This window comes from Bemisia tabaci, chromosome 10 (genome assembly GCF_918797505.1).
Source record: "Bemisia tabaci chromosome 10, PGI_BMITA_v3".
Classification (NCBI taxonomy): Eukaryota; Metazoa; Arthropoda; class Insecta; order Hemiptera; family Aleyrodidae; genus Bemisia; species Bemisia tabaci.
In genome coordinates, this window is record NC_092802.1 from 39,787,883 (window position 1) to 40,285,942 (window position 498,060).

At 41.4% G+C, this 498,060-nt stretch overlaps 3 protein-coding genes across 8 annotated transcripts; 2 read left to right on the forward strand and 1 right to left on the reverse strand.

Moving 5' to 3' along the window:
* Window positions 1-13,137: 13,137 nt before the first annotated feature.
* On the reverse strand, window positions 13,138-27,551 carry LOC109036048 (uncharacterized). 5 transcript variants are annotated; one of them, XM_072304804.1, is made up of 10 exons: window positions 27,302-27,551; window positions 26,076-26,249; window positions 24,126-24,205; window positions 22,871-22,963; window positions 21,690-21,835; window positions 19,583-19,733; window positions 19,001-19,202; window positions 17,677-17,955; window positions 15,219-15,701; window positions 13,138-13,924 (listed from the first exon to the last, which is right to left on the reverse strand). In XM_072304804.1, exons 2-10 carry the CDS (start codon window positions 26,149-26,151, stop codon window positions 13,680-13,682), a joined length of 1,755 nt encoding a protein of 584 aa, XP_072160905.1. In that variant the 5' UTR covers window positions 26,152-26,249; window positions 27,302-27,551; the 3' UTR covers window positions 13,138-13,679. The 5 variants fall into 5 exon arrangements, with proteins under 5 accessions (XP_072160905.1, XP_018905507.2, XP_018905508.2 ...); XM_019049962.2 differs by having other exon boundaries at window positions 27,085-27,551; XM_019049963.2 differs by lacking the exon at window positions 26,076-26,249 and adding an exon at window positions 25,445-25,511 and having other exon boundaries at window positions 27,085-27,549.
* A 4,853-nt stretch (window positions 27,552-32,404) lies between these two features.
* Window positions 32,405-458,081, forward strand: orb2 (cytoplasmic polyadenylation element-binding protein orb2). 2 transcript variants are annotated; one of them, XM_019049956.2, is made up of 9 exons: window positions 32,405-33,506; window positions 277,563-277,671; window positions 388,981-389,034; window positions 409,176-409,235; window positions 438,407-438,589; window positions 440,909-441,232; window positions 443,726-443,907; window positions 445,540-445,650; window positions 447,078-458,081. In XM_019049956.2, the coding sequence occupies exons 1-9, from the start codon at window positions 32,565-32,567 to the stop codon at window positions 447,192-447,194; spliced, it is 2,082 nt and encodes a 693-aa protein (XP_018905501.1). In that variant the 5' UTR covers window positions 32,405-32,564; the 3' UTR covers window positions 447,195-458,081. The 2 variants fall into 2 exon arrangements, with proteins under 2 accessions (XP_018905501.1, XP_018905502.1); XM_019049957.2 differs by lacking the exon at window positions 409,176-409,235 and having other exon boundaries at window positions 32,408-33,506.
* LOC140225618 (uncharacterized) lies at window positions 354,719-359,737 on the forward strand. The gene is made up of 2 exons (XM_072305145.1): window positions 354,719-357,605; window positions 358,665-359,737. Exon 1 carries the CDS (start codon window positions 355,404-355,406, stop codon window positions 357,309-357,311), a length of 1,908 nt encoding a protein of 635 aa, XP_072161246.1. The 5' UTR covers window positions 354,719-355,403; the 3' UTR covers window positions 357,312-357,605; window positions 358,665-359,737.
* Window positions 458,082-498,060: the final 39,979 nt, after the last annotated feature.

Consider the following 498,060-nt stretch of genomic DNA (forward strand, 5'->3'; position numbering starts at 1 on the left):
TTTGTCGATCGATTCAAGGGTTTGTCGATCGATTTACGGTTGTCGATTGAATCAGTGTCGATCGATTCACGTTTTTATTTTTCGATCCATTCATGTCGATCGAATCGACACGGGTGTTTTTAAATTAACTGTCGATCGAATCGGTGTCGATTGATTCAGGTCGATCGATTCACGTTTTCATTTTTCGATTGATTCATGTCGATCGAGTCGACACTGGTTTTTTAATAATTTGTAGATCGATTCACGTTTTCATTTTTCGATCATACCCTCCAACAATTTTTACTGTGTTCGTTTCATATTCATCTGGTAAAAAAATAAATGAAAGTAAAACACAGAGAGCAAAACTAGTGTCTTATTCGAGAGAGTAATAAAAACGCAGTCAATCAATTTTCCTTGTGATTAAAATGCTGAAAATTATCTAACCGCATCTCTCGTCAATTCATAAAAGATACATACAAATGAGAAAGAAAAGCTGACGTGAAGCTTTTGAGGAGGGGAAAAAATCTGGCTTAAGAAAAAAGTTTAACAGTTAACAGTCTTTACAGTTTAGGAACTTTATTTTAGATTTTTAAAATTAAAAGTTTTTGATTTCAAAAATTTTATCTTTTGCATTTTAGAATTAAAATTTTTACTTTTTAAATTTTATAATTTTTATTTTTCAATTAGATTTTTATGTTAATGTTTTACATCATTTCTTCCATTTTTTCAGAATCAATAGATCAATAGTGTATATATACTATAAATATTGTAGTAGTAGGCATATAGTGAGTAGTATGGTAGGTAAATAAGTATATAGTAAGTACAGTAAGTAAGTAAGTAAGTAAGTAAGTATAGTATAAGTAGTAGTAAGTATATAGTTGCGGTAGTAATAATATATATGTATTATTGACCTATTGAGTATGAATAAATTGGAAAAATGATATGTAGCATTAAGATAAAAATAAAATTGAAAACCAAAAATTTTAAAATTTATAAAGTAAAAATTGAAATCTAAAATTTACAATATAAAAATTTGAAATTAAAAAATTAAAAAATAAATTTTTGAATTGTAGAGCATATACATTTTAAACTATAAATTTTCTTGCAGTAGAAGTTAAGAATAAGCTATTATACGCAGTGTACTCACGGATTAGAACCTGTAGTGTAAGCGACCACTACAACACAACACAACACCACACACAACACTACCGACTGACCGACTGACTGACTGACCCACTGACCTGCTCACCCATGAAATTACTTCGCTTGCTGAAACCAAACTGACTGAAATTTAGGGTTGGGTTTGCCCTTTTATAATCTCGTAAACTGCTGGCCTGAAGCCACCACAAACAATCCCACCCCCCCCCCCCCGGCTGACCCCTCTCGCAATTAGGATGTATTCCAGAAACTTCTTCCTTGTTTTCCAATGGCGGAAAATCCGAGCTTTGCGGGATTTCAGGAAGGGGTGTATTCCATCACTTTCGGATGCGGCCAGGCGGGGTCCTTTGTTTCACTGAGATGGATGATGGACCTTACGCGTCACTGTAATCAGGACATGGAAATCCCCTGTTTTGTTTCTTTGGCGGTCCGGTCAAGAAAGCTCCGGGCTGCAAAACAATGACAGAGGGGGGGGGGGGGGTCGTAAACAGGAAAAAGAACACGGAAATAAATTATTTCGGAGACAGATCCGTAACAGTGAAACTGCAAAAAATACTGAACAACAAAGAGAGAGAGGGGGGGCGGGGGGCAAAGTCCAGAGAAAGTCTCTAAGTGGATCAAATTTTGGAAAAAGAAACCATTGCAATTACAGTGTTGTAAAAAGATTGCTTCTTCATAATTATCAAAGAAATCTCCCAGAATAACAAATGGACTACATTTTGCAATTTGGAACTATAAATTCTAGCTCAGTTTAAAAACACTGCATGTGCCATTAGTTTCCCAATGCATATGAGTGTTTTTTCAGATGAGCCATTTATAGTTCCAAATTGCAAAATGCAGTCCAAATAATTCTGGCTTCTCACGAAACAATTGTTAATTTTGAAGGAAAATACTGAAGGTAAAGTTCTAACATTGTACATAGATTATAAGTAATTTTAAAAGTATAGAAGAAGGTGCACGATCTTGAAAACACTGTAATCGCGCTGGTTCTTTTTTGCTGAATGCGATCCAAGTGAATTGCGTAGTTCCACAAACAAAAGCGGTACGGGATGATAATATTAATATAATTTCTTGGTGAGGTATGGTATAAATATTTTTCTTCGAAATATTTAGATAGTTTTGATGAAATTGCGATTAAAATTCAGGACCACGACCACAAATTCCCCACGAAATTCTCGTTTTATCTCACGAATTTTGGCAACGTCCGAAGGCTCATAAGACGTTCTTTCGCAATTCAGAGTTCGGACTGACGGGATTTGAGTGTTGACTTCAAATATTTTTTCTGCCCCTTAATTTTTCTGGTTATCGATGAGAGGTATTCTCCAGCTGAGCCCGCTCTCCCTAGATCAGGGTGTCTACAGGTCCGGAAAACCCGGAGATTACTCTTTTTTTAGGGTGGCTCCAGTGGCGTGGCGTGCTTTGCGATATATCGATTGTTATGCCATTTAAACCTATGGAAAATGATCGATGAACAAGGTGTTCGCTACGAACACCTTAATAATCGATTCTTTACCATAGGTTTAAATGGCAGAACAATCGATACATCGCGATTCACGCCACGCCACCGCGTGGCTCGGAAGCACTCGTAATGCGTGGTTTTTAATGACAGCCTGGAAAGTATGCAATCTCTTGCGCACTAATTCTTTGTCTTGCATCAACGCACGTTTTACTTTCCTTCTCAAGCGTTAAAGTCTCCTAGTGATTCTGTCGTGCTAAGGGAGAACGCCGTGCGAGCATTCGAAACTTGCCAAATTTCCTCCAGTAAAATGTTCAATTTTGAGAAAAGTTATGAACATTTTTCCTTGAAATTTTCAGGAGCTTTAGGTGAAATTGCAATCGACATAATCTGAAAAATTGGGAGAAAAATATTCATAAGTTTACCAGGAAATTCGTGTTTTATAAATGAAAATTTGAACTAAATTGAAAACTACCGAGAGAACTGAGCACGAGGATACTTTTGGTTCATAGATTGATTAATTACTGAAGGAGATACGACAAAATGATTTAATCCGCTGGAATACATGTTTTGTAATAGAACATCAAGTTCAGCGAATATTGTACAACACAATGTCTAAAAGGTAGTAGCACTGAATATATTGGTATGTGGGGTGTAGCCAAGTGCTAGAGAAAATGTAACAATTTTATATAAAAAAAAAAGACACTTACATTTTATTAATAAACTTTGACCGAAACTTTTCGAAGCAAGCGCTTCATCGTCAGGGTCACAACACAAAGTATATATCGCGAGCAAATAGTAAAATCAGGCATTTTGTCAAATGCCTAGGCAAATAATCAAATCAATTAACATAGATTGAAATTTTGATTATTTTCCTAATTTTAGACAAAATATGTAATTGCTCCCGTAAGAAAAAATTATCAGTAAAAATTTGCATCACACAAAAGTATTTTAAATGATTTTTAGCTCCTGAGCAGCCACTTATCTTGAAATTTGCAGCATGTCATAAAAAACAGAATTTTTAGAATTTCAACGTTTAAAAATATGAGAAGCAATCGAAGAGGCATCGACAAAAAGAGTTCGTAGGTTTAACGAGATATTTTTCCCTAAAATATTGAAAACTCGTGAGATCTCCGCCATAAATTTACAAAATTTTGTAGACCTTCAAAATTTAACTATCTGCCCAGGCATTTGATAAAATGCCTGATTTTACTATTTGCCTGCGACATAAACATCACAAAGGCCATAGAGACTCCCTGCCATTCTCTACGTAATTTATTTAATACTATCTTAATTCTTTTTCTCCTTAGGCAGAATATTCTGTCTTTATTTCAAGCTAAGAAGTTCGTGTCTTTCTCATTTAAAAAAATTGAAAAAAAAATCATTAAACAAGAAGCGGGGAAAATTCCACACTCCGTCGATCCCAGGATTGCAGGCTCGCAGTGTGCACACCAATAGGCAACGAGGATATCGATCGCTCGACGTCGAGCTCAAAGGATCGAAACCCTGACCCTAGATTAGGGTGATTCGATGGACGCCATACTTTGTATCATAATGGCATGCGATATATCGCATCAATTGGTTCCATTTTTCCAGCTACTCGTCATTTTTCTCCAATTTTGAGATCGCAATTCTGTTGTCAAGAGACTAAAGCACTCACTTACCAATTCCAACAAAGAAACTCAACGTAATAAAGGCGTGGTGTTTTCAGAGAGAAAACATAGCATTCGATACTGATATCGAAACTGCACTCGACTGCGATATTTTCTCTCTAAAAAAACCACGCCTTTATTACGTTGAGTTTTTTGTTAAAATTCGTAAGTGAGTGCTTTAGTCTCCTGACAACAGAATTGCGGTCTCAAAATGGACCACTAGACAAGGTACGAATTTTAGCATTCTGATTCATGTTTCTTAGCTAAAATTTCACGTAAAACACGATACACACAACGAAAATTCACTCAATCAACTCCTTACGAAGATATTTAATGATTCTTGATGCGTAAATTCAAACCACCCGCTCATGAAAACTCAATGCTCTACGTGATTCACATCGTGCGCTAAAAGTTATCATGACAGTATCTGCGATTTAAAAATCTGGCAGCCTCGATTTTGACGCTTTGGCTCAGCTATAGCAAATTGCTCATAGTTTGAACACACATGGTAGGAAATGAACATTGCTCGATTAAGAAGCTTGCTGAAACCGCTGTAGTGCGCGATTTGACTCGCGTAGAGCTTTGAGTTTCTTGTGAGCGGGCAGTTCAAATTCCTCGTAACTAATGTGAAATAAAATCGTTGGAATCTTCGTTAGGAGTTGGTTTCAGTGATATTCGTTGCGCTAATCGTGTTCTCCGTGAAAATCTGGTTCAGAAACATGTATAAGATTGCTTAAATTCGTACCTTGTCTAGTGGTCCACGAGTAGCTGAAAAAATGAAACCAATTGATGCGATATATCGCATGCCGTTCTGACACAAAATATGGCGTCCATCGAATTACCTTAACTCCTAACCGTGGTAATAACGTTTTTTATCAATAAATTCAACCTTTCCGCCCATGAAAGAAAGAATAATTTACTTGCGTTAAATTGCACGCCAAACGTCACTATGGCAGTCTCAGTAATATGAAAATAGGGCAACCTCAATATTAACGCTCAGCTTAAGCCGTACACACTTTGAACAACACAAAGTGGGAAAGGAACAATGCTCGATTGAGTAGTCTGCTAAAGCCGTTGTAGTGCGCAATTTGACTCGCGCAGGGTTTTGTTTCTCTCGTGACCGGGCAATTCAAAATTCCCGTAATCAATGGACAATAAAAACGTTACGTATGGACGTTAGCTTAACTAGACGTTGATTTCAGTAGTTTTCGTTGCGCGAATTGTATTCTGCATACAATTCTGGTGAAGAATCATGTATCAGAGTTCTTAAATTCGTACCTTGTTCAATGGTCCATTCAATCTAAAGAAGCGAACATAGAGAAGTTCTTAGCTTTTCTTAGAAAAAATATTATATCAGGAGAAACTAGGCAACGTTGGAATGCTCATACGGCGTTGAAACACACCATGGGCTTTTTAGGCCCCATTGCTCGATGCCGCGAATATCCTGGCGGGAGTTCAGCCCGTATCAGACGATCAAAGTGTAGCTCTCAAAGTGGAGTCACGTGGGGTCACGTGACCCCAATGAGGCAATGAGAGGACCAATGGAGGGTCACGTGACCACACGTGACACCATTTTGAGAGCTCTACTTTGATCGTCTAATAAGGGCTTTCGAATAATCGCGCCAAACACAGTGTGGTCGGCGTCGATCTCATATCAGCGCCTGCAAGACTACAGGAATACTTCACGCATTGCGCCAAACAGTGCGGTCGGAGTCAAAGGCATATTAGCGCCTACAAGCCTGCATGAATACTTCTCGCATTGCACCAAACGCAATGCAAGAGTTATTTGCGATAACTATTCGACCACGGGTGTAGGCACATTGCCGCTAGCTGGATTGAAGGCGCATCGCACTGTGAAGATGACTCGACACTCGATTGCGCTCCCTTCCCCGGCGATGTTTAAACGATAAAGCGATTCTGAAACTTGACTCGCGTAAAATTAAATTTGGTTTAATACAAAGAGAACAGAACGAGCGATAATACAGCGTCGAAATGTTTTGTGCTTTTATTTTAAATCATTCTGGAGATTTCTAACAACTGCGTGCAGCTTTTTTTTTTTAAAAAAAAAAAAAATTGGTTAAAAATAAAACACGAGTATAGAGATGTGCAACATTGCAATCGCAGATAAGAACACTTTTTTCAGCGTGTAGGCGTCGATATTTGACTTCATTCACGACAGGCGTAACGAGATAACTATTCGACCATGCCGCCACGTGCTAAGGAAAAACGCCGTATGAGCATTCGAGAGTTGCCAAATTTCCTCCAATACAATGTTTATTTTTGAGAAAAGTCATGAATATTTTTCCGTGAAATTTTCAGATAATGTATATTAAATTGCTAACAAAATTATCTGAAAAATTGGAAGGAAAATATTCATGAGTTCACCAGGAAATTCGTGTTATATCCAAGGAAATTTAGCAACGCCGGAAGGTTCATACGGCGTTCTTCCTTTGCACGGCAGCATGGGTATAGACATATTCTGCCGTGCTAAGGAAAAACGCCGTATGAGCATTCAGGCGTTGCCGAATTTCCTCAGGCAAATCACTAATTTATAGGAACATTTTTCAATATTTTTCTACCAATTTCTCAGATAATTTTATTTGTAATTTGATCTTAAGTGTCTGCAATTTTCAAAGGAAAAAATGTATAATTTTCCTCAAAAATAAACATTTTATCGAAGGAAATTTGGTAACTATCGAATGCTCATACGGCGTTCTTCCTTAGCACGGCAGTATTGCTAGCCGGAAGAAAAGATTCTCACTGCAAAGATGACTCCACCGCGTTTCCCTTCCCTGTCTCAGGCGACGCTGAAGCCACCGTTAAAATAGGATTATGTGTCATCGTTCTTGACTTCCTGATCCGGATTTTACCACAAGTCAAGGGAAAATATGTACCCTCGTTGCAATGATTCAGAAACTCTAATGGTTTTTAATTGTATTTGGTCACATATACAAAGAAAATACAACGAATGAAAATATCGCCTAGAAATTTTCGACGCTTATATTTGCGATAATTTTGGAAACTGCAAGGATTCTCCTCAGAAAGACTGTGTCTACCTTTTTAAAAATGGTGTTTAAAAATAAAACATAAAACGTGGTGCAAAAAGTTGCGATCAGAGATAAATACGCTCTCTTTCGTGAGCACCCGTTGGCTTTTAAATTCATCCATCTCGTAAATATTTTTCTTCCGATGTTCCAGAAATCGTAGTCGCGAAGTCATCAACAAAACTATCTGAGTATTTCGAGGAAAAATATTCATAGCTTTTCTGCACAGCAAAAAAATAATCAATATTTTACAGGGGAAAATTCGGCAATGCTCAAATGTTCATACAGCGTTCTGCCTTTGAAACATTAATACATTTTACATACATTTTAACATTTTATTTGACTTTTTCTAGCGTGTAGGAACAGATAGATGTTTTTGATGTCTTTCTTTCCAAAAAAGTTTAACTCAACTTGATGATTCGCTCAAAAGTTAGAAGTATAGGTTTGGTCCCTGCTCCTCCCCTGTAGGCAGGCCTGTGTTGCCCCTAGAAAGATAGATCATACCTGAAAGAAGGCCAAATCTACTGAAAGATAACAAAAATACTGAAATGAGGAGGGAGCTAAAAAAGAGGAAATATTCATAAATGAACTACAATGCTTTGAAAGCAAACGCTGCTAATGCAGATTCTCTTATGTTTTTATTAACTATTGTGATGACCACCATTTACAATGGAGAAATAAGTCTCATTGGGATGGTCATCCTTCCTTCAGAGATAAACCCGATTCCATATAAGGCGTAATTTTATAACTTCACCACTTATACTCTTACATGGAATCAAGTATTATCACTGGAGGAGCGGTTGTAAGATATAATTGACGAAATACTCTGAAATTCACCCTTAAAGTGAAAATCCAAGTATTTGGACAATTATACCTGCTGAAATGCAGTGGGAGAGCAGAATCAGAAAACTGATTAAAAATAATTTAAAAATTTAAACATTCATGCTTTTTACGGTTTGTACGATCGGGATTATTTCAAGTTAAAAAGTACGAGAAGATTGGCGTTTTACAAATTTATTAATTAGAAAATTTTGAGAAAATTTTGAAAAAGGTGAAAATTAACGAATTTTGAAAAAATATTTAAATCGTCTAAAATGACAAGAATAAGAAAGGTCTTTCGACGATTCACCGAGATGTCCAGGGGTTCCATGTTCCAAAAGTCGTAAGTGTCCAGAGTCCAGAAAACAAGAGAGAGAGATGTGGTCGAGCCGAGACTCTCGACCAGAGTCCCCGTACTCGCTGAGCTGAGGCTCCTTGCAAGCCCACAGATCAAGTCGATAAAAAAAGAACGAAGTTTATCAAAAAATTAATGAGCGCAATTTAGATAAAGAGTTAAGCTCCTTATCTAAATATCTCACTATGTTTATCCTATCATTCAAATATTTGTAACTCATTGAAAACGTTTCAAGCACTGGCTGGCTTTAGTGTCTGGTCTCACCTAGAATCAATGGTTGTAATGGATTTTAAATTAAAATTCAGTGTTGCAAGAATCAAAATTTTATTAAATGAAAAACGAGAAAATGAAGGTAATCTCATTTTTTTTTTTGTACTTTCGAGAATAAAGTAACAAAAATTGTGCAACAGCCCCACTTTCACAAGACGTTGCACATTAAAGCATTTAACACAAAAAATAATACTAATAAATGACTGGATATTCAAAAGTAACAATTAGTTATTGTTCATAGAATCACAGCTTTGCAGATTAATTCAGTCTTGAAATTAAAAAGTCCATTTCGACGTACAAAAAAAATTGTAGAAATAAACACGCATCTCATGATATCTCACAGGAACAGAGATCAATAATGCAAAAACTATAGATGGTCGATCCTATGCTCTGCCTATGGTGAGTTATGTACTCTACTAGCAGAAAAAGTTAGGTTACAAGGATAGTGAATTTCCATGGTTGAGCATGACCCTCTTCTGTTTTTGTGCTTCTATCAAATTCAGAACATGACTATATAATAGAATTTTGAACGTTTAACATTACAAATCGTTTAATGTAAAAACGCCTGTAAGAACTCATGTTATTTTCAGGTTTGCAGTTTAGGACGAAGTAAGTTCCAACCCCCCCCCCCCCCCCCCCTTGAGGGCATATTAAACAATCGCTCTATGCTGGGTACGTTTTCTCATAGGGTATCAGTACCCCCAATCTATAGTCTTCACATCCTTGATCAAGACAAACAAAATGGGCATCTGTTCAAAGAACCAAGTTTTTAGGAGAATGGAAATAAATTCCAATCAGAACAAAAAAAAATCCAAAAATTTGAGCAAAAAAATATTTCAGGTACTACTTCCCGATCAGAATGATCAAAACTAGACTACATACTTAAACATTAATGGACAAGTTTTTTCAAGAATATTTTCTCTATGATTTGGACTGCATTTTGCAAAAAGGAACTATTTCTGGCTTATATATAAGAGGAATTACCTATACCCGTAAACTAATGGCATAGTTCCTTCATGTAAAATTTAGTACCATGGGACATTGATCATTTAAATGACTTCTGCCTCTGTTGCAAGCAACAGAAGGTCAGAATTTCCTTTGGAGTAGAAAAAAGATGCAAATTACTAATTTATAACATGCCTTTTTCTCCACATCATAATCATAGGACTTAGTGGTTGTTCTCATGACTGGATTTACAATAAAACTTCCAAAGGAGTGACAAAACTAACTTGCTAACTTAAAAAAGTGGCATTGCTCTCTGTCTGCATTTGTAGATTTAGAGGAAGCTGCTATTTAGAGCCTGATATTCATTGACACAAGGCGTCAGAAAAATCTCATCGATTTTGAGAGTTCAATTTAAAATTTGAAGTTGACTTTTCCAGAGATGGCTATCCCTGGTAGCACAGCTCGGATCGGTAAGGTTTTGAAAGCCAGCCGGATCGGTAGGTTTAGAACATTCCACTTGTGTCGAAACTGATTCATCTCGATGAAACATATTAGAAACATTTCAGAAATGTTTCAAGGACGCAAATACTTTGAAACATTTCATTGAAACATATCCAAAACATTTTGAAAATGTTTTCAAATTGGATACATTTAACACAACAGAAATGTTTTGAAAACCAATCCAAAACATTTTACAAAAGAAAAATTTGGAGGGGAAATGAAATGTTTTAAAAACATTTTGAAGACAAAGTTGCGAGTCATGTAAAATATTTCATCAGAGACAACATGTTTTGAACACAGTTTAAAAATATTTTCATTTCATCTTACAGAAACGTGAAAACAATGTTTTTAAAATGTGTTCAAAATATTTTCAAATTGTTCTACTATCACATTTTAAAAACGTTTTCAACACATCTCCAACATGTTCTCAGATACTTCTAATTTCGAAGTGTTTGGTGAAATGTTTTGGAAATATTCTGAAAATGTTTCAAATTAATCTACAGATTGTTTCAAGCAACTTTTCAAAGTACTGTCAGATACTTTTCCTGCACGGCTCAACGACACCTTCCTGGAACCTATCTGACACATTTTAGATATGTTTTCAATTATTAATAAATATTACTGATTGGTGTGGTATATCTCCAACTCATTTTCAAAACGTTTTAATTCTCTTTCCGATCAGCATCCTCAATTCATTTCAAAACGTTTTGAATATAAATCGAACCAGTGTCGCTGAAGTTTTAGAAAAATGTTTTCAACACATCTCCAACACGTTCTCAGAAACTTCCAATTTCGAAGTGTTTGGTGAAATGTTTTCGAAATATTTTGAAAATGTTTCGAATGCAATCTACAGCTTGTTTCAAGCAACTTCTCAAAGTGCTGTCAGATACTTTTCCTGCACGACTCAACAACACCTCCCAGCAACCTATCTGACACATTTTGGATTTGTTTTCAATTAAAAATAAATATAATGTCTTTGAAACCTTTTTGAATATTTTGTTCGAATTTATACGTCACTTAAAAATGTTTTTGACACGTTTTAGAAATGTTTCATTGAATAACATAGAAACATTTCTAGGACCTTTCTAAAACTTTTCCTACCTAGTTCAAACTGAATCCACCAGAGGGCGTTGAAGTTTAATTTTTCAATTTTACCAAATTTCAGCTTAATTTTTCGTCTCAAGCTATACTTTTTGGACATTTAATTATGTGGAGGTTATTAACACGGTTAATTCCTTGTATGAATCGAGTTCATCTCCATAAAAGCTCATAAGTTATGGATTATCTAGAATATTGAAACCGTACATCGTGCTTTGCGTATACTTTTCTAAAGTGAAGGTGTTCTAATCCCTCTGATAGGTTGATAATGATGAAGTGTAACGATTCAGCCCTCATGCATGGTTGGTATCAAGGGATGCCTGCTGTGATGGTTCTAATTCCACAGCGACATTAGTTAGAACAAATGTCTGAAAATTTTTGATACTTATAGCCTCGGTGCCGATACCTCTCTGAGATGTGTTGAAAAGGTATGAGAAACATCTATCGGACGTATCTGTGAAACGAAATTTAGGGGTGACATAGAGTTGTTTTAGAAACCTTCTCAAAACCGTCGGGACACATGATATGTTTTCAAGATGTTTCAACAAACCACTGAAAGGTTTTGAAAACATTTTTGAAACGTTTCGACGATACAAAGGAATGTCATGCCTCTCACCGAAATGTTTCAAGAATGTGTCAGATATATCTCTGCGACGAATTTGTGGTGCCGATAGGTATCTCACTGAGATGTGTTGTAAAGGTATGAGAAACATCTATCAGACGTATCTGTGAAACAAAATTTAGGGGTGACATAGAGTTGTTTTAGAAACCTTTTCAAAACCGTCTGGACACATGATATGTTTTCAAGATGTTTCATTGAAATGTTTTAAAGAAATTTTTTCGGATCAATGACACATTTTGAAAACATCTTCAATCTGACCTGTGCTACCAGGGAGAGTCCCTTTATACCCACAGTTAAGACAACTCACTTTTGGTTGGGCTGGAAGTGGCCTAAAAAAAAAAAATCCAATTCTGATTGGTTCTCGCTCATGGAGGCCGAAACAAGTGCACCAAGATGGCGGTACCTCGAATGTGAACAAGAATAATGAAAATATTACCTAATTGTGGTTTATCAAGAGTAAGTTGTTATTTCCATCGGTCCAAAATGAAAATAGATTAAGAAATTATTCACAAACCAAACTCATTCTCTTTTTAATTGATCAATTTGTTGATGTTGTTGTTTTTGTGTGACAGACATCGCAGGATTCCTGATCCTTATCCCTCAATATCGTTCGTTAGGGTGCACTCGTTTCGGCCTCCATGGCCAGCCAAGGCCGGCTGCCAGTCAGCTGATAATCAAGTTGTCTTAACTCTGGGTATAAAGGGACTCTAGAGATGGCATGGTTCTTGTAAAATTATGGTCACCATTTTGAGGAACATTTACAGCAGTAATATAATTAGAGATTCGAGTCTTAAAAATTGAGGGCATTGGTTCTCAAGAAAACTACCTTTTTGCTGCTGCTTCTGATATTGCTTTTTTAAACAAAAAATTTCACTCCCAATTTCTGATACCAGTTGTAAACCTCTTGGAAACCTCACTTAGAAAACGATTTACACAAAGGAAAATCAACTCCTGAAAGAGACATAAACTAGTATTTTTGACGCAGATCAAGTGGAAGTTATGATTACACATGCAAATGATGTCTTTGTATTTTTACATTTCACTAGTGTCAATTACAAACGCTTACATCTTTTTTAGGAGCTGATTTCCAGCTTTTGCATTGTGCAAATATGTAGTTTCTCTCAAGAAATTTTAGAAAAGAAAATATGTTGTGTAGTACGTGAATTCACATCTTATCTAAAGGCCCATTTTTGACCTCTTGGAAGATTGTTCAGTGCAATTTATAACTGTGGTGAAAATCGTATTTTCTATTTGTGTGGGGGGCTTTTCCCCAAACATCTTTTAAAATATGGTGTCCAGAATTCTTGACCATACTCATTCCTTCATTTATAGAAGTTCATTCCCTCATGGGAAACCAAAGTTTTCTCCCATATCCCTGGGAATCTTCTGGGGGCAAACTATATAAATCTTGAGTTTCAGATATGAATATCGATTTTCATCATCTTTCAACCAATTTGTTGACGCCTTTTCAAATTGTCGATGCTAAAAGAATTCTTGATACCTATATTATTTGGTCGATGAAAGCCTCTCTGTTATCTAATGATTTAAATATTCAAATATATCATTCAAGCAATAGAATAGAAAGAACAGAATACAAAGCAGTAGATTCTCAGTCTCTGGAAAAGATTCCCTGATTTTTCCTAAAAGTTTTCACTTTCTGATGATTCCAGGTTTTTCTTTGTCCCGACTTGGATCGCGCAGTCGACATTTCTCTCCAAAAAGACGAGATCCCTGGCTTTAAAACCTTCCAATTTTCCGTCAAATCTCCCAGGTTGAATCCCTAATTCCACGTTGGGTCCAAATAAAAAGGTTCCTGTGGCTGTCTCGGTCGCCAAGGTTGGTATCCTGGTCTTACGTAAGTGCGGTTCTGGAACCTGACACTGGGAGCTTGTTGCCTTGGATTCTGGAAGCGAATTCTTCCGAGGATGGAGTTTCCTCTAGGAAAAACGTATGGAACCACTCGTTTTTTTCCTCCACGCCAACATTTCGTCTTCTTCCAAGATTGGAATTTAGTCGAAAGGATGCCTGAAAAAAAAACCGGAAAAAATCTTGTGAGCGAAAAGAAAAAGACTTGCTTGGGAAGATATGTATCTCGACTGTGGTGTTTAAAAATTGCTACTTTTACTTACTCCTTTAAAAGGAAAACAAATTATCATAGCTTGAGAATCTTACAGAATAATCAGTCTCAAGCTAGTGCACGTACTTGATATTTTCAAACTTCTCCTTGTAGATATGACTCAAATAATGAGAATGTTTCTCGATTATTTTTCGATTCTTTTTCAAAGAATGCATGATAAATGAGAATGCCTGCGTTTTTCCATTTTTCATGGGATCAAATTTCAGCTGTAGAAAAGACTTACGAAGTTGTCTAAAATTTAACTCCATTTCAAACGAAAAAATGTTGCGCTGACAGATTTTGTGGTGCCACAAGAAACTTGTCTGCCATATGTTCTTCTACCCACATTTTTTGTATACTTCCGAGATGTAGTCATAATGTACGTTACATATTCACAGTTTCTAAAATTTCTTATTCCCTGACTTTTCTTGCTCATTCCCGACTCCAAATTTTCCAGAATTGCCAGAGTTTTCAGACCACCAGAATCTGATCTGGTATCTCGACCAAGCTTGCAATATTATTGTTGTTTGAAGAGAATTTTTTTGTAATTTTTGATCTTTTAAATTAAGTCGTATGTTAGTCATTAAACTTGGACGACAGCCATGTTTCAATGGATCAAAAGTGGTTGAAAGTTGAAACCATAGGTCGTTGCCTCATAGCTAGTGGCACACACTCAAACCGCCCCATCAATGTGTCAAGGTTAGGGGTTGTGATAAGCCAATCACAACACTTGACCTTGATTGACCTGCGTGACACTAGCTCTACAGAGAGAGAGAGGAAAAGATAAACTAACCATGTTGAATTTTGATCTCTGGATAAGGAAACAACAGTGAGACGAAAAATCAGGAAAAATTGCACACTGTTTGACACTCACCCAGTCTGTTGGATAGCCTGAAATAAGCAGCGCAGCCCCATTAATTTTAGGACCCATGTTTATGGGACAAAAATTCTCATTTTGACCTGCTGGCTGCTTAAATGTGGAACACCCTATGCACATCTCTTTATTTTATATTTTGTTACTTGATTTCAAACTTTATTTTACACCGCTCTTTACATTTTGCACTTCACTAAACTGACAGCTTTACCTCCAGGATTCCTGGTATGTTTTGTTATTTTTGTACACAAGATCTTCTGCTGATATAATAAAAATAAGTCAGTAAAAACATTAATAATTTGACAAAAAAATTGCAAATAGTGACTTACTAGGTGGTTGTTCTTCCTGAGGGAACTCCACAGGGAAATCTGACATTTGGCTATTTCTGCCGGGAAATTCTGAATTGTGTTCAGCACTGACATTACCTATTATCCCAGGAGGGCTTTCTGTTGATTGTAAAAGTGGTGTTGGGAGTAAAGGTCCTTTCCTCACAACTGGCAATGTCCCGGTGTGTGTTCCTGCAGGTGTTGGAGGCAGCCCCTGCTTTGCAAAGGCTCCTTTCTTAGGGGTCCGTTTTTTCTTTATAATTTTTTTCTTAGCAGAATTGACTAGCACACGCTTCGCCTGTCCTGCTTTCGCAGGACCAACTTTTGTTGAAGCTGCTGCTGTTGCAGAGGCTCCTTGTGCCACGGATGGTTTTGGGATTGGTTTCGCTCCTTTCGCTTTCTTTCGCTTCCTTTTCTCCTTTACCTTGGAGCTTGAGCATGGAGCTGACTTGACCTCTCCTGTTGTCACTGATGTAGTGGCCAATACTGCAAACATAATTAAAAAAATTAGTGAAATACTCTGCCTTTAAACGCGGATGACTTTAATTCAGAAGGTGGAATAGAGCCTCGTCTGAAATCAAAAGTAATTTAGGTAGTGTTCATTATCAGTAAGACAACAATGCTTTGCGAGGTAATCTTAGAAAATTATTATTTAACAATGCTCATACGATCATCCATGAAAAAAGGAATCCAAGCATGCAGGCAAATTCTGAAATTATGTAATATTTAAAGAAGCAGTGTAAAAAAATCAGAAATTGAGTTTGAGGCAAAAACCCTCTCTCCAGTGCCTGAAAAATAGTCTGCAAGCTATTTTGTTAATTTTTCTTCAGGAGCCAGGATGAAATCTCATACTTTTCTGATGACTCTGGGTTGCGATTAGGTCACATTGAAACTTTGAACACATGCATTTGGAAATGCAGTTTTTGAAAATGAAAATTTTGGACCGCATATCTCTTTGTTTGGTTTAACTTTTTCTGTACCAAAAAATTCGGAAAATACTTATTTAACCAAAATACTTGATTTCGAGCTTTTTGCCGCTGGGATTCATTATTTCGTGAAAAATCACATTCAATATTTTAGTACCATTTCATTGGTTTAATTCGATAACTGTCTGTCCCTTCAAAGATGAGAAATTCTGTTTAAAAACGCAGTTTCTAGGATGAATGAACAGAAATACTGCCTTACGAATGTCATACTGAATGACATTGTTTCGCAGGGAATGATGTATCAATTAATATCAAGTCATTCTATTTTTTTCATTTTATGATTGTCCGTAAAATGTTACTAATATTTTTACTGCTTGTATGATCTAATCTTAAGGAAGTTTTTGAATTTATTCCTTATTTTTAACGATAATTGCAAAAGGGTAAAATGTGAGCTCTGGATGAAAATTTATATTTTTTCCAACACACTGCAATTTTTCAAAAAGGACGTGAATCTGTTCCTGTCACAAAAAGCTAGAAATATCATGAGAATAAATGAAAAATCAGGCGACAATTCTGAGAAATTCTTTGAAAATCAAAAACTTGCCTGGATATTTTGGGAGAATTTAGACAATTTTTTGAAAAGCTGGGGTAATTTGAAGATCGCGGTAAAATTGTAAAGGTATTGTTCACAGCAGCCTGATTGTTGAAATTTTTTGTTTGTCGGGTGGATATGGATGACATCTAGGTTAAATGGCGAAGCTTGATTGGTCGGCTAAGTCTTATCATTGCTTTGTCGGGTGGAATGGACGACTTACTGTCGGAAACTTAAGAGGTGCCATTAGCTTGTCGTGAGTTCAACTCGATATAGGCACGACAAATCAGCGATAAGACATAGCCAACCAATCTTGCTCCGCCTTTTAACCTATGTCATCAATGTCGTCCTGACAAACAAAAAATTTCAAAAATCAGGCTGCAGAAGTGAGGGGGCTTACGGAACAACTGGAAGTGTTTTAAAAATGTCTATTCCATTAGGAAGATTTGAGAACTCCCACAAACTAGGAAACCTCCTTAATCTTTCAAAAAAAGTAAGAAAATTCTGAAAATTTCTAGGAAAATTTCAGAACTTTAAAAAGTTTGGAGGGTTCCATTAATGCTTAAAAAAGAGAATGAAAGTCTCATACTGCTGTGCTATAAGGAATAACGCTGTCAGACATTGTCAAGTTTTCTTCAATGAAAACTGAATTCACTAGAAAAATTGTGAATATTTTTTCCCAAAACTTTCAGACAATTTTGTGCACAATTTGATCCAAGTTCTCTTAAAATTTCAAGGAAAAATGTGCATAAATGTGATCAAAATTACATGTTTTATCAAGGGAAATTTGGCGACTCTCAAATGTTTACTCGGTGTTCTTCCTTAGCACAGAAGCATGGCTCCCGCACTTTTTTGGAGACTTCCTTAATTTTACAAGTAGCCTGGATTCTACTATTCCATATTTTCTGTACCCTAATTTCTTAGTAACAAATATTTTACGTACCATTTTGAATCTGATCTGAGGGTTGTGCTTGAGCTGAGGAAGGTTGTATTGGAGCTGAGGAGGGTTGTGCTGGAGCTGAGGACACGGCTACAGACAAATTTGAAGCCGGAGCTGAAGGGAGCTGTTTGTTAGGAGCCGTGTTCTCCAGTTCTTCCAATATCAAGTTGACATCGATGTATTTTTCGACATCGTGGTCCTGCTGCTTGAAGGGAAGATCGACAGCTTTTTCCAGTGAAATATTCCAGACGTTTCCTGGTAACGGTACATTCCATGATAAACCTGAGTGTAAGAAAAACAGAATGTAAAAAACACTGTTTGCCGATTGCCAGATGATACTTAGATTCCATTTTGTAAAAAGGAACCGAGAGCAATCCAGTGTCGCTAAGATTGCTTACCTTTTTTTACCTTGCAAATATAAACTGATCATCTAAACAAGTTTTATCACATCCAATGTATTATCAATTCAAGACAAAAATTACCTTCGTAAAATATTTTGCAAGATTTCAGTAATTTTATTGTAAACAATGTAAGCCACGCAATCCTAGCAACATTGGAATGCTCTTGGTTCCTTCTTAAAAAATGCGATCCACTTCATGAATTACATCAAGATCCTACAAATCCCAGCATCTCGTACTCAAGTTATATGCAGTTTGCTGAAAAAAGACCACTAGACATACTTTCCAACTAAGTATCACCATATGAGGACTTATCTGTAACAATAGCGGATGTGAAAAATTACCTTTTCGAAACACATTCAAAAGACTGTTTTGGCATCAAGAAAATTTTGAGAAAATACTTGAGATGTGATCTTTGAGATCTGTACATTATGCCAGAGCCAAACACATTAAATTTTTGTGTGAACAAAACAGTTTTTTAAGCGTGTTTCGAAAAGGTAATTTTCACATCCGCTACTGTTACAGATAAGTCCTCATATACGTTTTCGGATCAAAATTTTAACTGTGCATGATGAATACCTTAAAATTTTCCACATTCAACTCATAAATTAGGAGATAATGGCTTGTGTCCATCTTAATTCACACCTCCCGCTCGCAAAATACCAGGGTCTACTCGAGTCAAATGGAGCATTAAACTAAGTTCAGTTTACAGGATGATCAAAGAATAAGATTTTTTTGGGATTCTTGTGACGCCAAGGGGAATTTTCATTCAGAATACCGTGGCAGGCAATGTGTTCATGCTATCCCGCGCAAGAAGCTTATCTGCAGGAGAATTAAAAACCCTAAACTGCCTCAGCTTCGGGTGGTTTTTCGGTGTGCTTCATGTTTCTAGTGACGCATTTGGTAGACGTTGGTTGGTGGAGACTTACTGCAATGAGTCAAGATCAGGTTGGTTACATAGCGATCTATGACCGGCTGATAATGGATACCATCGTTGATTATGTGGTAAAGCTGCATGCGCAGATAATGATGAATGTCCAGGACATCGTGCCCATACAAGCCGACAATCTGCCTTGCAAAGTTGTTGGCCTCCAAGACATTGAATCTAACGTACGGTTTGAGGAATGAAATCTGCAAAAAGACAGCAGTGCAATAAAAGAGATGCAAAGAGTATTTGAATCGGTCATTCTCGAAAAAACTTATGCGCCAGAAATGAGAATTCGAAAATTACAGTAAAAAATGTTTTAATCCACCCGCTCTAAATCTTGGCAGTCAGGAAGCCTTAATTATTCATTCATCTTTCACTTTAAAGTCCACAATAAGTAGAAATGATTTCATTGCATTTATTATATTTCTAAATTTATAAAAACTATATACTTAAAATGGATTACCCTAATGTGGACAAATGGGATTGACATGCCGAATGCAGCTTTGAATGGATCAAAGGACGTTAGAAAAGTCGAGTAAAGCCAAAAATCGAGAATCATTGTTGTGTGGTGGGAGCAACTCACCTCAGTAGGGAGCAGCGAGCTACGAATGCTCGACAGGACTGGAGGTGCAGTCAACCACAGAAACATGCATTTTTGTTGAATGCTGGCAGAGACAAGTTGCATCAATTTCACCAAATTGCTCTTAAACATTTTGATGCCGTCCGGTCCCCATCTGAAAAAGTAAAAAAGGAATAATGATTACAGGTGTGACTTTCATTAGAATGGGCCATTTAACACGGTGAGGAATTATGCACTATACCACATGTTTTCGCATCAATATTTTACATGCAATCTTGACAACAACAAAATTGGCATACGGGAAAATTCTTTCATCATAAGAAATACCAAAATTTGATAAATGCTTGCTTTGACTCGAAGTGTGAATTACTGGTAGTCTTGAATATATAAATTTAAAAAAAAAAAAAAAAAAAAAAAAAAAAAAAACTTTTAATTTTTTAATAGGTAAAAAAAAGAATTTTGAAAGTTTTTTTTAAAATTGAATTTCACAAATCCTCAACTGTAATTCAAAACTAAATTCTTCATAAAAGTCTGATCATTATTGAATAAGTTATGCGACGTTTTGTAACGCAAGGAGTGATACAATTCTTCTGTGTGTTCAAAACTTTTAACAGGTTTTTCTGAAAACAACGTTTTGGAACCTTCGGGTACACTTTTGTCTCTCCATTTTTGGTTGTTGCAGTGTTTTCCGGTTTGTGTTCATACCATTAGTCTGCGTCAACTTCGATTCCATATTATTTGCAGAGGCTGTAGTGAAGTTGGGGGTATTCTCTGTCGTGTCTCTCGATATAGTTCTTTTGAGCTAGAATGGACCACTAGACAAGGTACGAATTTAAGCGATCTGATACATGTTTCTTAACCAGAATTTCACGTAAAAAACGATTCACACAACGAAAATTACTGAAACCAACTCCTAATGAAGATATTAACGTTTTTATTTCACATTGGTTACGAGGAATTTGAACTGCTTGCTCACAAGAAACTCAAAGCTCTACGTGAGTCAAATCGCGCACTACAACGGTTTCAGCAAACTTCTCAATCGAGCAATGTTCATTTTCCACCATGTGTTGTTCAAACTATTGGTAATTTGCTATAGCTGAGCCAAAGTGTCAAGATTGAGGTTGTCGGATTTTTTTATCGCAGAGACTGTCATGATAACGTTTAGCGCGCAATGTGAATCACGTAGAGCATTGAGTTTTTATGAGCGGGTGGTTTGAATTCACGCATAAAGTATCATTAAATATCTTCGTAAGGAGTTAATTTCGGTAATTTTCGTTGTGTGCATCGTGTTTTACGTAAAATTTTGGTTAAGAAGCATGTATCAGAATACTGAAATTCGTACCTTGTCTAGTGTTCCATTGGGCAATCTGATGTAATGTGCTCAATGGTTTCTTCGAACTGATGGCACATTATACAATTACTCTTCACAAGTTTCTTTTGGATTTTCCTCTCCCGGTACCTAGTGCTTAAGGCTTGATCTTGTGCCGTTACAATTAGGCTCTCTGTTTCTGCTTTTAGCACACCCTTACTGAGCCACATGGTTGAGATGTTACTCTCAATAGAGTCATCTTCTAGCATCAGTGGATACTGTCCGTGCATGCTCTTCCTTTTCCATTTGTTTCTGATGCTTCCGGAGATTTTCTCTTTGACTTTTTGCTTCCTGTTAAGGGTAGTTGTTAGTTCACCTGCTTCGAGATCTGTCCATTTCATTGGGTTGTTCGTGACCTCTGAGTCTTTGATCCATCCAGCTTATTATTATTATTGAAGGGCACTCATGGAATGCCTACCCAAAATCTCTGGTACACCTTTAGCTGCACTTTTAGAAATTGCGCCTGTCGCTCCAATTAATACTATTCTTTGTATTTCAATTGCCATGTTTTCTATTATTATTATTATCTTTTTGCATAGAACTATCCCAAACCAAACCCACATATGGTAATGCTTGAGCTAAAAGGAACTTTGTCCATAAGGTTTGCAAGCAACATAGTTCCTTTAGGTATGAGTGCGTCCACATAAATTAAACCAGCTTAATAAATACACTTTTTTTAAAGAAGCGCAAAGTAGACATGATTAGTTTGATAATTGCTATCAATTTCAAGAGCAGTCTTACCTGTTGATATCCCAAAGCGTAGAATTCATGACGATAATGTCAGGGTCGATGTGTCCATTCTTGATGTTGTTGAACAATTCAATGACCTTCTCAGAGTAACAGATGCTCGTAAATGAGTATTCCACCAAAATTGAGAAATCCTCCATCTGCAAAACAATTTCAAAGATAAATACAGAACTCTCAATGCTGCACCACTGGGCACTTGAAAAGAAAAGACAACGTAAAAGTGAAGTAATGGATTAATTTGAATGAACCACCAGACAGGGTAGCAGTGGGTACAACGCATGTTTTCTCGACAAAATTTCACGTAGAAGACTTTGATTACCTACATCAAAAACTAGCAAAATTAACTCTTACAATAGCAAAGATGTTCATAGTTTACATTATAAATAGTTCTTTCAAGCATTGAAATAAACCTATACATCAAACAAATAACTAGAGCTCCGTTCGACACACACTTCCTTCCTCTTCTGATACAAGGTACCTTTGATCTCATCAAACACAAGTTAGTGCACATGGAAATTCTTCCATCATAACATATATATATGAGTCGCTTTTACAGCGCTCTTTGGCGCTTTACGACGCCCAATCCCCACAAAGCTCGGTCTTCCCACAGGTCATCAGGGAGTTGACAATCTCTCATCTCATTCAACACCCCCTGTCGCCAACCTCTCACTGGGCGTCCCCTACGTCTCCTCCCAGGAGGAACCCAATCAAGCATGAGCATCCTTCCATCATAATACATACAAAAATTACTTTCGTGCTCAATTTAACTCAAGTAGAATCTGGTTTCTCTGTGAGTGCGGATTAATGCAGACCAGAACCGTTACTTCCTAGGTGAATGAGTTGGATTTGAGTTAAATTTGAAAAGTTGAGAAAATGTTGAAACACAGTGATAAAGATACCTGGTTTCATACTTTGGCTATCAATATATGCTAGTGTTTAATGTTTTAAGATCTTCATTTCTGATACTCAACCAATTTTCTGCAAAATTTTATGGCAAAAATTGGATGGATTTAACTGGAGTCAGTCTAACTGCATTAAATATGCCTAAGTTTCTTTCACACTTAAATTTTTTAACAGACAAATTCTTATTTTGACTTGAAATCAGGCATGAGTAGAAGACTGTAAATAGTAAATTACTTTTACAGATGAAATATAAATGATAATAAATACTGTACATTATGGAGATAAGACCGATCTTCAACATAGTCTCGACCTCGGTGCAAACGATCACCACGGATTTTCTCGTCACCGGCAAATGAGTCCTCCAACTGAAAAAAAAGGAAATACAAACATTGAGAAACTTGCACTAAATCATTTGGCTGGCACACGATTTCGTCTGTACGAAATTCCTCTTTAATTCATGAGATAAAAGATGAAAGTCCTTTTACTAAAAAAAAACTTACTGAAATGAGCTGATTGTTCACTTGGTTCCAGTTAGGTATCTTTAATTTCCTTGACAAGTGGAACTTTTGAATTGACTCAACAGAAAACGCTGAGATCTTACTTACAATTTAAAATTTGTCATTTCAATATGTCCACTCTAAAATTTTTTTAGTGTATACAAGCTTAACTTGTACACACATTAATTGTGCCAGATATTTTTTGTTCTGATGTAAGGGGTGTATGCAGCTAATTTTTGGAGCTTTTTTTCTGATCAAATTCTACATATCCTCAGCTGTAATTCAGGACCAATTTTTTTTTAAAAAAATCTGATAATTTTTGAATAAGTTATACAATGATCTGTGATGCATGGAGTAAAGCAATTCTTCTGTGCGTTAAAAACGTCCCACTGGTTTTTCTCAAAACTTCTTCTTTTTCTCTCTGAAGGGTGCAATTTTTTCAGGATCTACAGTCTCGATGTTTCAACATTTTACTTTGCTTTTTTCCTAACTTTTTTTCTCTGAGTCCAACAGCTGAGGGATTTTTCCTCAATTATTCTTCAAAAAAAAAAAAAAAAAAAAAATTGAAGGCCTCATTTGCTAGGTGCCTAACTGTTGTTTTATTGTTTTATTTTTTTTTTTTAAATTCATGAAAATTTCAATTCTTAGAAATTTTAAAAATCCTTTGTCTAAAGCTGAAAGAGTCTAGGAAATTAAAAATAATAATTTTTAAACATACATCCAGTATAACATGAGAAAAGTGTACCTTATCGTCAGTATATTTTACATGGTGAAAATAAGGACTGCTGACTCTCAATAAGTAAAATGTAAAAAACGACAAAACAATTTCCTGAAATTCTGAGACTGGCTCATCCTAAGCTAAACAAAAATAAACTGCAAAATGTGCATCATAAGAAACTAAAATTTTATGTAAAACTCAAGTTAAAATTTACTAAAATAGAGTGATGAAAAACCTTTAAAAAAAGCAAATTGGTGATAAAATACCTTACTTACTCTACATAAAGAACACAACAACTGTAAAATATATTACCTTCTTCTTTAGCAGTTCTTGAGGAACTAAAGATTGGAACTGGAGAAACCATACCAGGTCCTTGTATAGCGCCCGAATATCTGAAAGAGGAAGCATTGGTACTGTTATTAAACTTTGAATTGCAGCCATTAGAAAAAGGAGAAAGATGAATTCATAGCGGTCCATAATACTTCAGAGACTGTCGAATTTACCTGGCCAATATTGAAAATTTTTGACATCATGCATAAGGCCTGGATTTTTCAGAATCATCCGGATAATGTCAACATGACTCAATTTCTACTGGTAAAATATGCATGAAATAGGTGTGCGATTCTTTCAAAAATCGAAATAGCTACTGTAAACGCCACCAACATTTTTGACAATTATAAAATCATGAGAGTAGTGTGTAATGCATAACGCCTGAGGCTGGAAGCACTTTGAAGGGTTGTACCGCAAAGCAGTCAGGGGGTGTAGCCCCCTAATAAAGACAAAGCTCCTGAACAACAGCCTAACAAAGACATTCTAGTGGGAGATGAAAGAGTTTCTTTTCTCAAGAACCAATCTTAGAGCATTGTAGAGTTTACAGACAGAGATGGAGAATGAAAAACGAATGAATTTAGAATTGAGTAAGAAACAACTATCTTAAGAGCATAGTCGGACATAGCCCTCCCCTCCCCCCACAATTCAGCTCGGCCCCTTCCAAAGAATGTCAAGGACCCAAGCTACTAATTAGCTTTGAGGTAAAAGGCATAGGGAATGTAATAAATATGAGCTTAATCCTAATATGATCGATCAAAGATGTCAGAAGATGAAAATTTCTCGCAAAGAGAGCAGCTTCCTCCAAGTAAGGAACGTGGAATGTAGTTTGACTGTATCTGGGTGTGGTTTTTCGTGCATTTTAGCGCAATACTTGTTTTCATGAAAGTTAAATTACGATAAATTCAATTTAAACCCACCCTACGATATGATATTTTTAAAAACAAGTCCGCAAAATTTATGTCATCTGTAATATTTAATTCCGTTTCATTTGTCATTGAGAATGACTTACAATTGCTTTCAAGACGTTCCAATTTTCAAAAACTTCCCTGGGGAGACCCCCTAGACACCCCTCTGCAGCTGGGGGAGTCCCCCAGACCCTCCTTAGCCCAAGCTCTATATCCTCCTCTGCCCCCTCCCTCCAAAGAAAATTCCTGGTTCCGCCTGTGCTTAAGAGATAGGATAGATACAGCTGCCCCCAGAACCGAATAAGACAAAACAACCCTGTACCGAGGAGCTCTAGAAGATGTGCGTCAAAGAAAAAGAAATAAATAGGTAACAAACTAATTTTCGAAAGGACTAACTTCATCAGGCAAACTTGATAACAACAAGGTGCGCAGGCATCGGCATACCATCATTCCATTCAGTTCACTGGCTCCAGCAAAACGCAGCCAAAAGAGAAAGAGTTGAACGGCAGAAAACAAGCAAGTCAAAAAAACAAAATAAAAAATTGGAGGGAAAATGAAGCAGCACTCGAAGAATTGGAATAAAATGTAATTGAATTCAGTTAATTTCAATGGGGATAGTAGAAGCAGTTATGAGGGTCATAGCAACTTTTTAAGAGATGCAAACAACTATTAGAGCAAGGGCAGACTTTGAACTTCTTTCTTGTAGCAAGAGAAAAGGCATGAGGGTCGCAAAGGGCAAAAATTTGTCTCGCCCAAAGTTTCTGCAAGTGACGTGGGTGTTTTTCAACAGGAGAAGGTCTGCACTCAACTAAGTATAAGTTAATACTTTTTTTCTAGTTCCTTGTTGTTTCTCAATCAGGGCTGAGGGGTGATTTTTGCGAGGATTGACTTGTCTCACACTACAAAGAAGTATATCCAAACGGAACAACAATGCAGTAATGCAGTAGCATCAGACGTCTTTCAATAAGCAGTAATTCAATGCGGAAGTACGCCATTGAGGATGCATCAACCACGGACGAAAACTTACTTGAGTCACCAATGAACAGAACATTTTTGTTCTTCAACAGTCTATTCGCATCAGAATTCGTAAACATGTCAGCCATGACTTACGTTAAGGATTTTGCCAGTCAAGAAGTTAGATTCAAATTTCTTCGAGTTAAAATAGGTGTGCACGTATCGAGAGGAGGAGAACACTTTCTACCTGAAATATGAAGTTTACTCTAAAACCAATGATGCTGTGCCGAGCAAGAACGCTGTTTGAGCCTTCAAATGTTGGCAAATTTCCATTGATGAAGAGCTAATTCTTTGGCAAAACTGGAAGTTTTAATCTTCCAATTTTTAGGAGAGCATTATTTGCAATTTGATCTAGAGTATCATTTTTTCAAGAAAAAATATCTGAGAACTTCCTCGAAAATCAATATTTTGTCAGAGACATTTGGCAACATTCAAATGCTCAAATGACATTCTTCCCTACCAGAATGGCTCTTTTGGTTGGCCACTGTTAGAAATAGTCATATTTATACTGAATCTTCTTGTGAAGAGACTAAGTAGGTACTTAAGGTGTCATCAGCTAAGTTAGCACTTGTTTAGTCTGTTAATAATCGACTCCGATGCACTTGTCCAATAACGATCGAGAATTGACTGCGCTCATGATAGGACTGCGGTCAATACTGGATCACTTTTAGCCATTCGCCGAGTTATCGCTTGCAAGTGGAGTATAAACAAATGCCAACTTAGCTGACAACATCACTAACTGCTAGCAAGGGTTTACAAACAGATTGTGAGCATGGGAGCTGGCTCCAAAAAAGAAACCGAAGGTCTTGCATTAAATCACTCAGTTTGTAAATAAAGAGCATGAAAAATACGCCTTCTACTGCAAAAATCTGGGGGGGGGGGGAGGGGGGAATGAGTTGTTGAAATGGAGAGGCTGATTTGAAAAAGGAGGGACTTAAAACTTTCTGCATAGGTATCTGAAATCCACTTTGGTTTGTTAGTTGTTTAGAAACACTTGACATGGTAATTGGACTATGACTTACTGGAGCCACCGATGAAAATTATGTTCTTATCACGTAAAAGTTGTTGAGCATCCTCGCCAGAGAAAACGTCAGACATTCTTTCATCACTTTGTATGACACCAATTTTATCACTGCCAAATATTGAAGGATTAACTTCAGATTCCTCGATTTTAGGGGATCACATGGACCATCAATAAACTAGAGGCTCCTAAGCTACCGGACAATACTACACACTTACTTCAATTTCCCCGGTATACTTTGGGAAAAACCAACGACGGCACTCGTGAGAAAAGTGTTCCAATTTCTGAGAGATTGTTTATACATACAAAGATGGATGATAGATAAAGATCTCGAATTGCGCTTCACAGCAGGTGAAAATAGTGTGTAATAATTGATCGACTGATAAAAAAATGATTAGTATCAGTTTATCTTCCACTTCTTGAACTGATAACAGCGCGGCAAAACAACAATAATAATGATCCAAACACAAACATAACCTCAAACGCAACACTGCTGCCAGACTGCTGCGCTGCGAAGTTGCCAAACGGCAGGGTTGCAATGTTTCATGAAAAATAAAATCTTTAAATTTCATGTAAAATATTTCATGTTCAGAAAAATATGAAAGTGCAATCCAATTGTATCAAATTAATGTCAGTAATAAAAATTTGAAGCTGGTAAGTGAAAGCAAATGAAATCAGAACTAGAACGAGGGCCTCGCCAACCTAGATAAATTAAAAAGAACAAAAAAAATGTAGGTAACCTATTTTGATACAAATTTGTTTATTGTCTTTACCATAATATAAAAATGTTATTTTAAATTAAATATGTAAAACTGACTCATCCACACGAGTCAAACTCACGAATGAGTTAAGTTGATCTGAACTATTTTTGTACACTTGAAACCAGGGCCGGGTTTACCTACTTGCCGCCCATGGGCCGCCTGTATTTTTCCTTCCCCTGCTCATTCGTTAAGTGAACATGTCGGTGGGGGAGGGGTGTATTATGAGACGCGTTTACTCGTGTTGGGTTCATTTTTGGCGAAAGCCCAGTCAACACTAACAAAAGTTCACGGAACTTTACGCGAAAGTTGAGTACCGAAAACCCAACCCTGCCTGGACGACGCCTTCCATTTAAAACAAACGAACGCAAAAATTATGAAACAACAAACATAAATGTGGTTTAATAATTTTAACTTCCGCCGCTGCGCCGACCGTACTGTGTTTGGCGCAATGCGTGAAGTATTCATGCAGTCTTGTAGGCGCTATGCGTTTCAAGCCGACTGCTGCTGACTGCAGTGTGCTAAGCGTGTATGTGACTGCAATGCGTGAAGTATTCATGCAGTCTTGTAGGCGCTAATATTTGTTACATGCCGACCACCGCGCCGAGGGCTTCTCCTTTTCATCTCACGTCCGCGTCATCATTGCTCTCTGAGCCGCTCCGCTCAAGGTCAAAGTGCGTGTTTGGTTTCTCTCTTAACGCGACTAATTAAAGGTGTTGTCTCTTGTATCACCGAAAGACGACAAAATTAGAAGTTACATAATATACTATTCCCTCAGGAAATGAAAGATTTTGTCGCCTTTTCTCGTTTGTAATTTATTTTCTGAATCCGATTTTTCCTTCTGTTTTTTGGTACCTACATTCAAAAAGATTGCAAAATTTGTCGCCCCCTACATTTTGCTGCCATGGGCCGCGGCCCATTTGACCAGGGTCGGACTGGCTCGCATCTGAGGGCGTCGACCCTTGGCTGGTTAAAGGGGCGTAATGTGATATTTCCTGGTAAGGCATCCCCTACGTGGAGAGGGGTTCAGAAATTTTTGGCAAAGCAGCACAAAGTTTACGCTATTTTCAGGTTCAAAGTTTATTAATCGTACCTACACAGTAAAAATTGCAAAATAATTGAACGTATTGAAGTAACCGACCGACTTCTGAAGTTAAAGAAACCATGAAAAATTAAAGCCACTAGACGCATCCAAGCACCATTATTTCCAAAAAACCCGAGCCAGTGCTGCGAATTACACGAGCTCTAGGCGAGGGTCTACAAATCCATGATAAAAAAGAATCAGACAAGAACCTGAAAAAAGAAGAGAGAACGAGTATCAACACAGCCGAAGATAGGAAAGACGTACTCGGGCCTCTTTTTTAACTTTTCTTCCGAATCTGAGCGACGCCTAATTGACAGCATATAAACGAGCATTGAAAGCTCACGCTTCGCGTCATCGCGCCTTCAATTTTTCAGATGCAGCACGGACGTCCATCAAGTACGAATAGTTGTATCTCTGCGCCGTCGTTAACGATCATCCTTTCCCTCGCTGTATTTCCATACTGTGTTTGTTTCCGTTTGTCTTAATCGTAATTGTGCTTCAAGCACTACGTGAGTAACACAGCCGAAGGTAGGAGAGACGTGTTCGGGTCTCTTCTTTAACTCTTCTACCGAATTTGAGCGACACCTCATTGACAGCAAGCAGAGCAGTGAGAGCTCACGCTTCGCATCATCGCGCCTTCAATTTTTCAGATGCAGCACCGACGTCCATCAAGTACGAATAGTTGTATCTCTGCGCCGTCGTTAACGATCATCCTTTCCCTCCCTTTATTTCCATATTGTGTTTGTTTGCACTTGTCTTATTCGTAATGGTGCTTCAGACTAGTAGCATAGAGCAGAACATTACGAGTTCACGACTCACGCCATCGCTTTTTACATTTTTCATATGCAATGTGGACATCCATCTTGCGCGAATAGTTATATCGCGTTTACACTTTAGATGTCTCTTATTTTTGAATTTCGAGATAAATTAAAGTTAAGTTTGCCCGCTACATGCTATGGTATGTCCAAATCAATAGTCATTTTGAAAAGGAAGAAATATGTTTAAAGGTCTCTCAAGAGGTCTATAAAGGGCGCGTGCTTACGTCTAAAATTCGAACCGACCATCGCTTCTGAGGGAGTTACATATAGCGAATGAAGGAGGGTTATGATAAAGCGCCTGTATGTCAAAAAAAGGTGAAAGTTTCACAGAAAAGTGTTTACGCTTCAGAAAGTAGTTATTGGACCTCTGTTCACCACTACTATGCGTAAAAGCACCTTTCTTTACTTCCAGCTCTCTCCTCTTCCGTTCATTTAAGAAATTTTTCGCAGATATTCTTGATCGTAATTTTTTTTCTCTTCCTATTCTGCCAAGTGTCAGAGGAGCGCTTTTTCGGCTAGCCAAGGGGGCGTATCTGCCAATGGCAGATTGGCCTTACGGCCAGTCCGAGCCTGCATTTGACCATCCCCTTAATCCGGCCCTGCCTGAAATTGAAGAAAATAAATGAATTGAATCGAAAGATATTGAATAATATTTTTCGAAATTAAATGAAAGGCAGATAGTTTTTGCTTTTTGTTGTTTATTAGTGCGTGTTGCAGACCCAGCCCCTGCGAATATGTACTTCACTTTTCACAGGTTTCTGAAATTTCATGGAATATTTCACAGAAATTTCCACGCGTGCAACCCTGCCTAACGGATCATTTTGATTTACATGGATCCCATTTGGACATATTTATACTAAAAGGAACTAAGCGCCCATGTCAATTCCTTTTGACGATTTAGAGTGAGGATTTCGAATTAAATCAAATAGAACTAAGCACTGAGCGCCATCGAACATTGTGAGCATAGGACAAAAAAAAGCCTCACAGCAACGCGGGCCCGCCAATGACGTCACCGGCGCTTTATACCACTGCTTATGGGCAGACACCCAAAGGCGCTTAGTTCCTTTTAGCATAAATACGTCCATTTAGCAAAAAGGAACCAGCTCATTTACAGTGTTGTAAAAAAGTCGCTTCTTCATAATTATCTAAAAAAAAATCCCTAGAATAGCAAGCAGTTTTGGCTTTCCACCAAAAAATTGTTAATTTGAAAGGAAAATAAGTATTCTTGTAAATTTTAATACCGGATACATATTAAGTATTTTTAAAAGAAGAGAAGAAGTTGCATGATTTTGGAAACACTGTAATCGAGCTGGTTCCTTTTTGCTGAATACGATCCACATGGTCATTTTTTAAAGAGGGATTTAGCTCTATCTACAATTTGAAGCTGGTGAATTTAAACCTTTTCCACTTTGTTGAAATTAACCAGCCTTCGATTTGTTCACAAAAAGTGCACATACATAGTTGAAGTGGCACATCCGAGGTTCGAGAATAAGTCAACAAACTTTAAAACCTCCAAGTGTAGACGTCTGCTTAGCCCAGATTTTTCTTTGGGGGGGGGGGGGGGGGATCCTCCTAAAATTCGAGTCACGTGACCATTGGTAAAGTCGGAATTTATCTAGTGGGAAGGAAGGGGGATTAACATTTTTCCGCTCCCTAAAATTATAATTTCTTACAGTGAGCCGTTCGGAATGACTTTCAAATTTCTCTTTTAGACTTGCTAAGTAAACGTATGTTACTTTGTTGCAGTGCGGGAGCGAAGAGACTGCAAGGATGCAAAATGAAATTACATAAGTAGTGCTGAAATATGAAATATCAACGAATATTCTAGGACTATGGGCACAGCCTGTTATAATTAACTGAAAATTTGATGAGGGGCCTCATTTTTAGCCAATTAGACTCAAACTTTTTCCCCTCTTTTCAAATTATTTTTTTTTTTTTTTTTGAAGAAATGTTATTTAAAAAACGTAACTACATCAAGAACATTATTTCTTGTATTTATCTACATGATTTAAATAAAACTAAATTAATTTCATTAAATATGCAGAGTAACGTTAGAAAGTAAAATCACAGGAATTATAAAATTCTCTGTCTTTTTTTGAATTTTTTTTATTCTTCAAAATTAAGATTTAATTTTTTATAAGATGCATTTCAATGTTATTGAAATGAGTCCATTGCAGAGGTCAAAATATTTCATGGAATTTCATGGAATCTCATACTGTAATGTTTTATGAAATTTCACATCTCTGAGCCTTTGGCTGTTGAAATGGAAATGTGGAGACAGGGTTGCAATTTTTCATGAAAAAATTTCGAGTGAATAATTTCATGAAATATCAAAAATGTATGATAGGTATTGAAAGGTACTTTTCGAAATGAAACGCAAACAATTATGTTCTTGGCATTTTGGTGTTCTTATGTGGTGTCGCATAGCCAGCTCCTGAAAACTTGTGTCATATTTTGCTTATTTTTGTTAGCTTTGTGAAATGTTTTGAAATATTTTACTGGTAAATCTTCAATGTTTTCCATTTTTCGTTTTGGTCGTGAGGTGCAGCGCAGCCCTATGTGGCAACAGGGCTGTGGAGTCCATAGTAGGTGCTGCATTGGCGGGCGTTTTTGAAACTAATCATATGTTTTGCCAACACTAGCGCTCCTAGGCGGTGCCCATGGAAGTCACGGCTCAGAACTCACGAGTGAAGTGGCGAGTGGATTGCTAAAGTCGACGTTGGGTTGACGTAGGTACGTGGTACTGATAATAACCCAAGTCAACCCCCTGATAATAGAACAACGGTACAAGTGCGTTTTTTAAATTTAGTTTAATATTCTAATGGGGGATTACAAGTTCAGTGTCAATTCTAGTGTAGTGACTTCTGTGGATTTTCCTGTGAGTACGTCCAACTCCCTATTTTTCACCACTCCTACTTCAGTGCCGGACAGCTTAGCCAATTTCCAACACCCTTCAATTATGCAAGATGACTTAATCATCGAAAAATCGTCGCGCGTCATCAAAACCCAAAATGATGTGAACGAAGATTTATCCAAATCCAAAGACGACTGCATATCCTTAGTTAATATCGGGAACGGTACGAGTGATAAGCCTAACGATCAGAATCAAGTAGGAACTGTTGTTTCAGCACCGTTGCAATTACCAAGTGGCTTTGCTGTTTCCGAACCGGTTATCAATTCTACTAACTCTACGTCAGGTACTCTCTGGTCAGCTGCTCCAATCGAAGACACACTCATGCATAGCTTGAATGTGCCCGGTGTCAACGGCACCTTAACGTTTCAGAATTTTCCTCAGACGAATCCTAATACCCTCTACAATTCTAGTCTCGGTCCGCAGATCTCCGGACTGTCCCAGTCGCAGCAGCAGCAACGCCGTGCTATTACTGCTACTCATAATTTCCCGCATAATCTTTCGCGACATATGCAGCAGCAAAACCATCCTCAGAATCTGTTCATGGCCAATAAAAGTTATTCGACATGGTCGAATCCTCAGCAGAACACCACTTGGTCTACGATGACTCAGAGCCCTGCTAATATCACCAGTCTCTCGTCATGGAACCGCGGTCGCTCAGTCCCGAATTTGAATCCACTCCAACAGTTGGCTAACCGTAAGCCAAGCCCCACGTTCAGTCAGCACTCCGGTATGGTGATTTCGCCTAAGTTTCGTCGCAGTACTTCGTACCCTGGAAAAAATTTCCTCCCGCAAAACCCAGGCTTTGACGTGACAACCATCGATGAAAACCGGGATCTCCTTGCTTATCAGGTAAGAATTTTATCCACCTTTATATTTTGACCCTCATAAATTTAATTTTCATCATTTCCAGGCAGATTTTATGAGAGAAATGGAAGCTGTTGCCATAAACATTTCCTCTTGTTTTTTATTATTTTTAACCTTAGTTCGCCTGTAAGTAAGTAGCAATAACCAAATCAGTCACTCTCTAAAAAGCTCAAGCCCTAAAAATGAAAGTGTTTACTTGAAATAAAGCCAAAACTGTTTTAATTATTCTATCTTGAATAGTATAATTTAGACATGCATGAGAGGAGGGCACCTAAATATCAGGTAGTTGCGTTCTTAGAAATGTCTTATGACTTCAACTGGAGATGTAGGAAAAAACTATTCGGCATTTGAGCCCTGTTGCGAATGAGCTGACAGAAGTCAACATGTCTTCTCTCTTTAAGGCTAAAGGTACCCAAGTTCGCAGTGAAAAAGTCAGTATTTCTGCTCGTCCTTGTACTACAATATACTTACATGCATTCCTAAGTACTAACAAATTGCCAAAAACCTGAGTCTTGATTATTTAGTGCTCGAGCTTTGAGAATAACTGACTCTCATAGCAGTATACTTTTCTTTCCCAGCCATGCGACTAATTCGTAATACCTCTCATTGAGTCCAATGTGAAAGAGCCATTTGAATTCCACCAGAAAGGTGATTTTTTCAATCAGTCTGGATTATTTAAATGCGTGGTGGTGGTGTCGGGCATTAAAACTTGCATATCGATGGCTTAAGTGTGAAACTACATATCTCCGTTTGCGACTTTGCAGACTTCCTGTCATACTTTATTTTTTCCGGGCAAAACTGGTCGACGTAATTTCTTGAATACTTCCTCGATTTTTCTTTTATGTATGTTAGCAGAATATTCAGTTCAAACTTTAAGCTATCAAGTTTGGTTGTTTCTTCTCCAAAAAGCAATGTGAATATTCTGAACTACTCTCGCGTATGCTAGGAATATAAAAACTCGCCTTTTAAAATGGAGCCTTTCCGCAAAACGCACCGCGTTTAACAAAAAAGAACCAAACCATATCAGCTATTGCCAAATTTAACTGTTTTACAAGAGAACGTTTGTGCGGATACTGTTGAAAATTTTCAGAATTTTGCTTCTTACTAGGCAGAAAATTCACTGATTTTTTCACTAATATCCGCGCTGCCGTTTTCGAGTGAAAAATCTAATTGCCCAGTAAAATTTTGCAAAAGCTAATGCGGCTTGGTTCCTTTCTGCTTAACGCGGTCCACATTTCCCACCAATTTCAAAAGCGACAACCTGTTTCTTTTTATTTCCTTTTGACCTTTGACTGTAGAAAATGTAGGTATTCTTGATGCAGAATGGAGATAGATACTTGCCTAGACTTTTTTTTATTTATTATTGAATTATGTTCTCAAACTTTTGTTCAGTTCACTAGTTAGGAGAATTTGACAACCTCTTAACTCAATATCAATTTCATCGCCATTAAGATGGACTCGCTGTAGTTGAATCGGTCCATGACACAACCAAACATGTTCATTATCTGATGAACTCTAGAACAGATGGCTTCTTATTGACCGCGAAACTCATCAGAATACGGACCCATGTTAGGTTTAAACATCAACCGATTAAATTATCAAGATGGCCCGAAAAAAAAAATTCTCAAACTCCTGCAGGCGGCAGGCTCCAGCACAGAAGTCAGTTTTTCGTGGTTTTAAAATTTAACTTGCTGTCCTCTCTCCTTGAGACACCCTCACGATAAAACCAAACCAGGGTGGGTTGATTGAAAGAAAGACTGGAAAGATTTTGACATTTCAGTGAAATATTTCATGAAATTTCACGAGGCTGTGAGGTATTTTATATTTTTCAGGGGCCATAGTAAGCAATCTGCACTCAAACACACAAAAATAGAAAAAAGTGAAAGTCACAATTTTTATATTTTGCGAAACACGAAGAGGAACCGGTATTTTTCAATATCGTTCATTTCCTGAAATTTCAAGATTTTAATTTTCATGAAAAATATCCCCCCTGCTGAAACCCCGATAAATTTAGGGTTTTTCCGTCCCCCTCACATCAGCGCCTCTAAAAATCAGAAAATTAGCACCTCTACTTTTTCTCCAGTCGAATTGATCAGGAACACTGTCTCATTATCAGCTGGCTAGGTCTGTCAAGTGGTCAGTGCGTCTGACTCTAGATCAACAGGACCTGTGCTCGAATCCCGGTACAGTAGCAACCAATTTTCACGGAATTAACGAGTGGATCTGCGGAAATAGAGTCCCTCTTGTGCACCCTGTAAAAATGAATAATATCCTTTTTCCATGTTGGACATGAGATCAGATCGTCTATAATTATAGGGTTTGCCTCTAAGTTCGGATCTTATTTGACTGGGTCTACGAGTCGATTGAGATCGACTACTACTAGTAGACTCTACTAATTTTTAATGTGCAGGGTTGCTACAGTCAGGGAAAACGGGGAAATGTCAGGGAATTTTTAAAAGTCAGGGAAAACCGGGAAATAACAGGGAAAATTTGTTAACTCACCTTTATTTGCTTTCTAGAATGGGTTTGAGGTTTCGAACAGCAAATTTTGCCTGAAAACTATTTTCAATTTTGCCTTCTCAACCATCCATCACGTCTTCAATTGTCAGGGAATTCCACCAAAATGTGTCAGGGAAATGTCAGGGAACATCATTTTCTAAATTCTGTAGCAACCCTGTCTTACGTCAAAATTATCGATAACGTTTTTTTCCCCCTCAGACATTTTTGTTCAGCAGAGCTAGGTACCTATTTAATGCGCCTTCAATTTTGCAAGGTATGCCACCCGAGCTCCGACGACTCAAAATAGTGGTATGACCCAACAAAACCTAAGCCAGTCTTCTTAAACGGTGAATTCGTGCACCTTCATTTGATGGAAGCTTATATATTTTATGTCAGAGCGGTAATTGCTGTTGTTATTGCTCTTCTTCCTCCTCTTCTTCTTCTTTATCTGAAAGCCCCGCTCACAAGAAAAATGATAGTCTACTTGAATCAAATCGCGCACAACGATCTTGGCAGGCTTCTTAATCGATCAGTGTTCCTTTCTCACCCTGTGTCGTTCAAAGCACTATAAATGTACACCAGCTGAGCCGAAGTACTGCGATTGAGGTTTCCTTATTTTCATATCGGAGCGACTGTTACAGTAACGTATACTGCGCGATTTGTTACTAGTAGAAGTTTGTTTTTTCATGGGCAGGAGGTTCGAATGAACACATTGAAAAACGTTAAATAGCTCGGTTAGTTGCAGTAATTTTCGTTGCGCGAATCATGCTATGCGTAAAATTTTGGTTAGAAACGTACATCATGCTTCAAGTCATACCCCGTCTACTGGTGCATTGGTTCATGACAGCATGGCGGGCGTGGAGCTGAATCCGTGGCGTGCGTGCTTTGCGATAAATCGATTGATCTGCTGTTTAAATCTATGGAAATGGATCGTTTAACAGGGTGTTTGCAGTCCCTTAATAATCGATTCTTCTCTACGCCTTCTAATGGGGACGTATCGATTTATCGATAATCGATCGTTCACGCCTCGCCACCGGATCGGCAGTTCGGCACCGTTGCATTCTTGACCAAATTACAACTCTCGATTTAGACCTCGCACTTCACACCTCAGCTCGGCAATTCGAAATGTTTATGGCTTCTGGGCCAGACGCTCTACGGAGTGGTCAAATTTTTTGTCTGGATATATTAATAGTAATGCGTTTTAAAAAATTTTAAATTTTCCCCCTCGTAATACCTACCCCACAAGCCAAGCTGAGACTCCCACGGTCAGACCCCACTACAAAATTTTCCACTTTATAGATGATATAACATTATGTCGATCGTACGCAGAACACCAGGATGGCAAAATTTCATGAAAAATAAAATGGATGGCATTTTGCAAAAAGGAACCAGGAGCATTGCAATGATGCTAAGATTGTGCAAATTCATCCTTTGCAGTAAAATAACTGAAATCATAAAAAAAGATGAAATTTACATGGTAATTTTTGTCTTAGATTCACAGTTTTCAGCGAATAAAATAGAAACTGTCAATGGAAAATCAGGTTTTCTTTCAAGACAAAAGAAGTTGCACAATCTTTGCAACATTGCAATGCTCGTGGTTCCTTTTTGCAAAATGCAATCCAAATATTGAAATATCACGTGAAATATTTCACGAAAGACCAGAAATTTATAAAATATAGGTACCGGAAAATACCGGTTCCTTTTCATGTTTCATAAAATGTAACAATCGTGACTTTCTTCTAATTTTGTATATGTTTGAGTGCGGGTGGAATACTCTAGCCCCTGAAAAATGTGAAATATTTCACAGCCTCGTGAAATTTCATGAAATAGGTATTTCACTGAAATTTCCAATCTTTCATTTCTTTCTTACGTTTCATGCCACCCTGTCCAAAGCTGCAGTTCCCTCCCATGAGACCCGAGTCTGCGGGCCTTGGTTTGAAACTCAACACGTTTGAGATAGCACGACGATAGACGATGGACAATTCCTCTTTTTCGACTCGAAGTGGCGCGGCGTGCTTCGCGATAAATCGATTAATACGCCATTCAAATCCATGTAAATTGATCGATTATCAAGGTCTTCGCAATGAACACTAGAATAATCGATTCTTCACCATAGCTTCAAATAGGAAAATATCGATAGTGGATTAAGACGCCGGAGTCTTTAGAAGAGGCTGGCAGGAATTCCGGTGCGGTGTTGTTGTTTCATCGCCCGTGTTTACGATTTTCTGTTTTCATTTCCAAAGTGAAGTTATTTCCCCGACGCCCGACGCAAGCCCCGGCCGAGACAGGGGTCAACGGAATAGAGCAGCGCGACGACCTCCAGTCTCCAGTTCTGCCGTGCTAAGGAAGAACGCCGTATGAACCTTCAGGCGTTGCCAAATTTCCTCTAGCAAATCACAAATTTTCCAGGAAAAATTTGTGAATATTTTTCTGCCAATTTCTAAGATACTTTCGTTTGAAATTTGATCCAAAGTGTCTGAAAATTTCAAGGGAGAATATTCAAAAATTTCCTAAAAAATAAACATTTTAGTGAAGAAAATTTGGCAACTCTCGAACTCTCTACAAGTCCGGAATTTCCGGAAAGCTCGGAAATAGTACTGATTTTTTAAGGGCGGTCCGGAAGTACCGAAAAAGTGCGGAATTTCCGCAAGAAGGTCCGGATTTTTTTCATTTTTTGTCATTTTGGTCGCAATTTGAGCGAGAAATGCAAATGTTTGAAATTTTTCGAATTTCGTTAATTGACGGGACTAAAAAAGTACTGAATTTTTCTGTTGAAGAGGTACTGAATTTCTTGAGTATGTGCCGTAAAAGTACTGTAAAAGTACTGATTTTTATGCAGCCTATTTAAGTAGACACCCGTATTTCTAATTTTGTATTTTTAACCATCTGGCGTGTTTTCAATTGTCAGGGAATTTCACTAAAATGTGTCAGTGAATTCCGGGAAATGTCAGGGAATTTCATTTTGTAAATTCTGCGGCAACCTTAAGCAGGGTATTATGCTCGCATCGTTAAGTGTGGAAATCAAGCGCGCAACTATTCGAACTCCGGAGTGTGTATGTGGTATCACGCGATATTGAAGGGGAATCTTAATTTTTCGCCTGTTAAATTTTAAAACACTCCAGATCAAATCACGTGCTAACTAACTTTTCTAAAACTTCAGAAAAGACAAATTTCACAAATTTTACCGAAAATTCTTGATTGTTTTAAAGGAAAATTTGGCAACGTTTGAAGGGTCATACGGCGTTTTTCCTGAACGCGCCAGCATGAGGGTCTCAAGAGTCACTTGATCGACCTGCAGCGCGCGGCGACGCGACGCACAGTGGATCGAGTCAATCAGAGAGGTCGGACATGAAATTTTTTCTTAAAACTGCAAATTTTGATGTTCATTCCGTCACTTGATAAATTTTAAGGGGTGCCTCTCCAAGAAAATTTTCTCGAGGAAACCAATGGAACCACTTTTAGAACCTCGAAGTTTTGTTTAAACGGAGTTGTAAGCGTTTAAAGTCTCCAAATTGTGTCCGGCCTATCCCATTGACTTGATCCACCGTGCGACGGCCCGCTAATATACAGCGTGTTTGTACTGGGGACAGGGACAAGTGTTTGTATTTTTGTAGAAGGGTTGCCTCGCGAGCCACGGTTCTCACCCCCTCCCTCGACCACACCCCCTCGGTGCGAGGGGAGAGCGAGGGGGTATGACACGAATACCGCCGTGTCGAGGAGAAACGCCGTATGAGCCTTCAGGCGTGGTAAAATTTCCTTTCGATAAAATCCGAATTTTCCGGAAAAACTATGGATGTTTCTCGAACAATTTTTTACAGAGTTAAATTCACGATTGGATCTTAATTATCTGATGGTTACGAGGGAAAATATTGGTAATGGACCACTAGACAAGGTACGAATTTTAGCAATCTGATACATGTTTCTTAACCAAAATTTTACGTAGAACACGATACGCACAACGAAAATTACCAAAATCAACTCCTTACGAAGATATTCAATGATTCTTGATGCGTGAATTCAAACCACCCGCTCACGAAAACTCAATGCTCTGCGTGATTCACATCGCGCGCTAAACGTTATCATGACAGTCTCTGCGATATGAAAATCTGGCAACCTCAATCTTGACGCTTTGGCTGAGCTATAGCAAATTGCTTATAGTTTGAACAACACATGGTGGGAAATGAACATTGCTTGATTGAGAAGATTGCTGAAACCGTTGGAGTGCACGATTTGACTCACGTAGAGCTTTGAGTTTCTTGTGAGCGGGCAGTTCAAATTCCTCGTAACTAATGTGAAATAAAAACGTTGATATCTTCGTTAAGGGTTGGTTTCAGTCATTTTCGTTGCGCGAGTCGTGTTCTACGTGAAATTTTAGTTACGAAACATGTATCAGAATGCTGAAATTCGTACCTTGTCTAGTGGTCCATTGAAAGTAAATCTTTTATCGGAGGGCGTTTGGTAGCTCCCGAATGTTCATACGGCGTTTTTGTTTTGAATGGAAGAGTATCGGATCATCGGGGGCGGTTCGTTTAATGTTTTAACGGATCATCGGGGGCGGTTCGTTTAATGTTTTAACGGATCATCTGGTAGCTCCGAATGTTCATCACGGCGTTTCGTTTAATGGAAGGTAACGGATCATCGGGGGCGGTTCGTTTAATGTTTTAGCGCCGATGAATCAATAACGAATGAAAAATGTGTCGCCGCGCGCCTAAGCCGGCTCGGGAGTGACCCGGGTATTTCGATCGGCGATTAATCGATTAAGTTCCTTTTGATCTGAATGCGTCCAATTCGACTAAATTCTGCAAATAGGAACTACAATTTCGGCTCAATTTAGAAACTACGTATGCACCATTAGTTTTCCCATGTACATGTGTTTTTTTACGGTGAAGCCAGAAATTGTCGCTCTTAATTGCGAAACGAGGTCCAATTGTGTGTAACATTCACTCGTTGCGTGAAGTACCCATGCCGTGCCAAAAAAAAAGACGCAACACCCTTCAGACGTTGCCAAAGTTTCCTAAACGAACTCAGCATTTTTAGGGAACACATAGAGTGAGGGAAAGGACGCGGGTTGTTGACGGCGTAGAGATACAACTATTCGCACTTGATGGATGTCCGTGTTGCGTGCGCAAAATTGAAGGCGCGACGGCGTGAAGCGCAAACTTGCAGTGCTTCGCTCTGTGCCTCTAGTTAAGTGTTGTCCCTATTTGAGAGAACAGAAAAAAATGAGGCAGAACTATGCCTTTCCTACCTTATGTTGTCTTGCTGACGTATAGCTCTCAAAGTACCATCACAAATTAGAAAAATTGAAATTGCACAATATGGAAATAGAGCGAGGGAGAGGACGTAGACGCGCTAAGACGTTGACGGCGCTGAGATACAACTATTCGTACTTGATGGATGTCCGTGTTGCGTGCGCAAAATTGAAGGCGCGATGGCGTGAAGCGTAAACTTGCACTGATTCGCTCTGTGCTTCTAGTTAAGTGTTGTCCCTCACTGAAAAAAAAAAAAAAAAAAAAAAAAAAAAAAAAAAACACATTGGATCTAGAGATCCAGACTCCTAAAAACATCGACAAGAAAAAGTACTCTTGATTCAATCAGAATCTAGCTTAAATCAAGAACCAAGCCTCTTAATTTAAGCGGATTTCGTTTTGATTCAAGCAAAAATCCGATTGAATCAAGAGTATTTTTTCTTGTCAATGTTTTCAAGAGTCTAGGCTCTAGGTCCAATGTGTTTTTTTTTTCTTCTTCTTCTTCTTTTTTTTTTTTTTTTCTTTCCAGTAAGCATCTGTGAGAGTTTTTCCTCCAGTTTTTCCGAGGATTAACGTTCCAAAATTTCCTGCGATAAAATGTGGATTTTACTTCAAAGTAGTGGATGTTTTCTTCTCAATTGTTCCGTGAACTCTCTTTGCAATATGATGTAAAGGCTCTGAAAAATTTAGGGGGATTTTCTCAACCAGCATTCTAAAAAATTTATCGGGGGCGATTTTCCTTGAACTTAAAACTGGAAAAAAATGGAAGCAAGGGTATGTGTGTGTGTTGTGGTGACAAAGCTACTCGTCATTTTTCTCGAATTTTGAGATCACCATTCTGTTGTCAGCAAACTAAAAGTCCGGTTACACGATCAAATTGAGCCATCAAATTGGGCCTCTCATTGGTCGCATTCTCGCCTCAGGTCTTTTTCCACCAATCAGAGCTTCAGTTTGATGGCTCAATTTGATCGTGTAACTGAATCTTAAAGACTCGACTCACCAATTTTGACAAACAAATCCAACGTAATACAGGCGTGTTTTTTTAGAGGGAAAATATTGCATTCGAGTGCGGTTTCGTATCGAGTGCGATATTTTTCCTCTGAAAAAAACCACGCTTTTATTAAGTTAAATTTGTTTGTCAAAAATGGTAAGTGAATTCTTTAGTCTCCTGACAACAGAAATGCGATCTCAAAATACGAGAAAAATGACGAGTAGCTGCGAAAAATGGAACCAGTCGATGCTATGTATCGTGTATCGTACTGACACAAAATATGGCGTCCTTCGAACCACCTTAACGCTCTGATGCGCACACTTACAACTAATTCAAATGCAACTACCCTTTTTAGGAGCCATTTTGGGGCGAAAGAGCCCCTTCCCGAAAAAAGCGCAGACCTCTTAAAAGACAAAAAATTAAAAACTCGCTAAAAATTACTCTCTGGACTCAATTTATACTAACACGAAAGGGCTATGTCCCTTGACCGCTTTCCGGTCTACACTGGAAAAAAACACATTGTATCTAGAGTCCAGACTCCTAAAAACATCGACAAGAAGAAATACTCTTGTTTTAATCGGATTTTTGCTCAAATCAAGAACCAAGCCTCTTGATTTGAGCGGATTTCCTTTCGATTTAAGCTTAAATCTGATTGAATCAAGAGTATTTTTTCTTGTCAATGTTTTCAAGAGTCTGGACTCTAGATCCAGTGTGTTTTTTTTTCCATATAGAAGATGCGATGTATCGCGTGTCGTTCTGACACAAAATATGGCGTCCGTCGAATCGCCTCAAAAGCCGCGGAAAATTCCGGGAAGTTCATCACGTTTAAAATCCCCGGAAAGTTATGGAATATTAAAACCCAGGAAAACTCGTCACACTCCTAGCCAGGGAAAAAGCGCACGAAGCCAAAGAAAAGTCAGGGAATTGGAAAATGAAGAAATCCCACACACCCTGAATCCGACATCCATGGCGATGAACCCAAGCTTCCCCCTTTACGTCGCTCCACTGGCATAAGGGCGTATCTCTTTTCCCACATGAGCCCCCGAAAGCATTGATTTATACGTAAAACGCGGCTCACGTGGTAATCGAGATACACCCTTACATCGAAAGGGCGACGTTATGCAGGGACGAAAGCTCACCCAGCCGACGGTGGCCTAGTTCCGCCTGCGGTTCACGATTAATCGACTTACCTGCCATTCAAACCACTAAAATAATCGATTATCAGGGTGTGCCTCGATAATCGACCCTTCACCACGGCTTCAAATGGGAAAATATCGATACGTAGTCGATGACTCATCGTGCACGAGGCGTCTCGGAGCGCACCGAGGAAGAAGCGCCTATCTGCGTGGGGTAACAATGCGGAGTTACGTTGTTTTAAAATCCGTGATTTCCGCGGAGGGACGACAATGCCGCCCTGCATGCAACGCTCCCTCGCAACTTTCGCCCCAGCCACCCTTCCTTCTTCCGTTCATCGAACTTGGTTCTTTCGCGGTGCCCCTCCCCTCCTTTCCTCCTTCCGCCGACGTTTGTTTTTCTCCTTCCCTCGGACGATGAAACCGCGCAATTGCTCGCGGTGAGAGTCGGCGCTCGAGTGGTTGTTCGTTTTCCCGCCGGTCGAGGATTTTTCGGCAACCCTAAGATTACTTGCATCGAGCGGGGGTTTGGTCTCTCCGCGCCGTTTTGAGGGAAAACCTCACATCCACGGTGAAGTACCAGACCAAGTGGATTGCATTTTGCAAAAAAGAGCCACAAGCATTCCAATGTCGCTAAGATCGTGCAACTTTTTTCACCTTGCAAATAGTAACTGATCACCTAAAAAAGTTTTATCTTTACTCTCTATAAATTGTGAATTTATTACGAAAATCACCTTTGTAAATTTAATTTTTTTTCATGATCTCTGACATTTCTTTGGAGAGCAAATCAATATAATTTTTTCAAATTTTTTGTTTCTCCGCACAGAGAAGAAAAAACAAGGAAGTTTGTTCAATTCTAGCCACATTGGAATGATCTTGGTTCCTTTTTGCAAAATGCAATCCAAGTATCTCGGTTTGCCACGCTGTAGACTTCCTGTTATAAGTACTTTATTTTTTATAATGGGAAGCTACTCAAAGTTAATTCTTGAAAGTTCTTGGTCGTAGCGCTAGCTCTATAAGCGAGAGCTCCCGGGTTCGATTCCCGGCCAGGCGATGGTCTCAAAAAAATGGTTGCCTGAGACTGGTTGTAAGGATAAAGGGGGGACGGGATTTAAGCGCAAGGATTAGCCCTTGTGGGCTATTTGAAGTAGGGAAAAAAACTTCCCTGTTTTTTCTTCTCTGTGCGGAGAAACAAAAACTTTGAAGAAATTATATTGATTTGTTCTCCAAAGAAATGTAATCGGAGAGGAGATTTTTACACACCGCAAACAAGATATGGACGTATTTATGCTAAAAGGAACTATGTTCCACGCAAACCCTATGCACACAGTTCCTTTTAGAATAAACACGTCCACATGTGGTCTGGTAGTTTCACCGTCGATATGTGAGCTCCCGTGTTAGTGGTGATCTTTCAAAGTTGGCAACACTGTTTTCCCTCCATTTCAATGTATGTGAAACAATCGATTCCTGGCGAGGCAGCTTGCCTCATCTAAAATTGATATTTTTAATGGATTTTATTGGAGGAGAAACAGTGTTATCAGTGTAAACGATGTTTTTTGACTTCACTGGGAAAAAAAGTCGGTTGGGTCTAGAGTCCAGACTCTTAAAAACATTGACAAGAAAAAATACTCTTGATTCAATCGGACTTTTTGCCTGAATCAAAAGGAAATCCTCCTAAATCAAGAGGCTCGGCTCTTCGATTCAAGGAAAAATCTGATTGAATCGAAAGTATTTTTTCTTGTCAATATTATTAAGAGTCTGGACTCTAGATACAACCGACTTTTTCTAGTGTTGTAGAATACGCTCATGCAGTCCGGTGGAATGATTTTGGATGAGAACACCTAGATGAGAAGAGTAGGTACGGACCTGTCGAAGTATGGAGCTCCCAGGGCACAGAAGAGCAGCCTACATTCCAACGTGAAAAATTGCGGAAAAATCAGGGTTCTCCCCGTCAGGGAATACTGGGAAAACCGGGAATGGAGATGTTGCATGTGTGTGGAATTTGCGATTTGACTATTGTTTCTTATGTAAAAGTTGGCGAGAAACACGATGGTGCCACTGGTTTTCTCTGAAATCAACTCCCAAGCTCAAAAAAAGCTCTCAAGTTGAGGCCAAAATGGAGGGGATATCCCACGCTATCCTGAGAGTCCACCTCTACATCAAAACAGACTCTCCATGCAAAGATAGGGAGCAAATACATTAGCAGGGTTGCCGTGTTTTCAGTTGTGGAGTCTCCAAATTAAGTGGCAGCCCTGCTAATGTATTTGCTCCCTATCTATGCATGGAGAGTTCGTCTTGATGTAGAGGTCGACTTTCAGGATAGCGTGGGATATCCCCTTCATTTTGGCCTCAACTTGAGAACTTTTCTTGAGCTCGGGAGTTGATTTCAGAGAAAACCAGTGGGACCATCGTGTTTCTCGCGAATTTTTACATAAGAATCAGTAGTCAAATAGCAAACTCCTCACACATGCAACATCTCCACTGCGGCGCAAAAGCGCAAAGAAGACGTTTGCGCTTGTGGGTTTCTCTCATTTGCGCATATGAGACCCCAAAAGTTGCGCAAACGCACCCATTCACGGAGGTTAGAAGTCACTGTGGGAAATGAAGGATGTACCGCACATCTAGCAACAGCGTGATCGGAGAAGTATTGAATTTGAAGTCAGTTGGCGAACACTCCAATAACACACGTTAGGATAGGTACTTACAAGTCATGGAACAGTGAAGCCTCTTGCAAACCGACTTCACGTATATTCTACATTTCCTAAAAAGCGTTGGGTTAAGATACCATTTTGGCCTCAACTTGAGAGCTTTTTTTGAGCTTGGGAGTTGATTTCAGAGAGAACCAATGGCACTATCGTGTTTCTCGCGAACTTTTACATACGATTCAACAGTCAAATCGCAACTTCCTCACACATGCAACATCTCCATCGTCGGGGAAAACATGGAAATGTCAGGTTTGTCCGCATCGTCCTTATCGATCCCACACTGTGCGGCGACGGGGCCCCGACAACTGGTGCCCGGAAAAGCCCCGGAGCCGCGGTCCCGGCGCGAGTTTCCCGGCCTGCATACGTGTCCGCGGGAGACTCGCGTCGAGTGCCGTTTCGTTTCCGTTTCGACACGCTACACAACTCGGGTGCGTCCCGACGCGACGCGACGCGACGCACAACCGCGACCACTCGACGTCGCGCCGTGACGTCACCGTGTAGCTAATGACTCCCCCCCCCCCTCCCCAGCCCCCCCTCCCACTCATCCCGATCTAATCTAATTATTATTCGCTTGTTAACGCCACGCCGCCACTAGCGCCGCCACACAGTGGATCGAGTCAATAGGAGAGGTCGGACAAAATTTGGAAATTTTAAAAGCTCATAACTCTGTTTATACGAAACTTTGAGGTTCTGAAAGTGGTTCCATTGGTTTCTAAGTGCAATTTTCTATCAAGAGCACCCCTTAAAGTTAAAATTGGGATGAGATAAACGTAAAATTTCACAATTTTTGTCAAAAATTGCATGTCCGACTTCTTCCATTGACTCGATCCACTGTGCGCCACCACGACTGAGCGAGGCGCGAGAAATTTCGGCGAGGTGCGAGTTGTTGTCGTGCGTCGTGATGCTCAATGCGGGATCACCGTCGGGCTGACTACCTTTCAGCGGCGTGGCGTGCTTTGCGATTTATCGATTGAGTCGGTCATTTAAACCTATGGAAAAATATCGACAAACAGGGTGTTCGCAGCGAACACCTTAATAATCGATTCTTTACCATAGGTTCAAATGGCATAACAATCGATATATCGAAATTCACGCCACGCCACTGCTACTTTTTCCGCACAAAGTACATTTGTGGCAATTTTGCCGATCATCGTCGCCGCACAAAATCATTTTCGCACGAATAATTGGACCGCGTTCAACTGAAAGGAACCAAGCCACATCAGCTGTTGCCTGCTAACGGGCAATTCAATTTTTTACGAGAGAAAGTCTGTGTGGATCTCGTTGAAAATTTTAAGGAATTAGCTTCGGACTATGGAGAAAAACCACTCAAATTTGCACGAAAATCCGCGCAACCGTTTTCATGTGAAAAATTAAATTGCCTTGGCTTGGTTCCTTTCTGTTTAGCGCGGTCCAATTTTCTGTAGTATGTGACAAAGTCGACGAAAATATGAGGCATATTTAAGGAAAATGAGTGAACAAAGATTGAAAACTTACTCAGCAGTCTAACAGGGATCGTCAGGGTCCAGCCGCTGTGCGATGTTGTCAGATGTTTGAGATTGTGCGAAAATGATTGTGTGCGGCAACGATAATCGGAAAAATTAACACAAATTTAATTTGCGCGGAAAAGATACTCTGCCCGCCGTCGTGCTAGGGAGGAACGCCGTATGAGTCCTCAGATGTTGCCGGATTCCCTTCTCTAAAATTTGAGTTTTAGGAAGATCGGTGGGAATATTTCCTCTGATTTTTCAGCGGATTTTATTCGCGACAAGATTTCGGCCCTTACAGCTTTATTTTTATAGATTCGGATCCAGCTTATCCATAAATTTCATGCATAACTCACACTGGGAAAAAAAACACATTGGATCTAGAGTCCAGACTCTTAAAAACATCGACAAGGACAAATACTCTTCATGCAATCGGATTTTCACTTAAATCAAGAACCAAACCTCTTAATTTGAGCGGATTTCCTTTCGATTTAAGCTTAAATCTGATTGAATCAAGAGTACTTTTTCTTGTCAATGTTTCCAAGAGTCTGGACTCTAGATCCAATGTGTTTTTTTTTTCCAGTGCACCTCAAAAATGATAAAGTAAATAAAAAACATAAAATATACTAAAATAAATAATAAACGTAAAAATATTAAAAATAATAAAATAAATAAAAAGTATAAAAATATACAAAAATAATTAGATAAATAAAAAGTATAAAAATATACGGAAAATAAAAAAATAAATAAAAAGAATAAAAATAAAAACAAATTATCAGCCGGCCGTGTCCGTACTGTCCTCCGAGGGTATTGTTGTCTCCTCATTTTCGGGGCGAATTGGCGAGGCGGCCGGCGGGGGGGGGGGGGGGGGGGATTCGAAGGGAGCGATAACTCACGGATGTCGCTCGGCGGCGGCCGTAATCCATCATCCATCAATTCCCTTTATCGCTCCGACCGAATCGCGGGACGAGCTGCCCGAGTACCCCTTCGAGGGTTCGCGCTCCCTAATGTCAACACCCCCCCCCCCCCTCCCGACTCCAGCCCCCGCCCGATTTAATTTCGGCCACGTCACGGACCGGACGGACGAACGGCCATGATCGGGGAAAAATTAGACCCCCTCTAATTGACCTCGTTTGACCCGCCACTCGCGCAAACTCGATCGCTGTCCTATCGCAACCGTGAATTAAAAGCGTTTACACTATTTTAAATATCCCCTCATCGGGCCGGCCAGGTGGCCCCAGCGGTCAGCGCGTCTGACTCTCGACCAATTGGTCTCGGGCTCGAATCCCGGTGGTGGCGACAAATTTTCAAGACATTGACGAGTGGATCTGCAGGAACAGACTCCACTCGGCCTTGATCCCTGAAAATTTGAAAGCCTGGAGCATGGATGTGTACTAACCCTAACGATAACTCGATCCTCATTAAAGGTTGCAGAATCTTCAATTGGATTAAAAATGTGGCCTTGATCAGGGAATACCTGAAAAGTCACTGCAGGGCTGCCACAGTCAGGAAAACCGGAAAATATCAGGGAATTTTAAAAAGTCAGAGAAAAATTGGACCGCATTGAACAGAAAGGAACCAAGCAACATCAGCCAAATTTAACAGGGCAATTTAATTGTTTTACAAGAATACGTTTGAGCGGATTCCTTTGAAAATTTTAGGGAATTTGCTTCGTATTATGCAGAAACACCACTGAAAGCACAAAAATCCGCACAACCATTTTCATGTAAAAAATTAAATCGCCTAATTAAATGTGGCAAAGCTGATGTGGCTTAGTTCCTTTCTATTTAACGCAGTTGGGACTTTCATGCAACATTTTCTTTAATCCGAGTCAGTTGGATTAAGGTTTAAAGGAATCGAAGTAGGTATGATCGGTGCGCTTGACGATGTCCGTTTTGGCCAAGAGAGGCCCACCAATGAAACCGACACCAGAGTCCTCGTTAAAGATTATGACGTAAACTTTGACGTCAAAGTGACGTAGCACTTTGGAAGCGGAGTTGGAGTTGGCCGTGGGCAATCACGGTCCTATTCCCATGCAGTGGAGCACCCGTGGCTTATAATACTGCCGTGCTAAGGAAGAGCGAGCATGAGTCTTTAGTTGTTGCCAAATTCCCTTCACTACAAAGGACCACTGGATAAGAACCAGTGTTCGAAACTCACCTTCGAGTTTCAGGAGCCATGTGGCTCATCAAGCTTGATTTTTCAAGGGGGAGTTTGGATTGTCTTAGAACTTGTAAAAAATTGGACTTTTAAACGCGAATTTTTCGAAAATTAAGATCTAGAGAAAAATATGCTCAAGATTTTTACGTATCGAGATTACTTTTCTATATTCAACGCAATGATGCCTTGAAAATAGTCCCTTAATACTTAAGTCAAAATTGTAGACAATAGTTGTTTTTTTTACTTTAGACATTTTTGCTCATGCAGTAGTGCTACCTTTTTAATGCGCCTTCAATTTCACGAGGTATGCCACCGAGCTCCTACGAGTCGAAATGGTGGTATGACCCAACCGAACCTAAGTAGGTCCTGTCAAACGACTGATTCGTGTAGTTCACCGCTGACGGAAATCAGTATTTCTGTCGGAAGTTATAATCGTTATTCTTATTATTTTTCTTAATTTTTTATGGATCGAATTGATACTTTAAAATCAATCATTAATTTACAAAAATTAACACAATGGGCCTGTTGCAAACTTTTGCTAGAGCAAAAATAAGAGTTGTTTCTTATAGATAATGCCTCAAAAATCACGATGAGCGCATCGGCAAAGTCTGAAATGCACTCATAACTTCACAGTCTGCGTAAGAAATTTGCGGTTTTTTGAGCTTCCCGCTTCAAAAACGATACTACGACACAGGTGAACATTTTGTAAGAGGAGTCGCTCCATCGTCGGCAATAATCATCATGGCCGACGCCAATCCGCCGAAACACGTTTGATGGGACGAGATATAACACCTGAACTGGATTAGACCGGATGACAATCGGTGTGTTAACGTTCATATTTTCCACGCCCGAATTGATTGACCTTGAACTCTCCTCGAATCACGCACGGAACTGCGAGCAAGCGTCGGCCATGATGAATATCGCCGACGATGGAGCGACTCCTCTAACAAAATGTTCACCTGTGCCGTAGTATCGTTTTTGAAGCGGGAAGCTTAAAAAAACGCAAATTTCTCACGCAGATTGTGAAGTTATGAGTGCATTTCAGACTTTGCCGATGCGCTCATCGTGATTTTTGAGGCATTATCTACAAGAAACAACTCTTATTTTTGCTCTAGCAAAAGTTTGCAACAGGCCCATTCACCCGTATCTCACACTGGGCACGTCTTGGCAAACAAACCCTTCTTTTTAAGCTTTGAAACATTGGTCAATTTTACGGTTTTTCTTTTTCTATCTAAAATCAATATGGTATTTCATCTCTATATGAAAGGTCACATATACAACGTGCTGGATATTTTTCAACCATTGTTTCCGCTTGTGCTCTTACCAGGGTTACCGCAGTCAGGAAAAACTGGGAAATGTCAGGGAAAATTTGTTAAATCACCTTCATTTGCTTTCTAGAATGAGTTTCAGGTTTCGAACAACAAATGTTGCCTCAGAACTATTTTCAATTATGCTTTCTTAACTATCCGTCACATCTTCAATTGTCAGGGAATTCCACCATAATGTGTCGGGGAAATCAGGGAAAAGTCAGGGAATTTCATTCTCTAAATTCTGTGGCAACCCTGTCTTACGTCAAAATTGTCGATAACGTTTCCCCCCCCCCCCCCCCTTAGACATCTTTGCTCACCTATGTAATGCGCCTTCAATTTTGCAAGGTATGCCACCCGAGCTCCTACAAGTCAAAATAGTGGTATGACCCAACCGAACCTAAGCTCGTCTTCTTAAAAGGTGAATTCGTGCAACTTCATTTGATGGAAGCTTATATATTTTGTGTCGGAACGGTAATTGCTGTTGTTATTGCTCTTCTTCCTCCTCTTCTTCTTTATCTTCCTCTTTTTCTTGTTCTTCTTCTCTTTCTTCTCCTCCTTATTTGTTAATGGACCAAATTTTTACCTTTTAATGAACCACGAAATCAGAAAAAATTACACTGTTTACCTATGGATCAAACTGGGCACGTCGTGGCAAACGAACCGCTCATTTTGAGCTTTGAAACATTATTATGAAAAACAGTGCCTTAAACCTCTTCAACACTCATCCAGAGCCCCTGAGGTTATTATTGAAAACAAGTTTTTTACTCTTTAACTGAAAACCCCTGGAAATCATTCGTCGATCGAATCCGCACCCTCGGATTCACCATAGCCTCAATCAGTAGAGAGACGTGAATGTTTCGATCATCGATATTTCCCCCATCTGAACCCGCGGTAAAGAATCGAATATCGAGGTGTTCGTGGCGAATCGATCTTTTTCCATAGGTTTAAACGGCAGATCAATCGATGTATCGCAAAGCCCGCCACGGCCGGCAACTCAATCAGTGGCGCGGCGTGAACGATCGATTATCGATATTTTCCCATTTGAAGCTATGGTAAAGAATCGATCATTAAGGTGTTTGTTGCGAACACCCTGTATTTCGATTTTATTCCATATGTTTAAATGGCAGAGCAATCGATGTATCGCAAAGCACGCCACGGCCGGCAACTCAGTCCTCGACGTGCACTTGTCGTAAATCATCGGAGGATGTGTTCATTAACCCGTCCAGGGGCGGAGCGCCAACCCCCCCTTATCGATATGTTTCCATATGAAGCCATTACAAAGAATCGATCATTGAGGTGCACTCGATAATCGATCCTTCTCCACAGGTTTAAACGACCGATGAATCGATCCATCGCAAAGCATTGAACCTGTCCCCAGCCTCATGTAACAACAACCGACAACTCGCCCGATCCGCCCGCCAAGGCTCACGAGAGACGCTGCCAAATCATACCGAAAATCTTCTTTTTCATCGGGATTTAATCGTTAAAAATATGCCTTGTAATGATGTTTTGCAATTTTGGGGGCATGGAATGGACACTAAAGACGAATTTCAGCATACAGTTTTTCACAATCCGTGACACGATACGCATACGAAAAACTGATTGGCACATACGTTGTTTTTAAACCGGGACGGAATTTATAGGTCCAAATTGCAAAATGCAGTCCAATTCTTCTTTTTCATCGGGGATTCAACCGTTAAAAATATGCCCCGAAATGATGTTTTTGCAATTGGGGGGGGGGGGGGGGGCTATGGTAAATTGATAACGTGTCATATCACTCCAAAATTTTACGAGGATTCAGAAAATGGTGCCATACGTAGTGATACGAGCAGCCGTTCTCATGTTATGATTGGAAAACCGATTTTGGGGCACTAAACCCCACCCCCCCCCCCCCAAAAAAAAAAAAACCCCAATGCCGTCACGCTATCGATGAGGACCTTTTTGGGGGGACTCAGGGGGTCATAAGGACTCACTATGCCAAAAATAAGCTTGTTATTAATATTTTCCCTTAACTGGCCGAATTTTTCATACCACTCCTGGACTAAGAGGTTTTGGCCTCTTACGCCAGGGGTTTAAATAATCGGGAGAATAGGACGAGAGGGGACCTAACATGAGGGGGGGGAGGAGGGTAAAAGAGCCCTTAAGATTGCTTCATTTCGTGTACAGTTTACGGCGGCTAACAAAATTCACCCTCAAGAAAGTATTAATTTTCATGTTTTCGATCTGTTTCAGGTATGTCAGCTTTCTCTTTTACAAAATGTTCTTCCGCAATTTTGTCCTGTAGAAATTCGGTGAGTTAAACTTTACAAGATCACCTTCACTTGACATTTTTCTGTTATCCATTGAGATGCAGAGGTCCTAAGTGGACGTATTCTCGCTAAAATGCTCCATGTATACATCCACTAGAAACTCGAAAGAAACTGAGAACAAAAGTTCTGTATGCCTCATGCTGTCGTTTGCCTATAATCTTTTGTGAATAGTCCCTTCTAGCATGAAAGCGCCCAACTGACCTTCCCTATTGCTTTTATCTCGAATTCAGTTCCACTTTTTTGATCAATATTGCTAATATCCAGGTTTCAATGGACCACTAGACAGGTGTGAAATTCAGCATTCTGATACATGTTTCTCAGCCAAAATTTTACGTAGAATACGTTGCGCACAACGAAAATACCGAAATCAACTCCTTACGAAGATATTATTGATTCTTGATGCGTGAATTCAAACCACCCGCTCATGAAAACTCAATGCTCTACGTGATTCACATCGCGCGCTAAACGTTATCATGACAGTCTCTGCGATATTAAAATCTAGCAACCTCAATCTTGACGCTTTGGCTCAGTTATAGCAAATTGCTAATAGTTTGAACAACACATGGTGGGAAATGAACATTGCTCGATTGAGGAGCTTGCTGAAACCGTTGTAGTGGGCGATATGACTCACGTAGAGCTTTGAGTTTCTTGTGAGCGGGCAGTTCAAATTCCTCGTAACCAATGTGAAATAAAAACGTTAATATCTTCGTTAGGAGTTGGTTTCAGTAATTTTCGTTGTGTGAATGTTTTTCTACGTGAAATTCTGGTTAAGAAAGATGGATCAGATCGCTTAAATTCGTGCCTTGTCTAGTGGTCCATTCTCACTTTGGCCATGAGAATTAAAATGATGAATAATCGATTCTCGATCTTTCCTCATTTGAAGCCGCGGCAAGGATCCGATTGTTAAGTTGTCCGTTGCGAACACCCTGTTTATCGATCCTTTTCCATGGGTTCAAATGGCAGATCAATCGATACATCGCGAAGCACGCCACGGCACAACCTTCCGGGCGCGTAAACGTTTCAGCTTCAGCACCTCTCTCGGTCGGTCTATTTACGGAGGGCAACGTTGACAAACCGTCCGCGCCCCGGAAAATTAATCCAGGTAAAGTGATTAATTAATTCGAGTATTTTTCGAAGGATGCGACAACGGCGCCCTGTCTATTTATGTCGCTGCCGATACGAAACCAAAAAAAACCACGTGTCCAGGACTGCCGTGTTCGGCAAGAACCACACAACTCCGATAAAGTCAACGCATGCACATACGCGGTTCTTCCTCAACGGCAAAGAAATGAGCCCTCGCCAACCTTGCCCACAGGATTTTCACGACGGGAACTGCAGGAGTAACGTTAGCTCACCATGACGTCATTCTGGGAGTTTTCCATACACCGGCCTGAAAATTGAAAATTTTTGAAATTTTTTTCGGAAATGTGGGGTGGTTCCTTTCTGAGAAACTCAGTCCAGTTAATCGACAAATCCGTGAATCGGCCGATCGAGTTGGTGTCGGTCGAATTATGTTGATCGAATCGCATCGATCGGTTCGCGTTTTTATTTTTCCATCGATCGAATCGACACCGGTTTTTTAGTAATTCTTTGATCAAATGGAGACTTTGCACACAAAAATTGTATTGCTTCATCTGACAGTGCTTAATGAGCTGAGTTTCGCAGTATTTTTCATACTTTTTTTCTGACATGGGAAATTGGAGAAAAACAGATTTAGAAGTGAGAAAATGTGCCGCCTTATGACGTTATCTGGCGGCATTTTCCATTTAAACACATGTATTTTAGCAGATCAGGTTATTTTGTCATATCTTCTCCAATGATAACTGTCCAATTTAGAAACCAAGGATGTCCTAGCACTCAATTGGATTGCATTTTGCAAAAAACAGCTCGATTCCAGTGTTTTAAAAATGCTGCTCCTTCATAATTATCCACAAAATCTCTTAGAATAGCAAATAGTCTTTTCTCCCACCAAAAAATTGATATTTTAAAGGAAAATAATTGTGCAAATATAAATACTGTGCATATATTAAGTTTTGTTTGAAGAAAATAGAAGTTGTACGATTTTGAAACACTGTAATCGCGCTGGTTCCTTTTGCTGAATGCGATCCAATTTTCCTAGCAGTATCATTTAAAAGATGAAATTCACAAACTTTAAGACACCTGCAAATTCTCTATAACGTTGATCGGTTCACGTCGTTCGTCACATTTTAGTTTTCGATCGATTATTTCGTTCACTGGAAAAAAAACACATTGGATCTAGAGTCCAGACTCTTGAAAACATTGACAAGAAAAAGGACTCTTGATTCAATCAGATTTAAGCTTAAATCAAAAGGAAATCCGCTCAAATTAAGAGGCTTGGTTCTTGATTGAAGCTTAAATCTGATCGAATCAAGAGTATCTTTTCTTATCGATGTTTTTGAGAGTCTGGACTCTAGATCCAATGTTTTTTTTTCCAGTGTTCGATTCACGATTTCAGTCTTCGATCGATTTATGTCGATCGATTCCACACCCTCCATACAGGTACTCTACTTCGACGCGGCTTAAGACGGGATTTTTGGATGGCGTCGCGGCGCGGCGGTCGGAAAAACGACGCCGAGCTGAGACGCGTTCTTGGCTTCCTTCGTCGCCAGATTGTGCGGGAAATTCAGCACATTTTTCCATTTAACTCCATGACAAATATCCGTATCCTTTCTCGCAATCTGGCAACGTTGTTGGCTCCCGACGCCTCGGACGGGGCCGAAAATAGTCGCGGCGACCGCGGTGAGACTCGCCATTCACGCAGCCGCGTTACAGCCCCGTCCTCAGGAAGAACGCCGTATCGCCCTTTAGACGTTGCCAAATTTCCCTCCTTGAAATAGGAATTTTCAGGGGGATCTTTGGATATTTCCCTTCCAATTTTCCACAGACGTTGATTAACAGTCAGTTCTGAACGATCTGAAAATTTCAAGAGGAAATATTCGCAATTCTCCTTTAAAATAAACGTTGTATCGGAGGAAATTTGGCAACGCTTACATGTTCATAAGTCGTTTTTCCTCAGCACGCCTCTGGACGCTCGCGCTTGCGGCTGCCTTGAACTTCCGACGAATCCAGCGTTTACGTTCATTCCCTGTTATTCTCACAACTTCCCAGGTTTAGCCGATATCAAGGTACCTGCCATGATCCGACCCACTTTTATCGCGTACGAATTTTTCCTCTGTAGGGTTTAGAGTCCATGTCTACCGCTGGAGTCAGAGTTGCCACAGTCAGGGAATTTTAAAAAGTCAGTTAAAAAGACGAAAATGTCAGGCAGGGTGTCTACAAGTCCGGAATTTCCGGAAAGTCCGGATATAGTACTGCTTTTTTAAGGGCGGTCGGGAAGTGCTGAACAAGTGCGGAATTTTGCGAGAAGGTCCGGAATTTTTGTCATTTTTGTCGCAATTCGAGTGAGAAATTCAAATTTTTGAAAATTTTCGAATTTCGTCAATTGGAGGTACTGAAAAAGTACTGAATTTCTCTTATGAAGAGGTACTGAATTTCTCGGGAATGGACTGGAAAAGTACTGTAAAAGTACTGATTTTTGGCCAGCCTGTTTTAGTAGACACCCCGTAAGGGAAAATTTGTTAAATCACCTTCATTTGCTTTCTAGAATAGGTTAGAGGTTTCGAACAACTAATTTTGCGTGAAAAACATTTTCAATTATGCCTTCTTAACCATCCGCCACATCTTCAATTGCAAGGGAATTTCACCAAAATGTGTCAGGGAAATCAGGGAAATGTCAGGGAATATAATTTTGTAAATTCTGTGGCAACCCTGTCTTACGTCAAAATTGTCGATAATGTTTTTTCCCCCTTAGACATCTTTTCTCTGCAGAGCTACCTATATAATGCGCCTTCAATTTTGCAAGGTATGCCACCCGAGCTCCTACGAGTCAAAATAGTGGTATGACCCAACCAAACCTAAGCCGGTCTTCTTAAACGGTGAATTCGTGCAACTTCATTTGATGGAAGCTTACATATTTTGTGTCAGAGCGGTAATTGCTGTTCTTCCTCCTCTTATTCTTCTTTATCTTCTTCTTTTTCTGGTTCTTCTTCTCTTTCTCCTCTTCCTCATTTGTTAATGGACCAAATTCTTACTTTTTAATGACCACGAAGTCATAAAAAATTACACTGTTTACCTATACAGCAGATCAAACTGGGCACGTCGTGGCAAACGTGGCATTCTAGTACGCGAGGGTTGAATGAAAACTGCTCTTACGGAATGTTCACCTGCATGTACGGAAGTATCGTCTTCGAAGCGGAACTTGAAAAAACGCTGAATCTTACTCAGAATGTGAAGTTCGCAGGTATTTCAGACTTTCCGATGCGCTCATCGTGAATGGGTCAGTTGCGCTGCGGTCACAGAATCGTTTTTTGATGATTGTTTTTTGCAGATCCCCCGAAAATAATAAGATCTGTCCAAACGCCACGTTCAATATTAACCGAGATAAGGCTCATACGGCGTTTTCTCTTAGGACGGGAGCATGAGGCTTGGTAAATGATGTATGGAGGATGCCAGGCCATGCTGCCGGGATTAGGAAGAACGCCGCATAAACATTCAAGAGTTGCCTAATTTCCTTTGATAAAACATGTACGTTCGACAACATTCATGCGTATTTTTCCTTGAAATTTGCAGATATTTTAGATTAAATGGAGATGTTGCATGTGTGAGGAATTTGCGATTTGACTATTGATTCTTACGTAAAAGTTCGCGAGAAACACGATGGTGCCACTGGTTTTCTCTGAAATCAACTCCCAAGCTCAAGAAAAGCTCTCAGATTGAGGCCAAAATAGAGGGCATATCCCATGCTATCCTGAGAGTCCACGTCTACATCAAGACGAACTGTACATGCAAAGATAGGGAGTAAATACATTAGCAGTGATGCCGTGTTTTCAGTCGTGGAGTACCCAAATAAAGTGGCAGCCCCGTCAATGTATTTGCTCCCTATCTTTGCATGGAGAGTTCGTTTTGATGAAGAGGTGGACTCTCAGGGTAGCGTGGGATATCCCCTCCATTTCGGCCTCATTTCAGCTTTTTTCGGGCTTGGTACCTAGTTAATTTCAGAGAAAACCAGTGGCTTCATCGTGTTTCTCGCCAACATTTACATAAGAATCAGTAGTCAAATCGCAAATTCCTCACACATGCAACATCTCCATCGCGTACAAAATTGTCTGAAAATTTTGGGAAATTATATTCACAATTTTCTCAGTAAATTCGGTTTTTATCCGAGGCAACTTGGCAACATCTGGAGGCTCATAGGGCGTTTTTCCTTAGCACGGGAGCATGATGCGGATTCGTGGAACGTCGAGCGGTTGGCGTCGGGCGTCGGGTGTGCCTTGATGCGTCGTCGTCTGAGGCGTCCTCCCGCGCTTAGGTCGGCGTCGCACGTCGCGTCGATCGCGGGCCCAACTTTTACACCTGTCCAATTAGGTCGTTACCCCGACCGCGCCACGCTGCGCTTCCATATCCTTCCGGGTCTCCTAGTCCTCCTCCCCAGTGGCGTGGCGCGAATGATCCATTATCGATACTTCTCGTTTGAAGCTATCGTAAAGTATCGATTATTATGGTGTTCGTTGCGAACACCCTGTTTATCGATTATTTTCCATAGGTTTAAATGGTAGATCGATCGATATGTCGCAAAGCACGCCACGCCACTGCTCCTCCCGTCTGCCGCTTCAACTTTGGATCCCACTCCATTTCTCAAATTTTGTTTCCTTCAACTGACTCAGTGTTCGGCGCTCTGAAAAATCAAGAAAATCAGGAATTCGCGACGACCGGGAAATTTGAATTGGGGAAAGTCAGTGATGATTAGGAAATTTGCGACGACTGGGAAAAGTCCTAGAAAATCATGGAATTTGTGGGGAAAAGTCGGGGAAAATCAGGGAATTTGTGGGAAAAGACAGGGAAAATCAGGTAATTTGTGGGAAAAGGAAATTTAGGGAATTCGTGGAATAAGTCAGGGGTTATTAGAAAATTTGCGATGACTAGGAAAAGTCGCAGAAGATCAAGGAATGCGTGGGAAAAATCAGGAAAACCGAGGGAAAAGTTTGGGGAAATCAGGGAAACTGTGGGAAAAGTTGGGGAATATCAGGAAATTTGCGACGACCGTGAAAAGTCCTGGGAATAGCCAGGGAATTCCTGAAACATCTACTATTCAGTAAAACATATCACGGATCCCCCAACTGATTACGATTTCTAGTCATTTCAAGGTATGACACCTTTCAACCAGCTACTGAAAGCATTTTTCCATAGTGAAGTTTATCCCTAAACAAGGAAGTTCTGTCCTAAGTGTAACCGAAGGCAGCGTATTTGAAAAAACGGGGGAAATTTTGCTCGAGAGTCGAAAAATTTGGAGTCGGGGGAAAAGCAAAAATAACGAGGAAAAGTCAGAGAATTTGAAGATGAAAAAATTATGGCCACCCTGTTTTGAGCTGAGACTGTCGAGCCCAGCTGAGGGTATCGAGCTTATTCGTCGCGTGCGCGTCCGGTGCGGCGCACCCTGGTTAGAGTCAATCGGAGAATTTGGACAAAATTTGGAAACTGTAAAAGCTCATAATTCCATTATTACAGAATTTGGAAGTCTTAGAAGTGGTCTCATTGGTTTTCTCGTAAAATTTACTTCAGAAAACACCCCTCAAATCTTAAAATTTCATGAACTAAACAACTAAATTTCCATTTTTAGTAAAAAAATTCGTGTCCGACCTCTCCCACTGACTCGATCCATTGTGCGGCGTGGCGCCGTGAAAGAAAATTCGCCCGTGAAAATTTTCCAGGCTCGGAAAATTTGCATGGATTTGAATGGGGAACGGGCAGTGCGAAGCCGGGGCTTCCTGCCGAGCCTCGAAATTTACTTTCAGTCCCTCGTCGAGAGACAGCGGAAATTTTCGATATCATGGAAGTTCTGTCTCTCGCACAACATCAATTTAGGCTACTTGTGTAGAAATTATCAATTTCTTTTTTTGTTTGCCGTGAAGGTCTGTATTATACATAGTATGTCTTTTTTTAAAGCTTCTATAGTATAGTATAGGGAGTACGCCCCATAGCCGCTTCACGGTCCAACTCACCGAGGTGCTTCGAGCCACAGGCATTATGCGTTACGCGTTACTCATACTGCCGTGCTAAGGAAAAACGCCGTATGAGCCCTCAGGCGTTGCCAAATCTCCTTTTATAAATCACAATTTTCCTGATAAACTTATGAATATTATCCTTCCAATTTTTAAGATAATTTTGTTCACAATTTCACCCAAAATTCCTGAAAATTTCAAAGAAAAATATTCATATCTTTACCCGAAAATAAAAATTTCATCGAAAGAAATGTGGCAACTCTCGGATGTTCATACGGCGTTCTTCCTTAACACGGCAGTACGAGTCTTATGATATTAGGTTATCGAATAGTTGTGATATGATTTGCGGAAAGCTAACCGCACTTGAACCCCAAACTGGAAAAAAAACACATTGGTTCTAAAGTCAAGACTCTTGAAAACATTGACAAGAAAAAATGTTCTTGATTCAATCGGATTTTTGCTTGAATCAAAACTAAATCCGCTTAAATTATGAGGCTTGGTTCTTGATTTAAGGTAGATTCTGATTGAATCAAGAGTACTTTTTCTTGTCGATGTTTTTAAGAGTCTGGACTCTAGATCCAATGTGTTTTGGATCCAATGGAATCCAAAACACAATCCAGGAAATCTTTCCTGGATCCAATGTGTTTTTTTTCCCAGTGAAACATTTTATTGAAAGAAATTTGGCAACTCTCGAATGTTCATACGGCGTTCTCCCTTAGCACGGCAGTATGAGTCTTATGATATTACGTTATCGAGTAATTTATTGTGATATGATTTGCGGAAAGCTAACCGCTTTTGAACCTTAAGAGGGAAGCAAGAAGGCAACAGAGGCAGAAGGCTCGATGACTCGAGCATTTTCGGCATCCTTAAGAGAACTAGCAGAAGCCGAAAAACGAAGGAAACATTCAAGCCGTTTTAATATTCAAATATTCTCCGATACGTGTGTCGGGTGCCGGGGAAATGCCGGTTGTCGGTCTGCGGTATGCGCGGACGTGCGGTATGAAGTCACGCGACGCCGGCGCCTACTCCTGGATTCCGGAATCCGGGGGATCCGGGAACCGCAAGGGCGGTTAAGTAAACTCTTCAGGAGTTCTTTTCATTTTTCCCCGCCTTGTTGACGGTTCGGATGAACGCCGGGACTGCGCCTCCCTGAGAAATAAATCCAGTATCACAGTGGCGTGGCGTGCTTTGCGATGTATCGATTGATCTACCATTTAAAACTGTGGAAAAGGATCGATATACAGGGTGTTCGCAACGAACACTTCAATAATCGATTCTTTGCCATAGCTTCAAATAGGGAAATATCGATGATTGATCACTCACGCCACGCCACTGGAGTATCATGCCGAGTTTTCCCGGGGAAGTTGACTCATTTCGGCACCTTCCGGCCGAAGAATCACAAGAGCCATGCGATGTCTCAATATTCTGCCGCCATTTTCAGGGTGTCTACAAGTCCGGAATTTCCGGAAAGTCCGGAAATAGTTCTGATTTTGTAAGGCCGATCCGGAAGTACTGAAAAAGTGCGGAAATTTCGCCAAGAGTCCGGAATTTTTTTTCATTTTTGGGCATTTTTGTCGTAATTTGAGCGAGAAACTCAAATTTTTGAAACGTTTAGAATTTTGTCAAAGGGAGGTACTGAAGAAGTCCTGAATTTTTTGGGAATGTCCTGAAAAAGTACTGTGGAAGTACTGCTTTTTGGCCAACCTGTTTTAGTAGACACCCTGATTTTATTTTTTTTACAGAAAAATTGTTTGTTGAATCTGTTCGACAATTTTACGGAATTTTTTCGGCAGCACGAAGAAAATTCCGTGAATTTTTCAGACAGCTTTGTCGATCAATTTCACTGTAAAAAAAATGAAATGGCGGCGGAAGTTTTGAAACATCGCATGGCGCTTGTGATACTCTGGCCGGGAGGTGACGACTTCGTGGTCCATCGTGACTGCAGGGTGTTTACCGCCGGTGAAAAGCAGAAAAATCAAGAAAATCGGTCACGAATCAGAAAATTCTGAGCGCTTCAAGCATTTAATTCATTTCATTAAATATGTTAACTTCTTACCAAAACCCAGAAAAATCAGGAAATGCGACATTATCAGGAAAATATCAGACATAGATTTCAAAAATCGGGCTTTCCACTCAGTCGATTGTGCGACACGACAAAGCGGCGACATAGAGTCGACAGATCGTATTCGATACATCAAACGGGTGAGATCGTATCGGTATCGATTGGTTCCAAACGTAAACATAGCCTCAAAATTCGATTGAGTAATCTGACGGAACGGGGTTTTTGTGATGGATTTTTGATTCGTTTGAGTACTAATTGGTTAAAAGTAATAAAATTCCTACGAAATTTATCATTTTCAGCTTTTTTGACAAATATCATACAATTTTTGTTTGAGGTTATGTTCTATTGTTTTGAACCAAACGATACATCGAACCACTATCGAATACGATCCCAAAGACATAAAGACGGAGTGCTCGTATCTAAAAGCACGGGGAAAAAGTGAAGCCTGGTTTGGCGCTGGGTGCTTGTGTGAGTGTGTAAATGAGCGCGGGAATCCATGGCGGCAAACGGAAATTTGATTTGAACTTGTCCTCTTGAGTTTTCCACATTTCTTCTTCGAAACGTATTTTAAATGCCTAAAACGAATAAGAGAGTTGGGACTGCGTCCTATTATAATACACCTATTTTTGCTCGGTAACAGGCAGTAATCTCTGATAAAGTTAGTTTTTCTTCTGCTCATGGTGGTTCTGCAGGTTCAAACAGGCCGTTACAGTTCTAGATGACCGTTACTCCCAAATGAAATTAATCGGTCGACAACGGACCAAAGCTAACCTAAAGTTAAAAAAATATGAGTGGGTAAGTAAATTTGGGCAAAAATCAACCTAGAATACTTTGTTTCCGCAATTTTATTTAGTTCCCGCCTTACATTTGAATTTCAAACTTGTCCCAATTTCGCCGCCAATCCTCTAGCCAATAGTAGAGGTGCTTGAAAAGAAGCTTCATTTTGGGCGCTTCTGGGTACCAGATGCGCCCTTTCCAACCGTTCGACTCCCCCGATGTAACATGTACTATACTACATGCCCTTTTGCCTTATGGGTAATGACGCCATTCTGGTACACCCGGGAAAATTGGATTTTTTTCTGCATCTGGTATTCGTCAAAGTTTTCGTGAAATGTTTTGCTTTTAAGCATAACAATCTCGCACAGACGTATTACCTGGTTAAAGTATTTTAGAGCCTCCTTATGCTTTAAATACTTATATCCGAGGCAGTACTTTCAGATCGATTTGAAAATATTACGAACAGTCACGTGATCTCTTCAATTTAATGACGTATTACTGTGCTACTTTGTGATTGGTTCATTTTCTTGGCGCAGCATCGACACGTCAGCTGTTTGCGGCAGCTGAACCTTATGTGTTTCAGATGCCTCAATCTGATAAACTTCAGAGATCCACTATGAACTAAACTCTCGGGTCCCAGATCGAAGTTATTTTCTCGTGTACATCGAACCACTTTCGAAGCCCTCCGTCTTTATGTCTTGTACGATCCATATCATTTGGATAATCGGCCCGCAGTCGGACAACGCCGCGCGGCGGGAAATCTTAATTGTGAGCCGAGGAAAGGAAAACAGAGGGGAGGGCGGCCGGGGGACAAGTGAAGACATTCCGGTGGACATTTTTCAGGTCTTTTTGAATCATTACAAGTGTTCTGTCCGCCGCGCGGCGCGGCGTCCGCCCCGGGGTTACCATAGCGATGCCATGCCATGCTGCGCTCGTCGTCGCGATTTCTCTTATTCATCCCCTCGGAAAGCTGTGGGATGGGGAGCATTCCGGGAAGGGGGCTCCCTTTCATGAATCGAAAGAATCCTCCAATCCTCACTAGCCCTCGAACGTGCAAGGCTCCACTATCATCGGGAACTATCAGGGTGTCGACAAGTCCGGAAAGTCCGGGAAAAGTACTGATTTTTTAACGGCGGCCCGGAAGCACTGGAAAAGTGCAGGAATTCCACAAGAGGGTTCGGAATTTTTTCATTTTTTCGTCATTTTAGTCGAAATTTGAGCGAGGAATCCAAAGTTTTGAAAATTTTCGAATTTTGTCGAATGGTCCACTATCATCGGGAACTATCAGGGTGTCTACAAGTCCGGGAAAAGTACTGATTTTTTAACTGCGGCCCGGAAGTACTGAAAGTGTGCGGAAATTCCACATGAAGACTCGGAATTTTTTCATTTTTTCGTCATTTTTGTCGAAATTTGAGCGAGGAAGTCAAATTTTTGAAATTTGTCGAATTTTGTCGACTGGAGGTACTGAAAAATCATCGAATTTTTCTGTTGAGGAGGTACTGAATTTCTTGGAATCGTGCTAAAATAGTACTGTAAAAGCACTGATTTTTGGCCAGCCTATTTTACACTGGAAAAATAAACACATTGGATCTAGAGTACAGACTCTTGAAAACATTGACAAGAAAAAATACTCTTGACACAATCGGATTTTTGCCTAGAACAAAACGAAATCCGCTTAAATCAAGAGGCTTGGGTCTTGATTTAAGCTAGATTCTGATAGAATCAAGAGTACTTTTTCTTGTCGATGTTTTTAAGAGTCTGGGCTCTAGATCCAATGTGTGTTTTTTTCCAGTGTATTTTGAGTCGCAACACTCGTCAATCGCATCAAGTCCCGACTTTGAGCCACTTATCGTTGAAATGGATTCACTTTGAGTTTCCGTTTTGACGCCATTTTGACGAGTGTAGACAGCGTTATAGACATCATTATTTCGTTGAACGCTGGCCCCCGAATCTCACCGGTGACTGTTGAGAAGCTGGATTGAATTAAGCGTGTGGCACGCCGGAATCGCGGTCTGCCGGGTCGTTTCCAAGTTGGGACACGTTGAGCCGAGCCTCATGAAAGGGTCCCTCTGTTCTGCCCTTTTAATTCTTTATTTTAAACCAGGTTAAGGGTGTCTCTCGCCTTCTGAGGTGACTTAATTAAATTGGCCCTTTCGCTCTCACGAACCGGCGGTCCTCTGACATAAAAGCGGATCTCAATTTCAATGTGAGCCCTCTTCTCCGTATAACTCTATGCCTTCCACGACTCATGAGGACATACAGATACGCCAGAGGAGGGACGAAGGGAGGCATTAGAGCGGTGACAGTCGGCAGCTTGATGGAGGCGCGTTTCTGCTGAAAGGAAATATGTAAAAATTAATTGTATCAAAAGGAACTATGAAGCATATGCGTAAATACTGTGATAAGATAAGATAAGAGATTTTTTATTCAAAAAGTAAAACATAAAATGAAGAACAACATTAATCTGCCCAGAAAATTGGGATGCCCAATTATTCTGCCGGATCAGGCATAAAATTAAATTCAACTGCGGCCCGATTATTGAAACTATGTCAGCCCGACACGACAAGACATAGCCCTATCTCAACCATGCAATATATCGCAATTCGATGTCTTATCGGGCTGGTTTAAAATCGGCCCGCTGATAGTCTCCACTCAAACACGAAATTCATCAAATTTCAGACACCTGCAATTTCTTTTTTAACCCGCCGGGAAGTTACAGTAAAAGGCAAAATTTTGTGACAAAAAATTATTCAATCCATCATTATTTTCCCGCTTTTTTTTCGAACTTAAGGCTTTTTAAAATAAAAACTGTTTTACTCATGCACCTCAAATTTTCAGGTGATAGTATTTGAGAGTGGATTCTGTGAAAATATCGTCCCAAAGTACACAAGTTTTTCTGTTATGATACATTGTTTCCAAAAAGTTTAAAATGACGTCTACGGCGCGTTTTTGCGTTGCAAGGCAGAATTAGAGAAGCAAATAATCCATAATGAAGGGTCTGTTCTGTCCTTAGCGCATGGAATCTAAGTGTTTCAAAAGAGACTGGTTTTTACTTTGCTAACCGATTCGGGGTTTACGGTTTTTCTTCGAAACTTTTATTGCAAAGCGCGACGAAAGAACAATGGACGCCACCAGATATCGCTCGATACACTGAAATCTTTACGATTCTTCAAACGTTCAATGCAGCGGCACGTCTCAGAGAGGCTCCTCAAAAAAATCTACCGAAAATTCCTCCGCCGTTGCGTCGTATTTATCAGTGTATCGATGGCCAACTTGCTGAACTATGTACCTCTGCTTGCGACGTTGCAGACTTCCCGGCATATTTTTTTTTCCTCGGGAAGCTTGAGAACGTAATTTCTCGGAAACTTCCTTGATTCCTTTCTAATAGCAGAGCGCTCTTCATGATTTTCAAGGTATCAAGCCCTGTTTTTTTTTTTTTTTTCGAAAAAAATAAAATAAAATAAAAACGGCAATTTAATACACCGCAGTACAGGAGCGTGGTTTCACACCTTGGCCGTCAAAATACACTTCGAGCTCGGAGTTACCAGGGTTGCCACAGTCAGGGAATACCGGGAAATGTCAGGGAATTTTAATAAGTCAGGGAAAACCTAGGAATTTCAGAGAAAATGACGAAAATGTCAGAGAAAAATCGTTAGGTCACCATTATTTGCTTCCTAGAATGAGTTTGACGTTCCGAACAACAGATTTTGCCTGAAAACTATTTCTAATTATGTATTTTTAACTGTCTGGTAGTTCGACTGTCAGAAAATTTCACCAAAATGTGTCTGGGAAATAGGGAAATGTCAGGGAATTTCATTTCCTAAAGCCTGTGGCAACCCTGACTTACGTTTACCTCTTTTTTAAACTTCATCATACAAATAATACGCTGCCACTACGCTTCAAATAAAAACGGAAAGTTTGAAACACCGCAATTAAGAAGGTATATTATATAGCACTTATATCTATCGACGTGGTGTAAAAGAGATGCATCGATAAGGACCGTTTTCGAGCCCAACCTAGCTGAATTTCTTCAGTATTTCGATTTTTTCCTCATTGAAGACTTAATTTTTACGGAGTTCAAAGCGAATCTTGCTGCTTGTTGAAGTCTCAATGTATCTCAACGGTGAAGCTCCCAAATCACCTTCTCCGTTGCCGCGTTTCAAAATCTCCGCTTCCACAAAATTTTCCCATCATAGGAAAGAAAAATCAAGGAGATTTCAAAGACTTGACGTTGAATATAGCTCTCCATTTAAAAGATAAAGTATGACATACAGCCTGCAACGTCGCAAACTGAGATACATGGTTTGGTATTTTTCCATCGATCTGTAGTCTCTTGCATTCACTTACGCGAATGGTCGATTATCGATTTTTCCCCATTTGAAGCAATGGCGTTAAGAGTCGATTATTAAGGTGTTCGTTGCGAGCACCCTGATGATACTTCTCCCCAGGTTAAAATGGCAGATAAACTTATGTATAGCGAAGCATGTAACGATATTGACTCCAATCGATTTTTTTTAAATCGTGAAATGACTGAAGAGAAGGTATTTCGTCGTCTCGCATCAGAAAATTTGGCAATTACGCGTGGATTTATGAGCGGTGAACGCCCCATATGATTCATCGATTCTCGTTGGTGAATCGTCGCAGTTTAGCATTTCGAGTGTTCTTTCTCGAAGACTTGCCTCCATTTCTCAATCGGCCCAAAACTGTGCGGTCAAAGCAGAGACGTTTCCTTGCTCTAATCGGGACTTAACGACGTTGCGCGGCGGTGGCGTGGCGCGCTTCGCAATCTACCGATTGATCTACAATTTGAACCTATGGAAAATGATCAATAATCAGGGTGTTCGCAACGAGCACTTTATTTATCGATTCTTTACCATAGCTTCAAACGGGGAAATATCGATGATCGATCAGTCACCCCTCGCCACCGCGCGGAATTGATGGAGGTTTGAAGTTATTTGGACAGCGCTGAAAAATACTGTTATGTTTACGTACATTGAGAGCCTCGAGGAAACACCCACGTGCACTAACAAAAAAATTTCGGTCATGTGAACCGAAGTTCGGTAATGCAAGCCGAATAGTTAGGAGCATATGGAACCTCGAATTATTCGGTATACATTGGCGAGCTAGTTCGGTTGCCGAATTTTCCGATTGGTCGCACCGAACTTTTTGCGATTATTTTCAGCCAAATTGATTAAATTTAAGCGCGCTACTCGTTTTTTAGACTTAATTTTCATCGCGAAACATCAGAGTAGTGACTCTGAGTATCTGAAAATCGAGGTTCGACGGAATTAAGCCGCGCTGCGATCGGGTTCCCAAGCGGTCACCCCCCTTCCAACCCCTTGTCAACCTCGATCACAACATTATGAGGAACCATCCTCTTAAAGCGTTACGTAATTTATGGACAGCCTCTCAGTGTCAGTCCCTAAAAATAAATTTCAAATTTTAGAAACGTTTCAGAGCCTCGTGAAGCTCATGAAATTTCAATTCTGAAACGTGAAATTTCATTTTGGAGCCCGCGACTGAATGAGTCGGGACCCGGCACCAAGTTGTCTGTCGGAAAACCCGTGCTGCCGTGCTAAGGAAGAAGGCCGTATGAACCTCCGACAGTTGCCAAATTTCCCTCGATAAAATATGTATTTTTGAGAACATTCATGCATATTTTTCCTTGAAATTTTCAGATATTTTAGATTAAATTGCATACACAATTGCTCTGAAAATTTTGGAAAATAATATTCACAATTTTCCCAGTAAATTCGGTTTTTATCGGAGGAAACTTGGCAACGTTTGAAGGCTCATACGGGGTTCTTCCTCAGCACGGCAGCGTGTTTCTCCGTGCGGAGCCAGGCTCGTCCATCCATCATAACCTATAATTAGTCATCCAAAAATAAATCAAATATTTTTACGGCCGCAACACAACGTCCCGGAACGGATTTGCATTTGCTGGCCCCGTGGCCCGTGCTCTGCCGCGCTAAGGAAGAACGCCGTATGAGCCTTCAGACGTTGCCAAGTTTCCGTCGATAAAAACCGAAATTACCGGGGGAATTGTGAATATTTTTTTCCAAAATTTTCAGACTATTTTGTACGCGATTTGGACCGCGTTAAACAGAAAGGAACCAAGCCACATCAGCTATTGCCAAATTTAATCGGGCAATTTAATTTTTTACATGAAATCGGTCGTGCGGATTTTCGTGAAAATTTCAGTGAAAATTCTCCATGGTACGAAGCAAATTCCTTAAAATTTTCGAAGAAATCCGAACAAACGTTCTCTCGTAAAAAATTTAATTGCCCAGTTGAACTTGGCAATGGCTGGTGTGGCTTGGTTCCTTTCTGTTAAACTCGGTCCATTTAATCTAAAATATCTGAAGCTTTCAAAGATAAATGTGCGTGAATGTCGTCAAAAATACTTGTTTTATGAAGGGAAATTTGGCAACTGTCGAATGTTCATACGGCGTTCTTCCTTTAACACGGCAGCGTGGCGCGGTCATTCCTCCGCCTATTCGTGGGTCTCGCGCTGAACCTGCCCTCTAACATAAGGGCATATCTCGATTCCCGCGTGAGCCGCAGGAAGCATAAAGACATACGGAGAATAGGGCTCACGAGGAAATGAGGTACGCCCCACGTCGGAGGAACGACGAAAATTAAAGGATCTTTTGTAGATCCTACGGGATAAACTATTCGATGCACATAAATCCCTGTGAGTTAGTTATTGAATTTGATAGACAATAGACAAGAGGAAAGGGAAACTGGAGGGCACTATTCCGTAGTAGCTTGAATATGTGAAATTTCCAAAACGGAGGATTCTGAAACAATTCGCAAAATAGGCGTAACATATTCCAAAATGGAAAATGCCTATATGAAGTATTTTGCACAGAGAAATACGGGAAAAATATGAATTACGCCTCTTCAGCACTTTGATCGGATCTTTTTTACGTAAAATTCTTGAAATAGGTATGATTTTTAACGAGCCAAATGGATCATACGTTGTTTCTAAACTAAACCAGTTCCTAGTAGCAAAATGTAGTCCAATTTCGATGACGAAAGTGACAACATCGAACTTGAACCGAGACCAGGGTTGCCACAGAATTTAGAAAATGAAATTCCCTGACATTTCCCTGCTTTCCCTGACACATTTTGGCGAAATTCCCTTACAATTGAAGATGTGACGGATGGTTAAGACGGCATAATTGAAAATAAATTTCAGGCAAAATTTGTTGTTCGAAACCTTACCGAAAAAAAAGTGAAGTTGGTTTAACATTCTGAATGTATAAAAGGGTGCGACAACTCACAAAATGCTAAACTACCCGCTACGACAGTTAGTTTTACATCCTGACATTGCTGAAATTACTGCTGTAGGAGTTAATTCAGCATTTTGTAAGTTCTTGCACACTTTTTTTACATCCAGAATGTTAAATCAACTTCACTTTTTTTTCAGTGCTCCAACTCATTCTAGAAAACAAAAGAATCTGATTTGACAAATTTTCCCTGACATTTCCCGGTTTTCCCTGACTTTTTAAAATTTGCTGACATTTCCCAGTTTTCCCCGACTGTGGCAACCCTGCGAGACGATACTCGCGGGGAGAATTGAATAAACACAACTACGACGCCGGCGTCACCCCCTCGGCCCAGCGTTGCCGTTTTCGCGTGAAAATCCTTCACGTTAAACGGCTCTCGGGGTGGGAAATGGATGGGCGACGGCAACGCTGGCGTGCGACAGGCGGGGTGGTCAATTAGCTATGAAAACAGCTCCGCGCCATTAGTCGCGGCGATGAGGGATGGGGGTAGGTCGTCGATCGGGGATGACGGAATGCAGGAGGTGGGAGGGGGGGCAGCGGTGGGGTGGATGACGTCATTGACCGTGTCATCCTCTCAGCCGCGCACATTCGAAATAGGCACACAAGAAGATATGAATGAAATCCTCTTTTATTCGAACTAGGGAAACTTTTTACATCCCTGCTTTGATGAATATATTTTTGTGAAGAATCACTTTCGTCCGTATTTTAATCATTCATTCTCCTAAGATCGAGTTAGTGTTGCACGAGTTACAATATTTGACTCGAAGGCTGCATTTCCTTTTTGTTTCTGATTTTTTGTCATTGCTTGTTTCAGGTGAGTTTATAACTTTGAATAAGTTTTATCGTCAGCAACAACTGGCATTTCTCGAACTGCTCCAAGCGTAAGTTTTTGTCCTCCCTAGTTTTCATCTCAATGATCATTCATAAACGCTAGTAATTTGAGTTAGGTGAAAAACTCAGATTGTCCTTCAATTTTGCGTGATACCACATACCTACTCCGGAGTTCGAATAGTTGCGAGCTTGATTTCAAGATTTAAAGATGCGAGCACAATACCTGCACGCATAAACGCTAGTAATTCGAGACAGCGGCCCGATTATTGAAACTATGTCGGCCCGACACGACAAGACATAGCCCTATCTTAACCATGCAATATATCGCAATTCGATGTCTTATCGGGCTGCTTTAAACGTTCAATAATCGGCCTGCAGGTGGAAAACTCGGATTTTCCTTCAATTTTGCGTGATACCACATACCTGCTCCGGATTTCGAATAGTTGCGAGCTTGATTTCAAGATTTAAAGATGCGAGCACAATACCTGCACGCATAAACGCTAGTAATTTGAGGCAGGTGAAAAACTCAGATTTTCCTTCAACTCTGCGTGATACCACATACCTCCTCCAGAGATCGCGCTTGATTTCCACATTTGAAGATGCGAGCACAATATCTGCACCTATAATCGTCAGTACTTTGAGTCAGGTGAAAAATTCAGATTTTCCTTCAATTTTGCGTGATACCACATACTCACTCCGGAGTTCGAATAGTTGCGCGCTTGATTTCCACATTTAAAGATGCGAACACAATACCTGCACTCATAAAAATGCATTCGAAGGTGCAATCATACCGTAATTATTTCCTCAGCTTGGTGCGCCTTCAATTTTCGTGATACCTCGAGCACCACTCCGGAGTTAGTTTAGTTGCGTGACCTAACCAAACCCAGCACAGCGTGAATATAGCGCTATTCCTAAATAAACGTCAGTACCTACTTTGAGGATGGGGAAGCATCAAGATTTACCTTCATTTCGCGGGATACCTACCCATCCGCCCACTCAAACAAAATAGAGACAGGTTTTGATCCGGGAATGACGGACTGTGCGGTCAACGGCTTCGCAGTTTGTTTTCATTGTGGAGTGATCTATTGACTTGAATTTTCAGGCGAGGCCGAAACTCGCCCGTTTGGCGCGTTTGACCGGCCGTCGCTTCAGTTGTAGCGTCCCGTTTAAGCCGTCCCCCTCGAATGTCTCCCCGTCCCCTTTACGTCCCCCACTCCCCCCTCCCGTCCAGGTCGCGCCGCGTTCATTCAAGATTAGACGCACGATCGCCGGGATAAACAGGAGCACGCAACGTTGCCACTTCGAACTTGAACATGTAATATTTTCCCTCTCGATTATACTTGGAGGCATCAACATTTGATAACTAACCTCCAGTAGATCAGGGTTTCTACAAGTCCGGAATTCGCGGAAAGTCCGAGAATCAGGGTGTCTACAAGTCTGGAATACGCGGAAAGCCCGAGAATAGTACTGATTTTTTAAGGGCGGTCCGGAAGTACTGGAAAAGTGCGGAAATTCCGCAGAAGGTCCGGAATTGTTTTCATTTGTTATCATTTTTGTCGCAACTTGGGCGAGAAATTTAAATTTTTGGAATTTTGCGATTTTCGTCAATTGGAGGTAGGCGCTTAAAAAGTACTGAATATTCCTGTAGAGGAGGTACTGAATTTCTTGGAAAAGCCCTGTAAAATACTGATTTTTGGCCAGCTTGTTTTAGTAGACACTCTATTAACACAAGTGACATGTCTCGACGCCCTGGCCGGGATTCGAGCCTGGAACCTCTTGATCGGTAATCAGTTGCACGTATGTCAGATTAAAATATGTACAAAAGTAAAAAAGGAGGGCCTCAAAAAATCTCACCAAATGCCGAAAACTTTGTTAAAATTGATCAGAACTGACCTAATGTAGCCTATGTTAATGTTAGTTTATAAATATGGGGTGAGAAAAAAATCTTTCCCTCCCTGCCACCCCCAGAAAAAGGCACCCTTGCGTTTAGACTGGATCTGACACTTTCGCTACGGTGTCACACCGTGTATTTTTTAACAGTGTATAATTCTGCCGTGCAGAGGAAGAACGCCTTATGAACATTCGAGAGTTGCTAAATTTCTTCTCTGAAAATATGCTATTTTTGAAGAAAGTTATAGATATTTTTCCTTAAAATTTTCCGACTTTTTCGATCAAACTACGAATGAACTCCTGTGAAAAATTTGGAAAAAATATTCACAGATTTTTCTGAAAATTCGTGATTTGTAGAAGGAAATTTGGCATCGCCTGATGGCTCATACGGCGTTCCTCCTTAGCACACCGTGCCATTTACACGGAGACAAGTGGACCGTTCTCTGTTAAGATCATCCGATTGCGCTGTATTCTGTAATATCGAGCTCTGCTGGCAACGTCGCTTTCAAAAGAGAAACAAATGCAGACGGACGTCGCGGGTCGCGGCCGGGATACGACGTCGAATGCACGTCAACGTCGGCTGCGTCCGGAGACGATCTTTGCAGTGTTGCCACGTCGTTTCGGCATTTATTGCGTCGCATCTTGACCTAGCGAAGTATGGTACAAGTGATTAACGGCTCTCATTTGCCTCTATACTGTCGTGCTAAGAAAGAACGCCGTATGAACATTCGAGAGTTGCCAAATTTCCTTCGATAAAATGTTTATTTTTTAGTCAAGATATGTATATTTTCCCCTGAAATTTTCAGGGACCTTAGGTGAAATTGTGAGCCAAATTATCTGAAAATTGGGAGGAAAATATTTATTAGTTTACCAGTAAATTCGTGTTTTATCAAAGGAGATTTGGCAACGCCTGAAGGTTCATACGGCGTTCTTCCTTAGCACGGCAGTATAACGCAGGGGTGCAAATTGTTCTCGACCGCGCGGTGGCACGGTCGCGACCTAATTGTGAAATTGCCCTCATAGGCAGATCCAGCAATTTGACAACAACTCCTCAATTTAAACCTATGTTGAATAATCGATTTTGGCCGGAGCACCTGGCCTCTCCGGGAATCGATACATTTCCATAGGTTTAAATGTAGAAAAAACAATGTTGCCAATTTTCTGGATCCGCCAAAAGTTGCCCTAAAAATGCTGAGGCTGAGTTATTTTTTTTTATTTTTTTTTTAGGTTTCAGATTTTCAACTCTTGGGAAAATGCGACATTGACATACATTCTGAAATTACACAAAATTTTGATCAGCGCGTCGCGTGGACCTTTCTGCAAAAACCCAGCGCGTTGCCAAAAATTGCGGATGCTCAGAGCAATTTGCCACCTCCGATAATGAGCCGAATATAATGGTTTCTTATCTGCAAAATGTAATCTCTTGGTTACAGATAGATTAAATTTTGCATGAAGGAACTACCATTTCCAGATCAGCCATAAAAGCGCCTATCTATGCGGAGGATTATTACGTACAAATTACGTCTATAATATACTTCCTTACCGCAAAATGTGGTCTAAATGGTCAAAATTGGAGCTAGGTACTGAAAAAGTACTGAGTTTTCCTGTGGAGAAAGTACTGAATTTCTTGGGGATGTACTGAATTTCTTGGGAATGAACTGAATTCCTTGGGAATGTACTGAATCTCTTGGGAATGTACCGAAAAAGCATTGTAAAAGTACTGATTTTTCGCCAGCTTATTTTAGTAGGCACCCTGAAAAATTTTCAGACAATGTAGATATAACTGCGAACGAAATTCTCTGAAAAATTTTAAGGAAAATATTCACAAATTTCACCGATAATCGTGATCTGTTTTTGGAAAGGCAACGTCTGATGGTTCTTACGGCATTCTTCCATAGCAACGCAGCTAAGGTGTCGCGCTGTCGCCGCCCTGCTCCGAGCTAATGATGTAAAAATGGATGTATTTCTGTCAAACAGAACTATGTGCATTATGGCGTGAGCCCTGTTATGCACATATTCCTATGAATCTCAGGGCTCATGTCTTAATGCACATAGTTCCGTTTGATAGAAATACGTCCAAATGTGGGACGTCATCGCGTTTTCACCCTATCCCACTTCGGCGGGGGTGGCGAGATCCAGGAACCCTCCCCCTCCCCCTCTCTCTCTCTCCCGCCCCCTCGCCCTCGACATCCCTGGAAGGGGCCGACCCTGCCACGTGCGCCGAGCCGCTGAGCCCTAACTTCCTGCTTGGATTTCTTCCCCTCTCCTCTCTCCCTCCCGTTCGTGGCCTGCTACTCTTTCGCCGGCATGCCGTTGGGGGGGGGGGGGGGGAGTGTTTGCACGCGAGGGTGTTAACCTCAAAGTTGACTTCTCAACTCGAAATCCAGGTGGGCTGATCATTGAAATTGGTAGACAAAGCTATAGACGAAATAAAATAAAGAGGAAATGAAATCGAGGAATGAGAACGAAAACACACCAACTCGGAAATTTTTAAACGCTTAGTTCTCTGTCATCAAACATGTTGTATCGATTTCAACTTTGTGCTTTACAAAGTCTCTAAGTACTTGTCCTTTGGCACCAAAAAGGTTTTTCTTAAACTAACTTCTTCGCCCACTGCGCAGTTTTACGTGTTTCCTGAACAATTTCTTTTCCGAGTTAGTGTGTTTTCGAACTCACTGATTCAATTTTCGGATTGATTGAGTGATTGCATTTTACATCCCAAAAAAAAAAAAAAAGTTTTTAAACATTTTAATAATTTTTATATTTGTGACGTGCGTTTCCTCAACGCGATATGATTACGGTATACGCCCTGATGATGCGCTTAGGCGCGAAATGATCATTGGCATTATGGAATAAAGGTACAACTTTTTCCATCTTTTCTGCATCACCGGCAACATATATAATTTTTCTTCTTCTTAATTTTCAGAGGGCGTGCAACCTTTTTTTTTTTTAAGAGGAAAATCAATATTTTCGTAATTCAACCTTCGGACGATTTTATCACGCTGTCAGTGTATGGAATAGGGTCTCCCGGTCGAAAATGTAACAGACCGAATACCGAATGGCAGCACTGAATCATTGTTTCGCTCACCGCTTTGTTTGTCGGCGTCCAATCAAGCAGACTTACCAGCATCCACCCCCGTGTTTATTTACAGAGGCGAAATACCCCGAAGATCCATCTCTAACAGAGCTGAATAGTGTCATAATTACTTTGAGAGCAATGGAATTTCAATATCCAGTTGCCACGCCGCGCAACGATGATTGATGAACAACGTGTTGAACGGGGTTTGTTTACGGTCGATCAACCGGAGACCAGTTGGACTACATTTTGCAATTTGGAACTATAAATTCTGGCCCGGTTTAAAAACAACGTATGTGCCATTAGTTTCCCTATGCACATAAGTGTTTTTTCAGATGAGCCAGAATTTATAGTTCCAAATTGCAAAATCCAGTCCAGTTGTATTACCATGCTAAGGAAAAACAACGTATGAACTTTCGAAAGTTTTGAGCTTTTCTCCTCATAAAATTTTTATTTTTCAGGCGATCGTTGCATGAATATCGACGGTGAAACTCCTAGAGGACGCATCTCGTTTGCGATATCAATAAATCTCCGCTTTTGTTTTATTCGTTTTAAAAGAAGAACAAATGGACGTATTTGTATCAAACACTGGAAAAAAAACACATTGGATCTAGAGTCCAGACTCTTGAAAACATTGACAAGAAAAAATACTCTTGATTCAATCGGATTTTTGCTTGAATCAAAACGAAATCCGCTTAAATTAAGAGGCTTGCTTCTTGATTTAAGCTAGATTCTGATTGAATCAAGAGTACTTTTTCATGTCGATGTTTTCAAGAGTCTGGACTCTAGATCCAATGTGTTTTTTTCCAGTGTTTGATACAAATACGTCCATTTGTTCTTCTTTTAAAACGAATAAAACAAAAGCGGAGATTTATTGATATCGCAAACGAGATGCGTCTTCCGTACTTCCGTATATACCGAAGGGTTCGGGTCAGACATCTGAAGTATTTCCGGTTCATACCGAAGCACTTAGATATCTGACCCGAACTTCGGCAACTGGAAGTTTTCGGATGCGTGATCCGAAAACTTCAGAAATCCATATGACCTCAACTTCGGGTCTCAAGCACGAAGTTTTTTTCTCCGTGTGTAGAGTCTTTCTTGTCGGTTGCCCTTAGTCAGTCTACTTCTCACCTCCTTTTTCCATCGCAACCACCCGCTTCCACCACTAGGTTCGCCCCATTTCTCCCCTGTCTTTTATGTCTATACCACAATGTTTATCGATTTCAATAATCAGTCCGGGGCATCGCTTAGTTTGTCATGGCTTATTCGAGGGTGGGGTTGGCCCGTCGCGTCGCGCGGCCGTGTCAATCCGCAGGGAGCCCGAATCCACCTCATTTGCATGCACCGAGCCCCAACCCCAACGGCCTGCCCCTCCGTGTATGTAGGTCACCGCAAACCCGTCTTTATTATCTTCATGCATGGAAGTGGACATATAGGGTCAACAGGAGGGTAAACAATTTTCGAGGGCCCTTTCGATTTGATACTCTAGAATTGGATATTTCTTCCTTAGTTCGTCATTTTCTTCACGAAAGAATGGTTGGTTGGCAGATACGTTTATTTGGTGCTTTTAACATTTGAGCCACTAACACCTTAGAGGAGAGATCAAAATAGTGTAGCACAGAATTTTAAAATTTAAGAAATAGGGGTCACAAAAGGGTATAGTACACAAAATTAAAAGATAGGACAAGGAAAGAATGCATTAAATTTGGATCGAGATTAATTCGTTTGAAGAAGAGAGGGATTTCATGAGAAATACTTTGAAAGGATGGAATGGAGATCAGAAAGTGGAGGGAAAATTTTGGATCTTAATCGTTGATAGGTAAGGCAGGTATTAAAATATGTTTAACTGAGAGAGGGACATTACAAGAGAAGGAAGCCGGCCGTGGAAGCCGTACTCTCGGGCTATGCAGACATACCGTCTCTTCCGGGCTCAGAGGCCGAAAGTTCCGGGTGCAGCACACGGAGCCATCGAAGCTACGGCTCCATCACCCGGAACTCTCGGCCTCTGAGCCCGGAACGGACGGTATGTCTATATAGCCCGTTTCTGTTTTTTCAGTGCACCTGAAAAATGCGAAGAAAAACAACGGCGAATTTTTCCGGAAAATCGTATTTTATTCCATCGAAAGGAACTCGGCAACACGACAGTGCAGCGACGTGGCGCGCTTTGCGATGTATCGATTGACCTGCCGTTGAAACCTATGGAAAAGGATCGATAAACAGGGTGTTCGCAACGAACACATTAACACTCGATTCTTTACCGTAGCTTCAGATAGGGAAATATCGATAATCGATCATTCACGACTCGAATGTTGTTACTGCGTTTTTCCGTGACACGGGAGAACGTGGGAGTGAGGCTGGCCTGATGCCAACAAGGAAGCGGTGCATGTTGCCGTTGTCGTCGGCGCACAACGGGTCGTGTCAATAGGAAAGGTCGGACAAAATTTGGAAACTTTAAACGCTTATAACTACATTATATGGCCGTATGGGGACTGTTGTCACAGGTTTAGCAATCCTGCGGACCCCAGCTGGTAGCCCCTGCCATAAAGGGATAGTGGAGATGGTCGCCGGCCTCAGGGCGTATGAACCACCTGCTAGAAGGGCAGACAGGGCTCTGAGCTGAAGTGAAAGCACCTGTCTAGGAGAGGCAACTCCGAAATCAAACCCTGGTCCTCCAGGTTGGGGGTTGAGTCATCGGGCTGACTCCCCGGCACTTGTAAAAGCTTTTACTGTCAAAAGACCTAACGTAACAAGCCTCGGTACCACTGGAAACCAACGGACACGTTGACAAAAATTAAGGACCGAGTTTTGTGGCGTTTAGGCGTCGCAGAGCGCCGGAGAGCGCTGTGAGAGCGACTCTTATGTATGTATAAGTACGTTTATACAAAACTTTTGAGGTTCTACAAGTAGCTTCAATGGTTTTCTCGTGAAATTTTCTTCAAAAAGCACTCCTGAAAGTATGAAATGTGACGAAATAAACATCAAAATTTGTAGTTTTAGTCGAAAATGCCATTTCCGACCTCCCTTAATGACTCGATCCACTGTGCGGCGGTGGGGCTGTCTCCGTGAGTGAACAGGGGGGAGGAAGGTTGCTCTCTTCCACGGAAAATTGAAATAGGGGCTTTCCGCGACCGCCGCAGATCCAAAGACGCCGGCCGTAGTTTCCAAGGAGGGGCGGGGGAGGAGTTTTCCTATTAGCTCATCAGTCGATTAATCGAATTTTTGGACAAGCGAAAATACAGTAATCGATTCTTTATGGGTTTGAAATGGTATAACATGGTAGACCTAAGCGCATAGTTCGTTTCCCGGGAGGGTATGGATTCGATCCTTCGAGGATCTATCCTCGATTTCGATGAATCGATCGAAGAATAAAAACTTAAACCGATCGACAATAGTTCGCCAATAGTCAAACCCGTGAATCGGTCGACAATTCCGGAATCGATCGAATTTTGTCGATCGTTCACGTTTTTATTCTTCGATTCAATCATGTCGATCGAATCCGTACCCTCCCGTTTTTTCTTCTCCAAATTTGTGTCGATCCCTTCGCTGAACTGTGCTTAAGCTGGAAGTGTGTTTAGCAAATGGGTATATCACAAGAGTATAAATGCCCGCAGCAGTATCTGTAAACACCCAAGTGCCCATGGGATTTAATAGAATGTTAAGTGGCTTTTACCGACAGTACTTTCCGTTTCCGTCTGTGGCTAGGCATCCTCATATCATGTGAATTCTTAAACCAATTATAGCGCAGTTTTTAGACTGTTCCATAGCTAACTGTGAACAAAAACATTGAGCCCCTTCATTACTTTTTTTTTTTTTAAAAAAAAATTGAAGGGAATACCTCCTTTTTGTTCGATGCACTTTTTCTAGACGACGCTTTGCAGTATCTTGTGGTTCATTAGTTGTGTTCGTTGAGTCTCCAAGGCGCCAAATAATAATTGCGGAATCCGTCTGAAAAATGTAAGGTGCTCCCAACTAAATTAAATGTTAAGCGATAGTTTCTTTTTTTCTTCTTCTTCTTTTATTTTGCGCGGAGGAAATTACAATATTAGAAATTCAAGGGAAGCGGAGAAAAATCGTCGCTCCTCTGCCTAGGGGCCGTATCTCCTTTTTCACATGAGCCCTATTCTTCGTATAACTCTGCGTTCTCCGCGGTTCATGTGGAGATGGGAGATGCGTCAAGGGAAGATGAGAAAATGAAGGGAAAGGCTCAGCATTCGTTGATAAGACTAAAAAAAGTACCATCATTAGTAGCCGCGGTCTCTTTGTTTTTGCGGACGGAAGTGGGAGAGAGGAAAATGGGTTGAAACCGCTTTGCCAAATTAAGCGCGCCTACAATTGCGTTTTTTCAATTTGCTCGCTCTTTTAAACACGGTCGGTGATGCGTCATTAAGATGTTATCATCTCCACGAAGCGTATTTTGTCGGGAAAGGAAACTTTTCTGACTCGAGAAATTTTCGAAAAAAAAAAAAAAACTTCGCTCAAAATATATTGTGCGTCGTAAATTTGCGGATTCTTCTATTCAATCACAATGTAAATTTTCATTTTTTGTCACAGTTCGTTCAAGCGTTCCATTGGGCTGCTATCCATGATTTTTGAGGCTATCGACGCGAGATAGTCTCTAGTTGAGCCTGCTTCATTCACACTTTAGAAATATGACCCAGGTTTTTTTATAGAGATCGTATTCTATGCATCAAACGAGTGAGATTGTATCGACATCGAATGGTTCAAAACATAAACGCAGCCTCAAAAGTCAATTGAGTAATCTGACGGAACGGGTTTTTTGTGATAGATTTTTGATTCGTATGAGTACTAAATTGGCCAAAAGTAGTGATATTGCTACGAAATTTATCAATTTCAGCTTTTCTGACAAATATCCTAACATTTTGGTTTGAGGTTATGTTCAATTGTTTTCAACGAAACGATACATCGAACCACTATCGAATACGATCCATACGGATAGACCGAGAGGCTAAGCAGGATAACAGGCAATGAGCAAAATTTGAAATTCCCGCCACTTTTTATTGGCAGGAATTTCAAATTTGGCAGAAAATTGTACCAAATAAGGGATGCTGAATCTAAAAGCGCGAAACGTCCTCCAGGGGTTTGGCCGCGCACCCACCTTTGGGCATAGTCCCCTAGCACAATCTATCCTCCCTTAGAGTACGAAACGCAGGGATGCCGGAGGGACAGACGGAAATTAATTCGAGAAGGCGTCACATTTGGCAACTGCGATCGTCTGGTGCAGCTCAGATATTGTTGCCAGATAGTCCTCAAAAATCAGTTTTCCCCCATTTGAACGCATGTTAAATATCCGAATGCTATCGCGCAACTCGGCAAATTTAAGCTCGGGCGCGGTGCAGCATTAATTTACTTTTAATGGGCGCAACTGAAGGTGTCGAGGGTTGAAACGGGAGGGGCGGGGGTCGGGAAAAAATTACATCATTAATTCTGTCTGGCGCGATCCTATGATTCGCGAGCGTGAAAAATTTAAGGCTAGTTCCAAGACAGGTTTTCCGGTTCCGGAGCCGAGGCGGAAAAATCATCCCCCGCCCCCCGCCGTCCTCGCTGCGGTGCGGTTCTGCCCCCGCAGCCGGCTCTAGGTGGTCGCGTCCGCTCTCAACGCGTTTCCAAGCGAACATTCAACCCTTTGAAATATTAGCTCTGTTGTTTCCAAAACGATGGGAGCGGTAATGAAGCACGTAACGCACTTTTTCGGCATTTAACGCCCCCCCCCCCCCCGGCTCTCCTTGTAACGCTTCCTAACGTAACCCCGGATCTCCGTTGAATAATTGGACCGCGTTTCACTGGAAAAAAAACACATTGGATCTAGAGTCCAGACTCTTGAAAACATCTACAAGAAAAAATACTCTTGATTCGATCAGATTTAAGCTTAAATCAAGAACCAAGTCTCTTAATTTGAGCGGATTTCCTTTTGATTTAAGCTTAAATCTGATTGAATCAAGAGTACCTTTTCTTGTCAATGTTTTCAAGAGTCTGGACTCTAGATCCAATGTGTTTTTTTTCCAGTGTTAGCAGAAATGAACAAACATGCGTATTTTTCGTAAGAGTTTTTACCTTTTTTTTACCAATAGAGAAAGAAAGGGTTACGTATCGCTGGCTCTGACCCCCTCTCCACCCTTGCACTGGAAAAAAACACATTGAGTCCAGAGTCCAGACTCTTGAAAACATTGACAAGAAAAGATACTCCCGATTCAATCGAATTTTTGCTTGAATCAAAAGGAAATCCGCTTAAATTAAGAGGCTTCGTTCTTGATTTACGCTAGATTCTGATTGAATCAAGAGTACTTTTTCTTGTCGATGTTTTTAAGAGTCTGGACACTAGATCCAATGTGTTTTTTTCCTGTGTATCTTGTCAATTGTGTCCATTGGCAAACCGTAAATTATCGATTATCGATATTTTTCAGTGTATTTTCCGAAGAAAATACACTATTTTTCTTACTGTAAACGAAAGGTGAAGAATCTATTATTTAGGTACCTGATACTCGATCCTTTTTAGAACGTTTAAATGACAGATCAATCGATACATCCCCAAGCACGAACCGGAGTGGCAGAGCGTGAATTATTGGATATCGATACTATCCCATTTGCAGCTACGATAAAGAATCGATTATTGTAAAAAATACCCTGATGATCGACCTATTTCCATGGATTCAAATGACAGATGAGTCGATTCGTCGCGAAGCTCAACATGGAGTGACGATGCGTGAATAATCGGCTATCGATATCATCCCATTTGTAGCTATGATAAAGAATCGATTATTAAGGAATGCCCTGATGATCGACCCATGTCCATCGATTTAAATGGCGGATCAATCGATTCATCGAAAAGCAAGACACGTCGGTGGTCGGCTTAAAAGCTCCCGTCCTTATTATTCCGGACACAGATCATAACCTCCCACCCCGCTCTCCCGCAACTTTGTCGAGGGGCTCCAATTTGCTCACCATCTCCTCCCCCGTTACGGGAGGGTGGACCCCCTCCCCCCCGGTCCTCTTCAGCGTGTGGGATCGATGACCTTGTATCGGGTCCGTTCTTATTTTAATTCGATTGCGCGGCAGCGGCAGCCGCCCGTCGGAGCCGTCAAATTTTTTGACCCCTAGCGGCGTCATTTAAGGGGGGGGGGGGGTCGTCCCGCCCCCTGCGTTCCACCAGGCCTGGATCTAAAACAGGGAAAATGGACCAAATTTGCTGTAAACTTGATTTTTTTAAAATGGATTACAGCGCAGGAGAAGCTCTCACGCTGAAAAAAAAATATCGGTGTATTTACTAAGAAAAGAGTAAAATTACCAAGAATTCAGGGTTCTATTTGATCCCAGTTTTTTCTCGGTAAAATTACCATTTATGGAATTGGTAATTTTATCGAGCAATCTCGGTAAAATTATTGAACTTTCTCGGCAATTTTACTGGACCTCGGTAAAAACGGCAATATTTTTTATCGACTGTGGTAGAAGTACCGAGTTGAAATGGCAAAGTTACCGGGAATTGATTACCAATAAAAGTGGTATTCTTACCTGAAAAATACCGATTTTTAGGTGAGCTTACCAGTCTGTTTTGGTAAAATTACCAATTATTGGTAAAAAAAAGTGAGATGGTAAAAGTACCAACGGGCCTTGGTAAAAACGCCGAGAATTTTTTTTCAGTGCACGCAAATGGGAAAGAAACGAGCTCAATTTTTTCGTAAGAGGAGAGGCTTAAAGTTGGTGTCATGATTTTTCGACGAGTGCCCCCGCTCTTCCATAAAAAAGGAAAGGTCATTTGTCGCCCCCGCCGCGAAGGTTTTGACGACGAACTGAAAAAGAGAGTTTCGTGGATCCAAGGTCCAGACTCTTAAAAAACTTGACAAGAATTTATAAATACTCTTGATTCAATGGGAATTTTGCTAGGATCCAAAAGAAATCCCATCAGATAAGAGGATTTGATTACTCCCGATTCAAGCAATATTTGAATCAAGAGTACACCGGTAAAAAAACCTCTTGGTTCAAGAGTGCAGTTTCTTGTCGCCGGATTTAAGAGTCGATGGACGTGTCCGTTTGGCACGTGTCTGTTTAAGTTAATTCTGTGCGGTGACCATTTCGCCTTCAATTAAAAGGGTATACTTCCCGATCTTCTAGAGGCACGAATAGTTGCATATTCGCGCCTTATTCTGACGACCTTATTCTGAGCAGGCGCGAACATGCAACTATTCGTACCTCTAGGAGATCGGGAAGTATACCCTTCTAATTGAAGGCGAAATGGTCATCGTGCAGCATTAAATTAAATAGACACGTGCCAAACGGACACATCCATCATTCATAGATTGAAAAGTGTGCTTGAGGGATTACGTTGTCTAGTTTTCGAAAGAAGCAATGAAGTATGACAGGATGTCCGCAACATTGCAAATGGAGAAACGTGGTTTCGCTTTTTGGCTGTCGATATTGTAAACGACTAAACTTCATACCGTACCTTCACCACGATTTGCATCAGAACTCGAGGACGATGGGGCTCATGAGATTTTGGACTTACGCGCGTCTATTAGAAGTTGATTCAAACGAGGACCTTCCAAGAAACGCAAAATAAGTGGAGTTTTTGAAAAAACTGAAATGTTAGTAATTACAACTAAAACTGGTCTCAAAATATATTATAGGAAAAATTCACAACTGTAATTCAATTTTGAGCATCAAAAAATGAGTGTGAACTTTCTTTCCGCCTTAAGGATCCATGTAGTTTTGAAACATTAAGGGCGTATATTTAAAAAAAAAACTGTATTTATCCCACTGGTCCTCTACGCTCTTCAAATGAGCAAAAAAGGGCTCCTGCGGGCTAACTATTGGGACTGATAGACAAAGTGATAGAGAAGAAAGAAAAACTGAAAACAAAGTGATCCTATTGGTGGAAGCGGGTCGTTTAAACGGGCAAGGGAGGGAAGTAATAGGCCATCCAACCGAAACGTACGAGGAACCGCGTAGTTAGTCCCAATTTCTCCCTTAGTCCATAACAATCACCCGTTCCAACCAATAAGATTGCTCCATGTCCTCTCTGTCATCTTTGTCTATAGCTTTGTCTATCAATTTCAAGAATCAGTCAGCAGGTACCATCCCTGAAACACCCACCTTGCTGCTATTTCTAATCCTGCCGTAACATCCAGAGGGTCCTAACATCCAAACCAATACGCAATACGGCTGTAAATACACACCCTCGCAACAGGCTACCGAGCCCTTTGACTCCACTATACCTATGTTTAGGAACATATAGGAGTCGTTCCATTCAACCCTTTCACAATAGCAATATCCTTCACAGCCGACGCCTCCGCGCGTAAATCGCGATCGGGAGCACAATGTCAACCAAAGCGGATCTTCAGGCATCAACGCGAAGAAATCGTGAATGTAAACACGCTCAATTCTTAACAAATGGTTAGAATCTCATCCAAGCACATGGGTTTTGGCATATTGGTGTCGGCCATGTTAAATGTTGTGTAGTATCCTAGTGCACAGGGGTTGGATAGAACGAAGCCTCTTACGAAATGTTCACCTGTGCTATAGTATTGTTTTTGAAGCGGGAAGCTGAAAAAACGCAAATTTCTCACGCAGATTGTAAAGTTAGGACTGCATTCCAAACTTTGCCGATGCGCTCATCGTGATTTTTGAGAAATTAACTGATAGGAGAAAGTCTCATTTTTGCCGTATCAAAAGTTTACAACAGGCCCTTTGCCCTCTTTTAACCAGCTACTGAGTGTCTTTTCCTACACTTTGATTTTCGATCAAGGCAATTTTGTCCGAAGTTTAGCAAACGTCAGCATGTTTTTTTTTTCTCTTTCTCTTTTCCTTTTTTATTCTTTTTCTTTCTTAAATAATTTCTTAAAGAATCGGACAATTTTTGAGAAGTTAGGGAATATAATGATGAAGAATTTATGACAACCCTGAATTCAATATCCATTCAAGAATCCCCCTACAGGGGAATCGTGCTGCCGTGCGGAGGAAGAACGCCGTATGAACATCTGAGAGTTGCCAAATTTCTCCGGATAAAACATGTATTTTTAAGGAAAATCATGCTTATTTTTCCTTGAAATTCTCAGATATTTTAGATTGAATGGAAATTTTGCATGTTTGAGGAATTTGCGATTTCACTGTTGATTCTGATGTAAAAGTTCGCGAGAAACACGATGGTGCCACTGGTTTTCTCTGAAATCAACTCCCAAGCTCAAAAAAAGCTCTCGAGTTGAGGCCAAAATCGCTATCCTGAGAGTCCACCTCTACATCAAGACAAACTCTCCATGCGAAGGATAGGGAGCAAATTCATTAACAGGGCTGCCACTTTATTTGGGGACTCTAAAACTGAAAACACGGCAACCCTGTCAATGTATTTGCTCCCTATCTTTGCATGGAGAGTTTGTCTTGATGTAGAGGTGGACTCTCAGGATAGCGTGGGATATCCCCTCCATTTTGGCCTCAACTTGAGAGCTTTTTCCGAGCTTGGGAGTTGATTTCAGAAAAAACCAGTGGCACCATCGTGTTTCTCGCAAACTTTCACTCAAGAATCAACAGTCAAATCGCAAATTCCTCACACATGCAACATCTCCATTGTCTTAAATATTTAAGAAAAAATGTCAACAATTTTCCCAGTAAATTCGTTATTTATTGAAGGAGATACGGCAACGTCTGAAGGCTCATACGGCGTTCTTCCTAAGCACGGCAGCATGAACCATTCGCATCGTGGAAATCTTGAAAAAAATGTGTCGGAGCGGCAACGTGGCGCTCATCTTAAGACGCGTGCTGCCGAAACGAGCCCCCACAACAACACTGGCACGGCTCCCTCTCTCCAAAGCTCAGCCCCCCGCCCCCCCTCCTCGCCGGCAGAAATAAACTTTTAAGAATAATAAACGGGACGAATCCCGAAATGTGGACTCGCGCCCCCCGCCCCCCACCAGGGTATCCGGGAAGAAAGGAGCTCTGTTTACCCATTTTCGAGGACCCTCCTCCCTCAACCCTTCGTTTTACGAGCCTGTGTCCCCCTCACCGCGGTTGCCGGATTGTGCAGGATTGCCACAGCCAGGGAAAACCGGGAAATGTCAGGGAATTTTGAAAAATCAGGGAAAAGTCAGTGAAAATGACGAAAATGTCAGGGAAAATTTGTCATTTGTCATTTGTTTTTTGTCATTTCCTTGCTAGAATGGGTTTCAGGTTTCTAACTACAAATTTTGCCTGAATACCATTTTCAATTATGCTTTCGTAACCATCCGTCACATCTTCAACTGGCAGGGAATTCCACCAAAATGTGTCAGGGATTTCAGGGAAATTTTAGGGAATTTCATTTTCTAAATTCTGTGGCAACCCTGTCTTACGTGAAAATTGTCGATAACGTTTTTTCCCTCTTAGACATCTATGCTCGGCAGAGCTACTTATTTAATGCGCCTTCAATTTTGCAAGGTATGCCACCTGAGCTCCTACGAGTCAAAATAGTGGTATGGCCCAACCAAACCTAATCCGGTTTTCTTAAACGGTGAATTCGTGCAACTTCATTTGATGGAAGCTTATATATTTTGTGTCGGAGCGGTAATTGCTGTTGTTATTGCTCTTCTCCCTCCTCTTCTTCTTCTATTGTGCTCTCTTCACCATCCGTCACATTTTCAATTGTTATGGAATATTCACCCAAATGTGTCAGGGAAATCAGGGAAATGTCAGGGAATTTCATTTTCTAAATTCCATGGCAACCCTGATTGTGTACGTTTCGCGATCTTACCTATTAAACAGGGTGACACAGGATTAAGTACGAATATTGAAGGAGTCGACTCTTTGGGTCAAAAAAAGACGTTTCTGTGGTATAACTTTTCTCCAAAAACGCCTTCCTTGGGGCAACGGCCTTCCAAAGTTGGAGAAAGAAAATCGTCGCCTTATCTCTATGACAATGTTCATCAACCAATATTCATGACGATTGGGAACAGGAGGTAATGCTTAGCGCTCTTTTCATTCTTGGCCTCCCAAAAAAAGGAAAACTCATTTTTAGAGGGGGTTTTAAGGGTATCTAACCTAAAAGTGGCCAAAATTAATTTTTATAGCGACAAAAATTGATTTTTTGACGGCACGTTTAGATTCAGCGTTGAAAAAAATTGAGAAAACGTATCTTGCGTTTTTTCCCTATGACTCATTGTTTTCGAGATAAGAGGGTCTGTTGAAGCATATGCTATGCTAAATGGTCTCCGTGGCGATCACTTTTTCTCTTCATCTTAACCTAATATATATGAAAAAAAAAAGAAGCCCTGCTTGTGTGATTCTTCCAGTCATAATTTATCCTTAAAAAGGTATTATTAATAAAAATGTGTTGATTACCAATAATATTGTTGACCTTTTTTCTGAGCTCAACAGGGTCTAATAGGGGGATGATGAGGCCCCCCAGGAAAAGCGTTTTTGGACCGAAAATTATACTGCCAAAACGTCTTTTTTTGACCCAAAGAATCGACTCCTTCGATATTCGTACTTAAGTCACCCTGTCGAATATCTAGATTTTTCTCCGAGACTTGGCAAGAGTGCCCCTCACTCGTCATCTTTTACCTCTCCATTCATCCAGGGTTTTTTATCCCTTCTCCGCACTTTGACTCCTTCCCGCTTGTGCGGGCGCCTTCCCTTTTAATCTTGGTATCAGCGCCGCTACTTTCTCGCTGTGCTGTCGTTTTTCCCGGCTCAACTTTAGATTTTACCTTTTTTTCAAGCCGTCGAGCTTTGAATTTGGGCTACGTTTTACAATAAGGAACTCCAATTTGTTGCTCATTCTAAAAACAACTCATTAGTTTTCCTATGCAAATAGGTATTCGTATGTATGAGCGAAAAAGTGTAGCTTTACCAGTTGCAAAATGCAGTTCAGTGATCCTCTGCACTTCTGACAACGATTTGATGGTCGAATGATCAATCGATCATTTCTGGATTTCAAAAAATTTCTGGAGATTTTTGAAAATTTTATCACGATGTGGTACGCCAGGTATTTGTGTACACAGGTAGACATATGTATTAACGCTAAAAAAAACTAACACTAAGTGGACTAAATTTTGCAATTGGGGATTAATAGTACTAACCTTATTTCTAAGCTGCGCAAACATTTTTAGATTTCAATTGCAAAATGTAGCCCAAGTGTTAAATTAAATCAAAACAAACTACGTTGCATGTACATCCTACGCACGCAGCTCCTTTTGCTTTTATTCATGTTTAAATGGACGTATTTATATGCTAAAAGGAACTATGTGCGTAGGGTTTGCGTGTAACATAGTTCCTTTTAGTATAAATACGTCCAAATAGTTCTTTGCAGCATAAATACGTCCAATTTGACAAAGACAGATTTTAGTATTTCAGGTATTTTGGTTTAAAGGCTATTACAAGATTGATGTGCTTAACGATAGTGCATAATTCTCCGTTCTCTTTTTTTTGTTCCAGGTTTGTAAGCGTGAAGTAATTTTAACTAATACCGTGAGCTCGAGTGCGGTAAGTTGTGTGGTCTGTTATAGTTTCAACCCTCTCAACCCAATTCCAGTAGAAAATTCAGCCGCTTGGATCTAGAGTCCAGACTCTTGAAAATATTGACAAGAAAAATACTCTTGATTCAATCGGATTTTTGCTTGAATCAAAAGGATATTCGCTTAAATCAAAACGCTTGGCTCTTCGATTCAAGGAAAAATCTGATCGAATCAAGAGTACTTTTTCTTGTCAATGTTTTTAAAAGTCTGGACTCTACATCCAAGCAACTTTTTTTTCAGTGTTTCAGTGATTTAACCTAAAAGAGATCAGACGAATTTTGAAAGCAACTCGATTTCAAAAATCTGACACTTACTGCTCTCTTCGCTATCACGGCAGAACATATGGCAGGAGCATTATCGGAATTATCAGGGAGGCAAATTAACATGGGGACATGCGGTTGCGGATTCAGCGATAAGACTGGCATAAAAAAAACAGATTTCGGTCGAGTCCGCCGGGACACGAGAAGCAGGGAGCGTGGGTCGAAAGTGTCAACAGAACCTAACCTCGCCGAAAGGATCAAGTTACGTAGCCCGGCGCCGCCCCGCTCCTGAAGAAAAGCTCGAATTTTTTCGCCGCGGGACGAGAGGCGCACCACGCAAGCACTGCCGTGCCAGGGAAAAACGCCGAATGCAGGGTTGCCACAGTCAGGGAATACCAGGGAAACCGAGAAATGTCAGGGAATTATAAACATGGTGTCTGGTTTTTAAAAAACCGGGATTCATCAGAGAATGAAAATTTACCGGGAAAATCAGGGGATAATCAGGGAATCGGTTCCAGAAACCGGGAATCTCTTCTCCAACCACTCATGGATCATTTCGCGCGAATGTGCGCCAAAGAAACGGCTGTAAGATTAATTAAAATCGATATTCATATCTGAAACTGTGGAAAATAACCTTCTTTTCCCGAAGAAAATCCCGGGAAAGTGGGAGAAAACTTCGGTTTGTCATCAGGGAATGAGCTCCTGAGAATCAGGGAAACTCAGGGAAAAATCAGGGAATGAGCTTTACCAAGAAAACTAGACACCATGATTTTAAAAAAACTAGGGAAAACCGAGAAATTTAAAGCGGCAGATACAGGATACACTTGCGAGTTAGAAGCGCTTGTTAAACGTGAAACCCCACTAGGAAACCGGAATTTCGATCGCTCGACGTCAAGCTATCGAAATCTTCCTTTCCAATTGGTGCTTCACTTTCAAGAAGCGCTTCTGATTCGCAGGTGTATCTGGGTCTTCAGGGAAAATGACAGAAATGTCATGGTAAACCGGGAATTGTCAGGGAAAATGTCGAAAATGTTAGGGTAAACTGGGAAATGTCAGGGAAAATGACGAAAACGTCAGGAAAAATGTGTTAAATCACCTTTACTTGCTTTCTCGAATGGGTTTGAAGTTTCGAACAACAAATGCCTGAAAACTATTTTCAATTATGACTTCCTAACCACCTGTCACATCTTCAATTGTCAGGTATTTTCACCAAAATGTGTCTGGGAAATGTCAGGGAATTTCATTTTCTAAATTCTGCGGCAACTCTGTCTTAGGTCAAAATTGTCGATAACGTTTTTTCCCCCTTAGACATCTTTGCTCAGCAGAGCTACTTATTTAATGCGCCTTCAATTTTGCAAGGTATGCCACCCGAGCTCCTACGAGTCAAAATAGTGATATGACCCAACCAAACCTAAGCCGGTCTTCTTAGCATGGTTCGTGCGGCCTGAGAAAGTGATTTATTTTGAAATTAAAGTAGAAAGTGGTATCTTTATTTTGAAATTATTTTTCAAGGCCTTGACAGTGCTTGGTTTTTAGGGAGGGTGCTTGAAATGTGCTGGAAATTTACTCTTCCCTAATTTTCAATGGTGAATAGGGTGACATATGCGTTTTGGGAACAAACTTCCCAAACAACAGAGACGTGTTGATTTGTGGATGAAGCAAAGTTCTAAAAAAAAGTGCTCGATTTTTTAATATGGAGGCTGGACGAACCATGTATAATCATTTGAATTTTGCCAGATTTCCTCTCAGAAAATATTTATTTGCGATAAAAGTTGATGAATAACTTTCCTTTAAACTTTCAGGTATTTAAAATTCGAATTCAGAATTATTCTCAAATTCTTGGAACAGCGTTGCCACAGCCAGGGATAATGACGAACATGCGTCAAGGAAAATGTGTTAAATTACCTTTATTTACTTTGTAGAATGGGTTTGAGGTTTCCAACAACAAATATTGCTAGAAAAATATTTAAAATGTTGTCTTTTTAACCATCTGGCATATCTTCATCTGTCAGGGAATTTTGCCGGAATGTTTTAGGGAAATTCAGTTTCTAAATTCTGTGGCGATCCTGTGAATACTTTTCCATGAAACTTTCAGGTATTTCGGATGAGATTACTCTCGAAATTCCATGAAAAATCCCTGGAAATATATTGAAAAATTTCTCCCAAAATTCGTGATTAGTCGAAAGGATTTTGGCAACTTCTGAAAGCTCATGAAATTTTCATGAAACTTTCAGGTATTTCGGATGAGATTACTCTCGAAATTCCATGAAAAATCCCTGGAAAAATATGGAAAAATGTCTCCGGAAATTCGTGATTAGTCGAAAAGATTTTGGCAACTTCTGAAAGCTCATGAAATTTCCATGAAATTTTCAGGTTATTTCGGATGAGATTACTCTCGAAATTCCATGAAAAATCCCTGGAAAACTATTGAAAAATTTCTCCGAAAATTCGTGATTAGTCGAAAGGATTTTGGCAACGTCTAAAAGCTCATAAGTTGTCCGTTAGCACGGCAGGGTAGCTTGGTGGATGTCGTAGGGTGGCTCGATGTGGCAGCTCGCGCGCACTGAGGGGTTGATCCTGGAGCCGTTTACGATCCGAGCGGCCTCTTATCCTCTTTTCTGTCGGAGGTCAACGCTTCCCCCGCCTCGCGCTGGGCTTCCATTCGTCAAAGGATGACGAAAAGGGAGAATAGACAGCCGGATAATTGTTTGTTTTGCATCTTGTCTTCGTCCTCTTCCATGTTACAGGTACGGGAGACAGCCTCATCGCTTTTCCACCCCCGTCCGTAACCCCCCGCAGAAAGGCATCTCGGGGAACGAGTAGAGTTCCTTTCTACTGAGAGTAAAGACAACACGAATCCATTTTTGATTGGTCACCGTATTTCAGGCCTCCACAGTGTCACAAACGGGAATAAAGATTACATTTCCACCAATTGCAAATATTATAAATTGGAATGGACCGGGGAATAAGGGGCGCGGCAAGGAACAAACGAAATGAAAGAGGGTACGCAGGTAGGCATTTTGGAATGAGTTGACCGAAGAATGCGCGAAATGTTCAATTTGTGTATTCTTTATTCTGTTTGTGTTGTGACATCCATGAGCCGCGTCGTCTCAACTCTTAATATGAAGGGACTCCAGGTACCTCCAGTGTACGATCTTCGCTAAGAAAATCCCACGAAGATTTACGCGGGCAAAATGTGCAAGTCTTTAAGAAAATTCGTATGTTCTTAGGAGCTTTTTCGCAACGCTCGAACGTTGATACGACGTTCTTGCCATAGCACGGCAGAGCCAGGCATTCGCGGACAACTAACGAGGGACAAACGGTATGGGTGGGGGGGGGGGGGGGAGAACAGTAAGACGATAGGCGCGAAATGTAAATGAACGTATTCAAATCAAAATGAACTATATCGATTGTGAAATAAGCCCTGCCACGCATGTATTCTTACGGATCTCAGGGCTCATGTCCGAATGGATATGGTTTCTCTTGATTTGAATGCATCCAAACAACGTCGAGGGACAAAAGCTCATCAAGTCAAGTCGTCTCCGCGCTAATGAACTTCTTGTCGCTGTTTGCCGGCCGCGCCGCACAGTGGACCGAGTCAATAGAAGAGGTCAGACAAAATTCTGAAACTTTAAACGCTCATAATTCCGTTTCGTTAAGGTTCTAAAATTAGTTCCGTTGGTTTCCTTGTAAAATTTTCTCCGAGAAGCAACCATCGAAATTTAAAATGCGGCGAAATAAACATAAAAAGTTGCAGTTTTGATGGAAAATGTTATGTCCGGCCTCTCTGATTGACTCGATCCACTGTGCGGCGTTGCTTGACAGTTCGTCACTCCTCCGACGCGAGGACTTATCTGCTTCTTTGCATGAGCCCCAGAAAGCATGGGTGTATTTGTAAAACAAGGCTCACGTGGAAATGGAGATGTTGCATGTGCGAGGAATTTGCGATTTGACTGTTGATTCTTATGTAAAAGTTCGCGAGAAACACGATGGTGCCACTGGTTTCCTCTGATATCAACTCCCAAGCTCAAAAAAAGCTCTCAAGTTGAGGCCAAAATGGACGGGATATCCCACAATATCCTGAGTGTCCACCTCTACATCAAGACAAACTCTCCATGCAAAGGATAGGGAGCAAATACATTAACAGGGCTGCCGTGTTTGCAGTTCTGGAGTCCCCAATTAAAGTGGCAGCCCTGTCAATGTATTTGCTCCCTATCTTTGCATGGAGAGTTTGCCTTGATGTAGAGGTGGACTCTCAGGATAGCGTTGGATATCCCCTCCATTTTGGCCTTAACTTGAGAGCTTTTTTTGAGCTTGGGAGTTGATTTCAGAGAAAACCAGTGGTACCATCGTGTTTCTCTTGAACTTTTACACAAGAATCAACAGTCTAATCGCAAATTCCCCACACATGCAACATCTCTATTGAGGTATGCCTTCACGTCGCAGACGGGCGACGAATCCCGACCATCGAGTATTTTTGAAAACGTCCTACGAACCGCCACTCGGTGGATCGCGTCAATGGGAGAGGTCGGATGAAATTTGGAAACTTCAGTATTACAAGACGGTGAGGTCTTAAAAGTGGTACCATTGGTGTTATTGTAAAATGTTCTGCAGGAACCATCGCCCAGACTTTAAAATTTCTCGAAATAAACGTGTAAATTTGCGGTGTGGGTCAAAAATTTCATGTCCGACCTTTCACGTGAACTCGATTCATGTGCGCCAGTCGAGTCTTGTACGATTTGGCATCGAGGTGATCTTTTACAGGAGCGCGATGGCCACCAACGATGGACGTCGAGTGAGACTACAATTAGACGGTGTAAGTCCGAACCCTTTTTTAGTTTATAGCCGCAATCCTGGTTTAGTGATTTTGTGACTTACTTTCGACTAAAACTTCAAAGGAGGGTATCGAAAAGGGCCGATTTTGGTCCGCCTAGTTGAATTTCCTCGACTACACGATTCTTTGCTCATTGAGCGTCTATACTTTCTGGTATGCATCATGCTTTCGTCACACTCGGTCCAATACTCAGCCGTGCTAAGAAGCCCCGTATAAATCTTAAGGCGTTTCCTAATTTCCTTTGGTAATTCACGAATTTCCGAGAAATTTGTAAATATTTTTCTTGCAATTTTTTACATAATTTTGTTCGAAATTTGTACTGTAGTTCTTGAAAATGTATCGGAAAAATAATCATGTCTTTCTTCAAAAATAAACATTTTATCGAAGGATTTGGCAACTCTCGAATTTTCATACTGCACTGGAAAAAAAAGAAACACTTTGGATCTAGAGTTCGGACTCTTGAAAACATTGACAAGAAAAGATACTCTTGATTCAATCGGATTTTGGATTAGATCAAGAACCAAGCCTCTTAATTTGAGCGGATTTCCTTTTGATTTAAGCTTAAATCTGATTGAATCAAGAGTATTTTTCCTTTTCAATGTTTTCTAGAGTCTGGACTTTAGATCCAATGTGCTTTTTTTTTTTCCAGCGTGCGTTTTTCTTTAGCACGGTAGCACTGGACAACATGCCTGAAGTCAGTATGGGCCAGATAGCCAATGTCGGCAAAATTACGGATTTTTCGGCATTCGGCCGCAAACCCGCTAAACTCGCATATTTCGCCAAAATCAGCCTTCAGACATGCATGCCAGTATCAGACCTAAAAAGTGACCAAAATTGACTAAATCATGATTTACTCCATAATTTCTAGACCACCAATCGTCAACCCTCTGACGCAAGGGCGTATGTTAATTTCTACGTGAGCCCGGTTTTGCATATATGCCCATACTTTCTGAGGCTCATTTGCGGAATTAGAGATACGTCCTTACGCTAGAGTAGTCACACACTGAGCTCAAAATCGCCGAGTTGTGGAAATTCAGGGTGGGCCCGAAACGGCTCTCTTGTCGATATCCCTCCTTTGTATGATAATTTTGGCCAGCCATCGATTTTAAGGGTTGCCTTCGGAGGGTTTACGGGGAAACCAATTGAGCCACTTAAATCTTTTTGAAGCAAGGAAAATAAAAGCCTTGAAGTTCCACAACGTCCAACTCGCACCATCGACTCGCTCTATTGTGCGACACCGCGCCGGCCAGCCGAAGGTCCCCGATCAGCTGACATAGCTCACGGCCGCTGTCGCACTCGCGATTGTCACTTCAGTCTTGGAAAACTTCTTTTCTCCCATTTCAATAGTGGAAATCGGGCTTCATTTTGCCACTAGGGACTATAGTCTGTGGTTCAGTCTAGAAATAACATATCTACCCTTCATGCATTTATTTGTTTTTACGAATGGGCCCGAAATTGCAGCTCCTAATAGGCCTGTTGCAAACTTCAGCTAGAGAATAAGAGGTGCAATATCGCATCGAAAATGGCTCAAAAATCACGATGAGCGCATCAGGAAAGTCTACAATACACCCGTAACTTCATAATCTGCGTAAGAAATATGCATTTTTTAAGCTTCCCGCTTCTAAAAGGATACTACGGCACCGGTGAACATTTCGTAAGAGGTGTCGTTCCATCCAACTCGTGTGCACTAGGATCCTACACAATATTTACACGCCATGACGACACCTGACGAACTATGCCTGCGTGACCTTTTTACGTAATCATGACTGCCGCAATATATAAGCGAAAAGGATCGAAAAACGGGTATTTGCAGCGACCACATGGCTCCTGAAACTTGCAAAGGTCGAGTTCACGATCAAAGTGAGCCATTATGTGCCTCTACGTGGACTATGCTAGATCAGGTCGTTTTCCACCATCAGGCTTCAATTTGATATGCCAATGAATCGTAAGTGTCAGAACTGCGGAATGCAGTCCAATCGTCAGCAATCGAACAAGTCTAGAAGCACAACCATAGAATAATAGACACGTCAACAGAAGCGAAAGCCCGTAAGAACCATGTAACATTTGGTTCTCAGAGTCCAGTCCTTATTGAAACCAATTTCGAGTTCGACAAAAAAAGGGAAAAAAACAGTACATTTATTCGAATTTACAGTACTTCTTCGGTTTAACGATAAATCAAGTAAAAGCAAACTCTTTCAATCCTTTAAGCGATGTATTCGTATTATCGACCTCTCCAAACGTCGACTACGCAAACGTAACAGTATGATTGAAACAGACTCCTTTCGTTATGCTTGTTGACATGGAAAAGGCGGTGGACTTCGATCCATGTGACGTTGTCTCTTTTTTCTATGGCACACAATGCCACGCTGAGTAAATTTGAATTTTCATTCGACGTGACAACGGTGCCGCGTATGTGAACGGTGTATCGCGGACTAGGAGCCCGCGGCCGTGGCCTGCAGGAACGGAATGCCGCTCCGACCGGAAATGGTCAATTTCCCCCGCATGTCCCTCTGGAATATTTCGATTTTCGTAGCTCGAAGCGGCAACACGGCCGAGGGGGACCGGCGGCCACTCAATGCACAACGCCGATCCAGCCGAGCCCCGAAATTAACGCTTTCCGGCAAGCCAAGCGACGCACAGTAGATCCAACCAATCGAAAAGGTCGCATATGTGTTGGCTAACATTTCAAAGAGCTCTATGGTCTAGGGCTCCTGACGGCCACAACCTAAAAGCGCAAAGCCCATAAGTGCCCATAAGCCCATAAAAACGCACCTAAAAGCGAAAATGGTTTGCCAAGTACTTAGGTAGAATGCGCAAATTTCTGTAATGAATGAAACCCAAAACCGCAAATACGCCAATGGAGATGTTGCATGTGTGAGGGATTTGCGATTTGACTGTTGATTCTTATGTAAAAGTTCGCGAGAAACACGATGGTGCATGCCGCGATGGTGGTTTCCTCTGAAATCATCTCCCAAGCTCAAAAAAAGCTCTAAAAGTGAGGCCAAAATGGAGGGGATATCACACGCTATCCTGAGAGTCGACCTCTACATCAAGACGAACTCTTCATGCAAAGATAGGGAGCGAATACATTAGCAGTGATGCCGTGTTTTCAGTTTTAGAGTCCCCAAATAAAGTGACAGCCCTGTCCATGTATTTCCTCCCTATCTTTGCATGGAGAGTTTGTTTTGATGTAGAGGTGGACTCTCAGAATAGCGTGGGGTGTCCCCGGCCATTTCGGCGTCATTTTGAGAGCTTTTTTTGTGCTCGGGAGTTGATTTCAGAGAAAACCAGTGGCACCATCGTGCTTTTCGCGAACTTTTACATAAAAACCAGTAGTCAAATCGCAAATTCCTCACACATGCAACATCTTCATTTCTTTGCATTTGCGCTTTTGGGACTCGCCGCTCCTGACCCGCGCTGAGCGAGCGTATTTAGGAGAAACCGGCCTTGCTGACCAGTCCGTCGTAACTGAGTAATGTGCTAAAATATCACCGCATTTTCTCCGTGAGAATTTACGAGTTTGGCGATAGTCGGAGTGCAGAACGATGCGACGAGTTGATGAACCCGCAACCACAACCCACATGTCTTGCTTCTTATCAGCTGTCAGACGCGTTGAAAACCGCCATGTCCGCCGTCCCGTGGTCCGCTCCTCGCTTTTCACACGATGGATCCCTCGACCAAAGGGCGTAACTGCACCGAGACATGATCCCGGGATGGCATTGAAGTGCATTGAATACAGGGCTCATCGCAGAGCTTAGTTACGTCTTTTTGCTGCACAGGCAACAAATCGTTACATTCATCAACACGCAAATTGGATTGCATTTTGCAAGAAGGAACCAAGAGCATTCCAATGTTGCTAAGATTGAACAGCTTTTTTTACCTAGCTAAAATAAACTGATCGTCTAAATAAGTTCGATCCTTCTCTATACTATAAGCTCTCAAGCCTCCTAATTTTGCGAAACTGGTAACGCTTAGTTCCAGCGTTCTACCGGGCCGATTTTTATGATTTTTGCGGCTATCGACGGGCAATTGTCTCTAAATAAGCCAACTCTTTTCAGGTTTTCAAAATATGGCCTAGGTTTTTTTATATTAAGTGGTAAAGTTGCGAATTCTCCCATTTAAACAATGTAAATTTATATTCTTTGTCATAGTTCGTTTGAGCGTTCTACCGGGCCGATTTCTAAGTTTTTTGCGGTAATCGACGGGTAATTGGCCCTAGATGAGCCCGCTCTATTCAGATTTTGGAAATAGGACCCAGGTTTTTTTACAATCACGTTATAAAAGTGAGTGAATTTTCAGAATGCTCCGAGACTGCTACCGCTATGCGCGGGAGGATGCGCAGTGGTCGAGGAGGTTGCGCAGTAGCTGTGTAGCCTGCGCATCAGCTCTACACTTATCTACACAAGATTCGCCCCATCTGCCTCAGGTAGAGCGGTGGCCGAGTCGTCAAAGACGTCGGAAGCGTCCACCTTAAACATGGTGTGGGTTCGATCCCCGTCTCCCGAAACTCTTAATTATTACCTGATTATCAATGTTCGTTGTTTTACTGCAATATTTCATCAAGTAGTCATTCCAAAACGCGTCCTTTAGACTTCAAAAAAATAATTTTGTTTCTTTATTCATCAAAACCAAAAATTATTTCATTCTAAAAGTAAAGTATACCTTATATCGTAATTTTTTAGGGGAAAAATAAAACTAACACCGATAGGAGGGTAAAAATAGGGCCGCGAGGCGGCCCATTGATGGCGCGGAGCGCCTTCAGGGGGTTGGGCCGCGTAGCGGCCAGGGGGCGTAGCCCCCTAGTATTTTAATAACCCAATAAGTCGAGAATTACCTCAAAGATTTCAGTAATTCTATTGCCAAGGATGTAAGTTGCACAATCAACATTGGAACATTGGAATGCTCTTGGTTCCTTGCTTTTTGCAAAATGAGTCCAATTGGCACCACAATATTCCGCGGCAAAGTCTCGGCCGTGCGAGGAAGAACACTGTATGACCCATCAGGCGTTGCCAAATTTCTATTGGCGTGTCGTAAATTTTCAGGAATATTTGTAAATTTTTCTCCTCCGATTTATCAGAAGATTTCGTTCGTAATTTGTTCTAAATATTCTGAAAATTTCTAGGAAAAATATTCCTATGTCTCTCCACAAAAAAATGTTTTCCGAGTGGAAATTTAGCAACATTTAAACGCTCATACGGTGTTTTTACTCAGCGCGTCACTGCTCCAAGCCTTGCACTTCACTGTCAGTCGTGTAATGTAGAACGCGTTGCGTTCAACTCTGCTATCTCTTATCCAAGCGCTTCGTATTCTCAGGTGGTTCTTTCTAAAGAACTACCAGAAAAAAATTCATTCGTTTTGTCGATTCCGAAACCCCTTCTTAAAATAATTCACAGCTCGAAATTCAGGCAACGCCTGATGTTGTAAGGCTGATTTTGCTTAAATCCACTCAATGTGGTTTTTGTGGAGGGTACGGATTGGATCGACATGAATCGGTCGAAGTATGACAACGTGGATCGATCGACAAATTATTGAAAAACCGGTGTCGATTCGATTGTAAAACAAAAACGTGAATAGATCGACTCCGATTTGATTGACAATCAATTTAAAAAAAAAACCGGTATTAATCAGGGCCGGATTTACCTACTTGCCGCTCATGGGCCGCCTGTATTTTGCCGCCCCCTTCTCATTCGTTTTGAAACATCAATAAAAACCATCAAGTGAACGTGCCAGCGGGGGAGGGGTGCATAAGACGCGTTTACTCGTGTTGGACCCATTTTTTGGGAAAGCCCTGTCAACACTACTAGCAAAAGGTCACGGAACTTTTCGAAAGTCAAGTTTCGTAAACCTATCTCTCATGGACAAGGCCTTCCATTCATAAGAAATGAACGAACAAATTATGAAAGAACGAACACAAAATTTGGTTTAATGATTTCAACTCCGCCGCCGCGCCGACCGCACCGTGTTTGGCGCAATGCTTGAAGTATTCTCGCAGTCTTGCAGGCGCTATGCGTTTCACGCTGACCGCACTGTGTTTGGCGCAATGCGTGAAGTATTCATGCATTCTTGTAGGCGCTACCCGTTTCATGCTGACCACAATAACCGCACTGTGTTTGATGCAATGCGTGAAGTATTCGTGCAGTCTTGTAGGCGCTATACATGCCGATTGCCGCGCCGAGGGCTTCTCCTTTTCATCTCAAGTCCTCGTCATCATTTCTCCGTAAGTCGCGCCGCTCCAGGCCAAATTGTGTGTTTGGTTTCTCTCTTAAGTCGACTAATTAAAGGTGCTGTCTCTTGTAACACTGAAAGACGACAAAATTAGAAATTACTATGCTCTCAGGAAATGAGAGATTTTGTAGCCTTTTCTCGTTTGTAATTTTTTTTCTAAATCCGATTTTTTGTTATACCTACGTTTAAAAAAATTGCAAAATTTGCCGCCCCCTATAGATTTGCCGCCATGGGCCACGGCCCATGGCGGCAAACGGCAGGTCCAACGACAAACCCACAGGTCGATTGAAAAACCCGTGAATCGATCGACGAAGGCCGTAAGTCGATCGACAAGCCCGAGAATCGATTGACAAATCCGTGAGTCGATCGATAAACTCGTAAATGGATTGACAAAATCCGTGAATCGTTCGACAAAACCCGTGAGTTGATCGACAAACTCGTAATTCGATCGACAAACCCGCTATCACGTTATGGTTTTTCGATTGACAAACCCGTGAATCGATCGACAAACCCGAGAGTCGATCGACAAACGTGTGAGTCGATCGAATCACGTCGATAGGTTTACGTCATAGTTTTCGATCGAATCGACACCGGTTTTTTAATAATTTGTCGATCGAATCGGTGTCGATGCATTCACGTTTTCATTTTCCGATGGAGTCATGTCTACCGAATCCATAGAGCCGCCGTATTGGTACCTGAATCAAATATCCGCATCTTTCCGATAACTTCCCGGTCGCCGCAGACCACGGGTTTTTTTTACGAATTGAGATGACGCGTCGTTACTCTTTATATTCGGCTCGGATGATAGGGATCCCGTGCTCGCGCCTCATTCCGTTTGTCATTTCGTCGTCCCCCTAACGTAGGGCGTATCTCGATTTCCACGTGAACCCTGTTGTCCAAATAACTCCATGCTTTCCAGGGCTCATGTCGAACTCGAGATACGCCCTTACGTCAGAGGAGCGACGATTTTCGGGACTCCGCAGAGGATTCCCACCCCCTCCCCCCTCATTCCCTATCCCTCTGATACATTGGTGCCCCTTTGGAGACGCCTCCATGGCAGCCGGGGCGGATGTCTTCAATGAGACCCAGGATTTGACGCTTTGATCAACTTCCAGTTTTACGATCCTCCGTTGTCGCCCCGAATCCAATTGGACCAAATTTTGCAATGGACCTGTTGCAAACTTCATTTTGAGCGAAAAAACGAGTTTCTCTAACAGAAATGGCTCAAAATAGGGTTTCCGTACCGCCGTGCTAAGGAAGAACGCCGTATGACAGGAAGTCTGCGACGTCGCAAACTGAGTTATGTGATTGCCGACTTACACCGTCGAAATGTTTCATATGTTGTTTCTAAACAGAACCAGAGGTTTTCGTTCCTATTGGCAAAACGAAGCAGGATTTCCAATCTTAGAATGGTAAAATAAAAGTTTTCCTGGTGTGATGTAAGGAGCGTATTTCCGACTTCAGCGAGTTTCACACATTAGCGCGTTCCCCATAAGGATTTCCGAATAATGAAAGTTCTCGCTCAAAATGTAGGCTGGCCCAAAGACTTTTTCTCTTCGTTCTCGAAACGCAGGCATTCCAGGCGTGGGACGAAGTCGGTTTCGTTTCTGAGTTCTAGGAAATTCTTTGACTCTTCTCTGTCTTCTCCAAAGTTCTCACAAATCCCTTCATATTCCCCTACTCAGATTTCCCGGGCCGTTGACAACTATGTTATATCTCCCGTGATTTCTGACTCGGCTCCGAATGTTACAAGCCCTATTCCGAGAATGTCTGCAATTGCCGGTAGTTTAAAGCTTCGCGCGCCATGCCCCGAGAGCGAAATGACGTAATAAAGGAGTTACAGAATTACTGCGCAACAAGTTCGGATGTCAAACGAGACAACTTTTCCCATTTTCCGAAGAAAATCCTGTTAAATTTCGAGTGAACACCGGAGAATAGGTACGCGTCGACAGTTGAACAAACTTAAGGTGGGTAATGGAAGGCAGAAATTCGTCACTTGGCTGACATAAGGGCGTAACTACGCATTAAGATGAGCCTCGAAAGGCATTGACATTTATGGAAGACAGGGTTCATATAAGAGTGTAGTTACGCCCTTATTTCAAGTAGGCGACGAATTATGCCCAACTCCAAGTATCCAAATTTATAGAAGTCTAAATCTTCCGCACAAATTCGACGCTTCATCTCAGACGCGTTTCTACCTTGAGAAACGTGCCGTATTTATTCTTTGTCCCAAATAGACAATTCGAGCACGACATAGACAAAGAAGAAAAAGAGAAAATGGAAGAATTCTATTGGTTGTAACAGGAATTCCCGTGTTTCGACAGTGAAACTCACAAACCACGTATCTCGCTTTTTGACGCTGCAGACTTCCTGTCGTCCATTATTTTTAAACAGATAACTACTCAACGGCGATTCTCAAAAACTGCCGTGATTTTTCCTCTATGTGCGCAGGAAATTATGTGAAAACTTCAAGGTTTGATGTTGATTTGCTTGTTTTTAAAAAAGTAAAATTGGAGCGGAGGTTTTAAGACACCACAAACGAGATAACGTGGTATGGGAGTTTCACCGCCCATTTTCTGCCCATTTTGGTGCAAATATCCCGGAGATGTTACTACATTTGTGTATGAATTTTCGTAGTAAGAATTTTCATCACCTACTACCTTCGTCAATCATGCAAGCAACCTCGCTGCTGAAGCTCGGGTCAGACATCGAGGCACTTCGGTATGTATCGGAGTACTTAGATGTGTGACCCGAACCCATCGGTATATATCGAAGTACTTAAGATGGCTGACCCGAACTTCAGCAGTTGAACCTCAAGTTTTAGATACGTGATCCGAAAACTTCAGAGATCCATATGACCAACTTCGGGTCCAACGCACGAAGTTTTTTTCATTGTGCCTAAAAAGAAATAAAAAACTAATAATAATAAAAATTATCCTTAGCTTCCGCAATATTTAGGGCATGTCCGCAATTCGGTCGCGAGAACAATATGCGCCCCTGACAAGAATTTCGACCGAGGATCAAAATCTGAGACCGAAAATTTTTTTCTGAATAATTCTAAGCCTCCTGCGTGAAGAGCTCCACCAAACGAGAAGAAACAATTTCCATGGCAAAACGGGGAACCCGCCACAGGGACTCCTAGGAGATTGATATGCCGTCGTTTATATTTCGCCACAATTCCCAGGGATTTCCGCTGTGCAAGAAAAACCTCGGGAAAAATAGGCAGGGAGTAATATCATGGGCACACCATGTTTTCAACTCGGGCGCGGCGCGGGTGGCTCGAAGGGGGGGGGGGGGCGCTTGTCAGAAATTAATCTACAGGAAAGTGCGCTTGACATATTGCATACGAGACATTTTTTCCTGTTTTATTAATTCCATCAGCACTTTTTTTGTGTCTAAAATATCACCGCTTGGTGTCGCCTTTCAATCCATCGAGGAATGATTTTTCATGTCCATGAAGTTTTTCCTTCCGTTTTTTCTTCTCTTTCTTCCCCTCCCCTTCGTATTCATCTCTTCCTCTTTTCCTCTTTTTTCAGGGCACCCTCTAAACGAATTCACCGTATCTCTCAGGGTGTCCTCTCTACGGAAAAAGTACGGATAAAATGAAAAAAACAAAAAAAGCAGGATTTTGATAGATCGGTACGGAAACACGGTAAACGCACCAAGTTTTGCGTAAAGGCACGGAAGAACATGGTTTTAATCGCCGTGAAGAAAAAGCTTTTGCGATTATAATAATATTACGTTTCCACGAAAGCGTAGTTAAATTCGGCCCATTTTAGCTCATTCATCCAGTCTACCTAATCGCCGCTTCTCAAATTTGGATTTCTTCACCTCGTACTTATCTTTATCTACTCGGAGTTTAAAATAAGTGTCCGGTAAGGAAAACATGAACAAATTCAATAAAAACCCACAAATTCCCTGAAACTATGAAAATAATTTTTTTTTTTGGGAAGCATGGGAAAAGTAGACTGAAGGTAATGAAAAAGCGAAGATCTCAGATGATGGCATACCAGTAGACACCCTAATGTTGTAAGTTCTCGCACTGTAGCCGTGCAAGGTATGAAAAAACACATTTATTTTTCCTTCTAAGAGAGTTTCATGTTTCTGTCTTTTCTTTGTTGCAGGTATGTCGATTGACTTTTTGTTTTGGGTGTCTGCGATTTGGTAAGATAAATATAAGTTTCAGTTTCTTAACTTCCTCTTCGCGCTCTTTTCCTTGTTCTTCGTGTGATTTGGAGACATCTCTGCCCGAGTGAGAACCAATGATTTCATTTTTTCTTCAATGGACCACTAGACAAGGTACGAATTTTAGAATTCTGATACATTTATCTAAACCAAAATTTCACGTAGAACACGATTCGCGCAACAAAAATTACTGAAACCAACTCCTAACGAAGCCATTAACATTTTTATTTTACATTGGTTACGAGGAGTTTGAACTGCCCGCTCACAAGAAACTCAAAGCTCTACGTGAGTCAAATCGCGCACTATAACGGTTTCAGCAATCTTCTCAATCGAGCAATGTTCATTTTCCACCATGTGTTGTTCAAACTATAAACAACTTGCTATACCTAGCTGAGCCAAAGCGTCAAGATTGAGGTTGCCAGATTTTTATATCGCAGAGACTGTCATGATAACGTTTAGCGCGCGATGTGAGTCACGTAGAGCACTGAGTTGTCATGAGCGGGTGGTTTGAATTCACGCATCAAGAATCATGAAATATCTTCGTAAGGAGTTGATTTCGGTAATTTTCGTTGTGCGCATCGTGCTCACGTGAAATTTCGGTTGTGAAACGTGTATCAAAATGCTGAAAATCGTGCCTTGTCTACCGGTCTATTGGACGTACTGAAAAAGTATTGAATTTCTCTGTTGAGGAGGTACTGAATTTCTTGGGAATGTACCGAAAAAATACCGTAAAAGTACTGATTTTTGGCCAGCCTGTTTTAGTAGACACCCTGCGTCTGGAAAATGGGATTAAAAGTCTTCGCAAGTCTCCCAAAAAATCCGTGTTTAATCAAAGGAGGTTTGGCAACGTCGGGAGGCTCATGCGGCGTTCTTCCTTAACCAGTGCAGCGGTGCATTCATCCTTCATCGGGACGGTGCGATAAGTTTTCCGCCCTCGAATTCTCACCGACGTGGAGCAATTCAGCAGTTTCAGCGCGTTTCAGCCCGAGCCCGAGACTGAAACGGGCCAAGCTCGAGCCGTGGTTTTCCGGTCGCTTCCCCCCAACCCGCGATTCAGTGGCGAAGCGTGACTGATGGACTATCGATATCTCTCCATTTGAAGCTGTGGCAAAGAATCGATTTTTAAGAAGTTCGTTGCGAGCATCTTGTTTATCGATCCTTTTCCATAGGCTAAAATGGCAGATCAATCGATATATCGCGAAGCACGCTACGCCACTGCCGCGATTCACCCTTTAAACGTCAGCTCTGCCGGCTTCCGTCCCCTCCCATCTCCGAGTTTCTCATGCGGAGTTTGGAATATGGAAAGCATTGCTCCTTCCGAGGAGCGATTCCTCGCACAAATCAGAGTTTCATACGAATTCGGAAAATCTAGAAGAGTCTGGAATCTTTATCATAGCTTCAAAAATCAGAAAAAAGGCTAGAATTTCGCCCCAAGAATTTTGAAAAATTTGATGTCACTGAACAATTCAATCGACCCATTTAGCAAAATTATCAACACGTAAAAAAAACAGAGGCGGGGGTTGTTGGATGAAATGGACAATTCCGACTAATTGTGGTAGTACCCTAATGAATTAGGGTACTAACCCGAATTTTACGGTAATACCTTAATTAATTGGAAATTACCCTATCATCAACAGATTGGGGTATAGTACCATAATTTTAGGGGATTACCCCCAACACCTCTTTTTCCGTGTCAACGCAGATTTCTTTCTGGTTTTTTTTTTTTTTTTTTTTTTTTTTTTTTTCCCAAAAACTCTCAATGTAGGTAACCGACCACCAGTGAACCGATATTAAATCTCCAGCCTAGAAGAAAAAGATCCCTAGATTTTGATAAAAATCCCTAAATCCCGAGATTCGCTCAAATATTTCCAAAAAATCCCTAGATCTTGCAAAAACCGCCATCTTTCTCGCATGATTATGACGTCATTCGATATATCGACTTGCATCATTTAAATTTGTCGCTCTAAAGGCACGGGGCGATTTACAAAAGTGCTGGAGATATACAAACGAAGCGGCACCTACAAGACCTTGCAGCTAAAATACAAACGGAAGCATATTTTCTGTCGATTCAAAGCTGAAATTAAGGCTATTAAAGCAGTTTTTAACTTAAATTTACCTTGAAAAAAATATCCCTCGATTTCCTGGAAAATCCCCAGATCCCTAGAAATGCTGAAAAATCCCTAGACATCGGATCACTGCCGACGAGCCATACCCAATCAGAGGTGGATCCAGCAATTTGGCAACACTGGATTCTCACCATTTAAACCCATGTCAAATAATCGATTCTTGTCGGAGCACCTGGCTCCTCCAAGAATCGATATCGACGGTGAAAGTCGGCAATCACATAACTCGTTTGCGGTGTCTGAAAATCTCCGCCTCTACGTCATTTTTTAAAGGAAACAAATTGATATTATTTCTGAAGTTTTTGCAGAATTTCTTCGCATTGAGAAGAAAATCATGACAGTTTTAAAGATTTGCCGTTGAGTGGTTTTCCATTTAAAAAATAAAGTATGACAGGAAGTCTGCGACGTCGCAAACCGAGTTATGTGATTGCCGACTTTCACCGTCGATATTTGCATAGGTTTAAATGGAGAAAAACAATGTTGCCAATTTGCAGGATCCGCCAATGTATCCAATTATTTACGAATCAACACACCAGATCCGGTGACGTCATTTCCAGCCCTATCTCCGAGCCGCGGGTTCCCAAAATGGCGGAATTTTCTGCGACGGCCGCCAGCCGGTTTCCGTTGATGCCCCAGACGGAGCGCTTGAAGATAATTAAGTGCCGAAACAAGCTCCGTGCCAGGACACCAAGGAAAACTTTAATCCCCGACCGCGGCGTTGCCGTTTTCCCGGGAAATCCCCGAATTTCCTCGGGTTTTCCACGAAAACCCGCGACGAGAGACAACGTCCCGCGACCCGGAGGTCGGGGATCCGCCGCTCGGAGGAGGTTTACTCCATTTTTTATCCTCCTCGTCGGGTTTTTGTTTTCTTTGCCCAATTCATTTATCTTGCGTTCCAGACTTAATTCGTGTCTTTGTCAGCTTGTCACCCGGGAAAGGAGCTCGGTTTCCGCGCTCGAGGACACCGTTGCACGATCGTCGTCCGACAACAGGGTGTCTACAAGTCCGGAATTCCGGAAAGTCCGGAAAAGTACTGATTTTTTCAGGGCGGTCCGGAAGTACTTCCAAAGCGCGGAAATTCCGCAAAAGGTCCGGAATTTTTTTAGTTTTTTGTCATTTTTGTCGCAATTTGAGCGAGAAATTGAAATGTTTCGAATTTCGTCAGTTGGAGGTACTGAAAAAGTACTGAATTTTTTTTGGTAAGGAGGTACTGAATGTCTTGGGAATGTACTGAAAAAGTATTGAAGAAGTACTGATTTCTGGTCAGTCTGTTTTCGTAGACATCCTGCCTGGCGATTTTCGAACGGAGGCGGATCCAACAATTTGGCAATTTTCTGTGTGAAGAAAATTCTGTGACAATTTCAAAGAATAATGTTGATTTGTTCTCCTTCAAAAAATAAAAAATAAAAAGGGAGCGGAGATTTTGAAACACTGCAAATGAGGTACGCGGTTTGGGAGTCTCACCATCGATATACAGAATGCTTACATCGTACCTCGCTTCGATACATATCGATATTTCTCCATTTGAAGCTATAATAAAGAATCGATTATTAAGGTGTTCGTTGCGAACACCCTGATAATCGATCCTTTTCGACAGGTTTAATTGGCAGATCAATCGATTTATCGGAAATCACGCCACGCCACTGCATTAAACGTTTCCTTCGCGACGAGGACAATGCTCCGCGTGCGATCGGCTTCCCTTCTCGCGATAAGTTTCGCTGCCGTGCTAAGACTAAACGACGCATGAGCCTTCAGACGTTGCCATATCTCCTTCGATAAAAATCGAACTCCCCGGGAGAATTCTCAATATTTTCCGCCCAATTTTACGGACAATCTTGTTCGCAATGCAGTCCATAATATCTGAAAATTTCAAGGAAAAATATTCATAACTTTCCTCTAGAGTTAATATTTCGTTAGGGGAGATTTGGCAACGTCGAAAGGCTCATACTGCGTTTTTCCTGGGGACGGGAGTTCGGGAGAAGCGACAACTGCGGTGAACGGGCGTCCCCTTCACGTATCCAGTGTATAAATTACTCCCTCCGTTTCCCCTCCCCTCCTTCCCTTCCCCCCTCCTTCTCGTCTTCCCCTCCTCCTCGAGGCAGAGGCGATAAAACAACGGAAACCGTAAGCGGAGAAAAATGAAGAGACTTTTCCGAACCCTCGGCGGCCGAGTCCCCGGTTGAACTTTCGAGTGTTGCCGAATTTCCCCTGATAAAAAAATTATCTTGGGAGAAATTAGAGTACTTAGATACTGCCGTGCTAAGTGATGAACGTCGTATGAACATTCGAGAGTTGCCGAATTTCCCTCGATAAAATGTTTATTTTTCTGGAAAGTTACCCATATTTTTCATCAAAATTTTCAGAATTTCCAGGTAAAGTTGCGAACTAAATTATCTGAAAATCGGGAGGAAAATACTCGTAAATTTACCAGGAAATTTGCGTTTTATCAAAGGTGATTTAGCAACGCCTGATGGTTCTTACGGCGTTTTTCCTTAGCACGGTAGTATAGGGAGTGTACGGATATGTCGGTAATTTTGAGATTAGGTCATAGAACTCTGAGGGCCCAAGTGGCTGCCAACCTATGAATTCGAATTATACAGAGTGACTCATTATTACAATTGTTACGACTCGTCGTTCGTTAAGCACGTATTTGACTTAGTTTTTGCATAAACTTACTCATTTATCCAAAAGGACGCTCATTTATGAACATTCTTGGTCATGTCGTTTTGATATTGGAATCTAAGATTGGCAGTGACATTTTTTGTGTCAGAAGGTTGGCAGGCCTTTTCAGGCCCTGATAGCCCTGCAAATTTTGACGTGTTAGTACTCTTGTGTAGAGGTGCTGTAGGAAAAAGTGATGCATATGCATTCTTAAAATTTTCAGGTATTTTATTCCAAATTACGAAAAACCTTGTTTGAAAAAGGGGAATACAAATATTTACAACTTTCCCAATCAAGTCGTATTTTATCAAAAGGAGAGGTTTTTCCATAGCGCGGACGGCCGTACGTGTAACGTCCACCTAAAAGATTTGTATTTTTGAAAAAGTCTCCTTAAAAATTCTTGTTTTATCAAAGGAAACTTGGCAACGTCTAAAAGCTCGCGCGGCATTCTCGGTTCGCACGATTGAGCGAGACAGGCGCGCCGCTTTCTTGCCGGTAAGTCTCGATGCAACTATTCGAACGTCTGGGAAAGCAAATTGCCTACCCGCCGACATGGAAGGCGATTCTAGTGTCGACAATTCTCCGTGAAGCTACAGCAAAAAGGCGTTGGCCACCGCGCTGGCAGGAACGAATCGCAAAGAATAATGACTGTAGCGTGGCGCACTTCGCGATTTAGCGATTGATTACCCTTTAAGCGTACGGAAACGAATCGATAAACAGGGTGTTCGCAACAAATACCTTAATAATAGATTCTTTACCATAGCCTAAAATAGGGAAATATCGATAATCGATCATTCGATCCTCGCCATCGGATAATGATGCACTTTGAGATTTTTCGCCGTCCTGCGGGCCGATTATTGAAATTGATAGACAAAGCTATAAACAAAGAAGACATAGGGGGTATAAAGCAATCCTATTGGTTGTAATGGGTGGTTCTCATAGACTAAGAGGGAAAACGATAGACTAACTGTCGGGTCTCTCGTGGTTGCCGTTCGTTAGTCTATTACCTACCTCCTTTGTCCATTGCAACCACCCGCTTCTACCAATAGGATCCCTCCAAATCCTTTTTGTCTTCTTTGTCTATTGCTTTGTCTATCAATTTCAATAATCAGCCCGCTGGAGAGAATGGACGTGAAATCGTATTCCGCCCAACTACACCCAACTTTGCCCAATCGCTTTACTCCTTTTTAAGAAGTCCCCGATTTTCTTGAAAAAACATCCCTAAAAGACCCCGAAAGTTCCCAATGGACCACTAGACAAGGTTCAATATTCAGCATTCTGATACATGTTTCGTAACCAAAATTTTACGCACAACACGATGTGCGCAACGGAAATTACCGAAATTAACTCCTTCCGAAGATATTCAATAATTCTTGATACGTTAATTCAAACCACCCGCTCATCAAAACTCAATGCTCTGCGTGATTCACATCGTGCGCAAAACGTTATCATGACAGTCTCTGCGATATAATAATCTGGCAACCTCAATCTTGACGCTTTGGCTCAGCTATAGCAAATTGCTTATTGTTTGAACAACACATGGTGGGAAATAAACATTGTTCGATTGAGAAGCTTGCTGAAACCGTTGTAGTGAGCGATTTAACTCACGTAGAGCTTTGAGTTTCTTGGTAGCGGGCAGTTCAAATTCCTAGTAACCCATGTGAAATAAAAACGTTATTATCTTCGTTTGGAAATTGTTTCATTAGTTTTCGTTGCGCGAATCGTGCTCTACGTGAAATTCTGGTTCAGAAACGTGTATCTTAATCGTGTGCTTAAATTCGTGCCTTGTCTAGTGGTCCATTTTGGTTTTTCATAACTGGTAACAGGGGACACCCTGATAACTCAGATTATACCAAACTTTGAGGTTCCAAAAGTGGCTCCATCGGTTTTCCCGTGAAATTTTCTCCCACAAGTACTCTTTAAGTCTTCGAACGTCCCCATTTTTGATTTTTTATAACTGGTAGACATCCTGATATCCGCCTCCACCGTCCACCCCGACTTTTTTCTCCCGTTTTTCAACCCCCCCCCCGCCCCCTATCGACGATCTCTTATTTCCTCCGTTTTTCTTCAAGTCCGGAAGGAGGGGGGGGGGGGACGGAAAAAGTTGTCGGTGGGTGCGTGGCGTGGCGCTGCTCTGCGTTTGTTGGTTTTAGTTAGCTCCCGATCGGGCGAGTGTTGGTTTTGCGGGCATCTTGTTGCCTTAACACGGGGCTTAATTTAAGCGGACATGTTTGCCGCAAACACACCGACCGCACCGACCCGAGCCCCCCCCCCCCCCCCTCCACCCAATCGACTATTGATCGCTCAATCGCTGTCACCGGTCACCGCTCACCGTTCACCATCGCCACGTCAAGCTTTGAATGGACCAGTAGACGAGCTACATATTTAATCATTTTGATGCATGTTTTTCAACCAGAACTACACTTTGAACACATAATAACGCGGGTATGGACAAGTTGAAAATTCCCCATGAGCCTCTGCGGTGTCGCATGCTCGCATGACCCCGTGACGTGAACCGAGGGGCCCGTCCTGCCGTGCAAAGGAAGAATGCCGTGCGTCAACGACGAATTGAAAAAATTGCCACAAATGTACGTCGTGCGGAAAAGATATTCTGTCCATTTTTATTAGGAATTAATTTCGGTAATTTTAGGATTGCGAATCGTGTTTTACGTGAAATTTTAGTTAGGAAACGTGTATCGAAATGCTTCAACTCGAACCTTGTCTACCGATCCGCTCATTTTTCCATTTAATTGGACGTATTTCTATCAAACAGAACTATGTGCAGGTGAGAAAATGGGGTTTGCTCAAGGAAGCTGGATAAAAAAACAATTTAATCGTGGGCGTGATTCCTTTTGAAGAATTTGAAAAGCGGGATTTTAAATTTAGCACAGAGAACTATGTGCCAACTGAATGTGGATAGGGCTCATGAGTTACTACGAGGAGCCCCGACCATGGCATCCATCTCTGTTGACGTCACTGGCGCTTTATTATTCTCATCCACTCTTACGGCCAGAGAACTGACGAGCACACCCCATATTTTTCACGCCCACATAATTCTGTTTGATAGAAATACGTCCAATTCAGTGTAAAATGTAAAGGCTTTTTCGCACAATTTGGCAACTTTAGAATGTTGATACGGCGTTTTTCCTGAGATCGGGAGAGTGTGAGCGGCAAGCCTGGCGCAGCTGCGGCTGAGAGAATTCCGTTGATGGATAACACCGCGCTCAGATTTGAGCGGCTAATAACAAAGGCTCACTCTCGGAAATGCAACCCCCAAACCCCCTCACCCTCCCCCCACAACCCCCTAGCCCCCGCCCACCTTCGTCCTTATTCGCTAACGACAGCCGCGATAACCATAACCGTAAAATGAAGTGAATATCCCCGGCCGACGCGGCGGACAGTGCTGCCATTTTCCACGAAAAATTCGCCTACTTTACGTGGTGTCTCACGGGAAAATGTGTATAATTATACACTAACTGGCAGCTCTGGCGGCGGAGCGAGTTGTCGGACTTCCGACCCTGAAACTATGAGGAAATCGTGAATTTCCGCCTGAGGGTGGGTGATAATCGAAATTGATAGACAAAACGATCGACAAAGAGGACCAATGGAGAATGGTCCCTGGCAACGAATTGCAGGGTCGCCATAGTCAGGGAAAACCGGGAATTGTCAGGGAATATTAAAAAGTCAGGAAAAACCTCACTGAAAAACGAGATTGGTAGACTGTACCATTCCTTCACGCTGCATTTCACACAGCGTAAAGGAATGGTCAATTCTACCAATCGTCAAGTCAATTCTGCCAGAGGAATGGTTACCTGTTCCAGTATACATATACTAACGTTAACCTTTATGCTGGCAGAAGCTACAATAGGACGTATTTCTGCCAAACGGAAGTATGTGCATGAAGAGGAAGACATGAACCCTGAGACCTACAAGAATATATGCACAACAGGGCTCACGTCATAATGCACAAAGTTCCGTTCGGCAGAAATGCGTTCAGTAGAAATTCAACGTAGATTCGCGTCGGACGACGAACGCGGGAGTATAAAACGCCTTCATATGGTCGCGTATGCAATAGGCGACATTGGAGCACGAATAGTTGCTTCTATTCCCCTGCCGAACGATAACCATCAGGTGACGATCTTGTGATCAGTGCGAGTAAATACACTACATTTCGACCAGTGGCGTGGCGTGCTTTGCGATATATCGATTGATCGGCCATTTGAACCTATGGAAAAGTATCGATAAACAGGGTGCTCGCAGCGAACGCGTTAATAATCGATCATTCGCCACAGCTTCAGTGAACGATCTCTCTGTAAGAAATAAACTGGCGGCGGAAATTTTGAAACGTCGCATGGCGCTCGTGATATTTCGGCCGGAAGGTGACGAACTGGGGCTTGATCGTTGAATCGTCATCGAATCATCATCCCGATCGATAGATCCCTATCTTAGGAATGCTTTGTAGCGATCCAGGTTATTTGATATAGATTCAACACAGTGGCGAGGCGTGAATGATCGATTATCGATTTTTCCCCATCTGAAGCTATGGAAAACAATCGATTATTAAGGTGTTCGCTGCGAACACCCTGTTTATCGATACTTTTCCATAGGTTTAAACGGTAGATCAATCGATATATCGCACAGCACGCCAGGCCACTGATTCAACAATCGAACCGCAGAAGTGCAGAACAGGCAAGAGTCGGCAATGGCGTTTTAAATTACATTCATTCAGTTAACGGAGTCTGAGCTTCCCGCCGCCGCAGTCGAGCAGTTTTAACGAAAAGGCGTATCTCCATTTTCACCTGAGCCCTGAAACGCATGGAGTCGTGCGGACTATAGGCCTCAACCCAAAAAGCAGTTGAGTTCTCTCGTCGGAGGAAAGACGATTTATCGCGGTCATATTTTATTCAGCCCGAAATTAGGTTTCGCTCCGCAAACGACCTCTCTTTTCGAGCTTGTTATAAATATGACTGATGGGGAAGAAGGGGTGCGGGGGAGAGAAATCAGCGAGAGGTATCCGTATAGCGAAAGTGGTGGTGGTGGGGGGGGGGGGGGGTCGGACCTCGCGGATCCGTGCGAATAAGGACGAAACGCATCTGAGGAAACACTGCCGTGCTTAGGAAGAACGCCGTATGAACCTTCAGGTGTTGCCAAATTTCCCTTGTTAAAACACGAATTTCTTGGTCAACTTATGAATGTTTTTCTTCCAATTTTCCAGGTAAGTTTGCTCGCAATTCCACCGAAAAGCCCTGAAAATTTCATGGGAAAAATATTGATAAGTTTCCTCTGAAATGAACATTTTATCGAAGGAAATTTGGCGACACTCGAATGTTCATACGGCGTTCTTCCTTAGCACGGCAGGAAACCTCTCGACATTTTACCAAACCGTCATCCGGGAATTTTATTATCGGTTTTTCCGATTTTCACTGTCACCCATACCCTGGAACGCATGGTGTCTAGGACCGTGATAAACCAGGATTCATCGGTAAATGGAAAATTTCAGGGAAATTCAGGGGATCATCAGGGAATCTATTCCAGAAGCCGCTCTGGATTAGCCGAAGGACTGCGTTTAGCAGAATGGAACCAAGCCACATCAGCTATTGCCAAAAGAGGGAACTGAATTGTGGAGTAGAGTCACCATCTTGTTCGTTTACTCACTGCCGTGAGCGCACCGTATTACTTACGATATTTCTTGCGACCAAATAAAAACCTGCAGTCGAATGGCCACACTATAATCGACTCCGTTGATACAAAACGTTTAGGTTCTAAAAGTGGTTCCATTGGTTTCCCCGTGAAATTTTCTCCTCTATGTATCCTTTAAAATTTAAAATGTGACTAAAAAAACATCAAAATTTGCAGTTTTAGTCAAACATTTAATGTCCAGCCTTTCCGATTGACTCGATCCACTGTGCTGCCGTGCAACGCAAAAATGCCGTAAACTCCATTTTAAATTTCTTGGAAACAATTTATCATAGCAGAAAAACTTGTGTAATTTGGGACAATGTTTTTACATAATTATTTCTCAAATACTATCAAGAATGTAACATGGAACTTTGAGGTGCATAGGCAAAACAGTTTTTATTTTATTAAGTGTTAAGTTCCAAAAAAAGCGGGAAAATCTTGATGGATTTACGGCGTTATTGCTTAGCACGGCAGTGTGTGCCGGAGACTTTCTCCCCTTCTCATTTTAGTATCAGGATGATTCTCCCCAGGACGGAAGGTCCATGCGCATTTTGCTGAAAAGTGCATATTTTATTGCTTCACAGGGAAAAAAAACACATTGGATCTAGAGTCCAGACTCTTGAAAACATTGACAAGAAAAAGGACTCTTGATTCAATCAGATTTTTGCTTAAATCAAAAGGAAATCCGCTCAAATTAAGATGCTCGGTTCTTGATTTAAGCAAAAATCCGATTGAATCAAGAATATTTTTTCTTGTCGATGTTTTTAAGAGTCTGGGCTCCAGAGCCAATGAGTTTTTTTCCAGTGTTGTTTCGTTGCATTACAAATTATAAGTAATTGTCTTGAAAAAACTCCCCTATAAGTCCCTGAAAGGTCCCAATTTTGGATTTGTCATAACTGGTTGACACCCTGCTCTATCTATAGGTACTCAGGTCGGTGTGCGATGCCTCCTCTCTCGTACAGAGTATTTTGATGGGTCCGGTGAGCCGGCGAGAGGTTCGGTCGACGAAAAGTTTGGGAAGTCTTTGGAAGGGGCCGTCGGCGTCGGGCGTTGGGATTGGCGCCTCGGAAGCCGCGATCGAGCCCAAGCAAATAACTTTTAGACTTACTCGGCTAATGATTTATTCAAGACTCTGTCCGTCCTCGCAAGACTTGCAAGTTCTTCCATGCTTTCCCGGACCGCAAGTTCCGATGACGCCCCGAGAATCGAATGGCAAACGAACACGTACATCATCCGTCCTGGTGTTGTTGATTTTTTTTTTTTTTTCGATTTTCTGAAGATATCGATTTTTTGCACAAAAAATCAATAATAGAATCGATTTTCGCACGCGATTTGCAGCGAATCGCACGGAAAAAAAAACACATTGGATCTAGAGTCCAGACTCTTGAAAACATTGACAAGAAAAAAGACTCTTGATTCAATCGGAATTAAGCTTGAAGTCAAAAGGAAATTCGCTCAAGTTAAGAGGCTTGGTTCTTGATTTAAGCTGAATTCTGATTGAATCAAGAGTACTTTTTCTCGTCGATGTTTTTAAGAGTCTGGACTCTAGATCCAATGTGTTTTTTTCCAGTGCGAATTTTTACTCACAAATCGAAATTTTTGGATTTTTTACTCCTAAATCGGAATTTTGGATTTTTTACTTATAAATCGAATTTTTCCATTTTTCGATTTTATGCGAACACAAAATGTAATTGCTGAATAACTAAGGAAGCAACAAGCCTACATTATTCTTCAAAAGTAAAGGAAGCCATCGAAATTTCTCCAATTTAAGGGACAATGAAACTCAACGCTCTTAGTGAGGCGAGAATTTACGAAAAACAAACGGCGTGATACTCATCCTAAAAATCGATTTTTTATTCAGAGCTATTTTCTTGAAAATCGATTTTTGGGCCTTGATTTTATCTGCGAATAATCGATTTTTTTGGACAAAATCGACACTTTCGATTCAATCGATTTTTGGAACAAAATCAACAACACTAGTCCGTCCTCAAGCTTGCTGAAGGGCCGAATACATAGTCATCCTTGAACAACCTCTTTCATTTGGAGGCCGCATGTAGTTTAATTTTTATTTGAAGGAGTTTTAAGGGGATGTGTAGCCTTGCATTTTTTTAAAACTTCTGCAATGGACTTAAAATGTCACGAAACGCACTAAAACAGTAAAATCTTAATTTAAAAAAAAAAAAGATATCTTGAAAAATAAATATTATTTAAAAAAAATGTCATCTTCCGGAATTTCTCGATTAACTCGTGGATAATTGTTGCAGGTTGCATACGCAGCCTCTAACAAATCGTTGCATTTTGCATGAAAACTGACACTTCAGTTGTCAGCAAATTAAAATTTTATTTAGAATTTCTGTTTCTGATGCCCTCATCGCTATATCATTAGTGCAACTTTACCAATTATAAGTGTGAACGGTTGCTGCATCTCTCATGAAAAATAGAGCCATTATGATTATGATCTTTTGTAGAACTGGGGAAAGAAAAGATTGTACAAATGTCACATCAAGAAATTGCACCGTTCAACAGAAATCATCTGCCAAACAATGGGGCAACTGTTGGTCGATGCATACAGGTTGGTGTAGTTTTTGTCCAATACTTTCTCTGCCCAGCTCCAAAACTTTCACCGTACACTTTTCAGAATTTTGAACTCGTATAGGCATGTTTTTGCATTATCTATAATGTCAATATTGTCTTTTCTGTTGACAGGTGAGTCTTGTTGAGCGCAGTGGATGGCAGGTGACTCGTAAGTCATGCCTTCTCGGCTTTGCTTTGAAGACTTATTATCTAAAAATACAGTTTCTTTCAGTTTTCCTTCAGCGGTCCCCGCGAGCTCCCGAGCTCACAAGCAGCTTTCGCTGAGAAAGCCTTGATGTGGCAATGCAATCATCTCCACTTCCATAATCCCTCTGGACGCTCTTACATTGATGTCACATGAAAAATAATAGTTTTGTTTGGTTTTTTAAGTTTCGGGGAAGCTCATGGTGTCTAGGACCTGAAAAAACCAAAAACTAACGGGATTTATCAGGGAATGCAGCACATCCGGAAAAATCAGGGAAACGTCCAAGGCATTGATACTAAAAACCGGGAATTTCTTCTTTCTTCGCTCTGAAATCAAATTCTTCTTAAAATCGGTGATGTGTCTGAATTCCCCAGATTTCGGAAATTATGTTTTTCTTTTTTTCCCCACAAAAATCCAGAGGAACACAAATGAAAATCTTGAGTTTTCATCAGGGAATTTTTCCCTGGAAATCATGAAGAATCAGAGGATTGTCAGGCAATCAGGGTGTCTACAAAACCGGATTTTCCAGAAAGTCCTAAAATAGCACTGATTATTCAACGAAGGTCTGGAAGTACTGAAAAAGTGCGTAAAATTCGCAAGAAGGTCCGGAATTTTTTCATTTTTGTCACAATTTGAGCGAGAAATTCAAATTGTTCGAATTTCGTCAATTGGAGGCACTGAAAAAGTACTGAATTTTTCTGTCGAGGAGGTATTGAATTCCTTGGGATTGTACTGACAAAGTACTGTATAAGAACTGATTTTTGGCTAGCCTATTTTAGTAGACTCCCTGACAATGTAGAAAATCAACAATTCTACACACCGTGGGCAAGTTCGTCTTATTACAGAGAACTTATGTCCATTGTATCAATCAATAACACCAATATTCAAACCAAACTGTATTCAGAATAAGGTCCCGTATTTCCCCTATTTACTTTTTTTATGATGATAAACTAAAGGAAGGGCTGAAGAACTCAGTTTATTTTAGTTTTTCATCCTTACCAAATCAAATGGTTTCTTCAGGAAGCGCGGCAACCGCGTAATTTGATTTGATTTTGTAAATCTTCCTCTGGAGTTATCCTTGACATTATGCCTCATCCCTCAATATGTTTCTCTGAGCTACCTCGAAGCGACGGGTCTTAAATCTGTTGAAGAGAGATGGATTTAATGTCTTGGAGTATTAACTTAACCTACTGAGAAAATCGTGCTTGGTCAGTAAGCACTTAAGCAGCCCTTTATTCAACGATGGTGGTTTCCAATCAAATTGACATCCCATTTCACTCAAAGCAGAAATCCCTCCTCCATTGACCTTCGGACAGAGTGATTCTTGCTCGAAAAAAGATTAAAATTGCGTGAACAATGTCAAACTTCCTCACAAAAGCTTTGAAGTTCAGTTTAGGGAAAATGAGCTCTCGTTTTCAGATGCAGTTTTGAACGTTATATGGTCTTCCTCAATGTACAGGGAAACTTCCGTCAACATATTCCCCTTAAGGTGATTTGATGGACGCCATATTTTGTGTCAGAACGGCATGCGATATATCGCATTAATTGGCTCCATTTTTTCAGCTACTCGTCATTTTACTCCAATTTTGAGATCGCAGTTTTGTTGTCTGGAGACTAAAGCACTTCCTTACCAAATTTAACAAATAAATTCAACGTAATAAAGGCGTGGCTTTTTCAGAGAGAAAACATCGCATTCGACACTGATATCGAAACTGCACTCGAATGCAGATGTTGAATTTACGCTCCAAGAATAATAAACCACGCCCTTATGTAAGGATTGATTTCGGTAATTTTCGTTGTGCGCAACGTGTTTTACGTGAAATTCTGGTAGGCACATGAATCAGAATGCCGAATTGATCGTCATTGTCAGTGGACCTGAAAATAAGAGTAGCTGAAAAAATGAAAGCCAATTGATAGCTAAAGATTCTATTAAGAGCAAGATTTGATCAAAATCATCGGAAAGTCAATTCCCTTTAAGGGTGATCTTTGAAACCCCCTTCGTCGATTCCTGAGGCCAAACCTCGCGGCGACTACCTCTTCACTCGCAAAAACGCAATTGAGAGAATGTGACGAAGCGAGATACTCGCAGGTCTTTGAACCGTTGGAAGTGTAGACACGAAAAAATTCCCCTAATTAACGGTGGGACCGATTAGACGGTGGAGTCGGGTAGTTGGGACAGTCCTGGTATCCCCCCATTTCCCCTGGGAAAAGTGGCCGCCAGGTCGGCATTTCCTCGTTGCCATGTCTCGTCCTTTTCCGGAAGAAAAAACCTATCTGCATTTCAATGTTTCTGCATTCCCACTCGCTTATTTTATTTTCACCAGGAGACTCTCGGGTATTGTCAACAGGAAATTTCCCGGATTAGTCTTCTGGTGACACGCTGAAATCGACGGAAGACAGGATTGCACGGGTGAAATGAAAAATATGAAAATTTCCGTGAAATGTTTCACGAAATTGTGAAAAATATGAAACATATGAAACACATTTTCAGGGGCTGGGTATGCAACAAGCACAAAAAACACGAAAAAAGCAAAAACGAGTCGCTTTCATGTTATTATGCATTTAATCTCGAAAAATATGTTCATTTTTTTCATATTTTTCGGAAATTTCATGAAATATTTCACATGAAATTTCAAGATTTTATTTTTCATGAAAAATTGCAACCCTGACAGTGTGGCATGAAACGTAAAAAAAAAAAAAAAATGAAAGATTGAAAATTTCAGTGTAATATTTCATGAAATTTCACGAGGCTGTGAAATATTTCATATTTTTCAGGGGCCAGAGTGTACAACTCGCACTCAATCTCACAAAAGTAGAAGAAATTCGCAATTTTTACTGTTGCGAAACACGAAGAAGAACCGGTATTTTTCGATCTTTCATAAATTTCTGAAATTTCATAAAATATTTCACGTGAAATTCCAAGATTTTTTTTCATGAAATTTTGCCACCCTGCGTGGGGAGCGTGAGCATCGAACTCGACGTGAAACCCGATCCTTTTTTTTCGACCGTGTATCGGCCACAACGAGTGCTAACGATGGAACTGGAAGAGAGGTGGTACGCTAGTTCCTCGTTCATTCCGCAAAATTAACGCGCCTCAGAGATGTTAAGAGCGCACCCGCCATAAAGGTTCCATTCCGTGGCTTTTTACCGCCACTCCACTAACATAAGAGCGTATCTTGATTCCCGCGTGAGCCCTACGAAGCATTGATTCATACGAGAAACAGGTCTCACGTGGAATCTAATATACCCCCTTACGTCTGACGTAATTTCCAGACGAAGTGGGGAGGACGGCAACCCTTGCAAGCGCCTCGCTGGCTGCTAATTGGCTCCTCCACGCTTTTAATCGGTGAAAACTCGCAAGTCTCATCTCATATAAACCCCCGACTCCATACGAATGCATGCATCTCAGGGTTCATCGGATGGTTGGTTTAGCATCCTAGGCTTCGTTTAATTTATCACCGCGGGTAATAAAAGGAGCAATTGGTTTTGTTTTAAAAGTCAGGTTATCGGAAAATGATACCGGTCCGGTGATAACGACCTGTGGGCCGATTATTGAAATTTACAGACGAAGCTATAGACAAAGAAGACATAAGGAGTATAGGGCGATTCGATTGGTTGAAATGGGTGGTTCTTATAGACTAAGGGGGTGAATGATGGACCAACTAAGGGGTCTCTCGTGGGTTGCCGTTAGTTAGTCTATTACCTACGTCCTTTGTCCATTGCAACCACCCGCTTTCACCAACAGGATCCCTCCTTATCCTTTTTGTCTTCTTTGTCTATTGCTTTGTCTATCAATTTCAATAATCAGCCCGCCGAGGGATCTGCCCTGCGGGCTGATAATTGATGTTGATCGACGTAGCTATAGACAAATGGAAAACGGAGGAATCCTATTGGTGGAAGTGGGTGGTTGGAATGTACCAAGGAGTATAGACAAGGAGTGTGCAAATAGACTAACAACCCATTAGAGACCTCATGTCCTTAGTCCATAAACCACTCACTTCAACCAATAGGATCGCTCTGGTTTCTCGTCGTCTTTTTTGTCTATTACTAAGTTAATCGATTTCAAAAGTCAATTCTGTGTTAAGACGAAATGCAATGCAAGCACCTATACGCTGCCTGGTTTTTGCTGGTATGTATGCATATTCCGGAAAACTCGTGAATTATTCAAAATGCTTAACCACTACTTTTAAAGAAAAATTGCCCGCAAGTACAAGAAAATTTTCGAAATAAAATTTTTCTCACTTATTGGGATATGAAGCGTATTTCCCAAGATCAAAACGAAGTTCTGCGAAAGTATCTCAACGAACTCAACCGAGGAGGCCAAATCTACGATGGTAAACGGAAGCAGCGTATTTACCCTCATTGCTAACAAGGTATAGTTGAGACATCCGGTTATCATTCAGCAGGGGAATAGAAGCAACTATTCGTGCACCGATGTCGCCTATTGCATACGCGACCATTTGAAGGTGTTTTATACTCCCGCGTCCGTCTCCGTCCGTGGCACGCTGCATGCGGCGCGGCGTGGCGCCTACAAACCTAACAGGGATACTACACGCATTGCGCAATGCGTGAAGTATCTCTGTTAGGTTTGTAGGTGCTAATGCGCGACTGCAGGTCTCGCGCTAGCAATACGCCGCGCCGTCGGCTGTCGCAAATCTGATAGATGGAATTATAGAATCCGCAGATTTATACATTAAGCACGTATTGCTATTAAACATCTGAAAAACATAGTCGTCCGAATTGAACCGAACTTATGAAGGTTAAAAGGTTTTCGCTCATTAAGTAGAAACTTCGGCTCACTGGACCTAAGTTCAGTTACTAATGTCAATCGATGAAAACAATTCGCCCAACTGAGCTTTTTGATCTCCTAGCCGGAAAATGAGTTTTGAATTGGGTCTATCGTTTTATAATTGAAATTGATAGATGCAGCTATAGACAAAGAAGGCTGAGAGAAAATGTAGCGATCATTTTAAAGAAAACAGTTGGTAGGAATGGACAAAGGCGGTAAGTGATAGACTGATAGACTAACGAACGGCAACTCAGTATAAACCCTATAGTTAATCCTTCATTTTCCCCTTTAGTCTGTATAAGAACCACCCGTTTCAACCAATAGAATCGCTCCATTTTCCCTTTGACCTCCGTGTCGATCGCTTTGTCTATCCATTTCGCTTATCAGCCCCCAGGATTCTTCGTAAACTTGGCAGAACGACACTCGATGGGAAGAATTATTGGTGCGAACAGGTGGAATAGCGACGCCACCGCTAATTCGGTGCCAGAGACAGGCGGACGATAGCGACGGAACCGCCGCTGACAAATATCACTATCAACCTGCGTTTTTAAACTTGTTTCTTACTCGAACCGGGGAGAAAGACGTCATTTTGGCAGTGGACTACTCGGCATCTAATGGGCCCTGCCCGCCCCCTCCCCCACCACCCTTTTGGATGGTGAAGGGTTAATGGTACGAGGATTGGAAGGGGGGCAGGCGGGTGGTTGACCGTAAGAACCGATGCCAGGGTTGAGATTTCGTCACGTTGTCATAGAGTGCCTTTGTGGACAGAGTACGGCCACTGAGAGTAAACAATTTACGTGTTTGGTGTTACTTTGTGTTAGTTTTTTGGTTTAGATAAAGCCCAAGGACATGGTTGCTCAACGAAAGTCCGTGTTAAATCAACTCAAACCGTAGGTTACTCTGAGATGCATCACCCTGTATCGTCTCCAACGGCCACTCCACTCTGTCGTGCTAAGGAGCAACGCCGTATGAGCTTTCCAGAGTTTCCAAGTTTCCTCCGATGAAATGTTTACTTTTAGGGAGAGTTATTCATATTTTCTCTTAAAATTTTCAGTTTTATAGATCTGATTCTTTGAAGTGAATTTTGAAGTGCTTTGAAATTTTTATTTTTATGGAGAGTTACGAATATTTGCTCTTGAAATTTACAGACAATTTAGATCTGATTCTGGTTAAAACTCACTGAAAAATGTTCCCAGAATGGAGATTCGCTCACGAGAAAAACCAAGTCAGCTTGACAATCGTGCCCTGGTACGCTTTAGCAGTTTCCTCAACGAAAAAGGATTCCCTACCTCACTCTGAATTGTTCAAAGAGTAAACAACATGAAATGGCTGAGCCGAGGCGAGATTGCGGTTGTCGTACTTGTCTAAAAATGATGCGTCGTGAAAAACGCCTTCAAATAGGCTGGGCGGCAACCGGGATATCCGGAAAGGTGGTATAGTTGCTTGCTTGCGCCTTGGCCGAACTGAGTCGACGCCGATATGGAATAGCGTGTACGATCTTTCACCGAGTGAGCCTGACGCTTGAGCCACTAGTTTTCCAACGCAGATAGGTGCTTCTGTGGTGAGCCAGAGATAGTAATGGAGATGTTGCATGTGTGAGGAATTTGCGATTTGACTATTGATTCTTATGTAAAAGTTTGCGAGAAACACGATGGTGCCACTGGTTTTCTCTGAAATCAACTCCCAAGCTCAAAAAAGCTCTCAAGCTGAGGCCAAAATGGAGGGGATATCCCACGCTATCCTGAGAGTCCACCTCTACATCAAGACAAACTCTCCATGCAAAGATAGGGAGCAAATACATTAGCAGGGCTGCCATTTTGGGCTCAAACTGAAACCGCACCTGCTAATGTATTTGCTCTCTATCTTTGCATGGAGAGTTTGTCTTGATGTAGAGGTGGACTCTCAGGATAGCGTGGGATATCCCCTCCATTTTGGCCTCAACTTGAGAGCTTTTTTTGAGCTTGGGAGTTGATTTCAGAGAAAACCAGTGGCACCATCGTGTTTCTTGCAAACTTTTACATAAGAATCAATAGTCAAATCGCAAATTCCTCACACATGCAACATCTCCATTCCCTGGTAATTTACGTTTTATCACAGGAGATTTGGCAATGTCTGAAGGCTCTTACGGCGTTTTCCCTTAGCATAGCTTGTCAGCACAGGTGGAAGCGGGCGATGGCGATAGAGAAAGAAGACAAGTAATAGACTAACTTACGGCAACCCACGTGGGACTCAGTAGTTATATTCCATTATTTCCCCCTAGTTCCATAAAATCGTTCGTTTCAACCAGTAGGATCACTTAATTTTCCCTTTGTGTCCCCTATCTATCGCTGGTTTGAGTGGCTCCGATTTCCCTAAAAATTCGTATTTTAAACAGTGGGAACTAGGCAGCGTCTAAAGGCCTGCACTAGGTTTTTCCTTTGCACGACAGCCCCGACCGCGAATAGAGATGTTGCATGTGTGAGGGATTTGCGATTTGACCATTGATTCTTATGTAAAAGTTCGCGAGAAACACGATGGTGCCACTGGTTTTCTCTGAAATCAACTCCCAAGCTCAAAAAAAGCTCTCAATGTGAGGCCAAAATGGAGGGGATATCCCACGCTATCCTGAGAGTCCACCTCTACATCAAGACAAACTCTCCATGCAAAGATAGGGAGCAAATACATTAGCAGGGTGCCTTTATTTGGAGTCCCAAATAAAGTGGCAACCCTGCTAATGTATTTGCTCCCTATCTTTGCATGGAGAGTTTGTCTTGATGTAGAGGTGGACTCTCAGGATAGCGTGGGATATCCCCTCCATTTTGGCCTCACTTGAGAGCTTTTTTTGAGCTTGGGAGTTGATTTCAGAGAAAACCAGTGGCACCATCGTGTTTCTCGCGAACTTTTACATAAGAATCAATGGTCAAATCGCAAATTCCTCACACATGCAACATCTCCATCACCCTAGCTCAGCTCACTCGGAAATCGACAGATCATCGGTCGACTCGTTGCTAGGGCAGCAGCCTAGAGAATCAGTGCACACGTTTTCTCGCGAATTACTAGAACATGCAAATCGCAAACCTCACATGCTTCCATTACACCGAAATCCGCACAGGGCGTGAGGCGAGTAGATCCGGCCGCTTCTTAACTCGCCATCTCGAACTCAATTTAGCCCCCACCCCCGGCCGCCCCCCGTAATTTAACCCCCCTCCCGGCCCCCTCGCGACCGTCTTCGAGTCTCCCCTTCGGTGGATGAATTTTTCATATCTTAACGAGGAGGACTCGGCCGTGGATTTCTTTGTGATTTCCTTTTTCTTCCTCTCTTTCCGCCACCGTGTGTGACGTGACCGGTGCCGTTCGGCAACGGAACCTTCCATTCCGGAAAATATCTATCCGACGCGAAAGAAACTTCCATTCCTGGCAAACAATACTTCTTCCGTGATAGCCGAGAGAGCAGTAAGTGGCACATTTTTCGAAATCGAGTCTCCTTCAAAATTCGTCTAAACTATTTTAGATGAAATCACTGAAATAGCTAATGCAGCAAAATTCATCTTAATTGTACAGGGTGTCTACAAGTCCGGAAATAGTACTGATTTTGCAAGGACGGTCCGGAAGTACTGAAAAAGTGCGGAAATTCCGCAAAAAGGTCCGGAATTTTTTTTTAATTTTTTGTCATTTTTGTCGCAATTTAAAATTTTTGTTTCTAATTTCGTCAAATGGAGGTACTGAAAAGTACGGTTTTTTTCTGTTGGAAGAGGTACTGAATTTTTTGAGAATGTATTGGAAAAGTACTGTAAAAGTACTTCTTTTTGACCCGCCTGTTTAGTAGACACCCTGTTGTATCAAAATGAGACATATGAGTGAATCCGTGCGGATTCATGATTGCAAATAAAAATGTTTGAAAATTCAACAAAGATTAACTTGAAAAAAAACACATTGGATTTAGAGTCCAAACTCTTAAAAACATCGACAAGATAAAAAACTCTTGATTCAATCAGATTTAAGCTTAAATCAAAAGGAAATCCGCTCAAATTAAGCAGTTTTTGTTGTAAATCTGATTGAATCAAGAGTCCTTTTCTTGTCAATGTTTTCAAGAGCTGGACTCTAGATCCATGTGTAGTGCTTCATATTTTGAATTGCAACAAAGTGTACGTTTTACTTCCCCGAACAAATTCGGATTTTATCATGGAAAATTGGGCAACGCCTGAAGGTTCATACGGCGTTTTTCCTGAGGACGGCGGAAGTGGACTCCCTCTACATCGGCGATTCGAAACTTTTGTGCGGGAGCCGATCCCCGAATCGATGGTCGCCCACTACGGCTAATTTTGAAGAACCCACCTACGACGCAGACCTTTTCACCGCGAGGGGAGTCCCCCCCCCCCCCGCTCGAGCTTCCCTTCCACTCCCACGATACGTCAGCCTATTCTCAAAATGTATAAACATTTATCTCGGGGCCTGGAAACTTTTTTATCGGTCCGTTCACCCGAAAGGGATTCCCGATAGGACCAGTGGCGTGGCGTGCTTTGCGATACATCGATTGATCTGCCGTTTAAACCTATGGAAAAGATCGTTGGACAGGGTATTCGCAACGAAGATCTTAATAATCGATTCTTTACACAGCTACAAATAGGGAGCTATCGGTAATCGATCATTCATGCCTCGCCACTGATTCCCGATAGAACGTTTCGCGAAGTGCGAAAAAGTAAGGGCTCTCCCTTTGCTGTCCGTACTAAGGGAAAAACGGCTGGCGTTTTCCCTGCTTGTTTTTCGTGCTTGATGCACATTGTCTATCGGTCCATTTCTAAAGTACCACTGAAAATATTCGATACCGTCGTTTCTTGTCGACAAATTTTGCAGGATTGCTACAGTGAGGGAGAACCGGGAAATTTCAGGGAATTTTAGAGTCAGGGATAGCCTAGAAATGTCGGGGAAAATTGTTAAGTCACCTTTATTTCCTTCCTAGAATAGGTTTGACGTTTCGAACAACAAATTTTGCCTGGAACCTATTTCAAATCATGTCTTTTTAAGCATCTGGAATACCTCCAATTGTCAGGGAATGTCACCGAAATGTGTCTGGGAAATGTCAAGAAATTCCATTTTCTAAATTCTGTGGCAACCCCGAATCTGGTTTTTTTGAGATTTAACATGAAGTTAGTTTTTTTAGTTGAAGAAACATTGTTTTGGTAGCGTTTTTTAAACTTTAACCTAACGATAGCAAAACGACACTTTTCAAATTAAAAATAAATGTTTTTAAGTTAAATCTGCACGGATCAAACTTTTAAAAAAAAAAGAAAAAAAAATTTCGGCAAGTCAAAATTATATCTCAAGTGAAGCTTTTTTCAATGGAGTCTACAACCGCGTCTTGGAAGGTGCTTTGCATCTGTCCAGCGCGAGGAACTCGCGCAGTGGGTCGAGTCAATTAGAGAAGTCGGATACGAAATTCTCAACAAAAACTGCGAATTTTGATTTATATTTCGTCCAATTTCAAATTTCAAGGGCTGCTCTCAGAAGAAAATTTCACGAGGAAACCAATGAAGCCTATTTTAGAACCTCAAAGTTTTTTACGAACCGAGTTATAAGCGTTTAAAGTTTCCAATTTTTGTCCGAACTTTCCTATCGACTGGATCCACTGCGCGCTCGGCGCGGGCGGGAGTGTCAAAAAGAATTATGTATCCATAAAGGCGACCCCTGCGCCCCCCCCCCCCCCCCCGTAGCCCCCGATTTGTTTCCATCTGTCGGGAGCTTTTGCTTTTCTTCTCGCAGGAGTTTAATAATAAATGGAAGTGCCGCTCGCCGCTCCATCGCGGTCCGCTCCGGGGATCCCGCCGTCTCGTCGCTCCGCACCTCGATTCCCACGTGAGCCCTACGCTCCGTATAACTCCATACTTTCTGGGGGTCATGTGGAAATCGAGATGCGTCCTTTCGTCAGAAGAGCGGCCATTTGTCTCCGTTCGGTTCTGACCTCCCGCGAGTCGGCGCGGGGTCTCGCCTCGGCACTCTAGAGCACCCCCCCCCCCCGCCCCCAAAGCAGGGGTTGTTTGGTGCCCTGCCCCCGGGCCCGTCATCGGTGAACCCGCTTGTACCCCGCACGGACCCCCGGAAATGGTCCTCGTTGAGGGTCCAAAGTAAATATTTCAAAACGAGGCGACTTCGGACGCTTTTGCCGAAAGCCGGAACGCCCGAAGATGGTAAGTGAATAACCAGAGACGCTAAATAACCGGGTTGCCACAATCAGGGAAACTCGGGAAATGTCAGGGAATTTTAAAAAGTTAGGAAAAGAGGATTAAAATGTTCATTCTCAAGGCATTATTGAACGCATGTTTTAACGAACTAAACATTTCTTACACATTCTGATCAAAAATTGCGGGGGCCTCCCCAAACTAGGTATACCCACCCTCAGCAGATGAAGGGGGGGGGGGGGTTGAGCCGTAAGAAACGGCGAATGCCTCAAGGTCCCCATCGAAAAGTGGATTTGCCTGCAACGGGAGTTTTGACATGACTAATTGGTTTTATCGTCACTCGAGGGTAGGGCAGAAGCAGGAGCAACTTTAAAAGCTGCACCTCGGATTTTTGAGCCGTCTGCGAAGTCCAAAGCTTCGGGTTCACCGAGCAAAGTTAGACGGACGCTTTCATTCCACCCGGACCATTTATTTCCGGGCCATGCGCTCAGCGCAGTGCCCGGCCGGCATCTGTCATGACAAATCGTGGAGAATCATCTGGGGCTCCTTCATTCGTATCGAATACAGTTGTAGAATTTGAGAAAAAGTTGGCGATGCTGTAACCATCGTTTGACGAGGCTCATCTCACCGCCCGATGACCGCCAAACCTGCCGTGATAGCGGAGAGAGCAGTAAGTGCAAAAATGAAGTCTTGAGAAAACGGGCTTCGACGCCTCTGACCGGAAAATTTTATCGAAAGAAGCCTCCGTTCCTTGTCAACTGGAGATGTTGCATGTTTGAGGAATTTGCGATTTGACTGTTGATTCTCATGTAAAAGTTTGCGAGAAATACGATGTGGCCACTGGTTTTCTCTGAAATCAACTCCCAAGCTCAAAAAAAGCTCTCAAGTTGAGGCCAAAATAGAGGGGATATCCCACGCTATCCCGAGAATCCACCTCTACATCAAATACAAATACATTGACAGAGCTGCCACTTTATTTGGGGACTCTAAAACTGAAAACACGGCAACCCTGCTAATGTATTTGCTCCCTATCTTTGCATCGAGAGTTTTTCTTGATGTAGACGTGGACTCTTAGGATAGCGTGGGATATCCCCTCCATTTTGGCCTCAACTTGAAAGCTTTTTATGAGCTTGGGAGTTGATTTCAGTTGAAACCAGTGGGACCATCGTGTTTCTCGCGAACTTTTACAATAGAATCAACAGTCAAATCGCAAATTCCTCACACATGCAACATCTCCATTACTATCTCTGGCTCACCCACAGAAGCACCTATCTGCGTTTGAAAACTAATTGCTCAAGTGTCAGGCTTACTCGGTGAAAGATCGTACACGCAATTCCATATCGGCGTCGACTCAGTTCGGCCAAGGCGCAAGCAAGCAACTATACCACCTTTCCGGATATTCCGGTTGCCGCCCAGCCTATTTGAAGGCGTTTTTCACGATGACGCATCATTTTTAGAGAAGTACGACAACCGCAATCTCGCATCTCCATTGCCACTTATCGTCCGGTGGACTCCTTGGAATCGTTTCTATGTTTAAGAATCGACTGCCTTTTTCGACCGCTCTGGAGTAGGTATGTGATGTGGTATCTGCCAAAAATGAAGGAAAATCATAGCTTTCCACCTGTCTCCAATTACTGACGTTTATGAATGAAGGAATTATGCTCGCATCGTGAAATGCGGATATGAAGCGCGCAACCATTCGGACTCCAGATTGGTCTGTGTGCAGTAGCGTAGTTAGGTTTTAATTGTACATTTACATAGTACAGTGTTTTACAAGAACGAATGTAGTACATTTTTGTGGTGCATTTCTAGGAATACTCCTTTTTCTACATGTCTCTTACCCTCTTTCCTCTATTTATTCCCTGTATTTTGGGTTAAGAATATTTATTCGCAATCCAAGGTTCCCCTCTTCAACGACTCAGGGAAATCCAAAAATCCCGCCCCGCGTATCCGAGAACCGGGTGAAGAACTATTCTTCCGTGCTAAGGAAGAACGCCGCACGAACATTCGAAAGTTGCCAGATTTCCTTCGATAAAATGTTTATTTTTGCGGAACATTATGGATGTTGTTCCTTGAAATTTTCAGGAATTTCGTGTGAAATCGCGAACAAAATTATCTGAAAAATCGGAAGGAAAATATCCATCCTACCAGGAAATTCATGATTTATCAAAGGAAATTTGGCAACGCCTGAAGGTTCATACGGCGTTTTGCCTCAGAACGGCAGTATTTAAACCCTCCGGAGGGCGCGGGGGGGGGTCTCCCATTCATCCCCGCTCTGAGGGGTTGCCGGCCGTGGGGGGGGGGGGGGGGCTCGGATCACTGATGGAGACAAATGGGAGTTGATGCAGACTTGCGTCGGACTCCCCCCCCCCCCGCGGTAGGGCACCGCTACCCCCCTCCGGTTGCCCCTCGGAAGACGGCGAGGGGTTTTGATTGATGGTCCTGCGTAATTTTGAAATTAATTCCCGCGGAACAACCCACGAAATTAATTTTACGAAAATATTGATTCAACCCGTTTTGCCGGGGCCCGGGCTCGTGGACCGCGCGGAATCGTGGTTCGGCTAACGTAACGGCCTAACTGTGTTTGGGGATGATCCCTCCTTCCCGTATGACGTCTCGCTTTTCGAGGCTCACGTGGCCGTGGATAAACGATGGAACGTTTGGACCCCGAGCGGCTCCGGGGTCCGGGGTCTTCGGGCGTTGGAAATTGAGATGTCAGACTCAGCTCGGGGCCTTGGCGGGGGCGGAGGGTCCTCGATGTTGAAACCCAGTGGCTTCTTAGTAGCGATCCCTCGAGTGGACGCATTTCGCCGTTCCCCGGACGAAAGAACGTAAGTCCTAGAGTCCCTTTACACTGAGAGTCAAGACAACACCCCCTCATGGAGTCACAAACGGGAATAAAAATTACAGAAATTGAACGTTTTTCGTAATCTTTGATCGGCCCATTCTCAAATTCCTTTCCCCGTTCCTACTCTCATTCCGTTTGTTCCTTGCCGAACCCGGAATTCCCTGGTCCATTCCAGATTATACTCTTTGCAATCGGTGAAAATGTAATCTTTATTCCCGTTTGTGACACTGTGAAGACCTAAAATACGGGAACCAATCAGAAATGGATTCACATTGTCTTGACTCTCAGCATAAAGGGACTCTAGTAAGTCCATTTCAAGGTTGATAAATTGGAGTGCATTTTGGAAAAAGGAACCACAAGTATTCCAATGTCGCTAAGATCGTGCAACTTTTTTTGCTCTGAATATATAAATTAATCATTTAAGCAAGTTTGATCTTTAATCTCAATTAAATATAAATTCAAGATAAAAATTTCCATGTAAATTCAATTTTTTGCGTGATTCCAGTAATTTTATCGCAAAAAATGTAAGGTGCACGATCCTAGCAACATTGGATTGCCCTTGGTTCCTTTTCGCAAAATGCAATCCAATTGACTCAAACTATTTGATTTTCAAACAAGAATGTACCTGTGCAATTTTTGTTCGAAAACTTGTCTGATTTCTGTATGAGATCAGAGGAAGAATCATTTTGTACCTGTGCAATTTTTGTTCCGAAATTCGCTTTACTTCGGGACATCTTAAATCTTGTGTATCGAGTCAAATAAAAACATATTTTATTAATATTTTAAATTTTGTTCAAACTATATTTTATTCCTGGTAATTCTTTATTTAATGTAATTAATTGTTTTTTACACTATGAAAGAGTTTAATGTTTTTCTTTCGTGTTTGTTTCAGGTGCGTTGATTCACATTTTCGTATGTTTAATATTAGTGCTGAATGGTAAGATAAAAACGTCTAATCAATTTCCTTGAAAGAGTTACTCTTCGGTGAAGATCTGGATCAGATTCTTCTTGACTCGGGGGTGTCCACGCGAAATTTGGCAATCTTAATAAAGAATTTGCAGGTGTCTGAAATTTGATAAATTTCTTGTTTAAGGGGAAACTACTGAGTGAACTGAACACGAGGATTTCCTTGGTTCGTGAATCGAACAATTATTGTAGAAGATATGACAAAATTACCAAATCTGCTAAATAACATGTGCTTAAATGGGAAATGCCGCCAGATGACGTCAGAAGGCGGCAAATTATCTCACTTCTAACTAAATTTTTCTAAAATTTCTCATGTCAGAAAAAAATTATAAAAAAAAACTGTGAAAGCGGTTCTTTAAGCACTCTCAGATAAAGCAGTAAAATTATTTGCGTGCAAATTCTCCATTTGCTCGATCCCCCAATGCAACGCGGGTTCTTATTTTTCTTTCGCTTCACTGAAATAAAAAATCTCGGTGTATTTACTAAGAAAAGGGTAAAATTACCAAGAATTCAGGGTTCTATTTGATCCCAGTTTTTCTTGGTTAAATTACCACTTATGGAATTGGTATTTTTACCGAGAAATTTCCTTAAAATTATTGAACTTTCTCGGTAATTTTACTGGACCTTAGTAAAAACGCCAATATTTCTTATCGCCTGTGGTAGAATTACCGAGATAAAATGGCAAAGTTACCGAAAATTGATTACCAATAAAAGTGGTATTCTTACCTGAAAAAAAAAAAACAGTAAAAATACCGGTTTTCAGGTAATATTACCAGTCTGTCTTGGTAAAATTACCAATAATTGGTAAAAAAAAGTGAGATGGTAAAGGTACCAACGGACCTTGGTAAAAACGCCGAGAAGTTTTTTTCAGTGTGGATACTTTTTTTTCTCCAGATCCGTCGCAACGTGACACCAGCGAGCGTTGCCGTGGTGTCGGAGATGACACGGGCTTCTAAGTAGTCATATTTCACACCGGGGCTGGTCTTCAACCCCAGGGGCGCGGGGGTAAGGGTGGTTGGTGAGGGGGAGGATGCGCTAGATTAAACTGACGAGGGGCTGCGAGAACGAAAGGGTTAGGGGAGGGGGTGACGAAAGAGCGTAATGGCGAGGTAAACGGTGGGGGGTTCGGGTCGGGTTTGGGAAACAAAAGGGGGCTCGCTCGAGTCTACGCGAGATTTTTGTCCCCTCCGCCCAGTCGAGCGATAGCCCCCCCGGATGCCAGCTTTTTTACGCATTGTTCTTTGTTCGTTTGCATTTGGAGGATCTTCAAGTTGGGGACATCCTTGCAAGGGGCTAAAATGATTTGCCACTGGCAACAGAATGTATACACAATGTATTCAGAATATACACTTTAACTATTCTAATATCTACGTTACTAAAATTTCTATGTACAGATATTCTATAGTTCAAATGTTAATTTCCCCCAAACTGTGCGTACGAATGAGAAAAAAACACTAAGAAGTGGCCCGAATACTGTATGTAAAAAGGTGGAGAAATGGTGCTGGGTCTGCACCATTTTGCGGGGAAAACAAAGCCAAGAAGTTCCAAAAGTTATAATTAGAGTCAAAAATAAATTTACCCATTTTGATTTTTAAATTTATATTTGACTCTAATTATAATTTTTGGAACTTCTTGGGTTTGTTTTCCCCGCCAAATGGTGTGAACGCAGCAATATTTATCCACCTTGTTCTAATTTCTATGTACTGAAAGTGAATGAAAAAAAACGAAGAAGAAAAAGTTAAAAATACCCCTCATCATTGTATGATCATTGTCATTGTCGTAAACATACAAAAGTCTAAAGGAAGCTAAAACGCCTTCAATTGTGTGTATGCAATCAGGACAAGCGTGGAGTACGAATAGTGGTATCCAGAAATCTATGGTAATTTGACATGGCGCATGCAGTCCGGTAACCCCACCGCCCCGGCCCATTCCAGTTTATAATCTTTGCAATTGGTGAAACTATAATCTTTATTCCCGTTTGTGACACTGTGATGCCGCAATCACACGCTGAATGTGGGAGCTGAATATGGCTTGAATGTGGAAGTCATCGGCCTGATGCCTGAATTTTGCGCGTGACGCACAAAATTCAGCAACGATTCTCAGCGACCATCGGATAATGTCGGATTTGTCTGAACAATTCGAATAGATTTGATACACATCTAGATGAAAATAACTCGAATTAGTGAAATTTCAGCTGTTGAGCGGTGACTGTTGACTGCCAAATTCAGCGTGTGATTGCTGCATGAAGGCCTGAAATACGGGAACCAATCAGAAATAGATTCGCATTTTCTTTACTCTCAGTATGTAGGGACTCTAGTACTTTCCCGCTAAGAGTTAGGTTGTTTTTGACCGGAAGGATGGGACTCGAGTGCGGGGATGGGGGGGACGATGATTTTTTAGCGCGGCGATGCGATGGTGGCCGGTGGCGGTGCGGTGGTCTGGGGCGGCCGCTGCTCCCCGTCCTAATCAAGTGGCGGAAACAAAAAGCAAGTCAACTCCAACACTAATGACGCTAATCAAACTTTCCCGAGCTTCGCCTTCGCCGTCGCTGTCGCCGTCGCCGACTCAACTTTCCACTTTTCCCCTCGTCAAATGACTCGCCACACAGTGGAACAAACCAATAGGAGAGCTCGCACATGACATTTTTTACTCAAATTTCAAATTTTTAATTTCGTCCACTGGAAAAAAAGAACACATTGGATCTAGAGTCCAGACTCTTGAAAACATTGGCAAGAAAAAGGACTCATGAGTCAATCAGATTTAAGCTTAAATCAAAAGGAAATCCGCTCAAATTAAGAGGCTTGGTTCTTGATTTAAGCTAGATTCTGATTGAATCAATAGTGTTTTTTCTTTTCGATGTTTTTAAGAGTCTGGACTCCAGATCCAATGTGGTTTTTTTTTTTCCAGTGTGGACCACTAGACAAGATACGAATTTATGCATTCTCAGGGTGTCTGCAAGTCCGGAATTTCCAGAATATACGGAATCAATGCTGATTTTTTATGGGCGGACCGGAAGTACTGAAAAAGTGCGGAATTCCGCAAGAAGGTCCGAAATTTTGTCTTTTTTTTGTCATTTTTGTCGCGATTTGAGCGGAAAATTCAAATTTTTGAAATTTGCCGGATTTGGTCCACGAGGAGTACTGAAAAAATACTGAATTTTTCGGTTGAGAAGGTACTGAATCTCTTGGGAATGATGTACTGAAAAAGTACTGTAAAAGTACTGATTTTTGGCCAGCCTGTTTTAGTAGACACCCTGATTCCAATGAATGTTTCTTGACAAAAATTTCATGTAGAGCACGATTTGTGCAACGAAAATTATCGAAACCAATTCCCAACGAAGATATGAACGTCTTTGACCGCTTACAAGAAACTCAAAGATCTACGTGAGTCAAATCTCGCTGTATCTCGTCAAATCTCGGTTTCGGCAGGTTTCTCAATCGAGCACTGTTCATTTCCCACCCTAAGTTTTTCAAGCTATAAACAACTTGCTGTAGCTGAGCCAAAACGTCAAGATTGAAGTTGCCAGATTTTCATACCGCAGAGACTGTCATGGTCACGTTAGTGCGCGATGTGACTCACGTAGAGCATTGAGTTCTCATGAGCGGGAGGTTTGAATTCGCGCACTAAGAAATATTAAATATCTTCGTCAGGATTTGATTTCAGTGATTTTCATTGACGCATCGTGTTTTACGTGAAATTTTGGTTAAGAAATAAGCATCAGAATGCTTTAATTCTTACCTTGTCTAGTTTTCCAACTGTTCCATTTTGAAATAGTGTTACTGCAAGGAAATTTCACGAAAAAACCAATGAAACTACTCTTAAATTGTTTTGTTTCATATTTTCGAAAAGATAAGCTTTTAAGTTTCCAGATTCTGTCCGACTTTTCTAATTGACTCGGTCCAGTGTGCGCAGTTTGCGCACAGTGGATCGAGTCAGAAGGAAAGGTCGGACAAAATGTGGAAACTTTAAACGCTTATAACTCCGTTTATAACAAAATTTTGGGGTTCTAAAATGGTTTCATCGGTTTCCTCGTGAAATTTCCTATTTGAGGCACCCCTTGAAATTTAAAATACGATGAAATTAACTTAAAAATTTGCGGTTTTCGTCAAAAGTGTCCTGTCCGACCTCTTTAATTTACTTGATCCACTGTGCGGCGTATTGCCAGCGCGAGACCTGCAGTCGCGCACTGGCGCCTACAAACCTAACAGGGATACTTCACGCATTGCGCAAAACGTGCGCTGGCGCCTACAAACCTAACAGGGATACTTCACGCATTGCGCAATGCGTGTAGTATCCCTGTTAGGTTTGTAGGCGCCGCACCAACGCGCTGCTGGTCGCCCGCCGCGCCGCAGCGTGCCACGGCGCGGCGCCAAGACTGGACACCAGAGAACTCACGTTGCCTCCTGATACCTTGAAGCATCATGTCGCAGGGATCGAGAATAACCGAGAAGATCCGAGATTCACCTGGGAATGAAACATTTCTTCGAAAAAATTTGGATCTTGGGTAAAATGAAATGGCAGCACTGGTCAAAAGTTGACGCGGCAATGGTGAGCGACAGTGGTCGGGTCGTCTAGCTTAAGAACCGCTCATCGAAAATAATGAGTGAAGATGACTCCGGCGAATTCCTCGCACCCTCTTCTTTGGTCCGCTCGGCGAGGCTGCGCCGCACAGTGGTTCCAGTCAATCGGAGAGATCGGACATTGAATTTTTTTACTAAAACTCCAAATTATGATGTTTATTTCGTCACTTGTTCAATTTTAAGGGTACTTCTAGATGATAATTTTACTAGGAAACCAATGTCACGACTTTTGAAACCTCAAAATTTTGTATAAACGGAATTATATGGACCGCGTTAAGCAGAAAGAAACCAAGCCTAATCAGCAGTTGCCAAATGTAACTGGGCAGTTCACATTTTTACAAGAGAAATTTTGTGGAAATTTTTTAGAGAAACATCGCTCTCGCTATGATATCAGAAAATTCCCTGAAGATTTTGCGCTAAAACAATAAACACCGCTTTTATGACGTTGAAAATCAATTCGAAAAGGTCAAGTGAGCTGATGTGACTCAACTCCATTTTGGCTCAAAAGCGAGATACATGTGACTTTTAAAAACTGTACCAATGTTGTCCGATACATCGCCATCGACGTCGATCCAATATTATCTAATCCATTAAATCTTTAAGGGGTGGTTCTGAGAGAGAACATCACAAGGAAACCAATAAGGGTGTCTTTTTTACGGAAAAAGTATGGATACACTGAAAAAGCACGGATTTCGGAAGGTCGATACGGAAGTACGGAAAAGGTACGGAAATTCGAGATTTTCGTGATAAGCTCTAAAAAGTAGGCTTGGAGGTATGCGATTTCCATTTATTAAGTTCCCGGTTCGACTCCTCGTGTTTTTCGGTTTATTCCTTTGTCATTCCATCATTCCACTTTCCTCAATCCGAAATCAGTTAAAAATGCGTGTGAGGTGAGGAAAAAGTACACTGAAAAAAAAGAAGAAAAAAAAACCACTCATTGAATCTAGAGTCCAGACTCTTGAAAACATTGACGAGAAAAAATACTCGTGATTCAATCGGATTTTTGCTTCAATCAAAACGAAATCCGCTTAAATTAAGAGGCTTGGTTCTTGATTTAACTTAGACTCTGACTAAATCAAGAGCACTTTTACTTGTCGATGTTTTTAAGAGTTTGGACTCCAGATCCAATGTGTTTTTTTTCCAGTGTAAGGGAAAGGTAAGGGAAAAGCAAGGATTTTTAAGAATCGCCATAAAAATAGATTTTCGGGAAAGTAAGAATAAAACAAGGAAAAGGTACTGAACAAGTAAGAAATTTTGATGACAGAGTACCAATAGACACCCTGCAGCAATGGAACCACTTTTATAACCTCAAAGTTTAGTATGAACGGAGTCATAAGCTTTTAGAGTTTCCAAATTTTGTCCGACCTCTCCCATTGACTCGATCCACTGTGCGGGGGGGGGGGGGGGGGGCTTAAAAATAAATAACTGACCATTAGCCGTGGCCACTAACGCCTTCTCCCTCCAGAGCACTCTCCTCAAGCACCGCGGCCAAGGAGAAAAACTCGCTCCCAAGGAAAGAGCGATTATTCAAAAAAATTGTGTCCGCAACTTCTCGACGGAGACATCTACCACATTTCCCGTGTTCTTTTTTCTTTTGTCTTGATCTTCTCCCTTCGGAATATCCTGTGCAGACTCTTCGGACGGGGAAACTTCGCATGCGTGTCGCTTTGTCGACTCCTCCTTAAATGATGGCCTCAATTCGGCAAACTTTACGATGTTGTACAGGGAATTTCCCTCCGGTCCGTAGGGGCCGTCCATGAATGAACCCTGTTGAACAAGAACGTACCAAGTCCCATTTTGGACAAGACGACGGTGGAAGTAGTTTTGACATGAATCTATCCCTCGGATCAGCCACCAACGCGAGAGAAGGTTGTCCTCGCGAGGAAGGTGGCGATAGTGAGGGATAAATCCCTCGGATCGAGCCACCAATGCGACAGCGAGGGAGTAGAAAGGATGAAGGGCCAAGAATGTCACTCGTTGTAGCAGAAGACAAGATTTTTTACTGGTCGCTAGGGATACAGCTCGCAAAATCAAATGCATCTCAACGAGGAAAATCACGATGTCTACCGGTCCCCAGAAGTCCCCAATGGCTCCGATTATCCCCTATTTCGGAAGGGTGTCCTCGATATCCCCGAAGGTCCCCAATTTTCTTGTTTAGGTCCCCAAAAATGACAAAAATCGTCCTAGACACGGGCATTTTCAAATTTTCCTCCAGCCGCGGCGGCGCGGTATAACTAGGAATAAGAAAACTAAAGTGTAGCTTGGTTTTTCGTATGTTTTCATCGGTTTAAATTAGTAAAATTACTCACTCGTAAAATTAGTCGTGTAAAATACGCCTTTTTAACGCTCTAACTGGCGCCCTTTTTATTACTATTTCGGGGAAAAAAGTCCCCGATTTTCTCGAAAAAAAAAAACAAAAAAAACAACCCTATAAATCCCCGAAAATCCCGAATTTTGGTTTTTCATAACTTGTTTACACCCTGAATATCATAAAAGAAAAATTGATGGATTGACTCTGACTGAAACGATACCCCTCACTCCTCGCGCTCCGCTCTGCCACCTTTCTAGTGCTTTCCTCTACTTTTGCGCGCGTGCAGTGTGCACCTCCTGACCGTTCTGATTCGGCACTGCAATCGTCATCCAGCCAACTTGATCAATCGTTTCCGACCATGACCGATCCTGATCATGGAAACTTTCGCATCTCCTCACAATCCAACTAATTGTAATTTGTACTTTTTCTATCAAATAAAATCCAAGGAAAAATATTGCGGACGTGTAAGGGAGCGTTCATAAATTACGTAACGCAACCTTTCGACCTTCCTCTCAACTCGTAACGCTCCGTAACGCAACCCCGGACCCTTTATAATTATTGCGTAACGCATCCCTAACGTTGTGGGAAATCATAGAATATAAAAGTTTTGATCAGATAAAATTCAAAGTACTTAAATTGATAACGTGACAAATAATGCCCAAAAATTGAAGGAAAGTTAGAAGTCATTTAAATAATAAGGAAACAAATAATTTCTAAGAATTGAGATAAAGTTAGAAGTACATTTAATAATAATGCGACAAATATTGTCGAAGAATTGAGGATGATACTCTTTGGATTTTCTCTGTTTTCTGCGTTTAAGAGGGCTAAGTAACGCTGGCACTAGCCCCTCCCTTCTTTGTAAAACAGTGTAACGTAGGCCCATACTCCTGCTCTCGCACTACAGCGTTACATAATTTATGAACGCTCCCAAAACAGTCCATAAAACTTATCTTTTAACATTGAGTCTTGCAGAGGAATACATCTTCCATTTTTTCTTTCCTCTAGATTCTCACTTGATGAGATTCGGTGTGTTTTTGTTAAACTTACGCCTTCGGCCTTGTCGTGTGACCGAGACCTCATTACAAATGGACTGCATTTTGCAATTTGGAACTTTACATTCTGGCTCATCTGAAAAAAACACTCATGTGCATAGGGGAACTTATGGCACATACGTTGTTTTTAAACGGGGCGGGAATTTATAGTTCCTAATTGCTAAGTGCAGTCCAAATGACATGTAGAACTTTGGTAAAATTTTCGCACAGGAATATGAAAAATTCTCGGCGAGACCAATGTGCTGGTTACACGCTCAAATTCCCATCAAATTCCGATCAAATGGTGACTGGTGCGCACCATCTACCATCAAATTTTTGCAGGCCTGCAAAAATTTGATGGTAGATGATGGAACTGTATGGCTCATCCTTCATCTGATTTCCTCACAACCGTGCTTATTTCATGCTCATTTCAATCAACACGCTGTTTTAATTAATTTTACTCATCAATCTACATAACTCTCGACCGCCATCTTGGTCATTATTTTAATCGGAATTTGACGGAAATTTGAGCGTGTAACCAGGCCATAAGTTTTTCCATGTTCTCTGGAAACTTGACTTTTGGAGGTTTATTCACGCTCTTCTTCGAACAAATCGTTCAATTCAGCGGTGGGTTAGGTTTGACTGCGCACAGGACAGAAGGCTGGAAGTCTTCGCATCGGACGGAGATAAACCAAACTCATTTCAAGTAATCTGTTCGCCTGAGTGAGCTCTTCGAGGCGTTTTCTTCCAGAGAAATCTTGAAGAGAGCACTGGAGAGCGGAGGGACGCAAATGGCTTTTATCATCAATATTGCTCATCGAATCACTTGGTTGAGCATCCTTTCCCAAAAGTCTCTCACCGGCCTCTCAAAGCCCGATACCCGTCAAACGGACGAAAAAGGAAGACGTGTCCAGTCGGATAACATAAATCAAACATTTTGCGGATGAAAGGATCATTTTTGTCATTTGTTAAAGGACAAACTTAATGTAAATACTACCAACTGTTTCCGGTTCGACGCACGCGTCATGGAGACAGGAATGGCGGTGATTTTGCCATGCGTTAACTGTCACTATATGAAAGTCGTGTTCTCGTTATACAGTGTGTCCGAAAATTAAACGCGAATATGCTCACAATCTATTCTCGGGATCAAAGTAAGGTTTTTTTAAAGTTTTCTCGAAAAAATCCCCCCCTTCAGAATCATAGTCCCCTTACTTAAAACCCCCCTTTATTTGACTATGGTTTTTTGAGGCCAGAAATATGTTCAGCGCGTCAAAACATGTAAGTGCCAATTTTCATTCATAACTGCCGTCACAATCAGAATGAAGATGCTACTGTTTCTATGTGTCTCACGTCATACCGAGTCCGTCACAGATATTGAAAACATTCTCATGAAATCACAAAATTTTATGAAATTTTTCATCTCTGGTCTGTCATGTTATATGGATTACATTTCGCAATAAAGAACCACTATTTCTGGCCCATTTTAGAAACAACATACATGCCATTGTTTTCCCTATGCAGGTATGTGCTTTTATTGGAAAGCCAGAGATAGTGGTTCCTTATTGCAAAATGTAATCCATGTATTCGAAATAATCACTGACGAGCTTTCATCTTATTTGGGCCGAGTTATAAGCAGAGAGAAACCAAGCCATATCAGGTATTGCCTTCAATTTAACAACTTAATTTTTTACATGAAACGGTTGTGGGGATATTTGTGCAACTTTCAGTGAATTTTCTGCATAGCACGAAGCATATTTCTTGCATAGCATCTATCAGGATTTCTTTAAAATTTTTCCGGAATTTGCTTCGCACTGTGGAGAAAATCCTCTGAAATTTGCACAAAAATCCGCACAAACGTTCTCTTGTGAAACATCGAGTTTCCCAGTTAATTATTTTGGCAATAGCTTATGTGGCTCGGCTCCTTTCTACTGAACGCAATCCATTTTGGCTTGCAAACTAGCCGCTACGGGTTGATTCGCTCACCCTGAATTTCTTCCAAAATTTGGCAGCGTCGCAGTTGATTTCTGACGGATTTATTTAAGGATGGACGGATCGGCGTCGCGTCTGGTTGCATAAGAATAACACTTTCAGGGTCGGAGTGGGGGGGGGGGGGGGGTCCGAAGTGGTCAATCGTTGGGGGCTTCTGCTCCCATCGCCCATCTATCATCTTACCTCGGTGCAGCTTTCAACCCGTCTTCTTTCAGCGGCTGAAATTCAGCGATTGTTGCGATCCGCGTCCCTGAAACATTCATGTCTGAGTGTCTGTGACCACACCAGAGACGGGCTGAAAGTTATTTCAGCGGTGGGGCTTCATGAACGAAACAGTGGCGTGGCGTGATTCGATGTATATATAGATTTTTCCCCATTTGAAGCTATGGTAAAGAATCGATCATTAAGGTGTTCGCAGCGAACACCCTGTTTATCGACTCTTCCGATCACTTTTGCCAACCAAAATTTTAAGCTGACGTCTCGCTTTCTCTGGTTTGTTGCAGGTATGTGGTTTTCAACTTTAGATCTCAGAATCATTCGTCCTCTCTCGTTTCTCTTCTCAACTTTGGATTCGCTCATCAATTGGATGTATTTCTGCGAAACGGATCTATGTGCATTAAGAAATGAGCCTTGAGACGCATAGGAATATATGCATGACAGAGCTCACGTCACCATGTACATAGTTCCGTTTGGTAGAAATACGTCCAATTCGTATTGTAAAATAATATGGAGGTGAACTGCGATCAGTTCCAACAAGAGGTATATACCCTTTTCATATTTTTAGTAGGAGTAACTGGATATCTGGGCACAATAGATCGAGAGGTCGCAGTGCATGGGGCAACCCACCAGAAAAAGGAAAAAAAAAACTGGATATCTACACTGCCGCGCTAAGAAAGAACGCCGTATGAACATTCGAGAGTTGCCAAATTTCCCTTGATAAAACATTATTTTAGACGACACTCGTGCACATTAAAATGTCAGGGAAAATTTGTTAAATCCCCTTCATTTGCTTTCTAGAGTGGGTTTGAGATTTTGAACAAGAAATGCTGCTTGAAAACTATTTTCAATTATGGCTTCTTAACCATCCGTCGCATCTTCAATGGACCATTAGAAAAGGTACGAATTTAAGCAATCTGATACAAGTTTCTTAATCAAAATTTCACGTAAAACACGATTCGCACTGCGAAAATTACTGAAACCAACTCCTAACGAAGATGATAACGTTTTTATTTCACATTTGTAACGAGGAATTTCAACTCTCCGCTCACAAGAAACTCAAAGCTCTACGTGAGTCAAATCGCGCCTTACAACGGTTTCATCAAGCTTCTCAATCGAGCAATGTTCATCTCTCACCATGTGTTGTTCAAACTATTAGCAATGTGCTATAGCTGAGCCAAAGCGTCAAGACTGAGGTTGCCAGATTTTCATATCGCAGAGACCATCATGATAATTTTTAGCGCGCCATGTGAATCACGTAGAGAATTGAGTTTTAATGAGCGGGTGGTTTGAATTCACGCATCAGGAATCATTAAATATCTTTGTAAGGAGCTGATTTCGGTAATTTTTTTTTGTGCGCATCGTGTTTTGAGTGAAATTTTGATTAAGATACATGTATCAGAATGCTGCAAATTCGTACCTTGTCTACTGGTTTAGGGAATTTCACCAAAATGTGTCAGGGAAATGTCTGGGAAATTCATGTTCTAAATTCTATGGTAACCTTGCCTGTTCTACGTTAAGGAGCTGCACAAACTCACCCCTTCAACCCGACAACACTGTTGGTGCCGGCCGGAAAAGTTGTAGCTGGCAAGGAGGGAAGGCGAGGAGAGAAGGGAGTTGAAAAATTCGCGTCCAAAAACTTGGGTCATGAATCTAAATGCTGGATGTTCAACCAAAATTCAGTTTCCTCGCTCGCTCGCGCCGCACACCGCGAATCACCTGGAACTCGGGACGCTCCAGCCGCGGCTCAAAAGTTACCCAACTTTTATTTCCAACTTCCAACAATTGTGATTTATCGTCGGCTGCAGCGCCATGTAACCCTGCTTTCGCGCCGTGAGCGTTCCGGAATGGAAGTCTATCTCACCGGAGACACTCGGATTTACATAGAAACTCATCTGAAAACGGACGTTTCTAAGCTGCGGACCTGCTCTCGAAATTTGTAGACAAAGCTATAGACGAAGGAGACACAGTAACAGCGATCTCACCTTGTTGTGCTAAGGAAAAACGCCGTATGAACTTTTGGATGTTGCCAAATTTCAGAGCTGCCACGGTCAGGGAACACTGGAAAAAAAAAACACATTGGATCTGGAGTCCAGACTCTTGAAAACATTGACAAGAAAATGGACACTTGATTCAATCAGATTTAAGCTTAAATCTAAAGGAAATCCGCTCAAATTAAGAGGCTTGGTTCTTGATTTAAGCTTAAATCTGATTGAATCAAGAGTATTTTTTCTTGTCGATGTTTTTAAGAGTCTGGACTCTGGATCCAATGTGTTTTTTTCCAGTGAAAACCGAGAAATGTCAGGGAATATGATGAAAGTGTCGGGGGAAAATCCATTCAACTTTATTTTCTTTAAGAATGGGTTTGACGTATTGAACAACAAATTTTGCCTGAAAACTATTTCAAATTATGTCGCTTTTTAACCATCTGCCATCGTCAATTTTTAGAGAATTTTACTCGAGCGTGTCAGGGAAATCTGAGACGTGATTGGGAATCTCATCTTTCCGAATTCTGTGGCAATCCTGAAATTTTCCTCTCAAACTGTTTATTCTTGAGGAAAGTCTAGGGAAAAGGTTTCATTTAGAAGCACCCCTTAAAATTTAACTCGATCCACTTTGCGCTGCGCCCCTCGAGTGTCTCTTCAATAAAGACGCTTCGATCCTGTCGAACGGACTAAATTTCCCAACAAAAAATTGATGTTGTACGGTCATTTTTGAAACAACGCATGCGCTTTCAATTTCCTAATGCGGACAGGAGCTTCTACTTCTTAATCTACTCCTCTCTCTTTCTTTCCTTGCTTTGCTCACAACGGGAAACGGGAGTGATCCCATCGGTAGCAGTGGGTGGATGTTTTAGACTTTGGGGGTTTTTGTCGAACGGACTAAATTTTCCAATAAAAAATTGATGATGTACGATCATTTTTGGAACAACGTATGTGCTTTCAATTTCCTAATGCGGACAGGAGCTTCTACTTCTTGTTCTACCCCTATTTCTTCCTTTCCTTGTTTTTCTTCAACAGCAAAAGTTGTATAAACTTACGGGGAAAATGATTGACTTAACTATACGATCTCCTCTCCTTGGTTGCCGTTGGTTAGTCTATTACCTACTTTCTTTGTCCATCGCAACCACTTGCTTCAACCAGTATTGCCATGCTGTAGAAAACCTCTTATGAGCCTTCAGTGTTTGTCAAATTCTTTTTGACAGAACACAGATTCGCGGGGAAATTACTGCATTAATATTTTTCTCCCGATTTTTTAGAGAATCTTGTTTGTAATTTGGTTTAAAGTTTCTGACAATTTTACCGAAAATACGGGGGTACTAGAGGGTACTTCTAGATTTATGGGAAAATTTAGTCTGTTCGACAAAAACCCCGTAAGTCTACAACAACCACCCGTTTCAACCAATGGGATCGCTCCATTTTCCCGTTCGATGAAAAGCAAAGGAAGGAAGAAAGAGGAGTAGATCGAGAAGTAAAAGCTCCTGTCCGCCTTAGGAAATTAAAAGCACATACGTTGTTTCAAAAATGACCGCACAACATCAATTTTATATTGGGAAATTTAGTCCGTTCGACAGGAGCGAAGCGTCTTTATTGGAGGGACACTCGAGGGGCGCAGCGCACAGTGGATCGAGTTAAGAAGAGAGGTTGCACATGAAATTGTTGACAAAAACAACGAATTTTGATGTTTACTTCGTATATATATATATGAGTCGCTTTTATAGCGCTCTTTGGCGCTGTGCGACGCCTAATCGCCACAAAGCTCGGTCTTCCCACAGGTCATCAGGGAGTTGACAATCTCTTATCTCATTTAACACCCCCTGTCGCCAACCTCTCACTGGGCGTCCCCTACGTCTCCTCCCAGGAGGAACCCAATCAAGCATCTTTTTTGGCAGCCTCTCTTCCGTCATCCTATTGACATGACCATACCAAACAAGTTGTTTGGTCATGACGTCGAACACGATGTCATTTTCGACTTCCATTATCTGACGCACTCTATCATTACGGACCCGATCTCTCCTAGAAATTCCTGCTGACCTTCTCCAGAAATCCATCTCCGTTGCTCTTAGCATATCCTGTGTCCGTTTCTTCAGCTGCCAAACTTCACATCCGTATGTTAATATACTTTTGACTACAGCGTTGTATATCCTCCTCTTGTTATCTTTGGAAATCCGCTGATCCCAGAGGATTCCATTTAAAATCGCTATAGCCTTCCTTGCTAAGGTGTTCCTTTCCCTGATAGCTTGATCCGTCCTTCCATCCTGGGTCAACCGCACTCCCAAGTACTTAAAGTGCTCGCAGCCTTTGATCTGCTGCCCATCCTCCAACTCAATGCTTTGCTGATCACCGCCAAAAGTCATCTTCTCAGATTTGGATATGCTGACTTCCAGACCCCACTTCCGATACTCTTCTACTAGCTTGCGCATCATGTATTCCGCGTCATCTTGATCTTGAGCAACCACCACCTGGTCATCAGCAAAGCACAGAGTAAACAGAGTTTCGAGATCACCCAAGGGGACACCCATACCAGAGCATTTCTTTTTCCATTCTTTTAGCACGCACTCGAGATAAATTTTAAATAATGTTGGCGACAAACAACATCCCTGTTTTAAACCCTTAGTCACATAAAATCCCGCTGACAACCCCCCATGGCACTTAACTTTGGTAAAACTCCCTTTATAAAATCGCTTAACAGCGTCAATCAACCCCCCGTTAAAATTCGATTTTTCCAAGGCCTCCCAAAGTTTCACCAACGGCACGCTGTCATACGCCTTCTGGAGATCCACAAAAATTAAATGCAGTTCCTGAGCTACGGCCATTTTCTTCTCAATGACCTGGACAATAACAAAGAGGTGATCTATCGTAGACCTGCCAGCTCTAAAACCAGCCTGCTCCTCTGCTTCGTGATCCTGCCATTCGTCCTCGATCTTCGCTTTCAGTATCTTCCCGTACACTTTGCTTATTGTCCCGGTCACTGAGAGCCCCCGGTAGTTGTTACAGTCGTCCTTCCTTCCCTTCTTTTTGTAGATGGCCTTGATCCAAGACTCCTTCCACTCCCTTGGTACCTCGTCACCCCTGATGCATTGTTGCATCAGTTTTCTGAGGCACTCAAAGAGCTTGGCAGTCCCGTACTTGACCAACTCGACAGGAATCCCACCAGGACCCGGTGCTTTGTCATTAATTAGCTCTTTAACCGCTTTAATTATGTCACAAGTGTGGATCTCCAAGTTGTTCATTCTTCCGTTGTCCGTGCTGTTGTCTCGAAACTCTGGGCGCCTTTCCGTCAAAAGATCTTTAAAATGATCCTCCAGTTTTTTAAGTGATATCGGAGAAACGATGTCGCGCTTCATGTCTCTACGTAAACCTTTAATTAACTTCCAGCTCTCAGCACTTTTTCTCCCCCCTAGGTAGGTGTTAATTCTAGAACAGTTGCTTTCCCAAGCTTCATTCTTCTTCCGTGTTATGAGGCTCCTAACTTTAGACTGAGCTTTCCTGTAAGCAACTTTATCTTCAGTCTTTTTAGACGACAGAAATATAAGGTGTTTTTGCCTCTTAAGATTTATCTCGTCTTCAATTTCTTCATCCCACCAGTAAGGATGCTGGTATTTATTACTGGTTTTGTGAACACCTAGGGCTTCTTTCGCTGCAGAGTGGATACAATCTTTGATGAACTGATACTGCTCTTCCGTGGTACCCGAGAGTCCATCCCCCAGCTTCTCATCTAAGCGTTTCCGATACAGAGCCTTGACACTAGGGTGCTCCAAACTTTCGATGTTATACCATACTTCATGATTTTGCGTTCCCTGACTCTGCTGTTGCTCAGGCATTGGCTCTTTATCTTTAATCCCTTTAACGGGAAACGCTATATCTGCTCGGAGGAAATGATGATCACTGCCGCAAGAGAGTCCCCTGCACACTCTAACTTGCTGCAATTTCAACTTAGTAGTGTGCTTTACAATTACATAATCGATGATGGATTTCAATCCTCGCGTTGGCTGGACCCAGGTATACTTATGGATGTCTTTGTGTTGAAAAAAGCCATTCAAAATTTTCATCTCAGTTTGAGAACAAATTGAGATGAGCCGATCACCGTTATCATTAACAGCATCCTCCCCAAACGGTCCAACAACTTTACAGTTTACTCGTCGTCCCGTTCTGCTGTTCAAATCACCCATAAGAATGGCTTCCCTGCCAGCACCAACGTTCAGTATTTCATCATTCAGATCTTCGAAGAATTGGTCCTTACATGCGACAGTGGCATCATCATTTACACCGTATACTCCGAGCAGCGTGATCTTATGTCCGTACAGGTTAAGGTTCATTTTGATAATGCGCTGGTTGACGGCCTCCCAAGTGCCCACGAACTTACGTAGGCTTCTCCGCAAAAGTATTGCTACTCCTTGCTGAGCACGCTGATCTTTGGCTACGCCGCTGTAGAATAGATCATAGTCACCGTAATTCTCTGACCCGTGCCCTTTTTTCTTGGTCTCAGTAAGAACAGCGACATCCACTCCAAGTTTCTGAATCTCCGATATCACTTCCGGTAACTTATTTGAAATGCCTTGGACATTCCACGTCCCAAATACCATTGTCCGTTTTCTCAATTTTTGTCGACGTGTCCGTTTAGTTCTAGTGGTACCGAGGCTTGTATTGTTAGGTCGTTTAACAGTAAAACTTTTTACAAGTACCGGGGAGTTAGCCCGATGACTCAACCCCCAACCTGGAGGACCAGGGTTTGATTTCGGAGTTGCCTCTCCTAGACAGGTTGCTTTCACTTCAGCTCAGAGCCCTGTCTGCCCTTCTAGCAGGTGGTTCATACGCCCAGAGGCCGGTGACCATCTCCACTGCCCCCTTTGAGGCAGGGGCTACCAGCTGGGGTCCGCAGGATTGCTAAACCTGTGACAACAGTCCCCCATACGGGCAACTTCCGTTTACTTTACTTCGTCACTTGTTAAATTTTAAGGGGTATTTCTAGATGATAATTTTACTAGGAAACCAATGTTACGACTTTTGAAACCTCAAAATTTTGTATGAACGGAAAATTATATGGACAGCGTTAAGCAGAAAAAAACCAAGCCACATCAGCTGTTGCCAAATGTACCTGAGCAATTCAAATTTTTACAAGAGAACGTTGGTGCGAATTTTTTTGGAATTTGCTTCGCACCATGCAGAAAATTCCCTGAATTTTGCGAAAAAAATCTACTCAACCGTTTTCATGTGAAAAATTAAATCCGAACAGTTAAGTAGCTGAAGTGGCTTGGCTCTTTTTTGCTTAAAGCGGTCCATATGCTTTTCATTGGCAGATCCGGCAAATTGGCAACACTGGTTTTCCCCCATTTAAACCTATGGAAATGTATCGATTCTTGTGGGTACCAAGTGCTTCGACAACAATCGATTATTTAACATAGGTTTAAATTGAGGAAATCCGGTGTTGCCAAATTGCTGTATCCGCCTCTGATGCTTTTAAAGTCTCCAAGTGTTGTCCGACCTCCCCCATGGACTCGATCCATTGTGCGACGTCGCGGCGCAAAAATAAACCTGAACCCGTCGCGGGATCCATTAAGCGCGGATCCTTTGACGTTCAAATGGCGTTTCGGGGATTTAAAAAGCGGTGCCGGGTGAGGCGAGGCGTCCTCGGCCAAGATTGATCGTCCATGACGGATTCGTAAAAAACAGCCCCGTCACCCCGTCCCCGCAACACGTCGTGGAAAGGAAATATTCCGCCGCGCTGAGAAAGAACCACGTATGAACCTCCAGGCGTTGCCAAATTTCCTTCGGTGAATCATGAATTTTCGGGAAAATTTGTAAAAAAAATTATTTTAATTTTCCAGAAAATTTTGTTCCCAATTTTACCAGTTGCGTGGCGTGAATTGCGATATATCGATTGTTATGCCATTTAAACCTATGGAAAAGGATCGATTAACAGGGTTTCGCAGCGAACACCTTAATAATCGATTCTTTACCATAGGTTTAAATGGCATAACAATCGATACATTCCAATTCACGCCACGCCACTGAATTTTACCTAGAGTTCTTGAACATTTCTAGCCAAAATATTCTTAACTTTCCTAAAAAATAAACCAGGGTGTCTACAAGTCTGGAATTTCCGGAAAGTCCGGAAATAGTACTAATTTTTTAATGGCGGTCTGGAAGTACTGAAAAAGTGCCGAAATTCCGCAAAAAGGTCCGGAATTTTTCCATTTTTTGTCATTTTTGTCGCAGTCTCAGCGAGAAATTGAAATTTTCCGAATTTCGTCAATTGGAGGTACTAAAAAGTACCGAATTTTTCTGTTGAGCAGGTACTGAATTACTTGGGAATGTACTGAAAAAGTACTGTATAAGTACTGATTTCTGGTCAGTCTGTTTTCGTAGACACCCTGTTAACATTTCATCGAAGAAAATTTGGCATCTCTCGAATGCTCATACAGCGTTTTTCCTTAACACGGCAGTATTCATCTCGGTTTTCCACCAGGAGCCGCTCGTAAAATACGCAACGCTCCGGGGGAGGTGCAGGGTGTCTCGAAAGAAAAGGCTAATCGGGAAGATTTGCAATTTTATTGAAATATTTCATGAAATGGCACAACGCCGTGAAATATTTCGTATTTTTTCAGGGGGCAAGAGTGTGCTGGGGTATGAGAACAGGGTGGCAACATTTCACGAAAAGTAAAATTTCGAAATCACACATGAAATATTTCATGAAATTTCAGAAATTTATGAAAGATAACGGTTCCTTTTCATGTTTCGCAAAATGTAAAATTTGTGACTTTCTTCTACTTTAGTGTGTTTGAGTGCGAGTTGCATAATCTATCCCCAGAAAAATATGGAATATTTCACAGCTTGTGAAATTCTTTCTTTAAAAACTTCTAGCATTGAAATTATAAAATTTCTAATCGTAAGCGTAAGAGCCGTCTGCCGTTGCCAAATTTTATTTTAAAAAAAATATTTGGGAAAATTTGCAAGTATGTTTTTTTCGATTTTTCTAAATATTACGTTCGCACCTGAATCTAAAACATTAGAAAATTTACAGGGAAAAATATTCATAGCTTTCCTCAAAAATGAATACTTTTCGAGAAGAAATTTGACAACATTCGAATGCTCTTACGGCGTTTCTCCTTATCACGGCAGTGTTCTGGTCCGCGGATGACATAGATCGAACCGAAACAAAATGTGGCGAAGACCCGAGTCGCAATAACTTTTCGATGATCCTTAGACTTGAGGATGGGGAGCAAATATGTCGGAAGAGAAGGGTATCAGTGGGATGATGTCCCCGGGGGGGAGGGGAGGGGGGCTGCGTCTCGCGAGAAAAATCCGTTATGAATTTATATCGCTCGTCAAACTCAAACGTCCATCGTTTCAATACCTTCTTTACATCGCAATCTCGCCTAACCCCCCGCCCCCCGCCCCCGGGGGTCGGCACCGGAGAAAAGCGACACAAGCACAGAAGCCGCATTTGCATAAAAGGACAAGCGCCGACGAATCGGGGAACGGGGATCCGCGCCTCGTTGCCAAATCGTGCCGAATTCATTTTCGGCAATGAGGAATGGAGATGTTGCATGTGTGAGGAATTTTCGATTTGGCTGTTGATTCCTATGTAAAAGTTCGCGAGAAACACGATGGTGCCACTGGTTTTTTTCCGAAATCAACTCCCAAGCTCAAAACAAGCTCTCAAAATGAAGTCAACATGGAGAGGACATGAGCCGAAGCGAGATTGCGGTTGTCGTACTTGTCTAAAAATGATGCGTCGTGAAAAACGCCTTCAAATAGGCTGGGCGGCAACCGGGACATCTGGAAAGGTGGTATAGTTGCTTGATTGCGCCTTGGCCGAACTGAGTCGACGCCGATATGGAATAGTGTGTGCGATCTTTCACCGAGTGAGCCTTACGCTTGAGCCATTAGTTTTCCAACGCAGATATGTGATTCTGTGGGTGAGCCAGAGATAGACTCTTGAAAACATTGACAAGAAACATGACTCTTGATTCAATCAGATTTAAGCTTAAATCAAAAGGAAATCCGCTCAAATTAAGAGGCTTGGTTCTTGATTTAAGCTTAAATCTGATTGAATCAAGAGTCCTTTTTCTTATCAATGTTTTCAAGAGTCTGGACTCTAGATCCAATGTGTTTTTTTTTTCCCACTGAATTTTCATGTTAATTTCGTCACATTTTCTACTTCAAGGAGTGCTTCTTGAAGAAAATTTCACGAGGAAACCAATGAAACCAATTTTAGAACATCAAAGGCTTGTATACACGGAGTTGCAAACGTTTAAAGTTTCCGAATTTTATCCGATCCCCCCATTGACTCGATCCACCGTGCGGCGCTTCTCCTCGCAGCTCCAAGTCGGGAGCGTCCTCGGACCAACGGGCAGCGCGATAAAATATGTATTACTCGGCGATTGGCCGGTGCTCGAAGGCGCCGGGTGAGGGTGATGGGGGAGGGGGGGCTCGTTTTGCGGTGTCTTCTTTTCCTGGGCCGCCCTGCCCTGGCCGCCGAAAACAAACACGGATGCGAGAAGTCGTCGCCCTTTCAGCTTCAAGTCTTATACCGATTTCGACGTGAGCTTTTTTTCACATATGAATCCATGTACTCTAGGGCTCATGCGGGTAGCAAGATACGCCCTAATGTTCGAGATCGACGATGCGAGGGAGCTTTATGAAGCCCCAGCGGAGTCGGAGGAAATGAGTTTCGGGTCAGTTCGATCGTCTGACGTCATCGACGAGGCCGGGCAGATCAAACAAAAATCCCGGGGAAAAAGGGGAAAAGTCCGGAGGAAATTGAAAACCGGTCCGCGCGGCTGTCGCTCCACCGCGAGAAAGTTGTAAAAAGTATATCCGTCGTCAAAGGACATGGACATCGTCTGAAGGAATCTCATTGATTTGTGCGCGGGTCGAAATGGGATCTGAATGAATGAGGTATATTTGCGGTGGGAGTTTCGGAAAAACACCACGGGGCGGAGGGTTGCCGCAGTCTGGGAAAACTGGGAATCGTCAGGGAATTTTAAAACGTCAGGGAAAACCGGGAAATGTCAGGGAAAATGACGAAAATGTCAGAGAAAATTTGTTAAATCACCTTCATTTGCTTTCTAGAATGGGTTTGAGATTTTGAATAACGAATTTTGCCCGAAAACTTTTTTCAATTGTGTCGTCTTAACCATCCGTCACATCTCCAATTGTCAGGTAATTTCACCAAAGTTTGTCAGGGAAATTCGGGAAATGTCAGGGAATTTTAAAACGTCAGGGAAGACAGGGAAATGTCAGGGGAAATGACGAAAATGTAAAGGAAAATTTGTTAAATCACCTTCATCATTTGCTTTCTAGAATGGGTTTGAGATTTTGAACAATAAATGCCCGAAAACTATTTTCAATCGTGTCTTCTTAACCATCCGTCACATCTTCAATTGTCAGGAAATTCCACCATTTGTCGGGGAAATTCAGGAAATGTCAGATAATTTCATTTTCTAAATTCTGTGACAACCCTGGAATGAGGTATACTTTTGTGGTGGGAGTTTCGGGAAAAACACGACGGGTCGTATTCAATACGTTACCTATCTACGTAGAGTACGGCTCTTTGCGTGGCGAATGGTCTGGACATTTTTAACCGTGTTACATCGTTGTATGTGTTTTTTTAAGGTGGGTCTTGTCATCAGCATTTTGGAAGGGATTCGACAGTCTGACGATCAATTGATAATATCTGGATTTTTAATTTGCCTTCATCTTATGATTGAGAGGATAGGCAATATATCTACTCCGAAATTACAACAATTGGTCGGTCGTGAGATGAACTATAACAGCTCTTGTTCAGTACTTGGTTCAACTAATAATGTCTGGATCCATGAATTGCCTTCAATTGAGAGAATAGGCAACATGTCTACACCGAAGTTAAAATAGTTGCTCGGTCGTGAGATGAAGTAAGACCATTATTGGTTCAGTGGATAATGTCTGGATCCATGATTTGCCTTCAATTGAGAGGGTAGGCAACATGTCTACACCGAAGTTAAAATAGTTGCTCGGTCGTGAGTTGAACCATAACCGCTCTCGGGCAGAACTTGGTTTAATCGATAATGACTGGAGTCATGATTTGCCCTCAATTGAGAGAATAGGCATCATGCCTACACCGGAGTTAAAATAGTTGCCCGGTCGTGAGATGAATTGAGACAATTCTTGGTTCAATGGTTAATGTCTGGATGAATGATTAGCCTTCAATTGAGAGGATAGGCAATATGTCTACACTAGAGTTAAAATAGTCGCTCGGTCATGAGACAAACTATAACAACTCTTGTCTAGTACTTGATTCAGTTGATAATGTCTGGATTTATGATTAGCCTTCAAGTGAGAGAATAGGCAGCATGTCTACACCGGAGTTAAAATAGTTGTTCGGCCGTGATGAACTATAACACCTCTTAAGCAATCCTTGATTCAGTTAATAATGTCTGGGTTCATGATTTCCCCCAAATTGAGAGGATAGGCAATATGTCTACACGGGAGTTAAGTCGGTCCTTTTGGTCAATCTGATCAAAAAAAATGAACTCAAAATAACCCGAAGTAACCATTAACACGGAAATGATTGAGAGTGTACTATTTTTAAAACCCGGGCTTGATTTCTCGGAGCTGTTCTGCGGTCCTGCCAGTGGCGTTGCGTGAATTGCGATATTTCGATTGTCATGCCATTCAAACCTATGGTGAAGAATCGATTTTTAAGGCTTTCGATGCGAACACCCCGTTAATCGATCCTTTTCCATAGGTTTAAATGGCATAACAATCGATATATCGCAAAGCATGCCACGCCACTGGGTCCTGCATCCCTCGTTGCACGTTGCATGCTGTCAAGGTGAAGTTGATTTTCCAAGAATTGCGCAATTTCGTTCAACTCCAACTCGATCGTTTTGTTCCGCGAGGTTTCGTTTCCCCGATGGACTCGCTTTAGTTTCCCGGACAATATTTTCCGAGAAGCGGGGGACGGACGAGCACTGCCGCGCTTGAGAAAAACGCCGTATGAACTTTCGAGAGTTGCCAAATTTCCTCCATTAAATTTTTTTTTTAGCAGAGTTATGTCCATTTTCAGCAGGGTGTCTAGTGTACAGAAAATGTACGGATATACACTGAAAAAGAACGGATATCGGAAGGTCGGCACCAGTGGCGTGGCTTGCTTTGCGATGTATCGACTGATCTACAATTTAAACCTGCGGAAAGGATCGATATACAGGGTGTTCGCAACGAACACCTCAAGAATCGATTCTTTACCATAGCTTCAAATGGGGAAGTATCGATAATCGAGAATTCACGCCGCGCCACTTGTCGGTACGGATTTTCCGTGGAAAGGTACGGATTTTCGAGATTTTTGTGATGACCTCTGAAAGTAGTTCCGGGGATATGCAATTTCCTGACATAATTTACTTAACTAAATCCCGGTTCGATTCCTCGTGTTTTCCGGTTCATTCCTTCGTCATTCCATCATTCCACTTTTCCAATACGTACGGTTAATAATGCGTTTGGGGTAAGAAAACAGCAAGGAGAACCTAATGAAAAAGCAAGGATTTTTTAGAATTGTCGAAAAAAGGAATTTTCGGGGAAGTTAGGACAAAGCAAGGAAAAGGTACTGAAAAAGCAAGGAATTTGAATGAAAAAGTACCAGTAGGGACCCTGTTTTCCGCTGAAATTTTCAGGGAATTTTGATCTGATCGCTCGTGAGATGAACTTCAACAGCTCTTGCTCGGTACTTGGTTCAATTAATAATGTCTGGATCCATGATTTGCCTTCAATGGGCCTGTTGCAAACTTTTGCTAGAGCAAAAATAAGAGTTGTTTCTTATAGATAATGCCTCAAAAATCACGACGAGCGCATCGGCAAACTCTGAAATGCACTCATAACTTCACAATCTGCGTTAGAAATTTGCGGTTTTTTGAGCTTCCCGCTTCAAAAACGATACTACGGCATAGGTGAACATTTTGTTAGAGGAGTCGCTCCATCGTCGGCGATATTCATCATGGCCGACGCTTGCGCGCAGTTCCGCGCGTGATTCAAGGAGAGTTCAAGGTCAATCAATTCGGGCGTGGAAAATATGAACGTTAACACACCGATTGTTATCTGGTCTAATCCAGTTCAGGTGTTATCTCGTCCCATCAAACGTGTTTTGGCGGATTGGCGTCGGCTATGATGATTATTGCCGACGATGGAACGACTCCTCTTACAAAATGTTCACCTGTGCCGTAGTATCGTTTTTGAAGCGGGAAGCTCAAAAAACCGCAAATTTCTTACGCAGATTGTGAAGTTATGAGTGCATTTCAGACTTTGCCGATGCGCTCATCGTGATTTTTGAGGCATTATCTATAAGAAACAACTCTTAGTTTTTCTCTAGCAAAAGTTTGCAACAGGCCCATTGAGAGGGTAGGCGATACGTCTACACCGGAGTTAAAATAGTTGCTCGGTCGTGAGATGAACCATAACCGCTCTCGGGCAGTACTTGAAAAAGCAAGGAATTTTAATGACAAAGTACTATTAGGCATCCTGTTTTCTGTTACAATCTTCAGGGAATTTTGATCTTATCGCGATTCAAATTCTCCGAAAAATTGGAGGAAAAATATCCACAGATTCATCTAAAAATTCGGGGGGTTTGGCAACGTCTGAAGGATCATATGGCGTTTTTCCGCAGCGCGGACGAGCACGTGGAAAACTTTCCGGGATGAGGATCGGGAAAAGCGGACGGAGTGCCCAAGTCGCTTCCGATCAGCGAACACATTATTCCGGGACGGAGCCACCTATGTAGGGGATTACAGAATCCCGGGGTTTTCCGGGAAGTTCTCTCTCCGGGTTCTCGGAACCTTATCGAGAACACGTGGTCACGCGGGTTATTGTTGTCTTCCTCACGGCCAAGTAATGAACGCCGTTTAACAAGCGTCTTGTAACTAGGTACCTCCATCGATTTTATCGACGTACATAGCCTGGTTCCCTTCGGTGGCGTGGCGTGCTATGCGAAAGGCAGGCACGTAGCCGGGGGCTGGGGGGGTGGGGCTTGGGGGGCTCAAGTCCCACCCGAAAGCAAAAAAAAGGAGGAAAAAAGAGAAGGAAAGAGGAGACAGAGGATGAGAAAGAGCGGAAAAAGCAGAAGTTTGAGACCGTCGAAGATATTTATCTCTTTTGTCTTAAATGAAAATACCGTGTTCATTCCTAAAATTTTCGCGAGAAAAGCCTCAAAATGTGTCCAATTAGAGTTGAAATTTCCAAAATTTTCCAGCTTTGTTGAATGCAACAATTTGAAAGTATTTTGTGTTAAAGTAAGAAAAAAAGCGTAATTTTTCCGCATTTTATGAAAAATCTGTTACTAAAGCCTCGAAATGCGTCCAAATAGAGTTAAAATTTCAAACATTTTCAGGATCATTTGGAATGCACGTATGCATTTTTTGCTGAAAGTTCGGAAATGACACGTACTTTTTCTGCAGACATTGATGGAAAATCTGCGTCACGGAAGCCTCAAAATGCGTCTAATAAGATCACAAATTTTTCTTACAAAGAACAATTTCTCTTACGAAATGTCCACCTGTGCCGTAGTATCGTTTTTGAGGCGGGAAGCTCAAAAACCGCATATTTCTTTCGCAAGTTGTGAAATTAGGAGTCTACTTCAGACTTTTTCAACGCCCTCATCGTGGTTTTGAGTTGGCTATCTAAATGATGGTTTATTCGGGAGATCAAGAATCAGTTTTTTCGAGGGCTGATGAGCGTTGTCGAAGTATCCGATTTTCCGTTTTAATAGCAGCGGTTGAAAACCTGAGAAATAGTGCCGACATTAAGTCCCCTCCGTGGATGAAATGGACGTATTTCTACCAAACGGAACTATGTGCATTATGGCGTGAGCCCTGTTATGGATGTATTCTTATGGGTCTCAGGGCTCATGTCCTAATGCACACTGTTCCGTTCGGCAGAAATACGTCCGAATTTCCCGGTGCATGTTTTCAATTCTTGCTTTTACAACGGGATATTCTGTCGACGCCAACGAATTCGTGCAATTAATCCATTGACAGCGAGCAGTTTAATCCACGTCAGCGTTGGATTTCGACGCCGATACTCTCCACTCACCGGTGAGGTTCCTATCGCCCTCTCATCCCTACACAGGCACCCTCGCTCGAGGTTGTCAAAGCAGGTCCCAAATGGGCTTCATTTTGCAATGGGAACTACAATTTCTTTCTCTTATGTAAAATCTTTCATGTGCATAAGGAAACTGATTTCACATACGTTGTTTTCAAACTGAACCCCAAATTGTAGTTCCTTATTGCAAAATAGATTTAAAAAAAACTGCACTTCCTATGAGTTATTGAAGGCGAAATCCGAGCGGAACCAAAAATTTTAGTTGCTAATCGCAAAATGGACGTAATTCTATCAAACGGAACTATATACACTATGACGTGAGCCCTGTTATGCACATATTCTTATGGGTCTCAGGGCTCATGTCTTAATGCACATAGTTCCGTTTGGCAGAAATGCGTCCAAATGGAGTTTGAATAACTGCACTACTTCCGAGTTATTGAAGGCGGAATTCATTACTGTAAGCTCTATGAGCCCTCTTTTCATTTTTTATCACCTTTCGTCACACGGATCTACTGGGCCGATTTTCATTACCCTAGCACATGTCAATACTGCCGTCCCAAGGAAAAATGCCGTATATGAACATTTGTGTAAACACACGTAACTGTTTTTTTAGATGAGTCAGAATTTAAAGTTCCAAATTGCAAAATGCAGTCCATTTCGCGAACTCTGCAGGCCCTGAAAACTTAATGCTTTCCTGCTGAGCGAGTCTCAGAGACGCGGAGCACCCTCTGGGGTTGAATGGCGTAGCGGCCAGGGGGCGCACCCCCAAAAACTGTATACTTAACTTAGGGGTACCAGGCCTCCCGCACGTCAAAACAAAATTATCCGGAAAAATTCTCGATTTGCAAATCTTCCGGAAAAATTCTCGATCTGCAAATCTTCCGGTAAAATTATCGACTTGCAAATCTTCCGGGAAAATTCTCGACCTGCAAATCTTCCGGAAAAATTCTCGATTCGCAAATCTTCCGGTAGAATACCCCGGAAGGGAGAAATCTTCCTATTCCGGATAATTATCCGGAAAACGGGAGGCCTGAGGGGTAATCCTCTTATATTACAAGTCGAGAGATGAAGCCGCCACATGGCACCACCGCCAAAATCCCTAATTGCCTCAACCCCCCGCCCCTCTCCACCCACATCGGGTGACTGTCGGGGTTGGAATAAATCAGCCAGCGCGTAATTATTCATTAAGGCTCGCGAAACCGGAAAGGGTTGACGCAACGATTGAATCGAATAGCTCAGCTCCGGGCCCGGTTGCAAGTTGCCCGTCCAAGTCGACGCCCCACTCCCCCTCCTTCTCCTACCCCGGGTCGCCCTCATCCCCCAGTGCGATTCCGTATGAATGGCCCAAGCCGAAAATTGAGTTGCAGTATTGAATTTCGGGAAGGATTGGACCGAGCCCGGCGCACAGTGGATCGAGTTAATTAGAGAAGTCGGACATGAAATTTTTGACTGAAACCGCAAATTTTGATGTTTATTTCGTCACATTTTAAATTTCAAGGGGTGCCAATGGGAGAGAATTTAACGAGGAAACCAACGGAACCACTTTTAGAACCTCAAAATTTTAGATAAATGGAGTTATAAGCGTTTGAAGTTTCCAAATTTTGTCCCACCTCCCGCATTGACTCGATCCCCTGTGCGGGGCCTGCGGGCTGATTATTGAAATTGATAGATAAACCGTGAGACAACGAGAACAAAGAGATAAAGGAGCGAGCCTATTGGCTGAAACGGACGGGTGGTTGGAAAGGGGGTAGTTAACCAGGGTGTCTACCCGTCCCCAAAAGTCCTCGATGTCCCCGAAGGTCCCCAATTTTCTTGTTCTGGTCCCCAAAAAATGACAAAAATCATCTTCAAATTTTCCCGTCAGCTGCGGCGGCGCGGTACAACCAGGAATAGAATAATTGAAGTGAAGCTTGGTTTTTCGTATGTCTTCATCGCACGGAAAAAATTAAATTGCTGATTTAACAATTTAATTGCCAAAAAAAGTGACTGCAATGTTTCAGTGTAGATTTTACAACAAGAAAATGCTCCCAGTTAATTTTCCCAGTAAATTCGGTTTTTATCGGCGGAAACTTGACAACGTCTGAAGGCTCATACGGCGTTCTTTCTTAGCACGGCAGAACAGTCTTGGAATATTGAATTGAAGTGCAGAAAGAGAGGTTTCGAAACTTTCGACACGAACTGGCATCGCGGAGTTAGCGAAGATGGCCACCCCGGCGCGCAGCTCAAGTTGGAGTAATGGGCAAATATTTTGTGTAAACATTTTCCCAAGGTTCGTGGTCTCACATGAAAACGGGGGTCCAAGGGTGGGGGCGAGGGGGGCGGAGGGGCAGGGCGGCTACTTATCCCATCGAGAGCCGCCCTTTGTTCGACTTCGTATTCCATCCCTTTTCACCCACTTTTTTGCCTCCTTCAAATTCCTCACCAACCGCTGACAAATCTGATTTCCCGCTTGCCGTCCGTAAGTAGCGCGATATGACAGCATGTGGAGCTTTTCTCGCAGAATCGCTGAGGGCACCGTTTAAAACACGCAGCAGTTTGTCGTGTCGTGTGAACCTAAGAAAATTGTCCACGAATTCCCAGCGGAATACGATTTGCACAAGGAAAATTGAGGACTTTTTTGGTCAAAGAGCGTATGTGACTTGCAATGCTTCTAAGATCGTGAATTTTTTTACTGCGCTTGCGGCAGATGAAATTCATTCACAGTCAATTTACTTCTTTACAATAGTGAGGAAAAACTAAGAGCAAATTCAAGGAAAACTTCATAGCAGAACTGTTGAATGAGTGACTTAAAACTGAAGAACTACGATGCACAATCTTAACGGCATTGCACGTCTCATACTTCCTTCTACCGAAAAATACCTAAATTACTAAAAATGGCTCCTACTTGTGTTCTTGTGTAAGTGTTGGTTAATATAGAAATTGAAACGCAAACCAACCATTTGTAATGATATAGTTTGCGGTGAATTTAGCGTAGAAAACAACGGAGAGACTGGGAAATAAATAAAATTATGTGTTTTGGGGGAAATTTGGCAACGTTCAATTGCACCAATAGTATTATACCCTAGGACGGTAGGATCAACGATGGACGCGTATTGATATAGTAATTACAATACGCCTATTCGCGCTTTTGGATGCTTCTTTTGCCTACACAATCATATCAAGGCGAAATCGCATTGCGACCACATGAAGTGATGAAGTGCTTTCTCTCTTATTAAAGATAGAATATTCCTGCCCTCGTCAAAACCCCTATATTCGATGCCTTCTCTTACAAGGGTCGCTTTTCGTTTATCTTTGGTTGTGATTGTTTTTACGTTAAAATTCTCACGATTTTGACCAAAATTTTTTTCTCGTAGAGTTTCGGCAGCTTAAAACCAAAAATTGCATGATTGTCTGCAACATTATTTTCTTAAAAGTACAAATTACACCCATCATGTACCAACTAACAGGAATTTTCTGGGAAAGCTGCGAATATTTTTCTTCCCAATTTCACAGAATTTTATCCGAAACTCAACATGAATTACCTGAAAATTCCAAGTAACTCCTATTGACTCACCTCAAAATTAAATAAGTCAGGGCGGGAAATGTGGCACAAATCTTCCATCTAATGTCCGAACGGCGTTTCTCCCTAGCACGGTAGTATAATAACGTCCCTGCCGGGTTTCTGATGATTTGTCATCCCCAAATCCCCTGGGAACAACGGGAGTTCCTGTTGTCAAGAAAAGAAATCCCCTAAGGAACTCGTCGACTTGATAATGAACCTCATCCAGCAATTGGAAACTTAACTTTAAAACTGGCTCAGTTTAGAAAGAACGTATATACCATTTGAATCGGTGAGAACGAAAACACACCAACTCTGTAACTCGAAAATGCTTAATTTTCATTAAAGACAGTCAATTTTCACTGAAGTAATTGAAGTTAGCGCATCTGTTTCAGTTTGGACCTTTCGAGAGTCCTTTAGTACTTGTCTTTCGTATTAAAAAATATTTTTCTTAGATAACTTTTTCTTTTACCGTGCAGTTTTGTGTGTGTCTTAATTATTTTCATTTTTTCGAGTTGGTGTGTTTTCGTTCTCCCTGATTCGTTTAGGGTTGCTACAGTCAGGGAAAATCGGAAAATGTCATGGAATTATCTAAAGTCAGGAAAAACCTGGAAATGTCAAAGACAAGGATGAAAATGTCAGGGGAAAATTGTTAAGTCACCTTTATCTGCTTTCTAGAACGAGTTTGTCGTTTCGAACGACACATCTTACCCGAAAACTAGTTCTAATTATTTTTTTCCCCAACCACCTGGCATATCTCCAACCTATGGGAAATCTAACCAAAATGTGTCGGGTATATCAGGGAAATGTCTTGGAATGTCATTTTTTAAATTCTGTTGCAACCCTTTTAGAAACAACGTATGTACCAGTAGTTCCCCTACACTGGAAAAAAAAAAAAAAAAAAAAAAACACATTGGATCTAGAGTCCAGACTCTTAAAAACATCGACAAGAAAAAATACTCTTTATTCAATCAGATTTAAGCTTAAATAAAGAACCAAGCCTCTTAATTTGAGCGGATTTCCTTTCGATTTAAGTTTAAATCTGATCGAATCAAGAGTCCATTTTCTTGTCAATGTTTTCAAGAGTCTGGACTCTAGATCCAATGTGTTTTTTTTCCAGTGTATGCACGTAAGCGTTTTCACGGATGAGCTAGTACTTGTAGTTCCTAATTGCAAACTGCAGTCCGGAAAATCCGTGGAAAATCGAGTGAAAATAAAGGGAAATCCGGCACCGCGGTCATTCCTGGTGCTCGCCACATGAGCGTGCAATTTCGCTCCATTTCAAAACACTTCTCAAAATTGATTGATGATCCCTTTTTCCTGCGCGCCCTCCTCCCCCTCCCCGTGCCGCTCGCGGTTCCCTTTTCATGGCTCGTCCGCGATTTCTTTCGCGTCGTCGGCGGGGCTTGGAATTTCCTTCCCAGGATAAATACGCCCCCCCCCCACCCCCCGCGCGCTCCTTCCATCACCCGGGGTCCCCCGCAACCCCCCCCCCCTCTTTCGCGCTCCTATTTCGCCGAGGGATAATGACCGTCAATCCCTTCTTAGTCTGATTTTTAAGGAGGGTATTTAGCTAATGCGCCGCTTTCGTCCCTGAGAACTCGCGGCTGCGTATCGTTTCGCCGCTGACGTAAGGGTGTAGCTCAATGGAGATGTTGCGTTTGTGAGGAATTTGCGATTTGACTGTTGGTTCTTACGTAAAAGTTCGCGAGAAACACGATGGGGCCACTGGTGTTCTCTGAAATCAACTCCCAAGCTCAAAAAAAGCTCTCAAGTTGAGGCCAAAATGGTGGGGATATCCCACGCTATCCCGAGAGTCCACCTCTACATCAAGACAAATCCTCCATGCAAAGATTAGGGAGCAAATACATTGACAGGGCTGCCACTTTATTTGGGGACTCTAAAACTGAATACACGGCATCACTGCTAATGTATTTGCTCCCTATCTTTGCATGGAGAGTTTGTCTTGATGTAGAGGTGGACTCTCAGGATAGCGTAGGATACATCCCCTCCATTTTGGCCTCAACTTGAGAGCTTTTTTTGAGCTTGGGAGCTGATTTCAGAGGAGACCAGTGGCACCACCGTGTTTCTCGCGAACTTTTACCTAAGAGCCGAAAGTCAAATCGCTTTCTCACACATGCAACATCTCCATTTTCGGGTGAGCCCTGCTCTCCGTGTAACTCGATGCTGGCTGCGGCTCATGTTGATATAGGGATATGCCCTCACGGCAGGGAAGCGACGATAGGAAGAGGGATGTAGCAACCAAGAGTCAAGTTGAGATAACTTGAAAAAACTCCATTTTTTTACCGTGGGTCACTGAACCATGAACGAATTTTGACATTTTTCAACATGGAAATACAGTTCTGATTTTTGCATAAAATTACCCATCTGTGTAGAGAAAATAATGGCACACATGGCGTTCTTCCAATGAGCTAGAAATTGGAGTTTTCAGTTGAAAAATGCAGTCTAATTATTGCTCGGCGCGAACAGTAAGTTCAAAATTGCTCCTGACACGACTTCATTTTTAAAAAATGTTGACTATCCGGATATAACCAGATTGATAGTCGTATTTCATTTTGCAATGATAAACAACAATTTCTTGCCCACTTACCTATATAAACACCTATCTATGGAGGAAAACTACTAGTACATATGATGTTCTTTCTATGAGCCAAAAATTTAGTTCCGAATCGCAAAACGTAGTCCATTCGATCTATTTTCATAGGTTTAAGCGGCACACTGGAAAAAAAAACCACATTGGATCTAGAGTCCAGACTCTTGAAAACATTGACAAAAAAAAATACTCTTGATTCAATCGGATTTTTGCTTGAATCAAAACGAAATCCGCCTAAATTAAGAGGCTTGCTTCTTGATTTAAGCCAGATTCTGATTGAAGCAAGAGCACTTTTTCTTGTCAATGTTTTCAAGAGTCTGGACTCTAGATCCAATAAGTTTTTTTTTTTTTTTCCAGTGCAGGGCACGCCACTGATCCATCGGAATTACCTTCCCCCGCAGGGACCGCGGAGCTATCTCTTTCCAATCTTTTTAAACCTATCATTTCTCTCCATTTTTAATTTTACTCCCTCTTCGGCTGTTCCTGGGCGACGGATTACGCCCGAATTAAAAAGGTTATTTTTAAACGGCGTCCAACGGGGCCGTGAAACCGGAGCGTGTTTTTAAGAGACCGGATGATTAATGCTGGAAACACGATCGGGCCCTTGTTGAGGGATTTTCCGAGAACCCTTTTGTTCCAGCGGATCCGAGTAGGTGCCCCCTCCCCCCCCCCCCCCGAGTCCCCGCCCACCGCGGATCCTTCGCTTTATTAATGAGCCTGAAAAATTGAAGAAACGCAGCTATAATTCTCTCGGTTCTTCTCATGCATTACTTTGTTTACCCTAAACCGGAGCCGGAGACAATCTCTTCTAGAGACCCTACTTTGCTATCTTGCTTATGGTGCAAAAGTACACTGGAAAAAAACAAGTTGGATCTAGAGTCTCCCCCCTTGGAAGTTAATACGCAAGCCTCTTAATTTGAGAGGATCTCCTTTTGATTCAAGCTTAAATCTGATTGAATCAAGAGTCTTTTTTCTTGTCGATGTTTTTAAGAGTCTGGACTCTAGATCCAATGTGTTTCTTTTTTTTCCAGTGACTGTGAGTAAAGAAAATACGAATCCATTTCTGATCGGGTCCTGTATTTCAGGCCTTCATGCCGTAATTACACGCTGAATTTGGCAACTGAATGTGGCAGTCAACAGTCAGCGCACAACAGCTGAAATTTCACTATTTCGAGTTATTTTCATCCGAATGTGTATTAAATCTTCCGCTTTATTAATGAGCCTGAAAAATTGAAGAAACGCAGCTATAATTCTCTCGGTTTTTCTCATGCAGTACTTTGTTTACCCTAAACCGTAGCCAAAGACAATATTTTCCGGAGACCCTACTTTGCTATCTTGCTTATGGTGCAAAAGCACACTGGAAAAAAAAAAAAAACACATTGGATCTAGAGTCCAGACTCTTAGAAACATCGACAAGGAAAAATACTCATGATTCAATCGGATTTAAGCTTAAATCAAGAACCAAGCCTCTTAATTTGAGCGGATTTCCTTTTGATTTAAGCTTAAATCTAATTGAATCAAGAGTCCTTTTTCTTGTCAATGTTTTCAAGAGTCTGGACTCTAGATCCAATGGGTTTTTTTTTTCCAATGCAGGGTGTCTACATGTTTGGAATTTCCGGAAAGTCCAGAAGTAGTACTGATTTTTTAAGAGCGCTCCGGAAGTACTGAAAAAGTGCCGAAATTCCGTAAAACGGGTCGGAATTTTTTTCATTTTTTGTCTCTTTTGTCGTAATTTGAGCGAGAGATTCGAATGTTTAAAAATTTTCGAATTTCGTCAAATGGAGATACTGAAAAAGTACTGAAGTTTTCTGTTAAGGAGGTACTGAATTTCTTCGGAATGTACTGAAAAATTACTGTGAAAGTACTGAGTTTTGGCCAGCCTGTTTTAGTAGGCGCCCTGAATAGTTACCCTCGGAAGTTAATACTCAAATGGAGAATTTGCACACAAAAAAACCTTTATTGCTTCATCTGAAAGTGCCTATTGAGCTGAGTTCGCATTATTTTTCATCATTTTTTTCTGACATTGGAAATTGGAGAAAAATTGATTTAAACGTGAGAAATTGTGCCGCCTTATGACATCAACTGGCAGAATTTCCCATTTAAACACATGTACTTTAGCAGAATCGCTCAGTTTGTCATATTATCTCCTTTAATAAATGCTCAATTTATGAATTAAAGGTATCTTCGCTTTCAGTTCACTCAGTTTATTCCGCTCATCAAACACGAAATTCATCAAATTTCAGACCCTTGCAAATTCTTCCCAATGATAACTCATGACAAAAGCGTTGAGCTGTTGGTTCAGAAAAATTAACCCAGTTTTGATTCGGTTTCGGTTCGAAAAAATGCTACTTTAACCACTCCGTGGTTAAATTAGCTTACAATGGTAGTTAAGGTAGCATTTTTTTGTTGTAAAATCAACGTTGAAACATTGCAGTCACTTTTTTTAGCAATTGAATTGTTATATCGCAGCAATTTGATTTTTTCCATGTGCTTAACGCCATCCATTTGAGCTGTGGGTAGCCATATCGACTGTGGCACACCACCATTTTAAGCTCCATATCGGGACGGTCTCCGTATAGCGTTGGGCTATCAATCTCGGGAGGACAATAGGTGCTCGGGCCAATCAGACGTGGAGCAAGAAACAAATGGACGAAGCTGGGGTTGTCCTCGGTTACAAAGCCCGCGTTGAAGCATCCCTTGTCCCTTGCCCGTCCCAGGTCCCTATCCCGTTGGCATCGCATCGGCCAGGTGCCAGGTAGAGCGTCCAAGGGGCGAAGGGATCGTGGAGCGCGGTGGGGTGGATGGCCCTCGCCGCAAACTGGGCCATCCTTGTTTTTTCTCAGGTTAAAATGGCGTTGTATTCCGCCGTGCTGAGGAAAAACGCCGTATGAAGATTCGAGGATCGCCTAACTTCCTCCGATGAAATGTTTATTCTTGAGGAGAGTTATGAATATTTTCTCTTTCAGATAATTTACATTTAATTACTAAGAAAATCCTCCCAAAAATTGAACGGAAAATTCACTAGTTTCCCTGAAGATTCTTATTTAATCAAGGGGAATTTTGCAACTGACCAAGGTTCATACAGTGTTTTTCCTTAGCATGTTCAGACGCTGCTCAATTGGACCGCGTTTAAAAGAGAGGAATCAAGCTACATCAGCTATTGCCAATCGTATCCTAACTGGGCAATTCAATTTTTTACATTAGAAGGTTCGTGCGGATTTTTTTGAAGACTCTGAAGAATTTGCTTCGTACTATGCAGAAAATTCACTGACATTTGCGCAGAAATCCGTACAATCGTTTAGTTTTTATGTAAAAAATTAAGTTGCCCAATAAAATTTGTCATATCCTCTCCAATAATTGTTCAATGCATGAACCAAGGGTTTCCTCGTGTCCAGTTCACGCAGTAGTTTCCGCTTTGACACGAAATTCATCAAATTTCAGACACCTGCAAATTCTCTATTTGACAACTCTAGTATGTTCATACGGCGTTCTTTTCTAGAACGGGAGTGAAAATCGCAGTGCTGCCATTTTATTTTATCAAAAAATTCCGAATTTTTAAAAAATTCCGCGGAAAATATCGAAATACGCCCGAATTTAGTTCCAAAGTCTGTCAAATTTGATCAAAAAGTCCCTATAACTTTGATCAAATGAATGGTCAAACTGGCGAAAAACTGTAAATCTCAGTGAAATTCCGAAAATTGCTGAAAATTCCGGGGATTCCTAAGAATCCGGGAAAAGTTCCGATTATTTGAAAAGTTCCGGATTTCGGAATTAATTTCGGGAAATTGCAGCACTGGAAAAGCGTGACGGCGAGGCTATACAGGGAAAGTGGCGAATCAGGGAGGTTCACGGGTGGCCCGCTTTCAATAGGCCGCGGGGCTGTCACATCGTGCCGTGAAATGCGGATATTTTACCCCGAGTATGCCGCTTTTTGGCACGATTCGGCAAAGGTCGGCCGGAGCCATTGAAGCCGCGGAGGTAGCGATTAATCAAAGGCATCCGATCGAGGTTCGAATCTTTTCGGCTCAACTTCACACCTGATAGACAATGACTTCCCCGCGACCGCGGGCCCCTCGCCGGAAAACAACAGGAACCCGTGATTTTTCGCGCGTCGCGCCGCGGGTCCGCCATCGCCCCTTGTTCCCGGATTCCAAGGTTGCCAGGTTGTGCGAAATAATGTGTGTAGTTTAAATCTAGGGTTGCCACAGTCAGGGAAAACCGGGAAACGTCAGGGAATTCTAAAAAGTCAGGGGAAACCGGGAAGTGTCAGGGAAAATGACGAAAATGTCAGGGAAAATGTGTTAAATCACCTTCCTTTGCTTTCTAGAATGGGTTTGAGGTTTCGATCAACAAATTTTGCCTGAAAACTATTTTCAATTATGCCTTCTTAACCATCCGTCACATATTCAATTGTCAGGGAATTCCACTAACTGAAAAAAAAAGGTGCTTGGCTCAAGCATGACGATTCTTGAATTTGCCGCCAAGAATTTCTTTCATCTTGATTTAAGCTGGATTTTTCTTGATTCAAGGAAAATAAGGCTTGGTTCAAGCAAAAAAGTAGTTTATATTAAGCAACAAAATTCTTGATTTATAAGAAAAAATACTTCTTGGCGGCAAATTTTCGATTCTTTTTTTCCAGTGTAAGAGGTGTCAGGGAAATCACGGAAATGTCAGGGAATTTAATTTTCTGAATTGTGTGGCAACCCTGGTTTAAGGGGGAAAGTTTTGATTTTATAAGCGCACTATCTGGCAAGCATGCCAGATTTTGACCCATCCCCTCTCCGCCGCCACAAAAGCTCTGCCACGCGATATTGTTACTTCTCGTGCGATCGTTCAACCCATGATTGTGCCTCCAAACGCTGTACAGGAAGAAAAATTAACCAATTTATCGTCACCTTCCGGGCAAAGTATCACAAGCGCCATGCGACGTTTTAAAATTTCCACCGCCATTTTATTTTTTTACAGTGAAATTGTTCGATGAAGCTGCCCCAAAACACTGAATTTTATTCGTGCTGCCGATGAAATTCTGTGAACATTTCAAACAAATTCAACCAACACTTTCTCTGTAAAAAAATAAAATGACGGTGAAAATTCTGAAACGCCGCATGGCGCTTGCGATACTTTGGCCGGGAGGTGACGATGTGGGCCCGTTAGAGCAAAGAGCAAGAAAATGAGCTAGCGGTTCATCGGCATTTGGGAGAACGATTCGATAGTCGGAAGATTAATTGATAATTTCTGGGTTCATGGTTTGCCTTCATTTGAAAAGATAGGCAATATACCGACGCCGGAGTTAAAATAGTATCTCAGTTGTGAGAATAGCTACGACAGCTCATGTGCAGTACTCGGTTCAATCGGGTAAGCCTGAGTTTATGATTTGCCTTCAGTTGAGAGGATAGGCAGTACGCTTACACCGTAGTTAAAATAGTTTCTCGGTTGCAAGATGAACTATATCAGATCTTGTGCAGTGCTTGGTTCAATTGATAATGTCTGGATAGATGATTCGCCTTCAATTGAGAGGATAGGCAGTATGCTTACACCGGAGTTAGAATAGTTGCTTGATCGTGAGATGAACTATAACAGATCTTGTGCAGTACTTGGTTCAATTGATAATGCCTGGATTGATTATTCGCCTTCAAATGAGAGGATAGGCAATATGCTCACATTGGAGTTAAAATAGTTGCTTGGTCGTGACATCGAATCAAAGCCAGTGTTACCGGCGGTCTGGCAAACAGGGAAATTCAGAGAATTTGCGACGATCAGGAACAATCGGGGACTTCGTGGGTAAAGTCAGGGAATTTCTGACGTATCCATTAACTCACTAAAACATATTACTGATCTCCCAACTGTTTACCCTCATTGGTCATCTTAACAGCTTGTCATCTTTTAACCAGCTACTAAATGCTTTTTCCCATAATGTGATCTCTGAATAAGATACAATTGCCCAAAATCTAGCGGAAGTCAGCGTAAAAAAAATAATAAATAAAATTGGTCAAAATTCCCTTCGGAGGTCATGGAAAGTCAGGGAATTAAAAAATTTTGGAGTTAGGAAAAAACAAACAAAGTCAGAGGAAAGTCAGGGAATTTGAAGATGAAGAAATTATGGCAACCTTGAAAACTGTCCGAAAGTGAAAATACGACAATGCACAACTTCGGTTTGAAATGGGGGTTGCTCACCCTTCAAAAATTGACGAATCAACCCGTAATTTATGAAATCGCTCATGAGTAACACCATTTTCAATATGTTATTTTGAGTAAGGAGCCAAGGTGTTAAGTTCACCTTTACTTTATTTTAAAAAATTGTGTTTATAAAGCTGAGGCTTTTCGGCTTTTGGCCATCATGCAGAGCGTCAAGTATGTTTACCAATGTTATTTGTTTATTGTTTACCATTGTTATACATACTTGACACTCTGATGATGGCCAAAAGCCGAAAAGCTTCAGCTTTATAAACAAAATTTGTTTAAAATAAACTAAAAGTGAACATAACACCTTGGCTCCTTTCTCAAACCAACATATCCCGTATTTTGTCTCAGCTCGTCACCAGTCTTCCAAAATTTCCACCGAAAACTTAAATCCGGGACCGAACATTTTCTTTCGAATCACCCCATTCGGATACCAATTGGAATTGTCTCAGTGCAATACAATTTCCGGAATATTGCCGTGCTGAGGGAAAAGGCCGTATCAGCCTTCAGATGTTGCCAAATTTCCTTTGACAAAACAAGAATTTCCCGGTAAATTTATGAATTCTTTTCTTCAAATTTCCTACATAATTTTGCACGCAATTTCACCGAAAGTAACAAGGAGAAATATTCGTGACGTTCCTCAAAAATAAACATTTTATCGAAGGAAGATTGGCAACTCCCGAATGTTCATACGGCGTTCCTCCTTAGCACGACAGAATGTATTTTCTCCCGCAGACGGGGATCAAGCAAGCGACGCACAGTGAACTCGAGGAGCCAGTTTGAATTGAAAATCATTCTCTAATTTTTTGTCAGATTGTCTAGGGGAAGAAATCCTTTTAAGGATCGAGTCAATAGGAGAGGTCGAACAAAATTTGGACGTATTTCTGTCAAACGGAACTATGTGCATTATGACATGAGCCCTGTCATGCATATATTCTTATGGGTCTCAAGGCTCATATGTGTAATGCACACAGTTCCGTTTGACAGAAATACGTCCATTTAGAAACTTTAAAAGCTTATAACTCCGTTTATACCAAATTTTGAGGTTCTAAATGTAGTTTCATCGGTTTCCTCGTAAAATTTTATACTCCAGGCACCCCTGAAAATTTTAAATGTGACGAAGTAAACATCAAAATTTGCAGTTTTAGTCAAAAATTTCATGTTCGACCCTTCCAATTTATTCGATCCACTGTGCGGCACTTGCTCACGAGAACATCACGGCGAAATAGGGTTGTTCCAGGATTCAGGAATTGCCCCGGAAATAGGTGTCTGTGAAGTCGTTTCTAGCGAGACACGCGTTTCCCAGCTTTTAAAAGCTCAAAACAGCTTTTTGGACCGAAAAAAAGGTTGAAGCTATTACAAGAACGTTTCTTATCACTGGTCGTAAACGACCGGTAAACGTACGTTTACGTTTAGTAACGTAAAACGTAACGTTTTAGTATCGTATTTCTATCAAACGGGACTGTGTGTATTAAGACATGAGCCTTGAGGCCCATAATAACATATGAATAACAGAGCTCACGTCATAATACACTGGATAAAAAACACATTGGATCTAGAGTCCAGACTCTTAAAAACATCGACAAGAAAAAATACTCTTGTTTCAATCAGATTTAAGCTTAAATAAAGAGCCAAGCCTCTTAATTTGAGCGGATTTCCTTTTGATTTAAGCTTAAATCCGATTGAATCAAGAGTCCTTTATCTTGTCGATGTTTTCAAGAGTCTCGATTCTAGGTCCAATGTGTTTTTTTTTTTTTTTTTTTTTTTTTTTTTTTTTTTTTTTTTTTTTTTTTTTTTTCCAGTGTGCACATAGTTCCGATTAACTGGATCCACCGTGCGGCGGAGTAGGAGCTTGACCGCAGACAGAGGTCATTGGATAGCGTTCAAAGAGCCGGCTCGCTCGAGACTCGTCGTAACCGTCGACCGGGGAGGGGAGGGGGGCACTTCGGTCGTGGCAGGAGGAGGGGGGATCGTCGGTCGGGCCGGGTTGCAACGACTGCACGCAGTCTGGTATCGGGGCCCCGAGCCTAGTATAGGGGTTGCAGGTCGTCGGCGAAGCGGAGTGTGGAGTGGAGCGGCTGATACCTGGGCCGACTGCAACTCCCCGGCGCGGCGCGGCGCAGCGAGCGTGCAGCCAGCCCCGACACCCCCCCCTCCCCCCTCCCCCCGACCGACCCATGCGCGGTGCATTGATTTCCAGCCCGACCCAGACCCGGCACCCCCCTCCCTCCTCGCGCATCGAGCCCCGGCCGCTGGGGGGGGGGGGGGGCGCCGGCCCTCGACTCGGGAAACGATCCGCGTGTAGTCGGGATAACTACACTTAAACGGGCTGTTCGTGATACCTAATCTATGCCTCAGAAGTCCTCAAAAAGATAGTCTGATATAAGGCAGAAGCCCCGGTTACAGATACCCTTAAACAGATCACTGGAAAAAAAACATATCGGATCTAGAGTCCAGACTCTTGAAAACATTGACAAGAAAAAATACCCTTGATTCAATCGGATTTTTGCTTGAATCAAAACGAAAGCCGCTTAAATTAAGAGGCTTGGTTCTTGATTTAAGCTAGATTCTGATTGAATCAAGAGTACTTTTTCTTGTCGATGTTTTTAAGAGTCTTGACTCTAGATCCAATGTGTTTTTTTCCCCCCAGTGATGTTAACTTATTTTGGCTGTAACTTATGTCCAAATGTAGTCCATTTACCAAGTGGGTCAGTGTAGAGAACCTAAACATGGACAGAGTATGGCCATTATTATCTTTAAACAGGGAAGAATGAAACTGCTTCACGCAACAAACATCATTTTGCTCAGTCAAACTTTTTTTTCTTTTTTTTTTTTTTTGAGCTGGGCATGTATATTGAAACGAGCGTTTTAATTTCAACTGGACCGCTACTGTGATTACTCGACTTTCAGATGTTATGAAATTACTAAAAATTGAGATTTGCCGCGATGTAATATTTTTCCTTTGTCTGTTGCAGGTAATTTTTCATGACTGATTTCTGTCCTGCCATTCTGGTAGAAGTTGAGGAACGGTATGTAATGTCACTTAGCCGATATATTGAACTGTACTGCACTGTAAATGTACTGTGTATTGAAATTGATAGACAAGGAGATAAAAGGGAAAATGAAGTGATCCTATTGGTTGAACGGGTGGTCCACATAGACTAAGGGGGAACGTCAGTCTGACACGCAAAATGAAATTTCATATCCCTGAAATGTGAAATTTTTCCTCAAAGTTTCAAAATTTGTTTAGAGGTCGCGAATGCAAAATTTTTAAAATTTTTCGAATTTCGTCAAATGGAGGTACTGAAAAAGTACTGAATTTTTCTGTTGAAGAGGTACTGAATTTCTTGGGAATTTACCGGAAAAGTGTTGTAAAAGTACTGAATATAGGCCAGCCTGTTATCGTAGACATCCTGACCGTGTAAATTGTAATATTGTACGTATATAAGTATTTTTAATAGAGAAGGAGAAGTTGCACGGTTTTGAAAACACTGTATTTGCGCTGGTTCCTTTGTGCTAAATGCGACCCACTTTCTTCTCCAAAATTCAAAGAAGCAGTGGGGATTTTGTAACACCGCAACCTAGCTATACGCATGGATATCATAATGAGCAGGAGCCCCCGCACCGAAAGTTACCGGAGTTATATTCCCGGAATCGATGCGGTACCCGACGATCGATTCCCATCCAAGTGGCTGGAAGCTTTTTGACGTCCCGTTCCCTGCTTTTATTCCCGGACGGAGTGCATACTCCCGTGCAAAGGGAAAACACCGTATGAACATTCAAATTTTGCCAAATTTCCTTCCAGAAAACATCAACTTTTGAAGAAAGTTACGAATATTTATTCTTGAAATTTTCCGGCTTTTTAGATTGAATTCCAAACGAAATCCCCCGGAAAATCGGAGGAGAAATATCCAAGAATTTTCCTGGAAATTTGTTGTTTTTCGAGGGGAATTCGGCAACGCCTGATGGTTCATACGGCGTTGTTCCGCATGATGGTAGCATAGGTGTCTGGACGCATTGGGAATTCAAAGTATGGCAGCAGCGCCTACGGCGTCTCTAGTCTAGACTGCCTGTCTCAACAAGGCTTTTGTTTTGCCCGTCTTTTGCGCCGCCCGCCGCACCGCGCACCCTTCACGGATTTTTGCCCCCTTTTTCTGCACTTTTGCCCCCTTCATCCCCTTCGATGACACTGTCACAGTCTCGCTGTCGCCGGTCCCATTGTTTTCCAGGTATTAATTCTCAGCTCCCTTCCTTCCCTCTCGTCGGCACACGGTGGATCGAATCAATAGGAGAGGTCGGACAAAATTTGGATATTTTAAACGCTCATAACCTCGTTTAACGCTTGAACGTTCTAAAAATGGTTCCTTTGGTTCCGTCGTGAAATCTTCTGTAAGCACCCCTTGACATTTAAAATGTGACGTAATAAACATCAAAATTTGCAAAACATCAGGATTCCAGGTATTAATTCTCAGCCCCCTTCCTTCCCTCTTGCCGGCACACGGTGGATCGAATCAGTAGGAGAGCTTGGACTAAATTCGGAAATTTTAAACGCTTATAACTACTCCGTTTATACAAAATTTGAACGTTCTAAAAGTGGTCCTATTGGTTCCGTCGTGAAATTTCCTTCTGTAAGCACCCCTTGACATTTAAAATGTGACGAAATAAACATCACAATTTGCAAAACATCAGAATTCCAGGTATTAATTCTCAGCCCCCTTCCTTCCCTCTTCCCGGCACACGGTGGATCGAATCCATAGGAGAGCTCTGACAAAATTTGGAAATTTTAAACGCTTATAACTCCGTTTATACAAAACTTGAACGTTTTAAAAGTGGTTCCATTGGTTTCGTCGTGAAATTTTCTTTTAGAAGCACCCCTTGAAATTTAAAATGTGACGAAATAAACATCAAAATTTGCAGTTTTAGTCAAACATTTCATGTCCGACCCATCTAATTGACCCGATCCACTGTGCGGCACTTGCTCACGAGAACATTACGGCTAAATAGGGTTTTTCTAGGATCCAGGAATTGCCTCGGAAAAAGGTGTCTGCGAAGTCGTTTCTAGCGAGACACGCGTTTTCCAGCTTTTAAAAGTTCAAAACAGCTTTTTAGACTGAAAAAGAAGGTTAAAGTTATAATAAGAACGTTTCTTATCACTGGTCTGAAGCTTAGGAAAACATGTTTCCTCCGCCCAGTTGCTAAATTTCAAGAAATTGAGAATTTTAATAACTTCATCTGAGAGTGCTTGAAGAGCTGATTTAGCAGTATTTTTTATACTTGTTTTCTGATATGAAAAGTAGTATAAAAATATGCGTAATCGGTGCAAAAATGCATAGAGAAAAAAAGGAGGTGTTTGCATTTCGGGCATCTTGGAATTTTTTGATGATTTGATGACGTAGGTCGGTACAGCGGTACAGCGTGAGGAGGGGACGTCGCTGTACCGACCTACGTCATCAAATCATCAAAAAATTCCAAGATGCCCGAAATGCAAACACCTCCTTTTTTTTCTCTATGGCAAAAATTCACTGTTATGTGAAGTCATCTGGCGGCATTTGCCATTTAAACACATGTATTTTTGTAGAATAGATCATTTTGTCTTATCTCTTTCAATAATTATTTAATTTTTGAACCAAGGCAAGGGTATCCTCGGTTCAGTTCACTCAGCGGTTTTCATTGAAACGCAAAATTTATCAAATTTCAAACACCTGCAAATTTTTATCCTCAACGGAGAGGGACCAAAGTCAGGTTAAACTACAGGACGTCAGGGAAAAATAGCTAAATTCACAAAGTCAAAAATCTAGTTCAAAAGTTAGGTGAATGTGAATGAGGACCTTAATAATCGATTGTTTACGCTGTCTTCGAGCTTCAAGTGAGAGAACATTTATAGTCGATGATCTACGCTTTTAACTCTCATTTATGTACATTGGGTTTGTGTGCAACACTGTTTATGTGAAGTTCATACACGAATGATAAGAGGCCGGGACAGTATATATTTTCAAAGACCTTGCAATTGAAACTAGAATCTGATTTAATTTTGTAATAAGTAGCCACCATCTCTGGCTCACTTTTGAAACAACGTATTTGCCAATAATATAAAGGGTTGCTTTTACGAATCAGTCAGCAACAGCTATTCTTCATAGCAAAATGTATAATTATTCCCTACGCAATCGCGGCAACTTTGTCGCAAAACGTAGCTATCAAATCCATCAGGAAAGTCCCAGGATGAGATGTGAAAAAAAAATTGGGAGGAAAATGTTGTAAATAACTTTAACTTCGGGGAACATCAGGTTCACAGGCTCAAACGGTGAAACATCAGACCCGCTGTCCCGTATCCCGTATCGCGTCGACTCGTTTCGGCTAAGGCGCGAGCAAGCAACTATACCAGCTTTCCGGATGTCCCGGTTGCCGTCCAGCCTATTTTAAGGCGTTTCTCAACAGGCATCATTTTTAGACAAGTATCGAACTTCCCGTTTCGTTTAGCCGTTATGTTTGACTGATGCTCATTTACGATGCTTCAAAATCTTGTAGGTGGCTTTGCACAAGCCTTCATATTCTTTTTTTCCGTTCCGTTTTTTTAAGTGGAAAATAATTTTAAAAATGATTTTCCAAGATCCAATCGTCTGTGAATAAAATTTTTGAAAAACTTTTTCAATGGACCAATAGACAAGGTACAAATTCAAGTATATCATATTTTCTCTTCAAAATACCTCTGCAAATACGATTTGCACCACGAAATTTACCAAAAACCATTCCTTACAAAGGTATCAACGTTCTTTGATACATCAGTTGGACTGCATTTTGCAATTTGGAACTATAAATTCTGGCCCGGTGTAAAAACAACGTATGTGCCATTAGTTTCCCTATGCACATAAGTGTTTTTTCAGATGAGCCAGAATTTATAGGTCCAAATTGCAAAATGCAATCCAGTTATAACTCCTTACTCATAAAACAAGGCGTAGGTACCAATATATGGACGCTGCATAGCTCAAATAGGTAGTTTTGAGCAAAACGTTTAAACGTGAAGTAGAATTTAACTTATAAACGTGATTAAGTTCAATAGTTTCACGAAGAATGAATGAATCATGTCAAAGAACAGCGCACCATGGATGCATAAAGTGCACCGTAACAAAAAAAAACCATAAGCAATATTATCTAACAAAAATTGAGAAACGCAGAATCTCCTCTCGTCGCATAAAATGGCGGATCCGCCTATAAATGAAAACAGGGTCTTACCATTATACTGCCGTGCTTAGGAAAAACGCCGAATGAACATTCGAGAGTTGCCAAATTTCCTTCGATAAAATACGATTAATTGGGGAAATTGTGAATATTTTTCTTTCAATTTTTCAGACTATTTTGCTCGCTATTTTATCTAAAATATCTGAAAATTTCAAGGAAAAAATGCATTCATTTCGTCAAAAATACATGTTTTATCTGGGGAAATTTGGCAACTCTCGAATGCTCATACGGCGTTTTTCCTTAGCACGGCAGTATAGCATGTTACATTGTCAAGTCCTGAGTCGAGAAAATCTCCGGAAAGAGCGTCCGGCAGATGTTTTAATTTTTAAAAAGTAGTAATAGATAAGACTACGTGCGTAAAGTACGCTCATAATTTTCTTATGAAAGTGTAGTAAATTCTGAAGAAAGTACGGAAATGTAAACTTGTCTGCTACCTTCATACTAAATTAAAAAGATTGACCAATTTTTAGACCGCGCAATGAAGATTATAAGGTTTGATCTTGTGCACTATACTTTAACAGCGGGCTGATTATTGAAATTTTCTAGACAAAGCTATAGACAAAGAAGACGAAAGGAATTGCAGAGATCTCATAGGTTGAAACGGGAAACTTTGATGGACTAAAGGGGGAAATAATGGAGTAATTATAGTCTCTCATGGCTCGCTGTTAGTATGTTTCTTATCTCCTTTGTCCATTTCAACCATCCGCTTTCACCAATATGATCGCTCCATCCTCCCTTTTGTTTTCTTTGTCTATCACTTAGTCTATCATCAATAATCAGCCTGCTGCTACCTTGTCTAGTGAGCCATTTCTGCCAGTATTTCTCCGTCCATCCGGTCAACGTGTTATTACTATCTGTTTTTTTTTTCGTCTTCTTTTCCTTCTTACGTTTCTTGTCTTTTTTCTTCTTTTCTGTTGTAATTTTTTCCCCCCAATAAAACTAAAATGAAAAAAAAACAGTATTCCTTCGGAAAATTTCGTATTTCCTGAGTTAAAACGCGGCAACAATTAGACATCCTTACGGCATTTTTCCTCAGCATGGCAGAGTAGTGAGTGGGCTAAACGAACTCTGCGGATAGAAATCATAGCTGCTCCGACGTAAAGACGCATCTCGATTTCCACGTGAGCCCCGTTCTCCGTATAATGCAATGGTTTCCAGGGCTCATGTTGAAATCGATATGGGTCCTTTCGTCAGAGGAGCGACGAAATGTGGGGCGATAGGAGCTCAAAAGCTTAGGGCTCCCCGGTGGAACGGTGGAAGAGTAGAACGGTGAAAGGAGGAAAACCGCGGTGGGCATTATTGTTTCGGTTTCGGCGAATCCTGGAATCCTGGGAGGCTCCGACGCACAGTGAAATGAACTAATGGAAGAGGTCGCACATGAAATTTTTGGCCAAAATTTCAACAGGGTGTCTACCGGTCCCCAAAAGTCTCCAATGTCCCTAATGGAGATTCTGCATGTGTGAGGAATTTGCGATTTGACTTTTGATGCTTCTGTAAAAGTTCGCGAGAAACACGATGGTGCCACTGGTTTTCCCTGAATTCAACTCCCAAGCTCAAAAAAAGCTCTCAAGTTGAGGCCAAAATGGAGGGGATATCCCACGCTATCCTGAGAGTCCTCGTCTACATCAAGACAAACTCTTGATGCAAAGATAGGGAGCAAATACATTAGCAGGGATGCCGTGTTTTTAGTTTTAGCGTCCCCAAATAAAGTGCCAGCCCTGTCAATGTATTTGCTTTTAATCTTTGCATGGAGAGTTTGTCTTAATTTAGAGGTGGATTCTGAGCATAGCGTGGGATGTCCCCTCTATTTTGGCATCAACTTGAGAGCTTTTTTTGAGCTTAGGAGTTGATTTAAGAGAAAACCAGTGGCACCATCGTGTTTCTCGCGAACTTTTACATAATAATCATCAGTTAAAGCGCAAATTCCTCACACATGCAACATCTCCATTTTCTTGTTCAGGTCCTCAAAAAATGACAAAAATCGTCCTAAACACCGGCATTTTCAAATTTTTATCGGCGCGGTATAACCAGGAATAAAAAAACTGAAGTGTTGCTTGGTTATTCGTATGGTTTCATTGGTTCAACATGACATGTAAAATTAGTCACATAAATACGCCTTTTAAGGCTCTCACTAGCTCCCTGTCCCTTACTATTTCGGAGAAGAAAGTCCCCGATTTTATTGAAAAAACACCCCTGAAAGACCCCGAAAGTCCCCAATGTTGGTTTTATATAACTGGTGGACATCCTGTTAAATTTTTTAGGTTTCGTTTGTCACAAATCCCGAAAGGAGATTTCACCAAAAAACCAAATGAACCACCAGGGTGTCTACTAGTCTGAAATTTCCGGAAGGTCTGGAAATATTACTCATTTTTTAAGGGCGACCCGGAAATACCGAAAAAGTTCGAATATTCCGTAAGAAGGTCTGAAATTCTTTAATTTGTTTGTCGCAGTTTGAGCGAGATATTCGAATGTTTAAAATTTTTCGAATTTCGTCAAATGGAGGCACTGAACAAGTACTAAATTTTTCTGTTGAGGAGGTACTGAATTTCTTGGGAATATTTTGAAGAAGTACTGTGAAAGTACTGATTTTTGGCCAGCCTGTTTTAGTAGTCACTCTGAACCACCCTTAAACTCTTTTGTTCACTGGAAAAAAAACACATTGGATCTAGAGTCCAGACTCTTGAAAACATTGACAAGAAAAAGGACTCTTGATTCAATCAGATTTAAGCTTAAATCAAAAGGAAATTCGCTCAAATTAAGAGGCTTGGTTCTTGATTTAAACTTAAATCTGATCGAATCAAGAGTCCTTTTTCTTGTCAATGTATTCAAGAGTCTGGACCCTAGATTCAATGTGTTTTCTTCTCAGTGTTTCAAATTTTCGAAAATATAAGCGTTTAAAGTTTGAAGATTTCGTCCGACTTGGCCGGGAGACTCGGTCCAGTGTGCGACGGGGAGGTTTATCTGCTCGGCAGGCCACGGCCGGGGACGAGGCAGGCGCAGGGCGTCCCTCGGGACGGATCCGCGATCCCCGGATCCCTTGTTCGAATCAATTTTTTATCCCCTGACAGATTGACTCAACTCGACACCGTGTACAACTTACGAGCGCGCCCCGCTCTCCGGCTACCGGCTCCCGGATAATCAGTTCCTAAGTGAAAGTGCTCCTTTATCTCCTCACCGCAATCCGCCCTGTATCTAAACCCTGAATTAAGTACCCGGTTTTTTTTCGGGGGTGGGGAAGTGGGGGGCGGGTCGCACTGGTCTAGCAGCCGTATTGCGATTTTCCTAAAAATATGGCTCCTCGCAACTTCGTCCAAAATTTGATCCTCTTTATCTTCACTGGAAAAAAACACATTGGATGTAGAGTCCAGACTCTTGAAAACATTGAAGAAAAAATACTCTTGATTCAATCGGATTTTTGCTTGAATTAAAACGAAATTCGCTTAAATTAAGAGGCTTGGTTCTTAAGTTAAGCTAGATTCTGATTGAATCAAGAGTACTTTTTCTTTTCGATATTTTTAAGAGTCTGGACTCTAGATCCAATGTGTTTTTTTCCCAGTGTATGTTTGTTTGTTTTTTTTTTTCGAAGTTTTCGATCTTAAGCATGGTGTCTAGGACCGGAAATTACCGCAATTTGATCAAGGAATGAAAAATTTCAGGGAAAATAAGGAAAACATCAGGGAACAAGAAACTTCTTTAATCATTTTTAATACCAGACCAATTACATCATTGATCTCCGTCCGGCTGGCTCCGTTGAGCTGAAAACGCTTGAAGGCGCTGAGGAGATAACTATATCGACTCTCATGTGATGTAGTGAAGTATCACAGTATTTGAAGGCGTTTTAAATCGTGATACTTCTCAATCGCGTATGTTTGGACTTGTGGTCCTCAGATGTAGAGCAGAACCTTTTCATCTGAACTCGATGTAGATATGAGAAAAGCAACTCTATTCCAAATCCGCGTAACTGACAATGAGCCGAACTCCTCACTTTTTTTCCAGGATTATGACTGTAAAATTTCTGTCAGAACTTTTCGCTTAACCTAGAGTATCTCTGTGGGGGAGAGTACGAACCTGTCAAAGTATTGAGCTCTTATGGCCCAAAAGGGCAACCAATCTTCAAACACAAAAAATATTCCCATGCCAAAATTCAGTCAATATTCAACCAAAATGCCCAAGAATTTTTATTAATGAGCGTTTTTCCATGAAAAAATAAGCGAATTTATGCAAAAACTAAGTCTAAAACGTGCTTTGCAAACGACGGGTCTTAATAATTGCAATGATAAATCATTCTAGTCAATTTGAATTCATAGGCCCATAAGAGCAGCCAATGCAACCAACCTTCTGACACGAAAAACTCTAGAAAAAACCCGTTGCTCCTTAAACTCCAACATCAAGCAGAGATGGCCAAGAATAAATAAGCGTGGCAAAAATGAATTATTAATGTAAAAACTAACTCAAATACATGCTTTGCAAACGACGGGAGGTAACAGGTGTAGTGGTAAATCACTCTAGATAATTTGAATTCATAGGTTGGCTGCCTTTTTGGACCTGAATGCTCCTTGACCTAACTTCAATTGAGAATTTGCAGGTGTCTGAGATTTTGTAAATTTTCATCTTTAAAATGATACCACTAGGAAACCTGAGTACGAGGATATCCTTGGTTTTTAAATTGGACAATTACCATTGGAGGAAATGTGACAAAATAACCTAATCTGCTGAAATACATGTGTTCAAATGGAAAATGCCGCCAGATGACGTCCTACGGCGACACATTTTCTCACATTTAAATCTATTTCTCTCCGATTTCCCATGTCAGAAAAAATTATGAAAAGTACTACGAACTCAGCTCGTTAAGCACTCTCAGATGAAGCAACAAGATTCTTGTAAGCAAAAACTCTATTTGAACCGAAGTGCTCATACTAATCTTATATAGGCACTCTAGCTTAACGTAGAGTCCCTTTATACCCAGAGTTAAGACAACTCACTTTTGGTTGGGCAAGGGTTGGGCTGAAAGTGGCCTAAAAAAAATCCAATTCTGATTGGTTCTCGCTCATGGAGGCCAAAACGAGTGCACCAAGATGGCGGTACCTCGAATGTGAACGAGAATTAATGAAAATATTACCTAATTGTGGTTTATCAAGAGTAAACTGTCATTTCAATCGGTCCAAAATGAGAAAAGATGAAGAAATTATTCACAAACCAATCTCATTTTCTTTTTAATTGATCAATTTGTTGATGTTGATGTTTTTGTGTGACAGACATCGCAGGATTCCTGATCCTTATCCCTCAATATCGTTCGTTTGGGTGCACTCGTTTCGGCCTCCATGGCCAGCCAAGGCCGGCTGCCAGTCAGCTGATAATCGAGTTGTCTTAACTCTGGGTATAAAGGGACTCTAGTTTAACGTGAAAGGTGTAATTTTTAGTTAAAATTCAGAAATTTCCTGCTGAAACCGTTTTGCAAGAGTTGTTTTTCACTACGTGGATGTGTGGCTACGCTCCTTCGTGTGGGATACGATGGAGTTGGTGAGTTCACGGAGGGATATCCTTTCCAACCTCGCGAAAGCTCGAATGCAACCTTTTGAGTAGGACCTGGAGCAGGCGAGGTAAGGCACTTCCGCCTAGCGCGGCACCCTCGCGTCGCCCTGGCCCCGGGGGGAGGGGGGGGGGAGCAGCCGGGTTCGTGGTGGGGGAAGCGGTGGCGACATGCACCTTGGTTGCTGCATTTCTCGGCTCTCGCGCCGGGTTGCCATCCCTCAGCTGTAAGTCGCTCTCTTGACACTACCCCCTGGAGTATCTAGATGCGGAGCGTGCAGACATGTCGGTAATTTGGAGGTTAGGTCATGGAGCTTTTGAGGCCCAAAAGGTCGCCAACCCTACAGGGTGTCTACCGGTCCCCGATTATCCCCGATTTTGGAAGGGTGTCCCCGATATCCCTGAAAGTCCCCAATTTTCAGGTTCAGGCCCCCAAAAAATGACAAAAATCGTCCTAAACACCGGCATTTTCAAATTTTCCCGTCAGCCGCGGTGGCGCGGTGTAATCAGAAATAAAGAAAACTGAATTGTCATTAAATTGAACCTTCAAAATCACCGACACGTCCGTACCAGTGATCCCAAGTAAAATCTATACATAGCTGGGAAGAAGAAAAAAAATCCTTAGATGTCGATGAAAACCCCTGACCACCAGATTAGTTTAAAAAATCCTTAGTTTCGAAAAAAAACCGACATTATGATTGTAGAATCATGATGCTGGTCAATTTATCGGTTACCTTTCGTCGATTCGAAGCTATAACAGAGAATTTGCAGGTGCCTGAAATTTAATGAATTTCCTGACTAAGTGGAAACTACTGAGTGAACTGAACACGAGGATACCCTTGGTTCATGAATTGAACAATTAGATATGATAGAAGATATGATAAAAGGATCTCATCTGCTAAAACACATGTGCACTGGAAAAAAAAACACATTGGATCTAGAGTCCGGACTCTTTAAAACATCGACAAGGAGAAATACTCTTGATTCAATCGGATTTTTGCTTAAATCAAGAACCAAGCCTCTTAATTTGAGCGGATTTCCTTTTGATTTAAGCAAAAATCTGATTGAATCAAGAGTATTTATTCTTGTCAATGTTTTCAAGAGTCTGGACTCTAGATCCAATGTGTTTTTTTTTTTTTTTTTCCAGTGTGTTTGAATGGGAAATATCGCCAGATGACGTCACTAGGGGGTGCATTTTCTCACTTTTAAATCTATATGTATAATATTTCCATATCAGGAAAAAATATAAAAAATACTGTGAAATCAGCTCTTTAGGCACTTTTAGATGAAGAAGTAAAAAAATTGCTTGCAAATTCTCCATTGAGGGTTAAAATCCCTTAATTTTCTGTCAAATCCTCAGATCCCTACACATTCTGAAAAATCCCTCCCCTCTAATTACCGGTCCATACTCAGGCGCTACTCCGCGTTGAAAGGGACTCTAGCATGTTTTAAGGGGTGAACTCGTGGGGTTGTGGGGAAGAATGGCATCGCGGCCCTTTGCCCTCCCCCTCCCCCTGCCGGCCGGGGCCACGCCCCCTCCCCGCGTCGCCACTCCCGCGCAGCGTATTGATTTTATGCAGTTGGTCCCTGCCCCACCCCCCGCTCTCGGGCGCTTCATCCCCCGCCCCGCCCCCAGGCCGCGCCGGGGCGGCTAATGTCTGCTGCAACTGTGACTACCACTACAGAATAGATGTCTTCCTTTTCTTTACGAGTCTAACTCTGACCCACTTCCTCGAGCGGCGTTGCCAAATCGCGCGTCGCCCCTCCCCTCCCCTCCCTTCACACTCTCCCACCCTCTCCTCCTGCTGCACCGGTGAGCGGTGACGTTCGGTGATGTCCTGCGGTGGATGATGGAACTCGGCTCAGCGTTCCCTGTGCACGAATTCACAGAGCTGTACTGCCGTGATAAGGAAGAACGACGTATGATCATTCGAGAGTTGCCAGATATCCGTCGATAAAATGTTCAGTTAGGAAGGTCCCAGGATGATGTGTAAACAAATTTTGCGAAGAAAATGTTGTAAATAACTTTAACTGCGGTAAACATCAGGCTGACACGGTGAAATATCTGACTTGTTGTCCCGTATCTCGTATCGCGTCGACTCGTTTCGGCTAAGGCGCGAGCAAGCAACTATACCAGCTTTCCGGATGTCCCGGTTGCCGTCCAGCCTGTTCGAAGGCGTTTCTCAACATGCATCATTATTAGACAAGTATACATCCCGTTTCGTTTAGCCGTTATGTTTGACTGATGCTCATTTACGATGCTTCAAAATCTTGTAGGTGGCTTTGCACAAGCCTTCATATTCTTTTTTTCTCCCGCTCCGTTTTTTCAAGTGGAAAAAAATTTGATTTTAAAAATGATTTTCCAAGGACCAATCGTCTCTGGTTGGAAAAATGGTTGGAAAACTTTTTCAATGGACCAATAAACACGGTACGAATTCAACATTGTGCAGGATGATGGTAACCTTTTTGGGCTTAATTTCGTAATTCTATCCAAATTTAGTACTAGGGAAAGCTGGATGTTCTTAAATGTATTAAGTATTAACTTATAATAACGTTCAATAGCGGAAAGATGGATCATTAGGCTAATTTTATAGCATCGTATACTGGCAAAGACAAGAATGACACTGCACAATGTTCACACTATCTTTATCATGCTCATTTATTTTTATTATTTTGATTTCTTTATTTTCTTTTAATCTATGTAACAGTTAAGACGTATGAGTGTAGTCTGGATTTCATGCGAGTATGGGTTATGGAAGTTAAAGCTAAAAACAAAAATTAGACGTTAGTCAATTTCTAAGTTACTTTATTTGTAAAGAAAAGTTAATTTACACCTAGTAGGTGGTTGTAACATGTATTTGAAGAATAAAAAAAAAAAAAAAAAAAAAAAAAAAAAAAAACGAATTCAAGTGTTACAGTATGTGGCGTCTCACCAAAATTTCGCGGCAAATGCGATTTGCACCACGAAACCTACCGTAAGTCACCTGACAAAGGTATTAACGTTTTTTGATGCATCAGTTATACTGCCGTGCCAAGTAAAAACGCCGTGTGAACATTCTAGAGTTTCCAAATTTCCTTCACTAAAATGTTTATTTTGAATAAAGCTATGAACGTTTTTCCTTTTAATTTTCAAGAACTTAAGGTGAAATTGCGAACTAAATTAGCTGAAAAATTGGGAGGAAAATAATCATAAATTTATCAGAAAATTCGCGTCTTGTCAAAGGAAATTTGGCAACGCCTGAAGGTTTATACGGCGTTAATCGCTAGAACGGCAGTGTAGTACTGTCGCCGTAGCGAAGGGAGCCGTATATGTAGTAATGAAGTTTTAAGAAAATGGGCTCAATAGCAGAGGAGCGAAAAATATTATCTAAAGAAGCTTCTGTTCTTCAACAAATTGGCGCTAATCCTTCGAAATACTCTCAGAATTGCTAAGAGGATTAAAAATTGACGAATTTCAATTTCAACTAATAGGGTAGTGTGTTTAGGGAAGACAGCCGTAAGTGCTATCCTCTGCATTGTGGTTGCGTTTTGGACTCCTAACTTTAAAGGCGACGTAAAGTTTGAAGTTAGCGGTCACCGAAACTTTAATATCAAAAATCGGCAGTAAAGGGTGACATTTTACGTAAAAGCACTGCTCTCATCGACTCTCTGGCGGAAAAATGCTACAAACGGTTGTTTTGGCGGAAATGATGTCGTGTTTTGTGCACTTCCGGCTATCTCAAACATTTAGTTTTCATACAAATAAGACAAATTTTGCTGGTGTACCAGTAATTTCACCTAAAAATGATGAGACGAATTTTGAAGGAGACTAGTTTTCATAAATTTGAGAGAAACATTTCTCTTCGCTATCACGGCAGAGGAACGGACTCACGAAAAGTTAATATTTTCCGATTACCTTTGTGGACAACAACTGTATCCTTTCAGCGCAGGAAAGTCGTGCCCCTTTTAGATTGGTCTACGAATTTCACTTTTAGCTGTCCTTGTGGGCCATGATAGCTCCACTTATCGAATGTCCACAATCCCCCCTTATAGGTTTTCTACACATCACATGATCGAATTTAACTCAAATTCTTCCGCTTAACAGCCTGTTAGGGTTAGGCTGTCAGTAATAGGTCGACTTCTTTTAAAATAGGCACAAATAAGGTATGACTCGTTCACGTAAAGCCTTCCAATAACCGCCCGTAATTAATTTCTTTATCCGAGAGGCTTCGATCCTCGAAGCTGCATAAACGTCAGGGAACGAGCCCTGCAGCATTATAAAACGTGAGGGTTTTTGTTTTCTAAAAGTGCGAACGACAAAACAGAAAATCCCAGCCGGGAGATCAGGTGCCCCGCTCAATCGTCGCAGCAATCCGTTTTCGTTTTATTAATTAAAGCCGAGAAAAAAAATGTAGAAGAGGAGGGGGGGGGGGGAATGCAGTAAAATGCAGATCGTTGTGAAAGCGCTATCGAAAGCGATTCCGTGATTTGTACGACGGGAATGCACGTTATTGTTTTGGAAGCGGAGAATTAACTCGGTGGCCGCGGCGGGGAGATCACGCCAAGCACTGAAGCCTTTTGTTTCTGACGCTGCCCCTAATTAAATGCCCCTAAGCATCGAACCTTGTCGTCAAATCGGGCTACCCCACTCTGCCATGCTTACGAAAAACGCCGTATGAGTCGCCAGGCGTTGCCAAATTTCCTTCGACGAATCAGGACTTTTCGGAGACGTTTATCAGTATTTTCCGTCCGATTTTTCAGAGGGTTTCGCTCGTAATGGACCACTAGACAAGGTACGAATTTAAGCATTCTGATACATGTTTCTTAATCAGAATTTCAGGTAAAACACGATTCGCGCAACGAAAATTACTGAAACCAACTTTTAACGAAGATATTAACGTTTTTATTACACATTGGTTACGAGGAATTTGAACTGCCCGCTCACAAGAAACTCAAAGCTCTACGTGAGTCAAATCGCGCACTACAACGGTTTCAGCGGGCGTCTCAATCCAGCAATGTTCATTTCCCACCATGTGTTGTTCAAACTATAAGCAATTTGCTATAGCTGAGCCAAAGCGTCAAAATTGAGGTTGCCAGATTTTTAAATCGCAGATACTGTCATGATAACGTTTAGCGCGCGATGTGAATCACGTAGAGTATTGAGTTTTCATGAGCGGGTGGTTTGAATTTACGCATCAAGAATCATTAAATATCTTCGTAAGGAGTTGATTTCGGTAAATTTCGTTGTGCGTATCGTATTCTACGTGAAATTTTGGTCAAGAAACATGCAACAGAATGCTGAAATTCGTACCTTGTCTAGTGGTCCATTTGATCTAAATAGTGCCAAAATATCAGGGGAAAATATTCGTTATTGTCTTCAAAAATAAATATATTCCAATAGGAAATTTGGCAACATTTGGAGGATCATACGGAGTTCTTCCTTAGCACGGCAGCACTCGCGAAATACGATCTAGTATTCGTCGTCCCCCTGACGAAATAACGTAACTTCATTTCGAAGTTACGAAATTGGCTCAAACAGTTCAATATTTTACAAGACTATACCTGTGCAATTTTCGTCGAAAATTTGTGTGCATTTTGCATAAAATCAGGAGAAAAATCACTGAAATTTTCGGTTAGAAATGCTCAAAATCCTCTTGGTAAAAAGCAATTTGCTAGGGGAAATTTGACAACATCGAAATGTTGTTACGTTCTTTCGTGAGGGGAACGACGAATTGCGGACTAATTATTGAAATTGATGGACAAAGCCATAGTCAAAGAAGACAATTGGAAAATGAAGCGATCTTCTTGGTTGAAACGATGGTTGTTATAAACTACAGGAAAAAATGATAGACTAACTGTTGGTTCACCACAGCCTTCGTGTCAAATTACCATGGATTCCTAGATACCACTATGTGTGCTCCACGCCTGTCCTGATTGCATACACAAAATATTGAAGGCGTTTTAGCTTTCTTTAGGCTCCTGTATGAACAACGCGACAGTGCGTTGCTTAGTTATTAATATGGACTTCTCCATGAAACTGTTCCTGTTCAACGACTATTCGGATTGTATTAGTAAATAAATCGATGGACAAAGGAAACATGCCAAAATGGAGCGATCCTTTTGGTCGAAGTGGGCGGTTTGTATTGAATGAGGAGGGAAATGATGAACGAACGACATAGCCTCACGTGGATTGCGATAGCAAGTCCATTATTTACCTCTTTTGCCCGTTGCGACCACCAGCTTCCACCAATAGGATCGCTCCGTTTTTCCTCTGTCTTCTTTGTCTATCAATTTCAATCAACAGCCCACTGAATGCCAAAAGGGTCATTACAAAGTAAATTTTTAGTGGATCTTTCTTTGCCCTGTTCAACGATTCCAGGGTGTTATCATCGTCAGTAAAAACCGGAATTCATCAGGAAATTCGATGTCAGCCGGGAAATCGGCCATGGATCAGGAAATCCTGAGCTTTTTAAGCATTTTTCAAAGATCTGAGTCAATTCTTCGAATATTTCGATTTGCTAAATCATATGAGTGTGAATTTATTCATGTTAAAAGTTAGGTTTCAGATTAGATATCAGAACAAACCAAAATGAAATACTAGTAGACACTTTGGTTCATTCAGTCCAAAACTTGGAATCCCTTGGAAAGTTCGCGAAAGTCGTCAATTTTGATTTCAAAACTCTGGTTCGTCATGAAGCGTGCGCTGTCGTGCTTAGGAAAAACGCCGTACGAGCTTTCAGACGTTGCCAAATTTTCTTCGACAGATCACAGATTTGTAGGGAAATTTGTGAATATTTTTCTTAAGATTTTTCAGAGAGTTTTGATCGTAATTTGATCTGAGGCCTCTGAAAATTTCACGGAAAAATATTCATAACTTTCTTCGAAAATAAATATTCTCAAAGAGGAAATTTGGCAGCGTTTAAATGCTCTTACGGCGTTTTTCCTTAGGAAAGCAGTGCGGTCCGAGGTTGGTTTTTGCGAAGCGCGCGAAAAAAGGTGGTGGAGGGACGGTTCGTGCCCGGAGCCAGTTTAATTTTTCCCCTCGGAGTAACGCCAAGTAACGGCGAGTAATTGTATTGGACGTAACGCGGAGTAATTATACGGGAACTACCCCCGGCCGGGCTCCCCCCACCCCCGCCCCCGCCTGGGCATCACATCATCCGGCTCATAAATCTTGGGCCAAAACGGGCCGGATACCTGAAAATTACGGGCCGAGATTAATTATCCGACTCAAAAGCAAGACTCGCCTGCAAGGAGACCGGCTCATTGCTCAGCCTCACTGCACAATTGCACGCCCGGCGAGGTTGCCAGATTGTGCAATCTTTTTTATCATTCATTTATTTCCGCTCGAATTATTAGCATGCAGAGAAATGGACGTATTTTTATCAAACAGAACTGGGTGAAGAGGGAAAGATGGGGTGTGCTCTATGGTGCTCGGGCCGTAAGAATGAATGGGAAATCTGTATAGAGCGACCGTGCACTGGAAAGAAAAAAACACATCGGATCTAGAGTTCAAACTCTTAAAAACATCGACAAGAAAAAATGCTCTTGATTCAATCGGATTTTTGCTTAAATCAAGAACCAAGCCTCTTAATTTGAGCGGATTTCCTTTTGATTGAAGCAAAAATCTGATTGAATCAAGAGTTTTTTTTATTGCCAATGTTTTCAAGAGTCTGGACTCTAGATCCAATGTGTTTTTTTCCCAGTGTGACGTCAGCGGCAACGACGAGAGAAACTACGATCGGAAACGCGGTCTTTTCTTTAACGCATGAGCCAGTGTCCACAAGGCTCCGGTGGACAGGGCTCCCTGGCGAAGCGGTGCGTATCAACCGGACTTGAAGGCGCTGCGTAAGTGTAGGCTGTCCTTTAGAAGTTCTTTACGAATGAGACCTTTATCATTTCAATGCTAATTATTGCAATTTATCGAGTTATCACGCACGCCGCCTGAAAATTGGACGTATTTCTACCAAACGGAACCATGTGCAATAACAGGGCTCGAGTCATAAGGCACATAGTTTCGTTTGACAGAAACACATCCTATTGGTGGTGATAGCCGACTGCTTGCGACATGTATATGTATGTTCCGCGGAAAATGTTCACGTCCGAGTGTAGATTCGGCGTTTTTCCCCGACCTGGCAATTCATGCACGCGTACTTTCCTTCAAGCAAGTTCGTCGTAGCATGCTTTTTTGCAATAGTTTGACGCTATTGCGAAAAATTTACGACTCGACCAGTTTTTTTCCGTACTTGCAAGCAGACGGAATAGTTAAATCGAAGAGCGAGACATGACCCCCCTCGCGGGGCGAAGGAGAATTGTTCACGAGGGAGCTTTCTTGAAAATGTTTGATTTACAATCTGTAGACGTAACGGAAAACCGGATGAGGGGGGGATTGGAAACCATTCTCTTTCCGGCCCCCTCTCCCGTTCACTCCCGTGCTAAGGTAAAACGTTTTATGAACCTTCAGACGTTGCTACATTTTCTCCGATTCAAAATCAAATCCCAGGAAAAATTTTCGAACATTCTTTGGCAATTTCTCAGAGAATTTTGCTCGTAATTTTGCTTAAACTGTCTGAAAATTGCAATGAAAAATATGCATGACTTCTCTATTAAATAAATCCTTTTTTCGGGGAAATCTGGCCACGTTTGAATACTCATATTGCGTTCTTCCATCGGACGATGGTTCACAGGATTCGGATGAAGGGCCTCTCAGCTTCGACAGCTTTTACGGATAGGGTTTATTAGAGTACCTTTTTAGGTATAGAAAACTGTTCCAGCACAATATTTCTCAAGAGATAGTTTTATAATATCTCTGAAAACAATGAAGTGTTTCCAATTTGTCTCTTTCAAACGGGAAAAATTGGAAAAAATGAAAAAAGGTTTACATGAATTGGACGTATTTCTGTGAAACGGAACTAAGCACCAATTTGAGTTCCTTTTGAGGAGTTTAGAATCCCGGATAGCGCGTTCTATCAAACGGACCTAAGCGCCATGGAAAAGCATTGCAAGTATAGGACGGAATAAGCCGGACGCCCGATTCCGCCGCCAATCCAAGCCCCCCTCTACCTTCCTCACCCTATGGCGCTTAGGTCCGTTTGATAGAAATACGTCCAATTAGGATCGCCGAAGTCGTTTTCTAGAATTACTCAAAGATCTTTTTCAATCATTTCCTAACAAAATTGAACACTGGAAAAAAAACACATTGGATCTAGAGTCCAGACTCTTGAAAACATTGACAAGAAAAATACTCTTGATTCAATCAGATATAAGCTTAAATCAAGAGGAAATCCGCTCAAATTCAGAGGATTGGTTCTTGATTTAAGCTTAAATCTGATTTAATCAAGAGTATCTTTCTTGTCGATGTTTTTAAGAGTCTGAACTCTAGATCCAATGTGTTTTTTTTTTTTTTCTAGTGAAGATTAAAATGAAATTTTCCTAGATCAAATTGTTTTTCTGTGTGCTGTTAAGGAAGTGTCATGTCTGTACCACTCTTTGATTGGTTCACCAGTTACAGGTCTTTTGGTTCCTTGAACCTAATATAAATTAATTTGACTCGGAGGAAGCCATATTTTCCCAGGCAAAAATGAAAGACCACGTTTCGACCTTCAAATTATTTTAAAGGCGAAGTAGAATCAGGACCACATTCGAGATAGAATAATTCATTTTTCCCTGAAAATCTTTAACGTGACCCCGCGAGTTGCGTGTCTTTGAACTTTCGTCAGTTTCTTTGAACTTTCAACACGCACAACGAATCCATTACACCTTTCTCCTCATTTTTCTCCTCTCTCTCCTCCTTCATTTTCCTTACCTTCTTTTCTTCTCTCTTTTTTTCTGCTCCTCTCTCTCTACTACATTATCTTCAAGAAGTAGAATCAGGACCACATTCGAGATAGAATAATTCTTTTTCCCTGGAAAAACAAAAGAAACTGAAAATCTATAACGTGATTCCGCGAGTTGCGTATCTTTGAACTTTCGTCAGTTTCTTTGAACTTTCAACACGCACAACGAATCCATTACACCTTTCTCCTCATTTTTCTCCTCTCTCTCCTCCTGCATTTTCCTTACCCTCTTTTCTTCTCTCTTTTTTTTCTGCTCCTCTCTCTCTCTCTCTACTACTTTATCTTTCTCTTCCTCCTCTTCTCCAACAGATTAAATCTCGATCAATTGATAAATTATTTCTACGCAAAATCAATACGTCATTACAAAACTTCTAAATTTATATTTGAGAAAGGAGCATTTTAGCCCCAAAATCAAAATCGTATTGATGAAAAAGCTGAGATGCTCTAATTCATGTGTTCTGATATTTTATTTGTTAATCATCTGTGTTTTTTCTAGGCATATTATTATTTGTCTCCTGAAATATATTATACAAATCAATAAGATGAATGAATAAGTTATAGAAATCGTGAGAATGGTCAAAAACTATAAGTCAAAGATGTATTCATCGGAAAAAGGTGCTACCAGGGGTCATGAAACATCAAATAGACTGAAGTATCGACCCCTGTGTATTACTACCAAAACTAGCACCAATTTTGTCGGCGTTTAGCCGAGGGTAAAACCCTCGTTTCCACCGTCCACCACGAGGAGGAACCGACATCAGACGGCAACGCCCTGGTTCGCAACGACAAGTTCTGGGCGCACCCTCACTCACAACAGTGAACAATTCGCCAATGACCGAATGCAGGGAACTCCTCTACCACCGTGCGATCCAGCAGTGAGACAACAAACTCGTAGCTGGATACTCTCTACAGAGATAGAGATTGCTGAAACTTTGTCCGGCTTGTTCGGCCCAGGAGAACAGAATACCCTGAGCCACGAGGCCCCGGAACTCTCGTGAAGTATTCGGCTCGTCCTGCATCAAAACCTACTTCAATCTGCAACATCGCCCCAACCACCAGCCCGTTTGAGAGGTGTCCGACCCTCCGGTTCCGACTTTGCCTGGTCTAAAGTGTCCCGGGGGGGATGACGGCTTTAGACTTAATGCGCAAGCATCGGCAGATACCGGAGGTTGACCAGTACAGGATTGCCAGGCTTCGATCGGTCACCCCTGCATGTGGTCACTGGCGAATCGCGCAAAGTCGGTCACAGATCGGGATTTTCAGACCACTGTGTACCGGTTGATCCTTGCACCTCGCGGTTCAAGGATATGGCCTAACTACTATCAGTGGTCCTCTGAAGATCATCTTTCCCCTCATGTTCCTAAGGTTCCGCTTGATCTCTTCCGTAAGCCAGGGATATGGACTAACAACCGAGGTAATAACGTACCAAGGTTCCGCTTGATCCAAGGCTGCAATGGATATGGCCTAACATCCAAGGTGTGAACAGCCCTGCTGCGCGCGAAGCAGGGCACCGAGGAAGTGGTTGATCCATGCCCGAGCGTATTAGGGATATGGGCTAACAACCAAGGTAATAACGTACCAAGGATGCGCTTGATCCTACATAGCTCGTTACGATGTGTGAAGAGATATGGGCTAACAACCAGAGGCGAGGGAGGGTGCAGAATCACAACAGGTTTGCCGGCGTTTGGCACGGGTCAGAGACCCGCTCCAGGTCCACCACGAGGAGGCTCCGGCACCAGACCCTTTTCTCTCTCTTCTCACGTTTCCTCTCGCTTTTCCTCTCGATTTTCCTCTCGCTTTTCTTCTCGCTTTTCCTCTTGCTTTTCTTCTCGCTTTCCTTCTCGCTTTCCTTCTCGCTTTCCTTCTCAATTTTCTTCTCGCTTTCCTTCTCAATTTCCTTCTCAATTTCCTTCTCGCTTTCCTTCTCAATTTCCTTCTCGCGCTTTCCATCTCAATTTCCTTCTCGCCTTCCCTCTCACTGTTTTACTGTGTGCTTTCACTGTTTTATTCTCTTTTATGTTCTCTCTATTCTTCTCTTCTTCTTCTCCCATGTCTCTTCTTTTCTCTCCTCTCTTCTCTCTTCTCTCTTTTCTTCCTGTTCTTTCTCTTATCTTCTTCTCCTCTTTCTATTCTTCTCCCTCTCCTCAAACTTTGATTTTACCCTATACGAAGAGGTACTTTCACGGATGAGCCGTAAATAGTAGTTTTTTTATCGTAGAATATAATTTATTTGATCCCCAGGGAATCTAGTAGCCAGTAATAGACTTCTGACAGTGCTTCAGAAGACAAACGCATACTCCGTCACCGAGACAGAGAATTGACGAAGGAAGTGATTCGGTCACTTCATTCGAAGTAAGGAAAAGTCTCAAAATGGTGAGCAATAGAAAAATGTTGAACATCTTATTTATAATCAAGAATCTCATTCCTAGACAAAAGTCCTGAGGACAGAAGAACTCGCGATCCCAGTGGCGTGGCGTGAATTGCGATATATCGATTGTTATGCCATTTAAATCCATGGTAAAAAATCGATTATTAAGGTGTTCGCTACAAACACCCTGTTTATCGATCCTTTTCCATAGGTTTAAATGGCCGATATATCGCAAAGCACGCCACGCTACTGCACGAGCCGTCCATTTTTCATCATTTATTCCGGTAGAAATAACGTTGAATCAATAAGAAACTCAATGAAACACAACTACACCGAAACACACTCGTTCATCATATGTATGAACTGATATTAATCAAAATTAATCATTTATTGTCTCAAACTGTGCTTTTTGCTAAGTCCTGAAGACGGCTGAGGCCGAAAAGCTTCGACTATTAAGTTCCTGAATTTCAAGTTAACGTGAGTTAACAGTTTATTTTAACCCATAGCACTGGCTACCCAACAAACCAAAAATTACACAAAAACTACTACCATAATGTTGTAAATCAACACTTTCAATGCAAATTGTCATTGAAAGAGCAAAATTGATCAAGACGGATTATAAATATTAGTCGTAAAACAGTAACCTCAGGCGGAATTTTTTTCGTTTTGCAAAACAACCTCTAGTAAAGCAATAATGAAAGTTTTGGTGGTTCACTTGCCTCGGCACAGTAGACAGTAAAACTAAACTTAAGAGAGCTCATCGTTTCCCGCGTGAAAGAACGTAACGTCATTTCAATGTTGCCAAATGTCCCCTCGCAAATTTCATATTAAGTAGGAGGATCTTGAACTTTCCTAACTGGAAATTTCATTGATAATTTTCCCCGATATTTCATGCAAAATTAAAATAAAAATTACACAGGCACATTTTCATTAAATTGTTTTAAAATTTGTGCCTGAAAATTGCACAGGCATAACTTTGTAAAATAAATTAATTGTTGGAGTCAATTTGGTGACCTTGGAATGGAGTTACATTCCTTCGTACGGGAGACAAGTTTTACATTTAAACGTCTGGTCAGTTCTACTTATATGTGACAGACGAGGGTTAAATGGATTACATTTTGCAATTAGGAACTAAAATTTCTGGCTCATCCTTAAAAACACTTTCGTGAATCGGGAAACTAATGACTCATAAGTTATTTCTAAACTGAGTCAGAAATTATAGTTCCCAATTGCAAAATGTGGTCCAAATGAGTCTGGAGGCTATTGGAGCGGAGGAAAACTTATTATTCATGTGGAAGCTACCTTTCATAACAATGCACCGGGCCCCTTTTAGTAGTGACCAGATCTGTAAGAGGAGACCTATCTTTCTGGGGACAAAATTCCTTTACTCAGGAAATTTGATCCTAAATCTCAAAAACTGTCGTGAAGCTTAAAGACAAAAAAAAATCCTCGGTTGTAGAAAAATGTTGTTCATGTGTTAACAATTTTCTGCCGGAGGAGAAGCTCTTTTTACACAGATCCACACACAAATGGACTGCATTTTGCAATTGAGCACTAAAATTTGTGTCTCAAGTTTAGAAACAACGTAAGTACCCATAGTATCAAATGCACATAAGTGTTTTTATAGATGAGCCAGAAATTGTAGCTCCGAATTGCAAAATTTAGTTCAAATTAAGTAACGTTGACTCAGACCGCTCTCGGCGCTCTCTGCTCAATCTTCACCAGATTGAAGGCAAGAAGGAAGTAAAGCAGTCGATAACCTAACAAGGTTTCACAGTTAATTTCCACCACGACGCACTTGACCCCGACTCATCAAAAATTCTTCCAAAGACACGAGGCACTCTGGAAATTCATGAATGATCATCCAAAATTGTTACATATTGTTACTTTGCTCTATGATGACCCATGTCTCCAGTAAAAATCTTAGCTTGAGGATACGTCTGGTTTTAGAAATACAGCGTTGACAAGTTTCCATTTCTAAGCTTTAAAGATTATCGTATTATTAAGTATCTTACTTTCTGTAAACAACTGTCTTTGGATGTTTCATGATATTTTAAGACATTTTATCAACAGTCAGTGTACATTTTTCTAAAAAAATACGTTAATAATAATCAATTTTTCTACGTTAATGCTGTTAATTCTGTTGATACAACGTTGCAAACTTGACATCACGGACCTATAAAAATGCTCATTTTGTTCCGTTTTTGAATTAAAAAACGAACTTATTGACCACCTAAAGGTATGATAATGTGGTTTAGCTGAAATTCTATGATAAGATTATTCTTGTGTAAAAGTTTTACCGCGAGTGTAAGTATAGATTTAACGATACAGCGTTGCAAAGTTTATGTATATAAGCTATAAAAATGTTCTTATTTTTTTAAGTTCAGTGTTTGTCTGTTTTTTTTGTGGTTTTTTTTTCGTTTTTTTTTAATGAAATAAACCATTTAGGTTATCTGCAGATGTAAGATTGATTTGTAGTGATACAGCGTTGCCAAGCTTAAAATTTTGAACTCAACGAAATATGATTTTTTTTTTCAATTTTTTTTTTCCAGTTTAAAATAAAATCAATGGGTATCATCCCTCATATCAAGCCAAAATATCAAGGTCTGATGTCTGTTCCAAGTGACAATTGGTTTTTGCAATAATATTTTCGCCAAGTTTATTCACAATTCTCTCCAAGCAATAAATCATAGACGATTTTAAAATAAAGATGCTTCCAGTAGTTATTTGATTTTTCTTATTTTTTTATTTACATTGACATTTTTTTCTTTCAATTTTATATGACTTTCTACCGTACATTATTTTTCATTTTTTTTTATTTTTGTATTTTTTATAGTTTGTTATCTTCTTTCTTCAAAATATTTTATTCATGTGATGCTTCAGTATCAGTCCTGGGTTGCCTTCAAATCTATAGAAAACGCCTCAATATGATGCCAATTTTAAACTTTCACCCTCCAAAAGTCATATTTAAATAATTTTAATTTTCTCTCTTAAGAAGGCGTCTGGGTTCTTTATACATTAACGCAACAGTGATTTAAATATTCTATTTAGGTTTTAAATTATATTTTATTGTTTTGTTGGTGTATTTATTATTTTTCGTTCATTTAATTTACTTTGCTTTTTTTGTTTTGTTTCGTTTTTGTTTTTGTTTTCGTTTTGTTTTTTTTCTTTTCTTTTATTTCTTTAATATTTTCAAAATCTTCCATTCTTACGTTCAACATACTCAGTTTTTTAAGGCATAATGAATGTATCGTCTATATCAAGATTTATTTCTACTTAAAAAAAACCCAAACGCCTCCATATTCTATGTTAGTTTCTTCATTACACCTGAAAAAGGTTGAATTTGCAACTAAGTCTAGGCAGAATATTTCAGATCTTGAAAGCAACGCTGATGCTGAATCATCCATTGTATTCCAAAAATCCTCTGGAATTACACTTTAAAGTAAAATAACTATTGGAAGTATCCTTACTTTTAACTAATTTTATACAATCGAATGTTAAAAGAAAAGCAGATAAAATTTGCAACGATGTTATTTTAATGCAATTGTCACCCGGGATCAACATAAAGCCTCCACATTTCGCTTCACACTATTAACCATTAACTCATATTGTATCTTGTCTCCAATACAATAACAAGAAAAAGTAGACATTTTCATAGATGAAAGATGTAAACTTGGCAACGCTGTATCGCCCAAAATTATCGTAAACTGATTAAATCTATGCTATACGTCTAAACTTTGCAACGCTGCATTGCCTAAAATTATCGTATACTGATATAAATTTTACTGTGAGTCTCCGAGTATCTCTAATTGTATATTTTATGTCTCAAATACTGCTACATTATACAAAACTATAAAAAATGGGTATTTTTAAAGGGCAAGAATGTAATTTTTGCAACGTTGTACTGCTATTAACGGCTCATCCACAATTTGAAACTTTTACTACGGATTTTCTTATAATTTTTCAGTTACGCGTCATGTTTACTTGAAACTTACATTACTTGTTACTTACATTACTTTGAAATTGGCTTTTGGAAGAAATTCTTCAAAAATATGAAGATTTTTAAGACTCAAACATGCAAACTTTGCAACGCTGTAGCTCCAAAACCAATGGCGTGGCGTGAATTGCAATATATCGATTGTCATGCCATTTAAACCTATAAAAAAGGATCGATAGACAGGGTGTTCGCAGCGAACACCTTAATAATCGATTCTTTACCATAGCTTTAAATGGCATGAGAATCGATACATCGCAATTCACGCCACTGTCCAAAACCAAACGTATCCTCAAGCTAAAATTTTTACCGGAGGCTTGTCTCATCATAAGGTTTCATTTCGGTCACGTACGAATGAAATCCCCGGGTTTCAAAAAGGTCGCTCCTCTGACGTAAGGACTTATCTCACTTTTCACATGAACCCCAGAAAGCATGGATTTGAATGAGACCCAGGGCTCACGAGAAAATTGAGATTCGCCCTTTCGTCAGAGGAGCGACGAAACGGGGCCACTCATTGGGAGGCTTTTTAATCTATTTTCCTCCCTCAATTGGATTGCATTTTGCAATTTGGAAGTATAAATTCTGGCCCGGTTTAAAAAAACGCATGTGCCATTAGTATCCCTATGCACATAAGTGTTTTTTTTCAGATGAGCCAGAGTTTATAGTTCCAATTTGCAAAATGCAGTCCAATTCGTCGTTACCTTCCACGAAAGAACATAACTACATTTGGATTACATTTTGCAATAAGGAACCACCATTTCTGACTCTTCCATGAAACCACCGCTCTGCACAGGGAAACCAATGGCATATACGTTGTTTGTGAAATGAGCCAGAAATAGTGGTTCCTTTTTGCAAAATGTGGTCCATTTCATTGTTGCCAGATTTCGCCTCGTATATTTGAACTTGTAAAGGAAAATGTTAGGTATTAATTGTACATTTCACTGATTTTTCCGCTGATCTCATGAAAAACGAAAATAAATTTTGGATAAAGATTTCGCTTTCTCGTGTTTGTGAAAAATTGAATTCTTTGAATCAATTTGACAACCTTGGAATGGAGTTACGTTTCTTCGTCCGGGAAATGACAAAAAATGAAGCTGAATCCTTTCGTAGCGAATTCAGTGAATAGTTTATTCTGCAGAATCTTGGAAAAATAAGACAGTTTCAAGGCATTATGTTCCGTAGTTTTGCAGTATTACAGAAACAGAACATCAGGAAAAACTAAGCACCGTCAAATCGTCGCTCCTCTGACGTAAGGGCGTATCTAGATTTTTGCATGAGCCGTAGAAAGCATAGATACGGAGCTCAGGGGTCACGTAGAAATCAAGTTACGCCCTTACGTCAGAGGAGCGACGAAATGTAGTTAAGTTGATTCTACCTAAAATCGCCCGAATGATGACAGCGGCGATGATCAGCGTTGAGGAAGAATGAGGGACTTGTAGGACTAAGCGCGTAAGTGCAGTTTTTGCTACCTCGAGAAATATGTGTTTGAAGTTTTGAAATTACATGGATCCTTATGGCAGAAAGAAAGTTCAAACTGACTTTTTGAAGCTTAAAAATTGAAATTTGAGAGGGAATTTTTCACAAAATATGCACTAAGACTAGTTTTACTTGAAATCATTAAAATCTGAACTTTTTTCAAAACTGCACTTATGCGCCTTGTCCTCCAAGCCCCTCAAATATTTTAGCAGCCCATTTCAAAAATTGAAATTATTGACGGTAACCGATTCATCAGAAGTTGAGGTGATTAGATGAACGCCATATTTTGTGCCAGCACGACATGCGAAATATCGCGTCGATTGGTTTCATTTTTTCAGGTACTCGTCATTTTTCTCGAATTTTGAGATCTCAATTCTGTTGTCAGGAGACTAGAGCACTCGCTTACCAATTTTAACTATGAAATTCAACGTAATAAAGGCGTGGTTTTTTTAGGGAGAAAATATCGCATTCTAGTGCACTTTCGATATCAGTATCGAATGCGATGTTTTCTCTCTAAAAAAACCACGCCTTTGTTACGTTGAATTTCATTGTTGAAATTGGTAAGTAAGTGCTTTAGTCTCCTGACAACAGAATTGCGATCTCAAAATTGGAGTAAAATAACGAGTAGCTGAAAAAATCTGATGTGATATATCGCATGCCATTCTGACTCGAAATATGGCGTCAATCGAATCACCTTAAGTTGATTTTACCTAAAATCGCCTGAATGATGACAGCGGCGATGATCAGCGTTGAGGAAGAATGAGAGGCTTGTAGGACAAAGCGCGTAAGTGCAGTTTTTGCTACCTGGAGAAATGTGTGTTTGAAGTCTCGAAATTACATGGATCCTTATGGCGGAAAGAAAGTTCAAACTGACTTTTTGAAGCTTAAAAATTGAAATTTGAGAGGGAATTTTTCACAAAATATGCACTAAGACTAGTTTTACTTGAAATCATTATCGAGAAATATGTGTTTGAAGTCTCAAAATTACACAGATCCTTATGGCGGAAAGAAAGTTCAAACTGACTTTTTGAAGCTTAAAAATTGAAATTTGAGAGGGAATTTTTCACAAAATATGCACTAAGACTAGTTTTACTTGAAATCATTAAAATCTGAACTTTTTCAAAAACTGCACTTATGCGCCTTGTTCTCCAAGCCCCCTCAAATTTTTTAGCAGCCCATTTCAAAAATTGAAATTATTGACAGTAACCGATTCATTAGAAGTTGAGGTGATTCAATGAACGCCATATTTTGTGCCAGAACGACATGCGAAATATCGCGTCGATTGGTTTCATTTTTTCAGCTACTCGTCATTTTTCTCGAATTTTGAGATCGCAATTCTGTTGTCAGGAGACGAAAGAATTCACCTACCAAATTTTGACAAACAAATTCATCGTAATGAAGTCGTGGGTTTTTTTTTATGAGACAAAATATCCCATTCGAATGCAGTATTTTTCCTCTATTTTCCTCACGCCTTTAATACTTTGAATTTGTTCATCAAAATTGGTAAGTGAATTATTTAGTCTCCTGTCAATAGAATTGCGATCTCAAAATTCGAGAAAAATGACGAGTCGCCGGAAAAATGGAACTAATCGATGCTATATATCGCGTGCCGTTCTGTCACAAAATATGGCGTTCATCGAATCACCTTAATTTTCGAAATAGGAGGAAGCTTGAGAGATCTTACCGTGAAGAAGCGATGATCTGCAAGGTCAGGAACAGCTCTGATGCGGAGGGTGAAGATTTCCATCCTCCTTCATCCCCTTCTCGAATGTTGGCTGCAAAGAAAAAAATTAAACCCTTTTAGAGATAAATTCAACGTAACGCATTGTTGCACATTGTCTAGTATATGAAACAGCTTAACTAATAAATTGAAATAATGTTGAAAAATAATTGAATAAAACTGTTTTTTTTTTTACCACGAAATTACAATATTCTCACATAATGTATTCAATAATAATCAGTTTTCAACGATTAAACATTTTCATATCGACGACTTAAGGAGATTTGATGGATGCCATATTTAGTGTCAGAAAGGCATGCGATATATCGCATCCATTGGTTCCATTTTTTCAGCTACTCGTCATCCCTCTCCAATTTTGAGATCGCAATTCTGTTGTCAGGAGACTAAAGCACTCGCTTACCAATTTTAACAAAGAAATTCAACGTAATAAAGGCGTGGTTTTTTAGAGAGAAAATATCGCATTCAAGTGCAGTTTCGATATCAGTATCGAATGCGATGTTTTCTCTCTAAAAAAACCACGCCTTTAGTACGTTGAATTTCTTTGTTAAATTGGTAAGTGAGTGCTTTAGTCTCCTGACAACAGAATCGCGATCTCAAAATTGGAGAAAAATGACGAGTAGCTAAAAAAATGGAACCAATTGATGCGATATATCGCATGCCGTTCTGACACTAAGTATCGCGTTCATCGAATCACCTTAAGTGTAGAAACACGCGTTTCCGTCTGCTACTCAACAGATTTTCTGTCATACTTCATTTTTTCTCGGGGGAACTGGTTCTTTAAAACTTCCGTGATTTTTTTTCAACGTTTGCAGAATACTTTGTATAAACTTCAAGCTATGAAGTTTACTTGTTTCTCTTCGAAAAAATAAAATAAAGGTGGAAATTTTATGACACCACAATAGAAATGCATGATTTTCCACTTTGGCCATCGATTTATGAAGAAGTTAGGTACTTCGCAAATGCAAAAAATTGCAACACATTTTAATACGCTGAATACCTCGATAGCTCCACTGTTTGTGAAAAAAATCTCGAGAAAATCAAAAGATTATATATCGATGGCCGAAGTGCAAAACCACCTATCTCCGTCTGCGACGTCCCGGACCTCCTGTTACACTTTATTCTTTCTTAGTAAAACTAGTCAACTTATTCTTGAAAACTACTTCGATTTTTCCTCTGTTTTAGCAAAATATTCAAGGGAAAAAAAACACATTGGATCTAGAGTCCAGACTCTTAAAAAAACATCAAGAAGAAAAAGTATTCTTGATTCAATCAGAATCTAACTTAAATTAAAAACCTAGCCTCTTAATTTAAGCGGATTTTGTTTTGATTCAAGCAAAAATCCGATTGAATCAAGAGTATTTTTTCTTGTCAATGTTTTCAAGAGTCTTGACTCGAGATCCAGTGTGTTTTTTTTTCAGTGTTCTGTAAAGATATCAAGCCAAACAGTCGACTTAATTTTCCTCGAAAAATAAAATCGTAGCATAAAATTTACTGGAAATACGTGGTTTCACACTCAAGTCACCGATATTAAATGTAACCACACTTCTCTCGTAAAAAAAAGAAGAAGAAAAAACATTTTGTTGATGACATCAAGCGACTTACCGATTCAACGCTGAGGAATACACGTGAGCAAATTGACTTCCGCAACCTTCTATATTCATGAAATAATTCACAGAGAAAAATTTTAATAATAAAGCACCGAACGCAAAACTCAAGTACCGAACACGAAACCAAATTACCGAACACGAAACTATAGTACCGAACACGAAACTACACTGATGGTAATGCACTTAAATAACACGTGTATCACACGCGGTCCCGAGATGAATATATTTCCGCCGAGATGAATATATTTCCGATAAAATATACTTCCGATTTGATTATCCTCTACGCTCAAGTTCAACCCCTACGGCTGCACGACTTCGACTGACCAAGGTTCCAGAAGTTCCGAGCCCTCGAGGTCTCCAAAGTTTTCCTTGTTGTTCTCGAAAACAAAAGAGTGGCTTCGATTTCCAAAATATCCCTACTTTTCGGGTTTCCCAGGTGAAAGGTCAGTGCAAGCTCACAAAAGAAAATGTCTTCATTGAACTGAAAACTAATTGGATGTATTTCTATCAAACGGAACTATGTGCGTTAGGACATTAGCCCTTAGACCCATACGAATATGTCCATAACAGGGCTCACGTCATAATGCACGTAGTTTCGTTTGATAGAAATACGTCCAATTATTACAATAATTAATGAGGGTACCTGGATTTCCCGGATTAATTCATCTCTCACTTTTCACAACTTTCCTTTTTTTGCTGAAAAGTAGTGCGGGTTCGTCCATGAATTACAGAACCCATTTTTCCCGACCTTTGACCTCTCCTTCTCTCTTTGTCCTAGATGTCACTTACCTCACACACCCCCCCCCCCCCCCGAAAAATTTTTTTATTACAAGCGTGCCTCCCTCTTTTGCGTAGGTGTGGGTCGTCAGGAACCCTTGCCACGGGTGCATCACATATGAATTCAAGTGTTTAAATGACTCAAAAACAACATAAATCACATAGGAAAAATCTAGAATCCACCTCTTCAAGGCATTTCTTGATTGTAATCGGCTCGGCTTGAATTCTGCCGTGCTAAGGAAGAACGCTGCACGAAAATTCGAGAGTTGCCAATTTTCCCTTGATAAAGCATGTATTTTTTACGACATTTATGCTTATATTTCCTTTAAAATTTCAGATATTTACATTAAATTCCGTGCAAAATCGTCTGAAAATTTCATGGGAAAATATTCACAATTTTCCCGGTAAATGGTTCAGTTGCGTTGGTCACAAAATTGTAGTTTTATGCTTGAATGCTTGTGGGTTAGCTAAAAATAATAAGATCCGTCCAAACAGCAACTTTCTACCTTCAATATTAACAGCCCTTGAAAAGACAGGTTTTTGATGTCATCCATCGCGGTGGTGACACCCTTGGTTTTTTCACCTTGCTTTCATCCAAGTATCACGCTGAGTAACCAGTGCATCACTGACTGATAAAAGCGAGGTGGAAGAAACCAAGGGTGTCACCACCGCGGTGGATGACGTCAAAATCCGGCTTTTTAAAAGGCGATATCTCGGCTAATATTGAACGTAGAGAGTTTGGATGGTATTATTTTTAGCTGATCTACAAGAATCAAGCATCGAAACACGATTCTGTGACCATCGCAACTCTGCTGTGCTTAGGAAGAACGCCTTATGAACGGCGTTGCCAAATTTCTTACGGCAAATCACCAGTTTTCTGGAAAATTTGTAAAGATTTTCCTTCCGATTTTTCCGATAATTTTGTTCTCAACTCCACCTGCGGTTCCTGAAAATTTCAAGGAGATAGATTCATACCTTTCTTCAAAAATAACTATTTTCTGAGAGGAAATTTGACAACTCTCGAATGTTCATACGGCGTTTTTCCTTATTACGGCAGAACTGACCCAATCCAGTTTTTATCAGAAGAAACTTGGCAGCGTCTGAAGGCTCTTACGACGTTCTCCCTTAGCACGACAGAATTAGACACTAGGACTTGGATTCAATGTCCTATTGTCATGTTGCCTGGATTGTGCTTTGTGAAATCCTCCCGGACCCGAGCATCCGATGTGTCTCAATCAAGATGATCAGGATGCATTTCCCCGAAAGGGCAATTGCGCCGACACGAATCCTCGAATGCACGATGCCATGACCGCCTCGATGAAGAGATGCTTTTACCTATAGCCATTCGTCTCATCCTCATCTCGTACGCAGCATCCTGGGCTACCGCCTTGCCAGATCGTCATAGACGTCGACCGTCATTTCGTCGCTCCTTTGACGTATGGGCGTATAACAATTTCCGCATGAGTCTTGGAAGCATGGATTTGTATGGAAAATAAAGCTCACGTGGAAATTGAGATGTGTCTTTTCGTCGGAGGAGCGACGATTTGATGCGTGATAATGTCTTGATTCGTCGATCCTTTGATGGAGGGACGTAAGCTCGTTTCAAGGTTGGAAAATTGATCAAGGAATTCGATTTTTTATAGAATATGACCGGCAATGGCCTGATCATTGCAATTGATCGACAAAGTTAAAGATAAAGAAGACTAAGAAAAAATATAGCGATCCTATTGATTGAAACGGCCGATTATTGAAGACTGCGGTCCGCTGTCTAAGACAGGGAAAAAGTAGGATTCGCCAGGGAATGACAAAATGAACGTATTTCTACCAAACGGAACTATGTGCATTAAGACATGAGTCCTGAGACCCATAAGTGTATGCGCATTACATGGCTCACGGTATAAATTATTTACGATTGAAAATTGCTCATTTCGGAGCTCGAATTAATTGAAAGCCCAAGTTTCGTCCTCCATCTGGTAGTGATAACATAATCAATGATTAAAAACTCGAGACACCAGCCAAAATAAATTATATACTGTGGTATTTCATGTTAGTTTGAGGAAGGAGTCAAGGTGTTATGTTCACTTTTATTTTATTTAAAAAATAAATTTTTTTATAAAGCTCCGCAAATTTTTTTAAAATAAAATGAAAGCGAACATAACACCTTGGCTTTTTACTCAAACTAACATATTAAAAATGGTATTACTCATTGAACGATTTCATAAATACTACATGTATTTTGCACACACATTGTAACTACATTTATTTTGGCTCGTAGCTCGATTCTTGAAACATTGATATTGTCCACTGGAAAAAAACTCATTGGATCTAGAGTCCAGACTCTTGGAAACATTGTCAAGAAAAAGGACTCTTGACTCAATCAGATTTCAGCTTAAATCAAAAGGAAATCCGCTCAAATTAAGAGGCTTGGTTCTTGATTTAAGCTTAAATCCGATTGAATCAAGAGAATTTTTTCTTGTCGATGTTTTTAAGAGTCTGGACTGTAGATTCAATTTGTTTTTTTTTTCCAGTGTCTATTTATAGCTTAGCCAGCCAAATTTGGCTCTAAAATGTAGTGACAACCCTGTCCATTCCCTGTGAATCTGAATATCCTAGAAAGCGATCTAGCAAAGTATCATTGGAGTCGCTCGGCCTGCTGGGGGCGATAGTATCTTAGGCAAGGGACCAACGTTGAGGCGTGCCCCCACTCCCTCCCTCCCCCCACCTTATTCTCATGGGGTGAGAGGAAGGGGGGTTGACAGCCGTTACACAATGGGAGATGAATCAATACTGTGTATTAAGCTAATTACTCGCCTTTTCTGCGCCAGCTATTGCGCCGCCGCACGGTGGATCGAGTCAATAGGAGAGCTGGGACCACAATGGACCACTAGACAAGGTACGAATTTCAGCATTCTGATACATGTTTCGTAACTAAAATTTCACGTGGAACACGATGCGCACAACGATAATTACCGAAATCAACTCCTTACGAAGATATTTAATGATTCTTGATGCGTGAATTCAAACCACCCGCTCATGAAAACTCAATGCTCTACGTAATTCACAACGTGCGCTAAACGTTATATCATGACAGTCTCTGCGATATAAAAATCTGGCAACCTCAATCTTGACGCTTTGGCTCAGCTCTAGCACATTGCTGATAGTTTGAACAATACATGGTGGGAAATGAACATTGCTCGATTGAGAAGCTTGCAAAAACCGTTGTAGTGCGCGATTTGACTAACGTAGAGCTTTGAGTTTCTTGTGAGCGGGCAGTTCAAATTCCTCGTAACCAATGTAAAATAAAAACGTTAATATCTTCGTTAGGAGTTGGTTTCAGTAATTTTCGTTGTGTGAATCGTGTTCTACATGAAATTCTGGTTAGGAAACATGTATCAGATCGCTTACATTCGTACCTCGTCTAGTGGTCCATTGGAAACTTTAAACGCTTATAACTTCGTTCGTACGAAACTTTGAGGTTCTAAAAGTGGCTCCATTGGTTTTCTCGTAAAATTTTCTTCATGAAACACCCTTAAATTTTAAAATGTGACGAAAGGAACATCGAAATTTGCAGTTATACTCAAAAATTTCCAGTCCGACCTCTCTGCTTAACTCGATCCACTGTGCGGCGGCGCGAAGTTCTCAGTGGTTCATAAAACTGCTGCTGTTTGCTGCCGTGCTAAGGAAGAACGCCGTATGAGCCATCAGATGTTGCCAAATTGCCTTCGACAAATCACAAATTTTCAGGAGAATCCGGGAATATTTCTCTTCAGATTTTTTAGAGGATTTCGTTCGTAATTAAATCCAAAAATTCTGAAAATTTAATGATAAATATTCATAATTTCGTCTAAAATAAGTTTTGTCCAAGAGGAAATTTGGCTACGCGCGAATGCTCACACGGCGTTTTTCCATAGCATGGCAGTATACATCCATCTATATCTATGGCAGGCAAATAGTAAAATCAGGCTTTTAGTGAATTGCCTTGGCGGACAGTCAAATATTTCTACTTAGATTGAAATCCTGATTCTTTCCCTCATTTTCGACAAATTAATTCATTGCTCCCGTACGGAAGAATCCTCTGTAAATATATGCATCATACGATGGTATTTTCACGGAGAAAAAAATCTCGTGCGTGGGACCCGAAGTTTAGGTCATATGGATCTCTGAAGTTTTCATATTTAGCATCTTAACACTTTCGGTCCAGCTTTCGAGGTTCGGATCACACATCTGAAACTCCAGTTCTTACATCTGAAGTACTTCAGATGTGAGAACCAAAGTTTTTCGGATGTGAAAACCGAAGTACTTCAGATGTAGGATCTGAAGTTTCAGATGTGCATCCAAATCTCAGCAGCTGGACCTAAAGTGTTCAGACGCTCAATCCGAAAACTTCAGAGATCCATATGACCTAAACTTCGGGTCCCACGCACGAAGTTTTTCCCCCGTTTTAAACGATTTTTAGCTCCTCAACGAAATTTTATCTCGAAGTTTTCAGCGTATCATAAAATACAAAATGTTAAAAATTTTAACATTTGAATATATGAGATGCATTTGGTAGAGGGAGAAACGAGAAGAATTCGGAGATTTGATGAGTTATTTTCCCTCAAATATTGAAAACTCCGGAGCTCTTTGGTCTTGGCCGTAAATTTACGAAATGTTGTCTCTCGTCAAAATTTAACTACCCTCCTAGGCATTTGATAAAATGCCTGCGACTTATCCATTATGAATTTTCATCCTGAGTGAGGCAAAGTATAACCATGGTGTCTAGAACGGGGAAAACCGGGATTCATCAGGGAATGAAAATTTACACGGAAAATCAGGAAAAAATCAGGGAATCATCAGGGAATCTGCTCCAGAAACCGGGAATCTCTACCGCTTAGGGATCATTTGGACTGCATTTTGCAATTTGGAACTATAAATTCTGGCCCGGTTTAAAAACAACGTATTTGCCATTAATTTCCTAATGCGCATAAGTGTTTTTCCAGATGAGCCAGAATTTATGGTTCCAAATTGCAAAATGCAGTCCATTTCGTCTTCAAATTTGGCGGTCTAATCTGACCGAGTGTTATTATTGACTCCTTGAATTACCATTTGAAGCTTCAAATCATCAGAAGAATGGAGAAGCTTTCATTGACCAGAAAATATAAACATCAGGAACGCTATCAGAATTAAAATTTTGAATGTGCGCCAAAGAAATGGTTGAAGGATGAATTAAAATCGATATTCATGCATAGAACTCTGGAGAATTATATTCTTTTTCTCCAAAAAATCCCGGGGGAGTGAGAGAAAACTTCGGTTTCTCATCAGGGAATGAGCTCCTGAAAATCAGGGGAAATCAGGGAAAAATCAGGGAATGAGCCTGGTCAAAAATTCTGGACACCATGAGTATAACTCTTTTAGAATCAGTGTTAATTCCTGCAAGTTGGACACAGCGTTTTTGCTCCATTTAGACGTAAAGGCGCTTCCGTTGACGGACCAGGATTTTTCAAGAGGAAAACCCGGCGAAAACTTTGACGAGTTTATGAGAGAGATCATTATTTTTATTTTTATTTTTTTTCCGCCCGTGTTGAAACTGAGTCCGAAATTGAATTATATCTCCTCGGAGCGAGGCTGGCTCGCCGACTCGAGTGTCGGAATAATTTAATAAGTTTTTCGTGCGTTCCTTGGCCCGCGTTTAGTTTTCTAACTTGAGTTTCTTTCGTGTGTTCCAGGTATGTACACACGGCCACGGCTCCGCTGGAAATGAGTCGCTCCGGAAATTTGCTCCAAGTCGAGGGGGTGGACGTGCCCCTGCCGCGCGGTCGACGCAAACCGCGCGCCAGGTAATCAAATCAAGATTATTTATCCAGCGTTTCAACAGCCGAGCAAGGAGCGTCTGCCCAGATAGACGCCGCACGCACCGCTGCCAACTTCCCTCTCCTTCTCCTATACTGCCGTGCTAAGGAAGAACGCCGTATGAACCTTCAGGCGTTGCCAAATTTCACTCGATAAAACACGAATTTCCTCGTGAACTTAATAATATTTTTTATCAAAATTTTCCCCTAATTATCTTCGCAAATTCACCTAATATTCCTGAAAATTTCAAGAAAAAATATTAAAAAATTTCCACAAAAATTAGTATTTTATCGAAGGAGATTTGGCAACGTCTGAAGGTTCATACGGCGTTCTTCCTTAGCACGGCAGTATACTGATGCAGATTTCCAGTCGGCTCAATATTGACATCGATAAAACAGTTAGTTAGTTAGTTAGTTAGTTAGTTAGTTAGTTAATATATTTTAAGAAATTCAGCGTCACAGGCTATTAACGTCTTTACAGAGAATTTTGAAAATGGGTGTGTATACGAAAATTTAGATTTTAAATTAAGAGAGGCAGAGTTTCAGAAGTTTGGTAGTGACATTGGGTTCATCGCATGTTAGTGGGTTTGAACTCCTGTTGATTGTAGGTGAGCAGATCTGTGATTGGAGATCCCTGAGGGCAGTGCAGTCCATAATTACGTGTTTGACAGTTAGAGGTGATAAATTGCAGAAGTTACAGATGGGTTTATTTTCTACAAAGAGGACATCATAATTATAAGCTCCGAGACCTCCTGGATTTGCATACCTGGTAACTCTTAGTTCCAGCGTTCTACACGGCCGATTTTCTCGATTTTTGCGGCACTCAACAGGCAATTGTCTCTAGATAAGCTCGCCTTGTTCAGATTTTGAAAATATGACCCAGGTTTTTTTATATTACGCGGTAAAGTTGCGAATTCTCCCATTTAAACCATGTAAATTTTTATTTTTTGTCATTGTTCGATCGAGCGTTCTCCTGGGCCAATTTCCATAAATTTTTGCGGTTATCGACAGGTGACAGTCTCTAGATGAGCCCGCTGTAATCAGATTTTGAAAATATGACCTAGATTTTTTTATAATAGAGTATACCTGGGAGCTTAGAAAGGGGGCAAAATTTGAAATTCCCGTCCTTTTTCATTGGCGGGAATTTAAATTTTCCGGAAAATTGTTCTTAGCGAGAAATTGTGAATTCTGGTCTGTTAGTAGGGTAAGATAAGTGAAGCGAAGATATGCGCCTTTACCACAGACTATCCAAAAGTAACGAAACGCTTCGTTCCGTTGGTTCTGTTTCGTTTCAGTCTCGGCCTAAAGTTTGAAATAAATGGCGGTTTTCTTATATGATTCTGATTCGTCCAATCGCTCCCGGCCAGAGGAAGATTGGACAAATGAGAGTCAGGTTTGAAAATCTTATCATTTTTTTGGTCGTTTTTTGTTGAAGCGGGCCAGGAAAGGGCGAAGCAACCTTTGGGGGTTGGGCCGCGTAGCGGCCAGGGGGCACAGCCCCCTAGTACGAAATATGAAGCAATCCTATTGGTTTGGAACCGGTGGTTTTTACAGACTAAGGGAGAAAATGATGGACTAACTATCCAGGTTACATGATCTGAACCCTCAAAAATAGAAGCACCTCACAGCCTTGCAAAATTCATGAAATATTTTACTGCAAGGAGATAGAAAAGGGCTTTTTTCGGTGCAATCTGAAGTTCCTCAAGTCTACGATGTTTTGCTCATCGAAGGTCTATATTTTCAGAATTCATCAAGATTTGGTCATTTTCGGGGTTTTTTCGGGTCCAGGATTGGCATAAACAGGGGCTGAAGGCCGATTTTGGCGAAAAATGCGGGTTTCACGAGTTAACAGTCGAATGCCGAAAAGTCGGCATTTTTCGCCAAAATCGGCCTTCAGACCCTGTTTATGCCAAAATTGGAACCGACAGCGAGACCTACAGTCGCGCACTGGCGCCTACAAACCTAACAAAGATACTTCACGCATTGCGCAATGCGTGTAGTATCCCTGTTAGGTTTGTAGGCGCCGCGCAAATGCGCTGGTCGCCCGCCGCGCCGCGCCGCAGCGTGCCACGGCGGCGCACCGGATGCTTTTTCTCCTCCTCATTTCAGTATTAAGATGATTTTCCCCAGGACGATGGATCCAAAGTGTGGCGATCTCTTCTTCTACCGCTCAGGGTCCATATTATTGCATCTGAGCAGCCATTATTGATCTCATGAATGACATAATCGAGTCTTTAATGGAGTTGTTGCATGTGTTAGGGATTTGCGATTTGACTATTGATTCTTATGTAAAAATTCGCGTGAAACACGATGGTGCCGCTGGTTTTCTCTGAAATCAACTGCCAAGCTCAAAAAAAGCTCTCAAGTCGAGGCCAAAATGGAGGGGATACCCCGCGCTATTCTGAGAGTCCGCACCTCTACATCAAAATAAACTCTCCATGCAAAGATAGGGAGGAAATACATTGACAGGGCTGCCACCTTATTTGGGGACTTTTAAAACTGAAAACACGGCAACCCTGCTAATGTATTTGCTCCCTATCTTTGCATGGAGAGTTCGTCTTGATGTAGAGGTGGACTCTCAGGATAGCTCGGGATATCCCCTCCATTTTGGGCTCAACTTGAGAGCTTTTTTTGAGCTTGGGAACTGATTTCAGAGAAAACCAGTGGCACCATCGTGTTTCTCGCGAACATTTACATAAGAATCAACAGTCAAATCGCAAATTCCTCACGCATGCAACATCCCCAATCATCAGCATAAGAGAGGAGCTTTCACTGATCAAATAATATAAACATCAGGAACGCGCCTTTGGAATCAGGAATTTGGAAGTGTACCGCTAAATCGGCTGAAAGATGAAAACAATTGGTATTCATGCCTGGAACTACTGAGAGTTAAACAATTGGATTGCATTTTGCAATTTGGAACTATAGATTCTGACGCGGTTTAAAAATAACGTATGTGCCATTGGTTCCCCTATGCACATAAGTCTTTTTTCAGATGAGCCAGAATCTATAGTTCCAAATTGCAAAATGCAGTCCAATTGTCTCTAAGAAAATTCCAAGAAAGTGGGAGAAAACTTCGAATCCTCATCAGGGTAGGAGCTCCTGAGAATAAGGGAAAAATCTGGAATGAGCATGATTAAGAATTCTAGACACCAGGAATTAGGCTCAACCCCCAGACTGGGTCCTTGCTGATCACTCATTTCTGTGGTCTAATCATTGGTTTAACCAAGGGTTTCCTTGTATTATCTTTTTGAGGCCAGTCGGTTCTGTCTATCCCTACACATTGAAATCTATGTCACTTTCTGCCCCGTTTTCTTATGTTCTACTGAATGGATTCTTAAGAATTTGTTTGTTTGTTAATCAGGTCTAAATGTGTTCTTTCAGTTGACACGTAATTATTTTGATTTTCCACAAACTAAAATTTTGTGACATTTTTGAAATTTTCATTTTATTTTTAATGATTTTTTCTTTTCCAAATCTTCTAAAAACTCTATTTAACGGCATACCGGAACAATCATGTTTTAATTTGAAGAAGAAATTAGAGATTTCTAACAAAATTAAGTTTTTGAAAATCCAATCTGTAGATCCTGAGAAAAAGGGGCAAAAGTGTTCAAAACTTTGAAGTATCGCAAAATGAAAAAGAAGAAATGACCTTTTTTGAACTGACTTTGCTACATGAAAACAGCCGTTACTCCTCCAATAATCAGTGGAATTTAAAAAACTATAGCTTAAAATGATCCTGAGAATGTGTGTAATTAATTCGTTGTCTTCCTGACATAAGGGCGTAACTACACTCTGCAATGAACCCTGTCCTCCATACAATTCAATGCTTTTCCGGGCTCATCTCAATGTGTAGTTACGCCCTTATGTCAACCGAGCGACGAATTGGGATAAAAAATAGAAAATCGAATTTTGGAAAAGAAAATTCAGAACCGACTGCCCTTGAGGTTCTCCAAGAACCTGAAGCTGAAACGAGAGTTGCGAGGAGTTGAAGGGCGTTTTCACTGCAACCCGGCAACAGTGGAATCGCTCAATCATTCCACGCTTGTAACGTCAGTGTTCCCGAAGATAGGGCTTGGAAACATCGAAGGAAAGGCAGTTGCCTTTAAGTGCCGATGGATCATGTATGACTGACAACTTGAAAAGGCCCATGCTTCCTTCCAATCCTCCAAACAACATGTCAATTTTATCGCAATTTCAAAACAATCTCCTAAAAGTCCTCGCGATGTGGGAGAAACTCGTTCGCGGCAGTTGTCGAGGGCTCAGGTGAGAGCGGATGCTTGCAAAGAAATTAGCGGGAATTGAAAGTTATGCGAGAATATCGAGAGGGAAAAAAGGTAACGTGAACTCGGGTGGAAATGTAAACTTCGTGTCAAAAACAGTTGTTCACAAATTATACTGATGCAGGCAGAGTGTTGGTAACGTAGCCGAGGTGCGTGAAAAATCAGCATAAAGCTGATAATCTCAATAAAGATGTTGCATGTGTGAGGAATTTGTAATTTGACTATTGATTCTTATGTAAAAGTTTGCGAGAAACACGATGGTGCCACTGGTTTTATCTGAAATCAACTCCCAAGCCCAGAAAAAGCTCTCAAGTTGAGGCCAAAATGGAGGGGATATCCCACCCTACCCTGAGAGTCCACCTCTAGTCTACATCAAGACAAACTCTCCATGCAAAGATAGGGAGCAAATACATTAGCAGGGTTGCCATGTTTTCAGTTTTAAAGTCCCCAAATAAAGTGGCAGCCCTGTCCATGTATTTCCTCCCTATCTTTGCATGGAGAGTTTGCCTTGATGTAGAGGTGGACTCTCAGGATAGCGCGGGAAATCCCTCCATTTTGGCCTCAACTTGAGAGCTTTTTTTGAGCTTGGGAGTTCATTTCAGAGAAAACCAGTGGCACCATCGTGTTTCTCGCGAACTTTTACGTAAGAATCAATAGTCAAATCGCAAATTCCTCACACATGCAACATCTTCATACAGAGGGAGAAAATTCATATGAGCAAAATCTTCCCTCAAGTAGATGTAGTTGCCTTTTTGAATGGTCGTAACTATAGTGTTGCACCAAACAGCACATATCTTTGAGGGACAATTGTGCTCATTTGAGCTTTTTCCTCCTGCAATGAGACTTTCAGCTTTATGTTGATTTTTAACGCACGTTGACCACGTCACCAACTTTTCGTCTAAATGACTCGTGCGTCTACTGCAATCAGTTTGACTATTGTGCAGGCAATTGGACGTATTTCTACCAAACAGACCTATGTGGAGGTGAGAAATATGGGGTGTGCTCGTTAGTTCTCTGGCCGTAAGAGTGAATGGGAATAATAAAGCGCCAGTGACGTCAGCGGCAATGAAGGAGCCGGAGCGCGGCGGGGAGATCGTTGGAGGGAGTCTTTAACTCATGAGCCCTGTCCACAACACTCTCTTGCATCCTCGCGGCTCATGAGTTCCTCATTCAGTTGGCACATAGGTCTGTTTGATAGAATGCAATATCCCGCTTTTCCAATTCTTCAAAAGGAACCACGCCCACTTTTACATTGCTTCTTATGCAGCTTCCTAGAGCACACCCCATGTTTCTCACCTCCGCATAGGTCTGTTTGGTAGAAATACGTCCAATTAGCAATCGCCGGTAATTTGCAAGCGGTTCACTCGTTGTTTCAATAAATCGCAATAATGCGCATCGGCATATGCAATTTTTAAGGGTTATAATCTTCAAAAGTATGAGCTCGGCCTTAGGCGCCTTCACTTTTTGTGATACTCTACGCTTTGTCGCGATGTTAGTCTAGTTGACTGTCCGATCTCAACCCAACTAATGTCACGGAGTTCACCACACAATCATCTGTGTGTGTGTATTCCTGCCATGTTTTTAAGGATGGAAAAGTCTCTATTCATATTATAGGCAACATAATCAGCACTCTAATCTTGTTCTTTTATTTTTAAATTTTATGATTTTCCATGTTTATTCACCACTGGCTCGTAAATTCCCGGCGATTGCCAATTGCCTGCGACATTTGTACTGATGTTGTTTGGTTTTTGCCATTTCTGCATACAATTTTCAAAACGCTAACTTATTGAAAGCGCATTCGCCTATCGCACTTATTAAAGGCGGACTCGATAGGATAACGCAGACGCATATTCTGTGTATTGTTTAACGCAGACGTAAAGAGGAGAGATGGGAAACCTACTGGACGCAACTATTTGTGCTTTTGAGTCTTTCAAATTGCCCTCACGGCTACTGAAGGCGAACTTAAGAGAAGGAGAACACAATAAGAGCATTACTTGGGGCGTCTATGTTACAGTGGGTCCATTCCTTGTCCGCAAGTGCGTGGAATCCAATTGACTTGCACAAGAAAAAACGCAGTATGAACATTTTATAGTTGCCGAATGTCCTTCAACGAAACGTTAATAATTTTTAAGCTGCCTCGTGCGTAACAGGGTGTCTAGCATCAGGATTTTCCCGATTTCCCTATTCTAACAAGAATTAAGGTTGGTCAGGATTTAATCCCTATTTTATCATGATTTGAGGAAGAATCGGTCGTATAATCAGGATTTGAGAAAAGTCGGCCGTCCGATCGCATACGCTTACGCAGTAATTTTAATTTTTCTCCGCATACAATCAAGATCTGAAAAAAAATATGAAATCAGGATTTAGCAGTCAGAAATCAGGATTTCCCAAACGGAAAAAAACTAGATACTCTAAGTAATTTTCTGGGAAATTTTCAGATATTTAAGATCGAATCGCGAACCAAATTCTCTGAAAATTTGGGGGGGGGGGGGTATATATTTTTCCTAGGAAATTCAGGTTTTGTCGAAGGAAATTTGGCATCGCCTGAAGGTTCATACGGCGTTTCCGCTCAGCTCGGCAGCAATCCACCCATTCCGCACACCTGCGATTCGTCATTTTTCAGTATTTAGCCGTTCCAATTTAAATTGAAGCGCTTTGAATAGAGTTTTCCACTAATCCACGGCCACGCTTATCGCTTCGATCTCTCTCACTGTCTTCCTCCCCGACTCCCTTCGCAATCATTTCTCTCCTTCCGCGCCTTCGCTTTTTTCACTACGCCTGATTGCCCCCCCCCCTCCACCCCCACCAATCCCCGCCTTCACCACTCAACATGTTTATCTTTCCAATTTATCTGCCGGACGGTGCAGCGCGGCACTCAACGCGACGGTAACGCGACGTGGATCAGTCGATTAATCGAAAATCGAACGATCGATGAGGATAGTCGACTTAATCGAAAGTTTGACGAAGCGTGATGATTTTGTTCGTCAATTTTCCATCTGAAACATTTAAACAGGTTTTAAGGTTTAATATCTCTATAAAAGGAGGCAGAGAATTTCACAATTCCTGTTCTTTTAGATAATCATCGTACACTGGAAAAAAAAACACATTGGATTTAGAGTCCAGACTCTTGAAAACATGGACAAGAAAAATACTCTTGATTCAATCAAATTTTTGCTTAAATCAAAAGGAAATCCGCTCAAATTAAGAGGCTTGGTTCTTGATGTAAGCAAAAATCCGATTGAATCAAGAGTATTTTTTCTTGTCGATGTTTTTAAGAGTCTGGACTTTAGATCCAATGTGTTTTTTTCCAGTGTATTATCAAACGTTACCATGTAAAATTAATGCAATTTGTTTAGTTTTAGTTTTGAACCATGTAGATGGATACAAGGAAATACTTGTAGTAGTTACGTTATATTTAAAAAATTCCTTCCAAAAAAAAAAAAAAAAAATCCATCTAAGATTTAATGATTTGTGAAGTTGGTGCGTGAATCATGCGAACACCCTCGGTCGTGGGTGGTAATATTGGCTCGACCTCTGAATCATTCGGAACAATCGAAGTCTGAAATATGCGATTTTGAATGGATACGAACAATCGAAATCGATTTGACTCGATTGATGAAAATCCCAATCGAGAATCGTCCATCCCCAGCGGTGAACTTTTGAAGTCTGACCGGGAGTTTCAGCGGCTGACGAGGCAGTAAACGGGCTGCCCTGCCAGTCCAGGGTCAAGCCCCTCAAATTGACTACATTTTCCAATTAGGAACTACAATTTGCGGCTCAGTTTAGAAACGATGTATGTGCCATTAGTTTCCCAATGTACACGAGTATTTTTACGGATGAGCTAGAATTTGTAGGTCCCAATTGAATGGAGATGTGCGAAAACCGCTAATGTCCATTTTTCCAGTCTTACAAGTCTTTTCCAGTCCAGTCTTTCTTGTCCAGTCTTTTTCCAGTTGTTAAGTTTTTTTGAATTGATAATACTTTTTGGAGTTGGTTGAAACCACGAAAGTTTCGGTTAAACTCGCCTTTGGGTTTCCTCAACCACACAACGAGTCTTTTCATCATGTTTTTGGTTATATCAACTCTTTAAAAGTAATATGAACTGAAAAAACTATTAAGACTGGAAAAATGGACAGTAGCGGTTCTCGCACGTCCCGATTTAATTTTAAAATGAAGTCAAAATTCAAAATAAGTCAAAATAAATTGTAATTTTTTGGAATACAAATTGATAAACGTAGAGCCGTAATCATGAGTTCTGCCCAGGGTTGCAGACAAAGTAACTGCTCCCAAATGTTTCTCTTTGTCAGGGATTTTTCCACCTAATGATAAAAAAATGACCATTTACTGACCATTCCAGCGTGCTACGACTTTGTAAGAAGATGCAATACACGCTGATTGAAAATGGATACATTGTCAGCATGCTGCGAATTTACAGAAAGACTCGAGTATTTTTTTCATTACTCCAGTAGTATTTAAAATATTGAAGTTTCAAACAATATTTTGTTCTAAGGAACTTCTTGACAGCAATGAGCAAATCCTTAATTTTCCTGATATTGCAAGGCAATTCTGATCGTTTCGAATCTTTCGCCAGAAACTCCAAATCCGATTTTCTGCCAAACTCGGCCGGAATCGCTGCACTGAAATTCTTAGCCAAACTAAGAAGATTACAGTGTTTTTAAAATCGTGCAACTCTTTATTAGTTTTTAAAAACAAAATTATTTCTTTTGTATAAGTTTAGACGTTCGGGAATAAAATGCAGCAATAGTTTTTCTCTAAAATGGCATTTTTTTGGGCACAAAAATGAAAACTACTTGGCATTCTTGGCATTTTTCTAAGTGCAAGATGAAAATACATGACTTTTACAACATTGATCGTGTTTATTCAACTCTGTTAAATGCGACTAATGTATACTTTAATAACCCAGTGTAGATAACGATAAAGCACAAAAACATAGCCCGAATATACGAATAAAGAAGGAGATTTAATTAAAATATGGGTAAACAAGGCTAAAAATTATTGAAACACTAAGAGGCAGGACGTTTCGAGCTGCTACCAGCTCATTTTCAGCTGCAAAAACACACAAAAACAAGTAAAAAATTGAGTGGCGACCTGACCCCAGCCGTTATCACGTAACCATTCACGTGCTGCCTTTTAGTGTTTCAATAATTTTAGTCTTGTTCACCAATATTTTAATTAAATCTCCTTCTTCATTTGTATACTTAAATTTTTACAATATCATGGCGCCTTTTTATACTATCATTCTCCTGAAATGCTTCGTTTAAAAATAATTTCAAATGGGTTGTCGGCGAGACTACCCTCAAAGGAACCCAATACGTTTCGAGAGCGACTTCCCGCTGTCGACCTTGAAGGCCCGCCTCGAGTCAAGAATCACCTCAAGTTTGCTTAGACAAAGAAAAATAAGCGGGAAGATGAGCTGAAACAAAGAAAGTGGAAGTGTTGAACAACGTGTCGAAATTAAAAGTATAAACAGCCCCGCGGGCCGAGGCGCCGGATTTCTGCGAAATCAGCCGATCGCGATGGGTTTTCTCCGTTAAAATGAGAGATTTTTCCGCACTAAGCGGCATCCTCCGTGGAAGGGGTTTCGCGGTTTCGCACGAAAGCAAGAAGGGTGCCATCCCCTGACGCCAAATTTTTGCGCTGTCATCAATTTCGCACCCCGGATCGGGGTTGTTTTCCCGTCAGGGACAATCGATTTTAGACAATGCTGCCGTGCTAAGGAAGAACGCCGTATGAACATTCGAACGTTGCCAAATTTCCCTTTATAAAACATGTTTTCTTGACAACATTCATGCATATTTTTCCTTGAAATTTTCAGGTGTTTTAGATTAGATTGCGTACAAAATTGTCTGAAAATTTCGAAAAATAATATTCGGAATTTTCCCGGTGAATTCGGGTTTTATCGGAGGAAACTTGGCAACGTCTGAAGGCTCATACGGCGTTCTTCCTTAGCACGGCAGAATGGCTATGCGTGAATGATCGATCATCGATATTTCCCTATTTGAAATTGTGGTAAATAATCGATTATCAAGGCGTTCCTTGCGAACACCCTGTTTGTAGATCCTTTTCAATAGGTTTTAATGGCAGATCAATCGATGTATCGAAAAGCATGATACACAATGGCAGCGTGAATGAGCAATTATCGATACTTCCCTATTTGAAATCGTGGTAAAAAGTCGATTATTAAGGCGTTCCTTGCGAACACCCTGTTTGTAGATCCTTTTCAATAGGTTTTAGTGGCAGATCAATCGATGTATTGCAAAGCTCGCCACTGATTTTATAGAACGCGTCCCAACAATATAAGTGATGTAATCTAGTAAGGCGAAAATTCAGTTCGGAAGTCAATCATATTGTTCGCCGATTATAGGTTTACTAGGGTGCTATGCCCCCATGGCGCTTCGCGCATTCTTTTTTGAAGCGAGAAGCTCAAAAAACGCATTGTGCAAATTGTGAAGGAGGAGTGCATTTCAGACTATGCCGATGCGCTCATCGTGATTTTGGAGACACATTTTAGGAGTAAAAACTCTTATCTTTGCTCCAGCAAAAAATTGCAACGGACCCATTCTATCGTGAATCGCATGGAATATGGCAACGCATGCCCCTGACCAGGAGAGAAAGGGGGTTGAGGGGGCTTGGCGGTGGTGGTATGGCGGAAAGTGCGAAAGATTGAAGGGCTCGCGCCGGGGGAGATTAAGGGAGGGGGGCGCGGCCCTCCTCTCCCTCTGCGCCCCCCCCCCCCTACTTGTGAAAGGCCCGTCAATCAATCATACGTCGCCGGCTCAAAACGCCCCGCCAAGTTACCGCCCGGATCGAACTTGTGAAAATTTAAAGAAAATTGAGCCAAGGGGAAGGGTGTTCCTGAAGAATCCATATTGAAGTATTAAGTTAACATCCTGGCGTATTTATTTTGCGGCTTTTAGCAGAAGGCCTTTTTTACTGAAACAATCGTGGGCAAAGAGAGATCGTACTATATAGTTCCTTGTCCTTTTCATTGGCATGTAGTTCCTTTTTGAATACACGGAGAAAAAAACCTCGTGCGTGGGACCCGAAGTTTAGGTCATATGGATCTCTGAAGTTTTCGGATTGAGCATCTGGACACTTTAGGTCCAGCCGCTGAGGTTTGGATCACTCATCTGAAACTTCAGCTCTTACATCTGAAGTACTTCAGTTGTAAAAACCGAAGTTTTTCGGATGTGAAAACCGAAGTACTTCAGATGTAAGAACTGAAGTTTCAGATGTGTGATCCAAACCTCAGCAGCTGGACCTAAAGTGTTCAGATACTCAATCCGAAAACTTCAGAGATCCATATGACCTAAACTTCGGGTCCCACGCACGAAGTTTTTTTCTCTGTGTAGGTACGTCTACTTGTTAGCAGCTCTGCCGTGCTAAGGAAAAACGCCGTGTGAGCCTTCAGGCGTTGCCAAATTTTTCCCGGCAAATCAGTAATTTTCAGAAAAATGTTTGAATATTTGTCTAAACATTTCCCGGATAATTTTGTTTGTAATATGATCTATAACTTCTGAAAATTTTAACGAAGAATATTCATAATTTTCCTCCAAAATAAACATTTTATTGAAGGAAATTTTGCAACTCTCGAATGTTCATACGGCGTTCTTCCTTAGCACGACAGAGCTGCACTATACTACAAGCAGGTGTTACGATCACCCCCCTGCGCCGTGTAAAATTACCTTAGATTTCTGGATCCCACTATTCGTGCTTCATGCTTGTCCTGGTTACATATACAAAATATCGAAGGCGTTTCAGCTTCCTATCTGGTCTTGTTTGTGCGACGCAGGTTAGTGCCATGCTCAATTATTGCCATGGCCTTTTTAATCGAGCTATTCCTTCCGCGTTGCATTATTGACAGAAGGATGGACAAAGGTGACAATAGACAAATGGAGCAATCTTATTGGTTGAAACAAAAGGTCGTAATGGAATTGGGGGACAATGATGAAGTATCTTCAGCGTCTCACCTGGGTTGCCGATAGTGAGTCTATTACTTAAATCTTTTTCTTGTGGTCCCGATGTAGATTCGTACATGTTGATTTTGCTTTCATTGGTCAGTGATGCACTGGTGCAACGTTAAAACAAGGTGGAAGGAACTGAGGATGTCACTGCCGCGGTGGATGACGTCAAGAATCCGACTTTTCAATGGGCGATATCTCGGTTAATATTGAACGTGTAGGAAGTTTCGGTTAGCACAGATCTTATTACAGGGTGCCTAGCATCAGGAAAATATCAGGAATTTTGGCCAATCAGGAAAATATCAGGAAAATCGGAAAAATCGGACGTTTTATCAGGAATTTTTCTCTCGCGAATCTCTTCAGCGGAGAAAGTTTTACTGCTTCTTGCCTACCGTGCCAGGAGTCGTGAAAAATCAGGAAAATATCAGGAATTTTCAAAATGAAAAAGTCAGGAATTTTGTATACAATATCAGGAATAATCAGGAAAATATCAGGATTTTTCAAAATTAAAAAATACTAGACATCCTGTATTATTTTTTGCTGATCTACAAGAATTAAGCATATAAACACGATTCTGTGACCAGCGCAACTGACCTATTACATAATGGGTCAGTTGCCTGCCTTCTTTTGGGCCTTTCTTTGGGTTGTCTACCATCTTTGTCGATTACGTCCACCCATAGGATCGCTCCATTTTCCATTCCTCCTCTTTGTCGATAGCTTTGTCTATGAATTCCGATTACCAGCCGGCTAAAGAGTTAGTTAAGGATGTAAAGAGGCAACGCGGGTGGTGCCGGTGCACGGGAGCGATCGACGGAGCCCGAGGAAGCCCGGCTCGACGGCAAGTACGCAAGTACTTCACCGAGAACTTTTCTCCGGGCCTCGGTGAAACTTTAAGCTCGTCTAACCACCGGTTGTTTACCCGAGCTTTCGTTATTATTTTCTTTAAATTTAATTGATTCTCCCTTGTTTATTTATTCTGGCGAACTGTGCCCGGAGCCCCGGGCGAAAGTTTGCCCGAGCCGAGCATCCTCGAGACCCGATACCGGAGTCTGGTTCTCGAGATGGTGAGTGGTGGGGGCAGGGGGGGGGGGGGGGATAAGTTTTATGAAGTCACGTTGTGATTTCGCCGCAGGTGGATGGTGGATCCCCGTCTCTTTTTATGGGTATCTAGTCTGCCGTGCTAAGGGAAAACGCCGTATGAACATTCGAGAGGTGCCAAAATTCCCCGAATAAAACATGTATTTTTGAAGAAAGTTACACCGGAAAAAAACCACATTGGATCTAGAGTCCAGACTCTTGAAAACATTGACAAGAAAAAATACTCTTGATTCAATCAGATTTTAGCTTCAATCAGAAGGAAATCCGCTCAAATTAAGAGGCTTGGTTCTTGATTTAAGCAAAAATCCGATTGAATCAAGAGTATTTTTTCTTGTCGATGTTTTTAAGAGTCTGGACTCTAGATCCGATGTGTTTTTTCCCCAGGGTATGCTTATTTTGCCTTTAAATTTTCCGATATTTTAGATTAAATTGGAAGCTATATTGTCTGAAAAACTGGAAGAAAAATATTCAGAATTTTCCCAATAAATTCGTGGGTGATTAAATGAAATATGGCAACGCCTGAAGGCTCATACGGCGTTCTTCCTTAGCACGGCAGTAGTCGAGTCTACTCTCTTTCTGGTGAGGAAAGCGAAGTTACAGTGGCGTGGCTTGAATGATCGATTATCGATATTCCTCCATTTGAAGCCGTAGTAAAGAATCGATTATTAAGGTGTTCGTTGCGGACACCTTGGTAATCGATCCTTTTCCATAGATTTAAATGGCAGATCAATCGATATATAGCAAAGTACGCCACGCTACTGCGAAGATGAGACTGAATCCTTTAGATTAGCATTAGCTTGATGGACTCGGGTTTCTCAGACGAAGAGAAAGAAATTGTTTTGTTCCTCTGCATTATTTTATCGATCGATTAGATATGATTCGACGAGATTAGCCCGATGCATGAAATTACAACATGACTGGGACCTTCGTCGTCCGTCGTGAGAAACGCCTTCAAATAGGCTGGGCGGCAACCGGGACTTCCGGAAAGCTTGTATAGTTGCTTGCTCACGCCTTAGCCGAATCGAGTCAACGCGACCCGATGTTGGACAGCGGATCTGATCTTTTACCGTGTAAATGAGAAACGCCTTCAAATAGGCTGGCTGGCAACCAGAACATCCGGAAAGCTGGTATAGTCGCTTGCTCGCGCCTTAGCCGAACCGAGTCAACGCGACGCGATGTTGAACAGCGGATCTGATCTTTTACCGTGTGAATGAGAAACGCCTTCTAATAGGCTGGTCGGCAACCGGGACATCCGGAAAGCTGGTATAGTTGCTTGCTCGCGCCTTAGCCGAACCGAGTCGATGCGACGAGGGACAGCGGGTCTAATCTTTCTTCGTGTGAGCTCGATGTTCACCAAATCAACGGAAGTTGAAGTTATTTACAACATGAGACTGAATTCTTTACATTATCATTAGCTTGATGGACTCGGGTTTCTCAGACGAAAAGAAAGAAATTTTTTTGTTCCTTTGCATTATTGAATCGATCGATTAGATATGATTCGACGAGATTAGCCCGGATGCATGAAATTACAACATTTTATTTATTTAATCGAACAAACTAATGCATTTCGGCGAACGCCATAATCAGGGTAAAAATCACAAAAGCACAGAAAATTAATAAAACACAGATTTTCATGCGTGAACTTTTCATTATCTTCACACTGGAAAAAAAACACATTGGATCTAGAGTCTGGACTCTTAAATGAACACGAAATCGACATGAAAAAGTACTATTAATTGATTCAATCAGAATCTAGCTTAAATCAAGAACCAAGCCTCTTAATATAAGCTGATTTGGTTTTGATTCAAGTAAAAATCCGATTGAATCAAGAGTATTTTTTATTGCTAATGTTTTCAAGAGTCTGGACTCTAGATCCAATGTGTTTATTTTCCAGTGCATGTGCGTGCTTCTACTTCAATTCCTTCTTAATTCTTGCTATTTCTACCGTAAATTATTGATGTGATTTGTGCGAAAATGATTTCGTGTGGCAACGATAATCGACAAAATTATCACAAATGTACTCTGTGCGGGAAAGATAGTCTGCCCTCTCTCCTGCGACCGCAAATTCACAGAATTTTTGACGGAACTCTAAAGGCGGGGTGCCCCGCGTCGCGTCGATCAACCCAATCCCAGTGGCGTGGTGTGCTTTGCGATATATCGATTGATCGGCCATTTAAACCTACGAAAAAGTATCGATAAACAGGGTGCTCGCAGCGAACACCTTAATAATCGATTATTTACCACAGCTTCAAATAGGGAAATATCGATAGATCGTAAAGCACGCCACGCCACTGCCAAAGCCCATCGCTAACACAATATCCACGGGGGCATCTAATTAGTCCATCGAATTTTCGTGAAAAGTGGGGTTTAATTTGACCCCTTGTGTTTATTTGCCCCCGGAAAATTACAAGAGCACCGCTTTTGGAGCAATTAGCGACAATCTGGTAGAAAAATAAAGACACTTAATTGGTCGCACCGAAGCGCATGTTTGTTTAACCTTTCCGACCACGGATTATTCTCCCGTCAAAACCGATGGTGAGGCGTGAATATTCGATATCTCCCCATTTGACGCTATGGTGAAGAATCGATTATGAAGGTGTTCGTCGTAAAAACCTTGTTTATCGATCTTTTTCCATGGGTTTGAATGGTAGATATTTCGATATATTGCAAAGCACGCCACGTCAGCCGATCGTTTCGCCTCAATTCTTGTTGAGGAAAAACGCCGTATGAACGTTCAAATGTTGCCAAAGTTTTTCCGGCGAAATATTTATTTTTACAGGAAGCCATGAATATCTTTCCTTGACGCTTCTAGATTTTTAATAATAAATTGCGATTAAAATTATCTGGGAAGTGGAGAATTTGCAGGTGTCTGCAAATTCTAAGAACTCCGCGCGGAAACGTGCAAAAATCGCAATTTTAAAAATCGATATCTCAAGAACGGTTGAGAGTTGGCGGCTAAAAAAAAATACGCCAACCTTAGATTTGTCTCTTCTTCAAGTACAAGCAAAATGAACCCAATCCCAGGATGTCACTTCGTAGACTCCCCTTGTGAGCCTGAAAATGTAGTTCCCAACTCCGCAATGCAGTCCAATTGATTAGGCACCTTTCGCGAATGGCGCCTGCTGGATCCGAACAATATGTCGCCCATTGTGTGAAGGGCTGAATATCGAAAGATTATTAAATTGGCTCTTCTAGTTTCCTCGTTAAATTTCTTCGTGAAGCACCTCTTTAAATTCAAAATTTGACAAAGTAACAGACGGATAACATTAACATTAACAGATTACATTTGCAGATGTAATCAACAAATTCATGACCGACTCCTCCCGTCGATTCGGTCTACTGTGCCCCTCCCCCCCCCCCCCCCCCCACTCGGCGTGAATGAAGCGATTTCTTCACTAGGAACTCTATCTTATCGCGTTTTTCTCTCCAGAAAGGCATGCAACGGTGCAATCTAATATAAAAATCATCGTTTTAGCAGTTATTCCATCAGGCAATCCGTATTTATAGCTGTGTCGCATGTCCTGTGCCCGGGTCATTTCCGGGTGGAAAATTGCTTCCTCTTGTCTCCACTTATAGCTTCTTATTCGTCAAAAGCAGTGTAGCGCATAGGAAAGTGAATCGTCAACCCACTATGGCCAAACGTGAATCGATTTTTTTGTATTCGAAACTATGGTAAAGAATGAGAAACAACTTAATCAGCCAAAATACACATAATAAAAGAACAACTTAATTTGGGGAAAAGGCTGCAAATAAAGAAAAAGGAATAAACAAAACCCGGAACGTTTCAAAATAATAACAATTTCATTATCAACCGGAAAATAAATTAAAAACAAAAACGAGCCGTCGCTCCGCTGTAATTGCGAGACCGAGACTGATTACCAGGTAAACAGACTCGGCACAGTGCAGCAAAATCAAAGCACACAAGACAAAGATTACAAAAAAGGATGGAAATTTAATCACCAGTTCCCTCTGGGAGGAAAAACTGGTGATAAGAGGCACAGAGACCATCAACATCAGCGCGGTAATTACAAAGTTTGTTCCTGCGCTTCAAGATATTCATCATTTCGAGGAGAAGACGCGGAAAATAACGCTTTTCGGAGGCTAAAATTTTAGCCCCCCCGAAGTCAAAGCGATGCACCTCTGCATCTTGGTGGTGCTGCAAGGCAGTCTTCTCCCCTTTCCCATATCGATGTTGAGAAAGCCTCTTTTTTAGTACCTGGGATGTCTGTCCTACGTACCCGACTTCACAATCCTGACACTGTACGTAGTAAACGACGCCAGCCACCAAGTCATTAGTTCTTTTTGATTTCAAATTGGACATTAAAAAACCGAGATCGTTATATTTGGTATGCACAACAGAAAATCCATACTTTTTTAAAACATTTGCTAAGTTTTCCGACAAAAGGGCACATATGGCAAAGAAATCAGTTTGTCAAATTTTATTTGACCCTTTTTACAACCATAATTTTGGTGTTTTCCACTTCCTTTTTCCCTCAACACTTTTGAGAATTCCCGATCAACAAGAGTGCTAGGGTAACAATTTTCGAGCAACAATCTCTTCCCTATCTTTATAGTTTCTGAGAGAAACTGATGGTCGGTAAGACGCACAATTCGCTGCGCTAAATTGGTGACAACATTTTTCTTGTAAATTTCAGGCTGCACAGAAAGGTAATTTAAATAACGCCCTGATGAAGTTGGCTTCTGGTACCATTGGCAAACAGCTAAATTACCCTCACGATGAACCGACAGATCCAGAAAATTAATTTTGCCATCAATTTCCTCTCTATGTTCTTTTATTATGGTAAAGAATCGCTCATCAAGGTGTTTGTTAAAAATGCTCCGATAATCGATCCTTTTTCATGGGTTTAAATGGCGATCAGTCGATTAGCGCCACAGTTAGCGGTTGCTTGCGACCCGATATGCGTTACTTTTTAGCCCAAAACATGCGTGTCTATCATCTTACAGGGTTGCCACAGTCGGGGAGTACCGGGGAAACCGGGAATAGTCCACTGGAAAAAAAACACATTGGATCTAGAGTCCAGACTCTTGAAAACATTGACAAGGAAATGGACTCGTGATTCAATCAGATTTAAGCTTAAATCAAGTGGAACTCCGCTCAAATTAAGAGGCTTCGTTCTTAATTTAAGCTTAAATCTAATTGAATCAAGAGTATTTCATGTCGATGTTTTTAAGAGTCTGGACTCTAGATCCAATGTGTTTTTTTTCTTCCAGTGCAGGGAATTTTTAAGAAGTCAAGGAAAACTTGAAATTATCAGGGCAAATTACGGAAATCAGCGAAAAATGGTCAAATAATCACCTTCATTTGCTTTGTAGAGTGGGTTTGACATGTCGAACAACACATACTGCCTAAAAACTGTTTCGAACTGCGTCTTTTTAACAGTCCGGCATTTATTCAAACGCCATGGATTTTCACTAAAATTTATCCGGGAAATGTCAGGGAATTTAATTTTCCAAATTCTGTGGCAACCCTGATTTTATCGAACCTCAGCGGTGGCGCGTTATCCATCGAGCCTTGCCACCGCTCATCTCTTTTATTTATTTTATTCAATTCGGAATGAGTTTAGTAGAGACTAACCAGACATTTTCCTTTGAATTTTGTATTTTTCGTGGGGGAATCAATGCCAAGGATCCATTTCTAATGTCATACTACGGAATTTGACCCGAAGTTTGAAAAAATTGTCCTGGTCATGATGCTATGTTAAGGATTCCCTCGAATCTTCCTTACCACTAAAACCATATGTAAGGTTGCTTCAGCCAGGGAGAACCGGGAAACGTCAGGGAATTTTAAAAAGTCAGGGAAAACCTGGGAATGTCAGGAAAAATGACGAAAAAGTATGGGAAAAATCTTTAAGTCTCCTTTATTTCCTTTCTCGAGTGGGTTTGACGTTTCGAACAATAAATTTTGCCTGAAAAATATTTTATGTCATGTTTTTTAAACATGAGGCATATTCTCAATTGTCAGGCAATTTTACCATAACATGACAGAGAAATCAGGGTAATGTCAGGGAATGGACCACTAGACAAGATACGAGTTAAAGGATTCTGATACATGTTTCTTAACCAAAATTTCACGTAGAATACGATTCGCGCAACGAAAATTACTAAAACCAACTCCTAACAAAGATTTTAACGTTTTTATTTCACATTGGTTACGAGGAATTTGAACTGCTCGCTCACAAGAAACTCAAAGCTCTACGTGAGTCAAATCGTGCACTACAACGGTTTCGGCAATCTTCTCTATCGAGCAATTTTCATTTCCCACCATGTGTTGTTCAAACTATAAGCAATTTGCCATAGCTGAGCCGAAGCATCAAGATTGAGGTTGCCAGATTTTCATATCGCATAGACTGTCATGATAAACGTTTAGCGCGCGATGTGAATGACGTAGAGCTTTGAGTTTTCATGAACGGGTGGTTTGAATTCTTGCATCAAGAATCATTAAATATCTTCGTAAGGAATTGATTTCGGTAATTTTCGTTGTGCGTATCGTGTTTTACGTGAAATTTTGGTTAAGAAGCATGTACCAGAATGCTGGAATTCGTACCTTGTCTAGTGGTCCATTACTTTTTCTGAATTCTGTGGCAACCCCGCATGGTGCTTCCAAAGTAAAGGAGCTGTTTAAGGAACGACTATGGATACGACCCTGTACATCGTCGTCCCTCCGACGTAGGGTCGTATCTAGATCTTTGCATGATCCCCAGAAAGCATGGATTTATATTCGAAACAGGGCTCCCGTGAATATTGAGGTACGCCCTCCAGTCAGGGGGGCGACGATTTGTGGATGACGTTTATATCGAAGTCTGCTGACCTGGCGCCTTGCGTTGCGAGGTGGAACCAAAAACCCGGTCATTTCTTGTTTATGCGGCCACCCTAAGAGAAAACGCCGTATGAACACTCGAGAGTTGCCAAATCCACCAAGACTTTTATCTTTGAGGAGGGGTCTGAATATCTTCCCCTAAAATTTTCGGATAATTTAAATCTGATACAGGGTGTCTAGCATCAGGATTTTTCCCGATTCTATCAGGGTTTTATTCCGATTTTATCAGGATTTGAAGAAAAATCAGTCGTAAAATCAGGATTTGAGAAAAGTCGGCCGTCCGCTAATTTTCCTTTAATTATCCGCTATCCGTCCTTTAATTTTTATCCGCCGAAAGTCAGAATTTGATCAGGATTTGGAAATATTATGACATTAGGATTTAGCGGTAAAAAAATCCGGTAAAAGCAGGATTTCATTAGGATTTTCCTAAATGAAAAAAACTAAAAACCTTGGATAGCGAATGGAATTCATTGAATAAGTCGAAGAAAATATTATCAGATTTCCCTACAGATTGATATTTCATGAAAATAATTTTAAAAGCGTCTGAAGGCTCGACGGTAGTATGAGCGCTCGGAAGGCGCACGGTTTGGCAACCCGGGTGGCACCCTTAATAACTCGCGTACGTGCAGTTTGTTTTGACTCGGTTCTCGGTTCGCCGTTTGCTTCGGAATACAAATCGCACCCCCGCATGGTAACGGTGCGATCGCTCCACGGTGCGTGGACTCCACGCACTCACCCCTTCCAAAACTGATGCATCGGATCCACGGGTCGTGGAGCCCACGCACCAAATCAGAGAGAAGTGGTGTGTGGAGCCCACGCCCTGTGGATCGATTGCACCTGTGCATCGGCTCCACGGTGCATTCCCTCCACAGGCCCGTTCCCGAAAAAACTGAACCCGGTAATTCTCAAATTTTTCGCAGCGCGCCCTCGGACGATTTTCCACCTTGATTTGAACTGTCTGGAATACAGTAATGCAGTATTTTTAGTGGTGACCTCATCATATTGCCGAAGAAAGGTTTTATCGCCTTTCTCACCCCAGGAAAGTTACAAGGTTTTTGGCAAAATTCCTTCCCCAAGTAGCAGTGATCGCGATAAATAGCGATTTTATCAGTTGGTTATCGAGATATTATCACATTAAAAATTGCGATGTATGGCGATTAAATCGCTACAAATTGCAATTTTGGGTTCGATTAAATCGAGATTAAATTGCCATTTATTGCGATTTTTATTTCGAAAATACCGCGATCTTACGCGATAAGATCAAGGATAATCCTTCAGATGTTGATGATCCTGTCGATTTTATCGCCGATGAAACCGCAATATATAGCAATTTTTCCGTTGAGAAATGCTACTTGGGCCTTAGGTATGCGAATTCTTTTGTATTTGGGGGGGGGGGGGGGGGTCCATTACGCATGACCTTGTCTCCACGGTACGTTTCATGGGATTTGTCTCAGGGAAAAATCTCACTTCCGAAGTAGGGAAATATATGAAGTTAGTTGATACGAATCACAGTTCCACTTAAGAGTCATTGTGGAGTCCCAAGAACGACTTTAAAAAAGAAGAAGTTTATGTTGTGTTGTTTAACGAGAAAAAAAGCCCAGAAGTTTCATTCCTACGATTCGAACTTGGGACAAAACCCGTGAAACGTCCCGTGGAGACAAAGGCGTATGGATGTTCCAACACGGTGATCAAATGGATCGCAAGGGCAGGCACTGCCCTTCATCCCTTCAATACTTTTCATAGCGCGGACATTTGGAAAATGTTGATTGAGTATAGCAATTTTACATCGTCGTTACTGATCTAACTCTAAGATTAACGTGTAACGCATAAAGTACACCCGATGCGCGAAGCGCCTCAAAGGGTTGGACCTCAAAGCGGTCAGTGGGTGTACCCTCTGCTTTCAATAGATGAGAAAATTATGAAATAAAACTCTCTTGAACATTGCTTTAATATTTGCAGGAAACTTGTGGGCGAGGTGAAAGCAGTCAGTGGTCAACTCGTGTCTTTAACTTACTATGTGTAAATTGAAGGGTGGCATATTCCGAAACCGCTGCCAATGGGCCTGTTGCAAACTTTTGCTAGAGCAAAACTAAGAGTTGTTTCCTGCAGATAATGCCTCAAAAATCACGATGAGCGCATCGGCAAAGTCTGAAATGCACTCATAACTTCACAATCTGCGTAAGATTTTTGCGGTTTTTTGAGCTTCCCGCTTCGAAAACGATACTACGGTACAGGTGAACATTTTGTTAGAGGAGTCGTTCCATTGGCGACAATACTCATCATGGCCGACGCCAGTCCGCCAAAACACGTGTGATGGGACGAGATAACACCTGAACAGGATTAAACCATTTAACAATCGGCGTGTTTACGTTCATATTTTCCTCGCCCGCCTTAATTGACCTTGAACTCTCCTCGAATTACGCGAGGAACTGCGCAAGCGTCGGCCATGATGAATATTGCCGACGATGGAGCGACTCCTCTAACAAAATGTTCACCTGTGCAGTAGTATCGTTTTTGAAGCGGGAAGCTCAAAATAACGCAAATTTCTAACGCAGATTGTGAATTTATGAGTGCATTTCAGACTTTGCCGATGCGCTCATCGTGATTTTTGAGGCATTATCTATAGGAAACAACTTTTCATTCTGCTCTAGCAAAAGTTTGCAACAGGCCCATTGCGAGGCGGCTTGCGGCATCTTTGCATTAGCCTGATCACCGAAAAAAGTAACTGAATCGAACTCTCATACTATGCGTATATACAACACCCCTCTCGCAGCCCTCTCCCTCTCTCTCACCGCCACGCCGCGCCAAACCCTTAGCACATCACCGACTTTCTTCCGCACGATACGGTGGCAATTGGAAAATAAAGAAATATTCAAGGGTGAAAAACACGAATGGCAACACTGTAAGGGTTTTAACTGAATGGACGAAAAAGGGTCCGAACTGTTTATTGTTCTTGGCTAGCTGTCGTTCGCGACAAATTACAACTCCTCCGCGCCGCGGAATCTTTTTTGTTTCAGGTATAACCGCTGCGGCGCGGCGCGGCGGTGACATGAATTTTATTCCAGTCTACAAACGGTGTCCAAAAATAACTGAGACCAAGTTTGTAATTCGGAAACTAAGAAAGGTATTAAATGCAGTTCATACTATGAACCATCAAACCTCAAAATTTGAGCTCATTCGGTTGAAAACTCACCGAGTTATTCCAATTTTTTGGTGACAAGTTGCACGAGCAAATAGCCATACAGGATTTTCGAGTATATATATTTTTCATTTCACGAACTGTTCCTGAGCCGCGCTGCAGATTACTCGAAATTAATTACTCGAAAATCCTGTACCTACGGTTATTTGCTCGTGCAACTCGTCACCGAAAAATTGCAATAACTCAGTGAGTTTTCACCCGAATAAGCTCAAATTTTGAGGTTTAATGGCTAGGTACTAGTATGAACTACAGCCCCATACAAACCGCATTTTGACATCGATCATGGTTTCCGAATTATGTACAGATTTGATCTCAGTCGTTTTGGGATGTATAATCTTGCATTCTTGAATCTCTACAAAATTTGCAGGAGGCTCATGTAAAATCGAATTCAAAACTAAGTTATTTCAACATTAAAGCAATTACAAATTTAGCGATGTCACGTAATAGTGGATCCAATTATGCTGAGTATTATGTGATTTCCGTCTTTTTATATTCATGCGTGATTTCATGCAAGTTAGTGGCTCATTGCAAAGAGTCCAATGCCTCAAATTGCTGCTGCCATTTCCTCAGAGGCCCGCTCTAGAATAATCGTAGGGCGAGAATGAACTAGAAGGGAAGTGGATAGCTTCACAAAACTTACCTGTATTCAAATAGACAGTTTCGCAATTTCTTGGTGTGATTTTTTCTAAATGTTTTTCATAACTATTTTTGAAATGTTATTGGTTTAAATAGGTACCACCAGACTGATACCGCAAATTTTAGTCTTTCAAATATTCAGCAAGACGATATTAGCAAGGGCTCAGAGGGCCAATATTGTAGTATTGAGAACAGCATTTATTTTATAGTATACCACCTGACCTCACCTGACGGAACATAATTCTCAAGCATGTGAACCTTACAGTCCATGATGGGATGATAAGAAAGAAAAAGTTCAGTATGCCTTTCAAAGATTATTTGTAGAAAGTGCGTCTTTAAGCTAATTGCATACGGCCACATTTTACGTCCGGATAATCTCACGTGTAAGTAGTCTTAAGGCAGCAGCAATTTTAAAAGAGATATTCACCATAATCTGGAGCACAAATTGCGCTTGTAAAACGTTTAATGCCGTCCTCTTTCTAAAATCGTAGGGTATGAAATGGGTTTTTGCAAAAATCTCAAAAATATGAGCTCGCTGGCGCTGAGAAGTTTTTTTTTTTTTTTTTAAATATGCTCTGGGTTTTCCCTACACGTTTCTATAGGTATTGCCTTTCACACAGCATTCTTTAAAAAAATATGCATGACCTCTCACTGCAGTTGTTGCAATTTATTACTTATCAGTCACCACTCGCGCTTATCTTTTTTTATGCATTTCCTCGTAATAAAGTGTGTATCACCAAATTACGCCAACCCTGTGATCTCAAATGAGTTGGAGAGGGGTATTTTTTTCACCCCTGCACTGAAAAAAATTGACTGTTCGGTCATCAGAATTCCCATTATTAATACCCGGACGAGGATTCGGAGTCAACTGAGTCAAAAAGAAACATCCTTGTTGCGATCCGTGTGTTTCTGTCATTATTCAAAGAGCGTTCTGTCACTTTAAACAGATTATCAGTTGACTTAACAAGAATTTTCGTCCGGAAATCATCGAGTGGACAATTTTTCGCGGGGTATTTTGTCAAACACTACCTTCCTGCCCACGGAGCTATTCAAATAAAGGATGGATAAATTCCTCTACACAAAGTACTTACGGGTATGACCCGATTGATCCCAAACATTTTTCTAATATATAACTGACAAGTAGCGATCATTTTTTCAGGGCTTAAAGAATCAGATACATACATTTTACTTATCGCCCCTAACATGATTTGTTAACAGGTTTTGTTTGATAACAAAAAATAATCATTCATCGCATATACATATAGTTAATGCAAAAGAGAAAGAAAAAATCGATCTTTCATTACCTCCAAAATTGATTCCATTAATATTACTGTATATTTGGTCTTGAGATACACGGTATTTGAATTTACTGTAGGTATACGATGTTATCCTGTATTTATATGTAAATTGGGAATTCTGTTCTTTAAATAAAAGTGCTCCTTGAAAAAAGAGTCGTTCGTGAAAAAGAAAATGATGTGAAGCATTATGTAATTATGAGGTGAAATCCGGGGAAGAAAATCAAATTAACGCGCGCTTAGAACTCAAATCTTCCGGAGTCACAGGTAGCCGGAACCCTCTCATCCTCAGCAGCGTGGCCGCACTTTCTCCTGCTTAGATTACTACTCATTGAGAACCGGCGGAAGGTTGAGGGCGTTGCGGCAACAGGGTCGTTAGAGATCCGGAATGTTTGCACGGGATTTTGAAAAATCCACCTCCGTCGTTGACGAACCTCTTTGAAGAATAGCATTGCTATACTGCTATTGATTTGCGAACTACCGCGTATGTGTAGCTCATTAAAGAGGCATAGTGGTGTCTCAATTCCAGTTTACAATTAATGTATAAGAGAAAACGTAGAGAGCTCGCAGATTCCGGACGTCCGGGCGTGAATTATATTACATGAGCTTTTCGTCCCTTAGGTAGCTTATTTCTCAAATGAGATTTCCTACTTTAAATGGATGGTAAAATTAGAAGTATAATTAGGAGGTCGGCCCCCTGGCCAATCCGCAGTCCAACCCCCTAAGATTTGTGTCACTGCTATCCTCATGAGAGTTATCAAGGAATTTTGAAGAAACGCAGTGCTGCAAAAATATTGAAAGCACAATCTCATGGTTATGAGAGGGGATTGAACAAATGGATTTTATTTTCCGATAAGGAACCAGTGTGGACTCTTGTCATATCAAAGTGAAGCGGAACAACTAACTCCGCAGTGGTCAGGGTTGCAAACGCTCGAGGACTGATCGCACCTGTACTCACTTATCCTATCGCGATTCGCGAGCGCGCGTAGGCCGTAAACAGATCACATTTCGCCCATAAAATCCAGAATATGTACCTATCCCGGACTACCGCGGAGTTAAAATAGTTGCATTTTGGGTTCGACCCAACTTCGTATAATATCTCAACGTTCTTCGCATTTTTTTGATTGAAAGAGTGTTCCATTATCTTTGATGTCCAAAAATAAGGCTTAGATTTCATCGAAATGCTAACTGAAACTGAAACATTATGACTTCATCCACGTGAACCACAAACTGATAGAGGTGTACGTGACATAAAGCAAATGCAAACCCCGAACCGCTTTTATTTCCGCCTAGTACAAGGAAACAAGGAAATCAGTTTTTCAGCGCAAGGTGTCTATAAGATGATTGGATTTCGGTTTTTCTTCAGTACAAATGGACGCCATTATCGAAACAATGAATTAATATTTACCAAACGGCACAATTTCTTGGGTCGTAAATTGAGGAATTGACGTGTTCTTTCATATATTAGGTGGGGATAAATCAGTAATGCTGCCAGGCAGAAAAGTGATCAGTTTCTTTTTTGGTGTGAATGGATGGCACAATGAAACATTAAATATTGGTCGAGCAGCTCAATTTTTCAACAGCATCTTTTTCTTTAAACAAAAACTTAGCTCCGCAGCTTGAAATTATCTCGCCCCGCTGGGCGGCTGAAAAGTGAGCGGAGTTCAGTTTCTTTTTATATGATGGGACGACAAAATTGAAGGACTAAATATATTGCCACGCAACCCAATTATTTCCAAAGCATCGTCGTGCTTAAACAAAGCAATTAGCTCAGTAGCGTGAAATTATCTCGCCTCTTGGTTGTTTCGCGATATCCGACAATGATTCAGCCCTTCGTTTTAATTTCAGTGCCAAAAACAAACAAATAGCGCTAAAAATAAAACCAATCCATAAACCAAAAATTCTCAGCAATGAACCACTGCATAGGTATTTGACATAATATTAAAATTTGTTCTGAATGTTGATCAACTTCACGGATTTTTTGCTAATCCTTTCAGTCTGTGACTCATTTGGGCTCGAGCATCGTCAGGAAAAAATTGACACTTTCAAATCCTGAAAATTACTTATTTTTCCCTTCAGATCCGAAATTATCTCAAAGAATAAAAATAAAAATTAATGCAACATCTTCCGTGTACGCAAAAGAAAATACAGTTTTCCGTAAGTAGACTAAGTATATAAAACCTGCTACCATGTGCAAATAACTTTTTTTGGGTTTAAGTTGACATGGATTTTCTGCAAATTTTACGGAGAGTTCAAAAATGCCTACTTCAATTTAAAATTTAAGACCGGAAAAAAATGCATAGCGCACCAGCGAAACGGTTGCCTGAGAGTTGAAAAGGTTCGGAGGTTGTAAATTGCCGACGATAGCCAGCGAGAAACAATGAGCTGCTGGAGCTCCCTCCAGGTCTTGTCTATTCACTGGCCGTCAGTGTTGCCGTTATTTCACTTTTACCCTGGAATATATTGCTTTCCCGGAGATACAAATCAACTATAAACCGTTGCATGAACGAACGAGAAGCGACTAACATGGGCAAAATGGAGTAGGGGGCGGTGTGCTGGAAATTCTCTACTTAGAGAAATAGGTACAGATGAAGAAACTATTTGATGAAGAAAGTCCTTTTAAAGGGAGAAAATAGCGAAGTAACATTGAAATACGTCAGAGAGTCGATGTATCGATTCGTTTTATTGATTTTTCCCGATCTCACTCAGATTATTAAATCTTACGTGAATCCGTATTAGCGAATTTTAATCCCGAGATACCACCAATGTTCAGTGTAAAATCGATATAACGACTCGATACATTGACTCCTCGACGTGAGTCCCCTCAAAATATTGTGAAGTATCGATGTGCTGAACATTATTTGCAAAAGGACTCAGGAGCCCGTGGCAACATGAAAACGGCAAATATTAGATGGAATTTCGGCCCCCCTCCTCCCTGCGGTAACTCGGAAACCGTTCCTACGCTCATCTGGAAATTTTTCTCTGAGCTTTAGGTCATTATAAGCTTCCATTTCAAACTCCGTTCGACCGCCGAATCGACTGCCTAAAAAGCCGGTCTTTTTTGGAAAGCTCCACGGAAAATTTGAGCAATTTTCAGCTCTGATTAGTAGTTTTAGGTCGCAAAAATATATCAAATGCCTAAAATCGGTGATATTACCATTAGTGTTCGATCACTTTAAACAACCATATCCAAGAAACTTAGGCATTATAACCATCTAGGAATTTTTTTTTCAATATAACGGATAATATAACGGATAATATACCTAACGGAACTTTATACCGGTAATTTCAAATGTGCCTATTTTAGCCCCGAAATACATTTAAATCGACTCTGTTTTCCAGCAGTTCGACAAAATTTCTTTCTTTTTAGCTTAAATGACTTGGTAGACACTCTACTTCTAGAATCTGAAGTGTTTCTACTTGTGACGCGTCAAAAAATTTAAACTCGTTCGGGCAAACCGTACCGGTAGAATGATACGAACAATCGACGAAATCGCACGATGTGGCCACTTTGAAGAGGGGAGGGGGCATCTTAAGAGTGGCGAGGTACATTTTGTTAATTTTCTCATATAGTACTTCAAAAAGTGCGCTATTTCAGAAAATTTCAAAGCCTCATCAACATTTTAAAGGTAGAAAAAAGACACACCTTGCGGGGAGATAATTACGAAAAATCGCACGATGTGGCTACTTTGAGGGAGAGAAAAGGACATTTTAAAATGGGCGAGGTAAATTGGGTTATTTTTTTTTTTGTAAAGTACTCTAAAAAAGTGTTACCCCCAAAGTCGTAGCAACATTTGAAATGCGAAGGAAAAATCCGCGAAATGACGGAAAAAATCCGCGAAAAGGCGGAAAAAACGCGTTTTAGCGCGCAACGCTCGCAACTTTTGGCTCTTACGGGTGCGTTTTCTAATGTATTTGTATTTTTTCTTCGCGCTATTTTCTCTTTAAATGGAAGGATTTTTGAGGGTTCCGCACTTTAAACTTCCAAAAACTCAAAATTAAGGGCCACCCTAATATCGACTGTAACACGTAAAATTGCTGGAAAGCGAGATTAGATGACTATGAAATGCGGCCATTGATCAACTTCCCATCCTACAAAAATATGAGGCTTCACTGTTATCATTCGGTTTTTTTCTTCCTCCGCGATGAATAATACTTATTTTTCAGTCTTCGGAAGGTTTCGCCGTTGAATGTTTTGCAATAACGTAATGAAAGGCGACCCGCTTTACCCTGGGCGCTACTAGGGGCCTGTGGAGGGAATGCACTGTGGAGCCGATGCACAGGTGCAATCGATCCACAGGGCGTGGGCTCCACGCACCACTTTTTTTCTGTCTCTCTCTAATTTGGTGCGTGGGCTCCACGACCTGTGGATCCGATGCACCAGTTTTGGAAGGGGGTGAGTCCGTGGAGTCCATGCACCGTGGAGGAATCACACCGTAATCCCCCGCATGACCGCCCAGAAATCCTCAAACGCCTCCCCGCAATAACCAGACATACCTACATTCAAAGTCTCGAAAAAAAGACTCATGTCAGAACTTCAGGACCTCAAGGGGCCATTCACAAAATACGTAAAGCTTCAAGCCTCGTGGGGGGGGGGGGGAGGTGGTGGTACACGAAGAAATTAAATTGCTCATTTAATATTTTTGTAGTTAAAAAAAGTGACAGAATTGTTTCAATGTTGATTTTACGATAAAATCGTGCTAAATGATTGGAACCTCGGTCGTCCGTCGTGAGAAACGCCTTCAAATAGGCTGGACGGCAACCGGGGCATCCGGAAAGCTGGTATAGTTGCTTGCTCGCGCCTTAGCCGAAACGAGTAGACGCGCGTCTTGTCTTGTGGTCTCGATACATGTCTAAAAATGATGCGCCGTGAGAAACGCCTTCAAATAGGCTGGACGGCAACCGGGACATCCGGAAAGCTGGTATAGTTGCTTGCTCGCGCCTTAGCCGAACCGAGTCGATGCGACTAGGGACCGCGGGTCTAATCTTTCACCGTGTGAGCTCGATGTTCACCAAAGCAACGGAAGTTGAAGTTATTTACAACACTCTCCACGCAAGATTTACTACCGTAATCAACTATTGATACATATACATAAACTTTCAAATATTGTCCACTAGTTTTCTGAAAATGTCATATTTTCATATTGCAAAGACCGAGACGGTTAGGTTTAGAGTGCGATTTGAGTCAAGTAGATAATGTTAGTTTTTTTAAGAGTGGGAAATATGCATATATGCATTAAAATGTTGATATTTTTGTCATGAGTTGTTATAAGTAGGTTTAGCTGAATAAACCGTGTTTTAAGTGGAATTCTGATAAGATATATTTTTCCTAACTCGTAAATCCGCACCTTTCGTAGTGGTGCATTGTATTCGCAATTGAACTTCATTTTGCAATTAGGAACTACAATTTTTGTTCCATTCTGAATGAGCGCCGATGTGCGTAGAGAAACAAATGGTACATGCGTTGTTTTTAAACCGAGCCAGAAATTTTAGTTCCTAATTGCAAAATCTAGTTCAATTGTAAATCTTTAAGCCTTGCAACCGGCCCATTCGAATGGAGTCAAGCTAAACAGTCATATTTCCATTGTGGTGTTTCAAAATCTTGTTTCCTTTTCCATTTTTTTGGAAGGAAACTTCCTCGCTCGAAAATTAGTGAAATTTTTGTGTGATCTCTGCAAAATTTTTTTTAAAAAAAATGTCGGCTGGTCTCCTTCCTGAAAATTAATATAGGAGATGAGATTTTTAAACTTCGCATCGTAGATATATAATTGTTTTGTTTAATTTCATCGATTTAGCTTCGGTTTCAGAGTATCTATTGATCAGTTATCTTCCATCAACTTGATGTTGCGTACGAGTATATGTCACGTTATTTCGTTTATTTCGTATATGTCGTTTATTTCGCAGGATTACCACAGTCGGGGATTACCAGGAAATGTCGGGGAATTTCACGAGTCAGGGAAAACGTGGAAATGTCAAGGGAAAAATCGTTAAGATATCTTTATTTGATTTCTTGAATAGGTTTGACGTTCCGAACAACACATTTTGCCTGAAAACTATTTCGAATCATGTCCTTCTAATCATCTGGCACACTGGAAAAAAACACATTGGATCTAGAGTCCAGACTCTTAAAAACATCGACAAGAAAAAATACTCTTGATTCGATCAGATTTAAGCTTAAATCAAGAACCAAGCCTCTTATTTTGAGCGGATTTCCTTTTGATTTAAGCTTAAATCTGATTGAATGAAGAGTCCATTTTCTTGTCAATGTTTTCAAGAGTCTGGACTCTAGGTCCAATGTGTTTTTTTTTTTTTTTCCAGTGCATATCTTCAATTGTTACCAAAATATTTCAGGGAAATGTTAAGGAATTTCATTTCCTGAATTCTGTGGCAACCCTGATTTCAATGCTTTTAAAACGCACGAAATACGGTCCCGGGAACTGTCTCTTCGAGGAGCGCGAAAATGTAAATTTTTCACCACCTTAACTTCCCCGGATAAATTTACGTCGACGAGGGCAAAATTTATTTTACTTTGTTTCATATTTGCATTTCTTGTGTTGACACGAACGTGCGTATGCGCTTACCCTAATTGGCTCATGCTCAGTGAAAGACGTTCATATTTGATTATCTGCATTAACACTTTATCACAAAAGCATATACTTTCTTGAGGAATCTGCTGAAGTCTAGATAGTACCATTTCGCTTCATGCCTTTCGTCTGGAATTCAATCATATTTTACCACTTTAATTTTAACAACTGGAAAGAAATCGTCAATTGTTTTTTTTCCCCCCTCAAGGAACGTATTAGAAAGCCAAAATGTTCGCGTTGAACATCTTCCATTTTTTTTTCGTTCCAGAAGGCTCGTTCATTCTGAGCATAAGCTAAGATTATTCCAAGCATACGAAATGCAAGTGTATCTTATTGTATTTGCGCCAACACTGGAAAAAAAACACATTGGATCTAGAGTCCAGACTCTTGAAAACATTGACAAGAAAAAGTACTCTTGATTCAATCGGACTTTTGCTTAAATCAAAAGGAAATCCGCTCAAATTAAGAGTCTTGGTTCTTGATCTAAGCTTAAATCTGATTGAATCAAGAGTTTTTGTCGATGTTTTTAAGAGTCTGGACTCTAGATCCAATGTGTGTGTTTATTTATTTATTTTTTTTTTCAGTGCATATTCTCAACTGTCAGGTAATTTTACCATAAGAGTACTTTTCCTTGTCGATATTTTCAAGAGTCTGGACTCTAGATCCAATGTGTGTGTTTTTTTTCCCCCCAGTGTACGTTATTGTTCATTTATTCGACTAGTTTATAGTAATTCATGTATTCAACAATATAAATGCTCAAGATGGGACACGATGTTCCGAAAAGCTTTCACGTTGTAAGTAATTAAATTAAAAACATCACCTAATGCAGTGCTATTTCTACAAAATAATCCTTCATTCTCCTCCTTGGTAGGAGGCTAAATAAAAATGGATGATTTCAGATGCTTTACTTGGTTCGTCTCGTAATTGAAGTTTCTTTGTTTGTTGCAGGTATACGGTCTCACCGAGTTTTTCCTTCCACCATGATTCGGAAGTATAGTGAACATGAACAGGAACTACGCAAGTATTATTTGTCGTATTAACCATAGCTAAGAGGGAGCTAATAATTTACCATATCAAAAAGTGCTTCCGATTTAGTGTTATCTAGATTTTACCTTAATTTATGTACACCGAGAAAACAACTTTGTGCTTGTAACCCGAAGTTAACGTCATTTTGTGGATCTCTGAAGTTTTTCGGAACGTGCAACTGGAAACTTGAGATTCCAAACTTCTTCAGAAACTTAACGACTCTCTTAAATGAAGAGTCAGTCATAGGTTAAAATTTTTAAAACAGCAGCTCGTGACAATGGCGATGGCAAAAACATAGGAGAAAAAACAAGAAACAAGGCTACAAATTACATACATAAAAATCAGAGACGTTTCGGGCCAAAACTGAGCCATTTTCAGGCGGAAGAATAGAAAAAAAATGTAAAAATTCCAAAAAGAAACCTGCAGACTACATGATGACCGAGAAAATCAAATCGAAAAGAATAGAAAAACAAGCAGGAAGCTCCAACGCATTCGCGTCGGAGAGCGGCTCTGGCGACAGTAGTTGTAGTCAAGAATGAGGGCCTAGACACATTTTGTCACTCATGTACAATCCGACAATTTAGTCCAGGCAAACAAGGAAAAGAGCCTGCAAAAATCCCGGGTAGCAATGTTTTCATCGATTCCTATGTAATTTTTGACGCTGAATCCGAATTTCAACTTTGCGCCATTAAATTCGGACCGGAAAGTTGCCAAATTTGGCAAAAATGGCCTAAAATCGGCCTATTTTCCGGATTATGGCCTGTAACTTGCCAAAAATTGATCTGACGATAAAATTAGTTATTTTCAGAAATACAGCTCGTTAAATTTCCTACAAATCAGTTCCTATACACTTTTTTGCTCAGGACAAAATCAAGCGCGCTGGCGGGCTCCAAACTTTGAAAAATGAGCGAAAATTTGGTTTTTTGCGGGTTAAGGCCTGTGACTCGTCCAAAATTGATCTGACGACAATTTGGTTGTTTTAAAAAAAAGTTCGTTAAAGTTCCCATAAAAAAGTTTCTATACACTTTTTTGCTCAAGGCAAAACTAAGCGCGCTGACGGGCACCGAACTTCGAAAAATGAACGAAAATCGCGTTTTTTTGCGGTTTTTGCAAAAATCCCGGGTAGCAATGTTTTCATCGATTCCCATCTAATTTTTGACGCTGAATCCGAATTTCAACTTTGCGCCATTAAATTCGGACCGGAAAGTTGCCAAATTTGGCAAAAATGGCCTAAAATCGGCCTATTTTCCGGATTATGGCCTGTAACTTGCCAAAAATTGATCTGACGATAAAATTAGTTATTTTCAGAAATACAGCTCGTTAAATTTCCTACAAATCAGTTCCTATACACTTTTTTGCTCAGGGCAAAATTAAGCGCGCTGGCGGGCTCCGAACTTTAAAAAATGAGCGAAAATTGTGTTTTTCGCGGTTTTTGCCCGATGTCTCCTGTTTTAATCGTCCGACGAGTAATTTCTGGACAAATTAAGTGCAGATGATAAAATTTACACTTAGTGAAATGAATTGATGTAAATAATAAGGATAACCCAACACATTACAGAATGCGCAATTTTCGCACATTTTACAAAGTTCGGAGCCCGCTAGCGCGCTTAATTTTGCCCTGAGCAAAAAAAGGTATAGGAACTGATTTGTAGGAAATTTAACGAGCTTCATTTCTGAAAATAACTAATTTTATCGTCAGATCAATTTTTGGCAAGTTACAGGCCATAATCCGGAAAAAAGGCCCATTTTAGGCCATTTTTGCCAAATTTGGCAACTTTCCGGTCCGAATTTAATGGCGCAAAGTTGAAATTCGGATTCAGCGTCAAAAATTACATAGGAATCGATGAAAACATTGCTACCCGGGATTTTTGCAGGCTATAGCCCCTTTCATGGCTTATTTGCCTGGACTAATTGTCGATTCATCTTTTGTAACTTAGCAGATTTACGTAGCCGGTGTATAAATGTGTATTGGCCCTTGATATGCAGAATGCATGCCACTATCACTTGTTGTATACTTTTAATTTTCAAGGCTCTTTCGAGGTCCGCATCCTAAAAAATCTCTCCCACAGTATTTTTTTTAACTTGTCGTTGTGATTGGGCGCCAATTTCTTTCAATTGAGTGATCATCTTCTTTTTTTGTCAAATAACTAGTTTGTGCAACAATAAGACTGAAACTGACTGTAACTGAAATTTTGTCTTTTTAGATATTCGGTTATTTTGTATTTATTAGATTGTATATTTTCACAGCCCTGTGATAAGAAACTTTGGAATGCATGGTTGATAAGTCGTTTAGCGAGGCTGCAAAAAATTTGCATTTTTATATCTGAAATTGTAGGTAATGGTTTCGAATATCGAATTGCGATATATTACACGGTTAAGATAGGGCTATATGTCTTGTCGTAAGCGGCGACATAGAGTCGATGTCATTTCAATAATCGCCCCGATGGCCACGGTAGTTGTGACGTGGGCAGACGGCATTAGACGTTTACGGTTTCCTTGGTAACCTTTGTTTGCTATCAGCTGATATCGAGTAATATGACTAGGAAGCTCCAACCCAGTGGTTGGAGCTTCCTTAACCGCGAAAACTTTAAAATTCAAATTTTCAAATTTTGAACGTAAAGTACATTTTTTCCATCACGAGATTAAAGCACAGACAAGTTTTGAATTATTGACTGTATCACCATGATTCCAAAAATACACTACACAACATAGCATTGGCTAACAATAAAACAATATGCAATAAAATAAAGTCATGACAAGGAACATAGCCGAAAATGGCGCCGATTCCCATTAACCAACGCGCGGTCTCTCCAATGTAACATGGTCCAATGATACTCCCCAGCTGGGACCGTCCGGAATAGCAGCTCTAGTGCAAGCACCAGAGCCGCTAAAAACAGTTCGGAATTTTTATATTTTATTTTTATTCTTCCGACTGAAAATGTCTCAGTTTTGGGCCGAAACGTCTCGGATTTTTACGTGTAATGTTTACCCTAGTTTCCCGGTTTTTCTCCTATGTTTTTGCTATTAAATTAAAAGTTTAGACATTAGTTTTTTTTTTTTTTTTTTTTTTTTTTTTTTTTTTTTTTTAATATTCGAGTGTATAATGCACCGACACACAATGGACCGAATCAATGGGAGAGGTCAGACACGAATTTTTTCACTCGAACCGCAAATTTAGATGTTCATTTCATCAAATTTTAAACTTGGAGGGGTGTTTCTTGAGGGAAATTTTATGAGAAAACCAATGGGACCATTTTCAAAACCTGAAAATTGTATAAAATCGGAGTTATGAGCTTTTATAGTTTTCAAAATTTGTCCGACCCCTCGCGTTGACTCGATCTATTGTGCGACAGTTGCTCCTCAGCACTCGAACCAAATAACTTCGGTTATCTGAACTGAAGTACGGTCCCCGCGCCTAAGAGTTTCAGTCACCTGGACTGCAAACTTCAGCGTTTGATATAAAACAAACCTTTCTCTCCGCGTAACGATAAATTTATAAATCGGCGAATCATTTTTAGCAAAGAGACGCGTTTTCCTCTCGGAGAAAGTCGTTCGGTCTCCGTGCGACGCGAATGATGTAAGTTGGAAGTTGAGATATGTTAGTCACAGCTGAAGCTGAGGCTTTAGCTGGACCGTGAGGATACCCGTCCGAAATTCCCTTCATTGTTTCAGCCAAGCAGGAGGGGAGGGGGGAGGATCTGCTCTTGCGGGGAGGGAAGGGGGGATCGCTCCAATTGCAATTTCGATGACTGAATCTAATTACAGTTGCTTCAGCGACCCGGCCTACGCTTCACATCCTTCAGTCTTGAGCACTTGCCCCCTCCCCCTACGCGTTGCCAAATTTCGAAAATTTTCTGGTTGGGGGTAGTAAGGATATACTTCCACCGTAAAAAAAAAAAAAAAAATAATAATAATAGTAATTACTCCAAGTGACAAGTGACGAAGTGCACAGACGAGAAAATCAGGAGTATTCTAAGACCAAGGCCGATAGAGAAGCTTATAGAAGCTTTATTACAACAGCTTTACAACTTTTATACATGGAGAAAAAAACTTCGTGCGTGGGACCCGAAGTTTAGGTCACATGGATCGCTGAAGTTGTCGGATTGAGCATCTGAACACTTAAGGTCCAGCTGCTGAGGTTTGGATCACACATCTGAAACTTCAATTTTTACATCTAAAGTACTTCGGTTTTCACATCCGAAAAACTTCGGTTCTCACATCTGAAGTACTTCAGATGTAAGAACTGAAGTTTCAGATGTGCAATCCGAACCTCGACAGCTAGACCTAAAGTGTTCAGATGCTCAATCCGAAAACTTCAGAGATCCATATGACCTAAACTTCGAGTCCCACGCACGAGGTTTTTTTTCTCCGTATAGAAAAGAAAATCAGGAGTATTCTAAGACCAAGACTGACAGAAAAGCTTATAGAAGCTTATATAGGAGCTTTATTACTACAGCTTCACCGCTTTTATAGAAGCTTTATTACTTAGTGATGCATTTTTTTTTATTCATTTTGTTTTAAATAGCTTGGCAACGGAGGTTGATTATAATGGTCGGTTGAATGCGGCGTTACTCCATGCGTGAGAGACGTTGAAGTCTGGAGAGAGGGCCACTTTACAGACTAATTTCCTCCGTAGTTTTTTCCTCGCTCGACGCAACGCGATGCGGCGCGCTGCCGGCCGAGAGTAGATGCGAATTTCGAGTGCGGTCAAATCGTCGCCCTCCCGACACAAGGGCGTAACTACACTCTGCGATGAACCCTGCCTTCCGTACAATTCAATGCTTTTCCGGGCTCATCGCAATGTGTAGTTACGCCCTTCTGCCAGCCAAGCGACGAAATCTCCGTGAACAGGAGCGCGCAGACCGACAAAAACAGAAGCAGAAACAGACTTAGCCACCGCACAGTGGATCGAGTCAATAGGAGAGGTCCGACAAAATTTGGAAAATTTAAAATCGTGTAACACCCTTTATACAAAATTTTGATTTTCTAATAGTGCACTGGAAAAAAAAAACACATTGGATCTAGAGTCCAGACTCTTGAAAACATTGACAAGAAAAAATACTCTTGATTCAATCAGATTTATGCCTAGATCAAAAGGAAATCCGCTCAAATTAAGAGGCTAGGTTCTTGATTTAAGCAAAAATCCGATTGAATCAAGAGTATTTTTTCTTGTCGATGTTTCTAAGAGTCTGGACTCTAGATCCAATGTGTTTTTTTCCCGAGTGTTTAAAATCATATAACACCCTTTATACAGAATTTTGATTTTGTAATAGTGGTTTCATTGGTTTCCCCGTGAAATTTTCTCCCACAAATACCTTTTAAAATTTAAAATGTGACGAAATAATCATCAAAATCCGCACGTTGAGGCTCCGCACAGTGAATTGAGTCAATGGGAGAGGTTGGATATACTTTGGAAACTTCAAGATCTTATAATCCCGTTTTTACAAAAGTATGAGGTTCTAAAAGTGGTTTTATTGGTTAATTCATGAAATTTCCTTCTACATGCACTATTTAAAATTTAAAACGTGACGAAATAAACAACACCAATTGCAGTTTTAGTCAAACCATTTAGCTAAATCCATTAAGAATATCGATTTTAAGTGAGGCAAGCTGTATCGTCAAGAATCGATTGTTTCACATACTTTTAAATGGTGGAAGAACAGTGTTGCCAAATTCCAAGAATCCCCGCCGCTTGATCTGCTGCGCGCTTCGCGGCAACATGGCAACGGAGGGGGGGGGGAGGAGCTGTCGCGAGCCTAACCTTAATCTGGCGCTGATAACGCCTCAATTTTAGCAATGGCGACTTAAATACTCACTCAGATGGGCTTAGGCAGGAGACACCGCGACAGGCTTAGCAAGCCGTCCCCAGGGTTACCGAACCACCTCGAGAACCATCACGTGACCCGGCCCCGGGGGAGGGGGAGTGGGGGTGACGGAGTTAATCCTTCACCATGGCCTCGATCCTCGATCGCCTCTCTCTTAGGCCTCCGATGACCCGGGGGTGAAAAATGAGGGAGGGTTTTGGGGGCGTCATTTTCGGAATTGGACTTCAAATTGCAATTAGGAACCACGATATCTGGTTCATCCGTAGAAACACTCATGTACGTAGGGAAACCACTGGCACACTCGTTGTTTCATAACTGAGGTAGAAATTATAGTTCTGAATGGAGAATTCGCGTGCAAATTTTTTATTGCTTCGTCTGAAATTGCTTGAAGAGCTGATTTCACAGTATTTTTTCTAATTTTTTTCTGATATGGGAAACGGAATAAAAATAGACTTAATAGTGAGAAAATGTACCGCCTAGTGACGTCATCCCATTTCGTTCATTCGCATTTCCCATTTAAACATCCCGTTGACATCGTCAGACGGTGTCAACGTCGCGTATGACGTCATTAAAACACATCACAAAACGCTGCGTACTTAGGTCAGATGACAATGTAGGTCATGACATCATAAAAACACTTTACAAAACGCTGCGTCATCAAACCGTGTACCAGCGCCTGCTGCCCCATGTTTCCCCTACTCACAATCAGGAACTACAAGTTCTTGTCCATCCTTAAACTTTTATGTACACAGAACGAATGGTACTTACGCTGTTTCTTAAATGAGCCAGAAATGTTAGTTCTGAATTGCTAAATGTAGTCAATTTTATCTTTCTCCTCGTCAATCAGATCATCGTTCTGTGTAAAATTACGAATGTATATATCAAACGCTCCAGACGTCCGCTCGATGATGGTAACAGTAGCGAAGCGTAAATGGACCACATTTTGCAATTATTAACTGATATACCTGCCTCATTTCAGAAGTAATCTATTATGTACCATAAAATTCCCTATGCAGGTATGTGCTTTTATCTATGAGCCAGTAATTGTAGTTCCTTATCGCAAAATGCACTCCAAATCATCGCCCATCGATATTGGATCCTTTTCTATCGGTTTAAATAGCAAATCGGTGAATTCATCGTTAAATACGACTCGCCACCGCATGACAACCCCGCTGATCCTATGATAGGATGCTCCCAAGGATGCCCCAACAATGGCCGTAATGAGATTATACGAGGAACGGAGACGGTTTTGCAATGTACGTCGTAGAGTCTCAGCTGAGAGTCGTTAGCGGCCATTCGTGAAAATATCTGAGCGGCGAAGTGACGCAAGCATGCTGCCATCCCAATGAAAAACGCCGCATGGGCATTTGCAGGTTGTCTGATATCTTATGCTAAAAACTTTTTTTCGGAAATCATCTAAATTATTCCTTGAATTGAGGCATTTTTCCGTAAAAGGGCGTATAAGACTTCCAATGCTGCTAAGATTGAGCAACGTAGTTATCTAGTTGTTAGTAACTTATCCGACAGTCCTGCTATTAATTTTTCCCTCAATCTACTCAGAGTTTTTTCTGACCATTGTAAGGAAGTAGGTCGACAGTGAATGAATTTCATCTGTCGCAAATACCATAAAAAATCGCACAATCTTAGCAACATTGCAAGCCTCGTACGCCCTTTTACCGGAGAAGCCCTTAAGGGAACACTGTTCGCCATTGGTCAGTTGCGCCAGTCAAAGAATCGTGTTATGATAGGCTAATTATTTGTAGTTTAGCATGAAATCATAGCATCTGAATAATTCAAAGAAAGATTTCTCTAAATTTAATGGTCTGCACTTTGAAAAGCATGTGCCACTATTTCTGGCTCATCTATAAAAGCTCTTATCTGGATTGAGAAGATGATGGCACATAATATTGATAGACAAATTTTTTTTTCTGTGTTTCATAATTTTACTAATTACAGAAAGAGGTCTTGGATTATCTAGGAATTCTAATCAGAACAAGTTGGTTTTTGCAATCGCTAGCGATAGCAATATTCGTCATGGGAACTTTTGCTTCTGGGATATGAAAATGTTAAGGTACAGTTCGTTTGTAGTATCTTCAGAATTGAAGGGGCTATGTAATTTTGTGTCGACATCTCTTTTTTAACAATTTTAATTTTTTTTCTTTGCATACAAGAAAGCTGTTATTTACCAATTATTTATTTTCGTTGGATTATGTATGGTTTTTGGAAGTTAACGCATTTAACTTTCAGTTTCGTTTTTTCGGCGTAAAGTATGATATTTTTACTCTACGCATATGCCCGAATACGCATCATAAGTGACCTATGTGCTTCCTAAGTTGCCATTTTTTTCATTCAAATAGATGTAACTGAAATGTTAGATGTGTACTACCTATACTACTTTCATGTCATTGCTTTATTTATTTATTTACTTTTTGCGTAGGTATAAATTGTTATTTTTTGCTGAATTTTGGAGAAAATATTGCTTTAAGAACGTGGAATGTAAATTAATTTTATTGAAAAAAGAAAATACCATCATTAATTTGGGCGAACAGAGAAAATATACACGGAGAGAAATGAATGATGCTGACGACAGTGATTCCGCTCCGTTCAACAATGTTACATTGTCACCCACAGGCCCAACATTGCCCACGTCGTACCGCACAATGTCAGCATTGTAATTTCGAAGGTGCGTGTTAAGTTGTGGAGGTAACTTTGTAGCATTGTTGAATGCATGGCCCCGCTGTGGTGAAGCGCACCGTGCGCTTGCTGCGTGGCCCACAATGCGGCATTTTTGTGTTTTTCGCTCTCTGTGGCTGTATCCCGGGAGTATGAGTGGCGGAACATGCAAAAGAGCCCTTTAAAATGATTACTCGCGAGAACAACTACCAAAATCGTAAAAAATTAAATATACGAAACGTGCGGATGCTTTCCTTTGGCATTTTGTTGATAGAAATTTTCCTGCCTTAACCGGGGATCGAACCTGCGACCTACCTAACACTAGCCTAACCCTTTACCGACTGAGCAACGAAGGAACCTGTTTCGGTGGGATGAAAAACCTGTGTATAGCGTCTGTTTGAACGGATCGTTAAGTTGAACGCAATTTTTGGACAGTTTTCACCGACAGCATTTTACTATCGTACATATTTATTTCTATTTGTGGTTTTAATGTTTCTATTCTATTATTATTTAATTTTAAAATTAATTATATTATTTTATTTTTTGTTTTATTTCATTATTTTATTTATTTCGATTGTTTAATTGTAATTCTCTTGTTTTTTTTTATTTTTTGTCTTTTTCATTCTTTTATTTATTTTTTTAAAAGTTTAATTTATTATTTTATTTTGCTGTTATATTTATTTTTTTATTTTGTCATCAGCTTATCTTTCAGTTTATTTTTGTTTTGTTTTATTTTTTGAATTTTTTTTACCTTACTAAATAATTTTCCTTTCTTTTATTAGGTCTATGACACATTTGCAAGCCCAACCAGGGCAATTGACAAAATGGGACTTAAATTCCTACCTTCACTCAACTTCTAAGAAAACATTTCATCCCCCATGACAAAATGAGTGCTTACACTGATAGCAGAGCAAAATTTCTGCGAGACATATGGAGGGACAAAAAATCCAACCCTTGGGTTTTCTTTTTAGCTTATCTCTCTCTCCCTCTTTCTACCCCGCCCTATGAAAGCTGACAATTTTATAAGAGGTACACCATAAATAACTTGGCATACTGACTGCAGTACTTATAAAAAATTGTATACGCTGTGTGAATTCCACTCTTTAATGTGAATTTCATTAAACTCTTAAATTTGACTGTCATGATGTTCAGTTAACAAGAGGTAATATAGAAATGATCACATCGCATGTAGGAAATTCAGTGTTGTTATGTCAGAGAAACAAACATCACTTTGCTGCGGTATGAATATCTTACATCATTGCAATCACACTCCTTAAAAAGTGAATTCGATCAAAAGCATCGTGCGCGGCAACAGAGCTGGCATTGTTGAAATGAAGATAGCGCGGGACATTCAAACTGTGCGTGAGAATAACAATGCCACATTGTGACGATCGGCATTTCTCCTGTTGATGCAACGTTCTTTTTGTCAACAAATTGGACATTGTAATAATGACTTTTGGCTGTGTGTCTCTCATATTGCAGCCTTACTGCGATAACAGCTTTTTTATTTACACGCATCATAAGCCGTACAACCATGTTTGACATTGTCATCCTCATCAATCATTTTTCTCCGTGTACATCAATATTTGGGTCAACATCTCCCTGATTATATGAAGGATGAATATATTAGTATTTCTGTATCAAAAAACTTAGCTTTTGTCTTCAGAGATACAATGATTCTAGTCCAAGTCAATTTGTTTTATTGAAAAAACAAAAACAACAACAAAAAATAAATTAAAAAAAACAACTGAAATGTTAGACGTACTATTTTCATGTCTTTCTATTTGTATCAATAGGTACTTTTTGCTTAACTTACGAACGTTGAATGCAAATTAACTATATTGAAAAAAGAAATCAAAGTCATTAATGTGGGGTAACATGTGGCTGATTATATGAAGCAGGTATATTCCAGTATTTATGTTTAACATATTAATTCACGAGAAAATGTTCGTACATTTATCATCTAGTATTAATTATTTTTTGATGATTAGTCTAAAACATTCAATACAACCATTAAAAAGTAACACCCATCGTCGGGTATCGAACTCCCGATTGCCTATTACCCGCTCCTTTTCATAAAAATGTGACGACCTAGTCAACCAGGCTATCACGGCTCCGCGGTCGGTGATGTAAAAATAGCATACAAAAGACTCTGACGGTGGGCGGGGCTTATCACAAGAGTTGTTTTCGACGCGACGCTTTGTAGCTCCCGCCTAAGCGCCTTTCTCTGTGAGACATTGTTTACCTATGCTATCATGTGTCTCAAGGTTCACCTCACCATGCATTTGCTATCGCGGCAGTAAGCTGAGGCAATATTTCTGTATTCATGGATTAAATCAATCAATCGAGTTCTGATTTTGGCTCATATATCCGTAACGAGTCCTCCAGAACAATTTTCCACCTTGTACGATGGTTATTATTTCTTTACTTCTATTTTTCAAATTTGAGGTGGGATAATGGCGGCTTCTCAAGAGCACCGAGGTAGGCGATCTTTTGCACCAACGAACAGAAAACTGATGGCAAAAAATAACCAATCAGAACCTCCCAAAAAAAAGAATTTGCCTAAAAACGGAACTTCGTGGTTCTGCGCAGATTTACCAGTCAGACACGACATCTCAAAGTGGAAAAAAACTCGCTGAAAGCGAATTTTAGCAATCAACACAACTTGACGTAGAGACATGATTGGCTAAAAAATACAACGGTTTTTGATACATCGGAAAATCAACCAAAAATCGGAGACTGGGCGAAACGCTCAAGGTCGCAGAGGTATAGGGAATCCCATAGCGAAAGCAACGGAACGATTCTAATATCATGGGGAACTCTGTTCCCATGACAATAATCCAGACTCATTGAAACGATTTTTTAAAATCATCGGCAGTGTTGAAATTATAAAATTCTTAACAGAGACCACGTATTTCCATTTGCAACATCGCAGACTTCCTGCCATATTTTATTTTGTCAAGGAAAATTAGTCAACTCTCTCGAAAGCTCCCTTGATTTTTTATCTGCGCGAGCAGAATATTTTGCATAAATTGAAAGCTCTAAAGTCGGCTTGTTTCTCCACGAAAAAATGAAGGACCAAGAGCCGAAGTTTTGAAACACCGCCATAGAGATACGTCATTTTGATTTTTGGCCATCGGTGTCCTGTTTTTGAAACGAGTCAGGAATCTCGGTTATTCTCATTGCAATATCAGAGTTAAGAAATTTCATGAAAGATTATAAAAAGAAATTTCATAATGAAATTTCATGAAATTTCTTGAAATTTCGTGAAATTTCATTTAACACGCAGAATTCAGGATTAAACCCTTGAAACTTATGAATCTCCTTAAGTTCATTTGTATGCACGTGGTAAACTGTGAAAGGGAACTTTAGAAATGCCCAGAAAGTTGAGTAAAACAGCAAAAACATAATTTTGAATTTTTTTTCTTAAATTTTGGTTGAACACACAGCGCACAGCCGTACCGGTTGAACACCAAAATAAATTTTACGGATGAAGTAAGACGTTAGCTTTCATATTCGGAGCAAAACAAATTTCTTGACTATAAAGAATCCGAGTACTAAGTACCCCCTAATAGTATATCCTTCTTTTTTTGTACAAAAGGGAGGGAGGGATCTTGAACTATCTTTGAAACAATTTAAATGATTTTTTCATTTGTCTCTGATTTTTTCAGAAACTAACAGTTTGAAATTCGAAGTTAGGGTCCCCGGCCCCCCTCCCCTTGATGAGCCAGAACTGCCAGAAGAGAAAGAGTAAGAGAAGACCAGAAGAGAAAAGCTGAGAGAAGACCGCGCTCCAACTGGTCTAATTGACGAATATTATTCTCTTTAAAAATAAAAACAAATTCTGTTAGAAAAAATAAGCATTTTTGACATTTTGTCGGTCGAAAGAAATTTCATTGGGAAAAAAGAAATTTCATGAAATTTCTTGTGAAATTTCATGAAATTTCATTCGATGAAATTTCTTTTAGCAACTCTGAATATAATGTTTCAACTGATGAAATTTCGCAACATTTGAATGATCTTTCGGCGTTTCTTCCTAAAACGGCAAAACGGACCACGGAGTACTAAACAAGCAGTTCCAACGCCCAAGCGTTGGAGGGCGCTTCTTTGACAAAGCATATTACTACCAACTTATGTACCCGAAGACTGACGAAGATGGAATTTAAAGTGGGATTCTTTAACCGCAAAACCCTTCAAAACTTCAGATCGACCGCGAAGATCTGAAACTTTCCACAAGCACTTTGTGATGAATTTAAGTTGGTGGTGAATGGAAACATAAAGGATGCACTGTAAATCAGACGACGGGAAAGAGTAGAGTACCTGTATAGCGAGAGTATAGACAGATGTGAAACTCCGAAAATCCATCAGGCCTTCACCGATGCCTCCGCGAATAAAGGTAGGGCCCAGAAATGCAGCCAACCTATGAATTTCAATTATCCAGAGCGATTTATTAATACAACTGTTACGAACCATCGTTTATAAAGCACATATTTGACTTAGTTCTTGCATAAATTTACTAATTTTTGTGGAAGAACGCTCATTTATGTACTTTCTTAGCCATCTTCGTTAGAATTGGAATCTACAGACTGGCAGTGAAATTTTGTGCGTTAGAAGTTGGTTAGAAGGGTGGCTGCACTTTTGGGCCCTAAGCCCTCCATGAAGCGATCTGTCCATACTCTCGCTATACAGGTACTCTAGGAAAGAGCGGCGGAACCTCTAAAGCTGGTGCGTCAACGCGATCTAGCGGACAGCGGCGTCGCGACGCCGCGAGGTAGGGTGCGCAGGTCGCGGGGGAGCGGGGCCGCGTGAAGAGGAGTTCAGCAGTGGGGAGGGGAAGCGCGGGTCGCGGGGAAGAGAGGGACCAGCCGGCCGGCGGTGACATCGGCGCTGGCTGGACCCATATTCACGGCCGCGGCGTGAACGCCAGACAGCGCTAATATCTCCGCTAACTGGAGTTGGGGGTCCTTATTCATTCTCTTGGTCCATGACATAACCTTAAACGTTGCCTTAAACCCTTAAACCTTCCGCTCAATGCCGCAAACAGCTGACGTGTCGATGCTGCGCCAAGAAAATGAACCAATCACAAAGTAGCACAGTAATACGTCACTAAAATGAAGAGATCACGTGACTGTTCGTAATATTTTCAAATCGATCTGAAAGTACTGCCTCGGATGTAAGTATTTAAAGCATAAGGAGGCCCTAAAATACTTTAACCAGGTAATACGTCCGTGCGAGATTGTTGTGCTTAAAAGCAAAACATTTCACGAAAACTTTTACGAATACCAGATGCAGAAAAAAATCCAATTTTCCCGGGTGTACCAGAATGGCGTCATTACCCATAAGGCAAAAGGGCATGTAGTATAGTACATGTTACATCGGGGGAGTCGAACGGTTGGAAAGGGCGCATCTGGTACCCAGAAGCGCCCAAAAGGAAATTAAAAATTGAACTTAACGGTGTAAATTGTCTTGGTCCGCGCGGCCGCCCGGTGGAAAAGTCGTTGCCCCTCTGGCGTAAGGGCGTATGTCGATTTCCGCGTGAACCCCAGAAAGCATGGATTTATATACAAAACAGAGCTCATCTAGAAATGAGATACGTCCTCACGTTCGAAGAGCGAGGAATTGTGATGGAAGTGCAACAAAAGTATGAGTGGGAGGGGCTGGGGAAGGGCATCCCTTCAGGATCTTGGTACGCGAAGGGGCGGGAGGTGAATGGGATTATGGTTTCTCCAACGACAGGGCTTCCGTGAACGAATCCCGTGCAATTCTTAAGGATAACAAGTCGCAGGCAAGTGCCTGCATGTTAAAGCTTTTTCCCTCCCATTGAAGTGCTTTTACATCAGGAAACAGTGTTTAACTTGTGGTGAATACCGCCGCGCTAAGGAAGAACGTCGTATGAACATTCGAGAGTCGCCAAATTTCCCTGGATAAAACATGTATTTTTGCCAAATTCATCCATATTTTTCCTCGAAATTTTCAGTTATTTTATATTAAATTGCGTACAAGATTGTTTGACAATTTTGCTATGGACGTACTTCTATCAAACGTAACTGTGTGCATTATGACGTGACCCCTGTTCTGTAAATATTCTTATGGGTTTAAGGGCTCATGTCTTAATGCACATAGTTCCGTTTGGCAGAAATACGTCCAAATAATTGTTTACCTGGTGAAATTCGGCAACTCTCGAATGTGCATACGGCGTTCTTCCTTAGCACGTCAGCAGCCTGATTGTTGAAATGTTGTGTTTTTCGGACGAACATGACATGGACGACATAGGTGAAATGGCGAAGCGTGATTGGTCGGCTATGTCTTATCGCTGCTTTGTCGTGCTTTTCCGATCGGAATGGAAGACAAACTAAAGGCACCTCTTGAGTTTCCGACAGTATGTTGTCCATTCCAACCGACAAAGCAGCGATAAGATATAGCCGACCAATCACGCTTCGCCATTTCACCTTTGTCGTCCTCGTCCACCCGACAAACACAAAATTTCAACAATCAGACTGCAGTATTGGCGTGTTTGTCGATCAATTAGTCGATAGTTTTCGATAGTTGGATATAGGCTCGATCCGTGGGCGGTGGTGGAGCGTGGAATGGGGGGTTTGGACGGCGGTAGTGTACTGCGGGTTGCATGTTTTATTCAAAGGAGTAAATATGCGCGTATACATAATTGATGAGAATCCCTACGGGCGCGACGACCGGACGACTGGTCCTCGGAGCCCGGCGGCCGGACGCGGAAACGGATACATATTTTATTCCTTTGAATAAATTTCGCTTTTGTGTGTCTGCTCCGTCCGGCCAGACGCGAGTCTCCGGCTCGATAGCATCGGCTCGAGGAATTTGATCAATTGGACGGATTTCTGTCAAACGGAACTATGTGCATTAAGACATGAACCCTGAGACCCATAAGAATTTACGCGTAACAGGGCTCACTTAGCACTGGAAAAATTACACATTGGATCTAGAGTCCAGACTCTTAAAAACATCGACAAGGAAAAGTACTCTTGATTCAATCAGAATCTAGCTTAAATCAAGAACCAAGCCTCCTAATATAAGCGGATTTCGTTTTGATTCAAGCAAAAATCCGATTGAATCAAGAGTATTTTTTCTTGTCAATGTTTTCAAGAGTCTGGACTCCAGATCCAATGTGTTTTTTTTTCCAGTGCATAAGAATATGTGCATAACAGGGCTCACGTCATAATACGCATAATTCCGTTTGATAGAAATACGCCCAAATAATGTCCTCACGTATCCTTTTAAACCAAAAAGCTCCAAATATTTGGACGTATTTCTATCAAACGGAACTATGTGCATTAAGATATAAGCCTTTAGACCCATAAGAATATATGCGTAACAGGGCTCACGTCGTAATGCACAAGCACATAGTTCTATTTGATAGAAATACGTCCAATTGAAATAAAATCACACACTTCGCAAACATGTTTAGTGTGATTTATCACGATCGAATCGGTAATTCCAGTGGCGTGGCGTGCTTTGCGATGATGTATCGATTGATCTGCCATTGAAACCTATGGGGAAAGATCTATTATCGGGGTGTTCGTAACGAACACCTTAATTATCGATTCTTTACCATACTGCCGTGAAACGCAAAAACGCCGCAAACGCCATTTTACATGTTTTGAAAACAACGTATCCTAGAAGAAAAACTCGTGTACCTTGGGACAATATTTTTACAGAATTATTTCGCAAGTACTAGTTGGAGTCCCTTTATAGTGAGAGTCAAGACAATGCGAATCCATTTCTGATTGGTTAACCGGATTTTAGGCCTTCACAGTGTCACAAACGGGAATAAAGATTACATTTTCACCAATTGCAAAGATTATAATCTGGAATGGACCGGGGAATTTCGGGTTCGACAAGGAACAAACGGAATGAGAGAAGGAACGGAGAAAGGAATTTAAGAATGAGCCGATCAAAGATTACGAAAAACGTTCAATTTGTGTAATCTTTATTCCCGTTTGTGACTCCATGAGGGGTGTTGTCTTGACTCTCAGTATAAAGGGACTCTAGTACTAGTAAGAGCTTAACTTGAAAATTTGAGGTGCATGGGTAAAACAGTTTTTATGTTATAAAGTGTTATATCCCAAAAAACGAGGGAAAATCTTGATGAATTTACGGCGTTCTTGCTTAGCATAGCTTTAAATGGAAAAATATCGATAATTGATCATTCACGTCTCGATGGCCACTGATCGAATCGGTCATTCGGAAAAATACTTAGCGCCAAATAATGGAAAATTGACTTGTTGGTGATTCGGAATGCAGCATGAAGCAGAAAAATTGATTTTAAAGGCCTTAAAATTTCAAGAATAGTCATAGGTTTTTTTAATTATAAATATGTGAAATATCCGCGGAGATTCGCAACGTTGCATTTGGAGATACGCACTATTCGACCTCGGCCATCGATATCGACGGTGTAAGTCGGCAATCACATAATCTCGATTGCGGTGTCTGAAAATCTCCGCCTCTGTGTTATTTTTTTAAAGGAGAACAAATTGACATCATTCCTTGAAGTTTTTGCAGAATTTTCTTCGCGCAGAGAAGGAAAATCACGGCAGTGTTAAAGAATTGCCGTTGAGTAGTTTTACATTTAAAAAATGATGTAAGACAGGAAGTCTGCGACATCGCAAACCGAGTCATGTGATTGCCGACTTACACCGTCGATATGCTCTTCTTGGAAGAAATTTATTTTACGCCCTTAACCAAATGTTTCGAATGTGAAGGACATGCTTTGAATGAAATGGAAGGTCGGCACGAGAAGACATTCTGACATTTTCACTCCCAGCGATTATTGAGATGCGAATGTATACTCCCCCTCAAGAATTCACCCATGAGGAAAAATTCCGGGCTCTTGGGAGCCTGGACAGGCTCCGACAAATGTTTGAGATTTGGTAGAAAGCCTTAAAAAAGCAAAGAATGAAAGTAAAATATTCCCTCTTGAGAAACCGTTGTTGGAATTTGCTGCATATTCGTGTGTAATATAAATTTTCAGCATATTTGGACACCGTTAAACAAACCAGTTACATGTACATTGAGACTTGTAGGAAAAGGTCTCTGCGCAGTAGTGTAAGACTGGTAAAATAATACGTCAAAAATGGACGAATAGGTAATTCGAAAGCCGAAGAAGAGAGGGAAGCTTCCAATAACCACTCAAGGCTCTGTTGAACCCCTTAGCCAGTTAAGTGGTTGTATTTTCTTGTAGATTTTGATTATTTAATCAAGCGATGTGTTTATAAATCCATTTTCCTTCTGTCGATGAAGACCATGGTGCTTCCTCACGATTTTCGCGCGGAATCGCCAGTCATGTTGAATATTATGCAGCATCCTAGTGCACAAGGAGTGGATGAAACGACTTCTCTTAAGAAATGTTCACTTTTGAATATTCATAATTATTCAAATATTCATCAAACTTTCCGCTCAAAGAAACAAACGCAATTTACTTGAGTTAAATTGCACATTAAACGTTGACGTGACAGTCTTATTAGGGAATTATGACAATTTTCACAAAAATTAGGCTATAATTTGTACGGGTTTATCAATAGTTGGATAGAGTGGTACATTTTTCGAGGAAAATGTTGGAAATAACTTTAACTTCCGGGATTTAGGTGAACATCAGGCTCAAACTGTGATATGTCAGACCCGCTGTCCCGTATCGCGTTCACTCGGTTCGGCTATAAAAGGCGCATGCAAGCAACTATACCAGCTTTCCGGATGCCTTGGTTGCCGTCCAGCCTATTTGAAGGCGTTTCTTCCGCCGCGCCGCATCATTTTCAGACCAGCATTAATTCGTGACTGATTCGTGAGTATTGTTTGACTGATAATTACTTACGATCCTTAAAAATCATAAAGATGACTTTCTACAATCCTTAAAATTCTTTTCCCCTCACGTTTCTTGTGAGGGAGTTTTTTCCGAAGGAAATGGAGTTGTCGCAAACGGAGGTACGTGGTTTCACACTTGGGCCATCATTGTGCACATGGTGATTACAAAGGAGATTTGTGGAGATCGTTACATCACTACTTAAGGAGTGGATGAAACGACTCCTCTTAAGAAATGCTCACTTTTGCCGTGGTATCGTTTTTGAGCCGAGGAGCTAGAACAAAGCACTTTTCTTACGCAGATTGTGAAGTTAAGAATGTATTTCCAACTTTTCCAATAAGCGCATCGTAATTTTAAGCCTTTTGTCATAAAGGAACAACCCTTCCTTTTGCCAGAGATTGCAGCGGATCTGTTTCCGTGCGTGCACAACGACACAGCGAGGCGGGGACGATCGATCATCGATATTTCTCTATTTGAAGCTGTGGCAAAGAATCGATTATTAATGTATTCGTTGCGAGCACCATGTTGTTCGATCCTTTTTCATAGGTTTAAATGACAGATCAATCGATATATCAATCACCCCTCTCTTTCACGCCCAGTGGCGAGGTGTGGGTGATCGATTATCGATATTTTTCCGTTTGAAGCTATGCTAAAGAATCGATTATTAATTTATTCGTTGCGAGCACCCTCATTTTCTATCCTTTTCCATAGGTTTAAATGGCACATCAATCGATATATCAATCACCCCTCTCTTTCACGCCCAGTGGCGAGGTGTGGGTGATCGATTATCGATATTTTTCCGTTTAAAGCTACGGTAAAGAATCGATGATTAAGGTGTTCGTTGCGAGCACCCTCATTTTCGATCCTTTTCCATAGGTTTAAATAACAGATCAATCGATATATTGCAGAACACGCCACGCCGTCGAAACGACAACGACCTGAAAATAACCGGACGGTCAGACACCGTCTTGCGACCAGGGGGTGAAGGGGCGACCCCAGACAGGGGTATGCGTCTTCGACACCCCCTCAACCCCTTCCGTCGACGGCGCCCGACACGGCGCACAGTGGATCGAGTCGATCAGAGAGATCGGACATGAATTTTTTTACTAAAACTGCACATTTTGATGTTTAATTTGTCAAATTTTGAATTTCAAGGGGTGCTTCGGGAAGAAAATTTCACGAGGGAACCAATGGTACCACTTTGAGAACCTCAAAGTTTTGTATAAACGGAGTTACAAGCGTTTAGGGTTTCTAATTTTTGTCCAAGTTTTCCTATTGACTCGGTCCACCGCGCGGCGGAGACGAGAACGTAACAGCGGTAACTTAATAGCAAGACGTATTGCGACAGGTCAGGTTACCGACGGCCGACCAAAGGTCGCGTCATTGGACGCTGACAGGCGTCGCGACGCCCACGCCGTCGGATCACCCGATTCATCCCCTCGGAACCACTCGCGGGGACACCCTTTAAGGTGCAATCCAGGAATAAACCTTCATCGAATACGGGGCCGCGGTTGAAGAGAGAATTTTAAAAAAGCTCCACTGAAAAAACAAATCTCGGTTTATTTACTAAGAAAAGGGGTAAAATTACCAATAAACCAGGGTTCTATTTGATCCCAGTTTTTCTTGGTAAAATTAACATCTATGGAATTGGTAATTTTACCGAGAAATCTCGGTAAAATTATTGAACTTTCTCGGTAATTTTACCGGACCTTAATAAAAACGCCAATATTTTTTATCGACTGTGGTAGAATTACCCAGATAAAATGGCAAAGTTACCGGGCATTGATTACCAATAAAAATGGTATTCTTACTTGAAAAAAGCAGTAAAAATACCGGGTTTTAGGTAAGCTTACCAGTCTGTCTTGGTAATATTACCAATAATTGGTAAAAAAAGTGAGATAGTAAAGGTACCAACGGACCTTGGTAAAAACGCCGAGAATTTTTTTTCAGTGTCCATCCGTGATTGTACCGATTATTTTCAAAATCACGTGAGCAACAAAATGGACCACTAGACAAGGTACGAATTTAAGCAATCCGATACATGTTACTTAACCAGAATTTCACGCAGAACACGATTCACACAACGGAAATTACGGAAACCAACTCCTAACGAGGACATTAACGTTTTTATTTCACATTGGTTACGAGGAATTTGAACTGCCCGCTCACAAGAAACTCAAAGCTCTACGCGAGTCAAATCGCGCACCACTACAACGGTTTCTGCAAGCCTCTCAATCGAGCAATGTTCATTTTCCACCATGTGTTGTTCAAACTATAAGCAATTTGCTACAGCTGAGCCAAAGCCTCAAGACTGAGGTTGCCAGATTTTTACATCGCAGAGACTGTCATGATAACGTTTACCGCGCGATGTGAATCACGTATAGCATTGAGTTTTCATGAGCGGGTGGTTTGAATTCACGCATCAAGAATTATTGAATATCTTCGCAAGGAGTTAATAATTTCGGTAATTTTCTATGTGCGCATCGTGTTCTACGTGAAATTTTAGTCACGAAACATGTATCAGAATGCTGAAATTCGTACCTTGTCTAGTGGTCCATTGCGAATAGTCGAAAAACGAGAAAAACGGTTTCATTTGCGTTGTTGACAATCTTCGAATTCCAAAAAATGTGTGCATTTTCAGAAGGTTATTTTAAAATCAAACAGGATTGAGCCAGTGAAAACGAAGAAAAACCACCCCTCCTGCTACCAAAAAAGAGATTGCCGCTTACGTGATTTGGGAAAACAATCTGTTCAATTTTTAATAAGTGAATTTTATAAAAACCATGATCTGTGACCGGGTCTGTAATGGATGAGTGCGTTAAATTATGGAGGTCAAAAATATGACATCGTGTTCAAGATTCCTACTTTTTTCGACTTACAAATTAAAGTATTTAAGCCAAAAAGGACTATATCTATTTCGGCATGAGCCCTGTCATGCATACCTTCTTATGCATCTCAAGGCTCATGTAATCCTTCTCTTTCGATTCTGATCCTCGCTCGCCTCCTCTCAATGGCTCGCTGCCAGTGGCGTGGCGTGAATTGCGATGTATCGATTGTTATGCCATTTAAACCTATGGTAAAAATCGATTATTCAGGTGTTCGCTGCGAACACACTGTTTATCGATCCTTTTCCATAGGTTTAAATGGCATAACATCGATACATCGCAAAGCACGCCACGCCACTGCTCGCTACACTGTACGACGGGTGACTGATAAATATAATAGGTTGCACTACGTCGGAACGATTGGTAAATTTGTTGTTGATCTTAACTCCATTGAATCCTTTATCCATTGAATTTTCTACTGATATCAGTGAGCTGATCATTGAATTTGATGGACAAAATGATAGACAAATGAAGCGATTCTATTGCCGGAAACGTGTGGTTGTTATAGACATAGGGGGGAAATGATGGACTCACTATCGCGTCACCACCCTGAGCCGTGTCAAATTACCATAGATTTCTGGATACCACTATTCTTGCCCCACGTTTGTCCTCATTGCATACATAAAATATTGAAGGCGTTTTAGCTTCCTGTACGATCTTGTAAGTGCGAGCAGTTCATACCTCAGACTTTCCAAGCCGTATGGACTCTCGCCACAAAACCATTTTTTCCGGTGTAGGATCGCTACAATTTTCCTTCGCAGGAAAAACAATTTAGTGCTGAGCACTAATAGTTAAGATCAAATGGAGCCAGCTGATATGGCAGTAATGCTGAGACCTACAGTCTGTGAAGCTGAACCCTAATGAAATATGATAGATGCTCTGCAGCCCGGGACAGGATATACAATTGGAAAAAAAAAAAAAAAAAAAAAAAAAAAAAAAATTAAAAAGCGGGTAACAAGGCTAAAATTTCACATACACAAAACCAAAACGTTTTCGACTGAAAATTCAACCATTTTTAGTTGGATAAATCAAAATAAAAATTTTGAAAAACGTTTTGGTTTTGTGTATGTGAAATTTTAGCCTTGTTACCCGCTTTTTAAATTTTTTTTTTTTTTTACTGAATCGTAATGTCGTAGGGCTCAGCACTATTGCCATGTTAGCTAGCTCCACTTGATCTAAACAGTTAGTGCGCAGCACTACATCGCTTTTTCCGTGTTCGTCTTCTTTGTCAATTGGACGTATTTCTACCAAACAGACCTATGTGGAGGTGAGAAATATGGGGTGTGCTCGTTAGTTCTCTGGCCGTGAGAATAAATGAGAATAATAAAGCGCCAGTGACGTCAGCGGCGACGATGGAGACTCCGATCCGCGGATCCGTGTCTTTAACTCATGAGCCCTGTCCACAACGCTCTCTTGCCATGCCCGCGGCTCATGAGTTCCGCATTCAGTTGGCACATAGGTCTGTTTGATAGAATGTAAAATCCCGCTTTTCCAATTCTTATCAAAAGGAATCACGCCCACTTTTACATTGCTTCCTATGCAGCTTTCTAGAGCACACCCCATATTTCTCACCTCCACACTGCCGTGCTAAGGAAGAACGCCGTATGAACATTCGAGAGTTGCTAAAAGTCGTCGAATAAAAAATTTATTTTCAAAGAAAGTTATGCATATTATTCCTTGAAATTTTCAGACGTTTTAGATAAAACTACGAACAAAATCCTCTTAAAAATTGGAGAAAAAATATTTACCAATTTTTCTGAAAACTCGTGATTTGTAGCAGAAAATTTGGCAACGTCTGAAGGCACATACGGCGTTCTTCCTTAGCACGGCAGCACATAGGTCTGTTTGGTAGAAATAGTCCAATTATCTTTTGTCTATCGCTTTTGTATCAATTCCGATAATCAGCCCTATGGGATGGGAAGCTCGTGTAGGCAGGCATGTGAGTCTGTCGCGGCACAAGTTTCGGAACTTCGAGCCGCGCGTTATTAGATCGACCCGGGAGCCAGGGCCCGGGCACTAAGAGCCGGCCCGAAGACAAGGTCACAGGACGTAATCCCCCGCGTTAATTTACTCTTCCGACGGCTCCGTTGATATGGTAAACGTGTTTACACTCCGCCCCCCTCCACCGCCGGGGCCCGTGCATCTCCACATTACGCTAACAGCTTGTTCTCGGCGACGTCTTACACTGCCCCCGACCCACCCCCCCCACGACCCCGTCACCCCTTCACACCCCCTCGTGTGCGTTGACACCTTGGCGACGTCTTATTAAGCGCCGTCGAAATTCCCAGCTCCCCGTTATGATTACAACGGCGACGTCGCGACGCACAGTGGATCGAGTCGATGGAGATGTTGCATGTGTGAGGAATTTGCGATTTAACTATTGCTTCTTATGCAAAAGTTGGCGAGAAACACGATGGTGTGCCACTGGTTTTCTCTGAAATCAACTCCCAAGCTCAAAAAAAGCTCTCAAGTGAGGCCAAAATGGAGGGGATATCCCACGCGCCTTCGCCGAACCGAGTGAGCGCAATACGGCGGAAGAAACGCGTTCAAATAGGCTGGACGGCAACCAGGGCATCCGGGAAGCTTGTATAGTTGCTTGCTCGCGCCTTAGCCGAACCGAGTGAACGCGATACGGGACAGCGGGTCTGATATATCACCGTTTGAGTCTGATGTTCACCTAAATACCGGAAGTTAAAGTTATTTCCAGCATTATCCTCGAAAAATTTACCAATCTATCCCACTATTGATAAACCCGTACGAATTACAGCCCAATTTTTGTAAAAATTGTCTTAATTCCCTACCAAGACTGTCACGTCAACGTTTAATGTGCAATTTATCGCAAGTAAATTGCGTTTTTTTCTTTGAGCGGAAAGTTTGATGAATACATCGAAACACGTCAGTATATTCGTTAGGAAAGTACTCTCAGTACTTTAGTCGTTCTAATCGTGTTCTACGTGAAAATTGGATGAGAATCAAAGTCTCTTAACGCTTGACTTTGCATTTTGTCCGATGGTTCATTGCATTTTCAGTTAGTAAGCACAGATATCACAATTCGAACTCGACGGAGCTCATTTGGATTACATTTTGCAATTTGGAACTATAAATTCTAGTCCGCTTTAAAAACAACGTATGTGCCATTAGTTTCCTTATGCACATAAGCGTTTTTCCAGTAGAGCCAGAATTTATAGTTCCAAATTGCAAATTGCAGTCCATTTTACCCCCTCGCATCATTGAAGGCAAACCCTCAGTTCGACGACTTTCGACGAAAAAGGCGAGTTTTTTTTGGAGTTTCCGACTATTTATCTAAGCATTTGACAAAATGCCTGATTCTTGGTCTGACCTTCTGCGTGTGACATATTCATTAAAAAGAATATACATCGAATCGTCTTCGAAGTGGAAGAATAGTTTTTTGAAGGACCTGCGCGGAACGATCAGAATTATTTCAGAGGTGCCCAGGACGAGGTGGAGGGGGGGGGGGGTCCGGGAAACGTAACGGGGCGGGATTCTTGGTAGGGAAGAAAAATAAGAGAGCGAAAGGAACGGGGAATAATAAAAGGGAGAAATGAGGATAAATATTTTGCTTGGAACTCGATGGGCATTAACGTTTATTTACTTTGGATCAAAGTTGAGCCGTCGCCGACGGTGGCTCCTAGGACATGGACATACCTTCCTAGACTTCCGTCCTAAGGGAAAACACCGTAAGAACATTCGAACGTTGCAAAATTTCCCCCCACTAGAAAATGTATGCACTGGAAAAAAAACACATTGGATCTAGAGTCCAGACTCTTGAAAATATTGACAAGAAAAAATACTCTTGATCAATCAATCGGATTTTTGTTTGAATCAAAACGAAATCTGCTTAAATTAAGAGGCTTGGAACTTGATTTAAGCTAGACTCTGAGTGAATCAAGAGTACTTTTTCTCGTCGATGTTTTTAAGAGTCTAGACCCCAGATCCAATGAGTTTTTTTTCCAGTGTGTCGGAAGAAAGTTATGCGTATTTTTCCTTGAAATTTTCAGATGTCTCAGACAAAATTGTGAACAAAATCGTCTGAAAAATTGGAAGAAAACTACGTACAGCTTTCCCAATGAACTCGTATTTTACCGTAGGAATCTTGGCAATATTCGACTGCTCATACGGCGTTTTTCCTCAGCACGGCAGAAGAGATGAGGACATTCTTTTCCAAAATGGATTCCACCGTCGGAGTCCGAGTTACGAGCCCGAATCAATGTCTCGGAGTCTTCTCGGAAGCCCGCAGCTTTGCGATATATCGACTGATCTGCCATTCAAACCTACGGAAAAGTATCGAGAAGCAGGGCGTTCGCAAAGAACACTTTAATAATCGATTCTTTACCACATCTTCAAATGGGGAGGTATCGATAATCGAGCATTGACGCCACGCCGATGTCGGTAGTCGGCAGATTAAGTTTTCCCGGAAGTTTCCTTTATCTCTGCTGCATTAGGACACAAATACCGTATCGCCATGTATACGTTGTCGTGTCTCACCTGAAAAATATAGATTTTTCTCCAGATTTAAGGCACTCTTTTATTTGATCGTTTACAATTTAATTTAAAAGTTCCCCAAATCGCCTCGCGCTTCAGGCGTTTTGCATTTCGCGTTTTGCGTTATTCTTATGATTTTATATACATACATAAAGTCGCGATTATAGCGCCGCCTCGCGCTCTGCGACGCCCAATCGCCATTGCCCCCTATCCTCCCAGAGATCATCAGGCAATTGGCACCTTCTGATCTCCTCCTCCACCCCTTGTCGCCAACCTTTCACAGGACGTCCACGCCGTCGCCTTCCGGGAGGAACCCAATCGAAGACCTGCTTGGGCAACCGATCATCTGCCATCCTTCGCACATGTCCATACCAGACCAACTGCTTGGACCTGATATCGTGCACGATGTCCTTTTCCACACCCATTATCTCGCGTACCCTTTCATTGCGGATACGCTCTCTTCTCGATATCCCAGCAGACCTTCGCCAAAAGTCCATCTCGGTTGCCCTAAGCATGTCTTCAGTTCTTTTCTTAAGTTGCCAGACCTCACTCCCGTAAGTTACGATACTCTTCACGATGACGTTGTAAATTTTCCTTTTGGTCTCCTTGGAGATACTCTGGTCCCAGAGAACCCCATTTAGCATCGCGATAGCTTTCCTGCCTTGCACATTCCGATCTTTAATGGCCCGATCCAAATTTCCGTCCTTAGTTAACCGAACTCCGAGATATTTATACTCTTCACAGTCCAGGATCTTCCGGCCATCCTCCAGTTCAATGCTTTGCTGATCACCACCGATAACCAACTTCTCCGTCTTAACCACATTTACTTCCATTCCCCACTTTCGGTATACTTCCACTAGCTTCCGCGTCATGTAATTCGCATCTTCTTTGTCCTGAGCTATTACCACCTGATCATCAGCAAAGCACAGAGTATAAAGGGTGCCATCTTCACGTAGCGGGACGCCCATTCCCGAACAGCATCTTTTCCATTCCTTTAAAACTTCTTCCAGGTACACTTTAAATAAGGTTGGCGACAAACAACACCCTTGTTTCAGTCCTTTAGTAATTAAAAACCCCAACGATAACTCCCCATGCGATTTAACCCTAGAGAAAGCCCCACCATAAAATTCCTTAATAGCACTAATTAGTCCCCCACTAAAACCCCTTTTGTTCAAGGCTTCCCAAAGTTTCATCAATGGCACACTATCGTAAGCTTTCTGGAGATCCACAAACACTAGATGTAATTCCTGGCCAACTCCCTTCTTTTTCTCTATGACGTGGATGATGGTAAATAAGTGATCAATCGTTGACCGACCGGCTCTGAAACCTGCTTGCTCTTCCGCTTCATGTTCTTTCCACTCCTCTTCAATTTTTGCTTTCAAGATTTTTCCATACACTTTGCTCAGGGTACCTGCAACCGACAGTCCTCTATAGTTATCACACTCATCTTTTCTACCCTTCTTCTTGTATATAGGTGACACCCAAGACTCTTTCCATTCTGTCGGTACCTTTCCACCGTCCAAGCAATCTTGCATCAGGTATCTCAACCGTTGAAACAGCTTGCAGGTTCCACACTTGATCAACTCAGCAGGGATATTACCCGGACCTGGAGCTTTATCGTTCTTCAGCTCTCGTACGGCCTTTACCACGTCCTCCATATGGATCTCCAAGTTATGATTATCGTTAGTATACTCCAAGCTTACGCCTCCATCTTGAAATTCAGGTCGCCTTTCTGTCAGTAAATTTTTAAAATACCCCTCCAGTTTATCAATGGATATCGGAGATATTAAGTCACGCTTCATGTCCCTTCGCAGCCCTTTCAGCAACTTCCAGCTCTCAGTGCTTTTCCTTCCTCCTATGTACGTGTCTATTTTGTTACAGCTCCTCTCCCAAGATTCGTTCTTTTTCTTGGTTATGAGCCTTCGTACCTGCGTCTGAGCTTTTTTATACGCCTCTTTGTCTTCTGTTTTTTTAGAGGAAAGGAACTGATGATATTTTTTCCGTTTCTCCTGAATCTCCTTCTCAATTTCTTCGTCCCACCAGTAAGGTTTTTCGCTAACTTTCCTATCATCAGCGACACCAAGAGCTTCCATTGCTGCCGAGTGAATGCAATCCTTCAGGAACTGATACTGCTGTTCGGTATCACCGTCCCTTGATTCGCCCAACTTCTCATCCAAGCGCTTTCCATATAAAGCCCTTACACTTGGATGCTGCAAGCTGTCAATGTTATAGTTTACAAGCTTGACACGATCTTTTTGTTGGTGAACTTCTTCCTGTGCTTGCCTGGTCTCCTGGCTCCCTTTCACTGGGAAAGCTATTTTCGCCCCGAGGAAATAATGATCACTGCCGCAGGAAAGACCTCTCCACACTCTAACTTGCTGAATCTTCATTCCCGTGTCTTGTCTGACAACCACATAATCAATGATTGATTTCAATCCGCGAGTAGACTGAACCCAAGTAAATTTATGGATATCCTTGTGTTGGTAGAACCCATTGAGCACCTTCATGTCCCTTTGCTCACATACGTCAATGATACGGGCTCCGTTATCATTTAGTGCCGCCTCTCCGAAAGGGCCGACGATCTTACTTTTAATTTGACGTCCTATTCTACCTTTGAGATCTCCCAACACAATGATTTCCCTCCTGGATCCAATCTTACCAATTTCCTCGTTCAATTCTTCGAAAAATTGGTCCTTCACTGCGACAGTGGAATCATCGTTGACTCCATACACTCCCAAAATGGTGATTTTATGGCCAAACACTGTCATATTCATCTTTATCATTCGGGGGTTAACAGCTTCCCATGTAGTGATGCACTTCCGTAGGCTCTTGCGAATAAGAATTGCAACACCCTGTTGAGCTCGCTGATCTTTTTCCACGCCACTATAAAACAAATCGTATTCCTTTACACTTACAGAGCCTTGTCCTTTCTTCTTCGTTTCTGTTAATACCGTGACATCAAATCCGCGACTCCCTATCTCCGATACCACTTCCGTCATTTTCGTAGAAATTCCTTGTACGTTCCATGTTCCAAAAACCATCATCCGTTTACGTAATTTTTTCCGATAAATCCGTTTATTTTCATTTGTACCGAGGCAATCGTTATTGGGTCTTTTAACAGTATTCCTTTTTCCGAGTATCGGGGAGTTAGCCCGATGACTCAACCCCCAACCTGGAGGACCGGGGTTTGATTTCGGAGTTTCCTCTCCTAGACAGGTTGCTTCCACTACAGCTGAGAGCCCTGTCTGCCCTTCCAATGGGTGGTTCATACGCCTTGAAGCCGGTGACCATCTCCACTACCCCATGAGGCAGGGGTTACCAGCTGGGGTCCGCAGGATTGCTAAACCTGTGACATCAGTCCCCCATACGGGCAATAGGGCAATACGGGCATTTATATTAAGGAGTAAAATATCGGACAATTTCAAAGTTTTTCTGGAAGTTTGTTTTCTCTCGGGAAGCTGCTGTACTGAGGAAAGAACGTCGTATCGCCACTTAAATGTTGTCATACCTCCCCCGATTAATATCGAATTTTCTACAACTTTAATGCACTGCTCTTTTTGATTTTCTTTTTCGCAAAATTTCGTTTGAAATTTACTTCAAAATACTTGACTTTTGAAAGTTCTGCTAGACGTTTTTTCTCTCTCTCGTTTTCTCTCGGCAAATTGTTTTATTAAGGCAAAAACGCCGTATCATTATCGAAACGATCATGCTACAGGGTTGCCACAGTCAGGAAAAACCGGGAAATGTCAGGGAAAATGACGAAAATGTCAGGGAAAATTTGTTAAATCACCTTCATTTGCTTTCTAGAATGGATTTGAGGTTTCGAACAACAACTTTTGCCTGAAAACTTTTTGCAAATATGCCTTCTTAACCATGCGTCACATCTTCAATTGTCAGGGAATTTCACCAAAATGTGTCAGGGACATCAGGGAAATGTCATGGAATTTCATTCTCTAAATTCTGTCGCAACCCTGGAAAAGATGGTTTCTCGCAACTTTGTCCAAAATTTGATCCTCTTTATCTTTGTTTTTTTTTTTTCCGAAGTTTTCGATCAAAATCATGGTGTCTAGGACCGGAAATTACCGGGATTTGATCAGGTAATGAAAAATCTCAGGGAAAATAAGGAAAACATGAGGGAACAAGAAACTTCTTTACTCATTTTTAATACCAGACCAATTATATCATTGATCTCCGTCCGGCTGGCTTTATTGAGCTAAAAACGCTTTAAGGCGCTGAGGAGATAACTATATCGACTCTCATGTGATGTGGTGAAGTATCACAGCATTTGAAGGCGTTTTAAATCGTGATACTTCTCAATCGCATATGTTTGGACTTGTGGTCCTCAGATGTCAGGGAATTTCATTTTCTAAATTCTGTGGCAACCCTGATGCTATATAGACGCCCTTTGCATAATTTTTAAAAGAAAAGCCATTTTACAAAGTTTCATGAAGTTTTCCACTATCCCGACGTGGGCGCGTGGAATTGTAGAACCGTGGAAGATTCCGCACCGCTGCTTTCCTAATAGCAGAGATTTGCGAATTCTTTTCGGCGACATCAAAAGGAACCCGAAAAACTCACGAGCCTCGTTGAAAACGGTCGAGCAGGGATAGGGACAGGCCGGCTGCGTTGGACGAAGATTTTTCAAGTGCGGCAGGGATCCAGTCACTTTTGAACGCGTTTAAATCAAAAAGAACTGTATCCATACTGACATGAGCCTCGGAACCTATAAGAATACGTGCATGACAAGGCTCATTTCAAAATGGATATAGTTATTTTTGATCAGAATACGTCCTTTGTCTTCGAGAGATCTGGCGGACTCGTCCCGAAAAGTGAAGTTGGCGGCAAATTAAAATCACTCGAGTGCGGGGATCCCTTGTTTCCCCGCTTGAATTCGGCCACTCCTGACCCGAGAGCTTCTCGACGCCCAGCTTTCGGGGGAACCTCTCGGAACTTCAAAGAAAATTAACGGCGCCTTAAAAAAGTCACAGCCGCGCTTATTGTAAACACTTTGTCGAGCCCTGATGCACGATTATCGGCTTTTTTCGAAAAACAGAAGGGTCACTCCCGGCGCACAATTTTGAATTCAAATTTTACAAATCCAAAAATTAAATCAGCGTGTCTACAAGTCCGGAATTTCCGGAAATAGTACTGATTTTTTAAGGGCGGAACGGAAGTACTGTAAAAGTGAGGAATTCAGCAAGCAGGTCCAGAATTTTTGTCATTTTTGTCGCAATTTGAGCGAGAAATCCAAATTTTTGAAATTTGTCAATTTTTTGAAATTTGTCAAATTTTTGAAATTTTTCGAATTTCGTCAATTAGATTAGAGGTACTGAAAAAATACTGAATTTTTTTGTTGAGGAGGTACTGAAATTCTTGGGAATATACTGGAAAAGTACTGTAGAAGTACTGATTCTTGGCCAGCCTGTTTATGTAGACACCCTGTAAATTTTTCACGATGGGCCTGTAGACAAGGTACAAATTCAAGCATTCTGATAAATGTATCTCGATCAGAATTTCACGTGGAGCACGATTCGAGTAACGAAAATTACTGAAACCAACTGGACGTATTTCTCTCAAATGGAACTATGTGCAGTATGACGTGAGCCCTGTCATGCATATATTCTTATGAATCTCATGGCTCATATCTTAATGGACACAGTTCCGTTTGGCAGAAATACATTCAACCGAGAGGTGAAATGTCATTTTCCACGAAATTTTAACGATTCTCACGGCTATGCATGTAATCCGCTATACAATTACCGCAGAATGTGCTTATAAACTTCGAAATTCTACGCATGCTTTTTTTTTTCAAGAGTTCAAAAGTAAGACCTTATCGTTTCCATGCCTCTTATCTACTTTGGAAGAAAAACACATTGGATATAGAGTCCAGACTCTTAAAAACATCGACAAGAAAAAGTACTCTTGATTCAATCAGAATCATGAGTTGAAGACTCGGATGGATCGGATCGTCGTCTCCGTCGTCGACGCTGACGTCACTGACGTCGCTTTGTAATTCCCATCCATTCTTACGGCCCTAGACTAACGAGCACTCCCCATATTTCCCACCCGCACATAGTTCTGCTCGGTGGAAGTACACCCATTTCATATTTAATGGCTGATGATTCGGCGATTTCGAAACTGAAAAAAGTTGTTATCCTGGACTACAAGTGGACGTGTTTCTGCCAAACGGAACTATGTGCATTATGACGTGAGCCCTGCTATGCATGAATTCTTATGGGTCTCCGCGCTCATGTCTTAATGCACATAGTTCCGTTCGACAGAAATACGTCCAACTGCCTGACGCGCAAATTTCAGACTTTTTTCGAGCGATTTAGCAACGGTAATAATAGCTGCTTATTGAGTAGTGGAACTGTTTTCCCGAAACTTGCTTTATCTGCTTCCGACCCGCTTGAGGGACTCGCACTTGGATAGTAATTTCTATGATCCTCGAATTTCGGGTGAGTCGAGCTCCCTTCTCAATGGATCTTGTCTCGAGTTTTGTTAATCAAAGAGAAGGACGGTGGTTTTTAATGAGAGTATATTGAACCTTCTATTAGAACCTGTCATCATCCACCCAACTACAGTGGTGGTGTATTCATTTTGAGGCTGAAATTTAAGTTTAATTTTTTTCGTTGTTTCAGGACCGGAACACCGGGAATGGCGGTGGACCCTTAGAAAACATGCGGAATTTGGAATTATATTTGAACGATATCATGCGTGGAAATGACAATCCAGACCAGCAACTTAAAGGTAAATCATCACTTCAATGTTAATCAATTATTTACTTAATGGACCACTAGACAAGGTACGATTTCCAGCATTCTGATACATGTTTCGTAACAAAAATTTCACGCAGAACACGATGTGCACAACAAAAATTACCGAAATTAACTCCTTACGAAGATATTTAATGATTCTTGATGCGTGAATTTAAACCACCCGCTCATTAAAACTCAATGCTCCACGTGATTCACATCGCGCGCTAAACGTTATCATGACAGTCTCTGCGATATAAAAATCTGGCAACCTCAATCTTGACGCTTTGGCTTAGCTATAGCAAATTGCTAATAGTTTGAACAACACATGGTGGGAAATGAACATTGCTCGATTGAGAAGCTTGCTGAAACCGTTGTAGTGGGCGATTTGACTCACGTCGAGCTTTGAGTTTCTTGTAAGCGGGCAGTTCAAATTCCTCGTAACCAATGTGAAATAAAAACGTTAATATCTTCGTTAGGAGTTTGTTTCAGTAATTTTCGTTGTGCGAATCGTGTTCTACATGAAATTCTGGCTAAGCAAAATGTATCAGATTGCTTAAATTCGTACCTTGTCTAGTGGTCCATTGTAGTGTCAGCCTCAGTGGTGTAGAGGTCAAGGCAGTTCGCTGCCAACACTGAGGTCCTGGGTTCAATTCGAGGATCATTCTGGGTTCAAAAGGATCGATAAACAGGGTGTTCGCAGCGAACACCTAAATAATCGATTCTTTACTACAACAAAAAATGAGGAAATATCGATAATTGATCATTCACACCACGCCACTGGCGATTAATCAGACAAAGCATCGATATTCCTCTATTTGAAGCTACGGTAAAGAATCGATGATCAAGGTATCCGCTGCGAACACCCTGTTTATCGATCCTTTTCCATAGGTTTGAATGACAGATCCATCGATAAATCGCAAATGGAGGGAAGGAAAACAGAACGTTTTTCCGAGCGGGCTCATCTCAAAACTGTTACGAACAGACGATGTTTTTCGAGGGAGAGCACCGTGTTTTCGAGTCTATTCGCTGTTGTTATGCCGCGCCGAGGCGAACGCAGAATGTTTGTCTGGCCCTGGAAAAACTTTACCGGGCCATCGCCGCCGTGCCACGGAAAAGAGCCGTAAGCGGAGCCCGGGTTGAGCCGCGAGACGCACTAGCGGACGTGCTAACCATGGCTCAAGTAGAAATACACTTAGGGGGTTCCTCCGTAACACGGCGGATCGGACTCCCGGGAGGCGAAGGGGGGGAGGAGGGGGGCTACTTTGTAAGTTGTCAAGCGCGTATTGACCCCGAATGCAAGGGAGCGCCTGCCGGGCCGGAGCATACGTCCCGCACTGCTCCGCTGTATCACCGACGGCCGCGCCTCCAATCTGACACTTCCGTAGTCCGCCCAGCCCCCCGGTCCCCCCCCCCCTCGTCCGAGGGGCTTCCCCCGGGATGCTCCCTCGTCCGTTTCGGAGAGACATAACTCATTTCTGTTTTACAGCCCCGGTGCCGAGTGTACTCGAGAATAAATTAAAGTGTAATCGATTCGGCCCTGTATGAGCATGTTCACCGTACTGCCGTGCGAAGGAAGAACGCTGTATGAACATTCGAGAGTGGCCAGGGTGTCCACAAGTCCGGAAAGTCCGGAAATAGTACTGATTTTTTAAGGGCGGTCCGGAAGTACTGAAAAAATGCGGAAATTCCGCAAGAAGGTCCGGAATTTTTTTAATTTCTTGTCTTTTTGTCGCAATTTCAAATTTTCGAAATTTTCTGAATTTCGTCAAATGGAGGTACTGAAAAAGAACGAAATTTTTCTATTGGAGGAGGTACTGTTAAAGTACCTATTTTTGACCAGCCTGTTTTAGTAGACACCCTGATTGCAAAAATTCGATCGATTCCGTGAAACCCAACGGAAAGTTTCGATTTGAGGTAACATTTTCCGTACTTTCTAAATATAACGGAATAATTAAAACAAATTGACGGGAGCCTCACTTTTTAAGGTCGCGACCTCCCGCTCATCCCCTGTGGGGGGAGCTGGGGGGGGGGGATGGGGCTTCGAGGCTGTATAATTTCGATTCCTTCGGATCGATTCTCAACTCGTCCCCGCAGCTAATCTCCCGACTTCATCCGACCAAAAATAACCAAGTGAAAGACCTAGTACAGGTGGTCAAGGACACCCATTATATTCGCAGCAGATCGCCATATTTTGCAGGACATGGATTTATTTAAATCAAAAGGAACTTTATCCATTCTGATATGAGCCTTGGGATCCATCAGAATACCCGCATGATAGGGCTCAAGTTAAAATGGATCTAGTTCCTTTCTATTTAAATACGTCCATTTAATGATCTACAGTTTCTGGATCATCCGTAGAAACACTCATCTGCACTGAAAAAAAAGACAGGTAGAATTTACCATTCCTTCACGCTGTATTTCACACAGCGTAAATTCAAAGTCGATTCTGCCAGAGGAATGGTTACCTGTTACCAGTATATAGTAACGTTCACACTGGTAAAAAAAACCTCTTGGTTCAAGAGAGCAGTTTCTTGTCGCCGGATTTAAGAGTCTGGACTCTTGTTTCAATGCAAAATCCGCTTGAAGCAATGCAAAATCCGCTTAAAGCAATGCAAAATCCGCTTAAAACAAGAGTTCAAGACTCTTAAATCCGGCGATAAGAAACTGCACTCTGAAGTCAATGCAATGCGGCATTGGTCCAAGAGGTTTTTTTTACCAGTGCACCTTTCATCTGGCAGAATTGACTCTGAATTGACGCTGTGTGAAATACAGCGTGAAGGACTGGTAAATTCTACCAATCTTTTTTTTCAGCGTGCATCGGGAAACTAATGGTATATACGTTGCTCCTGAACTGAGCCACAAACTGTAGTTCCTCGTTGCTAAATGGACGTATTTATGCTAAAAGGAACTATGTTGCATACAAACCGTATGCACATAGTTCCTTTCAGCATGAATACGTACAAAAATAGTCAATATCCTCTCTGGTCTGTATTAATGGGCCTGTTGCAAACTTTTGCTAGAGCAAAAATAAGAGTTGTTTCTTATAGATAATGCCTCAAAAATCACGATGAGCGCATCGGCAAAGTCTGAAATGCACTCATAACTTCACAATCTGCGTAAGAAATTTTCGTTTTTTTAAGCTTCCCGCTTCAAAAACGATACTACGGCACAGGTGAACATTTTGTTAGAGGAGTCGCTCCATCGTCGGCGATATTCATCATGGCCGACGCCTGCGCGCAGCTCCGCGCGTAATTCGAGGAGAGTTCAAGGTTAATCAATTCGGGCGTGGAAAATATGAACGTTAACACGCCGATTGTTATCTGGTTTAATCCAATTCAGGTGTTATCTCGTCCCATCACACGTGTTTTGGCGGATTGGCGTCGGCCATGATGAGTATATTGCCGACAATGGAACGACTCCTCTTACCAAATGTTCACGTGTGCCGTAGTATCGTTTTTGAAGCGGGAAGCTCAAAAAACCGCAAATTTCTTACGCAGATTGTGAAGTTATGAGTGCATTTCAGACTTTGCCGATGCGCTCATCGTGATTTTTGAGGCACTATCTATAAGAAACAACTCTTATTTTTGCTCTAGCAAAAGTTTGCAACAGGCCCATTGGACGTATTTCTATCAAACGGAACTATGTGCATTAAGGCGTGAGCCCTGAGACCCATAAGAATATGTGCATAACAGGGCTCACGTCATAATGTACATAGTTCTGTTAGATAGAAATACGGCCAATTACGCGTGGCCTCAAGATATCTTTTTTACTTCGACCATGGCACCATCGAACCTTCATGTCTTTTTCTTCAGAATGAAATCCATGAAAGGGCATTTTCATTCCCGTCAGAATCGGAAAGTTGATCATCCGCAAAACTTAGCAACAATGAGGCAGACTAAAGCGAAGCCGTTAAAACGAATTTCCGGTCACTTTTCACACTTCCGGTGGTGTCCCGTCACCTTACGTCCGGTCCATATGTTTGCCAACCTGTCAATTTCCGATGAGGCTCAAGGCTGTTTTCTTTCCACGTCCAGTCTATTTTCAAACCCGTCTCAGTTTTCAGCAGGTCTTTCTTACGTCGTCCTCTTGCACATCAATTTATTCTTTGGATAGTTCGAAGTTAAATCATAGTGTTCAGGACCGAGAGTAACCGGAGAAAACCAGGATTAATCAGGGAACACCAGAAAAAAACCACATTGGATCTAGAGTCCAGACTCTTAAAAACATCGACAAGAAAAAATACTCTTGATTCAATCGGATTTTTGCTTAAATCAAGAACCAAGCCTCTTAAATTGAGCGGATTTCCTTTTGATTTAAGCAAAAATCTGATTGAATCAGAGTCTTTTTTCTCGTCAATGTTTTCATGAGTCTGGACTCTAGGTCCATTGTGTTTTTTTTCCAGTACATGTCCGCTCTCCACGGTGAAAATAACAAAATGGATGAAATTCGGTCATCACGAAAAAAGGTCGATGTATTGTTTTTCTATCCGAGAGTCAAAAAGCCACCCCGTGTGGGGGGGGGGGGGGACAGGGCTCCTTTTCCTTGTCAACGTTTTCAAGAGTCTGGACTCTAGATCAAATGTATTTTTTTCCAGCGAATGAATAATTTCAGGGAATGAATAATTTCAGTGAAAAATCAGAAAGTCTGTTTTCGAAACCGAGAATCTCTTCCTCTACCGATTCGAGACCGTTTCGTTTTTAAATTTTGCGGAAATGTTCCGTACCCATTCTTATTAAAATTTATCTTATTGCTCCGGAGTCGCAATGGGCTCGTTGCAAACTTCAGCTAGAGCCAAAATGAGAGTTGTTTCTCTTTAATCATGGCTCAATACTCACGATGAGGGCTTCGGAAAAGTCTGAAATACATTTTTTACTTCACGATCTACGTAATATGCGTTGTTACAAGCTTTCTGCTTCAAATACGGTACGTCGCACTGGAAAAAAACCACATTGGCTCTAGAGTCCAGAATCTTAAAAACATCGACTAGAAAACGTACTCTTGATTCAATCAGAATCTAGCTTAAATCAAGAACCAAGCCTCTTAATTTAAGCGGATTTCGTTTTGATTCAAGCAAAAATCCGATTGAACCAAGAGTATTTTTTCTTGCCAATGTTTTCAAGAGTCTGGACTCTAGATCCAATGTGTTTTTTTTCCAGTGCGGCGCAGGTGAACGTTTCGTAAGAGGAGTTTTCCATCCAACCCTTTGCCTCCTAGGATGCTACACAATATTCAACATGGCTGACGCCTCTACGCGCAAATTGTGAGGAACCACCATGGTCTTTATAAACGCCAGGAAAATGTAAAAATAACACGCCTTTTGATTAAATACCATCTTGTCACGTGTGTTTTGGCGGGCTGGCGTCGGCCATGTTGAATATTCCGTAGCATTCTAGCACGCAAGGGTTGGATGGAACGACTCCTCTCACGAAATGTTCACCTATGCCGTCGGGTCGTTTTTGAAGCGGGCAGCTTGAAAAAAGAAATCATTTAGGCAGATTGTAAAGTCAAGAGTGTATTACAGACTTTTCTGATGGGATCATCCTGAGGTTTAATTCAATTTCTATAAGAAACAACTCTCATTTTGGCTCTAGCTGAAGTTTGCAAAGACCCGTTTTCAGGGAAATCAATTGGACGTTTTTCTATCAAACGGAACTAAGCGCCATAGGGGGAAGAGGGTAGAGGGGGGCTTCGATTGGCGGCGGAACCTGGCGTCGGACCCATTTCGTCCTATACTCGCAATGATTTTCCATGGCGCTTTGTTTCGTTTGACAGAACGCGCTATCCATTCTAAATTCCTCAAAAGGAACTCAAATTGGCCGCTTAGTTTCGTTTGACAGAAATACGTCCAATTTTTTTCATGTTTTCTCGAAACTGGACCTGTGGCAGTTACGCCATTCGTTAAGTAACGCCTTCAATTGAGTCTCGTGTGGGTTGTTAACGGTCCTACAGTAAATTTTCCGTGCCTTTCTCCACCCACCGAGTTGCCGTGGCGAACGCACCCGAAATTTAAAGGAGCCATCGGGCGGGTAAACGCTCGGAAAAGTGAAACTCAATCAAAAGACTAAGAAGAAGAAGGAAGGCCTGAAGGAGATGCGAAAGAAGGAAACCCGATGGAGGACGAAGGGATGAAGGAGGGACGGGGAGTGAATGATTAACTGGCTAAAGTTGCAGTGTGAATATATAAGCGGCGCTTGAGCCGAGCGTGCGGCAAGGGTGAGAAGGTCACGTAAGAAATTAGAGAAGTTACCAGAGCACCGCCTGCCACTTGGTCTCGTTTATGTCGGCGTTCCGGGCCCGAGACCCGAGTTTTTCGGGTTCAACCGGCAAAATGCGGGGCGTTGATCCGTATCGCCGCTAAACGCACCGCAACTCCTCCGAGGGAGGCCAGACTGTAGAGCCACTTTCGGGTTTTTTTATCCGTCTAACCCCAGTCTGCTCGTTGATTCATTTCAAATTAATAGACGAAGAAGAGGAAGGAAGAATGGAGCCATCCTATTGGGTGAAATTGGCGGTTGCTACATATAATACACTGGAACAAAAAGACATTGGATCTAGAGTCCAGCCTCTTGAAACATTGACAAGAAAAAGGACTCTTGATTCAATCGGATTTTTGCTTGAATCAAGAAGCAAGCCTCTTAATTTAAGCGGATTTCCCTTTGTTTTAAGCTTAAATCTGATTGAATCAAGAGTCCTTTTCTTGTCAATGTTTCAAAAGTCTGGACTCTAGATCCAATGTGTTTTTTTTTTTTTTTTTCCAGTGTAAGGGAAAAATAGAGAACCTAATGGAGGATACGATGTTTCTACAAAGAGGAAGAAATAGTAGTTCCTGATTGCAACATGCAGTCAATTTCATGGTCTCTCCAGGATAACTTACGTTCTCTTCAGGACGTCTGTGATTGCGTTTAAGAAAATTGAACATTTCTCAACAATCTGCAATAAATGAGTAATGTACTGCCGTGCCAAGGAAAAATGCCGTACGAACCTTCAGATTTTGCCAAATTTCCTTTGATAAAACGCGAATTTCCTGGTAAATTTATGAATGTTTCTCCTCCAATTTGTCAGAGAATTGTGTTCACAATTGTATCTAAAACATCTGAAAATGTCCAGGAAAAATATGCAAAACTCTCTTCAAAAATACACGTTTTATTCGTTAAAATTCGGCAACTCTCGAATGTTCATCACGGCGTTCTTACTTAGCACGGCAGGTTTTTAGGCTTATATCGCCACATTCTAAACTTTAAGGGGTACTTCTGGAAGAAAATTTCACTCGGAAACCAACACTGGAAAAAAAAAACACACATTGGATCTAGATTTCAGCCGCTTAAAAACATCGATAAGAAAAAATACTCTTGATTCAATCAGGTTTAAGCTTAAATCAAGAAGCAAGCCTCTTAATTTGAGCGGATTTTCTTCTGATTTAAGCTTAAATCTAATTGAAGAGAGAGTCCTTTTTCTTGTCAATGTTTTCAAGAGTCTGGACTCTAGATACAATGTGTTTTTTTTCCCCAGTGAATGTAACCACTTTTAGAACTTCAAAGTTTTGTATAAACGGAGTTATAAGCGTTGAAAGTTTCCCAATGTGGTCCAACCTCTCCCATTGACTCTCCCATTGTGCGACGCGCGACAACGAGACGAAAGCATGCTGCACGCGTTAGAATAGTTGCATCCGCCGAAATTGAAGGAGTTCTTGGGAAGACTAGGCAACGGAGGGCGGCCGCGCGGCGAGAAGAAATTGGCCCTGCATTCAAATTAGATCCGTGCCGGAAATTGGACGGAGCCAAGCCCAAGCGCTGCGGGTCTAAGTTGGGGTCGCCGCGCAGCGACCCGAGGAAACTTGAGCTTCTGCACCTCCGAATTTCCAAGTATCCCAAAACTTAGACCATGATACGAGATCCGCAACTTTACCCCGGGTTGCGTTGGACGTCCTCCTAGAGGGACAGGAAGTTTTCAGAAAAATGTCAGGAAAATGAGAAACTAGACATGTGACCGTCAACGAGAGAAAAAACTATCAGTCCACGGCCATGAACTTTTTAGTTGAATCATTTTTCTTGAGTTGGATTAAAATAACGGATTATGAGATTAGAATAGGAGACTATATATATGACGGGCTGTATTTTCCAATTAGGAACTACAAGTTTTGGCTCAGTTTAGAAACAACGTATGTACCATTGGTTTCTCTATGCGCATAAGTCAGGGTTGCCACAGTCAGGGAAAACCGGGAAATGTCGGGGAATTTTAAATGTCAGGAAAAATGACGAAAATGTCAGGGAAAAATGATCAAGTCACTTTTATTTGCTTTTTAGAATGGGTTTGACGTTTCGAACGACAAATTTTGTCGGGATTCTATTTCTAAATATGTCTCTTTAACCATCTTGGACAACTTCCGTTTTCAGGGAATTTCACCCAAATGTGTCAAGGAAATCAGGGAATTTAATCTCCAAAGTACCGTGGCAACTCTGATAAGTGTTCGTACGGACGAGCCAGAAATTGTAGTTTCTAATTGCATAATGCGGTCAACTTATTTGACGTATTGATTAAGGAACAACACAGAAAAAAATGGATGGTGCTGACGACAGAACCTTTTGTTCATACGGCTCCCACAGTTTCTTTGTTACACTTACAGAACTTTTGGTCGTGGGAACAGAGTACTCTGTTCCCACGACAGAAGTTCTGTTCTCACAACAGAAAAGTTCTGTAAGTGTAACAAAGAAACTGTGGGAGCCGTATGAACAAAAGGTTCTGTCGTCAGCACCATCCATTTTTTTCTGTGAATGTCAGGGTGTCTACCGGTCCCCAAAAGTCTCCAATGTCCCCGATTTTGAAAGGGTGTCCCGAATATCCCCATTTATCTTCTTCAGGTCCCCAAAAAATGACAAAAATCTTCCTAAATACCGGCATTTTCAAATTTTCCCATCAGCCGCGGCGGCGCGGTATAACCAGGAATAAAAATATTGAAGTGTTGCTCGGTATCTCGTATGTTTTCATCGGTTCAGCATGATTTGTAAAATTAGTCGTACAAAATACAACTTACTGGAAAAAAGTATTTTGGATCCAGAGTCCAAACTCTAAAAAAATTCGAAAAGAAAATATACTATTGATTCAATCGGATATTTGCTTGGAAAAAAAAACCTGATCCACTTAAATTAAGAGGGAGGGGGGGATTTTAACTCTCGATTCAAGGGAAAATCCGATTGAAGCAGTATTTTCTCTTGTCGAATTTTTCAAGCGTCTGGACTTTGGATCCAAGAAACTTTTTTCTAGTGCTGTTAACGCTCTCCTTTCTCTGTCTACACGGAGAAAAAAACTTCGTGCATGGGACCCGAAGTTTAGGTCATATGGATACTCTGAAGTTTTCGGACATGGCACCTGAAAAATGATGGCTCTACGTCAACGTGGCCCCTAAAAATTGCCCTTCCCCCAGTCCCCCCCCCAAAAAAAAAAAATCCTTTTTTTTTTGGAAGAAATTAAGAGTAGAGTTGTTCCCATCCTTAAAGGTTTCAAAAATCACGATGAAAGCATTGACAAAGTTTGAGATGCATTTCTAAGTTCACAATCTGCGTGAGAAATGTTTTTTTTTTTTTTTTTAGCTTCTCGCTTCAAAAACGATACTATAGCACCGGTGAACATTTCCTTAGAAGTGTCGTTCCATCCAACCCCTGTGCACTAGGATACTACACAATATTCAACATGGCCGACACCAGCCCGCCAAAACATATGTGCCTGGACAAGATTGTAACCATTTGCTAACAACCTAGGGTGGTTTTTTTTTGAGATTTCTTCATGCGTTGATAAAGATCCGCTTTGGTTGACCTTGTGCTGATTACAATTTGCGCGGGGAAGCGTCGATGATATTGGGAAATGCTATCGCGGAAGGGTTGAACGGAACGACTCCTCTAACGAAATGTCCACCTGTGCCATAGTATCGTTTTTGAAGCGGGAAGCTAAAAAAAACCCGCAAATTTCTCACGCAGATTGTTTTTAAACTTTGCCAATGCGCCCATCGTGGTTTATGAGACATTTACTGATGAAGACAACTCTTAATTTTGCTCTAGCAAAAGTTTGCAACAGACCCATTGCGCGCAGTTGTTCTCCTAAGTTTGCTCAGTACCACCAAAAGCAGCACACGTCGATTCTTCTCTTCTTTGCATGTCTGTAAGTCTGCTTACACTGGAAAAAAACACATCGGATCTAGAGTCCAGACTCTTAAGAACATCGACAAGAAAAAGTACTCTTGATTCAATCAGAATCTAGCTTAAATCCAGAACCAAGCCTCTTAAATTAAGCGGATTTCGTTTTGAACCAAGCAGAAATCCGATTGAATCAAGAGTATTTTTTCTTGTCAATGTTTTCAAGCGTCTGGACTCTAGATCCAATGTGTTTTTTTTTCCAGTGTACAGTAAATTAATTGAACCATCAAAATTCGATTTTAAAACGTATTACGTAGCCACTATAGAAGCGTATCTCGTGAACACCTGAAAAGATTTGTGTGAAAAAATGAAATATAAACGTGTAAATTAAGGAGAAATGCTCAATTCAAAAGCATCGGTATTGCTAAAGCCGATTGCCACGTCTCTCTCGAAACTTGTGGATTTTGTATGGTTCCAATTGATGAGAGTCGAGGGAGGCGGGTGGATTTGGCAGCGATGCTCTTTAATTTAAGGAGCGTGCGGGCTCTAAAAAGGCACCGGGGACTAATCGTAGGCAAAAGCAAAGGCGAAAGCAAAAGCGGGAAACTTTTTGGGCCGCGTCCCAAACTCCCGACGGAAGCAAGTTTTAATTCGCCAGTCGGTGTTCCTCCTCAGCTGCACTGTCTTCACTCGCCACTTGGCAAATGACCGAGGAGATCCGGAATCCCCGCAACCTTGCCAAATCACCGCTTAATAGCACACTAAACCATCAACTTTTCACTCACAAATTAGGGTGTCTCCAAGTCCGGAAAGTTCGGAAATAGTACTGATTTTTTAAGGGCGGTCCGGAGGTACTGAAAAAGTGTGGAAATTCCACAGGAAGGTCCCGAATTGTTTTCATTTTTTGTTATTTTTGTCGCAATTTGAGCGAGAAATTCAAATTTCTGAAATTTTTCAAAGTTCGTCAATGGGAGGTACTGAAAAAGTTCTGAATTTTTCTGTTGCGGAGGTACTGAAAGTACTGAGGTACCCATTAGTTTCCCTAAGCACATAACTGCGTTTACGGATGAGCCAGAAATCGTAGCTCCTTATTGTTAGCGATCTAATCGACTAGGTACACTTGGAAATTCGGAAGTAAAATTTTTCGCTCAGTTTAGAAATAACGTATGTATCCTTAGTTTCTGTAAGCACATAACTGCGATTATGGATGAGCTAGAAATCGTGGCTCCTTATTGTTAGCGCCAAAGCTAGTGTGAGGAGGGAAAGTGGACAACATTTTGTAATAAGGATCTAAAATTGCTGACTCGCCCGTAAAAACACTTACGTGCATGGGGAAAATAATGGTGCATATGTTGTTCTTAAATCAAGCCATAAATTGTGGTACCTAACTGCAAAATGCAGGCAAAATGCCCGATCAACGCTTGCACATTGCCAGATTTCTCATGTTAAAAACACAATTTTCTTGAGGATGTACGTACATTTCTCTTGGGATCTTTGGCAGAAATGTATTGACGATGGGCCACTAGGTAGGACTTAATGGACTGATGTAAGCATTCCTCTTCAAAATTTCACGTAGAGCTCGATTTGCGCAACGAAATTTTCTGAAATTAACTCTTATTTAAGATATTAGCGTTTTGATTTTGCGTAGGTTACAGGCACGTTGAATTGCCGGGTCACATGAAAAACCAGAGGCTGCTTGAAAGGAATTGTGTGCCATAACGTGCCCCCCCCCCCCCCCCCATGAATAAAAGGAGCGGGCGGAAAAAAGATGGTGGAGATTGTGCTAAGCCATCTGCAAGATTTTGAAGCATCGTAAGTGATCATCAGTCAAACATGCCGGAAAAACAAAATGGGTAGGTCGATACTTGGCTAAAAATGATGCGTCGCGCGTCGTGAGAAACGCCTTCAAATAGGCTGGACGGCAACCGGGACATCCGGAAAGCTGGTATAGTCGCTTGCTCGCGCCTTAGTGGAACCGAGACGAGGCGATACGGGACAGCGGGTCTGATCTTTCACCGTGTTAGCCTGATTTTCACCTAAATACCGGAAGTTAAAGTTATTTCCAGCATTTTCCTCGAAAAATTTACCACTCTATCCAACTATTGATAAACCCGTGCGAATTATAGCCTAATTTTTGTGAAAATTGTCATAATTCCCTACTAAGATTGTCACGTCAACGTTTAATGTGCAAAATTCAAGTAAATTGCGTTTTTTCTTTGAGCGGAAAGTCTGATGAATACGTCGAAACACGTCACTAGGAAGGTTAGGAAGGTTTTGGCTTTGGTGAACATCGAGCTCACACGGTGAAAGATCAGACCCGCATCCCCGTATATCGCCTCGTCTCGGTTCGACTAAGGCGCGAGGAAGCAACTATACCAGCTCTCCGGATGTCCCGGTTGCCGTCCAGCCCATTTGAAGGCGTTTCTCACGATGCGTGACGCATCACTTTTAGACATGTATCGACCTACCCATTTTGTTTTTCCGGCATGTTTGACTGATGATCACTTACGATGCTTCAAAATCTTGCAGATGGCTTTGCACAATCTCCACCATCTTTTTTCCTCCCGCTCCTTTTTTCATTTGGGGGGGGGGGGGGGGCACGTTATGGCACACAAAATTCGTTTCAAGCAGCCTCTGGTTTTTCATGTGACCCGACAATTCAACGTGCCTGTAACCTACGCAAGGTCTAAACGCTAATATCTGAAATAAGAGTTGATTTCAGAAAATTTCGTTGCGCAAATCGTGCTCTACGTGAAATTTTGAAGAGGGATGCTTACATCAGTCCATGAAGTCCTACCTAGTTGCCCATCGTTAATACAATTCTGCCGAAGATCCAAAGAGAAATGTACGTACATCCTCAAGAAAATTGTGCCTTTAATATGAAAAGTCTGGCAATGTCCAAGCGTTGATTCGGCATTTTGCCTACATTTTGCAGTTAGGTACCACACTTTCTGGCTTGATTTTAGCACAACATATGCTCCATTATTTTCCCCATGCACATAAGTGTTTTTACGGGTGAGTCAGCAATTTTAGTTCCTTATTACATAATGTTGTCCACTTTCCCTCCTCACAGTAGCTTTGGCGCTAACAATAAGGAGCTACGATTTCTGGCTCATCCGTAAACGCAGTTATGTGCTTAGGGAAACTAATGATACATACGTTGTTTCTACACTGAGTCCAAAAATTTTACTTCCGAATTTCCAAGTGTACCTCAGTCCGATTGACCCACAGTTGATCGGTTGCACTCTGGAGAAACAGGTGAATCGGACTACGTTTTGCAGTTAGGAACTACAATTTCTGGCTCATCCGTAAACGCATTTATGTGCTTAGAGAAACTAAGGATGCATACGTTATTTCTCTAAACTGAGCGAAAAATTTTACTTCCGAATTTCCAAGTGTACCTTACCCTAGTCCGATCGACCCACAGTGGGTTGGTTGCACTCAGGAGAAACAGGTGAATTGGACTACGTTTTGCAGTTAAGAACTACAATTTCCGGCTCATCCGTAAAAGCACGCATATGCGCAGGAAACTGACGGCCCATACGTTGTTTTTAAACTGAGCTCAAAATTGTAGCACCCTCCTAAAAATGTAGTCCAACTCGTCCGCGTGATTCGGCAACGAGCCGTGGAGATTCCGTGGAAATTCCTTCCGAAAAGACGCGAGTAATTTGTTTGTGAAAGGAAGTTTAATTATTTTCAAAGTTTTAACGTTCAGGGGGCCGCCTGGGGAACTGGGGAGGGGGCGGGGGAGCGGGGGGGAAGTTGTCTCCGAGTTGTGACTTTAATTTACCGGCGATATTATCACGTTATCTCATTGTGAGCCTGCCAACAGCTTAAGCGGGCCTTTGTTGGCACGCTCCGACGCTGCGCTGCACCGACAGGCATTACCTGGAAACTTCCAGTCGCAAAGCTCAGCGAGCGCCCGGAAATCTTTAAAAACTACGAGGCGAGCGCTCGCTCATCGTCAAGTCGCGCCAAGGAGACAAAGATAACCACACAATGAGGAGGGACGTCGCAGCTTGGTAGCCTCCAGGCCGATTATTCAAACTGATAGACAAAGCTATGGACAAAAACAGTGCTCGAAACTCACCTTTGAGTTTTAGGTGCCATGTGGTGCATCAAGCCCGATTTTTAGGTGCCATGTGGTGCATCAAGCCCGATTTTTAGGCGCTATTGAAGATTTTTTAGGGGCCAAATTGACTTTTTGCCTATATATTACAGCATTCATTGAATTTCATTTTATTTTGCGCATTCAGTGAAAAGTTAGACGCAAGATGTTTTCGTAACAGAACTAGTAAGTAGCTGTAACTTGGGGCAGACAAAAGCACTAAGAATGAAATCGTGAAGAATAGAAAAAGCAAGCTTTCACTTGTAGTGCTGAAAATTCTGAGTTTTTTCAATTCAAATAGATTTGTTTTTCTTTCTGTATGTGACTTCCTGTGAAAATCCAGATTTTTAGGGGCCACGTTGGCGCAGAGCCTTCATTTTTTAGGCGCCATGGCCGATTTTTCAGGCGCATTTGGTGCGTTGGCGCCTGTGAGTTCCGAGTACTGGACAAAAAAGACGAAGAGAATATGGTGCCATCCTATTTTGCCGTGCTGAGGAAAAATGCCGTATGAACCTGCAGGCATTGCCAAAGGAGGGGTATCGATAAGGGCTTTTATGGCCCCACCTACAATCTGCGATTCTTTCCTAGAATGCGAGTTTTCCAATTTGACTCAATATAGTTTACGGAAATAATCATGATTTTGTCCACAGGCCACTGGATACGTGTTAAACGGTTGCCTAAACATACGTCTCCAGGCGTATTTTAGCGGAAACGCGTGTTTTTCTATCACTCCGAGGCTTTTTTGACATCTAGCGCATCGTCCAACTAGAACGAGTTTTTTATATGTTATCAAGGAGGCTTTAGGACACATTTTAACCCTGCTTTGGTATTAGTTAGATGATGTGCTCATAGTTAAAAAAACTTTTTCAAAAATCGACTTTTAAGGGACATCCGCAATAATCTTAGGAAATCGCGTCGTTTAACCATGGGGGTGGTTAAAGTACCATTTTTTTTTGTTGTAAAATCTACATTGAAGCATTGCAGTCACTTTTTTTAGCAATTGAATTGTTAAATCAGCAGAGTAACATTTTCTGTGTACGTATTCCACCAGCACCACTTTTACAAGACGTAGCAGGTCTGAAACAGTGAACTAAGTGCGCTGTAGGAAACATGCTCGGAGCCGCGCTCGCAGGAATCCGGGGCACTGATGTTGCCAGATCATCCTGAAAATTCATATTTTCCCTCCATTCAATACAGCGTAAAATACCCGCATTTTATCGCAAAATTTGTCAACGTTGATCCGGCGAATCCCTTCAGCGAGGGGGGGGGGGGGGCGGCCGCGACAATCCTGACGTTGAAGCACGTCGTACACGCTTCAGGAATGGCACTCGAGCGTGTGACGTCACCCCTCCTCGTTGCCAGATCTCGCGCTGAAATCCTCATTTTCCGCATTTGATTTCACGTCGGGGATTTCGCGGTTCGGACGCAAGCAGCAACTCGGGATGGACCCAGGAATTCTCGTCCACCGTCGCGTCGCGTGCGACCAGGGATGATGGGTCTGCCCAGGCTGCGTCCCTGTCGGATTGAACGTCCCCAATTTCATGTATTTATGCTGAAACGAACCATGATACAGGCAAATCCATATGCATCTAGATCCTTTCAGCATATACAGGGTGTCTCACGATTAAGTGCGTATATTGAAGGAGTCGATTCTTTGGGTCAAAAAAAGACGTTTTGTCGAAATGTCAGGGAATTTTGAAAAGTCAAGGGAAACTGGAAAATGTTAGGGAAAATGACGAAAATGTCAGGGAAAATTTGTTAAATCACCTTCATTTGTTTTCTAGAATGGGTTTGAGGTTTCAAACAACAAATTTTGCGTGGAAATTATTTTCAATCATGCATTCTTAGCCATCCGTCTCATCTTCAATTGTCAGGGAATGTCACCAAAACGTGTCAGGGAAATGTGAGGGAATTTCATTTTCAAAATTCTGTGGCAACCCTGAAATAATAATAATAATAAAAAAAATAGGAATAAAAATTTGGCTCTTACGAAAATGTTCCTAGTGAATGGAGTTTCGGTTCTCTTTCAGGAGACTGTAACAACACCCACGGTGCGACTCTTTTACGTCGCACTATTCATATCGACGGCGAAACTACCAAACCACGTATCTCGGTTTGCGACGTCGCAGACTTCCTGTCATACTTTATTTTCTAAATGAAAAACTACTTACGTCTAGTCTTGAAAATTTCTGTGATTTTTCCTCTTTGTGCGGAGAAAATTCTGTGAAAATTTCAAGGAATGATATTGATTTGGTCGACTTCAAAAAAATAAAATGCGAGCGTAGATTTTTAAACACCGCAAACGAGATACGTGGTTTGGTAGTTTCACCGTCGATATACACCTTGCAGCGTGCAGCTCAATAGCAGCAGCTCTTCGGATAAGATAATTTGGTTTTTTCTGATTGCGAGTCTCTTGCGTGCCGTTTGGCTGCGGCTCTTCGGAAAACACCACGCAATAAAATAATAACTCGGGGACCCGTAAACCATAAACCAAAAACTCGTTCATAATCTCCACGCCGTTGCGAGATCGTGCAAAACAATGGTTTTTGATGGTAGAATGAACACATAACTGGTAAAAAAGTAGCTTGGATCTAGAGTCCAGACTCTTAAAAACATTGACAAGAAAAAATACTCTTGATTCAAATGGAAATCCGCTCAAATCAAGAGGCTTGGCTCTTCAATTCAAGGAAAAATCCGATTGAATTAAGATGAGTATTTTTTCTTGTCGATGTTTTTAAAAATCTGGACTCTAGATCCAAGCTCCTTTTTTTTTTTACCAGTGTACCTCTTTTTTACAAATGCCGCGCACGGGGATAACTTAACCTAACTCAATTCGACCGAATTTGCGACTTGTCTTGGTCGTTTAAGGATGAACAGCATGATGAAAAAAAACCCAGGTTGTACGAAAGATGAAATATTGCAAGAAACTTTATGAAAGAACACTTCACATTTCCACAAAATTCCTTGAAATTTTTTCGAAATGTCTGTGATAGACCCAGGACGCCACGAAACGTTTAAAACTTGTGGAGTCTTAATTGATAATTTTAAAAGAATTAAAAGTCATCGGTCAAATTTCCAAGTTTCATAACGACTCTTCAAATAATTGTTGTGGTATGCATACGCAGCTTTTGATATATCGTTTTCATGGAAAATGAAATTTTCTTCTCAGCAAAACGAAATTTAATCAGGTTGAATGAAATTTAATTAAATTTCATTTTGCATTCCTTGGTGGCACCCCCTTGCGCAGAGAAATTTCCTACCACGAATCTATGAATAATCACCCTAAGGGAAGGAACTGAGTAAGAAACGACCGCGAACACAACCAGTGGCATGGCGTGCTTTGCGATGTATTGATTGATCCACCATCTAAACCTATGGAAAATGATCGATTATTAGGGTCTTTGCAGCGAACACCCGAATAATCAATTCTTTACCATACACTGGAAAAAAACCATATTGGATCTAGAGTCCAGACTCTTGAAAACATTGACAAGCAAAAATACTCTTGATTCAATCGGATTTTTGCTTGAATCAAAACGAAATCCGCTTAAATTAAGAGGCTTGGTTCTTTCTTTAAGCTTGATTCTGATTGAATCAAGAGTACTTTTTCTTGTCGATGTTTTTAAGAGTCTGGACTCTAGATTTTTTTTCCAGTGTAGCTCAAATTAATGGGGAAAAATCGATAATCGATCATTCTTGCCTCGCTACTGAACGCGACCCATTATTTCCGTAGAATTTTCAGTCTCAATTTTCTCCCCATCAATTCATAAACCTCGTGATCGAATTAATCTACCGATCATCTTCGTCGTTTCGTTCGATCCATGGTTCCAACTTGCGTGGAACCTTTCCACGTTTGTCACAGTGATAGACCTGTCCGGACGTCGCCATGAACTCTCGGTGCCACCCCCCCCCCCCCCAAAAAAAAGCCCGCTTGGATATTGAATAATGGCACATGTTTATTCAATCTCTCCGTGGCTTGTCACTCTTGATACGGAGCACGCAACAGGCTCGCGTGGCGAATTCACCCGAAGGAGACCATTTACGACGGAGCTTATTTGGACGTATTTCTGCCGAACGGTACTATGTGCAGTTTGGCGTGAGCCCTGTTATGCATATGTTTTTATGGGTCCCAGGGCTCATGTCCTAATGCACACAGTTCTGTCGGGCAGAAATACGTCCATTTGAATACATTATCGCGAAGACTCGTTCTGTGTGAGCTACAATACGGGAGCTTTTTGACTGGAGTCGGCCTTCGACGAAAATGGGAATTGCGCGGTTTCTGAATTGTCCGATCGATTCGCGATTCGGTTCCGTCCTGGTGTTCCCGTGAACGATTTACAGACGATACTTATCAGTCGCGGTACAAGCACGGTTGAGGATGAGGGCGCTTTATATTGGCCTCTCTGAGTTCTGGCCGATTCGGGTCTCGGGTATTTCAGACCCGAGGCTTGCTCCGACATGCCAAGAAAGAACGTCGAATGAATATTTGAGAGATGTTGAATTTCCCTTGATAAAATGTTTACTTTTGAGGAGATTATGGGTCAGAGTGTCTACTGTACGAAAAAAGCACGGATTTTGGAAGACCGGTATGTAACAGAGTTTCTACAAGTCCGCAAATTCCCGGAAAGTCCGGAAATAGTACTGATTTTTTAGGGGCGGTCCGGAAGTACTGAAAAAGTGCAGAAATTCCGCAAAAAGGCCCGGAGTTTTTTAAATTTTTTTGTCATTTATGTCGCAATTTCAAATTTTTGAAATTTTTCTAATTTCGTCAAGTGGAGGCACTGGAAAAGTACGGAATTTTTCTGTTGGAGGAGGTTCTGAATTTCTTGAGAATGTACTGGAAAAGTACTGTAAAAGTACTTATTTTTGACCAGCCTATTTTAGTAGACACCCTGCCATAAGCACGGCAAAGGTACGGATTTTCCGTGAAAAGACACGGAAAATCGAGATTTTTGTGATGAACTCGATAAAGTAGCCTTGGGGCTATGCAATTTCGTAATCTGATCAATTAATCAAGTTCCTGGTACAATTTTTCGTGTTTTTCGGTTCATTCCTTTATCACTACATCATTCGAATTTCCCAATCCGAATACTCGAAAAAATGTGCGTTAAGCAAGGAAAAGGTCAGGAAAAAGCTAGGATTTTTGAGAATCTCCATTAAAAAGGAAATTTTTGGAAAGTAAGGAAAAAGCAAGAAAAATGTACTGAAAACGCAAGGAATTGCAGTAACAGGGTACCTCGAGGGAACATTTCCCGGTCAATCTTTCACCGCGGGAAGCGTCCGTTGTTGGTTGGGAAACATTGTTCCGAGCATTTTTCGTATCATTTTTCACCGCTTTTTCACAAATGAAAAGAGTCGCGGACGCTGTCATCCTAGCGATCCGTGGAAGCGGTGATAAACTAGGAAAATTTGAATGTTAAAACCCCAAAGGCCGAGACCCCACGTCAGGACGAGAGAACAAAGCCATCGTCATTTTTGTTTGTGACGCACTCCTCTATTCTAACGAGCACCGTTCCTAGCTCGCATGACAGTGGCATACCAGCGGCGAGTCGTCAACTATCTATTATCGATAGCTTTCCATTAGAAGCTGTGCTAAAGAATCGATTATTAAGGTGTTTCTTGCGGACACCCTGTATATCGATCCTTTTCCGTAGGTTTTAATTAATACGTCGCAAAATTTGCCTTGCCACTGGACTGTTCGTTTATAGTCGCTGTATGGAATAAAATATTGAAAAAAGTTTTCAACAACGGACCACCAGACTAGATACGAGAAGGCGCGTATTCAACAAACTTCAATATTGAAACATGTTGACTATTTTATTTATTGAAAATATTAGGATTGGAACCAGAACGCTGTGATAATACCTAATTTTTTATTACTCACATTGGGTTGTAATCAATGCTACCCATGATTTCCAAATCTAACTAAATCCATCAGCAAATTGTTTCAATTCATTTCAAATATCATTTCCCAAAGCACTTTGAGAACCAGACAAGAAATTCTCGAATATTATCCTTTTTCCGCTCCGTCAATGGTGTTCTTAAACATTCCAAAATTACGATGTAAATAACCAGATGAGGTGTCCGTAAGGAAAGGAATCGATTCCAAACGACTATGAATACTCCACAGTTGACTCGATCTATCTGAAATGTTCAGTGCAAGCACCTTGTTACTTACAGCGTTACACTCAGTTTATCTTCCACTATCTGGAATAGCATCGCTTTCTCGGGCCATGTTAATTTAACGTCTCCACCGCCGAGATGATAGCGATTAAACCTCTTTGCCGTGCCGCCGGGCCAAAACGCCCTATAAACAGTCAGAGGTTGTCAAATGTTCTCCGATAAAATGTTTATTTGTGAGGAATGTCAGAGAGTTTTCCTAGGAGATTTCGAAAACTAAGGAGCTACGCCCTTGAAGCGCTTCTCGACTCAGACGTTATGTGTTACGCTCTATTCTCATGATGTTACATTATATAGGAAGGCTTGGACTTATTATATTCAATGCTTGTCTTCATTCATTCTCCCGGAAAAAAATTCAAAATACCCCCGGATTCAGTGCCATAAATCGTGAAATTGATGGAAAAAAGTTATCAAATTTTATCAATTAACTGGCCAAACTGACCAAAAAACCCCGAAATTCCGAAAAAATTCCGAAAATACCTGAATATTCCGGGAATTTCGAAGATCTCGGGAATATCGCCGATTATTTGAAAAGCTCCGGAATTCCGAATTTATTCCGGGAAATGGCAGCACTGAAAATCTTGATCAGAAAATATATCGCACTACACTGGAAAAAAAACACATCGGATCTAGAGTCCAGACTCTTAAAAACATCGACAAGAACAAATACTCTTGATTCAATCAGATTTAAGCTTAAATCAAAAACCAAGCCGCTTAATTTGAGCGGATTTCCTTTTGATTCAAGCAAAAATCCGATTGAATCAAGAGTATTTTTTCTTGTCAATGTTTTCAAGAGTCCGGACTCTAGATCCAATGTGCCTTTTTCCCCAGTGTTTGCACCATGTAATGCTATAAAAATCGTTCGGAACATCCGAGGCGAAGTACTATCAAAATTACTTGGTTATTATCCGCAGAAATTTGGCAACAACTCAATGTCGATACGCCGTTTTTCCTCAGCACAGCAGTCTAGCGAAACGCACTCGGATCCGATCCGATCCGGAGGGGGGGGGGGGGGGGGCATAAACGGGATGTTAACATCTTAACGAGTCGTTTTTGCAGGCATCTTAGTGACTCCACCGTTCGGTGTCGTCTAGGGAGGAGGAGGGGGGGGGGGGGCTGGGCTCTCCAATTTAATTAAAACGCCTCAATCGAGCCATGGAAACGGTGGTCGCACGATAACTGCCGCTTATCGCTGCCGCCAATCGAACGACCCCGTGTTCTGCCCGTCGTTCGCTTTTTATGCCACTCTGTAGCTACCTTCCGAAGGGACGAAGGGATCTGGTCGACTACTTCGTTGCCGCGCGTGACAAACACCGGAAAAAAAAACACATTGGATCCAGAGTCCAGACCCTTGAAAACATTGACTAGAAAAAATACTCTTGATTCAATCAGATTTAAGCTTAAATCAAAAGGAAATCCGCTCAAACTAAGAGGCTTGGTTCTTGATTTAAGCAAAAATCCGATTGAATCAAGAGTATTTTTTCTTGTCGATGTTTTTAAAAGTCTGGACTCTAGATCCAATGTGTTTTTTTCCAGTGAATAAGAAAAGAAAAATTAAATTTAAGGAAAAAAAGAAAAAAAATGGCCGGAGTTTATGGAATTTGTCCATTTGCGAAAGAGTCCGCACTTCAGTTTTAAAATTTCCAAGATTCGCGAAACAAAATCACGAGAAAAAAAAGTCTCTTGGGTCCCGAGTTCAGACTCTTAAAAATTGGACAAGAAAAATTACTCTTGATTCAATCGGATTTTTGCTTGAATCGAGAGCCAAGCCTCTTAATTTTAGCGGATTCTTTTTGGATCCAAGCAAAAATTCGATTGAATCAAAGTATTTTTTCTTGTCAAATGTTTTTAAAGCCTGGACTCTGGATCCAAGAGGATTAATTGTTTTCCACCGTACACGCCCAGTTTTGCATGGATGCATCGCAAAGTTCACTTTTCCAAGAATAGTCAAGCAGTGCCTTTTTTCCTGCCTCTTTTTTTTCGTTTCCTCTTCAAAGTGATGGAATTTTACGGACCTGACGATCAAGTACGATGAAGCTTTTGGAAAGCTCGCACGCTCTGTGAAAAGTGTGATGAAAACATATTGAGAAGTCAGAGGTACAAAAAACAAGTCAGAAAGTTTTAAGAGTGTAGGACACGCCCGTGATTGAACTGAAAGAAATAAAGAAATAGTGAATGAGCAGAAGTGTGAATTTTATACTTACTATAAGCCTTCCTCGCGAATTAAGGGAGGTATTGTTGAAAAATTCAATCGTTTTAATGAGCCGACATTTCCTATCCCGTATTGAACTGTGTTATTTTTGCTGAACGCGAGTGCGCCTTCGTTTAAGGAAGTAGGCTAAACGGGCTCCCACGTGTTCGAATAGTGGTATGTAGAAGTTGTTGCATGAATTGGGAACCTATCTTGCGCAGTGCGTTTGCTCAGCAGTCATACTGGATCGTCGTAAGATTTGATGACTGCTTATCCATTGCGTCCTACTCATCCGGATAATATTCCTTTAGGATACGAGCACCTCACTATGCCCAATTACTCAATTTCAAGCTCTGCGCAGCTTAAACGAATCTAACCCATGTTTTTCCTTATCTGTTTCAGGTATGTGAATTTTCAAATGTCAAGTTTTAATTCTTTCATCGCCTAATATAACACATTTTTGGTGAGTTCAATTTCATTAACTAGATAAATATAAGAAAAAAATTCTAAAGAGTGTGGCCCGAACTGTATAGAAGAAGGTGGTAAAATAGTGCTGCGTCCACTTTATTTTGCTAGGAAAACGAGGTCGAAAAGTTCAAAAATTTCAATCAGAGCCAACAACTTTGAGCTTTAATGAGAATCAGTGCAAGTTTTTAGGAGGAGAGAGGACAGCTCAGGGTTCAGAAATATAGCAGGTGTTCCTTGTTTATATTTTTCCTTGCTATTCCTTGATTTTGTTTTAAATCCAACTCGTGTCCAACACTTCAAGCGAACTTCACTTTTCGCTGGAAAAAAAACACATTGGATCCAGAGTCCAGATTCTTAAAAACATCGACAAGAAAAAGTACACTTGATTCAATCAAGCCTCTTAATTTAAGCGGCTTTCGTTTTGATTCAAGCAAAAATCCGATTGAATCAAGAGTATTTTTGCTTGTCAATGTTTTCAAGAGTCTGGACTCTAGATCCAATGTGTTTTTTTTCCCCCAGTGTTACTGGACGATGGCCTCGCGAAAAAAAAGAGTTAGGGGTTGGTCGATGACATGGGCATTTCCAATTAACTGTGGAAGTACCCTAATTGGACTACATTTTGGAATGGAACTATAAATTCTAGTCCGGTTTAAAAACAACGTATGTGCCATTAGTTTCCCTATGCACATTAGTGTTTTTCCAGAAAGAGCCAGAATTTATCGTTCCAAATTGCAAAATGTAGTCTAATTTTGGTAGTGCCCCAATAAATTAGGTTACTAACTCAAATATTGCGGCATTACCAAACCCCGAGTTGCATACTACCACCATTAATACTGGCAATGCCCTCATCATCCAACAAATTGGAGTAGCATCACAATTTTAGGGGATAACCCCCTAACACTTTTTTCCGTGCCATATCGGCAGCTCTGCGAGAAGGCTCAAGGGAGCTTTCGTTAAAGCGAAGCTTATTAAATGAGGAATTCCCCGAGTTACGACCTTTAACTCTGGTAGCCGAAATAAAAGCCGAAACGTGCGCGCACTCTGTATTTTTACAACCGAGTTACTGGCGAGCGATAATAGTTTATGGCGCATCATCATTGCTCGCCTCAAATCCGCATTTAAAGGTCTCCGTATATAATGCTTATTTCGGGGAAAAGTCATCGCTCGACGCATGGAAACAGCACCCTCTAGGACTCAGGAAACGAAATATCCCTTCGCCGTGCACTCGTATTTATATGTGCTGGTTACACGCTCGAATTTCCATCAATTTCCGATCAAATGGTGACTGGTGCGCACCATCTACCATCAAATTTCTGCGGCCTGCAAAAATTTGATGGTAGATGATGGGACTGTGGGGCTCATCCGTCATCTGATTTCCACACAACCGTGCTTATTTCATGCTTATTTCAGTCAACACGCTGTTTTATTAATTTTACTCATTAATCAACTAATCACCGCCATCTTGGTCATTATTTTGATCGGAATTTGACGGAAATTTGAGCGTGTAATCAGGCCAATGTACGCCTCAGTGGCGTGGCGTCCTTTGCGATGTATCGATCCATCTCCCATTTAAACGTGTGGAAAAGAATCGATAGATAGGGTTTCTCAATAATCGAGTTTTCACCATAGCTTCAAACGGAAAAATATCGATAATCGATCATTCGCATCATTGCTCGACGTATAGATAGAGCTCCTGTCAGCACTCAGGTAACGAAACGTTCTTTCGCCGTGCACTCGTATTTATATACGCAAAAGTGGCGTGGCGTACTTTGCGGTATATCGATTTATCTGTCATTTAAACCTACGGATAAGATTGATGTGTTTTCAATGAACTTCTCCTTTATCGATTGTTATCACAGTTTTAAATGGGGAAATATCGATAATCGAGCATTCATGCATTGCCACCGGTTGGGGCCCCTGTTGAACATATTAAGATTTCGTTTAGTGGCGAGGCGTGAATAATCGAGTATCGATATTTTCCCGTTTGAGGCTATGGTGTAGAATTGATTATTGAGGGTTTTGTTGATGCGTTGATTATTGATGCGTGAGAGCGCCTTCAATTTCATATGATACTGTGCAACACCTTTGTTGCGAAATAGTTGCTTGAAGCGCCGTGGCACTCCGCAGCGCGGTGGACAACCAGGCGCATAGGCGCCTACAAACCTAACAGGGATACTTCACGCATTGCGCAATGCGTGAAGTATCCCTGTTAGGTTTGCAGGCGCCAGCGCGCGTCACACAGAGCTGACAAATGCTGAAAAATGTTAAAATACTCTATTACACTTGTCTGAACTGAACATTCTTCTCCCTCCGTCTTCACTGATACTCATCAGAGTTCACAATTTTTAAATCTAATGATCAATGTTAGGCTACATCATTTCCCCCTTAGTCTATATTAAAACTGCCCTTCAGTATCGTGGCGTGCTTAGCGATTTATCGATTGATCTGCCATTTAAACTATGGAAGAGGATCGATAAAATGGGTGTTCGCAACGAACAACTCAATATAATCTATTCTTTACCATAGCTTAAAACAGGGAAATCATAGATCCACATCGCAAAATTTAGTCCAAATGTATGTTTGACATTTTTGCAACAAGAAGAATTTTTCTGTGCAATTTGTTTTTCTCGGGCGGTTTTTGTTGTTGTTTTATTTAATTTTTTTTTTTTTTTTTTTTTTTTTTTTTAAATTGTGGCAGGAATAGCTAACTTTTTTGTTCGATTGACTCGAATAGACCTGACGTCATGCGGAACAGAATTTATTACCTTCCGAATTTCGTTTTATTGCCTCGTCAAACGGAACAAGAGGACCGCTTCTTATTGCTTTTCGAGCCATTTCCAAATTTTCCCCGGGCGATAAAAGGGGATACCTACGTTTTGTCTTTATTGTCCCCCATAAAATTTTCCCAATTCCGAGAGGTCGAGACGACGAGGAACGGTGGTAATTAAATAACTGGACGTAAAGTTTATTCATGGTAAACTTATCTGCTTAAATTTGTTAAATGGGGGTCTTTAATTTCAGTTTAGGAAAGATTATGTTTCACAAGATGCTCGTGGATTAGCCGAAGCTACGAATTAAAGCCCCATGTTGCAGGCTCTCCCGTTGAAATTAAGTCACCGTGTCAATGTGCGCCTGTAATCCTGTATCGAACAGTATGATTAAGAACTCCAATCGCAGATATCATTATTTGTGGTGCTCGATCAGAATGTAGAGCGTAAACGCTCTAGCCCCAAGTGCATAGTTTTTCTATACTTTATTTTTTAGCGGGAGTGTAGTTTTTGTTTCAAAATTGATACTTACATGGTTGTCTTAGAATTTGGAAAATTAAATTCCCTGACATTTCTCTGCCATATTCAAGTGAAATTCCCTGAAAATTGAAAACATGCCAGGTTTATAAAAAGACAAAGTTAGAGATAGTTTTCAGGCAAAAGAGCCTCCCAAAATAAGGGCTGATTTTCGCCCCTTTTTCGGTATTCGATTCGACCCTCGAACCAAGGCTTAAGTGGAAGCTTATGGCTTATGGTGAATCGCAATGAAGAAAATTGCTCTGTAGAATAGGTTCGACGTTTCGAACAACACATTTTGCGTGAACATTATGTCTAAAAAGTCTTGTCAACCATCTGGCACATCCTCAATTGTCAGGGAATTTTATCAAAATTTGACAGGGAACTGTCAGGGAATTTCATTCTCCAAATTATGTGGCAACCCTGCATACGCGTGAGCCCTAGAGCGGTTTTTCCGAATTTGACCAAAAAAAATTCATATTTTTTTTTTCGAGTTGGGCACTTTTTGAAGGAACAGTACAATTCGCTTCGTCACAGCGGTTTATGTTTCTCAGTTTTCGTCGCCCCTCTGACGGAATGACGTATCTCAATGGCCACAAGAGCCCTGTTTTACATAGAAATCCATGCTTTCGGGGACTCATGCAGAAATTGAGATATGCCCTCACGCCACAGGAGCAACGTTATGATGTCAAAGCACGATGCCATAAAACATGCTCCTCTGAGAATCACGACCGTCGCACTGTGGAGCGAGGTACTAGAAGAGGTCGGACATACAATTTTTGACTAAAATTTCAAATTTGTATTTCTATTTCGTCTCAATTTCCAGGGTTGCCACATTCAGGAAATACCGGGAAAACCGAGAAATTCCAGGGAAACTTGAAAAGTCAGGAAAAACTGGAAAGTGTCAGGGAAAATAACAAAAATGACAAAAATGACAGCGATTTGTTAAATCACCTTCATTTGCTTTCTAGAATGGGTTTGAGGTTTCGAACAAGAAATTTTGCCTGAAAGCTATTTGCAATCACGCCTTCTTTAACCATCCGTCACATCTTCAATCGCAAGGAATTCCACCGAAATGTGTCAGGGAAACCGGGAAATGTCAGGGAATTTCATTTTCTAAATTCTGCGGCAACCCTGAATTTCATTTTCAACTGGTGCTTCTAGAAGGAAATTAATGTTACGAAAAACCAAATGAAATCACTTTTAAACCTCTCTGTAGTATATTCGCGATGTAGAAATGAGCTTTCTAAGTTTCCAAATTTTGTCCGACTTCTCTCATCGTCTCGTTTCTCTGTGCGTCGTCAAAAAGCAAAAGAAGCCCCGGAGCTTTTAACCTCCGTTCGCAACACGAATTAGTAAGGCGCGACCTCCTCTCAGACTAGTTCCTAAGAGTAAATGGACGTATTTCTGCCAAACGGAACTACGTGCATTAAGACATGAGCCCCGAAACCCGTAAAAATATATGCATAACAGGGCTCACGTCATAATGCACATAGTTCCGTTTGACAGAAATGTGTTCAAATATAATTCATCGCCGCCAGCGCTGCGTCGCGTTGCTGCCGCAGGTGACGTCATCTAGTTCCCGCCAACTTTCCTTCCTAGCGTGTTAAAACCGCGGATACGGCATTTCTTCTCAACGGGACATCCGTCGTTTTTCCCGTCCGGCGAACCGATGCTCGCCAAACAAGCCCCTCCCATAAATTACGACGACTAATTCCAGGTTTACGGCTAATGAGATTCCCCCGGAACCCGGTCTGGACCCCAACCTCCCCCCCCCCCTCTTCATCCCCGATTGCCCCCTTTTTAATGGCCCAAGTTTTTTTACTTTTTATTTTTTCTTTAAACTTTTTTCGTGGGGAGCAATGAGACTTGGCAAAGTTTTTGTCGATTAAGGCTACGGCTTGCAGTTCGGAAGCCCCCCTTCTCCCCCCATCAATGGCGATTCTCGGAAATTGGACGTGCTGTTTTGCTGCCAGTCAAATCCATATTAATGAGACTACTTTTTGAAATAAGGAACTGTCATTTCAGACTCGACCATCTAAGGACGCATCTGCATAGGCAGCCTAATGGTATGTAGGGTGGTTCTAAGATGAACCCTAAAAAAAAGTTCCTTCTTGGGTATGTGGTTCTATTGTCGATTCTTGGTGAGGCTTAGTGAAACTCAAACTCATTCTCAACACAATTTTTTTTGAAAATGTGGGTTGGTTCCTCTCTCAAACTCGGTCTATCGGTCTCTCGTGGGTTGCAATTAGTTATTCTATTTCTCGCTTTCTTTGTCTATTGACATCACCCGCTTCCGCCAACAGTACCAACAGGATAGCTCCATTTTCTATTTGTCTATAGCTTTTCTATCCACTTCAGTAATAAGGGTTATAGGACATTTCGGCAACGATTTTTTGTCCGCGCACCTGTTTTTCCAGTAATTTACGTCCACGCTTTTTTTTTGGCACGGGAGTTTTGGTCCACGTGCCAGTCGAGACCCAAAGTTAATTGGGCCACAAGTAAATACAAACGACAATTGCTGACAACGTTTTTGGATGAAAATGTAAAATTTCTTGGAAGAATGAGGGTTCGCTTGTTTTTTTGTTCGGTCTGTTTGGTCCAACGGAAAATAATATATAGTTGAGAGTTTTGGTAAAAATGGGGGAGCGTCAATTCCATGAGACAAAATTCACTAAAACTCTCTACACCTCGTTGGTGTAACAGGACTGAATTATCTTAAGATTTTCCCACCTTGTTATACCTGAACCGGATAAACCTCTATATATTTGCCGCAGCTAAAGGCTCTTAGATTTTTCCAATGTACGATAAGTATCTTGAAACTACAAAAACCCTCAAAAACATTTTTCGGGCAAAAAATCCGGTCGAGGAAATTGACGTGTCACTTCCTTTTAATCAAGTATAAGATTGGCAAAAACCATTGATGAATTCCCAAGGTCCACAAAGACCAATAATCATCAAAAAGTTCCAAAAACTTACTCGAAAGGAAAAAAATAAATTGAAAAATAAATCCCTTGCCAAAAATAAATAAAAGACCGATTTTGAGAAATCCCTCGAATGAACTCGAATGTATCGGTAGCAAATAAAATGTGATCGACTGATTGCATTGCTCTTTCTAGTCTTGAATCTGGATTTTCCGCCCAAAACAAATCGTCCGTAGAAATTCAACTTCAACTACAATGCCCGTTTGTCTTCTTTGTCTATCAATTGGAACTGTGTGCATTATGACGTGAGCCCTGTTATGTACGTATTCTCATGAAATTCATGGCTCTTGTCTTAACGTACATAGTTTCGTTTGGCAGAAGTACGTTCAATTTCAATTATCATCCCGCTAGAAATACCCCTGCCGTGGCCTGTTTTTGGTCACCTTATGGCGGTCGGCATGTTACATGCAGTGAGAAACTGTAGGAGTGAATGACCTCTCTATACATGAGTGTGGAACTTGGTCAGTATGTCATTGTTTTAACAATGCGAAATTCCCGCGATCAACAGCGATCGTCTTCAAGGGTCAATGACCCACCAGTGTGGAACTTGGTCAGTGTGCCATTGTGTCAGCATCAACACCAATCATTTTGAAGGGTCAATGACCTATGACCTACCAATGTATACATTTGTAACTCGGTCAGGGAGGCGTTTGGCGGGTGGTACAACCACTTCAGGGTTGCCAAGTTGGGTGATAAAATTGTATAATTAAAATTGGGAATGTGCTGCTTTTTCAGCAGTATCTACCAACTATGAGCCACTTTCATCGGAACGAAACTGATAGCGAATGATCTTATTCGGTTTTATTTGGAAGTGAGTTTTGGAAAAATGTTTTTGAGGGTTTTTGTAGTTTTCTATCATAGACAGACAAGTTCACCTTTAGTGGCCTTTAATAGTATACAAACTACGATGAGGTCATTCACTCTTAAAAGTAGGGATTCACCTCGTGACACAGTGACTCACTTCCAAATAAAACCGAATAAGATCATTCGCTATCAGTTTCGTTCCGATGAAAGTGGCTCATAGTTGGTAGATACTGCTGAAAAAGCAGCACATTCCCAATTTAAATTATACAATTTTATCACCCAACTTGGCAACCCTGAAGTGGTTGTACCACCAGCCAAACGCCTCCCTGACCGAGTTACAAATGTATACATTGGTAGGTCATAGGTCATTGACCCTTCAAAATGATTGGTGTTGATGCTGACACAATGGCACACCGACCAAGTTCCACACTGGTGGGTCATTGACCCTTGAAGACGATCGCTGTTGATCGCGGGAATTTCGCATTGTTAAAACAATGACATACTGACCAAGTTCCACACTCATGTATAGAGAGGTCATTCACTCCTACAGTTTCTCACTGCTTGTAACATGCCGACCGCCATAAGGTGACCAAAACTCAATGGATCTTAATGAAACTCTTCCACTTTGTAGTCCTAATTAAGATGCGTCCGTAGACACCAAGATCGTAGGAATCCGTGCCGTCGTTTGGGCTGCAGTCAAATGGCATTCGAATAAATTTTCAGATTAAGGGAGTTGCCTGTGACTAAGAGTGTCGGCCACCCGTTTGTTATCGGGACTTTAGTAGGACGTCATTTTCCTCGACCGGGGGTGGCTACCGCCACTTTTGATTTATTTTGCGAGGAAAGATCTATACTTTTAAAGGATGCCTGTCATTCTTGATAAGTTCAATTTCGTATAATACTGTGCAACACCTTTGTTGTGAAATAGTTGCTTCAGGCGCCGCCGCAAGGCGGGCGGGCGGCCCTAGAGTACCTATATTGAGAGAGTATGGCCACTGGGCCCCATGGAGAGGCTTAGGACCCAAAAATGGCGGTGCTTTGTTTTGGTTTTTGTGGATGGGAGGGGGGTCATTGCCAACTTTTGACGGTTATCACCAACCGCACTTGCTGCCAACCTTACTACATCTAAGATAATTTTTCTCAAAAATTGCACACAATTAGCCTTAAAAATATGTAAAGATGTCGCAATAGTGCATTTGAGTAAATTCCTCGTTACGATAAGCAAAGAAAACTACATTTTGAGTCATTTTGCATTACATTACTTTATGGCGTCCGCCATTTTTGGGTCCTAAGGGCTCCATTCAGCCTAAAATGGCTGAGCCAATCAGAGATGGTAACCCCAGTGGCCGTACTCTCTCAATATAGGTACTCTAGGCGGCCCCAGCGCAAAACGCGCATTAGCGCCTACAAACCTAAGTGGATACTTCAAGCATTGTGCAATGCGCGAAGTATCCACTTAGGTTTGTAGGCGCTAGTGAGCCTCTCGCGCTGGTAGCACGCCGCTGCTCCGCTCTGTTAGGTTTTTATATTTATACTCGCACAGTCAGCGTTTTTTAACTCATGATTTTGAAATGTTTGCACACTCTGCATTGATTATTCTCATTTAAATTGATGGGAAAAAAATACGTATGAATTTATCAAAGGAGAATAATAATATCATGTGTGTTTTTTAAATATTGGTGGTTCCGTGTCAAATTTAATGATTTCCAAAGCACTTTCATTTTTTCTTTTACATTTTGTGTTTTTATTGTGCTGCAGCGAGGTGTACGCGCAACCAAATGCTCAAAATTTGACGTATTTGACTCTAAAAGATCGATGTACAAATGGGTTAAAATTAAAGATTGCGTGCCTCTTGGTTTTTTCCCTCCTTTATTCATTTTTGCAGTTTCTGTCGGCACACCTGCGGCTCATTGAGATTAATGTCGCTTGGAAAAGGTTTTACAATTATTTGTCACGTTTTAAAATTATAAATGTTTTCAAAATGAAGTAATAATTCCGTAAAGAAAAAATCAAAAAAAGCTCCTATACATTTATAAGGTATAGTGTACATCGAATATTTTAAGGATAGAAGTAAAACCAAATATTCACCAATGACAATTTAAGAAGATGATTCAAAAGGAGATAGTAATAACATTTCATTTAGAAAACAAGCAATCATAAGAACATCTCCTTTTCTCTCAATTTCTCATTTCCATATTGTCAATATAATTTTACATACCGACTAAAATATAACGCTTGGAGCAAGTCACCGTTGCTTATTTTACGTGTGGGCGTAAACTACTGGACGAAAAAGGTGCGCGAACAAAAAATCGTTGACAAAATGTCCTGAAACCGTAATAAGCCCGAGGTGATGCGAGTGGTCCTTCTGTAAGGATAGTATCGGCTAATTTTTTTTTCTTTTTTTTTGCTTCGAAAGCGGCGAAAAAATCGAGTTCTTATCGGCAATGATCAGTGGCGTGGCGCGCTTTGCGATATATCGATTGATACGTCATTTAAACCTATGGAAAAAGGTCGATAAACAGGGTGTTCGCAACGAACCCCTTAATAATCGATTCTTTACCATAGCTCCAAATGGGGCAATATCGATGGTCGATCATTCACGCCTCGCCACTGGCAACGATCGAAAATGGCGCTATCGGGGGGCTTAATCAAGGTGGCAAATCGTCTCCCGGGCGAAGAAACGTAACGCCATTCCAAAGTTGCCAAATTGACTCGAACAATTGATTTATTTTACAAAGTGTACCCGTGCAATTTGTATCCAAAATTTGTCTGATTTTTGCACGACGTCTAAAAGAAAATCAGCGAAATCTTCAACTAATAATTCTCCAGATTCTCCCGGTAAAATTACAATTTCCGAGGAGGAGTCTGGCAACGGTGTAATGGGGTTACGTTCTTTCGTGACGGAGACGACGAAATGCACCGGCTCATTCAGGTGGACAGTGAAAAATAGAACCTCGGGTTCTGGAGTTCAAGAACCAATCGTATCGGTCGAAGGGAAGGGGAGGGGGGGGGGTCTGTAGCCGGGGAATCGGTTAAATTGCGTGCACATCAAGGGGTGATTTATTAGCGTATCTTTTTTAGCCGGGCTCCGGGGAAAGTGTGCATGGAGAATTGAATTATTTCCAAGGTAGTGTTTCCCGCGACCTTGGGAGTGGTCCGCCGCTCCCGACAGGTGTCGCCACTGTCGGCGCCCTCAGCCCGAGGCTTTGAAACATCGCGACTAATAAGATCAGAGGGACACGCACCTGAAAAGCTCAAGGGTCCACGGTTCGTGACGCTTCTAAGGCCTTGTCTCCACGAGCCACGAGATTTGTCCCAGGGAAAAATTCCACTTACGAAGTTGGGAAAAATATTGAGTTAATCAATATTTTTCCCAGTACCAAGTATGGTACTTGTACCCTTAGGATCCACTGAGAGAAGAAGAAGAAGTGTGAACGAACTGTGCGATATTATATCCATTACTACATTGTTCATGTTTGTTTAGTTAAAATAATGTGTCTAATTGTCAATTGAGTGCAATTATTATTTTAATCCTGGTTAAATACTCGACTTTAAGTAATTTATCTTCCCGCGCAAACTAGTCGCAGGACTGTATGAGCCCCGTCCCGTGGAGACGGTAACTGGGAAAAATCCCAGAAGTTTCATTCCTGCGATTCGAACTTGGGACAAATCCCATGAAAACGTCCCGTGGAGACAAGGCCTAAGGGTCGTTGGATGTATCGCTTTTTGCCGCTGGAAACTGACGCGGTTTTTAAAGAAATTGACTCGATGGTTGAATTTCTGCAAAATAACGGACCAGCAGGCAAGGTACATTGAAAAAAGAGATAGGTAGAATTTACCATTCCTTGTATTTCACACAGAACACACAAGGATTGGTAAATTCTACCAATCTTCAAGTCGATTCTGCCAGAGGAATGATTGCCTGCACCAGTATACACTGGAAAAAAAAACAGATTGGATCTAGAGTCCAGATTCTTAAAAACGTCGACAAGAAAAAATACTCTTGATTCAATCAGATTTAAGCTTGAATCAAGGACCAAGCCTCTTAATTTGAGCGGATTTCCTTTTGATTTAAGCTTAAATCTGATTGAATTAAGAGTCCTTTATCTTGTCAATGTTTTCAAGAGTCTGGACTCTAGATCCAATGTATTTTTTCTCCAGTGTATAGTAACGTTCACCTTTCCTCTGGCATTAAGTCTGAATTAACGCTGTGTGAAATACAGCGTGAACGAATGGTGAATTCTACAAATATTTTTTTTCATTGTATACAAATTTAAGGATTCTCAGGGTGTCTCCTGCACGGAAAAAGTACAGTTACACTGAGAAAGCACGGATTTCGGGAGGTCGGTGCGGAAGCACGGTAAACGTACGGAAAAACAAGATTTTTTTGGTGAACTCTCCAAAGTAGCCTCGAGGGCCTGCAATTTCGTAACCTAATTCGATCAGCTCCCGGCCGCGACCATGTCGGGCTCAGATTCTCATCTTTTTATTTAAAATTTTCATTGTTTATCCGACTGAAAATGACTCAGTTTTGAGTCGGAACTTCTCGGTTTTTATTAATTGTGTATTTTAGCCTTGTTTCCCGTTCCCCCCCCCCCCCCCTCGTTTTCCACTGTTATTATTGTCTCGGGCTGCTCTTAAAAAATTGTATCTATTCCGGTTTGTGACCCTGCAAAAGCCTAAAATACAGGAGCACTGGAAAAAAAACACTGGATGTAGAGTCCTGACTCTCGAAAACATTGACAAGAAAAAATACTCTTGATTCAATCGGAATTTTGCTTGAATCAAAACGTAATCCGCTGAAATTAAGAGGCTTGGTTCTTGATTCAAGCTAGATTCTGATTGAATCAAGAGTACTTTTTTTTGTCGATGTTTTTAAGAGTCTGCACTCTAGATCCAATGTGTTTTTGTTTCCAGTGAGCCAATCAGAAATATATTCCTCGTGCCTTTACTCTCAGTAAAAGGGACTTTACGAGCGGGAGGAATCATTGCGACTGTTAAGAGAACCGAGGAGCAGGTGCGTCCACGTGGAATTGATTAAAAAAATCATAGAGGGCTCCCGCGGCTGGAGGCTTCGGCGAAGACTCGAGCGGGTCTCCGGAAAACGGGAAACGGGGAACGAGGAACGAGGAATGGGAACGGTGGGAAAGGGACCGGGAGCCGGGAAGCGGCTGAAACGGCGCTATTAATTCGCCTGACAGGGACGGATCGACAGCAATTCGCCCTGTTCCCCTGTTGACAACCAGTCCGGCACCGATTTCCCGCGTCTGAAATATCTCCGCAGTCCGCGCCCACCGGGCTCCGCCAGTCTTGCGCCCGTATTCCCTGTCCTTTCTCCTTCTTCGCCGCCGCGCCAAGCCGCCACGTTTTCCTGCTCCTTCTCCAAGGTAGAGTCCCTTTATACTGAGCAGTGTTCGAAACTCACCTTTGAGTTTTAGGAGCCGTTTGACGCATCAAGCCAGATTTTTAGGCGCCATTGAAGATTTTTTAGGGGTCAAATTGACTTTTTGCCTATAAATCGTCACCTTCCAGGCAAAGTATCACAAGCGCCATGCGACGTTTAAAAATTTCCGCCGCCATTATATTTTTTTATAATTATTGTAATTATAAAAAAATATATAATTATAATTGTTCAACGAAGCTGTCCGAAAATTACACCGAATTTTCTTTGTGCTGCCGATAAAGTGTAGTGAAATTTTCGAACAGATTCAACCAACAATTTCTCAGTAAAAAAATGAAATGGCGGCGGAAATTTTTAAACGTCGCATGGCGCTTGTGATACTTTGCCTGGAAGGTGACGATTACGGCGCATTTAGTGAAAAGGAAGACGCAAGATGTTTTCGTAACAGAACTGGTAAGTAGCTGTAACTTGGGGAAGCCAAGAGCACCAAGAATGAAATCGTGACGAATAGAAAAAGCAAGCTTTCACTTGTAGTGCTGAAAATTCTGAGTTTTTTCAATTCAAATAGATTCGTTTTTCTTTCTTTATGTGACTTCCTGTGAAAATCCAGATTTTTAGGGGTCACGTTGGCGCAGAGCTTTCATTTTTTAAGCGTCGTGGCCGATTTTTTAGGCGCATTTGGCGCGTTGGCGCCTGTGAGTTTCGAACACTGATACTGAGAGTCAAGACAATGTGAATCCATTTCTGATTGGTTACCGTATTTTAAGCCTCCACAGTGTCACAAACGGGGGAGTAGAGTTACGTCTAGTCTCGTTTTAATTTAACAAACAGGTTTTCCAAACATATTTGTCCATGGCATCCGGCGGTCCGTTTTCCAGGACATGTCCCTGTCTCTACTTTCCACCCGGAGATTATCCGATTCCAGAGTCAAAGTTCCCCCGAAAATCGGATCATATCACCGAATTCTAGAGTGAGCCACGTATCCTCGACGTGAAGTACGTGAATTTCCCCTCCACCCGGGCAACTAACAGGGTTGCTACAGGGAAAACCGGGAAATGTCAGGGAAAATTTGCTGAAACACCTTCATTAGCTTTCTAGAATGGGTTTGAGGTTTCGAACAAGAAATTTTGCCCGAAAACTATTTCCAATTATGCCTTCTTAACCATCCGTCTCATCTTCAGTCGTCAGAGAATTTCGCCAAAATGTGTCAGGGAAATGTCAGGGAAAATGGCGAAAATGTCAGGCAAAATGTGTTAAATCAGAGGTTTCGAACAACAAACTTTGCCTGAAACTTGTTATAAATTATGTCCTCTTAACCATCTGTCATATCTTCAGATCCCAGGAAATATTACCAAAATAGGTCGGGGAAATCAGGGAAATGTCAGGGAATTTCATTTTCCAAATTCTGTGGCAACTCTGAAATGTGTAGGAGTCCAAATCGTACGTTCCCTCTCCCTTAAAAAAACGGAATAGAAATGACCGAAGTCTTGAATCGGTCCTGAAGTGAGCACTGGACCACAAGACAAGACGAGCGTCTACTCGGTTCGGCTAAGGCGCTAGCAAGCAGCTATACCAGCTTTCCGGATCTCCCGGTTGCCGTCCAGCCTATTTGAAGGCGTTTCTCACGACGCATCAGTTTTAGACATGTATCCAAGCACCCATTTCGTTTATCCGGGATTTTGACAGGAGATTGAGGAGACAGGATTTCAGGGAATTTTACTATCTAAATTCTGTGGCAACCCCGGGGCAGCTGAAGCACCCCCGTCCCCCCGGTTTTCACCTCACAAATTCCCGTCAATTGTTTTACATTTCTCCGTGTCGCTCCGGCGATTTCACCCCGGGACAAATGGGTCCCAGTCAAGCATCGAGATTCGGGTTCAGAGCAAATCCTCATTCCCCTGACGAAAGAGCGCATCTGGATTTTCACTGAAGCCCTTTCGTGCATATAACGTCATGCTTTTCGAGGCTCACGTGGAAATTGAGATACGCCGTTTCGTCGGAGGAGCGACGGAATGGGCTCCGAACATCGTCACCGTCGCCTTGATTTTCAATCGTTCGCGTCGTCAAGTGGTCACATCGTCGCCAGATTGTCCTGAAAAATCAGCACTTTTCCTCCATTTGACCCCAAGTCCGCCGTGTTACGGAAGAACGCCGTATGAACATTCGATAGTTGCCAAATTTTCCTTGATAGAGCATGTATTTTTGACGACATTCATGCATATTTTTCTTTGTAGAGTACCTTTATAGGGAGAGTATGGACAACTCGACTTATGTAGCTCTTAGGGCCCAAAAAGGCGACAACGTGAAAAACGAAAATCACAAGAAAAGTGCAGCTGCCAACCTATGCATTTGGAAAATCACTCAATATGGCTGACAGCGCATTACAAACAAGCGTCTTTTAGGATTAAAACTTTGAAACTGAGAAAATGTCAGCGAAATCAATGTTTTATGCGTGCTTTTAAAATTTTTGATCAGTGTAAATAGCTCAAATGTGAAAATTAGTACCGCTGGATAATTCGAGTTCATAGGTTGGCTGCCCTTTTGTGCCCCAAGAGCTACATGACCTGATCAAACCAAACCTCCAAATTTTCGAGTTGTCCATACTCTACCTATAAAGGTACTCTATTTCTTTGCAATGTTCATGTACCTATTATAGATTAAATTTCGTGCAAAATTGTCTGAAAATTTTGGGGAAAAAATTTCACTATTTTCCTAATAAATTCACTTTTTATCGACGGAAACTTGGCAACATCTGAAGGCTCATACGGCGTTCTTCCTTTAGACGGCAGAAGTCTCCACATTTTATGGCAAGACCTGGCAACCTCGAGTGGTCGCCAACCCATTTGTGACCGTCGCCTCGCGCCCTGTCACAAGGAGATCGGTCCTCAAGTGAAACCACCCGTGGTAAAGCCTAACAAGATGAGCGCTGAGGATCGATTAATCGATTTAATCTGAGTAATCGAATTACCTCAATCGATGAGTCCCTATCTTACGAATGCACTTCATCGATCAATGTTGCGATACGATTCGATATTCGACCCACAAAGCTCATAAGTTCGATTCGGTGGATTCGAGTGGCCGAACGTATTTCGGTCTGTGCTTAAGCATTGGAACGAGTATCACGCAGGATCACATCGGTTGATTACCTACTCTCAGTCAAGTGGGTCAGCGGGCTGATTATTGAAATCGATAGACAAAGCGATAGACGAAGAAGTCAAAATGAAAATGGAGCGATCACTGGGAAAAAAAAAAAAAAAAAAAACACATTGGATCTAGAGTGCAGACTCTTGAAAACATTGACAAGGAAAAATACTCTTGATTCAATCAGATTTAAGCTTACATCAAAAGGAAATCCGCTCAAATTAAGAGGCTTGGTTCTTGATTTAAGCAAAAATTCGATTGAATCAAGAGTATTTTTTCTTGTCGATGTTTTAAGAGTCTGGACTCTAGATCCAATGTGGTTTTTTTCCAGTGATCCTATCGGTTGAAACGAGTGGCTTTTTTATACTGAGGTAAATATGATGGATTAACGAAAGGGACTCTAGTGGGTTACCGCTATTCTATTTACCTCCTTTGTCTGTTTTAACCGCCCGCTTTAAACAATACGGTCGCTTCGTTTATCCTTTTGTCTATAGCTTTGTCTTCTAATTCCCGGACCTAGAAATAGCCTGACATAAATTCGAACACTGAGTTTGTTCACGAGCCACTCTGGAAAAGCTTTCAGTATCTTCGGTTTTTATTTCTCTAGTTTTCAATTCTTTAATTCCACTTAATCCATGTGAAAAATTGACGTATAGAGTAAAAGTTATTTAATACCGAGAGGTAGGCTAGGTGGTATGGGTTTCTTAAAAAGGGTGAACATGAAACAAAAGGAACTCAAGAAAGATTGAAAATTTCTATGGAAAATTTTATGAAATTTCACGAGGCTACAACATTTTTGAGAAATACACGTGAAATATTCATTTCAGGGGAGGGATATGCAACTCGAACGGAAAAAACCTTAATTTTCTCATCCATTTCTTATTTTCTATTAATTGTGTATGATATTTTGTTATGACACTTCTGCTCGGAGACAATTAAAGCAATCATAGTAAATTAGAGTCCTTTTTAGCAGGCTGGGTTTTGTATGGATACTCAGAGCTATAGAATAAGAAAACGACGGAAAAATGGAGCAATTCCATTGCTTAAAATAGATGGTTCTCATAGACTAACGGGGAAAATGATGGAATAATGATGGTGTATTTTGTAGGCTGCTATCAGACAGTATATTACTTACCTCCTTTGACCATTGCAACCACCTGGCTCCACCAACAAGATTGCTTTATTTTCCTTATGTCTTCTTTGTCGATTGTTTTGTCTATCAATTCTAAGAATCACTTCGCAGAGTCAATCAGAGTCGGATAAATTAATACGTAATCTAATTCAATTCAAAAGTAGAGTTAAAGTTAACTTGATGTATATTAATAGTTGATGTATACTTTATGTATACTAATAGTCATCAAACGAAATCTTATTTTCCATGGAGGTTCATTTGCTTTTCATAGATGGAGCATAGTCAAATGAGGAATTTTTCCAACCGAGCAAACTTTCTCCCTCGGGATTAAGTATCGGGCTTCCCCTCAGAACACACTATTTCTCCTCGCATTATTTCAACATCTCCATTACGGACCGCATAAACTATAACGCAAATGCTCCGGGCTTAATGTGGTGTTCACAAGACTTTATGGTAATGCCAAGTCCAAGGCTCCCCACCCCGTTGTCAGATTTCACGGGAAAAAACGTGTAAACTTGGAGATTTTTCATCCCTGGAGTTCGGCCTGACATCGATGAGCCCAACGTTTTCAAATGAAGCAGTAAAATACGTCAAAAATACTGAAAAATAAACTCTGCCACGCGACGAACAGCAACGGGTGCAAATGTGATGTCAGTCATTTTTTCGACGGAAGCACGCCGTTTTAGCATTTTTATTTCGACCCGGCTAAGGCCAAGGCTCTAATGAAGCTAACGTTGAGTTATATTTTTCTGAAACATTACACCTCCGGTAATTTTCTGCGCAATTGCTAACAGTGTTGCTGAATCTTTTAGTATCAAGATATTAACAAGTATTTTGTATTATACGTACATTTGACTTTTTCACAAAGGATCTTTTCACCCCAAGTTTCTAAATTTTCTTTCTTATTCATATCCGGGATCTAAATTTTTCTCTCTAATTTTTTCTTGTTTTTTTTCTCGAATATTCAACTTTCTAACTTTTTCTTTCATTTATCTGTTTCAGGTAAGGTTTGACACTGTTTGCATCTTCAAATTATTGTATCTCGCTGCGAAGCTGTATCGCCTTGCTTAGGTAAGGGTAAATTTAAAATTTACGAATCCTGTCATAAACAGGTATCACGGGTTTTTTTTTGTTTTTGTTTTTTCTTCTTTTCTTTTTTTTAAGGTCAATGTTCACTATGAGCCTATTGGATTATTAATTGTGCTTTAGCTCTTTATAGGCACAACTTAAAAATGAATCGCGTTTTGCAGAAAGGAACCAAGATACATCAGTTATTGCCACACTGAGAAAAAACTATGGTTTCAATTACCATATTAGTGGTGTTCAATATGCACTCTTAGTTAGTATTGACCATAACCAATAATAGTGATATTTTTACCGGAGCAATCGTAATTTTACAAGTGCACGGTAGTAAAATTACCATTTAATGGTAAAAATATCTCTATTATTGGTTATGGCAACTACTGATTAAGAGTTCATATTGAACACCACTAATATGGTAATGGAGAATTTGCACGCAATTTTTTTATTGCTTCATCTGAAAGTGCCTAATGAGCTGAGTTCGCAATATTTTTCATAATTTTTTTCTGACATGGGAAATTGGAGAAAAATTGATTTAACAGTGAGAAAATGTGCCGCCTTGTGACGTCATCTGGCGGCATTTCCCATTTAAACACATGTATCTTAGCAGAATCGGTTATTTTGTCATATCCCCTCTAATAATTGCTCAATTTATGAATCAAGGGTATCTTCGTGTTCAGTTCACTCAGAGGATTCCACTTAAACCGGAAATTCATCAAATTTCAGACCCTTGCAAATTCTCCATTTTAACCATAATTTTTTTCTAAACGCGGTCCAAATGCCGCAGCGACTACCGATGATAAGTCAAAATGATCATTTTCATGAAGCTGTGTCAAGCATCTTCTTAAACCTTTGTTGATCGCAATGCAAACTGAACAGGCTACATTTTGCAGTTAGGAACTACAATTTGTGGATCAGTTTAGAAACAACGTGTGTACTTTTTCTTTCCCAACGCCCAAACTGCCGTGCTAAGGAAGAAAGCCGTATGAACATTCGAGAGTTGCCTAATTTCCCTTGATAAAACATTTATTTTTAACAACATTCATGCATATTTTCCCTTGAAATTTCCAGTTATTTTGGATTCAATTACACTGGGAAAAAAACCACGTTGGATCTAGAGTCCAGACTCTTGAAAACATCGACAAGAAAAAAAAACTCTTGATTCAATCAGATTCAAGCTTAAATCAGAACCCAGCCTCCTAATTTGAGCGGATTTCCTTTTGATTTAAGCTTAAATATGCTTGAATCAAGAGTCCTTTTTCTTGTCAATGTTTTCAAGAGTCTAGACTCTAGATCCAATGTGTTTTTTTTTTCCAATGTGAGCCAGAAATCCCAGTTCCTAATTGCAGAATGAAGTCCAAATGGTAGCTTCCAAGGGAAGGAGCTATTTCAGGAACGGCTATACGAATACAAGCCCGACATATTCAAGCTCCGATTCCTCAATGGCAACGAGAACACCGCGAGTTGCGCTACGTTCAACGGTACTTGCGCGCTTCCTCAAATAAGCCGTTCGCTTGCCAAATTGGGCGTTACCGATTCAAAACTTGGCGGACCGCGTCAACCCGGGCACCGGGTAATTTGTCACAGTCAAAAAAGCTCCGCGCCGCCCCTTCACTTTCCTCCGCTGCAACCCTACCATCTCGGCCCGGGCCCGGGCGGGGGAGGGCGGCTATCTCGGCGACATTTCCATCTCAACACTGGCCGCAACTCGCAGCGCGCATTTGTAAAGCGTTGAGCATACACATCAGGCGCGCCTCGTCGCCACGTTCAACCGGGAACGTTTCTCCTCGACGCGGGAACGAAGAGGGAACCGGGTTCTCGCGGCAACGTCCGGGAGCGGAGCTATTCATCTTCATTCCGGCGCAGCATCCAGCCAGGACCCGACTCTTTACAATCCTGCCCCCCCCCCCCTCTCTCCCCCGACGAGCGCCGTTTGCGCCGCACAGTAGATCGAGTCAGTAGGAGAGGTCGGACGGAAATTTGGAAACTTTCAGCGGTTATAACTCGGTTTACATAAACTTTGAGGTTCTCAAAGTAGTTCCATTGCTTTGGGAAAAAAAAACACATTGGATCTAGAGTCCAGACTCTTAAAAACATCGACAAGAAAAAACATTCTTGATTCAATCGGAATCTAGCTTAACTCAAGAACCAAGCCTCTTAATTTGAGCGGATTTCCTTTTGATTTAAGTAAAAATCTGATTGAATCAAGAGTATTTTTTCTTGTCAATGTTTTCCAGAGTCTGGACTCTAGATCCAATTTTTTTTTTCCAGTGCGGTTCCCTCGTGAACTTTTTTCTAGGACCGCTCCCTTATTGAAATTTAAAATGAGACGAAGTTAACAGCTAAAGGACGGGTATCGATAAGAGCCTTCTTTGGCCTCCCTTGAGGGCCTGTTTGGCACTTCCTTGAATCTGGAATTTTATGCGGGATTTCCAAGTTGACTGGATGTAGTTTACGGAAATAACCAGGATTTGTCCCATAAGCCTCTGTATACGTCTTAAACGGTTGGCTGAACATAAATTCGCACATTCGCTAAAATACGCCTGCATACGCATGTCCAGGCTACCGTTTAACACGTATCCAGTGGTCTATGGACCAAATCATGTTTATTTCCGTAAGCTGCATTGAGTCAACTTGGAAAACCCGCACATATTTCCAGATTCTAGGGGGGGCCAAAAAAGGCCCTTATCGATACCCCTCTTTGGCAGTTTTAGTACAACATTTCATGTGCGACCTCTCTGATGGACTCGATCCACTGTGCGCCGGGGCGTTTTCGCTGGGTATAATGCGCCGCGACACCGACACATGCCCGAGAAAAATCGTCTCGAAAACGCTATGCAAGCGGGAAAGCGTGAATTGCAAGCCGCCTCGTTCCGCGGGCCCGTAATGACTTGGGACCGATTTTCGCCCCGTACACACACACACACACACCCTCACACACACACACCCCCCCCCCCCCCCGGCCCACGACCTTTCGACTCCCGCCCGGGCTGCGTTGCTGCTGTCTACACTGTGACTTCTCGCAGAGCTTCCGGGAAAAATTGTCGTTTTCGCCCTTCATTGCATATTTGAGCGGTGGGCTGTTTATCGAAATCTGTGGACGAAGCTATGGACATAGAAGACGGCGATAAAATGGAGCGATCCCATTGGTCGTTATTGAATACTTGGCGTGGTTCAGAACGTAAACATGGGTCTATACTCAGGCTTGCCACAGTCAGGGAAAACCGGGAAATGTCAGGGAAAATTTGTTAAATCACTTTCATTTGCTTTATTTAGAATGTGTTTGAGATTTTGAAGAAGAAATTATGCTCGAAAACACGTATGTCTTCTCACCCATCCGTCACATCTCCAATTGTCAGGGAATTTCACTGAAATGTGTCAGGGAATTCAGGGAAATGTCAGGGAATTTCATTTTCTAAATTCTGTGGGAACCCTGATACTATCGTGCTAAGGAAGAACGCCGTATGAGCCTTCGGACGTTGCCAAACAGAAACTATTTATTTTTGAAGGGAGTTGTGAATATTTTTCCTCAAAATTTTCAGAATCTTTAGGTCAAATTACGAACAAAGTTCTCTGGAAAATTGGAAGAAAAATGTTCAGACGTTTTCACGAGAAACCCCGATTCGTCAGAGAGAATCTTGCAACGGCTGAAGGCTCATACGGCGTTCTTCCTTAGGACAGCAGTATAGGTCGAGTTAGGCGAAAAAACCGTTCTCGGAGAAGCGAGAGTGTGGTTACAGTTACACGAACCGAATTTTCGCACTCTCTGCGCGAATGACATTTCCAGGGAGCTTCGAGGAAAAACCGCGTTTTCCGGTCCGGAAGTCGTCAAGTTAATCCCGAAGCCGGAGCAGCTCGAATTTCGGTGCCGGGAATCGAGACGCGAGGAAGAATGACAATTAAGATTTAATTGGGAGTGCAAATTAGTTCAAACTTAATTGATTCATTAATTAATTAATTTAATTCTGTTTTCGTCGTGCGGCTCCAGCGCGTTCCTGCTAACCGAAAACGTTGCCGAACCTGTCGAAGATCACCGTGAAAAGGACTTCGTTTAACGTTAAAGGGACTCGAATTCGGTTTCAGGGTGTCTACAAGTCCGGAATATCCGGAAAGTCTGGGAATAGTACTGATTTTTTAAGGGCGGTCCGGAAGTACCGAAAAAGTGCGGAAATTCCTCAAGAAGGTCCGGAAGTTTTTCATTATCGTGTCATTTTTATCGCATTTTGAGCGGAAAATTCAATTTTTTAAAATTGCTCGAATTTCGTCAAATCGAGGGACTGAAAAAGTACTGAATTTTTTTGTCGAGGAAATACTGAATACCTTGGAAATGTACTGTAAAAGTACTGATTTTTGGCCAGCCTGTTTCAGTAGACACCCTGTTTAACGTTAAAGGGACTCGAATTCGGTTTGTAATGAGCCCCGAGGTTTTCAGTTTCGGTTATTGTAACCGAAGTAGTCGAGACGTCGAAACCAAATTTTTGTGAGGATAACCGAAGGCCTCGGTTGAAATTACGAAATGAAGTTTGGTTAGTAAGCGTGTCCGGTTGCAGTTCTTCCAGTTTTATTTCAGAAACACCGTAACTTGAAGGCGCCCCTCCCCCCCCCTCTTAGAAAGAGTGGCTTCGAGAGAGGACAGCCCACGGAAATCTCAGTAAGTCTGAAACGCCGCGTTTGAGTAATGGCCGGCCAGTTCGGGCCGTCTCTGGTTCGCTGTCGGTGACGTCACTTGATTAATGAGACGAACTCTTCTCACAATCTCCACAATTTTCGTCGCGATCATCAGTAAACCGGTTTCAGAAATTTCATGACCTGTGCCCGTCTACCTTATCTTCTTTTGGCAAGCTCAAAAACTGGAACAGGAGCCGCATTCATAGTCAGTCCTGAAACATCCCCTTTGGTTAGGAGGCCTTATCCCAGTTGGACCGCATTTTCCATTTAGAAACTACAGTTTATTGGCGATGTTACAAACAGCCATCTTAGTTTCCGTTCCTGGATAGATGATTTTATGGATGAGCTAGAAATTTTAGATCCATGTTCAGGGTGTCTACAAGGCCGGAATTTCCGGAATTTAGTAAGAAAGTTCGGAATTTCTTTCATTTTTGTCGCAATTGGAGTGGGAAATTAAAAATTTTGAAATTTTGCGGATTTCGTCAGTTGATGGTACTGAAAAAGTACTGAATTTTTCTGTTGAGTATGTACTTAATTTCTTGGCAATGTACCGAAAAATGACTTAAAAAATACTGTTTTTTGGCCTGCCTGTTTTAGTAGACACCCAACACCCTGATATTGCAAAATTCAGTCCAATTATTTATGCCCCAAAGGAATATACCGATAAAACTTCCGCTTGATGCGTTTCCATGGTTACTAGTTTGCCTAATGTAAAAACCTGTCTTCCTACGCATATTCGCAAGCAATAACGGGACCATTTTTTGAAATATTCGATTCATTGCACATTTTCGCCGGTTGTTCCGTGTTGGAAATTTCATTTCGTCGTTCCTGGAATAGTGAGCACGAACGATATGTCACTATAGTGTTATTCTTAGAAGAGGAAAACATCGTAACGGAAATGGATTCGTATTGCACTCTGCATGGGTGATGGTCAACAAAGCTGAGAGAAATTGGTTCTAGTGCAACGTTAGATTTCCTGTGACCTGTAAAACTCCTGTACTAAGGAAGAGCTCCGCGTGACATTGTCGGCAGATAGTGCTAAAAACGAGCTCTCCTTAATTTTTTCTTGCTAAGCATATTTCATACTTATATTTAATTGTTAAAAGTCTAAAAATTCTGATTAATGGCATGCTGCAAATTCCAAAATAAATGTTTGTTCAAGAGCTAAAAATCCTTTGATTTCTTATTGAATCATGGAAATTTGTACGAAGAATTCGTTCCTACATGAGCAGCAAAATATATATTTTGTCCAACATCAGCAAAGTAATCAGAGTTTCCATCAATGTAAAAATATCCGATTTTTGCCTTTACATCTGACAAACTGCTTGATTTGACGATTCGTCTGCGACATGTATCCTTTTCCTTAATTTTTACAGATTTGTATGCATTTTTGAATCTGAATTTCCTGCAAAGTCGAAACAGAAATGAATCAGTGAGTTCGAAAACACACCAACTCGGAAAAAAAAATTGTTCAGGAAACACCTAAAACTGCGCAGCTGGTGAAGAAGTTCGTCTAAGAAAAACCTTTTTAGTGCCAAAGGACAAATACTTAAAGACTTTGTAAAGCACCAAGTTGAAATCGAAACACCATGTTTGATGACAGAAAATAAAGCGTTTAAACATTTCCGAGATGGTGTGTTTTCGATGTCTGTGAAGTTAGCACCCCCACTTTTAAAATTTGCAATTTTCTCTTTTGCTCATCATTGCTCATCATTTGCTCACCTCAAAAATCGCTTTCATTTTTTTTGCTCAGGCTTGTACTCCCCACAAATCGAACTTGAACTTTCAGAGAGGTCATTGACCCTAGCACCCCCACTTTGTCCGATCAACCTGAAAATGGTCTCAAACGACGCAAAATCATTTGCTCACCTTTGCTCAGCCCTTAGTTTTTGTTGTTCACCCCTCCATCCCCCCCAAAATGAAAGGCGGCATTTTGGGGAAGATCAAAGCCCGCACCCCCACTTGGTCCGATCAAGCTGAAATTGGTGTCAAACGACGCAGAATCATTTGCTCACCTTTGCTCAGGCCTTAGTTCTCGTTGCTCACCTCCGCCCTCCCCCCCAAAAAGAAAGGCGGCATTTTGGGGAGATCAAAGCCAGCACCCCCACTTGGTCCGATCGAGCTGAAATTGGTGTCAAACGACGCAGAATCATTTGCTCACCTTTGCTCAGGCCTTAGTTTTCGTTGCTCACCTCCGCCCTCCCCCGCAAAAGGAAAGGCGGCATTTTGGGGAGATCAAAGCCAACACCCCCACTTGGTCCGATCAAGCTGAAATTGGTGTCAAACGACGCAGAATCATTTGCTCACCTTTGCTCAGGCCTTAGTTTTCGTTGCTCACCTCCCCCCTCCCCCCCAAAACGAAAGGCGGCATTTTGGGGAGATCAAAGCCAGCACCCCCACTTGGTCCGATCGAGCTGAAATTGGTGTCAAACGACGCAGAATCATTTGCTCACCTTTGCTCAGGCCTTAGTTTTCGTTGCTCACCTTCCCCCTCCCCCCCAAAACGAAAGGCGGCATTTTGGGGAGATCAAAGCCAGCACCCCCACTTGGTCCGATCGAGCTGAAATTGGTGTCAAACGACGCAGAATCATTTGCTCACCTTTGCTCAGGCCTTAGTTTTCGTTGCTCACCTCCGCCCTCCCCCCCAAAAAGAAAGGCGGCATTTTGGGGAGATCAAAGCCAGCACCCCCACTTGGTCCGATCGAGCTGAAATTGGTGTCAAACGACGCAGAATCATTTGCTCACCTTTGCTCAGGCCTTAGTTTTCGTTGCTCACCTCCGCCCTCCCCCGCAAAAGGAAAGGCGGCATTTTGGGGAGATCAAAGCCAGCACCCCCACTTGGTCCGATCAAGCTGAAATTGGTGTCAAACGACGCAGAATCATTTGCTCACCTTTGCTCAGGCCTTAGTTTTCGTTGCTCACCTCCCCCCTCCCCCCCAAAACGAAAGGCGGCATTTTGGGGAGATCAAAGCCAGCACCCCCACTTGGTCCGATCAAGCTGAAATTGGTGTCAAACGACGCAGAATCATTTGCTCACCTTTGCTCAGGCCTTAGTTTTCGGTAAAATATAGCGTATGAGACTTCTATCGCTGCTAAGACTTCGGAAAAACTGCACTTTTTTTACCCTGTGGCCTCCTGGAGGGGAATCCGGCAAGTATAGTACCTATCCCTACTAGGCGAATTTGGAACTTATGATTTAAGCTTTCTCTGAGCTCAAACCTCAATGTCTCTTTACTTCTTTTAATTGCACTTCATTGATAGTGAAACTTACCTTCCACAACAGTTTTCCACTGTTTAGCACATTCATTGATGTGATGACCAACATATCGTATTAAAATTTCATTTTTGGTTTATAAATTAGCATCAGTTAGCGTCAGGGTCGGACTGGCCATAAGGCCAATCTACCCTTGGCAGATACGCCCCCTTTGCGCGCCGAAAATGTGCCGCTCTTACAGATAGCAAAATAAGAAGAAAAAAAATTACGACCGAGAATATTAGAGAAGAATTTCTTAAATGAACGGAAGAAGAGAGAGTTAGGAGTAAAGAAAGGTGCTTTAACGCATGACAGTGGTGAACAGAGGTCCAAGAACTACTTTCTGAAGCGTAAACAATTTTCTATGAAATTTTCACCTTCATACAGGCTCTTTATCATCCCCCTCCTTCTATCACTATGTGTTTCTCCCTTAGGAAAGATGGTCGGCTCGATTTTTAGGAATACTCATCCTTTATAGACCTCTTAAGAGACCTTTAAACATATTTCCTCCTTTTCAAATGACTATTGATTTGGACATACCATAGCATAGCTCGGGCAAATTTAACCTTAATTTATCTCGAAATTTAAAAATAATAGACATCTAAAATGTAAACGCAATACAACTATTCGCGCAAGATGGATGTCCACATTGCATATGAAAAATGTAAGACGCGATGCCATGAGTCGTGAACTCGCAATGCTGTGCTCTAGTGTGAAGCAACATTACAAATAACACAAATGCAAACAAACACAATTGGAAATAAAGCGAGGGAGAGGATGCGCGTTAACGACGGCGCAGAGATACAACTATTCGTACTTGACGGACGTCCGTGCTGCATCTGAAAAATTGAAGGCGCGATGACGCCAAGCGTGAGCTCTCAATGCTGGCTTAACGTTCGATTTCGCAATTTTTACTCCGAGCGACCAAGAAACTTTGAACCTGAAAATAGCGTAAACTAGTGATGATTTGCCAAAATTTTCTGAACCCCTCTCCTCGTAGGAATTGCCCTACCATGAAATATCACATTACGCACCTTGAACCAGCCAAGAGTCTACGCCCTCAGATGCGAGCTAGTCCGACCCTCGTTACCGGTGACGAATTTAATGAAACACAAATAAACACAAAAAGTCAATGAACAAGAGGTTTTAGAGCCAAAAAAATGGGAACCTCGCAATCTTTTCAACTTCTTTTTTAATTTCAAAGTGTTCTCGCTTTTGCTGCGCCATCCTCAATCATAGTGTTTCTCCGAGTTCAGCTGTTAGCGCTCCGTTTTCATGTCGCGCGCAAGATTTTCCGTCTTCTTCCGATGGCAATCAGATGAGCAAAATGTGAAAAATTAATCTCTCATCATAAAAAATAACAACTGATAAGTTTCTTGAGCACTTAGAAAATACGATGTTCCGGCGCTGCGCGCTTAGTTTTTTCGGCCAGGCTGTTAGACCGCTTCCGTGAGGACGCCTCATCTGCTGCCTTTGGTATTCCGTCCTTTTTTTTTGGGGGGGGGGGGGAAGCGAGGAATGAGCAAGGAAAACCAAGGGCTGAGGTACCAAGGTAAGCAGAGGTAAGCAAATGATTCTGCGTCGTTTGACACCAATTTCAGCTCCATCGGACCATGTGGGGGTACTGGCTTTGATCTCCCCAAAATGCCATCCTTCATTTTGGGGGGAGGGGGGGGGAGGTGCGCAACAAAAACTAAGGCCTGAGGAAAGGTGAGCAAATGATTCTGCGTCGTTTGACACCAATTTCAGCTTGATCGGACCAAGTGGGGGTGCCGGCTTTGATCTTCCCCAAAATGCCGCCTTTCATTTTGGGGGGGAGGGGGGAGGTGAACAACGAAAACTAAGGCCTGAGCAAAGGTGAGCAAATGATTCTGCGTCGTTTGACACCAATTTCAGCTTGATCGGACCAAGTGGGGGTGCTGGCTTTGATCTCCCCAAAATGCCGCCTTTCGTTTTGGGGGGGAGGGGGGAGGTGAGCAACGAAAACTAAGGCCTGAGCAAAGGTGAGCAAATGATTCTGCGTCGTTTGACACCAATTTCAGCTTGATCGGACCAAGTGGGGGTGCTGGCTTTGATCTCCCCAAAATGCCGCCTTTCCTTTTGCGGGGGAGGGCGGAGGTGAGCAACGAAAACTAAGGCCTGAGCAAAGGTGAGCAAATGATTCTGCGTCGTTTGACACCAATTTCAGCTCGATCGGACCAAGTGGGGGTGCTGGCTTTGATCTCCCCAAAATGCCGCCTTTCTTTTTGGGGGGGAGGGCGGAGGTGAGCAACGAAAACTAAGGCCTGAGCAAAGGTGAGCAAATGATTCTGCGTCGTTTGACACCAATTTCAGCTTGATCGGACCAAGTGGGGGTGGTGGCTTTGATCTCCCTAAAATGCCGCCTTTCATTTTGGGGGGGAGGGGGGAGGTGAGCAACGAAAACTAAGGCCTGAGCAAAGGTGAGCAAATGATTCTGCGTCGTTTGACACCAATTTCAGCTCGATCGGACCAAGTGGGGGTGCTGGCTTTGATCTCCCCAAAATGCCGCCTTTCGTTTTGGGGGGGAGGGGGGAGGTGAGCAACGAAAACTAAGGCCTGAGCAAAGGTGAGCAAATGATTCTGCGTCGTTTGACACCAATTTCAGCTCGATCGGACCAAGTGGGGGTGCTGGCTTTGATCTCCCCAAAATGCCGCCTTTCGTTTTGGGGGGAGGGGGGAGGTGAGCAACGAAAACTAAGGCCTGAGCAAAGGTGAGCAAATGATTCTGCGTCGTTTGACACCAATTTCAGCTTGATCGGACCAAGTGGGGGTGCTGGCTTTGATCTCCCCAAAATGCCGCCTTTCTTATTGGGGGGGAGGGGGGAGTCGAGCAACGAGAACTAAGGCCTGAGCAAAGGTGAGCAAATGATTCTGCGTCGTTTGACACCAATTTCAGCTTGATCGGACCAAGTGGGGGTGCTGGCTTTGATCTCCCCAAAACGCCGCCTTTCATTTTGGGGGGGGGATGGAGGGGTGAACAACAAAAACTAAGGGCTGAGCAAAGGTGAGCAAATGATTCTGCGTCGTTTGAGACCATTTTCAGGTTGATCGGACAAAGTGGGGGTGCTAGGGTCAATGACCTCTCTGAAAGTTCAAGTTCGATTTGTGGGGAGTACAAGCCTGAGCAAAAAAAATGAAAGCGATTTTTGAGGTGAGCAAATGATGAGCAATGATGAGCAAAAGAGAAAATTGCAAATTTTAAAAGTGGGGGTGCTAACTTCACAGACATGTGTTTTCGTTCTGACCGACTTTCAGATACTGATTTTTCATAGTCTGCCCTGAAAAAGTTATATTTTTCGCCCTGAATAACGCTTGAATATTTATATAACTTGTTGGTACAAGGTATACTGAACCGAAAAAGAAAACCGCAAAATCGGATGGTCACCCTTTTCCCTTGAAATGGCCATAAATTGGTATTTCCAATGAAAAACTTCGATTCTTCCCTTTTCCCGTCGCTGTTTCGAGCTCTTCCGATTGCAATTTCGAAATTTCCTTTTGCGTGCAGATGTTTCTATCCATACATGTTACTAAACCGTAAAAATTTGAAAATAAAAAAAAAAATCCGAGTTGGTGTGTTTTCGAACTCACTGATTCAAATATTGACCAACATTTCTCGGAAGTAAGTATAGGTTCGGGGAAAGGCGACGCCTCAATGTTAATACGGCGTTTTTCTCACTCGCCACTGCGCTATGCCGGTTGAACATGATCAGGAAATGACGTCATCAAATGGCGAACGTGCCCCAATTGCCGCCCTCCCCGCCTTCTCGGGATTCGTCCCGTCACGTCAATACGGGATCCTGCAACGTTGTCAGATTTCTTGGCACCCTCCGTGGATATCCTTGAAACGAAGATGATGTCACGGGAAACTGCTAGTCGGCAATGCAATGATTTCGCGAAGCGATTTGAGGCTGAAAAGGAAGGTTGACCTACGAACACTGGAAAAAAAAAACACATTGGATCTAGAGTCCGGACTCTTGAAAACATCGACAAGAAAAATTACTCTTGATTCAATCAGATTTAAGCGTAAATCAAGAACCAAGCCTCTTGATTTGCGCGGATTTCCTTTTGATTTAAGCTTAAATCTGATTGAATCAAGAGTCCTTTTTCTTGTCGATGTTTTCAAGAGTCTGGACTCTAGATCCAATGCGTTTTTTTCCAGTCAATCAGAAATGTGCAGTCCTGATAATCAGAAACAATATATTTTAGAGACCCTGCACTGCTATCATCCCCGTGCGCTGTTAAAAATTGAAGAATGAAATTCGACGCTTGGAGTCTATTTGGACCGAGTTCATCAGAAAGGAACCAACCCTTATTAAGTTGAAACTGAGAAAAATAGGTTTAAAGTTTTATTCCTGCATAAGGCTCAATGTAGAAAATAATCTTTAACCCCCTCTCTACACAAACTAATTTCTTTTTTTCGACTTTCAGATTTTGGCAGGAGAAAATAAGCGACTAGTGGAACTAACAATATTCTTAACTCAATTTTTTCGAAAATATGGTTTGGTTTCTGTCTGATAAATTCGGACCATTTAGCGTAAAGTGCGTAGGACCGGAAAGAACCGGTATTCATATGCATGAAAACTTACGTGCGCCTCAAGGTTTCTTGCTTTTTAGTGCGGATTGCATACCTAGCCCCTGAAAAATACGTTGAAAAATGTCACCCATAGGTTTCACAGCTCCGTGAAATTTCCGGAAACATTTCACGTAACTTTTCGATGCTCCATATCTTCCCTACGTTTCATGCCACCCTGGTTAAGAAAAATGTATGAAAAGCCATAAATTCGTGCTTTGTCTACTGGTTTATCATTACCTTCTAATGAGAATACTACACTGAAAAAAAAGTGAAGTTGACTTAACATTCTGGATGTAAAAAAAGTGAGCAAGAACTTACAAAATGCTGAACTAACTTCTACAGCAGTTACTTAAGCCTGGTCAAGATGTAAAACTAACAGCCTTAGCAGGTAATTTAGCATTTTGTGAGTTCTCGCACACTTTTTTACATCCACAATGTTAAATCAACTTCACTTTTTTTTCGGTGTGCGGAATTTTTTCGTTTTTGAATGAATCGTTCAACAAACCATTCGAACGAATCGTTTCTTTCGCCCCGCGAAAAACCTCCTTTTCCGGGACGAGAGCTGACGTCTCGATTTCCGCATCGGAGTTCCCTCCCCAAAAGCGGGATCCGCGACGCCAGGGCCCCGGCGCTCGGTCGTGCAAAACGCCCACCGCCCCTCCCGTCCTCCGCCCCACCCCTCGCCGTCCCGGTATTGATTAGGGGTGGGCGCGAAGGGCTGCTCGGGGGGGGGGGCGCTGCTGCAGGGCCGCATTGCACTGGCACATCCCAGTTGCAGTCCTATTGACCCAGTGAACCTTGCCCGCGCCGCGCCGTGCCCTAAAAACTCGCCCCCCCAGCGCCCCTCCCGCCGCGCCGTCGCCCCTCGCCGTGCATGAATAAAACGTGCGGTGCAAACAGACCCACTTGATCCAATAAGGAGAGGGGCGCGCCGGTCGACCGAGGGGGGGTGTTGCGACGCAGTTGGGATTCATATGCGGCGCGCCCACCGACCTCAGGGCTCGCGTATGCAGAAACAATGGATCGTATTCGAGAGTGGTTCGATATATCGTGTGGTTCGAAACAATAGAACATAACCTCAGACCAAAATGTTAGGATATTTGTCAGAAAAGCTGAAGATGAGAAATTGGACAGCAATGGACCACTAGACCAGGTACGAGTTTAAGCGATCTGTTATGTGTTTCTTAACCAGAATTTTACGTAGAACACGATCCACACAACAAAAATTACTGAAACCAATTCCTAACGAAGATATTAACGTTTTTATTTCCTATTGGTTACGAGGAACTTGAACTGCCCGCTCACAAGAAACTCTAAGCTCTACGTCTAAGTGAGTCAAATCGCCCACTACAACGGTTTCAGCAAGCTTCTCTATCGAGAAATGTTCATTTCTCACCATGTGTTGTTCAAACTATTAGCAATTTGCTATAACTGAGCCAAAGCGTCAAGATTGAGGTTGCCAGATTTTTATATCGCAGAGACTGTCATGATAATGTTTAGCGCGCGATGTGAATCACGTGGAGCATTGAGTTTTAATGAGCGGGCGGTTTGAATTCACGCATCAGGAATCATTAAATATCTTTGTAAGGAGTTGATTTCCGTAATTTTCGTTGTGCGAATCGTGTTCTACGTGAAATTCTGGTTAAGAAACATGTATCAGAATGCTTAAATTCGTACCTTGTCTAGTGGTCCATTGTCCGAAAATGCATGAGACAAATTTTCGTAATTCTGATGAAAAATGACCATTTTATCGGAGGAAATCTGGCAACTCCGGAATGTTCATACGGCGCTTTTCCTTAGGAAGGCATTATCGATACGGACTCGAACACCGGCCGCGCTCCCGGTCCCGGTGTCGGGGCAATTTTTCTGCACGAGTCATGCTTGATTTATAATTCGCCCGTTCCCTCCCGCCCCCCTCTCGACCTTAAACCCCCCCCCCCCCCCACCACAACGAGCTTCGAGCTTGGCCCAAGCCTTATTCCGGTCTCGATCGATCTGTCGACCTGACGTGTGGTGCAGCGTTGTCGTTTTTTGGCGCAATTCCCAATTTCGCTTCGAATTGGAGATCGGTGAAAAGGCAGGGGGGTGCTACGCCAATGTGGCATCACTGCCTAACTGCAGGTCTGGAAAACGAGGGTGCCTTAGAATCGCCCAGGAATCGGATAGTGGTGATAAAAATGCGAGTGGTACCCTAAAAAATGACATGACTGCATGTCTACAGGTCTGGGAAATCAGGGAAAAGTGAGGGATTTTATGATTAACACTGGAAAATGGAACACATTAGATCTCGAGTCCAGACTCTTGAAAACATCGACAAGAAAAAGTGCTCTTGATTCAATCAGAATCTAGCTTAAATCAAGAACCAAGCCTCTCAATTTAAGCGGATTTCGCGTTTTGATTCAAGCAAAAATCCGATCGAATCAAGAGTATTTTTTCTTGTCAATGTTTTCAAGAGTCTGGACTGTAGATCCAATGTGTTTTTTTTCCAGTAAAGACTGTTTTTGCAGGGGATTTGTCACGCAGAATTGTATCAGTCCAGAAAATCTGGGGGAAGTAAACTACGTTCTTTTTCATTGGGAAACGATGAGTTTTAGGGCGAATGCGCATAAGCGTGACAACGGGTGCGAAAAGTTTCTCGCCGCCCCTTTTGACTTCCGTATTCCTTCCGTATCCGAATGGTAGCCCGAGTTCTTGACGGTCGCGTTATTCCGAATTTTTCTCACCCCCTTCAACCTCCACCCTCCCCCACCCCCTTTCCTTGCTCCGTGTCGTTCCGTGTCGCGGTGATTTACGTTATCCGCGTTATCCACAACAATTCTAAAACACACACCACATATCACACACAACCACCAACACACCACACACACATACAAACACCGATGCGACACACACACAACAATCACATTTCTTCTATAGATCGACAAACCACACACACAAAAAAACACACCATACACACCACACACAAATGGTTACCAAAAAAATATTAATTAATCTTAACAAACATAAATATACATGTTATAAATAAATATAAATATTTCTTAAATTTTTTGTAGTCAAATAATAATCGACGTTCGTCCAATATGGAAATGAAAATTTTCTACAAATTTGGGGATGACACAACAACACAACACAAACACAACAAACACAACACACACACAAGAAAACACACAACCACACAACCAATGTAACTACAAAATTTTTGATAAAACAATCGTCTCGTAAACAAAATTCAATTTTAAAAAAAAAAAAAAAAAGCATATAGATCAAACACATCACACCAACACACTACACACAACCCACAAAACAGAACCAAACCCCACCCAAAATTCCCTTACAAAATTACGCCCACCCACACCACCGAAATACCCCATACATTTATCTCCTACGACCCACCCCACCCGCCCGCCAACCCACACACACACAACAACGACCAACAATCACACAAAACAACACACACACAACAAAAATCCACACAACACAAACAACAACGCAACACAATCACAAACCACCATACCAAAACACAAGTACAAGTTATTCTAAAAAAATCTATAAATAATAATACAATAAAAAACAATTTACTTAACACATCACATCGACATACCAGAACTTGATCCTTTCATACAAACATAAAAGCAAAAACGTCACCGTCCTGTCGCTTGTTGCTTGTTCCCTCTTGCAGCGGCCCATCGCGAAAAACCTAATTCCAGCTCCATTACTCAGGGAGTGCCCAGAAAAGTCGGGAAATTTTGTCCTGACAAGTTTGTAGACGCCGTGTTGTTTTTTCCGCAGTGAATTTGTCCAACAGACAGCGTCTTGACATACTTGAAAGTCTACAGCGAATGCATTTTAAAGCATTTACCAGCAGAAAGCATTTTAGGCCATGCGGACATTTTGGATTTTGGAATCTTGAAAATCTGACGAAAAATTTGAGTTTCCCGTCGACCAACATCCTCGATTACCGAGACTTACAAGAAATCGATCGAATAGGAGCCGACACAGCATTTTAGGCCGTCGCCACCATCTTGGATTTTGGAATTTTGAAAATACGACCAAAAATTCGAATTTGTCTTACTTCAAGTGAGAATTAAAGTATCGTTCGTGAAGAAAGCTCATGCGAAAATAGTATAATACACCGGATTAGGAAAATTACCTCGTAAATTAGAGATTGACGTTTATGTTTTACATGACCATCGGTAAATTCAAACTAGTACCAGCAAAGAAAGAAAAAAAAAATAAAAATGCTTTTATTTTTATCCCTTCGTATTAACGTTTTACAAAGTCGGTGTATAATTGCAAGGTTATAACCTCATTTGATTACAGCAGAAAATTTTGATAGTAAATTTTAACTCCTGGTACTTTGGCGAACAGCATCAGGCACACACGGTGAAAGATCAGACCCGCTGTCTAATCATATCTCGTCAACTCGGTTCTGCTAAGGCGCGAGCAAGCAACTATACCAGCTTTCTGGATGTCCCTGGTTGCCTTCCAGCCTATTTGAAGGCGTTTTTCATGACGCATCAGTTTTAGACAAGTATCGAAGTAACCATTTCGTTTATCTGGTATTTTGACTGATGCTCATTTAGGGTGCTTTAAACTCTTGCAGATGGTTTTTCACAATCCTTCACCTTCTATATTTTTTTTCTTTTTTCTTTCTTTTATTCTTCCGTTCCTTTTTAGGAGTGACTTTTGTTTTGAAAAGTAAGTTTCCAAATTCCAATCGCCATTTAAAATAAGGTTTGAAATCATTTTTAAATTTAAAGAAATATAGGCAATTGTCTTTCATCCAGCTTTTTTCCGAGTGAAAAATATTGTTTTTCAATCGAAAGAATGTGCACTTTGGCACGAATGAACAAGTTTTATATATTTGAGTTAAAAAATAAAAATCTTAAAATATTTTCTTGGAGGATAATTAAATGGTTCCAAAGAAGAGCCTAAATTGTTCATTCAAAACACGTTTAAGAACATGTGTCTTTGACTCAGTTTTGATATTTCTTGATCAAAATAAAGTGAAATTCGGCACAAATAACGAAGTTTCATTTCTTTGATTTAAAAAAAAAAATGTAAATATTTCTTGAAAAAAAGAAAATGTTTTCAGATCCAAAGAAGAGCCAAAATTTTTCGTGTAAATCAGTAGGAATTTCGTTCAAACTTGAATAACGATTTTTAATCGTTTTTGGATAGTGGTCCCCTTTTCAGTATCCATCTTTATTATTAAAATAGGGAAAAGAATCATGGTACTATGCGTTTATTGCGAGTTATTTACATGCTTAAAATAGTAACGTGCTTACATGCTGAAAGCCTTCAAGGCCTCTCAAGGGCATCTTCAGAGCAATATGGAACAAATATAATAGAACAATAAACTACATGCATATTGGAGTCAAACAGATGACGAATATTAACTTCATTGTTATCACTAATAAAATCACCTGGTTGACACTGGTCACTTAGTTTTGCTAATTCCTATCTTCTGCCATGTAGTTGATATTTGTTCATGTGGTTAATATTCATTCATCTTTTGACGCCATCATGTAAAATATGTTTATATTATATTTGTTCCATATTGCCCTGAAGATGACCCTGAGAGGCCGAAAAGGCTTTCAGCATCGCAGCATGTCACCATTTTAAGCATGTAAATAACTCACAGTAAACGCATAGTCTCATGATCCTTCTCCCTGTTTTAATCATTTGACTAAGGACTACTCTACCAAAGGTGTTTGAATCCATTTTTATGCACATGAACGAACACACCGAATCGAAGTCACCTATTGAATTGGCGCTGAAAAGCAAGTTTCGATCGAGTCTGTCTGGTCCTATCAGACCGACACGATTCATATCCGTGCGTGTTTCACCTCTTCATTTATTGCCCCCTTCTCCTCCCTTCTTCCTCTCCTTCCCCTTTCCTCCTCCTCCCCCACCCAAGGCGCTAGAAAAGTTTCGCCAATTAGACGCCCCTATTCATGAACACACTCTCTGACATTCGTGACCCTCCCTCTTTTCAAAAGCTGAGCTTTTGGAAAGAGCTTTTAAAGCTCCTCTACTGTCAAGGTTTCCGGCTGTCTGCTTCGCACTTCGCCAGATTTTAAATTTAATCCCAATTTTCAGATATTCTCGATGTTATTTGCTACAACCGCGTATGGCGCTACGCGGGGTTTTGCGGTAAACACATGTTCAGCTTGTTGAAAAAGACCCTTTCTATTGAATCGAAAGTAAAATCCGTTGATTTTAATCACACAAACGATTTCTGAGAGTCTTTTGGATTATTAAATCCAAATATGACAAGAGTGGACGGTCCTTTTAATAAAATTCTCTACTCAGGCGCTCATATTCTCAAAACTTAATTTTTGCACTGACGGGTCTTTCGCTATCTCAGCAGAGTTTATTATTTGATTCCTGAAAGTCCAAGCTTCCACGATTACCAAGATACGAATGGAGGGCAAGCTCTCACGGAAAAAAGTCGCTGATCAGAGTCAGACTCTTAAAAACATTGACAAGAAAAAGTACTCTTGATTCAATCAGATTTTTCCTTGAATCGAAGAGCCAAGCATCTTGATTTAAGCGGATATCCTTTTGATTCAAGCAAAAATCCGATTGAATCAAGAGTACTTAGTCTTGTCAATGTTTTTAAGAGTCTGGACTCTAGATCCAAGCGACTTTTTTCCCAGTGTTGGCTGCAATCAAACCCAACCTATCATATCCTTCCATGCATGAAACGTGAATTTTGTCGCGACCAATCAATGGGTCCCGTCCAATTCACTCACGTCAGACATTCGCGCGACCACACAACCCCACGTTTCCGGATCACTGTGCAGTGGCGTGAATGATCGATTATCGATATTTCCTCATTTGAGCCGTGGTAAAGAATCGATTATTAGGGTGTTTGCTGCGAACACCCTTATAATCGATTCTTTACCACAGGTTTAAATGGTTGATCAATCGATAAATCGCAAAGCACGCCACGCCACTGTGCCTCGTTTCAATCCGTCGGGGATTTTTTCAAATATCCGAACAACGCGTCAACGGCCGGCCAGACGCGGCCAATCAATTAGTCAGCCTTTAAACGCAATTATGTGGATTGATCCAAGCGAGCGTTGGCTGGATCGATAGCTGCGATGAAAACAATCGAAACCGCCATCGAATCGGGGATCGATATTCGGGTTAAGGCAGTTGATTTCTATCGATTCTGGTTCGATATCGCCGCGGGGTGGATGCGCGATGTCTTGTACGAGTCCAGCATCAATAATTCAAGGTGAAAAACTGGGAAAGGGCAAAAATGGGGAGGGGTAACGCCAGTGGCTCGGCGTGAATGATCGATTATCGATACTTCCCCATTTGAAGCTGTGGTAAAGAATCGATTTATTAAGGTGTTGGTTGCGAACACCCTGTTTATAGATCCTTTTCCGTAGGTTTTAATGGCAGATCAATCGATATATCGCAATGCACGCCACGCCACTGGAGGACGCCCGGAGAAGGGCTGTACTGCCGTGCTAAGGAAGAACGCCGTATGAACATTCGAGAGTTGCCAAACTTCTCCAAATAAAACATATTTTTTGGGGGAAAGTTATGCATATTTTTCCTTGAAATTTTCAAATACTTTAGAACAAATTGCGAGTAAAATTGTCTAAAAAATCGAAAGGCAAATATTCACAAATTTCCTTGAAAATCCGCACTTTGTCAAAGGAAATTTGGCAACGTCTGAGGGCTCATACGGCGTTTTTTTGTAGCACGGCAGTATAAGGAAGGTAGGGAGGTTTTCGAGTCGAATGAGTTTTGACCATGGGCGGCGGTTCCGCTTGTTGGAGTGAATAATTGAAACGTCAAAGACTACGGAACATGTTTGTCGGAATGTGTAAACAGGACTGCCGGGGTCCGTTTTTTAACCTTTCCAGTGATGAACCCGGAGATAAAGAGGGACTCTCCATTGGTATCTCGGCAATGCTACCGTGCCAAGGAAAAACGCCGTATGAACCTTTTGGCGTTGCCAAATTTCCTTTGATAAATCACGAATTTTTGGGCTAATTGGACTGCATTTTGCAATTTGGACCCATAAATTCCGCCCCGGTTTAAAAACAACGCATGTGCCATTAGTTTCCCTATGCACATAAGTGTTTTTTCAGATAACCCAGAATTTATAGGTCCAAATTGCAAAATGCAGTCCAATTGGAAAACATTTTTCTTCCACTCTTTCAGATAATATTGTTCACAATTTCACCTAAAATTCTTGAAAATTTCGAGGAAGATTATTCATAATTTTCCTCAAAAATGAACATTTTATCGAAGGAAATTTGGCACCTCTCAAATGATCATACGGCGTTTTTCCTTAGCACGGCAGAATGGTAGAAGTTTTTACTATCGGGTCTCCAATATTCAACTGCTAACTAACCTGCTACGTGCAACAAGCCCATTAGTAACCGACAAGTAGTGTTAATATTGGAAGTAGAACACAAAGTAAACTAAACGGCCTGTTAATATTTTCAAGGTTGCCACAGCCAGGGATTCCGGGAAAACCTGATAATGTCAGGGAATTTTTATGTGGAATTTTTGAGACCCTCCACTGGCCTCCTAGCGACAGGTGGAAGCTTTTACTTTCGGGGTTTCAACAATTCCTTATGAACAATTATTAGGGAGCAACAGTCATCACTCTTTTTTCGGCTGTTGACTTACCTACATAGTCGATGATGAGCTTCGGATGACGTCATGAGCCGAACAAGTTTCCCAAACTTCGGCCGTTTTCGGCTTGTTTGCAAAACGAAACTGCCAACACACTGTTGAACATCAACCGTGTAAGTAAGTCAACAGTAGAATACTGAAGTCCCGAAAGCAAAAGCTTCCTTAATGGCCAAGATACTAGTGGAGGGTCTCTTGTCTCTGGATTTTTATTATCAGGGAATGTGAGTTTCACTGGAAAAAAAAAAACCACATTGAATTTAGAGTCCAGACTCTTGAAAACATGGACAAGAAAAAATACTCTTGATTCAGTCTGATTTAAGCTTAAATAAAGAAACAAGCCTCTTAATTTGAGCGGATTGCCTTTTGATTTAAGCTTAAATCTGATCGAATCAAGAGTCCTTTTTCTTGTCAATGTTTTCAAGAGTCTGGACTCTAGATCCAATGTGTTTTTTTTTTCCAAAGTAGATCATAATTCTTCTTTTTAGAATCATTCTTCATAATTATCGGAAAAATCTCTTTAAATAGCAAATACACTGGAAAAAAAATCCACATTTGATCTAGAGTCCAGACTCTTGAAAATATTGACAAGAAAAAAATACTCCTGATTCAATCCGATTTTTGCTTGAATCAAAACGAAATCCGCTTAATTTAAGAGCCTTGGTTCTTGATTTAAGCTAGATTCTGATTGAATCAAGAGTCCTTTTTCTTGTCAATGTTTTCAAGAGTCTGGACTCTAGATCCAATGTGTTTTTTTTCCCAGTGTTCGAAGGCTGCAAGGAAATCAGGGAATTTAATTTTCTAATTCCGCGGCAACCCTGCGAGCGATTGCTACGAGCCTTTTTTTGTTTTCTGCGGGTGATCCTGTAATATAATCCGGGGGGGGGGGGGGGGGGGGGTTAGTGCAGGGTATTTTTGAAACGAAACCCCGTCGCTGCGTGCTCCCCGATCGAAGGCCTTCCCCGATTCCGTTTCGATTACGGGGCGACAATTTTTCCCCGCCGGGGATTTGGCGGCGGACGTGGTCGCCGTTTAATTTATTCGCATCCCCGACGCCCGACGCCTGCGACGTCGACGTCGCGGCTTCGGCGAACGAAATCAGTAGCGTGGCGTGAATTGCGATATATCGATTGTTATGCCATTTAAACCTATGGTAAAGAATCGATTATTAAGGTGTTCGCTGCGAACACCCTGTTTATCGATCTTTTCCATAGGTTTAAATGTCATAACAATCGATACATCGCAAAGCACGCCACGCCACTGACGAATATAATTGCTGCGAGCGGACGCGGCGCGACTCGCGCGAGCGGCCCGGGTCGCGCTTTTAAATCTGTGTAATTGCGTTTTTACTCGCCGCGAGACGTGAGTTGAATCCGATTACCGCCCCAGACGCGCGCCCCCCCCCCCCCCGCCCGGCGTCCTCGCGCTTTCTGCACGCGCTTGGATTTTGCTCGCCGAATGATCCCCTTTTCTATTTCTCTTTCGGCCGTGATGTTTTCGTCGGGACTTTGGAGTAAGATCATTTTGCCGATGGATGGTCTTTAAGCAGGGTGTCTACAAGTCCGGAATTTTCTGAAAGTACGGAGATAGTACTGATTTTTCAAGGGCGGTCCGGAAGTGCTGAAAAAGTGCGGGAATCCCGCAAGAAGGTCCGGGATTTTCGCATTTTTCTGTAATTTTTGTCGCAGTTTGAGCGAGAAATTCAAATTTTTGAAAATTTTCGAATTTTCTTTAATTGGTGGTATTGAAAAAGTACTGAATATTTAATGTTAAGGAGGTACTGGGAATGTACTGAAAAAATACTGTAAAAGTACTGATTTTTGGCCAGCCTGTTTTAGTATACACCCTGTAAAGGTGATTCGTCAGTCTCAGGTGACGTGGTCGAACTGGTATGAGATGTATCGCAGAAATTCTCGGCAGATTTCGAATTTTTAGGGAAAAAAAGGACGATAGCCCCTGCGCATGAGCCTAAAGAATCATTCGAAACCCAAAGATCGGCAAAGTTTAGAGGTATGGAAGCAAAGTAGTGTTTGGAAGAAACCTCGCATTCGATACAGAAATCGAATCGATATAGCGCGCCGAATGATCACTTTTTCTATTTCTCTTTTGGCCATGATATTTTCGTCGCTGCTGTGGGATAAGATCATTTAATTCTTCTCTGATGGATGGTCTTCAAGGCGATTCGTCAATCTCAAGTGACGTGGTCGAACCGGCATGAGGTATGTCGCATCGATCAGGTCAAAAATCTCGGCAGATTTCGAATTCTTAGCAAAAAAAGGGACGATAGCCCCTGCGCATGAGCCTAAAGAATCATTCTAAACCCAAAAATTGGCCAAATTTAGAGAAATGAAAGCAGAATAGTGTTCGGGAAAAAACCTCGCATTCAATACAGAAATCGATAGCTGATTAGCAGAAAACGGAGCGATTCTATTGGTTGAAACGGGTGGTTGTCAGAGACCAAGAGGGAAAAAGTTGGTCTAGCTAAAGGGTCTCTCATAGGTCGGTGTCAATTAGTATATTATCTTCTTTTTCCATTGCAACCTTCAACTTCCACCAGTAAGATCGCTCCATTTCCCCGTATTTTCATGGTCTCGCGTCGTATCAAGAAGAAAGGGCTTTTCTCAAAATTCGTCACCGAAAACCAGAAAAGATGGAGAGTTCCAATTTTTAATTTCTGTTCCCGCCCTGAATTTTCCTTTGAGCTTCATAGCAAAACTCGCGGAACGAAGTTCTCTCTCTCTGAAGTAACATTTGGACGTGTTTCTGCCAAACAGAAATTCTGCATTATGACGTGAACCCTGTTATGCATACATCCTTGTGGATCTCAGGACTCATGCATTAATGCACATAGTTCTGCTTGGCAGAAATACGTCCATTTGTAAAAGGAGACCGAGGTTATTATTCGATTATGAAGCGCCTCAGCCTTAATCTGATTTTAGGGTTACGCCTAAAAGAATCATATCATCTGGCGCGGGCAGGGTTGCACAAGTGAAATGAAAAATGCGAAAGATGGAAATTCCGGTGAAATATTTTACGAAATTTCACGAGGCTGTGAAAAATAAGAAACAAAACATATTTTCTCGGGCTGGGTACGCTACGATTGCTGCACGCACTAAATAACACCAATTGACTTTTCGTTTAATTTTGCATGTGAGTGCGAAAAATAGTTTTCAATATATCTTTCATATTTTTCAGCTGAAATATTTTTAGATTTTATTTTTCATGAAAAATGGCAACCACGAGCACAGGCTCATGAAAAGCGCTTTACAGAGGCTGAGTCGAAATGCAATAAGATCCGCTCTGAGGGTTGCCTAGATTCCTAGAATCCAGGCGCAGAGGTAATGCGTTTTTCATCGTCGAGTATGGAAGGCGGACCAGCGTCTGCTACATTTAAATGGAAGTTGTTGCCAGGTTTTAACTCTCATGTCTACATTGAGAGAACAGTGTGGAACCAGCACTATTCTGGTCGGCTAATTGCCTTCGACACATACATTGACTCATTTTTGCGGGAGGACGCTGAAGATCCGGAATCTGAAGATCGGCAGGAGCAGTTTGGTAGTGTGTTTCGCGCTAGAAGATTGGTTGCCCTTTCGGGCTCCAAGAACTGCATATTTCTGCACGTCCTCTATTTCCTCCATATAAGCACTCTAATATACTGTCATGTTCAGTGGCGTGGCGTGAATTGTGATGTATCGATTCTTTTACTATTTGAACCTATGGTAAAGAATCGATTACCAAGGTGTTCGCTGCGAACACCCTGTTTATCGATTCTTGTCCATAGGTTTAAATGGTATAACAATCGATATATCGCAAGGCACGATACGCCACTGGCCGTGCTAAAGGGTCAGATACACCTGCGCGCTAGAGTCCCTTTATACTGAGAGTCAAGACAATTTGAATCCATTTCTGATTGGTTCTCGTATTTTAGGCCTCCACAGTGTCACAAACGGGAATAAAGATTACATTTTCACCAATTGCAAAGATTATAATCTGGAATGGACCGGGGAATTACGGGTTCGGCAAGGAACAAACGGAATGAGAGGAGGAACGGAGAAAGGCATTTGAGAATGGGCCGATCAAAGATTACGAAAAACGTTCAATTTCTGTAATCTTTATTCCCGTTTGTGACATCCACGAGCCGAATTGTCTCGACTCTCAGTATAAAGGGACTCTACTGCGCGCTACACGCGCGTCTTGACCCGAAAAGAAGGATCCGATCGTATACTTTGAGCGAGTTACGAGTGGCGAGCTGCGACCTGATTGGCTAAGAAGATTGCCGAACACGGCCGAAGGCCTACTCGCCGCTCAAGACGCGCGTCCAGCTCGCAGGTGTATCTGCCCCTAAAGGAAAAACGCCGTATAAATCTTCAGGTGTTGCCAAATTTCCCTTGGCAAATCACGAATTTCCGGGAAAATTTGTAAATATTTTTCCTCAAATTCTTCAGATCATTTAACCGCAATCGTACCTAAAGTTCCTGAAAATTTCAAGGAAAAATATTCCTAGCTTTCCTTAAAAATAAGCATTTTATCGAAGGAAATTTGGCAACTCTCGAATGTTCATACGCCGTCGTGGCGGGCGACCAGTGCATTGGTGCGGCGCCTACAAACCTAACAGGGATACTACACGCATTGCGCAATGCGTGAAGTATCCCTGTTAGGTTTGTAGGCGCCAATGCGCGACTGCAAGTCTCGCGCTGGCAATACGCCGCACAGTGGATTGAGTCAATAGGAGAGGTCGGATATGAAATTTTTCACAAAAATTGTAAAATTTTCCGTCTATCACGGCACAAATTTAAATTTTAGGGGTGGCTTTTGAAGAAAATTTTACGAGGAAACCAACAGAACTACTTTTACAACATCAACATTTCATATCAATGAAGATACACGCTTTTAAAGTGTTTAAATCGTGTCCGACCTATCCCACCGATTCGATCCACTGTTGAGTTATCTTTCCATTCAGTTACTCATTTAGTTTTATAAAAATAGCAGTACTCCTAATGTCGATTACACCGTCTGATCTCCCCCTCCACTCCCTCCCGCCAACCTTTTACTGGACGTCCACGCCGCCTTCTTCCGGGAGGAACCAAATCAAATACCTTCCCGGGTAAACCTACTATCTGCCATTCTCCCCACATTTTTTTTTTTTTTTTTTTTTTTTTTTTTTTTTTTTTTTTTTTTTTTTACTACTTCAAATAGCCCACAAGGGCTAATCCCACGCTTTAAGTCCCATCCCCCCTCCGTCTCTACTGAACCAGCCCCAGGCAACCATTGTTTGAGACCATCAAACTCGGGTCGCCTGTCCGGGAATCGAACCCGGGACCTCCCGATTACAGTGCAAGCGCTACAACCACTACACCATAAGAGGCCGACAATACCATGGCCGACATGTCCATACCAAACCAGCTGCCTGGTTTTGATATCGTGCACAATATTCCGATATAATGTTGCGATGTATAGCGTTTAGTGTAGTAACTATTATGATAATAAGACGATCCTCAAACTCAAACTATGCCTTTATCGGTATAATTCGAACAATGTCGTGGCGTTTCCCCTTAGCACTCTAGCATAATCACGTCTATTTCCTCAATTTCCTCGTTAGCGACGCCTCGCGATAGCGCAATCTGGCAACGTGGCCGAGTCTCCCGGTCTCCCGACCCGCGGATATTGCAAGTGTCAGTCTCTCATCCGCGGCCTGACATGCCCGCGGGCCTGCCACAAGTGCCACTTATCGCATCCCCGACGCATCCGGCTCCGCGGGAATCACCGGCAAATCTGGCAACACCGGCCCCGCTCTGACGTGGCAATCTGTTGTGGATTACGCTCTTCCTTGATTTATCGCACCTCGCCCCGGCGCCCGGGGGTGGGGGGTGGAAGGGGGGGGGTCGACGCGACGCGGAGCGTCGATTAAAATTCTGACGTGGGACTGACGTCGCAGCCGCGCGAGTCATATCGCGGGAGGAGTATGTCGGGACATGGTGATAGTCGCACTTGACGAAAGCGCGTAAGTCCGATCTTGAATAACGTGAGTTGTACACTCGTCTGGGAATGCGGTTAAGTCTCTTTAGCAGCGGAGCGTCCGTGAACGCGGCCGCTCTCAAGGATAGGTGACACCGCTGGCTGTCAGGGCGAAAAATCAGTTCGGGGAGGGGGATTCGTTTCATTTTTCCACCGTTTAGGATTGACACCCTTGTGACCTGATATTGAGGGTAGATGAATCGTTGCCTTTTTGGGAGAAGAACGTAGCTACCAGTAGCGTGGCGTGCTTTGCGATATATCGATTGTTTTGCCATTTAAACCTATGGAAAAGGATCGATAAACAGGGTGTTCGCAGCGAACACCTTAATAATCGATTCTTTACCATAGGTTTAAATGGCATAACAATCGATACATCGCAAAGCACGCCACGCCACTGGTAGCTACTTTTGTTAACCATGTGACTCAACGTTTTCCCGGGCTCGTCTCTGAGTGTAGTTACGGCCTTTTGTCAACCATGCAACGGAATATCGAATTTTTCAAGTTTTGGAAACCACACTTCTCAGGGTTACAACAGTCTGGAAAAACCGGGAAATGTCAGGGAAAAGGACGAAAATGTTAGGGAAAATTTGTTAGATCACCTTTGTTTGCATTTAGAATGGGTTTGAGGTTTGAAACAACAAATTTTGCCTGAAACCTATTTTAAATTATGTCCTCTTAACCATCTGTCATATCTCCAGATGTCAAAAAATATTACCAAAATAGGTCAGGGAAATGTCAGGGAATTTCTGTGGCAACTCTGAAATGTATAGGAATCCAAATCGTACGTTTCCTTTCCCTTAAAAAAACGGAATTGAAATGACCGAATTCTTGAATCGGTCCTGAAGTGAGCACTGGACCGTAAGACAACTACTCGGTTCGGCTAAGGCGCGAGCAAGCAACTATACCAGCTTTCCGGATGTCCCGGTTGCCGTCCAGCCTATTTGAAGGCGTTTCTCACGACGCATCATTTTTAGACATGTATCGAGACCACAAGACGGGACGCGCGTCTACTTGGTTCGGCTAAGGCGCAAGCAAGCAACTATACCAGCTTTCCGGATGTCCCGGTTGCCGTCCAGCCTATTTGAAGGCGTTTCTCACGACCCATCATTTTTAGACATGTACCGAAACGCACCCATTTCGTTTATCCGGCATGTTTGACTGATGACTTTATAATCTTGCTGATGTCTTTTCTGTGGCAACCTTGACTTCATTTCTGAAAAAAATAATCGTTGAGGACTTTGGTAGATTTGATCTTTATGCCACCTAATTTGTGCAGATTGATCAGGAGAAGGACAGAAGAAGGGATTTTTGTGGTGGAGAATAACTGCTTTTCAGCGGTTTTGCATCATAGAACCCATGATGCGGTCGTGCGTTTGGATTAGACGCATGAAAATCCTTGTAGCTTCAAAATTAATCATTTCCCTGAAAAGGGTACTATATTGATGGATCAAGTAATCGCTTGCACCTATTTTTTCAAATTAAAAAAAACGTTTTTTCGTGGTATTCCCAATCAAAAAAAAATTGCTAATTGAAAATCCAAAAAAAGGAACGAATCTTCAATTTAATGTAACGCCTCATCCAGAAACCATAATTTAGGTATAAATGGACTTATTTAAATCCAAAGGAACTCTATTCATTTTGACATGAGCCATGACATCCACTAAAATGCATATATGACAAGGCGCCTGTATCAATGGATAAAGTCCCCTTAGATCGAAATACGTCCAAATGAAAATTCATACTTTTTAACGGATTTTAGCGTAAACCATGGGCCACAACTTACTCGATTTTAATCACAGCGAATTTGAAAAGCGGCAACTTGGTAACGCCGCTATTACGCAGTAACATTTTTTTGGACTTGAAATTTTCCTGAAGTAGGGCTCTCTTCTCCAGAAGAATATCGCACTATAAAATGAAAGCAGTAAGAGGCACAAAGAATCGACCGCTTTTCCCTAAGACTCTTTTGAAGAGGAAACGCCTCACGCTGAAATCGTAAATCGCGCATAGTAACGCTGAAATGTGCACCTTGTCTAGTGGTCCTCGTCGTGTCCGGCCAAGAAAAAATGTTGAAAAGCCCCTCAGCTAAAGAAAACCGCTAGCCTCGTCACTCGACTTTTTTTTAAAAAAAGCGTCTCGTAAACTGCCGTGCCAAGGAAAAACGCCGTATGAACATTCGAGAGTTGCCAAATTTCCCTCGATAAAACATGTATTTTTGACGTCATTCATGCATATTTTCCCTTGAAACTTTCAGATATTTTACATTAAATCGCGTACAAAATTGTGTGAAAATTTTGGAAGATAATATTCACAATTTTCCCAGTAACTTGGGTTCTTATCGGAGGAAACTTGGCAACGTCTGAAGGCTCATACGGCGTTCTTCCTTAGCACGGGAGTAAACGTGAGGTCCTCGAACCTGCGAAGAGCCGCAGGGTATTTTATCCTTTGAATAATTAATGAAGTGAGAGGCCGCCATCACAAGATCGTCTCAAGCCCTTCACTCAGTCCCCTATCTGCATCCGTGTAAAATGATGGGATTCTATGATCCATCCGACAACGTCGCTTGAAAAGATTCGCGAAGGGGCACGGAAAATCCTGAGGGTAAAAAATCCTCTCAGGATTGTAAACAACTCAGAATTGAAACTAAATCGCGGTTCTAATTACTCGTGAGACCGGTGACATCACTGAAAAAAAAATCTCTGTGTATTTACTAAGAAAAGGGTAAAATTACCAAGAATTCAGGGTTCTATTTGATCCCAGTTTTTTCTTGGTAAAATTACCATTGATGGAATTGGTAATTTTACCAAGAAATCTCGGTAAAATTATTGAACTTTCTCGGTAATTTTACTGGACCTCGGTCAAAACGCCAATATTTTTTATCGACTGTGGTAGAATTACCGAGATAAAATGGCAAAGTTACCGGGAATTGATTACCAATAAAAGTGGTATTCTCACCTGAGAAGAACAGTAAAAATACCGGTTTTTAGGTAAGCTTACCAGTCTCTCTTCGTAAAATTACCAATAATTGGTAAAAAAAAGGGAGATGGTAAAGGTACCAACGGACCTTGGTAAAAACGCCGAGAATTTTTTTTCAGTGAAAGCGAACCAACGTCGAAAAAACTACACCGTTTTCTGAAAATCAGCCGTTGGATTATGCTTTCACGCGAGTTTCCTGTTTTCACTCCAGCACGCATGCATTACAGTGTCTAGGTAGTAAAATATGCAGGTACGCAAATTTAACGCAATATCATGCAGCTTTAATTTCCAAAAGGAGCATTTCTCAAAGACAGTGACATCCTTGGGGTCATGGAAAATTCATGAACAGTGCTGCCTCTGTGAGACTATATCATTTCTCCCTTAGTCTATTACAATTGCCCTTCAGTACCGTGGCGTGCTGTGCGATATATCGATTGATGTACCATTTAACCTCAGTAATCGATTCTTTACCGCAGCTTCAAATGGGGGAAAATCGATGATCGGTCCTTGGTGCGCTTTTAGATCGATCTACCATTTAAACTTATGGAAAAGGATCGATAGACAGGGTGTTCGCAACGAACACCTTAGTATTCGATTCTTTACCATAGCTTCAAATGGGGAAATATCGATGATTGATCCTTTGCGCTTTTAGATTGATTTACCATTTAAACTTATGGAAAAGGATCGATAAACAGGGTTTTCGCACGAAACCTTAATAATCGATTCTTTACCATAGCGTCAAATGGGGAAGTATCGATGACCGATCCTGTATGCCTCGCCAGTGCTACACGTTTCAACCAATGCAATGGGATCGCTCCATATGCCTTTTGTCTTCTTTCTCTATCCATTTCAACAGTCAGCCCGCTGACTTATTGTCAACACTTTTCCCTCCACTTTAATCTAGAGTCCCTTTATACTGAGAGTCAAGACAATGTGAATCCATTTCTGATTGGTTCCCGTATTTTAGGCCTCCACAGTGTCACAAACGGGGATAAAGATTACATTTTCACCGATTGCAAAGATTATAATCCATACAATGGACCAGGGAAGAACGGGTTCGACAAGGAACAAACGGAATGAGAGAAGGAACAGAGGAAGGACTTTGAGAATGAGCCGATCAAAGATCACGAAAAACTGTCAATTTGTGTAATCTTTATTCCCGTTTGCGACTCCATGAGGGGAGGTTGTCTTGACTCTCAGTATAAAGGTACTCTACCCTGGTCCATTCTAGATTATAATCTTTGCAATCGGTGAAAACACTGGGGAAAAAAAAAACACATTGGATCCAGAGTCCAGACTCTTAAAAACATCGGCAAGAAAATATACTCTTGATTCAATCAGAATCTAGCTTAAATCAAGAACCCAGCCTCTCCATTTGAGCGGATTTCCTTTTGAATTAAGCTTAAATCTGATTGAATCAAGAGTATTTTTTCCTGTCAATGTTTTCAAGAGTCTGGACTCTAGATCCAATGTGTGTTTTTTTTCCAGTGAATCTAATCTTTATTCCTGTTTGTGCCCTGGGAGGCCTAAAATACGGGAACCAATCAAAAATGGATTCGCATTGTCTTGACTCTTAGTATAAAGGGAATCTACTTTAATCCATTGTAAATAATCGACTTTGACTCTGAAAGATTTCGATTGTTTTCCACTCGTTCAAAGGAACGAAAGCCGGCTTTCGAGAATCGCCACGCGTTGCGCGCCAGACGGAAGTGACAAATACTCGCCAATTATTTCCCCGAGAACTTGGCCGAGTCCAATTAAAAGGAGCTAAAAGTCTCCGGAGAAGGAAAAAAAATAATTAAAAGGAATAATTAATTTATTTTTCAAGAGCCAACCGGGAATTATCATTGTTTACGATCATAATTATTACCCCCGCGCGCCCGTTTGAGTTTCGTCGAGGCGGTGCTAAAAGCGCGTATCTGAGGTTGGTTCGCGATGGAGTTGAGCGGTTTTGCCGCGAGCGAGAGGGCGCGCGTCGGCGAGCTCCAAGAGGAGCTTAAAAATGTTGGATGTGCAAATAAAAGGCCCGATAAAAGAGTCCCTCCGTACCAAGGAATAACGCCGTACCGACTTTTGAATGTTGCCAGATTTCTGTCGATAAAACATTCAATTTCGACAGGGTGTATACAAGTCCGGAAATAGTACTGATTTTTAACAGGCGGTCCGGAAGTGCTGAAGAAGTGCGGAATTTTCATTAAAAATGGCAACCCTGCCAGCAAAGAAGACCCGAAGTCTCGGGTTTCTGCATTTTCTCTCGTCTTATTCCTTACCAAGTTTACTTCTGTACGTACCTCTTCGCGGATGGATCGTAACTATTCTTAATTAAAATGAAAACGCTGTAGTTGGTCGTGTTTCTCGGAGAACTCAACTTGGCTTTCGCTCGTTCGCAAGGATAGATCCGTCGTCACACAGAAGAGAAGAAACGCCCAAGTGAGGAGAATTTTTCCAGGTAGAATAGTGCCAGTGGCATGGCGTGCTTTGCGATATATCGATTGATCGGCCATTTAAACCTATGGAAAAGTATCGATAAACAGGGTGTTCGCAGCGAACACCTTAATAATCGATTATTTACCACAGCTTTAAATGGGGACATATCGATGGATCGCAAAGCGCGCCACGATTCTCGTGCGAATTTACACAATACAATTCTGATGAATTAACTGTTTCTCTCGTGTGGAACAGATCTATCTGAATCATAATATTTCAAAAGCGGTTGAAGGCTGTTGGTATTATCAGCGATTGGCGAGGTTTGCTAGGAAGTCGGAAGTTAAAACAAAAACTTTCCTATTTTATCGCTCAATTATTCACACTTGGAAACGTTTCCTTTTATTTTTAATTCCTCGGAAGGGAGTAATTACATAATAGGAACGGCTCAAAGTTATATATACAGCTGAAGGATTCCTTCGTTCTTAATTATTGTGAGAAGTGGTGCCCGGCTAAAGTGAAGTGCACTTTATAGCATGAGAAAATCAGTAAGAGAAAGGGGGATGCATTTAAAAGCTTTTACGAATCTAAAATTTATACTAAATATTCTAATGTAGAATTCCTGCCCTAAAAATTTAGGAGGGAGGCAATTTTGTGTGGAATCATACTTTTCTCATTTCAAGAATATGCATAACTTTCCTAAAAAATACATGTTCTATTCGGGAAAATTTGGCAAATATCGAATGTTCATGCGGCGTTTTTCCTTAGCACGGCAAGATGGACAGGATTTTAATTACTAATGAAACGTTTTCTCAAGTTTTTCTCCGAGAGGTTTCGACGGAAAATCATATCCTAAGATACATTATTGTGTACCCCTCCTGCGGGTTGATTCGTGAAACCGATCTACAAAGCTATAGATACAGAAGACAAAGTGAAAATGAAGCGATCCTATCCGTTGAAAATAGAAAATCGTTGATGTGGATTCGGGAGGAAAATAACAGACTTACTAAAGAGCCTAGTGGGTTGCCGTTAGTTAATCTATTGCTTACCTCCTTTTTCGATTGGAACCACCCGCTTTTACCGATAGGATCCCTCCATTTTCTCCTTGTTTTCTTTCTCTATAGTTTTGTCGATCAACGTCGATAATCAGCCCGCTGGTCGTCTAATAAATAGACTTTATTAAACATCCTCGCGCCAATACTGAACTTTTACATGTTATTGTTGTGAAACTAAGTGCACAAGTGAATAGGCTTTTCTGTAAGAGGAATAAGAAATGAGGTCATCTGAATGTGATACGACGTCGATGGGGGCGCTAAAAATATAAATAAAAGATAAATTTGTAGCTTGTCTCTGTACCTCGCCTTCGTGGGTACGGGCAAGAGACTTTAATCAAAAGAGTGACACCTTTGAGTGAAATAGTGTGATTACCTCTTCCACGCTCAAGGACACCTTGCACCAATGTTGCCGCATTTTTTTACCGTACATTTTCCTGTCAAGCATTCCCAGGGTGTCTACCGATCCTCGAAAGTCCCCAATGTCCCCGATTATCCCCGATTTTGGAAGGGTGTCTCCGAAAGTCCCCAATTTTCTTGTTTATGTCCCCAAAAAATGACGAAAATTGTCCTAAACACCGTCATTTTCAAATTTTCCCGCCAGCCACGGCGGCGCGGTATAACCAGGAATAAAAAAACTGAAGTGTTGCTTGGTTTTTCATAGTTTTCATCGGTTCAACATGACTTGTGAAATTAGTCGTATAAAATACGCATTTTAACGCTCGAACTAGCTCCCTTCCTCTTACTACCTCGGGAAAAAAATTTCCCGATTTCCTTGAAAGAAACACCCCTTAAAATCCCCGAAAGTCTCCAATTTCGGTCTTTTCATAACTGGCAGACACCCTGTTTAGCGAAGAGTAGGCGCAGTTCTGCTCGACCAAGTCTGGCAAAGGCGGGTGGAATATGACAGCCGGTTAGGAAATACGTCTGGACCTCATAAGCTATTCATATCCATCGGTGGCTACGTAATCCTCTGCGGTGTCGTGAACCTGTTTTAGTGCAGTCTTCAGCTCGTGTCGCGCGGCAATTTTTTACGGCAAATGTCGTCTTCGTCGTCTGCTTCCCTCGCCTCTGTGTCAGACGCATCATCTAACTTAACTTTATCGCCGCCACCACAAATGAATCGTTCACCTCAACCTCCGTATCTACTTTCTCGCGTGAAAAAAGTAAAGGAAGTGCGTTCTACGGGCTCTTGATACACTGGAAAAAAGTCTCTAGTCCGTAGACGCCCAAAATATTGAAACCATCCACTCCAAAATAACTTCAAAATATCCCAATTCCCTGACTTTCTTTGGCCAGCGAACTAAACTACCATTGTTAAGGTCGTTGTCCTCTAAGCTAAGCTGACGTTTGCTAGAATTTGACAAAATTTCCACTTCTAGCGAATAAGAGTACTAAAAAAAAACCTACTCGGAAGATGTTCACGCTCTCTTAATTATCACCGGCTGAAGTTGATGCAGAAATTCGTTACTCGCAGCATTCCCTGACTTTTCAGCTTTTGCACTAGGGTTTGCACTCAGACATGCACTAGAAAAAAAGGATCTTGGATCCAGAGTCCAGAGTCCAGAATCTTAAATCATCCAAGAAAAAATCATCTTGATTCAATCGGATTTTTTCTTGAATCAAAAGGACATCCGTTTAAACTATGAGGCTTGGTTCTCGATTCAAGTCAAAATCCAATTGAGTCAAGAGTATTTTTTCTTGTCAATTTTTTAAGAGTTTGGACTCAGGATCTAAGAAACTTTTTTTTCAGTGCTTGTCTAAACCCTAATGCAAAACCTTAAAGTCAGGGAATTCTGCAAGTAGCGTTAGCCCATCAATTTTAGCCAGTAATAATCAAGAGAGTAAGAATATCTTCCAGGTGTATTTCCCCATTTACTTTAATCGCTAAAAGTAGAAATTTTGTTCAAATTTTAGCGAAAGTCAGCTGATTTAAGAGAAAAAAAAGTCTACGTGGAAGTTTGATGGTCAGAGAAAGTCAGGGAATTCGGATATTTTGGAGTTAAGGATACGCAAGTCAGGGGATTGGAAGATGAAGAAATTATTGAAACCCTGCATGGTCTTGAAAAAGAGAGGTTGGTCTGGAAAAGTCAGTAAATGTCGCTCAAGTGTCAAGCGTGAAAACTCGGAAAAAAGCTCGATTTTTTGCTGTAACAATGGATTTTATTTTATTCTTTCCACCGTGATTTCTCTTCGTGCTTTCTGTCAGAAAAATGCAAAGTTCAAACTCAAATTGTCTCTGAAGACACTCATTTTAATGCCCAAAACTCTGAAAAAGGAGGGAGGAAATTTCATGCAAAAAATCTCAGAAGTTTAAAATAAGGTCAGATACTACTTTAATTAAGGGGCCGAAATATTTAAATCTTGAAAAAAATCTGCGTATTATAATTTTTCACAGCCAAAAGTACCTTGTGCAAGTAAGCAAATCACTAGCGCCTAATGAAATCAATTTTACTCCATATTCTGCCACAAGTTTTGAATTTTCTTTGTCTTTATCGAATTTGTATTTTGTTTCAGGTGAGTACAGAGCAAAATTCTCAGCACCGAGTAATTAAGCACCATCCAGTGAGTTACATCTTCCTAGTTCTCTACTTAAAAATCAAGATGAAAAAGCAAATTTTCCGATCTTAAAATCTTCTTTCATTACTTTTGTACTTTTTTTCACTACTTTTTACTTGAAACTACTTCAGTCGTTTTTCATCTCTTCGATTAAAATGTAGAGTAGTATTTCTCAGTCATTTTTCAATATATTGAAGTACATCTCAGGGTTTCTCCCTGGGAATACACGTGCATGTAAAAGCACTTATATATTTGTATAATATACCTTGTATGGAATGGATAACTCTTTAAACATTGGATAATTTATCTCAAGGCTCAGAGAGCCTCAGTATTATAAGTCTTTATTCAGGTTATACGATTATTCTTTCGCGTGCACATACCAGCCTCCATTTGTACTTTATTCGCATTATAAATTCTAACCTCTAATACTTCATTTTCCCTTATTTCGCTTTACTTTGGCATTGAAAAATTGATAAAGTCGTCATAAAGTGGAAGTCAGAATTTTTCGTGTAATTTCAAAATTTTAGTGGAAAATAGCGGCTTTTTTAAGACCCTTGGACCATTACCTCCCTAGCTCACAGTAAATTCTAACCTTCATTTTTCCCTCCCGGCACTGTTCAAAATGAAAACGGTTGCTAGGCATTCGTGCGGAAGGAGCCCGCCGCACTTGGAGCAAGTGAGAATGAACCCGGAACTCCTCCGTCCGCTTTTACAATCCGTGCCTCGAGCGATCGAACATCAAAAACCACTGTCTCAGCGCATCAATGACGTCATCGATTACTACCTCAATCTCGATTCCTCCTCGATATTCGACGCGAACGAACAAGCCCACAAACAGATCGAGACCGGGAAACTCAACGGAAATTCGTCAACAAATTACGAGCACCGCTCAGCTGTTGAGCCTTGCCGTCGCGGACCGGAAGCGACCTCGACCGGAAACGAACGGAAGAAGGAAACTTTCGCCACCGGAAACGGGCGGAAAAAGACGCTACCTCCGGTATCAGAGGTTCCATCCTCCTTGTGCAGGCCGCAACCGCCGAATCCGCGGTTGAAAAAGCGACTACCCGTCTTCAACACGACCGCAGAATCCAAATCTTCTGGTGGCCGAAATCCGCAGGAGCAAAGTGTGTCCGAGGTCATCCGGAAATGGAACCTGGATCCGTCGCTCACCGGAAACGGGTCGCAGAAGAGAACCGGGCAGTTCCCGGAAACCGCCAAAACCGGAAATCGGCATCTGGAAATGAAAACTGCTGTAGATATGCAGAAAATCGCAAGTCCTCCAACCCCTAGGGCTTGTTCCAGCAGAAGTCCACCGAAGTGCCTGTGTCCTGAGGGTAGCCCTATTCTGGTCCGCCCCCGCGACCCCAAAGTGAGTTTCACCCCCAAAAGGTCAGTAGATTCCGCGATCAAACAATCGGATCGCTCCGTCATCGGTCCACCCGAGAAACGGCAACAAAAGCCAGAGCGATCTGTCACTAAACCCCAAGATCCTCCTCGTGTCGGTCGGCCTGCAACCGGAAACGGAAGTCCGAAGCCGGAAACGACGCGAACCGGAAGTCAACTTTCCAAGGTCCACGAACCCAAACCGGAAACGGAAAACGGAGATACGCTCAGCCTCGACTTTTTCCGCGTTCCCACGTCCAGGACCGAGTCTTTGAGCAACCTTCTCACCCGCGAAGATTGTCTTTGCCACGCGGCCGTCCACAAGTCCATTTCCGGTGTGATGCAGAGCTGCCTCGATTCCGCGCCTTCCGGAAGCGCTCTCGAAAATCCCTCAGTCCTCGCCAAGACCATCAGCAACGCCACGCGGGTTCTTCATAGGGAAGACACCGTGGCTCCAAACCGCGAACCGGAAACGGGGCGTGAAGACGGAGAATCGACCGGAAAGGCCAGTCTTCAACCGGAAGTAGAATCACCGCACTATATCAAACCGGAAGCACTCGCTACCGGAAATCGTAAACCGGAAACAGAATCACCGCACTATATCAAACCGGAAGTACTCGCTACCGGAAATCGTAAACCGGAAGTGGAATCGCCATACTATACCAAACCAGAAGTGGTCGTTGCCGGAGATCGTAGACCGGAAGTGGAATTACCACACGATACCAAACCAGAAGTACTCGCTACCGGAAATCGTAAACCGGAAGTGGAATCACCGCACTATATCAAACCGGAAGTACTCGCTACCGGAAATCGTAAACCGGAAGTGGAATCACCGTACGATACCAGACCGGAAGTGATGGCTACCGGAAATCGTAAACCGGAAGTGGAGTCACCATACGATACCAAACCAGATGTAGTTGTTGCCGGAAATCACAAACCGGAAGTGGAATCGCTGTACGCTACCAAACCGGAAGTCGAATCGGGTGTAGCGACCGACGATGAGAAAAACAGGAGACCCAGTCTCAAACCGGAAGTAGTGAGCTTGAAGGACGCGCGACCGGAAGTAGAGATTCCCGAGGACCCGGGACTGGCCCCGACGCCCCGGGATTGGATGCGACTTCCTTGTTGCAGAATTACGTCGTGCTGAAGACGGACGTGCCGCTGTACGACCAGAATTGCCATCTGTTGGGCTACATCAAGGCCGGGTCGGTCATGTACGAGACGGCCCGGGACACGCGGAAAAAGATGAAGGAGTATTTGAGGAAAACCGCCCCCCAGCTTGGCTTGAACGTTGTTGGGGTGAAGTTCCCCGGTCGACCGATACCGCGTCCCCTTCCTCTCCGCACCCCCCGAAATCTCCAAAGCGCGGTGGCAGCCCCCCTAAATTTTCCCCATCGTGGCTCAGACTCGAGGAGACTCTAGCGAGGATTCAGTCCGTATTGTAAGTCTCTATAAATGGAAATGTTGCATGTGTGAGGGATTTGCGATTTGACCAAAGATTCTTAAGTAAAAGTTCACGAGAAACACGATGGTGCCACTGGTTTTCCCTGAACTAAACTCCAAAGCTCAAAAAAAGCTCTCAAGTTGAGGCCAAAATGGAGGGGATATCCCGCCTACCCTGAGAGTCCACCTCTACATCAAGACAAACTCTCCATGCAAAGATAGGGAGCAAATACATCAGCAGGGTTGCCGTGTTTTCAGTTTTGGAGTCCCCAAATAAAGTGGCAGCCCTGTCAATGTATTTGCTCCTATCTTTGCATGGGGAGTTTGTTTTGATGTAGAGGTGGACTCTCAGGGTAGGGTGGGATATCCCCTCCATTTTGGCCTCACTTTGAGAGCTTTTTTTGAGCTTGGGAGACGATTTCAGAGAAAACCAGTGGCACCATCGTGTTTCTCGCGAACTTTTACATAAGAATCAATGGTCAAATCGCAAATCCCTCACACATGCAACATCTCCATTCACTGAAGGAAATTCGTCCGTCCTGTAAGTCTCGAATAATTCACTGAAGGAAATTCTGAAAAAATATTTTATTCACTTACTTTGAAGAGAAATTTTTCTGTGTTATTAAGAAATATTTTTGGCTCAAGGAAAAAGTCGTCCTCGTAGTAAAAACAATAGGTGCAACGAAAGAATTCTAGTTCCAGTTTGAAAGAATGTTTGGCATCGTCATTATCTTCATTGAAAAAAAAAACTTCATTTGAATTGAAAACTAGTTTCTTTCGTCCAGAAAAATTTTCAGGTAAAACATATTAAAACGTTTTTTGAGGTGAACCTTTTTCTTAAAATTAAGGACAAAATGCCGTTTTGACTTTCAAAAATGTTCTTAAATTTGCTCAGTGCTTTCGCTTATCGTGGGTAGCAGGGATAGTTGTATACAGAAACTGGAAGTGAAACATTGTGGCTGAGGTACGGATGTGAAGGAAGAAGCTGTAAAAAAAGTAATTTTTTGGATTTTCCCATCATATTCTCTTTATTTTTGTTTTGCTTTGTGAAATTTAGCTTGCAGCCGCAGTGGTTCTCGGAAATTAGCAACGCTACCTTCCATTTAAACTCATTATAAATACTCTATTTTAAGCAAAACACCCAATTTTGATCTTTTAACATGCGTTTAGAAGAGCGAAGACCCAGTGCCGTCAATCTACTGGAATTGCAATCGACTCGGACTAGATTTTAAGCTGTGACTATGTTGAAAAACAAAATGTTTCCTCTGTCACTTTATTGTTGTTAAGAGAACTTCTTTTTTCCGTCCACCTGGTCAGTTTTCGTTTTAGGAAAAATCTCTTCGCTGTAATGTTTATCAAAAACATAATAAAGTCCCTTTTTCATCGCAAAATCACCCGTTTCATGTTTTGGAGTCACCTCTATTCGAAACTTGAATTCTTCACTTAAATATTTATTTTTTATGCACACACTGTATCATCTCTATCCATTAATTATGCTCAAAAAAACAAGTCAGCCTTTTTTTAAAATTAAATATCCTACAAATTTAGGTTGCAACTTATCACATTTTTAGACTTACGTAAACCTCTTGAGCCCCATAACTCTTAATTTACTAGAATATATTTTTACAAACACTTTTAGGGTGGAGTGAGGAAATGAAAAAACTGGAAACGATGGAAACATTAATATGGGTCGTAGTGTAACAAAAGGAAAACATAAATTTATAGCAAAAATCATTAATGATTAACTAACCCGTATCGGATCAGCAAAATACCTGAAAATAGAAAGATTAGATACGTCACGTCGTGATAAACGCCTTCAAATGGCCGAGCGGCAACCAGGACATCCGCAGAGCTCGAATAGTTGCGCTTTGGCGCCTTAGCACAACCGAGCCGACACGATTTGCGTTAGCGGGACAGTGATCTTCTCGATGTGAGTTACATGTTCACAGATACACCAGTGGGTCAGTGGGTCGATGGGCTATTAGACAGGGTATGAAGTTAAGCATTCTGAGACATGTTTCGTAAACAAAATGTAACGTAAAGTACGATCCACGTAACGAAAATCAGTGAAATATACTCTTAACCAAGATATTTACTTTTCTTGACGCTTGAATGGGCCTGTTGCATGCAAGAGATACCGCCGCGCGAATAGACTCTATAGAGGTTAAATGACACGAAAATTACGATGGTCACATTAAAAAAGTCTGAAATACACTCCTTTCTGCGCAATTAGCGTTGTTAGGAACGCGCTTTTTCAAATTTCCCGCGTCTGGGGGCAGTTTTCTAATCACCGGAAACAAGCAAACGGCGGGCTCGGTGATTTCCGGAAGATGCCGAGTCGTTGTTGTTGTTGTTATTTTTTCCTTCAGTTTGTTTACAAACCCAACGTGATCTCCTACAGTGGTCCATATACGCTTTATGCGGTAACCAAATCGATCAACTTTTAAATATCCAACGCAATCCTTCTACATTTCATTTCACGATGTCACGAGCTCCGATTTTTAGGTCATGTTGTCAGTTTTAGTTGACCGGAAATAGCCGCGAGTTGCCGTTAATTGCTTCCGTTAGAAAACTGCCCCCAGACGCGGGAAATTTGAAAAAGCGCGTTCCTAACAACACAAATTGCGCAGTAAGGAGTGTATTTCAGACTTTTTTAATGTGACCATCGTAATTTTCGTGTCATTTAACCTCTAAAAAGTCTATTCGCACGGCTGTATCTCTTGCATGCAACAGGCCCATTCAAACCTTTCGCTCACAAAAACGCAATGACGTAGTCAAATCGCGCAATTAGTCGTTCCCGCAAAAGTCGTCGCGGTATGACCTCAATTTCGGTGCTTTGGCTTAACTGTTGCACGTTGTTAACACTTTGAACGACACGAGGCGGAAAAGGAACATTGCTCGAAAGATTAGATACGTCCTGATGAACTCTAGGACACCCAGGACATCCGTAGAGCTGGAAGAGTTGCGCACTGGCACCTTAGCACAACCTATCCGTCACGATTTGCGTTATCGGGACAATGATTTTCTCGATTTGAGTTACATATTCACAGAACATTGTGATCCATGTTACAATGCACTGTTGTTGTGGTGCGCGATGAAACTCACGTACAGTATTGTGTTTCTTGTGACCGGGCGATCCAAATCTCCCGTAATCAACTTAAAATAAAACCGTCAATTTGTTAGTTAGGAGTTGATTCCAGTACTTAATTTTCTGTGCGAGAATCGTGTCTTACGTAAAATTCCGATTAAGAAACATGAATCAGAATGCTTAAATTCGTACATTGAATCGTGATCCATTGTTAAATTGAAGGTCAAAGGGCTGTCGGAGGAAAGACCGAATACTGCTCAAAGTGTTTCGTTAGCTCTCTGTTGGTGAAAAGTAATATAGTTCTCACTTTAGTCTATGCAAAGCACGTTTAATTCCGAAGAAATGCGACCGGCTGTATCCTATATTACAGCATCTTTTCGAAGGGCGGAGTGAAGGTGGGAGGGGGGCTGGCGAGTAAAACTTCGAGAGAAGGGGGGGGGGAGAATCTGAGAGGGGGAGGGAATCGATTGTCTGGCAGAGCCTCTCCGAATCCAAAGGCATAAATCATGCTCATGGGCTGGTTCTGAGTAAAGACTTAATAACCGTTATTTTTCAAAGTTTAAAAAACAATTCCACTCGGTAGCGCGCGCGCCCGATTTTGCGGTCGATCTCGTCTTCTCCACTGGTTCGGGGGAGGAGGGGCTTAGTCTCGCTTTAATTGTCGCATCATTTTAGGCCGGATAAAGGTTTAAGACTTTTGAAAGCTCTACGCCGCGCACTTTCATTGAGCAGAGTTTATTGAGTTAGCTGAGCCCGGTTTATTAAGTTCAGTTATCCGGAGGAGTTTTAACCATCGTAAATCGTAGTCACTTACACTAATACTGGATCAGTGAAGTATCGGAGCGGTGCGCAGAAAACAAGATGCGTCGTGTGAAGCGCCTTCAAATTGGCTGGGCGGCAACCCGGACAACCGCAGAGCTAGAATAGTTGCTTCTCGGCGCCTTAGCAACACTGAGCCGACGCAGTAGGTGAAACGGAGGAAAGATTTGATATTTTTATGCCGATTCTGCGCGCTACAAATGAGAGCCACAAGCAGGTTCATGGGTTAGGAACGGATTTTGCGTGACCCACCACGGGAAATGGAACCTTAAATGTTAAAAATTGCTCTTTAAAAAACCTGCTCTTTAAAAAGTATTACGTTAACTACTACTAACATGATAATAGTTCAGCATATCAGTAAAATGGTATTTTTAATAATCTAAAAACCTATATTTTAAGTTATTTTCAATTTCAAATATTAATGTTTTTATAAACTATGTAGATTTAAATAATTAGTTCACCTAAATTCAAATGTAAGTTCTTGATACTAGAGCACAGATGCGTGCATAAGGTGTCGTAAAAGTACCGCACGTTTTCTTCACTCAGGCGGAACTGCGACAGATATCAAAATGGGGTTTGTGTATAGCGTTAAAGTGCCAGTAGTGCCTGATAAAACGCGACCAACTCAATCTCTCCAGGTTAGAAATAGACCAAGTTACAGCGTTTTGAAGATGGCACGTCGAGTTGACCCCTTAAGAATTTGCAGCAATTTACCGGAAAGGAAACGAAGATTCAGAGAGTATATATATAGTATAGTATATAGTATGTAGAGTATATATATAGTATATTCTCCAAAGTAAACACGATCGAATGAAGTATGAGACATAGTGTCACTCAACGTGACTGCTCCGTACTAATGGCACGAGGTGAGCATGTTGCCAAAAAGCGGCGAGAGAAGAAGGAGAAACAACCCCTACACAGAGACATCACTCGCTCACACACGGCCCAATTCACCAAAGAGTAGCTGCGAATATCCACAGTGAGACTGCAAAAAGCGAATCTCGGTTTCGGTGTATCAAAATATCCGCCCCTATGTAACTTTTTAAAAGGAAACCTAACTATCATCGTGGCTTGAAATTATCTCAGAAGAAGACAATTCTTCATAAAGAGAAGAAAAATCACTGTTTTTTTCAATGATTGTCGTTCGGTAGTTTTCCACGTAGAAAATTAATTATGACTGGAAGTCTGCAACGCCGCCCAGTGGACCGAGTCAACAGGAGAGATCGGACAAAATTTGGAAACTTTAAACGCTTATAACTCCGTTTATATACAATTTTGAGGTTCTAAAAGTGGTTTCATCGGTTTCCTCGTAAAATTTTCTTCTTACAACACCCCTCGAAATTTAAGTTGTGACGAAATAAACATCAAGCTTTGCAATTTTAGTCAAAAATGTCCTGTCCGACTTCTCTAATTGACTCGATCCACTATGCGCCGCAAACCGAGACACGTATTTCTACAGTCTCGCCCTGGATAAGCTCTTATCTCTCAGTTCTCCTGGAGCCTATTTTTTCTTCTTTTTTAATTTGTAAGAAAAATGCGGAAAATAAAAAGACTCTTCGGTACGATTAAGGATCGCTTTGGGAAAAAAAACCCGCTTGGATCTAGAATCCAGACTCTTGAAAACAATGACAAGAAAAAATACTCTTGATTCAATCGGATTTTTACTCGAATCAAAAGGAACTCCGCTTAATTTAAGAGGCTGGGTTCTTGATTTAAGCAAAAATCCGATTGAATCAAGAGTATTTTCTCTTGTCATTGTTTTCAAGAGTCTGGACTCTAGATCCAAGCTGTTTTTTTCCAGTGTGCGAACCCGAAAACACAGCTTTCGGAACGATTCGTCGGATCGCTCTCGAGAAACCGCGGCTGGAAACGCGCGAGAGAAGGAAAAATACGCGCGGTGGTGGCCGATAAGGAGGCGAGCTCCCCGAGTGACGTCAATTTTTTGACGTGCCGTCTCGCGTCATTTGAACCGTGGTCCTCCCCCGTCTCCCTGCCCCACGGCAGCCCAGGGTGGTTCTTCTTCGTTATCATTTGTTATTGCAGCGGTTTTAAGTTTTGTTCCGTGCTCACCGGAGCGAATGCGAATCGGTGATCGATGAGCAAGGGAGTTACCGGTCGCGGTTCTTGGCGCTGCCAGGTCGAGCAGCGAGAAAAAAAAAACCGCTCAGTAGAATCTGTCGGTGGTTCTGAAGTTATTGCAGTGTGATCATTTTCACTTCAAAACCAACCTGGGATCCCCAGAAATATCGGCAAGCAAAAATAAATGTCAGGGTTGCCACAGTCAGGGAATACCGGGAAAGCCGGGAAACTTCAGGGAATTTTAAAAAGTCAGGGAAGACCGGCAGGGTTGCCACAGTCAGGGAAAACCGGGAAATGTCAGGGAATTTTAAAAAATCAGGGGAAATCGGCAAATGTCACATTGGAAGTAAAGACACATTGGATCTAGAGTCCAGACTCTTGAAAACATTGACAAGAAAAAATACTCTTGATTCAATCGGATGTTTGCTTAAATCAAAAGGAAATCCGCTCAAATTAAGAGGCTTGGTTCTTGATCTAACCAAAAATCCGATTGAATCAAGAGTATTTTTTCTTGTCGATGTTTTTAAGAGTCTGGACCTTAGATCCAATGTGTTTTTTTCCCCCCAGTGCAGGTAAAATGACAAAAAAGACGAATATGTCGGAGAAATTGTGTTAAATCACCTTTGTTTGCTCTCTAGAATGGGTTTGAGGTTTCAAACAACAAATTTTGCCGGAAACCTGTTTTAAATTATGTCCCCTTAACTATCTGTCATATCTTCAAATGTCAGGAAATATTACCAAAATAAGTCAGGGAAATCAGGGAAATTTCAGGGAATTTCATTTTCCAAATTCTGTGGCAACTCTGAAATGCATAGGAATCCGAATCGTACGTTCCCTTTTCCTTAAAAAAACGGAATTGAAATGACTGAAGTCTTGAATTCGTCCTGAAGTGAGCACTGGACCACAAGACAAGACGCGCGTCTACTCGGTTCGGCTAAGGCGCGAGCAAGCAACTATACCAGCTCTCCGGATGTCCCGGTTGCCGTCCAGCCTATTTGAAGGCGTTTTTAATGACGCATCATTTTTAGACATGTATCGAAGCACCCATTTCGTTTATCCGGGATGTTTGACTGATGACCGACGATGCTTAATAATCCTGCTGATGTCTCCTCACAATCCAGTACCTTCTTTTATTCTCCCGTTCTTTTTTTTGGGGGGGGGGGATTTTGTTTTTAAAATTAATTTCCTAAGTTCCAATCGCCGCTGAAAACTTGGTAGGAAAATTTTTTAATGGACCAGTAGACAAGGTACATCGAAGCATTCTGAATTTAGTCTCCTTTTCAAAATTTCACGGAGAACCCATTTCGCGCAACGAAAATTACTGAAAACACATCCAAGGTATTAACGTTTTTATTTACCATCGGTTACGAACAATTCGAATTTCCCGCGCACAAGAAAAACCAGAGCTTTCTTGAATCAGGTTACGCATGAAATCAGTTTTTTCAAGGCTCTCGATAAGTTCTGTTTTTCCCCTACTCCGTTTTATCCAAAGTGTAAACTACGACCAACAGTTGAGCCGTAGTGCCGAGGTGGAGTTTGTCATCAATTCATAATGTAATTTGTGCGACGGTAACGTTTAGAACCTAACGTGTGATAACTCGAGTACATTTTGGTTTATCACGAACGGGAAGTCTGAATTGGTGTGTCGAAAAATGTTAAAACTTTGTTGAGGGGTCTCTCCCAGTAATTTTCGTCGTACAAGTCTATGGGAAAGTTTTATGAAAAACACGTATCATAATTCTTATTGTGTCTAGTGGTTCATTTATCTCGTTTTTACGGTCGAGAAGTTAATTTCGTTTGTACGTAATTCTCAGTTTTACGGCTCGGCACGGTGCGGCGCACAATGGATCAAGACAACCAGGGAGGTCGGACATAAAATTTGCGACTGAAACTGTAAATTTTGATGTTTACATCGTCACATTTTAAATTCTGAGGGGTGCTTTTAGAAGGAAATGGAGATGTTGCATATTTGAAGTATTTGCGATTTGACTATGGATTCTTCTGTAAAAGTTCGCGAGAAACACGATGGTGCCACTGGTTTTCTCTGAAATCAACTTCCAAGCTCAAAAAAAACTCTCAAGTTCCGGTCAAAATGGAGGGGATATCCCACGCCATCCTGAGAGTCCACCTCTACATCAAGACGAACTCTCCATGCAAAGATAGGGAGGAAATACATTGACAGGGCTGCCACTTTATTTGGGGACTCCAAAACTGAAAACACAGCAGCCCTGTCAATGTATTTGCTCCCTATCTTTGCATGGACAGTTTGTCTTGATGTAGAGGTGGATTCTCAGGGTAGCGTGGGATATCCCCTCCATTTTGGCCTCACTTTGAGAGCTTTTTTTGAGCTTGGGAGATGATTTCAGAGGAAACCAGTGGCACCATCGTGTTTCTTGCGAACTTTTACATAAGAATCAATCGTTAAATCGCAAATTCCTCACACGTGCAACATCTCCATTTCAGGAGGAAACCGATGGAACCACTTTTAGAACCTCCAAGTTTTGTATAAACGGAGTCATAAGCGTCTAAAGTTCCCAAGTTTTGTCCGACCCCTCCTATTGGCTCAATCCATTGTGCGGCGGCTCTAATTGTCTGGCTTACGTAATTCATCAGCTCGTCATAAAAATTACCGTTGAGCCACCGATTCCACGCCGACCTCCGTCCCATCATTTTTGCCGCCTTTTTCCCCCCCTCCAAGCGGCGCTTTTTTAATATTCAATCTTAGACGGCCGCCGCGCGCTTCCCTCCAATCTGGGAAATATTGCAGGTCGTGAAAAATTAAATCCTTTGCGTGGTCGGGCTTTTCTCTCCCCGCCACGAAGCAGAGTAATTTTCCATCGTAAAATCACCAGCGAAAAGGAGAAGCAGGAAAAATCCCGTGCAGTGCTTCGTGTAACCACTCACCGCATCCGAAAAAGGTTCGATTTTTTCCTCAGAAATGGATGTCGTCACCTCCCGGCTGACGTATCACAGGCGCCATGCGGCTTATCAAAATTTCCGCCGCTATCTTATTTTTTTTACAGAGAAATTGTTAATTAATTCTATTTGAAAATGAAGATGTTGCATGTGTAAGGAATTTGCGCGATTTGACTGTTGATTCTTATATAAAAGTTTGCGAGAAACACGATGGTGCCACTGCTTTTCTCTGAAATCATCTCCCAAGCTCAAAAAGCTCTCAAGTTGAGGTCAAAATGGAGGGGATGTACCACGCTATCCTGAGAGTCCACCTCTACATCAAGACAAACTCTCCATGCGAAGATAGGGAGCAAATACATAGCAGGTTGCCTTGTTTTCAGTCGTGGAGTCCCCCAAAAAAGTGGTAGACCTGTCAATGTATTTGCTCCTTATCTTTGCATGGAGAGTTTGTCTTGATGTAGAGGTGGACTCTCAGGATATCGTGGAATATTCCCTCCATTTTGGCCTCAACCTGAGAGCTTTTTTTGAGCTTGGGAGTTAATTTCAGAGAAAACCAGTGGCACCATCGTGTTTCTTGCGAACTTTTACATAAAAATCAACAGTCAAATTGCAAATTCCTCACACATGCACACACATGCAATATCTCCATATCACTCAATTTCATCGGCAGCACAAAAGAAATTCGGTAAACTTTTCGGGTAGCTTCGTTGAACAATTTCTCCGTAAAAAAATAAAATGGCGGCGGAGATTTTCAAACGTCGCATGGCGCTTGTGATACTATGATAAGTCACAAGCGAATCGTCGAATCGGACATTTCATAAAATATCGAGCTGGAGGATTGAGTGTTGAAATTAACAGGCAAAATAACAGACAACGAAGACAAGGGTTCAGACCTATGCGTTGCAGCGGGTGGTTTCTTATTCTTTAAGGATGATAATAATGGACTAACTCTAGCGTATCTTGTGGATTGTCGGTCTTTTACTTACCTCCTATATCGTTCAAAGCACCCTCCCGCTTCCACCAATAGGATTGCTTCATTTTCTCTTCCCTCGCTTTTTCTATAGCTTTGTCTGCCAATTTAAATAATCACCCTCCTGGCTTATCCACTATAGAAGCGTTCTCGTGAGTAGTGGAAACAGAGGGTATGAATTCGACCTACATGATTCGATCGGAAAATAAAAATGTAAATCGATCGGAAATAAAAACGCGAATCGATCGACATGAATCGTAGTAAGAATGGTCACCAAAGTAAAAATGTGAACCAATCGACGTGATGCGATCGACATAATTTGATCGATTATCGGGTTCGCGATCGATTCACATGTTTGTCGAGTGATTCATGGATTTATCGATCGATTCACGGAGTTTGTTGATCGATTCACAGGTTTGTTCATTGATTTACGGATATTTCGATTGAGATATGAGTGTTCAGGGTGTCTCTAAGTGCAGAATTTCCAGAAAGTCCGGAAATAGTACTGATTTTTTAAGGGCGGTCCGGAAGCACTGGAAAAGTGCGGAAACGTCGCAAAAAACTCCGGATGTTTCATTTTTGTCGCAATTCGAGCGGGAAATTCAAATTTGTGAAATTTTTCGAATTTCGTCAGTTGAAGGCACTGAAAAAGTACTGAATTTTTCTGTCGCGAGGAGGTACTAAAGGAGGGGTATCGTTAAGGGCCTTTTTTGGCCCCACCCTAAAATTCCTCAACTCCGCGATTTTTTGGTCATTGAAGGTCTATATTTTACGGAATGCACAATGGTTTTGTCATTTCCGGTCTATTTCGGGGTCTACCACTGGCCTAAACATGGGTCTGAAGGCCAATTTTGGCGAAAAATGCGGGTTTTTTCAGCATTCGACGCGCTGTTTCGTAACGATCCCTTCGGAGGACAAAAAAATCCTTCAAGTATGTTCATTAGGGATGTAAGAGAGTCACTTTGGCCAATTTTCGTCGATGTCAAACTTTGCGCTCATAGTTAAAAAAAACTTTTTAGAATTTTTCATGTTTTTCATCATTATTTAAAATGGCTTAAAAAAGGCGACTCATCTTACACCAGAACTAAACTTTTTTGGCAGAAAATGGTCGTGGGTGGTCAAAAACCTTCCTCTAAGAACTTTTTTCCGATTTAAAGCCCCCCAAAAAAGCCGGTGTTGCCATATTTCATTGCTTAAAATCATAGAAAACCGAGTACTTATTTCAGTATTTGGGGGCTATTTCTCGTCGAGCTCATTCAGAAAAGTCCAAAAACCTTCATTTTTCATATGTTATAGCCGAATCACCAGTAATTACATACATTTATCTAACTACAGAACCTCCCATCGCGGCACGGCGTTGCCACATCATCGGGGAAAAATCGAGAAAAATCCACGTTTCCCTGGTTTTGAGCCATTTTTTTCGGATTATGCGGATGGAATAAAGTTGAAAGACTTAAATTGCAGTATTCAGAGATGCAAGTGGATCATAACTTGTGCCGGTATTCATTACTTTAATATATTGCGCTTATAGACAACCCATATTCTTACGATTTCTAGGCACGATATTCGCGCAAGAGGATGCGACTTTCAAACATTACAGTAACTTTTTATCTACTCCACCTAAATTCGCATTTATTATCGCATATATTATTAATATCGCATTTTCGCACATTTCATTTAGCAACATTAAACTTGAATTTAAAATTGTCCTTACCCTCGAATAATACTGCTGCCCTCGTTGCCCCCTCCTCTCTTCTCAGGTTTCCCTCACCTCCTCTCCAGTTGCGATGCATCTTCATCTGTCGCCTCTTCATCAGGTTCCTCGTCCTCTCCATCAGACCCTGCCCCCGGAACTGCCGAATTCGCCCTGTTGTCTATGTCAGAATTATATGCAGCTTCATCAACGCATTTAGACCATCCAGAATAGGGGACGAAGATGAGAATTCCACCATCATTGCGCAGAGAATGTTGCGTTGTCTGATGAAGAGGCGACAGATGAAGATGCATCGCAACTGGAGAGGAGTGAGGGAAACCTGAGAAGAGAGGAGGGGGCAACGAGGGCAGCAGTATTATTCGAGGGTAAGGACAATTTTAAATTCAAGTTTAATGTTGCTAAATGAAATGTGCGAAATGCGATATTAATAATATAATGCGATAATAAATGCGAATTTAGGTGGAGTAGATAAAAAGTTACTGTTTTAAATTAATTTAGGGAAGCAGAATTCTGAACAATCGCTGCCGATAAGAGGGCTGGGGAGGGAGGGGGATGGTGGTGGTTGTCAGGGCGGGTAAAAATTCAGCATTGAGGACTCGCGATTCTGACACATGGCTTACTTTCTTTCGGACTTCAGATCACGGCCAATGTTTGAAAGTCGCATCCTCTTGCGCGAATATCGTGCCTAGAAATCGTAAGAATATGGGTTGTCTATAAGCGCAATATATTAAAGTAATGAATACCGGCACAAGATATGATCCACTTGCATCTCTAAATACTGCAATTTAAGTCTTTCAACTTTATTCCATCCGCATAATCCGAAAAAATGGCTCAAAACCAGGGAAACGTGGATTTTTCTCGATTTTTCCCCGATGATGTGGCAACGCCGTGCCGCGATGGGAGGTTCTGTAGTTAGATAAATGTATGTAATTACTGGTGATTCGGCTATAACATATGAAAAATGAAGGTTTTTGGACTTTTCTGAATGAGCTCGACGAGAAATAGCCCCCAAATACTGAAATAAGTACTCGGTTTTCTATGATTTTAGGCAATGAAATATGGCAACACCGGCTTTTTTGGGGGGCTTTAAATCGGAAAAAGTTCTTAGAGGAAGGTTTTGACCACCCACGACCATTTTCTGCCAAAAAAGTTTAGTTCTGGTGTAAGATGAGTCGCCTTTTTTAAGCCATTTTAAATAATGATGAAAAACATGAAAAATTCTAAAAAGTTTTTTTTAACTATGAGCGCAAAGTTTGACATCGACGAAAATTGGCCAAAGTGACTCTCTTACATCCCTAATGAACATACTTGAAGGATTTTTTTGTCCTCCGAAGGGATCGTTACGAAACAGCGCGTCGAATGCTGAAAAACCCGCATTTTTCGCCAAAATTGGCCTTCAGACCCATGTTTAGGCCAGTGGTAGACCCCGAAATAGACCGGAAATGACAAAACCATTGTGCATTCCGTAAAATATAGACCTTCAATGACCAAAAAATCGCGGAGTTGAGGAATTTTAGGGTGGGGCCAAAAAAGGCCCTTAACGATACCCCTCCTTTCTTGAGAACGTATTGAAAAAGTACTGTAGAAGTACTGATTTTTGGCCATTCTGTTTTAGTAGATACCCTGGCGTTTCGATCGGTTCAAGAATTTGTCGATCGATTGACGTTCATATTTTTTGCACTGAAAAAAAATTCTCGGCGTTTTTACGAAGGTCCGTTGGTACCTTTACCATCTCACTTTTTTTACCAACTATTGGTAATTTTACCAAGACAGACTGGTAAGCTTACCTAAAAACCGGTATTTTTACTGTTTTTCTCAGGTAAGAATACCACTTTTGTTGGTAATCAATTTCCGGTAACTTTGCCATTTTATCCCGGTAATTTTACCACAGTCGATAAAATATATTGGCATTTTTACCAAGGTCCAGTAAAATCACCAAGAAAGTTCAACAATTTTACCGAGATTTCTCGGTAAAATTACCAATTCCATAAATGGTAATTTTACCAAGAAAAAACCGGGATCAAATAGAACCCTGAATTCTTGGTAATTTTACCCTTTTCTCAGTAAATACACAGAGATTTTTTTTTCAGTGTGATCGATTCATGCCGGTCGATCCCACCCTCCGAGGAGATCCACACCGATTAAACTCTCGTCTCTCGGCCCGTAGCCCGGGCGCGCCTCGCTCGGAACAACAATCCCCGAAAACAAACAAGTCATCGCCGGAAACAAGTTATCTCTCGCGAGTCAAAGCAGACCCGACGCCCGAAATTTCGACCCCCCCCCGCCCCCCCGCTCGCGTAAACTAAGCGGGCCCCGAGTTGACGACGCTAAGTCACGTTCTCGGACTTTCGTCGCAGTCGAGCTTTGCTAACTTGGCGTTTTGAATACACCCCCCCCCTCATCCCGCTCCCCACACCCACAGTCAAATTTTTTATCAACACCGCGTCCTCCCGAGGGGGAGGGGGGGACTAAGTGCAAAATGAATTGAATAATTTATCCGGGGGGCACACACGCAGGGCGAGACGCACGTAATCCCCCCCCCCCCCTCCCCGACCCTCGACCCCCTCGGCCGTTATTCACGTTTTCCGCACACGTGCCCCTCCCCCTCCTCCCTCCTCGAAGCAGCCCCCTCCCCCTCTGCCGGCGGCCGGGCCGTTGGAACTCGTCGTGCAAACAGAAAAAGCCTTAAACTCTCCGAACTTGTTTCGTGAGCTCTTTTCGTCGTTCCTCTGACGTAAGGGCTCATCTTAATTTCTACGTGAGCCCTCTTGTGCACATAACGCCACGCTTTCCAGGGCTCATGTAGGAGTAGAATTACGCCCTTACGTCAGAGGAGCGACGTTCTGTATGGCATGGTGCCTCCTGATGCGCGGTTCGGGTATTGTTGCGTTCTTTTTTAGCGGGCTGATTATTTAAATTGATAGGCAACACTGGAAAAAAAACCCATTGGATCTAGAGTCCAGACTCTTGAAAACATTGACAAGAAAAATGACTCTTGCTTTAATCAGATTTAAACTTAAATCGAAAGGAAATCCGCTCAAATTAAGAGGCTTGGTTCTTGATTTAAGCTTAAATCTGATTGAATCAAGAGTATTTTTTCTTGTCGATGTTGTTAAGAGTCTGGACTCTAGATCCAATGTGTTTTTTTCCAGTGAATAAGCAAAGTTATAAACTTACAAAGGAAATGGAAAAGCACCCTGCGCGGGGGGGGGGGGGGGGGGCGCTCGGAACTTACGCTCTTTTTCCACGGAAGTAGGTCTTCAAGTGTCAAAAAAGACGTTTGTAGAGCAATTTTGGTACAATCGCTCGGGTGTAAGATATGCACGCCCTTGAACAGTGGCGATTTTACAAGTTGTCAACACTGTTTTCCGTTATTTGAATCTATTGAAAGTATCGATTTAAGTGAGGCGAGCTGCTTCACCAAGAATCGCTTCTCGCTTGTTTTTGAACAGCTGAGCGCATGTCAAATCTAAACGTAGTCGAGCCTTCCTGCTTGTTTCTTTGTTGTTGTTTTTTTTCTAACTTCAAGCAGCTTTAGTAATTCTTAGCGTTCCGATTCTGAGCCCTTGGAAAGTTGAAAGATATTAAAGCCATCCGACGACTGCGCGCAGTGGATCGAGTCAACTAGAGAAGTCGATCATGAAATTGTTGACTAAAACTACAAATTTTGTTGTTTAATTAGTCACATTTTAAATCTTAAGGGGTGTTTCTAGAAGAAAATTTCAGGAGGAAACCAATAGAACCACTTTCAAAATCTCAAAGTTTCGTATGAGCGGAATTATGAGCTTTTACATGTTCCAAATTTTGTCCGACCTCTCATATTGACTGGATTCACTGTGCGGTGCGGAGGCATTTTTAAGCGGACGAAAGGGAGGCTCCGCCGATGGGCGAATATCGCCGAGTTCTCTCCATTATCATTTTTCATCTGTCACGCAGGAGAGGCGATTACTGCGTAAAAAAATATTTTAAATGCTCGAAGGATATTGCGCAATAATATCGATCCGATTCACGACTTATGCGCCCACCGCCTCGCCTCTAACACCGAACAGATCCGGTGTCCTCCAAGTAGAAGGTGCACACTGAAGAAAGTCCGCGTTTTCGGTTTCATTGGGTTACTTCGTGTCACTTTTTTCGGTCAAATTATCCGAGGGGAGCTGGTTGATCGACTATTTGTGGTTATAAATTACTAAAAACTACATATTTTGCATTGTTGCCAAGTTCTTGGGGATTTACCAATATCTGCCATGATATGAAGGGGAAAATGGAAGAATTTCGAAGAAAACTGGAGCGGTGGCCGGTGCGCAGGGTTGCCACAGTCAGAGAATACCGGGAAAAAACGGGAAATGTCAGGGAAAATTTGTCAAATCACCTTCATTTGCTCTCTAGAATGAGTTTGAGGTTTCGAACAACAAAGTTTGCCTAAAAACTATTTTCAATTATGCCTTCTTACCATCCGTCACATCTTCAATTGTCAGGAAATTTCACCAAATGTGTCAGGGAAATCAGGAAAATGTGAGGGAATTTCATTTTGTAAATTCTGTGGCAACCCTGGGTGCGGTCGCTGTCGAAGCTCCGGTGGTTTCCCGTTGTCGGCATCTTTTTCCGAGTCCATTAAAATAAACACGATGTGAGTGATCATCCAGACAGAAATCCCTCCGCCGAGAGGTCAAGCGCCCCCCCCCCCCCCCCCCCCTCTCATCCCCCCTCTCCGGGGGATGGGGTCAGTGACCTCTCGATGACAACTGACGGACGATGAGGATAATGAAATACGCATAATTGACTCGACGAGTCGCTTTCTCTTGTTTTAATTTCATTTTTCGGCGGGTTTCTAAATGTCGAGCAGAGGACTGACGAAATGGTAGTTCCTCGTCGCAAAATGTAGCGTAACCATACTGCCGTGCTAAGGAAGAACGCCGTATGAGCCTTCAGACGTTGCCAAGTTTCCTCCGATAAGAACCGAAGTTACTGAGAAAATTGTCAATATTATTTTCCAAAATTTCAGACAATTTTGTACGCAATTGAATGTAAAATATCTATAAGTTTCAAGGGAAAATATGCATGAATGTTGTCAAAAATACATGTTTTACTGTGGAAAATTGGGCAACTCTCGAATGTTTATCTTAGCCTTCCTCTTCTTCTTCCTATTTTCCTTCTTCTTCGCCTTTCCTCTACTCAGGCGCTGAAAAAGCGCCGACAGCCAACAGCTGGATCTTGATAATAATTCCGTGTCGTGGAGAGTGTCTCGTTACAGTTTGCAATCTCGCGATCAAATTCGAGCGCCTTCAGTTTTTAGAATATGCAATCAGCGTCACCCAGGAGTTGAAATAGTTGCTCACACAGCGCCTTCACTTTCAATCTCATCTCGTGATCAAATTCAAGCGCCCTCAGTTTTTCGAATATGCAATCAGCGTCACCCAGGAGTTGAAATAGTTGATCGTGCAGCGCCTTCACTTTCAATCTAATCTCGTGATCAAATTCGAGCGCCCTCAGTTTTTCGAATATGTAATCAGCGTCACCCAGGAGTTGAAACAGTTGATCGTGCAGCGCCTTCGCTTTCAATCTAATCTCCCGATCAAATTCCACCGCCTTCAGTTAAAATATGCAATCAGCGTCACCGTGAAGTTAAAATAGTTGCTCGTGCGACGCCTTCACTTTCAATCTCTTCGACTTACAGCAGATTGAGTCAATCACAGGGTCGGACGAAACATGTTTTACTGAAACTGCAAATTTCGATGTTTATTTCGTCACATTTTAAATTTCAAGGGGTGCTTGTAGTAGAAAATTTCACGAGGAAACCAATGGAACCACTTTTAGAACCTTGAAGTTTCGTATAAATGCAGTTATAAGCGTTTAAAATCTGCATATTCTGACCGACCTCTCCTATTGACTCGCTCCACTGTGCAGCAATGAATCTTGTCAGCGGCTCGGCGGAAAATGCATCCAAGCATCAAGTTTATGTTTGAAGTTCCTTTACATGGATCGCGTTTAGCAGAAAGGAACCAAGTCACATCAGCAATTGCCAAACTCAACGGGGCACTTTGATTTTTTAAAAAAGAACGTTTGTTCAGATTCCAAAGAACGTTTGTTCAGATTCCAAAGAACGTTCCAAGGAATTTGCTCTGTGCCATGCATAAAACTCACGGACATTTGCAAAAATTTCACATACTCGTTTTTCTATAAAAAATTAAATGGAGATGTTGCATGCGTGAGGAATTTGCGATTTGACTATTGATTCTCACGTAAAAGTTCGCGAGAAACACGGTAGTGCCACTGGTTTTCCTTGAAATCAACTCCCAAGCTCAGAAAAAGCTCTCAAGTTGAGGCCAAAATGGAGGGGATATCCCACCCTACCCTGAGAGTCCACCTCTACATCAAAACAAACTCTTCATGTAAAGATAGGGAGCAAATACATTAGCAGGGTTGCCGTGTTTTCAGTTTTAGAGTCCCCAAATAAAGTGGCAGCCCTGTCAATGTATTTGCTTCCTATCTTCGCATGAAGAGTTTGTCTTGATGTAGAGGTGGATTCTCAGGATAGCGTGGAATGTTTCCATTTTGGCTTCAACTTGAGAGCTTTTTTTTTGAGCTCGGGAGTTGATTTCAGGGAAAACCAGTGGCACCATCGTGTTTCTCGCCAACTTTTACATAAGAATCAATTGTCAAATCGCAAATTCCTCACACATGCAACATCTCCATTGTCATATGAAGTTTGACAGTCGCCATTATGGTTCGGTTCCTCTCTGCGTAGCGCGGTCCACATCGCAATCAAAATCAGCGTTAGCGATGAAAAATAAATAATCAGATATCATTTGACTGTTCAATAAAACCGTAAGCACCCCCCCCCCATTTGCACTCGGATATCAGGGGGCATTTTTATTAACCGGCCGTAAATCCCTCCGAAATCAAAATGACTCGAGCCCCGGGAGTCTTGATGAACGCGGCGGCGGCGGCTTTTGCCACGGTGGAAATCTTGAAATAATACCCTCGAATTAAGCTTTAAATGCCGTAATAAACGGTATAATTCGCGAGCGACCTTGGGAGTCCACCTCAGCGAGCGAGAACCGCGCAAGTCCAACCAAAAAACCATGTATATGCGTCGTTTTTCCTCCAAAGGGGCGGAATTGCAGGTCGAGATTAAATAGACACTAAAATCGGATACGGGCAAGCAGGCGATTCGTCCGGTCCAGGGCCCGCGGCGCTGCCGGATTTCGTGAATTTTCGGCGTTTTTATTTGGAATTGGGGGGAATTTGAGTGAGGATTGGCAACGGAGCCTGCCAATAAACTGGAGTTATTATCGCGCCCTTATTGGGGTAATAACGCTAACGCTCGCTTTATCGACGACCGGTCAGGGAACTTCTCTGTATCGCGGGTCGTGGATGTTTTTGCGATTTGACAACGGTGTCGCCCCTTTTTAACGTAATTAAAAATTTTGATGTTTGAACCGATAGTTTTACGTATTGTTGAGCGGAGAAGTAGCAAGAGGCGCAAATGAAAAGGATAAAGCTAGGAATGAAAAAAACCCACGAGTTTATGTACCATTTTAACCGCCCCAAGTTGAAATGAACCAACTTATTTTTACAAATAACTTAAACGGTTTTGACTTTAAAAATTCCAATTTACGCCAAAGAATCGGCTAAAAATCGAAAAAAAATCGAGATGAAATTGAAGAAGTTGATATTCATATTTTGAACTCAGGAGAGTTACATAGTTTTTCTCGAGAATATGCTGAAAAATGGGGGAAAAATTTGATTTTTCATTTGGAAATAGCCTCGTGAAAGGCGGGGAACATCCGGGAAAATCAGAGTATAAGCATGGTCAAAAATTGAAGACACCTTAAAAGAGCACAGTGGTCTTGAAGCAAAAAAGAAATGCGACAAAAATGTACCCTCAAACGGTTTGCAGGGGGTGAGTCTACGTTACGTGTGGACTTAATATCTCGAAAAATCAAAATCTTGCCTGATCCTTTTTTCGAGATGCCGCAATTTGAAATTTTAATAGTGAATGCAGGTTTCCTACGAATTTTGATCAGCTTTTTCATTTATAATTTGTTCATTGAATCAGTGGTGATAGGTTCACGTTTTGGGCGCTTCTGGGTACCAGATGCGCCTTTCCAGCCGTTCGACTCCCCGATGTAACATGTACTATACTACATACCGTTTTGCCTTATGGGTAATGACGCCATTCTGGTACACCCGAACATTTCATTTTCTTCTGCATCTGGTATTCGTAAAAGTTTTCGTGAAATGTTTTGCTTTTAAGCATAACAATCTCGCACGAACGTATTACCTGGTTAAACTATTTTGGGGCTTCGTTATGCTTAAATGCCTCATATTCGAGGTTGTAGTTTCAGATTGATTCGAAAAATCACGAACAGTCACGTGATCTCTTCATTTTAGTGACGTATTACTGTGCTATTTTGTGATTGGTTCATTTTCTCGGCGCAGCATCGTCAAGCGTCAGCTGTTTGCGGCTCTGGGTTGAAGGTTTAAGGTTATGTCAGAGAGAATAGAAAGTTAGAGGCCCGACTCGATGCTAGGTAACTGAAACAGATGCGCTCGCAGCGCGCTCGCTGGCAACGTACGCAACTACTATTTTCTATTGTTTTCCAGAGACTAGCGGCGGGTATGTTGCTGCCGGACCACCTTCACGTAGGCAATTTGTTATACATCGTCCGTCCGCAATTCTCTCGCTTGGCCGTATGAAACCGTTCCTCGCATGCGCAGTGTTAAAGAAGCGCCCTCCAACGCGTTGGCGTTGGAACTGCTTGTTTATTCTTCGTTCGATTCATGTCGATCGAGTACATACTCTCTCGTTACATGCAGACATCATATCATACTCTTTTCTTAACTGAACCATTCGCCTTCTGCTGGGTCTGCAGCAATTGTTGTTACGAGTATGTTGCGCGTGCTGATTTTAGTCAATAACATACTCGACTCTCTGAAGGCGTTTTATGTGCGCAAGAAATTCGCCTTCAGCTGCGTCCGCAGCAATTGTTGTTACGAATATGCTGTGCGTGCTGATCTCAGCTCATTACATACTTGACTCTTTGAAGGCGTTTAATTTGCGATTAATCCATACTTCGATCGTTCTCCGATAGATTGCGCTATGTGTGCACATAAAACGCCTTCAGAGAGTCAAGTTTGCTATTAACGAAAATCAGCACGCACAACATATTCGTAACAACAATTGCTGCAGACCCAGTAGAAGGCGAATGGTTCGGTTAAAAAAAGTATCATAGGATGTCTGTTTGTAACGAGAGGGTATGTATTCGATCGACATGAATCGAACGAAGAATAAAAACGTGGACCGATCACCACCGTTTCAGTGGACAAATAAATAAAAAAGCTGATCAAAATCCTTAAAAAACCTACATTTATTATAAAAATTTCAAATTGCGGCATCTCAAAATGAGGATCAGCCGAGATTTTGATTTTTCGTGATAAAAAGTCCACACGTTCCATAGACTCAGCCCCTGCAAACGTTTAAGAGAACATTTTTTTCGCATTTCTTTTATGTTTCAAGACCACTGTGAGGGACTGAAAACGACCAAATATCGGTGCATTCCGTAAAGTATAGACCTTCAATGAGCAGAAAATCCTTGAGTCGAGGAAATTCCGGGTGGACTCAAAAACAGCCCTTATCGGAACCGCCCCTTCAATAATTTTTCCGCTACAAGCAAAGTAACTTTTTCGCAGTGCCCTGTTTTCTTGAATAGCGCACTGAAAAAAAATTCTCGGTATACTTACCAAGGTCCGTCGGTACCTTTACCATCTTACTTTTTTTTTTTACCAATTATTGGTAATTTTACTAAGACCGACTGGTAAGCTTACCTAAAAACCAGTATTTATACTGTTTTTTTTTTTTTTTCAGGTAAAAATACCACTTTTTTTGTAATCAATTCTCGGTAACTTTGCCATTTTATCTCGATAATTTCACCACAGTCGATTAAAAATATTGGCGTTTTTACCAAGGTCCAGTAAAGTTACCAAGAAAATTCAATAATTTTACCGAGATTTATCGGTAAAATTATTGAATTTTCAAATAGAACCCTGAATTCTTGGTAATTTTACCCTTTTCTTAGTAAATACACCGAGATTTTTTTTTTCAGTGCGCGGTCGAAAGGTAGAATGACTTTGAACTTAGGATGAAAGACAAGAGAGTCGAATCAAGAAGGAGCAATCGGAGCGATGACGTGACGGCGGAGTTGTAGCCAAGTCTCCCATTAAATGTAAAAACGTCGAATGACCATTCGGATGTTGCCTAATTTCCCTCCAGAAATGTTTATATGAGAGGAAAATTATAGCTATTTTCCCTTGAACCCCTTACACTGAGAACAAAAATCTCGGTGTATTTACTAAGAAAAGGGTAAAATTACCAAGAATTCAGGGTTCTATTTCATCCCAGTTTTTTCTTGGTAAAATTACCATTTATGGGATTGGTAATTTTACCGAGAAATCTCGGTAAAATTATTGAACTTTCTCGGTAATTTTACTGGACCTTGGTAAAAACGCCAATATTTTTTATCGACTATGGTAGAATTACAGAGATAAAATGGCAAAGTTACCGGGAATTGATTACCAATAAAAGTGGTATTCTTTCCTGAAAAACAGTAATAATACCGGTTTTTAGGTAAGTTTACCAGTCTGTCTTGGTGAAATTACCAATTATTAGTAAAAAAAGTGAAATGGTAAAGGTACCAACGGACCTTGGTAAAAACGCCGGGAATTTTTTTTCAGTGTAGACCTTTTAAAACAAATTACGAACAAAATCTTTCGAAAAATCGGGAGAAGAATATGCACAAATTTTCATGAAAATCCTTGATTTCTCGAAGGGGATTTGGCAACATCCGATGGCTCATACGGCGTTCTTGAGCGCGGCAGAAGTCCCGACGGGGTGCTTGAGGCCGAGTGGACGTGGTTGTGGAAAACCGATAAAAATCAATCAAGACAAGGAATCGGGCGGCACTTAATCTTACTATAGCTCGCCACGCCGCACGGTGGATCCAGTCGATAGGAAAGCTCGGACAAAATTTAGAACCTTTAAAGGCTTATAAATTCGTTTATACAAAACTTCGAGGTTCTTAAAGTGGTCTCATTGGTTTCCTCGTGAAATTCTCTGCCGCAAGCACCCCTTGAAATTTAAAATGTGACGAAGTAAACATCAAAATTTGCAGTTTAAGTCAAAAATGTCATGTCCGACTTCTCTGATTGACTCGATCCACTGTGCGGCGCTCAGCGACAGTATTAAATCGGACCCGGCGGTCACAGCTCACAGTCCCGGCATGAGGGAGTTGGGGGGGGGGGGGGGGGCTCGCGAAGAGGCGATAATGAAATTTCCTTTGACGAACACACGCTGCCAAGTCAGGAGACATGGCGTCCGGTCCGCCGAGTCACGCGGCACAGCGGGTTGTCGTGTCGATTGGAATTGATAGACAAAGCGATAGGCAAGAGGAAAAGGGTTTCTACTGTCATGTGTTAAGTAACTAACTAACTATTTTTATACTATTCCCTATATCAGAAAAAAAATTCTAAAAAATACTGCGAAATCAGCTCTTTAAGCACTTTCAGACGAGGCAATAAAATATTTGCACGCAAATTCTCCACTGATTATTCCGGACAGGTTGAGTACGTATGTTGGCTGCCCTTTTTGGCCCTAAAAGCTCCATTATCATTCCATCCTTCAAAATTACCGACTTTTCATTATTATTTTCTTTATTTCGTTTATCATATATATTCGACTTGTCCTTACTCTCCCCATGAAGGTTAGGTTCTCTAATCCGAAGTAGTTTTTTCATAGCCCGGGGGCTACTCAGACCCCAGCGAAAAGCTTTCGGGGGGTGATTGATTGCCGGGATGTGACGTCATCGATTCCGGGAGCCGTGACGCCAGCGCGGTACATCGTCGATGCAAATGATTTAATTTTTCCAAAGCTCGCAATCGGCGAGGGGAGCGCCGTGAATTTTAATGGAGCGACACCGTTGCCGGCACCGCTGGAAAGGGGAATCCGCCTACTTTACACGGGGTCCTACGGGGAAACGGGCGGGTTCTTGCAACGGGCGGTGGGCGAAACAAAGCTCAAGCCGTGCGGGAAATTTATAAGCCGCGATTTCGGCTGATGAGAGCGATTCCATCAAATTCCGGTTAGCGTTGGATGATGCGATGCTCCGGCCGCCGCCGCCGCGATCGGCTCCATTATGAAAATGACTCCCTGGAGGGCGTCCCGACGCCTCCCGACGCCTCCTCACGACGCCGACGTCGGAGCCGAGATCTCGTGCGGCTCTCGTCGTAAGTCTTACAAGATTCTTACGAGCATCGTTTACACTCGGAGACAATAACAAGTCCTGCGGGCTGACTGTTGAAATTGAGAAGCAAAGCAATAGAGAAAGGAGACATAGAGAGTACGGAGCGATGAAATGCTTGGTTTTTATAGACTAAGGCGATAAATGATGGACTAACTAATACTGGTCCATTCCGGGAAAAAATAGAATCCAGGAAAGAAGTCCTGCGGGCTGATTGTTGAAATTGAGAGGCAAAGCAATAGAGAAAAGAGACGTAGGGAGTATGGAGCGATCCAATTGGCTGAAATGGGTGGTTCTCATCGACTCAGGGAAAAAATTATGGACTAACTGTGGGGTCTCTCGTGGGTTGTCGGTAGTTAGTCTATCACCTACCTTCTTTGTCCATTGCAACCACCCGCTTCCACCAGTAGCATCTCTCCATACACCTTTTTATCCTGTTTGTCTACAGCTTTGTCTATCAATTTCAACAATCAGCCTGCGGCTGATTGTTGAAATTGATAGACAAAGCTATAGACAAAGATGACAAATGGGATACGGACGGATCCTAGGGATACGGAAGCGGGTGGTTGCAATGGACAAAGAAGGTAGGTGATAGACTAACTAACGGCAACTCACTCGAGCCTATAGTTAGTCCATAATTTATCTCCTTCGTCTATGAAACCCAGGGATTTTAGGCAATATTATCGCTCCATACTCCCTAGGTCTCCTTTCTCTATTGCTTTGCTTCTCAATTTCAACAATCAGCCCGCACACTGGAAAAAAAAACACACTGGATCTAGAGTCCAGACTCTTGAAAACATTGACAAGAAAAAGGACTCTTGATTCAATCAGATTTAAGCTTAATCAAAAGAAAATCCGCTCAAATTAAAAGGCTTGGTTCTTGATGTAAGCTTAAATCTGATTGTATCAAGAGTATTTTTTCTTGTCGATGTTTTTAAGAGTCTGGACTCTAGATCCAATGTGTTTTTTTTTCCAGTGCAGGACTTCTTTCCTGAATTCTATTTTTTTCCGGAATGGATCAGTAATAGTTAGTCCATCATTTATCTCCTTAGTCTATAAAAACCAGGGATTTCAACCAATAGCATCGCTCCATACTCCTTACGTCTCCTTTCTCTATAGCTTCGCCTATCAATTTCAAGTACGAGCCCGCCGTTAGGCCCAAGTATCGGTGTTAGCCACTCGGATAAAATTTTTCTCTCGGCGGCGAGGGTTTTTATTTTTCGAGTCGGCGAGTGTAACGGATCCCGATCGGCGTGGCAGCGGGGCGACGTAATTGAATAGAAAATCGAGCGTCTAACAAGCAACAAGACGAGGTGGTCTCAAAAATGAGCTCATTGAAAGCGAGACAGCTCCAATTGGGTTTCTCTCCTTTTATGCGGCGTCATTAGTTGTTTCGACACGTCGTCATCCCGTTCCCCAGAAGGTGAGCTCCGAGCGCATCCCATCCTCCAGCGAACATCCCCTCCCCCTCCCTTCTCCCCCTCCTTTTGTGTTTTTTCCCCGAGAATAGACTCATTTATAGACATCGTTCCGTAAAATGTAGAACTTTCGATCGTTCACTCCAGATACAAGAGACCCTCCGCCAGTATCTTGGCAATGGAGATATTGCATGTGTGTGGAATTTGCGATTTGACTATTGATTCTTATGTAAAAGTTCGCGAGAAACACGATGGTGCCACTGGTTTTCTCTGAAATCATCTCCCAAGCTCAAAAAAAGCTCTCAAGTTGAGGCCAAAATGGAGGGGATATTCCACGATATCCTGAGAGTCCACCTCTACATCAAGACAAACGCTCTGTGCAAAGATAAAGAGCAAATACATTGACAGGTCTATCACTTTTTTGGGGGACTGCACGACTGAAAACACGGCAACCCTGCTAATGTATTTGCCCCCTATCTTTGCATGGAGAGTTTGTCTTGATGCAGAGGCGGACTCTCAGGATAGCGTGGGATATCCCCACCATTTTTGCCTCAACTTGAGAGCTTTTTTTGAGCTTGGGAGTTAATTTCAGAGAAAACCAGTGGCACCATCGTGTTTCTCGCAAACTTTTACGTAAGAATCAATAGTCAAATCGCAAATTCCTCACACATGCAACATCTCCATGGCGGAAGCTTTTACTTTCAGGACTTCAACATTCAACTGTTGACGTACCTACCAGGTCGATGGTCGGGAGTTTCGCTTTAGAAACCAAAGTTTGGGAAACTTCTTTAACTCATGACGTCATCCGAAGCTCATCATCCACCTAGGAGGTAGGTCAACAGCCGAAAAAAGGGTGATGACTGTTGCCCCCTTACAATTGGCAGTAAGAAAATGTCGAATCTCCGAAAGTAAAAGCTACCACCTGTCGGCAAGAGGCCAGAAGAGGGTCTCTTGTCTCTGGTTCTGTGGTTCAAACAAAAATAATAACATGAACACATGAACACAACAACCACTCGTTTCAACCAATAAGATCCATTCATTTTCTTTTTGTCCATCAATTTCAATTCATCAGATTGCCTCTGAAGTCAAGAAGCATAGTGCATTTGGACTACATTTTGCATTTCGGAACTATAAATTCTAGCCCGGTTTAAGAACAACGTCTGTGTCATTAGTTTCCCTATGCACATAAGTGTTTTTCCAGAAGAACCAGAATTTATAGTTCCAAAATTGCATAATGCAGTCCATTTCATGTGCCTTCACGAAAGTGTCTGCTCATGAATATTAAAAATGGAGCTGCAGCAGGAAATATAAAATTTAGCAACGCCGACAAGGGGCTGGTAAATTTGAATAGTAGACGTCGCTCTAAAGCTCTCTTTTGGGTGAGAACCTTTAGAAAGGAAGCCTGAGCAATCATGAGTATTCACGGAATCTTTTTAAGTGAGATGGCTCTTTTTGCATAAACGCTCAAGCAATTGAACTCGCATTCGAGTGAAAATAATCCTTGCCTATCTGGAAGTCGAGTCTAAATTAAAACTTTAACGGGGGCTTTTTGCATCGTGGACGTGATTAGAAACATCGACGCCAGATCTCCTTCTTAATTATTAGAATTCCTCGGAAACTCAGCTTATATTACGTATCGTATCAACAGCAAAAGGAGTATCTCAATGGACCGCTGGACAGAATGTTAATTCAAGCATTATGCATAGAAAGAAATTAAATGTTGATTTAGCATTTATACTGTTATAAAGATATCCGACAAGTTTCAAATGCTGATTTTACATTTCAGCAAATGCATAACGTAACTATGCCCATTGCAAAACGTACAAATTAAAATGTTATGTCAGCATTTTTGTGTTGTAAAATCAGCATTTGAAACTTGTCGGACATCTTTTCAACAGTATAAATGCTAAATCAACTTTTATTTTTCCCGTGTGATACGTGAGTTGCATTCTGCAAAAAGGAACCAAGAGCATTCCAATATCGCTAACACTGTGCACCTTTTTTTCACCTTGCAAATAAGAACTGATCATCTAAACAAGTTTCACCTTTACCACTAATGAACTATAATTTCAAGACGAAAATTACCTTTGTAACTTTATTCCACACAAAAGTAATTGTATTGCTAACAGTGTAAGTTGCACAATCCTAGCAACATTCAAATCCTCTTGGTTCCTTTTTGAACTGATAATCTAAACAAGTTTCACCTTTACTACTAATGAACTATAATTTCAAGACGAAAATTACCTTTGTAACTTTATTGTGCACAAAAGTAATTGTATTGCTAAGAGTGTAAGTTGCACAATCCTAGCAACATTCAAATCCTCTTGGTTCCTTTTTGAACTGATCATCTAAACAAGTTTCACCTTTACCACTAATGAACTATAATTTCAAGACAAAATTACCTTTGTAACTTTATTCCACACAAAAGTAATTGTATTGCTAAACAGTGTAAGTTGCACAATCCTAGCAACATTCAAATCCTCTTGGTTCCTTTTTGAACTGATAATCTAAACAAGTTTCACCTTTACTACTAATGAACTATAATTTCAAGACGAAAATTACCTTTGTAACTTTATTGCGCACAAAAGTAATTGTATTGCTAAGAGTGTAAGTTGCACAATCCTAGCAACATTCAAATCCTCTTGGTTCCTTTTTGCAAAGTACAATCCACATGTGTTTCTATCAATCTTTCACGTTGAACACGATTTATACAAAGAAAATGACCAAAACCAACTCCTAAAGGTTTTCCGATGCTGAATTTCAAACTTCTGGGTCATAGAATAAAGAATGTCTTACATGAGTTAAATTTCTTATTAAACGTTACCATGCTGGTCAGTGGCGTGGCGTGCTTTGCGATATATCAATTGATCTACCATTTCAACTTATGTAAAAGGATAGATAACAAGGTGTTCACATTGAACACCTCAGTAATCGATTCTTTACCATAGCTTCAAATAGGGAAATATCGATAATCGATCATTCTCGCCTCTGGTGCTGGTCTTTGCAGTATAAAAATATGACCATTTTCACAAAATTCAGTGTATAATTTGCAAGTTTCCATGTATCAATAGTTGACAATAGTAGAGAATCTTGCAAGGAAAGTGTGGTAAATAATTTTAACTTAAAGTTCTTTGCCGGCCAGGTTGGCCCAGTCGTCAGCTCGTCTGACTCTAGGTCGAAACTCAAATGGGTTCCTGGTTCGAATCCCGGTGTTGGCGTCTGACGGAATTAGAGAGAAGAACGGAAATTCCCTCACGGAATTTTCAGGGAATTGACGAGTAGATCAGCTGAAACAGATCCTTCTCGGCCGTAATAGGTACCTGGAAATTTGAAAAGCCTGGAGCATGAATGTGCCTAAATCCCCTAAATCCTTCGATGTCTACGGACATACGGACAATAAACAAAGTCTAAAGTTGGCTGAAGGTGCTAGACACGAAGCCATAAAGGCAGCAGGGGAAAAAGAAAAAAGAAAAACAATTCTAGTTCTTTGGTGAACACCAGGCTCACACGAGGGTCAGACCCGCTGTCCCACATCGCGTCGCGTTGACTCGGTTCGGCGAAGGCGCGAGCAAGCAACTATACCAGCTTTCCGGATGTCCCGGTTGCCGTCTAGCCTATTTGAAGGCGTTTCTCACGTCTCATCATTTTAAGACGAGAATGACAACCTCAATCTCGCCTGGGCTCAGCTATTTCATGTTGTTTACTCTTTGAACAATTCAAGGTGAGGTAGGAATCCTTTTTGATTGAGAAGCCTTAAAGGAAATTCGCAGAAGTATTTTCAAATTCTTCCGCACTGCCAAAAAATAGCATTATTTTGTATCTCATTTAAACGCTCTATCGACTGAAACGAGAACCCCTGCATTTAAGTCCCTAAATCCTCGCATAGTTCTCAAATTCTAGATTTTATTCAAGTCAAAGAACTTTGCACTGAATTGTTTTTGCGAAAATCATTTTCATGAGAACATGCGGCCCCCCTCTCCCTCCCAATAAAAAGGCCCTGGCAACCATCGCTTGAGACCATCAAACTCGGGTCGCCTGGCCAGGAATCGAACCTGGGACCTCCCGATCACAGAGATAGCGCTACAACCACTACACCGTAGGAGGCAGACCACTTTGGACATAAATTTCAATAATCAACCCGCCAGGTCGATGTGGGCCCTCAACGACACCCCTCTTACGCCGGAATTTTTCGCGACTCTCCGAGATAGAGTACCTATATTAAGAGAGTATGCCCATTGGGCCCCATGGAGTGGCTTAGGACCCAAAAATGGCGGTGCTTTGTTTTGGTTTTTGAGGATGGGAGGGGGGTCATTGCCAACTTTTGACGATTATCACCAACCGCACTTGCTGCCAACCTTACTACATCTAAGATAATTTTTCTCGAAAATTGCACACGATTAGCCTTAAAATATGTAAAGTCGCAATAGTGCATTTGGGTAAATTTCTCGTCACGATAAGCAAAGAAAACTACATTTTGAGTCATTTTGCATTACATTAACGTATGGCGTCCGCCATTTTTGAGTCCTAAGGGCTCCATTCAGTCTAAGATGGCTGAGCCAAACAGAGGTGGTAACACCAGTGGCTATACTCTCTCAATATAGGAACTCTACTCCGAGACCCAATCCTAAACTACGATTATTCGCCTGGCATGGCAACTATCTGAGTAGCGCACAAAAGAGTTGAGTGACAGCCTGGCGGAGGGGGGGGGGGGGGGCTGCCTAGTGTCTGGCGCTGAGGGGCCCCGCGTGATGGGGGGGGGGGGGCAGAGGGGAGATGATTAATCGGAGCACTTGACTCCAGGGAACCTGAGTCTTAGAGACTTTTCATCAATTAATCCCCCACCCCCCGCCCTCTACCCTCCAAAAGTCGACGGTCAGAACCAATCAACAGCAATGCTTTTCGATCATAGATTTCCACTCATTTAGTCGCTTATTAATCGTGTTATGAATTTCATTTTTCAAGTACATCCATTAGCGTTCAAGGGAATCATACGAAAATCGTGCGCAAGTATTATTTCTTCTCCTCTGTTTTAATCGGCAAACCAGTCTAAGCGGTCATTTTTTTGTTCATCTACCTCCTACACTGGAAAAAAACACATTGGATCTTGAGTCCAGACTCTTAAAAGCATCGACAAGAAAAAATACTCTTGATTCAATCAGATTTAAGCTTAAATCAAGAACCAAGCCTCTGAATTTGAGCGGATTTCCTTTTGATTTAAGCTTAAATCTGATTGAATCAAGAGTCATTTTTCTTGTCAATGTTTTCATGAGTCTGGACTCTAGATCCAATGTGTTTTTTTCCCAGTGTAATAATATTTTTTACAGCCTGGAGTACTTCGCAAACAAATCGGAGGCATTCATAATTAAACGTGTTCTTGGGAATTTTTGCATTTTTGAAAACTTCACATCTTTCAAAAGGAGGACCTATTTACATGGATAGGAACTATCTCCATCGTGACGTAGACAGAGGCTTGAATGATCGATTATCATTCAAGATCGATAATCATCAGCTATGACCGTATACTTCAGGAATCCACAACGATTACTTGTCTCTCGCTCTAGTTGTAAGTCTCAGATTCTAGGTGTATAGCAAGTAATCTGAACACAAGAATTGTTTTGATGCGCCGATTCGTCTAGAATTTTGTGGGAGTGCACAGGGATTTTGCGAAATAGATGTTGATTTTTAAGGAAGGATTTCGAAGGAATTTTTCTTCCGAAAGTACTAACTTTAATGTTCTCTGTTTTTTGCTAAAAACCAAAAGAAGAAAAAGCTAGAAAGCTTTTAGCTAAAAGCTTTTTGCTAGAAAAAGATAAGACTTTTGGGATAAACTTGAAAATGTGGGTTTTTTCCTGATAATCACAGTCAATCAGCAGATTCCATCTGTGAAAGTCCGAAAATCACCTTCGTAAATACCTGCTGATCAGAAGATTTCCTCATTTTTTATGAAGAAATCATGAAGGTACTGAAGGGAATGTTGTTTTTTTGTCTTGGTTTTTTTTTTATTTCCACGGTTTCAGGTGCTCTGAATCATTTTAATTTTCTCCACTAATGAATATTTTTTATTTTGTTTCAGGATTTGTTAACTGCAATCAAAACGCTCTCCAATCGATTGCCCAGATGCACGCAGGTATGTTCACTCTAACGTAATCTCACCTTATAAACGTTCAAGTATTCTCAATTCGATGTTTGCGGGGATCCAAAACTCTACTGCTCTTAAAGCTGAGAAGATTTCAACACCGATTTTCAATCGGCAAGTGTCTCAAATATCCGTTTCAGCGCCAGGTAATGTCGAGCTTGCTGGGACTTCGCGTCGTTTGCAGCGTGAAACGCGTTCATAACGCAAAGCTCTCTAGATTTTGGCGCAAGATTGCCGGATCCGTTCAAAATTAATATTCAAGTTAATTTAAAACTAGGTTAGCTCTCCCAGGAAATGGAGATGTTGCATGTGTAAGGAATTTGCGATTTGACTATTGATTCTTACGTAAAAGTTCGCGAGAAACACGATGGTGCCATTGGTTTTCTCTGAAATCAACTCCCAAGCTCAAAAAAAGCTCTCAAGTTGAGGCGAAAATGGAGGATATGTCCCACGCTATCCTGAGAGTCCACCTCTACATCAAGACAAACTCTCCATGCAAAGATAGGGTGGAAATACATTCACAGGGCTGTCACTTTATTTGGGGACTCTAAAATGAAAACACGCATCCCTGTCAATGTATTTGCTCCCTATCTTTGCGTGAAGAGTTTGTCTTGGTGTAGAGGTGGACTCTTAGAATATTGTGGGATATACCCTCCATTTTGGCCTCAACTTGAGAGATTTTTTTGAGCTTGAGAGTTAATTTCAGAGAAAACCAGTGGCCTCATCGTGTTTCTCGCGAACTTTTACATAAGAATCAATAGTCAAATCGCGAATTCCTCACACATGCAACATTTTCATTCCGTCGATAGCTCCGAGCTCCGATAGCTTCCGTTCATGGCTTTTCTGATTGCTTCCTTTCCAAATCATCGTGGTTCTAGCACCACGTCCGATTATTAGGCACATCGTAAAAATAAAATCATTCTCCTTCTAATACGTGCTGCATTTCAATAATGCTCACAAAACTTCAAGTGCCACTGTATTTTGGTTTTCCATTTTAGAAAAATAGAACGCGAGATAAAAGTAGTCAATGTCTGATGTAATGGACCACTAGACAAGGTACGAAGTTAAGCATTCTGATACATATTTCCTAACCAAAATTTAACGTAAAACACGATTTGCGCAACGAAAATTACTGAAATTAACGTCTAAGTAAGATATTTAATGTTTTTTGACGCTTCAATTCAAACCTCCCGCTCATGAAAACACAATAGTCTACGCAAATCAAATCGCACTCTAAACTTTACCATGACAATCTCTGCGATTTGAAAATCTGGTCACCTTAATCTTGACGCTTTGTCTCAGCTATAGCAAATTTTTTCACTTTGAACGATTAAGGGCAGGAGAGGAACAATGCTCGATTGAGAAGCCTGCTAACATTGTTGTGAGGCGCGGTTTGACTCACGTAGAGGATTACGTTTCTTGTGACCGGGCAATTCAAAATTCCCGTAACCAATGTAAAATGAAAACGTTAATATCTTAGTTAGGAGTTAATTTCAATAATTTTCAATGCAAGAATCGTGTTCTTCATGAAATTGTAAGTAAGAAACGTGTATTAGAATGCTTAAACAGAAAATTTGCAGGTGTCTGAAATTTGATAAATTGCGTGTAAAAGTGGAAACTACTGAGTGAACTGATCACGAGAATACCCTTGGTTCATGAATTAAACAATTATTGGAGGAGATGTGACCCAATTATCTAATCTGCTAAAATACATGTGTTTAAATGGGAAATGCCGCCAGATAACGTCACCAGGCGGTGCATTTTCTCACTTTTAAATCTATTTTTATACTGTTTCCCATATCAGAATGTTTAAAGAAAATACTGTAAAATCAGATCTGTACGCACTTTCAGACGAAGCAATAAAAAATTTGCATGCAAATTCTCCATTTGCTGGATCCGTCAATGGAGAGGTCTGAGCCATCCCTTGTTTCAAAAAGCGGAGAATCGACGTTATAGAAAATTTTCACGTAAAATACGTGTGTTTAAATGGGAAATGCCGCCAAATGACGTCACTAAGCGGTGCATTTTCTCACTTTTAAATCTATTTTTATACTATTTCCCATATCAGAAAAAAATTATAAAAAATACTGTAAAATCAGCTCTTTAAGCACTTTCAGGTGAAGCAATAAAAAAATTGAATGCAAATTCTTCACTCGCACATTGTCTAGTGGTCCATTAGGTTGATATCGGTTAAATCCGACAACCTCGGGAAGAGCAAGACGTAGCTGCAATTAGTTAAAATACCCCCGCGTCAGTAAGACCCCGTCGCTAGCGCCCTCCCCCTCCCCTATTTACCGACCCCACATCGCATCCCGACGCCATTCTCCTAACGCAGCGTTAAATTCCCGTTTGGCCCCTCGCCCCGTCCTAATGACGTCTGTCGTTTAACGCGGGTATCGTTACCCTTGACGGAGCCCGAGTGGAGCTGGAGCCAGTCGCAGTTACTGCCGTCCTCAGGAAGAACACCGTAAGAGCCATCAGGCGTTGCCCGATTTCCTCCGACTAATCACGGATTTTTAGGAAAATTTGTGAATATCTCCCTTCTGATTTCGCAGAGAATTTCGTTCATAATTGAGGCGACGAACAGTGTGTAAAGTCGATTAGAGCCATTCATACTGAAATAAAAAAGAGATAAAGACATGGTATCTAGTTTTTTAAAAACCGGGAAAAACCGGGATTCATCAGGAAATGAAAATTTACCGGGAAAATCAGGGAATCTGTTCCAGAAACCGGTAATTTCTTCTCCTACCACCGACGGATCATTTCGTTTTCAAATTTGACGGTCTAATCTGACGTGCGCCAAAGAAATGGCTGTAAGATTAATTAAAATCGATATTCCTATCTAAAACTCTGGAAATTTATATTCTTTTCCGTAAGAAAATCCCGGGGAAGTGGGAGAAAACTTCGGTTTCTCATCAGCGAATGAGCTCCTGAAAATCAAGGAAAATCAAGGAAAAATCAGGGAATGAGCTTTGCCAAGAAAACTAGACACCATGGATAAAGATAATTTTCATATTAATTCTTAACTGGCCCAGAGGTCTTTTGGACTGCATTTTTCAAGAGTGAACGAGCGGTATTGAAGTGTCCTTTCGTTTCATCAGCTTTGTGTTGGTCAGGGATGATTCGTTAGCCATCCATCAAATTTGGTGTAAAACCCTGTTTTCTAATGATTGAGGGAAGGAGCTGCATTGAGCAAAAAATGTCCTCACCTTGTTTGTTGTGCGTAAAGATGCAAGCTGATTAAAGTCTTAAGTTGTGTCTGCAAGATAAAGAAAATCTTACGTAATCCAAGCCAGTGTCACCATTTTATCACTTCCTCTCCATCCGTCCAATCGATACTCGATGAAGTTTAGAACTTTTTTGTCAGAAATCGCTGAGAGTCAAATCGTGCTGCAGTATCAACTGTTCATAATATCTCGACTCCGTTTGAGATTGACGTCTTGTTTTTCTCCCCTTTTTCGCTCTTTCCTAGCAAATTAAATTATCCGTTTTTCTCTCATTTAGGACTTGGTGGAAAAACGCCTCCCCCCGGTTTTATCGTTTGCAACTTCAGCATAATAGCGCATCATTCAGCTGTCACCGATTCTCAAAGTGAATTAAATCCGATCGTGAAAATTCCTTTCTCAATGAGAGTATCCATCATTCCCCCACTCATCCCCCCACTCATCCCCCCGCTCATCCCCCTAAATACGTTCATTAGTCATCATTAAGCGAAAGGGACGATTGTTGCTCATTGGATTATTTTGATCCCTTGGAAGCAACTTTTACCTTAAGGTAATTCGATGGACACTAGATTTTGTATCAGAGCGACATGCGATATATCGCATCGATCGGTTCCATTTTTACAGCTACTCGTCATTTTTCTCGAAGTTTGAGATCACAATTATGTTGTAAGGAGACTAAAGAATTCACTTACCAATTTTGACAAAAAATGTTTTACTTAATTGAGGCATGGTTTTTAGAGGAAAAATATCGCATTCGATACTGATATCGAAACTTCACTCGAATGCGATATTTTCTCTCTAAAAAAACCACGCCTATATTACGGTGAATTTGATTGTCAAAATGGGTAAGTGAATGCTTTAGTCTTCTGACAACAGAAATGCGATCTCAAAATTCAAGGAAAATGACGAGTAGCTGAAATGTCGTTTCGACACAAAATATGGCGTCCATATAATCACCTTAAGAATCTTTGCGAGGAGAATATGGACACTTAAAATCGGTTTTAAGACGTGAATGAGTTTCAGGTTTCGAACTACAAATTTTGCCTTAAAACTATTTTCAACTATGTCTTCTTAGCCAATTGGTATATCTTCAACTGTCAGGGAATTTCACCAAAATGTGTCAGGGAAATGTCAGGGAATTTCATTTTCCAAATTCTGTGGCAACCCTGCGTACTGTGTTCCGCGCTTCGCGATAAACCGACCGATGGTTCATTTAAACCAACGGGAAATAATCGAAGAGGATCGGGTATCAGGGCATACCACAATCGATAATCGACCGTCGATTCTTGGCCACTGCTTGATTCATGCCCTCCCGATGTCGCGACATCTTCATTCACCGCCGGGGGGGGGGGGGGGGGGGATTGAAATGCGGCACTTCCAAGATCCGAGCGCTCAGACGAACCCGGGGGGGGGGGGGGGGGCTCGATTTCGAGGTATAAAAAAAGGGAAACGTCGCGGCGCCGACTGGCGGAGCGGGCGGCGGAGTTTAATAATGAGAACCGAATTACAACAATCGAGGGTTCTTAGACGCTCCCCCCCCACCTCGCCGCGCCCCCCAATCGGGCCTTTGTTTTCCTACTGATTACAGTTTAATTAAATCCGTTGATGGGTCCCCCCGGGGGGGGGGGAGGGGGTTCGTCGTCGTCCCGAAGTTGTGATACGAGTGAGATTGAAAGGAGGCCAGGGATACAGGGGGGGGGGGGGGGGGGGGGGCAGGGAAAGTGATCGTGAAAATCCGCCGGGCCGATGAAAGGTCGCGGGAGTATGGGTATCCGAGATTGTTGACCTTCGCTGGGGTGTCTCGCGTTTAGGGTTGAAATCTCTCGGCCCCGACTGTGTGCCCCCTCCCCCTCTCGCGTAATATTTTCGTGTCCTGTGTGAAGGGGTGGAGGGGAGGAAGAGGCGGCAAGGATGCTTGGATGGAGAGATGTAAGCGAAAGAGCACTGGAAAAAAACACATTGGATCTAGAGTCTAGACTCTTGAAAACATTGACAAGAAAAAGGACTCTTGATTCAAGCAGATTTAAGCTTAAATCGAAAGGAAATCTGCTCAAATTAAGAGGCTGGGTTCTTGATTTAAGCTTGAATCTGATTGAATCAAGAGTATTTTTTCTTTTCGATGTTTTTAAGAGTCTGGACTCTAGATCCAATGTGGTTTTTTTTCCAGTGAGATGTTTTATCCATTGGCATCGTTACTATGGCTAGGGATACCTGATTGTTTGTAATCGAAATTCAGCGCTTGATGCGTTACTTTCGGTAACTTCCTTTGCGTAAATCGTGCTTCACGTGAAATTTTGATGAGAGAACTTCATTCAGAATGCTGTAATTCGTAACTCGTCTAGTGGTCCATTGGAAAAGTTTTCTAACCATTTTTTCCGTGGCGATTGGAATTTGGAAAATTATTCTTAAAAACATAGTCGTCGTCGTCGTCGTAGTCGCCCCCCCCCCCCCCCCCCACCCCCAAGGAACTGGGGTAAAAGGATAGGTGAAGGATTGTGAACAGCCGTCTACAAGTTTTCGGAAGTGATCATGAGTCAGTCATACCGGATACGCGGAATGGGTGATTGATTCTCTACGGACGGCTAATATATGATGCGTCGCGTGAGAAACGCCTTCAAATAGGCTGGACGGCAACCGGGACATCCGGAAAGCTGGTATAGTTGCTTGCTCGCGCCTTAGCCGAACCAAGTCAACGCGACGCGATGTGGGACAGCGGATCTGATCTCTCACCGTGTCGCCCCGACGTTGTACCAAAGTGCCATACCTTGAAGTAATTCACGAAATTTCCTCGCAAATTTTCCACTCTAATCAACTATTGACATAACATCTCAAATTTTACACTTACACGGGAAAAAAAAACGCATTGGATCTAGAGTCCAGACTCTTGAAAACATTGACAAGAAAAAATACTCTTGATTCAATCGGATTTTTGCTTGAATCAAAACGAAATCCGCTTAAATTAAGAGGCTTGGTTCTCGATTTAAGCTAGATTCTGATTGAATCAAGAGTACTTTTTCTTGTCGATGTTTTTAAGAGTCTGAACTCTACATCCAAGGTGTTTTTTGTTTCCAGTGTACATTTGTAAAAATCGTCTTATTTCCATACCGCAAAAACTGTCATGTCATTCTAACGTTTAGTGTGCGATTTAACTCAAGTAGATTATTGTTCTTTCTATGAGCGAGAAGTTTAAAATCTCTTGGTTAGCAGTGTTATTTTCAGTAATTATCGTTCGACAAATGGTGTTTTTCGTGGAGTTTTAATGAGACAGTATTTATTAGAATGCTTTTTCTACCTTGTCTGGTTCCCAATCGATGGATCATTCGTTGGAGCGTTCCCCAAAGTGTTGCGAACAATCAGTGGCGACTCTTGGAAGGTGGCAACATTGTTTTCCCGCCGAAAAAAATTGTGTAAAATAATGGATTCTTTCCGAGGCAGCCTGCCTCATCTAAAATTGATATTTTTAATGGATTTAAATAGAAGAAAAACAGTTTTGCCAACCAGAAAAATTCCCACTGCCTGCAATCAACAACAAAATACTATCATGGGTCAAGTCGTGATGCTCCGTAAGTCAACTTTTCACAAATCCACTCTCTACGCCGAAGCCGAAAGTCCTAAACAAGGATTTTACCCGTCTTTGTTTTCACAAGACCGGACGGGAATCAGATGATGTTATTCGTGCTGAAAATCCCGCTCCTAATTTCCTAGGGGACACGGAGATCTGCTTCCACAGGGACGTTTTAGTGGAGCAAAATAAATGAACAAGATCGAAGTTACCGCTAATAAATTTTTCATCCCAATAGACTCGTTATACCGTCAAGTGCTAGCTTGAAATTCCATTGTTAAACGGCTGAAAAATGGATTTTTTTTAATATTAAGTAGTAGTTTATATAATAACTTTTATTCCATTTTTTACATCATAGAATAACGATAGACAGTGCCCACACCCGAAATGAGAAGATTGTGCATATTTACAATATCTCGGTGCAATGATAGGTAGATACGATACATTATCATATAATCTGTATAGTATATAATAGGACTTATTTTAATAGATTCTCCCTTTGCAAAATTTATATGTTTATACTGATCATCTATAACTTAATCGTTCTGCTAAGACATCACACCGGGGGGAGCCTCCGTGGATTAAATCATGATAAAATGCGAACATTTCAAAACGCAACATGTTTTCTTGCGATGATCATTTGCGGCCTTCGAAATTTGAATCAATTCCAGGGATTGTCAATTTTTAGAATTCGGCCGCTGGTAGATTGAACATCGTCGGAGAGTTAGTTCCTTGATACATCAGGAGGAACAATCCACTGTGCTATAAGTAACTAAAATTTCCGTCTCAGTTTAAAAACACAGTATCTATCATTAGTATCCCTACGCACATCTGTATTTATACGGATGTGTCATAAATCGTAGTTTCTAGTTTCAAACGATCCACTTTAAATCTATTTCGTTAAACTTAGGTTTGCGGAGATAGATTATTATTTGGACCACATTTTGCAATTAGGAACTGCGCTTCCTGCCTAATCCGTATCCGTAAAAATACTTACGTGCATAGAGAAACAAATGGTACATTCGTTGTTTCTAAACTCAGCCAGAAATTGTAGCTCCTAGTTGCAAAATGTAGTCCATTTTTCTGTAGCCAAATAATAGTGAAAATCAAGCGGGTATAGATTTTTTTTTTGTTTAGGAAAAATGTTAAGTCGGAAATGGAGGAATTTATAGCTTTCAAAATTTTATTGATCAACTCTTACATTTTGTAAACAGATTTGTCTGTACGAGTATACTTCAAATGGGCCCGGCAAATATACAGGAGCTTTCCTTTTTCCCCCTTTTCAAGCAAATCTCATTCTCACATATTTAAATTCCCAAATTTTAAAAATTCCGTTTTTATGGCATGCTGGAAATTCCGAAATAATGTCCCTTGAAGAGCTGAACATTCTATATTTGAGGGGCCTGGAGGGCAAGGCCCCTAAGCACAGATTTTGAAAAAATTGAGATATTTATTAATTCCAAGTAAAACTAGTCGTAATGCATATTCTGTGAAAAATTTGCTCCCAAAGTCCAATTTTTAAGCATCAAAAAGTCTGAAATTTCTTTCCGCCATAAGGATCCATTTAATTTCGAAACTAAACACGAATTTCTCGAAATAGTAAAAACCGAACCAATGCGCCTTATCCTCCAAGTCCCCCAATTTACTATTGTATCATGGAAATTTTTACGGAAAATTCGTTCCCACATGAGCCAAAAATTATTTCGTTTAAAGAAAAAGATAATTTGAAATGTGTGAGGCTCTAATGAAATTTCCCCTCCGTGTCTGGCCAAGGGCGGCAGCGCCGCACAGTGGATCGAGTCAATTAGAGAGGTCGGACATGAAATTTTTAACGAAAACTGCAAATTTGCTATTTATTTCGTCACATTTTAAACTTCATGGGTTGCTTTCAGTAGAAAATTTAACAAGGAAACCAATGGAACTACTTTAAGAACCTAAAATTTTGAATAAACGGAGTTATAAGCGTTTAAAGTTTTCAAATATTGTCCGACCTCTCCTATTGACTCGGTTCAATGTGCGGCGACCGCAGTCCACGAAAGCGGCTTCGAAAGACAGGGCAGGAGGAGGGGTGGCGGGGGGTGGTATAGAAAAGCAATAATATTTAAGGAAGTGACTGAACCCGCGCCCAAGTTGATAAGAGGGCCCGGGAAAACTTTTCACTTATAAGTTAGTCCGTGTCGGGGAGCCAGCTGAAAACTGCACCGAGTCGCCCGGACGTAAGAGCGTATCTCCCTTCACCACATGAGCCTTATAAATCACGGTATCATACGGGGGCCGGGGCTCATTTTAAAATGCAGTTACGCTGTTATGCTCCGCAGCGACGGAGCTCCTCAAATCCTTCGCCGGGGACTTAATGTTTTTATTATACTCTCCTTCCGCCGCCGCCGTGGCATTGTTTCCAGAATGTGCTAAAATTAGCGGTTTTTATGATTCGGATCAGTGCTGCCATTTCCCCCAACTAATTTAGAATTTCGGAACTTTTCAAATGAGAGGAACTTATCCCGGGATCTTTGAAATTCCCGAAATATTCAGGTATTTTCATTGGCGGATCCAGCAAATTGGCAACATTATCTTTTCTCCATTTAAACCTATGGAAATGTATCGATTCTTGGAGGGGTCAGGTGCTCCGACAATATTCGATTATTTGGCATAGGTTTAAATGGAGACAATCCGGGGTTGCCAAATTGCTGGATCCTCCTCTGGGTATTTTCGGAATTTGCTCGGAATTCAGGGGTTTTTCGTCAGTTTGACCGAATATTCGATAAAATTTGATGACATTAATTTCCATCAAATACGATCTTTGGTACTAAATCCGGACGTATTTCGAAATTTTCCCCCCGAACTTTCGAAAAAATCGGAATTTTCCCAGGAACTTTGAGAAATCGTAATTAATTCCGGGAACCGCGGATCTCTGGTAAAATGAAATGGCAGCACCGATTCGAATATACGCGTATTATCGCAGAACTTGGCAACATCGCGCCGAGGCGAAGTTTCTTTAATTGAGTCGCTCTCCGCCCCGCTCCCCGCGGCGAGGCGCAGATTAATTTTAAAATTCATAAAACTAGCGGAAAGTAAAAACCGAGGGAATGCAGCAGGAGAGAAAGGGTTCAGCGGCGTGGCGTGCATCGCGATAAATCGATCGATCCGCCATTCAAACCTATGGAAAAGGATCGATAAACTCGAACACCCTTATAATCGATTCTTTACTACAGCTTTAAATGGGGAAATATCGATGTATCGAACGACGTACGCCGAGGCGCGTCTCCAGTTTGAACAATAGTTTCTAGCCGCTGCGTTTTACTTTCAAGACGGAATCGCAACTTTCTTTCGTTCGCGTCGGATGCAAATGATGGAAAATTGAGGAGGTTTTTTGAAGTTGGCTCCTCACCATCGAGCAACGTGAATAACCACGTAGAAACGTAACGATGCATAAAATTTAAAAAAATAAAAATGAATAATGATGGGCCAGTTGTGCTGGTTACAGAATCGTGTTTTGTGTTCGATTCTTCTCCTAAAAATAATAAGATACTTGGGCCCAACAGCGGGCTCATTCTTGAAATTGATAGGCAAGGCGATAGAGAAAGGAGACATAGGGAGTATGGAGCGATCCTGTTGGTTAAAATGCCTGGGTTTTATAGACTAAGGAGATAAATGATGGACTAACTATTACTGGTCCATTCCGGAAAAAAATAGAATCCAGGAAAGAAGTCCTGCGGGCTGATTGTTGTAATTGATAGACAAAGCTATAGACGAAGAAGACTTAGGGAGTATGGAAAGATCCGATTGGTTGAAATTGGTGGCTTTTATAGACTAAGGGGTAAATGATGGATTAATTGTCGGGTCTCCTGCGGGTGGTCGTTATTTAGTCTACTACCTACCTTTTATGTACATTGCAGCCACCCGCTTCCACCAATAGGATCCCCCCACATCCCTTTTGTCTCTTTTGCCTATAGCTTTGTCTATCAATTTCAACAATCAGGCCGCTGGTCCGGATGATGATGTGTCGCTCTTCTTACGTAAAAGCGTATCTTTACTCCCACATGAGCCGCGAAAAGCATTGAGTCATATGGATACCAGGACTCACGTGGAAATTGAGATTCGTCGCGACGAATTGTGCAATTATCGCGGAACAACTCAAGCTGTCGGTGGTCGTGGAAAACCCGCTTCACAAATCCGTGCGGGTATAAATCGTCGCCTACCTGACATAAGGGCGTAACTACAATCTGCGATGAACCCTGGGCTCCATACAATTCAATGCTTTTCCAGGCTCATCTCAATGTGTAGTTACGCCCTTATGTCCGCCAAGCGACGAAATGAGGAACAACCAACCAGAGCACGAGCGAGCGAAACATAAATGTGATAAGACAAAGCCCCCTCCTCCTCCCTGAGGTTCCTTCTAAAATCCAAAGCCCCCCCTTCCCCCTTCGACATGACCTCGCGAGTCGATAGGATCAAACAGATTGCTTTTGATCTATCAAAGTCCGCTCGGGTCGCAGTTGCCATCGCTCGCGGAAAACGGAGCAGTGGTTCGGCAAGTGCTTTGGTTGCGACTTGTTTAACACCCAAGCGGGTGGTATGGTATCGTTTGAAAATGAAGGGGCTTTTGATTTTCGCCCGATTCGTCGTCGTTTCGCCGGGAACCAACCTCCGTCGAGTTGGCACTGGATATTAGGGCGACTGACGATGACATCCTTGGTGTTTTCCACCCTGCTTTTATCAGTCGGTGTGACGCGCATTTGGTTTGATTACTCAACATGAACCTCGGATGAAAGCAAAGGGAAGAAACCAAGAGTGTCACTACCGCGGTGGATGGCGTCAATAACCAAGTTTTTCAAAGGAAGACATCTCCGTCAATATTGAACGTAGAAAGTTGCTGTTTGGACGGATCTTATTACTTTTAGCTAATCCACGAGAATCAAGCACCAAGACACAATTCTGTGACCAGCGCAACTGAGCTGTTAGCCTAGTACGACACTTTAAAGTGTGAAAACGAAAATTCAGGGTTGGCACAGTCAGGGAAAATCGGGAAATATCAGGAAATTTTAAAAAGTCAGAGAAAATGACGAAAATGTCGGGGAAAATTTGTTAAATCACCTTCATTCGCTTTCTAGAATGGGTTTGAGATTTGAACAAGAAATTTTGCCTGAAAACTATTTTCAATTATGCCTTCTTAACCATCCGTCAAATCTTCAATTGTCAGGGAATTTCACTAAAATGTGTTAGGGAAATGTCAGGGAATTTCAATGTCTGAATTCTGTGGCAAGCCTGTTGAACGTAGAAAGTTGCTGTTTGGACGGAGCTCATTATTTTTGACTGACCCACAAGAATCGAGCATCAAAACATGATTCCGTGACTAGTGCAAGTGACTCATCACAGAAAAAGTAACGAACGTAGGAACGTCAGGGAATTTCAATGTCTAAATTCTGTGGCAACCCTGTGTAATGTTCGGGACAAAAATAAAAAAAGTTCTGATACAGATAAGCGCTTTCATGAATGAGCGAGAAATAGGAGTCCCTTATTGCAAAATTTAATCCAATTTGCATCGTTCGTATTCGGGAATTTTCGATTTCTTGCAGCTGTGGGCTCAATTTCATCGGTGGCACTGATGCATTAGTTAGTTGGGTCGGTCCGGCAACTGATACCCGCGCTTAAACTTGATCGGATAAGAACAGACGCTTAATGTCCCCCGTCTTGTCGGCCCTTAATACCCCTTTACCCGCGCCCCCGGCCCCCAGCTCACCCCTTCACCCTCACCCCCGGCCCCCGTTCTCTGAGGAAATCAATCTGAAACGCCACTGTTGCCGCCAAATTTCGCGATCCTACACTGAAAAAAAATTCTCTGCGTTTTTACCAAGGTCCGTTGGTACCTTTACCATCTCACTTTTTTACCAATTATTCGTAATTTTACCAAGACAGTCTGGTAACCTTACCTAAAAACCGGTATTTTTACTGTTTTTCTCAGGTAAGAATACCACTTTAATTGGTAATCAATTCCCGGTGACTTTGCCATTTTATCTCGGTGATTCTACCACAGTCGATAAAAAATATTGGCGTTCTTACCGGGGTCCAGTAAAGTTACCGAGAAATTCGAAAATTTTACCGAGATTTCTCGGTAAAATTACCAATTCCATGAATGATAATTTTACCTAGAAAAAACTGGGATCAAATAGAACCCTGAATTCTTGGTAATTTTACCCTTTTCTTAGTAAATACACAGAGATTTTTTTTCAGTGTAGAGCCCCTTTACACTGAGAGTCTAGACAATGTGAATCCATTTCTGATTGGTTCCCGTGTTTTAGGCCGTCACAGTGTCACAAACGGGAATAAAGATTACATTTTCACCGATTGCAAAGATTATGATCTGGGATGGACCAGGGGATTACGGGTTCGGCAAGGAACGAACGGAATTAGAGAAGGAACGGAGAAAGGAATATGAGAATGGGCCGATCAAAGATTACAAAAAACGTTCAATTTCTGTAATCTTTATTCCCGTTTGTGACTCCATGAGGGGTGTTGTCTTGACTCTCAGTATAAAGGAACTCTACGCGATCCGAGCATTTTTTCGTCATAGGCTAACCCGTTCACAATGCAAATATTTAACTCGGCAGATTGTCTACCGGTCTCTAAAAGTCCACATTGTCCCCGATTATCCCCGATATCCCCGAAGGCCCCCATTTTTCTTGTTTAGGTCCCTAAAAAATGACAAAAATAATCCAAAACACCGATATTTTCAAATTTTCCCGCCAGCCGCGGCGGCGCGGTATAACCAGGAATAAAACAAACTGTAGTGTTGCTTGGTTTTTCGTTTGTTTTCATCGGTTCAACATGACTTGTAAAATTAGTCTCATAAAGTGCACCTTTTGACGCTGTAACTAGCTCCCTTTCTCTTACTATTTCGAGAAAAAAAGTCCCCGATTTTCTTGAAAAAACTCCCCTAAGAGTCCCCGAAAGTCCCCAATTTTGTTTTTTTCACAACTGGTAGACACCCTGGTCCTAGGCTAACCCGTTCACAGTGCAATAATATTTAACTCGGACTATTTCCAATGTAGGAACTGCCTCAAGAATGGAAACTTTGCACGAAAAAATATCATTGCTTCGTTTGAGTGTGCTTTAACTAGCATAGTTCGCAGTATGTTTCATATTTTTTCTCTAGAATGGGAAATGGGTCAGTTGCGCTGGTCACAGAATCGTGTTTTGATGCTTGATTCTTTCAGATTAGCTAAGAATAATGAGATCCGTCCAAACCGCTCTTCCTACGTTCAATATAAACCGAGATATCGCCCTTCGAAAAGTCGGGTTTAGACGTTATCCTCCGCGCAGGAGTTTTCTTCGCTTAGAGAAGAAAAATCACGGTAGTTTTCAAGAAATGATGTTGAGTAGTTTCTTATTCAAAAAATAAAGTATGACAAGAAGTCTGCAACGTCGCAAACTGAGATACGTGGTTTGGTAGTTTTACCGTCGAAAATGCGTTCGAAGTTTCAAACTTCCACGTAGCCTTCTTGGCGGAAGATAGTTCAAACTCACAATTTGAAGCTTGAAAATCGGATTTAACTAGTTTTCGTTCTACAGGATCTTTTTCAAGACTAGTTTTAGTTGAAACTGCCCTTACACACACGCGTTGTCCTCCAAGTCCCTCAAAATTAGCGTTAATATTGTGTATGATAAACCCTACAATTGGCAACCCGGCTAAGCTTCCGAACTTGAGCGAATGAAAATTGAATGACACGATCAACCGCAGCCCCTCCTGCCCCCTCCCCCACCCCCACCCATTCCCTCGCGGTCCACCCCATGCGTAATCACGCATTGTGTAAAACGTTGCCAAATTGTGCGGAGTTAATATTTAATCTCCCTGTCGTTCCCTGCAACGACGCGATGTATCAATGGGAAATCGGAAAGTGTCCGAGATAGATTTGGCAGCTGCATTTGTGTCTCAATTCTGTCGCCGGCTGTTTCTCCGACCGGTGGAATTTGCGATTGAGCTTCGATGTTGGGAACAGGATAGGCAGCTCAGAGAAATGCCTATGGTATTTTCTTCCCATGGAATCAACAGTTTGCCTTGGCAAAATAATTTCTCCGACTTTTTCAGGTTTTCTATGACGGAAATGATCGATTCCATACCGAAAGTTTTCCCAAAATATTGAAAACGCGTGAACTCCTTGCCACAAATCTACAGAATTCCGTAAACTGCCAAAATTTGACTACCGGCCTAGGTATCTGATAAAATGCCTGATTTGACTTTTTGCCTTCAACATATACGCAAAAACTCTTCTGAAGTTTGCAACAAGCTCGCGGGTTAAGCAGTCCGAATCTTATCAGCATAAACTTGCCCAGCAATTTGAGTCTCCTCGATATTTTTGAGACCCATCATTAGCCGAATTTTTTGTGATTTTTCGTTCAACGAGTTGCTCATTAAATAACTTTTTGCTCAAAAAGTAGCGTTGGAGACACGAAAAATTGATGGCTGCTCAAATATTGTTACGCTCCAAGTAGTAACGAAGGCACGGTGTCAATGACAACTCCCTGATACAACTATTCGTACTCTTAGGATGTCCATGTTGCCTACGCGAAGAATTGAAGGCGATTTTGTTATGCTCACAGTAGCAATGCAGGAACGGTGTCAACGACAACTCCTTGATACAACTATTCGTACTCTTAGGATGTCCATGTTGCATACGCGAAAAATTGAAGGCGATTTTGTTATGCTCACAGCAGCAATGAAGGAACGGTATCAATGATAACGCCTTGATACAACTATTCGTACTCTTAGGATGTCCATGTTGCATACGCGAAGAATTGAAGGCGCACTTAAAGATTGTTACGCTCAAAGTAAGAACGAAGGCATGGTGTCTATGAAAACGCCTTGTTACAACTATTTGTCCCCCTTAGATGCCCATGTTGCATACGCAAAGGATCGAAAGCGCACTTTTTCTCTAGCTGAGGTTTGCCACGGACCCATTCCTTTTCACCCGGTTTTCCAGACGTGTGGACACCTGCAACAAACCTTCCCTAACTGAGGAAGGGCATAAGATTCAGGCTCAATACACACGTAAACCCCCCTTAAAATCACGGCAACTCGAACGGAGAGACAATGACAAAGCAGGAAACAACGGCCGCAGCTCGCCCACCATCATTTCTCGCAGAAACAGAACCCCTCTCGTCAGCATTAACCAGGGCCACCTAAACGGCGCAAATGGCTCGAATAAAAACCGAAAAAGGCCTAAATAAAGGGGTGCATGACACTCCAGCTCCCGGACAAATCGAACATCGATGTACATCGATTCTCGATTCGATACTTTCGCAAGGAGACGTGAGGGTTATCGAAGGGGCAAATCGATGTATCTCGAAAAAGTGCGGCTGCATCGGCGGCAGAAGCTCGATGATTTACGAGAATGTGAAATGGACGTATTTCTGCCGAACGGAACTATGTGCATTAAGACATGAGCCCTGAGACCCATAAGGATATATGCGTAACAGGGCTCACGTCATAATGCACATAGTTCCGTTCGATAGAAATACGTCCAAATGTTCCACCGTCTGCGATTTACATAAAACAACGATTCCGCCACCCCGTTTCCCGTTTCTCGGGTTGGCGCCTCGATTCGTCGCCTCTTTCACATAACCGCGTAACTACCCTCTGCGACGAGCCCTGTCGTCCATATAACCCAATGCTTTCTCGGGCTCATCTCCTAATGCAGTTACGTTCTTTTGTCAGAGGAGCGACGAATTTTTCCTCCTTTTAGCTACTTAAGCCCGCCCGGAGAGCGGTGCGTTGGCCTTTCCGCCCACGCTCATTGGTGATTCGCCGCCGTTGTAAGAGCGTATCTCATGAGCCCCGGAATGTATTGACTTGTACGGAGGACAGAGCTCACGTGGAAATTGAGTTATGCTCTTTTGTCAGAGGAAGATTTGTCTCGCCGCTTCCGGTCGCGTTCGTGTGGAGATACCCAATTAGCGCTGTTTTTCTCGACTCATTCAAAGCGCCGGAAAACCTCCGCGGATTCCTTGTGTTTTTAGGCTTTGTTTTTTTTTGAATGAGCGAGATATTGTAGATCTAACTGCAAATAGGTCATTTTCGTAACAAAATTACTGAAAGTGACTCCTGTGTACTAAGATACAAATTCGTGTCGATCCATAGCTTCAAACTTCTCACTCAAATTATCTGCTTGATTTAAATCGCACACTAAACGTTACAGTGAGAGTCTTTGCAGTATGAAAATTTGAGTCTTCAGAAATGTTAGTGTGAAATTTGCATGGTTATATCAATAGTTTATTATAGTAGAACATTTTGGGAGAAAAATGTTTTAAATAACTAGAAATACCGGTACTCTGGTGAACATCAGGCTCACACGGTGATGGACCAGACGCGCTGTTCCATATCGCGTTGACTCGGTTTTGGCTAAGGCGCGAGCAAGCAACTATACCAGCTTTCCGGATGTCCCGGTTGCCGTCCAGCTTATTTGAAGGCGTTTCTCACGTGACGCATCATATTTGGACTGAGTTAAGCAGAAAGGAACCAACCCACATTTTGGAAAAAATTGAGTTATGAGTGGTTTTCAACTCAACCACTGCTCCACAATCTATCGCCAAAAATTCGAAGTTTTTGTTGGAGCAAATTTTGCAGAAATTGAACTTAAAGTTTATCTTTTACATCGAGTCCTATGGAGGAGCCAAACTTTAAACCTCTTTTTCTCGGTTCGATCCCGATGTGGCTTGGTTCCTTTCTGTTTAACTCCGTCCATTTAGCTGTAAGTATAGAATCATCCATTCATATCAATAGTTGATTAGAGTGGAAAATTTGCGAGGAAATTGTCGTGAATTACTTTAAGATCTGGCACTTCGGTAAACGTCGGGGCGACACGGTGAAAAATCAGATCCGCTGTCCCACATCGCGTCGCGTTGACTTGGTTCGGCTAAGGCGCGAGCAAGCAACTATATCAGCTTTCCGGATGTCCCGGTTGCCGTCCAGCCTATTTGAAGGCGTTTTTCATGACGCATCATTTCCAGACAAGTTCACAAGTATTGAACTACCTATCTTGTATGTCCGGGATGTTTGACTGATGCTCACTTACGATGTTGGATGTTTGAGGAACTGTCCTAAAATCCAAGCATTATTCTGTCGTGCTAAGGAAGAACGCCGTATGAGTACTCGAGAGTTGCCAAATTTCCCCCGATTATATGTTTCTTTTTGAGAAATGTTATGGATATTTTTCCTTGAAATTTGCAGGAACTTTAAATGAAATTACAAACAAAATTATCTAAAAAGTTGGAAGGGAAATATTCATAAGTTAATCGGGAAATCTGTGTTTTATCCAAGGAAATTTGGCAACTCCTGAAGGTTCATACGGCGTTTTTCCTTAGTACAGCAGTACTCATGGAGCTCTTGCATGTATGGAGGTATGATTTAAGTAATAGTTCTTAGGTATAATTTCGCAAGATACACGATGGTGACACTTTTTTTCCTTGAAACGAACTCCCAAGCTTAAAAAATCTCTTAAAGTTGCGACCGTCAAAATCTTTATGCACAGGCACGTGGTTAATACACCGCCGAGTTGCCGTGCCTACAAACCGGGAAATGACGGGGAAAATGACGAAAATGACAAAATTGTCAGGGAAAATTTGCTAAATCACCTTCAGTTGCTTTTTGGAATGGGTTTGAGATTTCGAACAACAAATGCCTGAATACTATTTTCAATTATGCCTTCTTAACCATCCGTTACATCTTCAATTGTCAGGGAATTTCACCAAAATATGTCAGGGAAATCAGGGAAATGCCAGGGAATTTCATTTCCTGAATTCTGTGGCAACCTTGGTTTTTTTTTTTTTTTTTTTTTTTTTTTTTTTTTTTTTTTTCAATGTGGAAATCTTGTTTGACCGTCAGGAAAAGTCAGAGAGCTACAAAATTTCGGAGTCGGAGAAAACCTAAAATAATCAGGGAAAAATCGGGAATTTCGAAGATGAAGAAATTATGGTGACCGTGGACCTTACCGAAAACCTCACCCACGTGGCAGCCCCGTGGCACCAGCACGGGTAATGACCCGCGGAGGGGGAAGGGGCGAAAGCGGGGGGAGGGGGTAATGAATTGCTCTAAACGGTTGCCGCAGCCGGGAAAAGGCCCGAATTTCCCGGGCTACCCTCGTGGATGCGATGGGCGCGCCACGGCAGAAGGGCCCACCGCGCCGCGGCACAGACACTCATAAATCATTGCACAGTTTCCCGGTTTTCCGCCGACTGCACCTCCCCCCCCCGCTCCACCCTCGCAGCTTCCGCCTCGTGATGAATGATGGATGCTCCGATCGGTTTTCCCGGCAACCCGCCTCCTCCTCCCCCAACTTCCCACTTTGCACCGGCGAATCGGCCGAGGAGCACATCGATGCCCAAAGTGCATAACCACCTATCTCCATTTGCGACGTTGCAGAATGGAGATGTTGCACGTCGACGGTGAAACTACCAAACCACGTATCTCGTTTGCTCTTCTTCTTCTTCTACTAACGACTAGGGCATGGCCCTGTTTGTCAAGCCTTCGAGTGCCGAGCACAAAATATTAAAAATATAATAATTATCTGTAAAGATTCGTCAAGTCTATAAAACAAATAGCAACAGGAACATTCAATCATCTTCAGGAGAAGAGAGCCAGCTTTGTGTGCCCATCTCTTAGGCGGTCGTCCAGGCAGTCTTTTCCCTATGGGTTGTCCAGTCATACAAACTTTTGCCAGTCTCTCTTCATCCATTCTGTCAACGTGCTCCGACCACATCTTTCTCCTCATCTTAGTCCACTTGGCTACATCTTGCACATTGCAAGCATCTCTGAGCATATCTCGTTGCAAGCATATCTCGTTTGCGGTGTTTAAAAATCTACGCTCACTTTTATTTTTTTGAAGTAGACCAATCAATATCAATATCATTCCTTGAAATTTTCACGGAATTTTCTCCGCACAAAGAGGAAAAATCACAGAAATTTTCAAGACTGGATGTTAAGTAGTTTTTCATTTAAAAAATAAAGTATGTCAGGAAGTCTGCGACGTCGCAAACCGAGATACGTGGTTTGGTAGTTTCACCGTCGATGTGTGAAAAATTTGTGATTTGACAATTGATTATTATGTAAAAGTTCGCGAGAAACACGATGGTGCCACTGGTTCTCTCTGAAATCAACTCCCAAGCTCAAAAAAAGCTCTCAAGTCGAGGCCAAAATGAAGGGGATATCCCACGCTTTCATAAGAGTGAGAAAAGGACAATTTTTGCAAACTTCGAGTAAAATCCAGCAGATTTACTCGTGAAATAACTCCTTGTGAATATGTCATGAGTTTATTATGCTTTTTGTGTTTGAAAACGACTTGTTTCTGTTGCAGGTAATGATGATTGTTCTAAGAAATATTACCGTAATCGATCTTCAAACAATCCTCGTAGCGGTGAGTTAGCTTTGTCGTATTTTTTCCTCGTACTTTTACATTCTCAGATATTTTTGAACGCTGAAATTCATTTTTAAGACGTTTGAGTTTTAGATTAAAACAAAGTTTTCAGGGAATTTCACCCTTGCCTCTAGTTGTTGCTCAATTCTCTTTGATAAAATACATATTTTTAAGGAAACTTGTGAATATTTCCCCTCTAATTTTCCGGAGAGCTTTATTCTTAAATTAACCTGAAGCAAATGTAATTTCAGGGGAAAATATGCAGAAATTTCCTCAAAAATACATACTTTATGACGGCGAATTGGGTAACACTCAACTTTAACAATTTCTCTCAAATTTACCGGTTGATCATTATAGGTAAAGAAAAAAAGCTGCATTTTGGGATTTTTTTTCCGTTTGATCTACACTACCTAATGTTAAAATAATGATTGAAGTGACAACACCATTAAGTAACTTTTACTTCTTCTTTATCTAATCTTAAAATCCAAATGCAACTTGGAATAAGCCTTAAAAGGCAGCTCTTCATTGCGTAAACAGGCTGTTTATTACTTCAAAGAAGGAATTTTACAACTCTTGTTACACCGACTTACGTAAACCGAGATCAGTATGGAAGAAAAACTTACAGGCGTAAAACTAGGAGAAAAAAGGCGTAACTTTCCCGTTACGCAATGTCCGAGTAAAGAATTTCAGAGCTTCCAAGTTACGAGTTGATTACGTAAGTTAATGTGAGAGCGCTCCTTCAGCTGGGAGTTGGCATACTTTAACTCAGTCGTCGAGTCATTCTTCGTCAAAACGACGTATGGACTCTGCAGTGTTGCTCAATCGAATAATTGTTCAACTTTGTAAACTTACGTTAATGGCTAAGGAGCGATACCCCCTAAAGGACAATTTTGGCGAAAGTGAGTTATTATCTAAAATTTTAATCTGCCATTTTCGGAACGCAAAATTTTCCCGTTTTCTTTCCACTTTTTGAATGTAAAATATACGTATTTCTATCCAACGGAACTATGTGCCTTAAGACATGAGCCCTGAGACCCACAAGAATGCATGCATAGCAGGGCTCACGTCATAATGCACATAGTTCCGTTTGGCAGAAATACGTCCAAATAATAGGATATTTTAAGTCTTCAAAAGGTCGAAACAACGAATAGTCTAGTTGCACTGGTTTCAGAATTTTTTTTCAATTGTTCTAGCTTATTGATTCGCAAATAATGATGGATCTGCTGAAGTGCCGCATTTCTACTTCCAGTATTAATTAATTGAATTGCAGTGTTGTGAAAATGTTGCTTCTTCATAATTATCGGAATAATCTCTCTAAATAGCAAATAGCTAAATAGCTGTCGCTTCCTACCAAAAAATTGTTAATTTTAAAGGAAAATAATCGTGTACATTTTAATCCTGTACTTACTTTGAGTATTTGTAAAAGGAAAGAAGAACTTGCACGATTTTGAAAATTGGATAGCATTCAGCAAAAAGGAACCAGCGCAGTTGCAGTGTGTAAAAATGTTGTTTCTTCATAATTATCGGAAAAATCTCTCTAAATAGCAAATACACTGGAAAAAAACACATTTGATCTAGAGTCCAGACTTTTGAAAATATTGACAAGAAAAGATACTCTTGATTCAATCGGATTTTTGCTTGAATCAAAACGAAATCCGCTTGAATTAAGAGCCTTGGTTCTTGATTTAAGCTAGATTTGACTGAATCAAGAGTACCTTCTCTTGTCGATGTTTTTAAGAGTCCGGACTCCAGATCCATTGTGTTTTTTTCCCAAGTGTGGTTGGCGCTTCCTACCAAAAAATTGTTAATTTTAAAGGAAAACAATCGTGTAAATTTTGATATTGTAGTCATATTGAGTATTTTTAAAAGGAAAGAAGATAAGTCGCACGATTTTGAAAACGCTGTAATCGCGCTGGTTCCTTTTTGCCGAATGCGATCCGATTTTGCCTTTGTGTGCTTAGGCTTGGGTCTCTTTTTCCGGGTCACAGATCCTCGCCTTCCTGACACAAGGACGTAACCACATCTGGCGATGACCCCTGCCGTCCATACTACTCAATGATTTCCCAGGCTCATCTTCACATGTAGTTACGCCGTTGTGTCAGCCAAGCGACGAGATATCCCGAGCTCGGGCTTCGAATCGCAGCCGCATCTTTTTCCCGCGAAACTCTGACCGCAAATCCTCGCCGAGACCTCATTCCGATTCATTTTAAACAAGACGATTGTCGAGCGCCGAACGCAACCGCACCCCCCTCCACCCACCCCCGCCCCCGGGGGCCGCGACATTCTCGCGCAGAGCATCCGGGTGCAGCGCGGGAGGCATAACCGCAAATTGGAAGGCGCTCGGCTGGCGCGGCGCGGGGAGGCGCGTGCTCGGCCCGGAAAAGGGCGCCCGGGCGGGGGGCGGGGGGTACTCAGTCGATGCACGTGGAAAAGAAGGGGTCGTTAACCCGGAACCGCGGGTCCTGGCGCCCCTCCCACCGCACCCCCGCCCTGCCCCCTCGACCGCGCGCCCCTCCGTTTTTCGGCCTCCTCGTTGCCGCTCCGCCGGATTGCGTAATATTCGCGCCGAGTCAAGTTCCCCCGGGACGGAGTTCCAGTGGCGTGGTGTGAAATGTGATGTATCGATTGTTACGCCATTTAAACCCATGGAAAAGGATCGACACACAGGGTGCTCGTAACGAACGCCTTAATAATCGATTCTGTACCATATGGGGAAGTATCGGAAATCGATCATTCACGCCTCAGCGGCTTGGTGCGCTTTGCGATATATCGATTGGTGTGGCGTTTGAACTTATGGGAAATGATCGATAAATAGGGTGTTCGTAACGAATGCCGTAATAATCGATTCTTTACCATATGGGGAAGTATCGGAAATCGATCATTCACGCCTCAGCGGCTTGGTGCGCTTTGTGATATATCGATTGGTGTGGCGTTTGAGCTTATGGGAAATGATCGATAAATAGGGTGTTCGTAACGAACGCCGTAATAATCGATTCTTTACCATATGGGGAAGTAACGGAAAACGATCATTCATTCGGCTTGACGCTCTTTGCGATATATCGATTGGTCTGGCGTTTGAACTCTGGAGGTCGAATCTTGATAATCGACTCTTTACCATAGCTTCAAATGGGGAAATGTCGAAAATTGATCAGCCACGCCTTGCCACCGGAATATTTGGACTACATTTTGCAATGTGGGACTATAAATTCTAGCCCGGTTTAAAAACAACGTATGCGCCATTAGTTTCCCTGTGCTTATAAGTGTTTTTCCGGAAGAGCCAGAATTTACTGTTCCAAATTGCAAAATGCAGTCCATTTGTTTTTAAAAATTCGGCTCGCACTAGGAAGCAGTGCGTGCATGGGCAAAATCGTTGTTCCGCTAACGAAAGGAAGTAGCCTCATATCAAAGTCGCCAAATTTCTGCTTAAAACGGATTGTTTTACCAGGAAACTATCAAGAGCTTTTCACTGAAAATTTCAAAGATTTTTTCGAGAATTGCCAAGAAAAATCAGCCAAATTTTGGGCGATCACTGCTCTGTCATTTTTGAGAGGATAAAATAATTTACGAACGTGACTCCATATCGAAGTTGCTGAATTGCCGCTCAAAATTTGTATTTTTTTAGCAACTAACAGAAGCTTTTCCCTGGAAATTTCACAGATTCTTCCAGGAATTATTGTGAAAAATCAGTGAAATTGTGGGCTTTCGTTGCTCCGTTATTTTTGTATGGGAAAGATAGTTTAGTGAGTAGATTTTGCAACGCTGGAATGAAAATACGTTCCTCGTGCGAGCATGGGTGAAATTAGTACGAATGGGTCCGCTGCACGCAAGAGGCGCAGCTAACTGAGTGAACTTTCCATCGGTGGAATCGCACAGATATCTCGTTGAACACAATTGATGGACATAGGGGAAAAAGCGAAATTGAAGCGATCTGATTGGTTGAAACGGGTATTTGTTATAGACCTAGAGGGGATTTTATAAACCAACAGTAGGATCTCTCCTGGGTTGCCGTTGGTCCATTTTTTGATCCTCCTTTGCAGGATTGCGACAGTCAGAGAAAACCGGGAAATGCCAGGGAAAATGACGAAAATTTCAGGGAAAATTTGTTAAATCTTCTTTATTTGCTTTCTAATATGGGTTTGAGGTTTCGAACTACTAATTTTGCCCGAAAATTATTTTCAATTATGTCTTCTTAATGCCGCAATCAGACGCTGAATTTAGCACCTGAATGTGGAAGTCAACAGTCATCGCCCAACGGCTGAAATTTAGCAAATTCGAGTTATTTTCATCCAGATGTGTATCAAATCTACTCGAATAGTTTAGACAAATTCAAAATTGGTCCGATGGTTGCTGAGAATCGTTGCTGAATTTTGCGCGTCCCGCGCAAAATTCAGGCATCGGGCCGATGACTTCCACATTCAAGCCACATTCAGCTCCCACATTCAGCGTGTGATTGCGGTGTTAGCCGTTTGCCGTATCTTCAATTGTCAGGGAATTTCACCAAATTGTGTCAGGGAAGTGTCAGGGAATTTCATTTTCCAAAATCTGTGGGAACCCTATCTTTGTCCATTGCAACCACCAGCTTTCTAGCAATGGACTATATTTTTTTTATCCTTGTCGATGTTCAACACTAATGAACAGACACTTGAGCACTGGCAGGCTGATTATTGAAATTAATAGACTAAGCTATGGGCAAAGATGACGAAGACAAGTCAAGAAACTCCTTGCATCGCAAGCAGCGAACGTTTCAAAACTCAGTGCCGTGAATAAACAGTGGAAACCGGGAATAAAAAATAAAACGGAATAAAAATAATTGCACAACACAACAATCTAAAATTGAAGGCGGTGGAAAACAGCCTAGAGCAAAAGATCTCTCGGAATCCCTGCTCTACCTCACCTAACAATGTAACTTTTACCTTTCTCCCCAAGATTTCTGGCACGGTAACTAGCAAAGAGTCTCGGATATATTTTATCTCTCGTTTTTTTACTGTTTCCAAGTTTAGATTGTTTCGGCGTACACTTTCGTTACCCTTCCCTCTCCCCCCCTTTTTTTGGAGAGTTCGGTTCTGTAACGTTGCCTGCAATGAAAGGGAATTCGTTGCCAAGTTGATCCTCACCGAAATTGGACATGGTTGTTATCATTGATTAAATTCCTCTTTCCTCATGGACGGTGACAAATCGTTGTTTCGCGGACGAATGAACGTAACTTCATTCCAGAGTTGCAAAATTGACGCAGACTTAAATTTTCCCCAATAATGAACTTGTGCAATTTTTGACCTACATTTCACTGATTTTTACACGACATCAGAAAAAAGAATCAGCGAAATGTTCAATGGACCACTAGACAAGGTACGAATTTCAGCATTCTGATACATGTTTCTTAACCAAAATTTCACGTAGAATACGACGCGCCCAACGAAAATTACCGAAATTAACTCCTTCCAAAGATATTTAATGATTCTTGATGCGTGAATTCAAACCACCCGCTCCTGAAAACTCAATGCTCTGCGTGATTCACATCGTGGGCTAAACGTTATCATGACAGTCTCTGCAACATAAAAATCCGGCAGCCTCAATCTTGATGCTTTGGCTCAGCTGTAGCAAATTGCTTATAGTTTGAACAACACATGGTGGAAAATGAACATTACTCGATTGAGGAGCCTGTTGAAACCGTTGTGGTGCGCGATTTGACTCACGTAGAGCTTTGAGTTTCTTGTCAGCGGGCAGTTCAAATTCCTCGCAGCCAATGTAAAATAAAAACGTTAATATCTTCGTTTGGAGTTTGTTTCATCAGTTTTCGTTACGCAAAAAATAAGAAACATGTAATTCTAAATAAGAAACATGTATCAGAATGCTTAAATTCGTACCTTGTCTAGTGGTCCATTGAAAATATTCGAGATTCTCGTCATAAAAATACAATTTTTTGGAGAATTTTGGCAACACTGGAATGCAGTAACGTTCTCTCGTTAGAGACACGACAAAATATGCAAGTTGCTTTCAACTCCTTTTCTCTGTAAGAGACACTGAATTTGTTTTGAGAAGCGCATTTTGCTCAATAATGTTACTTATAAAATGGACCACCTTTTACAATACGGAATCACTATTTCTGGCTCATTTTAGAAACAACTTACAAGCCATTGGTTTCCGTATGCAGAAAGGTGCTTTTACAGAAGAGCCAGAGATAGAGATAGTGGTTCCTTATTGCAAAATGTAATCCAAACGAAGAAATGATTAACCAAAACACGCATTTTGGTGTTAAATGTTTCCCTTAACATGCTGTTGTTTCATTAAATTTGAATATTAACAGTTTTTCACATTTAATTTAATCATTTTACATCAAAACGCGTGTTTTGCTTTATCTTTTCCTTATTGTATCACTTGGATTGCATTTTGCAAAAAGGAACCACAGGCATTCCAATGTCGCTAAGGTCGTCCAACTTTTTTCACCCTGCAAATAGTACACTGGAAAAAAAACACATTGGATCTAGAGTCCAGACTCTCAAAAACATCAACAAGAAAAAATACTCTTGATTCAATCAGAATCTAGCTTAAATCAAGAACCAAGCCTCTCAATCTAAGCGGATTTCGTTCTGATTCAAGCAAACATCCGATTGAATCAAGAATATTTTTTCTTGTCAATGTTTTCAAGAGTCCGGACTCTAGATCCAATGTGTTTTTTTCCAGTTTAACTGATCATCTAAAAAGTTTTATCTTTACTCCCTAAAAATTGTGAATTTAATACGAGAATCACCTTTGTAAATTTAATTTTTTTCATGATTTCTGTAAATTTTTGCAAAGAATGTAAGTTGTTAAATTCTAGCAACATTGGAATGATCTTGGTTCCTTTTTGCAAAATGCAATACACTTAATTTGTACTGATTTGAATCGTGTTAAAGAATCGCAGGACGGAAATTTCTGCAGCTTTGTCACGACATCAGCTTGAACACGTTAAGATAGTTGTAAAGAATGGTGTGAACGAAGCCATAAAGATTGAAAGCCTCATTCATGCACTTCATGCGCTTCAGGGCCCCCAGTTTACAAGAACGAGCAATTCTCGGGTGCATTTACAGGGAAAAGTATGCAGCGGACCAGGGGAAAAGAAACTCCGTAACCACTCCGAACTGAAAACATCGTTATAATATGTGTACGCTAAAAAAAAAAGAATCTTAATTTTGCCACCAGGAATTTTTTTTTTTCTCGAATCAAGAATGTTGCTGCTCAATTCAAGCTACGTTTTTGCTCAACTCAAGCATTTTGTTTTTGGTCCCTTGAAACATTCAGCTTGAATCAAGATGAAAGAAAATCTTGACAGCAAATTTAAGAATTTCAGCCTTGGGCCAACCATCTTTTTTCAGTGAGATCGTTTTCCAATTTAACTGAGAAAATAATTTCTGACTTCGCGGTACAAATTTAGAAGTTCTCGACATTCTATACTCTTATACTCCTATACCTAAAGGCAGAATAAGAAGTAAATTTAGTATTGCGAAATTAAATGTATTGCAATTTACTGTGCCATAAAGTGGCGTGCGCACTGCTACCGCGCCACTACGACCGCGAATGATCAATAAGCAAATATCTTTAACCACTCCATCAGAGATGATTTCGAACGTATTCGCCTTCATCTGAGAGGGTCGGCAAAAGCGGGTACTCCCAAGCTGATATAATTGTATCCAACTTCCTGGCCATTCTGATCGCACAATCCACGATACGATGGACCCTGCCATTTAGTTATTCCATCATTTTCCCTTAATCCTTAACAGCCACCCGTCGCAACCAACAGGATACCTCCACTTTTCCTTTTTTCTCTTGAGCTTTTGCTTTGTCTACCGATTTTAATAATCACGTTATTTTGAATAGTCCAGCTTATAACCCTTATCCTAGAAATTAAGTAAACCAACAACAGCTTTATATACTTTATTAGATAAGAGACTCGGATAGTCTATGATTGATATATGATTCCAACAGCTTATATTAGCTATAATGTTTGATCCTTTAATCCAAGTTTTATTTTTTTATCCTGATTCTCGTTTTCTCAAGGATCTTTCTTGTGTTTCTTACCAATGGAGCACTAGATAAGGTACGAATTAAAGGATTCTGATACATGTTTCTTAACCAAAATTTCACGCAAAACACGATTCGCGCAACGAAAATGACTGAAACCAACTCCTAACGAAGATATTTCCGTTTTTATTTCACATTGATTACAAGGAATTTGAACTGCCCGCTCTCAAGAAACTCAAAGCTCTACGTGAGTCAAATCGCGCACTACAACGGTTTCAGCAATCTTCTCAATCGAGCAATGTTCATTTCCCACCATGTGTTATTCAAACTGTAAGCAATTTGCTATAGCTGAGCCAAAGCGTCAAGATTGAGGTTGCCAGATTTGTATATCGCAGAGACTGTCATGATAAACGTTTAGCGCGTGATGTGAGTCACGTAGAGCATTGAGTTTTAATGAGCGGGTGGTTTGAATTCACGCATCAAGAATCATAAAATATCTTCGTAAGGAGTTGTTTGCGGTGATTTTCGTTGTGTGCATCGTGTTCTACGTGAAATTTTAGTCACGAAACATGTGTTAGAATGCTGAAATTCGTACCTCGTCTAGTGGTCCATTCTTATTTTTATGGATATATAGGGTTTATACTGTTTATAAGGGGTGTTGTAGTTTCCGTTTGCTTCAAATGCATCTGAAGTCTATCGCAACGCGGCAACCGTGCGCCCCTGAATGAATGGAAAATGCGGGGGCGTACAGGGCAGCGTTGCCAAATCTCGGCATTTAAATAGGAGCCCCAGGTTATTCCCGTCTGAGACGACACGTCGGGCGGCGCCGTGGTCGACGGGTGACTCTTACTACGAGGCATCTACATAAGTCACGGGAGGGGCGGGGGCGCCAATCGCCCCCCCCACCCCCACCCCCCGCGTGCATCTTGCCCCTCCGTTCCTCCGCGTGCAGACGCCCCGCGGCGCCCCTCGCACTTTGCCTACCTGCCCGGCCCAGGCCACGTTGCCAGATAATGCTGGGAAATCAGCGATTTTCCCTCTATTTAACCCGTGTAAAATATCCATACTATATTGCCTAATTTGGCAGCCTTGGCCCAGGCTCCGGCCCCAGTTCGAGACAAAGACATCACGGTGAAGCTGCCAGATTTCCTCGTGAGGTATCAATGGTAGGCCTCCTGGAAAATTTTTCCAGGAATGAAGTAAGAGTTCTTTTTTTTGTGGAAAATTGCTCAGTACTCCTATTCATTGAAAGGTCGAGTTCACTCCTAATCTGAAATCCACTCCTAATTCCACAATCTGCGTCGAAGATATCGCGTATTTTTGAGCTTTCTGCTTTAAAAAGTATGCCAAAATAAAGACTTATTTTGATACTGCGGTCTGATATTTGAAATGGATGGAAAAAGCGATCGACAAAAATGGCAAATGGAAAATAGAGCGATCTTACCGGTAAGAGTGAATGGTTGCAATGGACAAAGGAGGTAACACACAATATAAAACACAAAAAATATGAGAAATACATGAATAAATGAGGAGTTGCTTTTGAAAGGAAATGGCTTGAAAATCTCGATTACTTACCTCCTGTGTCCATTGCATCCATTCACCTTCACCAGACCGCTCCATTTCCTCCCTGTCTTCTTTGTCTATCGCTTTCTCTATCAAATTCGATAATCAGCCTGGTAATGAGTCAATCCGGTTTTGCAACTGTATGCAAAAGGAGCCTCTTACCCCACAAAGATCCTGCGTCATGCCTTTGCCTGTCAGTCTCTCTGAGAAAGCTAAACAACATGCATCAAACATATTTTCAAATCATTGAAAGCTCTCTTCTCTGGCCGGTGATTTTTTTCTTCTGTACTTTTTTACATCATTGAGTCGGTGCTAACGTAAAGTACCATGCCAAGGAAGAACAACGTTATAAGTCATCAGACGTAACAAATTTTTCTCGACAAATCTCGAATTTTTAGGAAAAGATCAATATTTCTCTTCCGATTTTTCAGAAAATCTCGTTCGTAATTTAGTGTAAAAAGTCTGACAATTACTAAGAAAAATATTCATAACTTTCTTCAAAAACAAATTAGCAACATTCAAATGTGTACGGCGATTAGGACGGCCCCACCAACCGGCCACGGCTGGTGAACCACTCAACTGAATCGGTCGTGAGAATAGAATCGCCAAGGAGTTAAATACAACTATACCAGCTTCTGAGTGCCCGCTTTTGCCTACCCTCTTAGATGAAGGCGAGTTCGCCACTCAACTGAATCGGTCGTGAGAATAGAATCGCCAAGGAGTTGAATACAACTATACCAGCTTCTGAGTACCCGCTTTTGCCTACCCTCTTAGATGAAGGCAAGTTCGTTCGAAATGTTTCCAATAGAAATTAAGTAGATTTTTACAACACTTCTTGTTCTCGTTCTTTCATGCCGGTAAATGGACGGAATTATTTGCAATAGATTGATGGATGAAGTCGAAAAGTGCGTATCTTCAATTGCAACGTCGTAAATTTCTGTTCAAGTTTTATTCATTTATTTTTTTAAAAAAAAAATCTAATCAACAGTTTTTCTTGACATTCTCTCTAAATTCCCTCCTCTTATTCATACATATTGAAGAAAAATTACACGGAGATATTTTGCTTGGTTCTCTCTGAAAAATGAATCGTAGTCGGAGATTTTGCAGGTACGCTTTTTCCGATTTTAGCCATCGAAATTCAATGTTGTAACCAGCAATATACCGAATTTGTCTGCCTTTAAAAATAGGTCTGTATAGAGAATGTTTTAATCAAAAAAATATATTTTCCATGTAATTAGGATTTATATCTAACACCAATACCAAAATAGATGCAACTGGTTTGGTCAACGCTATCCGATTAAATTTGAGTTACTAGGGAGCCGTACCTCCTGATTACTTCACGGTCCCATATCCGAAGCGCTTCGCGCCTCACGCGTTATACAGTATGATTTTGTATGACAGAGTAAGATAATGTGGGTGAATTGGTATTTTCCGAGGCCAATCTGGCTACTTTGCAGCGGGATCTTAAGGACGAGGCCAAGTAGTGTGTCTTCATTGCCGTTCGAATCAAGTCGATTCGCGAGTGTGTGCGAATGCAGCCCTTGTTTATGGCCATCGGGGGTGGCTTTTAGGGCACCCCTATCGATGTGCGCCGCAGAATGGGCTGTGAAAGTTTGCACCGAAGTATATGACGCTCCGTAAGAAGGGTGTCTCGACGCTCGAGCAGTGGAATCGAGGTTTTGACACCTCTCATTGCTCGAAAGTTTCCCGGAAATCTTAGCATTATCATGACCCTTAATTTTGTAGGAGTGTCATCATGTTCAGGAATGTTAACCTTTAGGATAAAGTGAGCTCTACGAGAAGCGTAGAACTGATGAACCAATCAGAGAGTGGCACAGACATGGCAGTACTCTCCCATATGTAGGTACTCCCGTCGGTTTTATCTCCTGTATGCAAAGCTTCATCTCATTCTGCCGAGATAGCGAAGGGAGCAGTCGCTCAAAAATGAAGTTTAGAGAAAATGGGATCGCTAGCGTTTGAGCGGAAAATTGTATTAAAAGTAGCCTCCGTTTTATATCAAATTGCCACCAATCATCCGGAAGACTCTTAAAAATCGTTTGGATGATTGAAAATCGACCAATTTTTTTTCAATTTTATAAATAGGGTACCTAAATTCATTTTCATGTCAGGCTTGTGTCAGGCAAGACATCCGTAAGTGCTATCTTCTGTATGCTTTCGTCGTTGCGTTTTGAACACACAGCAAACAAATTTTCACGTTACAAAGTGAAAAGGGCCACAAGGGGTGAAAGGGCCGGGCCAGAAAAGGGCATTTAACATGGCAAATGTATAGCAATAAACTTTTGAATTTGAACTTTGAACATAGATAAATAGGTATTTTCTAGGAATGTTAAGAAATTTGATCGTCAATCGAGGTCTAAAACTCTCGACAAAGATAAAACTGGTTCGTTTGAGATTACCGAGTTTGCTGAAACATTGATTCATTAATATTTTTTTTGCCGTCTGGAAAAATGTCCCCGACTCGGACCAGCTGCCATGACCTTGAGGAGGAAAAAAAATCGGATGTCTCGCCGAACCTTCAATTTTTAAACACTGCCCCGATGGCGCAGAGCGTGGGGCGGGGGGGGGGGGGGGGCTCCAATTTCCTCCTGGCGAGGGTTTAATGAATTTTATATCCGCGCTCGAGACCGGAGACCACGGCACACGTGCACCGGGCATAAATACACAGCTGATTAAAGAAATTTTACGGCCCGGTTGGGGATACGCCCCCCCCCCTCCCCCCCGGTTTTATTGCCGATCCAGATTTGATTGAAGCTCAAAGGCGGCTCCGAGTTCCAGCTCCGGCCTTTGTCTCCGGTTCCCGATTGGATTAGCACCCGTCACAGCACAGTGTCACACCTCCACTGCAGTGGCGTGACGTCCTTTGCGATATCGTCACCTTCCAGGCAAAGTATCACAAGCGTCATGCTACGTTTAAAAATTTCCGCCGCCTCTTTATTTTTTTACAGAGAAATTGTTCAACGAAGCTGTCCGAAAATTTCACTGAATTTTCTTTGTGCTGCCGATAAAATTTAGTGAAATTTCCAAACAGATTCAACCAACAATTTCTCAGTAAAGAAATAAAATGGCGGCGGAAATTTTTAAACGTCGCATGGCGCTTGTGATACTTGCCTGGAAGGTGACGATATATCGATTGTTATGTCATTTAAACCTATGGAAAAGGATAGATTAACAGGGTGTTCGCAGCGAACACCCATCGATTATTTACCATAGGTTTAAATGGCAGAACAATCGATGCATCGCGATTCAAGTCACGCCACTGCTCCATTGTCGTGCTGAGGGAAACGCTGCATGAGCCTTCGGATGTTGCCATATTTCCTTCAATTAAAGTCAAATTTACCAGGAAAATTTGGAGAATTTTTCTATTCAAATTTTTCAAAAAAATTTTGTTCGCGATTCGATCTGAAATATCCGAAACTTTCAAGGAAAACTGCAAAACTTTGCTAACAAATATATCCCAAAACTCACGTGACAAGACGGGATTTTATCAGTGGCGTGGCGTGAATTGCGATATATCGATTGTTGTGCCATTTAAACCCATGAAAAAAGATCGATTATCAGGGTGTTCGCAGCGAACGCCTTAGTAATCGATTCTTTACCATAGCTTCAAATGGCGAGATATCGATAATCGATTATTCACGCCACGCCACTGGATTTTATCAACCGGCGTGATTGTATTTACATTTTTCTTGCGTTGATAAAGACCATGGTGTTTCCTCGCGATTTGCACGCGGAAGGGTCAGCCATATTGAATATTATGTAGCATCCTAGTGCGAAAGGGTTGGCTGGAACGACTCCTCTTACGAAATGTTCGCCTGTGCCGTAGTACCGTTTTTGCAGTGGGAAGCTTGAAAAAGGAAAAAAAAAAACATTTCTTACGCAGATTTTGGAGTTAGGAGTCCGTTTCAGACTTTCTCAATGCGCTCGTCGTGATTTTTGAGCATAGAGTACATAGAGTCGGAATGTAAATGGGAGAGCTGGCGCCATTTTCTACTCGACGAGTTCCGAGCTTGGTGTGCGCCGAGTTCGAGTCACTTTTTCGATACTTGTTCGATCCAAAATGGCGGCGTGGAATACGTGGTGATTCCTATCCTCTTTGTTTACATCGGATGGCCAGGTACCCGTGTAGGTATCGCAAAGTCGCAAGCAATCGACCATGTATCGAAAAAGTGACCCGGCGTCACACAGGAGTCTCGGAATTCGGGACCTGGAAAATGCTTAAAAGTGGCGCCAGCTCTCCCACTTACATTACGACTCTATGTGCTCTGTGTTTTTGAGCCCTGGCTTTCGTTGATTACGCAGGATGCTAGGACTCATGAGTTCTTGGACTTACGCTCGTCTGACAGGAAGCGATTCAATTTTGTGAAAAAACAAGCGGATGCTTTCCAGGTTTTCGACGGGCGTCTTCCAATGAGCTGGAGTCGCGATCCTAGATTTTCTGCATCCGTGGGTAGGACGGGATGAGTAGGGTGCCTCGTTTTGTGGGTTAGCCGGGCTTGGCAGCGGCCCAAAGCCACCTCGGCCCTGGCCCAGGGATGCATGGACGCTTCCGGTGGCGTGGCGTGCTTTGCGATACATCGATCGATCTGCCATTTACAACTGTGGAAAAGGATCGATAAACAGGGTCTTCGCAACGGACACCTTAATAATCGATTCTTTACCATAGCCTCAAATGGGGAAGAATCGATATATATCGATGCACGCCACGCCACTGGGCGCTTCGACCGCCGTGCGCATTCTCGCCTACACTCGGCCTTGCAGCTACCCCTCCAGGACCTCCACCTAAGTGCTCTGCCATGAAAACCATTGATCTGCGGTATTTCAAGCCCTTGGCAAAGTATCGATCATCAGGGTGTCCGCAACGAGCACCTTCTCAAGTGAATCTTCACTGAAGCTTCAAATGGGGTAACATCCGTAGCCGATGATTCGCAAATCAAGGACGCAGCGTAGGGCTCAAAATTGGAGGCCGAAAAGCTGAAACCTCAAATTTTTTCCTCGGATTATCTACCCTTGCATCCTCTTATTTTTGTTAGTTTTCATTCTCCGCCTTCTACTCTCCATGCTCATATACTGCAACTCTTCCTATTTTTTCCTCCTTCTTACCTAACTATTTCTTCTCCCTTTCTTATTTTCCTTTTTCTTCACCTCATTTATCTCCAAGTTTCCCTTTCTCTTCTCCTCCTACTCTTTTTCGCCTTTTTCTTTCTCTCTCTCCTTCTCTCTTCATTTTTATCCTTTTTTTGTAGCTTCTCAATCTATGTCCTCTCTCTTTTCGAGCACCCTCCTATCTCTATCCTCCCTCCTGTTCAATCTCCTCATCCTCACCCTCTTGTTCTATGCTTTTGTTCTTTTCCACTCCTTTTCCTTTTCCTCCCTTCTTCTACTCATCTAGCTCTTATGTCCCGTCCCATCCCTCATCTTCTTTCATCCATGGATATCTTTTTTCCTGTTCTTCTCCTTTTTTACTTTTGCGTTATCCTCTCTTTCTCCTTGTACCTCTCTTTATCGATATCCTCCTACTTTTTCAGGTACATCTTTCTGTGCATCGGAATAGTTCTTTTTCATCAGTTTTTAAAACAAAGAGGGGATTTCGGGCTCCCCTGTCCCTTATTATGACACCTTACACTGGAAAAAAAAACTTATTGGATCTAGCGTCCAGACTCTTGAAAACATTGACAAGAAAAAATACTCTTGATTCAATCGGATTTTCGCTTGAATCAAGACGAAATCCGCTTAAATTAAGAGGCTAGGTTCTTGATTTAAGCTAGATTCTGATTGAATCAAGAGTACTTTTTCTTGTCGATGTTTTCAAGAGTCTGGACTCTAGATCCAATGTGTTTTTTTTCCAGTGTATGATGCAAATCTTCGGCACATAGGTTGTTTTTTCTGGCGTCTCCTCGGAAAATCCGCTCGAAGTGGCAACGTCGCCCGTAATCTTTTTAGCATTTCCCGATCGGAGAGCCAAGCAAACAGACATTTGATCCTCCCGTTTTAGAAACGCCTCCCCTCCACCCCCCTCCACCCCCCTCCACCCCCTCCACCCCCTGGTGGCTCCACCACCAGGCACTATTTTTATTTATCTCTTCCAATATTGCGGAGCATCTGGTGCATTTGAATGCACCGTCGCGTCCGTAACTACGCGGCGTTGCCACGTCCTGCGCCGATACCGCGTTTTTGCAGGGTGGAATGTCGGGTTTTCGGGTGGATCTGGCGGGGGCGCGAGTGCTCAAGCCGTTGCAGCGATCGGCGCCCTTCTTTACGCCATCGGCTCAATTATCGATTCATTTCGTTTACGACGCCTCGCCGTACGCCCCGCCCGCCGGCCCCAATGGATTTCACCTTTGTTTACGGCAACGTCCGCTAATTTTTTTTTTTCCGCTCCGGATTCTCGCGGGCAAAGAAATCCGCGCAAAAAATGAATTCACCACTCTAAAATACTGCCGTGCTAAGGAAGAACGCCGTATGAACCCTCGAGAGTTGCCAAATTTTTCTGGGTAAAATACGTATTCTTGAGGACATTCACGCATATTTTCCCTTGAAATTTGCAGATATTTTAGTTTAAATTGTGTACAAAATCATCTAAATATTTTGAAAAATAATATTCGCAATTTTCCCACACGGAGAAAAAAACTTCGTAAGTGGGACCCGAAGTTTAGGTCATATGGATCTCTGAAGTTTTCGGATTGAGCATCTGAACAATTTAGATCTAGTTGTCGAGGTTTGGATCACACATCTGAAACTTCAGTTTTTACATCTGAAGTACTTCGGTTTTCACATCCGAAAAACTTCGGTTCTCATATCTGAAGTACTTCAGATGTAAGAACTGAAGTTTCAGATGTGTGATCCGAACCTCGACAGCTAGATCTAAAGGGTTCAGATGCTCAATCTGAAAACTTCAGAGATCCATATGACCTGCACTTCGGGTCCCACGCACCGGGTTTTTTTCTCCGTGCAGTTAATTCGGCTTTCATCGGAGGAAACTTGGCAACGTCAGAAGGGCTCATTCGGCGTTCTTCCCTAGTACGGCAGAATGGGCCTGTTGCAAACTTCAGCCAGAGCAAAAAGAGGAGCTGCCTCTTGAAGAAAATTACTCAAAAATCACGACGAGCGCATTGAGAAGGTCTGAAACGCACTCCCAGCTCCAAATTCTGCGTAAGGAATGTTTTTATTTAAGCTTCTAGCTGCAGAAACGGCACTACGGTACAGGTGAACATTTCGTAAGAGGAGTCGTTCCAGCCAACCCTTTTGCACCAGGATGCTACGGTCATAGGACATTTCGTCAACGATTTTTTGTCCGCGCACCTGTTTTTCCAGTAATTTACGTCCACGAGTTTTTTCGGCACGGGAGTGTTGTTCCACGTGCCAGTTGAGAGCCAAAGTTAATTGACCCACTTGTAAATACAAACGACAATTGCTCACGACGTTTTTGGATGAAAATATATAATGTCTTGGAAGAATGAGGGTTTGCTTCATTTTTTTTGTTTTGTCTGTTTGGTCCAACGGAGAATAATATATAGTTGAGAGTTTTGGTAAAAATGGGCGAGCGTCAATTCCATGAGACAAAATTCACTAAAACTCTCTACACCTCTTTGGTGTAACAGGACTTAATTATCTTTCAAGAAATTCCCACCTTGTTATACCTGAACCGGATAAACCTCTATATTTGCCTCAGCTAAAGGCTCTTAGATTTTTCCTGTGTACAATAAGTATCTTGATTTATTTTGCGAGGAAAGTACTGTACTTTTAAAGGATGCCTGTCATTCTTAATACGTTCAATTTCGTATAATACTGTGCAACACCTCTGTTGTGAAATAGTTGCCTCAGGCGCCGCCGCACGGCGGGCGAGCGGCCAGCCCGAAACGCGCATTGGCGCCTACAAACCTAAGTGGATACTTCAAGCATTGTGCAATGCGTGAAGTATCCACTTAGGTTTGTAGGCGCCAGTGAGCCTCTCGCGCTGGCAGCACGCCGCTCCGCTCTGTTAGATTTATACTCGCATAGTCAGCGTTTTTTAACTCATGATTTAGAAATGTTAGCAAACTCTGCATTGATTATTCTCATTTAAATTGACGGGAAAAAAATACGTATCAATTTATCAAAGGAGAATAACAATATAATAATGTGTGTTTTTTAAATATTGGTGGTTCCGTGTCAAATTTAATGATTTCCAAAGCACTTTAATTTTTTCTTTTACATTTTGTGCTTTTATTGTGCTGCAGCGATGTGTACGCGCAACGAAACGCTCAAAATTTGACGTATTTGACTCTAACAGATCGATGTGCAAATGGGTTAGAACTAAAGATTGAGTGCTTTTTGGTGTTTTTCCTCTTGTATTCATTTTTGTTGTTTCTGTTGGCACAACTGCGGCTCATTGAGATTAATGTCGCTTGGTTTTACAAACATATGTCACGTTTTAAAAATATAAATGTTTTCAAAATGAAGTAATAATTTCATAAAGAAAAAATTAAAAAAAGGTGCCTATACATATATAAGGTATATTGTACAATGTACATTCAAAATTTTAAGGATAGAAATAAAACCAAATATTTACCAATGACACTTTAAAAAGATGATTCAAAAGGAGGAAGTAATAACATTTCATTTAGAAAGCGAGCAACCATAACAACATCTCCTTCTCTCGCAATTTCTCATTTCCATATTGTCAATATAATTTTACATACCGACTAAAATATAGCGTTTGGAACAAGTCACTGTTGCTAATTTTACGTGTGGGCGTATACCGGACAAAAAAGGTGCGCGGACAAAAAATCATTGACAAAATGTCCTGAAACTGGATGCTACATAATACTCAATATGGCTGACCTCTCCGCGTGCAAATGTGAGGAAACACCATAGAGTACATAGAGTCGTAATGTAATTGGGAGAGCTGGCGCCACTTTTAAGCATTTTCCATGTCCCGAATTCCGAGACTCCTGTGTGACGCCGGGTCACTTTTTCGATACATAATCGATTGTTTGCGATACACGGGTACCCGGCCATCCGATGACAACAACAACAACAACGGAGATAGGAATTACCACGTATTCCACCCCGCCATTTTGGATCGAAAATGTATCGGAAAAGCGACCCGAACTCGGTGCACACCGGGCTCGGAATTCGTCGAGCAGAACATGGCGCCAGCTCTCCCATTTACATTACGACTCTATGTACTCTATGGGAAACACCATGGTCTTTATCAACGCAAGAAAAATGTGAATATAAACACGACGGTTGATGAAATCCCGTTTCGTCACGTGAATTTTGCGAGGCTGTCGTCTGCCATGTTGAACTTTGCGTAGCATCCTAGTGCGCAAGGGTTGGATGGATAGACTCCTCTTACAATATGTTCACCTGTGCCGCAGTATTTCTCACCCAGATTGTGAAGTAAGGAGTGTATTTGAGACTTTCCCGATGCGCATATCGTGATTTTTGAACCATTCACTGTCAGAAACAACTCTTCACTTTGCTCTAGCTATGTTTGCAACAGGCCTTTTCTTAAGTTTAAACTTCGATATTGATCGAAATAGCTGCCATGCCCGAAACGCTGCGTCCACGAGAAAAATGACAAATGTTGTAGTGGGTTTAATTTGGCTCCAGATCATCATGATCGTCTAAAGTTAAAAATTGAACAAATTCATGGTAGGATTTGGTGGGAGACGAGTTCTATATAGTCACCGTCCGGCAAAACTATTACAAGCGCCACGCGACGTTTACAATATCCGGTGCCATTTTATTTTACTACAAAGAAATTGTTCAACGAAGCTGTCCGAAAATTCCACCGAATTTTCGTTGTGCTGCCGATAAAATTCAGTGGAATTTTCAAACAGATTCAACCAACGATTTCTCTTTAAAAAATCAGATGGCGGCGGAAATTCTGAGACGTCGCGTGGCGCTTGTGATACTCCGGCCTATTTAATTCAAAGAAAGAATGATTGGCTAATCTCTTGGGTATTGGGCAAAGGGATACAGGGGACTCTCGATAATTCGAAATTGAAGGGAATCGGCTTTTTATTCGAATTAGCGAGGTTTCGAAATAAAGAGAGTTCGAAACAAAGAGATTCAATGTGGAGAAATTTCGAACTAGAGAGGTTCGAATATAGAGGGACAAATGGACGGATTTACGCCAAAAATGACCAAAAATATCAGTTTATTTCTTTACGGAGGTAAAAATTACACTAAGTCATCATTAATTATTAATTATTTATATTTAATCAGCAGTTTACTAATCAGCTGATCAAGCATTTCGCAGGGAGACTCACGGGACTTGTTTAATGTTGACAATCCTATCAGCTCTTTCAGACACCCACGTACATGAACAGTTGACTTCGAATTGTAGAGGGAATGTACCGTCTCATTTCGAATTATAGAGGGAGGACCATATTTACTTCCCACACTTCGAATTACAGAGAGAATTTTCGTCGCAATTTCGAATTATAGAGGATCGCGCCAGCTTAAAAATTTCGAAATAACGAGGGGAGAAAAATACATTGATTTTCTTCGAATTATCGAGAGATTTTCAAGGGAAACAGTATTTCCTTCGAATTAATGAGGTTTTCGAATTATCGAAAGTCCACTGTAATCTGACAATGGTGGGATTTTTAAATTCTTCAATATGTGACAACCGTGTGGTTTTATCCGCGAGCTCTGGTTGGTTTTATTATCGGGTCGGGCGAAATTTCCGCGGCAATGGACGGAACTTGTATGAGTTAAACGACAAAGGCACGATAGGAACTAAAGTTTGGACCAGTGTGTAAGGAGAGGGGCAAAAATTATCGGTGAAATATTGGAATTCCCCAGTCGGGACTCGGAGCGCCGGAGACTAAAAGCTTTCTTTTCTTCAGTCTCGATATTGTCCCGTTGCGAAGAATTTTTTGGTTCCAAGTGAGAATAGGGCGCTTGCATGACCCAGGAATTGCCTTGAGTTAAGGAAATTTTAGCGGAATCCGAGCTTTTGAAAGTTCAAAACTATTCGTTACTCTTTTATATTTTCTCGTTGCAAATAATTTTCGGTCCAAAGTGAGAATAGTGCAACAAAGTTCTGTTGCATGATCTAAGAATTGCCTAGGAAATATTTGTCAACTTATTACAGTCATGTCAACGAAAAATTCGTTTCCGAGCTTTTGAAAGCTCAAAACCATTTTTTACTTATTTTTTTATCGTCCTGTTGTGAAGCATTTTTGTATTCAAAGAGAGAACATTGCAGTTTCATGATCTAAGTATGTCCATGGAAATAGGTTCTTATTCATTTAATTTTGGCAAATACGCGTTTCCGAGTTGTTAAAAGTGCAAAAATGATTTTTGGACAGTACAAAGAGACTAAATGTTGATTTTGTTCATAGAAATTTTTTCAGTGTGCATGACATCATATAAGGCGATAACCCACGGATTCAATTTGCCGCCGTAGATACAAATAACGAATAAACGATTTCCTACCCTCTACTGACACCAATTGTTCCACCCACTCGCAAAGCAACTTATTCCGCAGATCGCCAGAGCAGTTCTTCTCAAACTCTCAAAATCCGATTCTTATAACCACTTCCATAAAAATAAATCAACTATAAACTGGACATCATTTTGCAACAAGGAACGATCATTTTTTGCGCGTTTTAGAAACAACCTGTATGATTCGTCACATCTCTCGTGCATTTAAGCGTTTTTATAGATGAACCAGAAATAGTAGTTCCCTATTGAAAAATATAGTTCGATTGGAACTCCTTGAAATTTTTTCTATGTCCTTGATTTTACTTCTAAAAAGCTGTCGTAAACCTTGTTCCGGCGCTTGAATGCTAATCTTAGCTATTCAGTCTTGGCGTATTGCAATGCCGTGCAGAGAAGGAAAGACGGATGAACATTCGGAAGTCACCGATTAAAATATCAATTTTTCAGAAAAATCATGAAATTTTCCCTTGAAATTTCAAGATCCTGTCGATTAAGTTGCGGATCGAAGTCTTTGAAAAATCCGGAGAAAAATATACACAAGTTCTCACGCCAGGAATCCCGATACTACCATGCCAAGGAAAAGCGTTGCATGAACATTCGTGAGTTGCCGAGTAAAATGTTCATCTTTGAGAGAAATTAAGAATTTTCCCCCCTTGAAATTTCAGATGACTTAGATCTGATCGCGAACAAAATTCTCCACGTAATTCGAAGAATATCATTCACAGATTTCCTTTAAAATTCACATTTAATCGAAAGAAATTTGACAACGCCCGGAGGCTCATACGGCGTTTTGCCTCATCATGGCAGAATTCCGCCGTGTTAAGGAAGAACGCCGTATGAACATTCGAGAGTTGCCAAATTTTCCTTGATAAAACGTGTGTCGCAGGCAAATAGTAAAATCAGGCATTTTGTCAAACGCCTGGGCAAATAGTCAAATATTCTAACTTAGATTGAAATTCTGATTCTTTTCCTAATTTTAGACAAAATGATTAATTGCTCCTTTGAGAAAAGATTTTCAGTAAGAATTTGCATCACACATTAGTATTTTAAACAAGTTTTAGCTCTTGAGCAGAGACCTATCTTGAAATTTACAGCATGTCATACAATACAGAATTTTTACATTTAAAAATATGAGAAGCAATGGAAGAGGAAGAGACAAAAAGAGTTCGTAGATTTGATGAGTTATTTTTGCAAAAATATAAAAACTCTTGAGCTCTTCGCCATAAAATTCACAAAATTTTGTAGACCGTCAAAATTTAACTATCTGCCTAGGCATTTGAAAAAATGCCTGATTTCACTATTTGCCTGCGACACGTGTAATTTTGACGCAATTTAAGCATAATTTTCCTTGTAATTTTCAGATATTATATATTAAATTGCGTACAAAATTGTCTGAAAATTTCGGAGGAAAAGATTTACAATTTTTCCAGTGATTCCGGTTTTTATCGAAGGAAATTCGGCAACGCCCGGAGGCTCATACGGCGTTTTGCCTCATCACGGCAGAATTGTAGGAGTATCGGAGGTGACGACGGAACGAAGCCCAAGCTCAGTTTCAAGCGGGCCGAACGAGGAGAAATTGAAGAGTGGGCAGGTAGTTGGGGGGGGGGGAGGTGGAGGAGTTAATAAAATTAGGGCGGCATCGCCCGCAGGGAGGGTTGCACGGGGGCGGGGGGACAGGGGGTGGGATCTGGGGGATTTGATGGTTGTCGTTGAGGCCGCTTGTCTCGTTACGACGCACGGTGGATCGAGTCAATACGCGAGGTCGGACAAAATTTGGAAACTTTAAACGCTTGTAACTCCGTTTAGACGTGACTTCGAGGTTCTAAAAGTGGCTCCATTGGTTTCCTTGTTAAATTATCTTCTTAAAGCACCCCTTGAAATTGAAAATGTGACGAAATAAGTAGCAAAATTTGCAGTTTTAATTAAAAATTCCATGTCCGAACTCTCAAATTGACTCGAGCCACTGTGCGACGCCCGACGCCCGTCATACTCGGATATTATATCATTTCGCCGCGAACCTGGCTTCCTCGTCGCCGTTGTTGCTACATCGTCCTCGAAAATCAGGACTCCCCCGTTTAAGGTGATTCGTCAAGCTCAAAAGAAGTGGTCGAACTGGCATGCGATATATCGCATCTTTTAGGTAAAAAATCTCGGCAGATTTTGAATTTTCAGTAAAAAAAAGGACGATAGCCCCTGCGCATGAGCCTAAAGAATCATTCTAAACCCAAAAATCGGCAAAATTCAGAGAAATGAAAGCAAGATAGTGTTTGGAAAAAAACCTCGCATTCGATTCAGCTATCGATTTCGGTATCGAATGCGAGGATTTTTTCCAAACACTATCCTACTTTCATTTCTCGGAATTTTGCCGAATTTTGGGTTTAGAATTATTCTTCAGGCTCATGCGCAGGGGCTATCGTCCTTTTTTTTGCTGAAAATTCAAAATCTACCGAGATTTTTGACCTAAAAGATGCGATATATCGCATGCCAGTTCGACCACGTCACTTGAGCTTGACGAATCACCTTAAGGCTGTGTAAAATAGCCACATTCGGACTGCGTTAAGCAGAAGGGAACCAAGTCTCATCAGCTATTGCCAAATTTAATAAGAAAAGTTAATTTTCTACGCGGAAACGATTGTGCGCATTTCAGTGTATTTCTGCACAGTAAAAAGGGAATCCCTTAAAATTTTCAAAAATGCCTGATTTAATAAGAAAATTAATTTTTCTGACACGGAAACGCTTGTCCGGATTTTTGTGCGAATTCCAGTGAGTTTTCTGCACAGTAAGTAGCGAATTTCTGAAACTCTTAAAAAATGCCGAATTCAGTAAGACAATTTAAATATTCACATGGAAACTGTTGTGCGAATTTCAGTGAATTTTCTGCACAGTTAGTAGGGAATCCCTGAAACTCTTAAAAAATGCCAAATTCAGTAAGAAACTTTAATTTAATTTTTCAGTAAGATGATTTATTTCATTCAGGTACTTGTTCCAAACTTATTACACAAATAATTACATGACCTCGAGGTAATCAAACTTTTTCAGGATTGTATTTCGCAAATGGATAATTTTTGCAGAGTAATAGAAAATTAAGAAGCAGGATTAATTTAACTAAATAATAAAAGGAACTCGAATCAACAATATATTGCAAAACAATTTGGTAAATCTCGTAATGGAAATACAGAAGATTCGAAAACGCCTTCAATTGAGGCGTGATACCTCACGCGTTCCGGAGAGTTCAAATAGTTGTATCCCTGCGCCTTAGCAAGGCGATGGAAGCTTAATATTGAAGTAGCGTCCCCGCTTGGTTTTTCGTTTTTCCTGTGCCGCTACTGCAGTTTCCACGGTAAAGGCTGTAGTTAAAGAGCGCTAAAGCCAGGATTGTATTTCGCAAATGGATACTTTTTGCAGAATAATTATAAATTAAGAAGCAGGAGTAATTTGACTGAATGAGAAAAGGATATAAAATCAGCAATAAAATGCAAAACAATTTGGAAAATCTTCTCATGCAAATTCAGAAGATTCGAAAACGCCTGCAATTGAGGTGTTATACCTAACGCGTTCCGGAGAGTTCAAATAGTTGTATCCCTGCGCCTTAGCAAGGCGATGGAAGCTTAATATTGAAGTAGCGTCCCCGCTTGGTTTTTCGGTTTTCCAGTAGTTTAAGGGCACTAAAGCCAGGATTGTATTTCGCAAACGGATAATTTGTGCAGAGTAATTAAAAATTAGGAAGCAGGAGTAATTTGACTAAATAATAATAGGAACAAAGAAACCGTTGTGCGAATTTCAGTGTATTTTCTGCACAGTAAAAAGAGAATCCCTTAAAATTTTCAGAAATGCTAGATTTAATAAGAAAAATTAATTTTTTACATGGAAACTGTTGTGCGGATTTTTGTGCAAATTTCAGTGCATTTTTTGCACAGTAAGTAGCGCATTCCCTACAATTTTCAAAAACGTTTGCTCGAACGTTCTCTTATAAAAAATTAAATCGCTCGATTTTTGATAATAGCAAAGTGACTCGGTTTCTTTCTGCTTAACGCAGTCCATTTAATCGAAAAACATGGCACCCCCCTCGTTGTCGGCCCCATATGGGGGCTCATAAATTACGTAACGCACTTTTTCGGCATTTTTGAGCTCCCCCCCCCCCTCCCATCAATGTAACGCTTCGGAACGTAACCCTGGACCCCCCACCCCCTTTCCCGCCCTTAATAAATTATATAACGTTTGAAAAACTTTGGGAGCCTGTTGAATGTATACATGGCATCATATCGACGGTGAAACTACCAAACCACGTATCTCGTTTGCGGTGTTTAAAAATCTACGCTCGCATTTTGTTTTTTTGAAATAGACCAAATCAATACCATTCCTTGAAATTTTCACAGAATTTTCTCCGCACGAAGGGGAAAAATCACAGAAATTTTCAAGACTGGACGTTAAGTAGTTTTTCATTGAAAAAATAAAGTATGACAGGAAGTCTGCGGCGTCGCAAACCGAGATACGTGGTTTGGTAGTTTCACCGTCGATATGTTGTTTGTCGAATGAGCTAGAAAAAATAGTTCCGTATTGCAAAATGCAGTTGAAATAATTTTACTGTGCATGGAACTGATACGAAAGGACCTTCACCTTGGGTATCTGAGCCCGGCGTTCGTTAACCTCAAAAACACCCGAAGCGATAAGAGGAAACTAAACACCCACCCCCCTTCCCGGTTCTGAGGAACATCCCCGTATGACCCTTCAGGCCTTGCCAAATTTCCCTGGACAGAACACGAATTTCCTGGTGAACTTATAAATATTTTTCGTTCAATTTTCTAGATAATTTCGTACGCAATTTTGCCTGAAGTTCCTGAAAATTTTAAGGGAAAATATTTACATTTCTCCTTGAAAACAGAACTTTTATCGGAGGATATTTGGACCGCGTTAAACAGAAAGGAACCAAGCCACATCAGCTATTGCCAAAAATCGGGCAATTTAATTTTTCACTTGAAAACGGTTGTGCGGAATTTTGTGCAAATTTCAGTGAATTTTCTCCATAATACAAAGTAAATTCTCAAAAATGTTCAAAGGAATCTGCGCAGACGTTCTCTCGTAAAAAATGTAATTTTCCTGTTAAATTTGGAAATGGCTGATGTGGCTTGGTTCCTTTCTGTTTAACGCGGTCCATTTGGGAACCCGCGCATGCTCATACGTGGTTTTTCCTTCGACGAAAGCGTACGGGGGCGGATGCTGGCGGGGCGAAAAAGACGCGGAAAGTCAATTAGAGCCGATATACGGCGGAGATAAAAGCCCGGAATTTGATCGGGGAGAAGGAGGAGGGAGCTTGGCCAATGACGGATGTTTTAATGTCGCGGCAATAAAATGTTTGTTGCCCGGAACGAACAAGCAACATCTCGTTTTAATTACGTTATCCTCCCCGCCCCTCCCCCCCCCCCCGGCGCCCTGGCCGGCCGGCGCATCGTCAACGTAACGATGATTGCTTTTTGTTGACTTTCCGAATAAATACGCGGAGACTCGCCGACGCCGGATGGAGGAAAAAAACCGCTCGCTACCGCGGGAACAATGTGAAGTAGGCGAATTTTAGAAGCAGCGCGGCAATCACCGGTGACCTAACGTTGTCATCCGGCGTCGGGCGTCCCTCTGTGCCGCGGAGGACTCCAGTTTTTTTGCTCGCCCGGCTTCCACTCCGAGCTCCGATTCCGCACGGAGAAAAAAACCTCGTGCGTGGGACCCGAAGTTTAGGTCATATGAATCTCTGAAGTTGTGGTAACCCTGTGAAGTGTGGTTTCCAAAATTGAAAAAGTCGATATTTCGTTGCTTGGTTGACAAAAGGCCGTAACTACACTCAGAGACGAGCCCGGGAAAACGTTGAGTCACACACGGAGAAAAAAACTTTGTGCGTGGGACCCGAAGTTTAGGTCATATGGATCGCTGAAGTTTTCGGATTGAGCATCTGAACTCTTTAGGTCTAGCTGCCGAGGTTTGGATCACACATCTGAAACTTCAGTTCTTACATCTGAAGTACTTCGGTTTTCACATCCGAACAACTTCGATCCTCACATCCGAAAAACTTCGGTTCTCACATCTGAAGTACTTCAGATGTTAGAACTGAAGTTTCAGATGTCAGACCTAAACTGCGGCAGCTAGACCTAAAGTGTTCAGATGCTCAATCCGAAAACTTCAGAGATCCATATGACCTAAACTTCGGGTCCCGCGCACGAAGTTTTTTTCTCCCTGCGAGTATGGTCGGGACCTTCAGAAACAAATGATTCCAAACCATCCTGTCATGCCACGGAAGATACAGAGTTGCCACAGTTAGGGAAAACCGGGGAATGTCAGGGAATTGTAAAAAGTAAAAAGTCAGGGAAAACCGGGAGATATCAGGGAGAATTACGAAAATGACGAAAATGTCAGGGAAAATTTGTTAAATCACCATCAACTAATATGTCAGTAATCTACACAGAGTGTGCAAAAACTTAATGGTAGTAACAAGTCGGAAAGCGCTGACTCCGCGAGTGAAGATAATCGCTCCGAAGTACGGTCGGCGCGATATGCCTATCAGCGCCTACAAGACTGGAGGAATACTTCACGCATTGCGCGTACACCACGGTGCGCGCTTCACGCGTATTAGCGCTTACAAAACTGAATGAATACTTCACGCTTTGCGCATTCTCTGCGGTGCGCGCCTTGACCGTTGCGAATTCGTGATTGCTCGGTGCTCTCCCACACCGCTTTGGACTAGTCCACATCCCGAGCCTGCAATTTACGGAAAAGTTGCGAATTTTGAACTACGTATTTCTCGATTGCTAAGTTTCTTTTTCGCGTTTCTAATATGTGCATCGTGTCCAGGAACATGTGTGGGAACAATTTATTGTTTGAAGGCATCACCAGGGAGTTATGCGGAAACCTAGATTCTGTAGCAAATTTAAATAATTTTCCCTTGAAGACTTTACTATTTTTCCGCACTGGTAAAAAAAAAGTAGCTTGGATCAAGAGTCCAGACTCTTAAAAATATCGACAAGAAAATATACTCTTGATTCAATCGGATTTTTCCTTGAATCGAAGAGCCAAGCCTCTTGATTTAAGCGGATTTCCATTTGAATCAAGAGTATATTTTCTTGTCAATGTTTTTAAGAGTCTGGGCTCTTGATCCAAGCTATTTTTTTTTACCAGGGTGCAAAAATATTTAAGTCTTCAAGGGAAAATTATTTAAATTTGCTACAGAATCTAGGTTTCCGCATAACTCCCTGGTGATGCCTTCAAACAATAAATTGTTCCCACAAATGTGGTTCCTGGACACGATGCACATATTAGAAACGCGAAAAAGAAACTTAGCAATCGAGAGATAGCGAAGCGGATTTCCATTTGAATCGAGAGTATTTTTTCTTGTCAATGTTTTTAAGAGTCTGGACTCGAGATCCAAGCTAGGCCTTGTCTCCACGAGCCGTTTCACGAGATTTGTCCCAGGGAAAAATCCTACTTACCAAGTTGGGAAAAATATTGAGTTAATCAATATTTTTCCCAGTACCAAGTATGGTACTTGTACCCCTAGGACCCACCGAGAGAAGAAGAAGAAGTGAAAACGAATTGTGCTATATTTTATTCATTACTACATTGTTAATGTTTGTTTAGTTAAAATAATGTGTCTAATTGTCAATTGAGTGCATTTATTATTATAATCCCGATTAAATACTCGACTTTAACTACTTTATCTTCCCGCGCAAACTAGTCGCACACTGAGAAAAAGCTATGGTTTATAAACCTATTAGAGGTAAATATGGAACACCTATAATAGTCGTTAATAAACTAATGATTCTCGGTCTGTGAACCATACTAAGGTCTCTGTACCTAATTAAGGTACAGAGACCATAACTAAGGTATATGTGCTATTATTATATGTAGAGGTACTACTATTAGTGGTGTTCCATATTTACCTCTAATAGGTTTATAAGCCATAGTTTTTTCTCAGTGCAGGACTGTATGAGCCCCGTCCCGTGGAGACGGTAACTGGGAAAAATCCCAGAAGTTTCATTCAGCTGCGATTCGAACTTGGGACAAATCCCATGAAAACGTCCCATGGAGACAAGGCCCTACTTGTTTTTACCAGTGCGGGTGTTTTCATGATTGTCAACTCGTTACTCATGTATTCTCCTTTTTGTTGGCAGGGAAGTGCCTGTTTCCGACGCTAGAGGACCAGTCAATTCTGGACGACGGGCAGAACCTGAACAACCCACCTCCGACCCTGAGCTCGCCATCCCGTTCTTCGCCCCACAGCCAGAGCTCCGAGCCCGGCGAGAGATTCTCCAGGAAAGTTTTCGTCGGCGGACTCCCACCAGACATCGATGAAGGTAACCCTCCTTCCTAGAGTACCTATATTGAGAGAGTATGGCCACTGGTGTTACCACCTCTGATTGGCTCAGCCATCTTAGGCTGAATGGAGCCCTTAGGACCCAAAAATGGCGGACGCCATAAATTAATGTAATGCAAGATGACTCAAAATGTAGTTTTCTTTGCTTATCCTAACGAGAAATTTGCCCAGATGCACTATTGCGACTTCTTTACATATCTTTAAGGCTAATCGTGTGCAATTGTTGAGAAAAATTATCTTAGATGTAGTAAGGTTGGCAGCAAGTGCGGTTGGTGAAAACCGTCAAAAGTTGGCAATGATCCCCCTCCCATCCACAAAAACCAAAACAAAGCACCGCCATTTTTGGGTCCTAAGCCTCTCCATGTGGCCCAGTGGCCATACTCTCTCAATATAGGCACTCTACTCCTTCCCACACAAGTTGTCCACACTGAGACTTTCGACGGTGTATAAGTCGGCAATCACCTAACTCGTTTGCGGTGTCTGAAAATCTCCGCCTCTACGTCATTTTTTTTTAAAAGAGGACGAATTGACATTATTTCTTGAAGTTTTTGCAGAATTTCCTTCGCATCGAGAAGAAAAATCGTGACAGTTTTAAAGGATCGCCGTTGGGTAGTTTCCCGTTTAAAAAATGAAGTATGACAGGAAGTCTGCGACTTCGCAAACCGAGTTGTGTGATTGCCGACTTACACCGTCGATTTGTGTTCTTGTGTTACTTTTGGTTAAAGTGCACTGAAAAAAATAGTTCTATCCCCAGGGCTCCTGCACTTCTTTTATTTATTTATTTTATTTTATTTAACAAAGACACTGCAGGAGCCCCGTGAACAGAAGGTTTTGTCGTCAGCACCATCTAGTCAAGGCGCCTGGTAAGTCTACCTGGAATTTTGGGTACACAGCGATTTTTTTGGCTTACTTTATGTTTTTTGGGTCGCTGAATCCGAACCTGAAGTTTCCTACCGCGTATCTGGTGAGCATTTTCCGCCATTTTGAAAAAATGGCCTAAAAAGGCCTTTTTTTGCGGTTTTTTATATAGCGGCTACGCATGAGAAAAAATCCCGGATTTAGCTAATGTTTTTTATAGCTGACGAAATTTGGAAGAAAATGGTATATGAATATGCTAGGTTTATGCTAGGTTATTGCTATAAGTAAGCAAAAAAAATTGCTGTGTACCCAAAATTCCAGGTAGCCTCTTTTTTAGCTACTAGGCGCCTGGACTGATCTATTTTTGTCTGTGTAGGCAGTGAAACACAAACCAACCCAAATTTTGAGTTGATTTTGGTACAGTTGGCGGTGAATGTAGCGCCAAAAGCTGCAATGAATAGACTTGAGATATGTTAAAAACTGAGCAGTTTGTGTCAAGACATACATTTTTAAAAAATACAATTGTGGGTCACAAGACTAGAAAAGAACACGGTCACTAAGCCGTTTCGGCTGGAAACACCACAGCCTTCTTCAAGTTGGATTAAAATATACATATTGACGGTGAAACCCTCAAACCACGTATCTCGGTTTACGACGTCTTAGCTAGACTTCCTATTCTGCTTTATTTTTTAAATGGAAAACTACGGGACGCTTATTTTCAAAATCTGCCATGAGTTTTCTTCTCGGTGCGAAGAAAATTCTGTGGAAACCTCAAGGAATGACGTTGGTTCGTGAAGCTGTACAAAAATAAGATGGGAGCAGAGATTTTTAAATACCGCAAATGAGATATCGACGGTGAAACTGCCAAACCACGTATCTCGTTTGCGGTGTTTAAAAATCTACGCTCACATTTTATTTTTAAGAAGTAGACCGGATCAATATCATTCCTTGAAATTTTCACAGAACTTTCTCCGCACGAAGAGGAAAAATCACAGAAATTTTCAAGACTGGACGTTAAGTAGTTTTTCATTTAAAAAATAAAGTATGACAGGAAGTCTGCGACGTCGCAAACCGAGATACGTGGTTTGGTAGTTTCACCGTCGATATGTGGTTTGGAACTGGGAGTTCCATCACACGCTGAATGTGGTTTGAATGTGAAAGTCATCGGCCCGATGTCTGAATTTTGCGCGCCACACGAAAAATTCAGCAACGATTCTCAGCGACCACCGGACAATGTCCGATTTTTCCGAAGTATTCGAATAGATTTAATACACATCTGGATGAAAATAACTCGAATCAGTGAAATTTCAGCTGTTGAGCGCTGACTGTTGACCGCCACATTCAGCTGCCAAATTCAGCGTGTGATGGCGGCATTAGCACGGGAGTATTGCATTCCCGATGGGCGTTTGTGGCTAACTTGGTGTGAATTGGTGATTTTCAGACGAGATCACGTCGAGTTTCCGTCGGTTCGGGCCGCTGGTGGTGGACTGGCCGCACAAGGCCGAGAGCAAGTCGTACTTCCCGCCGAAGGGCTACGCGTTCCTGTTGTTCCAGGAGGAGATCTCGGTGCAGCAGCTCATGGAGACCTGCATCCAGGACGAGGACAAGCTGTACTTGTGCGTCTCCTCGCCGACGATCAAGGACAAGCCCGTCCAGATCCGACCGTGGCGCCTCTCCGACGCCGACTTCGTCCTCGACGCCTCCATGCCCCTCGACCCCCGCAAGACCGTCTTCGTCGGCGGCGTCCCTAGGCCGCTCAAAGCAGGTACGCCACCAAGCAGGAAAAATTTCAAAAATTTGAATTTCCCGCTCAAAGTGCGACAAAAACGAAAACAAATTCCGGACTTCCTTGCAAAATTTCCGCACTTGTTCAGTAGGTACTTCTGGACCGTCCTTGAAAAATCATCACTATTTCCGGACTTGCGGAAAATTCCGGATTTGTGGACACCCTGACTTCAAGCACCTGACCAGAGGTCTTACAATCGGCCCTCAGATGAAGCAATAAAAAATTTGCATGAAAATTCTCCATTGGAGAGTTAAGGTGAAATGGAGATGTTGCATGTGTGAGGAATTTGCGATTTGACTATTGATTCTTATGTAAAAGTTCGCGAGAAACACGATGGTGCCACTGGTTTTCTCTGAAGTGAACTCCCAAGCCCAAAAAAATCTCTCAAGTTGAGGTCGAAATGGAGGGGATACCTCACGCTATCCTGTGAGTCCACCTCTACATCAAGACAAACTCTCCATGCAAAGATAGGGAGCTAATACATTGACAGGGCTGCCACTTTATTTGGGGACTCTAAAACTGAAAACACGGCAACCCTGCTAATGTATTTGCTCCCTATCTTTGCATGGAGAGTTTGTCTTGATGTAGAGGTGGACTCACAGGATAGCGTGAGGTATCCCCTCCATTTCGACCTCAACTTGAGAGATTTTTTTGGGCTTGGGAGTTCACTTCAGAGAAAACCAGTGGCACCATCGTGTTTCTCGCGAACTTTTACATAAGAATCAATAGTCAAATCGCAAATTCCTCACACATGCAACATCTCCATTTCACCTTAACTCTCCAATGGAGAATTTTCATGCAAATTTTTTATTGCTTCATCTGAGGGCCGATTGTAAGACCTCTGGTCAGGTGCTTGAAGTCAGGGTGTCCACAAATCCGGAATTTTCCGCAAGTCCGGAAATAGTGATGATTTTTCAAGGACGGTCCAGAAGTACCTACTGAACAAGTGCGGAAATTTTGCAAGGAAGTCCGGAATTTGTTTTCGTTTTTGTCGCACTTTGAGCGGGAAATTCAAATTTTTGAAATTTTTCGAATTTCGTCGGCTGGAGGTATTGAAAAAGCACTGAATTTTCCTGTTGAGGAGGTTCTGAATTTCTTGGGAATGTACTGAAAAAGTACCGTAAAAGTACTGATTTTTGGCTAGCCTGTTTCAGTAGACAAGACACCCTGCCTTAACTCTCCAATGGAGAATTTGCATGCAAATTTTTTATCACTTCATCTGAAGGGCCGATTGTTAGACCTCTGGTCAGGTGCTTGTCAAAGTGGTAGTTTGGAGCTGACCAGAGCTTGACCAGAGGTAGGTGTGTATGACTCCCGGTTTTCTTCAGGTCAAGTCCCGGTCAGCTTTTGTTCTCTCTTGCAAATCAGTAGTTAGGCTGATTAGTAGATTAACTGCTGGTCAGAGTCTGACCACTGGTTTGGTGACCAGAGGTTGACAAGAGATTTTACAAACGGCCCTGAAAGTGCTTAAAGAGCTGATTTCATAGTATTTTTTATAATTTTTTTCTGATATAGGAAATAATATAAAAATAGATATAAAAGTGAGAAAATGCACCGCCTAGTGACGTCATCTGGCGGCATTTCCCATGTAAACTTGCGTATTTTAGCAGAAGAGATCATTTTGTCATATCTTCTCCAATAATTGTTCAATTTATGAACCAAGGGTATCCTTGTGATCAATTCACTCAGTAGTTTACACGTAGACACGAAATTCATCCAGACACCCGCAAATTCTCTATTTCTCCTATTTCCAATGGAAACTTTATCTATTTCAATATTTATAAGCACAAGTTTTTTTCACAATAAGATTCAGGGTTGCCACTGTCAGGGAAATCAGGGAAATGTCAGGGAATTTCATTTTCTATATTCTGTGGCAACCCTGAAGATTTTGCGGTAGTGAAGTCGCGGAAAGGCCAGGGAAAGTTATGGAATTTTTGAAAAAAGTCAGGACAGGAGTTGGGAAATCAGAAAAAGTATCTGACTTTTTTATTGACCCAAAAGAAAAGAAAGTTATCGTGAGCAAGGGATGTGTTCCTACTTGCATCAACAGGGACGCTTAAAATTACTTCGATTTTGTACCTCGTCATTTATTTTAGCTGATGATGATTTGGCAGTAAATCCAAAATAATGAATTTTTTAAGTTGTTAATCCATTTTTCAGGCTCACTATTTGAGATTTCTGAGATATTTGCATGACAGGTGAAGGCAGTGATGTAAAATGAACAAATGATGTATGCAAGATGGCTGTAAAACTTAACTTACCATCACCTGTTGTTTTTTTTTATAAAAAATTAAAAAAATTGAATTCAAACTCAATTACAGCACAAAAATAATAGCTTCGTTGCAGAAAACTATTATTTACCACGTGTTTATATTTTTTAAAGAATTATTCAATTTAGAAGAAGAAGATCGTTGTAGAAAAATATTATACATAATTCTTGTGAGAATAATTCATTTATTCTTGTGCTTCCAGTCGAGCTAGCGATGATCATGGACAGACTTTATGGAGGTGTCTGCTACGCTGGAATTGACACTGACCCGGAACTAAAGTACCCAAAAGGCGCCGGCCGAGTAGCATTCAGCAATCAGCAAAGCTACATCGCTGCTATATCCGCTCGATTCGTCCAACTCCAACATGCCGATATCGACAAAAGAGTATGTTTAAATTTGAATTATTATTCCGGTCCATGAATAGTTGTTTCAAAAAATTGAACACAAACAGCAACCATGGGGCATCTTTTCAGAGGAATATTTGGACTTGGAAGGAAGGCTAAAATTGTTGAGGAAAGGATGAAACTCCATGGAAAGGCCTTCAACACATCGACAATAAAGGCATTTTTTAGCTGAAATAATTGTAGGATAGATGCTTTACCAGACACGAGAACGAAATAGAATTTCCCACTAGAGGTCTTACTCATTTTCAGCTGGACTCAGAAGTCACACAACAGTTCGAACTAGAAACAGGAAACCTGTTTTTGAGACTTTTTTTGGAACTACGAAATCGTAACTTGTGGGCAAATTAGATGGATGTAAGTTAGGTGGGGCCCCTATCACTTTGTCAGATTGCATAATTGGGAAATTTCATTCACTTTGAATGATACTTAAAAACTATTTTAAAACTTATTGGACGCTGGCTGTCATGAGCTATTGACTCACTTTCAGGTCTGAAAAACATCGATCGCGTGTAATTTGTGTGTAATTTCTTGAGAAGACTATTTTTTAAACCTGAAGATAAGCTAACAGTTTCAAATGCCTCACGATTTCTTTAAATTATTTCCAAGCTCTGATCCTTAAGAAGCAAATAACGTTTCCCGGGTGTAATTAAGCAAGAAGGCACCAAAAGCAAAGCGATGGTGTAAGTGCAAAACTGAGTACCTCAATTTGCTATGTTGCAGGCTTCCCATCTTAATTTATTTTTTCTTTGGACAACTAGTCAGTATAATTTCCTGAAAACTTCCTTGGCTTTCTTGTCTGTCAGTAGACTATTTTGTATAAATTTCAAGCTATAATATTGGCTTGCTTTTTGTTTCGAAAAAATGAAATAGAAGCGGAAATGTTGAATTACCACATGGTGTCATACTTTTGCTTTAGAAATGAAAGGAACCGAAAGGAACTTTTTTCTTAAGATTTCACATACTTTATTGTTATTTTTTATTTAATTTATTTCAACATTTTTCTTTTAGCGTAGACACATTTAAGGAGCTATATCAACCTACAGTTTATTTTCACCGATATTCACTTGATGGTTGCTGTCACCCAGTACTGTTGCTATCATGCTTAAAAGCTTACAAAATACCTTAAAATTGACTGGCATTGACTCCATGGAATACGTTTGGGAAGGGGAATAGCCGTCCTCTACTAGCTAGAAATAATGCTCCGGATTTGATACTCAATTGTTCGGTCAATTTTTCAAGAAAATGAAAAAAAATTATAGAATCTCAGTATTTCCCATCTTTCCTTGGATTGGTTTCCAGGGATTGCTGAAAAGTAATGCCTCCCAATTTGAGGAAAACTAAAGATTTTAACAAAAACTAAAATGAATCTTAAAGTTGAAATCTTTTGCTATCTATTTCACATTCGCTATAATTATATTCTCTGTTTTCAAACTTTGAATTCATTTTCTGTTCTCATTTTTAAACTTTCTGAGTAGTTCTGAAGGCAATCAATGAAGAATCAACCATTATTGCGTTAATATTGAAAGAAGTTCTTAGTGATTCCAATAGATAAAATTGAGTTTAATATTTTTGTATACCCAGTTTGATAATTTAGCTTCTCTTTTTTCCTTAGGTTGAAGTGAAACCGTACGTGTTAGATGATCAGATGTGTGATGAATGTCAGGGACAGCGTTGCGCTGGGAAGTTTGCACCCTTCTTTTGTGCAAACGTCACATGTTTACAGGTAAGTGTCAATTTAAAACTCCAATATTCAGTACACCAAAGAAGCCCCAACTAGCTTTGAACTCAGTTTCAATTTTTGAAGGAGGCTTGTCTCATAAGGATTTACTTTAAACGTAAAATCCCCAGGTTCCTGGAAAGATGTCCAGAAAAGGCCCTTATTTTCTCTGAAAATTTAATTTACCATGGCCTCAAGAGCAAAATTTGAATGAAACCTGAAAAAGTCCCCTCTTTGTCAACTGAACCTCAGTTACAGTGCTGATGCAACACATACTCTACAAGAGATAAGAAACTGTTACTTTTCTGAAGGGTTCAAGCGCCAAAATCCAAGTGTTGAGGAAAATAGGGAACACTGTGCTGTTTAGCGAGCGTGCAATCTTTTGAGCTCATTTCTAGTAGATTTTCCTCAGACACATACATTCATGGGCTCGATCTTTTGAGTCCTCCCAGTTTTTTTTTCTTTTTTCAAAACTTGGATTCTTGCGCCCGGGGTCATAAGAAAAGTATCAGTTCAAATCTTTGAGGTTTATGATTAACCGTAGAATTGTCAGAGGGAACTACTTAGGTGACCATGAATAATGTGACCATGAATATTCCGCCTTATTAAAAGTGCGCCAGTCAATCAAAACAAAGATTTACATGATTTCAGTCTTTTATAAGCATTACAAATTTTTCTATGAGCACTTGACTCATGAACCAAGTGGGAGAAGTTTGATGTTTGGAAATTTATGTCAAAATGGACAGTATTGCACCAGAAGAAACAAAATTTTTCGGCCCATTTGTAAAAATACCCATTGGCGTAGAGAAATCAGTAGCACATATTTTGTTTTTAAAATGAGCCAAAAAATTTGCTCATCCTTGTTTGATGCAATACACATTTCAATGTAACACCTGCAGGGTTGCCAGCGGTCTGGAAAACTGAGAAAGTCAGGGAATTTGTGGGAAAAGTCAGGGAATTTGTGAGAAAAGTCAGGGAATTTGGGACACATCTACCGATCACTAAAACGTATCACTTGTCCTACAACTGTTTATCCCTCTGGTTATTTTTAAGGCTTGTCATCCTTTAACCTTTTACTGAATGCCTTTATCTATCATTTGACCTTTGAACAAGGAAATTCTGTCCAAAGTCTAGAAAAAGGTAAGGTACTTCAAGGGGGAAAAAGTGGACATTTTTTTCAAAGTTCAGGAAAAGTCAGGGTCCTTGAAAATTTCCAGAGTCAGGGAAAAGCAAAAGTAGTCAGGGAAAGTCAAGGGATTTAAAGAAATTATGGCAAGCTGTCTGTGTACGGAAATCATGGATTGACATGTTGTCTCTAAAATGAGTCTTGAAAGTTGGTACCTATGTGCGCAATGTAGTTGAAATGACAAGATAAGAAATTTGAAGGTGTGTGTTAGAATGAATGAAATTAAAGTGTTTGATGTGTGTTGCAGTACTACTGTGAGCATTGCTGGGCGACGATTCACTCCCGACCCGGACGTGAATTCCACAAACCACTCGTGAAGGAAGGTGCCGACCGACCTCGGGCTGTGCCGTTCCGTTGGTGTTAACAGCAGTGGTTTCAATGTGCACTCTAATCCATAATCGTAGTCCAATTACGCTCTTCATCTAGTTCAATTTTAAGGAAACTCACGCAAGGACCTAAGCTTGCGTGACTGTATTACTCAGGAATTGAAAGCAGCGCCTCCCTTCTCGTTTTCATAAGAAAAAAAGAAAAAAAAAAACATGTATTTATTTCTAGTTTCTCCTCCTCTGTTGGGAAAAACAGAAAAAAAAGTTTATTTTCTTACTAGAGCATATTTTTACCTTTCATTTTATCTTTGACATTTTTAAACGAATGATATTTTATTTATAGTTGTGTATTTTTTATTTTTTATGCAAAACGTTTGACTTCTGATGGTTTTTAGATATTTTTTTTCTATTCCTTCCTCTTTTTATCCGACTGATTCAACGAACTGCGGGAGAAGAAATTCAAATCAATTACAACTTCAGTCGAGAGTCGCTGTATTTGAAAATTTAAGAAATTATTTTTCAAGGCTCCCGGCACTATTTTTTTGGCTCAGTGTCTGCTAATTAAGTTTGGCCTTGTTATTAAAATGTACCTTCTGTTGTTGTCAATGAATGTTGCAGCAACGTAAAATGAAAAATTTGATTCAGCGCTGAATCATAGTACTGTTCTGACTGTTATTGTTTTTTGCGAAAGTCTTTTTTGTTGCAAAGCATTTGAATTGTACTGTTGTTGCTCCAATTTGGACCATCCTGGTGCTAAAGGGGGAGTTTTCTAACTAACTCCAATATTTTGTGCAATACTTTTGGATGTTCCAGCCATGAAAGTTTAATTAGCAAGAAATTGAAATGAAAAATTAGTCAATGGGACAAGCCAGTCTTTTTATAACTTTTCATCGGGAAAAATGCAGAAAGTAAGAGTTGTAAAGTCTCGTTGAGTCAGTCCATTCAATGCTTATATTCTCTTGTTGTTTAGAATTAAGATCGTGTAATTAGAGCATAAAAACACATCACTTCATACATTGGTCCTTTTTAGTGGATGATATCCTATGATTCGCCAGCAAGTTTCGAAATGCAGTTTCGTTTGGATTCAGATAAATACTTAACTTTTATTTGGATCTTATGGAAATCTTGAATCCATCTTGAGAGTTTCTTTTTTTTCAGTATGACTATTGAATAAACGAAGCGCCTTAAAGCAAAGAGTCGTTGATCTTCTAAAGAGAGCTGAGCAAGTGGCATAACGGGACGTCATCTCGGGAGACTAGCATTTAGCGTTAGAAACGTTAGGAGCATGTGTTATTATTTAAGTGAAAACGGCTTTTACCAAGTTGTCTAACCACCGAAACTAGCGGAGCTAGAATGTATGTAAAACTCTGCTTTTTCTGCTAGTCTCTTCTTCCTGTGCAACATTTTTCAAATGACTGTGAATCATGTTACCTATTTTTTATTTTATTCACTTTTTTATTTGTGAGTTTTTTATACCTTGTATATTTTCTCCTTTTTTCATCGCTGAAGCTGAAGCGGAGATGCCGCTGCTTTCAATTCTCCGAGATTAGTCAAATTTCATAAGCAGTTATACTTTTAATCAGATACCTCTTAATCAGTTCTAGATCAGTGTATAGTTGCCCTTGTTTATGTTTCTTTCCGCTCAGCGGAGCTATTTGTTCATACCATATATTTAGAGGGTTCAGTTTTTATTTTATTTTTTTTATTTTTATCTCTCCTTAGTCAACGTTTCTGTTTTCCTTTCTTCATCCTTTCTATTAACTAATTGTAACTTGTAACTACCTACCTTACTAAATGCAAGCATATAAGTGTGTACTCTTTGTACGTATACATACCATATTTAAACTTGAATGTTGTAATACAATACCTTAGATATATTTTTTTCTATTCTCTTCTTTTTACATTTCAGTGTAAATATGATTTTTCTCGCCTGTTTGTTATCGGGGAAAGGGGGTAGTACCAATTTTATTTTCCAAGAAAAAGTGTTACTTGATTTCACAGTTTTTATTTTTACGTTTTGTTATTTTTTCTTTTTTATTCATTTATTTTTATCACGTTTTGACTTGGAAAAATCTTGTATGTTGTTTCCACTCTAAAGGGACATCTCTTGCATATGCGTGTCTACTTTTGACTCTTGAGATTGTTGATTTTTCAAAAACTTAAATATTTTTCTCATTCTTGACAAAAAAAAAAAACGGAAAATGAAATATGTATGTTTTCGAGTAATGCAATTTTTATAATTTTTCTCTCTTTTTTATAATTTTATGTCTTAAGTAATTTTGGTTAATAGGCTATAATTATCTATTTTATCAAATTGATACACTGATGGTTTTACTTCGGCGGGTACGGTAAAGTCGATGTCACGATTTCCTCTTGCATGCAGTTCATTTCTCTCCCTGCGCAACCACACCTAAGATTAGTGTAAAATTTTACTACTATCGACTATGGTTACTCATATTTTAATTGAATTAATTGAGTCTCTTTTAAATTAATTTAAAATTGATATATCAATTGCTTCTTGCATTTTGAACCTCTCTTGTGTCAACCGTATGAAGATGTTCGAAATGTGCTAGCAAATTTTTCAAGGTAGTCCGAATTGCTGTTGAATTGATGTTAATCATTGTAAAGTAATTAGTTCATACTTTTTGTTTTATTCTTAGCTAACTTTTTTTTCTCTTTTCTCGGGAAAAAAAACAAAAAAGGTTATTTTGTTTATTTGTTTATTTTTTTTACCCTTGCGCGTATAGGTAGTTCAATTTTTACATTGGATAGATAATTCACGGAAGTTTGTCTGTAGTTAGAAAATATTTTGTAAAAAAAAAATTAAAAAAGATATAGCTGTACTTTGCTTAAGAGCATACTATTTTTTTAACTGTTGTGTAAAGTCAAAGTGAATTAGGAGTTTGAAAAACATTAACTGGACTTTATGCATCTCCATCCAAAAAACAGTGAATTCTCGGCAAGGTTTTTATTTCGATTTGTAGTTTTTACTCCACCAAATGACCAACTTTCAATGGTGATAATTCCTCCTTTAAAAAGGAAGGGAAACGCCAGCTACTTTCAAGTAATGACCCTTTAAAAGCAGATAGATAGTTCCTGATTTGCAAGTAAACGGTCTCAATATGTACACACCAGCAGTGCTCCTGGTTTTGTTTTGATTTATGACTCTCTGCACGAAGTTCCGAAGGAAACTCTGTTAAAATTTTGAAATCTCTCTCTCTGCTAGAAATCTTTTAGTCTTCTCACTAATTTGAGGAAGCTTTCTCATATCGCAATTTCTGCACAGATGTTTAAATGCAACATTTCTGCACCCCAGGTGAGCGCAAATGAAGAACTGTCAGGAAACACTGACAAGTTTGGATTATCTATCGGTATTTTTTCTGTCCTTTGTTGCGCAACTGAGGTCCAAACTAATTCTCGCTATTTTTAAAAGAATGGATATCTTGAGAGCCGGCTCTGTGTCTATTTTCAAAGATACCTTTTGATGACCGTTTTTCGATCAGGCTGTCATTTTGTAGAACAAATTTCGCGGAAACAGAGCTGGTCTTTCTCCTCTTGCAAACTCTCCCGCTCGTCTGGCTTTTAATTTTTTATAAGTTTTTAAAAGATTTTTAAATGAACTAATTCCCTCTCCTTTTTTTCTAATTCTACTTTAAGTCCCTCAACTCTGCGGAAGAAATGTTGATTCATGTTACCACTTTTTTATTTTTATACAAGTCGGAATTATCTTTTGCATCCTTTATTTTATGTGTTTCACCATTCGTGGTTACCCTTTTTTTCTAGATTTTTTTAACCCTACTAATTATTCTCTTCAATCTTTACGTTTGTCATTATGTATTGTTAGCTTAAACAAATTATTTTTCGCTTGTTTTTTTGGCTGCGTCTTTTTTTTTATTTTATTTTTATTTTTTCCCCTTTTGCTTGATTTGTTTTCATAATTGTATAATCCCTGTCATAAATACGATTTTTATGTATTTGGTTAAAGAAACAGTTGCCTGAGTTGGAAATATCTGAAATTGTGACCAAGTTATATTAATCAGTTTTCTGAATCAAGATAAAGCCAAAATTTTGTAATCTAATATTTTTTTTTTTTTTTTTTTTTTTTTTTTTTTTTTTTTTGTAAAACGTCATTTTTAGCCTGTGTAACAATCCCTAATAATCTGAATGATCTTCATTGAAATTTGAAATGACGTCATTTTATGAGGTGGATAGGATTTGCCTTGAGGATTGGGAAAAAAGAGTGTTTCAAAGTTTCGAATTAATGTCAATAGAATGTCCTGGAGGTTCCTTGGAAACATAATTTGCCTGACGGGGAAAAAAACAACCACAAAAAATGTATTCCTTCATATGTATTTTTAAGCAAAGAATGTTCATAGTTTTACTGACATTCTATTCAATATTTTTTTAGCACCAGGCATGAATGTCACTGAATAAGATTTGGACTTGAGGCTCAATTTCCTTACATTTTTTAGTATTCCAAGTTCAATATTTACATATTAACTTGCTTGCATGTGCATTCATTTATTTTAAGGAGTTATTGTCAATCACAAGAAATGTAGAGTTTTTCGTACTGTACTTTTCTACTAGCGTATTCTTAGCAGTTGTTAGAAGTTTGCCGTAGCTCATTTTGGACGGTAACGCTACTTATTCACTATTTGAAATTATGCTAACAACTTTTACTCCTCGGTTCTTACATTAGTGCTACACGATATTTATATTAATGCATGGAAATCGTAATGAGCACACTCTCTGAAAACCTAAGATTCTATCATCAGATCCGCAAACCTTGAAATATTTATACTAGGTCACAAATAGTTGAGTACCCAATCAATCAATCAATCAATATCGAATTAATCAATTAATTGCACCCCAGTTGGTTCCAATTTTTGGCATTATATCCTGTAACACACACTCTTCTTAAATTTTAATCGTTACAAATTTCGTTTTGTTAAATTATCTGTTTATTCAACAAACACATGGAGACGAAGCTTTATCAGTTCGTTCCATTTTTCCATTTTTGCACTTTAAGCATGTTCCATTGAACCCTCCCACCTACGTTAAATTTTAAAATTGAAAAAGAGGCGGGTTCTCCAACTCTCTCATTTATTTACATAGGGCAGTGCGTCACCTTTCTACTGTTATTGGCAGTGCTCTTTTCGCCGTCTCTAGTTGCATGAAATACTTTAACCGTTGCTGTGGCATGTCCTTTATTCTTAATTTTTTCAGGATTTTGTATTTTCGCCTCTGGCTTAGTGAAGTCTAGTGGAGTTAGGTTGATTGCTGTAATGTGTTATCGTTAATGGGTCTCCTTTCCTGTCTCTCTTTACCTTCGATTTTTTTCACAATGCCTAAGTTCAAGCGGTGAAAAGAGATACCTTTAGCAAACAGATTTTTTTTCAGTTACTTGAAAGCGATTTCGGTCTATTTTTAAAACATAGTTAAAGCACCGCTTTAAACGAAGGTGAAGAAGAAAAATTATTAATTTCCTTTGATTCTCTTTCCCTCACTGTTTGAAAATGTGTTTTGTAATTGAGCGCATCTGTAATTATTGGGGCAGTTAATTGAGTGCTTAAGTGGTCAGGTTGTTTACTAGACTGAAGAACCCCAAAAAACCATTACTGTGGAAAAATTCCATAATATATACCAAAGATGTCAGGGAATGTCACAAGAATTGTTGTTTTCTCTTGCTAAATGTTCGCTACTCTTTAAGCTTTCGCAATCTTCAGGATGTTTTCGCATCAGAAAACTGAGAGAAGACTGTTGCATGCTAATCAGCAAAGATTTTCACTTTGGTTAAAAAGTTGAATGGACTAAGAATAATTGTTAAGGAAGTTTCTAAGCGTCCTGGCCGCTGGCAGCACTTGACGAGAATTTTTTTTTTTTTGGACCACAGGTACCACTTCCCATACTCTATGCATGATAACAATTGTGCTAACTTAAACTGATAACCAGAAGTTTTCAAAGTCTAATACTTTCCATCCTCGGGCGGAGTACAAATCATAATAGCAATTGCGCTTAAATATCTCTAGATTATTAACCGCAATCCTCATTGAAGCGTCTGCAAATGAAACAGTGCGTTTTGAAATATTTTTGTGATGTGCATGATCTCCCGAAATGCCAAAGAACTCGTATCACTACACTTTGTAACTCACTTTCGATAGCTATTTAATGTCTAAGAAGTAAGAATAATCACATTTAATATCTCATGAGCTATGTACGTATTTTATCTTTTATAAACTTTGTTTTTTATTTCAGTTTTTGCGCCCCGTCTTTTTTACGCTTGACTTCTACTTTGCTTTTTGTAAAGTGTCTGTTTTTTTCTCTATTTTTTTCTAACTCTTTTTTTCTCTTTTTTTAAGGTAAAAAAATTCAAATTTTATATTTGTTTAATCAACGGTTTCAATGGTAGTATTGTAAATAGTCTTGCAACTCAGTTTTATTTTTTGATAATCTTGTTTCCTACCCTCCTCGTTTATTTTCTCCTATCAGCAATGAAATGATTGAAGAATAGAACATTTTTTGGTATGAAGTTTACTAATAACGGTTTTCCTTTTTTCTTCAATTCAATTTTTTTTCTCTTTTTTTTTAGGAGGTATTCAATGAATACCAATAGCTTTTAGTCTACTGTTTTTCTACCTTTCAATATGATTTTTTAAAAGTTGTTCAATTTTGAGAATAATTGTAGGAAGAGCTTCCAGATGCCATTTTTTTTGTAGCTTTATTGACTCAAAATTTCAACCCTCAAAATTCATAGTGTTCCCTGTAATTACTAATTTTCATCTCGGTGAGGCTCAAACTATTCCGCATCACACCTCCTTGATAAGTTAAATTGATCAAATTCATACCTACTTGACGTTGAAATTCTTTTAGATTGGTTTTTCAGGCAAATCAAAGGAAATCAATTTTTTACTAGTAGAAGTGGATTTTTTTTCCTTTAATTTTGTTACTCTTTTAAGCCAACGGCTAAATTAAGTGTGCCTAAAAAGCAAGGGGATACTTTGCTTGTACCAAACTCCTTTTAGTAGATGTAGGTAGTGAATTGCGGTTTTTGTCTCTGATTGTTGAGATTATTTTCAAGCCGTTGACTGCTTAAATCTTAAAAGAAGATAAAGTAGTCGCTTCCTGCCACTCGCTGTTCTTCAGAATATACCTTTTTGAGTTTTGTATGTTTATTTAGACTTTTTGGATTTTCTTTTTTATGGTTTCCTTAACTGTTTTATACTAGTAGTTAAATTTGTTGAACTCTAATTTTTTTCAGTTTTTTATAGCTTTTTTTTTATCATGATTTTTTTATTTTTTATTTTTATTTTCCACGGCTTGTGACTAAACCACTGTTGTGTAGTCTTCAGAGTTCTCCTCATGCCTAGATTGAATTTTCCATTTCTTGAGTATGTTTTTCGGAACCCGAATTCTCCTCTCTCTCTAATACTTTTTATAATCAAATCAAATAGGAATTGGTCTATTTTTTATAACTTATTGTATTTTGTATTTATTTATTTCTCTACGTGCGTTAACAATTCATTCATGTATTTTAAATAAGACTCCTAAGAAATTCATCGTTTCTTGCTGCCTGTAAACTTATTTAGTGTCTCAACGTTTATTATTTTCACGTCATCTTAATTGCTCTTGTAATCCTGGTTCAATTTTAGTCTTGTGTCGTGGGTAGCACTTTTTGGTACAGCAGCACAGTGTGTGTTTTGTCACAAAAAGATCCTTTTACAAATGCTCCATTGTTTTCGAAGAAGATACCAACAACATTTGTAGCTTAAACTTTTTCGCTACAATACTGTCTGTCTGTAAGTTTTGGACCTATAAATTCGTACACACAGATGCAGGTTGAAATTTGTTAACCCTCAAATCTACTTCTTAGGCTCCTCTGAAATTCTCTGTTTTATTCATTTTTGAGCTAAATAAATTTACCACAAATCTTTTAAGTTACTATAAAATTTACCATTTGTCTATAAGTTTAAGGTTATGAGGTCTCATCTTACTTTTGTGGTAGAAATCCATATTTTCACTAGGTCAATTTATGACAATTTTATTCAGCTAATCCTTATTTGCTGATAGATTTACAAGTTTCCTGTTTGAACTTATTTTCACAAGGAGCTAACTCATCAAGTTTTTTTGTATATAATTGTATCTATCCTGAAAAATTCTGTACGTACCTTTATAAGCATGATGTAAATGCCCTGTACAGTAAAAGCTCGACCTGTTTGATCAAGTCAAAACCTTTCTATGTTCTATTAAAATTAAATTGAATAAGTGTTGTAAAAGAACCGAAAAAAGGGGCAAAGATATCAAATTTTTAAAGCCGAATTTGTCTGATGAGATGGGTAAATTGGTTCTTAGTAACCAGCAGGGAGTTGAATTTCGAATACGCACGAAGAAATAAATGATTAATCTTGCTCACAAGGAAAATTCAGCATTACCTACTCAAATTTTTACGAAACAGTTGCTCGTTGCTTGCGGCAGCAGAATTCCGTTTTCATTGTTTCGTACCTCAGGCGAAAAGCTACTATCACGATTTGAAGTGTATTTTTTTGATTCCATCTATTTTTGTTTCTTAAAATGATTCATACTGTTTCATACTTAATATTTGTAATGCAAGTAAATAATGTTCGGTAGTTGTATAGTGAAAATTTTTACAGTTAGGCACGTTTATGTTCATATTTGTGATTCCCTGGTATGCATGTTAGTTGTCACTTAAGAGTAAGCACGACACTCGAGTGTTGGGCACTTGAGTTTAAGTATTTCTGTGTTTGTTACTCTGTATCTACGCAGCTCTTGTAGTGGGTTTCTCTTTATTCCTCTTAAGTTTTGGTTGCACTCTTGTAACATGTCATTAAACCTCCTCTCACGAGTGATGTGGGAATAGTGGCTTCACCTTCATTTCAACCTACTTTCTTCAGTTTGATTCTCAAGTAGTTTTCGTTTCATCGACAACCTGTGTTTTCCTTGATTCTAAAAACTAGAGTGAGGAAATCTCCGACACCATCACTCTGAGATCAGTCGCAACAGAAATAGTGTATGAACTCAGTCGTGACTTCTCAAAAGCTGCCAGGAGATGCAGTGGAGTTTGTGACGAGGTTTTTCTGGTGCACATTAGTTCCAGGAAAACACAGCCCTTTTGCGAAAAGAATCTATGATGGAGAGTTTAAAATGAGTAACAGATTTTTTGTCTTCGTCGTTCCCCAATAATTTGGTGACGATGTCCTCTTTTTTGTCTCTCCGTATTGGTTTCTCAACGCTGTAGTAGGGACAAAAAGGACTACTTGGTCGCTTATTTTTTACCATGTAAGCTGCATATCTTACATGTTCCGATAGGTTTTTCCAAGCCTTATTGATACTTCACCTCCTTTTCTGCTCTCGCTAAGGACTCCAGTTGCGTCATGGAGCTCTGGATCTTTTTTTAACTGACCTTAAAATTAGGTTTTTTCTGTCTATTCAGTTTCACTTGGTAGAATTTTTAGGAGTATAATCTTCTTATAAGCACTCAGTTCAATCAGACTTCACTCCTCTCTTCCTATTGCTCATTATGAATGTCAAATTGAGTGGACACGTTTTGCTACGTTTCATTGATTTGTAAAAAACTCGCCAGAATTACCTGCGATCTATCGTTTTGTATGTATGCACTGTCTTCTCGCTCATTTGTTTTTTAGCTTGCAACTTATTTAGAATGAAGGGGAGAGGCACCCTGCAGCGCCTCATAGTTTCTGGAAATTTGTAGAGACATTGAGCGGTTTACCATTTCGTCCACCGAACAGCGTGGAATTTGCGTGCAAGTTGTTTGAATTACCCCTCTTGCCTCTTACTATCTGTATGCACTGAACTTTTCCTAACTTATTTGAGTCTTTTTGTAGACAGAATTAGTAAAATATTCTATCTAATGTAAATTGAATTTTATAAGTTCTCACTTAGAAAGCTTTTAAAACGTTCGAAAAGTGTTTTATTTTTTTAAGTAATTTTAACACCCTCACACTCACACTTGTACACTCATGCAAAAATAATTTGTTCATTTGAGTTTTCCTAAAACATTTCTCTTATCATTTATGTACGGAAAAGTTTTGTGTACCTAGTAATTTTTGGTCAGTCTTTTTTCTTTTTTACTTACTCTTTTTCGACCTTTATCTTAATTGTTTGTATTTGATTATCTATTCTTCTTTTACAAAACACTCAACAAGAAAGTTTGTCTTAGGCACACCTACTCTCCTATTTGCGTCTGCAATTTTTCGCCAAACCCGGCGATCTTTAAATTTCACTTATACTTTTGGCCGTCTATCTTCAAAAAAATTGATGTACTCGTCTGGAATTTTTCACTTTCTCTCATGAGAAACTCCGTGTTTCAAAAATGTCATAAACATTTCAATCTTATAAACATTTAATAGTTCGTAATTGTGTATTCGTCTTGAGTCCTTCTCTCCATGCTCACATCACCGATAGAAATACATTTAGCCATAATAATTTTAAATTTTAACAGATCATTTTTATAGTATTCCTCTTGTCTCAAATTACTATCATCTACTTAAGAGTCTCAACTTCGGTTATCCATTTTCGTTTTAAATAGGTACCCTACACTATATTTTGAGGGTATTTACTTTAAACAAAATTTATTTAGATTTTGAAGGATATAACTTATTCGCCCATAGCTTGCGATTTTATCTTCTTGTATAGATGTTTGAAAAACACATACCTACCCATGTATTTGATTCAAATAGGTATGTATCTGTTCTTTAAAAACTTATCTCTGCCAAGAGTTAGGTAGGATTAGCGTTGATTATCCACTTTAACCAAACTTTTGGTCTCATTCGCAAATATATTTAAACTATTTTCCCGTTTAAACATTGATTTTTGTATGATTTAGGTTTGGTTCTGCCTCATTGGACATGCTAGCTTCTAGCAAGCGTTCATCGATAGAAAAAAGAAAAGGGAATTTCATTTTTTTTTCATAATTACATTCAACACATAATACTTGTCGCCTAAGTAGGTACAGAGTGCATACAAGGGTCAGTCCTGGGAAATAATTCTGAGTTTAACCTTTGATGATAACTCCTTTCATCAACTTCCACTCAGTGTTCACTGTGACGCAGGCTTTTGGAAAATAGGAGATAGAGGTACCTATAGAGATTAATAAAAAAATGATTCATCCAGCGCAAAGTGAAAATTTATGGAAAGCAGAGGGACCCGTAGTCCTTTGGATGAATCCTCTCTGTAATCTAACGATGCCTCTGCTCAAATTTTATTTTTTAAAGGTACGAAATATGATAGTCTGTGTGTTTTAACTACCTACAACATATTCTCTTTTGGTTTTCCCTCATCACTTTTACCCTCCCCTCCTTATTTTTTTTTCAGTTTAATTTGTATTTTCTTTTTCTAATGATGAATCAAGTCAGTCTGTGTGAATTTTATAGACAATTATTCTTTTGTATTCATTAGAAACAATTGTAGATTAATTTATTTTCAAGGTTTGATTTTTAAATTTTGAATGTACGTTGTTTTTTCTTATTTTGAATAAATAAATTTTTGTTATTCGTAAAAAAAAGAAAACATTTCCTGCTCTCGTACCCATCTCCTTTTGATATCTAGTACAATTCTTCCATACTCAAGATGAACACTTTGGACCCTTTGGACCACTTAGGAACCTTTGGACCTTACCAAGAATCCTTTGATAAAAAACAAATTTATTGCGGCAGCTTTAAATTTGCAGCAATTAATTATTAAAGGGAATTGGCAACCATGAGACATGCTTCGCAATCGCTGAGAAAACCTTCTCCCTAGCTTATCTTTTCTACCAGATAAGTCATAAGTGAAACGCCATAATGAAGTCTGCTGGACCGCATTACCGACAAAAAACGCACTTCTTCAGCAGGCCCAGGGAGCTCCGGCGAGTCTCGTGACCGGGCGCAATTGATTCTACGCCTCTAACTACGCAGGATTCGACACTAATTTCGAAATTTTTTCTCAGTCCAAAATCGAGAAAAATCGACAAGGGTTACATGGACTAAATTTTTAGCGTCAAAATCAAAAATTCGCCGATCGGGCCGAAACCAAGTAAGCTCGCTTGGGATTGACCCGCTGAGTGCGATTTTTCAGTCGGGAAAGCTCCAGGAGTCCCTCGCTTCGAGCTATCCGCTGAAAACGCTCCAGAGAAAGAGTCAAAAAGTGGTCAGAAATGCTCGTTTTTGACCAGGTTTTGACTGTTTCTCGGCTCAGGGAGCCTCGTCGAGTGTCGGGAGCGTGCGGAATCGATTCTACGCCACTGACATCATAGGATGCGACTGAAATCTTGACATTTTTTTCTCAGTCCCAAATCGAGAAAAATCGATAAGGGGTTACATGGACTAAATTTTTAGCGTCAAAATCAAAAATTCGCCGATCGGGCCGAAACCAAGTAAGCTCGCTTGGGATTGACCCGTTGAGTGCGATTTTTCAGTCGGGAAAACTCCGCGAGTCCTTCCCTTCGAGCTATCCGCTGAAAACGCTCCAGAGAAAGAGTCAAAAAGTGGTCAGAAATGCTCGTTTTTGACCAGTTTTTGACTGTTTCTCGGCTCAGGGAGCCTCGTCGAGTGTCGGGAGCGTGCGGAATCGATTCTACGCCACTGACTACATAGGATGCGACTGAAATCTTGACATTTTTTTCTCAGTCCCAAATCGAGAAAAATCGACAAGGGTTACATGGACTAAATTTTTAGCGTCAAAATAAAAAATTCGCCGATCGGGCCGAAACCAAGTAAGGTCGCTTGGGATTGACCCGCTGAGTGCGATTTTTCAGTCGGGAATGCTCCAGGAGTCCCTCGCTTCGAGCTATCCGCTGAAAACGCTCCAGAGAAAGAGTCAAAAAGTGGTCAGAAATGCTCGTTTTTGACCAGTTTTTGACTGTTTCTCGGCTCAGGGAGCCTCGTCGAGTGTCGGGAGCGTGCGGAATCGATTCTACGCCACTGACTTCATAGGATGCGACGGAAATCTTGACATTTTTTTCTCAGTCCCAAATCGAGAAAAATCGACAGGGACATGGACTAAATTTTTAGCGTCAAAATAAAAAATTCGCCGATCGGGCCGAAACCAAGTAAGCTCGCTTGGGATTGACCCGCTGAGTGCGATTTTTCAGTCGGGAAAGCTCCGCGAGTCCCTCGCTTCGAGCTATCCGCTGAAAACGCTCCAGAGAAAGAGTCAAAAAGTGGTCAGAAATGCTCGTTTTTGACCAGTTTTTGACTGTTTCTCGGCTCAGGGAGCCTCGTCGAGTGTCGGGAGCGTGCGGAATCGATTCTACGCCACTGACTACATAGGATGCGACTGAAATCTTGACATTTTTTTCTCAGTCCCAAATCGAGAAAAATCGATAAGGGGTTACATGGACTAAATTTTTAGCGTCAAAATAAAAAATTCGCCGATCGGGCCGAAACCAAGTAAGCTCGCTTGGGATTGACCCGCTGAGTGCGATTTTTCAGTCGGGAAAGCTCCGCGAGTCCCTCGCTTCGAGCTATCCGCTGAAAACGCTCCAGAGAAAGAGTCAAAAAGTGGTCCGAAATGCTCGTTTTTGACCAGTTTTTGACTGTTTCTCGGCTCAGGGAGTCTCGTCGAGTGTCGGGAGCGTGCGGAATCGATTCTACGCCACTGACTTCTTAGGATGCGACGGAAATCTTGACATTTTTTTCTCAGTCCCAATTCGAGAAAAATTGACAGGGACATGGACTAAATTTTTAGCGTCAAAATAAAAAATTCGCCGATCGGGCCGAAACCAAGTAAGCTCGCTTGAGATTGACCCGCTGAGTGCGATTTTTCAGTCGGGAAAGCTCCAGGAGTCCCTCGGTTCGAGCTATCCGCTGAAAACGCTCCAGAGAAAGAGTCAAAAAGTGGTCAGAAATGCTCGTTTTTGACCAGTTTTTGACTGTTTCTCGGCTCAGGGAGCCTCGTCGAGTGTCGGGAGCGTGCGGAATCGATTCTACGCCACTGACTTCATAGGATGCGACGGAAATCTTGACATTTTTTTCTCAGTCCCAAATCGAGAAAAATCGACAGGGGTTACATGGACTAAATTTTTAGCGTCAAAATAAAAAATTCGCCGATCGGGCCGAAACCAAGTAAGCTCGCTTGGGATTGACCCGCTGAGTGCGATTTTTCAGTCGGGAAAGCTCCAGGAGTCCCTCGCTTCGAGCTATCCGCTGAAAACGCTCCAGAGAAAGAGTCAAAAAGTGGTCAGAAATGCTCGTTTTTGACCAGTTTTTGACTGTTTCTCGGCTCAGGGAGCCTCGTCGAGTGTCGGGAGCGTGCGGAATCGATTCTACGCCACTGACTTCATAGGATGCGACGGAAATCTTGACATTTTTTTCTCAGTCCCAAATCGAGAAAAATCGACAGGGGTTACATGGACTAAATTTTTAGCGTCAAAATAAAAAATTCGCCGATCGGGCCGAAACCAAGTAAGCTCGCTTGGGATTGACCCGCTGAGTGCGATTTTTCAGTCGGGAAAGCTCCGCGAGTCCCTCGCTTCGAGCTATCCGCTGAAAACGCTCCAGAGAAAGAGTCAAAAAGTGGTCAGAAATGCTCGTTTTTGACCAGTTTTTGACTGTTTCTCGGCTCAGGGAGCCTCGTCGAGTGTCGGGAGCGTGCGGAATCGATTCTACGCCACTGACTTCATAGGATGCGACTGAAATCTTGACATTTTTTTCTCAGTCCCAAATCGAGAAAAATCGACAGGGGTTACATGGACTAAATTTTTAGCGTCAAAATAAAAAATTCGCCGATCGGGCCGAAACCAAGTAAGCTCGCTTGGGATTGACCCGCTGAGTGCGATTTTTCAGTCGGGAAAGCTCCGCGAGTCCCTCGCTTCGAGCTATCCGCTGAAAACGCTCCAGAGAAAGAGTCAAAAAGTGGTCAGAAATGCTCGTTTTTGACCAGTTTTTGACTGTTTCTCGGCTCAGGGAGTCTCGTCGAGTGTCGGGAGCGTGCGGAATCGATTCTACGCCACTGACTTCATAGGATGCGACGGAAATCTTGACATTTTTTTCTCAGTCCCAAATCGAGAAAAATCGACAGGGGTTACATGGACTAAATTTTTAGCGTCAAAATAAAAAATTCGCCGATCGGGCCGAAACCAAGTAAGCTCGCTTGGGATTGACCCGCTGAGTGCGATTTTTCAGTCGGGAAAGCTCCGCGAGTCCCTCGCTTCGAGCTATCCGCTGAAAACGCTCCAGAGAAAGAGTCAAAAAGTGGTCAGAAATGCTCGTTTTTGACCAGTTTTTGACTGTTTCTCGGCTCAGGGAGCCTCGTCGAGTGTCGGGAGCGTGCGGAATCGATTCTACGCCACTGACTTCATAGGATGCGACTGAAATCTTGACATTTTTTTCTCAGTCCCAAATCGAGAAAAATCGACAGGGGTTACATGGACTAAATTTTTAGCGTCAAAATAAAAAATTCGCCGATCGGGCCGAAACCAAGTAAGCTCGCTTGGGATTGACCCGCTGAGTGCGATTTTTCAGTCGGGAAAGCTCCAGGAGTCCCTCGCTTCGAGCTATCCGCTGAAAACGCTCCAGAGAAAGAGTCAAAAAGTGGTCAGAAATGCTCGTTTTTGACCAGTTTTTGACTGTTTCTCGGCTCAGGGAGCCTCGTCGAGTGTCGGGAGCGTGCGGAATCGATTCTACGCCACTGACTTCATAGGATGCGACGGAAATCTTGACATTTTTTTCTCAGTCCCAAATCGAGAAAAATCGACAGGGTTACATGGACTAAATTTTTAGCGTCAAAATAAAAAATTCGCCGATCGGGCCGAAACCAAGTAAGCTCGCTTGGGATTGACCCGCTGAGTGCGATTTTTCAGTCGGGAAAGCTCCAGGAGTCCCTCGCTTCGAGCTATCCGCTGAAAACGCTCCAGAGAAAGAGTCAAAAAGTGGTCAGAAATGCTCGTTTTTGACCAGTTTTTGACTGTTTCTCGGCTCAGGGAGTCTCGTCGAGTGTCGGGAGCGTGCGGAATCGATTCTACGCCACTGACTTCATAGGATGCGACGGAAATCTTGACATTTTTTTCTCAGTCCCAAATCGAGAAAAATCGACAGGGGTTACATGGACTAAATTTTTAGCGTCAAAAAAAAAAATTCGCCGATCGGGCCGAAACCAAGTAAGCTCGCTTGGGATTGACCCGCTGAGTGCGATTTTTCAGTCGGGAAAGCTCCAGGAGTCCCTCGCTTCGAGCTATCCGCTGAAAACGCTCCAGAGAAAGAGTCAAAAAGTGGTCAGAAATGCTCGTTTTTGACCAGTTTTTGACTGTTTCTCGGCTCAGGGAGCCTCGTCGAGTGTCGGGAGCGTGCGGAATCGATTCTACGCCACTGACTTCATAGGATGCGACTGAAATCTTGACATTTTTTTCTCAGTCCCAAATCGAGAAAAATCGATAAGGGGTTACATGGACTAAATTTTTAGCGTCAAAATAAAAAATTCGCCGATCGGGCCGAAACCAAGTAAGCTCGCTTGGGATTGACCCGCTGAGTGCGATTTTTCAGTCGGGAAAGCTCCGCGAGTCCCTCGCTTCCAGCTATCCGCTGAAAACGCTCCAGAGAAAGAGTCAAAAAGTGGTCAGAAATGCTCGTTTTTGACCAGTTTTTGACTGTTTCTCGGCTCAGGGAGTCTCGTCGAGTGTCGGGAGCGTGCGGAATCGATTCTACGCCACTGACTTCATAGGATGCGACGGAAATCTTGACATTTTTTTCTCAGTCCCAATTCGAGAAAAATCGACAGGGACATGGACTAAATTTTTAGCGTCAAAATCAAAAATTCGCCGATCGGGCCGAAACCAAGTAAGCTCGCTTGGGATTGACCCGCTGAGTGCGATTTTTCAGTCGGGAAAGCTCCGCGAGTCCCTCGCTTCCAGCTATCCGCTGAAAACGCTCCAGAGAAAGAGTCAAAAAGTGGTCAGAAATGCTCGTTTTTGACCAGTTTTTGACTGTTTCTCGGCTCAGGGAGCCTCGTCGAGTGTCGGGAGCGTGCGGAATCGATTCTACGCCACTGACTTCATAGGATGCGACGGAAATCTTGACATTTTTTTCTCAGTCCCAAATCGAGAAAAATCGACAGGGGTTACATGGACTAAATTTTTAGCGTCAAAATCAAAAATTCGCCGATCGGGCCGAAACCAAGTAAGCTCGCTTGGGATTGACCCGCTGAGTGCGATTTTTCAGTCGGGAAAGCTCCAGGAGTCCCTCGCTTCGAGCTATCCGCTGAAAACGCTCCAGAGAAAGAGTCAAAAAGTGGTCAGAAATGCTCGTTTTTGACCAGTTTTTGACTGTTTCTCGGCTCAGGGAGTCTCGTCGAGTGTCGGGAGCGTGCGGAATCGATTCTACGCCACTGACTTCATAGGATGCGACGGAAATCTTGACATTTTTTTCTCAGTCCCAAATCGAGAAAAATCGACAGGGGTTACATGGACTAAATTTTTAGCGTCAAAATAAAAAATTCGCCGATCGGGCCGAAACCAAGTAAGCTCGCTTGGGATTGACCCGCTGAGTGCGATTTTTCAGTCGGGAAAGCTCCGCGAGTCCCTCGTTTCGAGCTATCCGCTGAAAACGCTCCAGAGAAAGAGTCAAAAAGTGGTCAGAAATGCTCATTTTTGACTGTTTTTCTCCTCAGGGAGCCTCGTCGAGTGTCGGGAGCGTGCGGAATCGATTCTACGCCACTGACTTCATAGGATGCGACGGAAATCTTGACATTTTTTTCTCAGTCCCAAATCGAGAAAAATCGACAGGGGTTACATGGACTAAATTTTTTGCGTCAAAATAAAAAATTCGCCGATCGGGCCGAAACCAAGTAAGCTCGCTTGGGATTGACCCGCTGAGTGCGATTTTTCAGTCGGGAAAGCTCCGCGAGTCCCTCGCTTCGAGCTATCCGCTGAAAACGCTCCAGAGAAAGAGTCAAAAAGTGGTCAGAAATGCTCGTTTTTGACCAGTTTTTGACTGTTTCTCGGCTCAGGGAGTCTCGTCGAGTGTCGGGAGCGTGCGGAATCGATTCTACGCCACTGACTTCATAGGATGCGACGGAAATCTTGACATTTTTTTCTCAGTCCCAAATCGAGAAAAATCGACAGGGGTTACATGGACTAAATTTTTAGCGTCAAAATAAAAAATTCGCCGATCGGGCCGAAACCAAGTAAGCTCGCTTGGGATTGACCCGCTGAGTGCGATTTTTCAGTCGGGAAAGCTCCAGGAGTCCCTCGCTTCGAGCTATCCGCTGAAAACGCTCCAGAGAAAGAGTCAAAAAGTGGTCAGAAATGCTCGTTTTTGACCAGTTTTTGACTGTTTCTCGGCTCAGGGAGCCTCGTCGAGTGTCGGGAGCGTGCGGAATCGATTCTACGCCACTGACTTCATAGGATGCGACGGAAATCTTGACATTTTTTTCTCAGTCCCAAATCGAGAAAAATCGACAGGGGTTACATGGACTAAATTTTTAGCGTCAAAATAAAAAATTCGCCGATCGGGCCGAAACCAAGTAAGCTCGCTTGGGATTGACCCGCTGAGTGCGATTTTTCAGTCGGGAAAGCTCCGCGAGTCCCTCGCTTCGAGCTATCCGCTGAAAACGCTCCAGAGAAAGAGTCAAAAAGTGGTCAGAAATGCTCGTTTTTGACCAGTTTTTGACTGTTTCTCGGCTCAGGGAGCCTCGTCGAGTGTCGGGAGCGTGCGGAATCGATTCTACGCCACTGACTTCATAGGATGCGACTGAAATCTTGACATTTTTTTCTCAGTCCCAAATCGAGAAAAATCGACAGGGGTTACATGGACTAAATTTTTAGCGTCAAAATAAAAAATTCGCCGATCGGGCCGAAACCAAGTAAGCTCGCTTGGGATTGACCCGCTGAGTGCGATTTTTCAGTCGGGAAAGCTCCGGAGTCCCTCGCTTCGAGCTATCCGCTGAAAACGCTCCAGAGAAAGAGTCAAAAAGTGGTCAGAAATGCTCGTTTTTGACCAGTTTTTGACTGTTTCTCGGCTCAGGGAGTCTCGTCGAGTGTCGGGAGCGTGCGGAATCGATTCTACGCCACTGACTTCATAGGATGCGACGGAAATCTTGACATTTTTTTCTCAGTCCCAAATCGAGAAAAATCGACAGGGGTTACATGGACTAAATTTTTAGCGTCAAAATAAAAAATTCGCCGATCGGGCCGAAACCAAGTAAGCTCGCTTGGGATTGACCCGCTGAGTGCGATTTTTCAGTCGGGAAAGCTCCGCGAGTCCCTCGCTTCGAGCTATCCGCTGAAAACGCTCCAGAGAAAGAGTCAAAAAGTGGTCAGAAATGCTCGTTTTTGACCAGTTTTTGACTGTTTCTCGGCTCAGGGAGCCTCGTCGAGTGTCGGGAGCGTGCGGAATCGATTCTACGCCACTGACTTCATAGGATGCGACTGAAATCTTGACATTTTTTTCTCAGTCCCAAATCGAGAAAAATCGACAGGGGTTACATGGACTAAATTTTTAGCGTCAAAATAAAAAATTCGCCGATCGGGCCGAAACCAAGTAAGCTCGCTTGGGATTGACCCGCTGAGTGCGATTTTTCAGTCGGGAAAGCTCCAGGAGTCCCTCGCTTCGAGCTATCCGCTGAAAACGCTCCAGAGAAAGAGTCAAAAAGTGGTCAGAAATGCTCGTTTTTGACCAGTTTTTGACTGTTTCTCGGCTCAGGGAGTCTCGTCGAGTGTCGGGAGCGTGCGGAATCGATTCTACGCCACTGACTTCATAGGATGCGACGGAAATCTTGACATTTTTTTCTCAGTCCCAAATCGAGAAAAATCGACAGGGGTTACATGGACTAAATTTTTAGCGTCAAAATAAAAAATTCGCCGATCGGGCCGAAACCAAGTAAGCTCGCTTGGGATTGACCCGCTGAGTGCGATTTTTCAGTCGGGAAAGCTCCGGAGTCCCTCGCTTCGAGCTATCCGCTGAAAACGCTCCAGAGAAAGAGTCAAAAAGTGGTCAGAAATGCTCGTTTTTGACCAGTTTTTGACTGTTTCTCGGCTCAGGGAGCCTCGTCGAGTGTCGGGAGCGTGCGGAATCGATTCTACGCCACTGACTTCATAGGATGCGACGGAAATCTTGACATTTTTTTCTCAGTCCCAAATCGAGAAAAATCGACAGGGGTTACATGGACTAAATTTTTAGCGTCAAAATAAAAAATTCGCCGATCGGGCCGAAACCAAGTAAGCTCGCTTGGGATTGACCCGCTGAGTGCGATTTTTCAGTCGGGAAAGCTCCGCGAGTCCCTCGCTTCGAGCTATCCGCTGAAAACGCTCCAGAGAAAGAGTCAAAAAGTGGTCAGAAATGCTCGTTTTTGACCAGTTTTTGACTGTTTCTCGGCTCAGGGAGTCTCGTCGAGTGTCGGGAGCGTGCGGAATCGATTCTACGCCACTGACTTCATAGGATGCGACGGAAATCTTGACATTTTTTTCTCAGTCCCAAATCGAGAAAAATCGACAGGGGTTACATGGACTAAATTTTTAGCGTCAAAATCAAAAATTCGCCGATCGGGCCGAAACCAAGTAAGCTCGCTTGGGATTGACCCGCTGAGTGCGATTTTTCAGTCGGGAAAGCTCCGGAGTCCCTCGCTTCGAGCTATCCGCTGAAAACGCTCCAGAGAAAGAGTCAAAAAGTGGTCAGAAATGCTCGTTTTTGACCAGTTTTTGACTGTTTCTCGGCTCAGGGAGTCTCGTCGAGTGTCGGGAGCGTGCGGAATCGATTCTACGCCACTGACTTCATAGGATGCGACGGAAATCTTGACATTTTTTTCTCAGTCCCAAATCGAGAAAAATCGACAGGGGTTACATGGACTAAATTTTTAGCGTCAAAAAAAAAAATTCGCCGATCGGGCCGAAACCAAGTAAGCTCGCTTGGGATTGACCCGCTGAGTGCGATTTTTCAGTCGGGAAAGCTCCAGGAGTCCCTCGCTTCGAGCTATCCGCTGAAAACGCTCCAGAGAAAGAGTCAAAAAGTGGTCAGAAATGCTCGTTTTTGACCAGTTTTTGACTGTTTCTCGGCTCAGGGAGCCTCGTCGAGTGTCGGGAGCGTGCGGAATCGATTCTACGCCACTGACTTCATAGGATGCGACGGAAATCTTGACATTTTTTTCTCAGTCCCAAATCGAGAAAAATCGACAGGGGTTACATGGACTAAATTTTTAGCGTCAAAATAAAAAATTCGCCGATCGGGCCGAAACCAAGTAAGCTCGCTTGGGATTGACCCGCTGAGTGCGATTTTTCAGTCGGGAAAGCTCCGCGAGTCCCTCGCTTCGAGCTATCCGCTGAAAACGCTCCAGAGAAAGAGTCAAAAAGTGGTCAGAAATGCTCGTTTTTGACCAGTTTTTGACTGTTTCTCGGCTCAGGGAGTCTCGTCGAGTGTCGGGAGCGTGCGGAATCGATTCTACGCCACTGACTTCATAGGATGCGACGGAAATCTTGACATTTTTTTCTCAGTCCCAAATCGAGAAAAATCGACAGGGGTTACATGGACTAAATTTTTAGCGTCAAAATAAAAAATTCGCCGATCGGGCCGAAACCAAGTAAGCTCGCTTGGGATTGACCCGCTGAGTGCGATTTTTCAGTCGGGAAAGCTCCAGGAGTCCCTCGCTTCGAGCTATCCGCTGAAAACGCTCCAGAGAAAGAGTCAAAAAGTGGTCAGAAATGCTCGTTTTTGACCAGTTTTTGACTGTTTCTCGGCTCAGGGAGCCTCGTCGAGTGTCGGGAGCGTGCGGAATCGATTCTACGCCACTGACTTCATAGGATGCGACGGAAATCTTGACATTTTTTTCTCAGTCCCAAATCGAGAAAAATCGACAGGGGTTACATGGACTAAATTTTTAGCGTCAAAATAAAAAATTCGCCGATCGGGCCGAAACCAAGTAAGCTCGCTTGGGATTGACCCGCTGAGTGCGATTTTTCAGTCGGGAAAGCTCCGCGAGTCCCTCGCTTCGAGCTATCCGCTGAAAACGCTCCAGAGAAAGAGTCAAAAAGTGGTCAGAAATGCTCGTTTTTGACCAGTTTTTGACTGTTTCTCGGCTCAGGGAGCCTCGTCGAGTGTCGGGAGCGTGCGGAATCGATTCTACGCCACTGACTTCATAGGATGCGACGGAAATCTTGACATTTTTTTCTCAGTCCCAAATCGAGAAAAATCGACAGGGGTTACATGGACTAAATTTTTAGCGTCAAAATAAAAAATTCGCCGATCGGGCCGAAACCAAGTAAGCTCGCTTGGGATTGACCCGCTGAGTGCGATTTTTCAGTCGGGAAAGCTCCGCGAGTCCCTCGCTTCGAGCTATCCGCTGAAAACGCTCCAGAGAAAGAGTCAAAAAGTGGTCAGAAATGCTCGTTTTTGACCAGTTTTTGACTGTTTCTCGGCTCAGGGAGTCTCGTCGAGTGTCGGGAGCGTGCGGAATCGATTCTACGCCACTGACTTCATAGGATGCGACGGAAATCTTGACATTTTTTTCTCAGTCCCAAATCGAGAAAAATCGACAGGGTTACATGGACTAAATTTTTAGCGTCAAAATAAAAAATTCGCCGATCGGGCCGAAACCAAGTAAGCTCGCTTGGGATTGACCCGCTGAGTGCGATTTTTCAGTCGGGAAAGCTCCGCGAGTCCCTCGCTTCGAGCTATCCGCTGAAAACGCTCCAGAGAAAGAGTCAAAAAGTGGTCAGAAATGCTCGTTTTTGACCAGTTTTTGACTGTTTCTCGGCTCAGGGAGCCTCGTCGAGTGTCGGGAGCGTGCGGAATCGATTCTACGCCACTGACTTCATAGGATGCGACGGAAATCTTGACATTTTTTTCTCAGTCCCAAATCGAGAAAAATCGACAACATGGACTAAATTTTTAGCGTCAAAATCAAAAATTCGCCGATCGGGCCGAAACCAAGTAAGCTCGCTTGGGATTGACCCGCTGAGTGCGATTTTTCAGTCGGGAAAGCTCCGGAGTCCCTCGCTTCGAGCTATCCGCTGAAAACGCTCCAGAGAAAGAGTCAAAAAGTGGTCAGAAATGCTCGTTTTTGACCAGTTTTTGACTGTTTCTCGGCTCAGGGAGCCTCGTCGAGTGTCGGGAGCGTGCGGAATCGATTCTACGCCACTGACTTCATAGGATGCGACGGAAATCTTGACATTTTTTTCTCAGTCCCAAATCGAGAAAAATCGACAGGGGTTACATGGACTAAATTTTTAGCGTCAAAATAAAAAATTCGCCGATCGGGCCGAAACCAAGTAAGCTCGCTTGGGATTGACCCGCTGAGTGCGATTTTTCAGTCGGGAAAGCTCCGGAGTCCCTCGCTTCGAGCTATCCGCTGAAAACGCTCCAGAGAAAGAGTCAAAAAGTGGTCAGAAATGCTCGTTTTTGACCAGTTTTTGACTGTTTCTCGGCTCAGGGAGTCTCGTCGAGTGTCGGGAGCGTGCGGAATCGATTCTACGCCACTGACTTCATAGGATGCGACGGAAATCTTGACATTTTTTTCTCAGTCCCAAATCGAGAAAAATCGACAGGGGTTACATGGACTAAATTTTTAGCGTCAAAAAAAAAAATTCGCCGATCGGGCCGAAACCAAGTAAGCTCGCTTGGGATTGACCCGCTGAGTGCGATTTTTCAGTCGGGAAAGCTCCGCGAGTCCCTTGCTTCGAGCTATCCGCTGAAAACGCTCCAGAGAAAGAGTCAAAAAGTGGTCAGAAAAGCTCCTTTTTTGACCAGTTTTTGACTGTTTCTCGGCTCAGGGAGTCTCGTCGAGTGTCGGGAGCGTGCGGAATCGATTCTACGCCACTGACTTCATAGGATGCGACGGAAATCTTGACATTTTTTTCTCAGTCCCAAATCGAGAAAAATCGACAGGGGTTACATGGACTAAATTTTTAGCGTCAAAATAAAAAATTCGCCGATCGGGCCGAAACCAAGTAAGCTCGCTTGGGATTGACCCGCTGAGTGCGATTTTTCAGTCGGGAAAGCTCCAGGAGTCCCTCGCTTCGAGCTATCCGCTGAAAACGCTCCAGAGAAAGAGTCAAAAAGTGGTCAGAAATGCTCGTTTTTGACCAGTTTTTGACTGTTTCTCGGCTCAGGGAGCCTCGTCGAGTGTCGGGAGCGTGCGGAATCGATTCTACGCCACTGACTTCATAGGATGCGACGGAAATCTTGACATTTTTTTCTCAGTCCCAAATCGAGAAAAATCGACAGGGGTTACATGGACTAAATTTTTAGCGTCAAAATAAAAAATTCGCCGATCGGGCCGAAACCAAGTAAGCTCGCTTGGGATTGACCCGCTGAGTGCGATTTTTCAGTCGGGAAAGCTCCAGGAGTCCCTCGCTTCGAGCTATCCGCTGAAAACGCTCCAGAGAAAGAGTCAAAAAGTGGTCAGAAATGCTCGTTTTTGACCAGTTTTTGACTGTTTCTCGGCTCAGGGAGCCTCGTCGAGTGTCGGGAGCGTGCGGAATCGATTCTACGCCACTGACTTCATAGGATGCGACGGAAATCTTGACATTTTTTTCTCAGTCCCAAATCGAGAAAAATCGACAGGGGTTACATGGACTAAATTTTTAGCGTCAAAATAAAAAATTCGCCGATCGGGCCGAAACCAAGTAAGCTCGCTTGGGATTGACCCGCTGAGTGCGATTTTTCAGTCGGGAAAGCTCCGCGAGTCCCTCGCTTCGAGCTATCCGCTGAAAACGCTCCAGAGAAAGAGTCAAAAAGTGGTCAGAAATGCTCGTTTTTGACCAGTTTTTGACTGTTTCTCGGCTCAGGGAGCCTCGTCGAGTGTCGGGAGCGTGCGGAATCGATTCTACGCCACTGACTTCATAGGATGCGACGGAAATCTTGACATTTTTTTCTCAGTCCCAAATCGAGAAAAATCGACAGGGGTTACATGGACTAAATTTTTAGCGTCAAAATAAAAAATTCGCCGATCGGGCCGAAACCAAGTAAGCTCGCTTGGGATTGACCCGCTGAGTGCGATTTTTCAGTCGGGAAAGCTCCAGGAGTCCCTCGCTTCGAGCTATCCGCTGAAAACGCTCCAGAGAAAGAGTCAAAAAGTGGTCAGAAATGCTCGTTTTTGACCAGTTTTTGACTGTTTCTCGGCTCAGGGAGCCTCGTCGAGTGTCGGGAGCGTGCGGAATCGATTCTACGCCACTGACTTCATAGGATGCGACGGAAATCTTGACATTTTTTTCTCAGTCCCAAATCGAGAAAAATCGACAGGGGTTACATGGACTAAATTTTTAGCGTCAAAATAAAAAATTCGCCGATCGGGCCGAAACCAAGTAAGCTCGCTTGGGATTGACCCGCTGAGTGCGATTTTTCAGTCGGGAAAGCTCCGCGAGTCCCTCGCTTCGAGCTATCCGCTGAAAACGCTCCAGAGAAAGAGTCAAAAAGTGGTCAGAAATGCTCGTTTTTGACCAGTTTTTGACTGTTTCTCGGCTCAGGGAGCCTCGTCGAGTGTCGGGAGCGTGCGGAATCGATTCTACGCCACTGACTTCATAGGATGCGACGGAAATCTTGACATTTTTTTCTCAGTCCCAAATCGAGAAAAATCGACAGGGGTTACATGGACTAAATTTTTAGCGTCAAAATAAAAAATTCGCCGATCGGGCCGAAACCAAGTAAGCTCGCTTGGGATTGACCCGCTGAGTGCGATTTTTCAGTCGGGAAAGCTCCAGGAGTCCCTCGCTTCGAGCTATCCGCTGAAAACGCTCCAGAGAAAGAGTCAAAAAGTGGTCAGAAATGCTCGTTTTTGACCAGTTTTTGACTGTTTCTCGGCTCAGGGAGCCTCGTCGAGTGTCGGGAGCGTGCGGAATCGATTCTACGCCACTGACTTCATAGGATGCGACGGAAATCTTGACATTTTTTTCTCAGTCCCAAATCGAGAAAAATCGACAGGGGTTACATGGACTAAATTTTTAGCGTCAAAATAAAAAATTCGCCGATCGGGCCGAAACCAAGTAAGCTCGCTTGGGATTGACCCGCTGAGTGCGATTTTTCAGTCGGGAAAGCTCCAGGAGTCCCTCGCTTCGAGCTATCCGCTGAAAACGCTCCAGAGAAAGAGTCAAAAAGTGGTCAGAAATGCTCGTTTTTGACCAGTTTTTGACTGTTTCTCGGCTCAGGGAGTCTCGTCGAGTGTCGGGAGCGTGCGGAATCGATTCTACGCCACTGACTTCATAGGATGCGACGGAAATCTTGACATTTTTTTCTCAGTCCAAAATCGAGAAAAATCGACAGGGGTTACATGGACTAAATTTTTAGCGTCAAAAAAAAAAATTCGCCGATCGGGCCGAAACCAAGTAAGCTCGCTTGGGATTGACCCGCTGAGTGCGATTTTTCAGTCGGGAAAGCTCCAGGAGTCCCTCGCTTCGAGCTATCCGCTGAAAACGCTCCAGAGAAAGAGTCAAAAAGTGGTCCGAAATGCTCGTTTTTGACCAGTTTTTGACTGTTTCTCGGCTCAGGGAGTCTCGTCGAGTGTCGGGAGCGTGCGGAATCGATTCTACGCCACTGACTTCATAGGATGCGACGGAAATCTTGACATTTTTTTCTCAGTCCCAAATCGAGAAAAATCGACAGGGTTACATGGACTAAATTTTTAGCGTCAAAATAAAAAATTCGCCGATCGGGCCGAAACCAAGTAAGCTCGCTTGGGATTGACCCGCTGAGTGCGATTTTTCAGTCGGGAAAGCTCCAGGAGTCCCTCGCTTCGAGCTATCCGCTGAAAACGCTCCAGAGAAAGAGTCAAAAAGTGGTCAGAAATGCTCGTTTTTGACCAGTTTTTGACTGTTTCTCGGCTCAGGGAGCCTCGTCGAGTGTCGGGAGCGTGCGGAATCGATTCTACGCCACTGACTTCATAGGATGCGACGGAAATCTTGACATTTTTTTCTCAGTCCCAAATCGAGAAAAATCGACAGGGGTTACATGGACTAAATTTTTAGCGTCAAAATAAAAAATTCGCCGATCGGGCCGAAACCAAGTAAGCTCGCTTGGGATTGACCCGCTGAGTGCGATTTTTCAGTCGGGAAAGCTCCGGAGTCCCTCGCTTCGAGCTATCCGCTGAAAACGCTCCAGAGAAAGAGTCAAAAAGTGGTCAGAAATGCTCGTTTTTGACCAGTTTTTGACTGTTTCTCGGCTCAGGGAGTCTCGTCGAGTGTCGGGAGCGTGCGGAATCGATTCTACGCCACTGACTTCATAGGATGCGACGGAAATCTTGACATTTTTTTCTCAGTCCCAAATCGAGAAAAATCGACAGGGGTTACATGGACTAAATTTTTAGCGTCAAAATAAAAAATTCGCCGATCGGGCCGAAACCAAGTAAGCTCGCTTGGGATTGACCCGCTGAGTGCGATTTTTCAGTCGGGAAAGCTCCGGAGTCCCTCGCTTCGAGCTATCCGCTGAAAACGCTCCAGAGAAAGAGTCAAAAAGTGGTCAGAAATGCTCGTTTTTGACCAGTTTTTGACTGTTTCTCGGCTCAGGGAGCCTCGTCGAGTGTCGGGAGCGTGCGGAATCGATTCTACGCCACTGACTTCATAGGATGCGACGGAAATCTTGACATTTTTTTCTCAGTCCCAAATCGAGAAAAATCGACAGGGGTTACATGGACTAAATTTTTAGCGTCAAAATAAAAAATTCGCCGATCGGGCCGAAACCAAGTAAGCTCGCTTGGGATTGACCCGCTGAGTGCGATTTTTCAGTCGGGAAAGCTCCGCGAGTCCCTCGCTTCGAGCTATCCGCTGAAAACGCTCCAGAGAAAGAGTCAAAAAGTGGTCAGAAATGCTCGTTTTTGACCAGTTTTTGACTGTTTCTCGGCTCAGGGAGTCTCGTCGAGTGTCGGGAGCGTGCGGAATCGATTCTACGCCACTGACTTCATAGGATGCGACGGAAATCTTGACATTTTTTTCTCAGTCCCAAATCGAGAAAAATCGACAGGGGTTACATGGACTAAATTTTTAGCGTCAAAATAAAAAATTCGCCGATCGGGCCGAAACCAAGTAAGCTCGCTTGGGATTGACCCGCTGAGTGCGATTTTTCAGTCGGGAAAGCTCCGGAGTCCCTCGCTTCGAGCTATCCGCTGAAAACGCTCCAGAGAAAGAGTCAAAAAGTGGTCAGAAATGCTCGTTTTTGACCAGTTTTTGACTGTTTCTCGGCTCAGGGAGTCTCGTCGAGTGTCGGGAGCGTGCGGAATCGATTCTACGCCACTGACTTCATAGGATGCGACGGAAATCTTGACATTTTTTTCTCAGTCCCAAATCGAGAAAAATCGACAGGGGTTACATGGACTAAATTTTTAGCGTCAAAATAAAAAATTCGCCGATCGGGCCGAAACCAAGTAAGCTCGCTTGGGATTGACCCGCTGAGTGCGATTTTTCAGTCGGGAAAGCTCCAGGAGTCCCTCGCTTCGAGCTATCCGCTGAAAACGCTCCAGAGAAAGAGTCAAAAAGTGGTCAGAAATGCTCGTTTTTGACCAGTTTTTGACTGTTTCTCGGCTCAGGGAGCCTCGTCGAGTGTCGGGAGCGTGCGGAATCGATTCTACGCCACTGACTTCATAGGATGCGACGGAAATCTTGACATTTTTTTCTCAGTCCCAAATCGAGAAAAATCGACAGGGGTTACATGGACTAAATTTTTAGCGTCAAAATAAAAAATTCGCCGATCGGGCCGAAACCAAGTAAGCTCGCTTGGGATTGACCCGCTGAGTGCGATTTTTCAGTCGGGAAAGCTCCAGGAGTCCCTCGCTTCGAGCTATCCGCTGAAAACGCTCCAGAGAAAGAGTCAAAAAGTGGTCAGAAATGCTCGTTTTTGACCAGTTTTTGACTGTTTCTCGGCTCAGGGAGCCTCGTCGAGTGTCGGGAGCGTGCGGAATCGATTCTACGCCACTGACTTCATAGGATGCGACGGAAATCTTGACATTTTTTTCTCAGTCCCAAATCGAGAAAAATCGACAGGGGTTACATGGACTAAATTTTTAGCGTCAAAAATTCGCCGATCGGGCCGAAACCAAGTAAGCTCGCTTGGGATTGACCCGCTGAGTGCGATTTTTCAGTCGGGAAAGCTCCAGGAGTCCCTCGCTTCGAGCTATCCGCTGAAAACGCTCCAGAGAAAGAGTCAAAAAGTGGTCAGAAATGCTCGTTTTTGACCAGTTTTTGACTGTTTCTCGGCTCAGGGAGCCTCGTCGAGTGTCGGGAGCGTGCGGAATCGATTCTACGCCACTGACTTCATAGGATGCGACGGAAATCTTGACATTTTTTTCTCAGTCCCAAATCGAGAAAAATCGACAGGGGTTACATGGACTAAATTTTTAGCGTCAAAATCAAAAATTCGCCGATCGGGCCGAAACCAAGTAAGCTCGCTTGGGATTGACCCGCTGAGTGCGATTTTTCAGTCGGGAAAGCTCCAGGAGTCCCTCGCTTCGAGCTATCCGCTGAAAACGCTCCAGAGAAAGAGTCAAAAAGTGGTCAGAAATGCTCGTTTTTGACCAGTTTTTGACTGTTTCTCGGCTCAGGGAGTCTCGTCGAGTGTCGGGAGCGTGCGGAATCGATTCTACGCCACTGACTTCTTAGGATGCGACGGAAATCTTGACATTTTTTTCTCAGTCCCAAATCGAGAAAAATCGACAGGGGTTACATGGACTAAATTTTTAGCGTCAAAATAAAAAATTCGCCGATCGGGCCGAAACCAAGTAAGCTCGCTTGGGATTGACCCGCTGAGTGCGATTTTTCAGTCGGGAAAGCTCCGCGAGTCCCTCGCTTCGAGCTATCCGCTGAAAACGCTCCAGAGAAAGAGTCAAAAAGTGGTCAGAAATGCTCGTTTTTGACCAGTTTTTGACTGTTTCTCGGCTCAGGGAGCCTCGTCGAGTGTCGGGAGCGTGCGGAATCGATTCTACGCCACTGACTTCATAGGATGCGACGGAAATCTTGACATTTTTTTCTCAGTCCCAAATCGAGAAAAATCGACAGGGTTACATGGACTAAATTTTTAGCGTCAAAAAAAAAATTCGCCGATCGGGCCGAAACCAAGTAAGCTCGCTTGGGATTGACCCGCTGAGTGCGATTTTTCAGTCGGGAAAGCTCCGCGAGTCCCTCGCTTCGAGCTATCCGCTGAAAACGCTCCAGAGAAAGAGTCAAAAAGTGGTCCGAAATGCTCGTTTTTGACCAGTTTTTGACTGTTTCTCGGCTCAGGGAGCCTCGTCGAGTGTCGGGAGCGTGCGGAATCGATTCTACGCCACTGACTTCATAGGATGCGACTGAAATCTTGACATTTTTTTCTCAGTCCCAAATCGAGAAAAATCGACAGGGGTTACATGGACTAAATTTTTAGCGTCAAAATCAAAAATTCGCCGATCGGGCCGAAACCAAGTAAGCTCGCTTGGGATTGACCCGCTGAGTGCGATTTTTCAGTCGGGAATGCTCCAGGAGTCCCTCGCTTCGAGCTATCCGCTGAAAACGCTCCAGAGAAAGAGTCAAAAAGTGGTCCGAAATGCTCGTTTTTGACCAGTTTTTGACTGTTTCTCGGCTCAGGGAGTCTCGTCGAGTGTCGGGAGCGTGCGGAATCGATTCTACGCCACTGACTTCATAGGATGCGACGGAAATCTTGACATTTTTTTCTCAGTCCCAAATCGAGAAAAATTGACAGGGGTTACATGGACTAAATTTTTAGCGTCAAAATAAAAAATTCGCCGATCGGGCCGAAACCAAGTAAGCTCGCTTGGGATTGACCCGCTGAGTGCGATTTTTCAGTCGGGAAAGCTCCGCGAGTCCCTCGCTTCGAGCTATCCGCTGAAAACGCTCCAGAGAAAGAGTCAAAAAGTGGTCAGAAATGCTCGTTTTTGACCAGTTTTTGACTGTTTCTCGGCTCAGGGAGCCTCGTCGAGTGTCGGGAGCGTGCGGAATCGATTCTACGCCACTGACTTCATAGGATGCGACGGAAATCTTGACATTTTTTTCTCAGTCCCAAATCGAGAAAAATCGGAACTAAATTAGCGTCAAAATCAAAAATTCGCCGATCGGGCCGAAACCAAGTAAGCTCGCTTGGGATTGACCCGCTGAGTGCGATTTTTCAGTCGGGAAAGCTCCGCGAGTCCCTCGCTTCGAGCTATCCGCTGAAAACGCTCCAGAGAAAGAGTCAAAAAGTGGTCAGAAATGCTCGTTTTTGACCAGTTTTTGACTGTTTCTCGGCTCAGGGAGCCTCGTCGAGTGTCGGGAGCGTGCGGAATCGATTCTACGCCACTGACTTCTTAGGATGCGACGGAAATCTTGACATTTTTTTCTCAGTCCCAAATCGAGAAAAATCGATAAGGGGTTACATGAACTAAATTTTTAGCGTCAAAATCAAAAATTCGCCGATCGGGCCGAAACCAAGTGAGCTCGCTTGGGATTGACCCGCTGAGTGCGATTTTTCAGTCGGGAAAGCTCCAGGAGTCCCTCGCTTCGAGCTATCCGCTGAAAACGCTCCAGAGAAAGAGTCAAAAAGTGGTCAGAAATGCTCGTTTTTGACCAGTTTTTGACTGTTTCTCGGCTCAGGGAGTCTCGTCGAGTGTCGGGAGCGTGCGGAATCGATTCTACGCCACTGACTTCTTAGGATGCGACGGAAATCTTGACATTTTTTTCTCAGTCCCAAATCGAGAAAAATCGATAAGGGGTTACATGAACTAAATTTTTAGCGTCAAAATCAAAAATTCGCCGATCGGGCCGAAACCAAGTGAGCTCGCTTGGGATTGACCCGCTGAGTGCGATTTTTCAGTCGGGAAAGCTCCAGGAGTCCCTCGGTTCGAGCTATCCGCTGAAAACGCTCCAGAGAAAGAGTCAAAAAGTGGTCAGAAATGCTCGTTTTTGACCAGTTTTTGACTGTTTCTCGGCTCAGGGAGCCTCGTCGAGTGTCGGGAGCGTGCGGAATCGATTCTACGCCACTGACATCATAGCATGCGACCGAAATCTTGACATTTTTTTCTCAGTCCCAAATCGAGAAAAATCGACAGGGGTTACATGGACTAAACTTTTAGCGTCAAAAAAAAAAATTCGCCGATCGGGCCGAAACCAAGTAAGCTCGCTTGGGATTGACCCGCTGAGTGCGATTTTTCAGTCGGGAAAGCTCCGCGAGTCTCTCGCTTCGAGCTATCCGCTGAAACCGCTCTAGAGAAAGAGTCAAAAAGTGGTCAGAAATGCTCGTTTTTGAGCAGTTTGCCTGAAGTCAACGAGACGCCTTCAAATGGCCGGGTATGCAAAATGGCTGCCGTAACGCATGAGTAGTGGTATCAGAATTTTACATTAAGTTTACGGATTGATTTGAAGGCGCTCTTCTGTATCTATTATGAGTGCGAGTGGCCTTGTACAATGATGTTGACCAAACAGTTCATAATTTTGGGTGTTTAAATGGAGTTCCATATTGAAAATTTGCCGAGGAATATTATTTTGAAATAATATTAAAGATTGTTTTTGGTATCTACGTCCTTCTTAAATGAAGAGAGCGCAGGCGGCTGGATCAGATTGTGTATTTTAAGTCCGTTGGTTAAGTCCCTCATCGTATTCTGAAATGAATCTGAAGGAGTCGCCGTTTACAAGATCGCAACTCACTCAAAAGTGGTTGTGAATTTAAATAGTTTCGCACGGATAAAATGAGTTTTCTTTGATTAACTGTGAATAATCATAATTGAAGAAAAAGTACTTTGTCCACTGGTCCATTAGGAATGCGTAAAGCATGGATTGATGGAGCATCGATGACCAACTAAATCTTGGTAAATCCTGGAAAATCGTGTTTTCCGAGATTCGCACTTCTGCACTTTCACCATCTATAAAGTGCTTTAGTATCGCTTAATTAACATTTCCACAGGCAGTGATTATGATTGTTCAGTCAGTAATTTTTTTTCTCATTAATTTCTTCACAGAAATGCTCAGGTATATATGTTGCAGGCAATTAGGAATCGCCGGCAAATTGCAATCTATTCGTGTTTAATCAACAAATTTAATCGTTTGAAATTGAAAAAACGAGATTGGAAGTAGGGATTATAATGCTTTGAATTCAAACATACGTTGGCCCCTTCATCTTGGATAGATGGTGCCAGCTATCACACTCGCAAGTTCGTGAAATGCCATCAGTAATCTGTGTTAGGTTCGGTTAAGCAACTAAACTAACTCCTTGGCAAAGCGGAGAGTATCGCTGGATTTGAAGGCGTAAAGAAATCTTTACTATATCGATGTTATCGTAATTACAATGTGACGAATTGACAACTACGGAGCTTGCAAATTGCCGGCGATTTCTGACTCCCTGCGACATATACACTGATAAATATTTCAGAGATAACAAGGCGCATACAGGCAGTTTTTAAAAAAATTGAGATAGTTTTAATTTCAAGTAAAACTATTTTTGATGCATATTCTGTGAAAAATTCGCTCCCAATTTCCAATTTTTAAGCATCAAAATGTCCGTTTGAACTTTTGTTCTACCTTAAGGATCCATGTATAATTTCGAAACTTCAAACACGTATTTCTCGAAAAAGCAGAAACTGCACTTGTGCGCGATGTGCGCCTTGTCCTCCAAGCCTATCAATTATCCCCTATCAGCCTGTCGTTCACTCCTTTGGATCTAGGCTAGCTTGGAATTGACCCGCTGAGTTCGATTTTCGAGTCGGAAAAGCTCCGCGAGTCCCTCGCTTCGCCTCTGAAAACGCTCCAGAGAAACAGGCAATTATGGGTCAGAAAAGCTCCTTTTTGACCAGCTTTTGACTGTTTCTCGACTCAGGATGCCTCGCCGAGTGTCGGGAGCGTGCGGAATCGATTCTACGCCACTGACTTCATAGGATGCGACGGAAATCTTGACATTTTTTTCTCAGTCCCAAATCGAGAAAAATTAGCGTCAAAATCAAAAATTCGCCGATCGGGCCGAAACCAAGTAAGCTCGCTTGGGATTGACCCGCTGAGTGCGATTTTTCAGTCGGGAAAGCTCCGCGAGTCCCTCGCTTCGAGCTATCCGCTGAAAACGCTCCAGAGAAAGAGTCAAAAAGTGGTCAGAAATGCTCGTTTTTGACCAGTTTTTGACTGTTTCTCGGCTCAGGGACCCTCGCCAAAAATGTAGGATCATTGTTAGAACGTTCAAGCAGCTAAAAGGAAATCGACATTTGTTTGGGTTTTCGTTCAACGGACAACAATCAAGGGGCAAGTGTACCTGAAACTCGATGCGTGTCTACATATTCTATCAAAATTGTATGTACAGAGCCTTCAGAAATATTACTCTGTTCAACAAGCTCGAAACGACCATTTTCGAGCACTTTTGCCCGCACTTCTTCCTCGTGACAAATATCAGTTGCTGTTGAGGGTCGATTCCCATGCTCCTCATCCTTGGCGAACTCCTGACCAGTTTTGAATCGTTTAACCCATTCAAGACAGTGGGAACATCTCATACAATGATCATAGTAAACTTTACATAGCATATACCAAAAGTTTTGGTACAAGGTATACCGAATTTAAAACAAAATTTAATGTTGAATATTTGCTCTATCAGTGATCGCATGATGAAAATCGCAAAACGCACCTGACTTAATTACTCGTATTCAAGATAACACAGAATAAACACTGATCAAAACAAACAAAATCTGTGAACGTAGCGTTCTTAAGTATATTTTCAGCTATCAGGACAGCTCAAGAACACCTAATTCGGATGCATTGTGGGCTAGTTATGACCAAAATCCGGTTTCTAATCTAACAGTCCTCGTACTGCTGAGTTTTACTCGAGGTTGGCAAAAATTGTCCTGCTGATGCTGTTTTGAATGAATCCCAAAGGCCCACTTGATCACAGCGTAAACTATACGTGGCCTCCTAAGGAGAGGACCTTTTTAAGGAAGGACTGCAAGTACGATCCTACGAGGGCGTATAGAAATCCTTTAACATAGCATCGTAAGAAGAACATTTCTTCCAAACCTCAATATCTGAATACCTAAAAGCTAATTTTACGACGCAAGGAAAAAACAACTTACCGCTAAGCCCTCCTTTCGGTAAAATAGCCCTAATTACACATAATAGCGATGAAGCATAACGACGGTGAAAGTCGGCAATCACATAACTCGTTTACGGTGTCTGAAAATCTCCGCCTCTACGTCATTTTTTTTCAAGGAGAATGAATTGACATTATTTCTTGAAGTTTTTGCAGAATTTTCTTCGCATTGAGAAGAAAAATCATGACAGTTTTAAAGAATTGCCGTTGAGTAGTTTCCCATTGAAAAAATGAAGTATGACAGGAATTCTGCGACATCGCAAACCGAGTTATGTGATTGCCGACTTGCACCGTCGATAAGTTAGCTTCATGTAATCGAATGTGTGCTAGTAGACGAGATATTGTCATTCATTTTAGTTATAGAGTTAGACAAATCTGTGCTCTCCCATTCCCCTCGTCGTATTCTTCAAACTCTTCAGCCAAGGACACAAAACCTAAATTCAGCAAACGAAAAAAAATACCGAAACCTCAATTTTCTCGGATTGTCGAATACTCATAGGGGCCTCTGGGGACTTATTTCGGGTTCATAGTTCCTGGACCAACGTTTCCCACCAGCATGCGTATGAGCACCTCTCTTCACTCTTATTTTCTCTTCTTCCGTTCATTTAAGGAATTTTTGCAATTTTTCTATTATTTTTTACCCTCCGCCCTTTTTGTGCCATCCATCAGAGGAGCGTATCTTACGATGGCAGAATGGAAAGCAGGGCTTACGTTGAAATAGAGATACGCCCTTACCAGTGGCGTGGCGTGCTTTGCGATCTATCGATACTTCCCCATTTGAAGCTGTGGTAAATAATCGATTATTAAGGTGTTCGCTGCGAACACCCTGTTTATCGATACTTTTCCATAGGTTTAAATGGCCGATCAATCGATATATCGCAAAGCACGCCACGCCACTGGCCCTTACGTCAGAGGAGCTGCGAATATGAATATGGCCCGATTGGTTACTTTCCGTGGGAAGTAACTATTCTTCTAGTTTCAACAAAGTTTGTGACTAACGCAATATATTGTTGAAGGAAAGAGTCTAATCTAATTCAACAGATCACGGGAATGCTATTCTACTCTGTGGAATTGAAATCAATCCGTTGTATCACATTCGTTTGCGTGACCCAACAAGTATAACGTGAAAGAAGGCATAACCTTTGAACTTTCAGGAGGAAAAAATCAAAATATAAGACAGGGAAAAAACCGCGTAAAAAGTAGACGTAATGAGTCTTGCACGATCGCTGATGGACGCACTGTCCTTGGCATTTTGATTTTTACTCCTACCCGTCAGTGGCGTGGCGTGCTTTGCAATGTATCGATTGATCTACCATTTGAACCCATGAAAAAGAATCGATAAATAGGGTGTTCGCAGCGAACACCTTGATAATCGATTCTTTACCACAGCTTTAAATGAGGAAATATCGATAATCGATCATTCACGCCACGCCACTGCTACCCATGCAAGGTAGCCTTGATCTGAAATACTGAGAATGGACATTGTTCCTGCGTAAATGCACAGATTGAGTTTTTTTTAAAAAAAATTCTGTCGCCATAAAATACATAGGTTGTTCAAAAAGTAATGCACGTTTTCGTTTTTTGAGCGAACAGAAGCAGCTATCAATTTGCAGTTTCCGTGTGCTTAAATTAGACATAAATACCAATGAAACAAGACCAAGAACAGCTCTCTAGCTTTTTGACTGAGCGACAGGGGTTTGAAAATGATATGTCGAGGGACACCCTCCAGGATTTTTAGCTACAAATATGTTTGTCAAGAAAAAAAAGTTAAATGAGACTCGAGTGTTTTTATTGAAAAAAACATACAAAATCTTACGAAAATCGACTAAATTCAAGCTTGTTCATCCAATGACACGGCTGACTCAACATTCGGCTGTTTTTCGAAGGATTTTCTACCACTTTGAACACGAAGCTTCAGCCGTTCAGCCCACTTCACAAGGATCGTCTTTTCGAAGTCTTCTGGACGGAGGGTTTTGAAGAATTTTTGAACAGCAGTTTTGATCTCGGCTATGGAGTGGCTCTTTCCTGAGTTAAAGACATTTCTGAGAGGCACACGGTTTGATTCCATAGCCGAGATCAAAACTGCTGTTCAAAAATTCTTCAAAACCCTCCGTCCAGAAGACTTCGAAAAGACGATCCTTGTGAAGTGGGCTGAACGGCTGAAGCTTTGTGTTCGAAGTGGTGGAAAATACTTCGAAAAACAGCCGAATGTTGAGTTAGCCGTGTCATCCGATGAAGAAGCTTGAATTTTGTCAATTTCCGTAAGGTTTTGTATGTTTATTCAATAAAAACACTCAAGTCTCATTTACCTAACTTTTTTCTCTTGATAAACATAATTCGTAGCTAAAAATCCTGGAGGGTGTCCCTCGACATATCATTTTCAAAACCCTGTCACTCAGTCAAATTTTAAGCTAGAGAGTTGTTCTTGGTCTTGTTTTATCGGTAATTTTCTCTAATTTAAGCACACGCAAATTGCAAATTGATAGTTGTTTCTGTTCGCTCAAAAAACGAAAACGTGCATTACCTTTCGAACACCCTGTGTATTTTTTACCGCGTGGGGTTAATTGCTCACTGTCTGGGTTTGCTTTTACAATTTGAAACCCACGGGGACCAAGTCAGACTTAAAGGTGCGTTTAGAGCCAGCCGTGAAGTCAGTGAAATCTCTGGCAAACGAAATGTTTTCCTTCTGAAGACAAAGTGAATTCTCAATCACAGGGGTCCAAAAGATTTCCATCTCTATGAGGCTCAAAAAATGTGTTTTTCTGTGCTACACAGTGTTTGTTCTTGTCTCGTGGTGTCTTTATCATCATGCAGAGGCGGTGAGTTAGATGTTTCATTTTACAAAAATATAAATCTAAAGAATTAAAGCATTCTCTGGCTCGGGATGATTTTCCAAGAAATTTTAAATGAGCGCAGATTTGTACTTTTGGCTGCAAAACATTAAAATCGGGAACTTCGTCTCAAAATAATTTTTTAGGACATGTGTTCGAATTTAATCCTACGGTACATACGGACGGCTGGAGTCGAAAATGCGACGATTAAACATTTCTGACCATGTTTATTATTTAGAGGAATCCATCCAAGATATCTTCTCGAATTTGTTTAAAAATATTTTTTAATGAATGCAAAATGTACAATGAAAACAGCAAAAGGACATGTTGATTAATTTTCCTGACAAAGAAGAAATTAAGTAAAAAAATGGAAAGAATGGACAGCGATATTTTCATAGAGAACAGAAGATTACTTTGACTATATTTATATCTTGGTGGGATAAGAGCGCGGAGCTCGGTGTTGACAAGCTCAATCTTTCAAATATTTCATAGTAGTAATTTAGTGCACACTCAAAAACTTATTATTTTACTTATTCATCATGAAGGCACAAATATTTAGGGCAAAATCATATGTTCATAAAAAAAACCGCATTGTTAGCGATTTTTTTTATGTATAGAAATGTGTTTTTCTAAAATTTAAGTAACGGGATTTGCGTATCTTAGCTCCGAAGTTCAAATATGGTAACAAAAAAACAGAGCTTATTTTCATTGAAAATTTTGAATTTTGAATAATATGTCGTTTTTGGGACAAAGGAGCGTAACTCCATTCCAAGGTTGCAAAGTTGAATAAAACAATTCAATTGTTACAAGAATATACCTCCACAATTATTTTTGAAAGTGTTTTAGATTTTTGTATGAGATCCGAAGAAAATGCGATGAAATTTTCAGCTACAAATTCCTAAGATTCTTTAGGTATATATGCAATAGCGAGGGGAAATTCGGCAACATTGTTTGGACGACTTTTTTATCTTGCAAATATAAACGGATCATCTAAACAAGTTTTATCTTTTTGCCCAATAAACTATAATTTTATGACGAAAATTACCTTTGTAAGCAAATTTAATTTTTTGCATGATTTCAGTAATACATAGGATGTTCAAAAAGTTTTGCACACTTCCAGATTTTGAGCGAACGAAAGCAGCTATTGATTTGCAATTTATGTATGCTTAAAGAAGACGTAATTACCAATAAAACAAGACCAAGAACAACTCTCTAGCTTAAAAAATGACAGAGATACAGGGTTTTGAAAATGACATGTAGCGTGACCGCCTCCAGGATTTTTAGCTACAAATATGTTTATCAAGGGAAAAAAAGTTAAATGAGAGTTGAGTGTTTTTATTGAAAAAACTTACAAAATCTTACGGAAATTGACAAAATTCAAGTTTCTTCATCGGATGACACGGATGACTCAACATTCGGCTGTTTTTCGAAGTATTTTCCACCACTTTGAACACAAAGCTTCAGCCGCTCTGTCCAATTCACAAGAATCGTCTTTTCGAAGTCTTCTGGACGGAGGGTTTTGAAGAATTTTCAATCAGCGGTTTTGATCTAGGCTATGGAATCAATACGTGTGCCTCTCAGAAATTTCTTTAACTCAGGAAAGAGCCATTCCAAAGCCTAGATCAAAACCGCTGCCCAAAAATGCTTCAGAACCCTCCGTCAAGAGGATTTCGAAAAGACTTGACGAAAGATCCTTGTGAAGTGGGCAAAACGGCTGAAGCTTTGTGTTCAAAGTGGTGGAAAATACTTCGAAAAACAGCCGAATGTTGAGTCATCCGTGTCATCCGATGAAGAAACTTGAAGTTCGTCAATTTCCGTAAGATTTTGTGAGTTTTTTCAATAAAAACACTCAATTCTCATTTAACTTTTTTCCCTTGATAAACATATATGTAGCTAAAAATCCTGGAGGTGGTCACGCTACATGTCATTTTCAAAACCCTGTATCTCTGTCATTTTTTAAGCTAGAGAGTCGTTCTTGGTCTTGTTTTATTGGTAATTACGTCTTCTTTAAGCACACATAAACCGCAAATCAATAGCTGCTTTCGTTTGCTCAAAATCCGGAAGTGTCCAAAACTTTTAGAACACCCTATGCATTATCGCAAAGAATACAAGATGCACAAGCTTGGCAAAACTGGATTGCTCTCAGTTCCCTTTCAATTGCCAAATGCAATCCAAACAGAGGATATAATTTGATCATCTCATCACGCCCATTGACGGGAGAACCTTCTTAGGGTATGACAGCCGAATTATTCTGTAGATGTTTTAATATCGTGGATCCGCAGATGCAATCGACAGACAGCAGCCACTTGATCAGCATGGTTCGCGAGGCGGTGAGGCAGTGCAGTCTCGTTGAGGATGGCTCACCTGAGGACTACAGAAAGGCTGCGTCCAAGACTTGCAGTCAGGTCTTCACCGCCCTTCAGAATGACAGGAGGAACATTTGCGGAGGATATTCAACCAAGCCCAAATGCCGTCCACAAGAGACTGGCTACCAGTGCACCGTCAAGGTCAATAAACTTTCAATTTAATCAAAAATATTCTCGAGATACCTCTCGCATCGTAATTGGAGCACCTCTATACTGCCGTGCTAAGGAAAAACGCCGTATGAGCCTTCAGACGTTGCTAAATTTCCTTCGATAAATCACGAATTTTCGGGAAAATATGCAGAAGTTTTTCCTCTAATTTTTCAGATACTTTTGTACCCAATTTCACCTAAATTTCCTGAAAATTCCAAGGAAAAACATCCTCAGCTTTCTTCAAAAATAAACATTTTGTCGAAGGACATTTGGCAACTCTCGAATGTTCATACGGCGTTTTTCCTTAGCACGGCAGTATAGCAAGAGTATAGATTCAAATTTTTACAAAGAAGCCCAAGACACTGGTTTCGGGAGAAAAATAAGGGGGGGAAACGGCTAAAATACAAAAATAAAATAACCCGAGGCGTTCCGACTCAAAATCGAGTCATCTTTAGTCGAAAAATTTACAAATATCTAAGAAAAACCCCGGTTTTTGTTTATTTTCCGAATGAAAATGACTCACTTGTGAGTCGGAGCGTCTCGGGTTTTTTATTCTTGTATTCTAGCCTGTGTTCCCGTCCCCCCCCCCCTTGTTTTTCTGCTATTGTAAGAGTCCGAACACGTCGAAATATGAAGCTGATAGGGCCTAAAAGGGCAGCCAACCTTCTAAAACGAAAAATGTCACTGCCGATCTTCAGATTCCAGTGCCAAACCAAGATGGCCACGAATATTCATAAATGAGCATTCTACCGCAGGAATGAGTGAATTTATGCAAGACCAAGTCAAATACGTGCTTTCGTGCAAGTCGTGGGCATGTTACAAGAGGGTTGTCGACAGTTAAATGACGTCAATTTCAATCTCCTCGTCGCCGCCGTCGCCGCTATAAACTATAGCGCCTTATAATTTCCAATCATTCATATACGGCAGTAGAAATATTAGAGAATTACCCGTATTGTTGCTCACGTTTTGAGCCATAATTTATCAATTGTTTCAAGATATTTTAGGGTGTTCGGCGAACACTGCGAACTTATGGACGCCACGCCACTGCTTTCTTTAAAAAAATTGCGGTTCTGGTAATCGATAAAATGTTATGGGTGATTTCACGATAAGAGGAATAGTCGTGTCGCCGTGGGTTATAAACAACATAGGACAAAACGATTGAAAATCAAGTTGATAAATCAATAGGAATAATAGCCCTGAACTTATCCATGCTAAAAATATGATAAATTATCATTATATTTAATAATTTGAGACTTTAAAGGCAGAAAATGTCCGGTCGGTTACGCGTCGCCAACCCCGATTTTGAAGGAAAGGAGCAATTTTCGGTTGTAAATAATCAGTACTAATCATGAATTCTTTGGCAATATTTGCTGGAAAGAGACTCTGATATTCAAGGAAATTGCCAGTTTGGACTGGAATGTTTATTATTAAGCGAGAAAAGTCATTAGAAAGAGGTGTCGCCACATTTGGCAACAAAATTTTTGCAGTTGTATTAAGTGCAGTGTTTGTCTCGCCAGATGGAGTCAGGAGTTTCAAAACTGTCATCAAATTGTTCGCTGAAGTCTTCTCGACCAAATCATTACCGATAAGTCAGTTTTTTTACGATGAAAATTTTAATTTTTATGTAAACCAGTGATTTTTAGGTGTGTAGCACTAATTCTTCACTACGCAAAAACCTCAATTTAATATTATTAAACTAAAAGGAAGCCACCAAAGTTTAGAAAACTTTAAAGGCAGCATTAATTCCACTTCATAACTCAAGAGTTGCCAAGTTTCATCTTTTGTATCATCTTTTATTTCAAATTTTCAAGTGTCGGTTACGTAACCGATACAATTTGGCAGGGCCGCCATGTTTGTCCCGCGGGAAGCGCTGATACCTGATTCAATGGCTGGTATATCAATCACTATAACTTTGTACCTACTGAATCAAAATAGAGCGTGCCAAAGCTGGAAAAAGGAAGTTTAATACCTTTAAAATAAGGTAATGAAATTCTGTTAAAATTGGTGCACTTTCATTTTTAAGAAGTTGCACATTTCAGCTATTCCTGATATCGTGAAATCACACTTATGTTGGCACGATTTGTTTGCCGATATGCGGCACTTGCGCACGACCACAATTTGCGCCGAACTTGAATTATATCTATAAATAAATTTAAAAATGTTTAATTAAAGAAAATATACAAATACGGAAATCTAAAATTTTAATCTTAATTACACAGCTAATCGATTAAGGGAAAATGTAAAAGCTTAATTAGCTTGTAATATGCATTTTTATCATAGATTTACTCTAAACTCTAAATTCTAAATTTAATAAATTGTAATCTTATTTCAGTTTTTGAAAAATTGAATCTTAATTAATTTTTTATTTCGTTTGATTAGTAATTTTATGAAAAAAAACAAGAAGACAAACCCGACATGAATGATTAGTGGAAAAGCGTCGTGCCGAATAACTAAAATATCGGACACAAACAATTTTCATGTCATTGCTGTTTGTATCGTACCAATCGGTAGTTTTCCCTTTTGAGAGGAAATATAGATTTATGAACGTTGAATGTACTTCAATTAATTCCGAGTAAAAATCAAAAGGTTCGCACGGTGAACGCTCTCCAACGTCCATACGTTGGAACCAACCCCTTGCTTTTTCTCTACGCATGTCTCCATGATTTTGCAGATTCTATACGATGGTTTAGCAATGAAGTTGTTCGGCAGCTTAGCGAGAAGATTCGCAACCATTGAGGATTGCATGCCTGAGCTCATCACCGCGGCTCGCACCCTGTTATCAGCAACTTCGACCCTGCCCCTCCCAGGAGTGGCGGATTCCTCCTCGACCTCCCAACGGCGCGACAAAGGAAAGGCAGTTTTGGGATTCCCCGCTCAGAGACAGAGCTTCGGAGGAGGGAGCGGTGCTAGAGGATCTTCTCCCTTCAATCCTTTTCGCAGTGGAGGATATCCTCAACTTCCAAGAACATCAAGCTTCGACCCTTTCGGGTTTTTGAGTCAGAGAGGAACTACCGCAGGTCCTGGTGGTTTCAGCGGTAGAAACCCATTCCAAACAGGAGGCCATCTTCAACCTTCAGGCTCCTTGCGTTCCATGCGTCCCATGCGGCCTCCGCCACCGCCACTTCCTGGAAGCCCACCACGCGGCCCAAGACCCTCAGTGCGCGTAGCCCCTTCAGTGGTTGTTCCACCCTCATTCCGCGGCGCGGATCCACCACAAAGTCGGAGCACGCCTCCACGATGGGGTGATTCCCTCCCCGGCACTCCGCGACTCGCTTCAGATGCGCCTCCGCCCGATCTAGATCCTACCTTCCTCGTGGATCCCTCCTACGGTGTCAGTGATTTCATAAATCAATCACCTGGTCGAGCCTCCTGTTTCCTTAAGGATATTTCATCTCGCGGTACTCCACAACAAGCGCCTCCGCAGGATGTAGATCCCGACCTCGACATGGATACTCAATCTGGTAGAAACGCCCACGGAGACGACGATGACGATTCTGATTCTGGGTCGGATTCAGAAGACGAGGAAGAGAATATACCTCCACCTTCGGAAGGCTCCAAGACCGCGGGTGCTGCAAGTGGTTCAGGTAAGTCCTGTCTTCTGAAGTTGGTGACGCTCGGTTTCTTTCATTTGAGTGGAAAGCCCTGGTGCAAACTTCTGCGGGATAGTTGCGTTCCAATCGATCGACAAAGCTATAGACAAAGAGGAATGGAGATGTTGCATGTGTGAGGAATTTGCGATTTGACTGTTGATCCTTACGTGAAAGTTCGCGAGAAACACGATGGTGCCGCTGGTTTTCTCTGAAATCAACTCCCAAGCTCAAAAAAAGCTCTCAAGTTGAGGCCAAATTGGAGGGGATATCCCACGCTATCCTGAGAGTCCACCTCTACACCAAGAGAAACTCTCCATGCAAAGATAGGGAACAAATACATTGACAGGGCTGCCACCTTATTTGGGGACTCTAAAACTGAAATCACGGCAACCCTGTCAATGTATTTGCTCCCTATCTTTGCATGGAGAGTTTGTCTTGGTGTAGACGTGGACTCTCAGAGTAGGGTGGGATATCCCCTCCATTTTGGCCTCAGCTTGAGAGCTGTTTTTGAGCTTGGAAGATGATTTCAGAGAAAACCAGTCGCACCATCGTGTTTCTCGCGAACTTTTATATAAGAATCATTCATCAAATCGCAAATTCCTCACACATGCAACATCTCCATTACGGAGTATGGAACGATCCTTTTGCTTTAAATGGGTGGTTTTTTATAGATTAGGGGAGTGAATGATGGACTAACCAGCGGGTCGCCGTTTAGTTAGATACTGGTTACTACGGCGGAGGTGAATATTTCGTGAGAGGAGTCGTTCCATCCAACCCTGGAGCACTAGGGTGCTACACACGCTTCAACACGACTAAACGCGTCAACGCGCAAGTCATGAGGAAGAACCATGGTTTTTACAAACGCAAGGTTGATGAAATCCCTTCTCGTCACTTGTGTTTTTGCGACTACGTTGAATATCGCGCAACATCTTCGTGCGCAAGGGTTACACGGAACGACTTTTCATGCATCATGTTCAACTGTGCCGTAGCATCGTTTTGAAGGGGGAAAACTTAAAAAAACGTAGATTTTGTAGGAAAACTGTGAAGTTAGGAGGGTATTTCAGACTTCCCCAATGAACCCATCGTAATTTTTGAGTCATTCTCTATAAGAAATAACCCTCGTTTTTTGCTTCAGCTGAAGTTTGCGACAGGCCCATTGAAACAATGGATATTGTTTGAGTAAAGCTAAGCATCGTATTCATAGACGATCTTAAACAGCTCCTTTCCTTATGAGGCCCCATTTGGTTTACTTTATGATCAAAGGCGTGGCGTGAATGATCGATTATCGATATTCCTCCATTTGAACGTATGCTAAATAATCGATTATTAAGGTGTTCGCAGCGAACACCCTGTTTATCGATACTTTTCCATAGGTTTAAATGGTTGATAATTCGATGTATCGCAAAGCACGCCACGCCACCGACTATGATTAAACAAGGTTCAGGAAGAACTAGCGCTAAGCGCCTGTTCCTGCTATCGGCATCCGGAAATCCAGAGCACCTTCAATTACTTACATAGGCAACATGGCCGCACATGGAGCACGATTAGTTAATTGCATCAATGTGTTGTTGTCACGTTTTAGTTGGTTTGGTTTGAACTATTTAGGAATTTTTTGCGCCAACATGGTTGCTATGTATTCCTCTGAATGCTGGTGTCTACGTCGCGGTTCCGATATGTTTGCCCTAAGGTTGGTGCTCTTTGTCGATTTTTACACGGAAAAAATTAAATTGCTGATTTGACAATTAAATTGCTAAAAAAATTGTGTCATCTGCAATGTTTCAATGTAGATTTTACAAAAAAAAAAAAAAAGAAGATGCTACTTTAACCGCTATTGTAAGCTAATTTAACCACGGGGGTGGCTAAAGTAGCATTTTTGTTGTTGTAATATCTGCAGTCACTTTTTCTTTAGTAATTTAATTGTTAAATCAGCAATTTGATTTGTTCCGTGTATACAGCTCCTTACCCTCGGAGGCCCTATTTGGTTAACATCGTAACTAAGCGAAATTTAACGAGGCTCTGGAATTTTATCATGAAAAGGGCAAAGTTTGCCAACCTCGAGTAAATCAAGAATAAATTAATATATTAAGCATTAGAGTAATATTACTTGCAGAGTATGTACATAATAACACTAATTTGCTGAAATAAATTAATTACATCCAGCCAAGTAAATAGTGACAAGGCCGGATTTACCCATTTGCCGCGCATGGGCCACCTGTATTTTGCCGCCCCTTCTCATTCGTTTTGAAACATCAATAAAAACCACCAAGCGAACGTGCTGGAAGGAGAGGGGTGCATAAGACGCGTTAACTCACGTTGGACACATTTTTTGCGAAAGCCCTGTCAACACTACCAGCAAAAATTCACGGAACTTTGTGCGAAAGTTCCGTAAACCTATTTCTGCGTGGACAAGGCCTCCCGTTTAGAAAAATGAACGGAAACAATTATGAAAGAACAAACGTAAATGTGGTTTAATAATTTTAACTTCCACCGCCGCGCCGCGGCGCAGCGCGCAGAACTGATCGCACTGTGTTTGGCGCAATGCGTGAAGTATTCTTACAGTCTTGTAGGAGCTATGCGTTTCACGCCGACCGCTGCTGAACGCACTGTTAGACACAATGCGTGAAGTATCCATGCAGTCTTGTAGGCGCTATGCGTGAAGTATTCATGCAGTCTTGTAGACGCTAATATGTGTTACATGCCGGCCGCCGCGCTGAAGGTTTCTCCTTTTCATCTCAAGTCCTCGTCATCATTGCTCTTTGCGCCGCGCCGCGCCGCTCGCTCCAGGCCAAATTGCGTGTTTAGTTTCTCTCTTAACTCGACTGGCTAAAGGTACTGTCTCTTGCATCACCGCAGAGCGACAAAATTAGAAATTACTATACTCTCAGGAAATGAAAGATTTTGTTGCCTTTTCTAGTTTGTAATTTTTAATTATAACGACATTTAAAAAAATTGCAAAATTTGCCGCCCTCCAAAGTTGCCGCCTTGGGCCACGGCTCATGTGGCCACCCCCTAAAGCCGGCCCTGAATGTTGAAATCCGGCAGCCACCAACCACTCAGATTCCCCTGTACACTCAACAATGCAATCTACACAGTTCCCTTCATTTACTCCTGTCGTGTTTCACTTTCCACATCTTTTATCAGGCTTGCTTAAATATCTTATTTCTAAAAATAGCCTTCGTATAATATGCAGGCTGATACCTCATGTCTTCGAGACTTTTCCCTCCCTTTAATTATCGTTATTGTTAAATTGTATCGGTACATCAATGGCCAAAGTACAAAATCGCGTACCTCCATTCCGGTATCTAAAAGTTATCGCTCATATTTTTTTTTTCTAACATGAACAAGCCAACACTTTGCCCTGAAATACAGAATATTCTACTAACAGAAAAAACAAGTGAAAAAAGCTCTCCAGAAATTATTGTACATTGACTAGTTTCCCAAAGGAAAAATAAAGTATGACAGGACAACGTCGCAAACGGAAATTCGTGGTTTTGCATTTTGGCAATCGACTTTCTGTTATCTTTCACCTTTGCTTCAGTTGGGAACTTAACTACCCGAAGATTGATTCCTGCTCTGTCTTTTTTAAGCGTGCCAGTAGGGCTCGCTTTTTGAAATCACTTCTTGTCTTTGAACCATTATACTGTCAAGCCCTGATGGTCTCTTACCAAAAAACCGAATGAACTGCTAATTGGGAACCCTTGAGAACATTTTCCTGTCAAAACCGTATTATTTCATTTGACAAAAACCTCATAGAAGCTTTCTTACGCTCGGAGGACTCAACTCTAGAACCTTCTTTCCCGCCAAAACTGTTTAGTCAATGAGCGTCTTGCACTGCAAGTGCAATCTATGATGAGCCTCGTGACTCTTTATACCATGTACTAACCGTGGCCCCTGCAGAAATCCACTCAAACCACTGCAGCTATCTCCCGATATAGCTTTGGGTGTCAGGTTTCGAGCAAGGCAATAAAAGACGGCGAGGAGAGGGTCGCCTCGTCGAACCTATTATCTTCCACGCCCGATTAACCATTCACCGTGACGCCAGGATCCACCAAATTTTCACAAAAATTGTTTTCCGTCTATTTAGCGAGTTTTTCCTTACTTTCCGTTAAAGTACAAATAAAAAGAGACCTCATTTGTAAAAATCGGCCGAATAGGAGAGAAGTTACAGTTCGAAATCCAAAGAGATTAACTCAACGCGATTTCGATGCACGGCAGTTCGCCCAAATCACGGTCGTGCGAAATGCCGCATATCAGCTTAAAATCAAGATAATTGGACGGAATCTTTAAAATCAATTTACATTCAACGTTCATGAATCAATATTTTCTCCCAAATTTAGCAAAAAGTACCAATTGATGCAAATAACAAAGACGTGAAAATAGTAGGTATGTGTCCAACATTTTAGCGGCTCTGGTGCTTGCACTAGAGCTGCTATTCCGGACGGTCCCAGCTGGGGAGTATCATTGGACCATGTTACATTGGAGAGACCGCGCGTTGGTTAATGGGAATCGGCGCCATTTTCGGCTATGTTCCTTGTCATGACTTTATTTTATTGCATATTGTTTTATTGTTAGCCAATGCTATGTTGTGTAGTGTATTTTTGGAATCATGGTGATACAGTCAATAATTCAAAACTTGTCTGTGCTTTAATCTCGTGATGGAAAAAATGTACTTTACGTTCAAAATTTGAAAATTTGAATTTTAAAGTTTTCGCGGTTAAGGAAGCTCCAACCACTGGGTTGGAGCTTCCTAGTCATATTACTCGATATCAGCTGATAGCAAACAAAGGTTACCAAGGAAACCGTAAACGTCTAATGCCGTCTGCCCACGTAGCAAATGAGAGGCGAAAATGGAAGTCATCAGTGCATCGTTGAGTGTTGACGCCCGATCCCATTTTCAGACATGTTCACACGTTTTGCTTGCAAAGAAAAAAGGCGGCAAATCAATTTTTATTATTGGACCAATGAGTGTTCTCCAATTTGAGTTTGTAAACATCGTGGTTTCTAGGTTAGGTTTTTGGCTGTGTGATAAATGATATTATGCCGTCTTTGATTTTGTTAAAATGACTCGATATATGTTATTTGATAAACGATTGGAGTTTTGATAAAGTAAGTTGATTTGAATTAAAAATTGTGTCCTTAAAAAATGGATGATGAGGTGATTTGGTTAACATGGGCATTTGTGGTACTTGCGGCGTATTGAGAGTTTGTATGGAAACGACGTGGCAGTAGTCTACACTTTTTACAAGAAACTATTTTGTACAAAGTTCTGTACAAATTTTACACTATTTATATAGTAATATAATACAAAAAAATTATGTACTTTATCACAACTCACATAGCTTCAAAACAAGATAGAAAATGATGGATGCTCAGCCCCGACACATCGATGATCGCGAAATTTGCGCGGCCCGCGCAATTTTCACGTTCAACACTCACCGATGCACTGATGACTTCCATTTTCGCCTCCCATTTGCTACGTGGGCAGACGGCACACAACTACCGTGGCCATCGGGGCGATTATTGAAATGACATCGACTCTATGTCGCCGCTTACGACAAGACATATAGCCCTATCTTAACCGTGTAATATATCGCAATTCGATATTCAAAACCATTACCTACAATTTCAGATATAAAAATGCAAATTTTTTGCAGCCTCGCTAAACGACTTATCAAGCATGCATTTCAAAGTTTCTTATCACAGGGCTGTGAAAATATACAATCTAATAAATACAAAATAACCAAATATCTAAAAAGACAAAATTTCAGTTAGAGTCAGTTTCAGTCTTATTGTTGCACAAACTAGTTATTTGACAAAAAAAGAAGATGATGACTCAATTGAAAGAAATTGGCGCCCAATCACAACGACAAGTTTAAAAAAATACTGTGGGAGAGATTTTTTAGGATGCGCACCTCGAAAGAGCCTTGAAAATGAAAAGTATACAACAAGTGATAGTGACATGCATTCTGCATATCAAGGGCCAATACACATTTATACACCGGCTACGTAAATCTGCTAAGTTAGAAAACATGAATGGACAGTTGTCGGATTGTACATCAGTGACAAAATGTGTCTAGGCCCTCATTCTTGACTACAACTACTGTCGCCAGAGCCGCTCTCCGACGCCAATGCGTTGGAGCTTCCTGCTTGTTAGTTATTCGGCACGCTTTTCCAACATATTCATGTTGGATTTTTCTGCTTGTTTTTTTGTTGGAATTCATGGCCAAACAGCTGGTCGAGTACGGTCATGTTAACAGGATGACGGAGGGAAGGCTGCCGTAGAAGATGCTTGATTGGGTTCATTCTGGGAGGAGACGAAGGGGATGTTCAGTGAAAGGATGGCAACAGGGGGTTTTAGAGGAAATGAGGGAGTGCCAACTCCGTGAGGGGTTAAAGGATGATAGGGTACTTTGGCGGCTAGGTGTCACAGAGCGCTGTCAAGGCGCCTTGTATGTATGTAGAGTCCCTTTATACCCAGAGTCAAGACAACTCACTTTTGGTTGGGCTGGAAGTGGCCTAAAAAAAATCCAATTCTGATTGGTTCTCGCTCATGGAGGCCGAAACGAGTGCACCAAGATGGCGGTACCTCGAATGTGAACAAGAATAATGAAAATATTACCTAATTGTGGTTTATCAAGAGTAAATTGTTATTTCCATCGGTCCAAAATGAAAATAGATTAAGAAATCATTCACAAACCAATCTCATTTTCTTTTTAATTGATCAATTTGTTGATGTTGTTGTTTTTGTGCGACAGACATCGCAGGATGCCTGATCCTTATCCCTCAATATCGTTCGTTAGGGTGCACTCGTTTCGGCCTCCATGGCCAGCCAAGGCCGGCTGCCAGTCAGCTGATAATCGAGTTGTCTTAACTCTGAGTATAAACTCAGTATGTATCTCTCAGTATGTAGTCTCAGTATGTAATGTGACTCTAGTATGTATGTTTATCAATGTCTTACTGTGTTTTATGTCCTATTGTATGTCATTCTCAGGAAGGAAGAGAAAGAGAACCGACGAGATTCTTCCCT

Excerpts from the sequence above, each read along its gene's own strand:
- LOC109036048 (XM_072304804.1), bottom strand. The coding sequence starts at position 26,151 with ATGGCTGACATGTTTACGAATTCTGATGCGAATAGACTGTTGAAGAAC. Across the intron at positions 17,956-19,000 it reads CCTGATCTTGACTCATTGCA|GTTTATCATGGAATGTACCG; the intron begins GTAAGTCTCCAC and ends TCTTACACTCAG. Across the intron at positions 15,702-17,676 it reads CTCAGATCAGATTCAAAATG|TATTGGCCACTACATCAGTG; the intron begins GTACGTAAAATA and ends TTATGTTTGCAG.
- orb2 (XM_019049956.2), top strand. The coding sequence starts at position 32,565 with ATGGGGGATTACAAGTTCAGTGTCAATTCTAGTGTAGTGACTTCTGTG. Across the intron at positions 277,672-388,980 it reads TCCAGACCAGCAACTTAAAG|GATTTGTTAACTGCAATCAA; the intron begins GTAAATCATCAC and ends ATTTTGTTTCAG. Across the intron at positions 438,590-440,908 it reads CCCACCAGACATCGATGAAG|ACGAGATCACGTCGAGTTTC; the intron begins GTAACCCTCCTT and ends GGTGATTTTCAG.
- LOC140225618 (XM_072305145.1), top strand. The coding sequence starts at position 355,404 with ATGAAAACGGTTGCTAGGCATTCGTGCGGAAGGAGCCCGCCGCACTTG.